Here is a 544763-nt window from a genome sequence, read left to right as displayed (position 1 = left end):
AGTTTTTTGTTTAATATTGAATCCTGATATCATGGATGTTTTTGTCAGAATTGTATTGTTGATAACACCTTTAATTTTCTGGGCAGCAAGGAAGATTAACTTGAATTAATTGAAAGAGTTATTTATAAGCTTCCAAATGAATGTCTGTGCCAAAACTTAATAGGGTATAGCTAATTGATTTTATTTCATGTGCTTGTATCCCTGCAGTTTACAGGATTAGTGTTCCTTGCCATCTACAGGGCATTATCTTTATCTCCCTGCCACTTCTGAAGCAGTGCATTATCCTCTGCTCCTTGGGCAACTGCTGAGCTTGTTCAGCTCTGCCAGGCCACGTCACCCTGCTGGAGGCACCTCTTGTTCAACTTCCCTGGGCTGTCAGATACCACTATCTTTTTAAAAGATCATTATCTCAAAAGTGCTTTCATCTGCCTCAAAGCATAACTTAAACTCAGTCTCTGATAAGAAACTTAATGATCCATCTGTGGCTTGGGGAGCTGAGAAGCAGGAAGCGTGATCGATACCAGCGTGGGTTTAGACATGAAACAAAGTTGAGGTTTTCTGTAGTACAAAGGACAGTTCCACAAATGACTGAGATGACAAATGATGACCTCTGAGATGGGGAAGCTCAAAAGGTGGTAAATGCTTCCCTTTCAGAAAGAAATCTGAACAATCTGATATCTGGCATGTCCTGAGCACTAGTGTCTCTGTATCCAGAGGTAAGGGAAAAATTGTGCAGGGAGGAATCCCTACCAGGCCTGCTCTGGTGACACTCACTTAAGTGAGAATGTGAAGTTCACTTTAAATCCATGTTGCAATTTTAGTGTTCCTGTACCAGCTTAAAAAAGGAGTTTAAAGGAAGTGAAAAGACAAAGTAGTGCAATGTGCAAGTGACTATAAAATCTGACATTCATAGTGAGTCTACAGAAAAAGAAGCTACTGTGGTGGTAGTTACTGTCTGCTTCTTTCTGCTTCACATCAAGTCAAACAAGAGATCAGATCCTCCAGCTCTGTGTTTGTGACAATGATGAATTACCTAGAGAAGACATCAGCATTAAAGCCCAATTGTTTGCATAAACCTTGTACAACTCTGGGGGTTTTCACTGATGAGTGCTTGTGCAGGAGCTGGAAAGCTTTGAGACATGGTGAGTCTCCCTTTCTGTGAAAGTGGCATGCTCAAGGTCAGTCTGTTTTTGGTTTCAGGTGCTCTTGCCTCAGCAAGAAAGCAACCAGCTGTGGCAATGGCTTTGTGAAATGCTGCATGCCAGTAAAGGCTGCTTCCCATCGTGTTTTGACACTAGTCTTAAACCCTCCAAGGTATTTTTAAAGAAAATAGAACTGAATTAGGGGTTTGCTTCAGATTACACAATATGGTGGTTGTTACCACATGCAGGAGAACCAGCAGGGTATTTACTCGCTCCTCCCGAAGGCTGCGGTCCCCTGCCTCGTGCACTGCGTGGTACCACGCTGGACACCCATGAGCTGCTGCTCTTCAGTTGCACAAGTCTCACAGGTGAGAGGTTAACCCTACATGTCAATGGGATCTCCTGAGAAAGTCTCCATTTCACATTCTAGTTGTATGTCATTTACTGGAAATTCTTGGTTTTCAGTACTATCCCCATCGTTTGCAGCTGAAATTCTCCTTGTTATGAGAGCTTGTTTTTCAAACAGGCTTCTTCTTCCTCTTATTCCTGTATCAAAGTTGATTATCTTGCAGTAGTTCATAACTGCGTTTCCTTCTGGTTTGAACTGTCATCTGACAGGCATCACAAGTATTTCCATCTCTTCCTTTTTAGGAGCATCATTTCTTTGGGAAAGAAATGCTGAGGAAATATTTCTAATTATTTTATCTTCTTAATAGGAAACTGCTGGCCAAAACTCTTACAGTTTTGCTTTTGAAAATCTGTCAGCTTTACTGTGTGGTTTGTTGACTGAGCGAGCTCCTGTGTTACTCTGCTCAAGATCACTGATCTTACTCTTGTAGTGGTGGCAGAAACTGGAAAAGTGTTTTTGGTAGCTGAAACCTTCCCCATTAATGTGCACGAGGGGTTTTTGTTTGCTTGGCAGTGCACTCCATTTCATGGAAAGAAGAGGCATTTTCCATCATGAGGCAGTATTATGGTTGGGTGTAATCAAATATTTGAGGGGATGAATCACTGACTCTTGGGCTGCACATTGCAGAGAAATTATCCCAGTGCCACTTGGAGCCAACTCCTCCACTGGTGTGCTTGGTCGGATGATCCGGAGGGGGATCTCTGGGGCAGGCTGAGCACCTGCACTGCCAGGCAGGTGCAAATCACTCTCACAGCCTCCCTTCCAATGGATGATGATTTTGTCTTTCCCACTTGGCCTTCCAGCCAGGAAGGTTGGTCAGCCTGTGGAGCTCGTGACTCCTTTGTGCATCCGTGCATGTGCTTGAGCCTGCCAGGAGAGCAGCTGCTTTCTGCGGTGGGGATGGTCCCAGTGGCCAGGGCAGGTGTGTGGGGGCACAGGAGGCTGCAGCTGATGGCTGCTTTTCTCCCATGCATCTGATCTGAGGGCTTTGTTGAAGGCAAGACGTGCTGGGGCGCAGCCGATGAGTGAGTGTCCCACAGGGCCTCTCTGGTGTACAGTAGGTGTTGGGCATTGGCATTTTGTGCTGTTTGGTGAGAGCTGGAGTACCAGCTACTTCTTATGGAATAAAAACTTGTATTTTTATTAGTTTGCTTTGCACTTCAGAACCTTCCTGCATTCGTGCTCTATCCAGACAAGCTGGTTTGTGAGCAGATCTGTAGCAATCTCTCCTACCTTGTGTTCCTAATTATTTTCCTTTCAGTTTGTTTGAGGCTTGACAATGAGTTCCTTGTATGTGACGGTGAGCAAGAGCCAAGTGAATGCTGTCAAACCCAGCTCTTTACTAAATAAGGGGAGTTTATCCTGTCATCTCTTCCTGTTATCTAATCAGCTTTTATAGTGTACTTTTATTTTCTGCTGTGTCTACTTGAGGAGGATCTGGAGCAGATATTGTTTCTCTTCTTCCTTCTGTAGGGAGTAACTTCGAGGTGAGGAGTTGGTCACTGCTCTGCACTTGGTGCTGTGTAATCTGGAATACCAAGGCTGTAAAAATAGGCTGGGTTTTCTGTCTCTGTGTCTAGTCCTAAAGCTTTTAGATAATAAACTGGGTTTTGAAGCCTTAAGAGAATTCCCCCTGTAAAGGCTGGATATAGCTGAAAATAACAGCACAGCTTGATGTCATGGCAGGTGTAGGGAGGAGGTGGGATATGTCTACCTTAGATGCAGTTTCCAAGTGAATTCTCTTTTTTTTTTTTTTCCATCTCTCCTCAGGGACTCCTCAGCACAGTTCCTAGGAGTGAAAGCAGAGTCAGTAATGACTCAGTGCCCACCATAAAGGCTTACACAGCACTGCCTTTTCCAGATAAGACTTTGTGCCCTGGAGGAGAACAACTCACTTCTGCTCACTTTGTGAGCTCCCCCAGCCATTCCTGAACCAAGCAGACTTACAGGTGAGTTGATCATAATTACTTGTTTTTAATCACACTTTAGGTTGTCAGCCAGAAAAACTTAGTCTTCAGTAATCAGCTTTAATCTTGACATATGTCTGGTTTTGTTTCTTTAGGTTCTTACTCATTGTTAATCTCTAAAATACAGCTTTTCCATTCTTGTTTTGATGACAAGATAGAGTCACTGTGTTAACATTTCTGTAAGTTACAGAACAACTTTATTCAGATTCTAAATCTGTAACGGTTTTACATTTTAGTGTTATCTTGCTAAAAAGCCCTTAAATGACCCAGATTCATAAATGCATACGTATTCCCTAGAAAGACATGATTTGCATTTAAAATCAAGAAAGTAATTTTAACCAGTTGTGAATTCAGACAATTCTATTTGAGGTCTTTGCAATCTGCACTGGCACCTCTCATCTGCTTGTGACTTGCTGTCTGCGAAGGTGCCAGCAGTGTTGGCTCAGCTGGAAGGACTCTGAGCCTGATGGCCAAACTGCTTAAGGCAAAAAGCAAGCATCATGTGATGCTGAAACCCTTTCAATGATCTGTGGTTTAGGAATTTCTTGACCAAGAAGTCAAGATCTTGTATTTTTTTCCTATTAATATCCCTTGAGGAATTGATGTTTTTTTCTTAGTTAACCTCCAGTTAATTTCTTAATACTGAGTATTTCACTGTGCTAAAAGATGATGTACTTCACACAACAGAAGAGCCTGTGAGCTTGGTGGCAGTGCTTTTCCAGTGACAGCTGACATCCCAAGACTTGCTTATATGACCAGTGTCTGGCTTCCTGACTGTTGTGATCTTGTCCCAAAGGGCAGCCAGCAATTGCAGAGTTGCCAGGTGGCTCTGATGGTGGGGGCCTTCCATATTTAAAAGGTGTCAGCTCTCTTTGACTTTCTTTTGAATTTAGGGTGCTACATGTCTGCTGTTAATGAGATTATTTAATAATTGAAGAATAGTAATAACCTATTACATAATATTCACCATAACTTCTAGTTTAAATGTTAAACTTGATTCTTGAAAGGATAAAAATTACTCACTTATTCTGACATGCCTGAAGTGTGTAAGTAGTGAAATTGTATCTTTTGTAGGGTTTTATATTACCTGAGACTTTAACTAATGTTCTATAGAAATATGTCCTATGGCTTGAAACATAACTTGTTATGAGATGGGGCTTTGAATCCTTTTTCTCTTGCATTTTCAAGTTAATAATTGGGAGAGACTGCCCCGTGGTCTCAGTTGCTACTGGGCCTGTATGTGATCCTAATCATTTGAATGACGAACAGAAGAATGATTGAATTAGTCTTTGTTCCCAAAAATGGAAGATTGGTTTGACACTAGATCCAAACAGGCACACAACACCCATTTCAAAATCCCAGTTAGATTTGTAAGGCATTAAAATGGTGTCTATAATTCCTATTTAATTCAGTGTTGGTGCTTCTTTGGGTGAGAATGCAGGAGATGTAGGCATGCTCCAAAAATGCGTATTTATGCAGAAATGGGCCAAATGGTTCTCTGTTAAATCTATTGTTTGTTGACATAAACCATAACTGTAAGATTAGTTCTTTACAATTTTATCTATTTTATGGTTTGGAAATGTTCCTGATGTGAAATGAGGACCTTAAGTGTACAGCCTTTATTGAGGTGGCATAAGCCATATGTCTCTTTAAAGGGTAAATGAAACTGGTTTGTTGATACTTAGTATTTAAAGGGTAGCATGTGGGACATTCACAGGCAAACTTGTTCCAAAAACCATGAAGGAGCTGGGAGGTAATAGGTAGTGTAGAAAGGAATGGTGTGTGGGTGAGAGCTCCTTACCAAGGGAACTTCCTCGTCCTCCTCTTCCTTCCTTTCCCTTTCTCCACAATAGACTTCAGGTAAAGCCTTGTGTTTCTTAGCTGCTTTATCCACCAAAACTGGTGGTGTTTACTAAAATAGGAGTTCTTCTGCTGTTTTCCAGCAATAGTAAGACTGACTCTTGTTCTGTGTTTGCTTTTTCAGACCTCTTCTGGATGACCAATGTGTGTTTTAAATGATTCTGTCAGTGACTAAGTCTCCAACTTCCCACTCATTCCAGCTGGTAGCAGCGTTTAAGATGCAAAAAGATCACAATCCAGGATCACACAAACATTTCTCTTAAAACTTCCTAGATGATTGTAGTTGCTTTGGTTGTGTTCTATGCTAGCAGAAGCCTTTTCCAAGGTCTGCTGTTGACTCTAGAGCACCACATTCCCCATTTCCTGGGAGCCTTGGGGTCTGGCAGCATGGGAAACTCCTGCGTTTGTCGCGACGACAGCGGGGCCGAGGACAACGGGAACTCTCAGGGCCGGCAAACGGAGAACAGCAGGACACACATCCCCGAAGCAAGAAGCCACCCAAGGGACCCTGTCCGTCCACCCAGGAGGGGTCGAGGGCCTCATGAACCAAGGAGGAAAAAACAGAATGTGGATGGGCTGGTGCTTGACACACTGGCTGTAATTCGGACGTTGGTAGATAAGTAAGTACCTCCTCAAGGAATAATTCAACATGAATGAAAATGTTCTTGTCTTCTCTCAAACTGTGGCTCCAGCCTCTCACCGATCTACACCTGACCCTCCCTGAAGCAGCTGCGTGTTTCCATCTGGAGGCTTAGGAGAGGAGCACCTTTCCTAGGTAATAGAAGTAGCTCCTGAGTGCCCAGGTACAGACTCTTCCAGGAGCTGAGGAGCTTTCTCACAGTTCCTGTATGGGCCTACACCCATGTGGGATGAGGAGTGTGCTCAGGATTTCTTACCTGGCACAGATACACAGTTTAGGAAGCAATAAATGCTGCAGAGGCTGGGAACTTCTGTCCTAAAAATTGGTTGTTGTGCAGTTTTCTGTTTGCAGGCTGGATTTTACTTCTTTGGAAATGGTGAAGCAAAATAGGGAGCTTTGATTGTTGTTAGCCTGGATAAACAGACTGAGGTTTTCTTTCCAGTTGTAAGTCTGACTACTTTTTAAAGATCACATGTTGTGAGTGCCCAGCTCCCAATCCCAGTATTGCATTCCTGGCATGCTCAAAGCATCCATTAAGGGCGTGGGGGATATTTATGGGCTCATCCATTTTTTTGGTATTTTTTTTGGTTTTGTGTTGCTTTCTGCAAAGCTTTAAAAGGACCTTAAAAATGATGGGTTAAGTTAGCTCAACACCTTTTGGCTTAGGTGCAGGCTAGGAATTGGAAGGACTAGAACTGAAGGAAAAACACTCTTCCACCCTGACAGCTGGGGTTTGAGTTTAAGGTGATGAGGCTCAGAATCTTCTTGATTCATATACCTGCATCAAGTCTGGAATGTGCCTGCAGAGAAGGAGTTTGCCTTCCTGCTGTCAAAGGCTTTAAGTGAAAATATCAGGACTGATGTTTTTCATGAACATTTAAGTCTAAGGTATGTGTTCGGTTGATTTTTTAACAGGTTTTATTTTGTGCTCTGTCTTCAAATCATGGCAAATGTTTTTTAAAGTCTCTGCCCAGTCTCACATGCCCTTTCCCTCAAGTTCAGCTCCTTAAGCTGTTTCACAACACTTCTGTGCACAGTTGATCCTGTTCCTGTGGGTCTTGCAAGCAGTTTTGTAATCTTGTAAGCACTTTCCTATGCTACTGGGAGACAATAAGCATGGTTATTTCACTGCCCATGGAGTCCTGTTGCTGATGAATTCCTGAAGCTACTGTATTTTTATGGGGGCTTTTATACAGACTACAGTAAAATGCACTGTGATGTATTCATTCCTTGTGATAAGAAATAATAGTTGCTTTCCCTGTTTACTATTTGTTTTTTCTTTGGGTTCATTTTTTTTTCTTGTTTTTGGTTTTATCAAGTCTCAAAGTTCTGACCTAAAACATACCTGACAACTGATTTTTTTTTCTCTCCTATCTAGAGATAGTTGCTTCCTAGAAATTTAATTAAATAAACTCAGAAGGTTAAGTTCTATATTTTGAGGCTTCTATGAAGAGCTGCCTTGCAAATTAGGAAATCACCAGAATGGCTGTTTTGTTTCAAAATGAGGAAGGTGTGTCCTGGAGGGGATGTTGGAAATTAAGTGGTTGAAATGGCAAATCAGTGGGGACAGGATTGTCCTGTGCTCAGTGCCAATACTGTGAAAACCTGGTACTCGTGACAAAATCAGAAATCTTGCAGATAAAAATGTCATCCCTTTTTATCATAGCCTTTACTTGTACTTATGGTTGGGATTTTTGTTGAGGTTTTTTTTCTACTTTCTTTGAATCCTTCTATCCTTTCTCCTGATGTAATTCTGGCTGCAAAACTGAACTTCTTTTCCTTCTGGGCAGATTACTTTCTAGAAGAAAGGTGAAGATGCCTCAAGTTAAAAAACAATCCAACTATTTGTTTCAAATGTTGTGGCAATATAAAAATGCATTAAACTCGACTTTAGCATTTTCTTGTGGAAATATTTAAGAATGTGCTCACCTTTTTGTAAGAAAGAAAGACATGTATTTATGACATATATATTTGATCAATGCTGAGATTTTTCTCTTCTTTATGATTAATCTCTCAAACTAGGCAGTTTATTATCTCCATAAGTAATGTCGGTTGAAATTTTCTAAAATTCTTCTGTATTTCACATTTCCAATTTCTTTTCAGAGCTGTGTGATAGAGTGTGAGCTTGGAGCATAAAGTCTAAGCCTGGGGTTAGTTTGCAGTGCCTAAGGAGCACTGAATATAAAGTATTTTAGGACATGCTGCTGGATAAGCTTTTTCTGGACCTAGAGGTGCTAACTGAACAGGACTTTGGGGTCTTGCTTTAGATACTTTCACTGGCAGTACCTGCTCAGGTACACAGATGTGTCCATAGCTTTGTGTCTTTACTCCAGCAAACTGCACTGAGGACCTGATCTATTGAACTTCTTGCAGTTTTCATGTTGGAAAATGGCTTGGATTAAATATTTGCTGTTAAACTCCTTAACTGTTTCTTTTAACAACTCTTGTTGAAGACTGTGATGCTGTTAGATGGCTTCCCATTCAGGTTTTGTGGTTTTTAAATATTTATATATTTATCAGAGAATTTCTGAGAAAAAAATCCTGTTGAAGCAATGCTCCTTGTGCACTGCTCTGGGTTCAGTCTGTGACCCCTGACATGCAGTGCCTTATGTACTACAAGGAGCCTGCTAATGAGCAGCACCAAATCTAGGCATTGTGTTCAGCTTTTAGACATGCAGATGTGGATCACAGTTGCACTTGTCAGCTGTTGCAGACATGCAGATGTTGATGTTGAGCCAGAGAGGCTCAAATCCCATCTGTGTTTGAGATCTGAAAACGACATTAGCAATCTGCAGCCTGTGTAACTTCCTTCTGTGAAATGGTTACTGGATTTGTTTTCTGTCTGTGGATAATCATTTTATTCAGTCTATTACATTGATGGTTGTGCATAAATTTTGACCTGTGTGATATCTCTTTCAGTGACCAGGAGCCTCCTTATTCAATGATCACGTTGCATGAAATGGCAGAAACAGGTATCAAGGCATTGTGTTGGGCATTTCATTTGTGACTCACAAGCAAAAGAAACAAAACAAACCCCAAACCCCACTTTCCTTTGCAAAGAAAAATACACCTCAGCCAGGTGTGTTGGGATGTGGTGTAGCTCTGGTGATGTGGAAACCAGAACAAAGTTCTGCCCTTCAGAGCTTCTCTGAGCTCATGCATTGGGCTGAGATTTTTTGAATTCAGTTAAACTTCCCACGTGAGATCTCCAGAAGCAGCCAATGGATGGCCACAAAGACACTGCAGTGGCATTAAAGCCTAAGCCAGAGTGGCTGTTTGCAGCTGAGCAGGAACAGCCCATACCTGTCCACAGACGTGGGCCAAGCCTGTGTCCTCTGGTGTCAGCACATGGCATGTTCTTTTGGTTTGGGTCTTGCTGACCTTCAACCTCTGCTTTACTCTCTATTTGTCCCAACCTTGTCCCTAAGTGCTCCTGCAGGAACAAGCAAGGGCTGTTTCATCTTGTTACAGTAGGAGAAATCCTCCCAGCTTAAGGTTTCTACAAAACTTCTGGTTTAGTTGAATTTTTACCTCTCTACTTAGTGGTGTTGATAGTGGTCTTAGGAAATCTTTCTTTATTAAAATAATCAATCTGGTTAGATATTACAGCAATTCAATAAAATGCTTTTCAGGGGAATGTGCTAACATAACTCGACCCCCAATGTATTACTGCTGTGTTGCTGTAGGGAACACGGCTTCTACCACCTCACTCACCTGTATACAGATACAGACTGTCTCTATTTTCACTTCTAAGGGAGCTATTTTCTTGTAAATTCAAATCTGTTTACTTTATCAGTAGTTTAACATCTTCTTAGTGGATGTTTGCTTACAAGTAAAAGCCCTTGTCTACTCATTCAACAGTGAGAGCTGCTCCTTAGGAAAACAAACATGCTTTAGACCAGCCGGCATGGGAAAAACCCACTGAGTTTCTCTGAACCTTGTGTTATTTCAGGGAACTCAGGAAGAGGGATCTGATTCTGGTTAAAAGAAATTATTTCCTCAGTGTCGTTGTGTATGTAGCATTTACCACTTAAGAGCTGACATTGGACGCTGAGCTCTGAGTATCACACTGGAGCAAAGTACTTGTCTGTACCACCATGAGTATTCCTTCCTAATAGTAGTAGGGACTAAAGGATGTTCTGGCCTGGGCAAGACTCTTCTCCAAACCATACAGGTGTTCACTATTACCCAAGCTGCTGTAAACTTTTTCTTTTTTTGAATTTAAACTTCTAAACTACTACAAACTAAGACAGCGGTGTAAAAAGCAAACTGTTTTTCCTGATGTCTCTAAGTTCACTGGGTAATTTTGAGGATTTTCCAGTTTACATTTAGGGGTGTACTTTGAACATTTCTGAATTGCACTGTAAATTCTGAGTGTGACTTCTGTTTTGTGGTTGACAGATGAAGGCTGGTTGGAAGTTGTTCAGTCTTTAATTAGAGTTATTCCATTAGAAGATCCCCTGGGACCAGCTGTGATAACGCTACTACTTGATGAATGTCCTCTGCCAACAAAAGTGAGTCGAAAGCAGATGCATTTATCTGTGAATGTCAGTTGCTTGTGGTTGCCACACCCTAATCTCTTTGAGTGCCTTTCACCGGTGATGCAAGACTGATAGTGGTTCAGAAAATGGGTGTAACATTCAACTTCAAGTAATTTGGGGTGACTTGGTGTTTAAATGCTAATTAATGCTAGGAGTATTCCCAAGAAAAGATAAATGTGATCCATGGGGAAGGAGCAAGAGACCCTTGGGTTTTGGCTGCTTTTCTTGCCGCTCTCTTCTGCCGTGCAGCACTTACGCTGTGCAGGGAAGGTGTGCAGGTGCTGCAGAAGCTGCCCAAGTTCTGCCCTTTTGTTCTCTCATTTGCAAAGCTGCACTTTTACAAGTCATTTTTGAATTTGTTCCTGCGCTGCACGTAAGGAATGCAATGAAAATGGGTGTGTTAAGCTAAATAAATGACATTTTAAAACTATGAAATACCTATCTATGGTTTTGGCAAATGGGAATACTTTTGTTTTACTGGCCACTAATCTGGTTTTGGGTGGAAAGATGACCTGAGGTGTTCATGCTATGTTGGTGCAGGTGTGTAACTGAAAGCCTCAGGTGCTTAAAGATGCTAAACATAATGTTTGTACAAAGAACTTGTCTGTCTTCAAATGCTTGTCATTATCTCATTTCTTCAGAAACCGATGATCACATCACTGCTGCTTTCATTTCTCAAGCTCCTGATGCTGCCAATTTTAGTCTTCCATTGGTGTTGTTAGGGATATGAAGAGCTGGTTGCATCAGTGGCTGGAGAATTGGTCAAGCTCTTAAACTACCTGAAGTGGGTTTATTTCCTCTCAGCTATTGATTAAAGTTATCTGAGACTTTTAAACAAGAGAAATGTATTATGACTGTCACAGAGACTGCTGGGTTATTTTGAAAACAAAACTATGACTAGAAACTTTGTCTGCTTTAAAAAAGAAATCAGGAAATGAAGACCACTGTGAATGCACCATAGGGAGAGTGATTTTGGATTTTTTGTTTGGCTCTACAATGTCCTCAGCAATCAAATGATTTGTTTTTCAAAAGCCATATGACTTTCATATGGGCACTGTTAAGGAATTTGCTATAAAATAGTTGACCTTATCAAGACAAGGAATGAGGTGCTTGTTTTTCTGGGGGGCACAGTGGTTTTTCCTATGTAGCTTCTTTACAGCACAAGGAGCTGCAGCTGTGGGGTCTGCTGGCCACATGCAGCCTCGTAAGCTGTAAGCTGCTGTTCATTTTCTTCTATACAGGATAAGTTTTAAGTTTTTAAGTCGCTGCCTCACTTCCATGACAGCTGGAGAACAGCAGTATGCTGTATTTTATTTTCTGGTTTTACAGGCTATAAAGTCCATAAAGTTAAAAGGGCAGTGCAGTAAACTGTTTATTCTATAAAGTCTTTATTTAACTCAAAATACTTGATCTTTCTGACAGTTCTAATAATGGCTAAAAGCAGTATCAGTATGTCAAGAGTCTAATTTTAGTGAGTCCTTTCCATCCAAAGTCTGTTGCTCAGTCATTCTTTCTTCTTTCTCTGTTCTTTCCACTTAGCTCAGTCCTGTTCATCAGTTCTGTTTTTGTGGCTTTCCTTTTAAGAACATAACTACTTTTCAGTGTGATCTCTGTACAGACCTCAGACTCTAGCACAGTCAACTGATTTGAGTGTGGCTCAGAACACAGTTCAAAAAAACACATCTATTCAACTTGAGCAGTGCTCATTTTTCCTCCAAATGGCTGCTGATGACTTCAATATGAGGAGTTCTTCTATTTTAATTAGATCCTTGCCTGAGATTATGCAGTTTCAATCTGAATCAGCTGAAACTTTCATGAAGTCTGGAAAGTTGAGGAGGATTTGGAACTTTTCAGGGTGGGGTTCTCCCTTTGGGATGACTTGTTCTGGTCCTAGATTAACCCCTAACTACCCTGCAAATGCAGAGAATTCTCTAGACCTATCTGAAATTTTATTCATACCACACTGCCTGAACAAAGCAGGTCAAAGCATGGCATTTTAGCTTTATTACCCTCCTTGGTTACTTCCTAAATTTGTGTGACTACAGAAAACCATTTAGGTTCTCAAGAATACAGTTTGACATCCTGTAAAGCTGACAACATCCTAAATTTATGATGGGAATGTGGGCTTTTTGGGGAAGGGGCTTGTCTCTTTAGTCCTGAATTCTAAAATCTGAAACAGTCCTTTTCTTTTGGAAAAGGTGTGAGTTTTAGGACACTGGAAATAGATCAGATGGCAGTGGTGCCATGTCTGCTAATTGGTTCCTGTTGCCATGGGGAGCTCACTTAAAAGTGTCCTGAGCTGTTGATCACAATAACTAATAATCTGGTGGTAATTTTGAAGTTACAACTCTTGGGTCTGTTGAACTTTTCTTCTCATCTGTCCTTCATTATCTTATCTTAGAAGATAACCACCCCGTGCTGTCTGTAATCTGATGCTCACTTCAGTAATGTGTAAAAACAATCTGTTTTTACCATACTGAATTAGGGGAAAGCTGTATCTGTCAGTAATGCTGAAGAGATTTCTGATTTTTCCTTTGCAGGACGCACTACAGAAGTTAACTGAAATATTAAACTTAAGTGGAGCTGCTGCTTGCCAGGACGCTTGTCACCCTGCCAAGCACCGGAACACGACTGCAGTGCTCGGCTGCTTGGCAGAGAAATTAGCAGGTAAAGCCCTGGGCTTCTCCTCACAGCTGACACTTGGCTCTCTGCAGCACCTTCTGCTTTGCCACCCACCTTGCACACCAGGTCAGAGGTGTTTGCTTAGAGCTGAATCATGTCCTGCATCACAGGGGTACCAGGTGTGACAGAATCTGGTTGGTTCAAGTGTCAGAATGAGCCATTCACAAATCCTTCTGATGTGTGGTTAGTGATTGGGGATCACTGTTTGTTATATTGCCTTAGCACTGGTGATCAATCTCTTCTGCAGACCCAGTCTGGCTGGGAATTACTGAGGACACATTCTCTAGAGTGTAGGCAGGAATATCAAGTTAGTGGTCTTGGAGGCTGTATAGAAATAAAAAATAAATATGCTTTTTCCAGTAGACATGTCTTATTCTATTGTAGATAGCTGAAAAGATTCTCTTCTGTGTTGCTTAAAAGAAAATTGATGAGATTCTATTTTAAAGTGACTTCATATAGAATTTTTATTCTGTGTTATTCCTACCTACTGCACAGTTGGAAACTGATGATTGTTTCCTTCCTGCTGGTGATCTCTTTTGTGTCTAGTTTTTTTTACTCCTTTTCTGAAAGTGGACAGGAAATAGAGGAAAAAAGTGATTGGTGTCACCTAATGGTTATTAAAACCCAATTACTGTATTTCTGTGGGAAAGAAAAAAACAAGTAAAGAACAAGGTTTGGAAGTGTTTTTGTACTGTAATACTTCTACTGTATTATACTAAGTCAAAATGAGATACTGTATCTACTTCTGTCTTAGTGGACACAGATCTCATTGTGTCAGCTCAGGCAACAAATTTGTTAATGAAGTGTTGGAACCCACTGCAAGTTCTTAAGAGCTTGTAGATGCCAGAGTTTGATTCCCTCATGTCTCTCTCTTGATTAAGTGGACACTATTTCAGGGCTTGTCCATTTTAAATTGGCTGCTTGCTCTGGTGATGCAAGATGTATAATTAACTATCAAGTTGGTCATATCAGGTGCTCAGTTTTGCTTATTTTGGGCTACTGATAGATGGAGCTGGTCTTTACACATTTACTCTGGAAGTAAAGGAGAGACGGCATTTTCATGCTCTTTACTTTTGAAAAAAGACTGAGTGGAGGCTGCTGGAGTCTTACTGCAAAATCTCTGGCTGGAACTCTGTACCCACGTAGAGCAGTGAACTGAACATGACTGTAATGTGCCAGTAACTGTGTAATTATTAAATGTGCACCAAGTGTTTTACTGGAAACAATGATAATTGTTTTATATTATAGTTTTGCTTTGCTGTGAAGTTGTTTGGTGTTCTTTAATTTGTTACCTTGTGTTTAAAAGATCTGTGGTGATGGGTATGTGGTACTTCCCATGGAGGGATTTAATTCCTGATGTTCTTACAGGTCCTGCGAGCATAGGCTTGCTCAGCCCAGGCATATTGGAATATTTACTTCACAGCTTGGTAAGTGTCTTTGATATTTTTGTATGTATCCATACATAGCAATTATAATGCAATATTATTATTATTATTATTATTATTATTATTATTATTATTAGTGAAAAGTTGAAGTCATGTCTGCTAAATATTGGCAGTGTATGTTACAAAAAGCTGAAATTCCAGAGCCTGTGGGATCTCCATCCTTGGAGGTAATGAGAAGTCAATGGAACAAGGCTCTGGGTAGCCTGATCTCTCTGGGTCTATCTCCACAGGAGGGTGGAATACAGGAATTTTGGAGGCTCCTTTGAACCTAAAATCCTCTGTGACAGACATACATCTCTTCTTGTCTGTCTGTACTGGATATTTATTAATTAACTTTTTCTTACTGCCCATGTTTAGAACTTCCAGTCCCACCCGACAGTGATGCTTTTTGCACTAATAGCACTGGAGAAGTTTGCACAAACAAGTGAGTATTGGCCTGGAACTGCTCTTAACACCATGGCTTCTGCTGCATTATTGTCACTTGCTGTGCCTGATCACTTGTGAGCATGACAGTCTGCATTGCTATTTATTGCTGTAGTGACATCCTCCTACCCCTCAAAACCCCTGAGATATTTGCTGAAACTTATTCTCCCTGTTAGAAATTGCTGTAGAAGGATTTGTGACAGGGGGCCTTTGTCACTGACATAAATCTGTATTAGACTGGACAACAATTGGACAACAACTGGACAACAGTTAGCATTGGGAGCTTGTAGGCAGGAAGAAATACTTTTTGCTTTAATGACACCCTCACCCACAAACCCTTAAGAGATTTGCTGAAACTGGCCTTCTCATCTTAGAAATTACTACATAATGACTTATGACATGAGACCTTTGTTACTTGAAAAGAAATCAATCAGTATTGGGGAAATGGAGAACAGCTGTGATAAGTCTCTTGATGATGCAGCTCAATGCTGAGAAGTGGTAAATCTGAATGAAGATAATTCCACATCTGCCTGGGAAAACAATTTCATGCTTGTAATATTGAGGTTTAGATGTGTGTGAAGAGTTCTACTGCATTTGTAGGATGTTATTATTTTTAACTTATCCCTAGCTGATAGCAATTGCTCTTTTTCCTCTTAAATTGCAGGTGAAAATAAAATGACAGTTTCTGAATCGTGCATTAGTGACCAACTGATCCTGCTGGAGAAATGGACAGATAACCCAGACTACTTAAAACGCCAGGTTGGATTCTGTGCCCAGTGGAGTTTAGACAATCTGTGTAGGTATAACAAAGGAATGGATTAATTGAATAGTAATCACTCCTCCCAAGAGATGGAGGACTCCTTTGTGTTCATTTTTTATGAGCACTTAGTGTACCTGGCTGCATTTGTAATATCTCCTTGAAAAAGAAAACAAAACCAAAAAAACCACACCAACAAATATATCCAGTGTAATGGTATGGAAAGAAAATTTTGGCAGGGAAAATGTTTTTAAAAGGAAGTGGTTTGTACTCTGCAAGTTGGACCTGCAATGAAAATTCTTCTTTGCACCAATTTCCTGTAACCCACACTTCAGCCAGTTTGCTGAGTGGCTCAACAGTGCAGTTCTGTCTCTGTGGAGCATCTGGGTTGCTGACATGCCCCGGTGATGGCTACATCTGGGGTCACTCTACACTGGCAAAGTGGCACAAAGAATTACTGAAGACTTTTTAAATTAAATATACTGTTTGATTTTTGTGATCAGAAGTAAAAAGTGTTTGGCAAAGCACTTTTTGTTCTAGGTTGATCTTTTGGATTACTAAAAAGTACTGAATTTGCTTGGTTAGTTGTGATTTCAAGGGTGCAGAAACTCTAATGACCTTGTATTTTCTAATGCCTTTTAGATAAATTCGGGTAAAAGAGGTCTCTTGGGCTTTAGGAGCTCTAGTCAGCTTATGGAAAGACAGTGTCAGCTGTGTTTAGTAAATGTCTGTGTAAGTGTTGTAGTGAGTTTGAGCTATGTGAAGGGTCCTCAGATAAGATCTTTCACTTGTAAATTAACATGTATGTGTCAACAATTTGACACCTGGCAAGAGAAATGCTTCTGGTCCTTCCATGTAGAAAGGGCAAGCAGGGAGAGAGAGCGAGCTGCTTTGGCTCAGCTCAAATCCATCACCTAAAGATGAGATGGTAGAAACCTTTAAATCCTTGTTTCCCCCTTCTTTCTATTCCCAAATCTGTTTCCACTGTAATGAATCAGAAAAACTCTCCCCACTGAATATATAAATACAATGGTAAATCCTGAACCAGTGGCACCTTGGTGTGAACTTGGATGCCTTCCATTTGCCTGTGGGTTTCCTGCAGGCACTAATTAGATTGTGGGAGCTCTAGTCAGAGGCACAGGTCATGCTTTCATGTTTGGAGGGTATTTAACACACACACACTCTATTGAAAGCTGTTTTCATGCAGGCAAAATCTCAATGTTTCATTCAGTTATGCCAAAAACTACCTGGATCCTAGAGAGATTATCATTGCATGAAATGTTTAAAATCAAGTTTTGCAGCAGCAGTAACTAACACTGGTTGGGATTTTTTTTTTTTTCAGTTTTAAAAGAAGGCAGGCAGTTTACATATGAGAAGGTTGACTTGACCAACATTAGGGCTATGCTGAACAGCAATGATGTCAGTGAATACCTGAAGATCTCACCACATGGATTAGAGGTAGGAAATTGTTTCATGTATTCAACCTGAAAAAGAAGCTGAAGAAAAATGCAGGTTTTGCTTTGCACTTGCTCCTGTGATTTTGTAGAATGAATCCATGTTGTCTGCCAGATTTGTACAGAAAACTTGCTTTGTCATCAAAGGGTTGTAGCATGACTACGCTGATCTCAGTTGTAGAAATGTTCACACTAAAGTAATTCCTGTGCCCCAAAACTTCAGGGAAGTGAGAAGGATTCTTAAGAGTCAGATGGCTTTTCACTTACTTTGTGAGCAGTTTTAATCAAAACATCATTCTGTTGTTTGCCCTGTCTCATCTTGAAAAGCTCACAGCAGTCAGACTTTTGTCTCAGCCACGTGGATTTTTTTCCTTCCTCTGTAACTCCTTTTAAAAACTTGTTTAAGTACTTAAAGATGAATTTTCATGAATTAACATTGAAGGCCTCCTTGTCCTTCCTACCAGGAATCAGTTAATAACCAACAATTTAGGTTTTGCTGTCTTGGTTGTCTTAGTCTTTAAATTTTTATGTTGTTTCTGTCAACTGTCTACTTTTCTCCTTTTTTTTTTTTTTTTTTTTTGCCTGTGGCTTAACCACTGAACAATTTTCAGTCTTGCCTACTCACTAGTTTGTGTGACAACTACTGCTATAAAGAGAGGTCGTTTTGTCTGAAATGCCTCTGAAATTATGTTGGTATATTCTTATACTCAAGCAACTTGATCCAGGGCAGGAAGGTGTTTGTTTGAGTGGTGACTTTTGGGGACGCTGGGTTTCTGTTTGGTTTTGGTAGGCACGATGTGATGCCTCGTCCTTCGAAAGCGTAAGGTGCACGTTCTGTGTCGACTCTGGAGTCTGGTACTATGAAGTTACAGTCATTACTTCAGGAGTGATGCAGATAGGATGGGCAACCAAAGACAGCAAATTTCTCAACCATGTGAGTACCTGTAATATCACTGAGCTGGTGATTTTAACATCAGTATTTTCCTTCTTACAGCATCTGTGAAAATAGCTCTGGTTATTCTGTGGTCATAACTGAGCACTTGCTTGTTTCCTTCAATTTTTCTGTGTTCATGAAGAGCTCGTTTTGCTGAATTTGGTGGTACAGGAGAAGTCAGTTATTGCTACAGGCTGACACTGTTCACCTAAGTCACACAGAGCTGCGGCAGTGACGGCCTGTTATCTGCTGGCTGTTGTCTGGAAGCTATAGGGAACTTATTTCTTATTTCTTGTAGCATAATCTCTTGGAAGTTCTTTGGACAACAGTAGTTACTCTCTGTTTTTGGAAGCAAATAATAAGTCACCAGGAACAGCAGTTTCTCATGCACTGTCCTTTACAGAGATTATCAGGCAGCCATTTCATCATCCTCTTTAACACATTTTCCTATTAAATCTACTTTCACAAGGGAAATAACTCAAATTCACTCTGGGATAAGATGGTATCATTTGACTTGCTGGTAGCAGCAATAAGGGACAGTTTTGGAATGCAAAAGCTTCTTTTTAATTAAAAAAAAGATTAAACCCTCTACCTTCTTGCCTTTTCCTGAGAGTACAGAACAAGTCTGCTGTCTTATTTTATAGCTTCCTTTACTGTCCTTCTCATCCAGATAATTTTGTACCTTATTCTTAGTTCTAAGTATTCTTCTTCCTACTATTTACTTGTAAGATTATGTACTTGCTAGCATTAAAGCAAAATGTGCCACATGCACATGAAGTCCAAACATAGTCAATCATCATGGAGATGTCACTGGGCCTTCTTTCTTGTTAAATCTTCCTGGTAACTCTGCATGGCTGTTAGAAACTTTGTATGCTTTTTATGCTATGGTATAACTTGTTTCAGTATTTCCATAATAAGAAAGAGTAATGATTACTACCCAAAAAAGTTTTCTACCTCAGCTTAGAGTTAATTTTCCACGTTATCAGCCTTCCAAATGACCATTAAAGTTTATTGAAGTGCAAGCTAGAATTTTAGGACAAAAGGTATGTCAGGCCTAGCCTAGTGCTGAGAATGGAAACAGTGCTGGGGTTCCAAGTTGACACTCCTACTGGCTAAGCTTGAGTGAGAAATTCACCTGTAGCCCTTCTTTTCTGTTGTAATTGTGTGGCTTTCTGTTCCTACTTGGAATTTATTTTAGGAGCAGAATTATATATTTAATGTAGAGATAAGCAGTTAAAACTGCTCATTTCTGATTATTATAGAAAGTCATTCTACAGCTGAGTCAAATGCAGAAGCTAATATGAAGATAGGCCAAATGCATATATGTGAGTAAATATTGATTGTGGGGGTATGAGATAAATACATTAAGGAGATTAAACAAACACCAGTGGCAGGAAACCCAGTGGGAATGCAAGAGTAGCTTCTGTCACCATTTAACTTGGGTATTCCTGTGAGTTCAGAGGTCTTGCTCCATTTCTTTTAATTATTCATGGAAATAGCATTGTCTTCTGCTGATGTATGACATGCACATATCTCTGTGTCACATCTAAAGCCCAGTGTCACATTTTTAGCATGGAATTGAAGTGTCATTTAAGTAAAAAAAAATATATAAACCATATACAAAACCATAAACCACCAACCGAACAAAAATATGCTGACCTGTGCTGAGCACAGTCCTTGCAGACACTGACAGTAACAGAAACTGTTGGAAATAAAAGACCATGTGTCTGCCATTAGACTGCTAAGAGGCTTAAAAGATTTTTCCCCCCACTTACTGTTAAGGAGCTTGGTGTATGTGCATTTTCCTGTGTGTCCTGTACAAGGTATGAAAATAGGAGATGTCACATCTCTGAGTAGGGTGATTTTTCTGTTGCTGCAGCTGTTTTGCTGGTGGCCAAATGCTGCTAAGTTCTTCAGGTGTGTGCCTGAGACACAATGATATTATCCTCTGGGTATGTCACAAACACAGGCCTCAGAAGCCATATGCTCTTTATTTACAGCATCTGTAACAAAAAGACTAGTCCTAAATATGACATTAAACACCCATTAGCAGGGCTTAGCTTTAATGTGGGATATGGGAGGCTTGTGTAATCAGATGCTGTCTGGTATTTGCACTCTAGACAAGCCATGCTGAGCACGAGGAAGTTGCTTACCTTCCATAATGCTTTTGGGTTTCATGGTTGGGCTCTGCTACGTGACAGATTTTTCTCCCACTCTGAAACCCTTTAGTTCTGTGTTTGCCTTGGACCTTAGGACTATCACTTGGTAATGTTTTCACAATTTGAGGGAGGCTGGCAGTGAAAGGGACACAATATGCAACAAATTAGGTGAAGGGGCTGTGTGTGTGTTCCCTTTGTGTACTGTGGGTTCTGGTGGCACATGGATATCTTGTGAGGAGGGCAATACAAGCTTGGTACTGGGGCTTCAAGATAAGAGAGTGATTGTTACTCTATGGTGACTTTTAAAGATGCAAAAATTTAACCTGTTTGGGTACTAGCCTTCTGATATTTAAATACTTTAACGGACGGGAGTGATTTGAGGTCACAGAGAATGGAAAGCACTTTGGAAACAATATCCCCTTCTCCCTTCCTCCTCACCCCAACAAATTCCCTTTTGATGTGAAAATGAAATTAAAACTAGTTTGAAAAAATGGTTACCATCATAGGGGAGAGAGAAAGAAACCCTTCCTGCTCCTGGAAGAGTGGTTTAGTCCCAGTTCTTCAGTTCTTTTTTCTGCCAAGGTTGGGATTAAACGCACAAGACAGTATTTCTTGTTTGGACTCAGATGTTCATTAGTTCTTATCTATGTTACAGTCTCAGACATGAGTTCTACAGCATTTCACTTACAAACTACAAAATGGAGCCCTGTCTCTTTCCCTACAAGGCCTTTTAAGGATGAACTGTCTAATTCAGAAATTACACCTAAATTATTTTTACTTTTAACCCAATAACTAACCACCTGTGCCCCACAATTACTTTTTCATCTAATTACACAACACCACCCAAACCCATGAAGAAAGACTAGCCTCCACCCTAATATATTACTATATTTTAAAACCTTAAACTCCAAGTTTTCCACCATGGGATGTTACACACTTCTATTCAAACTCCACACCCACAATCCCAGTTCTGTCATTCAACTTTGAAAGCCTTCTCCATGGCCTCAAGTCAAATGCACTGTTCTCTTGGGGGTCAGCTCCTGTCAGCACAGAAAGTCCAAAATTCTCTGTTTCCAGGGTTCCAACAGTTTAGGTGAATGAAAACAGGCTTTAGCCCCTGAGTGTGAGGAGTGGCTGCAGGCTGAAATGCTCTGCTCTCTCTCTGAAGGAAGGTTACGGCATCGGGGACGATGAATACTCCTGCGCGTACGATGGCTGCCGGCAGCTGATCTGGTATAACGCCAGAAGTAAACCACATTCCCACCCCTGCTGGAAAGAAGGTATTCAGTCTGTCTTCTGCTCTTCATCCTAGCTGGATTTCTGCACAGGATTTTTTCCCCTTGCAGGTGTCTGTTCATAGGTGCGAACAAAGCAGTTGCTGCCTAATTCTGATGATCATACAGATTTAATAATTACTGTGTCTTTAAGAGTGATTTAAATGAGCGCAGTGGGCACTACAGTCTTGTTCCCCAGTCTGTGTAAAGAGACTCTTGTTGAGTAAACACTTTGTTTTCAAACGCAGAGTGAAAACCACAGCACCAGTTAACACTGGACGCTTAATCATGACACTTTTTTCCACTTGTTTGTAGTCATACACAACAGGGTTGACATCTTCCTTTCTGGGTTAAAAGAGTTGTTTTAGAGAAGGGGAAAAAACCTTGATCTCTGAATTAGACTTTTTTTTTTTTTCTTTTTTAAGGAGGAGTTGCACTGTCTTGCTTACTTTAAATTCTTGGATAACTACTTGGACAGCAAAGTTCTGTTCTTGATCTCAGCTTTGAAATCTTGGTAGGATTCTGTGCATGCCATGCTTGTGTGAACTGTGCCGCCTTCTCTTCTATTAAAATTTTCCCCCAAGGATGGCTAAATTAAAACACCTCTTAAAAATAAATAGCACAAGCATATTGGAAATTTCTTCTCAGAACACCCACTTGCTAAAGTCTATTTTCAACAGGTGTAAAATAGCCAAGGAGTGACAGAGTGCAGCTTTCTTCTGGCTTTGGCAAATACTCTGCAATACTTCAACTATGTAGTATTAATGCTCTGGCAGACTAAAATACTTAATTTTTTACTATTTTCTCCTGGGTTTTTTTTTGTTTTGGTTTGGGTTGGTTCTGTTTTTTAGTTACTGTCTGTATCAATGTTTCTTCTTTTGTGCTTTTGCAAACAGTTCTTTTAAGTAAGACAACTCACAGTGACATATGTGATACTTGAAACAATAACTGTTTCAGCTGTTGACATTTAACAGAAATTAAATCTTTAAATGATTTTTGTTTTGCATGTAAGGAGACACAATAGGATTTCTACTAGACTTGCAAGAAAAGCAAATGATCTTCTATTTAAATGGAAACCAGCTTCCAGCTGAGAAGCAAGTATTCTCATCTGCTGTGTAAGTATCTGCTCATTTAGAAGGACGTGACCTCTGTAGATAATTGAGTTAATTATATTAAGAGCTTTCAATTTGAAATGTAAATTCATGTTTACTTACCTGAAGCCATCCTTAAGCAAGTTTCCCTGTTGAAAGTTGTGTAGAGATCAGTAAGAGGGATATAATTTTACAGGTGGATTTCAGGGTCCAAAATAAATGCTGTGGACTTTCCAAAGGTATGTTCAGCTCAGTGGTTTATACTGTCAAATTAGCATAGCATTAAAATAGAATGAGGCTGCAGCAGAGATGAACAATTTTCTGGTGCCTGAGGAACTTATCTTCTGAAAAGTAAAGCCTATCTTGTAAATGTTGGAGAGGGCTTGTTAACTGACTGCCACTCACTGGGGCCAGCTCCTGGAGCAGCACACTGAATATTCATCAGAGGATGTCTCTTGGTAGCATTGCAGGCAGGTGTTTGGCTTACTTTGCCAACTGTTGTTAAAATTAACACGTGGTGAACTCCTCTCTCACAGGGAAGTTCAGCCTTTTACTTCAGAAAATATAAGCTGGTGTAATACTTGAGAAAGCAGCTTCCTATGCAGCTTAATTAAACATTACAGTACTTTGTCAGTTATTCCTACCAGGCTAATAACTTCATCCATGTTTTCTCCTCAGAATAAAGTTCAAGATGCAGGCAAAGAGTAGTTCAGTTTAAAGAGTTGCTGAGTATCTTCTTTATTCAGCTTTTAGTGCTCTGTTCTTTGAGTATGGAATTGACAAACTTGAGTACTTGTTAGAACTCGGGGTATTACTGAGCTTTTGCCTTTCCAGTAAACTTGAGAGGTGATAGTTGTGATTTTTAAGTGTGACTAATCCTAGTTGTACAGTAGGCAGCCTTTATTGGCTGACTCACTAAGAAATTCAGATAAATCCCAATTCTAACTTCAGGAGTTGAGAACTAAACAAGGTAAGTATGTGCAGCTGCAGCTTGATGCTGTCCCAGTTAGCTGCAAAACACTGGTATTAAACTTGTCTGTGTCTCAGGGTATATTTTCAAATGGTAATAGTAACATGTCTGAAAGCTCTACTATTATTTAAGTCATTCTAAAATGTCATGTTGCAGATCAGGGTTTTTTGCTGCAGCAAGTTTCATGTCCTATCAACAATGTGAGTTCAACTTTGGGGCAAAACCCTTCAAGTACCCACCACCAATGAAGTTTAGTACCTTCAATGATCATGCCTTTCTGACAGCAGAAGAGAAAATCATTTTGCCCAGGTAATCCTCTTACCTTGTGTGTTTGCATGCAGAGAAATAAAATGTTTCATGTCTGAGTTTGCCTTGTACTCAGCAAAATTAATTTTTTATGGGGTCAAACTTCCATAGGTTCCTCTTCTAAAAGGATGGGACAATAGGCTCCAGTGCAACTTCATCAGTAGGGCAGCAGATAGTAACCAAAATCCATTCAATTAAAATATATTTTGTAATATTAAGCTAATTAAAATGAACTAGTACCACACAGTAAGCTGTTTTAGTGGAAGTACCCTCTGTCATCTAAGGATGATTAAGTTGATTGAGGAGGTATAGTGTTAATTAAAAAAAGATGTCCTATTTAAAATGGACCTAATTTGTGGTGTTGGCAGCATGGAGGTGCTGAATGATTGTAAGTCTTGAAATTGTCCTTTTCTGATCCTGATGAAAATTTCCCCATTTTTGAATGATAGCACTGACAAAGGTTATTCAAATTTAGAAGTGTTTTCCCACCTAAATATAATTTAACCCAGATAGAAACAGGTCTAGATACATTCTTATTTAGCTTTTACCAAACTTCTGACAGGAATAAAAACTAATAGCTCATCTGAATCAAGTTATTAGTAATAAAATAATTTACTGGAACATAAGCAGTAACACTGTACAGTGTAATCTATGTGGTGTACCCTGGGTATCAGACTGAAACAATCTTAAATTGCAACTAATTAAGTGGGGTAAGGTTGTTGAAGGGGGTACCCCTGGCTGTAACAAAATTCAGAGACTGGTTTTGAATTATCTAGCTTTGATCAAGTGTATTTGAGGTACTTAAGTATCTTAGTTTAAAAAGAAAAGAAAAAAAAACCCCATACTTCTGGGTTTGAGTCACACATTTGCAAAGTTTGAGGCTTGGAATATTGTATTTATGCAGAGAAAATCAAATGCAACTTGCAAAATCATGTTGTGCTTGCCTATAGCCAGAGTAAATTATTTCTGCTTGTGACTGCTTTCAGTGATAGTCTGATGTAGTCTTTAAGATGATCTGTTAGGTACAAATTTGTGTTCTTCTGTCTTGGTAGTGTCCCACACTGAATGAGAGGTTTGTAGTTTCTGGCTGATGCTCAGATGGGATTGATGTTGTTCTGGCACTGTTCTTGCAATGTTCAGGCAATAGCTGTGAGAGCTGTTACATGATTGTGCCAAAAGATGAGAGACAAACTGGGGGAAACTGGTTTCCTGTTGATGCCTGACTGGTGAAACTTGGCCTCCTGTGTTACAGACTCTTCATTATGCAATAGCACTGAAAGGCTCCATTCAAGGTTGGACACTGTTGTTCCTTGTGTAAACAAAGATCATCCCTGCCCTACAGCCTGAACTGCTTGGAAATGATAAGCCAATTCTAAATTAAAAGATAGCTTTGATCATCTTAAAAGTGATAGGAGATAATTAGGGTCCGCTCATACAGGCCTTTGCCTTATCCATCACAGGATTTAACATAATTCAGCACTGCTCTGAATGAGTTTTAGTGCATCTGGTGGTGGGCCAAGACACATCACCCTGCCATTGAATAGTTGTGATGGGTGCTGTGTGTGTGTTCCAGGTGGGAAATGTCTTGTTTCATCAGATGAGGGATTTTTACCTATTTTCTCTCCCTTGTGGCTGTTGCCATACTAAGAAATTGATTTACAGTTTTTATTCTTTTAAACTGTGGTAGAGCGTTATAGGGTTTCTGTATGTTGTAGATACATGGGTTTGTGAGGTTTATTTGTTTGGGGTTTTTTCTTAACTGCTGAAAGCAGCCAGGTACAAAAGAATTTCTGAAAGTGTTCAGCTGTGGGAACTAGGAGAATTGTTACTTAATCCCCTCTTTGTCCCTTTGACAGACCAGAATAGGGAATCAGCTTGTTTTGCAGGTCTCTGGGTGTGTTAAGCCTTTTTGTGTGGGCAATTGTGATTAATGTTTATCAGCAGTGTGATGCAGCACTGCTACGAGTGTTATGTTGGCCTTGATGCAATTCTCAGAATAGTTTTGAATCTATTGCTTGGAGTCAAATTAATGTTTGAGGGGGTCTGTCTCTCTCTCCCTTCAGACACAGGCGCCTGGCTTTGCTGAAGCAAGTGAGTATCAGAGAGAACTGCTGCACACTTTGCTGTGATGAGGTAGCAGACACAGAACTCAGGCCGTGTGGGCACAGGTAAAACCTTAAAAAATACCAAGTCCAAAGAAATAGGAAAATGTGTGTCTGATGCTCAGCTTAGATGAGGCCATATGCAGTCCCTGCTCATCTTGGTTGACTCCCCAGGATAAAGGAAATAACTTTCTTTCCTTTTAAGGATGTGATGTGTAGATGTTAAATACAGTATTCCCACTATTCTACTCATCCTAGACCTGAGCAGATTGAGCCCCCAATTGTGTGTGTGTTTGGGGATGTACAAGGCTACATCTGTGTGCTGCCCTGGGCTACTGATTCTTATTTCCCTGATGTCAAAGGCTTTACTGATTAGTACTTGATACTCGTGCTATGAAATCCAGATCATGTGAGGAGAGCAATTAATACTCCTTAAATGTTCAACAAATGGATCGTCTCAAGTCACAAATTCCTCTAAAAGCTAAAAATGAGACAGCAGTATGAGTTACACCATAATAGCACTTTCCTGCCTTTAAGCAGCCTACTAAGAAATGAATCCAGTTAAGTCCAATTCCTTAGAGTTTTAGAGCACTCAGGGAAGGAGTCTTGCCACGTGTCTAGATGCTGGAAAGTTAAAGAGAGATGTGCCTGGTGTGTGCCAGCAAGAAGTGGAGAAGTTGCTGCAGGGCACTGGGGCTGCTCTCCAGACCAGAGTGAGTGCAAGGATTAAGGAGCACAGGGAAGTGGGATCCTGAGCAGCTGCAGGTCTGGGAGATGCTGAGCAGCAGGAGCTCCTCTCAAAGCCTGTAAATGGATCCACAACACCTGACTTGCAATGCCTAATCTTCACACTGAGGGACGTGACTGTGCCTCTGGCAGGCTGACTAAACTGCTTAGTGCTTGTGTTGTTTTGTTGTTGTTGATTAGTTTTTCATACTGTAAAAGCAGGCTTTAACTGGTTTTTCTTCTCCTTCAGTGACCTGTGCATGGAGTGTGCCTTGCAATTGGAGACCTGCCCTTTGTGTCGACAGGAAATACAAACCCGAGTCAGACAGATCTCTCACATTTCATGACACGCGTGGAGAAATACCACAGACTTGTTTTTAAAGAACTCCAACCAATACTGAAAGGGGAAAGCATCTCTAACCAATCTTTATGCACATAGAACCATAGCCACGGCCAGATTTCATGCTAACCTGTAATCTGTTTATCTTAAAACCGAAATCTTTAATAAGCTCTTCCCAGCTGCCAGCAATGGGAGCTGGTTTCAGCAGTCAGGAGCTATGGCTATGGGTTCCTCTGAGCAAGAGCAGAGGGAGTTGTCTCTCCTTCCCCTTTTCCTTCTCGCCTGTCGCAAGTGCTGAAAAAATTTGCACTGGAAGTACACATACAATGCATTCTAGAAAAGAGGAGAAAATAAGTATTTCCTAAAACAGGGCCGTGCTGTCTTGTGCTTGAAAGTCTCTATTTTTGGCAGAAGTCAGTACTAAAAAGAGAATGCCAATGTTTTCCTGTTTAATGTAGCCTCCTGCTGGTCAGAGACTCTGTATTTTCCGATATTAAACTGCTCAAAGACTGAATCTGTACACAGACTGATTTGAAAAGACAGTGTGGAGACTGTAGAGAAACTCACAGGTTTTAATAACTTGGTGATTCCAAAGAATGTTCTGATTTGTTTTTAAATGTTAAAAGATCAGTGGTATTTTCAAGTACATAATGTTTCTGATACTTTTAACTTCGGTACCCACATTTTTTTGTGAGGTTATAATTTTCAGGAGGTATTCTTAACTAATTATAATGCTGGACTGGAATTAATTTGATATTCTGGGTATTTTTTAAGGTATCATTGAACATCTTTTTTAATCAGTGTTGTTTTTGAAAGTTAGCTCAATTTTTCCAAAGTGAATATATCTTAAAATATTAGAGGAGCGTTCTGGACCCATTTATTTAAAACAAGGTTATTTGGATAGCAATTTCAGTCTTATTCTTAACTCCTTAAAAATGCACCTTGCTTGCCACTTGTCAGTCCTGCTCTGAGCAGGTTTGGGGCCACACTTTCTATTTTTGGTAGGGATCATACAGTGGGAATCTCTGCTCCACTTTAAATACACATTTGTGATGTTTGTATGTTAAGGATGCACTTCAGTAGGCAGCTCTTGACTTCTACTAGGTTTCTACAAGGAATCAGGGTTCACAGCTGGTGTCAGTGAAGTAGCACAAAAATAGGTGGGGTTCTGCTTATTTTGCACCAACTGAGGATATGACTCGGTCTCTTCCAAGTCTTGCACCGGTTGATTTTTTTAAAAAATATCTGTCTGTATAGTAGAACTTTACCAATTCACACACAACTTACACCAAAACCATCCCACTTCTTGGCAGTGATTCAGCAGCAGAGGCTGTTGTAGTGAATTCTCATGGTGTGATGTAGCTTATTTTTAAAATCATTTATTATCTTCATTGTACTACAAGTACTAACAAAGCAGAGCTGAGGCTGCTTCTTCCTGCTGAGCACTCTGGCTTCCTACAGACCTCAGCAGGAGCTGAGAGCTCTGCACACAGCTCCCAGAACCCAGCTCTCTAGCATCTCCTTTCGCCTTCTGCCTTTGCTAACTCAAGGGTGCTGAACTTCATCCAGAGATGTGTGAATTAGGAAAGTTCTGTCCATAATTTTCACGTTGACTTTTGTCCAAATGTAGACTGAATCCAGCAGCAGAGTGCTGTTTAGTGTTTTTGCTAAAATGTGGATTCACTTCCACCTTGGATGCTTGGTCTGATTTAAGTCAGACTGGCAAATCTGTGCCACAGGGATCTCATTTCCTTGCTGACTGTACTTTACAATGTTTTGCTGTATCCATGTTTTCAGTCAGGGCTGAGTCCCTTCCAGCTCTGTGTTCAGTGAGCAAACGTGAGTGCCATCACTGCCACAAGGGTGTTAAAAATTCAGAGTCGCTTGAAATGAAGTTCTAGGCTCTTCCAAATGCAATGATGTGTTTTTATCCCTAAGGTACCAAGTTACAAATCATACTTTAGGGAAGAGGTGGGACAGAACCATTTTGAACTCTGCCTTAATAGAGTCTAGTAATTTCAGGGCTTTGGTTTCCCTGGCCAAGATAACTGAGGTAAAATTTTCAGAAGTGCCTAGGACTCCTAATTCGTATCAACTGCTGTATGAGATTAAGGTCTTCAGGCCCAAGTCCACAATGGCTTGTAGGCATCTGCTGTCCCCTTGGAATGCAGGTGACCTCAGAGCCTTGCTGCCTTTGTGGACATGGGGCCAAGTGCCCGTGTTCTTTATGGAAAAGATGTGAATGCTTTGGAAAATTTTGCCCCAGACCGTCTTCCATGCAGCTGGTGCTGGGCACAGGAAGCCAGCGGTGGCGGAGGAGGGAGCTGCGTTGTAGAGAACTGTCCTGTTCATTTCACGAAGGGAAAGACTGTACACTTGGAGCGGCTTTCTGCCGCCATCCACGCCGGGGGCGTTTCTGTCAAGCTGGACACTCCAGGACCAGAGCGGTGTCACCTCGCTCCCTGCACGCCCACGGCTTTGGGGACAGGGACGGGAGGTCCCCTCTCAGGGGGAAATGAGTTGTAGCAAAGTTGTCCATTCAACAATAAAAACATCCTGAAGGCTGTTTGTTGTTCTTAAATTCATTTTCGGCTGAGATGGAGGTGCGTGTTTGCGCTCGGGTGGGACAGTCGTGCCGGGGGGCCCAGGTCGCTGGGCTGCAGCAGCTGCGGGCTGTCCCCAGCCCTCGGAGCTCCGCTCCCTGACGGGAAGCCCGCTCTGCCACTGCCATGAACAGGCCCGTGCTGCTGTCTCCCGTCTGCCTCAGAGCGGACCCGGCCCGCGCGGGCCGCGCTCCCAACCCGCCATGGCGCTCTGATTGGGCGGCCGGGCCGGGGGCGGGCCCAGCGGGCCGGAGCCGCCCTGTGATTGGCTGCGGGCGGGGCGGAAGAGCGCGTTCCCCAGGAGACGGCCCGAGGGGAGGGGGCTGCGCGCGGCCTGAGGGCGGTGGGTGCGGGCCGCGGGGCCGCGGCCCGGGAGCGGCGGGTGGCACTGCCGGGCGGCACTGCCGGGCGCTTTGTGCGGACAGGGAGGGTGATGGCCCGCTCCCCTGGGTCCCTTCGAGGAGCGGGAGGGAGTGAGGTGGGCTGGGTGCCTGGGAGGAACAGGGCTGGAGGGCTTTGTGTCCCCCCCTTGCCGGGATCGAGGATGGGGAGGCGAGGGACGCGCTCAGCTCCTGCCGTGCTCGCGGGGATGCCCCGGGACTGCTCCGAGGGCCGGCGGTGGGTGATGCCCAGCGGGCGCGGGGAGTTCCCATCGCCAGCGGCCCCGGCACGCCGTGTGCCCTGTGCCCGGGGTGCCGTGTGCCCTGTCCCCGGCACGCCGTGTGCCCTGTGCCCGGGGTGCCCTGTGCCCTGTCCCCGGGGTGCCGTGTGCCCTGTCCCCGGGGTGCCCTGTCCCCGGCACGCCGTGTGCCCTGTCCCCGGGGTGCCGTGTTCCCTGTGCCCGGGGTGCCCTGTCCCCGGGGTGCCGTGTTCCCTGTGCCCGGGGTGCCCTGTCCCCGGGGTGCCGTGTTCCCTGTGCCCGGGGTGCCCTGTCCCCGGCATGCCGTGTGCCCTGTCCCCGGGGTGTTGTGTGCCCTGTCCCCGGGGAGCCCTGTGCCCTGTCTCCGGGGTGCCGTGTGCCCTGTCCCCGGCACGCCGTGTGCCCTGTGCCCGGGGTGTTGTGTGCCATGTCCCCAGCATGCTGTGTGCCCTATTCCTGGGATGCCGTGTGCCCTATGCCCGTGGTGCCATGTGCCCATGCTGTATACCCTGTCCCCGGGGAGCCCTGTGCCCTGTCCCCAGGGTGCCATGTGCCCTGTCCCCAGCATGCTGTGTGCCCTGTCTCCGGGGTGCCCTGTGCCCTGTCCCCAGGGTGCCATGTGCCCTGTCCCTGGGGAGCCCTGTGCCCTGTCCCTGGCACCCACTCACAGCCACGGGCCGAGTGTCCAGCTGGGACACAGCCCCTGGGATCGCTGTCCAAATCTGGCCTGCCAGCCTGGTCTGGGACACAGTGGAGCAGGGTGGCACCTCTGTCCTACCTGGCTTTATTTCTATAATGGTCAGTCACAGATGTTTCAGGAGAAAAGATGTAGAGGTGACCCAAAACCCCTTTATAGGAACTGATTGCATTTTGAGCCTGTTCCCTGAATGGGCAGAGAAAGTTTCTAGATTATTTGGGTTATTACAGAAAAGCAGTAGTAGTCATTTTGGAAGAACATGATGTTGGAATTCCTGTGTTTAAGAATTAAAAATTTATTTCCTGGTTTGCTCTTCGGGAAATGTATGGCAGTTTAGCAACTGAATTTTTATTTACACTAAGTCATGTTATTCCTTAGCACTTTGGTCAAAGAGAAGAAATAACCACTAACAGCTGAAACATACAGATTGTGTCTTCCACTCTGGCTAGGCAGGAGCAATGGAGACTTCTGATGGAGAAAGTTTGGGTGTAGCCACGTGAGTATGCTGCATTCTCATGTGTCAGATTTCAATAAGCTAATTGCTAATTAAGATATCTTGATAGGCATATGATTACACAAATGAATTTATACCACACTGTTTAGCAGATTCTGCCTCTTAGGAGAGCAGAGGTGCAGAATGCAAAGCTGCAAAGACATCCTGTGGATTATTTCCTGTGTCTGAACAAGTTGCACAATAATAGATCCAGACTCCTCATGCTGGCACCAAAGATTTCTTCCCTGGATTAATTCAGATCCATAATGGTGTTTAATATTTGCTCATGATAGAATAATTTTAGGAAATTATCCCATTTTTTGGATCATATTAGGATGTTTCTTGCATAAGAAAAATATATAAGTTTCTTCACTTATGGGTTAGGTTTGGTTAGGGTTAGGTTTTAAGGTTTACTTTTGTATACACTCAGTTTAAGTTGTTCCACAAGACCAAATATTTAAAAATATTCTCTAGAGTGTCTACACTTCTCTGATCACCATGTGCAGGAAAGAGAAGGGAAATTGGTAGCAGCTGGGATTTGTGGGGTGGAAAAGGCTTAATTTGCTGTTCTAATTACACTCTTTACATTATTTTGCACCAGAACTAGAATTACCTTGACAGTAATGCCAGTCAAATAACAATTATTTTTTCTTGCAATTAGGCACCTTACTGGGAGGAAATAGAGTAGAGGCCTGATGAGAATCTCCATGGAGCAGTCTTCTCATCAGTGCCATGGATTGTTTTGTAGGTTGAACCTAGGAAGTTCTTCAGTTATCTTGTAATTACTGGGTTTATTTGTACTTAGGCTTTTGTTAACACTTTTTAATTTTAACTTTAATTTCTGCTCTGGTCAATATATATATATATATATATATTCCTTTGCTTTCAGCTCCACCACTTCTGATGAGTTTGATGCAGTTGTTGGCTATCTGGAGGATATCATAATGGGTAAGGTCTGCAAGTAGGTACAGACAACAACAGGGCTGCTGAACATGTTGCCAGCTGCTCTTCTGTTAATTAGCCAACATACAGAGCCCCTCCCTGCTTCATGGTGGCTTTCCTTCCTTTCCCACCTGGTAGTGTAGTAAAAATATACATAACATCCTTCTGTGTGCATGTGACTCTTGAAAATTATTCTCTGCATCACTGCAGAACATTGTTTCACAGACAAACAGTAAAGATGCTTGTACATCTCACAGAGAAATCAAAGCTTTCTGGGATTTTTATGGAAGACACTGTGAGAGGCAGCTTTCCCTTCCCCAGCTCTGCCCAAACTTCTCCTGACACTTCTGTCAAGATGTGCTTAGAAGCTGCCATGGTTTGTCTGGGCAGTTTTTTGCAGTGCCCAGCTGCTGCTGCTGCAGGGAACCTTTTGCACTCGGAGGTAACGTGCCTGAGCTGCAGGCTGAGAGTTGGTTCTGTTCCAGCACTGAAAGCTGCAAGAATGGGGAGCCTTGTTTCTTTCTATCCAGCCCTAAAGCACAGAGATGCTCATAGAATCACAGAATGGTTTGGGTTGGAAGGGGCCTTAAAGATCACTCAACCCCCTGCCATGGGCAGGGACACCTTCCACTAGAGCAGGCTGCTCACAGTCCCACCCAGCCTGGCCACCTGGCAGTAAAAGGTGCTCAGTTCTCAGGGATGTGGTTTAACTGAGCAGTCAGTGTGTGCAGGGAAGCTTTTTACAAGGTGCCAAGGCAGAATTCATGCTGATCAGCCCTCAGCTGCTTTATAGGAGCGGCACATCATTTCTTTGGTCACATCCTTCCCAGAGAGATGTAGATTCTGGAGCCTCAGTTGCCTGGTGATGCAGTTGAATCTGAAGGAATGCTAGCTAAATTAATTTAGAATGTGTCAGAGTTTGGAAGGCTGTGACTGGTGTCCTTTACCAGTGTTCATAAGTAATCTTTTTATTGATACCTGTTTTGTGGAAAAACAGGTATAAATAAATGGTAACCTACCATGTTTATTTTTACTCTTCTTTTCTTCCACAACTGGAAAAAAAATTCTTTGGCAATTGAAAATTTAATTTGGGAATTTCACTAATATTTTAAAATTCAAAGAAAAAAACTTAGAGTTCTTGTAGGGAAGAGGTATTCACTTAATAAAAAATACAGATGTTTTGTTGACTTTAAAGCCAGAGCAAAAAGAGGTTGAGAATAAATACGTATTAATAAATGTAGAGCAGGAGGAGTGTTTTGGTAATATTTTACCATCAGCCTCTGTCCTCTCACAGCTGGGTCAGAAGTGCTGGTTTGGCAGCAGCTGTGGTGCTGATGTGATGAACTCTGCACGTGTGCAGGGCTCTGTGGTTGCAGCAGGGAAGCAGAGGACCAGTGAATGTGGGGTTTGTGTTACAGAAAGAATGACTGAACTCCTAACTCTGTGCTGCATTTCTGTTATGGCCCAGATGATGATTTCCAGTTAATACAGAGGAATTTTTTGGAGAAGCACTACCAGGAGTTTGATGACTCAGAAGAAAACAAGCTCATCTATACGGACATTTTTAATGAATATGTAAGATACCTTTTCCTATTTTTCTTTTTTTTTTTTTTTTCAATATAGCTCTCCCTTTATAAAATACTGGGCTTACATGGAGCAGATCCCAACATGTTCCTGTCTCCTTCAGAAGCACAGCCATGTACTGTGAGCAAGAAAAGTTTTTTTCTGAAGCTTTAGGTTCCTTTCTCATTGTTTCACACAAGATTTTCTAGAGATATTTTGGAAGTTGTGTAGCTCCCTTGAATAGAAATTTAGCCAATTGCTGTAGTAAATAATGTGTTTAGCATGTGTGCAAAGTTTTGTCTTCTCCAGTTGTATTATTTCTTATACTGGATAATTCAATCACATTCTTCATGCAAAGCATAATCAAGAAACTAGACCAGTCTACTATTCAGTACCATTAAATGAGTTGGAAAAATATTTGTTTCTTGATACAAATAGTCAGTGTTTGTTCTCCCCAAGATCCCCAGCAAAAAAATGTGCAGCTCTGTGCCTCAGGGCTGGTGTGAGAACAGAAGCAGCAACGCCCAGGGAGGATCATGCAGAGTGTCAGGAAGGTGTCAGTGTAAGGATGCTGTTTGAAATCTGCTTCTGAAATCTGTTGTGATCTTACTGGGGTGGTTTGTCTGGGTTTTTTTCAGATCTCTTTAGTAGAGAAATACATTGAAGAGAAGCTGCTTGATCGGATTCGTGGGTTTGATATGGTTGCTTTCACAGTGTCATTGCAGTAAGTCTCTGCTTTGCTTTTGGTTGAGGAGTGGTTTATGTGCCTCTAAGTTCTTTTTATCTAGAGTAAAGCTTAGGTTTTTGGCTGTTCTCCTTTAGATAATGGTTCCACTTTAACTTAAAATACAAGTGTTCATGCTGACCACTTTCCATGCTTTCAGCATGTCCTACTGCTCTAAATTCCTGAATTGTCCTGCTGAAATATATTGGGTTTGAAGGGGTAGGAAGAGAAATCAGAATGAGAGCACTGGAGGATTTTTGTATTTCTTGTCACTTTGAAGCCAGACCCTTAAAAGGTTGTGTCTTATCTCAGGCACCTCAGTAGCCTGGTGGTGTTTCAGTCATGTGGTTGAATTCCTATATTGCAGTTTTCATATGGAGCATCCAGAGAAGAGTTTGTTTTGTGTTCAGCTTTTGTATTGAGTCATTTTAGCTAAACCAGCTTCCTGAAGGGCTTGTTTTTGAAAGATCACTGGTTTTCCCCTTGAATAAGAAAATCAAGTGTAATTGGGAACTGAGTATCCTAAAACATTTTAATCTGGTTAATTTTTAATGTTTCTTAAATAAACAGCTCAGGTTTGCAAGGACTGATATGATACTCATAGGTCTTGGATTTAGATAAATGTAATAATGTAGTTGGATTGGAAATACTGCATAGTAATATTTGGCTGTAGTTTTGCTATATGATAACCTGCAACAACATTCTTGTTTAAATACCGATATCATTCTACTTGTCCTTTTTGACCTTGTACCATTTTAAAAATAACAAATTTTTCTCACACAATTTTCTCATTCCCCAACTTCTTTTTCTCTGTAGACAGCGCAAAGATGAAATGCCAGGTGATATATTTGATCTGCTTCTCACATTTACAGACTTTCTGGCTTTCAAAGAAATGTTCTTGGAATACAGAGCTGTGAGTATATCACCTTGTTTATTTTCATTGGCACAGTAGCTGTTGATTTTTTGTAGCTCCACCTGAGAGTACCAAAGGAAAAGTTACTACAGTAGGTTACAGTATTTAATCAAAGGCTGTAACAGAGTGAAAAGAAAAATTATTTCACTGAGTGGCTTTTTAAACTCAAACTGCACATTTAATGATTTCTAGAAAACATTAATAAAGCGGGCATGTGGAGCAGCTCTTCCTGCTTTTGTGAACTTCCTGCATTTGTGAATGTTGTTTTCCAAATGACAGAAGGGAACACTTTTTCACAAGTCTCTGAGCTTGTGGAGTCTCCATCCTTGGAGATATTCTAAAGTTGTCTGGACACAGTCCTGAGTGACTGTGCTTGAGCATGGGGTTTGGCCCAGATGACCTCCAGAGATCCCTTTCCACCTTGGCCATTCTGACTCTATAGTATCTTCTTTTATTTTTTTATTCCTAGCCTATCAAAAATTCGCTTTTTTAGCTTCTTTCGTTTGTTTTCTCCTCCTCTCTGTGCCAGCTGGAGAAATAAACAAAAGTGCTAAGATTTTTGGATGAGGTTTTTCCTAGCAAAATAAAAATCAGTGTCGGTGTTTCCTAGCAAAATAAAGATCAGTGCTGCCCGGTGTCAGTCCAGTCCTGTTTGACAAGGAGCAAAAGAGTCACAGTTGTGGTTATGCCTCTGCCTCTTCCCCATCCCTGTTAATTTTGTGGAAATGGGGCCAGGCTGAAGAGAAAGAGTCAGTCTGTCTATCAGCATCAGGAGGAGTTTCAGGTGGGATTTGCAGACTGAGGTCTCTGAGAGGCAAACGACAGGAGCCAGATTTCATTAGATCCCTGAGCCACCAGCACTGCATTCCCAACCAGGGCTGAGCAAGGCTCTGTTCTGACATGGGCAGACCTGGCAGGGTGACAGCCCCCTTGGCCCAGGGATTCCTGCACAATCTTCTTGGGTTCACAAGAAGAATTCAATCACAGATGCTCAAGTAACATGTAATTTTATATTGGTTTGATGCAGCAGAAAATGTATTGCCTATTTCATTTTTTGGAATGCTTATTCCAAACCATCCTGGAGTCACAGATTTCTTTTTTTCCCCATGTTTCTAGGAAAAAGAAGGTCGAAGTCTGGATTTAAGCGGTGCGTTAGTGGTGACTTCATTAAACCATTAAACAAGTCGTTCTGAAGGGAGTTCTGTTGTATTTTAAGCAAGGTCTATTCAAATTTCAGAGGTGAAAGGCAGCGATTCCCAAGAGACGGCTGGGGCAGAGGGGCCAGGATTCAGCTCAACGCTGCCATGAGGGAGGTGGGTGCTCCGTGGGGCAGGGCCAGGACTCTGGGTCCCTCTCCAGGGCCTGAAATCAAAGCTTTCTGAAATTTTTATACCTTTTTACTAATGGTTGGAAGAGACTGTGAGGGACAGTCTTCCTTTCCTGAGCTCTACCCAAACTCCTCCTGACATGTCTGCCAGGATCTTCTTAGAATCTGCCATGGTTTGTCTGGATGGTTTTCTGCAGTGGCCAGCTGCTGCTGCTGCTGCTGCTGCTGCAGGGAGCCTTTTGCACTCTGATGTAACGTGCCTGAGCTGCAGTTTGAGCTCCTTGTTCTTAGTCCTGTCTCTGCTGAACACAGAGAACAGTTTATTCCTTCTGTTCCTGCAGCACCATTGCTTAACTGGAAATCATCCAGTTCCAACCCCCCTTCCACTAGAGCAGGTTGTTCACAATCCCACCCAGCCTGGCCACCTGGCAGTAAAAGGTGCTCAGTTCTCAGGGATGTGGTTTAACTGAGCAGTCAGTGTGTGCAGGGAAGCTTTTTACAAGGTGCCAAGGCAGAATTCATGCTGATCAGCCCTCAGCTGCTTTATAGGAGCGGCACATCATTTCTTTGGTCACATCCTTCCCAGAGAGATGTAGATTCTGGAGCCTCAGTTGCCTGGTGATGCAGTTGAATCTGGAGAAATGCTAACTAAATTAATTTGGAACATTTCAGAATTTGGAAGGCTGAGACCTGTGTCCTTTATCAGTGTTTGTAAGTAAATTTTCTGTCTAGATTTTGAAATTCAATAGTGATGTCCCATGTTCATTTTTATTAATTTTATGGTTTTTGTTCTCTTACTGTTCCTGTTTTATATACACATATGTCTGTATATTCATAACTGTGAAAATTTTACCCTTGATTTACTCACTGACAGCCAAATAAAGGCAGATCTGTCATGGGCCAATGCCACGTGTCCAGTTCCTTTTCAGTTCTCACCTTCCATCAATGCAGTTCCATTTCTTGATCCTGCCTCTGCAGACAACCTGGTAAAACTTTTCCCATGCAGGGCATGCAGTAAGATTTGCACTGTAGCTCACCATGCACCAGCTTTTGAACTCACTGAATCTACTTATACTACCTTCTACAAGGAGGGTGTGAAAGGAAAAACTGCTCTGCCTGGCTGGGCTTCACTTCTTGTTCTGACAAACACCCAGAAGGTGGATTTGTGGTCTGCAGCACAGGAGAGCAATGTGGGTCTTCCCTCTCCTCAGGCACTGATCCTGCCTGTGTTCCCAGAGCTTTTGCAGACTTGCTTGTAATTTCTGAAAATGACCTGCAGCTAATGGGCAAAATTGACTTGCTGGTTAATTAAGTGAATTCAGGAGTGTGTGGTGCTGAGCCAGGAAGAGGGAGTGATCAAAGCCTTGGCACCTCGTTTGTGTTCTTGTGGTCTTGGCTGCACACTCTGAGCGTGTGTGTGCATAAAGCAATGAGAGGTGAACCCTGTGGACTTGTTCCTTCCATAGCCCACGTGGAGTGGGAAGGAACAGCCACCTCTGCAGTGACATCTCTGCTGTCCCTGCTGTGCTGCCTTCTCACAAGTTAAGTTTTCTTGTGACAGATTCCAGTGCTGGATTTAGGAATGTTTTTATTTAAAGCATAAAATTTATATTCAAATTGTTAGAAATCAATACAAGAACAGTTATGACTGCTTCCCTTGCTTCACTTCTCATCTTCCAGCTCTGCCACTGTTTCTGCACCCCGTTAATTGCATTACTTACACTGTAGCTGTGAATGAGCAGAGAGGGGAGCCTGCGCTTGGGTTAGTCAGTTTTAGTACTGGACTGTGCCAAACTGGCTGAGCCCCTCAGTGGAGCTGCTCTGGTGAGGATCTAGATAAGCCCCGGGGATGAGCAGGAGCTGCAGCCCCAGCGAGTCCGTGTCCCCCGTGGCGATGCCTGTGGGGTCGTGCTGTGGGCACGTCAGCTGGAAGCATCATCAGGAACCACAGGGCAGCGTCCAGGTGACCCAGGGCTGACCACTGCTGCCAGCACAGGCTGGTCCCAGAACGAGCCCTGGTGGCACACGAGGCTCCAAGCCGCCAAGCCTGGCACAAGCTGGTGCAGGGTGGCCCGTGGCCGGGCTTTGCTGTCCACTCCTTACGCGTGGTCGGCCACTTGGCTGGTGGCCGCGTTGCTGCCGAGCCCTTTCCAGGCGCGGAAGCTGAAGAAGGTGCTCACCCCGTAGGTGATCATCGTGACGCAGGCGAAGAACTGGAAGAGGAGCACATCCCACGTGTGACCAGGGTGGCCGCCCCAGCCCCCCGGCTCTCCCCTGCCCGCCAGTACTCACGGAGGCAGCGGCTCTGCGGTTGTAGTCCCACTGCCGCCAGGACGTCGGCTGCACGGCGGCCGCGCACGTCACGAAGGCGGTGAGGTACAGCACGGTGGCCACAGCGTTGTAGATCATCAGCTGGGGAAAAAAAGAGGAGCTCGTGAGGTCTGGGCTCAGGCTCCTGCATGCTGGGGCGAGGCAGGAGCAAAAGGCTCACGTTCACATTCCTCCCCGTTCCCCAGGAGAACACATTAAATGCTCCCCAGGTTGTGCTGGGAGGTTTTTGGATGACACCACAACTGCAGCAGTTGGTGGCTGTAACTTTCTGGATTGACACAGGATTTTTCTGGTTTGAGCATTTTCTAAGCAATTCAAGGGCAGAATGAAACGTCACTGTGCAGAGTGCAGGGGACTTGGTTCCATCAGCCCAGAAGAGATTGAAGCCTTGCCAGACTGTCTTTCCAAGATGTTTCCCTCTTGGGATCCCCCTCACTCCCTCTCAGCTACGCACCACGAGGGACCAGGGGATCATGTAGAACTTCTGATGAAGTTGCAGGAGGTAAGTCACGAAGAAAAGAAGTGTTAGTATCCAGAAGAAGAGGGACACAAACATCACCCAGCCATATGCCGCGTGGAGGTGGTACGTTGTGGCAGCGATGAGAGACCACACCAGCAAACCGAGCACCTGTGGGGCGAAATGGGAAACCTGTTCAGGGGCTGGATCCTGCAGGAGGAGCACAGAGCATCGCCCACAAGCCCAGGCACTGCAGCACCAACAGCAGTTGGGTTCCCCTCACTCCAGGAAAGCAGCGGCACACTCGGCGGGAGAAGGGCTCCTTGGAAAGCCGCTGTGCCCTCTGTAAGCCCGCACCGCCTATTGTCATGGAGGAAACACAACAGCCTTTGTCCTGCCCGCGTCCAACGCCCTGGTTGGTGCTCGGCTGCCCCGACAAAGCCTCCTTGTCTGTCACATCCATTTCTAACACTCGTGATCACAAAATATGTGCTGGGGATGGGGAGAGACATGCAGAGGGGGCTCCTGCAGGAGTGGGAGGTGGCACGCGTGAGCTGCCCCGCTCTGGCTGCTGCCGAGGGAAAGCAGGAGCCTGTTCAACAGCCTGGCCTGAGCAAGGGGCTGCCGAGGTGGGACCAGCTGCAGAGTTGAAAGGTCTTGGCTTCTGGTCTTGTTTCCATCTCTCTTTCCTGGCGCTCCTACAAGGCACCCCCAGCAGCATCCTGCCCAGCCCCTTCCCTGAGCGTTTTTCTCTATGTCACCAGCAGCTCAGCCATGCCCAGGGGCTGGAATCCGGAGCCAGGTCTGTGCCAGCTGTTTCACAATGGCTGCTCAGGGCACATCCCACAACGCTGCCCCGAGGAGAGGGGACGAGTGCACAGGCTCCCACGCGGCGGGGCAGCACCGTGGGCAGGTCACAAGTGGCCCGGTACGCAGCTGAACACCCACCCCCGTGCATTCGTGTGGCACCGCGGTCCCGGGGAGAGCACCAGCGGGAGATTATTGCGGTTGCCTCCGATGCTGAAGCAATGGGCAGTGATGCTGCTGCTCGATTCTACGGCGCAAGGACCCTTGGGCTCCTCTGAGAGCAGCCGCCAAAGGCTGGAAGAACAACCTGGAGAGCTGAGAGTGTTCCAGGGAGCGTGGGAGCCTCACGAGCAGCCCCAGCACAACTCCCCTGGAGTCACTGGGCTTCACACACCCCCCGGCCCGCGCATCAGCCCGTGCCTGGCACTGGGGACCACTGAGCGGAGTTACAACCGGCAAGGGGTGTGAGGACAAGAATCCGACTTGTCCTCTGGCTTTACAGAGGGAAGGAGGAGGGAGGAGGCTGCACTGTCTTAGGGTTGGGGATTACCTAGGGTTAGACAGCGGAGATGGGGTCGGAGCGGCAGCCAAAGAGAGCCCGGGCTGTTTCCAGCTGAAGAAAAGCACCCAAGTGGGTGATGCCCTCCCCCCTCCGCCGCGCCCCCTGCCCGGTACTCACGGCCTGGACGCCCATCAGCCCCCCGAGCGGCGAGAGCAAGAAGGAGCCGTCCAGGGCCGGGGGGGAGCCCGGGGAGGCGCTCCGGGCTCGCGCGGCGCCGGGCAGCCCCGCCATGCCGCGCACCGGCCCCGGGACGGCCCCGGCACGGCCCCTCCGCGGGCGGGGCGCGGGTGGCTCCGGGGCGGCCGGGCTGAGCCCCGAGGCTGCCCCCGCCCCGCCGCCCCCGGGCATGCGGCGGAGCCTCCGCCCGGCGCTGCGCTCCCGGTGTGTCGCCGTGTCCCCGTACAGCGGTACCGCCGTGACAGCCCCCGCTCACCGTGTCCTGGCGATGCTCTGCCTGCAGCAGTCCGGGTCACCCGGGCCTTCTGTACAGCCGCGTCCTGCTCGGTGCTCGCCGGGCACATTTGGTGGCCTCCGGCGCATCGTAGTGCCTGATGTTGCTCCCTCTGCGGGGGCCGGGCGACACGCGTCTGCTTGTTAAATCCTGGAATAATTTGGGTTGGAAGTGATCTTAAGGCACCTCGTTCCAACCTCCTGCCATGCCGGGACACATTCCACTAGACCAGGTTGCTCCAAGCCCTTGGACTTGCACCAACCTGGCTTTGAACACTTCCAGGGACGGGGCAGCCGCAGCTTCTCTGGGCAATCTGCGTAGTGCCTCATCACCCTCCACTTCGGGAGATTTCTGTCAGCCCCTATCTCGGGCTGGTCCGGGTCGCTCTGGGTGGCAGCAGGACCCTCTGGGCTATCAGCCACATTCCCAGTTGGGTGTCATGTGCCCAGCGCGCCCCCGGTCCCATCACGCAGGTCGTTGGCGCAGGCCGTGGCTCGGGGCTGGGCCCGGCGCTGTCCCCGGTTGTTCCGGCGCTGTCCCCGGTTGTTCCGGCGCTGTTCCCGGTTGTCCCGGCGGTGACCGGACACAGCAGCTGGGCTGGGAGCGGGGATGGGAGGCGGCGGCACGGAACGAGCTTGCGGCAGGTCAGGATGGCCGAGCGGTCTAAGGCGCTGCGTTCAGGTCGCAGTCTCCCCTGGAGGCGTGGGTTCGAATCCCACTTCTGACAGCTACTTTTGCCCCGCCCGGCGGCCAGCGCTTTTAGCTGGGGAAGGGGGGCAGGAGCGCGAGTGAAAAAACAAACCCGGCCCACGGCGCGCGTGCCGCAAAAACGTACGACTTGTCAGAAGTGGGATTCGAACCCACGCCTCCAGGGGAGACTGCGACCTGAACGCAGCGCCTTAGACCGCTCGGCCATCCTGACACCGCTGGGCGGCACTCCCGGCCCGTGCTACACTTGAGGGCGTTGTGCAAGCGTTCCGTGAGTGCCGCCGCCCCCGCGCTGACTCCTCCCGGCGGAGCTTCTTCCAAAGCCCGACCACCCTCTGCGAGAAGAACCTTCTCCTAACATCCAGCCTAAACCTCCCCTGGCGCAGCTTCAGCCGTCCCCGCAGGTTCTGTCACTGGTCACAGACAGCAGCGATCAGCGTTGCCCCTTCCCTGCCGCTCCGGAGGAAGCTGCAGCCCACAATGAGCTCTGCCTCAGTATCCTCTTTTCCAGGCTGAACAAGCCACTCCTCACATGGCTTCTCCTCTAGACCCTTCACCATCCTCACGGCCTCCTTTGGATGCTCTGTTACATCCTTAGATACTTCTTGTACTGCGGTGCCCAAATCTGCTCCCAGAACTCCAGGTGAGGCTGCACCACACAGAGCGGAGTGGGACCATCACCTCTCCATCCTGCAACTGCATTTAACATTCCCAGTTCATCCCAAACTGGGAATGTTAGGCACAGCTGAAATTTTTTCCTGCATACATTTGCTTGAGACTAATAGCTCTAAACCAATCTGAAACCAGGAGCTTTGGCAAGTGGAACTACACGTTCTAAGAGTACATGTAAGATCTTTCCTACACTAGGCTGGTTCGTGAGAGGCCATGCCTTCTCCTTCTCCACCAGGCATTAGACAGGAGAGTCATGCTGGGGGAAGCCCTGGGGGAAGCGTGGTTCCCTGCTCAGATCCCTCCTGGTTCCACAGAGAGCGCCCTGTGACTGATGGCTCATCCAAATGGCTCCAATCTCTGCGCAGGCAGGTGTGTGGTACGCTGAACTGACCTCAGACTCCTCCTCCTCACCCTACCTGAATGTAAAGACAGTCCTGCTGTTCCAGCTGTGGAGCTCACAACGAATAAAAAAATGTTACAAGACAAAGCTACAGCCACAACCTTTCAGAAATAGATATATAAACCACAAGGAGACAGGAAACGTAAGAAAACAAAATATACTTTATTAAAATTAAGCATGTTAGCACCTCAGTGTAACCTGGAGAAGTCAAACAGTCCAGCAGGTAACCAGTCCAGCGAGGCCAAATGGCTGAACATCCTGAAGTGCATCCCAATGGTAGAAAAAGTACCATGACTGTCAGGACATGCACGTTCTGAACAAGCTCAGATGCACAACCAGCCTCGTTTGCAAGGAGGGATGTTGTGCTGCCTGCTGTCTTGATGGGAGCATCTAGAGCTGCTGGACCAATCACATATGTTAGATCCTATGGTGGAGCAGGTGTCTGCTTGTCCTATAAAAGAAACCAAAACCAAACCCAAAACAACAAGCCAAACCGACCAAACGAAAAGATTGCCGCTAACTCGACTCGCAGAAAAATCAGTACGGCACAGAGCTGGAGAGCTACATATCAGATTGGAGAATAAATTAAACTGAAGTAACAGCGAGGACTCAGTACATGGATAGACATGTAGCATCCTTACAGATGACCATCCAACTTGGCACACACATTAATAAAAAAATGACCCATGCATCATATAGCAGGCTGTGACAACCTGGAGCTGAACTGGCTTCAGGATTTACAGAGAAACCTCCGGCTACAAAACCCCACGGTGCCCTTTTGTTCGGTTGTATACAGTGTTGAAGCTGATGGTTGTAAAGCTACATTAGCCAGTGTTACAAAGATTACATAATTTCAAACTAAAGATACTTTTTACATTTAGAAAATACCTCTATAAAATTTAGTAGAAGTGACATCCCAATCTACTGAGCACAATGCACTCCGGTTCCAGAAGGATCTCACCGAGCCAGGGAGCACTCGGGAATTCTCCCCTCGAAGGTGAATATGGGCACAGTGGTGAAGTGCCTTTCGTTCTCAACATCCATCGTCATTGCCCATTGCCACAGGGCGGTGCTGGGGCACCAGACACTCCCCTTCTCCTCCTCCTCCGAACTGCTGAGGGATCTGTTCTACCAGCCAGGCTGGAAGAGCACAACCAAGCCAAACCCGTGGCTTGGCTACCTTCACTCCACCCTCTCTCTAGCCAATGCTGATTTGGCTTCCTGTTGCAGAAAGTGAAGGGACTGATGCTGGCTAGAAACAGAAACTACACAACCATTCCACATAGATTTGTTACAATACTCTTAAATCTTGGTTTAGAACACACAAGCAGGTTTTAGTATGGTCTTGCCTAATGTACAGATTATTAGTCATGCCAACTAGTTTAGGATTAGACAGGAAAGGTTTGCAACCACTGCAAGTAAAGTCACTTCTGTTTCATCCTGGTTCTCAGAACGAAAGCCAAGGATTAAAATTCCAATGTGTTACAAAGCCTCCATTTCATTAGAGGGAGTCTTAAGCCAATGAGATAAACTACAGCTGTTAAGTGCCACCGTGTTCTTTGTACCAGACTGTAATCCTTACTGGTGTCAAGAGCATGGAGACATCTGTAACCAATACACACACGCTGCAGAGAAAGCAGAAACTACACGGTACAAGAACACTCTTTAATCTGGGGGTTCTGTCACGCTAGGAACAACAGTCTTTTATGGCATCAGTAATTTACTGAAGAAACACATCACCCTGAGAGGGTTTCTAAAGCTTTCCTCCGCTGAGCGAGGCTGAACGCGACATCACCGACCGTCCTGCGATGGGTACAGTGCCCACGGCAGTCGGACACGCCTTCTCCAGGGTAGTGTTGCTGTTACCTCACTTGACACAGAGCGAGTTTATTTGCTGAAAACTGATACCCTACGTCCACTTAGTGACGACTCGGGTCCCATCCGCGCTACGAGCAGCGCGTTCTGACACTGCACACAGCGGGTTTGATGGGCCCGGTGTGAGGTGACACCGGAGATAACGTCGGGGCGACAACGTGGCTGGGCACCGAGCTGATCCAGTCCGGGCAGGGGAATCCAGCGGCGAGGCCTTGCCCGGCTGGGGGCAGCTGTGGCGTGGGCTGAGCCGGGCACGGAGGGGCCGCGGTCCATCCCATCTCTGCTCTGCCCGGCACCGCACCGAGGGCGGCGGAGGCTCCGGGATGGAGAGCCCCGCGCCGGGCCGGGCGCCGGCAGCCCTCAGAGGCCATGGCGCTTGCGGGTGCCGGCGCTGGCGGCGTGGAGCAGCCGGTCCTTCTCGCGGATCTCCTCGCGGAGCTGGGCCTCGGCCAGGCGCAGGCGACGAATGTTGCCCTTCATCTCCTTCATCTTCACCTCCAGCAGCGCGATGATGTCGCGCTGCTCGTTCAGCTTCCTCAGCAGCTCCTCCGACGTGGTGCCCGACGACAGCGAGTACGAGTGATCGGGGGGGCCGCCCTCCACCGGGCTCTCCTCCCCCGCCGCCGCCGCCGCCGCCGCCGGTACCGGCACCGGCAGCCGCACGGGGCTGGGCCCGATGGTGGCGGCGGCCCCGAGCTCCACCTGCACCGTCAGGTCGATGGGCTTCACGTCCTCGGCCGCGCCCCCTGCAGGGGCCTCGGCGGCGGCCGCGGGGCCCTGCGGGGCAGCGGCGGCGGCGGCGGCGGCGGGGCGGGGGCGCCGGGCCCGCTGAGCCTTGCGCTCGTTGACGCCGCGCAGCGGGAAGATGGTGGGGACCCGCACCAGGTAGGACTTGCGGCCGCCCTGGAAGTGCTCGCTGCAGACGCGGTGGCCCGTGGTGGGCTGGAAGGTGCTGAAGCAGCCGCTGACGCCCGCCCGGGAGACGTTCTTGAGCCAGAGGCGCCGCAGCTCCTCGTCCTTGGGGAAGGTGTAGAAGTGCAGCGCCTTGTCGCGGTGCGAGTTGTTGTAGCAGCCCGGTACGCAGCAGGTGAAGCCCGGCATGGCCTCGCGGGGCGGGGGGACACCCGCGGCGAGCGGGGCGAGCGGCCCCGCCGAACTACAGCTCCCACAAGGCCCGCGCGGCCTCTCGCCACCGCCGCCGCCGCCGCCCCGGAACTACGCGGACCACAATGCACCGCGGCGCCGGCGGAACTACCCGCCCCACACTGCGCCGCGGCCCCTCCCGGCGCGCGCGCACGTCTCGCGAGAGGCGGCGGGACGCGGGAGGCGTGCGGCCGTTACCGGCCCCGCCATGGCCGACGGGCGGCCCCGGGCCAGGCTCGGCCTCAGGCGCAGCGGCCGCCACAACGCGCGGGCGGCGGCCCAGGTGCCCCCAGGGATCCGGAGGGGCGGGCGGGAGGGGAGGAAGAAGAGAAAGAAGGGAGGAAGGAAGAGTCGCTGTTGGGATCGACCATCCCGTGGCGCCCGCCCGGTCGCTCTCGGTTTGAGGCAGCAGCGCGGCCCCTGAAGCAGGAGCGGAGGCCGCTCCCTCAGCCTTGTTCGCCTTTAACCGTGGAAAATGGGCCGAAACTCCTGACTTTGGCGCTGCCCAGTGGCGCGCAGCTCGGCGGGTTTAGGCCCTGAGGCCGCTCGGGATCTCGCCCACAGGAGGGTTTCGTGCTGGAGCCCGCCTGGCCTGGAGCATACCCCGGGCTGAATTGTATCCCGTCCACACGGGGAGAGCCACCGCTGTCAAAAAGCTAACACGCGCAGTTTCTCTTCGGAATTGGGAAAAAGTTTCTTGCTTGCTTAGCTTGTTATTAGAACATGGGTGATGGATGCTTTTGTTGTTGGGGTCTTTAATAATGAAAATGCTAGCTTTAATTGCTTGTCTCTTGATTTCTCTCTAGACTGGATTGAGTGTAGAAAACAGGAGTAAATCTGTCAGAAGCACCGTGGCAAAGCAGACACTGGCAGTGTTCCCTGACCTCAGAAATGGCACACCACGGCTTATGCTCAAGAGAGTCATGCAGAACCGTAAGTGTCTTTTTTTCAGGAGAATTAAGAACAGAAAGACAATGTTTTTGTAGAGTTGAGAAAGCAGGGGGTGTTCCTTGGTAGCCCATTATCCTTTCCCTGTTACACAAAACAGAAATCAGATTGTTGTATGACTGATTGATGTGACAGAGGAGTCACTGCAGGACACCTGAATGCAGGATACAGCTGGCTGAGAGACCAGGCCTTGCACTGGTGACATCAGAGCTTTGAAGAGCCTCTTCAAAACCCCCTTCTTCTGCTCTTCTTATCCTGGTGCTGCATTTGGCTGTAGGATCAGGTGTGAGTTATTATTCTGCTGCAGTGCAGGGAACCCCTGTGCTGCCAGCTTTGTCACTGCCAGCCTTCCCAGGAGCACAACCCAGTTTTCACTAGGTCTTTATTTTAATCTACTAGTAAATGTTATTAAAGCCTATAGTGTAGATGTGACACCCTGCTGCATTTCCAGTTGAGGAAAGGAAATGTTCTGGTTTGTTGGCAGAACCCCAGGTTTCACCGCTGGCACCTCAGATATCTGACCATGAAGACACACAAGAAGCTCATTCAGAAGTCCCATCTAAGAGGGTTTCCAGCATGTAAGTAGTGGGTTTTTATAATTTATACCTTTACTACTCTGCCAGGTAGAGCTGCAGTTTCTCTGGTGGGACTGGGGAGCAGGACTTCTCTACTTGTGTTTCAGTGATCAGAATTGTATCTTGTCAGGTGGGATTATCAGAGATGCCTCTCCAGCTTGGTTTGTTTTGGTAGGGGGGAATTGCAGCTGCCAGATGTTGCTCCTGAGGACACGTCTATCACTGTGTTCCACATGAAAAAGAAGAGAAGAAAACTCAGCATTTCTGAATTTGAGAGAGCAGCAGAGAGACGACTTCTCCAGTACCAAGGTAAGGCTGCAGTCAAGAATTACCTTGCTCAGTGCTGCATTTGCTGTCAGCAGGTTCTCACCTGCTCAGCTCAGTTGTCAGGAGCTGCCCACTTGGGCAGTTGTAGGTTTGGAATCCAGACTGCAATATCTCATGCAAAGGGGATGATGGAGAAAGTGAAAGCCCCCATCCTATCAAATTTAAAATAAACCTTTTTAAGCCAAGTTCTGGGCTCTGCCACGACTATGAATAATTTCTTGGCTACTGTCACTTTTGCAACTTGGTGCTTTTTGAGTTTTGAAGTGTCTCCAGAGGAAGTAATCCCTGTCTTCTTCTCAGTTCTAGAAACTTTAAAATACAAGCAGCTGCATACTTTCCATTGCAATTATATAAAATAATGGTAAAGTTCTTTGTGAGCAGAACAGGTTTGAGTTCCAGTTTCATCAAGAGTCTGTGGAATAGTTACCTGTGTTTCTAAAACTGCAGGTGTGTTTGGGTTGGGTTGCTGAAGGGTGGTTGTGACCAAGACCTAACATCTTGTCATCGATGTGGTAAAATTAAAATTATTAAATGTGAAGGTATATACCATGTCAAATGTTCATTGAAATAAATGAAATATCTTTCTTAACCTTTCAGAAATTGCTTATTAGATTTCTAATATGCAATTCTGAATTGTAGACAATAAATACTAAAGTGACCCCGTTATCTAATTCTGTTTGCACCAAAGTATGATGTTTGAGGATTGTAGCATGGCTGGCTCTGAAAAGAGGAAGATCCACTGGGATGTTCCTGTAGCCTGTTGTGTAAAGGGTAATTTCTCAACTAATGTGCCATCACCTTTTTCTAGCTCAATCAACGTTGGACAGCACAATTATGACTCGGTGAGTTTAACCTAAAATAACTTCTTCTTAACTTCTGTCTGTCCTGGGTATGATCACATCTGAAGGGGTGAAGAACAGTGCAGATGCCTGGGTTCTTTTCAAGACCTGTGTTAGTATTAGCAGTAACACAGACATCTGCCCCTCTGCTGATGGAATTTCAAGGTGTTGCACCACACACCTTTTGATTTTCAGAAATTGTGGCTCTGCACTGTATGCCTGGGTAGGTCTAGCTTGTATTGCTACTATTGCTCCTCTTTTTACTTGCTTGGATCGTTCCATTTTCCTTTTGCTGTCATGGTTCCAGCAGTAAATCAGTACACAATATACCTTAGAATATTATCCCTGCCTGTTCATAGTTTTATCACATCAATTGCATCTGTGCAATTGTATTTTCTGGACTTTAAAAGCTTTTTAGTGAGTCAAAGAACTTGCTTCCTGGTCTTGCCCCTGTACTTTGCAAATGACCCTGGCCAAAATCAGCGCATTACTTCACCTTTCTCACTGCAGCCCTTGCCTGGGGTGCCACACAAGATGCTTTTTGGGGCTGGCTTTTGTACTTCTGTCTTTGAACCTCTGAAGCCCCTTTTTAATTGGGTTGCCTGGAGAGAGGGACAGGAGGTCATTGAGCATTGTCAATCTTGAGGGTGCAGAACACCTGCAGTGAGAAACATCTTTTCCTATGCTTTAGGTGTTGCTATCAGCTTTCATCTTAGTCACAGTGTGTTGGTATCTGTACTTTGCTGAGAGTATGGATAGTAAGTAGATTCTTAAATTTAGGAAGTCCTCCTACTACCCCATTGTCACCTAGGGTATATCGTTACTCTGAAACATTTTTCCCTTTTTATTTTTTGTTATTTTAAGATTTTTAAAATTCCCGACCCTTTGGTCAGCTGTAGTGTTGCAGTGTCTCAGGGAGGCTTTAAAACAGTCTGCTTCCTGATCTCTGTGATACATATCCTGATGTTGGGTGATAGTATGAAAATAAACAATTAATTTAAAGACTGACATATAATCTTCAAGGGTCTTTTGGGGAAATTTCTCCTAGTTCTGCAAAATGTGTCGCTATTAGTGCCATCATGTCTGTATTCTGAAGGTGAAAGTGGAGTGTGTGATTTTGACAATTTTCCCCCTCCTTTTACAGATCCCTTCATATGTCTGTGGGCTCCTTGCTGGCCCCAGACAGCGTAGAAAAGAGGGGCTTGCTCCGCAGGCCCAAAACCCGCAAGGCTGTTGACATGGAAGAGTTTGAAGGCAGAGTGGAACAGAACATGCTGAAGAGCAAAGGTTTCTTTAGTGGTGTTATTTCTCTTTTGGGAGGCAGGGGCTTTTAGAAGCATTTACTGAAGCATGGTCTGTATTTTAGAATTTAAAATTTACTAACACATTCACAGAAATAGAGTGGGGTTTGGGAGGCAAGATTAGAATGAGGTTCTGCCTCAGCAGTTCCTTTGATTCTGTGCACTTTGCCTGGTTTGGTCATTTAAAGCACAGGAATTGTTTGGGATCATCTTCATCTGTGGGTACTGAGGTCTCTGTTGTTTGGTAGGGAGAGTTGTGGGCACAGAAGTGAGGTCATACTGTGTCAATGTTTGATCTGTTGAGAAGGAGTAAAATTTGGTTGAATGACTTAAATAATGAATTACACAAGTCCTGGTAGTATAGTATGTCCCTATGACCTTGAACAGTTTTTCACACAAAATTTGTGTTAAAACTTTCTCAGCAGGACAGAACGATCTTGTGGACTCACAGTCTGCATCTGGGATTCGAACAAGCATCCTGACAAGTGATGCAGAAATGATGATGAATAGCACAGAGCTCTTTATTCAGCCCCAGCTGGATGAAAAGAGCCAAAGTAAATTGTCTGCTCTTGAACCCCATCTGTCAGATTCAAAAACTTCAGCACAGAGGAGCCTGATTTCTGATGCAGATCAAGAAGAAGCAAGGCTGAAGGGCCTGGTATCCAGTGTGAGCAAAAACCAGGGAAGGACCCAAAGATACTCCAAGAGCTCAAGCCTTGATGATGAGCATGTTGACAGAATGACTCGTGTATCTCCAGAAACCCCTGCAGAACAAGGGGAAGAAAAGCAGTCTCATTCCCAGCAGAGTAACCCAATGGCACAGATTTATTTTACTGAAGAGGTGGTTTGCTGTAAGTGCTGTGGGTTAAGGCTTAGCAGGTGTTGTCTGAACTCACAGAGTGGTTGAGGTAGAAAGGAACCTCAAGGTTCTTTTCTCCAACCCCTCTGCTCTGGCAGGGCTGCAAGGAGCAGGTTGCCCAGGACCCTGTCTAAATGGCTCTTGTGTCTGCAAGGGTAATGGCTGCAAACTGTCTTCCTTATGTTTGGATGGAGCCTCCCATGTTCCAGTCTGTCCCAGTTGCCTTTTTTCTTGGCACTGGGCATCACTGGAAAGAGTCTGGCTCTGTCTGCCTTACACCCTACATTCAGACACTTGTATATATTGGTAAGATCTGCCCTAAGCCTTCTCTAGGCTGAACAGTCCAGCTCTCTCAGCCTTTCCTTCTAGGAGAGATGCTTCAGTCCCTTAACTTCTCTGGTGGGCCTTTGTTGGACTCTGCGCTGTGTCCATCTCTCCTTGGTACTGGGACCCCAGAAGCGGGCACTCTAAATTGCTCACAAAAAATAAGGAGATAATATGTAGGACATGTAGACAGACTTGGAAGGAATCTCTGGAAGTTTCTAGTCCGTACCCTCACTGTGGTATGGTCACTTATTTGTCACAGCCAACCTCTCCATTGACTCCAGGGCCTTAAAAATCTTTGGACAGAGGCAGTTGCCTCCCTGCTCCCTCTGTACCAGTGCTTTGCAATTCCTATTGCTTGTCAGTTTTTCCCTGGTACCTCTCCTTGGCATTCATTTCCCTGGCCTTGTGCTGGTTGTGTAAATGGGAGCACATCTTCCTCATACTGTTTGGACCAGGCAAAAGTTGTTTTGAAAGGACAAGGGAAGGAATCAACAGAAAAAGTTAGTTGCTCAGAGCAGCTCCAATAGCAGGCATTTTTAGGACAAAGGGATAGATAATGCAGAGCGTGGAGGATGTGGAATAGGGGACTGGATCCAATGAGGGGAGTGAGCAGATCTTTAAGATGCTGGACTTAATAAGGCATTAATGTCAGAAGTTAATGGTGACATAGTTCTGCTCTACCACAGGAGGCTGCTGGTGGTGTTGCTCCCCAGTGTCAAGTGAAAAACAGTTGCAAAGATTTTTCCAACTGGTTCCTAAGATTTGACGCCAACTCCCTAAACTGCTTGAAGTGCACACAAGTGTTTCTTCTGTGTCTTTTTCTCCCTCCTTGGTTTTTTTATTTACTAGGAAAGCTGCCAGGAGAAACATTAATGATCTGTTTTAGCTGTTTATAGATGGAGCTCCCTTCTGCCCTCCAAAAGTTCAAGTACAAATTTGGGATCCCCAGTCACTCTAAATGTTTCCAGGATGTCTTTGAAACAAGTTGTGTCTTGTATAATTGAAGACCTAGACATAAGTGATACAGAAGAAGAGGTGTTTAATAGAGTGAATGGAGTGGAACAGGAAAAGATTTTCCAAGAGGGTAAGAAGTACTTTGATTGTAGAAAGGGAATGGAGTATAATCTGATTTAAACAGAGTTTTTCAGGTGACTTGTAAAATAAGACTTAACTTTACTCAGAGTAAAATCAGACTTAATTGTACAGTAGATGCTGGAAATAATTTAATTCAAGACATACTAGAAATACTTGGACATTTCCAGACAAGCTCTCTGAAAGTGGGCTGTGACTGGAAGTGGAATAAAGGTTCATATGTTTTGGCAGATCTGTACTACTGCTCAGCTTCCCGTAGGAAAGATGAAGAGCTCTCATCTGGCTAATCTAAGCTAGTTAATATTTCACTTCACTTTAGGCCCTGTGTTGATGTAGGCAGCCCAATATTCTGGTTAGTGAAATTGATACAACTGATTTTTGCACTAACTTTGGCCAGATTTCCTTGTGCCCTTCACTTGGGCTTGGGGGTCCCAAGGCCTTGCCACATTTGTACTTTTCAGTGTGAAAACTCCCAGTTGGTGGAGAGGATGGTAAAAGTGCAGTTTGACAGCTTTTGGTTCTGGACTCGGCCAAGATCTCCAAACCCTTCAGCAAGTAACAGCATTGTCATGTGTGTCATGATGTCAGAGTGCCCAATTTTCACAAAGTAATTACCTGTGTGGGTTTCTGCTTAACTGAGCTACATAGTAACAGATATGTGGACTATATATGTAGTATAAAGGAAAAAGGAATACTTAAGTAGTCAATAGCTCAAGTTTTTAAACACAAGTAAGTCACATGTCTTTATATTTCTCATCCTGCATGTCAGAGGCTTGTCCTGGATGGTTAAAACCACTCTAGGCACTCTTCTCTCTACAATGGAATATATCTCTTACAAAACTGTTTATTCAGAAAAATGGAAGAAATTGGGAGTAGAATCTGAGCACAAACTCCCAGTATTGTTAGATTTAAAGGGAAATAAATTGGTCTTTTACACAATCACCAAAACACCAAAATTGAAAATGGCCATAGAGATGGGAGATCTGGAGGAGCTCTGCTTACTGTAAGTAAAATTCCTTCATTGGGATCTGATGGGCCCCTAATTAGGTGGCTGTGGAGCAAACACAGAAAAGTTGGGCATTTCTCAGCTGTGAAGGGAACTGCATCTGCTTTTCTCATTTACAGCTTATGGCTGAATTTATTTATCAGAAATAAATTCCAGTGGGGGTTGACCTGTATGCTGGTGGTTGGTTGGGGTTTTTTTGTAGGTAAGATGTATGATAGAATTTCTTATTTTAGCTGCAGAACATGGTGCAAGTGCTGGATATTCTGAAGATTTGGAAAAGAAACTGGCTGAAAAAGGAGAATTGCAGATAACTGCAGCACGGGACAGCAGAGGTGAAACAGAAATGGCTCCTTCAGCAGGAGAGGAACTGGAAGAAGGCAGCATTGGAGCCCACGGGTCTCCCAGAGCTGGTGAGGACACCTCTGATGCTGGCAGCTCTCTGTCGTGCCAGAGTGCTCTCATGCTGCATGACTGGCATCAGTGCTGAGAGAAACAGTTAACTTCCTTTGTTTTCTGGAATCTGGGCTAATTACTGGGCAAATATCAAACTGATTTTGTCATTTTAAGCTGGAAGACTGCATTTTATTTAAAGGGAAACCAAAATTTGGTTTGGTTGGCAGTAGTGTTTAGAAGTGTATAGTTACAGCAGGTATCTTCGATTAAAATTTATTAGTGGAAGTTCCAGAATCAGGCAAAGATATTTGTTTCACTGCTTTATTTTTCCTGTTTTGGAAATCTAGAACATGAGATTACCAGAGGCATTGGAGCTGAAAGTCTGGCCAGGCACTCACATGCCTTTTCCTCATTGAATAAACCTGAGATGACTCCATTAAATGAATCTGAGGAACAAGGAGATGAGCTACAGGACCAGGCTCTGATGCTAAATATGGATAGTTCAGATAGTTCAGATGCTGAGGATGAAGTTGAACACCTTGCAAGTCAAGGTAAGGAAGCTGCTCAGCATTTCTGTTAACATTGTTTTCTTTCTTGCTCTCACTTGTTAAGAAGTGAAGTTCAAGAGTGAAGTTAAAGACAATGCAGATTAGACTTGGAGGAAACCATGGGTTCATAGCAGAGAACAGGTGAGATGCTGATAACAGGAGCCTTGCCTGGAGGGAGTTACGAAAATCTGCAAACAGAGAGAAGTTTATAGTCTGGCCCTTGTAATGTGACTCTGTAGCTCAGCTTGTCCCTTTGTTCAGGAGAATTTGCCAGTGTCTTAGCAAGATGACAGAGGTAGCTTCTAGACTTTGAAGTTCTCTCTGGTTTAAAAGGCTGCAGCTTTGTGGCAACCTAAATTAACCCAGCTGTCAGCCACTGCAGCCTGGTTCTGAGTGTGTGTCTCTGCAGCCTGGCCGGCCAGCTGGGCCAGCACATGGGCCCAAGGGAAGCCACCAGCCTGTGTGGCAGGAGCTGTGGGGGGGTGGTACTGCAGCAGCCAGCAGCTGTGCTGGCTCAGGGTGCTGTGGGGCACAGCCAGAGCACAGGCAGTGTGACCAGGGCCAGGCAGTGGGGAGCTGGCTGGGTTTCTGTCTGCTGTGGCAGCACTGCCTGCTCCAGGAGTTCTGGAAAGACTTCAGTTCCTCCAGTACTTTTTTCCCAGAGGTTTCCATGAAGACTCCTGCGTTTGTCCGTGCTCCAGCCCACAACCTCCTGCTGTCAACACCACATGTTGCAGAACCTGCTGCTCCCAGGTAAGCATAAGCCATGTCCAGCAGTGGCCTGGCAGAGGTGGGGCTGGGGGCAGAGCAGAGCCTGGCTCTGCCAGCTGCTCTGGCAGCTGCCACAGGGAGTGAGCAGTGCTGAAGTCTTTGAGTGAATGTCAGTGCTCTTCCAGGGCAGGTCTGGTGCCTTAAAGCTTTCCAATGAACGTTCTTGTAATATTTTCTGTGCTAAGGCCAAAACTTTTCCTAGGAGTTTTTCAGTTGGTAAGACCACTCTGGAGCCACAGACTCCAGTAAGGGATGCAGAGGCCCTTGCAGAAGAGGGCGAATTACAGATGGCAAGACACTGATCACATGGAATGGCATAGTTGTATTGACTGCAGAAGCCTAAAGCTGTGTGCAGTTGTCATGTGCTGACTGAAATGAAGCTCTCTTAGAGGTAGAAAGTGAACCTGTCCTCTGCATTACTCCAAATTAGTTAACCCTCTTGACTAGAAATTTGGCTTCATCAGAACCACTAGCAGTGGGTCCTAGGGAACAGGAGGAATTTTCTAGCCCATGACTTTAGAGCTTTGTCTATTAAAGCAATAAACAAGAAGACAAAATTCTTTTGCCCACATATGGGTAGACTGGAGAGAGTCAAGTGATCCACACACCCTCTCTGGGTTTTTGCATGTGTTAGCCTGAGGTTGTAGTTTTTTTCTGTTGTTTTCCAATTATGTTCTGAATGAATCCATGGGGTTCACTTAACTCTTCCATATTACAATTTTTCCTATTTTAGAATGGAAGACAATTGTAATTTCCTTTAGGACTTACAGTCTTGTTTAATGGGGGGTGGGAAACCCTACAACCCACAAAAAAAACCCCATTGAAGTTCTTAATAGTGTAGAAGGATTCCCTGCAGAGCAGCCTCCCCTGTCCACAGATGCAGAGGTGACCTGTGGTGCCTCAAACTTTGTGCACTGCTTTAAAGGGAATAGTGCAGGGATGCAGTGGAAACTGCAGTCATGTATTGGAGAGAGCTCCAGTTTGCTGACAGTGTGTTACATGAGCACTCTGGAATCAAGGAAACTTGAGCCTGGATTGCTTCTCTCAAGGCCATCATGCCACATTAACTGTTTGCAAACTGCCCTGTGTGGGCACGAGAGTTTTGAAGAATTGGGAGGGAGAAAGAAGGAAGAGCTCAAGGTAGTTCTTATCCCTTCCAGTTCAGCTTAGGGTTTCTCCAAACTCTGCCTGGTGTTCTCTGCCTCTCCCTTGTTCATTCAATGTGTGAATTTTCAGTTTTCCTCAAAGGTCTCCCATGAAGCTGTTGCAGCCTAAGACGGTTCCAAAGAAATTGAGAGCATCCCCGAAGAAACCACGGGAACCTCAAATGCCAAGGAGTTTGATAAAGGAGATATTCAGACATTTTGCTAAAATGCCAGTAGCCAGAGATGCATTCCAAATTGTTGAAAAATGGTATGTAGCAACAAACTGCTCTTTCCATTATTTTTACTGTTGAGGTTTTTTTTCTTTCTTTTCTTCCCTGAAGTAATAAGCCTGTTGGGAGTGCTGCTGACAAGCTGACAGCCCTCTCTCTTCAGCTGGAAAGAGTTTTGAGAGGCCTGATAAAAGTGGGCAGAAATGTGCCAAGTGCTGTGTCTTGCCGTGTGTGTATCTGATCAGTGCTGCCTTTCAGGAGCATCTGGGTTTTGTCCCCACAAATTGTAGCAGTCAGAGTCTTGTCTTTATCAATTTCCATGAGCAGGATGGCTCTGGACAACAGTCATTGTGCTGGGCACAGTGAGGTTGTGCAGCGTTCCATTGGAATCCAGGTTTCTCAGCTTTTTGAATCCTTAGACCTTGTTACCTTCATGAGTAAAATTTTTTATTGTTTGAAGACCGTCACTGCAGCAGCCAATATCCGACCCTCAGTGCTGATTTCTCTGTCACTGGTGTCAAGCCCTGTTCCTGCATGCGTGGGAAGTTTGGGAAAGGTTCTGGTTGTGCAGCTGTTTCACAGCTGTCTTGGCAGTGAAGTTCCAGGGAGCCTGGGCTGAGAAGCCAAGCTTTGTTCATGGGCTGGAGAGCTTCTTCTCCCCCAGCTTTCCCTGGCAGGCTAGTGCAGCAAGCACAATGAGCAGCTCTAGTGCAGCTTGCCCTGCAGAAGGGGGTGAGTAGCTGGTGTTCACACACGCCACAGTCTGGTTTGATTTCCCCCTCAGCTCTGAGAGATACTTCAAGCAGCTGAGCAATGATCTGGAAGCTTACACCCATCATGCAGGGAGGAAGACAGTGGAGGCAGCTGACCTGGAAGTCCTCATGAGAAGGTAATGGAAGGGTTGTTACTAATCTGCAGTAGTGTTTGGTGATGTTTGGTAGCCCAGTAACACCTGGTTGTTGCCAGAATGTGCACCAGCAGTGTTTGTGTAGTAAGTGTGGGATCTGGGATTTACTCTGTGTGAGACCACTTCTGTCCCAGGAGGCATCCCTGGACTTGGGTTGCACCAGTTGGTGATGGTGGAAGGGCAAGAGGAAGTAGTGAAGGGTTGTGAGTGCAAGGAGTCATCTGAGGAACCAAGAGGAGAGGAATTTGTGTAAGGGTGAAGCAGTAATGTCTGGGGAATGTGTAGAAGAAGTAGAGAAATGCTAAGAGGGAGGCTCGCCTGCACTGTTTGCATCCTTGAGTGAGCTCTTTGCTAAAATCATCTAAAACTGACATTGTGAGCATTTTCACATGTCCTGATCTCTGTTTTGGTGACTTGCTCTTCCAAACAAAATCCACTCTTCCTGCTGCTGCACAAGCTGATACTTGTGATCCAAACTGACGGTTCCTCTCGAGAGCAGGAGAAAGCACCCCCAGCCCAGGAGGACAGGGCTGGCCTCTCCTAACAGTGACATTCCTGGACAGCAGCCTGGAAGAAGTGTTCTCAGAGCTGCCTCACTGGTGTTCTGTCCTCTGGGCGTTCACAGCTGCCCTGTCTCCTGCCTGGATTTACTTTGTTCTGTGACCAAAACACAAGGGATTTATTCTTGGCTTAGAAGCCCTCTGTGAGGGCTGAAGCAACCCACCACTTTTCATTTGAAGTCATTACTCTGGGTGGTTGTTCTTAACCTCCACTGGAAGAGTTTTAAATGTGATTTAAAGTCACCTGGGGGATAGTACAGGGCACAGCTGATGACACTGGCTTTGCATGGGCCTCTGTAGGTGAGGAACAATCAGGAATTGTTGCTGGCTCATGCATAAGAACAGCATCTCTGTTCCTTCCACACGGGAAGTGTGAATAAACGTTGCACTTTATTTCTTTCTGCAAAACTGGAAGATGCTGATTTTTTCAGACCAGTCAGCTAAATGGTGTACAGGAAAACTCCATGGCCTACACAGTTGGCAAATGCCAACCACCTCTGAGTTGTGACTGGAAAAAAATCTGGGTACTGAGCTATTTCCTTCTGTCACATCATTCTGTGCACGTCTTCAAAGGGTAGAATTTATCCCATGGTAGGTGGATTGTGAATTTAAAAAGCAATGAGCCTCTACATTGGTCCTGATCAATATAGATGAAAATCCCCATGGTAAACAGTGGGAAGCTCTGTGGGAAGCTGCTCTGCAGGAGCCCTCTGGGTCTGTCTGCTCTGCTGTGTGGGTAATCCTGGCATTGCACCATGCACAGGAGCTGAGAAGCTGCCTGCAAACACGAGTCTGGAGCTGTTTGTCACAAGCAGTCAGAGCATTTCAGCTCTTAAATGCAAAAACATCACTGCAAGAAAACTTTGATACTGAGTGGAACCACACTTCACTAACAACTCTTGTTTCTTCCCTGCTCTCTCTCTGGCCAAAGGCAAGGGCTGGTGACAGACAAGATGCCGCTGAACGTGCTGATAGAGCGTTTCTTCCCTCTGGAGTACCGGAAGCTCCTCATTCCAGTTGCAATGAGTGGAAATAAAGTGATCCCCTGCAAGTGAAGGTGCAGGGCTGGCCCCTGTGGGTGGGACGGTGGCCTGCTCCCAGGGGCTGGCTGTGGCTTGTTCCATGTCACTGCTCCAGGTGATGCTTTTCCACGCGTAACCAGTGAGGCAGCCCCTGCTGGATGTTCTCCTGAGTGGAGGCAGGTTGTGCTGTGGCCACCACACCACCCTGCTGGGTCTCAGCAGCCTTTGTTACAAGCAATTTGACTATCCATATTTATATATGTTACCTCTGAATAGTTGTACAGCTCTGATAAATAAAATGTTACGTGTATTTTTTGTGATGCTGGTGAGCTGAGAGGGTCCTGCATTGTGGTGTCCACATTGTTCCTAGCAGGCATTTGGCTGTGTGGGTGCTCCTCATGCCAGCCATGGTGCCCCCTTGTTTTCCACTGGTGTTCCTGTACAGCATGGAGGAGCTGGTCCATGCTGTGCTCCTCACACAGGGAAACAAAGCAAAACTTTTGTATGTGGTTGTACTGCTTCCAGGGAGCCTAAACCACACTAGGAATGAGATCTGACACAACAAAGGGTGCCAAGGAGTGTGACTTTGTAGAATAGTTCAGAAGCTGGGAAAGAATAATGCCTGTGACATGTGCCAGTTTCAGAGGGATGGAGATGGATTTTGGACTTTCTCTTCAGTGTCCTTCTGGGCAGTCAGTGTGACACGAGTTGTCTCTCCCCGTCTGAGGCTGTCCTAAGTCCTGCTGCAGGTATGGCTCCTCCCCTCTGGGTTATGCTGTGTGTGCAGCAGAGCTTCCTCAAACTACAGCCAAATGGCACAGTCCACAGGGACTGCTGGAAATCCAACCTGCCTCCTGGCAGCAGGAACTGGAAGTTAAAGAGACTGAACAACACTAAAAGACACAATGGCCAGTACAGTTAAAATCTCTTCAGCAGGCAGTGCCAATCCAAATGACAGGCATTTTTCAAGGATATTTTTCAAAACATAATTCCATTAATATAACAAAGAGCATTTTTTGCTGATACAGTGTGGCTGAAGCGTTGGAAGGAAAAGGCTCCTTTGAGAAGCTCTGCTGGGAGCAGCGTCTGCATGTCCTGCCTGCATGGGACTGGATTCCCTTCTCCAGCCTGTGTCAGAGTTCCCTTTCTTCTCACCAGAAGGTGCGGTTTCCCGAGGGGAGGGATGGAAGGAGACAGTGCTTTGCACCTGCTGCCTGTCACTGTTGGGCTGACACTGGGTTTGGGTGTTCCGTGGGAATTCTTCAGCTCACTGGGGCCTTTTCCTTAGGCTGGGTGTATTCCGAACAGCTGGTACGTGTTTGGCAGTCTGGAGTCTCAGAGGCTGTAACTTTTTGCATCAAACTGGCTTGTACGGATATCTACATATCTATAACTATAGATGTAATCGAAATATGTAACTATATAAATATTCTCTCAAGGAAGGGAAGATCATTCTGTCAAGAGCACCTTGTCTCAGACCTGGAGCTTCAGTTCAGGTCAAGAGAATGCAGCTCTCGCCTTAAGCAGGTCTCCAGTTGCTCCGACAGTCATGGCTTTGGAATGATGACGAGGGCCTGTTTATTGCTATGGAGACGTGGAAAAAGAATGGAAACATGGAATTATGTGTGTCATACACAGGAGAATGAACTCATTCTAGAAGTCTGCTCAAGGACCTTGTTTTTCTTCCTGCTGGCCGTGGCTTCAGAGCAGTAGTTCAGTTTTTGTAGCGTACTCTCAGGGCATAATTGCATTTTTAAAAAAACGGCATTCGCACATGCAAAGACTGTGGCCGTTCGGAGCAGCCGAGCGGCAGAGGCTCCGGGGTGTCGCTGGCGCGTGCCCGGCGGGCCCGCAGCCGCCGCTGTCCCCGCGCGGGGCGCTGCCCGCTCCCGCCGTGGCGCGCGCTCCGTTTACCCGTCACCACGGCAACGGCCACGCCCGCAGGGCCCCCTCGCGCGCCGCCATAGCTGCCCACGCAGCGCCTGACGCGCGGGCGCCGCGCGGCGGCCGAAACCGGCCCGTGAGCGGAGGCGGCCGGCGGGCGGCTGCGAGCGCTGGGCGGCCCTTGGGCTCCGAGCTGCCGCGGAGCACGCTGGGAATGGGAGTTTCGCAGCCTACGGCACGGAAGGGAGCAGAGCGGAACGGGGACACGGTTCCCAGCGTGCAGCGCGCCAAGGGGGGGGACGGGGCTTTGCGTGCTCCGCCTCTCGGGAGTTGTAGTCTCGGCGGGAGACGGGGACGGGCGGGCGGGAGTGACGAGGACTGCGCTTCCCGTCGGGCGGCGCGGCCCCATTGTGGGCACGCTCGCAGCCCATTGGCTGCCGGCCGCGGCCGGGCCTCGCTCCCCGCCCGCTGACACAAAGCGGGTCCAAGATGGCGGAGGCGGGCGCGGGGAGCCCGCACGGCGGGGACGCGGCGCCGCCGGGGCCGCCCGAGGAGCAGGAGCTGAGCCGGCGCCTCCGCCGCCTCTACCCCGCCGTCAACCAGGACGAGACGCCACTGCCGCGCTCCTGGAGCCCCAAGGACAAGTACAACTACATCGGCCTCTCGCAAGGCAACCTGCGCGTCCACTACAAAGGTGCCGGGCTGGGGCGGCGGCGCCGGGTTCGGCCCGGGCCCGGAGCGGGACGGCCCCGGCGCGGCCCTCGGCCCGGCCGCTCCGCGGGGCCCGCCGGGCGCGGGCCGAGCCGGCAGCGGGTCCGGGGGCCCCGGGGCAGGGGCGCCGCGAGCAGAGCGGGGACGGGCGGCGCCGAGCTCCGGGCGCCTGCTTGGCCCGGGGCTCGGGCCGGGCTGCCTGGGCTCGGGAGCGGAGGCGCTGGGGAGCAGCCGGCTCTCCCCGGTGGAGCGTGTGGCCTTATATAACGCTGTGCTGTGTCGCTCGCCCGGGCCCGGTGCAGGCAGACCGTCTGTTTACTCTGTCATCCTGCTTAAAACCCAGCCGAGGGCTCGGATGGCCCCGACCCGCTGCCTAACCGGGGCTTTGGCTCCTCGGGTTTACACCAAAGAGCTGCTCGCAGACTTGCAGCGCGATGTTTTCCTTGCTCGCTGTTGGAGCTGTTCTCCCTACCCACCCAGAGGAGAAGTGATTATTCCTTTTCCTGCCTGGCTAGTAAACACTGATGTCATTCCCTTCTTGTGTAATCATTTTTGTCTTCTGTCTGTGTCCACTGGTCTTCACATTATGTCTGTGGGGAGGGGAGAGGTGGTACTGAGAGTCTTTCTCGGAAACTTCATAGTGAAAACAAAGGGAAAGCTGAAGCGCTTGTGCTGTAGGAATTGTTATTGGTGGCAGTGCAGAGTTGTGTATGCTGGTTCTCTGGAAAGTGTGCTTCCAATGGCTGGCTCCGAGTAGAAACAGATCCTTGCTGGCTTTGGTCACTGAGGTTTTAGATCAGGATATGTGAGAGGCCAGATCCCCTCAGTACTTACATTTCTGTTCTTTCTTAGGTCACGGTAAAAATCACAAAGATGCTGCCTCGGTCAGGGCCACTCACCCCATCCCAGCAGCCTGTGGCATTTATTACTTTGAAGTGAAGATCGTCAGTAAAGGTAGAGATGGGTAAGTGCCTCGTTGCAGCTCAGTGCCTGGGGATGTGTGTCTGGCAGCTCTGCTGGACTCTGGCCTCCTTTCCGGAAGGGTTCGAGGTCCCGTGGCTGCTGGGTGCAGCAGGCAGGCACAGCATGGGCAGGTTTTGTCCTCCTGGTGAATGGATGGAAATGAGGTGGAATGCCCTGGAAGCAGAGGCACTGGCACAGCTCTGTCCTGAGCTCTTGGAGATGGGCACTTGTAAAAAATTCAGTAAACTGGGGGTCTCTGGTGCAATATGAATTAAAATAGGTTTTCTTCTTGCTGGCAAGGTCTGGTCACTCTGATTTCTGGAATTGTGATGCCTCAGAAATGAAGTGAAGCAGAAGGGAGGAGCCTTGAGCTTAATTTTGGACTGCTGCAGTGGTGTTGATGTGGTGCAGAGTACTGGAGCACTGGGGAAGGCAGTAAAGGGGCATTTCTAACAAGGTCTGGAGTTCTCTTGTTAACGTGGGTTTAAGTTTTTCTCATTATGAAGGTGTCAGTCTGCTCTGTGTGGATGGCCCTGGCATTGTTTATTGTTAAAGGATGAATATGGCAGGAATATTATCTGGAAAGCAAAGCCACACAGGAGGAGGGATTGGGTGTAATTAGTCAATCCAGTCCTTCAAGAGTGACATTTGAACTCTGACCAGTTTAAGGGCTGTGGGGAAGGCAGCTGATGTTCCTACTAAAAACCTAATGAAAGTGACAACTTGTTACAGTTGAGGTTTTTTGCGGTCATTGTTGAAGTGAGAAGTGGCCTACTTGTAAAGGGACTTGGAAGGATCTTGGTTTGTGCTGCATTTAGGCCCTTGATAATTACTGGGTTATCTGCAAAGGTGGATGTTGGGCTGAATTCCTTACAAATGCAGGGGAAAGACCATCCTTATTCCTTCATTTCACTGACCTGGCTATTAACTGCTTTGTCTGTTTTGAAACACTGCCCTTGATTAGTTTATGTAACTGCTAAAACTGAAATAATTTGCAGTGAGCTTCAAGACAATTTTCCAAAGAAATCACATTACAAAAGGTCACTGAACAGCACTTAATCTCTACTGCAGTCTAGATCAGTCTTAAAGGGAGATAATGGAATTTTCTGCTTGTCTCCCAAGATCAGAGTTTTCTGTATTAGTGATTTGTTGTTTTTGTTGTATTCTGTAATTACAGCGACTTTCCAGGAATAATTAATTCCAAAGAGACAGAACCATGTGTGTTAACAAGCTGAACAGGAGCTGCTGATAGCTCTGATCTGAGGTCGGGCAGTGGCTTCGAGAGCCTCTCTGATGTCCCAGCCATTCCTGTGCCTTGTTTTTCTTCTGCTGGTGGAGACAGATCCAGCTTTTATCTCGCACAGGGTGGTGCTGGGGATTTGTGGTTGTGAATTTCCATTGCAGCTGCTGCCTGGCTGTCACTTGAGAAGGTGTTTCTGTGTACCTCACCTTTAATAGTTTGAATTGTTCCTGCTGGAGGCTCAGTGTGTTGTACTAGTGAACTGTGGCAGAGATCTCTTCTGGAGAGGCTCCCCAGTGTTGACTCCATCATGGTGACTTCAGTTCAAAGGACTGAAGGTGCAGACATCTAAAGAAGGGATGGAGGGAATGAAGTTCTCAAGCAGTGTCATGGCAAAGCCTGTCCCTGGGAACAGCACTTTAGCAAGGGGAGAGGAAGAGGAAGGAATCCTTCTGAGCTCATTTTCAGAATGGCCATTTCAGCCTCTGCCCTAGAGCTGGTTATGTGACTCCTGTATGAGGTAGTGAGGTAAGCATGTGAAGTTACTCCCTGCATATCTCTTTCTGGAGTTTGTGATGGCATTTCACATTTAGGTTTGAAATGTGAGTGATTTGGTTTCGAAACAAGACTTACTCCAGAAAGGCTTTGGTGAAGTGGATTTCAGGAAGTGTTGAGGAGTCTGATTTTGCTCAAAGCTGTTGTCTTTCTGTGCTCAGCATTGTTAGTTTAGGGCACTGAACTCTGGTTAGATACTGACACTTGCTAATAAACAACAGAAACTAAGGTTTCAGATAAGAAATGGGATAGAAGCTCCCAGTGGCTCTTCATGGAGAAGGAAGAATCACAAAGCTCACACGATGCCTTTTTGCAGCCTGCCAAGGGATGTTGCCTGTGTGTGACATGCTCTGAAAAGAGGCTTCTAGAATTGGCATTAGGCAGTGCCATTTTGGATTGGTGATGTCACTGTGGGAGAGAAACCTGAGCTGTGGAGATGACTCAGGTGTCAGGACCACCTTTTTAACTTCTCCCCTGTTTTTCATTGGGCTGAGGGGGTTTAAAATCAGTATGCTCTGGTTCTCTCCTGTTTTCTCCCACCACATCATATCCTAGCAGTCAAAACACACATCCTTGCCTCCCCCTGTTTTCCAGGCTGACAACTCCTGTGCTCACCTCAGAGCCAGCAGAGGGGAAGAGGGAGGGAGGGACTGCAGCAGCACTGACAAAGGTTGCTTTGCCCTGCCACAGCTGATAGAAAAACTTCCTCTTTTGCACTGCTTTGTCTTCCCTGTGCCTTAATGCACCTGCCCCAGAAAGGTGCTTTTGTTAAAGAAGCAAACAAAATTATTTATGAAAACTCTGCCTTTGCCATCATTGGACTTCTCTGCCTCAGCATTGGTAAAATCATTTAGTGGTGGATATTTCAAAGCAAGTACAGCATCCAGAAAGTCCATTTGGTGTATGTAAGAAACTTTTAAGACTGATCAAGTTTTCTTTGCTTTGGATTTTCCACTGCTCATGAGATAAAACCACAGACCTTTGAGAAGGAAAAGTGTGATTCAAACTTACTTTTAGTTGAATGGTAGCTATTTTTTATTCTGGTGGATTTAATCTTAATTGATAAGAGGTCATGTTCATTTACTGGGTTTGTTTTTTCTGCAGTTTTGTTTTTTGTTTTTTGTTTTTTTTTCTGGAAGAGGGGAGGGTACCAGGATACCATAGAAAAATTGTCTTGACAAGGTTTCTAGGTAACATGGAACAAATCAGATCTGTCAGTCTGTTGATCTGTTGCTACTTCTTGAGGGGGGAGATCGTTCTTATCCTTGGAGAGCACAGGAGAACTTAGTTTGCACTCTTTAGTCCCAGCCCTCCTGTCACCTCCTTGTCTGTGCTGAGCACACAGGGAGTGGTTCCACAGCCCTTTGGGATGATACATGTCAGGGCTGTGGGATTCTGCCCTTGCATTTGCTGTATATTTCTACCCCTTCCCTCCTGCAGACACACTGCTACCCTGTCCTGTGGTGAGCTGGTTCAGGGAGGTAACTAGGGGAAAGCTGGCCAGAAAATAATGGATGATGATTTCATCTATTGACGTCACTGTCAGAAATTACTCCTTTTTTTTTTCTTTCTTTAAATTGAGGTCTACTTTTCAGGGTTCCCTTTATTAATTGAAGGTGATTCAATAAAGTGATGGCCTGAGCTGGCAGACAAAAGGGTAGGATTGCAGCAACCCTCAGTTCCCTTCAAAGTGTTGTTGAACTCTTCTGTTTTAAGACTTGCTGGTAGTTAATTCCTGAGCCATTGTGTGCCTGTCTCCTGAGTGTTGTCAACTGGAACAAAAGGACAAGAGGCAGTGGGTCACAAGTTGTGGCAAGGGAAATGCCAGCTGGACATACGAAAGAATTTTCCTTTGTGAAGATGGCTGTGCACCCGAACAGGATGCCTGGAGAGGCACTGGCATCTCCCTCATCAGATTTGCCTGGGGGAGCCCTCAGTCTGCTGACTGACAGAAGTTTCAGAGTTACTTATGCTTTGGGCAGAAGGATGAAAAAAGAATGTCCCAAGGTCCCTTCTTGTCCAAACCTCTCCGTGAATCTGTGCATGGCTTGCTTCCAGCATTCCTCAGATGAGCAGATTGGCAGAAATGCCTGTGACTCCTCTGTTCCTGAGCTGCCACAAATAACTCAGGCTTTTATCCTGGTGCTGTTTGCAACAGTTCAACCTTAGCAGTATTTGAAGCCCTGAACTCTTGTCCTCACTCCCTCCAATACGTGGTTCTGTTTGGTGGTGATTTGTCAGCACATCTCACAGCCTCTGTTTCCCCACTCCGTGATCTCTGCTTGGTAAACAGGAACAGGGAGAGACTCATCAGGGTAGGGCAGCCAACCCACAACTTAGAGGTTGTTGTGACTCAGAAGGACAAGTCATCCTTGTCCTCTTTATGCTGGGGCAATGTGAGCTGTCTGTGGGTGACAGTGTGTGTTCCTGACCACCAGTTTGGTTTCTTGACTGGTTTTACCTCCCCCAGCCACGTGCTGGGTTGTGATGGAGTGTGACTGGGGAGGACATTCCAGAGGCCAACCCTGATGATGCATGGCTTCTAAATTCTGGCAGAAGTCACCTGTCCTGCTACCTCCTCTCCGTTTCTGAGCTGCTCCTGGAACAGCAGCTTGTGGATTGCCTTTGCTGTCTATTCTAGGAATGGTTTGGTCTTGGACAGCTGCTTACTCATGGGTACTTTGGTGTGCTGGCATCCTGACCTCTCTGGTGGGGTCAGAGCTACTGCCTGCCCATAGTGACTCTGTGCAAACACAGCAAGTGTGCTCTGTGGGCAGAGGAGGTGCCAGGGCAGCCCAGTGGTTTCATGAGGACTTTGAGCCATCCCAGGAAGCATCTCAGTATGGCTTTTCTTTGTGCCATGATGTGTTTTGTGTGCCAGCATTAGTGACTGTGTCATGAGCTGGATTGTGCTCACAGTCTTTTTGCTGGATCAGTACTTGAAACAGTGAGTTTTGCATTAGGTGGAGACCCAGAAAGTCAGGAGAGGGAAGCTGGAAAGATATAAGCCACAGGAAATGCTGGTAGCCTTCTTCCAGCACCATTCCACTGTTGCTTTGAGCTGTGCAGCCCGTTGTCCAGAGATGTTGCTCAGCACTAGCTTAGGTTGAGGACAGTTTTCTGGGAGAGGGAGAAAGGAGTTCTTTGAGGAGAGTGGCTGAAGAGCTAATCAGCTTAGTCCATACCATAGTTTATTTTAAATATTTCTTTAGCTTTCATACACAAGTGCACCATAAGCCAGACTTAAAAATAGCTTAGTTTCTCTCTGTCTGAAAAAGAAAAATAAAGGTCAGATGTGTTGGTTGGTTGCAGTCTGTACATTAGTAACAAATCATCTGCCCCTTTTCCTTGCTTATGTTTCTCCTTGCCAACTTTCCATTTCTCCTCAGCATATGGTGAGTGTGATAGCTCTGTGAAAAGCCTTTTGCTCGTGTTCTCTAATGGCTTCCAGATGCTGACAGAGGCCTGTCCATGGAGAGCTCTGACAGCATTGGCTGCTTATGCTCAGACACCTTGGAGTGCCTGTCTGGATGTGGCTGTAGGGAAGGGTAAGGGATATTCTATAGGAACTGAGGATTTCTTGTGTGAGCCCTGATTTGTTACTGGTAAGCCTGTAAATAATTGATTTCCTCCCTCCTTTTTATTTTTTTTCCATCCTGGTTTCCAAGAATCCAAAACCAGCATAGAGAGGGGGTTGTTCTGATTGCAGGTAGGTCTGCTTGTTTGAATTTATGCTGTTCTGCAGACACTCACTTCAATAACCCGACACATAAATAAAGCCCCCAGGTAGATTCCATAAACAGTTCCTGCCTTGTTCCCATTTGCAGATTGCCCAAGCAAGTCCTCCTTGCTCAGCCACCAGCTGTGCCTTGGTGCTTTTAGGTGTAGAGACTCATTTTCTGCAGAGGTTTTGTGTCAATTGATGACACCTCATACAAGTTGTTATTTCTTTGTCATTGTTCTGCTACACTCTTCTGAAAGGGAGTAATATTGAGGGCAGCTTTTCAGTGTAAAGGAGTCATGAAGTTGGAATATCTCACTTGCAGTTGATAGCTTTTATTATTCCTTTCTTTTTTTATCAATGAAGTGGAAATTTAAACCGAGTGTTTTATAGCAGTATCATGGGCCATCCATTGTAATAGTTGAGTAACAATTTGTCATTAAAATTATTTGTGAAATAAGGCAATGAAATGGAAGCAGTGATGGTGATATATGACTTTTCCACTTGTGATGTGTGGATTGAGGTATGTCTGAGATCTGAGATTTCCTAGATTTCAGACTGTGATAATTATTTTTGTTGTTGTTGGGTTTTTTTGTTCAGCTTCTTATAACATTTTGCACAGTAAAGAAGAAAAATTTTGAGAAGAGGTTATTTTTGTTTGGTTAATTTTTGTCCTCTCTCCCTCTGCTATTTTTGAGTATCCGTTACAGAAAAGGTAAGAATGTGACAAAAGCAAATTCAACATCTTCAGAATAGATGTCAAACATTACTATACTCAGTTCTTCAGAATATGTTTGCAGTTAAATCACAGAATAATGGGAACTAATTATTTACATATTCTAAGCTTGCAGATCTAAGGAATTCTCTTTGTAAGCTGGATAACTTTTATGTAGGAAAACCTTTTTCTTTCACTTGAGGAGCCTTGGAATGCTGAACCGCTGAAGAATTTATCATCCAGTGTGAAGCTTTGACTGTCTTTCTTCAGCTCTCCACTGAAGCTGAATTGTGTTAGTTGTGGTATATCGACTCTGTGGCCAGATTCATTTTTTATACCGCTTTTCTAGCAATGGGATTTACACTGTACCTGTGATATAAGACTGGATCTCTTTTTCCACACTACAATCTGCCTGCTTGTTAACAAGTTCTTTTACTGATGCCCTGGTCCACATGAAGCCTTTGTCCCTTGTTGTGGAGATGTCAGTGTGTAAGGATCTGTGAGTTCAGTGTGTGGTGCTTTCCCAGTGCTTGCCCCAGCTCTGACTCTCTGCTGCTGTTTAAAGAGAAAGTGTTCTTATTTCACCAGAACATCTCTTAAAACTTCAGGTGTTACTTTTTCTCTGAGATGTTTTCCACATAATTAACCCCCCCTCCAGGTCTTATGTAAATATTGCAGCTACTTCCTTCTGTAATTTCATTAATTATTATTAGGAGGAAAGAAATCCTCCTTTCATAGGAATTGTTACCATCCAAGCCTAAAGCAGAGGAAATTAGCCTATAAGGATGTGAGAATACCCCCTAAGAGGCAGCTAGCTGCTGGTAGAATATTTTCTTCTGATTTGGGTATTGCATTTATATTGTTCCTCCTGTTTTTCAGAGGAAAAACAGGGGCTCAGAGCGCTGCATTTTTAATCTGGCTGTTATGATGGACTGAAATGCAAGATTAGTCACCAGAATGAAAGTCTTTTAATGACTTGCCCTGTTTTGGATGCCTTTCTGTTAGACATTGTGGTAATTCTTAGCATTGTTTTTTACTGTTTTCTAGCCTTTGTTCATGGCAGCAAAAATGTTTGGTTACTTAGACTGGCAGTCAAATAATCTTAAGTCCTTTCAGTCATGGAAACCTGTTCAACTTCCCTAATATATTTTCAGTGACTGTGAGCAGTGCATTTGGAAGTGAGGTTTGTTAATCAGCAGGACAACCTGAACAAAAATCCTACTTATTCAGCTGTGTGTAACCAGAATAGATAATCAGAGAATGAGTATCAGTAATGCTTTGTGCTGTTCCCAGACTTCAGGCACCATTTGCCACTGAGATGGTTTGTGTGTGAACTTTGTTGGATATCAGCTGACTTGCAGAAGGAGTCAGCTGCCAAGACTGAAAAAAAAAAAAAAATTGTTGGGACACCTTTGCCTCAGCTACATTTGTATTTGACCACAGGGTTTGTGTTCTGTTGTATTTGGTGATGCTTGGGGTAGCAAATGGAGAAACTGGTTATTTTTGACAGATTTTAATGGTTATTTTACCCTGCTGGTGCTTATATTGTGCCTTTTCTTTCTTAAATGGTGCTCAGATCAAGTCTTTGTCTCTGTATTTTCCATCTTTCAGTGTTCCTTCCAACATTGTTAATCTACATCATCAGTCTTCCTTTCCTGAAGGTAGCAGAGACAAGGGAGTTTGGCCCTTCTTACAGCTGGCAGATACCAGTTGAACGTGATCCTAAAATTAGAAGGGAGCTGGGAATATGATACCTTGGTCTGTCAAAAATAGCTTTTCATTCTTCCTCTGTCATTTTATCACTAATTACTCATAACCACCCTGAGAAGATGTGTTATGTTACCAGATTGCTGCCTCTCAGTTTTGTCCTGCTCACTCACCTTCCCTTCTATGGTCTTCAGCTTTTAAGGATTCTCTGCCTTTCTAAGGGCTGATCTACAATGGACTCCTCCTTGCCTCAGGATACTTGTAGTTGTTTTTAATGAACTCTTAAAAATTTTATTTTCTTCCCTTTATCCCCTTCTTTTCAGCCTTGCATAATTTGTCTTTACTGACCTCTTCTTGGGGAATTGGGATTCTTCCTGGAGCCCATCAGTGCTGTTTCTGAAGCACCATCACAGAACAGCACAATATGCACAAATAAAACCAGAACCACTTCCACTCTAGAGATTATATTCCATTGTGATGTAATTTCAAAATATTTGTTGTTAGACTGAGGAATTGGAGACTTTTGGAATCCAGTATTTTTCATGCCATAGGTAATTTTTCTGAACAGATGTACCTTGGTTTTTCACTGCCTTAAAACAATGTTCCCCTTCCCCCACCACATCTGCCACAATGTGGTTTCAAGTGGTGAGTTGATAAGGGTTATCATTTCTAACCACTCTTTAAACCTGGCATGAAGCCAGGACCCACCTCAGACAAGAATGATAGTTCAGAGCTTTGCAATAAGAGACTGTGAAAGTCTCTGAAATGCCACCAGTGGGGTGTATTATTCACCTCTAACTCGATCATTTAGTTTGCTTATTTTAGATTTAACTGTGCGTGTTGAAAGCGTGGGGTGCACGATAGCTGGGAGGACAGGATTCCTACCACATAGGTGTGGTTCTTAGAAAAATCTGCAGGATACAGGAAGCCTTTGAGTCACAAACCTGTGGAAGAGTGGGACATCCCTTGTTTAACTCATGGCTAAGCAGGATTGCTTGGCTTTGGCTGAGCCACGTAATAAAATGCCAATCCCAGGAATTTCTACCCAGTGTTGTGTTAGTGTTGGTTCACTACTGAGCAGGGAATGACTGCTTTACTGCAAGTCATGGCCTTCAAAACAAAGTATTCAACCTCTCTGGTCCTAACTCTTTCATGTTTGGACCTTGGTGCCTGTTGGCATCCCTGGCAGTCTTGTTCCAGCCTCCTGTACTGTGCCAGGGTGGGACTGGCTCAGGAAAGAAGAGTTCTGGGCTGGTGGCTGTTACCCAGCCAATGCTAAACCAATGATTTTTTTTTCCTTTTGTTTCCCCAGCTTTCAGATGGGTTGAATTTTGTCTGCTATCTGGGTGAACCTCACAGCCACTTGTAACAAGAGTGGCCGGGATTGTTTCACCATCCTGACTTGGTACCTTTCAACAGGTTAAACAATGAATACAGGGGAAACCTGTATTTATTGTTTATTATTTATACTGTCTTTCTTCTCCTGGCAGAGCCTTAATAAATCTGCCTTGCTAATTGTCAGCTAGAGATGAGTACTCAGTCCAAGTTCACTGGAGAAAGTCTTGCAGCTTTTTAAGGAAAGAAATACCTCCTTTTGTTTAAAGTACACTGCTTGTCCAGTGAGGACCATGGGCTAATTGCTTTTTCCCTCCTTCTGCCCTGCCTTTATTTTGCACACAGCAGTGCTTCCCAAGTGCTGGGTGCTTTCCATGGAGATGGTCTTTGCTCCTGGGATTCCTGAATGTAGTACAGGTCTGCATGAGTTCTGTTGCTGTGTTCTCCTCTTGTACTCAATGAGTTCTTCAGTCTTGCACTAGAAAAGCCGAATAGATGCAAATTCTGGAATTTCAGCTTTAGCCACTTGCTGTCAAAGGACAGGTCTGTTCTGAAGGTTTTCTGCTGGGTTCACAAGGATTTTTGTGGGTTTGCTCATACAAAGTAGCTTTAGAGTACACAAAAAACTTTTCTTACATTGACTTTTTGGCAGGTGCTCTGAGTATCATGTTTGTTCTGGAGAAACATCTTTTGACTCAAAGAATTGCTTCTCATATGGGTGGATTCCCCTTCTGGGACAAACTAAACACAGCTATCAGTGTCTCCCCTACTTCTGTGACTCTGTAATGCTTAGAGCAGCCTCATTAAGAGATCTCTTTGTTTCATTTTAGGTCAGTCAGATGTTGTCACTCCTGTGAAATAACTTTTCTCATTGTTTTTCAGATGATTTCTCCCCAGTGACAATATGTAATTCTTCCTGACTGAGACACTGCATTTGAGATCTTTTATCTCTTTAAGAGTTAAATTTTAATTCGGAAGTGCAGTCATCATTTTGGTTTTCCATATATTTTCCAAGGGAAAGTCCTCTATTGACAAAAACCAAATTACATATATTTTTAAAATATACAGATTTAAAATGTGGCTTTGAAAACATCTGCACTGCAGAGTCCACCACCCAAGTTGTCTTAGGAGCCAGAAGTGAATGCTGTTGTGTTTGGATGTCACTGTGCTGGAGCAGCTACATGTTGGTGTTCACTGCTGAAGTACTTGGGAGTTGGGAAGGGACCCAAAAAGCTTTGTGTCTTTGAGCTTAATCTTAGCACAGTCATAGTGCTGTAAGATCTAGAGGAAAAAATCCTGGGAATACTGCTGGTTATGTGTGGAGCCAGCATCTTTTGCCATGAGAGCTTTTCACCAAGGTCCTTCTTCTGCTGCGGCCGAGGAGTGGATAAAACAGAGCTGATGTTGTGGCTGGTGGTGAGTGTGGCTGATTCAGTCACATTTTCTAAAGCAACCAGTGCTGGGCAGGGCTGAGGTGGAGTAGGAGTCTGGAAAAATTTGGTGCTATGGTAACTGCCAAGGTTGCTGGTGAGTGGAAACAAGACTGTTCTGACTGAATCACCAGCATGTGTCTGGTTTATTTTTGCCAGTCTGCTCTATTTGGAATTGGTTACTGATACAGCATTTTTGAAGCTTCAGATTAGGTGTGGGGGACAGGTCCAAGTCTTCAGTGTTCACTGCTGAGAAGATGGTTTTAGGAGTTCACTTTTGCTTAGCTTTGCAGCTTACCTATGATGGATAATGGATATAAATGTATTATTGCCCCCAGATTTTTGACACTGGGTGCTGACATTCCTGTGCATCCTTTTTTTTTTTTCCTTTTGTTTTTTTTGTTTAAGGGGCTCTTTGGCTCTCTCAAAAAGGAGCTCCAGTTAAGGGATACCCCACAGGGAGTCTGCCCACATCATTTGGGTCTGAAACCAGGGGTGATAACACGCAGTCCATAGAGATTTATGTTGAATGATATTGAGTATAATAATTGATTTATTATTTTAACAAAAAGGGGCAGTGGTTTGCTCTTGATGATGCCCACAAATACTGTTTAACTAGTATTGCATTTGTTGCATACACAAAACTGATTTGGAACATTTGGATTCGAGGAAGTGAGAAGTTCTGCATCAAGAAGTTCAGAAAGCATCTGATGCTTTAGCGGGTGGTGGAGTTGAAGATTTAAATTTTTTTTCCTCCCAGTTTTCAAGAGAATAGAGTGATTTTTTTTTTTTCCACTGAGGATTTATTGATCTTAAAGCTCATTTCATCCATTACTTCTGGTATATAAATTGATTGTAGATGGGAAAAGCAAAGTAGCACTTTCTAAAACAAAACCCAGCAGTCAAGTCTGTGACAGTTTGAAGTTCTGGATATAAGCCGTGGAGTTGAAACTCAGCATGGTGAGGGAGTCTGTTTTTATTTTAGGTTTTCTGCAAATCCTGTCTACAGCTCTACAGCCATTATGGTCTTATTTTTAAAGTTTGTCTTGAGCTTTAAATGGGAGCAGAAGTTGAAGAGCAAAAAACTGTGAACCAGGAAGATTTGTGGTCATGTTCCTTTTTTTTTTTAGCAACATATTTCCATGATGTTGTCTATCTAGATTAAAGTGTAATCTTAAATTTAGAATTTGTGGAGTTGTAGTGCTTGCTTTTTATAAAAATACAAGCTTCCAGTCTCAATTTAAAGCCATGTTGTCTGAAAATGGAAAGATATTGTATAAGCTTTGTCTTTGGTTATGTGCCTCAGATTTGCTGCTGTACACAAAAGAGGGGGGATGAACCTGCATAGAAAATAATGAAGTTAAGCAGGATAAGCTGAAGTGGGTGATGACCTAGTTTATCTGAGTTTGACAATTAGGTTATTTCCTCTAATTTCCAATGTCTCCCTTGGTGTTGCCACCCTTATGGTGCAGAGACCCAGCAAGGGATGGGGACAAAGGGCACCCATGGAAGTGCTGCAGCTGGGATTGCGGTGAAGCTGTGCCAAGGCTGTGTGCAGAGGTGTCCTCACTGTTCAGTTCTAGGGCTCTTCATGTCAGCAGCAGCAGATGTAGAGGCAGAGGAGCAGACAAGCACCCTCAGGCAATAAGGAGGGATGGAGTTGGCCCCTGGCCCTGTGCCAGCAGAGCTGTGCTGTGTGATACTGAAAGGAAGGAATCTGACACCACCACATGAAAAAGTGGCCACAGTTCTGCAGTGCTTTACCTTCAGCTGAGCCAAATAGATCAGGACATTAGAAACATTCCCTATGCCGAGAGGCACGTCCCGTTCTTTGAGCACAGTTTGTCACCGCCAACAAGTTCAGGAGGTGTGGAGCTTGGTGATGGGACCTGATGAAGTTGGTGGGGATGGTTCTGCCAGAGAAGCAGAATGGTCTTTGCGAAGTGTTTCAGACCTGCCAGTGTCAGGATGAGCTCTCTGGTGTTACTGCTTCAGGCTTAGATGGTGCTTTGACAGTGAGTTGAAGCAATTGGGTACTTTGAATCACAGCTCCCCTCAGGCTTGACCACTTGCCAGAGGTGGCACTGAGGTTGTCACTGCTCTCAGAGAGCTGAGTGCAGTTGTAGCTGTGGACTGGGATCCTGACTGCTTGCACACATAGTTGGAAATCTACACATGGCAAAACCCACCATGTAGTAAGGAAATCTCTATAGCAGCAGAAGACTCCAGACTCAGTAGAAATACAGAAATTGAATAAGAACTCTCTTATCTGCCAGTGCACTAAGAAGGTGGCAAGGAAGAACTGGAGTAGGCCCTGCAGATAAAGGAGAAAGTCTTCCATATTGTGCCTGGAAGGCTGTAAAAATAACCCCAGATTCAGTTTATTACAGATGCATGTATGTCAGATGACACTGTGAGGCTGAATTTTTAGATGCCATAAATGCCTGCTGTGGAGAGGCTCTTGTGAGTCAGGGAGCTCATGAGGTTGTAACTTCTGACTCGTGCTCTGAGCAGTGCAGAAAATGTTTACAGCAAAGGTGTGTTTAGAAGTTGCAGCGCTGACCATAATCACTCATCTTTGGTATCCTTTGAGAAGTGCTATGAAAGGCCCCCAGACCCTGCCACGTTAGTATTCATCCAAAAGCCTCACCACCCAACAACAAAAAAAAGCTAGAAAACAGCTTTCAAATTAAATTAAATTTAAGCTTTTAAATTAAAGAAGCTTGTTTAAGAATAGCTAATAAAATCAGAAGGGTGAATACTTTGAGATGGTACAGAGACTCTTTAAGAAGACAAACTTTATACAAAGAATAGCCTCTGATCTGCCACTTAGAGTGCAGGGTCAAGCTGTGTCCCACTTCCATGGAAAAGTGAGTTCAGTTCTCATCTGCAGTCAAAACACAAATGGAATAATAGAGATCAGGAGGGGGAGGAATAGAAACCAAAACAGAGAACATTGTTATGCTGTTATCTGCAGTAATCACCTTGGGTTTGTGTTGTGTGATGCTGGTGGCTCTGGTTATTCCCTGCTTCTCAAAGAAGTTACAGAACTGGAAGTGTAGCAGGAGCACTGAGGTAGGGATGAGCTTCCATGAGAACAGCTGAGCAGACTCTGATTAACCAGCCTTGAGACGAGACCGTTGGGGAGGGGGGTGTGAATCAGGACTTCAGAATCCTTGAGAAAGTTGTCAGGGAAAATGCTTTTCCTCTCTCTTCCATTTTAAAAAATGCAAGTATGAATAAAAAATAGGTTGGGCAGGAATTGAATGGGGGAGCTGTAGCACGTTGCCTTTTCAAAGAGCTTACAAAGGTTCAGAAAGTGAGATTGTGTAAAATAAATGCTGAACAATGAAAGAGTGTTCTTGGAAAGTACAACTGTGTGCTCTGTCCTCTGCATCCACTGTCAGCTATTTTTGGAGACAGCACATCAGGCTAGACAGACATCTGTCCTCATATACTGTATCTGCACTTAGGTGTTTTTTACTGACTTGTTAATCACCTATATAAATAGTTTTTTCTGATATATGAGTAAAAATACCTCACAAATACCAAATTGGGAATTAAATTGCTGGTTGTTGTCCAGTCCTTTTCCTACCAATTAAGAGCTAAAGAGTAGCTGTACATTGGAAAGCTGTCAGTTACAAAAGGAGACTGATGTTTTATCTTGGATTCAATAAAAGACATGAGTAATGGAAAAGCTTTAGTAATTTTGTCATTCTTAAGTAATTTGTATGTGGATTTGGTTTATTTTAGTGCTGTATTTCTGCTGCAGGGAATCTTGTGCTGTGACCATTCTTTTGCTTTACTGATATTTTGTTTGGTTTTTTTGAAGGTACATGGGAATAGGACTTTCTGCTCAAGGAGTCAACATGAACAGGCTTCCTGGTAAGTCACTGTTAAGGTTTGTTTTGACTTCCCATCTGTGTCAAATGTTCATTTGAAATAAAGATTTTTCTTTATATATATGTATTAGTGAATGTGTGTTTCTATTAATAAAATTGCATTACTATAATTGTCTTATATCTGGAAGCTTCAACCTATTTTTGAGTGTTATCTTAAATTGAGTTACTGGTGTTGTCAATGCAGCCATGTTGATTTTAGTAGATAATAGAAATTAAAACTAAACTAATAGGTAATGGGTAAGATGATGAGCTTTCAGACAAGCAAACTCTTCTTTGTGTCTGAAAAGTAAGTAGGAAAATAATTTTGCATTTAATCTGTATACTCCACTTGATAAATTTACATGAAAGAATCTGAAAATGACAGGATAATTGGCCTGTTGTATTGTCTCTATTCTTTCCTTCTTCCCACTGAAAGACTACAAAAATGTGATAGAGTGGTATTTCCAGTTAATATTGTTGCTTCTTCTGTTTGAAATATGTGTTTTTAGGTTTGCTGCTAAGTTGGTCGAGTGGCTTCTTTTTAGAAATAAATAATTGGTAATCCTTCTTTGACAATATCCAATTTATTGAGTAAAATAATAATTTCTAGATATATATTGCTGTAGTGACTTCTATGCCAGAAAATCTTTCAACTGGGCTTGAAATTGGAAGTTTGTATTTGATAGAAAGTAAATGTTCTTCAGATGACAAAATGAATGGCAGCTGGTCGGTGTGGGGGCATTCTTGGCCTTGGGTGTTACTTCTGGTGAAGTTTTAAAGATGAAATCTTCTGGTGAAGTTTTAAAGATGAAATCTGTGCTCCGCCCTTATGGATCTTGGTATCTGGAAAGGAGAATGTTTTGTGAATGTCCTAACAAAAGAAAGATCTGTCTTGGGGAGCATGGTTTGAGTGACACCTGTGCTTCAAAGAATTTGCATCTTCAGTCTATATTTGTTAGTAATTGTGATACAACTGTGCCAGTCAGTCCTACTCTCTCTGCACTTTCCATCCCCTCAGTCCTGATCCAAGTGGGTTGTGTGCCATGTACAAGGCAAAGCAGGAATCTAGTTCCATCATCTCCTTCCGGGGTTGAAGTACTTGGAAAAGGGGTTGTTTGGCTATTAATGGAGCCTGTTCTGTCCAGGAATGGCTCTATGGCATGTGTGGTGGAAAGATGGGGGGAATGTCTTGTAGCTTGGCCTTGCAGGTGCTTGGTTGAATTATGCTTTATTTAGGATTCCCCTGGGGTTATAGCTCAGGTACATCCCGGGTTCAGTGCTAACCTGAGATGGTGTGTACCGAATGTCTCAGGTGTGCTGTCCTGAAATTGAACAGCCAGTGCAATGTCTTCTTTTTTTTTTCTTTTTTTTCCCCCTTTGGTGACTGAAATTTACCCAAACCACTTCTGATAAATGGCTTTAAAGCCCAGGAGATGCATGGGCAGCATTTGTGGCCAGTTTGAGTCAAAGTGCCTGTGTACCATTTGTCATTTCTAGAGTGCATGTGACAAACATGGAATTCTTTTCTCTCAGTGAAATAAAGCATAAAGTGAACTTGAGACTTGAGATTGTACAGTTCATTGCTAAATAAGCACTAATTTGATCCTATGAACCTGTTGTTTGTTTGATCACATGCAGATTATGCTGCCAAGAGTCATTCTGTGGTCATAGTTAGGTCGCTCTCCCATCATCTGTGTAAGATTAACTGCATGGCTCTGTATTACAGCTCAATAATTATCTTCCTGGCTTTTGGAGAATGAGTGTGATTTTTTAAATTTTTTTTAGTATATTGTTCAAGTGACCAAAGTGAAAAACATTTCCAGGCTTAACTGTTATCAGGTCCTTCACAGCACAGAGTAAGTGAGAGCTCACAAGGAAGTGACAGACTTTGGAGTCTTGACTTGGCTTCATGTCAAAGTGTAATTTTAACTTTTTGTGACCTGAAACCCTGCCAGGTTTGTCTCCTTAGACCCTTTCTAAGTCACTTCTGCTTTAACAGATCGATTTTCACTCAGTGTGCTGCCAGGGAAGTGTGTAACTGCTACAAGTGGTGCTTGGGAGCCCAGAGCCTGGTACGGGAGCTAAAGTCGGTCCCTTTCTTGGGGATCCTTGGTGGCACCCTGGGAGTCCTAATTCAAAGAACAGTCTTGCTGCTGGTTTCTGTCTCAAACTCCTTTTCCCTCCACAAGCACAAACACTTTGGCCATATCCAGTTCCAAGTCAGGGCATTTGTGCTTTATTGCCAAATTTATTTTGGCTTAAACCCAGCTGGGTGCTAGTGGGGGTAGTGCTGAGCTTTCTCTGAAGGTTACAAGTGTGATTGGAGCCACATGAACTGAGTTCCCTTAAATACCCCTGTCTGCATTGAGAATAGAGATTGCTTTTAATTGGAGAGTTCCCTGTCCATGTTTTCCTCAGGGTTTCTTTGTGCTCTGCTTTGAAATTCAGTCAGCATGTCTGGAATAATTGTGGGATTATTATTAACTACCAACTTTTGTGACCCTGACATACCTTGATTTTTAAATTTTTTAAAAGATATTTAGAACATTTACTAATACGCATTCTGCTTTAAACCAGTGACTTTTAGTGAAATGTCTGCTCACTTCTTTCCCCACATTCAGTTTTTTTTCACGTGTGCTCAGCATTTTGGTATTTGAGGATGAAATTACATGTTGCAGCTAAACTGATCTAACTCCATGTCATCAAAGGAGAGAAACCTGACCCTTCCCTCCTCCCCACCCCATCTGCACAGCCACTCTTCTTCCCTGGTGCAAGCCTTTGGCTCTGGCAGTTGTCACCTTGGCCAGGCCAGCTTCCAGGCCAGGCTGGAACCTGCCTGCCTCTGCTGTGTTGGGGTAGTGGTGGGCTGGTTCCTTCAGCACTCATGGAGCAATGCTCTTACTTGTGCATCCTGCATGTAACAGATCAGCATCCTTTTTTATTTTATTATTATTATTTAGGCCTCAGTCCAGTAAGTTTTCCTAAGCCCTGCTGAAAAGGTGGTTTGCTACAGGTTTCACCAAACCTTCATAAAATTAGATGATGATAAGTGTCCTGTACTTAATATGGATGAGATTCACACTTGCATGTGATGTTCTGCATTAGTTCAAGTCTTCATACTGTTGAGAAATAACATTTGTTTGAGCTCTTTGAGGGTAACCCAGCAGGAACATAGAGCCCGGCAGAGAGGGAAGGGGGGATTAATCCCTAAAGTAGCAGCAAATTCTTAATTCAGCCTAAAATGTTGTGAAACCACACCCTTAGGCATACCCAGCTTAAGTTTCTTAAACAGCATAGATAGGAGCTGACCAGTCACTTTTAGAGACTTTAAACACCCTCTGGTTAATAAATGACCTACCCTGCTATGCAGCATTGTACACGCTGAAGGGAGTGCCAGCTTTCTCTCACCATTCTTTGGTTTTCAGAAACGTTGGTAATTTTTTCAGCTTGCTTTTTAAACAAAAAGATACTGCTTGGCTTATTCACTGTCTGCCTGCTCCAAATTCTCTGTTAAAAGAACAAGGTTTCAAACTCAAGAATGCTTTATAGACTTGAATTAGTGTGCAGCCAGATAAATCAGGAGAATTTGGTGTACAGAAACCTGCTCCTTATAGGGATTTGGCTTCTGGGTCTGTAGTGCTGTGAGCCAGGTCAGCCAAACCAGAAACATATTGTCCAGGTGTTCTGAGTCTTTTGTTCAGCAAAAGGTCCTTGTGAGTGACCCATTTATCTAGACATAAAGATAAAATAGAAATGAGCCCTGGGAATTAAGAATTCCCCCTGCTCTCCTCCTCTGTGAAAGCCATCCTTCATCCTCTGTAGACCAGCGTGTGGATTGGGCTTTCCATTTTAGCTGTGTTTGGAGGTCCTTTCCTTTGAATTTTCTTGCTGATAGGTTTCTGTTGACATTTGTGGGTAGGACTTTATTTCTTCTCAGCTTCTCTTACATGCAGTCAGAGGAGATGCAAGCAGGGGGAGCGAGACTGTTGAGGACTCTGTCCTCCCGTTCCTTTCTTTGAGAGGAAGAAGTTGCTTGTTTCTTTCTTATGGATGTTCCCAAGGGTTTTTCATGCTGGTGTGCTCCTCTCTGGGAGCAACCAGAGAATGGAGGCTGGGTAGGTGTTTTATCATAAAATCATAGAATGTCCCACGTTGGAAGGAATTCACAAAGATCATTGAGTCCAACTCTTGGTCCTGCACAAGTAAAATTCTCTTGGAAAGATATTATTCCTCATCAGAGTTGGGGATGGGTTTCTGCAGAGATTCTGTATTTTGATTTTCAAACCTCAATTCCACAAGGATCTGGCCGCCTCATGTAACTCTCAAGTTAATCTGCTACAAGTGGAAGTTCTGCTAAAGTCTTCCAGATTTTCCTTCTAGCCAGGTTTGGTTTGGGGTTTTTTTGTTGTTGGTTTTTTGTTTGTTGGTTTGATTTTTTTGTTTGAGTTTTGTTTGTTTGTTTTTTGTTTTGTTTTCTTTTGTTTTCTGTGAATGCTATGGAATCTTTCTACTTCAAATATGTTTAAGGAAGTTTTCAGTTAATGCTTTGGCTTGTCACTTTCTTTGACTCCACTGACAACCAAAGGACCTGTGCTAAAGGACTCAGTCCCAGTGCTAAATGTAGTAATTATAGAAGCTGAGACCTCACCAAATCATCTGATCTGAAGCGAATTCAATTATGCATTAGTCCTGCCTGACAGGTGTGTGTCTAAACCAGTCTATCATTATTTTTCTGGCAACTTCTTCCAACCCTGTCCTTGTGTTGGAAACTTTTCCTGATGACAAAGCTGAATAGCCCATGTAGTTTGAGTCTGGTTTTGGATCACGTGGAGGTGGGAAATAATTAATTTCTTTCCTCTTCATAGCTGTATACATGAAAACCTCTATCACTGCTTTGTGGTCTTCTCTCCAAATCATACACCCCTGGCTCTTGACCCTCCCCTCTTTGTCAGATTTTCTTGATTTATGACAATTTTTGTAGACGTTTTCTGAACGTTTAATCACTGCATGTATCACAAGCACCAGTATCTTACTTTTTATAGTAAAAGAAAACATTAAAATTCAGAGCAAGTTCAGGAAGTGGCTCTTAATCCCGTCTTGCAGACAAGGGCAAAGGAAAATCCCTGCCAAGCTTTCACAATTCTTATAGCTTCAGCAGAAATGGGAGGGGTAGAAGCTCCATGGCTACCTGGGGAAAGAAGGCTTTTGTCTTCTAGAGCAATCAGCAAAAGCCCTGAAGTATGGGGTTAAATACATAAACAGTATGTGGCAAACAAACAGTGAATCAGTCTGCTTTCAGAGCCTCTTGGCTCCATCAGCAGCTTGGACACACTGCTTGATTTTCTGTCTTTAGAAGTCATTTCTATTAAGTTTATTTATTTATGCAGCGGGTGAAGCTCTGGCTTGTAGTACCTTATGGTGTTTGTCCTGCTGCAGAGCTCTTTCAGAACTGTCCTTAAAAACAGTTGTCCAACAAGGCATGTGGGATTTCCACATGGTGTCATGGCAAAGCCTTGGACAGGTGTTGGTTACACATGCAGTGAGTCCTTCAGCTGGCTGTGCCAGTTCCTGTCCACAGAATTGCTTATGCCTCTGGTACCCTCTAATTTAGCCTATCAAACCAGTTTGTGGGGCTGCATGTGAAATGGGTCACGTAATTGGGTTAATAATAATGGGTGGGGGGCACTGCTTGATTCTGGGGCTGTTATTAACTTGGATCTGTCCACTTGCCTGGTTCATCACACAGGTAATGCAGGTTGAAACAGCTCCTTTAGGAAACTTTATTCTCCTGAATCATGTGGTTAACAGTGGTCAGAGGTTGTTTTTGATAGAAGAAGATAGGTGTTGAAAACCTCAGTTAAATTTCCCCGCAATTCACAGCTATCCTGATCATGGAGACATTTTTACAAAGGGGCATCTTTCCAGGCGTAGTGGGCTGAAGCTAACTTGACTGGCTTGTCTCCCTGAATTTTTATTTAGGCTGAGAACTTCTCCTGAAACTTCACTTGGGTAGCCTTTGTGCTGACTTAACTATGTTTTTACCTGAAAGCATAATTTGTACCTCGTAAGAGGTCATCAGTATGTTTAGAAATGGCAGGTTTTAGCACTGCACAGTGGAAGAAAAGACAACAGAGTGGGTCGGTGTGATGGGTCATCTCTGTAATTATTGAATCCATTTGTGCAGAATGGATTTTTAGAAAAATTCCTCAGCACACAAGAGCTTGCAGGGGTGGGTGAAGATGATTGTAGTACATAGAGCAGTGGTGGATAAAAAACATACACTGCCAAGAAAAGATACACGTTGCAGCAGATTCAAGATTTCTGGCCTTTGTAAGTCAGAGCCTTTTGGATTTGCCTACATGAGTCTCTCATTTTTGGAGCAGGGGTTTATTTATGTAGGTGAATCTCCTGGTTGTCACCACTGCCTGTACTTTTATTTACATCTTTGGTTGTGCTACCTCTGTTTCTTCTAAACTAAACTGCAAGATGCACTCGAGAATCACAGTCAGTGCACTCCAAACACTAATAAGAGTTCAGTCCGAAACACAAGGCTAAGCAATAAAGCCTGCCCAGCCCTATTTGAAAAAAAAAAAAAAAAAATTAAAAATCTCATATGGGAGGAAGTGTCCTGAGACTGGTTTAAGCTGGTTGTTTCTTTCTTGAATCTGCTCTTACTGTACTGCACCATCTGCTGTTTTCAAAATAGCTTTTATTTTTTTTTAATTCAAGTCAAAATTAAGGCCATGCTAAAGAAATTAATAAGAAATTTGGGCTTCTCATAATAAAACAAAAGGATTTCCTTTGAGCTTAAGCTTTCACATATTTTTAGTGTTAAGATTTTTTTTTTCCCCCCCATATGGAATCAATCTTGTGTTCAGTGTATGTAAAATGCCATCATAGGAAAGTAATCTGAGGAGCACTTAATTTTTGTTTATCCAGGGTATACACAACTTATTATATTGTTTCATTTTTCATCTTTACTCTAAATTCTGTATGTACATGTATTCTATGTATATTTTAATGACTGCTCTGCTGCATCATATGTTGAAGAATTGAGTTCTGGGATTGCTTAACTCTCATTTTTTTCTCTTTCTTCTTCTACTCTCTGCAGATCACCTGAACACCTTTTAAAATTAAAATTTAAAACCACATCATTTTTAAAATTTGAAATTTTAGAATTCTCAAAAGTATATTATCTTTATTTTTGAAAATTAATTATTTGTGTCTTTGGGAATCTTTGTCATTTGTGGTTGACTTGTCCACTGCCCATCAGCTTCAGCTCAGTTCCCCTGAACTGCTCAGTTGTCTTCTCATCCCGTGTCAGCTTTCTTTTTTTTAATCAGTTTTTCAGTTTGTATGCCGAGCTCACCTGAACTTGTATGAAAATTCCAGCCTGAATATTGGAACAGATTTGTTGCGTGTGCTGTGCATCCATTCACGTCCCATCTTCGTCCCTTAGAAGAACTGGAAGTTCTTTCTTTGCCATTCTTCGCTTTTTCAGGAATCATTCATGGGGCTTTCTGACCAAAGCTCCCTCCTCATGCGCTGCCGTGCTCTGCACGTTTGGGCTGTTGCCCCTGCAGAGCTTATCATGGCCGGAGCTGAGCACAGCTTGGTTGGGTGGATGTGTTTTGGAACATGAGCCTTGTGCCCAGGGCTGATAGTGGCTGGGCTGGTGTGGCACGGGGGGGTTGGACAGATGTGTTATTTCCTTCGTGGTACGTGCTGAGGAGAGACACCAGAGCGATCAGGGCCCCAGATGAGGTCAGACCTGATGCTGTCAGGTGTGTTCAGAGTTGGAGAGTAATAAAACCAGCTCCTGAACCACAGAATTGGGATGAATTACCTTCTGAATTAAGGTTAAGTTTAATATCATCTTTTATTTAAGGCTATGTATATGAAAACTAGGACTGTATAAAGTAAAAGTTCCTGCATTTTTCCCTTTCTGACTGACTTCAAGGTCACATGTTTGCTCATATTGATTGTAATGATTGTCCTGCCTGCAGCCAGAAAAGCTATTGCCCATTTGGTTGGGTTTTTAGGGAAGTGTTGGGTTTCTTTCTTTCTTTCTTTTTTGTTTTTGTTTTTGGTCTGTTCAGTTAGACTGGCTTTGGGCACCCAGACTTCAGGTTTGACTGGAGAAGCAGACTGAGGCTCCAGCTGAGCCCTCAGAGCTGTGCCTCACCCAGAAGTATTTGGGAGAGTGTTTTGCCATTAAAGTTGAACAAAACCATCAATCAGTATTTCAAGACAGTAATCCTGGCCTTGGAGAATAACCAAAGAAAGTGTTTCCACTGGCCATTAAGTGCTCAGGCATCAGTGTGGGTAAGTGATTCTTTGTCCATGCCCTGATTTCTGTGCTGTATCTCTTTCAGAGCTGGGCTGGCCTCTTTAGAGATTCTGTGCTCTGTCCTCATGCAACATGTTCCCAGAGATGTGTGATATGGGAATGCTGAAGCTCCTGCCTTTGCATGGTTCTCTGTGTCATCCAGCAGGTTGTGTTGGCTGTGTGCCATGTGAAAGCAGAGCTTCCAAAGCACAGCAGAGATGGCATTGCCCAGTGGGGTTTGGGGTTTGGCCTTCACCAGTGCCACAGGTTGCATCTCCAGCTGTAGCACAGATTATGGGAAATCCTGGTATCTTAGTGACAGCTAAGAGTTGACTGGCACTTTAGAGACAGCAGTTTAGCTGTCAACACAAGTTGTAATCACAGAACTGCTTGTTTTTCAGATTAAAACAAATTCTTTAATGTGGCTGTACCTATTATCAGAGCCTTTTGGATAAAAGGTAGCATCAACACAAAGATCAATTTCACTACAACTCAAACTGCTGGGTGCCAGCTGTTTCCACTGATGGATAAATATGATCCCCTTCAGAAAACCCTGTTGCTTCACCTTGATTAATATGGAAAGTATTTAAGAAACCTCAGTTTAGAATCTAGAAGTCCTTGTTGCAACCTCTTAACATCATGAGGTGTGCTTCTTCTGGAAGGCTTCTCTGTCCATAAGGTCCTTGTGTTTAGATAAGTGGGTTTTTGTTTGTAATTTTCTTAGCTAATTAAATACCATTTTAGGGATTGTTTTTAATAGTGACTGGACATGAACCCCCTGCATTCTGCAGTGATCTCTAACATTTCTTTTGGCTGAGTCACTAAACTGTCCTGCCTTGATGTCTCTGTAAAATGACCCTTGCCCATTACCTTGCAAGACTTTGCTGGAAGTGTCTTAATATTTTACAAAGGTGTTCTTGCCCATCAGCTGAAGGTTGAAAAGTTGGCCCATAAATGAACATGTGAATTATTTAGTATGATGAGATTTGAAGCCTGTGTATGTGATAAACTTTTGATTGTTGTTCCTTACCCCTTCCACTAAATAGATAAATGGAAATGCTTCTCATCTGAGTCTTTTTCCCCATCCCTGTCCTGCATTATTGTGTACACCTGTCCTGCCCCCTCCACTGTGGGAATACAGTGGATGTAATAGTGCAGTGGTGACCTGATCATGCTGGAGAGCTTATCCTTTGTATACAGAAACAGCCTGTTCTGTGGCTCTGGTCTTCACAGGGCTGTAAATGGCTTGCAGTACATCGTGACCTCTCTGGTGTAGGGAAACCCAGATCATGTTCTGACTCTGGCAGAAGATGGAACCATCAAGCTCGTAAGTTAAGAGGACTTGCCATCTTTATCCATTCAAGGAAGTATGATTTTTATCTTGATTACTGTGTTCTGTGGTGAGGTGCATGCTAAGTAATAGTTAAATGGACTCCTTACAAATTTCTGGGGCTGGTGGAACAGACCTTTCCTGCTGAAAAGGTATTGCCTGTGTTGCAGCTGTACAGAGCCTTCTGGTTTTGTTTTTTTCTTTATGAGTCAGTGGGTAGTGCCACTTTATATAATGGTGTAGACTGTGGTTTGATGGTTTTTAAAGGCTAGTTAACATGCAGTGGTTTTTAATGGTAGGACTTGCTGATCTGGTCTAAAAATCACTGTGCCAGATCAATATTGTGAAAAATTGAATTGTACAGTGCTGGTCTGCTTGTTGTCTCCGTGGTGGATCAGGCAATGCTTCTTAGCACCCACATTCTGCTCAATCTCCCAGACTCTTGAGTCATACTGATTTTTGGGTCACTGTGTCCTTTTCCTCCTGCTCTCTGTTAATATGAGAGAGATATTGGGATTCCTTTTTTTCTTTTTTTCCTCTCCTTTGGATTCTTGCCACACATAAGTCTTGCTGTGAGGATTTGGACTGAGTTTTGTCTCTTTTGCAGTTGCAAGTACTTTATTAAAAAACACAGACTAGCTTCTGAGCAAAAGCTGCAGCCAGGCCTGCCAAGAGTCCTGTACTCTCTGATTAGCATCATCTGCTGTGTCTGCAGGGGCCAAACTGACCCTGCTTCATCTGCTGGGACCTGGGGTGAGGGGGAGGCTGTGAGCAGCACTGCCTTGCTGGGGGGTGTGTGGTGCTGTGCTGCACTGCTCCATGGCCTTGTGCAGGATCCAGTGGGATACTGCAAAGGTTATGGACCTGAACCCATCCAGCCCCTACTTAGGGAAGTTTAAGCTCCGTGGGGTAAAGTGGTTTTATTCTCTGTGCAAGCGTTTGGTCCTGTAGTGCAAGGTTTGGCCTTCTACTGCATTCAGTCATTTTACCACCTTGTAGAAGAAATAGAAGCTGTTGCAAACAAGAAAAGTTGGGGATGATTCTAGCTAGGGCTTCTTCATATCCCTGGGTAAGTGGGTTTTAGGTTTTTTGTTGTTTTTTTTTTTTTACCCTTGACATGTTCTGGGCAGATGTCCAGCCCTTGAAGTTCTGCCAGGGAGATGCTGTAATGTGTTGAGCACGCTGTTCCCTGGTCCTATTCCTGTCCTGCAGTTGGTGTTGTGACTGTACCTAGACAGTTGTTCCATGCCAGGGCTGTGCCTCCCCTATGCCCACATCCCCAGTTCTGTTACAGAGATTGCTGTGGTCACTGAGCAGCTGGTTTTGTAGGCTCATTATGGAAACAGAAATATGTGTGGCAGCACTAATAGTTGATTTGATTCTAAAGCGTGATTGAATAAAGGAAAGCAAAGCAACCACCCTGCTCTCACCAAAACATGTGATGTGTATGCAGCTTCATAGGGCTTGGCATAAATGCCATAAAACTGAGTGTCAGCTGAGATGCTCCAGCATCTCAGATGCTTCTTGGGGCAGCAGATTTCTCATGGCCAGGTATTTACAGACTTCTCATGACAAGGCATTTGGTTTCTGAGGCTGTTGGAGCACCAGAGTTTGCTGAGCCTTCCCTTTGCTGGGGGTAAAGGCCTGCATTCACTGTTCTGGACTGTTGTACACCAGAGGCACATCCACTTGCAGAGCAAATCCACTGGAAGATGGAGTCATCCACAGAGAGTGTTTCTGCTTCTCCTGTGGTACTGGCTCCTGTCCCATGTTCATGGTTGTCCTGGGACTGCTCAGCCCAGGACGGTGTAGAAGCAACATCCAACTTCTCTGTGCACCAGATTCCATCTGTTCAGCCTCTATTGAATATACCTTCCCCTCCCCTGACCTCATGCTCTACTGCTGCCAAAGACCCATAGCTGGCTGAGCAATAGCAGCCTGCTCAGCACAATGCATGGAGAAGGCCCTGCCTCCAACTGGAACGTGGTCCAGCAGCAGCTCTGGGCTCTGCTGCTGCCTCCACCCTCCACATCCCATTCCCCAAGCACTGTACAAGCAAAGTTTGTACATCTGTTTCTGCTGGACTTTGGATTCAATAAATCTTATAAAATATCTTTTGTTTTTTTTTTTTTTTCACTGTGTTGACACAAGTTCTTGTCCCTTTGCAGCTAGTGTTTGCACACCACTTGCCCTGGCATGGGTAGCTATGGGAAGCTAGGATTGCTGGCCAGAGGAGTGGGAAGAGGAATGCCACAGGCAAAATACTGGCCAAGAATAGAGAGGGGAGAAAAATTAAAAGTGTTCCAAAATAGGAAAGAGAGAAAGCAGATAGAGAGAAACTTTGGAAAGACTGTAGAGTGGTCACTGGGGTCTGTCCTGAAGAATAAGTCTCAAACTCTCCCATTATTCATGATAGAACAGTCACAAACCCTATTTAGAAATCTTCAGATTGTTTCTGAGGAACTTCCATCTGCCCTTCATATGCCCAAACATACGTCACCATTCCTTACAGCTTCAGATGCCCCAGGTATCCCTGACTGCAGGGAGGTTACCACTGAATGTGTGGTCAGCAAGGCCCTGCCCTTTGTAGCAGCTTCTGCACCCGTTACATTGAAAGCTCGTGCTGAGTTGCAGTAGAATGTGTTTCTCCTTTGGAATGTTCATGGGCAGGGAATGGTCCATGTGTCAGTGACCAAGTTCATCTGTCTGTCTTTAGCCCAGCAAGTGCAGAGCAGGAAGAGTCTGACATGTCTGGCTGTAACTCACTGGAAAAGTATATTTTCCATGATCACTGGGCCTTGCATGTCAGTCCTTTGGCATGTCATCAGAGGGGATCTGAGTACAGATCCTGTGTTGGCTTCCCTGTTCCTTGTGCTCAAAGTTTGACATGTTTGAACCTTGATGGGGGATGTCATCACTTGGCTTTCTCCTCCACCCTGAGTGAGCAAAGCATCAGGCCAGAAAAGGTGTAGTGAAATATTGCCCTTGGTAACTTGCATCAGGGCATCCTGCCAGCCCATCCATCTATCCATCCATCCATCCTGATGCTCCACACTTTCAAGGTTGAGCAGCTTATCCAGGTCCTGGTTTACCTAGGTGTGTGATGTAGCCATGATGCCAGTTTTGTCCAGAGCCTACCAGAAGTTCTGTGTTCATTGCTGGGGCTCTTGAAGCAGAGAGCTAAGTCACCATGTTCTTTCTGTGGTGCTGAGATATAAATGGTCACCCAGCTCAACAGGGCCACTTCCCATTTGCTGCCTTCTGAGACAGAGTCTGATCTCAGGTACAGAAGTCAGGATCTGACCAAAGAGTCAAGAGTAAAGCAAGGCTGACATTGAGTGGGAAAGTTGGGATTGAGCAGGGACAGATGCAGGACTGTCAGGGATAGTAGTAGCACGCAGCATCCAACTCTAGTGCTTGCTTAAGAGTGAGTGTTTATCAGTTTATCCTGTAACTGTGTCCTGAAGTAACTCAAGTCCTTTCTGCCACGTGTCTGGCATTGCATAATTCTGACCTGTTTTTCAAGCAGCAGCCATGGAACTCGCTGTTCATTTTTTTCCCCTATGCATTGGGATCAAGGTAGTCTGCCAAGAAGGTCAGCATATCAACTTTTTCTTGTTAGCAGGCCAAACAGAGCTTCAGTTTGGTCCTGAACATACAAAAATGTCCTCCCAAGCTCTACTCGTGGTTTTTGGTTTTCTTTCTTCCCGTTCTTTGATTGCACAATCTGAGCTATTCTGCATCTTGTTAGTAAATATATAGGTATATTTTGGGTTTGGGTGTTGAAGGGTTCAATTCAAAGGGATGTAAATTTACCCTCTTTTTGCTCATTAGGTGCTGAATTCCTACCTGTAGTGGTTGTGATTCTCTATTTGCATGTTCAAAGTGCTATCTTCAAAATAAGCTGTAGTGAGAACAGTGATAGTCAGGATGTTGAGGTTCTGCTTTGACCACTGCCATGGGCTAGGTGGCTAAATCCTTTCTGTTCTCTGCCTGTTTCCCCTACTTAAAATGATTTTGTGCTTTTGAAGAGAGGATGGGGAAGGGACAGGAAAGAAGGAAAGAACTGTAAACTGGACCCTGCAGCCACTCTAAGCTCACTCGATTTCACTCTATATAGTCCATCAGGAGTCCATGACCTGTGTTTTGTAAGAAAAAGCACATTTTCCACTTTCGTCCAGATTTCTGAAATTTTGAGCGGAATCTGCACTTGCACTTAAGAATTTTTAGACTTGGCCACAACTACACGTAGGTGCTGAGTGTCCATTGCTCGACTTAGCTATTGCCAAGGGACCAAAATGGGATGTTCTTTAAACAGCCTTGTTGGAATGAGCAACCAGTCACAAACTGTCAGTGCGTGGGTTCTCCAGGATTTTCTTAGGAGCAGCTGCCTGCACCTCTCTGTCCTGGGATGGGCTGCTGGAGCTGCTGGGGATTGTGAGATTGAGGGTGGTGAGAGGTGCTGGGGGAGCTGTGGGAGTGAGCTGAGGCAACGTGCCCCGACAGGGAGATTCACATGAGAATCTCTGCAAAGGGAGCATTGTCACAAGGGCAGTGATGCATTTTGGAGTGATGACAATGATTTCATGGAAACATCAGGTCAGTGGTAGAAAGGACAATAAAGGGAAAATGCTAGGATTAACATGTAGAGGGCTTGGGAGCAGTGCAGAGAACAATTGCAGCCTGCTCCCCTTCTCCATAGGGCATCTTCATCTCCATTCTCACAAGCAACTCTAAATCCAGAGAAGGTTCAGATGATGATGGTCAGAGAAGCAGGAAATAGCTAAATAAGTTAGGAGGCATCAGCCTGGAAAAGGGATAATTATGGGGGGTTTTGCAGAGGTCTGCATGTTCTGGAGACAACAAATCAATGGTTTGTCATCCTCTCCTGTGCAAGAACTACAGGATATATCCAAGTAGTAGGAGGCACGTTTTCATTGCTTACAGTTACGCTGTCAGACTCCTTCTTGCAGGACACAGTGAATGATATGAGTGTTTATATGTTCTTCACAGAGGATTGAACAATTTAATGGAAACAAAATCATTTCAGGAGTACTGAGTGAGCAGAATCTCCATCTGGCTCAGTCTGTCTGTGCCTACAGGTGGTTGGAGAGTGGTAATACTGTTCAGTCAGGGTGTGATACATGCACATCCTGTACTTCTGCTCTCTCACTTCTTGAAGAGTGTCCTTGTCCAGGCTGATCCCCTATCCCACAGGGACAGCCATTTTAAGAGCATGTGGGTATCACCTCATCTCTGCCTTCCAGGTCACAACAGTGACTTCTGCAGTACTTGAGTGCAAGAGGCACAGAGGTTAAACTGTCCAGAGAATTTGCAGCTGCGGGGAGGGATTTCAGGAAATTCTGATTCAGTCCTTATTAAAGCACTGCTGGATTTTGTAGAGGAAGAAGCTGTTAAGTCAGTGGAGGCTCAAAGGGTGTCGTGGGAGTCACAGAAGAGGTTGTAATATGCTGGACCCATTCCTAGGTGGCGACAGCAAATTGTTAATGATGCAGGAAAGCCCAAGATTTCAGGAAGTGTTTTGAGAAAAGTTGGAGTCTGTGTTTTCAAAATACATGGGATGAGTTACTCCCCACTCTGCTGGTAATCCAGGATAATGCCAAATGCTTTCAACAGGGATATGCTATTTAAATCAACAGGCCCTGAAAACTTTGACCTAGAAGTGCTGATTGTTGGTTTTAATTCAGATTATTAGGAAATTTCAGAAGGCTGGCTGAAACCGGCCAGTGCTGGAATTACCCATATGCCATTGCCCTCATGTTTATTTTGGGCAGAATTTTAGGAATGGGAACCTGGTTTTTATTAATAAATAACTTAAGGTTAGGCATATGATAAATGCCACTCAGTTTATGTTTACAGTGAGTACAGTAAGTTCACTCAAACAACTCTGGCTTGTTGTTTAAAATGACCATGGTGATGTGATAAGGTGTCAGTCTAGATTTAAAGCCCCTAGTGTGGTGCCAGGTCCAGGTTCAGCACTACACAACATTTGAGTTGAAGAAGTAAACTCCACATAAAATCAGCAAAGTGCTGGGTGAGCGAATTAGTTTCCTTAAGTGGTTATGTTAGTGGTTTTCTGTGGAGAATAAGATTCAAAACAAGCTTTTTCCAGGCATTGTTGCTGTATGTACCACATTTGTCATTGTCTTCAAGATCTTTATTCAGTCACTTTTCACTGGAGTTCCCCACCACTGTTGGTGCCACAGCAAGAACTGACACTGTGAAGCTCAAGTCATAAAGGAACAGGAGGAGGGGTTTTTCAGTAGGATCAGCTGTGATCTGTAGGCAATGAAATCTTTGTTTCTTACATTGCAGAACCAGTAATGTCTGCATTGGCCCAAGCATTTAGTGAGCTCATCCTCATGGTTGGACACGCTGTTGTATTTTTTACTGGGAGCCTTACCCGGTACATGATGTATAAGCACTTCACTGCTCAGATGCAACTGATGACAAGTTCTTGATAAGATGCTTTGTAATGCCAGGAATGTTTTGTATTCAGAAGATCTAGAAGTTTGTATTTGGATTGTATTATTAGTACATTGAGAGATAAATTGATTTAAGTTATCATCTGAATTTTAACTTCCCAACAGCTCCATTAGAAAAGTTCTGAACTGACACTCATGTAACAGGTCTGGTTTTGGGGAGACTAAAATAATAGATCAGTGATGGCAACAGAGCAAATAAAAGGGAGAGTGAGAAGGAGCCAGAGTTTTAAAAATTCAAAAATATTTCAATGATATTTTTACTGGATGGAGTCTTAGCAGTAGACGTTTGACAACAGACTCTAGAGCCCCTATCGCTTCCTCCTTTGTTTTGGCAAGTTGATTTGGCATCGTTTTTGTGCTTGCTGAGGGTGCTGCCTGTGCCGTTGTCCCTGTCTTTCATGAAGATTTGAAGCAGGACTGGTGCTACTGTCAGCAGCTTGTTTGGAGCTGATCCGAGGGAAGACGGAGCTGACTCTTGGGACATCTCTGTCTATTCCTGTTGGATGTGTGAGACTAAATAGAGGAAATTACCATTTCTAGACTAGAATTTGCTGGGAGTCCTTCATGCCTTTCACTCCCAAAGTTTGCTCTGAGGTCCAGAATCTTGGACTGTGGCATGTTTCAATCTTGCTTTATTCCCTGACTTTCCCACTGGCATTCATTTGGTGTGGTACAATAAGCAGGGCCTTAGACATGCACTGACTTTTGTGCTTTTCTGAGAAACCCTGAGCATGTGAGTGCTGATGCTTGAGTGTTGTAGCACTCTTTTACAAGATTAAATTTCTAGTGCCCTCATGTTGTTGTTGGTTTTGGAGGAAAATCCTGGCTCACAGAAGTGCTCCAGCCCACCTTCACAGGGCTCTTTCTGCTCTGTAGTTCTCAGTGTGCTCAGTCTTTTTGTGCCTCATTGCAGGATGTGCATTTCCTGCACAGTCTCTGTGTTTCTTACATATTCCCTTTGCTCCACGTTTAACAGAGTCTGCACTGCCCTTGGGTCTATAAGGTCAGAAGATGCCAAAGCACCTTCTTTTGCTTCCCTAAGCATCCAGCCATATCTATTTAAACCACAGGTGTCTGTTTTTAATGTTGTATCACTTTCTGGTAGAACTTTGTCTCTCTATGAGATGTGGCTTTGATTGTGCCATTCAGAGGAACACTCCAAATAAAATTACTGGGATATATAGAAAAGAACAAGTGGGCAGGGTACAGCTGTAACACTTAGCAGAATGTTGCTGGCAGAAGAAATAAAAGATATTAATATTAGAACTGACCACTTTGCACTGAACTCCCCTTTGACATTTGAAGGTTGTGTTTTAAGCTGTCTGCAGAACGGGAAATATTATATCCCACTGGAAACATAGAAATCCTTATCAACTCTTGGAAGGGAAATACAGGTTTGAGGATGCAAAAATTGCCTCTCTCCATTTGGTACACCTGTGACAGCGCTCACAGACAAAGCTGCAGCTGAGAATTATTTTGTTAAATGCATTCGTGGGAAGATTTTGGTTTTGGGAAGCACAAGGGTTTTACAAAAGGAGTTTGTTTCACCTCAGGCAAGATAAAAGAGAAATGGGTTGAAATGCACATGATGTGTTCGGATTAAAGACCATTAATTTCTTTTCAGTTACTGGTATGTGAAAATTAATATTGGGATGAATCAGAAGTGAGAATAAAATTTTAAAACTCCCACAGAGAACGGTGTCCTGAGAGTTGTAGTAGTTCCATGTGGTTCTGCTGAACTGGATTCACTGCTGTCCTGTTCTTTTGCCTTGTCTTTTGCAGGATGGGATAAACATTCTTATGGGTACCATGGTGATGATGGGCACTCCTTCTGTTCCTCGGGGACAGGGCAGCCCTATGGCCCCACGTTCACCACTGGAGATGTGATTGGCTGCTGTGTCAACCTCATCAACAATACCTGCTTCTACACAAAAAATGGCCACAGTTTAGGTAAGTGAAGGAAGGTGCTCTCAGGAGACAGATGCTCCAGCCCTGCTCTTGCTGCTCTTTAATACTTTGCTGTATTGTAACTCTTGTCCCACACCTGTGAGTAAGGTTTAAATGGCAGAGGAAAAGAGCACTGAGGGCTGTCAGCAGTTGTAAATTGGCTCCAAGACAGAAATGCTTCCAGCAGGTAAAATGGTTTCCATGCTCCTCAGTTTGTTTAGATACGTTAGGATTTCATCCACAGCTTTTTCTGCTTTCCTCTGCTAGTGCACAGTAGGTGGGAGGTTGGATAAGATATCTAATGGCTGGACAAGAGGGAAAGAAAGAAAGAAATGGGAGGTTTAATTAGTGTGCTGTTCAACTACCTACAAAGCCACGGTACTGGTGTCTTCATCTTTGAAGGGACTTGTCCATCTGAAAGCTTCAACACATTGGTCTGAGCATTACCAAAGCCAGACATTAATTCAGCACAAGAGTGGTCTGACTTAAGCATTGAGCTGCAATTTGGTTCATTTCACACTTGTTTCAGTAACCGTCTTAAAGTTAAGGGCTAAAAAATTTTGCCCAAATTAATACCTCAGATGTTTTCCAGGTATCTGTCATACCTTATTTGTCTAAAATAAACATTTTTGGCCATTTTCCCCTAAAATACCGTTTCCTTGGATGACATGTTCTCCACCCCAGATAAATTCTTGTCTTTTTTTTTTTTTTTTAAACACATAAGATGTGCAGTAAGTTTTTGTAGGTTCATCTCACTTTTTGTACTGGGATTAATTTGATTTGGCAGGGAGGGATGAGCACTCCTTTCCTTTGCTTCTCCTTGCTGTGTCAATTCTACTTCGTTGAATTCAAGATTAAATTGGTAGAAAAATACCAAAAATACCCTGCTCAAAACACTTACCAGAACAAAGATGTTTTGAGTTACTGGCTGGGCTGAAGGAAGGAGTGGGATAGGAGTGCAGTGTGTGCCTGGAGAGCACAGAATTTCTGGTGAGCTCTTGGGAGGAATACTGGGCTCCCCAATATTAGAGAGAGATGGACTTACTGGAGAGAGTCCAGCAAAGGGCTGCCAAGGTGATGAAGGGTTTGGAGCATCTGTCCTAGGAGAAGAGGCTGGGAGAGCTGGGGTTGTTCAGGCTGCCCATGTCAGTCCAGTACTGGTAAGACAAGTAAAGACAAGAAGGTAACAGCTGATGGGATAGAGCAGGAGCTTTTGCTTAGGAGTGATACAAGATAAAACAAGAGCAACTGAGGTAATGAAATAGTTAAAAAGATCTCACAGAATGTCTCCTTTTAGTTGCTGTCCTTGCTTTTTAGCATGTGTTTCCCTGTAGTGGTTTGTGCTGTGCTCCTCTGGATGTTTTCTGTTGTTTAAGTGGGGGGTTTTCCACCTTCACTGTTTTTCACCCTGATGGTGCTGTTACTTTTCATCATAACAAAAGTGTGAGAGTCAGGAGGAGGCCAGATCTTTTATTTAATGAATAGAAGTTTGTTTATTTGATATTTAATTTCTTTCTAATGACCAGAATCTCCACACTATAAGCTGTATGAGTTGAAAAGTTGCTGCTTACTCCTTCTCTGTTTTGTACCCAGGACTGTGTTGTGCCTGGGTGTCTGGGCAGATGAAACCAAATAAAGAGCCCAGTTCAGTAACTTCTGTGTTACCTTTTGTCATTACCACCCTCTGATTCTTTGCCTCATGTCCTTGCTCAGAGATTTGTTTAGTTTGGGACATTCAGAGGTCTTTCAGAGAAGTTATCTATCTTCCTTTCTTAAATTGAAGTGTTCCTTTTTCTTCAAAGATGGGGCTTTTTTGGATGGAAAGCTTGTGTTTTTCTAATCTGACATTGAATGACCCCTTGAAGAACAGCCTACCCCAGTGGTGAACAATGCCAGTGGGAAGAAACAGGAAAGGGAACAAGAAAGTTACCATGCCTAGAGAGCAGCACTGGGGATAAGCACTGCTGTCCCCTGGGTGTCCTCTTGAGCTCTTCAGATGTACAGTACAAGACATGAGCTAAGAGGACAGGGAGAAGCCTCTCCTTAGCATTCACAGCTGGCTTCTGTGTGTAGCAGCTTTTCTTTGAGCTGTAGTGGCATAATAGAGATAGAGAGAGGAGACATGGTGTGGTTAAAGGAGACAGGGATGGAAGTGCAGAAGGGAGCAGCAGACCTCAGGCCTTGCTGGGTGACCCCACAAAAGCTGCAGGAACATTTTACTGCCTTTTCGCAAATGCAGAATGAAAACCTCATCTGAGGAGGCTGTTGGTAAGGGCCAGCAGAGTCTGTTTGTGTCACTGATAAAGAAACAGTGTCCAGGAGAAGTGCTCAGTGCAGTGCTGAGGCGAGAAGCCCCTTGGCCAGGGGTTGCACAGCTCCTCGTGGGCACAGAGCAGAGATGTGAGGAGGGGGTGACACAGGTGTCAGCAGAGGAGCCAAGGCCAAATGGAGGCAGGAGCAATGATTTGTTTGGAAGTCAGAATGCTTTCTTCCCTGAAAGAAGCAACTCCTTGAAGGTCTTGAACTAATGATATTTAGTGCTAACTTGAGAATCTCATTTTTGTGTTGTGTAAACCCAAGGTTTACCAGGAAAGGGATGAATGTGTGTTTTTCTAGGTGTTCCCTGACATGAAGCTGTGGAAGCCATGTGTGTCTCCTCCTAGGAGATGAGGTAATTGTGTAATCCTACTGCAGATGCCAAGAATATTCATGAGGCTAATCAGCCCCTTTGTGAGGCCAGTTAGTTTGAGAGTGGGATTTCAGAGTTTGATTTTGTCTTTCTTTTGATGGAATTACTGTAGCTTTGTCTTTCTAATTCACTCTTCACCATTTAAGTCCTCTCCTTTTCATCTATTAATTAGACGCCCCCCTTTTGTTTTCCTTGCAATTTCTTGTGTTGCTTAACTATTATCTTCCATTGTCTCCATACTTTTTCATTTAATCAGATCCATCAGGAGCACTGTATAAGAACTGTTTTCTTGGCCATCACAAATTCTGGATGTTCTGGTTGGAGCTAAGTCTTGAACTTTATTTGGAGACGTCACATGAAAACTGTTTGACATCGTATGTAGTCTTAATTCTCTGTTCTGGAAAATGTCTTGAATGTCTTCTGGCTGCTGATGAAACACTTTTGACAAGTTCTGAGCAGAGTCCTGGCAGTAAAAAACATAGTGAGATGTGGCTAGAAGTGTGATGAGAGTGAATTTGGAGAGAAAGAGGGAGAAATGTTGGGGCACCAGCCATTAAGCAGAAAGTCTTGGACTAGGACATGAGGAGGAAATGTGACTGCTGCAGGTCTCTGGGTTTAAGTGGATAAGTTTGCTCAGGGACTAATGTAGGAGTGTCTCAGATCTCAGACTTTGACAGCAGACCAAGGTAAATGGAGCAGCAGGGCTATAAAAAGAGCATGCAGCCCTCTGAAGTCTTGGCATAGAAAACGTCCCGTAGTTTGAGTTCTAGTGCAGGCTCTTGGAAAGACCAAGTTAACCTAAAAAGTAAAATATCCATTCTGCAGCCAGTTTAGAGACTAGGAGGAACATTAGGAGTAATGCAGAGACCTATTGTGAGAGACATGCAGGTGTCAGTCCCAGATTTAATAGGTTTGACCCCAAAGCTTCAAATGAAGTTTGCAGACAGGAAGAGCATTGGGATGGTCAGAATAGGACTTCAGATTAATCAGATTTAAAACCATGGAATCCTGGAGTGGTTTGGGTTGGAAGGGATCTTTAAGATCATGTCGTTCCAACCCCTATGCTGTGGGCAGAGACACCTTCCACGAGACCAGGTGGCACAGGGCCCCATCCACCTTGGCCTTGAACACTTCCAGGAATGGGACAGCCACAGCTTCTCTGGACCCCCTGTGCCAGGGCCTCACCACCCTCATTCACTACCAAAATGAACAGAAAATACCAGACTTGGCTACAGCCTTGTTCTCTGTATGAGCAGTTTTACCCAGGTGGTCTGATTGGAGGATATCTGTTTCCAAGGGCATGCAGAGGTGTGTGGGTTTGACAGTGCTTCTTCTCAGCAGCACGTTGGAGAAGTATTCAAGTATTTTCCTGGGCTGCCATTTCCTGGTCTGCTCCTCAGGATGCCCATACTGCTGAATATGTTATGTTTATTGCAATCCACCAGCAGTGCTTAAGGATTCCCTGGATCATAGTGACCTAAACAGATGCTGAAGGAGTACCTTGCTGTGCAGGCACTGGAGTGCTGTGGCTGATTACCCAATGTATGTTGTCTTGTGCAAATTGAATTCTGTAAATGGCCAGTTGTGAGGCAGAAAGGGTGATTGGTGCTGGGTGGAGAGCAGAGATGGGCTGGAAGGTCCACAGACACATTCTGTGCATGGGGTCATGTGTAAGTGCAGTCATGGAAAATGGAAGTCCTTTGTTTGGTTGGCAGGTGAAAATGTCAATCACACTGTGCCCTAGCACTGAACCTTCATTTAATGTCTTTATGTCACTGCCTTGATGATCACATTAACTTCATGGACTTAGAGGGGAGGCCCTTCCCACACTTGCACTTGCTTCCTGACCTCTTGATTCATCCAGTCCTTACGTGTTTAAGAAGGTTGTGGTTTTAAACTGGATCCAGGCTTTGGAGGGAATGCAGAGAAAGAAAACAGCTTCACATTCAAGCTGTGATTATTTCACTTTCTTCTGTTGGCTTTCCTGGATGCAGGTGTGTAGCAGTGCAGGTACAGAAACTCCAAGCAGACATGTCTGTGCAACAGACCAAGTGCTGTCAGCATAAAGCATTTTATTAGTCTGAGTTACATAACAGAATGTGGAAAACATACATTTGCCTCATGGTAAAGGCAAGGTAATAAGTTTATTTATAGAATCATAGAATTGTTTTCTCTGGGAGGGATCTCTGGAGGTCAAGCATCCAACACCCTGCTGAAAGCAGGCCCAAACTAGATCGTGTTACTCAGAAACTCATTAAGTTTTTACTGTCTTCAAGAATGGAGATCACCTGGGAACTTTTCTGGTCCTGATTCAGTGTTTGACCAAAAATTCATACTGAATTTTTCTCATTAGAATTTCCCATGTTGCAGCTTGTCTGTGTTGCTTCCTGTCTCCTGCCACCATGCATCTCTGAGAAAAGCCTTTTTTGTCCCCTCCTATATGACAGCTGTAGGCAGCAATAGGTGTCTGCCCTAATGTTTTTGAGACTGAACAGAGACTTTTCCCTTAGCCTGTCTTTGTCTTGCTGGCCTCTGCTGGACTCACTCCAGTCTCACTGTGTCCTGTGTTGGGGAGCCCTAAAGTGGAAATCATAACTCAAGTGTAGACTAACCAGTGTTGGAAAAGAAGGGAGAAATCCCATCCTTTAACCTACACTGTCACTAATGCAACTCAGGATGTGGTTGATGTCCTTCGCTGCAAGGACCCACTGCTGGCTCCTGCTCTACTTGTTGCCCAGCAGGTCCCTGAATCTTTTCTGCAGATCTGCTTTCTCTCCAGTCAGCCTCATCCTGTTCTGTTTTCTGGGAGTGTCACAGCCTGGTGGCAGGGCTCTTAGGTTGCTTTTGTTGAGCTTTGGGAGGCTTGTGCTGGATCATTTCTCCAGCTATAGCACTGTGCCCTCCAGCCTATTGTCCACTCTCCTGTTTGGTGACACCTGAGCACACTTTGTCCCATTGTCCAGGTCATTAGTGAAGACATGGAACTGTGTTGGCCCTGCCATTGATCCCTGAGGGACAACTCTTGGACTTTGAGCTGCTGATCACAACTCTTCCATCCTGACAGTTCAGCCAATTTTCCACCCACCTTGTAATCCATTCAAAAACCATGTGCTTGTCCAGGTGCTGGAAGCAGCTTCCAGCCACACAGCTACACAAGCCTGGCCACCTTTGGCTCTGAGAGCTGCTAGGGGCAGAGGAAGACTCCAGTGGACAACAGGCTCAGGGAGATTGGCCTTATTCTGGCATAAGGGTAGGAAAACAAGCTTTCATCCACCTCTTTTCATTGCAAAATGAAAAAAAGGTTTGAGTGAGGAACAATATCTGGGCAAAGTGACAAGGTGAGAGAAATGTTTTCCTCAGCCACGTATTCAACATCACCTGTGTGCACAGTCTTTGGTTGGGTTGTAGAGAGGGTGCTCAACAGACAAGGTCCAAACTGCCAGGATGTTCATTAAACCATATTGACTATCTGCCATGATGGTAATTTAACTTTATTGGCTGTTTATTTAGTGAAATATTCAGGATTTCTGTTTGAGCATTTGATTTAGATCTGTGCTGTTTTGAATAGAAATTACTTATTTCCTATCTTGACTCCTAAAACTTCTTTAAATTACCATTTCAGACTGATCTGGTAACGTTACATTGCAGCTCTGGGTTAAAATAGTCCTAAAATTAAAAACAGAGGGTGGTGTTCTCCTGCTTCTGCAGTGCCTTCCAGTGCCAGGCAGAAGGGAAGGAGGAGAGGTGGGACGTGTGTGAGAACTGGGTGTACTGGTGTGGGTACCAGCCTCCCTCTGGCTGGGGACACGAAAGCATTCTTGAGAGCACACATGGGGAAAGACTGCAGCTTCCAGACTGACTCGTGGTACGTTAGCTGGAAGTCTGGATTTAGCTGAGCCTGATGAGGTGATGGCAGCAGTGTCCCCTGTGCTGTTGGTCAGGGTGACCCAGAGCCTGGGGGATAGAGATGCTGGCTCTGGCTGATCATCTCCCTGTGCTGCTGGATCCCAGCCGTGGCAGGAGAGGCACCATCCTTTGGAGCAGTAACTGCACCTAGAGCAGATGCAGAGCTGTGCCTGGGGTATCTGGCTGTGGTGAGTGTTGTCTCTAGCCAAAACTCTGTTAGCCATCCCAGGCAATGGCTGCCTCAGCTTGAATACCTCTTTTCTGATGTGCCAGATGTAAATATAAAGGGAAACCATAGCACTTTTTTTCCATCATTTCTGTTTGGAGCTGTACCAGCTGAGTTGAGGATGAGGCTGTTCTTTGCACAGTGTTTCTCAGGTGCTCCTGGCTGCAGCTTGGTCCTGTTGCAGGGCTGTTCCCCAGCTGTAATACCAAGTGCTGAGTATTCATTCCTCTTTCTCTGGCTGATAAGAAGAATCAGTTACAGCCTAAACCAAAACAATTTTATACTAAAACTCTGTTTCTAACACCACAGTGAGTCTTGAAAAATAACTCCTTCCTAGTAACAGAGGGAGAAGCAAAGGAAAGAGGAGCTGCTTTTAGAAAATCACTTTTTTGGCAGAGATGTTGAAAACATTTAGGCTTTTTCCTGAACCTTTCTCCAGATGCAAAACTTTGCAGAGGAGGGAATTGGGGAGGGAAGTTACTTCTAAATACATGAGGTAGTGAAATGCAGGGTCACAGCTGGGATTTGAAATGCAGTAATGTTTTATAGCATGTTAAGGATATAGGCAAGCAGGGAAAAAAATCCTTTGTCTTTTTAATTCTAATATTTTTCCCCCTACAGGTATAGCCTTTACAGACCTCCCAGTAAGTACACCTATTTTCAGTATTTTAATTAAGGATGCAAACAGAAGGGAGGGGGAAGAGTGTGGGGGTGTGATTTTTTTTTTCCTGTTTGACGCCCTGTTGAAAAAAAAACATGATAACACACATTACTGAATGATGTGGATGCTCCTTTTTCTGAAACTTCATAATCCTGTGACTGTGTTTGTGGGCTACTCACATGCCTCCTCTCATCCCTCACCACCTCTAAGAATATGTTGCTCCTTCTCCTGGAACTAAGTCAAGGATGCAAACTTCATTACAGGTCATTGTCTTCCAAATGCAGCTTTGACTCTGAGGAGGAGTACATGTACATAGTTACACTGGTGTCTAGTCAGGTCTCACAAAAACACAAGAAAATGTTCCCTCTTTTCTAGACCCAAGTGTTCCTGGACAAGGAGGATGTGTTCAGTGCAAAAAGGTAAACCCAGGTCAGGCATACACCAACACATCCACTGCATCCCTCTCATACACAGGACTTCTTGTCCCTAAGGTTGCACTCCTGTCTTTGTACTTAATAACCACTAATTAATTTACTGTGACAAATTTCTTAGTTTTGATAACTTTTTTAGGCCTACAAAGTAATCCATTTTCTTGGCTGACTTCCGTGTTGTGTGGAAGAAAGGTTGCTTTGCTTTGTTCTGTACTTCCTGTCAAAAAATTTATCTTCCTCTAATTTTTGTATTGTGAGAAATAATGGCTAGCACTCCCTGTTGACCTTCCCAATGGGATTTAGGGCTTTACAAATTTCTCCCATATCCCAACTACAGGCTGCACTTAAATTGCAGTTATTTGATTGGCCTTTTCACATCAGCTGTTAATACAGGGTGTTTTGGTTTGTTTTTTTTTTTTTTTTGTCCTAGGGTCTTTGAACTTGGTAACATTGCAGTGTGTTCTAAACCAGAAACTCTTTCTGTGGGTTGTTCCACAGCAGTTCATTCACTTGGTCCAAGTACAATTTATTAAAGTACAAGAATAGTTTGCCTTTCCATGAAGATTAACCTTTGGAGTGAGGTATTGTGATAACCTTGCATCCACAGCAAGAAGATGCTTCTCTGATGTACCCTTAGTTTTTGCTGCTGTTTGTTTTCCCTCTGGATACAGATTGCATTAGTAGTCACAGATTTACCATATTCCTTCTAATTTTTTCACCACTTTGTCTTCTCATTTGGCTAGACTGCTTCTCCTTCTGCAACAGGAGCAGTGTCCATGTTGAGATAGACAATGGCTATTTAGGCTCCTGTCAGTCAAAAATGGCTGTCCAGCACATGTACCACTGCTTTGTCATTTACTGCTCAAGTGTTGCTCTGGAGCTTCACAGCACTAATTTGGCAGGTTGAAATTCCCTGTCCTGCTTAGCTTAACTTGCATCCTGTTGATCCTGGAGTGCACAGTGAGCTGACACAGACATTTAATGTTCGTGTGTAAGCTGTTCACCTCTGTGCTGAGTCTCTGCTAGCACAGGGGATGAGCAGCTGGGGAGGCAAAGCAGACAGAAGGGTGTTTGCTGCACTGAGGTCTTGCAGTGCCAGTGAGATTGTACTCAAAACTCTCCTGAGCCCCTGGCATCTCCCTGTCCTGCTGTTTCTTGATCTGGTCAGATCGTCCTCACAGGATCTCAGGCTTGTTTCTCTGTGTGTCTTGTGCAGAGGTGATGTTTTTGTGTAGAACTGGGAGAAGATCTGGCCAGGGTAGATTTTGGCAGATGCCTCCTGGTGGGATCTCCAGTGGTTAAATGGTGTGTAAATGATCTCTGTACCTTTACCAGCCACGTTACTGAGCTGTTTTCTGGTGAAATCCCCTTCTGGCTTTTACAGCAGCAGCTAATCTATAACACTCTTTTTTCTGGGCCAGGAAGGAGAACAGCTGATGCCCTGTAGGCCTCCTGCTATTGAGAATTATCCTTCATGAGATAATTCCTCTTCAAAAAGAGGAGGAAAGAAGCTTGATGGGGTCTTTTTACCCCTTAACTGTGGATGTGAGCAAGGATGGGAGATTTCTGCCTCCATGTGGATTTAGGACATCCCTCTGCATATGCTAAATCACTCTGCTGCTCTGCTGGCAGCTTCCTAAGGGTGCCTACACCTGACTTCAGCATTTTCTTTTCCTATATCCTTCCTTTGGATTACTGCCTTCTTCCTTCACCCTTGCAGAGACCAATGTATTCACGTGTTCTTTTTGCTCCCTTAGCCCATGGATTATTGGTTGTTCAAACAGTTCAGGTTACTGCCTTTCCTAAAGAAGGACATGCCAAACCCAAGACAGACTTTGGTTTGAAGTCTATCAGATTGTAGAATTCTTGAGGCAGTAGAGAATATGAAGTTGATCACTTGCAGGTTTCATTTTTTATAGTTCTCTGTTCCAGGCTCAAACACAATATCCAGTGATTATAAGGTAAAGAAAAGAAAGTATCCATTATAGAGTCTGTGTACTTCACCTGCTAAAGCTGCAGTTCTGAAAATTTAACTGCGAACAGGAGTGGGAACAGCAAACTTACCTGAGTGACCCTTGAAATGCTCTGATTTGAGCAGCTCCACATGGAATTTTTGGCTCTGGTCCATTCCTCATTACTCACCCCTCCAGGAGGACTTTAAGGGAGAGCTTTTCCTTGTGTTACAGCCTAAGGGATGTTGAAGCTGACTGGTAACACACATCAGTAAATTAATTCTGCAATTTTTAAGCTTAAATTTTAGGGTTGGAATATCAGTAAGATTAGACAAGGAATTAAATTGACCCTTCAAAACATAGCCAGATTAGAAATAATTTCCTTGAAATGCTTGTTTCAGAGGCAAATGGTGAAGGCAATATTTTGCAGAATTCACAATATTAGGAAGTTGAAATGGACACTTTAATTTGAAAACCAGAGCCACAGATGTTGAAATATTCTTGCTTTGGCTTGTTTCAGTTTCCTCTAAAGGGTGTTTTCATTTGTACAAAAATACAGTGATAGGAAAAAACACATTTTGGCTTAGTACAGGCTGAAGTTAAAACCAAAAGAACTGTTTGAAATTGGAGTGAATTCCCACAGAGGAAAAGAGGGAGGGGTTTTTTTTGTTGTTTGTTTATTTGTTTGTATGTTTGTTTTTTGCCAATTTAAGTCAGTGCTCAGGTCCAACTCTTATTTACACAAGCCTGGATCAGGTCTATCCTGCCTGGAGTTTGAAGGAATAATGGGAGATAAAAAAAAACCAGAAGAGCCTGGGGTGGGACTGTAGGAGTGCAGAGGGACAAGTGGGTTAAAAACCAGGTCAGGATGAACAATGGGGGTTGTGAGTAACTGGTGGCCAACATCAGGGCAAGAGGTGGGCCAGATGTCATGGAGAAGGTGTTCCTGAAAAACTTGGCAGGAAAAGCATCTCCTGGGTCAGTGGGCTCTGGGATAGTGTCTGCCTGCATCTGGCAGGGTGCTGGAGATACGTGAACTTCCCAACAGCTGCTAAGCAGAGAGAACACTTCCCACATGTAAAAATAGAATTTTACCTTAGAGATGATTTGAGAGATGTAGAGGGTAGGCAGCTTCTGCTCAAAGATGAGCATAGCCAAAACTGGAGGGGGTGGGATTTGCTTCCAACTTCCAAGTATTTTGGGTGTCTGATTCCTGGCTTTGGAAGCCCTTGGGTTTAAGATACTGAGAAGATAATAAGAAGTCTGAAGAATGGACTATGGAAAATATCGGATCCCTCATTAGGGATATTTCTATGTCAGCCAATTTTGAAAGAATGGAGGGACTAAATGTAATTACAGCATTTTCCTCTGGTAGCTCTTCCTTTGTCATGCTGTATTTACTTTGCACATCTCTGACCTAAAGACTTCCTTGGTGTGGGAACAGGAAAGGAGGTGTAGTGAATCACCAGTAATGCAGTCATCCAGATGTCTGTTTTCAATTTCCAGCCTGTATTTATAGATTCATTTCTTTCCTTTGTTTTTTGAGGTTTGATAATTTCAAAGGTAGAGGAGGTTGGTTAGATTCTTAACCAGTTCAGTTTTGAAAATTAGAACAGAGATGCTGCAGTCCTCTTGGAACCTGTCCCAGGTCTAAATCATCCTCATCTCTGCAACAGGGAAGAATAGGTTGAAGAAATTCTCCAGATAATTGTAGGAATGCCCATGTCTCTTGCTACAGAGGAGGAGAGGGTCATCCTAGATTTCTGATTGGACTTAAGGAGGGAGGTCTGCTCCTCTACTGTTCTAATATCTGATATGGGTTCAGCCCTGAGCAAGGCACTGCAGCCAGGCACCTTCCAGACTTCAATTCCATACAAGTGTCCCTGTGCCTTGCCCAGTGTCCAGTTTCTGGCTCCATTGTTTTAGAGCAAAGTGGAAAAACCCCAACACTAAACAGTTCCTGAGTGGCACAAGAGAGATTTCTTCCCCCACACTGCAGACTCTCAGCACATGCTGTGAAGCAGAGAATTAGTGAAGTTTGTGCCTGTTTTGCAAACAGAAAAGTAATTTGTGCTGCACGGAAGTAATTTGAGAGTGAATGGAGCATGCTTTTGAAAAATGTGATCAATGATGAGAACCAGGCATCCCTGTACCTTTTCTGATGCTGTTTCTCTTTTCCCAGCATTTAAGTGGGCTCAGGGATTCCATTTGTATCCATAAGCTTATTCTTTATATAGCATGAATTCAGAGAACTTCTGATACACTTTGAACACCTGTTTTCAATTAAATCATCCTTAGAAGCTGAATTATTGGCTGAATTTTAGAGGCACTTTCATGGTGGTAACGTTTTTATTTTCCTCATGTTCTAATGATGGGTCAAAACTTCCACTTGGATCTGTAGACTTATTCTTAAAATGAAATTAATCTATCAGTAGTGTAATTTCGTTTCTGGATGTCTTGGGACCTTGGGATCATCAAAGACCTAACCTCAGAGCTCCACCATTGTCTGTTCCCTTTTCATCAGAGATGTACAATACTGAGATAACAATTTCCAAGGAATAAAAGAGTTGAGTTGAAACAGGAGGGAATACACAGATCCATTAATTGAGATGATGCACCTCTCATTTATTATTATTATTATTGTTATTGTTGTTGTTGTTGTTGTTGTTAATTTCCACTATTATTTCTGTTGTTGTTATATTATCTGCTGGCTCTTGAAGCTTGGTAGAAATTGTAGAAAACTAAGTCAGAAGTGCCATCTACAGACAGCAGTCATGGCCTTGATCCCAGGCTGCTGGGAGATTGAGCCCATTGTTCTGGTGTGACGCAATAACTTTTCATAAATGCACAATAAGTCACAGGATTCCTTGATAAGTACCCAAAGGGCTGTTGCCTCTTCCAGTTCCATTATCTTTATTTCAGTTTAAAGAGCAGCTCTTTGGTTTTACCAAACCACATAACTGGAACCAGAAGGAGAAAGCTGTGTTTAATACAGGTTTGTTTTTCTCCCTTTCCAGTCAAACCTCTACCCTACAGTGGGTCTCCAGACTCCAGGAGAGATCGTGGATGCCAACTTTGGGCAGCAGCCCTTTGTGTTTGACATCGAGGACTACATGAGGGAGTGGAGGGCGAAGATCCAGAGCACCATTAAGCGGTTTCCCATAGGAGACAGGCTGGGAGAGTGGCAAGCCATGCTGCAGAAGTAAGCCACTGCCTTGCTGTTCAGCTTCTTCCCTCTTCTTAGGCTTTAAATACTTCTTAAGTGCTAATTTGCGCTCTCTTACGGCAAAATTTGCCACTCTGTGCATTTTGCTCAGATTGTTTTACCCTCTGTTCTCTTGTTTAAGTCTTGCCTGTGTAGATTGCTGCTGTTTCGAATGTAAAAGATATGGGAGAAGTTTTCAGCCAAAGATTGCATGGAAGCTTGTAGCAATGGAAGAACATACATTTTGGGGTGATGCACGGCAGGAGGGGGAAGACACCATAAAAACTCCTAATACAGGAGAAAAGCCAGTGTGTAAGTCAGCTGAATTCAGAAATGAAAGAGCAAGAAATAGCATAAACCAAAGGCTTCCAAACCTAACTGAAAGCACAATTATGGCATTTTATAAATTTATGAATATTGAAAGCACTTCTCATTGCAAAAAGGATTGAGTGGAACTTGATGAGAACAGTTGGCAGGAGTTGTCAGAGCTCAGGAGTGTTATTGATGCTGTTATTTGCCTTCCAAAATGGGACCAAACTAGAGAGCCAGGACTGCCCTTATCAAGAACTGTTGATTCTGCTGCAGTGAGACCAATTTATCCCTGTATTTGTTCCTTGTGTTCTCCAGAATTTTTTCTTCTGATGTGCACTGTGGGGTTGTCAGGGTCACCACTCTGGAGCTCCTCCTATAGAGCTCTTGGGCAGAAGCACTTGTATTTAAAACGACTTCCAAAAATACACGCCTGTATACAATGTCATCCCTAAGAATGATTGCTGACTCATAAAATACTCTTTCTTGTACTGAAAGTAGCCAAGTTTAGTGTGTGCTTTGAGCAGTGACTTGATCAGATCACTGCCAGCTTCATCATGAGAAGCCTGTTTTGAGATTCATCGTGAGTAGCTTTGAAAACCTGATGCTGGCTTTTTAGATTTTGTTAAAATCCAATGAACATTAATATTGAGTCACTGTGTCCTAGGAAGGCACAAGTGCATTAGAAATGATCTGTTCAGGAAGATGGTTTTGTTGTGTTTGTTTTCTGACAGTGATAGTCCTCCCTCCCCAAAGATTTTTGAAAAATACAGATTTGAAGAGTGTTAATGTTTTTAAAATCAATGCTGACACCAGATTAAAGTATCTGTGAATATGCAGAATTCATAAGGAGATGGAACTACTAAAGATATAATTGCTGGCAAATCACTGATGGAAGAAATTAAAGACCAGAATATTTTCTTCTTTTTTAGATCTACTTGAAAGCCATGAACCTCTCTGAGGTTCAGATTTATGTCTGTAAAGGATGTCACTGGCAGTAACACAGTATTGAGCCCTTACAAGTGACCCTTGGACAGCAGTCATACATAAATACTGTATATGCTTTGAGATTCCTAATACCTTATTTTTTCCACTCTGTAAAGTGAATTTAGAGCTTCCCTCCTGTTTGCAGAGGACCAGGTGCCTGTCTTATAAATGCACACAGTTTAGACCCAGAAGTAGAACCTTGGTTATGTCCTAAGCAAGCTGAGTTTCTCAGTGAAATTGCAACTTCTGTTGTGTTGGTTTCTTTTAGCTCCAGCGTGATGGCTGTGTTTCACTGGTACCTCATCATCTCTTTGTATTTTCTTTTTTTCTAGTATGGTTTCGTCATATTTGGTTCATCATGGGTACTGTTCAACAGCAACTGCCTTTGCCAGAGTCACAGACACCACAATCCAGGAAGAACAGACCTCAATAAAGAATAGACAAAGTAAGTCTCTTGGGTGTCACTCCTCAAGTGTGTTCCCTTTGGGACTCTGTGGAGGAGTGGAAGTTACTCCATGAGAGCACAGAGCTGTGCACAGCATGCTGCTTGCTATGGAGTAGAGTTTGGGAATCTCTGCTGGGAGCTCTTTTCACATCATCACTGTGTGCTCTCCACCCTCTGCCATCTTTGCCTGGAGAACTGCCCTGTTCCTTCCTGTCCCTGTCTGATCTGCTTGGCCTTTACCTGGGCCGAGATCATTGTGCACCAGAGATCCCTTTGGATTTGAGCTCTTCACTGCAGGCTGTTACAGCAGGGGCAGTTCCATTAGCCTGGGCACAGGGACTCAGACACATCCATTAGTTTCATTGGAGCTCCAAGTTAAGTGCAGTCCCTCTGCACATTGTGATTTCAGGTAACTTTTACATGCTGAGGGGTTTTCAGATTCACAGCCAGTGTGTTAAGCTCACACTGGGTGAAGAATTTGTGTTCTTTGTTTGTTTTGGTTGCTGCTGGTTGCTCCCAAGTGGCTCATCTCTCAGCTGGTGAGGCTGTCAGCGCTTTTGGTCCTGCAGAATAAGGCTTGCAGCTTTCTCCTGCTGTACCTTTTTTTTTTAACTTTTCTATTCACAGGCTCAGCCTGCAGAGTGGCAGAACATTGGTGTGTTTTCTGCATTCTCCTGGCTGCTGAATACAGGCCACATGCCTGTACATTTCCCTTCCCTTTGTGAACTGTTTCTCGTGTGACCGTTACGTATCAGAGCATTGTGCCCCTTTGTGGCTTGCTCTCCATACATTGCATGTGCTTAGCCAGCATTCAGGTTCATTTGGGGACTCTGCTTTTAAATAACTTGCAGTTGCTGCCTGTTAGTGCTGATGGGCTTTGTGCTTTCCAGGTCATGCATTATGCAACCCTGACCCCAGCCAGTGCTCCCAGTGGTGTGGGTTTAAGTGGCAGAGCCTGACGGGAGGCACGCGAGATGCTGCGGGCTCATTTGTCTGAGGACAGGTGACAAGGCAGATGGAGGGAAGGAATACAGAGCCCTGAAGTTGGGGCCTGAATAAAAGGTGTGAGAAAAACACAGATGGGGAAACAAAAAGAGGGGGAAACATAAAAGGGAATGACATCTGTGAGAGTTGCCAAACAAGGCAAAGCAGAGCTGTCAGAAGCAGTGAGATGAGAAAATGGACGTGCAAGAGAGTGAAATGAGAGCTCTTGTGTTGGTGTGAGAGCCATGGTTTTGGTTCCAGACTTCAACTATAATAACAACCAGATAGACACTGAGAAGTGGGAGACAAAACAAGTCATTGCAGTTTGTTACTGGGATTGTTAATGAAGATTTACCAGACTGGGCTTCCAACTGCTCCAACACTTTGCGAAAGCCACAGCCTGTTGTTATCAGAGGCCCTGCTTGCAAAGCACCTCATGGGCCATTCCAAACCTTCCCTCTGCTGTTTATAAGGAGTGCTGGAAAAACAATGCAGTTTTAGTTTTAAGTACATTTAATTTTTATCTCTAAGTACGCTTAGAAAAAAGAAACGTGAGTCGCTGTAGATCAGCAGCTTCTCTGAGCTTTCAGGAATCTCGAGTTGAGTCTTGCACTTGTGTCTTCTGTCCTGCTGAAGGAACATACATGGGACATGAACTCCCAGCATGATAAGTGTCTTCTGCCTTGTGTCTTTGCACCTCCTAGAAGTGTACAAGTCACTGAGCTGTTTCTAGTGTAGTCAATAGCTTGTACTTCTCTGGGAATACATTGAGGTGGACTTACAGGAACATAGTTTTGTTGATATAATTACTTCTGCTTAGAGGTAGGAATATTGTGGAAGCAGTACTGTGCTATGGTTTAAGACCACAGATCCTTTAAGAGTACTCCATTTTTCTCATACTGAGCCATATGTTTGCTTCCAAGCTTGAACCAGACAGAGAAAGTAATATGAGGGTGACCTAGGAACTTGGCCTCTGAAATTGTCACTTCCCCAGCAACCTCCTTGTTTCCATCCAGTTGGCATGTCCTGCTTTTATTTCCATTGCTGCAGAGCTCTGTGACTAAAGGACTAAAGTCTCAGAGCACCCCATCCTACCTACTTCATCCTTCAGATCCTTCTGCTCTTGATGGTTTTTTGCTACTAAAAGATCCTTTCACATTTTCACAGGGTTTTCCTCCCCCTAATCCATAACAAACCAAATATGGTCTCCAGTTCTCCCAAGCCCTTGTGCAAGGTGGTCGTGGGGACCTGGATGGAGTGGATGAGACAGCTCTTTTGGCTGTTCCTGTGTGCTGGTCCTGTGTGTCACTAGGTGTCCTTTTGCTTTCAGGAATACAGAAGCTAGTATTAGCAGGCAGAGTGGGAGAGGCTATAGAAGCCACCCAGCAGCTCTATCCTGGCCTCCTAGAACATAACCCCAACCTGCTCTTCATGTTAAAGTAAGTATGAAAAGCTTTATGCTCCCTAATGCTGAAATGTGTAAATGAAGGAGGGAAGGTGAACCTGTCCAAACATCCAGTCCGGCTGCACACCTTGCTCTGAATTCAAACTGTTTGAGCTCCCTTTGGGAGTTCTTTGCACAGGGCTTGTAGCACCATAGATGTAGCCCTTTTGTTGCTGCTTAGACCCAATGGAGCTTTGCCTCATGAGGTCAGGCATAGGTGAGTGAATTTTAGTTCTGCTGACTGCCAGAAATTCCTTCAGAGGAGTTTCTTTACTGGTCTTGTGGAGATCTTGCAGTGCTGGAGCAGTGTCAGTCACTGTGAAGGTTCCTAGAAAGGCAGATGTATGGAAAAGGCTGTCTGGGGTAAAGATTAAAGGAAGAAGTGTCCCAGTTCTCCCAGCTGTACAGAGTAGTTCTCCCCAGACTTCTGAGACATGAAGACAATTCCCAGTAAAGCTAAATGAGGAGCTGTCCTCACTGTCACTGTGGATATTGCATTTTTTATTCTTCCTTTCTATTTTCCTCTGGCCACCAGTATTTTTAGGTTGGTGGAGTTATGTTATTTGACAGATTTAATACCTTCTCTCTGAAAAAAACCCTCCACGACTGAATTTTGGAGTACCTGCAGAAGAGCTGGAGGTGAAAGCTGCAAAGAAACAGTTTTTTCTTAGCATGGTGGAATTAAACATGCTTTTTTGGGAATATCCCGACATCCATTAGCATCAAAAATGAACTTTCCAAACTCCTTCTGTGGCAGCAGCTCTCTGGCCACAGAGAGCAGGCACAGACTTTCCCAGGCATTTTCCCAGGGAAGGCTGTGAGAAGATCAGAGAAAAGAATGAGAAACAATTCTTATCTCCACTTGTTGCACCTGCTGTTGTGCACATGTGGAATGTGTGATTTGTTTACCAAAGGGTGATTTCTTAATTAGACACCGGATGGTGTTTGGATGGATCGACCAATTTGGTCTAAGCTATATCAGACTGGCTGTAAGGGTTACTGAGTTTCTTAAATAAGTACAGTATAATATAGTATAAGATGATATAATAAAGCAGTTGATCAGCCTTCTGCAATCATGGAGTCAATGCTAATTATTACCCAGCTGGGGGCCTGCGGTGACACCTTCCTCTGTAGCATCAGGGCACTCACAATACAAAGGCACCAGGAGCCTGAAATGTATTTTTGGAGGTTTCTAGGAGTTGCCCAGTCAGGCCCTGAGGCAGGCTGAGTGCAGAGCATCCCGGCTGTCACGCAGCCTTTTGTCCCTCTTGCCTCCCATGAACCCAGGTGCCGGCAGTTTGTGGAGATGGTGAATGGCACCGACAGTGAAGTGCGGTGTTTCAGCGCCCGCAGCCCCCGCTCCCAGGACAGCTACCCCGGCTCCCCCAGCTTAAGTCCTAGACATGGATCAAGCAACTCACACGTTCACAGTACTGGTAAGTGTGTGCTGTGTCTCCAGATGAGGAGAGCAGATGTCAAAGGTGGATGTGGTGGTGTCTAACATTACCTGTTGTTGCCATGTGTTATTCTCTGAAACGTTCCTTTCCTTCCCAGCTGAGGGGATGTTCTTTTACCATGGGTGTCTCTCCACTGTCACAGAATTGATTTTGCATTAGTTATTTTCCACAATTGCCTGCAGAGCAGGTTTATTTCAGAATAAAGAAGTTTTGAAGGCAGTCTTCTACTGCAGCCACCTGTGACTCAGTGTTTCACTGATGGAATGCTGAGAGGAAGTCTGGAAAGCAAAGCCTGTTTTCTGTACTTTGGGGTCTGCAAAATAATTGCTTTCCAGAAAGAACTGAGCAGAAGCTGCTTTGCCAATGAAGCAAAAGGTCAGGGGGATGCACTGCACAAAAGCTTCTTCCTACCTCATGGACTTCACCTTGCAAGCTCTAAACATGTGAGAAGGGAACAGTTCTGTTCCAGTAAAACCCAGCTCTGGAGCATCAACTCTTTGGAGTTTGGGAAATTAAAATTTAGGTTTTGAAGTGGCAAGAACAAGATAAATGAGGGCACCTGAGATATCTTCCCTAGGTAATTACTGGCTGTAGCTTTGGAGATGGAGTGAGCCAGGAGAAATGACCTGCAGAGCCCTTGGAAACAGGCTGAGCTGCTTCACTGAGCTGTGAGCTGCTCACAGCCATCTGAGTGTATTTCGGGTTGGTATTCCCACTGCTGCATGTGACAAACTGTGGACAGGCAAATATTTAAGGAAAAAGTAGACAATTACTTGAATAGTTCCAAGCTGTCACTTACCTTTCCAAGCCAATATCTTTGTTTTCCTCTGCTGTGTTGTGAGAAGCCCTGGGTGTGTTTCTTTGACTAGATAGTCAGAATGATCCCATCAGTCCGTAAAAGCTCCTGGTAATACCCATGTCTACACCTGCAACTGCAGTGCAAGGCAGCATTTATATATATATTTGTTTCTACACATGGACATCACCTTCCACAGTTCTCTGTCAGACCTTGTTCTTTCAAAAGAGTGGTAATTTCATCAGAGCACATTTCAGAGATGAAGCAGAACTGTTGTCAACAGGCTACTCTGTCTTTGTCTTAAAAACACACAAAACAGCCCATTTGAATCTTTATGTTGGCTGTGATAGAAAAAAAGAAATACATTCCCTGCTATAACATAATTGTGGGATCAGCTGATCAATTTGGATATATCACCATCACTTCTGGAGAACAGCCACGCCAGGTCACATCATTTAGCCAAGGTCCTGTGATCAATACTGGTTGCCTGGGGAAGAATATATGAAGAAGACAAGCCCATAGTGAGGTTTTTCTAAAATATTTTAGCCCCTGTCATTTCTGAATCCATATAAAACTTGTGATAATGAATTTGTGTCTTGTGTCAGTGTGTTCTGCAGCTTGATAAGCACCTTTTGTGGAGGAGCAGGTGAAATAGCAAGCCTGACTCTCAGTGGTTTCTGTTCTCCTGAACAAGAAAGGTTAGCTTGTGCTCTTTAAGAGGGTTGCTGTTACTTACTGAGTGTTGTGTGAATCACATACATCCCTAACTTCAGATAGGTTATGGAAAGCCTGGGCAGTTCTGCTTTCAACAATAATTTCTGTACTTTCTGTAAACTGTTTCTGCCAATCTCTAATTTACAGCCCATTTTTAGAACTTCATGAAGCTCAGATGTTGCTGGTGAGCAGTGGGGTTCCTTTCATATTCATTTGTGTCTTCTCTAAACCCCATTGAATCTAAGAATGATAAACCATAATTTAAGATCTGCAGTCTTATTTTGCTTTCTTCCTTTGGGGCCTGCTGTCCTGCTAAACTGTTGGCTTCACAACAGAGTGACATTGTCAGTCTGGTCTCATTTTTCTTTCTTCTTGGCTTTCAGGAGCAGATAGTCCAACCTGTAGCAATGGAGTCATGTCCACAAAAAGCAAACAGAGTCACAGTAAATACCCAGCACTGAGTTCATCATCTTCATCTTCCTCCTCCTCTTCCCCTTCATCTGTGAACTACTCTGAGTCCAATTCTACAGATTCTACCAAATCTCAGCAGCACAGTAGTACGAGTAATCAAGAAACCAGGTATTGTTTTTCCCTCTGGAGACACCTGAGAGGGGGTGGGATGGTGAGAAAAGTCTGTCTGCTTTCTAAGAAGTCAGAAGGGCATTTGTCCTGCCCTTTTGAACAATATCTACGAGGTCACTGCAGACACAAACCTGTTCTGCCCAGCAGACACAAACCAAACCTGTTCTGGCTCCCCTGCTGTGGCTCACGTTTGGAGGTTCATCTCATAAGGAATATTATGATGCTCTTGTTTCAGGCACCAAGCTGTCCCATTGCACTGATACCTTTGGATCCCAGTGTGATAGTTTGCCCAGAAGCTTTCCAGTCAGCCTGGTGTTGTTTCTGCTGCCTCAGCCAGGCACTTGTTCCTGCTGAGCAGCTTTCCTGCCCTGTGCTGTGTGAGGCAGCAGCTCAGGCCACAATGGTTTGGTGCATTGCCCTCTTGTGTAATTTCCTTGGGCTGCCTGTGGCTCTGTTCCTTCCAGGGGAGCCTCTAAACCAGGAGTAATTTGTTTCATGCTGTGACAGCAGGTCAGCCTGAGCCTCCCTTCTCCAAGAAGCCGTGGGTGATGCAGCAGTTCAGTGCAGCCACTGCTGCCTTTCTGGAGTGTGGATCAGAGTGAGCTGTGCTGAAAACTGAGCTTCCTTTGGGCTCACTCTCCACACTGCTATTGCAGGGCTCTCTGAGGCCTCAGTGGAGCAGAGGGTGTCATTGTGATTAAAATAATCTCTTGCTAATTGCAGCTGGCACTCATTCTTCAAGTGCTGTGCTGAGCACAGCTTGCAGGGCAGTTTGTAGGCTCAGTTATGACCTCTGGAGAGCCACCTAGCATGTAACTGAGTGAAAAACACTTGTTCAGACTCAATTTACCAGAATCATTTAATGATGCTAGATTTGTCATTCTTTTTTTTTTTTAATGTAGAGGGCATGTTCCAGTAAGATGTTCTCGTAATTTCAGTTAATCAGTTGTTAATCAGCAATCTCAGTCAGCCTGCTGTCTTGAGCATTTAAGTGTTCAGTGGTGCACTGTTTGCAAGGACTGGGGATGTATCATAGCCAAAATTTCCCTCCTGTGCAGTGTCTGAGTGTGTTATCTGTTACCTGGCTGCTGTTTCCTATCCCAAGGATCACCAATGCAGAATGTTCTGCACCTGGAATTATGACAGGCACTTAGGGAGCAGAAACCTCTTTCATAAATTGTCTTCAGGAGCCTGCAACAATTTTTGCTGCACTGACTTGGACCCTCTGGCTCCCTGTAGTCCAGCTGGCACCTTTTCTGGTGTGCTGGCCATAGCTGGGCACTGTTTGGCACATAAGCTCTTCATTTCTTCCCTTTTCCATTTAGACATCTGACCTTTCTTCCCCCCTTTCACCTCAGTGACAGCGAGATGGAAATGGAGGCTGAGCATTACCCCAACGGAGTCCTGGAGAATTCATCCACCAGGATAATGAATGGCACCTACAAACATGAGGAGATCCTGCAGACAGATGAGTCCAGCATGGGTAGGTCCTCAGAGGCAGGAGGGGTAAAGGGAAATAGGAGCAGGTGTCAAAGCTGTGATTGGGTTGTGGGGAAAAGGCATGTACTTTAGGCTGCTTTCCCCACTCAGTGAATGAAGTGCCTGCTTCATGGGGAAAACGAATCTGTCTTGGAGTTAAAACTAGGTTTGGCTTTTCATAGACTCACAGCAGTGCTGGTGATACTTTGGAGCAGGGAAAGCAATAGGACTCAAAGGTTTGTTCTGTGCTGGTCATGAAATTGAGCTCAGAGCAGTCTTGGCAGAAGTGCCAGCTGGGGAGCTGAGCTGGGCTGTGCCAGGCTGGTGATGTCCAGCTGCAGAGTGGCCTCAGCACAGCTGTCAGCCATGACTGTCTTGTTTGTGGGTGCTTTAGCCAGGAGGGAGCAGATGAATCAGCTACACTGCCTCTGAAACTGATTCATCCAGTTATAATGGCTCTTGTGGCCACTAATACTGGGAGCTGGTGGTGTTGGCCTCTCTGACTGAAAGTTTTCTGAGTCCAGGATTTGTTAGACCAGGGGTTTCTGGCTTAGATACCCTGTGTTACACGCATGAAAGGATAACAGATTGGAGTTGCAAGCTCCCAGGATTTTATCAGGAGACTTGATTTCTAGGTAGTTCTCAGGCATTAAACAGAGCTCAAATCTTCCCTGTATCTACCAGGCACTATGACAAACCCACTGCTGGCTGTTGTAGGGCAGGGATCACAGAAAGCTTCCACTGGAATAAACTTAGGCAGAAAGCAGCTACCTGCTCCAGAAGGGAGTTTGTGGGTATCCTGACACACAGTGGGCATTGGTGGGGAATGCAAGATGATTGTTCCTTCTCCTCTGCTTCTCCTTAGAAGACAGCTGCCCCCAGAGGCAGCTCTGTGGAGGGAACCACGCTGCCACAGAGAGAATGATCCAGTTTGGACGGGAGCTGCAGATCCTGAGCGAGCAGCTTTGCAGAGAGTATGGGAAGAACACCATGCACAAAAAGATGCTTCAGGTAAGCCTGGACCTTGTGCTGCATTGCAGCAGTTCTCTGGGCCAGCTCAGGGGTCATGGGTTCCCTTGCAGACACCTGAGTAGCCCCCACTTCTGCACCTGCTGAGCAAGAAGGGACCTACGTGGGGATCAGAGATCAAAACATGGATGTAGAGCATCTACACCCATTCTCAGCACAGGAGAGAAGAAATACAGCTCCTGCCTGGCTTCCTGGAGCAACCGCATGCTCTTCTCTCCAGGAGACACTCCACCTGCCTTCCCATGCTGGCTCCCCTGCCAGGTGGAGGGGGCACCCTCTTTAACCTCTTGTCTTGATGGCCCACTGTGGTCCCTTGCTGCCAAGAAGGAAAAGGCCATTTCTTTTCAGGAGGTAGGCACCTGTCACTGTGGTGATGGCAGGAGGCGCCCCAGCTGGTCTTGGTGGTTTCCTGTGTGTTTGCAGCCCTGCCTGATCTCACTGTGCCTTTCTGTTCCCTCACAGGATGCCTTTAGCTTGTTAGCTTACTCAGACCCTTGGAACTGCCCTGTCGGCCAACAGCTGGACCCGATCCAGAGGGAACCTGTGTGTGCTGCTCTCAATAGTGCTATTTTGGGTAAGATCTGGTTCCTGTGGGAGTGTTTCCCCAGACATATCTGCTCTCAAGGGCTGTCCTGTGGCAGGCAAGCCTGTCAGAAATACTTGTGTTTAGCTTTGGCCTTTCTTTCTGTTGCTGGGGACTGTCAGGGCAGAAATGCAGGAAGGGGAGTAGGAGGGAAGCCTGCAGAGAACAGATCCCCGATGCACTCCCTTCCTTGCATATTCCTCAGAATTTACCTCCCTTGCTTTCTGAAGAAACTGAGATCTCTTCGATGCATTTCCTGCCCCTCTCCCTTCATGCTCTGAACCCACCTGACCCATTTTGTGGACTTTACCACTTTACCAGGGCTCTTTTCCAGCTGTCTGGATTAGCAGAGTTCAGCCCTGGTATCATCCTCTTTTCCAGGAGGGAATGCAGTTGTATCCTCTGCACAGTCTGGCTCCCTGTGCCCAGGCAGATTTCCTATGGGGTCTGTGCCTCTCACACTGAGTGTTCCAGAAGAGATTTAGAGATTATCTTCTAGGGAAAGGAACAACTTGATGGACATGCCCATGAGGGCTCATGTTGTGACTGAGCAGAGGAATAGAAATTGCATGTTTTGGGAAGGAGAGTCCCTTCCCCTGACAGTCAGCAGGGGACAATGTTTGTCCATTGCTTGAGGAGCATGGACAAGTTGCTGAGGGCTGTCACCAGGGAGAAGTGGTGTGTGGACATGCTTCATCACACAGGTTACCAGACACCTTGTCTAGCTCAGCTGAGGGTTCCCTCAGAAAACATGCCACTGTAAAGGCATGGTGATGAGGGGGTGAGTTCATCCAGGGCCTGGGCTGCTGTGCAGCCTTGCACAAGTGGGAGAAATGGAGAGGTTGCCTCCCAGCTGGGACCAGATTCTCCTGCCTTTCCTTATTCCTCCATGCTTTGATATCTCATGTTTTAAGGGTTTTCTTGCAAACAGCATCAGCATTAGCTTCGTTGCCTTTTTGTTGCTCTGGCCACCACAGCAGCACTCTCTCAAAGGCCCTGCTGAGCTGTGGGATGTGTCATGGGTGGTGGGGTGTGCGGAGCAGCAGCAGCAGCACAGAGCTGGCAGTATTTAGGAGCAGCTTCCTTCCAGAGCCAGCACCTTCTGCCAGGGATCTGGGCTTGGTGCCCAGCTGGGACAGAGAGAGAGGCCTGAGTGCAGGTGAGCCAGCAGCAGCCAAACACCTCTTCTGAGCAGCTCTCTTTCTTTGCCCCCACAGAATCTCAGAACCTGCCAAAGCAGCCCCCGCTGATGCTCGCCCTGGGCCAGGCCTCGGAGTGTTTGCGGCTCATGGCTCGCGTGGGCCTGGGCTCCTGCTCCTTTGCCAGAGTAGACGATTATTTGCACTGACACCCGAGCGGGACGGAGCTGCCGTCGTGGAGTGCTGCCCTTCACCCTCTGCTGCTGCCACTCTGCACCACCACCTCGTTCGATAGCCTGACCTCCCTGCCACCAACACCCCTGTAGCACACACACACTGCCTGTGCAAGGATTGAGTGAGTCCCTCACTGCGTGGCTGTTCCTGACCCCGGGAAGTCTGGCAGATCTGACCCATCTCCCTGCCATTGCTGCGGCTCCAGCGGCACTCAGTATTTCGCTGGTTATTCTAATGTAGCACCTTCTGATGTAGGGATTTTTCTCTTTTGTTTTGATTTGAGTTGTTTCTCATGGTTCCACCAATATTTTATCTGGAGAGTTTTGCTGAGCTGGTTTATGCTGATTTACTGAGGAAGCTCATCAAGTTGGTGACAGCTTGTTCTTTTCTTCCCTTCTCCCTCCATCATGCACATACAGCATCATCCGTGGTAGTAATCCGAACTTGTCTCACAGTGGCAGTTCAGAGGGATTTTTTTTTATTTTATTTGAATCATGTTTATTAAAAAGGTCTCTTCACCTCCACAAAGTCATTGATGTATTTATTGCCCACAGACTTGGTCCCAGCCACACACACACCATACAGCCCCTCTGGAGGCCGGGTGAGGTAGGTCCTGTCACACACTAATGATGGAAACTGGAGGAGCCTGGTCCTTCATGGTGCCTCTCTTTGGAGCCCAAGGCTCTCAGTCTTGGCTTTGTGAGTGGGAAGAGTAGAAGATTGATATTGTCTGCATTGGTGATTGTGCTGTAGAAGCATCTCACAGCCTGAGAAAGAGCTAAACCAGCTCTCTGAACAGCTGGAGGGGCAGGACTGATGAATATGAAGTCATCTGCCACTGTATGGTAGAACCAGGTCCTGTGAGTTGACCAGAAATATCCATGAGCCCTGGTGGGCTGACAATTTTTAATTAAATAACAAATCCCCCATTTTTCTCCATGGAGGAGGGCTCTGCCACTAACTCAGTAATAACAGTATTTCCTGCCCTCTCTCATCCCTGTAAAACTGATCTAAATGAGTACTTCTAAATTTTGGAAGTGTCTGGAGAAACCTGGGCTGAGCTGTTCTTGTCCTTGCAGGTGGGACAAGCTGAGGTCAGGTTGCAGGTTGGGGTCAGTACCAGCTCTGTGGGGCCTGAGCCATTCAGAAAGGAGCAGCAGTGTCTCTTTAGGGATTATTAAGATAATTATCAAAGTTCCAGTCCCAAAAGAGACCAGCGAGGATCTGTGGGTGAGTAACCTCTGAGTAAAATGGACTAATGTGTCCATGCTGTGTGCCAGGCCCTGGCACTTGAGTGCTGCTAAGCATTCAGCCCACCTGTGAGTGTTTCTGAGCATGTTCTGTTAGCTGGCCAGGCTGCCTGGCAGCACTGGGTGCTTTGCATCCTCTGCTGTACCATTAGGAGATGGCAGGTTCAGCCTGGCATGCTGCACCAAATTAATTTTAGGTCAGTAGCTCTGGGGAGGACCCAAGGGAGCTCAAACCAAACATGAATTTTACTGCTGTTCACGATTTTTTTTTTTTGGAAGGTCAATGAAAGATGAACAGGTTTTGTTGAGGTTTGTCCTTAAAATGGAGGTTAGCCTGTGCCAGTGCTTCAAGCATCAAGAGAGTTTGTGTGCAACTGAGAGGAAAAGTAGCAAAAAGCCCAAAGCTTTAAGGATTTTCTGGATTTGCAGCTGGCACATCCAGGTCTGGATGTCTGGAGGTCTGAAATAAAGGCAGAGCAGGGAGGCAGGTGCCAGGGCAGGCTGTGGTATTGAATGTGCAGATGGTGTTGGAGGTGGTTGGGAACATGATCGCTGCCTTTTGGTGAAGGTGTGCAGTGTGTAGTGGCAGTGGTCTAAGAAAACAGGAGGTTTAGAGCTGCAGGAGATACTTTCATCAGATCACTGGTACAGCTGCAAAAAGCAGAGGGAGCTCTACCACAGCCTTTCTACCAGGGAGACCGAGGCAGAGAGCTGCACCAAGCAGAATTCAACTTGCCAGTCTGGGGCTTCTCTTCCAGCTCTGGGAAACAGCTCATGTGCCTGAAATCTCATCTGCTGATTGCCAACTCTGCTGATGGATCTTAGCCCAGCCTGCTGTCCTTGCCTTGCTGCAAGTGCAGAGATAACTCAGTGGAAAGGTTTCCTTCCCAAAGCCTCGGGTCCCAGACGTGCCAAGGCAGCATGTGAGCTGCCTGGTGAGATTCTCCTGCAGGCTTTCCATTCCTTAGACTCAGGCTGACAGCACACTGCTGGGCTGAATCTGGGTACTGAGGCTGAAGTACTCCGGGACCTTGCTTTGCCTTCCCTGTTTGGCAGCTTCCTCTGCTGTTTTCACCACTTGCAGCAGTCTGGCTGCAGTCAGACTTCTCTCTCATCTTCATAGCAACACCATCTTTATCTTTCTGAGGTTTTTTTGGTTCCTTCTCTTTGTGGTTTCTTTAAGCCAAGTCTCTTCATCATGTGTCATGTTAATGTCCCATTTGGTCTCAGCAAAGCTTTGCTGACTGTCCTAGAGCGCCTTTTTTTATTTTGGTTTCGCTACCACAAAAAAAACCAACCAAGAGATGATCCTAGATATCTGGTTATTTTGATGCCAAGAAATATGTGATGGATTTTATTTGGGTTTTTAAAATTTACTTCAAGTGTTCTGGTGGTTTCACCAGTGGTTTCTGCTTCTTGTACTCAGGTTCTGACTAATGTGGCTGTGACTCAGTATGGGAAAGATAAGCGTGTTTGTGGTGGGATGTAGGTCCCAACCTACCCCTGATTCCTAGATTGAATTTCTGATGTGGTTTTCTCAGGTTGTATTCCAAAGCCTCTTGCCTTTGAATCTCCCTGGCTGCTCTTTCATGGTTCATGTTAGCTGAAACTTGGATTATTGCAGTAGTTTTTAGAAACAGAGCTAAAGTGAAATGGGGTCTGTAACACTGAATGTGGCTGTACACCTAACCAGAGGCTACATGGCAATTCAAACGTTACTTTTATAAAAATTATTTGGGTTTTTTTTTCTTCCAAGTGCCTCAAACAACCTGGTCACTGCTCCCAAGAGTCCTTCAGTACAGTCATGTTTTACTGTGGAGCCTGTAGGAGAAACTGCTGGTTTCCCATTTCTGGTGAGGGGACAAGGACTCGGCTACAGCCCTGTGTTGTGCTGATGGCACTGATACGGGACTCCACAGGTTGCTCTCTGCTGGGCTGGCTTTAGATGCTGGGAAGTTTTCCAGAGCTCAGCTGGACCCTGCACAAGCAGCCTTCCTCTGCCCCAGGAGAGGCTCTCCAGCTGCTTGTCCTTCCCAGGACCTGGGAAATGCCACTGCTTGGACAACTGAACTTTTTCCAGCTCTGCTGTGGCTGCACACTCAGTCAGCTGTCCCTGATCAGTCCAAAGGCACCATCAAAGAGCTGTGATCTAGAGAACAGCAAACACACTCCAGCTCTGTGCTCTGGACACCCCACCCACCTTCCTGGCACTTGGCACTGCAGAAAAAGCCTTGCAGAAGGAAAACATTTCACAGACCTGGTGGAACCTGATTGCTGCACATCCTGGGCTTTGGGTTTGAGTCCAGTGCCCTGCCTGTTAAGTGTCCTTTTGAGAGGAGCATTTTGGGAACTCCAGACCTGGAGCCTTGGCTAAAGTGTCCTTCAGGGGTTCTGTGGAGAGAGCTTCACGGAGCTGAATTACATCACCAGGCTTCTCTCCCCATGGACAAGGGTTCTTGCTGCCCCCACAAGCTGAGAGTGAGAGCATCAAGAATACATTGGGAGAACTTTGGAGTGAGATGCACTGGAGTAGCTGGGATAAGTGTTTCTTGGAGGAGTACCCACCTCATACACTGCTACTCCAGCCTGTGACCATCTTAGTGGCTCTGCTGGGTGCATTCCAGTTTGTGGATATCTTTCCTGTACCAGGGGAGCCAAATCTTTTTCCTCTTGTTCCTCCTGTTCTTCTTGGAACCATCTTGTTCCAAATTATTCCTCTTGCTACTCTATGAGCCTACCCTAGCAAGAATTTTACCAAAGCTATTTCAAGACTTAGAGGGTTGAGAGAGTTCTCAGTCAAGCTCTGCTGTGAGCAAGGAGGGCAGCAGTCTATTTCCTGTGCACCCTGCAGTGTGCTCCCAGAGCCAGCTGGTTTTGGGAAAACTTCTTTCTGCTACCAGCAATCCTTTCTTGATTCTCTGCCTCCCACAATCCCAGTATTCCCCCAACTGCATGACCACAGTGGTATCTGCAGTGCTGGGTGCTGTGGGAGTTGCTCCAACACCAGGGCCAGCTCTGTGGCTCATGTCTGTGCCAAGCATAGATGTGACAACTGCAACTGCCCTTCCTGGCTTGTCCTTCCCTGCTGGCCTAAAGGACTTCCACATGTGACAGTCCCTTTTTGCCACCTATCAGCCTGCAGCTGGGCTGGCTGCAGCACTTCTGCCATTCTTCTGGAGTCTGTTAGGAGCTGGGCCCTCGTGTGTGGCCTGCAGAAGAGAGAGGCACTCCCAGTGAAGCACTGGACAATGCACAGCATCCAGCCCTTTAGGGGAGGTTGTCCAGTGGATGCTCTCCCTCAGCCCCATGTGAACCAAAGCTGGAGCTTGTTGCCTTGGGATGTGTGAAAGGTGTGTGGTGAAAGATGGGTAGAGCCTGTTTCTATTTCCAGCATCCTGGTGGTCCTCGCTGTGCTGCTGCCCGCTGGATTTGGACACCAGGAGATGCAGCTGTGGCTGCCATGGAGAATGGGCCCCTCTGGGAGTCTCATTCCTCATGGTTAACTACACCTAGGATCTTCCCATATCCTTCCTTCTCTTTTTTGACAGTGACATCTCAGTCTGTCCTCAAGCTATGTTCTTGTTTTTCAAGTTTTATTAAGACATCTTTACCATTCTTTAAATACCTTTGTTCTTGGGGCTACCTTGAAAAACTGGAGTAACCAGAGCTGCTGGAGCTAGTTCTAGGGATTGAATGTGTCATTTTCCATCTTGGGTATTGGGGATGATGAACCATCTCCTCCTGCAGCAAAGCAAGCCAGGCTGGATTGCAGCTGTGCTTTGGTACCTGTTTGTGTTAACACGTAGCACGTGTTGCTTAGACACACTTCGGAGTTCTGCTGTCCTGGGGTTGATGGAGAAGGTGACCTGTGGCAGCCAGGCTGTAGAGCAGTGTGTAAGTGCCACGAAGCTGTGTGGTGCACCACATGGGATCAGATAGTTCTCCCCTTAAGAGGCAGTGCAGACTTGGACTGTCCTGTGGCAGCAGGTGGAGAGAGAGGTCCCTCACGCTCCAGTCCTGGGTGCAGTGAGGCTCCATGGAGCTGGTCACAGCCTGGGAGAAGGAAACAAGGGGTCCTGGTCCACCCAGGAATCCTCTTTGCAGAAGGAGCATCTTCCTTCCAGCCCTGCCAGTGGGAGGGCAGCCTCAGTGTTGGGGCAGGCAGAGAGCAAGTGTTGGGTCTCCAGCTGTACCAAGGTGTTTCTGCAGAAGGACTTGCCAGGGGACAGTTGTTTCTGCGTGGGGACGTGCCAGGGGACATGCTGGGTGTTGCTGGGACCCTTCTGCCCCAGAGGGATGAGTGATTGAGGGAACTGCAATCCAGAAGTTCTTGGTCAGATCCAGAGCTGGCTGTGAGCCTTGTCCATCTGCTTTGTAGGGGCAGAGAGCTGGAGGGGAGTGTTGCTGGGGCTGTGTGAGGGGAGCTACAGCAGATTTGGGAGGAAAAGGGAGGAGCTGAGAGCCTGGAGGCCTCTTCTAAAGGCAGCATGAGCTGCTCTCCACCACCCTTCCCTCCAACAAGAGGTGGCAGGTGATGGATGAGTGAATCTGGCATGTCTGTCCCTCTCCCCACGTCCCAAACCAGAGCTCAGAGCTTGCAGCTTGAGCTGGAGCAGTGCCCAGCAAGCCAGGGCATCATCCAGGCTTGAGGAGCACACACACATCCTGCCAGCTCTTTTATTTCCAGGAGGGAAGCTTAACTCTCTCCTGCTCGCAGGAAACCCACATGTCCTGTGTGACCTTACACTCACATCATGACAGAAACATTCCTGGAGGCCATGCAAACCTCTGCTCCTTGCTGAAAGTCCCATGGCCAGGCAGACACCTTTTCTCTGGTCATTCCACTTGGGTCCGGGCATGTGCTTGGATGTTTTTGCTCGGGAGGACTTTAGCCACATCCTTCCTCCAGAAGGAAGCGCAGAAGGATTTTTGTATGCTGGGCTTCTCACAGGCTTAGACTTGGAGAAAGGAGAAGCAGCAGCAGCTCTGGGGATAATCCAGATTTTAAAGAAAATTTGAAAACCACAAGTATGGTGACTTCCAAACCAAGGACTGCACCGGCATTGGATTGGGATCGTGTCTTGGTCCTGCCTGTGCAGCAGGAGGAGGCTGCAGCCCCTGAAGCTCTCACACACAGCAGTGCAAGCCCAGGACCTGCCCAGCACGCAGTGAACTCTCCTCTCCTGCTGGTTGCTCAAAACTCAGGTATGAAATGCTCAGCTGGAGCATGGGGTGTGAGGTCTCCGCAGGTTTCCCGGCAGCCCTGGAGGAGCAGCTGCCATTGGGCACAGCTCCCTGTGCCACTCCAGGCTTCTCCTGGCCTTTGGAAGGGAGTTTCACCTCTTTGGTACAACATTGGCTACGTGGACATTACACAAACTGTGCACATTGGTTCAGTCTACGCTTAGTATTTGTGAATTAAGTTATCTGATGCTTCGCATGAAAACTTAAAAAAAAGGGGCTGGGGGGTGGATTTTAACTGAGAAAAAGCCTATGAAAATATACTGGAAATATGGTAAAGAAATCGACATTCTGCTGTATATTGACAGAATTATTTTTATTAAAATACACATCCATGTGCAAGAGCCAGTGTGGAGCTGTGTGCTTTGTCAGTCTGCTCAACAGGGAAGGCTGTGTCCCCTCTGACAGGGGATGCACAGTCCTCGAGGTGTTTGTCCCCCAGTATCTGATTCTGTTTCAGCTTCCCTTTCCACCATTGCTTCCTCCCATGTGCTTACAGTTCATGGGCAAAAATGTCATTAGGGATGTTTTTCCTGTGCCATTCAGTATCCTAGGAAATACAGCCCTGAAGTGTTTTCTAGCCATGAGCATAAAGCACTGATGAAGCTTTAGGCTGAGGATCATTTGCCCCATTCCTTGCTTTTGCCTTTCTGAGGTTTTCTCTTGTATGTTTGCACCTCTGCCATGAGAAGATGGGCCAGCAGCCTGGTTTTAGTATCTGGGATCCCACGCTGCTCCCACCCTTCCCTGGCCCTGCAGAGGGACAGGCAGCCAGGACACCTCTGTCCAGCTGAAGGGGTTGTGTCCTCACCCTCCTGGCACTGTGGACATTGTTCTTTATCTCCCTCAGACACTCTGCCGTGACCACCAGCACATTTGGAAGCTGTCAGGGTATTAAGGGTTTGGTAGACCAGTATCTTTTCCCAGAACCCTCCCCTTAATTCTGGAGCACCTGCAAAGCCCATGGGGCTGCAAGCATGCCCTGAGGATGTACAGCTTTGCTGGGGTGAGGGTAACCTCACCTATGGGTCCTGGACCCGTGGGTCAAGGCCTGGCTCCACTGTCACATTCCCAGTGAAGCACACTGTGACCAGGCACAGTTTGCTCCTGGAGAAATACGAGCTTGTGGCAGAGGCTTTTTTTGCTTGCAGCAAGCCCTGGGTTTGTTAGGATCTGCTGCTTGGTCTGGAGAATCAGGAGAAGTTCAAACAGCAACTTGTGGCAATGAGTCTTTAATATAAATATTTGTTCCACAGGCACATCTTGGCAGGGCAGTGACAGCAGGAGCAGCTCGGGAGGTGGCAGGTCCATGGCACTGTGACACCTGATCCTGCCGGGGTTCAGGATGGCTCCTCCTGCAGTGACGGTGCCCGTGGCCACAGCACCCGCTGGAGAAGAGCTGCCAGCACTGCTGGCTCCCTCGAGAGACAGGAAGACTGGATGGGCAAGTCAGATGGTGGGTGGGTTTAATTTTTGCTTTTGAAGCCGTTTTATGGTTTTATTCACCCAGTCCTTCTCGGGGTCAGCACAGATCTGATCACCATTGGCAGCCACAATCCTGCAGTGAGGAAGTGAGGAAAAAGAGTGAAAACAGGAACCATGAGCCATTCCCTTCCTGGGCACTATTTCTCCCCTCCCTTTTTGCAGCCCCATTCATGATCGAGGCTTGGAGCCATCTCCAGCAGCCTGTGCCCTCCTTGGGCTGATGGCGAGTGTCTGAGTCTTCCCAGACCACTAGCATTAGCACAAAGCACTAAAACCCATTTCTTCCCCTCTTTGCCCAGAGCTGCTCCCCCCTGGCTGGGACTGAGCTGTCTGTGGGGCAGGATGGGATGGGATGGGGGAGCAAAAGATCTGGGATCCCAGATCTGGGAAGGGAAGCAAACCCTGGGATACTCACACAACTGCAGGATTGGGGCAGTCTTTGGATGTCTCGTAGAAGCTTCGAGGGTGCCGGATGCGTTTCTGTGCATACTTAAAGCAGCATTCCACGGGTGCAAAGTGGGCTGTGGAGGGAAGGGGGGATGTTGTGAATTGCATCACCAGACAATGGCACCACCAGGTCTGGGACACAGCACAGAGGCTGTGGAGCATCTCAGCAGCTCCCATAGCATCCTATGACAGGGGTTTGTCACCTTTGACACAGCAAGCCCAGGACTGGGATGTGGACAGAGGTGGGGCAGGGGACAGCCTGGGACCTGGCCCCTCACAGCCTGAATTGCTGCAGCCCCCAGAGCACATGGTAAGGATGGGGTGCTCAGTCTGGGGATGAGGTTTTGGGGCTGTCCAAGGCAGGAGCACAACTTGCAGGGTGTTTTGGAAGGCTCCAAACAGCTGCATGTTCTCCCTCCATCCAACCCCTTGCTCATCCAGCTGAGACCTGGGGAACAACTGCCAGAGCCTCCTCCAAGCTCCTGCAGCCTCTCCCCAGGTCTGGCTTTGCTGAGACCACCCAGCACCTTCTCCATCCATCCCTACATCCCGGGATGTGCCGCCCTGCCCTGACCAGGGGGTTGCTACTCCTGTCAGCAGCACCATTCCCCTCCCCGCTGGCGTTTCCCGCCTCACCTCCCCAGTGGGATGTCCCCCGTGGGGGCTCAGAGCCCTCGCCTGCAGCAGCGGCCGGCCCCTGAGGTTCCTTACCTGTGGTGTGGTGCAGGGAGAAGGTGAGGAGCAGGGTGAGCAGCAGGACAGTCCTAGCAGGGAGCATGGTGGCTGTGTGGTGGCTCTTCCTCGTGCCCTGTGCCGCCCTGCCTGCTGGCTGTGGCTGTGGCTCTCTCCACGCTGTCTTTTATCCTCTGCCTGCCGCCCACTCAGGCTGCATTTCCAAAAATTCAGATGTGTACTAAGAAGGTCAAGGGACTTTCTCTCGTTTATTTTTGGGACACATCCACGTCTGGGGAGCAGTTCTGCATTCTATGGAAGTGCCGTGACGTGGCAAGGGAGCTTCTAGGAACTGAAAGCAGATTAAAGCCATCTTCCCATGCAGTCAGGACATCAAGTCCAGTGCTCGTCTGTTTGTTTCTAACAGGAGAGACAAGCCACAGTCCCTGAGCAGGGACACATCTCAAGGGGTTTAGTTGGCTTGCCCAGTGTCAAAGGCCAGTGATGGAGTTCCATCCAAACCATCCAAACCGACCTCCCCAGCTTTGGCCACACACACAGCACTGGGTTAGGCAGGAAAGCACGATGGGATGGGATGGGATGGGATGGGATGGGATGGGATGGGATGGGATGGGATGGGATGGGATGGGATGGGATGGGATGGGATGGGATGGGATGGGATGGGATGGGATGGGATGGGATGGGATGGGATGTCAGGCAGAAGAAGACACACTGGACCGATCCAGAAGGGATTCCAGAGCAGGAGGTGTCAGAGGTGCTTTTGGTGGGTTCAGCAGACTTCACAGAAGGGGAAGAAATGGGCAGGGGCAGTGGGGTGTGTGAGGAGAGTCTGGGTCTGAACACAAGTCTGAGCCCCTGTGTTGCCTCTGTCTCCCACACCAGCACTGGGATTGAAATGAGAGTTGGGGGGTGGAGGCTTGTGGCCATCAGTGCACAGACATCTCCTGCAGGGAGATGGGACAGATCCTAGCACAGCCCCAGGAGAGTCAGGGAGGAAGCCAGGGAGGAGGGGCAGGTGGCACAGATCCCAGTGGCAGCACCACGGGGCACTGCTGGACATCAGCCTAGCTTCCATGCAGGGATCTGCTCCCTGGGAAGGCAGATGCAGCTGTTTGTGAAGAAGAGGTGAGGTCCTGGTGGGAGCCAACATAGGATGATGCTGAGTGGGAGCACAGGAGGGGATCTGGTTGTGGCTTGGGGGATGAGGCAATCCAGGGCTTCTCAGAGGGGAAGAAAGGTGGAAATGGGTTTCTTTGAAGATTATCTCATGTCGGCACAACTTCTCTGAAAGGAGAAAGGAGAAGGAAACAGATCTAATGTGCTGAAAATGCTGGATTAGAAGAAATGGTCTGCAGGACATGGGGTCTGCTGGCCTTGCATAGGGCAGGGTGGCCACACAGAGAGCTGGGCACAGCCCCACTGGGTTCTACTGCCACTGTCCCCAGGCAGGGCTCTGCAGGGAGAAAATGCCTGACACACAGCAGCCAGAGTCCTCTTCTGTGGGCTTTGCATCACCCCCAGGTTCTCCTGCCCTCCCTGTCCATGTCCCCAGGGCACAGACCCTTGGGGTCAGCAGCCACCAGGCTCACACCAGCTCCTAGGCACTGGTTAAAAGCACTCGACTGTAATTAAGGGAGAACTGAGCTAATGGCTTTTTCCAACCATCATCCCCTGGTGCAGAAAACCCTATGTGCCAACCTGAGCTCCCTTTTCAGGCTTGTCTGAGGCACACAGTTGCTCCTCCTTTCCCTTAGCTATTTATGCCTCTCTCCAGAAGCATTAGTAGATGCCTCTACTATCTGTTCTTCATAGACCTTATGAGTGCATGTTAGGAGTTTGAAGGCCTGGAAAGGTCCCACAAGGCTCTGGAGGACTGGGCTTCCCTCCCTGCCTCAGCAGTGGACCTTTGAGTTTGGCTTTAGTCTTCTCCAACCTCCTCTGCAGCTCCTGGGGCATTCCCAGCACCCTCCTGAGCCATGCCCAGCAGTGGCACAGCCTCTGCCCCAGGTGTGGAGCTCCTGTTTAGGCAAATGCAAAGGCAAGTGGAGAGAAGAGGGGGTAACAATTCTGCAGAGGATTTTATGGGTGTCTAAACCACCTGCAACCTCACTATAATTAATAATTAAATACAAATTTTCTAACTGAGGAAAACCCCTGCTTTAGAAATTAAAATGGATAGGCATGGACCAAAAAAAAAAAAAAAAAAGCAGCACCATAGAGGTGGGAAATATTCTCTGACTCATAAAATGCTCTGGGTTTTGAGTGGATAATCACAGAAGCTAATACTTTAACAGAGAACACGAACTGTTTGTCTGTGATAAATGCCAGTGTCCAGCTGCACCCACCCAGAGCCCCGAGGTCTGTGCTGCATCCCAGCCACCGCTGTCAGGAGAGGGGCACCAAGTCCAAGCAGTGACTCCATGGCCTCAGGACTCCTGAAGTGGAAAGGCAGCAGTTTACGAGGCTTCTGCAGAGTTCTCCCCCTTCTTGGTACCTGTGACACCTCAGGTTCCAGACCTGCAGCGTGTCAGCATTACCCCTCAGCTCTGGATGGGTTTTGCCTCTGCTGTGAAACATCCCTGGAGCTGCTGCTGCCAAAATCCCCTTCCCCAGGAGCATCATCTGGGCTAGTGGCAAGTGATGGTTTCTTTATCACTTGGTGGGTTTTTTTGGGTAGGTTTCTTTTTTTTTTTTTTTGTTGGTTCTCCTTTCTTTTCCCCCTTATTGGGCTGTCACAGGGAAAGGAGGAGGAAGTAGGGGGACATTCAGAGTTGCAGCATTTGTCTTCTCAGGTCACTGTTACATGTGAGGGAGCCCTGCTCTGCTCCCCATGGCTGAACACCTGCCCACCCATGGGAAGGAGAGAATTTATCCCATTAATCCCTTGTTTTGCTTTGCTTGTGTGCCAGTTTTGCTTTATTTATTAAACTCTCTTTAACTCATGATTTTCCTCACTCTTGCCCTTCCAGTTGTGCTCCCACCCCCAAAGCCCTGGCAGGGATCACTGCTGAGCTCTCCATGGCCCCCGGCAGGGGCAAAATTTCCAGGGCTGTATGTGCAGGAATCCCTTGTCTGATTCAGCCTCTCCTGTCTGTCCTTCCTGCCCGGGGAGCTCTGCAAAGAAACCCTTCCTCTGCAGCCCAGCTGAGACACCACAGGCCTGGGCACACATGGTGGACAGGCTGTGCTCCTTCACGGGACAACAAATGGGACAGGCTGAAACCTCTAAGCCTGAAACTGATGGCAGTTTTGCATCTAAAAACCCTCAGAGGAGTCTCCAGCCCCTTTAGAGTCCCCTTGAAGTCCCATCCATCCCCTCCCTTCCTGCCCTGAGACCCAGTGGGAAGAGCCACCATCCCAGCCCCAGCTGCTGGCAGCAGCACAATTGTGGGGCTGGGAGAAGAAAGGACACCACTCTCCAATATCACATGAAGTAAACTTTATTTTGTGGCTGTGATCAGCAGGCAGGTGCAGGCAGGGCCAGCAGCACTCCAGGAGCTGGTGCCCTGCTGTGGATGCAGCTCAGGGCTCTGGGCAGTCAGTGTCCTCTCCCAGGAGCTGAACATCCTTAACTCCTTCTGAGATGGCGACTGCAAACCTTCCTTCCCACTGGGATGTTGGGTAGCCTGAAGCAGGGCACCCACTCTACATCACGGGGCATGGAGTCCTTTCTTTTTTAGAAGCAGTCTAACTGCTCTTTTCACCCAATTCTCCTCTGGGTTTGCACAGACCTTGGCTTCCTTCTTGGTGTCAAACCTGTCAAGGTTAAAGGTGAAGCTTGGTGAGGAATGACAGCTGTGATTCCACTTATGCCCACACCATCCTCCCTCCCCTGCACCCTTTCTCCTTTCCCTTTGTCCCTGTGCCTGCCCCTGGGTTCTTGGTGTCCTACAAGCAGCTCATCCTGCAGCCCAGCACCCCTAGAGCCTGTGCAGAGCCTTCAGGAGCTGCAATGGCCTTGTAGAAGTCACGTCCTCCCCTCTTCGTGCTGGAAGATCATGGAGGTGACACAGACCTGTCCCTGTCCTGTCCCCAGATGGAACAGATGAACTGAACCCGTGGCAGCCCAGGAGACAGCACAGCAGTAGGGAAGCTGCCAGGACTTACACAATTGCTGGGAAAAAACATTCCTTGGAAGTTGAGTAGAAACCCACGAGGTTGTCCAGACGGAGAACACCCTTTACATAGTCGAAGCAGCACTCGGCTGGAGAGTAAGGGGCTGCAGGAAACAAAGAGGCACGGTGAGGCTGGCTCTGGAGACAGCCTGTCTTCAGGACCTTCCCCCAGGACAGGGCTGATGAACACAACATCCCCCAAGCTGTGCAAATGCTGCCATGAGGAGCCCCAGGTGCCCTCCTCCTTCCTTCCCGGGGCAGGAGGATGCTCCAGGTTATCACTCAGCCCTGCAGCAGCTCTGCCAAAGCCACCCAGCCCCAGGAGCAGTCTCCAGCCTTCCCTGCAGCCCAGGATGTGCTGCTCTGCCCTGGCCAGGGGTTGCTCCTCCTGCCAGCAGCACCATCCCTGCTCCACACGGGGGTTTCCTTCCTTACCCCCCCGGTGGGACAGCCCCGAATCCCAGCCAGCAGCAGTGGCCCACGAGGTGCTTTACCTGCATTGCAGCATGGCGAGAGGGTGAGGAGCCCAACGAGCAGCAGGGCTGTCCTTGCAGTGAGCATGGTGGCTCTGGGAGGGCTCTTCCTTGCAGGATGCTGCTCTGCCTCTTTGGGAGAGCTCGACTCTGTGCTCAGGCAAGGAGCTGCTGCAATTTATCCTCTCTACTCCTCCCCAATTCCCCCTTTTCCAAAGAATTTGAACCTAATTCAAAGAAAAGCTACTGCTTCATTGCCCGTGGGGAGTTCCATGTCACATGGGATCATTAGGATTACAGACAGGCAATACCTGGAAAGACTAAATAAATTGTGTCAGCTTCTGTGCTCACCCACACTGGGAAAGTCATGAAGGAAGTGAAATCCTCCTCTCTGCAGATGCAAACTCAAGAGCTCCTGAGCCTTCAGAGAGGGGATTCATAGCCATAGGAAAGGCAAAGCTTGGTGTTCCATGCAAGGTCACTCAGCCCAGAGCCAATACAAATGTGCTGGAGATGCCTGGATGGTTTGTGAATCCTGGAAAGAATTAAACAGAAGCACAGTGATTGCTGCTGCCACCAGCCCTCTGTGGCTTGAAAGTGGCAAGTTGGCAAATACTGGCAGAAATTGTATCACATTCCATGTTGGTACTATGGAGAGGAACCCAAGTTTTCCACCAAAAATCCCTGTTTATAACTGGGCAGTGAGGTGGGCTGTAGTTGAGCCTTTCCTTGTGGACAGGGCTGGCTTAACCTCAGCTTCAGGACAGGGCAGGAGTCAGCATCAGGCTGAGGAGAATGGATGGAAAACTTACTGTTCAAAGTTTTTGGGTGTCCTTCCATCTTCCTCCCTCCACAGCCTTGAGGCATCCCAGACCCTGCAGGGACCTGCTGAAAGGGGTCAGCCCCTCTGTGTTAACCTGGGGGACAGTTCTCCCCCCTTGTGCTGGGCTCCCCTTTCTTCAGACCTTCTGAAGGTCTAAGGAGCTCCTGTGTAGGTCCTTGCTCAGCTCAGACACTTTTTTCACCTTTCCCTCTTTTTAACCAGACTCTAAGTTGATGCATGGAGCAGTGGGGTCCCACGCAGATCCCCTGGCACCACAGTCCTCCCTCACTCCCTGTGAACTACCCAAGGGGCCACCTCAAGCCCTTCTTCACACTGGCACCCTCAGCCACTCTCTGGAGCAGGATATTGTGCCTGGGACTGTCATCTCTGGATGCCTTCTAAAATATTTGGGAGAAAAATCACCCAATGCTGAGAACTGCTCTGGTCCTGCTCAGTTCTCCCCAAGCCCAGCTTTGTCAGACACATTTCCTGCCGACGGAGGCTCAAGATCCACTGCTCTGGATGGACCTTAAGAAGCTCCTGCAAATCTGTTTCTTTTTCTGGCCAAAGATCTGGCCTAGGATGCTCTGCTTCCCTTTTCTCAGGATTTGAAGCCATGTCTGTGGAAGCCAGATGATTCACAGCTCCCTGGAGAACTTTTGATATTTCTTCTTTTACACTTTGGAAAGGGAAAGGCTGATGTGCAGGCATGAATTGTTAAGTGCTGGAAAGCCCCTCTGCCAGCCCAAGTTTCTCTTTCATTTGAATGGACTCTGGAGAATGTGCTATTTTACATTAAAAATTAACAGAATCTTGTTATTCTGCCGGAGAAGGAGAAGGGAGGCTGGGGGAACACATCAGATGCAGCCTTTGCCAGCAATGGTGCCAGTGAGGGGACAAAGGAGTGGGGCAGAACAGCCCTGAGCTGGGTTTGGGTCTCAGTAGGTGACTGAGCACTCCCAGCTGTGCTGGAAAACAACCACAGGCGTCCTGCACGTGGGAAGGCATGGCAAGAGCAGCTGGGCTGCAAGGCAGGAGAAAGGGGCATCACTCAGTGCCTGAAACTTGTCCTCAAGCAGGTGGCGGGAGGGTTTGGAATAAGCTTCCCCTGCTTTCTTCTGTTCTACTCAGTCACTTTGAATCTTCTCCATTTACAAGATGAGACATCCTTGTTTGGCTTCTTTAAACCCCCTTTACCCTTTCTGCCTGTAAAGCTCCTTCACATTTTTTTGGGTCCCTCCAGGGTCTCCACAGCTCCATGGTGAAGCCCTGATTGACTCAGGACACAATCACAAACCAAAGGAGATTTCTTCTTCCTTCCCAAAATCCCTGTGATTCCAGGAACAGCCCTGGCATGCCCTACAGCCTGGAAAGACACTCTAAAATTAGAAAAATGAGAATCCCTTCCAAAGTCTGCTTCCTACAGACGGACACGGGGGACCACCAGGTGCTGTAAGTTGGTGATCCGAGATGCATCCTGTGCAGGAAGCTCTGCCCAGAGTCAGGAGACACAGAGGCTGCAGGAAGGCTGTGGCCAGGAGCCCTACCCCAAGGTTCTGTCTGCACTAACTCACTGAGCAAGCTCGTCCACATGTGGGATTCACACATCCTCTGAACAGAGAGAGACTTAGCTCTCCCAGGATCCTGAGAGAGAAGCAGAGAAAAGAATGATCAAAACAATTCTTATCTCACTTGCTGCTGCTCGTTGTCGTGCAGGTGTGGAATGTGTTACAGAGATTGTTTACCCAAGGTAATTACTCGATTAGATTCTAGCGGTGGTGTTTTAAATTGATTGACCAATTAAGACACAGCTGTGTCAGGACTCTCAGCAGAGAGTCACAAGTTTTTGTCAGTAATTATATAGTTCTTATTGGTGCAATTTAGTTATAGTATAATATAGTTTAATAAAGTAATTCATTAACCTTCTGATATCATGGAGTTCTGCTCATCATCGTCATTCTCCCCGCCGGTCGAGCATCACAACACCAATAGTCCACAGGGACAGGGACAGAGCAGGAACTCACTGTGGGCATGCAGGAAACCCTCACAAATACAGCCAAGAAGGGGCACGGGTCAGTGCACCTGCCCCAGCAACTGGAAGTGGCCTTATCTTGCTAAGGAAGATGAAATAATAGACCTGATGTCAGCTTCCTCAAACACACTAAATATGAAACATTTTTCCATTTTTATCCAATGAGGTCAATCAGCTACCTCAGGGTGAAGTGAAGGAGGGACCTGGGCTGTGAGGGAGACTCTGCACTCGAGAGGCTTCTGTGTGGAGTAGCAGTCAGGGGAAATGATGCTTAATGAGGACTTCAGGCTCCTTTTTTCAACCTTAAGCCTTTTAGAGCTCCTCGAGTTTAAGCAAGCAGCAGACAGATGCTTCAGCTTAGCTTTTAAAGCAAAGATGAGATAACAAAAAAAAAATAGGACATGGAAGCAATTCCAGTCTAATTTTTAGTGATTTAATTCTGAACAGAGTTAGTCCTGATAATTTCAAGATGGCACTAGAACAAATTATGAATGTATCTGGTCCTTAGTGTTTGATTAGAATAAAACCCCAGCAATTAGAAAAATAAATGCAGTTAATGAATGTGATGAGCAAGACATGTTAAAGTACCTAGATGTTGTAATGAAAATGTGTTTATGATGGGGTTATGGTCAGAGCCAGCAAGCTGACATCACATCCCTCCTTGGAGGGTGACTCTCACTTATATCTGTCTTCTTCTTTATTAAATTATTTGGTTTGTGGCAGAATTCCAGGGTGAATTCTGAAGGCTCAAGAAATGAGCCTTCCTCCATCACCCGTGACAGTCACCAAAGAGGTCCCAACAACCTCTGTGTTACCCAGGGGGACTTCAGCAACGAGAGCAGCCCCTGCAGTGACATCAACAGGGACACAATTCTCATAAAAGGGGAGATCCAGCAAACACAAAGCCCAGCAGAACCACAGCCATGCAGCAGAACTGAGGCTGTTTACCCTGTTTCTCCTGCCTTTTGCTGAGCCAGCAGTGTGAAAGTGCATCAGCTCCACCAGAGGCTGCCCCAAGCACGAGAGCTCTTGTGCAACATTTCACAGGAAAGCAACCCTGCTGAGGCCTGTCATAAAGCACAGCCCAAAGCAGAGAGGATGGAGGTGGCATCTTCTCTTCTTCACCTCATACACCACCCTGGGGAAAAGTCAGAGCTTGCAGGAGGTAATGGCAGAGGTCTCTCCCTGCCAGGTCCGGACTGCAGGGAGCAGTGGGGAGGGACAAGCCAGGAGCCAAGGGTGGCCCCAGCACAGGCAGGGTCCCCACCAGCGAGGTGACAGCCCCCAGGGTCAGAGCCTCCAGCAGCAGCCCCAGACACACCAAGGTAAGGGACCAAACCCAGAATCCATTTGGGAAGGCTGGGGGAATCTCCTCAGCAGTACCAGGAGATGGGGACAGGACAGGGCTCCAGCCAGCCAGGAGACAAGGTACCTGCAGCAGAGACCCAAGGTCTGTCCAAGAGACTGGATCTGGGCCAGGACATCAGAGCAGCACTCACAACACAGCAGGGACCAGAGACTCAAACCTGAGCTTAGATGGGGCTCCTGAGGCTTGGGCAGAGGACTGGGAGGTGTTGTGGGGGTGAGTCCACCCACGGATGAGGCTGGTCAGGATGATTATGGCCAATTAGTGCCCTCAAGGCCTGACATTTGATGGATCCTGTGGGGACATAAAGGGATGAAGGTGCAGCTGTGAGGAGCCCCAGGGCCTTCTCCTTCTCACAAGGTCAATCAAAGCAGCTGCTAATGACATGGTGGAGATGTTGTGGAGCTGGAAATGAAAGATGTGGGCTAGTAAGGGCTGAGAGAGCCCTTCATGACCATGGATCCCCCATCTGCTGTGGGGAAGCATCAAGGCAGGACATGCACCTTTCACACCAGGTGCAGATTGCAACGCATCCCCCTGAGCAGAACAGACGTGGCATTTGTTATCCCCTGGACCAAATTCTGCCCCGAGGCAGCCCATGAAGCTCCAGGGGAAGGTGTGTGGAGGGACACCCTTGGCACAAGGTCCTTCCCTGCACGGCCAGACACCAACACCAGCAAAGCCAGGGAGCGTGTGCCACCCACAGCCCAGGGGCACCCAAAAACTCCAGAGGAGCAGCGCCCAGACAGCCCTGCTGGAGCCAGTTCTGCCTGAAAGCTCCCTGGTGGGAAATGATCGGAAATGATTCATCCTGTCAGGCCTGGCTGGTTTGCACCACCCCCTCCTTCCTCGCCTGCCTCTCCACAACAGAGAGGAGAAATGAAATTTACAAAATAAAAAGTGCTTTCGTTTCCTTAGAGTTACATTATCCCCCAAATGACCTTTCTGGCCTGGTGACTCAGCTGCAGGAAATTTTCATTGACTTCTGCACCTACCTAGAATGGCACGTGGCTGAGAGATGGTTGGGATGAGAGCTCCTGAAATGTAGGGAACACGCTCATCCCTCTTGCTCCTGCCAGCTCCCCACTCCAGGCAAACCCCTGAGGACTGACTCTTTCGTTGAGTTGCTCTTCCCACCTCTCCAGCACCAGAGTAGCACACAAGGGCAGCCCAAGCCCTGGCTGGGGTGGGAGAGGTCCCATCTCAGCTCTTGCCCCCTTACAGAACAGACTTGGAGCCTTTGCTGTCTCTGAGCTGCTGTTTGACCTCAGCTTTGCTTAAACAATGCAAAAGTCCAGTTTTCTCTATTGCCTTAGTAAGATGGAAGACACAAATCCCTGTGAGGAATTTCCTGCAAACATCTGCAAGATCAAAACCCTTAAAGGAGATGGAGCAATAGCCTGACCACATCCAGCTGTTCCAGCTGTTCCAGCTTTGCCATCTCTTGGGGAGGCTTTCCACAGTGCTCAATCATAGGGGTTCATCTCTGCAGGGACCAGGCTTGGTAACCCAGCTCAAGGCTCAATCCCCTGAGTTTTTAACATAAGGACTTGAAAGTCGAAAGTTTTTGACATGAAAGTTTTTAACATAAGGACTTTATTACTTTTAGTTCTATAAAAATGTACAGCTCATATCTCATGCACACACTCAATATTACAAATGAACTGGAGCTTGTAACAGTCACTGTGTTCTACAGCAAGTGGTGTTTTAACCCCCAGAAATGGGTGACACCCACGGGCTCCATCCTCCCTCCCAGACTGCCCATTGCAGAAGGAACAGCAGTGTCCCCCTGTCCTGGGTTTCACCTGTCCCCTGTGAGGGTGCCAGCACCCTGCCTGCAAACAGCCAAGGGACAGGAGAGGGTAGCAGGGAAAGCACAAGGACAGGGCCAGCCTGGAGAAGAAGCTGCCCCTGATGAGTTCCAGTGGGATCACAGCAGCTAGGAGATGGTGGGAGCTGGTGCTGCAGCTGGAAGCAGTGTCCTTCCAAAGACTGGTGGGACTCCAACTGATGTGGCTGGTGCACATCCATCTTCCTAGCACTGCTCCAAGACAAGCACTTCACCTGCAGCAGACAAGTGTCCACTCCGTGTGCTGAAGGGCCTGGGCAGTGATCCAGCTCCCATGGACATGCACAAGCCATCTGAGACCAGCAACAAAACAGACAAGGCACAGTGTTTTCCAGTGCTGCCAAAAAGGTCTCGACTCCAAGCAGCTCAGACAGGACATTACATACATTCAAAAAGCTATAAAACCTTTTTACAAAAATAACATTTCTAGTGTTTCATATAAAAATAATGCCGCAGTACATCAGCTCACGAGTTCCAGCTGTGCACAAGTGGGGTGCATGGGGAGGTGGCACTGGCAGAGCCAGATTTACCCTCTAGGAAAATCAACCCCAGACAGAGTTCCACAGCTGAGTGCTGCACAAGGAAGGATCTCACTCCACATTAATCATTGACATGAATCTGATTGCATCCCGTACTTGCAAAGGCCGAGAGGAATCCCTCAAGTCAACAAAATGCAGAAGGGATGTGTGATGCCAGAAAGCAAGCACAGTTGTAGTCTGTCCTCTCCCCCTGCAGGGCTGGATGGATGTCCTGAAGGTGCAATCTGACAGGTCTAACACGCCACATTCCTTGAACTCTGCTTTACAGCTGGCCCATCATTTTTTATGATCTTGTTTATTATTTTCTTGCTTTTTTCTTGCTGATCTTGCTTTTATTTTCTGCATGCATATTTGTACTTAGGGATCTGATCCACTGAGGTTGGTTAGGATCTGACCCTTGATGTGTATCTACTTACAAAGCATCGTATCATGAGGACCTTTGCACGCTCCAGCAGAATTCATCCTGGAGACAAAGTTTAATAAGGGCTTTCAAGACTTGACCACAGATAAAACACAACACTTATGTACAGCAATGTCAGGATGTATAAAAATCAAAATCAATTTGGGGTTTAAAAAAAGCCTGGTTCTGTTACAGTGCTTCCATAGCCTGGTGATCAGTGCTATGCAAAATGGAAAAACTAAATGTGGAAGTATAGGACCATGAACAGGCATTTTGTGCTTTTTTTTTTTGTGGATCAGCAAATGTGCTTATTTCTAGAGAGAAAATGAGATCAAAAGGATGTTATGTCTGCTGCAGTAGAGTAATTCCTTCATGCCTACATCCAGGATTGCATTTAGCTCCACATTTCCTGGGTTTTGTGCTTGCAGAGAACAGCAAAAATGTTCCAATGATAACACAGGAATAGCAAAATTATTGGGTGACTTCTTGATTTCTCCCATTTGTGAAGATTCATCAGCATTATCCTGCCCTAGTGATGGATGCAGCTGGACACAAGGTGCATCAGCTGGCAGAAGGGATTTATTGCATTGATTTACCAAGAACCAGCTCTCAGAATTCATCTGCAAGAAGAAATACCCATAGCTGCTAAAAGGAAGGGCCTGATTTCAAGGAGGAGATAGACTGGATTGCCAGCTTCTCTGAATAGAAGATCTGTAGCACTGACCTTCAGTCCCCTGATCAGATGCAGTGTTGGTCAACTATTTCTGAAAAGCTGGGCTATCCCTCGTGTCTCCAGCAAGAGAAAATTATGAGAGTAAATTCCATCAGCCCAAGGAGAGCCAGCACCCAGCTGGCCACCAGCTTCAGTCTTGGTCTGACAGAGCAGAGACCTGAAGTGCAAAGAAAGAAGCAGCAGAGTTTAAGTGCAAATTGTGTGGGTTTGGTGTTAAGAATTCTCAAGGTGGCTGAGCCCAAGTCCAGCAGTGTGGGTGGGTGAGTGGCCTCTTGCCTAGGCCATGATGAACCAGAAAAATTCCCAACAGAGACTTGGAAAACAGGGAAATCACATCACCTGGCAAAGAGCCACCAACAGCAATAGAACAACCACAGCCTCTGTACAGAACAGTGCCGGTAGAAAAGAAGTGTCTCCCTTATTTCCAAAACACTGCGATTGGTCAATGATGAAGTAGATATATTATTGGGCATTCTGCTCTACCAAAAAATCAGTTTTCTCTGTGATTTTTATTCCCAGGCTTGCTTCCTACTGGTCACCAGTTCAGAATGAACAGCTTTCCTGGAGCAACACACATACAGTTGAGGCCAGAAATGTCCATGCCATGAAGCATTCATATTACTTCCATTGGATAGACATTGTCTTGATGTCCTGCCTGCTGGTAGAGCAAGCCCTGCACCATTTCTCTTGACGTTTCTTCTGGTTTGACTCCAAATTTCAGATACACCCACACAAGAGCAACACTGCCAACCATCAGTCCACATACCACAGAAACTGGGATGACAAAGTGCATTTGAGATTTTGACAAGAAGCTGGGCAGAGGCAGATTGTTTGGCCTGACTGTGATCATCTGCACTCTGGCTTGGCCTGACAATGCCTGGTGAGTAAAAACTACTGTGTCTGAAGGCTCCTGCTTCCCTACAGGCAATGAATGAGCAAATGTTGTAGTGCCAAACACATCTGCAGAGGGACCCACAACCCTGCTGGTATGGACAGAAGCAGCTTTGTCCATGGCAGTGGTGGAGCTCAGAGTAGAAACTGAAGTAGTCTGTGGTGCTGTCTCTGTAACTGTTGTGGTCTTCATACTGTCCCAGATGAAGGGGAGACTTGATCTAGAACTGCTGGAACCAGTGTCTGGTGTGCTGGCTCTGGCTCTCGTAGGGTCCAGGGATCCACTGGTAGAAAGTACAGGTTGGTTTGATCTTCTAGCAGCAGCCATCAGGTCTGAATTTGAGTTAGGAGAAGCTGTATCTTGAGCAGTGGGGCGTGGGGTGGGCTGGCTGGAGCCCACGCCTGCTGCAACAGTTGCTGAAGACGCAGGAGATTTTAAGGACTCTCCCTTTGCTTCTGGAGTGACCTCAGAGCACGCAGCCTCTTCCTGTATCATGGGGGTGGATCCTGCAGGGAGCTGGGTGGGGTCCTGCCTGCCCAGTGGGGGCTTGCTGGACACCTCTGTCGTGGCAGCAGGAGCATGTATTCTCTCCCTAACTGTTGTTCCAGTCCCTTGGAAGAAACTAGTTGGAGCAATGGCTTGAGATGGAGCCAATTCTGGAAGACCAACATGTCTCTCAATGCTACCAGGCTCTTCTGCTGAGGTGACACCATGGGGTGGTACCACTGTGGCCTTTTTCCTGTCCAGTTTGTCTTTGATCTTCTTCACCCAGTCTTCCGTTGAATTTGCACAAATCTCCTTGAACTTCAGAGTAATAAATCTGAAAATAAAAAGGCATCACCCACTGAATAAAGAAAACGCTGGTTCAGGTGATCAGACCTATGGGGAAGGTGTGTAGATAGCAAACTCCAAGTATTGTCTGGGTGATTCATTTCAGGAAGGGCAGGCAGGTGCCTCTGGTATCTGACTGAATGAGCAGCAGCCGAACATGACTCACGGGTGAAGGGTTTTCCCCTGAGAAGTTTTTCACTTTCAAAAGCATTGTCCTGCTTGGACACAGAAAGCTCCACAAGCACCAGCTGCCCCGGGACACACATACGTGGAAGGCAAAACCCTCTGATTTACTGGGTGATGTGAGACTTTACAAGGTCAACCCAGCAGCTTCACTTTGGAGCCACCCCCCGGGCTGCAATAAAATGGTGTCAATGGTGCATGAACTTCAGCATAAGCACAAAACAACAATTATCCCCAAGAAAAGAAATTGAGCTTTTCTCACGTCCAGACAAGCTCACAAGTCTGGATCTGTCTTCAGACAAAATATCTGCTTCCAGAGGAACACGTGAGCTCTCTCCCCATGTCGTTCCTCTGCCCTGTCCTGCCAAGTAAATCCCTCAGTCCCTTTGCCCATCCATTTAACCCTGATCCCACTTGGAAGTGGGGCAGCACTTACATGGTGGCCTTTCGTCTGCAGCCGGGTTCGGTCTCACGGTAGCTCCTGATCAGCTTCTCTGGTAACTTCCTTGTAAAATTTCCGCACTCTATTGAACACTTCACAGGCGCTTTGGGTTGCCCTGAAATAAAAAATTCACCTCATTAAGTGTTGGTTTTTTATCAGGGCCTCTCAAAACCAGCACTGTTTCATTTCTCCCTTCTCCAGGGAAGAGTCCAAAGCTTGCCACAAAAGTTTCCAATCCCTGCTGAACTGAGATGAAGACAGATCCTGATGAAGACAATAGCACCCACACATGTAACAAGATACCCAGAAAACTGAGGGGGAAAAAAATGCACTATGAACACTGTGGGCTTTTAGGACAGTGTTTCAGCTTGTCCTGTAGGATGTGCAAGTCCCTGGACCTGCAGGTCCTTTCCCCTTTGGCTGCCAGGAGGACTGGTCTCAGCACAATGCCCAGAAAATACATCCCTCAAAGACCTGCTGCAACCCTCACCAGTGGGCAGGGTGCTCTGCTCTCTCATCAGTCTTATCTCTTCCTCCTGTGGGACTTCCCCTCCAGGTGAGCATCCTGCCTCTCTGCTCGCTGGTGCATGGTCTCTGAATGCCACCTGGGCTCAGAGAAAGGGTGCAGAGCAAGAACCTTTTGGTCAATGATGCTTCACTCCCACAGGTATCTCAGCAGCCCAGCTTCCCAAACACATCTTTCCAACCTCCACCAGAAAATACGGTTTTCAGTTTGCAAAGTGTAAAAATACAACCCCTCTTGACCCCTTCAAGGGGCAAGGCCAGTCATACCACTGGGGACCATTCATGCCTGCATCTACCTCCAGCCTTCCACAACAGGCACTTGCACAACACATCCTGCCAGCTTGTTCCTGACATCCCTAGGGACACGATTTACAAAAATAAGCCCTGATTTATCTGGGGCCTCTGTGAAGAAAGGAATTGGAATCTGGTTTCAATCAGTCTGTCTCTTACAAAATGTTGCCTCTGATTCCCAAGTGAATGTGGTGAATTTTATGCAGTTCAGTTAGGAATGATCCAGGTACCAGGTAAAAGAATGAGCATCAATGCAAGAGCACTCTGAATAATTTGAATAATTTACTGGGGAAAACTCTGGCTGCAAAGAAATCCCAAGCAAACACTCCTGTGGCCCCTCTACAGAAGCCCATTTCCAATTCTCGGTCAAGTCAAGTTAAAGCAAAACTCTTTTTACACACAATAATGTATTCTGTGGCATTTTAGGATCAAGAATTCCCTGCTGGGAATTCAGGGCAGCTGATTTGCCAATCAACTCTCATTAGCCAGAGGATATTCTGCTGGTGCCCTCCACTTTCAAGAGCACAGTTCAACAAAACAGGCACAGTGACAAGAGGGCCACACCGTCCCTGTGGGTAGGCAGGGACGTGCACGGTGGGGAGCAGTCCCTGACTGCTCCCAAAGGCCATGTTCCTTGGAGAACCAAATCTGTTCCTTTGAGAACCCTGAACTGATTTTACAATTATTGGCACCCAGTGCAAATGGTTTCCATTTGGCTGAACTCCTGGTAGGTTTCTCCCAGAGTGGAGGAGCTTGGAAAGCACCTTCCAAGGACAGAGGGATGCCACAGGGAGCATGGAGTCCTCCTCCTGGGGCACACAGCCCCACTTCTCTGAGCTGCATCCGAGTCTTTGCCAAAGGGATCTGGGAGTTTCTCCGCCTGCTCTTAGGAGCCATTGGCACCTGCTTTTCAGCACAGTTCCTCAAAAGACCCAAGGAGGCCACCAGGCCTTTAGCAGAGGCAGCCCTGTTTCCTCATTGTGGAGGAAGTGGATGCTTGGCCATGGGTGAGCAGAGTCAGGCAGTGCCAAGCAGGCAGCGGCTTCCCAGGGCAGGGTAAGCTGCCTGGTGTCCCTGCTGTCCACTTTCCTCGGGGCAGCCCTGGAGAGCTCCATCCCCACCTGCCCCTGCTGTCCTCAGTGCTCCGGTCTGGCGGCAGCAGGACACAGATCTCAGGGGCTCTTTGCATGGTGGGAATAGATCCCCCCTTGGTTCTGGGCAAAGTCCAGCCTTGCCTGCGGTGCTGAGAGCCTGCGCGACAGCCCAGCACCACCACCCTGCTGAAGGGCTGCCCTGGGCAGTGGCCACTGTGCCACGGGCCACTGACAGCCGGCCCAGCCCCGGCAGAGCGAGCCCAGCACGGCCCGCAGCTCGCAGAGATCTTTCTCCGGAGAACAGGTCTTTATCCAGGAGAGCGGCTCCCCCTTGTACACACGCACACACACACTGCAGTGACAAAGCCCCTGCCTCACAGGCATGGCAGCGCCGGCACCTTCAGGACAGGGTGTAGGCTCCTCAGACTTGGCCGGGCTGCAGTCTTCCTGCCACGTCCCCAGGGAGGTGAAAAAAGGGGGACAAGAAGTACATGGTGTTTTTTTTCCTAATACAGGCTATCGGGAAGTGTCTCCGACACTCTCCCCAGCTGCCCTCAGGCGTGACAGAAGCCATCACGGGGCTGCTCGGGTGTCCCTGCTGCCACGATTGCGGCCATTTACTGGCTTCCCCCCCCCACCGCTTCCCAAACCCAGCCTGATCCTGCTCTGAGATCTCCTGCATCCCGCAGAGGTCCCTGCAGCCTGATGCAGTGCCACCGTCCCCCTTCCCCGGCCCATCACCATCCCCTCCCGAACCTGGCGGTTCCCCGGGAGGGTGGGGACAAGCGCAGCTGTGGCTCACCTCCGGCCAGGGTCACCAGGCACAGGGCCCGCAGCAGCAGCATCTGGAGACAGGCAGCCTTCATGTTCCCGTGGTCGGCAGAAGGAAAGGCAGGCAGGGAGGGATTACCGGCAGTATTCCCCACTCCCGGCTGCTTATTGCATCCTCCGGAGCAACGCAGATGCTGCCGCTCATTCCAGGGTGATGAAGCGCCGAGACAGAGCTTTAGTTATTATTCAGATGCCTCACACGTGCCCAGGGTGACGACAGGAGGCGGGGGGAAGAGAGGGAGAGGGCAGGGAATACGACTGCTTTGGCGCGGGATGGTTCCTGGAATTCCCCAGATGTACTTACCGCTTTTCCCAACGCACGCAGAGCAGCCCAGATTACGTGGCAAATTATTCAGGCAGGGACTTTCGGCGGTCAGCTGCTCCCTCCTCCTCTCCCACCAATGTGGCTCTTGCCAAGGCATCCCTGTCCTTAGGCTTGTAAAGCTCTCCCACCTCCAACTACAGCTCTCCGCTGCTCAATAAGCTCATTAATTACCCAAAATGCCAAAGCAGTTATTCCTTTCCTTTTTGGCAGCCATCTTACAACAGCAGTCATCAGGCCAAAAGAGACTAATTTGCTAATCGGGGTTATGAGTTCATCGGCTACACTCTGATCCCAGGCCAGGCTGCCTCTAAGGAGCATCACCAAAGAGAGGGATGAGCAGGGAGCCAGTGGCTCTGCAGGCAGCTCCAGTGCCCTGGCCGTGCTGTCTGCAGGGTGTGCTCGCTAGGACAGCCTGATTTTCCATGAACACAGGGGCTCGGACACCGGGGTCTTGCTGATGCTGGGAGCAGGAGAGGAGACCCCAGCTCTGCAAGAGCCAGGCTGTCTCAGGGCTTTCCGGTGCCAGCCCCGGGCAGGGCAGAAGCGACATAACAACACTGCAGGCACATCCTGCACCTTTACTTTCTCTTTCATCTCCGGTCCCAGGAGACAGAACAATTTTCCCCTGACAACTCCCTCAGCTGAAAGATGAAGATAAGCTCAAGAATGAGTCTGTGACTGCCTCAGAAATCTTTTTGGCTGAAGTTTTCTTAGGGCTAGAGGAAATCTGGCATCTCTGTGCTGCGGGAAATTCCAACAGTTCCAGTTGGGATTTTAGTTTTCAAAAGAGAAAAACCCCAGGTTTCCGTATAATGCATTTGGTGAAAATCCCAGCCTGCAACTTCAGTTTTTGCTTATACTGTATTAGAAGAAAAAGCCCATTTCAAGGAAATGAAATAATAATTAAGGCTTGAAATAGTCTATTTGATCTAGCAAGAACAGAACATGCTGAGTTGGGATGTTTTCTGGCCCTTGTCCACATGGTGTTTTCTCAAGGTCCACAGGAAACTTTTGTCCCAGGAAATGGCATTGCCTGAAGCCATTGGGCACCTTGGCTGCGGGAAGTGATGGCACAGCCTACATATTCTCACATCTCCCCTGAAGAAACAGGTTCTGCCTTTTCTGCAAAGGGTTTGCTGCCAGAGATAGGTAAAACTGAGGAAGGGCTCTGACATTCAGCTGAGTGGGAGTGCTTTGTTTGCCAAAGGCATGACTTTCCATAGGCATTGTTGTTTTAAGGCGCAAACTGCTCTCTGGCAGATAATGCAGCTGCTGTTCCTCTGCAGGTTGGGCTGGAGGTGTTTTACCTGGCAGAGGACTCCTCTAGGTCACTTTTGGACATCTCCCTTTGCTCTCTGTGATCTTAACTGGATTTGGAGGTACATCTGCACAAGGAAATTCCGCAGCAGGAGTGTGGAGGGCAGCTACAGCCACAGCGTGGCTTTGTGGGACACCACAAGCCATCAAGTGCTGGCAGCAGTGAGGGTCTAAACCACCATCAAGCCCTGTATTTCCCACCAAAAGCAGGACACAGAGGCACAGCAACTGCTTCCAATGGGAGCAGGCAACTCCAATGAGTAGAGCCAAACCCGGGCTGCAGCTGGCAGAAAACCGGCACCATCACTGCCAACCCACTTCCTGTACCACCCTCCCATCCCATCCCATCCCATCCCATCCCATCCCATCCCATCCCATCCCATCCCATCCCATCCCATCCCGCTCCTCCACACCAGACCCTTACTGCACTTCTTTGAGGTCTTGCAGCATTGAAGAACCTAAAGTCAGAGGATCTGATGTATTCCAGGAGATATTCCTGATGTAACTCATGGTAAACCACATGCATTGTGTCAGTCTGGCATGTGGGAATCCTTAAAATCAGAGGGTTTTGGGAAAGCTGCAAAAGGCAGGCTGCTTAGCTCTAATCACAGTTCTGCTGTCTCTGAGGCCTGCCTTCTACAGCTTTCCCAAAACCTTCTCATTTTAAGGATTCCCACATGACAATGAAGGATCTCAGGACTTCTCTTGCCTTCAAGAGATTTTAGCTTCTTTAGTTACAGTAGGAATTGTCTGGGCACTTGTTTTCTCAATTTGATTTAGTTTAACTGTATTTTCCAGGAATAGCAGGTTGGTTTTCAGTGTAGATCTGCACCTGTAGATGAAATTGTGATATGGATGAGTGCAAGCAGGCAGGTCACCTCCTACACAAGCAATCCCAGAATCACAGCATCCAAGTGATGGAGTGTGCAGCCCTGCGAGCCAGGGACATCCAAGCCTTCAGAGAAACAAACAGCAGGAAAACTGAGTAACTGGGAACCAGGGCCAGCTTATCCCAGCCTGTTCCCATTCCTCCTTGGGAGATTTCTTGAGGTAACCCTTTGCACCCAAAGGCTCTCTGGAGGGTGTTACAGCACAAAGAAAAGCAGTAGCTAACAGGAAAAGGGTTGTTTTCCCCCACTGTATGTAACTACAGTGTGGCTGAGGAAGGCTTGGAAACATGGACTAGGGAAAAAAACATCCACAAATATTCACCTGTGCTCCTGCCATGGAGTGTGGGCAGAGGGATCACACACTGGATACTGGGCACCAACAGGGGATCCTACAAGCTCTGGGCTTTCCAGCACTGCCCCAGGTGTGACCCTCAGCACCCACAAAAGGATGTCACACCAGACAGTTCAGTGTCCATGCTGTAGTCTGGGCTCTCTGCCTCCAGCTCCTCCTCTGCTCTAAAGACATTTTTGTAGCAGGACAGATGTTCTGCTACCTAAACACCAGTTTTGATGCACACGAAAGGAGAACAAGGTCTGCTGGGGACATTGGTGACAGGCACCAGGCACGCTCAGAAGCCTGATATGATGCCATCCCCTCACCTTTGATTGCTGCAACCCTTAGCCAGGAATTCGGTTTATTGCTCCAAACCACACATACCCCAGGTCAAAGTGCCAGATCCCATCTTACCCAGGTGAGACATGAAAGCAGCTCCAGCATTTCCCACCCACCACAGCTTTGCCAGGGTGTTCACAACCAGCTTGAGCTGTGCACAGGGTCAAGGTCCTCATGGTGGAGGGAATATATGATTAATGCCTGAGGAATTGCTCGTGAAGGTAAAAAAAACCTTGAACCTGCAAAGCTTTATTGCAAAACAACATATAAAAAGAATGTGGGATGTGTCCTAAACAAACAGGAAACGGCCTCAGAACACCTCCCGTCTCCTTCAGGGAGTTTCCGGGATGGAAATCTTTGCTCATTGGTTCTTTGTGAAAGAATTGTTTGTTACAGTAGATTTGTATTCCTTGAAATAAGGTCAAGACTGAGAATTAAAAGGGAAAGTAAGAGCTAGCAGCCTGTATCTGACCTGAAAGAAAGATGCCAGAGGGGATCAGAGAACAGGTACTGACTCCATCCTCGTCTGCCCGCAGTATTGTCCTCCATCCCAGAGGCTTGCTGGAAAGAGGCACCGGGAACATTTAGTTTTTGGGACGGCCCAGCCAGGGTTGGTGCTGCAAGGGAGACACACTGATACACGACTCCAGCTCTGGACATAGGCTGGGATTCTCCTTCCCCTGACAAAGCTCCCAGCTGCCTCGTGGCAGCTCATCCTCACACTAACCCACCCCTCCTCAGTGGTGTTGACAGCTCAGATGCTGCTCTGACACAAACCAACCCACTAACCCCCTCTCTACTGGCCAAGGACACCCTTGCCAATCTAAGGAGAAGGTTCCTTAGAGCCAAATATGGCCTCTTACTTTGGAGATACCCTTTGGAGAAGCCCCTGTGCTTCATGTAGAGCTCTTGAGCCATTACTGTAGTAAGGGAGAGAATTAAATTGCAGGGGATCAAGAAAGGCACCACATGATTTTGTATTTTCTCACATTTAAGAATAAAGCAGGAAATGAAAAGCAGATGTCTGGACCTGTCTGCAGCCAGTGTCTCCACAGGGGATGGAAAACTCCAATTTTGGAAGTACTCACCACTCTGGGGTTTGTGTTTTAAGGGAACTGCTTTACGTAGAAAATGTTTTCAAAAGTAGTAGAGAACATCACACTGGCTTTCACTTCTCTGAACACAATGGCTTCCTCCTTCTCTGTAAATGAGAACCAAAGTCCAGCACACAGTGCAAAGTGTATTTTCCACAGCTGCCAGTCAGCATCCCAGGGCAGCCAGGCTATGGAATGCAGCTCTTCCCCTGGCAGCATCACACCTGAGCTGCAAACTGTTGGCTGATCCCAGTGGGACATTGCAGGGAAAGGTGCATGCCTGCAGTGGGAATTGGTGCCTCTCCTTGGCAGCTGGAGCAGCCTGGACTGAGGAAAACTCATCCTGTGCCTGTCCCATGGAGGCTGCCAAGGGCTGCACTATCTGCTGCAACAAACAATGTTCAAGTTGTTTGAAAATACTGTGTCTAAATAAACAAACACGGAGCTCTTCAGTGCTCACCGTGGTTATGCTCTTTCTAAACAGGGAAGTCACTTGCCTCCCACAGAGCAAGGCAGCCATGGGAGCAAGCTCTTTCCTAAGAAAGGGGATGGGGAATTCTTGGGAAAGGTGTCTGCATGGCAGAGGTGAAACCTGGGCAGCTTTTCAGCTGAGGAGAAGAAGCATGAAGGGACTGTGCCAGAGCAGGCTTCCCTGAGCACATCAAGTCCTTGGCTCCTGCCTAAGTCCCTGCAGAGCTGGGGAGACATCCTGATGTCCCAGTCCTTCTGTGTAGCTGCAGGCCCTGAAGGGAACAGTTCCACAAAGCTGGCATGACGGAGGAGAGACAGAGGATCTGTCCCCCCAGCTCTGGGGCCCCAGGAGGAATGTGGAGCTGCTGGAGCATGTCCAGGCACCACCAAGATGATCTGAGGGCTGGAGCACCTCTGCTGAGGAGACAGGCTGAGAGAGCTGGGGTTGTTCAACCTGGAGAAGAGAAGGTTCCAGGGGGACTTTAGAGCCTTTCCAGTACTAACAGGACTACAAGAGACTTGGAGAGGGACTTTGGACAAGGGCATGGAGTGACAGGACAAGGCAAGATGGCTTCAAACTGACAGAAAGCAGGGTTAGATTAGATATCTGGAATAAATTCTTCCCTAGAAGAGGGAGGTGAGGCCCTGACACAGATTATCCAGAGAAGCTGTGGCTGGCCCAGCCCTGGAATTGTTCAAGGCCAGGTTGGATGGGGCTTTGAGCAACCTGGGACAGTGAAAGGTATCCCTGCCCATGGCAGGGAGTGTTGGACTAGATGGCATTTAAAGATCCCTTCCAACCCAAACTGTTCTGTGATTCCATGATTCATGGAAGGGCAGTCTCTTGCCACTGCCCTGCAGGGAGGAGAGGTGAAAGTGGCAGCAACAGTGGTCAGGAGGTCAGAAATCTCCATGTGCCACAGGAGACCACGGCTGCCGTTGGAGCTGCTGCCAGGCTTTCCCTTGGCACAGGGGTGGCTGTGCTCTGCTTTGTCCCAGGGTGATAAAAGGGGCTCTCCCCTCCTTTGCTTCCTGGAAAAGGATTCTTCTGGAGCCCCTGTGGATTGGACAGAAGATGGGGAGCAGCAAAGTGCAGCAAAGTGGGCTCTGCTATTTCACCTCTGCCAGAGCCTGAGGCCAGGCCAGTGCCTGCTGCCTTGGCTGAGGGAGAGGATGAGGCATGTGCCTGTTTGCAGCAGCCCTGCTTACTCCTCCTATTCCTCCCTCCCATGTCAGCAGGAGCAGCCAGTGCCTGTGCAAGGCATCCTCGTGTCCTGGAAAGGGTGTTCCTGGCAGGAACAGCCAGGTCCTGGCCCCAGCCCTTTGCCTGAGGTGCTGTGAGTCCCCATCCTGGCCACAGAGCCAGCCCCTGGGTCCCATGCCACAGCATGCACGCATGCAGCACAATCAGCACCTCCACATCCCCTCTTCCCACTTCTCCATCCAGCATGTCTGCACATGCTGGCAGTCTCCAAGAAAGGAGCTTACCAGAAGCAGCTCTGTTCTCAGAAAGGCTCACCTCTTCCCACATCCTCTGGGCAGGAGATGTCTGAGAGCATTCCAAAAAGGGCTGTGGGAACTGTTAGACGTGAGGTTATTATTAAGCTGTGATGGAGGGAGAAGGGGAGATCCCCAAACCTCTCTCCAGTGGAGCCATGGGGCTGATCCCCAGCAGTGTCTCCATGGGGGCTGGTGGCACCTGTGGGCCAGCCCCAGAAACAAGGGAGGCTGCCACGGGCAGTGCTATGACCTGACAGATGTGACTGTGCTGGGGCACTGGCAGCCCCCGGGCTGAGCTGAGCCCTTCCATCCCAGCACGTTTCCTACAGAATGGGAAATCACAGCCTTCCAGACTGGAGCAGTCACCCCTCTCGTTCCCGTGGCTCTGTCAGCCACAGGCATGCGCCGGTGCCCGGGGTTACACACAGGCAGCGGCCAACAGCCCCCGGAGCCTGCACGGCTCCCGGCAGCCAGGAAGCCTTTCCACGGCCCAGCACAATAAACGGACACAAGGGCTGGGCAGAAAAACAAGCCCAGGCAAGCTTTTCCCTGCCCAGGTTCTTAACCCTTTTCAAGCCTTGCTGGCTCCACTGAGAGACCAAGGAGGCACTGGACCCCTTCCCCCTCCCACCCCGGCTTTTCTGCACCCCACGTTGTAAGAACCGGGTGTATCTTCCCCCTCTGCCTCTGCCCAGAGGCTCCACACTCCCGTGGGGTTCCGCTGTAGCCCCGCTGGGGAGCTGCTCCCTCAGCAGTGCACGTAGATGAACAGAGCCAGCCTGTTTCCAGGGCAGCATGCTTTTGCTTTAGCCAAGCTTTCTTTCTGGAACCATGACAGCGTCATGCCTGCCTCATTGCCTGATGCATGAGATTCTCGGGCTCCTGACCTGCTGTCGTGACTGTGGGTGTGTTTTTAGGGTCAATGCAGCTGTACTGTCACCTAAAGGAGTGACAGGTGCCAGACATTAGCATTTTGGTGTTGGCTGGGGATAGTTACAAAAGAGGGTGATGTGGATAAGGGTAAAAGAGATTCCTGCCCCAGGCTACGATTCCTCATATCAACCCAAGGAGGCAGCAGGGAAGAACTGAAGAAAGCAGAGATGAGGTATGTCTGAGATTCAAAGTGTTAATTGGGGAACAATTTCCCTCCCTAGGACAGCGCTGATGTCAAACCAGGGCTATGAGCAAAAGCAGTCCTGTTCATAACTGTGTGCCCAAACAAAATGAACTGTCTGCACAAAGAGCAGACGTGTCCGTGTCCCTTCTCACTGACCTGGAGCCCAGAGTCCTCCCTCCGTCCGGGCATCCTCCCAGTCCAACCCCAGCCCATGACTCCCGAGAACTGCAGGCTCACCCACTCCAGGCCAGTGGGGTGAAATTCAGGGACCAAGCCAACTGCAAGGAGCAGGACCTCCTGAGGGCTCCTCCGAGCTGGGACAGAAGCAAAGGCTCTCCCTGGGAGAGGTGCAAGGTAGTGCTGCAGCCGCCCCGTGAGCCCCGGCCACCGCTGGCCGCCCTCCGCCGGGAGGGAAAACCATCAGCACGGGATGCTTCCCCTGGGCACTCACCGGATGGCTGACAAGGAACAAACCCACCCATGCCTGGCCCTCGGTCAGGGTCCTGCACTGCCCCCCAGCCCTAATGTGACAGGCTCTGAGGAAGGGGGACACGTCCTTTGTCCTTTTCTGCTCTCGAAAGGGTCCCGCGGGCCCCAAGGAGCTCACAGCACGCTCTGTCCCCGGGGAAGGCTCCTGCGGAGTTTCCCGAGCTGGAAGAGCCCCTCTTGCAGCAGACAATGCCATCGTGCGGCAGGTCCTGCTTCCTCGGCTGACGCATCCTGACCAGCAGCCGAGTGACATTCACTTTCCTTCTGTTCCCACCAAGAAAACTTGTAAAGCGTGATAAAGGACAGTTTGGATATTAACAGAGATTTGGTTAATAATTTCAGAAAATGGGGTTACAAATGTAATGGAAAAGGTGGGAGATGATAAGTGCCACCAGGCTCTGACAAGTCTTTTGGCTTGTGGGACTGCACCCACAGCAAAAGGCTGTTTTGTTTCAGGGTCTGTTTGTTCTGGGGGTTTACTTCTATGAATCTTAACTCAGCCACTAAAATAGGGTCTGCTGATGAATCAGGGTGGGATGGCCTCATGTTCTTCACTTCTGAAGGATGCCACAGACTGGAGACACCAGTGTATCCTTTAGGTCTGCATGAATAGGATTCTGGATTTTCAGAGTTCCATTGTTGCTCCTTCCAGGTGAGCCAAGACATGGCCAGTGGCACAAATTATTCAGGCCAGACATTCTCTACAACTGGCTTCTGGATCCCAGGGCAGAGTGGTGGAACATCGTAATCGAAAGTTTGTCAGAGAGGCAGAGAAACCTCTAACTGTGAGTACCCACTGTGACTGGGCCTGAGCTGTGTTAAGGCTGGAAACTCCCCTCATGTCCCTCTCCCTGCCCCACCTCTTGTCCAGCAGCGCTCTGAAGCTGCAGACCCCCTCTCCACCTCTTTGTGCCCCGAGCCTGTTGGTGGGGGCTGTGCTGGTGCAATAGGGAACACTGTGTGATGTTTCAGGGACAGTGCAGTGTCTTGCCTGGCTGTGCCACCAGAGCCAAGTTAAACCAATGTGCAGCTGAAGCCATGTGTGTGCTGCTTTCCATCCCCTTTGTGTGGCAGTAATTCCTTCTGTCAGGTTGGACACTCACCTGTGCTGCTCTCACCAACCTGCCCTTGGGCACCTGGCATGTGGAGGGCAGCTCAGGCTCTGCCTGGAGCTTCGAGAGACACGGCTGGTCCCAGCTAGAGCAGGTTCCAAACCAGCTGTTCTGTCTCATCTCCTGTGTGGAGCTCAGATCCAGCCCAGCAGTGGAGTCAGGGCAATTCCTCCTCCCCAGCCACAAACGTCCCTTTGCTGACTGGAGCTCCTTTGACTGGAGATGTTCTGGTGCTGGAACTCTGTCAAGGAGATCTCTGTGTTCTTCTGGGGAGGGGTCTGTGAGGCCAGACAGAGGAAACAAGTGCTAATTAAAAAGAGAGCACTGAAGCTTGGAGCCATTCCTGGGCACGTCAGTCTTGGCACAGCACTGCTTTCTTGCCTCCCTCGGACTCACCCAGCAGTGACATCTCCACATGGTGGGTTGTGAGTGATGTGCAAGGATGGAGTTAGGGGAGTTCTGAAAACTCCTCCCCACTCTCTGCAAAGGTCACCAGCTCAATTCAGTGAAACTAAAGAGGAAACAAATGCCCAAAGAGCAGAAATCCCCATACATGTCACATCAAATCACAGCGAAGCTAATGGGACAGAGCCACGTGGCTACAGCATGTGCATTCTGCTCTATATCATTAATTTACTGATGTTAAATATTTCAGCAGGTAACTTCCAGGGCTTCCAGAACTGTCCTAGTGGCTGTGATCACAAATTATTCATCAGTAGCAAGTGAACAAGAAAAGCCTCTATGAACAAGTGCATTTCTGAGGCTCTTGGTGTTTTTTTACCTTACAGCTGACTCCCTCTGACTTCCAGAAGATGTCTCTCACCATCAAGCAGAGGCTGGCCAGCACTAAGAAGCCAAATCTGTCCCAGATTGTCCAGCCTCAATACAAGCATGGACATCCCATCACAAGGTAGCCTTTCCCTGCCCTTTTCCTTGCTGTTTGATGTGATATTTGAGGAGGGTGCCAAAAGAGCTGCTTGGCTTGGCTTGGCTTGCTCAGTGTGGTCCAGCAGCTTTTGATCAGCCCCGGGCAGAGGTGGAAGAGCCACTGTTTCTCCGGTGTGGGCTGGGCAGATGTACTCACCCAGAGTCTGTACTTCCCTGGGGATCAGTGCAGAATCTTCCTCCCAGCACCTGAACCTCGCCCTGCTCTCTCTTGTCTCTCCAGTTCTGGCAGTGGCCTGGATCACAGCTCACCTCAGCCTTGCCCACCAGAGATGATGTTTCACAGCTGCACCCCTGGTGAGGTCTGTGAAGTGCCACTGGCTCTGAGGAACAGGGACAAGGTAAGTGCTGGGATGTGGAGGTTTAACTCTGTGCTGGAAGAGGAGAGCAGAGAAGGGTGGTTAAGGGTGGCACCAGGGCATGTCCACCTGTTTCTGCAAGTGGCAAAACCATCATTCCATGTCTTTCCCACAGGTTCCTCTGCAGGTGAAGGTCACCTTAGAGAGCTCACCTTATTTCCAGCTGGTGGGCCCCAGTGATGTGTGCTGCAAGGTGCCACCAGGCCCCTCTATGACCTTTCGTGTCCTCTTCACCCCCAGGCAGAACAAGGTGAGTCTGGAGGTCCCAAGAGATTGGTGTCTTCAGTGGAAAGTGAACCTGCAAGGCTGGATTCAGGGCATCTGGCCTGGATTTTGAGGACCTGTACTGGTTTCAGTGGAGTTGCACAGGATCTAGAACTGGGAGATACTCTTTGCCCATGCTGAAGATGGGGATAAATGTCTTGTGCTGAGACAGTTTCTTTTCCTGCAGGATTATTTCCACCATCTCCTCTGCACCACTGAAAGGGAAGAGTTCATTGTGCCATTTCGGGCCATTGGTGCCCGAGCCATTCCGGACTTCCCTGGCCTGCTGGACTTCTCAGTCTGTCGGGTCAAGTGCAGCACCCAGAAGACTTTGCTGGTTGGAAACCAGGGCAGCTCTTACCAGCTGAGCACCCAGAGGTGAGGCAGCTCAGCTTTTGTTGTGCAAAACACCTTTGGGTGATAACAGGGCTGGGAAAGAGCAACAGAAGGAACCAGAATATTGCAGCTGCTGCCCTGCAGCCCTGGCTGGAAATGGGCAGGACGTGTGGGGGTTGCTTCTCATGTTTTGAGCAGGATGCAGCCTTTGAGCTTTGTCTGTCCCAGATCTCCTGGAGGGTGCTGGAACATGTTCGTAGCTGGCTTGCACCCTCCTGAGCACAAGCACCTTCTGAAATGGTTACCACGGTCAGCCAAAGAGACCTGTTCTCTGGGACGCCACAGGCACGTGGCTTTCCATGGTCCTCTCATGAGATGCCCCATGTGAGCTGTGCTGTGGACAGCCTGTGCTGTTCCTGTCAGTCTCAGGAGACAATCAGTGTTTCTTCTGGCTGAACTGGAGAGGGTAATGCATTTTTGACACAGTATCTGCAAGGAAACAAGTTCAGTTGGCTGGTGGTGAGTTGAGGGTTATGTGATCCCAGAGGTCTTGGTGTAGGAGCTGAAGTCAGGAATGCAGCACAGACCTGCTGCCTAACCTGGGGCAGCTGAATGGCTTTGAATTTTTCCCTGGGAAAACAGAGGTCAAAAGGCAAATTGACTTTTCTGCTGTGAAACATGAAGGTCTGTGAGGAGCTTCCACCAAAGCCTGCCAAAGCTATTTAAGCAGGCTCCTCGGATGCTGTTCAAACATGCAAATATGACTGTGCAAATATGTAGGCAGGAGCTTGTAAATCCCTGCATAGTTTTTCTCTGGGGTTTCCAGATCTTGTTTTGTCACTGCCAAAATAAATACCCAATAAATTCGGGCGTCTTTTTACAATGTACTTGCAAGCTGTTCTATGGAGGGCTACAGAGCATGTTGGATCCTGCTTGATAGGGGCTTAAAGAGTTTCTGAACTTCAGGAATTAAATATTGAAATAGATGAAATAGAGCCTGGGTGCAGTGACAGGGGGAAGGATGGAGCTTGTGAGCTGCTGATTCTTTACAGGATTTTTCAGCATAGAGATGGACTAATGGCTGCTTTATCTAACAGACTGGGTTTACTGGAATAGTTAATGCTGTTTGACGTCAGTTATTACACCACCACTAAAAAGTAATATATATTAAGATGAAATTATATTTGGGTTTCTTAGGCTTTAACTGACTGATGAGGCAATTCGATTAGCAATATCTTTTCTGTCTTCCTTGGGGTGAGAGGTAGCTTATAATGAGATCAATTTTCCCAAAATCTAAGGATTTAACAATGGCAGTTCAGGCACCAGGGGACAAAAGAAAATTTGGCTGTAGAAGATAATGATACCACGGGACTTGAAGTCGATTGCAGCATTCTTGCACGTGGAATTTACCAAAAGTGCAGGTGCATGGTACTTTGAGAGCCTTGGTCACAGAATTGCCAGCTTTGCTCATTTGTCAGCTCTGTTTCTAAATTATGCCAGGAGTACTTAGTCCTCGGTATCCTGCCCACCTCAGTCCCAGACTCTCTCCCCTTCTCAACTCCTTTGTTGGCTCTGGGGCTTAGAATAAAACTTTGAGGGATATGTCCAGCATCCAGGCTGGTTTTTAATGGCCATCTCCACCCCTCCCCTCCCTCCCAGCCAAGGGACCTAACACCCTCCTCTTCAAGGGACCTAACACTGCCTCTGGGGAAGACAAGGGTCCCAGTGACGATGTCCAGATGTCTTCCCTGAGGCATCCCTCCACTGATCTGCTCCTAGAGCTTGAGCTCCAAGGAGATGCTCTTGTCTAATGCTCTTGTTCAATCCACAAAATAATCCAGGGAGGAAGTTGTGCTTTCAGTCACTGTAGCTGAAGAGAACGTCCCAGAATAATCCCCATTTTACTTCTTTTCAGTTAAAAGCCCAGAGATATTTCCAGCTGCTGGCCCTGTCTGTGTTGCCCCGTGTGTCTCTCTTGTTCCTGTACGTTTCTTGCCAATATTTGCATGCAGGTGCCTTTTCTTCTGGAATGGTTCAGTCCCACCTCCTTTGTTTCTCCCAGCTGTTGGTGACCCCTCAGAGTGCACAGGACCTCTGTCCCCTGGTTCATTTATTACTGGCCCTAACATGGTTTTACCACCCCTCTGTAGTTGTGTGGTTGCACTGGGGCTGAAACTGGTAAGCTCTTTAGAAGTTTTCTTATGCTAAGCCAGTGAATGCTTCTACATGTGATCACATGGAATTTCACTTACTCTGAAGGCCTCAATGAAAGAAGAACCAACTGAGTGATAAGAACCTGGAGGACTGGCATCAGCACACCTCATTTACCAATAAAGAGAAAATAATGTTGCATGCAAAGAAATCTGTGAATGCTGAGCTCTGTACCCAGGCATGGTGCAAATTTCATGAGATCCTGTGCAGTTTTCTTCTTCTCCCAGAAGAAGCCCTTCAAGATGGAGAACTGAATTCTGTCCACCTCTGTGAAGCACCTGGAGCTTTTATAGCCAGCCTTAACCACTTCTTGAAGTCCCACCATGTCCCTTGCCACTGGAATTGGGTGGCTAATACTCTAAACCCTTATCATGAAGCCAATGACATCTTTATGATGCCTTGCCACTGGAATTGGGTGGCTAATACTCTAAACCCTTATCATGAAGCCAATGACATCCTTATGATGATCATGGATGACCGTCTGATAGCAAACACATTACCTTGGTGGTACTTTGGCCCAGATAACACTGGGGATTGTGGCAAGACTCATAAAGAGAAGACTCTTGGTCAGGTGTGAAATGTAAGACACTGATTATATGGAGCATTATGACTAAACTTACTGCTGATACAGTATCTAAATATTGTCAATGCAGTATAAAATATAAGAAGGTCTAAAGAGCTATAATATTAGCAAGTTTAGCTAGAAACCTACAGGTTTACAGTCTTTGGCACTGCAGAACTCACAGGGACAAAACCACAAAGCACCTATGGAGCTACTCCAGGATTTTACCTCCAGACATGACTGGGTCTGATTTGGATCTGCACTCAGAGGCACCAGGAAGCTGCTGGGGCATGCAAGGAGCTCAAGTGACACAGGGGGAGGGTGGCACGAGCCTTTCAGCACTTGCTGCTTGCCAGGTGCAAGGGAACCCTGCAGGGCATGGGAGAAGAGGGAGAAAATGCATCAAAGAAGGTTTGATGGGGATGGCTCAGGGGACAGACAGGCTGAGAAGACAGGTTCTCATCTGGAAGAAAACATCAGACCACATCACCTCCTAACCTCCTTGTGCCCAAAAGCTCGAGCCTCCAACCCTGGGGTGCAGTGTGTCCTCCCGAGGACTCGTCAGGCAGCCCCAGCACAGCCTGATGTGAGCACAGCTCTGCTGCTAACAGGACTGGCCCTCTGCCAGCAAGAGCCACACTGAGCAAATAAAAGCTCTTTTGCCAGCTGCTTTGTAAATAAATTTCATTTGAATATATTACTTGCCTTGCTTTTATAAGACTAGACAACATTTTACTTGGCATAGTCAGCAGGATGTCAATAGAGAGGTTTCTGGGGAGTCAGGGCTGTGCCCCTTCTCCTTTAGGGATGGAATGGGTGGAGGAGGAGGAGTTGGACCTGGAGGAGGTGGTAGAGACACCACAGGGCCGCCGCGGCAGAAGAGGACGTGGTAAAGAGCGTGTGTGCCACCTTGGGAGCGTGCCTGGTACAGCACAGGCACCTTGTGGTTATTCCAGAAGACTGGAAGTAGTGAAACAGCCAGAGACAGATGTCTTAAAAGAGCTAACCGGGAAGGAGAGCAAATATGTTTATTGGAACAAAGGATTGAAATTAGGCTGTCAAAACAACAACAACAAAACAACAACAAAAACAAAACAACAACAACAAAACCCCCAAACAATAGGATTATCCACTTCTGGATGATGATAGCAGATGTGGATCCAGGGGACTGGTATGGGCATATTTGGGGAGATTCTGATGAACACATTTCTGAAGGATTAGGGGAGTTAGAGGAAAGAATCGTGTGGCCCTTTATTTTACAAAGGTCTCTAGGTCCACGTGGCCGATGTTCCCTCTACGTCTGTATGCCCAACCCCATGATGAGGCTGGAAATCGGTGCACTACAACCTAAACTTTCGTGCAGCCCAGCGGAAACAGAAACAGAGTGTTTGTGGAGAGTGTCTGTGATTGGGATCGTGGGAAGTGACGAAGAATCGAGTGGGTTTGGGCCTCCCGGAATGGTTTTGGGCGATGGCCCAGCAGATGTGCTACCACTGAGTGGTTTAGGTCAGTTAAAGAACCAGCAAAGGTACCAGGGCAGTGGTCACAGAGCTGAGCTCAGAAGTGTTTGGACAGTGCTCTCAGGCACACGGTGTGATTGTTGGGGCTGTCCTGTGCAGGGCCAGGAGCTGCACTCAGTGATCCTTGTGGGTCCCTTCCAGTGCAGGATAAACTCTGATAAAGGCAGACACTTTTCCTCGTGCACATTTTCTCTCATTTCCTGCTAAATTAAGGGAGTGAGCAACCATACCTCAGGGAATTAAGAGGTTAATTCTGTAGGAAGGCACCTTACTATGCTAGCAAATAAACCTTTGCTGCTGCTCAATGCAAACGATTTTCCTTCTCTTTCAACCCCTCACCTTTCTCTATTCTAATCTAGCCTGTACCCTTGCAATATTTTTCTTCTACCAGTTCTGACTATTTCTGGTTGTCACATTTCTGTGTATTATGAAATGTCAGCCCTAGAAGGGGACTTGAAGATTGTTTATTCTAAATGGCTTTTATGATTCTAAGGGAAAACCTTAAGTTCATAACAATTCCTCTAAAGAATAATAGTGACTCCCTTTTTGGGTTCTGTACCTACTTTGAGCTCCTTTTTCTGAAAGTTTTTATGTACTAATATGATATATTTTGGCCCAGAGGGTTAATCATTTTATTTAAGATGATGTATTTTTGCCCAGCATCCCCAAGCTGCAGAGCTCAAGCACTAAACAAATCGTGTCTTCCCTAAGCAGCTCATATACACCACTGCACTACAGGACCACCTAGCAGTTCAGCTTTCCAGTTACACGAGAAATCTAGGAATGTAACTCTGTCCACGGCCCCTTCTGGTATGTAATCCTAAATCCTGACTACTCCTGTACCCTTAGGAGTCCTCTCTGCTGCTGCTGCTTCAGGGAGTATGGGAGGGCTCCAGTGGGACCCAAACCATGCTTTTTACACCACTTACATGTTCACAAGTATTTATTTGAAGCCGTTTACCTACCCCCCCACACCTTCTTTGCTAACTTCACTGCAACCAAGTCGAGCATTTTTTTTTTTAAATGTCACTGTATAGTTCTTAAGGGGGGAACTAAAATTAACTTCAGGACCGGCAGTGCTGTGGCTGGGACTACCCACGTTCCCACTCAGGGCCACGGGTCCTGCTCTTCCCCAGAGGGTACAGCCCTGTCCCAGAGGGGGATAATCCTGTCCCAGAGGGGAATAACCCTGTCCTAGAGGGGGTAACCCTGTCCCAGAGGGGTGAACCTGTCCCAAAGGGGGATAACCTCGTCTCTCAGGGGGACAACCCTGTCCCAAAGGGGGATAACCCTCTCCCAGAGGGGATAACCCTGTCCCAGAGGGGGATAACCCTGTTCCAGAGGGGGATAACCCTGTCCCAAAGGGGGATAACCCTGTCCCAAAGGGGGATAACCCTCTCCCAAAGGGGGATAACCCTCTCCCAGAGGGGATAACCCTGTCCCAGAGGGGGATAACCCTGTCCCAGAGGGGATAACCCTGTCCCAAAGGGGGATAACCCTGTCCCAGAGGAGATAACCCTGTCCCAGAGGGGGGTAACCCTGTCCCAGAGGGGGATAACCCTCTCCCAAAGGGGGATAACCCTCTCCCAGAGGGGATAACCCTGTCCCAGAGGGGGATAACCCTGTCCCAGAGGGGGGTAACCCTGTTCCAGAGGGGATAACCCTATCCCAGAGGGGGATAACCCTGTCCCAGAGGGGGATAACCCTGTCCCAGAGGGGGGTAACCCTGTCCCAGAGGGGGATAACCCCGTCTCTCAGGGGGATAACCCTGTCCCAGAGGGGGATAACCCTGTCCCAGAGGGGGGTAACCCTGTGTCCCAAAGGGGGGTAACCCTGTTCCAGAGGGGGATAACCCTGTCCCAGAGGGGGGTAACCCTGTCCCAGAGGGGGATAACCCCGTCTCTCAGGGGGATAACCCTGTCCCAGAGGGGGACAACCCTGTCCCAGAGGGGCTCACCCCCGTCCCTCATGGGGACAACCCCGTCCCCGTTACTCCGCAGGCGCCCCGCCCCTCCCCGCTCCGCTCCCCCACGATCCCACAATGCTCCGGGGCGCCGCCGCGGGGCCAGCGGCGCGCGGGCCCCTTCCCTCATTCAAATGAGCCACCGCGGGGTGCGGCGCGGGACTTGTCGGGAGTTGTAGTTCCACTCGTCCTTGCCAATACGGGTCCGGCGGCCGGTGCGACTCGCTGTCCCGGCATGCCGCGGGGCCGGGCGGAGTGGGGCGGGGCGGGAGCGCGGGCGAGGGAGGCTGAGGGGGCTCGCGCCGCGCACGGGGCCGCTGCCGCCGCCATAGTGGGAGCCGCGGGTGAGTGCGGGGGGCGCGACCGGGAGCGGCAGCGGGACTGGGACCGGCACCGCCCGCGGGCCGGCACACGGCACCCCCACACCCCCGCGCTCGCCCCCCGCGGCCCCGTGGCCCAGCCCCATCCCCGCCGCGGGGCGCTGCCGCCTGCCGCGGGCCGGGCTGGGCGGGAGCCGCCGACCAGAGCCGCCCTGACCTTCCCCGTCTTTGAGGCGCCGGCAGCGCGGTCCCGGAGGGGCGGTGGCCGCGGGAGCCGAGCCATCGCCGGCTGTGCCCGGGACTGGCGGGCCCCGCGTGTGGGTGGGCTGAGGGGGGTGGGCCGCCCCGACCCAGCTCCCCCGGGGGGAGCGAGGGGCCTCGGCAGGGGCGAGCTCGGCCCGCAGGCTCGGGGGCCGATCGCTCCGGCGGGCCGGGGGATAACGGGGAGGTGCGGGCTGTGCCTCGCCTCGCCTCGCCCGGCCGGCAGCCCCCGGCACTCCCCGGGCGTGCTGTCCCCGGCGGGCCCCGGCGCTGCCCTCAGAGGCACCGAGGCTTCTCGGCCTGGTGCCCGTCGGTGCTTCTGTCTTGCTTTGCCACGGCTCGGTATCGCGGGGAGGAGAGTTAAAGGGGGCGAACCGGGAGCTGCGAGGAGATGGTTTATGCAGGGCAGAAGGTTTACTCGGTTTTAATGTTCTTGCTATTTTCTGCCTTACCAGAAGGTTGTGAGAGGACTGAAGTTACCTGACGTGGTTGAATCATTTTGTCACATTGAACTTGCAAGGTTCATGCTTCCTTGGAGTGAAACTAGCAAAGTGCATGTGCTCAGTGATCTGCTGCAACCATGTAGTTTTTACATTGAGTTGCCATTTTCAAGTATGATATGCAAGAGAGGATTTTTTTTTTGCCTTCTCTGGCTGTTATCACTTTTCAGCTTTGAGAACAATCAAAACCTGCAAAGGAGTGTATGTTACATTCAGTTAATGTGAGATAGCTTTCTGAAGATATTTAAATCCCTGAAAGTCTGTTCTTGGAAGTCAAATTGAACTTCCTGTCTGAGGCAGGCTGAAATAATAATTCAGCTCATTTGAAGTCCATAATTTCCAGTGTAAATATATCTTGGAGCTGGACATACTGTATTGAACTGAGAAAAAAAAGCCCAGGTAAATGCTTGAGTAGGAATTGGTTGCAGAAATGTTGTTTGAAAGTGAATTCTGATTCCTTAATCAGCTGCCGTCTCAAGTTAATACTCTTTTCCCTTCTTGAAAAGTTTTCTGTATTTGTGTGCAGTGACTTTACATTTTCTTTTAGCAGCAACAAAACAAGGCATTTCACAGACCTTCACCTAGAAGCAGCAAAATTACTGTATGTAGTGAAATGCCTGATCTCATTTAAAGTAAGGTGATATTTTGGCTCACTTTTGGACTATTTAACTATTTTCCTGCTGGGTCCCTAATTATTTTTTGTCCAAAAGGTTGCAAGTTACTTGTTAGATGATTTGAAATATATTTGCTTAGCATCTGTGTTTGTTCAGGTCTTTAGAAAAACGCAAACGGTAACAACTTTCTGCAGTAACAATCTCTGCTGGGATTTCTTTTGTCCCTGTTAATAAGGAGATCATTTATTTAGTGAACGTGTAGAGTATGGTAGGTTTAGGATTTGCAATATATACTGATGGCTGGTAACATTGCAAGTATAAATCTTTTAGGTTGTTTTGAAATTTATAGATATGGTGGCAAGTTTGGCCATTCAGTGTTGCTGTGTCTATAAGGTAAAGAAAAACAGGGTGTAGCAGTTCTCCCTTCCAGGTCCCCAGTGCCTCCCGTTTGTTTTTTTTTTATCTGAACAGTCCTGTATTCATTTTGGGGAAAGGAAATTTGGCTTCAGCCTTGCAAACTTGAATTCAGTTTTTGGCTTGCATGAAGAATATTCTGCAAAAAAAGGTAGTTGTTTAGCATTGTGGCTTTTGCTTAACAACAAAACATTATGTCCTCTGCAGTTACGTGTAATATATGTCTGTATATTTGAAAATCATCCTGACTGACTCTGTGTGGCTCTCTTGGGTTCTCAGGTTGCAGTTGGGATGAGCATCGAGCTGCAGGCACAGTGAAAGCTTTCTCAGAGTCTTCCTCAGGTGCTTTGTGTACTAGTGGCCTTACACTTACTGACATTTCTAACAAAAAAAATGTATTTCAGGTTGGCATAATTCCCTCATTAATTTGTTTTAACAAAGTTGGAGTAGAGGAATAAAAAGACTAAGAAGGGGAAAGTAAATGTATTTCCCAAAAGGAAATAGTCTGGACCTTGTCATCTTCCCCATTCTATTCTCCCTTTCCATCCTCTCACTGTTCACATATCTAGTCTTAATTATTTTTAGCTCTAAAAGCATATTTAGGATAATGTAATTTCTTGCACAGAACAGTCCATGGCAATTACTTGGTGGAGGTCTCTGAAGTCAATGGTTTCTGATTGGCCTTGAGCTGTAGTTCACAAAGGGTTCTCCTCTGTGGATCAGTCAACTGCTGTGGACATAATTGTGAAATACGTCAGAGAAACACTTCTTTCCTTCAGTCTCTGAATGTATGAATTTGTTCCTCAACTGGAAATTGTGTAGGTTTTCAAATGAGAAAGGTTGGCCGCAGAATTGGCATTTACCACACAGAGATGCAGTGTGTTAAAGATAAATGGCTGATGAGGCATGATGCCCCTCAGTAAGTTCCAGTATTTCTGCATCCCTGTGTTACTGGGCATTCTGCCTGGCCCTGGGCTTGTTTAGTCTAGGAAAGACTTGAGCAGGGCTTAATCACAGCCTCCAGTCTCTATCAGGCCATTATGAGGAGAATGGAGGCAGGCTTTTCTCAGGGTACCTCATGGCAGGAACACAAGGGGCATGACTGGAACAGATGGGATTTGGGTAGGACACGGGACAGCTGCCCTCTGGATGAGAGCAGTCAGGCCGTGGAACAGGTTTGTCCTCCTGCTCTGAGCTGGAGGAGGTCCCTTGCAATCCTGCATTATTCTGGGATAATTTGCATAGTTTCTCTGTTGGGAGTGTATCCAAGGAGGATGATCTGTTATCAAGTGGTTGTTGGTGGAGTTGAAGAGAAGGAGGATTAACTGGTCCTGTGATACTGGTTGCATTGTGTTCCTAGAAGGTGCACACTGGAGACACTCCTGTCTTTGCAAGCTTTAGTGGCAAAAGAAAAGCAATTGAAAGAAAAAGAGCCTCAAACTGTTGGCTGCTTTGCTTTACTTACCAATCTAAAGACTGCTGACTCTCTAATCTAAGTCATCTAAAATACCTGTGTGGTAGAAATTGCAAGAGTATCAGGAACTGAAAAAGCTGAGAGCGCTTTCATTGTCCTTATTTGCTCCTGTTAATCAGTAGTGAAGGGTGCAGCAACTGATGGTCAGAACCATGTTTGCTGTGGATTCACATGTGTCACTGGTCCAGCAGCACAGATTTAAGGGTGGTGTTGGTGCTAATTTGTTGCACTGATTCTCAAATTTTCCAGAAAACAAGCTTGAATTCAATCTTAAGAGAGTTTAACTTTGGTGATGTTGGGCTGGCTTTACTATCCTGGGAGCTTGGTTTATTTATGCTGAGATTACTTGTGAATAAATATAGTCATAACTGGATAATAGAAGGCAATTTTCTCCACTAGCATTAGAATGTATTGGTTTGAGGTTTTTTCTCTTTAAATTCAGTGGGTTTTTTCTTAGTGTTTTGCAGACCAGAAAGACTTTACAGACCTTCTTTGCCTGTGGTGGTTGTTAATTGATTTTTTGAATACAGCTCACTTTTTAAACGTGGCAATCCCTGGCAGACCACCTCTGTTTTTCTTTAGCAACTTATATTTCACTATTGCTCATGCTAGTTTTTGTTGACATTTTTTAGAAAATGTTGTATTCTTTTAGAATCACAGGCCTACCTTGCTCTAATTCAGAATGACTGATTTTTTATAATTGATAGCAGCAAGCTGACATGTGTACAGGTTGGATAATGTGGTAAAGCATAACTGCTGGCTGGAGCAACTTTTTCTTCTGTCTTCATACAGTAGCTCACCTGCTCCAAATGTCATTGGCACTTAGGTGTTTCAGAGAAGGCAATCTCTTTACTAGTCTTGTTTTTCCAAGTAAAAAAGTGACTTTTCCTCAAGCTACCCCTCTGAGTAGCTCTGGTGGTACTGCATGAGCAGAAAGATGGACTTTGTGCTGCAGCAAACTGACAGAATCGTGTTTTGTAGCTTGTGAAGGAAGCAGTAGGAGGAGGTTTCATTGAGACAGGTGGCAGAAAATGAGTCTCTTAAGGACCGAGCTCCCCTTAGGAATTATGGGCAGTGTTGGTCTGCTCATGCTAATCTCACACCCAGAGCTAAGGAAGGAGGGATGGAAGATGGGTGAGTGTAGACAGAGACACCAAAGCTGGGACAAGCAATGGAAAAGATTCTGTATTTTTGGATTTTGTGGATAAATAAGTCTGCCTGAGGCTGTGTAACCCTAGTTTTCCTCAAGGTCCCTCAGGGCCCATGTGGAGGCTCTGCTCTCTTCTAGGTGTTCTCTTTCACCTAGGGTGAAAGGGTGCAGCTTTGTCTTCAGTGCTGCTGCTTGCTGGGTCCTGCAGCTTGTCCTGTTCTTGGTGCAGTCTGCCACGTGCCAAAGCAGATGGATGCAAAGCAATCACCAGGGATGCCCTGGTACCTTGTAGGATGAGATGTATAGGGATTGTGGTGAGAGATTTGTAGAGGGATGGGATTTACTCTTGACATGTCAGTGTGCAGCCTGGCAAAGGTGTTGGAGAATTTTATTTTGATGTCACTGCAAAAGGTCCCTACAGAGAAGCACTTCAGTTCAGCAGTGTCACCTGTTGAAGACAGAGTTGCTGGGAGCTGCAGCTTTTGTGCCCTGTATTGGGTTTCTGCTTCAGCACTGACTGCTGGGTGGTATTTGGAGTGGGGATAAATTCTCTAGTACGAGCAGAGTCCAAAAAAATAGAGTGAATAATGTGAATGAAGTATTACACTATGTGCTGGTAACTCAGCTTTACAGCTGTGCCTTGTGAAGAAGCTGTTAATCAAATGGACCATGATGTTCTTAAGTGGATGTGAGGAGGTAGGCTTGGTTTGCAGTGACAAAGGCAGGAAATTAATTAGCTTAAGGAAATTATCTCCTTTTCCATGGGGAATTAATGTGGAATATCCAGTAATGCACTTACACAATGGTAACTTTCAGCAGGTGCCTTTAAAAGGGCATGTGTCCTTTTTAAGTAACATTAGGAGCTTTCTAGTTTATTGAAACTTCTTTTATCTGGTGTTATATTAAGTGGACATTGTTGTTTCTGTAACCATGGACAGATTTGAGTGAACCACAGGTGGATTTGACTGGATGGCTCTGAAGCACTCCTGTGTTGCCCTAGTGTTTGACAACATCAGAAACCCTGCTTTGCTCATAGGTTTGCAATAGATCCTAAAGCCTTTCATATTATATTTATCTCATTAAAATACTATACTGCTAAGTATGTCAATACAGTCTTACATGGGTTGTGTCTCACTGAAAGGGACTGGGCTTGATGACACAGATCATTCCCATCTTGTTCTTTCTTTAGGTACCTCTCTAAGCTTCTTACATCTGTAATGGCAGGCAGAAAACACAAGACAGCATGGAGGAAAAGGTGACAAATCAGAAAAGGAAAATTAACCTTTCCAGGAAGAATAAGTGTTCAGCAAAACCATATATGAATGGCACAGGAAAGAGAATAAGGTTGTAGCAAACAAAAAAAATTAGTCAAGGATCATTAATTTCAACAACATTTTTTTAGCTTGTTCTTATTTCTGAGAAAATCAACATTATAATTAGTCAAATTTATTCTATTATTTATTTTATTTATTTAATAATATTTTACTGTTCAAAATACAAACACTTTTTTTAGGAGGAGATAACAAGCTAACATACTAATTTTTAGATTGAGAAACCGTAATTCTACTTTCCGTATTTAAAACAAGAATTCCTTCATTCCTTGCGGTCTCTAAGGCTTTCTCACAGTTTCAGGATTGAACAGAAGGCATCTGGTGCTTGAGTGAGGCTGTTGTGCCTTGAGGGACTAAATGAGGTGCAGTGCTGGCGTACAGCTTGATCTTGGGTTTGTATGATGGTACAGGGAGCTGTTAAGGGTGAATGCACATCTTGTGTGTGGGGAAGTTTAATATGGCAATAGCTCCCTTGCTTTAGCTTCAGAAGAATAAGCTGGTGGTTATTTTTTGTGCTCGGCTTCAGTTCAGTGTTAGATGTTTGACTGCTGAGCATCAATACTGTCAATTAGATTTGCCCTTAAATGTTTAGGAATATCTGGCAGCGATGTAACTTTGTGTGTTAGAATTGAAGCTTGATCCAAACAAAGTGAATCAATATGATTTTCACCTGTGCTGATTATTGGCTCCATCAGGTCTGGAATGGCAACTGCAGGCATCAAACGTAAGTCTACTACTTCTGGTTTCCAAATATGACATGAGTCCTACCTCTCAGCAGGTTGGACATCACCAACTTCCAGGGAGTTGGTGCCATGGTTTTAGAGTGTTTTTTCTTCAACATAAATTCCCCTAATACAGGCTGAAGTTATTTGATTTCTGGATCAACTCTGGGTTAGGCTGGTATGCAGCAATTATGGATGTGCCATCAATAAAACCTTTTCACATGTAAAGAGCTAGATTTAAGTTATTTGGGAGGTGAGTGTGGGGTTGGTTTTGTTTTTGGGTTTTTGGTTTTTTTTTTTAATCTATTGTACTTGGGTGATTTTTTAATTTGTGATGTGTTTTCCTAGAGGAGTGGCCACACTGGGTAAACTCCTCCAGACTGAGGTATGTACTGCAAGTATCAGTGGAGCACTCATGATGGTGACTAACACCAGATTGTAGATCTCTTTGGAGCAGTTGAAACAATAGTGGTGTGGCAACAAGACTGAATTTTTATGTTAGTGTTCAGGCTTGGTGACTTTGCTGTTGACTGTACTGCCTAGGTGTCTGGTTGTGAAATAAGGATGTTTAAAGCTGTGAGAGCAGTTGTTCTTGGTAGTTGAATTTACCACCCTGGAAACACAGATGCTACCTGCTGTTAGGCCATTGATCTGACAAAAGAGATTTGCTCTTCTGTAAATCTGGCCAAATCTGCATGACCTTAATACTTCTAACCTAGAGTCTGAACCCATTTCAGCTCCCATTTGTGTGAGTAAAGCTCAGATAGCCAAAGGCCTAAAATATGAAAAGAGTTTTTTGTCCAAAAACCTGGGCCTGGTAGTACCCTCTGTGGAGATCTTGGGAATGTGTGTTTTGCTTCTCTTAGGAATTTGTTAAATCTTATATAGGTGTGTGGGTAATTAAAAGCTAAAGGAAGCCAAAATAACTATTATGTCCTAAAACAGAATTTCTTGGCCTGCAGTGCAGTTTAAACCTGTAACTCCCAAGGTTCCTGGGCAGGAATTGAGAAGAGGGACTAGTGGCTGACAGGTCTAGATGTTAAGCAAGTATAATTTGCTTGAAGTGAACTCAGGTCTTAAAATATAATGTAGTGGGGTTTGAATGAAGCATTTTTGTGTTATGATTTTTAGCACAATTCTTCAGACTTTCAGAGACAAATCAGGATAAATAAAAATGAATTTGCTTCCTTGAAAAATGTAATGTTGTGATAAAGCCATCAGCTTGGGCCTGTCTAGACTGCTGTATATGCTCTATGTTTAATCCATCTGGAATAGAGGGACTTGTGTTCAGAAGTGTGGGATGCCTTCAGCACCTTCGCTAGGAACTGCAGATTCTCACCACTATGAGAAATCATGGTTTGTATCTTGAAGTTATCACAGGTTCAAAGATAAACATTGAGTCTACTTCAGCCTCATTGACAGAAGAGGATAGGCAGAAAGCTTGTGTTGATCAATGAGCTAGTGAATTGATTCTTGATAAGTGCCATTGACAGGACACTCTTAGAATGGCCTATGGATGGTGAAATACCTGAGGAGCTAAATACACAAATCAGTTGGTGTAAGCCACTTGCAGACAATCCATGTTAGCAGGTCAGTTGTTTACAGTAAATGAGATCAAGTTGAAACAGTGAGCACTTGCCAGCTTGTTCAGATGGTGTAACTTCTGAAATATGTGAAGACAAGGTGGTAACACTTGATTTTGTTCTTGTTCTCTGCTTTTATACATGAGATGTGACCTCACACTGAAATAGCACTACAAACCAAATCTATAATTAGAAATTAAACCATTCAGTATCCAATACTTTTATTTACAAGTCTAGGATACAGAGGTGAGTTTGTCCTACTTATCCCAAAGAAAAATTCAGGCCAGTTGATAGGATCTGTGTTTCTTGATGCTAATGCTCAAGCCAAGTGTTACACTTACTCCTGTGGTCTTTCTGATGATTTTGTTTACTTGTTTTATAGTCACTGGCTCTGGTTGAGGATTCAGAATGGGAGACAAGCCTATCTGGGAGCAGATTGGATCCAGCTTTGTACAACATTACTACCAGCTTTTTGATGCAGACAGGACTCAGTTAGGAGCAATATATGTAAGTATCCACAGGAAGGAAGCTGGGATTCTGTCCCATTATCTGTCTGGGATCCCTTGTTTTGATGTGTGAGAATACACAGGGTGGGATAGTGGGCTTTATCCTGACTCCAGAATATGCCAGTCAGTGCAATCACACTCACTTTTATTTATTGCTTTTCTTTTATGTCTCACTGATGGTTTGAGCTTTGTTTGCCTTATAGGCAGTCAGACTCACAAAAGCCCGGTTTAGCTGTAGGCAGTGATTTGTTTTGGAGGTGTTTTATGATAATCCTGTGATGAAGTGCTCTGTAAAAGCAAACATTCTAGTCTTAGTTTGCCATTAATTTACAAGCATGGATTTGCTTGGATCCCTCTTGAAGTGGGATGTAATTTAAGTCCTACCCTGTGTTTAGCAGTTCTTGCAGGTGTTTCTTGGACCTCATGCTATATCAATGCTCTGAACATTAAAATAGATTTACAGTTTTAAATCCAGTTTAAACATGTAGAATAACATGTTAAATGAATGTAAATTTAGTTTAAATTTCCTCAAACATTAGGTTTTTATTTTTGCTTCTTATTTGGGGTGAAGTAGACTTGCATACCAGAATTAAAAATTGTAACTAACAAACCCAAGAACATCAGCTTTTAGTTTTGGGGGAAGATTCCTCCAGAGGATGCAAAGTTCTCTATATGTGGAGTTGATTGCTGATGGTGAGGAATGCTGCTGGCTGGCTGAGGAGTTGCAGCAAGACATTCAAGGCTGACAAGTCTTCTAGCAGCATATCCTGTTTTTCTGGCTGGTTTTTCATCTGCTGGATGATCTGTGTGAAGTTTCAACAAGCTCTTGAGGATTGAAATGGTTCAACACCTTCTGACACCCCTCCTTATACCTCAGCAATATCCAGCAGCACTGATACCATTTGCTCTTGGGATTGTTGTGTATTTGCTACATACCAGACTGTAGGTTTACTTTGCCCAAGAAGCTGTGTACAGAGCCTGAAGAGAAAGAAAACCAAGCAGTTTGTGTTCCAACCACAGCTCTAAATGTGGAGGCTCTTAGTAGTTTGTATTTTATTACCAAAATACATTCAGTCCTCAAAATGGTGGTAAGTACAAACTAATTTACATTCCTGGCAATAGGGCTTTCCACACAGTGGACTCCTGGCTTTTTTTCACCCTTAGGGTCTTTCTGCCTTCCATCATTCAATGAAGAGTCCTGTGCACGTGTAACTGGGAGAACTATTATGCAGGTCACTGATGTGTGCTGTTTTGTGGAGCTCCTGAACTGTGGAGAAAACACACCCTGTTTTGTGTGGCTGAAATGCACCAAGGTCACAATTTGTATAAATTTGTGGGGATTCTGCAGAAATGGGCTTTTAATGATGAGCTTTTTCCCTTCAGATACCCTGGGAGACCAAACAAATATTTTGGCATGCAGAAATGCAGCAGGGAGCTCTTAGATTTGGTTTCTATTCCTGTATCACTACTTCCACCACAAGATTTGGTTTATCTTTAGTGGTGCAATCCAAGTCAGTTAAGACTTCTGTCACCTATTCCAGGTAGGGATCTGGCCAGTCACTTTTGAATTACTTGAGTTAGGTGAGTTGAAGCACTACCCTGGTGGTGTAACCCATGTTGTCAGTTTTCTTCATATATTTTTCTCTTTCCACATGCTTGACTTTGTGTCCATATTTTTTTTTTTAATTCCTTAGATTTCCTTCTGAAAGCTGATTTTTATCCAAAGGCAGGAATTCTTTTTGCTGGTACACTTATGATAATGAAATGTAGTGTTTTTTTTAGTTGATTGTTCCAAACTTCTTCAATTGATTTTGCTGGTTTCTATGTCCCTTTGAGGTAGTTTTCAAATAGCTGGATTCTGAGGATTTCTGCTAAATACATAAAGTCTCTAATCTACCTAAGTTGATGTCATTTTTCTTTTTCCACCAGATTGATGCATCATGCCTTACGTGGGAAGGACAGCAGTTCCAGGGCAAAGCAGCCATTGTTGAAAAACTCACTGTAAGTCTGTAATCCTTACTGAATGTTTTGGGAAGCAGTTAGGAAGACTACAAGATAATTACTTCTGAAAATTTGAGTTAGACTTAAGCAGTTCAGAAATCTTGGAACTTGTGCTTCCAGCTTAGGTCTTCAAGAAATGTTATGAATTACTGCTGTATAGTGGGTTATTCCACTAATGATTCTAATGGTGGAATGTTAATTGACTCCATAGTTTGCAAGGTTACTTTGTGACTGCAACTGTATTTGACATTATTGATTTATTTTTTTAAAAGGTCTAATGCATAAGCTGCCTCTGATCTAGAGGAGTGAAAGGTGCCTTTGCTCTTTTAAGGCATGCCAAAGAAGAAGCAATAGCAAACCTGTTACTTGGATCTGTCTGTGATAAAGGCTAGACACATTACAGCAAGGAACAACTTGTTTTCTGATACGTAAACTGCAAATAAGTTCTATAGAGGAGAAGCTGACTTATCCTCAATGCAGATTTGTCAGCAGTTCAGATATGAGCAGGTATGGTTCAGGACTTTGAAACGTGTTTCCTCTTCAGCAAGTGAGAGGACACTGGAATTCTTTGTTTGTTTAGTTCAACTAAAAGAATTTTTATCTTCTAGAGTAAATCCATGCTTCTGTTATAAAACTGGGGGTACTTGCAAACTGTCATGAGACTAGAAAGTTTGTTTCTCTTGTGAGATATGCAGAGAACATGCTTTGTAGGTCACCAGACAGTTTGCCCTGAGTATGGTATTTCAGACATTTTTATTACACATTGAGAAGAAAAATAATTGTAACTTGACACTTGGCTTATTGCACAGCTACTGCTCCCGTGTTTTCACATTGCTTCTTTTGCCTAAGGCATCTTTAACTGTAAAGGCTGGGATTTGCCCTCAGGTCTGTGCTTTAGATACCTTTGAGAAGGCTGCTCATCTCAGAAACAGCAGCAATTGCTTGCTTGTAGGTGAGGAGCTACCCAAGCTTCAGGGTTGCTTGTTTGTGTACTCAGTGTTCTTTAGACTTTTGGGCTTGCAGCCACTTAGATACCCAACCAGCCAAGCATTTGCTTGGCCACAGTGTCTGATTGCTGCCTTGGATTCAACCCAGTGTAGATCCAGCCCCTTTCCCACTGTGACACAGCTCATCTTTACCTTCCCTGTTGCTGGTGCAAGGTGGACTTTTTGGATTTATGTGCCTGCTGCAGTTGTAATTGGTGAGTGAAGACATGCTACTCTGTTTTAGGGAATTTTTTTCTGGCTTGTATCCATCTGCTTAAAGTAAGGAGGAAAAGCACTGGAGTTACTCTGTGCCCTTCCACCGCCGTGGCTCGTTATGGGCTGTATCAGCTTACGGTGACTCTAATGTTGTTCAGCATTCCTCTGTCAGCACTGAGCTGCCTGGGCTCCTGTTGCTGTGTCAGCTTTATGTGCTCACCTACTCTGCTTCTGGAGCTGCTTAGTCAGTTCAGCACAGCCCTGAAAGTTTGACACTGAAATTCTTGCGCACTTCTGTGGTCTTGTGTCCTTCAGTGCCTGGCTGGTGAACTGATGTAAGCACAAAGAGGTGGCATTTTCTTTTAGATCGAGTTCTTTGCTGTGTGACAGCAATGGTATGGCACCTTTTCAATCTGCTAATATAGTAGGGCAAGGTTGTATAGGCATTGCTCTGCACGACTGGCACATCTGTACCTTGTTACAGCATGGGAGTTGACTTGTTCCTTCCGTCCTAATTGGTGCTGGACTTGGTTAACATAGAATGCCTGTGCTAATTAGGGGCAGCCTGATTTACATTGAGCATTTGAGATAATTATGTAGTTCTATGAACATACTGGACCAAGGAGGAAGCTGAGACGGGTATTCTTGCTGCCAGCAGTGAATTTATGCTACTCAACTTTATTCTTGCCTAATTTCTCTTACCTGACTTCAATGAGATTCCATAGTTTTCAGAGTGAAAGACCAATTAATTTCTAATATCAGAGGATGGTAAAAACCTTGCTTGTTGTGTGGCTCCATGCTTTTTAGATCCTTTTATGATACTTTTCATACCACAAAATCCTTTGCTCTGGTACAGATGCATGTCTATAAGTAGCTATCCTTTTGAGGTAGCCTCTGCCTATCCTAAAAATCAGTGATCTTTTCTGTCACATACACTCCTACTTTTCCCAGTGGGATTTCTCCCAGTGCATCACATGAGTAGCTCACTAGGCTGGCCAGCTATTTGGGGTCCTTTCCTCTGAAGAGAACAATCATAGAATCTTTAAGGTTGGAAAAGATGTCCAAGCTTTGACTGAACACCACCTTGTTAACTAAACCATAGCACTAAGTGCCATGTCCAGTTCTTCCTTGAAAACTTCCAGGGATGCTGACTCCACCAGTTCCCTGGGCAGCCCATTACAATGCTTAACCTTTTCAGTCAAGAAATTCTTCCTGATGTCCAACCTGAACCTCCTCTGATGCAGCTTGAGGCCATTTCTTCTTGTCCTGTGGAATCAGGTGCATGAAACAGCCGCTGTCTTACCCAGCCTTGTCTTTGGTTCCTTGTCACCGTTTTGCAGAGCTCTTGATTCCAAAGCCTTTCCTTCCTCCCTAGAATGAATTGCATTCATTCCCCTTCATCCCTCTGCCTTTTCAAGAGGATCTTTTTGCAGGGCTTGTTCAACAAGAACTTCTTATGCTGAGGTGTGACTAGGCTTTGGAGTACCCTTTTGTCAAAGAAACTTCCCAGCCTATGCTTGTGCAGGCTGTGTGGGCATTTTGCACATTCAGGTTCAGGATGGCGACCCTGGAAAACAGTCTGCTGGTCATTCAGAAAAGAAGGCTCTGGATTTGTATTGTTACAAAATGTCTATTCCATACTACAAAGCAGGCAGTTCGCTCTGCACTTTCCCCAGCCAAGAGGAAACACCGCAGGCTTTATTAAAGGGTATTCTTGAATAGTGTCCCCCTGATTAGAGGGCTGCTCCCTACACTTCATTTGCTTCCTCAGGTCCTGATCCTTCCACAGTTTCTGTGTTCTCTGTTATCAATGGATTTAGCTTCCTGGAATTCTTCCTAGAGCCTTAGGCTTGTAGAGCCAAGACTGTACTTCATATCCGCTACAGCAGGACTTGTGTCTCTGCCTAGGCCTTCTAGGAAGTCTTTGAGGCTCCTTCCGCTAGAGGGAAGTGCAGAACTTGTTGAAGTATGCATTTGGATCTGTTTCAGCCTGTTTCCAAACGCAGCAAAGGCATCCAAGTGCCACCTGAGGTTTGAATGGCCATGTGCTGCCATCCTGTGCAGTTCCTGGACTTGGGTATCTGCCATATGGTCACCCAGAGCTCCACCCATGCTGAACTACTACTGAAGCACCCAGCAATGATGCAGCTTTTGGGAGAACAGTCCCAAAATGGCATTGTGTGACAGGACTCTAGATCTCCCAGGTGTTTCATGTTCACTGCTTGGAAATGTCCATGTTGGAATGTGAATGTGGTCTAAGTTGAAAGACAGGAATTACTCTCCAATGCCAAGTGTTTCTCAAGGTGTCTTCCTTGCACACATACCTCCAGACATAGTGACCTCGGCTACCTGAGTGTCAAGGGAATTAAAAAGGGCAAGAGTGGATATGTGGATTTCAAGTCTTTAAGATTTCATTCACTTTTCCTTTCCATTCATAGCCACTTTAACAAAGAAGCAAATTCAGAGTTGTCTGGTAAATGTCAAGTATTAGATGATAAAATCTTTTAACACAGTTCAGCGCAGAGGTTTGTTCCTTCATCATAAGAACTTCGAGCTTACAGATGATCTGAAGCCCTTCAGGCCATGCAGTTAGAGTAGGAAAATGTACCGTTTACTGTGTATGGTGACATTATTTTCTCTTTTGGTGCTTGAAAAACACAACTGTTTAAATTTACCCCACATGAGTAGTGCACTCATTTATAACAGTTCTCTGTGCAGTACTGCCACTATAGTCTAACACTTCATAATGTTGGATTTGCTCAGTCTTTGTTTTGTAAGTTAAATAATTCCATTACTGTACATTTCCTTATTTTGATTTTTTTCATTGCAGAGCCTCCCTTTCCAAAAAATACAGCACAGCATCACAGCACAAGACCACCAACCTACACCTGATAGCTGTATACTCAGTATGGTAGTGGGACAGCTTAAGGTAAACTCTTTCCATTACAGGTTAATGAGTGCTTATGTCTTAGATCTTTGCAGGATTCTAAATCATCTGATTTCTGAATACATTTAAATACTTTAATGGGTGGGGTAGGAACAGGGATAAGCTTGCATTGGGATATTGCTCCTCTGCTATTCAAGACTGTCAAGAAATGCTCCTTCCTTCAGATACCTAGTTCTAGTTAAACCACCTGTAATTTGACAGTCATGTTCTGCCAAGCAAAATGTTGTGGATTTTACTGTGCAGGCAAATACCATGTGGGTTCTAGAGGCATCAGTATTTCCCTTACCCTGATGCAGTAAGGTTTTGGTGTCCTCTGTTGCATTTAAAAGCATAGTCACAGTGTTCTTGGACAATTTAAGCACATCTTGTTTAACATCCTCCTTGATGTAAAGTTTGCATTGAGCTCTGATTTAGAAGACTTCATTTTGTTAACTGACCACCCTTCAGTGAGTTCATACTTTTTCTTTACTGTCACAGGATACAAGAATACAGTCCTGGTATTAGTACAGTCCTGTACCTCTGTAATCAAAACTGATTCAGCAATGGGAATGTTGCCTCTGAGATCAAACACTTATTGTTGAAACAGCTGCTTCTTGTGAAGAATCAGATTATTTTTCAGGCTTAGTATGACCATATTGCTGTGTGAGTGATACTACTGAATTGTGTGAACTGACCCAGTCTGCCAATATACCAGGACTACATACTTGTAAATTAATGAAGCTGCTTATGAATGAAAGACATTGTCCTGGAATTTGCAAAAAATACTCTGTACATAAAATCAGCTGCAGGCAGAACTTGCTCACAGTGGGTAGTGTTAGTTTAAAAAAGGTGAAATTACACAGCAGTAGTTAAAATTATCAGAGTTTGTTTGGTCCAGCCATGCTGTGAAGTCAGGCCTCTAATGCCATCCAGTCTTTAAAGTTACCTGCACCCAGTTTGTTTTAAAATAGCTGTTTAGATTTCCTTTTCCTGCTAACTTAATGGCACTTGTAGTATCAAAGCATTCAAACTTCCACTGACACTGTACTGTTTACTAAGCAGACATAAGACTGAATGTTTGAATCTGCTTGCTAAGCTGTTCTCTTTGTTTTGGGCTGGGCAGCTGAGAAGAGCAGGGCTCAGTGTAATGCATCCACTGCTAAACCTAACATCGGCAGCTTTGGCTCTCATTAAAGTTGCTCCTGCTTCCTAGCTGCAAGTTGGATTCCAGCTTTTTTGTTGCTCAGTCCTACCTGCACACACTCCGTGGAAAAGCAGCCACACGTGACCATGGAAAGCACTGAATTCCAGGACAGACGTGCTGATCTCCTCAGCCTTGCTCTTGGGTGTGCACAAAATTCTGTGATGTGACCAAGACCTTTTGACTCAGTGTCTTGGGCTGGTCACATCTGCACCTAGTTTTGCACAGTCATGTTTTAAGGTTATTGCATAATTATCAAGCAGATCACAGCTTGCAACAGTGATTGTGTGTTGGATCCTATGGCAAGATACCAAGTTCTAAAAAATTCTGTAAAGTTACTCGGTTTTCTCAAACCATAATCCATTAATATGGAGAGACTGTAAATGCAGTCTGGGAGCTTTCCATAATTACCATGACTTGGAGTAGTATTTTTTGATGTATTTTTTTAACCTCTGAGTAATTTCAGATTGCTGAAATTACTCAGTATAATTTGGGGATCATGTGTTAAGGCATCCAGGTGTTAGGAGAAAACATACTGGGTTAAAGTATGCCTACTGTCATGATCAAATCCAGCTTGCTTGTGAATTTTTAGTAGGTGAGGAAATGTTTTTCCATTCTTCACATTTACGTGTCTCAAACCTTAGCTTTAAAAATCACATTTTAATCTCAGGATTGCTGCTTCTCATAGAACAAGTGTCCAGAAAGTCAAAGTCAACTTAAAACCTTACCTTCATGCTTCTGCCCTGTGTGATATTTACAGAGGTGGACAAATTAAATATCAGGAACAGTCTGTGGCATGAATGAGCCTGGCTGTCATCTGTAGTGAATGCTTTTCTCTTGTGCCAATTCACACATGTTGACAGCCATTTTACTGCATCTCAGTGCTGCTCTGTGTACAGTGCAGTAACTGAGAACAACTGGGTGCAGGTGGTGCATTTTAACAAGCGGCTTGCATGGAGCTCCAGTTGAGCAGGGAGCACTGTAACAGGCAAACGTGGAGCTGCATACTCAGTGTTATTTAAAGCTGCCTTCTTAGTGATGTGGCTGCTCAGCCTGCATATATTGCTTTCAAGGAGAACTGTAAGAGAATTTTGCACAAGGAAGGGCACTTCCAAGACCACCAGTAGCATGCTAATATACCAGTATGACCTGTAAATAAAATTTAAAAAAACAATCTTTTGCAGCAAGCAGAATAATCGCCTGCACTGAGAGGCTGGGGCACAGCAGCTTCTTTGAGAAGATGCTGCAGAGTAACAGAGCATCTAAGTAGGTGACTGCACTAGCAGGGATCTAACTGGCTGGCTAAAGCAGTGCAGTAATTGCTTTCCAAGATCCTCTTTAATGGATGCTGATAGGTATTAATGTTTGGGTGGGGTTATCCTTTTGTAGAGGTATAATAAATATACATCCACTTATTCTAATGATATTGGTTTTTATTGCTGTTCATTGTCCGAGTGCTGCTTGCTTGCTTCAACTAGGAAGAGTAAGCATCAGTTTAAGCCTTTAGGAGTGAATTCCTTTTGGTGTGACCCTGCTTTGCCACCGTTCATCCAGAATGTCACCCAGTATCTTCAGTGTGCTTCACCTAGTAATGTATTTCTCCTGTCATGCTCAGGCAGATGATGACCAAGTTCTAGGCTTCCACCAAACCTTTTTGTTGAAAAATTTTCAAGGTGCCTGGGTGTGCACCAATGAAGTCTTCAGGCTAGCCCTCCACAACGTTTAACCCTCTGCCTTCCGTGTCTTCCAGTCCTCGCTGTCCTGGTTGAGTAAGGAGTGCTCTCTTCTCGCCCTTCTGTCCCTTGAGCTCGCTGAGAAGCATGGCTGTGGCTTGTGTGCTCTCAGAGCCTTGTGGCAGATTTGTGGCTCTCCCCAGAGTGTGATTTTTGAAGTGATCGATGCAGAATTAATTGTGAATAACTAATTGTTATGCAGTGTTTCCTAGTCTTAAAAGGAAAAGGAAATTTGCAATTAAAATTACTGGGTATTTTTGTAATGCATGCTGAACACTTAAAGCATTGCTTAAAGCCTGATAAATAAGGCTTAACATCTAAAAGAACCTACAGTCTCAAGTAATTAGCCTTTTCTGTTGAGGTAAGGGTTGTTGCAACCCTGCAGTCCAATCAATAATTGCTGGGGGTACTGGTGAAGAAATAAAACTCTCTCTGACCAGGCAAGAGGAGGGAAGTTGTGTAGCTAAACCTGAAATGCAAAGCAGTGTTGCATCTCAAACTCTGACATGACTCACTGCTCTGTGAGCTGAGGACTTCCTTTTGAGCCTTCAGGTCAGAAAAGATGTAGAAAAACTGAAAGGTCAAAAAGCTGACAAGATTGTGGGCGATGAAGAGCTTGTGGAACTAGGAGAGGAGGTGGCTAAGGGCAATCTGCTTGAAATATCAGTGAAAAGTAATTGAGTACTTCCAATAACCTGAAAGCAAACTCTTCTCAGTGGAGCCAGACAGTGTAACAAGAGACAGTGGCTAGAAACCATAACTTGGAAGGTACTGATGGGACACAAGGGAAGATTTTCATGAGAAGACTGAAACCCTGGGAAGTGGTGCCTGGACACCTTGTGAAACATCTGTTCTGTGAGAATTTGAAGACTCTGCTAGACAAGGCTGTGGCTGATGCAGTGAAAGATGTCCCTGCCCAGGACAGGAGGATTGGATTAGATGATCTCTAAAGGTCCCTTCTGTGGACCTGTACCATCTCTGGACCAACCCAGCCTGTTCTGTGGTTCTGTGATGCAGAGCTGCTGTAGTCTGTGCTCATGCTGAGCAAAAGGCTGGCCTGGAAAAGAGAGGTTTCTTTCAATCTGATTCTGGGACTTGTTTAATTTTTCTTTTAGTTCAGTGATGTCATGGAAGAACTTGAACTGCACAAAGGAAAGTTTTATAGGAAGACTAAAGCCCCTTGTGTTTTGAGCCTGGGCTCACAGGGCTGGAATGCAAATCCTGAGTTGGACATGCCTGAATTTGGAGTGAAAAGTAAGGACAGAGAGTTTCATCTGAGCTGTGATGAAAATCAAAAATAAAATGGAATAGGATTAGTCTGTGTTCTCTGTGGCATCTTGAGTCACTAAACTGTGAGCCTTTGCTATGTGCTAGTATTACATAGTCAAAATTGGGGAATGGACTATAAAGTATATACTTCACCTTGAATACAGTCTAGGATTTTCCTTGTTTTTAAAGTATACTGCTCCTTTATGCTATGAAGGGATAACATGAAAGGAATAAAAAAAACAATAATGTGTGACTTCATTGTGGGAATTTGCTGTCTATACCACACCAAATGTTTTGGGGAGAATTCCCTTTTAGTCTTTCTTCATGTGTCTAGCCCTGAATTTCTAAGAAAGGAGGAAATTCTCCTTAAGCCAAAGCATCAAGAGCTGCAGTGCTCTTATCAGAGCCTACCTAGGCTTATCAGAAATCAAGGAGACCTACACTAAAGCTTGTCTGGCCATGGTATTTTTTTTTCCTAGAGGTATATTTTAAAGCATACTCATGTCAGTAATGACAAGCTCAAATTTGGTGTGAAAAGTACTTATGCAACTTGTAATAGATGCCTCAATGATCTGCAGCAAGGAGGGCAACTGGGCATTGAGAACCTGCCAGCTCCCAAGCCGTGGTGAGGCTCTACTGGCATGGGTTACATTGGATACCTGGGAGAAGCTGGAAAAGGCACAAACCCATGGGCTCCAGTGCACAGGCCATCTCTACAGCTCAGATATGTGAGCCTCTGTTCTGGGCACATGCAGTAGGGATAATACTTCCTCTGAAATAATTGCCATGTCTGCTGTCGTATGTGCTGATGCGCGCGATGGACGGCTGGTCTAGCCCAGCAGAATTGCTGGTGCTCACTGGGCTCGTTCCTAGGGAGCCTCTGCCCCACACAAAGCAGGTGTGCAATGAGGGACAAGCTGCCCTGTTTGTCTGCTGGACACTGACTGCTGGCACTTGTCTTGCTTTGAGGATTTTTCTCTCATTCTCAGTCATGTATTGAACAGTGACTTGCTCATATTCCTGGCCTTACTTGTTGCCTTCCTAATTTCTGTCTGTAGTAGTTTCCTCATTCACTTTCTTCTTCATGGTTTTGTAGTAATTTATCTTGCCTGTTCTCCCCATTCTCATTATGTTTTTGCAAGCTGAAAAGTTGTACTCAATTTACTTTCTTCAGTAGGAAACCATCCTGTAGCTGGATCGTTTTTCATGTCCTTTTATGACTTTACTGTAGCATTTTATTATTTTAACTTACAAGAAATGCATGCAGGATTTGATATGTGGGTGCTCTTTGCGTGTTTATGTATTTGCTAACTTCTGGGATTTGGTTCTTTGTTCTTCCCTAACAACTGCTAACCTTGTGCTTGCCTTGATAGCTTTAGAGCTCTCAGGTAGTTTAATAAATAAATATCTGTTATTATTTCAGTATCACTTTCATGAGGGGCCAGTCTAGGGCCCACTTTGGTTTACTCTGTGAATTAACGCACACTTACTGAAAGTGCACTTCATGTACACCACTTAACTTCCCAGGTGGCTGTCACTGTGAAATCCTTGCAGTGGTTATGGATCTGAATGCTTCCTTTCCATGCACCTGGTGCCACCAGTGTTCTGGCACACTTGCTGTTCCGTGGTGTAACTGATGTCCTTTGCAAGTTGGTCCTCAAAGCTGACTTGTCTCACAGTCCATGAATACTTTTTTAAAGTAAAGTTTCTTTTTTGTTCATTTTGTAGTCTGCTTTGCTCTTCAGACTTGTTCTCAGTGAACAGAGCATTGCCAATGAACATTCAGTGCTTTGACAGCCTCTTTCTGCTCTGGCTGCTGCTTTTCACACCTTTTTAAAAATAAATTTCCTCCATTTTCTGAAGCTGAATAGTCATGTGTTGAAAAAATAAAGCTTAAAATCCTGCAAAAATGCTGAATTGAACTCACTGCAGCCACCATCAGAAGATTGTTTTGTAGTTGGTCCTGTGTGCTGTTCAGATGAAATCCTGTTGTGTGATTTCCAGCTGATTGATTTGGGAATCATTTATATTATTTTGAGGATTTAATTCCTGCACAATGTCTCTGAGAAGATGGGTAAATAAAATTAGGTGGGAGTACTAGTCTCCCTCTAATACTACTTTCTGCTTTTGTAGTAATGTAAGTAGCCAGGCATATTGTCAGGCAGGAGTGGAGGCACTGCTGCAGCCATTCCCTGTGCTTAGAACACATTGTCACAGCTGTGGTGAATGCTCTGCTCCCTTCCAGCTGTGGCTGGACACTGGAAGTGGGAAGTACTGTGTTTCTGGCCAGCTGCACCTGCCCTGGCAAGGCTTTCAAAGCCCAGATCACCTGGATCATCCAGGCAATGTGTTGATACCAACCTCTACAGAAACTCCCTTCTGCCCTCAACCCAAAGTTCAGCAGTTAAAAATCGAACCACTTTCTTTTAAGCTTAATTCCTGGGCAAGGGATTTGTGATTCAACACTGAGGCAGGCATGTTGCATCAGTGTGGTGAGTGACATGTCAGCAGGTCTTCCACAAAACCCCAAATTCAGATGCCACTGCAGGATTTCCATGTGTCTTGGCTCTGAGTGTTTGCAAAGCCCCTCAGAACAGATCCTCTGGTGGTATTGGTGTCTCCTGGAGTACTGCACCTCTTACAGCATGTAATGTCACTGTTAATGTTAGCTTGAGGTTGTCTCATCGTGAGATTTGGAATAAGCTTCTCAAAAAAATGAGTGTTTTGAACCTTTTTCCCCCCTCTCTTTCTACAGGCTGATGAAGATCCTATCATGGGATTCCACCAGATATTTCTATTAAAGAACATCAACGATGCCTGGGTTTGCACCAATGACATGTTCAGGCTAGCACTGCACAACTTCGGCTGAGCAGCCCATCCCGAGGCACCCGGGCTTTTTTTTTTTTCTTTTTTTTCTTTTATTTTTCTTTTTTTCTTTTATTTTTTTCCCATTTTCCTCCTCTCCTCTTAACTGGTATTATTCACACTCACGGAACATTCCAAATATCATACACAAACCTGCAGCACTGCAGAGCGTGAGCAAGCAAGACTTGTGACCTGCCCTTCTGCTGAGTTTACATTGTCACTAGATGAGTTTCTTGTGCATGATGTTTGGAAGTTAGACTTAGCTGCATTTGATAAGAGAAATTTGTGTTGTACCAGCATGCCTCGGAAAGAATTTATAATGCAAAAGGTTGTTGTTTATGTACTGACAAGATGCTCTATAACCCAAAGAAATGAAAGAACAGCAGCCTGTACAGCCCAGTTATTGATTTGTTCAGATGTTTCAATGCTACATTACACAATAAAACAGAGATTTTCTTAAAAGTTTATTTTTATGAGTTAGCTGTGGAGTGTGTGTGATAGTGCTTGCTGGGGGTGGACTGTGTCTGTCTGGTGGGGGAATGCTTGCAGAGCTGGAGCCCGAGCTGAACAATTCCTGACACGTTCAGCAGTGAGTGCAGGGCAGGTCTGCCCTCCTCCATACACCTTCTCCTTCTCAGCAGCTTTTGTAACAGAGCCTTCTGGCTCAGTGTTTAACACTGACGGCTTCGTTCTCACCTGCTGTGTTTTACCGAAGCAAATTCCCCACGTAGTACAGGAGGATGACAGCAGTGGTGGTAGCCTGCAGTCGGTCTCCGTGCCCTCTCAAAGCCAGCAGGCCACCTGTGTTTCCTTCACGGGCGAACGCAGAGGGTGGCTGCCGTGCCGCCCTCCCGGAGTTTGTGCCCGAAGCTCTGCTCAGGTTCCGCGCTGTGCTGTGCGTGCAGCCTCCTCTCGTTCGGCGGGAGCCGCTGTGTGCAGGGCTGCGCCCAGGGCGGCTGTCCCCAGCCCGGCGGCGGATGGAGGGATGAGGGGCGGCGGGGGGGCCCCGGGCTGCGCGGCCCGGCCCGGCCCGGCCCGGCCCGGCCCCGCCCGGCCCCGCCGCTCCCGGCCCGGCCCGGCCCCGCCGCTCCCGGCCCCGCCCGGCCCCGCCGCTCCCGGCCCCGCCGCTCCCGGCCCCGCCCGGCCCCGCCCCCGCCGCGCCGGGAACGCTCCGTTCGGGCGGCGGTTTCCGCCCGGCGCTCGCAGGGCCGGGCCGGAGGCGGAAGCGCGGGCGGCGGGGCCGGGCCGGGCAGCGCGGTGGCGGCGGCGCGGGCGGGCGGCGCGCCGGGCCCCATGGCCTCCTGCTCCAGCATCGACATCGAGGACGCCACCCAGCACCTGCGGGACATCCTCAAGCTGGACCGGCCGGGAGGTGAGGAGCGGGGACCGGCGGGGCGCGAGAGGCCGCCGGGCCAGGCCGGGCGGGGCCTTGTCTCGGGCCGGGCCGCGGGAGCCCCTCGGCCTTTGCGCCGCCGCCCCGCCGGTTGTCAGCGGTCGCGCTCGGGGCCCGGCCGGGACCGCTTCGCCTCGGGGCGCCTGGCAGCGCCCTCCGACCCGCCCAGGGCCGGGGGTCCCGCTCGGCACTGCCTCGCTGCCCGCAGAGCCCGCAGCCGGCGGCGCGGTGCGGACCGGCGGGTGAGGAGAGGAGAGGAGCGGAGCCCCCGGCCTGGGGACCCTCGCTTGAGGGAGGGGGTTGTTGGCGCTGGGCAGAGCGAGAGCAGGCCGGCCCCAGAGCTCGCTGCTGCGGCGGTCTCGGCGCTCCATTCAGCTGAGAGGTGTTGCTGCTGGGAGCTGAACCGCACCGACCTCCGTGACACGAGTGTCCCCCCTTCCCGGGAGTACTTGCAGTGGTACCCAGGCGTCTCTCTGGGCTGAGTGGAAGGGGCTGGTAGGCTGCTCTGAGATCAGCGCCAGCTTCCTCCTTTACACGAACTTTTCGCTCTCCTTATTTGTACGTGAAATGGGATCACGGATGTCTCTTCTGAAGTGCTTGTGAGTCTTCTCCCTGTGCTCGGAACTATTATGCTTCTCTGCTCAGAGTTCAGCGGGATCCCTTCTGCCTGTAAGAGTATCAGCAGCAGGCTCAGGAGTCAGCTGGATAGTGTTCCCACTCTCCTGGAGCTTCGGCTCTCTCATCTCCCTTGTGGAACCTGCCTTGATGTTTCAGTCAAATGTGGTGAGGTAACACTCTGAAGGAGACTGAGACATGAATGCTTTGCAAAAATATCTTAGCCTCTGGGTAGAGGACAGAATTATGCCCCTTTTGTGCTGCTTTCAAGGGAAAGGCACAGGACAGGAATAATGTAACTTCAAAATGTCCTGAGACTCAGCAAGAATGTGCTACCTCCAAAGCATCTGCCATGTGTGCTGCCTTTTGCTTGGCCAAAAGGAAGAGAGGGTGGGTGTGAGATTGTTGTGGAGGGCTGTAGAGGCCCATGAGGTGATGGGCTAAACCTACAGGCAGGCAGCTTCATTAGCTCTACTACCCTTAGAGAAACTTCTCATTAATTGGAATAGTTTCCGTGGTTTCTGGACTGCTAGCACGTTCCTGAATTCTAATTCTTCAAAGGAAAATACATTTTTTATTTGTAGTGCAGCACTGTACTTGGAAGACTGAAAGGAGAACTCAGTGCAGGGATGGGGAACACTCATTTCACAAGCAGTTTCCGAACTGAAAGGATATGTTGTGGTTGAGAAATGGTTGGAGCTGTTGCTCAAGATGACTTGACTTTCTCCTGAAGCAGCTTCTCCTGCTGGTTGAAGTCAAGGAGTTATTGACAGAGTATGGCTTCTTTCATTCTTCTTTCCTGTTCAATCTCTTTTTGCCTTCTCTGTCAACTCCAGTGCACAAGAAGGCATTTGGGAGCAGAAGAAGCAAGTGGGCAGGAAGTTCACAGAAGGAACCTGGGGTGGTTCTCAGCAGAAATCACTGCCTGGGTAACAGCAAATAAACTTGAAAAGTCTGACATAATAAGGGGAAGAAGAAGAGTGCACATGTTAGCTGAAAGTCTCTGAAACTCCTGTTAGGATGCCAGGGGAGAGGAATAGGGGAGCCTTCAAGTTTTGCAGTACCAGGTGCAGGTAGCTGTGAGCAGTGTTGTGTTCCTCTAGATCCTATCCAGGCAGGTGACAAGAAACACTCCCTGCTCTAAAGAGTTTACAACTGTCACAGTCCTTTTTTAATTCTGCTGGGCTTGGTGAAAATGTAATCCCCTACCCGGTCTGTCTCTCTTGACACAGTTTCTCCCAGTTTTGGCAGACTTCATCCAATGCTTCAGTAGCTGTTGCCAAAGCATGGACCTGCCTGCTGGGATGTGGGGACAGGCTGTCAGTGCCACTGTGCTGAGGAGGAGCATCCCTGCTGGTGGTGGGCAGGATCCTTCAATCCATGCAGAGATCTCTGCTGATAACCAGGTGTTACGTGGGCTCACCCAGCTCGTGGTGTATCAGGGCAGTGTTCTGTTCAGTACAGGCTGGCATCTCCTGCTGTAGCTGATGGTGGGAGCAGGAAGAGTTCAGTGTCTCAGCTCTGACTGCTCCTGCTCTTTGAAAAGGTAATGAATACAAACACCCTTCTTTCCCTTTGAGACCTTGATCTACCAGTCTGGCTTAACCTTTTGGTTTAGTTCATGTTCTTACTAAATGGAGCCTCTTCCCTTCTTTTATGCCTCCAGGATTGTGCACAGGCAGCACCTGTGCTTGTCTGGCTTCCACTAACACAGACTGAGCTATGCCCATTCCTGAACTTGGGTGTGCTGTCGTTGGGCCCATCAGCCTCTGGGGAGTGTTTCCTCCTTCCTTTTTCCCATGGAGCAAACATCACTATCCTGCTGTCTGTAAAAGAGCAGCAGTACTTACATGAGACTTTGCTGTGGCTGCAAAAGGGCAAAGCACGTATCATCTTTCTCTGGGAGACTGGATGCTTTTTCTGTAGGGAATATTTCCCTGCCTTTGGTCACAAAGGATCAAGTGCTGTCAGTGGAAGTAGCTGCAGCTGGACAAGCACCCACCTTATGCTCTAGGAATAAGGGGCACATCTTAATGCTGACAGCAAGCACAGCACCAGTGTGAGGTGCTGGATCACATTCCCTTGCCTGAATTTCCATGTACTGTGTGAGTGCTGCTGCTTTTTCTTTGTGCAGTGCAGGTACACTGAGGTGAGTTCCCAAATTGTCCCTGCATCAGGGGTACCATGTCAGTGCACATTTCTGTGTCCATAATGACTCTCTTAAAATACCCTTCTGGCAAATGAATAACTGTAGCTGTGTTTTAGGCAGCAGCACTCACCCTGGTCTGTTGAAGCCTATTCAGTAGCAGAAAGGTTGTCTTACTTTGGAAGGATCTGCCTCTTGCCCACGGTTATGTTTAGGTTTGTTACATGTGCCAGTGATGGGGAGCTTCTGGTCCTGGGAGCAGCCATTTTGCAAGAGCTCAGCAGCAGTTGTTACCTGGCAACAGTATACGAAATTTTGGGTTTCAAAACCAGTGAAAATTTCCAGCGTGGATTCGCTGAGACAGGCAGCTTTTCCTTGGTGTGCTGATGTGGGGGTGCAGATGGGGGGGGCTTGCTCTCCGTGGAGGTTTTCAAATATTTGCCTTGCTAGGGAAGAAGAAGAGTCTCCTTCACCCCCCGTTACATCTGTCCCCTCCTAAAGCCTTCAGAAGGCATGGAAGCCACCAAGCAGCTTGTGCTAGGCCAGATGTGCAAAGTCAGGGCATGCACACTCTTCAAAGCACAGCTGGGGCTCTGAACAAATGGCTGCTTTACACAAAATTTGAGTGCTATAAACTTCTCTGTGCTTGTTCAAGCAAGGGAAAAATATGGGAATCCCAAAGGCACAGCTGCAGAATTTCCTAGGAAAATTACTTAAACACCTGGACTTCGAGGTCTCGCAGTCAGAAGCCGGTTTTGGAAAGTAACAAATGTATTGTTTCCAGCCAGCCCCAAATGTTGCAGCTGATCCCTGCATTGCTGGACTTCAGAGGTCTCTCTGCCGGCCTGAGGGTTAGAAGTGACTTGTCAGGAACCTTTTGGTCTGGCATTTGATTCAGTAAACCTGAATTACCAGCTTAGTCTTTCTGATCTAAGGCTGTTTGCTCCTTGAGCCAGGTTAAGTTCCTTGAAACATATTCTTTGGAGTTTCTCTGATTTGCTTGTGAAGGAAAAAGAACTATTTCACCCAGATGTGTGGAGGTGAGTTTGTCATCATATGGCAGTTCTCTTACACATCCTTTTTGTAGAACACTTCTCCCAACCAGTTCAGCATATTCTACCTGACAGACCAATAGAGGCTGACAAAAAAGCACCTGGAGGTGGTGTATTTCACATAGTGCTATTTCTTTTAAATGCATGTTGGGCACAGCTGGTCGTGCTTTTCCTCAGGTTCGGTGAATGAGAACCAGAGACCGTCAAATTCGTATAACGGGGACCTGAATGGGCTGCTGGTGCCTGATCCCCTTGGGAGCGGAGATGGACCTGCTTTGGCCAAGCCAGTGCATCGCAGCATCTCTCTAGGAGCCCTGCAGGAGAAACAAGTCATGTAAGTTTTGTCAAAGAAATGCTGAGAGTGAACAGAAAACAGCTCCAGTTCGGTTCTCTTGAGTGTGGACATGCATGGTGGGAGTCTGACAAATGGTTAAAGAAATGCTGAGAGTGAACAGAAAACAGCTCCAATCGGTTCTCTTGAGCATGGACATGCATGGTGGGAGTCTGACAATGGGTTTTATGTTCAGTTCAGGTGGCAGTTGTGAGCCAGTGCTCTTGGTTAGAGCTTTTGTAGCTTTCGTGAGGCTGATGCATGGAGTCTGCCATCCTTGCATCTCAGGAACTGAAGAATATCTGCAGAGTTGTTCAGAGAAGGGAAACAGGACTGTATATGGTGAAAATTGCAGGTCAGAGTGAATGTAAATCATGAGGGCTCTGGTTGAAACTTGTGGTTCCCCTGTAGATGTCCAGCAGGACTCCTTCAGGGACCCAAGTCACCTGAAGTGTTGCACAGCTCATGGAAGTAGCTTCTGCTTGGTCATGGTTTTGAAAGAGGATGCCATGAGAACCACAAGCAGTGTGCACTGTTTTGTTTATGACATTCAGCTGGTTGGTTTTGATTTCTTTGCACCTTCCAGTGCTGGGGACTTGAATCAAATGTAGGTCTGTGCTCAAGTGAAATGAAGTGAAGGTTTTTAGGCTGAACAAAGCAGGTGTTTGACTCTCTCAAACTCATGACACATGGAGAAGGGAGACTCAGCTGAGAGGAGTTTCTGTCTTCACTTGTTCATCTCAAGCTCTTAGATGCACAAATGCTGCTATGTTGCTATTGAAATTATGAATTTAACATAAAGTGTTGAATATTCTGTTGTTGTGAGTCCTGTCTGAATTTTCCCCCTTTTTTTTAAAGCTGCCTTTCTGGTGATGACAGCTCCACATGCTTAGTGATATCAGCAAAAGACGTGGAGGTAGTGGCCAGCAGTGATTCCAGCATCACCAGTAAGGCCAGAGGGAGTAACAAGGTAAGGAGCAAGAGCAAGCATGGTCTGTCTCCTTTTTAGTCACATCAGCTCGTGCTTGAATATTTTTAAACAGAAATAAATATCTTCTTTCTTGTGTTATAGGAGTTTGTAATGAGGAAGAAGTTTGTCAAAGACTTTAACATGGAGAAAAAAGTTGGAGCAGTATCTTGTAACTGATTGTTTCTGTTATTCCAGAACCTGGCTGAGTTATCGTCTCATTTTCAGAAGTTCATTATCTAAGCTGTAGGTTCCTGGGAAAGCGGCCTTTCTCCACAAACATGGTTTTTCTGCTGGTTGTTTCCTCCCTGGACCCTGAAGGGAGGGTTTCCCTGGCTGTTTTGCTGGCGTCAATCCTGCTGAGAGCTCTGGCCAGCTGGTCAGAGCTGCAAGAACCAATATGCTGAAATTAGAGCTGGTGCTGAGCAGAGAACTAAGCCATGCTCAGAACAAGTGCTGATGATTAGGAGAGAGACGTCTGGTCTTGATCCACTCAGCCCTTTTCCACTTTGTTCCTTAATTTTCCATTTTGTGTTTTTCCATTTTCTATTCCAGTTTGTTCCTTAGTATGCAGTGAACTAAGGGACCACAAAGATGGAAAGGATAATTCCAGACATTTCTCATGTTTTGTTTTCTTTCTCCTGAACAGGTGAAAATACAGCCTGTTGCTAGATATGACTGGGAGCAGAAATACTATTATGGCAATCTGATAGCTGTTTCAAACTCTTACCTGGCTTATGCCATTAGAGGTGAGTTACCTTCTTGTCTTGGATGTGATTTGTATTCTTTTGCTCTGTGTATCATTAAGAAAGGCAGAGTTTACATCAGAACAACATAACTGGCACTAATTGAAACATACCTTGCAATACTCAGATCAGAGTGCTGTTGTAGAGGGTGTATAAACAGCAGTGGAGAGAAGAGTTTGTTATATGGAAGAGTTAGAAACAAAAGAGAAGGACTCAGTGAGGATGTAGGAAAAGTTGAAGGACTACACTGATTTTACTGGAGAGCTGGTATTCAGATTCCTCCTCTAATTAAATATTTCTGCAGCAAACAAGCTGCTCTGTAGCTAAGTACAGAAACAGCCCCATTGTAATTTGAGCAGATAAGTGTTTGTGATGGATTTGCTTGCATAAATTTGGACTTGAGTTTAAGGCTAAATTTTGAGGATCCAAAGAGCAACGCAGATGCAGTGACTTTTGCAATAGAGAGTGGAAAGCAGAACAACACAGGGAAAGATTGTTTCACAGCATATGGGAAAGAAAGTGGCAGGGTGAGAGGAAACAGTCTCAAGTTGTGCCAGGGAAGGTTTAAATTAGATATTAGGAAAATTTTTTTTCATTGAATGGATTTTAAAACATTGGAACTGCCCTGCCCAGGGAAGTGGTGAAGTCACCGTTCCTGGAAGTGTTCAAAAAACATGTAGATATGGCACTTGAGGACATGGTTTAGTGTGAACATGAGGGTTGTGCTGGTTGGACCTGATGATCTTAAAGGTGTTTTCCAACCTTAAGAGTTCTATGAAATGAACACTTGGTTATCTACAGTGTCTCTTTCTGCTCTCATAGAAACAGAGTGTCTGTGTCTCTTTGTTCTTAGTTCTCACACCAGTTTATCTGGTCTTTTATGAAACCTGCTACTCTGCTCTTGTGTGTTTTCCTAGCTGAGGTTATTTTAGAGTAGCTTAAGAATGTCTCACTCTTTAAAAAATATTTTTAAAGCTTGGGTATAGTAACACTGGGAAGCTGAGTGGTTTGCTAGGGCTGGCATGGGCATCAGAAAGTGCAAGCACCATGATCTCTGTAAGACTGCCTGCTTTGTAGTGATTGGTGTCTGTCTGAAAAGGGGAAGCTGGAAACTTTGCTCAGTGTGCACATGTCCTGAAGCATCTTCTTTTCAGTCATGCAAGCCAAAAAGCAGTGCTTTTTGCAGGGTGAATGTTCATGCCTTTTGCTTTCCCTTACGGAAGGTATATCCGAGCTATCTGCCTCTCAGTGACTCCTTTTCTCCAGTAACTGAAAATTAAATTGCTAATAAAATTAATTCACTGTCACTGGAGGTCAGCCATGGAAGTGTGGCAAGCTCAGGATGAAGGTTTAGACCTGTCATTTAATTGCAGCATTTAATGAGGATAATCCTGGGAATTATGAGAAGTTTATGAGAGTTATGGGAAGTTTATGAGAATTATGCAGAGAAGTCACAGGCATAAATGGTGACTTCTCCCTCTGTCTGTCTCACAGCTGCCAGCAATGGCTCCGCTATGGTGCGGGTGTTGAGCGTCAGCACTGCTGAGCGGACCTTGCTGAAGGGATTCACAGGAGGCGTGGCAGACCTGGCCTTTGCTCACCTCAACTCCAACCAGCTGGCCTGCCTGGACGAGGCTGGCAACCTTTTTGTCTGGCGCCTGGCCATGGATAAAGAAAAAATCCAGTATCTTGTCCAAATACACCTCCTATCAGTCTCTGTGTGATGATTAGGTGTAAATGCAACCCCATTGCCCTTTAATTTTGTAACCTTTGCAGAATAGCAGCTTGCAGGGGGAAGATCGATAGTTATGCCCCTTCCAGAGTATCAAATCTGTCAACTTTTACCTGCATTCAGCACCATTATTACTTGATACTGCATTGCTTGAAATTCTAGGAGCACCTCAGTGCTCCTGGTCCAGGTAAAGTAGACAGAAGTGTCAGTCTGCACCAGCTGGCCTTGGGCATGGACAGTGTCACCTCAACTGTGTGATAGAGGTTTGTCTTGTCTGGTTCTACCTCTTTTCCTCAGTTACTTCTCTGGGGAAGAGGATGTAATATGTCTCATCCACTCACTATCTTCCTTCCAAACTTGTCATCCTTTTAGTGGCCCTGAAATTTATTTTCAGTGTTCATTACCCTAAATATTTTCCTTTTAATTGCTAGGAGTGATTGCTCAGTGCTTCTGGGAAACGTGTGTATTATGTCACCTCGGAGTGTAGCTTTTTAATTTTAATTGTGCACCATCATTTCAAAAGCAACTGGATCAAAGGCAGTGGTAGTTCTTGAAGCCCTGATTTGTAGTGGTGCACTCGAGCACTCAGATGGGGGCAGTGTGGTAGCTCGTCTGTCTTTCTCTGGTAGTGTTGCAGTGCTAAGAAATCATCTAATCATTAGCTGTCTGATGGATTGCACATTCAGACGTGGTTGTGTGCCCCTGTTGTGCTTATCCTGTCACTGCAGCCTGCAAGAGAAAATTGTGAGAACCTTTAAGCTTCTGTAAGCTGAAGCTCTTCTGTCAGTGATGAAACTCTAGCTTGGCTGCCTTCTCAGCAGAATCCCTTTACGTGCTTTCTTTTTGAATCAATGGCCCAAAACCCCTTGAGATTTAACAGTATTAAAACAGCAGACCAAGCCTGAACAGGTTATTACTGGGCATTAGTAGCAGAGCCAGAATGTTACATTTCTTAACCCTGGTGATCAGAGAGGAGATCTTGGTTAACATCAAGCGACCTGACAATACCCCACTGAACACCTTCCGGAGAATCATCTGGTGCCCCTTCATCCCCGACGATAACGAGGAGAGCGGGGAGGAGGGAAGTCAGACCTTGGCGTTGTTGCATGAGGACAGGGTAAGGAAACTCTGCTTTGGAAATGTTAAGCTGAATTTATCATTAGATGGAGAGAATTTAATGGAGGAAAGAGCTGAGTTTGCAAAGAAGTTGTAAAGGCTCCTGTCTAGTCCATGTTGGGGATCCTCCTGTAAGATGTTGGATTCCTCTCTTCCCAGGAGAGATCATTCTCTGGGCCTTAGGAGGATGGAAAGGGAACTTCTGCTCACTGTCAAATACCAAGGACCACTTGAAACAGAGACATCACTTGTCTCTTCAGGCTGAGCCAGTACCCAAGGGTGGGGCTTGGTGGGCAGCAGCTACGAATGCCAAGAGCAATTCCCTCTGTTATGTACAGTGCCAGGAAAGCATTGAATGGCCAAATTGTGTGGAAATGGGAAGGTGTATGTCACGCACTTGCCATTGGGCTGGTGTGTCAGGCCATAACATGAGGATCTAGGAAGTTCTGTGGATCAAACCAGTGGTTATAAAAATAAACCTGTGTGCCTACATGTTTGTTTTCCAGGCAGAGGTGTGGGATTTGGACATCATCCGAACCAACAACAGCTCCTGGCCGGTGGAAGTGCCTGATATCAAAGAAGGTTTCATTGTGGTGAAAGGCCACAGCACGGTACAAACCTGGGTTCTTTGGGTTTCTTTGGGTTATAGTGTCTCAGGAGCTGCAGTTCTTAGAACAGCTGGCTGTAAAAAAACCAGTTGTGAGGCAATTATGAGTGTGAAAATCCAGAAGAGCCCAAACCAAAATGAGTTCTATTCATAACATGAATAACAATAAGAGCAGTGACAACAGAATCCATTGTACTCGAATTTGCTGTCTGGAAAAGTGGTGGTTTATTATTACCAAGAAAGAGGGTATCTGTCAATTGTTCTGTGAAGGGTTAAAAGGCTAAATGTTAGAAGCTACCAGTTTCTGTTAGAAATCACTCTGGCCTTCTCTGCTATCAGATTGTTAGTCAAATTCTTGCTTGAAGATAGAGCTTTTTCTTCTTGTAAAGTACAAAAAGCTATAAAATTATTTTTTTGTGTCTCTTTTCCTCCCTCTGTTTAGTGCCTGAGTGAGGGAGCACTTTCTCCAGATGGAACTGTGTTGGCCACAGCAAGCCATGATGGTTTTGTAAAATTCTGGCAGATCTATATTGAGGGACAGGATGAGCCAAGGTAACTGGAGAATTGGAAAATGAAGAATCTTGGAACAAAGAGCAGCATTTTCTCTGGGAGAATTTCCTTGATACAGAATTATCTGTGATGGTCATTCTCAGGACATTATAAACATACAGCATAAGTGTTTGTAATTTGTTGCTGAAAAATTGCACCACTGAATATCATAGGCTTATGGAAAAAGCTGAGAGTTGTGTATGGAGTTCTGTGCTTTGCACAAGCTGTAGTCAAAGTCTTTTGCACTGTCATGTAAATGCAGGAAGCTGCTGTGAGCTGTTCTTCTCAATGTTGACTTCTTTTTGCATTGTATTTTTGTTAAGACAGCTGACCAAATGGCAACTTGGGATTTTTAAAATTTTTTTATTGGTTACAATATTTGCCTGTGTGATCTCCTTATTTTATATAAGGAGAGCTACAAGTCAGTAATGCTTTGTGGCTTCTGGACAAGGAGTTGTGTATTCAGTGTCAGCATCCTCCTCATTTACCACTCCCTTTACGCTTGGATGTTTTCTCTGATTTATTCCTAGGTGTCTTCATGAGTGGAAACCCCATGATGGTAGACCTCTTTCCTGCCTGCTCTTTTGTGACAACCACAAAAAACAAGACCCAGAGTAAGTCCCAAATCCTTTCCTTGAAGTATTAGAGTTCAGCATTGTTTTCTAGCTCTGCCTTGCCTTGAAAGTTCCTTGTAACTGAATAATACTTTAAAATTTCAGCTTTGTAGCAGGAACAAGTCCTTAGTCAGTTTTCTAATGATGGAGAAATAAATAAGACTCTGAAGCACAACCTAAAGTGACCTTAATCATAGTGCCAATTCCATGAAGGTAATAAGAATTCTAAATTGAGGAGTTGTCTCAGCTGTGGGGTATGGTCAGTCTTAAATGGCCTGTTAATCCTCCAAATTTCAACTTTCCTTTGATGAAAATATAGCTTTTATTGTTACTGTTTCTCCAGTTGTGGCCTTAAGGTTTCTGGGAGGTGTAGTGGTTTCTAGTCTGCCTCAGAGCAGAAATTTTCTGGGAACTTTAAGCCACGGTTGGGCAAAATCAGCCGTGGGCAGCTTGTGAGGAGCTTTTCTGGGAAGGACCGATCTTCTTTAAGAGAATTTGGATCTGTTGTGCCTACAGAGTTCCCTTCTGGAGGTTCCTCATCACGGGAGCCGATCAGAACAGAGAGCTGAAGATGTGGTGCACGGTGTCTTGGACCTGTTTGCAGACTGTTCGGTACGTGTTGGTGGATGCCCCTGAAGGGTGGGATTTTTAGGTACTGAATTTGCAAAGGTGATCCCTGATGTCCAATGGATTCTGCTCCTTTGCCATTCTGACCTGTCTTTGGAAGCTCTCATCTGTGGCAGACTGTCAGGTCAAGCTTAGGCAAGGACAGGGAAGTTTATACTTTTATTATTTGTGTTACCAAGATCTGTTCTCTTTGCCTTGTTCTGAAAAGCATAGACATAGCTGTAACATGATGGGAGATTGCACAACAAAACTGCACACCTTGAGCGTTTTCTTCTCTAGAAATTTTAGATATTCAATAACCAATCTAGGATCTTTTCCTATTAGTGCTTTTTCTGTTTAAATTATGAGTGGTTGCTGTTTTGATAGAGCTTAAGAAATTATCCAAGGTTTAAATGTTCAGCCGTCCAGGTCCAGAAATTGAAATTGTGCTTTCCATCCCTTGACTCAGCTTAGGTTCCCTAATTTTATGTTTCTGATGGTGGATCATGGCCTCTCTCACCACAAATATGCTTAAGGCCACTTTGGATTTCCCCTCTTTAAATGAGGAGAAATTACATAGAGCCGAGTGCTGCTTTTTCCACCTCACAACACAGAAGGTCCAAAACCTGTGGAAGGGTTATTCTGATTTGGTGAATTTTTGGTTTTAAATCTGTAGCATTGACTCTTGTACTCATGAATGTGGAACATGTTGAGTAATGACTAAGTGTCACCTTCCATTTCAGTGTTCAGAATCCATAACTTGATCCTATTGTGACATCTCCCAGCTGCTTTCTTAGCTGATGTCAGCAGTGATTTCAGCAAAGGAGTTTTTGTTGTAGTGGGTGGTTGCACTGTAATAGGGCTGTAAACTCCTTAAGGTTCTGTGGGAGTTTTGGTAATTAGTGCAGTTTCATAGCAATCATGCTGGTTGGGCTAATCTACCTTTCTGTCTGCACCCTCTCCCTCTTATTTGTATGTGTAGCTTTTCTCCTGACATCTTCAGCTCCATGAGTATTCTTCCCAGCCTGAAAGTCTGCCTGGACCTCTCCGCTGAATATCTGATACTGAGTGATGTGCAGAGAAAAGTAAGTAGTTCATTTTGTTGCTGCCTGTGGGAAATGGTGACTAAAGCAAAATTGGCCTTGTGTGTAACTGGTTCTGCTGCCTAGATCTGGGATTTGCATGTTAGCAGATAAAAATGCAGAATTTGACTCAGCAGTTTCACTGTTCAATGAAAAAGGGTAGCAGTTCAGCTGAGTAATCCTGAGGGGCCTTAAGGATTATTTCTCACCCTTTGTAAAACTCTCATTTGGAGATACTTGTGTCTGGCATGGTAGGATTTAGTTCTTGATCAGCATTGACTCACTTAAGAGTGTGATGCTTGTGGTTCCCTTGAATGTTCCATGTCAAATTTCAAGATCCAGGTTTTATTCCTCACCTTGTTTCCGTTGTTCCAAATCTGGTTTGGATGCTCAGCTCTGTAGTCCCCACGCCATGTGCATGGTCTGCTCTGAAAGCTCTGATTTACCATTTCCAGGTCTTGTATGTGATGGAGTTGATGCAGAACCAAGAAGAGGGCAAGGCTTACTTCAGCTCCATCTCAGAGTTCCTCCTTACCCACCCAGTGCTGAGCTTTGGCATCCAGGCCGTGAGCCGCTGCCGGCTAAGGCACACCGAGGTGCTCCCGGCAGAAGAGGAAAATGACAGCTTGAGTGTAGGTAGGTGACAAAATTTGGCTGCTGTGTGATCAGGATTTCTTTCCTGGCTGGTTCTGATTTTCTTGTGAAAGGCTGGTCACTTCTCCCAAATAACAAGACAAGAGGAAACGGCCTCAGGTTGTGCCCAACGAGGTTTAGATTGTGTGATGGGAAAAATTTCTTCACCAGGCTTAAGCTGGGTTGTCAAGCATTGGAATACAGCATTCAAGGTGTGGCCTGGTCACTGCCCTGGTCCTGCTGGTCACACTGTTGCTGAAACAGGCCAGGATGCCAATGGCCTTCTTGGCCACCTTGGCACACACTGGCTCGTTTTAAGCTGCTCTCAACCAGCACCCACAGGCCCTTTCCCACTGGGCAGCTTGGCAGCAACTCTGCTCAGCCCATGGTGCTGCAGGGGCTTGTTGTGGCCCAAACACAAGACCTGGCACTTGGCCTTGTTGAACTTCACACAAGTGGCCTCAGCCCATCAATCCAGCCTATCCAGACCCCTCTGCAGGCCCTTCTTCCTTTCCAGCCCATCAACACTCCTGCCTAACAGGGTGCACAGCATCCTCAGCCAGTCAGGGGAGGGGATTGTCTTGCTCTGCTCTGCAGTGGTGCAGCCTTGAGTCCCATGTGCAGTTTTGGGCACCACAATATAAAAAAGACACTAAGCTGTTAGAGAGTGTCCAAAAGAGGGCCATGAGGATGGTGAAGGGGAAGCCGTATGGAGAGTGGCTGAGGTCACTCGGTCTGTTTAGCCTGGAGGAGACTGGGGGAAGACCTCATTGCAGTCTTCCAGCATCCTCACGAGGGGCAGGCACTGATCTTTTCAATCTCATGACCAGTGACAGGACTCAAAGAAATGGCATGAAGCTGAGTCAGTGGAGGTTTTTGTTGTATATCAGGAAAAAGTTTTTCATCCAGAGGGTGGTTGGGCACAGGAACAGGTGCCCTGGGGCAGTGGTTGTAGCACTGAGCCTGTCTGAGTTCAAGAAGCATTTTGACAATTCTTCCAGGCACATGCAGTGATTCTTGGGGTGTTCTGTGCAGGGCCAGGGGTTGGACTCGATCCTCATGGGTCCTGTCCAGCTTAGGATATTCTGTGATTCTGTGGAGTCGTCTGCAAACTTCCTGAGAGTGCTCTTAATCCCCTCATCTAGATCATTGATAAAGAGAATCCATATCGTGCTCGTTCTTTGCTGTCAGTTCATCCTGCTGTGATGCTTTTGTAGTACTTTGTGTGTAGCTTCCATGCAACTTCATATTTTATCTTTGTCTACTTCCAGAAGGTGCTCAGGGCTCTGGGGCTGTTGAATCAGCAGCAGGTGTGCTGATAAAACTCTTCTGTGTTCACACCAAGTGAGTATGTGTGTGCAGCTTTCTGTGTTTGTCCTAACCCTGCACTGACCTGTGGAAATTTAAGTTAAATTCTTTTGCTCATAGCAAAAGCTACTTGGCCCCATAGAAATTTCTGGCTGTGATGCGTATGGCCTTACCAGGAGGTAGCCCTGAATGGTGTGACAAGCTCGTATTTCCATGGTCATGAGTGACTTAAGAGTTGTGCTCACACACAAGTGCTGGGAAACACCTCGAATACCCTGGGTGGCAGAACTGGGTGACATGGCTGACTGAGGATCAGCTTCTGTTGCTTCTGTGACAGGTAGAAAACACTGAAGCATTTTCCAAGGGAATTAGTTCAGTGAAGAGAAATCTTCTGAGCCTTAATGATGCCTTAAGTCCTCTCTTGGTGGTTCTTAAGCTGATCAGAGATGCTCGTTTCTTTCTAGGGCCCTACAGGATGTGCAGATCAGGTTCCAGCCTCTTCATAGCCCTGACACAAGTGCTTCCATGCCTACCCATGGCTCTCATGAAGAATTTGGTGAGCATGTGTGTTAAATTGGTCTTCAGTGTTGCTGAGCCTTTAAAAGTTATTGGTGGGGAGGGCAGGAGGGTTTTGGGTATCTCTTTGTACTGCAGTGGTGTCATTGCATAAAGGGTTCTGAATATGGAGTAGCAGTGAAGCAGGAAGCTGGTTAGACCCTGGTTGTGAGTGTGGAGTTTGGGATGTGTTAGACCAGGAGTGCTAATGCTTTGTGCATGCTTGAGTTCACCTTCCTGGGTGATTTGGCACTTGTGAAAGAAACTTGAAATTTGTCTCTTGTCAGGTGGAAGAGATCAGAGTGACAGCAGAGCTGTGGGAGTAGAGGGGGCTGGGCTGTCTGTGATGAGCTCTTTCAGCTCATTCACCATTCTGGGATGTGGCAGTTCAACTGGCCTTGCTTTTAGGGAAGAAAAGAAGCTTGGACATTTTATTATCAAAGCTTGATAAAATCCAGTCTGGCATACAAAGAGAAAGCATAACACAGGATTTGCTTTGCTCTAAGCTTTGACTGGGATGTTGCAGGGTTTTTGCTTGTTCTTTTTGTAATCAAGCATGGCATGCAATGGCATAAGTTTATACTTTGTGGAATTAGAGGTATAGATTTGGAGGGAAGCTCCAAACTGATTTGTACCTCTCCCTTGAAGCCTTTCCAGACCACATGGCTGATCTGAGCACAGAAGGGCTGGGATCTGAAAAGGAGTCTGTGCACGGCTCCCAGCCAGACCTGCGGCGTATCGCTGACCTGCCTGTGCCAGCAGACTTCCTTTCTCTCTCCAGTGATGCCAAACCCAAGCTGATGACTCCAGATGCATTCATGACACCAAGTACTTCTCTTCAACAGGTAATCAGAGATCAGCACTGTAAGGTGATGCAAGGGATGGGGGTGGATTTTGGTATTTTTGGACACGCTTTCCAGCTGTAATGACTGTGATAAACTCTGCTAACTGAATGCAGAGCACACAGGAAACTCTGCATGTAACCAGACTGAGCAGAGACCTGTTGGCACATCTAAAATGCTAAACTGGCCTAAGCTTGTGTTGTAAGTGCTGTGTTTAACTGCCAAACCACTGATGTAGGTGTGCTTTGTAGAAATATGGGTTTGCTAAATAACTGTATCTGAGCTGGGAGACTGCTTTTAGTGGTTTACATGTGTTGTTTGAGGATATGATCTAACTGTAATGGAAGAAAATATGCCACCTTTGCACATCCTGTCTGGTGGGGTCCTGTGGGAATGCAGATCTGAAATGATCAGGTAGGTAGATGGGACTGTTCAGACTTGTGAGACCTCAGTGGAGTACCCCACTCTCTGCCATAAGCCCTCTGCCTCTGCACTGGTGAGGTCACTCTGGGGCCTCAGCAGTTCCCCAATAAAAGCAGCCATATGATGAGGATGTTTTGGGACTTGCCTTTGACCAGCACCTGAGCACCTTAGCAGAACAACCCAATCTATGGGAGTGTTTTATATTCCCTCTTCACCAAAGACTCTCTAGGAGTCTTTCTTCCTGAGGTTGAGTTGTGTTGTTGCCCTCTGTGCCATCCTGACTGCTGTGTGTTTCCTTCCAGATCGCTGTCTCTCCAGGCAGCAGTGTCAGTTCCCTGACTGCAGTCACAGCCATGAGCAGCACTTCTGTCACAGATGCCTCTCTGCCCAGGTAAATAGCACATGAGTTAAATAATGCATCTGCAGCTGAGCTGGCACAGGCCTTTGGGACAGCACAGAGCTGTAGTGTGTCTCGCAGGAGAGGAGATTGTAATCTGAGTTAGAAAGTGGCCTGAGTCCCAACATCCCTGTATAGGCAGCTGTTTGCATCCCTATTGCAGCTTGGAACATGTCTGTTGTCATCTAGGGGCCAACAAGAGTGTTTTATGTGTGCCTCATAGGGATTCTGTTATTGCAGCTCAGTTTTGTTGCTCTCCATGCTTTTCCCAAAAGGCGCTTGTTTACAGGTAAGAGAACTCTGCAGCCACCAAGGACAGGGAGAGAATTAGGACTGGTAGGAAAATCTTACAGTGTGACAGTGGGTTTGGCTGCATAACAGGAGAGAACTTCACTTCTGGGGGTTGGGAAAAGGAGGGAGACTTATCTCATCGTGTCTTGTTTCTCCATGTACTCTGTACAGTGTCCACTGGAGGTACAATTGGTCCCTTCTCTCACTGGCCCCTCGAATTCTAAAAGATTGCAATGCCCTTTTTTTTTGTTGTTGTTTCCACCTGTTATCTCTCTGGGCTGTATGGGGACTAGGACATGCAGGTGCTCATTGACAGGGAGTAGTTAGCGTGGTGGAAAGAGCAAGGGCTCCTCCACTGACATTTGTACCCCATCTCTTCACCTTGAGTGTTTGATGCAGCTCAATCATTTCTTTGGGCTGCTTGATTTGCTGGTGTCTGTTTCTGCAGAGCTTCAGAAGACTTGACTGTGAGCCCCAAGATGCAGCTGGACACCAGCCTCACGCTCAGCAGCAGCAGCAGCAGTCTCCAGACCAGTCCTAGGAGTCACTCTGTTCTTATCCCAGGCCTCCCTGACAAGCTAACACCAAAGGCACCTGTTCCAGTAAGGCTCCAAATGCTTCTCCCTTCCTTTTCATGAGCCAAGGAACCTCTCTATGGGCCTCTAGAAGCTGAAATTGTTCAGCCTTGAGAACAAAAGGCTCTGAGGAGCAGAGTGGCCTTTTAGTGCTTTAAAGAGTGACTTTTTACATGAGGAGACAGGGATAGGGCATGGGAGAGTGATTTTAAACTAGAAGAGGGAAGGTTTAGGTTAGATGTTAGGAGGAAATTCTTTTTTCACGGGGTGGTAACGCACTGGCATAGACATCCCAGGTAAGTTATGGATGCCCCATCCCTGGAAGTGTTCAAGGCCAGATTGGATGGGGTTTTGAGCAACCTGGTCTAGTGGAAGGTGTCCCTGCCCATGGCAGTGGGGTTGGAACAAGATGAGCTTTGTCTTTTCCAACCCAAACCTTTCTAGGATTCTATGAAATTACGCCTATTTGGATGTTAACAGGGACAGTGCGCGCCCTTTGGAAAACACAGCTGCTGGCACGGATGTGCAGTCCAGTTTACTCAGCCACGTTGATGGAATTTGTCCATATGTAGAACAGTGTGTCTCTGAAAGAGAGATACAGCTATAGATACAGCAATAGAGAGACAGCTGTAGCTTGTGCTGTCACTGTCCCAGTGGCTGGATGTGGTCAGCCTTTGTGTTAAGAGACTGCTACCTGGAAGGGCTTATTCCTGCTTGTTGGTCTGATGAGTCTGAAATAATGATTTCCTATCCCTAAATTGTAATTTCCAGGTGTTGTAAAACAGATCATGACAAAGCTTGAAACTGAAACAAGTTTCCAGTCCAGGAGATGTTCAATGTTAAAGCTAATGTTCTTCAAAGAGGAGGGAGTCTGGAGCAGAGCAGGGAGGTAGAATTAGTGTTACATTTTCTTTTGAAAGGGAGTTCAAACTAGCATTGGCTTAAGAGTGTTGCTAGCCCAACTGAGAGTCCACTGCAAGTGTTGGGACTGTTTTCTGTCTGATGGAGTGGGAGCCAGGGAATCACATGAGGAAAGGATACAGCAGGCTGTTTCCAGAGGCAGTTAGTGTAAGGCACCAGGGGTTCTTGGAGTGTCTCCACATTTTCCTAAAGGTTCTTGTTTGATTTTTGTTTTTAGGTCGCACCAGGAAACTCCTCTCTAGCACTGGAACTGCAGGAAGTGGAGCCCTTGGTGGTGCCCCAGGCTTCTCCCACCCGTGAGCGCTCTCCAGATGTCATTTCCTCTGCTTCCACAGCCATGTCCCAGGATATCCCAGAGATTGCTTCCGAGACCCTGCAGCGCAGCTTTGCGGCAGCTCCGGCCGGGCTCCCTGGGGAGGTGCTGGAGCCCGGGCACCACGCAGACAGTATGGCCTCAGCTGCCTCTGCCTTGCACTTGCTGTCTCCCAGGAACCGCCACAACTCCGAGCACAGCCACCACTCTTTGGACATGCCTCCAGTGGAGGTGGACAGACTGAACGCTCCATCGTTACTGGAGACTGCTTTAACTCAGGAAAATGCATCTTCTGACAGTGTTGTGAGTCAGCCATGGCCAGCAGCTCCTGACATAACCCGGGAAACCAGGAACAGCATGGCAGACAGGTAATCCCTTGGCTTTGTCTGGCACGGGGCAATTTGTTAGCACTTGCCAAATTGGCAGCTTGGTGAAAAGCTCTTATGTTGTGATTAATCCAGAGCAGTTCTCCGTCCCTCTTTCCCTTGAAGGATCTGATGAGTCAGCCTTCCTGTGTGCTGTGTCCCGAACTTCCTAGGCCACATCTAACCATTTTTGCTCTTTGATACCCTTTGCAGCATAAATGATCTCTGTCAAGAAGGTGAAAAGTCTACTTTGTTGGCCTTCATGTTCACATGGAGACTTGAGGTTTCTTTTTGTGTGTTCTGGAAATCAAACCAGTACAAGCTATGTTCTGTTAGGTGATGCAGGTTTTATTGAATCAACTGACAAAATAACAGGTTTGCTTGTATGGCTCTCTTCTAGGACTGGCTCTATGCAGCTAGTGTTATAGATACATAAAGTACTGTAGCAGTGAGAAAATAAGTGGCAGTGAAGGAGGAATGAAGGATGGTGCAGCATCACTTAGGCTGCTTAGAAGGAGCAATCTGTTACGCTGGAGCAGTGCTGGGTTTCATCACAGAATTAGTGTCCCTGTCCTGTAGTAGGATGAGAACAGTGAGATGCATCTGGCATATCCAGAGGCCACTTAGGCTGGGGCTACATGCACTGTGTGAACCTGCAAACACCTTCCTTTTCAGCAGGACTAGAAGGCTGAGAAGTTCAGTGTTGTCCCTCAGGTAATCCTGGACTATTCACTCATCAGAATTGCAAAGAAAGGCCTCACCTTGTGCCTCCACAGCTGAGGATGTTTCAGGAATCAATCCCATCTGATGGCTGTGGGAGGGCATTAAGACTGTGTTTCTGTACAATATTTTTTCTTTTACTCATAATATGAACTTGAGAAATTACTTTTGTAGGAGTTTGCAACTCCCCTCAATCCCACTCTGTCTTTGAATCCTTCTGGATGTCCTACATCACAATACCAGATCAACTATCTCTGACTGTGAGAGATTTCACAAGTGCTCACTTCTGTGTAAAGTCCTTCCTGCAAGCTGCATTCAGGCACACCTAATTGACAGCCTAGAAACACGTGCAGTTTGCTCTCAAAATCATTGTGATATTCAGACTGGATCCACTGTTACAATTCTGTCTGTTAGAGCTGACCCATCAAATTCACACTCTTCCTCAGACACTTTCAGGAACTAAGAAGCACTGATGATTTTTGCTTCAGTGATCAGTATTAAATGAGGGAAAAAAAACCCAAGATGATGCTATTCATGGAAGTATGGTGTGCTGCCAGGTTTGAGTAGTGGCTTACCTCTCTTGTATGAGTGTCTGTTGGGACATAGCTCTTGGTTAATACTTCAAGGACAGCTGAGCTGCTTCTCCCCTTTAGAGGCCCCAGAAAAGCACATGGACAAGTTCAAGTGCTTAGTGCCTCTACACAACACCTGCCTCTTCCTGCATCTGTGGGATCAATGTGGGGTTGATTTTTATTACAGACTTTCTATCAGGATCTCTCATGAGACATGGAGATAGTGAATATCCAAACTGAAAGAAACTTTTGTGATGGTATTTTCTTTTTTCCCCTCTCTAGCCCAAGGGATGATGTTGAAGAAAAGCACAAGAGCTCTTCCTACCATCGACACAGCTACCACCTTCTGCAGCATGACAGCCAGGATGCCAGTGCAGAACAAAGGTACCAGAGTGCTCAGCCCCCTCTCTCACCCTGCATGGACTCAGCTCAGGCTGCATTTGTGCCTCTGTCCCCAGCCAGCCTTCACATGTGGGGTGAATGTCTCTGCTTTGTCTTCTGGCTTAATATGGGTTTGCAGCCCAGCTTCCCTCATGTTCTGGTGACTTCAGCTCATCTCAAGACTGGCCTCTGAGCCCTCTCCAGTTTATTCTCTGTAGGGAAAGATTTGATTATGCTGCCTCTAAAAGCATGGACCAAGCTTGGTTTAATTACCAGTAAAAACCTTTTAAGGGATCAGTTTCCAAATATTGTGACTTACATAAGGTAGCAAGGGTACCTCATAAGTAAGTTTCTTGCTTCTGACATCATTCCTCCCTTATAAGTGCCCCTGAAGTTCTGTGGGCACATTCTGTGTGCCTGACAAGCTCAGCCCTGTTTGACAGCTGAGGGTTGTCCACAATCCACACGTAAATTCAGACTGAAAGGTGCAGCCTGTTTTGGAGGCTGGCCAGCAGGGGAAGGTCTCCAAGGTACTGAGGATCACAGATGTCTTAGGCTCACCTGATCCTCCTCTGTTCTTGCAATGTGTTCTGTGTCCATGCTTGCTGTCTGTAAAGCTGGAGGGATGTGCTGTGCTTGGGTTCCCTGCTAGGCCGTGCTGGGGCTCCTGTGCCAGTATTTGCAGCTAAACAGGCATTGTTCAGCCACACTGCCTGGGCCCTGCTGTCCCTAATGCAGGGACCCTCCAAGCCTTGCTGCACAGCACTCAGGCTCAGCCTCTGCAGACCTGGATCAAAGCAGAGCAGCGTGTTGTGAGCTCTGTAGAGGTGGCTGTGAAAGGTTAAGTGGGGGTGTCTGTAGCTGACTCTGGCCATGTGTGGATGAAGAGCTGTGTGAATCCATCCCCGCAGTGAAGGCTAACACAGCCAGTGTTGTGAGTGATGTCCTCTCCCCTGCTGTTCCTTCGCAGTGACCATGATGATGAAGTTGCAAGCTTGGCTTCTACGTCAGGTGGATTTGGTGCCAAAGCATCTGCGCAGAGGCTGCCTGTGAAGGACTGGAAAGTCAAGGCGTCCCCCCGGGCTTCCCCAAAGCTAAAGCGGAAGGGCAAGAAGGATGACGGGTACGCTGGGCTTGCCAGGGCACCGAGGCTGCAGGACCAGCTGGCCAGGGCCACAGCCTCTTGCAGCCATTGGGGTCTGAGGCAGCAGCCAAGGGCTCCCAGCCCTCGCTGCAAAGGGCAGGAGCCCCACAGAAGGCATTGCTGGTTACTCAGATACTGACTGGCACTCGGGCGTGGGAATAGTTCTGCACTATCTCCAGCTGGGACTCAAAATCCAAAATACAACCTGAGCTTGAGAAGAATGTATGGGAGGTGAATTATGTGTTGTGAGGGGACACTGAGCCCTTTCACTGGTTTCAGAGAATGCTTCATTGGAACTGTGAGTGTCACAATGGCCTCCATTTTTAATTGGCTTCTGAACAGCGGCGCAGTATCCTTGTTCAGCAATATCTGTCATTTGTTACCTGCTTGCTGCTTCTGTAAACATGCCTGTATCAATATCCTGTAAGTGAAAATTGGTGACTGGTAAGGTCTGCTCATGGCACGTTAGACCAATCTGTCTGCATCAGTGTGAGGAGAGCAGCAGAGCTTCGACACGGGGCTCCCTCTTCTTCTTGTGTTTCCATAGCTCTGTGATTTGGATCTCTGGCTGTGCAGATCACAACAAAGATGGGCTGTGGCATTTAATTCTGGCTGTGGTCCTGCACAGTGACACCCATGAGCCCTTGGCCTCTGAAATGACTTTCACTTTTTCTGTCTCAGTCCTTTTGAAGTTGCTGAGTGGATTATGTCTGGGAACTAAAAGTGTTTACTTTTCTTCACTGATCTGTGACTTTGATGGACATGCAATATTAGTGGATCAGTTCAGGGTTTTTCTTTATTCTGCTGTATGAGCTGGAGTGCATCACTAGTTTCTTCACCTTGAGAGCTGGAATCACACTAGATGATTTGTGCTCATTCATTCTAAATTTTAGAAAATGAATACTTGTTTTTTGTTTGGGTCTTCCCTGGCTTCGAATTTGGACAAAACTGAAAAACCAGTGTGGAGTGCACTTTGTAATATTCCTCATTAACACTTGGTTCATGTCTCTTGCCTGCAAAGGGACCAGTCTATAAGGAATTTCAGGGTCTGTGAACAGTGCAAATGATAGTGTAATAGTGCTGTAAGGACTGGGATTTCACCACCTTCCCATCATTCTCCATGTTACACAAGGCAAGCTGGAGTTATGAGCTGGAGTGTAAAATCTAAAGCAACCATAAAACGTGTGATCTGTTTTGGCAGAAGACTTGGATAATAAGAGGAGTTAAATGACATAACTGGGTTACTACTCCTCTCTGTTTATTTCCAGGGATATGAACCAGTCACCAAGATCATCTAACAACCAGGTGAGTCAGAGCTGCTCTTCATGATGTTTCGTATCTTACTAGGGAAGACCTAAGAGAAAGTTCATCCCAGTTCCTTGAAGTAGCATGGGTCATGCCCTAGCGGGTTGAGATGGGGCTGCACTTGGGCTTGGAATTGCTCAGTGCTGACATGCAGCAGAGAAGGAGCTCTTGTGCTCTCCACACTGATGATTTCTTTCTCATATTTGCCTCTGCCTGCAGCAAGTTAAGCTGTTCCTGTCAAAGAAAGGGTCACAGGGGGATTGGCCTTGATGTGTGTGTCTTCTTGTTCCTTCCCCTTTTGGGTGGGTCCTCACACTCCTTGAACTCTTTTGAGCAGATGAAGAGACAACATATATAAATTTATACTTGTCCAGTTGTTTGGTGTTCTCAAATAAATGAAAGATCTGAAAAAGTGCTCTAAAGAAGCCTCCTTACTGTACTGATTGCACAGCTCTTTTGTGAGTGTTTGAGGTCGTTGTTTACATTTGTAGGCACCAACACTCTCAGTACCTGGCCAAAAGTGAATAAAATCTGTTTTGAAGGGCGTGTTGTATCTAAACAGTTGATATTCTAAGCAACCATTTATTAATTCCATGCAGGAACCTTGTTTTATCAGTTTATTCCTTGGCACAGCAGTTCTTGGGAGCAGGCATTAAACTGGTCCTGTTTGCTGCGTTGTGTGTTACACTTCACTTCCAGGCACAGGGTTTGGCTCAACACTGAACAGAAACTCAGCTGACCTCCAGTCCTGTTAGAATTGAATGCTTGTCCTGTCCACATGTAGGTGACACCGGAGTTCCAGGATGAGGTGATGTGCATCCTGAGGGGCCAACAGCGGGAACTCTCGGAGCTGCGGCAGAACCAGATGGAGCTGCTGCAGAGACTCACGGATCACCTCGATGCCATCCAGAGCTCCCTCATGGGCCACATGGAGAGGGTGATCGACTCCCAGCAGGAACAGGAGCGTATCCTTGTTTGCAAGTGTTGAGTGGAAGGCTGCGAGGCAGACTAGAGGCGTGAGGAAGGCTCAGAAAGGTGAAGGATCTTGGGAACATGGGTCTGTAGGTGCAGTACAATTGCCTGGCTGCAGTATAACTGTTTCAGTTCCTCTCAGGCCCTTTCTCAGGGCAAGAAACTCAGAAATAGAACAGAGAAAAAGTGACACTTTCTCTGTGCCACTGAATCTTAGTTACCCATTAAGCCATAAGTGCTGCAGTGCTGCTGTAGACCAGAGGTGCACTTGGTACATTATCCTACTTCAGGCAGTGGCCAGTTGCACAAAGAGTAATTCTGGGCTGATCCTTCCCATCCTTTCCTCCTCAAGGCAAGTCAGTACTTACACCAGAAACAGCATCTGGCTGCCATACTGCATAGCTGGATATAAAATTATCTTTTTTGTCCACATTCATTCATATGGTGGTCTACAGGTCCCTTATGTGTTGTCTGAGAAATATTTTCTTTTGCTGCTTTCAAACCTGGTATCCAATTATTTGTATTGTATTACGAGTCATTGGTTCCTGTGTACATTTGCTGCACTGAATTTGGTTATGTTCCCCAAACGGAGCAGCTCCAGCCTATCTCATGTGTGAAACCACTCTTAACTTCTATGACAATGGCTTTCTCTATTAATTAGTCTCAGATTTTCCTTTTTTGACCATCAGTCTGATATTCACAGATAATTTAGATACTTATCTACTGAATTTCAGTGTCTAGAGCTATATTGTAATACTAGAATAATTTTTCCTTTCTCCACAACTTTATGCATGGATTGAATTTTGTCAGCAGAGGAATTGTCATTTCATTGTTTGTTTTGTCGGAGTTTGAGGTGTTAGTTTGTTTAAGATGTGTTTATGTGTTCACTCCTTCAGAGAGGTTGCTTACTTCATGAGGTATGAGTAGCCTGAAGCCTGGGATTGCTCCCATCATTATATCACTTACGTCCACTAATTCCATCCTATAGGAACATTTTTACCAACTTGCTGTTTATGGATATTGGACTTGATGGTTTCTGGTGTCCTCGTTTTGGCTCAGATGGAGTTAATTTTCTTCACAGCAGCTCGTGTGTGTTAGGTTTTGGATTTGTGACCAAAACAATGCTGATAACACACTGATGTTTTTGCTGGTTTTGCTTTTTCTAAGCCCTGTCAAGGCCCTCTCTGTTTCTCACACTGCTCCACCAGGCAAAAGCTGGGGGTGGTCAAAAGCTGGGAGGAGACAGAGCCAAGACAGCTGACCCCCAGTGACCAAAGGGGTGCCCCACAATGTGTGATGCTGTGCTCAGCAGTGAAGACTGGGGGAAAGAAGGAGGAAGAGGGGACACTTGGATTGATGGTGTTTGTCCTCTCCAGCCACCGTTGGGCATGAGGGAGCCCTGCTTTCCTGGGAGTGGCTGAACACCTGCTCGCTGATGGGAAGCAGTAAATGAATTCCTTATTTTGTTTGGTTGGCATGTGCAGCGTTTGCTTTACCTCTTAAACTGTCTTTACCTCAACCTATGAGCTTGCTCACTTTTACCTTGCCAGTTCTCTCCCCCATCCTGCTGCAGAGGAGTGAGTGAGTGGCTGGGGCTGAGCTGCTAATGGGGCAGCCAAGTTAACCACAGTATGTAGGAAACAGTGCTGTCCAACTTACTTTAGCTGTTTGACTTTCCTATCTTGCATTCCAAAGCTCTTTTCTCACCCTGATCAAGGGTTCCTGCTGTTTCAGGAACACAGCAGTAATCTTATGAGACCACTCTTTCACCAGAGCTGCACATTTGCTCTCACTGAGCCTCTGGAGGTGAGGCTACTGTCCATCTCTGTGGACAGGAGTGTTGTGGTAGACAGGAAATCTGTTGTTGTGCTCCTTAACCCAAATTCTCATTAGAGAGAAGACTGGACCGGGTGCTGATGGAAGGGCAGCAGCGCAATGGGCAGCTCCAGGAGCACCTGTCCCAGCAGCTCTCCCAGTCCCTGTCCACAGCTGTGTGTAACCGTCTGGAGAGGACCATTCGGGAGGAGATGAAGAAGACAGTGCCCCAGTGTGAGTGTGGCTGCCTGAGGCTGGGAGGTGGATCCCTACTGGTAGCTCCATTGGGATCAAAAGCACACTGGGAAAGGGCTGGCACTGTAGGAAGCAGGAGTTAGGTTGTGTGAACACCAGTCTGTCTGCATAACAGGCTGCTGTGGGCCCCACTGTAATCTGAGAAGAGGGGCTGTGGTTTAGAAGCAGTATGAGGCTCCCAGAGGGAATGCCTTTCCAGAGAGTGTGGTCTGACCTTCCATAAAGCCTTTGGAGTCTATTCAGTGGAGGAAGGTGAAAGAGGCTGATGAATTTGGAAATGCTGAGACTTGGCTGGAGCAAGCTTGAAGTTGTCTTTGCCCTTTCTCGATGCACTGGCACCATACATGTAAGGAAATGTTCCAAAAACTGCTGGTGGGAAAGTCTGCAGCCAGTAGCTGCCTGAGGCAGGGCTACCTTCTATTCTGGATCAGGTCAGCTGTGACTTTGTCACACCAACTCTTAAAAACCTTCAATGCAGGAGGTTCCACAACTTCTGGTGACTTCTAGAGCTGTACCACCTTCCTAGCAAAAACTTTCTTCAAATGTCCAACCTTAGTTCCCCAAGCACAGTTTGTGATCATTGTCCCTTGCTGTGTCATATCCAAGAACCATTTGATTTCATTTTCTTTTCTGAGCTTTGAAGTGTGACTTCAGGTTTAAAGCTGCAATTTTGTCCTGTTTTTGTTATGCCTAGGCATTTCCAAGAGCATGGACCCTACCGTCAGCCAGCTCAGTAATACTATTGCTACCAAGCTCACTGCTGTTGAGGGGACATTGAAAGAGAATATTACCAAGCTAGTGAAATCAAAGGTAAGGAGTACCAGAGTAGCTTTTCCAGGGCACACTGAGTTGTCACCTGCCTGGGTAGCAACTTCTTATGCCTTTTCCCCTCACCTCTGTCTCTAGGTAATGCCAGTTTAGCTGCCAGTAGTCAAAAGCTTTTTCATGGTCTCATTAGGAGGACAAGCTCTTTGTATGCTCCCCTGCCACTTTGCCTCATTAACATTTTTTTCATTTACCAAGTTGTTCATTTTCTACTAGAGTAGAAATTCTCACCACAGCAGTGACTTTTAGGGCCAGCTCAGTCAAGTGGCAGATGTTTGACTGGCTGCATTCTGTTCTCCATATATTTACATTATTTAGGGGGCACAAGCTGCTTACTTACCTTGGCAGGGAATTATGTTTTTTTTTGGGAAGGAAGGAGGAGAAGGGGAAAGAAGGTGTGCCTGACTGTGCCATCTTCCCTTGCTCTATAGCAGAAGCACAGAGAAGTGGTGCTGGTTTTGGGCAGCCCCTGAGCAAGCAGAGGTTCTGCCTGCTGGCAGCCTGGCCAGTGGGAAGAGCCAAGGGAACACCCTTGGACGCTGGGCTGTCCTTACCTGGCATGGGTGTGATGTAGGGACCTGGTGTTTGCTCACACCCTTAGTCCTGGAACAGACTGTAGTTAATTTTCTGAAATCTTCTCTGTGTGCTTGTAAGAACCTTACAGACAGTGTTGTGAGGGCCACAGCTGACACTCTGCAGGGACCCATCCAGTCAGCCTACAGAGAGGCCTTCCAGAGCGTCGTGCTGCCAGCCTTTGAGAAGAGCTGCCAGTCCATGTTCCAGCAAATCAATGACACCTTCAAGCAGGGCACACAGGAATGTGAGTAGATTTTCTCCTTCAAGTCTTCTCTGCACTATTTGCATTAGTGGTTGGCAACACGTTGGCCTTATGTTTTTGCCTTTCAGAGTTTCACTGGTGAGTGTTTAACCTCTTAGCCCATCCATGTGTTCTATTTCATACTTGGGAAGCAGAAGTGGGGATGTTTTTGTGGGTGGTGCTATGAGAGTATGGATTCACTTCTGGTCTTTGTAGCCCACATAGCAAAACACTCAGCTGTGTTCTGGGAATCTGTGATTTCATCTATTGAGTAGGAAAAGCCCAGCTGCAGGATTGTCCCATCCTGGTGTCAGGAACATAATGAATGGAGAGGGCAGCAGTCCTGCAACTAGGCCCTCCTCTCAGAGGGGTAATGGATTGGAGAAGGTTTACAGAAGGGTACTGGGATGACCAGAGGTTAAATAGTGGCTGAACAGTGTTGGACATAAGCTGAAATAGAGCATACCCTTAAGTAAGGACAACTGTACACTGATGCACTGCGGAAGATCATTCCTCTTCTCAGGCTTGGGATGCAGATCCTTGGCCTTTGGGGAGTCTGGACAGGTATTACTCTGCAAAACTGGTTTCTGAGGGGGCCTGAATGTGGCCAGTGCTAGCACAGTGACTTCTCTTGGCCACAGATCTGCAGGGTGTCTCCAGCTGCTGTTAATTTTGCACCCTTCCTCTTCCGCACGAGTCTCCCACAAATACGAGAGCTTACATTCTTCTCCCTTTTGATCAGGCCAGTTCCTAAGATATTTTAAAATACAGGTTTTAAATCTTTGGAGACATGATTTCTTTCTTGTCAGAAAAATTTCTCCTGTTTCTTCATGAGCATTGAACTAATGCAGATCACAATTCACACAACGTATGAAATAAAACACCCTCACTCCTGCCTTTATGTCCCCTGAACAAGGAAGTGCCTGTAGAAGTCTGTTGTAGAACTGATGGGTTTGTTGCTGTGTCCTGTGATCCTGTGTGATGGGGAGGCTGGAAGATGGGTTTCTAGTGTAATATAATACAGCCCAAAGCAAGGCTTGTGCTTCTCCTCTGTCCTGTGCTCATACACAGGCTCAGCAATCCCTTCTGCTGGAGAACATGTAGAGCCTGGCAGCTGGATTTCTGCCCTGATCATCTCCACAGGTGCAGATGGCACAAACATCTCCCTCTCTGCTTGTTGCAGATATCCAGCAGCTGGAGGCTCACTTGAAGAACAAGAAGGTACGAGAGCAGGAGGTGCGGGACCCGCTGCTGAACCAGCTGCGGCAGCTCATCAGCACCTTCCAGAGCACCACGGAGCAGCTGGCGTCCACCATCGCGGCCAGTGTCCATGCTGAGGTGCAGCACCAGCTGCACGTCATCGTGGGCAAGTAAGTCTGCCGTTTCGGTCCGTGTCTCACAAACGGGACGGGACCCTGGCTGGTTGCAGGCTTAGGATTTATTATCTGTCTGTATCCTACAAGCAAAAAGCAAGAGACACAGAGAAACCACAACATCCATGCAAACACAGATCAGAGACAAGATGGCAGCCCATGCAAAGCCTTCTTCTACATATTCTTTGAATTAATAGCATAAAAGGTGTAAAGTCATTATACTCTAACCAATAAGAAAAGGACCCACGTGGGTTTAACATTAACAAAAGGACTTCTATGAACCTCAAACAATACACAATAATTCATTATTTAAGATGGAAACTTTTTCTATCTTTGCAAAGCATATATCTAGGACTTTTCACATCTTGAACTATCAATAAGTTCTTGTTCTTTCTTCTTCCTTATGATAAATATAAATGTATTCACTTGGTTCTTAACTTCCTAGCTTTCTCATGAGAAGGTTTTGAAATTTCTCAGCCTTTCTTAGCTTTATGTCTACTTTCTGGGGCCTTTCTGCACTTTGTAAAGTCTTTTACCTGTTTATATTCCTACAATAAGTTGGCAGCTGGGCTTGTGGAAGGAGATGTCCCTGAGATGTACATGCATGTATCACAAGCACCTCTCCCTGCTTAGTAGGGAGTGCTGTAGGGCTGCTTGTTGGCCCTGCACTATGGCAAAGCAAGTGGGCTGGTGTCTGTTGCCCACAGGTTTCCCAGCTGTGTTGGGAAGCTCAGAGCCTGCTTTTCTCCAGGTCCTATGTGCACAATGGAGAACAGAAGGATCTAAGGCACCACTAAGCAGACTCAAATCTGAGGACTTCCTGCAGATCATTTCAGAGGAGTCTTTTCTTTACTCAGTGTCCTCAGGCATACAGTTTCTACAGGCTACTCTCTCTCCCCACAACTGCTCTGCGGCAGTTTGTGCTGTGCCCTCCTGGTTTCAGGATGGGATCCCAGCAGTGCCTCCAGCACATTCACACCATGGGGCAGTGGCAGATTGCCAGGCATTGGGAGTGGCTGGGGGGAAGAACAACCCTGTCTATTTTAAGCCACTAGAACATATGTCAGATCATGCTGGGGTCTTCAGTGCAGGCCAAAGTTGCCAGGAAGGACACCAGACTAAATCCTGGTCTTGTTGCATGGGCTGTGCTTGTTTCCAAGGAAGCCCTGCTTTTCTACCTGTGGCAGAGGAGATTTGATGCTTTGTACCCTTTGTGAGAGGGGAGAATCCAGCCCTTGAGGGAAAAGGTGTCACACAGAGCAGCAGAGTCTGCACTGTGAAATTCTCTTCTGTGGAGAAGTCACAGGCACAGTGCGTGTTCTCATTCTAAAGGTGTCATCTGCACACGAGGAGCTGCATCTGACAGATCTCCTGTAGGAAGCTGGCCCATTTGGGGATAACCCCACAGCTTAGTCGCCTTGCTCGTAAGCCAGAGACATTGAAGATTTAAAACACTGTTTGATGAGAAACTTAGTTCCCTGAAATGTCACTTTCCTGCACAGAATCCTAGCATCTTCCAAGTGCACCCTGGGATGTTGTGGTGTTGGCCACAGAGTTGCCTGTGCCTCAGATCTGTTTGTATGAACCCTTAGGGAGCCGCACTACAAAAAGCAAACCAGCCTGTTTTCTCACTGGTATAGGCTTTGTGCAGTGTTATCCCTGGGCTCTTCACAGAGGTGCCCATGGGTTCTGTTTTGTTTTTTTCAGCATGCAGGAGTCTATTTTGGCCCAGGTGCAGAGAGTCATTAAAGGAGAAGTGAGCCTGGCTATGAAGGAGCAGCAGGCAGCTGTCACCTCGAGCATCGTCCAGGCAATGCGCTCGGCCGCCGGGACACCCATCCCCTCTACTCACATGGATTTCCAGTCCCAGCAGACTCACATCCTTCAGCTGCTCCAGCAGGGACACCTCAACCAAGCTTTCCAGCAGGTACCTAGTTTTCCTGGTAGTCATCCACTGCTTGTTGGGGATTGAGAAGGAATAAAGGGCTCCTTGGGGTGGGCACATAATCTCACAACAGCTTACACAGGAGTTGACTGAAAAGACCTGTGGCAGTGGAGTGTTTGAGGGGTGCAGTTGCTCTCATGCAAGTGGAGCCAGAGCCATGCAGGTTCTGTGATTTGGTAGCAGTTAAGTTCCTTCATCCCTGCCCATGTCCTGTCAGGACAGTGTCAGTGCTCCAGTAAACCAGCGTGTTCTGCCATTGGTGCTGACACGTGGCACACCTCTGAAGAGCAGCAGCTTCATAAGCCTCTCCAGGCAGATCTACCAGCTGGGGCCTGACCTTGCCTTTGACTGTGAACATGCAGGCAGATCCCTTTGAGCTGCTGCAGGCAAACTCTTCTGGGAATGATAGCACTGCTGGCCCTGCTCCATGCTGCTGACAGTAACCTGCTCCCCTCTGTCTGTTTGTGCTCTGTTCAGCTTTGAACAGACACAGGTGTCCTCAGAGCATAGAGCAAGAGCCTAAAGATGGCCCTGCTGGCCTGTACAGCAGAGGTGCAGAGATTTTTGCTCCCAGAGGAGGCTGTTGAGCCACTGAGCGTCCCGGAGCTGTCACTCTGTCCTGTGTCCCTCACCTGCCTGTTGGTTCCTGTGCATTTCTAGCTGTGTCTTCCTTGCAGGCTCTAACAGCAGCTGATCTCAACCTGGTTCTATATGTCTGTGAGACTGTGGATACTCAGCAAGTATTTGGACAGCATCCATGCCCGCTGTCCCAGCCTGTGCTGCTCTCCCTCATTCAGCAGCTCTCCTCAGATCTGGGCACTCGTACAGAACTGAAGTTGAAGTGAGTATGACCAGAGAACTGGGTCCTGTTCTTAGCCCTGGCTTTAAATTCAGTGCCTACAAGTGGAAGGTAGAACTTTGACAAAAGCTGGAGTTTCTGTAGCCTGTTACTGGCATGTTTAAAGCCAGAAAAATATGTCAGCATTGCCACAGAAAGCTTTGCTGCCCTGAGGTAGTAGTGGAAGGAGTACCCAGCAGTAGGTGCTGGTACCTCTGGAATTGTAGCCTGTAAATATTTGCAGCCTGTGCAGCAATCCCCATTCCCCAAGGAACAATTTCGTTGTGGAAGCAAAAGAAGGGATAATGCCATGTTCCCTGGATAATACAATATCCAGGGCAAGTTAGCTCTTTCCTCAACTCTTAACCCATCACTGGACTTTGTGTCAGCAGTTTCTTGTCGTGACTGTCAGAAAGGCTCAGTGGGAGGCTGCAGCAGGAGCTACTGGTATAATTTCTGGTAGATGTTCCAAGCAAAGCTTGTGTGACAGAATAGTGACTGTACTGATACTTGCCATGAACATTTTTAGTGTCTGAGTCAAAACCCTGCTATCTGTCCTTAAAAGCTAAATTGTTAAGGTACCTACAGGTTTTGACTATGGCTTGTATGGAAAAATTACTTAAATTGATTTTTTAACTCAATAAGGATAAGCAAGCTAGAAAAACTGAAAAGAGCTTCAAGTTACAGGCTGGTAATTGGGGTTAAAGCTGCTGCTGTAAAGTTTAAACTGGATTGTTTTTGAAAACCTGCAGTGACCACATTGCCTTACTCAGACTGTGATGTAAAAGTTGATGGCTCATCTGAACTTCAGAGTGTCTTGTTGGTAAAAGTCTTGATCTTATCCCACCCTTTCCTGGATGGGTTTTATTGTAACCCTACACAAACTGAGCCTCACTGCTGAGGGGTTTTACTGTCTAATGAGTGACTAATTCTATTTAAAGGTATTTAAGAAAATATCTACTGAGAGTCACCTCCAGCCCTGTGGGGAGTTCTTACTGGCTGTTGCCTCTGCCTTGGTTCCAGCAGCCAGGTTGTGGGGCAGGTGGGCAGGCTGGGAGCTTTAGGCTGACCTCACATGTTTAGGAAAGGATAGGTGGACTGTGCTGCGAGTCAGGAACATTTATTTTGTGACAAGTGAACATACTGCAGAGTTTGGGTGGAGTGTGGAACAAAACCGCATCTCCAGCGCTAGCATGAACTGAATCGGATTGGGATCATATTCTGGGTTTGGTCCTAACCTTGCTCTCTCTCCTTCAGCTACTTGGAGGATGCAGTGATGCACCTTGACCAAAGCGACCCCATCACCCGAGACCACATGGGGTCAGTCATGAACCAGGTGCGGCAAAAGCTCTTCCAGTTCCTCCAGGTGGAACCCCACAACCCTCTGAGCAAGCCTGCACGTCGCCTCATGATCATGCTCCAGGGCCTGGTCACCCCTGGCATGACCTAGGAGGACCTGGCTGCCTGGTGGGCTGCTCCACCGAAGCCCACCCAGCAGATCTGTAGTTACTAACGGCGCCTGGCTGGTGTTACGAGCTCTTGCCAGAAAATCTATCAACGCGTGTGTGATGTCTCTAAGGCGAACACCATCTGTGTATAGTTCCAAATAGTCACTGAACATTCACTTGGCTTATTTTTCCTGAATAGCCTCTTTTTTGAGAGTTAAATCTCTTCTTCACCTGCCCATCCGTCCCCAAGGCTGGCTGGCAGTCCATGTCTCATGCAGCAGAAGCCGATGGATTCCTTACCCCTGTAAAAGTTGGGATCTGCTGCCGTCAGCGAGGGAGCAGCGAGGTGTGCGCTGAGCCCGAGCACAGGGGCTGCCGGTGCTCCTCGCTGACCACACACCTGGACCCACACCTTAGTGAAGGGCTCAAACTCCTCCTCCCTGGCAGGCTGTAGGCACAGGGAGGAGGTCAGCCGAGCGAGAGGGGCTCGATAGAATTCATTAATTAGTTAGTTACTCTGAGGTTCGTTAATTCCAGATCCCCAGTGGAGTGCCCGGCCCACCTGGCCAGTGAGTCAGGTTTGGGCAGGGGGTGATACCTCTACAGTGCCCCGGGGAGGGGCTCTGGGTCAGGGTGCTGAGGCAGCAGCAAACTGCAAGAGCCCTGGGGGGCCACCGGTTCTGTTGTGCATTGGAGCATGTCCATGTTTCAGACATTAGTTTTGACTTTACACCAAGGTTTTTCTTTTTATCTAAATTTTGAAGTTTTGGGAGATTTTGTTGTTCTTTTTTTGGGGGGTTTTTTTTTGGAAATAACATTAAGAACAATTCAATAAAAAACTTTTTGAGAAAAAAAAAATGTGGAGACCTTCTTCTGTTGTGTGATGGAGGGAAGACTGAGGTGTCTTTTAGGATATCAAACTATCTCCAGGCTGGAGAACCTAAAAATCTCTTCCCAGATTTTTTCCTGAGTCTCTGCTCAAGCTTTCCTGTGTGAGTCCAGCAGGGCATAGGGGTCTCTGCTTCCTGGGAGAGGCAGGAGGTAATGGTGTGCTGCTGGCTATGGGAAGGGGACATTAATTCCCCTTTTCACAGCAAAAATGTCTCTGCTCTTCCTTCCTGGAGAAGAAAAGGTTCTAGGAAGACCTTACAGCACCTTCCCAATACATAAAGGAGCTCCAATAGAACTGGAGAAGGGCTTTGGACAAGGGTATAGAGTGACAGGGCAAGGATGAATGGCTTCCCACTGACAGAGGGCAGGATTAGATTGGATATTAGGAAAAATTTATTCCCTGTGAGGACAGTGGGTGGCAGGTTGCCCCGAGAAGCTGTGGATGCCCCAGCCCTGGAAGTGTTCACAAGACCAGGTTGCTCAGGGCTGGAAGGTGTCCCTGCCGGGTTGCAACGAGATGGTTTTTACGGTCCCGTCCAACCCAAAGCATTCTGTGATTCCGTGAACTGCAAGGGCCGGGGAGCAGCCCCGGGGGCTCCTCCGCCCCTCGGCGGGGCGGGCAGGGCGTGCCGGGGGCTGGGCCGGGGCGGTGCCGGGCGGGCCGGGGGCGGGCGGCGGGGCCGGGGCTGCCGGCGGCGGCGGGCGCGGAGCACACGGCGGCGGCGGCGCGGGGTCCGCACCATGGGCGGCGGCTGCTGGCGGCTGCTGGGCGTCGTGTGCCCGCTGCTCCTGCACCTCGGTGAGTGCCGCGGGACTCCGGGCCGGGCTGCGGGGCCGACACCCCGGGCTCTCCCCGCCGGGGCTGGGGGGCTGGCGGGTGGGAGCGGGACCCCCGCCCGCGTCCCGCACCCTCTGTGGCTTTGGGGAGCGGGGTGCCCGGTTGCCCCTCGGCTCAGCGATCCATCCACTCTTGTCCCGTGTCCTGAGACCCGGGCAAGGAGGAACGCGGCTTCACGGCGCTGTCCGGGATGTCTCTGCTCAGGCGGGGACAGTTCCCGAGCTCTGGCTCTCCAGCCCTGTGTGCCCACCCCACGCACCCGCTGGTTTTCCCTGCTGCCCTCGTTCACCGGGGCCGGAGGGCATCCTGATCGCTGGGGGACTGTTATCCGGCAGGTCCTGCGCCTCACTGGCACCAGCGTGTTCCCTCCACACTCCCGCTCCTCCCAGAGCCGAGGGAGGATGCGGAGCGCAGTGGTACCCAGTGACAAATCTGCTCTGAAGAGAGATGGGGAGCCTGGGATTAACCTGGTCCGGCTGCACGGACGATGCAGGACAGGGACCTCCAAACCCCTGGTGGATTTTAGGCTCCGAGGGTGGGTGACTCCGACCCTTCCCCAGGAGCAGGATGGCTGCACTCGCTGGGGAGCTCGGGATGCGCTGCAGCGCCCTGGGAAACTTCCTCCGTGCTTTTCCCTTGGCCTTTCTCCCTGACGGAGCCGGGAGCAGGTTTTTCCCCATGGTTTTGCAGCGGAGCAGCAGAGATGATTTGCTCTCCTGCTTTCTCCTTCTTTGCTCGCCCGCCCAGCCTCGTGCCGAGGGAGCTGGGCGGAGGGGAGGGCTTGTGCCGGACCTTAGAGGAGCCCAGCGGGTGAAACCTCAGCCTGCAGCAGGGACCAGCCGGCTGAAGGGAGGCATCATCTGCCCAAGCTGCTGGGTCCTTGGGCTGGTGGGAGGCAGGCTTGTTGCCTGGCTGGGTGAAAAGAGGAGCAATGGATTCCACTTCCTCTATTGATACCTGAGATGTTTGTGACCCACGTGTCTGGCATCAGTCCGAGACTTTCCTCGGTGCTGTGCTCAGGGGGTTCTCATTGCAAACTCCCGAAGTGCCCTGTGATCGTGTCAGCCTCGTCCTGGTGTTAGTCTCGACCACAGCCACTTTTCTCAGGACCCTGTTCCAGGGGTGCAGGCATGGGATGCCAGCAGCAAGGCACACGGCTTCCTGGAGACATCCTGGCTGCCTCAGCAGTCACCAGGAAACTTTCAGCTGTTTCTGGGGTCACCTTTCCAAGGGCTCTCCACATGGCTCTCCTCAATTAGAAACCTCCCTGGTGCACACCCATGTCACTTCCAAAACTCTTGTAAGTCCTGTGAATTGGCAAACGGACCCCACATCTTCTGGCTTGCAGGACCTCTGGGGCAGAGCTGAGGACCATGCAGGTTTCCTCTGTGACCCAGTCACACACCAGCTCCTTTTGAGCTTCTCACTGGTCATGGATGCACTGGTAGTCCTCATGAACACACCCTGTCACCCATTGTCCCGTGTCCAGCACCAGGGTTTGGCCAGTGCCAGGGGTGAATCGTTTCTGGAGCAGAGCAGGGAATCGGGGCTTCTCAGAATGAAGCAGCCAGACTTGCACTTGTGCCTTTTCCTTTTGTACTTTTTCTTCCTCTTTCCCTCCCCCGCTTCCCCTTCCTGTTTTCCCTTTCCCTTTTCTCTTTATCCTTTCCCCTTTCCTGTTCACCTTTCCCCTTCCATCTTTCTCTTCCCCCTTCCCCTTCCCGCCTTTCCTCTTCCCCTCCTTTTCCACTTTCATTTTTCCTTTCCCCTTCTCCTTCCTCCTTCCCCTTTCTCTTTCCCACTTTCCCCTTCTCTATCCCCCTTCCCCTTTGCTGTCCCCTTTCCCCCTCTTTCCCACTGCAGTCAGAGCAGGGACTCCAGCTTTCTGAGCCTTTGCTTTGTTTTTTTTTTTTTCTGTTGTAGTCACAAATTAATCTTTGCTGTCAGGGGATAAAGGCCGGGACAGATGGCTCTGGGGAGAGCCGGGGAGGCCCGAGGTGACGCGGCCGGCAGGAGCCCTGCGGCGAATGGCAGCATCGCTGCGGGGTCGTCACACCGCGTCGGGCTCCGGGGCCAGGAGCGAAGGGTCACTACGAGTGCCCAGGGAGGGGATGCCGGCGGTCCGGGGGGATGTGGAAGCCTCTCGCCACATTTCAGAGCCCAGTGTCACCCCCAGCCGGTGACACCGTCACGCCACGCTGCCCCGAGCCGGGCAGGCGGGGCTGGCGGCGCTCGGCGGGGGCTCAGCTCGGTCTCTCCTCTCTGTGCCCCGCAGCCGCGAGCCAGGAGCCCGTCAGCATGGCGGGACAGTGCGACACCATCTACAAGGGCTTCGCCGAGTGCCTCCTCAGCCTGGGGGAGAGCATGGCCCGGAGCGTCCGGCAGCAGCAGCAGGAGGAGGGCGGCGACGAGGCGCAGGAGCTGGACGCCATCTGCAAGTGAGTGTCCCTGTGGGAGCCGCTGGGACGGTGGGGACACCTGCCACCAGCATCGCCCCCGACTCCCGCCCTCCTCCCCAGGTCCTGGGATGACTTCCATTCCTGCGCCAGCGAGGCGCTGTCGCGATGCCCCGTGGAAGCGGCCACCGTCTGGGAGTCGCTGCGCCAGGAGTCCCGCAAGATCCAGTTCCAGGGGAACCTGCAGGAGCTGTGCAGCGCCCGGGGCCGCCTGGCCAGCGCCCAGAGCTCGCCGGCCTCCGAGACCAACCAGGCCACGCTGCGGGGCTCGGCCACCGCCCTGCACCCCCGTCTGCTGGCCCTGCTGGCCCTGCCGCTGCTGCTGCCCCGGCTCTAGCCCTGCTCGCCCACGGGGTGCCCAGGTGATGCCGGGTCGGTTCCCCCGGCTGCTGGCCGGTCCCTGCCACGCCCACCTCCCTCCCGGGCATCCCTCGCGGGGCACGGTCCTCTCCTGCAGCACTTCAGATGGATTTATATTTATATTAAAAGACACTTTTACATTTCTCCTGTCTCTCTGCCATGGGATGCCCCTTGAGCCTCTCCCGAGCCCCGTGTTTGCTCTGGGGACTGGAGAGGAGATGCTCCCTGCACCAGTCCCCAAGAAGGGTCAGCGGGAGGGTCTGTGACTCCATTCCTCCAGTGTATTGCCCATGGCCATGTCAGGTAGTCCATGGGACCGTGGACAGCCCCGGAGGGGTGATTCCCACTGTCCTGGTGCTCCCTGACTGCTGCTTTTCAGGGCTGGGCATAGCAGATATTCCCTTTAGAGGTGGGTCAAATGTTTTATTCATTTTAAAGGGCACCTTAGGAAAACACAGGGTGCAGATTTCTTTGTCTTTTTGGCAGCCAGTAACTTGTCCTCTGAAGGGCAACTCCAGTGACATTTTCTGTTTTCCACCCCTTTTATTTTGGTCTTGCTGTATTCATGGTCATGAAAAAAGTATGGTTTGCAGGGAAGAGAGGTTTTTTTTTGTATTTTTTTAACCAAGATGATGGAGGTTAAAAAGCTAGGGAACTGGAAATCTCATCCAGGTTCACAGGGAACTTGTTGAAGTTAAACCAAGATGATTTGTGGGTGTTTAACTTAGCTAAACTTGTATCTATCAGTGGAAGATGCTCTGTCACTGTTATGCTGAAAAGTTAGGATATTTTTCCCAGCTACTAAAGCCTAGAGTGCAAACCAGCTCCCCTAGGCCTGGGCTGGCCAGGCGTCCTCCCCACTCTCCCAGGCACAGCCTTCACTCCCCAGCCATCACCTAAAGGGCCACTGGAATTGCAAATGGGCCACCCCAGCTGTGGCACAGATCACGGGCTCCTTGCTGGTGTGGCCCCCAGGCCCCAGCAGCAATGGTGGGTAAATCTGGCTGGCATGTGGGAAACCATCCCACTTGGGAAAGGCAACAAAATCCTCTGGCCAACAGCTCAAGTGCCACCTCTCTGAGGATTGCTCCAAGCTCAGTGGAGAGCAGGAGCCACGAGCTCCTATGTGCCGTGGGTAGTGAGCTGCTGCTGTTTCTGTGATTTCCGTGACTTCAAGGCTGTCCCAAAAACATTCCAGCAGCTGGGCACGTGGTTTTGGCCTGGGGAAGCTTTTGCCACGCTGTCCTGCAGCTGAAATGCCAAAGCGGCTGAAAGCCTTCGGCAGGTGAGCAAGGAGCTCATTAATCACTGTCCTCATTGAGCCAGGGAAAAATACTGCTTGTTTCATCATAAAACCTCTTCCTGCGAGGTCTGGTAACTTAAACATGTGATTGGTCACCTCTGGGATGTCACCCTGGCTGTCCCAGCCCTCTGCCAGGCTCTGGGTCTGGGAAACACTAACAGGATTGCTGGTTCATCCCATGGGGCTGAGTGGTTCATGCCTATCCCTCAGCTCTGTGGGGGGCTGTGTGTTTTTTTCCCGTTATTTATCTCACTAACCAGCCTGGAGCTGGCTGGGGGGGACACAAAACATCTGGGCTCCCAGCAGCCCTTGCTGGGGGAAGAGGCTGATCCCGGGGCCGGTGCCCCATGGGACACGGGGCAAGACACCACCCCAGCTCTTCTCCTGCGGCAGCTGCCGCTCCCCGTGTTTAACGCCAGCGCCGGGGGGATAATCCGCCGATTCTTTCCTTCCCAGTTCCTGACAATCCTGTGTTTAAGGGTGAATTAGTGCCGGATCCCGGCAGGGTGGCTAAGAGGATAAACGCCAGCCGGGCGCCGGCCGCGCAGCGCCCGCCGCACCTCCGTGGGGGTGGGAGCGGTGGGATCGCAGCCGGGCAGTGGGAGGTGGCCGGGAGCGTCACCAGCGTGGTGCTGTGACAGGCTGCCACCACAATGGTGACACTTGCAGACGACAGACTGTGCTGCTTCAATCCAGCCGGAATCAAAGCCTGGGAAGAGCCACGCACACCCACCAAACACTCCGGGTGTTTCACCCTGTGTGCAGAAAGACACACCACAGAAGGTCCCATGTCCTGGAAAATGTCACCGTACATGTCACAGACCCTTGGCTGTGTCACCACGTGTCCTGAGCACCACCACTTGTCACCACACATGGCTCACACCTTTGGCTGTGCTACCACGTGTGTTTTGCAGCTGAAAGGCGTCACCGTGCCACCACGCAGCCCGCAGGCACGGATGGCTCTGGGAAGCCAGGGCTGGGATTTGGGCGTGCTGGAAAAGGGTGGACCTGTGGGTCACCACTGCTTGGTGACACCGCACGTGCAGGAGTCCACAGCAAAGGACTGCCCAAACCCCAGTGCCACCTGTCACCCCAATCCTCCTTCAGGGAGGTTCCTGCAGGCCCAAGGGCAGCAGTGTGACAGCCAGGGTGGGCATGCTGACCCCAGGAAAGCTCCCTGGTGCTCCAAAACTGGGACACTGAGCCAGTGTCTGTCTTTCCATTGCGTCTAAGGGTTTGGGACAGTCCTGCAGCCGTGTCCTGCTGTGGGAAGGGACAACATCCACGTTCCTGTCCCCAGAACAAACAGCTGGCTCCCTGCATGCTGACAGCATCGTAAAGCAACTGTCCAGGCTGAAAGGAGCGGATGGTGGGGAATGGGACTGGTGGATCCCGGCAGCGGGAACCTTTGGAGCACCCGGCGTGCTGTGAAAACCCCTCATTCTGGTTACGAAACTCCGGTGACCTACTTTACACTCCCTGCTTTTGTTCTTAATTCCCAGATATGGCCGCTCTCCAGATTTTGCCCATCAAGGCAAATTAATTGGAGTAGATCCTAATTTGCTCTCTGCTATTCTTTGGGCAGAAGATTAAATGCTCTGCAGACATTATCTCCCTCTCTCTTCTCTAAGAGACAAACCTGAATTAATAAAAAAAGAAAAAAAAAAAGGATAAAGGCCAGCTGAGTCCAGCTGAGTTGGTGTTTGAATTCACTTTTTGTAATCGCAGAAGGAGCCAGGGAGGCCCTTGTGTCCCCGGGCAGCTGGAACCAGATGGTGACACTATTCTAGGTGGCTGTGTGAGTGAGACAGCACACGTGGCACAGTGACATGAGGGCCGACCTCCCACCATGCCACCCAATGCCTCTGCCACACGATGGCTGAACCCTCCATTCCTTCACCCAGGGAAATTCCTCCTGATGAAGGTGCCAGCTGGGGAACTACTCCTCATCTGTGGGGATGCACTTGGGTTTCTCTAACTGGATAGACTGGTGTGGAGGCCACCAGCAGAGGGGGGATGGCTCCTTGCCCTTCCATGGCCCCGGTGCCACTGTCCCAGTCTGGCATCCCCAACGAGGCACCAGTTTCACCACCTCCAGCTTTGCTGGCACCCCAGGGGGAGCAGGAGCATTGCAAAACAAGCACAGCCTGGAGGACACTATGTCACAGGGCTGGCCAGTGTCCGAGTTTGCGTGGGGATTTCTGCTGAGCCAAATGTCCAAGTTTCCATGAGGAAACACCAAAAGACAACCTCAATCCCCGTGGATCGGAGGCAGTGGGAACAGCTGAGCTGGAGTCACCTCTGCTGTGGGGGCTGTGTTCAGCCCCCCGCCTGCCACCCCATCTGCGCTCTGCTTTGGGGCTGTTTTATTCTCCACAGAGGCATATGGAAAGTTGGATTTCTTTTTTAAGCAGCTTTAATTGAACATCCTCCCATTACGACCTCTGCTCAGCCTTGCTGGGACAACCTTGACCTCTGGCCGGGCATGGACACTGAAGCTTGGGTTCGCTGCCACACAGGGCAGGGATGCAGCTCGGAGGAAATCCAGGTTTCCCGCTTCACCCCATCCATTTGGTGGCAGATGAGGGGCCCCAGTCTCCTGGCTTCCTAGGGCCTGGCACAGCAGGAAGCCTCGGGATCCCCAATTTGCCCCATGCTCAGGATGTGCAGCAATGTCCTAGGCATCTTTGTGGTGCTGGGGAAGGGGAATGCTGGAGGTGTTTCCAGCCATTCCCACCACTCCACAGGGAATTACAGCTTGTTGCACCCCAGTGAGACTCTGGAGTCAGCTGGCAGCACCACAGGCAGGTGTGGGATACAAAGGGATCTCTGAAGTTCCTGCTCCAAGCAGGGTTAATGCTGGTGCGGGTGCCAGCTCTGGAGCATCTCTGCACCTCCAGGGAGAGAGCTTGGGTACCTGTGGGTACCCAGCATCGCCCCGCTGGTCCCAGCATGCCTTTAGCAGCTTCCGAAGGAGAAGCCCTGAAGAAGCCACTAACAGGAGATACAAAACTCTAAGGGAACCCATCCTTGCAGAGGGGTGAGGGCTCTCAGGAGGAAGCAGCCATGCTGCAGGACCAGGGGAGCAGTGGGCTAGGGTTCCACTCCCTGGAAGTGTTCAACCATAGAGCTCTGAGCAACCTGGTCTGGTGGAAGCTGTCCCTGCCCGCGGTAGGGAGTTTGGAGCTGGATAACCTTTAAAGGTCCCTTCCAACACAAACCATCCCAGGATTCTGTGACTCTTCACAGACATTCCTGCCTCAAGGGCTGAATCCTTCCCATGGGGCTGGAGGCAGGCTGCAGGTCTTGGGCATCAGAGCTGGCAGGAGATTCCTGAAGGGGTCAGCATGGAAGAGCAGGGGGAGGCTCCTCTCCGGAGAGCAGCACCTTGGAAGGGAAAAATCAAAAAAAAAAATAAAAAGACAAGGAGACAACAGCCCATTTGGCCGGAAATCCCACTGTTAGACCCTGCCCAAGCACAGCACCGCTTTGTGAGTGTGTCAGAAATCTGTTACCAGTCCCCTCTTGGAGGAGGGAGAAAAAAACCCAATGGCTTTTGGCTGGAGCAGTGCTGGTGGGAGCCCAGGCACCCAGAGCCTGGCAGGATGAGCGGCTGAGGAGCCTCTCAGTGCTCAGAGCTTCACAGCTGGTGGCCCCAGCAGCAAGGTGCTTATCCCAGTCAGAAATCTTCCTGCTGTAGCTGCAGAAAAGGCTCTTGATGGAATGACAGGCATCAGGAATCAACAGGCAATGATCCCAAAGTCAAACCGGGTGCCTGACCTGGCAGGCAGTGGATCGCAAGGATGAGCAGACAGTTCCCTGCCTCATCCCTGGGTGTTTTGCCAGGAGGATGTTGGCTTTGTGCAGATGTCTGGTGTGAAGCTCTCTTGGCTCCAGTGGGTCTCAGAACACCACCACAGCATAAATAATACAAGAGCTGCGGTGACTGAGGTTCTCAGAAGTCCGTGGTTCTGGCCCAAGGGTTCGATGCCTGTTGGCTCTTTGATATTTTTCAGCGGTGATAGACCCGGAACAGCCTCATGCAGTGTTCCCATGAGGCTGGTCAGGAAACAAAGCTGTGAGGAAGTGACTAATGGAAGATGCATCCCCTGAGGGAAACACATCCTTGCTGAGCATTTATCCCTGTGTGAGCATCCCGGGCCGGGGTGAGGCAGCCCACTGCTCTACACCCACCAGCCGGGATGACAGAGAGAAACACGATGGTGGAACCAAGCTGGGATGACCTTGAGAAACAGCCTAAAGTAACAGGATCAACTTAAACAGGGACACGTGCAAGGTTTCACATGTCAGACACAGGTTACGCCACCTCTCAGGGACAGTGCAGGGGATGAGTGGCTGAGGAAACATCTCCATACAGAAAGTGACGGGATTAGAGGGCTGAAAACCTACCAGCAGCACCATTACTGTGTGGGACAACAAGAACTGGGGAGTTTCCCTTGCAGAGAACTGCACAACTCACCAGATCTGTCAATTCCAGCCCAGGCAGCCCCCTCTCAACCCTCACACAGTCCCACGCCTTGTTGGGAATTACACCGAGAAGCAGCTGATGACAATAACGTGCATCAGCAGGTACAACTTTTACTACATTATGACTTACTAATCATTTTAAAACAGCTGAAGATCCCAGGAGCATTAAAATAAACCCGGCTATTTTTAAAAGCATGGTAGGAGTGTGAAAATAGCCCCGCTCCACCTGAACCGCCTCGGGAATGACGTGACAGCCAGGCTGGAAAACAAGCCCGACAGCATTGCGTTTGTATGTCCCCAGGGGAAAGGAGTGCCGTCAGCACCCCTGCAAGGTGTCATCCCTCCTCTCCCTGCTTTCAGGTCATCCAGGGCCGGGACGTGGAGTGTTTTGCTGGAGGATGAGGAAAGGATATGAGGAAGAAAGTCCACGGGCAGTTACCAAGCAAACTTTGCGGGTTTTGTGGCACTTAGCTGGGGCAAAGAAAGGAGAAAGGAATGTGCCTCGTTATTCTGCTGTGCACAAGAGCTGTCCTACAGGGCCCGGGTTTTCCCTGCCAAGGAGAAGGACCAATGCTTCCGGGCAATTCTCTTGCAAAGGGAATGTTTTTCCAGAGTCCCGCAGCCCAGCGGGGAGCCCTCGGAGCTGCTCCATGGGCTGCGGGCTCCAAGGCGCTGCTGGGGAGCTGTCAGAGCTGGATTTGGCTCCAAACAGGAGGCACTGTGGCCGCTCTTCCGAGGCAGGAGCATGGGGAGCGGGAACATCGCCCCTGCCAGGGGCCACCGGCTGAACCCACGGGGCTCAAGAGGGTCACAGTGCTGCAAAATGTGGATTATGTCAATATTACCTTAAGGCAGGATGTTCTTTGATGTTAGACTTTTGTACACTTTCAAACCTAATCAGCAAAAAAGGAGAGCTAATCAGTGGAACAGGCAGCAGCCAATACCTCTCACTCAAGAACGTTCTGGAACTAACAAGATTTAGCGATGTAATAAACTAAGATGTTGATGTTAACCTGTGTTTACCAATGTTTTACCTAAACATTGCCAACTTGGCAAAATACTCCACGTCCCTAGAGCTGAGCTATCTTCATGGTAACACTAAAATTCATGCTATGGGTCAAAAAGACCCTGCCCAGGTGAAGGTCCTTCCCCTGAGCATGAGTGGAAGTTACCTGGAGTTATGTGATTTCTATGGAAATTACTAACCAATCTTAATAGAGGGGCTGTCCTTGGGGAGTTACTAACCCTGCGCTTCTCTGTGTAAATAATGGCACAGAAAGTCTGGCGTGGTGTGCTGGATTTGTGGAATAGCACCGAGCACCCAGGCTGGGGCAGCTCTGAAACAAACAATCGATGTCTGTCTGGAGTGTGTCATTATCGGCTCGGTGCACGCCAGGGAACAAACCCGATTTTGTGGGTAACAGCAGGGCCAGAGCAGTGAGGGCCTGGGGTCCATGGGGGTGAGGAGTTCCAGGGCCCTGTGAGGCTGAGGGGTCCCAGCGCCCTGAGGGGTCCCAGCGCCCTGAGGGGTCCCAGAGCCCTGAGGGGTCCCAGCGCCCTGAGGGGTGCCAGGCGGGGCTCAGGGGCCCCAGGGGCTGCTGTGACGCCGGAGCCCCTGACGCCCCGGAACCCCTTCAGGGCCCTGGAGCCCCTAACGGCCCCGGAGCCCCTAACGGCCCCGGAGCCCCTGACGCCCCGGAGCCCCTTCAGGGCCCTGGAGCCCCTAACGGCCCCGGAGCCCCTGACACCCCGGAACCCCTTCAGGGCCCTGGAGCCCCTAACGGCCCCGGAGCCCCTAACGGCCCCGGAACCCCTTCACGCCCCGGAACCCCTTCACGCCCCCGGAGCCCCTAACGGCCCTGGAGCCCCTGACGCCCCGGAGCCGCGGGCGGGCGCTGCCGGCGGCCCCGGCAGGGGGCGGTAAAGCGCCCCCGCCCTCCCCGCGCCTCGGCCCCGCCCCCCGCCCCCTCCGCCAATCGCCGCGCGCGGTGTCCCCGCCCCTCGGGCGGCCCCGGCGCGCGGTGATGACGTCGGGGGGCGGTGCCGCGCCGCGGCCGGAGTGGGCCGAGGTGAGTCCGGGATCGGCGCCCCCGGGACCGCCCGGCACCGGCTCCGGTTCCCCTCCCTTTCCCTCCCACCCTCACCCCGGGGCCGGTGGTGGTGCGGCCCGGGAAGCGCGGGCGCGGCGGGCCCCGGCGCCTCAGCCCTGCCGCTGCCCGGGGCGCTGGGCCGCGGGGACGGGCGGGCCGGGGAGGAACCCCTGCCCGCTCCCGGAGTGTCCCCTCAGCGGGACGGGCCCGGTGCTTCCCAGGCCTGGAGCCGAACCTGCTGCGGGACGAGCTCCCGGCACCGGCCCGGCCTGGGTCCCCTTTCCAGTGTAGCGACAAACGGCCTGGGTTGGGATGAGTTCTGAAAACAAACGGGTTTGGGAATCCCGCTTGGTTTGGCTGATTCTGGCCAGCCCATGGCTCCGGCACAGTTGCCCCAGCCCCGGGTTTCCCCTCCGAAATGCACCAGAAGCTCGCAGTGGGCATGCCAGGTTATGCCAGGTTTGTGCCAGGCAGTAGAGGCGCGTCGGAGACGCGTTAGAGACAGCAGGCGAGGAGCCCAGTGTGCAGGGGGAGAAGCACAAATCCCGTGTTCCTTCCCAGCACTTCCAGCTGTGGCTCAGGTGGTTTGCCGCGTGCCGAGTATGTGATTTCCCACTCGGAGAGCTGGTAATTTATCTTAGTTCCTTTCCCCACGTTCTTGCTGATTACTGCACAGGAGCGTGTCCTGCACTGATCTGGAGTTAAGCATTTGGTTGCTGACTCTGGCTCAGTAGCCTTCACTGGAACACTTCAGTATACAAAGAGGAGCCACTGACATGCTGGAGTTGCTGCCAGATCTCAGTTAATGTCATTAGTGGATTTATAGATGGAATTTTCAAGTGTTTAATTCTTCTGTTTGGTTTTATTTATGGGTGGGATGGTTTACACCAGTCCTTCTCTACATGTTGAATTACTCTGTAATAATCTCGTTTATGGATGCTCTCATTCCATTTCTTTGTTAACTTAAAGTGCTTTAAGGTTCAATAATGCTGGGAAAAGTGCCCATGGGAGGCATTGTTCAGGACTGGCCGGAGCTCTTAATTTTTTATCATGCTGTTTTAATCTGAATGAAGCCCCATGTCCAGGGCAGTGCTTGGTGAAAGTCAGCTAGGCTTTCTGTGAAGTTGTTTTTTATTTCTGCTGCCTGCACCCTACTACAGGCATGTCTGTGCGTGGCTGGCTTGTTTGACTTCAGGGTGCTGCCAGGAGGGAACTTCTCCCTTGAGAAGTTACTTTGATGATGTTTGATTATAAAACTGAATCTTAACTAAAGCCTGGTTTTCTTTCCAGGTTGGGTGAAGAGTCTGAACTTCTTCCAGCTGTCCCTTTAAAACATTTCTTATTTCTCCACTTGCTTCTCCTGATGGAAAACCAACTGGGTTTCCTTTTCTGCTGTTCATGCTGAGCAGTTGCTTGGAGAGGTGGTGCATGAGTGGAGATACTCCTGGTGATGGTAAGACCTAAAATGACATTTTCAAAGCTAATAGCTTTCTGTAGCCTCCTGTGAAGGCTCAGGCACATGTTGGTGGGCTCTGAGTCAAAAAGGGCAAATGTGGAACTGCCCAGTGACTGCCAGAGCCACAGGTGGCTTCCCCATCTCCTGACCAGTCATATTGTTTTAATCAGCACATAAAGACTTGCCCAAGTGCAGCTGGTTTGGTTCTATTGGAATACAGTGTGAGGGACAAGAGCTCCTAGTCTGGAACAGCTGGTAGGAATTCTACTTCTTACAGGCAGCTTCGTGTGGAAAGCCAGAAGTGCCACTTGGTGCCTAAAGATGTAAAATAAAGCAAAATTGAGATTGTCGAAAGATGTGAAAGCCCACCTTGATTTCTCAGGGTTTGGAGGACGAGGGACTTGCTGACTAAAAGCTGCTCTGGGCAAGTGAACATCTCCCTTTTAGCAGGACCTTAAAACCAGTGTGCCTCTGTCTCCATAGTCCCTGCCTCTTCTGCTGTTCCATTGATCCCCAGCAGCAAAGTAGCGAGAGGTTTAAGACAGTGTACAAATTCAATATAAAGAAAATCTTGGGAAGATGGGTTCAGTGTACAAGTTGCTGAGGTGCTCTCTGGACCTTCTGGTGAGCAAATTCAGAACTAAAGGGTTTGGATTGGCTGCTGACTGAGAAAGTTGAGCAGATCTAACAAAACTTAAGAAAATGCTTGACTTTTTCCTTTATTTGATTTTTATTAAGCAATTGTGTCTGGACAAAAAGACCTCCAGAAGTCTTGTGCAGCCTCAGCTGTTCTGTGACTGATTCAGGGCTCAGCAGGGAGCAGAAAACAAATGATCCCTCATAAAGAGAGATACTGTGTGATTTCCATGGACACATCTGTTCTGACCAGGATTGAATGTTTGTAGGCACTGCCTTCACTCACTTGTGATGAAAGCAGCAGAGCACCGTGCGTGTTCTGTAGTCGAGAGAAGTGAAAATCCCATATTCTCAGTTTGTGATAGCATGGTCCTATTGTTTTGATTTTTCCATTTGAATCTTTACTACCTTGATTCCTCTTTACTTGTTTCTTCTCATTCTTTTTCTAAGATTCGGATGTGGGAATCGCCCCGGATGCGGTTGCTGCTGATGCTGCCCTGGGAACATGCCTTGATAGGGAATTAACACCAGTCCGTGATGGGCTGTGGGACAAGCAAAGTGCTTCCCGAGCCTCCCAAAGATGTGCAGCTAGACCTGGTTAAAAAAGTCGAACCTTACACCGGCCACAGTGACATATACAAGCATTTCATCAAAGATGACTGCGGGGCTGTCATCAAAGCTGGCTCTCCCTCCCCTCCGCATCACACCAACCCCTATCCCGGGAACCCCCTGCCCGCCCACCAGCCCGAGCCCCGCAAGAACAAAGTGGCCAAATACCGCGCCAAGTTCGACCCCCGAGTGACGGCCAAGTACGACATCAAAGCGCTGATCGGGAGGGGCAGCTTCAGCCGCGTGGTGCGGGTGGAGCACAAGGCCACCAAGCAGCCCTACGCCATCAAGATGATCGAGACCAAGTACCGGGAGGGCCGGGAGGTGTGCGAGTCGGAGCTGAGCGTGCTGCGGCGCGTCCGCCACACCAACATCATCCAGCTCATCGAGGTGTTCGAGACCCAGGACCGCGTGTACATGGTCATGGAGCTGGCCACCGGCGGGGAGCTCTTCGACCGCATCATCGCCAAGGGCTCCTTCACCGAGAGGGACGCCACGCGGGTGCTGCAGATGGTGCTGGATGGGGTGAGGTACCTGCACACGCTGGGCATCACCCACCGGGACTTGAAGCCAGAGAACCTGCTGTACTATCACCCGGGAACGGATTCCAAGATCATGATCACGGACTTCGGGCTGGCGAGCGCGCGGAAGAAGGGGGATGACTGCTTGATGAAAACCACGTGTGGGACCCCGGAGTACATCGCTCCCGAGATCCTGGTCAGGAAGCCCTACACGAACTCCGTGGACATGTGGGCGCTGGGGGTGATCTCGTACATTCTCCTCAGCGGCACGATGCCCTTTGAGGACGACAACCGCACCCGCCTGTACCGGCAGATCCTGAAGGGAAAGTACAGTTACTCAGGCGAGGTGAGTGTGGTGAGGGGCAGTCAAGCAAGAAGCTCTCCCTAGGTGTGTCTCTGTGATGACCAAAAGCTGCTTGTCTTGTGGTTGGTAACATTACCAGGGGTAAAAAAAATCTGTGATTCTGGCTTTTAAAATCCTTTCCCATTTTCTGTCTGCTCCCAGTGCAGCATAGCGAGCTCTTTTAAAAAAATGTGTGCACAGAAGGAGGACACTTGCTGTAGAACAGAACTGGGATGCTTGTGGCCTTCTAGCTGGGGGGACCTTGGCTGTGGTAAGCTGCTGTTAGAGGCTTTGCAATTGAAACTTGCGCCAGGGTGTTTGAAATGTGGCACGTGTATCATTAGTCTGATTTCTGACACAAGCCCAAGTGTAGTATGAAAAATAGCTTTGCTGAAAGACAAGGTTATGGCAGGCAAGGGGCATGCACTTCTTCCATCTGGAGATGGGATTATTTCAGAAATTTGTCTGCATTGCTTCCTGAACTTGGTATGTGAGAAAATGGAGGAGTGAAGGATAGTTTTCATAGGTAAATATGGAGAGAAGAGTCTTGGGGGATAATTTTTAGGCATTCTGTAAATGAGAGTGGGGCCTGAAGGTGCTTCTTGCTCTTCAGAAGGAACAATTTGAAGTTAAGCACTTGTAAATAACATCTTCACACTTCTGATCAAAACCCTGTTGATATTAGCAATGAGTGTTGCTCTTGTCATGTTCTTCCTTGCCATGCCCTTGACTATTGAGTGCAGGTCTGTGTTCTCTGGGTAAAGATACAGAGCTGAAAAGCATTTGTAGAAAGGCAGTGTGAATAACCAAAGGCATGGCCTGGCTTCTGTTTGAAGAATGAGTGAACAGACTAGGGCTTTTCTACAAAAAAATTAACATTTGAAGGGGGTCTGATCAAGCTCAGTGCAGCCATAGGCAATCTGGAGAGAGTGAATTGAGTGTTTTGAAGGTTCCCTGGGGTAATTTACTTTGATGTCCACTGGTCCTTGTACCAGAACAGACTGGTTTTGAGAAACAATCGGAATTGCAACCAGGCCACTGGAGACTTGTTGGTTGTACATGCAGAGGTAGCACATGTGCCACAGAGACAGCATTAAACTCTCTGTTTTGAAAGTATCGCTGCACAAGCCTGAGGCATGTTACTTGTTATGCCACCACAAATTACACACTTTAGGAGGCTGTTATGGATACTGTGTGTGACATGAGTGGTTATTTTGGAAAGCTGTCGATACTTTACTGCTTGGAAAGCAAATATGTGTCAGCCAGCAGCCTGTATCTGTTGCCTGGATGCTTTCTGTTCCTCTAGAGCTGGGGAAAATGGATGCTTTAATTTACCAGTGTAATTAAGCCTATGCCCCTAAATTGCAGGGTGCTTGACTGTAGGCAGGTATTGGCAGGAGATGCAGCAAAGAGGCCGGTCATTTTGTGAATAATTTCTAGGAGAAGACAAAGTGAGCCGGAGGTTTAAAGGTGTCTGCTGTGTTTCCCACAATCTTGCCAGCACTCTTAAAGGCATCTTTGGGGTTTTTAAATGCTTCCAGGTTTTTGGTGTTCACGGACAATGGCTCTTCTCTCTTTGTGTTACACTGGAGGAAGTGGGAAGATGTCAGAAATGAGGCTATTGATAAGTTTGTCAGACTAATGGGAATGGCAGGAGCCAAGTTCTGGTTTCTTTGGAGTAGGAGTGGGCAGAATACTCGAGTGCATTGCCGACAGCATCTGTCTTGGATGGATGCAGGAGCAGAGGTTTCATGGGAGCAACTGCTTTTCTTCTCTGTAATCTGAAAGCTGAGGATCTGAAACAGAAGAGGAAATGTTGAAAGAAGCCTGTGAACTACAGAGCTGACAGGTTGAGCTGTGTGGCTCAGACAAGTTCCAGTGGGGAAGGAGGGAGCTGTCTTCAAGCTGTACCATGGCAGGCAGCAGCAGTGCCCTGAGTCTCGGTGCAGAGTCCTGCTTTTTGAAAAGTCTGACCCCAAAACCTGGTCACAGAGGACAAAGCTGTATTGAAAGAGGAACAAAAGCCAAGATGCATGCTGACCTGAGAAGCAGCTCCATTTTCTTGGAAAAACAAGTGATCTCTAGTCCAGCTAATGTAATTGGTTTCTGACTGGGACCCTGTTACCCCCGCTCCTGTTCCTGGAGTGTGAGGTCTGTTTGAAGAGGCCATTAGCAGATCAATAGGAGAGGTCTCCCACAATAGGTTATTCAGGTACTGCTGACATCACTGCTCTGATTATCTCTTGTATCTCCTTCTCTACTTTTTGAACTGCTTCGGGTAATAGCTAGGATGAGGAAGGAAGGACAGCTGGCTTTGTAACTGGTATGCTTTTTTTTCCTGAGCATCCTGAGTAAGGGTTAGGTCAGCTATTGACACTGCTTTGAACGTAGCCTGCTGCAAAATTATTCTTTTACACTTGTTTTGTTAGAACTTACTAAAAAGAATGTTTGGACGTAATTATTTAATTTTTAATTGAAATCTTGAAGTTAAAACTGATTTTTGGGAGCTCTTTGTAGCTTGAAAAGTTGAGGAATAAAGCTGGAATTCCATTCTTAGTTTCCTTTGAATTTGCAAGTACAGAATTGAAGATTGGACCATCATTATCCTGCTAGGACAGGCTTGCTCTGATTATTTTTCAAAGCTTCTCCTTCTGTTGAATACCAGTACTTTTATGTTGCTTTACACACCTGGGAAAATCGGTGGAATAAGTGAAAGATAATGTATGCTATGGTTAAATTGGGAAACTTAGCTAAGGTGTATGAATTGTTCTGATTTTGATATCTGATCTGGACATATCATTGCTCTCAGGGGCTGTTCTCCTATTCATGGAACAGAATCAGCTTTTTGAGGTATGCTCACAGTGGGTGAGGTTGGTGTGTGCTGCTGTGAGAACATGTCTTAATCAAATAACCAAAAAATCTTATTCTAAGTAATAAGGCTAGTGTATGCATTGATAGGAGAGACATGCTTGATATATGAAGGAAGTTCCTTGGTATATCAAGGAAGCTTGATATATGAAGGTCAGGGCACTGCAAGTCTGAAGGAGCTCTGCAAGAGATTTAGCAGCCTCTGGAGAGATGAACTGGTTTTGTGTGACTTAGATTTTCCAATGGTTTTTGATAAAAATCCTCACCAAAATCTCTTGAAGGAACTTTGCAGCTGTATTGTGACAGCGGCCTTCACATGGATCAGGAGTTTGCTGATAAGCACAGATGTGAAATACGTGGCCAGTTGTATAGGGAAGGACAAAACCAGTCAAGGTTGAAGGGTCTGTTGCCTTCTGCCTAAAAGCCAGCAGGAGAAAGTTCCCTAACAAACCTGCACAGTCTCTGAGGCTATTCAGAGGGTGAAAACGAGGGCTGTGGACCTTGGAAGTTTGCCTGAGTTTGAAGAGTGACTGGACAAATTCATAGAAGACACATTGATGGAGAGAATGACCAAAGGTCAGAGGAGAAGCCTGACTTGCAAACTGTGTGTGCATTGCATTTCTACTTTTCTCTCCTTGAACATTCAGAATTTAGTGATCTTCTGCCCTAACTTGGAGTTTAAAGCACCAAGTTAAATGCAGGTGTTGAGTAAACTCTGCAGATCCTGTATGGGTAGATTCATGCTGGAAGAATGCCCTTAGTTACAGGAAAACCAAGTTACTCTGGATGAGTAGCATGAATGGTGTTCCCATAACAACTAATTCAGTCTGTGTGAGTAAAAAGATAAACCACATTCTCCCCAGGCAGTTTTTCCTGCCCGCAGCAGCACGAAGCACAGAGAGTGCAGGCAGTGCATTAGCAAACAAACTACCTGTGCTACCTGGCAGAAAACAAGATAAAAATAAAGCCATTCCAAGGCAGCTGATGGGTACTTACAGGATGAGTCCTTTCCCAAGCACTTCTGCAGAGCATTTCCAAAGTATCCTTATAATTGTCCTCATTGTGGGGGCTGCTTAAAAGACTGTGGAGGACTTGTAATCCCTCAAATCCCTTGTGACAGATAGTGGAGGAGACAGGTGACAGGCTTGTCAAATTTTAGTATTAATTTCCTGCATTTATTCAATGTTTTGAGAGAGAATGTGGTAGAGCTTGAGCCCAGACTACTTCTGACTCAGCTGGGAGCTGGTTGCTGAATCGCCCATCCCGCCCCAGAGGGACTGATCAGTCATTGTATTATGAATTATGATGACTGTGGTTGGATTTCCTATCAAATGACAAACTTAATATAAAAAAGGCACAAGCAACAAAAAGAAACTGTAATTATTCTTGGTAACCTCCTTTCCCTAAAAGTTGCAGATGGAAATGTAGAGTGGCAACTCAACTTCTTATTCTGCATATTTGTATTTTACTGTAGAAACTGGTCTCCTATAAGGGAAAAAAAATTATACTTGCATATTAGAGAAAATCTCTCCATAATCCTTATGTCTTTCAGGAGAATTCAGTCAGTGTAGGACAAACATTCTGAAACTTTGGATGAGGTTTTGTACATAAGTTTTGCACTGATGCTGTGGCAGGTCAGCCACTGGCTGGCTGCCAGTCCTGCATGTTTGTACTTTTGGTCACTTAAAATGAATTACATATGCCTATGAAATTAAAAAAAAAAAATCAGTCTTTTGTTGTTTTGATGATAAAAGTACAACCACTTTATCAAAATATACCAATTTAGATAACAAATCAATGATTTCATACTGATTTAGCTTTATTTTCTATTTGATACTTAGTTTGCCCCAGAAATCTATCCAGGTTTTTTCCTGCAGTTCATATTTTTAATATTTTGTTTCATTAAGTTTTGTATAAAATGTTATGTGCTAATTAAATTGGTTAAAGGGTAGCAACTGCCCTGAAAGAGGGAAAACTGTGGTGATCTTCTTGTAGTACATCTCCTGTCTAAGATGAGCAGTAAGGGCAGACTGGCTTCCCTGAATTTGGCCTGAAGTATGTCTTTGGGAAAACATTCAAAGCTAGTTTAAAATATAGCCAGGAACAGAGAAGCACCACTGCCCTCTAATCCTCCCTTGTTCCTATATATTTTTTTAATACAGGAGATAAAGTCCTGTAAGTACAAGGGGCCAGAAAAGCTGGTAGGTGCCCCCCTTTATTGAAGATTTACCTTTGCAGAGTGTAGTGCTGTTGTTTGCTCTAAGAGGAGCTCAGTGCAAAGCCACCTGATTCTTCTGGAAGTTCCCTTGGCTCAGTGCCTGGGAGGGTCTGGGTGCAGCAGGACTCCTCCCTTGTGGGGTCCCCAGAAGGCCACACTGACGGGTGGTGTTGCCCTCCACTGCTGTGCCAAGATGGTCTTTAGACCCATTAGATGCTTTTGCAGGGCAGTCATCACCTTGGCCTCTGATGTCTGTGCCAGAAGAGAGGAGAGATTTCAAAGCAGCAGGGTGGCCAATTTTCCATTCTTTTCCCTGGAGTTTGAGTGGCCCAGGCTGTTGAATATAGTGCAACAAAGAAAACAAGGATGGGGCAGCTGAAGGCAAGATTTTAAAACACGTTTGCAGTACTTACTGGCGTGAACATACAAGTCTCTGCAACCACGTTTTAGCCTTCTTGGGGGAAGAAGGAGCTTTTTACTTAGAGCAGCTGCTGTTTTTTCCTGTGAGCCACATTAGATGATAGAAGTGTGTTACAATAGTCCTGTTCTTAGAGTAATGCAGGCTTTTTTTTTTTTTTCCCCTAAAATCTAGAGCTGGCTTTTTTTCCCATGTAGGGAAGAATTATTTTTTATATAAATTGTTGAGCCCTTTGCCTGTAAGAAGTAAAACCCCATCAATTTACAGAGGAATGTGCTTTTGCATTTCACATGGCTGTGTGAAAGCGGTGATTTTGAAGTAGAACAACAAGAGTGTTGGCGAGCTGCAGTCGCAGGGCTCTGCTGAAAAGGGCACTCTGCTCTCCTTTGAAGAGCTGGAGCACTTGAACAGGATGAAAGCTCCTCTCCAAGCCAAGCACAGAACACTGAGGCCAGCCCAATACATGGACTTCTCTTGGTTTCTGCTCCTTCTTTGCTTTTAATGCACCAGCTCAGTGGCTGTGAGGATAGGTGTGTTTGTGTCACTCCATCTCCAAGAGCTGAAGTGTTTGTCCAGATCTCTCCCTCTGCAGGAAGGGACATCTTTGGAAATGTGATAACCTCAATTAAAACCTGGGAAATCCTGCCTCCTCTTGCATGTATCAGTGACCATGCTCCTGCAAAAACTCAGCATGCTGCATTGGTAAGCACTTTACTTAGAGGTAATGAAACACCTTTTCCAGTGAAAGGGCTTTGAAACCAATGCATGCATTTGAAAAACAAGTCCCCCTTGCTCTGGCTGCATCTTAAGATTCTTTTTGAAGGTTGTTTCCACCAACAGAATTGGTGTCACAAGGACCTTTTTCAAAATCACTCCTTTTGCCTCTTTACTATGTACTTCAGCTTATGTTGCAACACAACAGTGGAGAGAAGCCCCAGTGCTAGGGCAGGGTCAGCAGGGAGAGGGGTCGTCTTTCTCTGCCTACATCTGCCATTTCCATACTGCTGCAGTCTGCAACACTCAGTGTTAACAGATTATATTTCACAGAATTGTGCATGTCATCAGGACAGGGTGGAAACTCTGTCTAAGCCTCAAAGCCTCTAGAAACGAAGAAAGCAGGGAAGGAATCTCCATGGGGAAGAGGAATGTGGGTTTTTTCCCAATGATTTAATTCACAGCCCTTTTTCCTTAGGACTGCTGTCTACACCAGTAGTACCTGCAGGTTCAAGGCAGAGTAAGGACAGCAGCTGAGCATTTTGGGGTGAAAGACTGAGTTTGGGGAAGTGATGCACAATGTATGGCACGTAATATAAGGATGGAGGAAGGCAGGAGCCACATCTGGGGGGAAAGGGATTTACAGTAGTGCTGTGGTTTGATATTTATTTTCATTCCTTCATCTGGAGGCCCTATAAAATCCTGTTAATGGTGGAATAGTATTTCTGCAGAATTAGGGATAAAGGGACATTGGTAGGGTAGAAAAATAATATTAAGCTGCCTCTGTACAGAATACACATTATTAACAGGAGGGATTTGAACTACCAGCTACCACTGGTGTCTTTGACTCCTTTACATTTGCCTAAGAATAGCCTAGGCCGTTTCCTCTTTTACCTTTGGCTGACTGAGTCCTTGGTTTTCCAGCTGTGGCTCAGATGTGTTGTTTTTTCTAAGTGTATTTTGAGGCAAGACATGCTATTGCATGCTCATTGACTTAGAACCAAGGTTCAGAGAGTGAGAATATGTGTTAATTCTACAGTGGGAAGAGCTGTGACCTGCAGGAAACCTGTCCCTAAATACAGCAGCTGTCCCCTCCTCCCCTCCCTTGGAAATGGTTACCCAGAGGTTGGAGTCTGTGTTGGAAGTCCAGATGGTCATGGGCTTGAGCCAGGTGCAGCCCTTGAGCAGGGTGTGAGGACTCATCTGGTTCTCTCCTTGCTGTGGCACACATGGGAGTTTATCACAGCTTGTGGGGTGAGTGGATTGGGGTAACATCTTGCACTGCTTCAGCTGGATTTCCTGGACCTGCTCTGCTGAGGACCTGAGGGCCCAGATGATTGTATGGAAGTACAATACCAGGACAGCATCTAGAGGCACAGGGAGGTCTGGCTGACACCTAGAAAACATTTTTAAAGTGAGCTTTCAGGGTGCAGCTGTAAAAGTGTGGCACTCTGGAGAAAATGACAGCATCTTCCTAACTGTTCTGAGCCCCAGGCTGAGGCTTTGAGGTTTTGCAGAGCTGGCACCTGGCTGAAGTTCCAGCTGCTGCCCCTGCTGCAGATTAAAAGCCACTTTTGATTAATCAAAACTGAGCTCTGTGGGGAAGGGCTGTGAACATGTATCTTGCTGCAAATCACTTTGTGGCCTGTAATTGACCTTGCCTTGCAGATAGGCAATTGAACCTGATACATTTGGAATAATCTGGCATTGAAAGGTGTTTCAGATTTCCTCTGACCCGAATTTGGGACTTTCCTAGCATTTGCAGTGTGCTCCTGCCCTGGGATGTGATGAAGGAGGAGTTAAGCAGCATGCTTGGCATAGATAGGAAGTCAAGGTTTTAATATCACATAGTTGAAGTCTCTTTTCAACTGCAGAAACTGTTCTGGGGAAATTCTGTTCATGTTGAGCTGGGGGGCTGAAAAGGTGCTTCCTAAGCCCAGAGGTTTTCTTGGCAGTCTCTTTACCTAATCCTTGAAATCCCTAAATCTGACAAGATTGCAATTGCAGAGTTGAGGCTGTAGACAGAGGGAACTGGATTAGCTGTTTGGAGCTGGAAGGGGTGGGTCAAACTGCCAGTGGTGCATCTGAGTTCCCTGTTTGGGGCATGAGCTGCTCCTCCTCTCTCCAGTCTCACCCACACCCCTGCTTTGCCCCCCTGCTGCCCCAGGTGAGTGATGAGGTGGAAAAACCAGGCATGTTTTCCAATACCTTTGTTACTTCAAATGGATGTTTCTATAGATTTTCCTGAAAACTGAGCTTTTACTAATGCACCAGATTAGTGTTGATTGGTGACATGAGAGCCGTTCACACAAGTCAAGGAGAGGCAGAATGTTTTGAGGGGGCTGTTAAGAGATGCCTGCTGTTCCTGCAGGGTTCCCCAAAGTGCTGGTGTGGACCTGTGCCTGGCTGTGTGTCTACAGCTCATGAACTTCCATAATCATGGTACTCCCTACACATCCAGTGCACCAGTACTTCAGGCACTTCAAGTGATTAACCAAGGAGTCTGGTTTTATGTCTCACAAAAAGTAGAACTGTGCTTTCTGATAAAACTATTTGTGTGTGTCTGAAGAGTAATTTCTAAGATGCTTTTTAATAATCTGATAATTTTGAAAATGGTTATGTGGCTCACATGTGAGAAAGGTTTCTCATTACAGCTGAGCTGACTCAGAAGACTTTATATACTATTTTATCAGTGCTGATAGGAGTGCCTGGGTTACAGTTTCTTACCTCTCTAAACTTAGTCCTTCATATTTTTTTATTTGCTTTTAGCTTTAGTCCAGCTTCAGGAATTCTTGGTGGCATTCTTCAGCTGCTGTTTTGCTTGAGAGGCTGACATTGCAGAACTAAGGAAAACTTGACACTTGGCTGAAAATGTAAAATAATTTCCTGGCAAAGTCCTCTTCCAAAGCTATAGGAGTTCCCATACCTCCAGTGCTTGGCACTGGAGTTTGGCAAGGATGGATCTGACATGGAAGAGATCTTCAGCTATTTCATGAAAGTGTTCCATGGCGTCTGAAAAATTCCCTTTTGGAAATGAACTGTTGAAGAAGGGAGAACCTGGGGACCAAATCTTGTATTTCCCCAAACCTGTCTGGGGGCCAAATCTTGTATTTCCCCAAACATGTTAAAAGTGACATTTACTTAATGGTGGCTCATCAGCACAGTGGAACATGGTAGTGATGGTCGTTCTCTAGAAGTGGCTGAAGGTCCAGAGGTATTTGGGGGTTAATGACCAACCCAGGTGCAGGAAATGCAGGTATGTTCATTCATTGTATTTGTAGATGACATTGAATTGGAAGGGCTGCAAAGGGCATTGAGTTCCAGATAGCCCTATCAAATTTAAGCAATTCAGTAGCAGGTGTTGTTTGGGTTTTTTTTGGTTTTTTTTTCAAAGTAAGAGTAAGTGCACAAAAATAGTTGAGGAACAGAAAATTAAGAGGTGTTGGCTTCTCAGAAAAGGTTGTGTCTATGAATCACAAACTCTTGTGTGAGAGCAGTATCATACTTGTGGGAAAAGGTGAATGTGCTGAGGTGTATGAACAGAAAGGCAGCGTGTGCGGTGATCCTGCTGTGTTTAGTGGCTGCTGCAGATGCCAAGCTGAAGCTCTGACACTTCTGGGCAACAGACTTCAAAAACACCACGGGCCAAGCAGAGAGACTTGACAGAAGATCAACAAAAACAATTGTGAGTCAAAAAACCACAGTCTCCGGAAGATTAAAACATTTTTGGCTGTTTGGCCTAGGGAACATGTTGTCATAGCAGTTTGCAAGTATGTAAAAGGCTGCTTCAAAGAGGAAGAGGAATAATCTCTTTTCCAGATTATGTCAAACAAGAGTCTTAAATGGCACTTAGAAAAACTCACACTGAACTTTTTACAAAACTGGTGTATCCCACTGCAAAAAGTGTTTACCCAGAGGATTTCTGGAGCTGTCTTGCGGAACAAGTGAGGCAGTCATCTGTCAGGAGTGATGCATCTGTGCTGGATCCTTGGGGGACTATGGGATGGATTGGATGATCCTTGGGTGTCTGTTGCAGCCCTGCCTTCGCCCTGATTTCCCAAAGAAGCAAAGTTTCTGGAACTGTGCTGTCTGTCTTTCAGTCTTCCAGAATTAACTATTTAAATTCCAAGGTCAGTGTCAACTCAGTTTGAGCAATGTGAAGAATTCAAAGTTGCTGTGAATTTTATAAAGTCAGTGGCTCGGTAGGAGAGAAAACTAAAAGCACATCCTTCCTGCAGGAAAGGTAATTGAATATCAGTCCAAACTGACCTGAAGCTGATCAGCACATGTTTATTTCTGAAGCATTCAAGGCACACTTGACCCTGTTAAGCATGTGGGATGGAGCCTGGGCAAGGATATGTGTTGGAAGGAGGAATGTACTGCTGCTCTGGAGGGGATATGACAGTGCTGGCTAGGGGCAGGGAGGGGAAAAGCACTTGAGTAATAGAAACCTTGGTTACAAGAGACCTTTGGAGAGCTCTAATCCCATTCAGCTTGAGACAGGAGTGTAGCCAGCACTAGGTCATGCTGGCTGTGATTTTGTCGTCTTGAGTCTTGAAGGGCTTCAGGGATGAAGATCCTCCACCTCCCTGATGACCTTTTCCAGGTCTGCACTGCCCTTCCCCTGATATTTCCTGACATAGACCTTCCAAGGCACAGCTTCTCCCTGTTGCCCTGTCTTTGGACCTGTTGTTGGCTCTGTAATCATTGTAACTACTTTAAAATAAATGTAGTATGCTATTAGATTGCACTTAGACTTCTCTTTGCCAGACTGAACAAGTCCAGCTCCTTTCACCCCTTCTTGAAGGCCATGTGTCAAGGACCCCTGGCTATCTTGGAAGCTCTTACCTGGATCTTCTCCACAGTCTTTTTGACCCTGGGGATGGCCAGGCTCAACAGTAGGTAGTATGATTCCACATAGAAAACTTAAATGTTTTAATCTTCTTTTGGGAAGAGAAATACCCCAGCAATGTAGGTAAGAACAGGGTAAGGATTTTAACAGGGAAAAAAGATCACGTTGGTATAAGATTATGGCTGCAGAATTAGGAATGTGTTATATTAGGGATTTTTGGTTTGTCCTTTTTCCTTGTTGTGTATGTGCAGTTTGGTGCAGTGTCAATGACATACTTTGTTTTTCAGCAGGATCTCTGTCTCCATCACTGAATAGCTGGGATGCTGAAAGAAATTTGAGAAGAAAATACAGATAAATGTGTTGGAATGGGATCTAGAACAGTTATCCTGCTCTGAATTCTAACTAAAATGTCTCAAATTGTGCCAGGAAAGGCAATTATAAACCAGTGACCCAGGACTGAATTGTGGAAAACCTAGCAAGCCTACTTAGAGTGTCTCCTGATGTTTTGTTTACTTTAAAATGGGTTACATCCACCTTGCCTACCCAAAACAGTGCTTTCTGAGAGAAAACCAGGAATGGCATTGGGAACTTGGGAAGCACTAAACCTTGGCTTTCAGGAAATGCTCAGATGAAAAAGGCATCATTTCACCTCCTCTGAAACTGTGACAGGGTTGGACTCTTGTTAAAACTGAAAGAGTGATTATAAGGAAGGAAGGAGAGTCCAGCCAGGCAGTGGGGCAGCTGAGGCTTGCACATGGCTGGTGTTTGCAGCACAGCTCCTCATCTTGATCCTTGTGGGTCCCTTCCAGTTCGGGATATTTTATGATTCTGTGACACATCTGTGTGCTGTAGGAGGTTAAAGGAGCTGTCCAGAGCAGCAGAGGAGAGCTAGTGCCAGCTGGGGAGCAGGGCAGGGTTGGAGTGGCAGCTAAGACTGTCTTAGGATTTACTCCCCCTTGTTCATTCCCTTGTAAGCGCCCAGGGCTCGTGCACCGACAGCTTGGAGCTTGCAGAAGGGGGTTGTGTGTACGTGGGAGGTTATAAGCTTATCTGTTCATCCCCCCACCACTGCTCTAATCAGCATGATGAAAGATATTCTTCCTCCCTGGGGAAGATCTTTCCTCCCTGTCAGGAACTACCATTTCTTAATTAAACTCTTACTCTGAATTTGTACGTAGAAACACGTACTGACTTTGGCTCCAGTTCACAGCCAATACTCTCTTAAGGTAATAGTTCAGAGTGGGAGAACATCATTCAGCTCAAATTTGAGTTTTTTGAGAATAAAAGCGCTGAAGATGTCAGGATACCCAGATGTTAGGAACAGTCTCGGGAAGGTATTTTCCAGTTTAGTTATGGCAAATACTGCTGTGAGCTGGTGCTATAGTAATACCTTTGGAAATTTTTTACTTACTCAGTTTTCATGGCAATCTCCAGCTTTGTATACTTGGTGATCTCATCTTTTCACCTGCATCCTTCCAAGTCCAGATATCTTAACCCTGAACTTCCTTAATAGACAATTTTTCAGTCAAGGTAGTGGTTAAACTCCCCTGTGTGCAGCTGTAACTTGCTGACACATTTTTAAGAGACGTAAAGCGATCCAAGCTGAAATGTGGTATTACCCCATTTTAACAGCTATTCCCTAAGCATTGCACTTAGAAGAGCTGCCCCTGGCTGGAGAGAAAAGCTTTGTGTTTATTGTTTTTATAGCTGCTGTAATTTTAGTGCACGATTCCAGCTGAATACTCAGTGCCTGTCCAGGGAAAATGGGCTGGCTATTTCCATTCGAAAAGCTGGGTTATAGAAGTTCACCGCACCAGATGGCTGCGCATACTTATAATGCTCTGGATTATTAAAGGGCTGTTGTATTTTCCTCTTTCATCCTTCCTCTATTCCTCCTCCCCACATCAACAAATTAATGCTGAATGCTTGGGAATCTGCCCTACGCAGACTTTAGCACATTTCATCTTTTCACTGGAAACTTTTTGTTCCAGCTCTTTGGAACCAGTTTGCGAATACCACATCAGTTGGCTTTGATCACCTTGTTGCAATTATTTGGGGGCTGAATGGTGCCTGGGACAGTGCAAACCTGGTGTTACTGGAGCCCCAGCACAGCCCTAGGCTGGTTTGCCATGACATGTGTCACAGTTGCAGTCCCCAACCTGCTCCTTTGGAGTTGACACTTCTTGCTTTCTGATGTCATGTGGGAATCTCCTAAATGAGACAAAACTGCTGCATCATGTTTAAATAGGTAATGTAATGAGAGTTTTTGGGGATGTTCTTAGAATCATTAAGGTTGGAAAAGACCTCTTAGAGCATCAAGTCCACTTAATTTCCTTCTCAAAACTAATAGCATGTCACTTGTCTGCCACCAGAAATGTCAGACTTTTAAGGTGCAGCTATTCTGAAAAATGACAGAAGCTGAAGAGATGTGCCTTGCCTTAAGCACCACACATATGTTGGCTTGACTTATTTTTGTGAAAAGAAAATAAATTTAAGTCATTAACTTGTTTGCAGTGCTGGCTTTGGTGACCACTTTACAGCAGCTCCCATTGCAGGCAGGATAAAATTCAGGGACTTGGTTCTGGTATCCAAAATCTGCTCATTTTGATCAGCAGATCTAAAGAAAGCTGCTCTGCCTCTGGAGTGTTGGCTCCCACCCCTGCCTGGGTCCATCCAGTTGGTTGAGGAGATGCACAGTGGTGACACAGGTCAGGGTTTGTTTCCAGCACATGTTGGGAGCTCTCTGCGGCGCTCGCCAGGTCCGTGCTCACATCAGCTGCAGGGGAGAGAGGTGGGTTGGTTGTTCAAAGCAGAGAACAGCACGTTGTTTGTTCCACACACGCCGGCGTGGCCGGTGCCTCAATAGATTTTATGCTGATGTGAATAACAAGCAGGGGTGGTGAAGGGATTCAGTGACACAGAGCGGAGCGCTGCACGCAATCGCCCAGCCTAAGTGACACTCAGAGGAGATCTCTTTCTTCTCCTCCTCCTCCAGCCTCGGAGCCTTAGTCTGAATAAAACATAGCACACTCGAGAGCTCTTTAAGGCATTGTAAAGGAGGCTGCTTTCCCCTGAGTTTGTCATCTAGCAGGGCTGGAGTTGCAGATGGATGAAGTGCCCTGTGTTTTATGCAGCTTAGAAGTCTAGGAGATGCTTTTGTAGGGAATGCTAGTGCACCCTTAGAAGCAGCAGCTGGCATTCCTGAGGGACCAGGGCAAAATGTCTCCACCATAGGAGTCTCTCCCATTGTCATTGAGGCTGTAAGACAGGCTGTGGGATGGGTTTCATACTTGGTTGAAGTGCTGCTAATTCTGGACTCTGTTCCAGCCGCTCTCTTGGGTTGATGTAGCTCCTTCTGCAGCCATCTGGTGACTCATGCCAAGGAATGGCTGGGCTGAAAACCCCAGCTGAAAAATTTACAGAAACTCCCCGATTTGGCTTACTTTGTTTGCCCAAACCAAACCATGTGTGCTGGCACGATGGGGAGTGCAGCATCAAGTGGGAATGACAGCATAAATGTGTTCATCTCCTGTGATGTGGAGCGTTGCTGCTAGTGGTAATAAGGGTACCATGTGAAGGCAGTTCCCTCTGACCAAGTGGATGCATTAAACCCAGTCTATTTGTTGGGGCAGGATTATTCCCAATAAATATATTTTATCTTGTGAAACTTCAAAGTAGATATCTGAAGGTTTTCTGTAGGAGAACTTTGCAGGAACCTGTGTGCTGCTGCAGGGCTCCTCAGTCTCTGTGGTGTTTTGAGGCTTCTGCAGCACTCAGACTCATCCTAGGAATCACTGGGCCTGGGATTTTTGGCCTAAGAGCAATCTTTTGCAGCTGTGATAACATGCTTTGTGCTTCATGTTTTTGTAAAGACTGACTGGCAGGGGAGATCCAGGCCTTTCCCTCACCTTCCTCATAAACATTGTCTTTCTTCTCCAGAAAACAACATGTGACTTAGGTAGGAATCAGGAAATTAGAATGTATCCTTCCTTCAGTGGGTACTGTTGAGACAGATGATTGTTCCTTCTTTTATTTGCACACAACTAACCAGAAGATCCCTCTGCAGCTTTGTGCAGCTCTTCTCCCCCCACTTTTTTTTTTCCCCTTTTAAATTGTGCTGCATCATGTTTTTAGTCACTGTGATAAATTCTGGAGTTACAGACATTACTTTCCAGAGGATGTTTAGTCCTCCCTCCAGCATGAGGCCAATAGTCTCCAGTGTTAAATGAGTCTGTATCCAGGGACTGTCTCATGAGAAACCAGGTTTTTGAAGCAGGCACTGCACAAGGTATCCCAGACAGAGGACATAATTGCTGTTGTTAGAAAAACTGGTCACATGTAGGAGGTCTCTGTTGTCATTCAGGTGGTACTGCTGAGCTTCAGCTGAAAATATGGCTATTCCACCTTTTTTTAAGGTGTGTAAGGGTGCTGAGGCCTTGGCACAGGTTGCCCAGAGAAGCTGTGGCTGCCTCATCTCTGGAAGTGTTCAGGCCAGGTTGGATGGGGCTCGCAGCAGCCTGGGCTAGTGGAAGGTGTCCCTGTCCGTGGCAGGGAATTTGGACTAGATGAACTTTAAGAGGTCCCTGTCAACCCAAACCATTCTCTGCTTCTCTGCAGAAAGACACCAGAACTTTGTCTTTCTGAAGCTACACAGTCTAACAGAGGGAGCAGAAGTTGTATTCAAACTGCATCACATTTGAAATTGCTTTCTAGAGAAAGAAAAATGCAAGTGTTGGTGACTTCTCTTCATTCTTGTGGCATTGTCGTGCCACAAAAAAAAGCAGGATTTGTCATTGCAGCACTGAGATTTAAAGGCAAGGCTATCTGATGGAGTTTAGCTGATCCAACATTTCATGGCCACTGGATGGGAACATTTTCTTTCCAAGCCATTCTCTGTCTCTCCTCAGGCAAGCAGATGGGCAGCATCTCCTCTGGATTGCTTCAGTCCTGTTATGTGAGCAAACTTCATGTCCTGCACTCGTGTCCTTCTTAAACACACCAGTGTCAACCTTCCTCAGCTCCTACACAACCCTCTGCTGTGGCCTTGCAGTATTAATTTGGAGGGTTAATGGGATTTTGCTAAGTTAAAACTGCTGTTTTGCCGACTGATGCAAGTCTTCAAGAGAGTGGATGCATTTATCCAGGGACATTTCTCCTTTGGAAATTGCATGGGTAGAATGTAGCCCTACGTATTACTAAAGAAAAAGCTTCAGTGAAATAGGAAAGATGCGTGTGGTGCAGCAAATCAAACCTTCAGCTGTGTAAACAGATCAATAAACTGATTTGTGTTTGCTGACCAGAAGAAAAATCTAGTTGCAGGTACTCCATATTCACCATTTGTGGTAAAACTAGAGTAATTGGAATAATGAGAAATCCAATGTGCTTCTGTTTGGAGTTTATTCTTCTTTAGGATTCATTAAACTGGACGGGCCTCTCAAGGTTTAGGCTGGTTATGTATCACAGTTCCTAGGCTCTCAGATTTCACAGATTTCTTCAAATTCCAAATAATCACATTTGCCATCTTTTAATAAGACTTGAAAAGATTGAAGTAATATTACTCCTGGTGTTTAGAGGCTCATTTCACTCACCAGAATCTCATTTGACTGAAGTTTGAATGCATTTGGACAGCAAAACAGCTCCTGGGTTGCATCAAATTCCAGGTTTCTGCAATTACTTACACCTGGAAAAGAAAATAATGCTCTCCTGCATGTCCTGAAGATTTATTTCCAAGTACTGTTGTGCGAGTTCTCCAGTACTTTTCATTTGAGCATCTCTTGCATTTCTTTGGACTTAGGTAAAAAAAGGAGAGGATGGAGGTGCTGGCATGATTGTATTTCTGTGAGGGACCATATTCAGAAAGGTAAAAGGTTTTAGGGGAAGAGGGGAAGAAATACCCAGGAAAAAAACGTGAAATTGGAGTTGTGTGGATGTGTTTTCTCTGTCTGATGGGAACAAAAGCTCTTGCAGGGTGGATATCTTAAGTCATTTCAATTGTCAGAAATGAAGATGGTAGTGAAGAGCTCTTAAAAAGTTACTGCACAGAGAGCAAATTGTCACTTGCATTTACCTTCACTTTGAGGTAAAGTTGGTAAATTTAATAGATGTATCATTAGCTTGGATGTCCCATTAGGATTGTTTGGAAGTGGAGAATGAGTCCTCTGTGAAGGAAACAGAATGGGGTGAGCTCCTAGAAGGAGAAGGAAAGAAGGAATTGAAGGTTTATAGAGCGTAGCCAGGTAATGATGAGTTTGTGATTTTAGCTGAATGAATAGCTGAAAGGGAGTCATAAAAAAACCTACAGAAAATGGGTCTTTAAAAGCTTTTCAAGGCAAGCTTGGAAGAGTGGAGGCAAAACCTCTTGTTGCCTGGGCTCCATTTGGATCTGTCCATCAGTGGAAGAGAGAGCCGAGAGGTCTGCAGCTGGAGAGTGTGAAGGGAAGGTGATGTGCTGCCAGCTGACATATGGTACCACCTGGGATTAGCTGAGATTATGCCAGTGAAGATTAAGTCCTGCAAGTTGATTCCCCTTGCTGTTATTTAACAAATGAAGTACCTTATCCAAAGTCTGTTGGGAACCTATAGGCTTGCAATGTGATTTATATTCCCCCATGGTAGGGCAGATTCAGCTTTTTGGTTCTGTTGTTGTGAATACCATGAAGGCTGAGCTCCTCAACGGTCCATCATTCTGCAAAACAGACCAGTGTGTCCAGCTAAAATTGAGCCTTTATTGTGGTTTGCCTGATTAATTTGAAAAGGATTTTTGCTATTTTATTTACCTTCTTTATAAACACTTTCATGAGTCTGTGATCAGAATTTGTCCCTGTTCTGTTCTGATAAGCACCTGTTTTTTCTTACCATAAATTGCCCAGGTCCATTTCATCAGCTAAGAAAAAGTCATTTAAGGCAGATTGTGACAAACTAATTTTACGTATATATTATAATTATATTCTTTATAAGGCAGTAGACGGGGGAAGAGGAGATGGCATCAAGTTGTGCCAGGGGAGGTTTAGATGGGGTATTAGGAAGTTCTTCACTGGAGGCATGGTCAGGCACTGGAACAGGCTGTCCAGGGCAGTGGTGGAATAACCATCCCTAGAGGGGTTCAAAAGGTGGATGTGATACTTGGGGACATGGTTTAGTGGTGAACACAGCAGAGCTGGGTTAATGTTGGACTTGATCACCTTCAAGGTGTTTTCCAACCTTAATGATTCCATGACACAAAAGCTTGAATGTTTAGAATTTTTTTTTTTTTTTGTTAATGGATTTAATTCTTGAAATGTAGAGTGGAGTGGAGTTTGACTTTGTTTCAAGCACTCAGGTAGTATCTGATCTGCAGGAGAAGGCTCTGCTTCCTCCCCGAGTATTTCCATTTCTATTCTGAATATGTTCAGGAACATTTATAGGTTTTTATTCATGTAGCAGTATTTTCTTTATATCAGGTAGTTAATATCATTTTCAGTCTCTTCTCTTGCATGGTTACTAGCAGTGACCATGTATCCTATTTCAGCTGAGTAAGCCAGACTGTTTTAGTCCTTGTAAAATAAGACTGTGCTACCCTGATTCCCTTCACAGCCAGTTCCTCAGCTAAAGCTCAAGTTCATCTTTCCTGGCCATGCACTGACAGGCCGTGGGCTGGGAGCAGTGCTGTAACTCTTACACCATCCTCCTTTTCATTAAAAAATCCTCCCAGGGATCTGTTCTCTTGCTGGTGCCTTGAGTCTTTTGAAAGGAAAATTTCTGTAGCAATGAATTACAAACCTCCAAAAAATCAGGACATACCTTTTTTAGACCTTCTGTGCAAGAAAAGGACATTATTTCTGGCTGTACAGTCAGTGAACCCTGAATTTCAAAATAGTTGGGTGCTTTTCTTCCTCACCCAATGAAGAGAAGAATGAGAGACACAGAATAGCAGAGTTTTGCTTTTTTAACTAGACAGGGGTGGGTCCACTGAGTTACATGTATGTCACTATTATTGTATGGAAATCTTCATTGCAGAAATCTGCTCAGGATTTTTCTTAATGCAGCTTGGGATGTGATCTCCACAGACTTGAAAAATTCAGTATTGGTGGTTTCAGGACAGGTGAGACCCCCAAAATACCCAGTGATTGCAGAAACCTGCTCTTGCTGGCTCCATTCACCACCTGGGGTTTTCTGCTGGCCATGCTGCCTCCTCCTCCTCTCTATCCTTACAGTGGGTTTTGTCACATTTTTCTTCCCAGCTTTGTCCACATTCACAGCCCAGTCTTCACCTCATGCTGAAGGAAGTGTTCTCACTTCCCACCTTAGTGCAAATACAGTATTTTGTCAGAAAGGAAACAATTCAGCATTTGTGGCTGTAGGTGTTTGACTCATAAGTTGTTGTGGCCATTCTTGGGTGTGCTGGGAGGATATTTATTATAGGACTAATAAATTATTTTGGGCTTATTTCTTTAAAACTAGCATATTGTAAAACAAATTCCTTCCTCTTTCTGCTGTAAACATTATTGAAAATTTCATATATCTAACATTTCTATATATTTGGAACATTTTTGGGGTTGTTTCCAGCTGGGCTGAGCTGCTGTACCAGGGTTAACCAGTAACAACATCTAAATTTCCTTATGGGAGTGAGACCAAGTTCCACAGCAGAAAATTCTGCCTAGTTTTGGTTCCAGGATCAGTGCAGAGGTCAGTGCTTCCTCCCTAGATGTGTGCCTTAAGATGAAGAGTCAGAGGAGCCCTGAGGGCCTGGTGTCAGAATCCATGCTCTGTGAGCTCCTGTTCCTGCAGTAATGGCTTTGTGGGATAGAAAGCACTTGGACAGGGGAGGGTCACTAATTCATTGAGATACAGTTACTGTGCTTCTGGTTATAGTTGTAGGATTTTGGAAGGTGATGTGAGGTGAGGTAGGTAGGACCAGCATCCGGAGCAGGACATAGCTCTGGGAGCCTGTGTGTGTCATGGTGCAACTGGAGCAAGCACAGGCGTGTGGGGGTGTGTGACTGTGTGACTGCTGGTGAACATGGAGCTGGACATGGGGAAAGGGCCTGGAAGCTGGGGGTGTCCGGGTGTGTGTCTCTAAGAACAAGGACAAAACTCCAGGAAGATCTGGGGACCAGATGGACCAGGGAAGTCCCAGCCACCGCTGAAGAGATGGTTGGGTCTGGGGGTTGACTGAGACCCAGTCAGGTGTCAGTGATGTGCAGGTTGGAGGGTCAGCTACTGAGTGCCTGAGCCCAGCTGCTGGAGGGATCTACTCTGCACCTGTGTACCTGCAGATATTTTCCACTAATTCAGCCTCTTCCCCTGAGGTGGAGTAGTTGTGTCTCATTCTCCTTGGGCAGATTCTGCCAGTGACCGCTTGGAAGATTTGAGGATAAAAGAGAGAGGGGAAGCAGCAGAATGCCCCAAAGCACCTTGCAGACGTGGTTGGAATTAATTAATCAGCAAAGCTGTGCCGGGATGTTTCATTCCAACCACCTCTTTTGTGTTTCAGCCCTGGCCCAGCGTGTCCAACCTGGCCAAGGATTTCATCGACCGCCTGCTCACGGTGGACCCCAGCGACAGGATGACGGCCCTTCAGGCCCTGAAGCACCCGTGGGTGGTCAGCATGGCAGCCTCCTCCTCCATGAAGAACCTGCACCGTTCCATCTCGCAAAACCTTCTCAAGAGGGCGTCCTCCCGCTGCCAGAGCACCAAGTCAGCGCAGTCCACCCGCTCCAGCCGCTCCACCAAATCCAACAAGTCGCGGCGCGTGCGGGAGCGGGAGCTGCGCGAGCTCAACCTGCGCTACCAGCAGCAGTACACGGGCTGAGCGCCCGCCGGGCGCCCGCCACAGGGCCACAGGTCTCCTCTGCGCTGCAGGTGTGCACACACTCAGTGGGGAACAGCCACGTTCCTCCCGCCCTCCCTCCAGGCGTTCCCCCCTCCCATGAGGAGGTGTCCCCCTCACTCACCCCGTGCGGTGGAAAGGGAACCTTGTGGTGGCCGTCCCAGCCTGCCAGCTGTGCCGCGGGGTCTCGCGCCAGAAACGGGGGAGCCCTCGTGGGCTCGGAGCACGGCTCGGAGCCTCAAGGAATTAAGGAGCCACGTGGGGAGAAGAGCTCTTTCTGTAGCCCAGGAGCTTGGTTGTTCATAGTTATTTATTAATTCCAGAGCGTTTAGTTTCTCTCACTTGTGTATGGAAAAAAAGAAGAAATCACTTGGTGTGTCTGTGCATGCACGTCCATGCGCGCACATACACCTGTGGGGGTGTATATGTATTTAAAAATTACGTATCCACAGATTTTGAGCTGGTTTAGTCAGACTCCGTGGTGTCTTTGCAGCCAAGCTGGAATGAGTCATGTGCAGTTAGAAGTGGGATAGCTCTGACTCACTGGTGTGCTGCCCACCAGCTCCTTGCCAAAGAGATGCCAGACAGCAGTTTTCCACGAGGGCTGGGAAGCTGCGAGGTTTCCCCCAAGGGCTGCCATCCTCCTGATGACATCAAGGGCTCACTTGCCTGATGACATCAAGGGTTTACCCCTGGAATTGTCCTTTCCCTGTTTGCAGCAAGACCAGTGCCTGTCATGCAGGGTTTGTTGTTCTTGTGGCTCTGTGGTGTCTCTGACGTGTTACACGCCTTGCACCCTTCAGAAGAAGATTGAGAAGGTTGAGGTTCTTTTGTGCTAAGGGGAAAAAAGAGGGGGGAAGTTTTAGGGATGGGCTATAACCACTGGAAGCACAATGTTACGGACCATGTCACCACACCAGAACTTTGGTGGTTCCAGGCTGCTCCCTGCCTGCAGATTTGACAGGGCTCCCCTGCTTTGTGTGCCTGTACTGCCTCAGCACTGCCATCCCTGCTTTGGGACAGTGGTGGTGGGAGCTGTTAGGGTGGCCACAAATGGTTCCATAGCATCAGGGACTTGAGTAGTGGAAGCCCAGTCTGGGAGTGTCAGCAGTGACAAAACTCTGGAGACATTGTACAAATGCCCTAGAGCTGTGAGGGGTGACTTAAGTTCACCAGGAGAAAGCTGCCTTTGAGGAGTCCTTGTGCTCTGTAGGTGGTGAGGTGGTCTCTTACAAAAGACTCTCAGGGGAGGTGGGGGCTGCAGAGCTGAGCTTTCTGCAAGATTTTCTTCCCAACTGGTTACAGCAGCAAAGTGGGGCTGATGGCACAGGCACAGGATGGATTTGGCTTCTCATGGTAGCAGAGACAAGATCAGCAGTGAAGGAAAATGCTGGGGTTTGAAACGTTTCTTACGAAGCCACATGATTTGCTTTGTGCTGTGCACTTGGGAAGGGCTTGCTTGGCTCTGGGCTGGAGGTGGAGGCAGTCCAAGCCCAAGAGTCTGGTGAGCTTGGCCTTTTACTAGGATTGATGCCTGTGCCACTATGTTTCAGGATCAGCAGGGCTGAAGTGGTCAGTCACATCTCCAGGGAGCACTCACAGTCACTCCTAGTCAGCAAACACCAAAGCAGCTTTAGTGGGAGAAGATTTGAGTTTTCTGTGCTAAGGCAAAAAAAAAAAAAAAAAAGAGGGATTTCTGGGGATGATTTTCTGGGGGAATTCTGGCTTCCCACCCCAAAGGTGGGATGGGCTGTAAATATGTGTAACCAAGCATGTGGTGGGGCATACAGCAGAAACTTGAGGACAGCCACTGTGTGTAGCAGGAGTGAATTCAAAATCCTTTGTGTGGTTTTGCGTGCTATTTTGAAAACCTCACATCCTTTGCAGGCTGCCCTTGCTCTGAGCAACCCGCCCTCCCATGTCACATGCAGTCTTTCTTCCATCAGCATTAACACGTACTGTAGAATTCCCCAAATTTGAGGGTTTTTTTCAACTCTATGGACTGCAAACAAAAATGTTTTCAGCATCTTTTACACCTCCTCACATTGTTTTTCCCTAGTTTGTTGCCATGAACTATAAACTAGATGTGATTTCTGACAAAGCAGGCAGCTTGCCACATTTTGCTTCATAAACCGTTCAGTGTCCCTCATGGTACTGCAAACAGCTCTGCAAAAGCAGGAGCCCCTCTTTGGCCAGTATCAGCTGGACCGTGGGGGCCCTGCAGGTCAGGTGGTGGCAGCAGGCTCCCTCGGAGCTCTTCTGCTTCTGAGCCATTACTTGAAGAGGCTTTGGTGTGTTTGGAGCATCACTCCAAGCACTGTGATTGCTTTTACCTCCTGGCTGCTCCCATGGCCCTCCCCAGATTATCCTGCATTTTTATCCATAAAACAGGGACTTTGCCTGTCTGAGGGGGTCAAACTAATGAACTGAGCCAAGACCTCTAGAACTGAGACCTTCCCCTTAACCACTAGACCGTCAATAGGCACAGGCATCGTGCAGGTATCTGCCCCTGCTGTTCCTTTATCCTTCTCTTATGGGATGAGGAATACATAAAGCTCTGGGCTAACCAGGCTTGTTTCTCCACCTTCACAAAGCAGAACAAGAATCTTCTCATCTGTGACAATTTTTGCTTCATTGATCTTTTCCGTAACTGTTTTTCCACCAGGGAAAGTTCGGACTGAGCTTTTGTGGTTATTTTGGGCTGGAATATGTTTTGGGAAGCAGGAGGTTGCTGTGCAGGTTCCTGGTCAGGTTTTGGTGGTGATGCTCTGTGACTAGGAGTGAATTGGCAGAAGGGAGGATCCATCACATACATGGGAATACTGGATAGCTGCAACTGCCTCTCCGTGGTATCGAGGTGTGTGCAGTCCTCGGGCACTCCACTGCTTGGGAACTGTGGGAAGAGGACCAAGGCCATCCCATAAAAAGCTTTGGCTTTTCTAAAAAAAATAATTCTAATTCTTTTCACAAATGCAATGTTTTCTTGTTAGCATGGAAAAATCAGTGTAAACTTGGGAAAATCTTTACAGGCTTTCCTTCCATCATTCAGTTTTAACACTCTTGGCTCACTCCCTCTTTTTTTTCTAAACCCAGTATTCATAGGAACTTTGCAGCCAGACAGTAATGTGTGGCCAGAGGGGAGATGAGCAGAACTCTGTCCAAGTGACCCTGGAGTCCTCAGTGATCTTTCACTCAGTCTGGAAAACTGTGAATGATCCAAATCCCACGTTGGAAGGTCTGGCTTAAGAACAATTCCTCAGGTGCTTTTATTCTTGCACGTGGGACATGTTTTCAGTTGGGTCTGGTGTGGAGGGGGACAGGCAAAGTGCTGTAATTCTGAGCCATAGTCCAGGTGCCTTCAATCTGTCCTCTAAGAAGCTCTTCACTGTGAATTACCTTGATCATCTGTCTTCATTCCACAGGAGCAGCTCAGTGCTCAGTTGGTCTTAAGTCTCAGGAGTTTACACTTTTCAGGAGTGCCTTTTTTGGGGATTTTAGAAACTAAAATCTCTCTCAAATGTTTTTTTTTTTTCTACTCTTAATGGTGGTTCTTAATTTGGCTTGCAGGATGTTTATGGGAAACCTCCCTCCTGGATGTGCAGGGAGGACAGAAGTAACACCTGCCTGTTCCAGGCCACCACAAATCTGAGTGCTTGTTTTGGCTGCTCTGGCTCACGCAGGGGAAGTGGAGTTGGAATGACACCTAGTGGCAAACTCTGGTGTGTCCTTGTCCAAGCACAGCCCTCTCCTCGCTGAGTCCCCTCTGTTTCTGGGTGAGATGCTCTTTGAGGAGTAAAGAGAATTAGGGTGGTTTGTCTTTTGGAACTTAGCAGTACTGTGTAAAACAATCCCATCCTTTTGTCCTGGGAGTTTGGCTGCTCTCTCAGGGGAGAGAATTACAGCTTCAAAGAATGTGGCCTGTTGGTTCCTTGATTTTTATTATTTTTGTTGAGGGTTATTGGAAAAGAATGTGGAAGAATCTTCCAGAAATTGCGTTGGGGGGGTCTAAAGATCCGCATCCAGGTTTTTGAGTGCGTAGTGTATTTTCCTAAACAGCAGTTACCAGCCCATGGTTGATTTACTTCTCACTCAGGCTTCTGGAAATCCTAACACATCAACCCAGTGGGGGTAGAAACCACCCTTCCTTCAATGCTGATGAAGTTTGTGCTATTTAACCCTGCAGTGGTGATAGCATCCAGATGCTCCTGCTCTGTGTTGTTCTTGGAAGCACACAGCTGTGCATGGAAGAAAGCTTGAGAGCCTTGTGAGGAGCTTAAGCCCAGACAAGAGGGCTCAGCCTTGCTGGCTTTGGTGGTGATGTGGAAACAGCTGCAGTGTAGGGCCAGCTTCACGTGTTTGTTCTGGATGCGATAAACCCTCACGCTCTTCTTGGGAATCTGGGTATTTTCCTTTTTAGGTGAGATATTTTCTGTTCTGGTAATTTTCACTATTTCTGGGGCCATGCTCCATTTCTCAGTCCTGTTTTCTACCCGGGTGTTTGGCTGCAGTACTAAGAGAGTCAACTTTTATCTGATGCACAAACTGGAATAGGAATGATGGTTCACTTGGCTGCTGGGCAGCAGCTCTGGGTTTGGCTCTGCAGGAGCTGTGGCAAGTCCAGGGGCAAGGTAAAAGCTTCCATACGGTGCCTTGAGGACCTGCAGTGCAGGCTCAGCTCAGTCTTGTACCACATAGGGCGACTACTGTGTGGCTGTTACAGGCTTCTAATTAGGCTGTGTGGGACCATATTGTTTTGAGTAATGATACTGAAGATTTGGGGGGTTTGAGGTGGGATAAATTAAAATCTCAATTGTTTGACTTAATTTTGTTTTCTAAATGATGCAAAGCGACACAGACATTGGCTTCTTTGGCGCCAGTGTGAGCCCTAGAATTTGCAGGGAAGGTGGTTGTGTCCAGGTCTCTCACCCACTCAGCTTTCCCATGGAAAGTGTCACAAAGTGCCTGTACCACTCAGTGCATGTAACCAGTCCCAAGTTGTCTTCACTACTCTTGGGAGGGTTTTGGTGCTTTTTTTGACCACTCAGTCTCCTCTTTCACCCTGGATTAAGAGTGCAGCACTCCAAGGCAGGTGCCTGCATGTCAGCTGTGCCTTACTGTGCAGGAAACTTCCCAAAGAAATAAATGTGAACTCCAGGGCTGTGTGGTGGCAAGCAGCATCACGGAGCTCAGTGCCTTCCACCCTCAGTGTGCCAAGGGCAGCGGGTGCTCTGCCTGGTGACAATTGTCCCTCTCCCACTGTCCCCCCCTGCCTGGTGATACCGCAGATCCCTCGTGTGCGACGGGCGAGCTCTGGCTGCTGCTGCAGAGGCCGTTGTGCTGTTTGCCGATGTGGAATCGATGGTGGAGCAGATCCGCAGCCCGCGAGGTGTGTTACAAACCAGCAGCTCCTGCGCGGACGCCCAGATGCCGTGAGCTTTCCTGTTGCCTTTCACTACGGAAAGACACCTCCCGGGAAGCCCTTGGGATCGGAGATCTTCCGGCACTTGATGTTATTTTTGGTCCAGTTTCCGGTGCTGGGTTGGAACGGTTTGGAAGCGACTCCGGTCTCATCCAGTCGGTCTGTGTCACATCCAGTGTCCCATTCTGTGCCTTGCCTTTCGAGTCCTGGCTTTACTCTAAGGACCGTCCTGTCAGATGAGCTGGGACCCATTGTAATTAGTCTGTAATGTTCAAGTTAGAGTGTACAGAATTATTTATTTGTTGTACTCGTCCTGCTAAAACATGTCCATGTATTCTGTGTACCCCATGGCTCTGCTGTCATTACTTCTGCCTGGTGGATCACCCGTGGGCTGGCTGCTGGAAGGCAATGATTTCCAGGCTGGGAATGATGGTCAGTGAGTACACGGAGAGCCAGGAGGTGCTCACCCTTCTGTTACATTCATAGATCACAGCAAGAGGTACCAAAGTGCCCATCAAAGGCTTTGCTGGTTTCTCTAATGCAGCTACCAGACCAGGAGCTGCCCAAGGGAGACCTTGTGCAGGGCTGGGATGTCTGTGGGATGCCCTGGATGTGGCAGGCACTCAGCCTGTTGCTGGAAGGTGCGGCTGGGAGGCTGAACAGGCACTTTGGAACATTCTGTTTATTTTTCATTGGCTGCAAGGTGGCAGGTGAGCCAGAGGAATGCTCTGGTTTGTCCAAAGCCACTCATCACCTCTCCAGTTTTACTCTGAGCAGCATTTATGGACCAACAGGAAAACTTGTAATATCAAGTGAACAATGCACTCCCCTCTTGAGACACCTCCTCTCCAGGATTTTCTGGGGGCAAGGGACCCCATCCCAGTGGTGGCAGAGCTGACCGAGAGCTCAGCACACAGACCAGATGACCCATAGTGCTGCAGTTGGTCATTCCTGTTGGAAGTTCCCTATAACCACCAGTTCTCTCTGCCTGCGTGGTCCATCCCCACACCTCGTTCACTTGCCTTTAAGATCAGTTAGATGTTCCCTGCAGAGCAGACCACCAAAGAAAACTAACTCTTACTGACCACTAAAATTAGTTAGCCCTAGGCTTTCCTTGAGCAGATTTGTATTTGTTTTAACTCAATCATATGGGCCAGACTGTTAGTGTTTGCCCTCCACTGATGTTCCATACCCATTCCCATCAGTGTGTCCCTGTGTAGTGTCACACTCTGCTTAATAGAGTGATTACATTTTGGGGGCTGTGATTCACACAGCAAAGGTGTTGTATCACCTTCACATCACTGGTAAGGAAAACTAAACCCCACACCTCATGTTGGGACAGTCTGATCCTGCTTCTCTCCACGGTGCCTTATCACCAGCTCTGTTTGGAGCTGCTGGGAACTGGATTGTAGTTCATTGAGCATGTGTCTTGCTACTCCCATGTCACACAAGACTTCTTTTTTTTATCCACCAGCCATTGTCTCAAGAACCCATTTGAGTGAAAGCCTGTCACCTTGGCCTTGAAATTGGTTTTCAGCTTCAAATTTTCCTTTGCAATGGCCTTCAGTTTCCTGCTGTTACCTGGCAGATCTGCAGGGGTGAAGCAGCGTGCTCTTCTCCAGCTGTCCCCTTCCTCAGGAGCTGGAGCTGCCTGTGGCATTTCTCCCTTTCAGCTGTGTTCTCAGCTGCTCCACATCATGGCTTTAGACTGCAGGCAGGGATCCTTTAGGATCCTGTGCACCCCCCAACACCCACTTTCCACTGCAAGCTGGGCAGTCCTTTCTGGTGCTGAGCTGCGGCTCCTCATTCCCTTCCCTGGTGGCACCTCGCACCTGGGTCAGTGGGAGGACCATTCTCCCAACCTTCAGCACTGCCTGGGTTGGTGCCAGGCTTGAAGATCCCCTGAGCAGCCCTTGAGCCACAGCCAGCTCTGCTCCCCCTTTTCCTGAGCATCCTGTCCTCGTTTGGCAGTTCCCCCTGGATCCCAGCTGGGCATCAAGCTCCAGCTCTGGGAAGGAGAGAAGCATGGGGTGCCCCAGGCTCCTCCATGTATTTTCCACCCCACTCTGCATCATGAGAAGAAAGGAGCCAGAGATGGTGCTTGGCACAAGAAAAGCAGATACTTTATTAATCCCAGTGCAGGGATCACACTGGCAGCAGCTTTACCCCTGAGCAACGACGGCGTCGATCCAGTTACGGAACTGGCTGACACGGGTGTACATGGCCGGCGTGTTGATGTTGCAGTTGGAGGTTCCCCAGGAGACAATGCCAATCAAGGTCCACCCATTCCCAGTCTGGTACACCAGAGGTCCACCAGAGTCACCCTGTGCAGAAGATTCCTGTTGAGTGCTCCTGGCACATGCTCCAGACTGGTCCCTGCCACCCCAGCCACCTGAACCCCTCCGCACAGCCAGGTGTTGTAGCTTAAATATCTGGCTCCATAAGTGCAAGAGCCCATGTACCCTGCTCCTCCACCATGCCTGTGGTGCAATGGGAGCTCAGCAGGACCCCGCATATCATCCTCCTCCTCCTCCTCCACCCACGCTGTGCAGCAGGAGCTTGGCTCCTTACCTGGCAGGAGGTGGCACCAGCCCCACCGGCACAGATCATGGCACTGGTGATGCGATTGCCCCAGTACTGCATGCACTGGTTCTGGGGGATCAGGGGCACGGTCACCTGCTGCAGGACTGTTGCCAAGGCTTGGGCTAGGGGAAAGAAGCACCATTAGATCACCTCAGTGTCTGTGGGTCTCCTGGAGTGCACAAAGGTGCCCTGGGCAAGCTTCCACTGGTGCATGGGTGCTACCATACAAAGTGCCTTCCTCCTCCATGCCAACAAATCCCTTCTTCCCCAGGATCACCTCTTGCAGGCAGCCCTGAGCAAGGGCAGGCTTGTGCCTGTGCACAGCCATCCCTGGGTTACACACACCCCCAACCCCTGAGCACACACCTACACCTATGTGCACACCGGTACACGCTCAGACGGGGTTACTCCACTGCCCAGCTCCCCCCTTCCCACATGTACAGGAGATGTCACCCCCACAAGCACCCCTGGACCCTCAGAACCCCGAGGAAGAGCAGCAGCTATACACAGCCTTCCCTGAAGCTGCAGCTTACGTACAGTTGGGGTTGGTGCGTCCCCAGCCAGTGGTGACAGCCCAGGCGTTGGAGGGCAGGACCAGGTTGGCAGGGGGCAGGCAGATGGTGGACACACGGGATCCCAGCTGGGCGGGCGTGGACAGCCTCAGCAGGGTGATGTCATTGTTCATGGTGTTGGGGTTCCAGCCGGGGTTGGTGATGGCCTGCACAGAGAGAAACACCACAGCCCTTCATGCCTGCCCTGTGGGAGCAGCGGCAGCGCGGAGCTGCAGCCCCGTGCCAGGACCGCGTCCCCTGGCTCACCCTGGACACGGTCTTCACTTGAACGGCCTCGGCACTGGAAGCAAGGCTGTATTCCCCGAGGACGACAACGTGGCTGCGCGGGCTGCGAGAGGTAAGAGGGAGTCAGGGCCACGTGTCCAGCCAGCACCCCGGTGGGAGCAGCACTGGGGCAGCCACGGGCATGAGGAACCCAAGGGAAGCCACCATGGGGACCGCTGGGGAGGAAGCCCTGGGCTGCTCAGGCCTTTGGGGCTGACCCGAGTGCCACTCAGAGATGCCCCCACACCAGCAGCACTGGCGTGGGCTGGCCAGACATCGCTCCTTACTTGAAGTTGCAGTGGGCAGCTGTGACGACCCAGTACTCGTTGATCAAGGAGCCGCCGCAGAAGTGGGATCCTGTGGTGCTCTGGGGAGGGAAGAGGGAACAGGGGCTGGGGGGACTGAATACTCCCTAACTGGGGACAGGCAGAGGTCCCCTTGGTGCCCAACCGTGGCAGCCGGCTGGCCATGCCAGTGCTTAGGGCAGTGCCCAGGGAGCGGGACGGAGCTGTACCTGCAGGGACACCTGCCAGGGCCATGAGCCAGGCACAGCGTTCTGCCCATTGATAATCCTCTCGCTGTAGGCCATCGAGGGACTGATGGCGGGCACCCCGCAGCCTGCAGGAGAGGCACAGGGGACAAAGGTGACCCCCTTGCTCAGGACTCATATCTGGGGGCTGCCTGTGCTGGTGTGGGTGGCTGTGTGTCATCCTCCCTGGCATCCTGCTGCACCCCGAGGACCCTCCCACACCCATGGGCAGCACTTACCTGAGACGGCGCTGGCAAGGGCCAGGCAGGCAACTACCCACAGGAATGCCATCCTGAAAGGAGATAAGCTGAACCCCTGGGGACCACGAGCTTTATAGCAGCTAGGGAGCCACGTGGCTCATAGCTGGCCAGGTTAAGGTCCCCCTGTGGCCTTGTGACAGATGTGTGGGCAGCAGTGACGGGCCAAGCCTGGCACACACACAAACAGGGACGTGGGAAGGTACTGTCAAAAGACACCTGGGGGGGCTTGGGCTTTTGCTGTCATGGGTTGTGTGAGTTCTGGCTGCAGCCTGTGGAGCTGGAGCGGGACAGCACCACAGGGCTGTGATGGAGGGCACAAGAGGCTGGTTGTGGGCACACAGCTGGAGTAGCAGTGGGGCTGGACATTCTGGGATGGGCACCAGTGCTGGGGTGGGAGATCATCCCATGCTCAGACTTCTTTGAGACCTATTGGGACTAGAGCTGTTTTTCCACATAGCCATAAAGTCCTGACCTGGGCCCACCTGGATGTTCCCAGGGCTCAGGGTTGAACCCCCTTTGAACCATGTCCATTGTGCAGGTGAGCAAGTCCCGTAGCCAGCTGGGGCAGGTGGGGAGAGCAGATACCTTCCCAGGCAGCTGGGAGCTGTGGCCAGCTGTGCAAGCACACCCTGAGCCCCAGGGAGGACAGTGTGCACCTCCCCAGACTGAGGTTGAGCCCTTTACTGAGCATCCCCCTAGCACTGCAGCCGCCTGACCCAGGGCAGGGGAGCACTTGGCCCTCTCTGTCCTGGACAACAGGGTATGTAGTGTCTGCATCATCCCCTGTGTCCTGGGTGATCTCCTGGGCTGGCACAGGGTGCAGGGAGCCAGGTCTGGGGTGATGCTGAACATGGGGATGGATCCCTCCCTCTCTGTGCCACCCACGTACCCTGATCCCTGCCCCAACCCTCCAGGGAGCAGAGCCTGGACACTGGAGAACGAGTTCAGAGCTTAGGCCTTTATTTCCAGCAGTGGTACCATGCAAGGACAGTGGGATGTGGCCCATCCCAGGGTGGGAAGCATGGCAGGTCTCCCAGGGTGCTGCAGGGGCTAGGCACAAGGCTGTAGGCAGAGACACAGATTGCTCCTGATCTTCATATGGCACCTGGGAGGAGATGCCAAGGCCTGGGCAGCAGCAGAGGATGGAGGGAGAGCCAGTGCTCAGGGTGGTGCTGCCCATCATGGAGGAACCTTGGAGCAGGACAACACACCAGGCACAACCGTGCTCTCCATGCAGCTTGAGAGCCTCCAACTCCAGTCTTCCTCCTGGCAAATGAGCCAGAGCCAGGAGTCTGGCAGGTCAGCAGGAACTCAGAGCTGTCCCTTTGTGCCATCAGCAGGGATAGGGCTGATGGCACTGTCCAGGCTGAGGAGACCACCTTGTGTTCTTCTCAGCATCTGTGAGCCATGATGAGCTGGCTCAGCTGCTCCCCACCAGCCATGCAGGGCCCAGCCTGGTGGAGCAGCAGCACCCAACCCCAGGGCTGAGCCCAGAGGACCTCCCATGGCTGAAACCCTCCTGCCAGCCTGGTCCCAGCAAGGCTCCAGTCCGCCTCAGAGTTGGAATGGTAACAGCCTCCATGGCTGGGACACACTGGCTCAGGGGGCTGTCTGGAGACTTGGGGAAACTCAAACGTCTCTGCAGCCCCATGGAGATGTGAATTTGTCCCAGCTGCAGATTCCTGTCCATTCTGCAAGTCTTCTTTCTCCTGCAGGCAATGGGCCTGAGCTTGAGCAGCCCTCAGCCACTGTCCCAGCAGGCCACCAAAATAGCTACAGGCTGGATTTCCCCCAGTCCAGGTATCCCAGGACTGGTGCTTGCAGGGGACAGTCTTCTCATGGGGCAAGACCAGAGGAGAATGGCCTTTATCCAGACCGTCCCCAACACAGGACAAGGTGCTGTGTGTAGGGGATGCCACATGTCACCTCCATTCTCACCACGCACAGCCACAGAGCTGCCCTGCATGGCCCCTGCCTGGGACCAGCGGGGCACCAGTGCCAGGCAGGGTCAGGCACACTTGCCCTTGCGAAGGCAGAAGGGCAGCTCCTGCACAGGGACCAGGATGGTGCTGAAGATGGGCCGGTAGCCCTCGGGCAGAACCTGGGGGTGCTGAGCCATCATTTCCAGCACCACGTGCCGCACTTCCTTGGAGACGTCCCCACGGATATCCAGCAAGGTGGAGATGTGCTCATCGCTGGGGAGAGAGTCAGGGGTGAGCCCGAGCACTGCTCGTGTCCTGCAAACCTCCCCCATCCAGAGAAGCCAAGCCAGGGCCAGGGGAAAACTGGTACTTTGCACCAGGCCAAGCAGCATTTTCTTGAAAACAGTCCCCCCAAACCTTCTGAATTTGGTTTTGACATTTCCAATTTGGTGTTTTGTTACTTTTCACAGTTTGTTTGGCCACCAAATACAGATGTGCAAAGGCCACACCAGAACTGCTGTTTTCTGTACACCATTGCCCTTGGGACTTTTCAAGAACCCCTCAAATCTGGAGCATGGGAAAAGGAAAGCTCAGGGAGAAGGGGGTAAAGGCTCAGGTTTCTGCCTGCTCTTCTCTGTCACCTCAGAGGGTGCAGCCCATAACTGGCTCTCCTGGGCAGGCTCACACCTATCCCCTCCTGCAGGGAGTACCTTACCTGACATCGGGGTACTTGGTGATGAAGCCCAGCACCTCCAGGCTGAGTAGTGCTGGGTCTTTGAGGTAGATCAGCTCCCTCAGGGCAAAAACAGCCTCCAGGCTCTGCTGGCCCTGGCCCAGGCCCTGGGAGGGAAAGCAGCCAGGTGTGAGACCGAGAGGATGTCACTGCAGTGGCTGGGGAGACAGCTGCATCCTCAGTGCCCACGTGGGCACCTGAGCCCCTGCAGCTGGTGTCTTCCCACTCAGCATGTCCCACCCATCAGGGGCTGCTGGGCAGGGTGATGGTCCCCAGAGTCCTTAATCCAGCCAGTTCCTCCCATATTGGCCTCACAACCACCCAAGTGTAACAGCCCCATTTGCTCATGGGCTGTGGGCTGGAGGGGGCAGGAGGGTGAGGCAATGCTCCCTTTCCGTGGCACAGCCCTGGCTCCCCACCGCATCCAGGCTCCTCTCACCAGGCCACAGAAGAGCTCCCGGAGCTGCGTGGCGTCCTGCAGCAGGCGGTGGCACAGCTGGCCCCGCTCCTCCCGGCTCTTGCACACCATCTTCCTCTGCAGGAGTGCCCGCAGGTACTGGTTCGCCACCAGGAGCTCGCTCTCCGCCAGCAGGAGCTGGGCAGGGGACAGCTGTTAGCGCTGGCATTGCCTGGGTGTCCAGGCAGCTCCCCAAGGAAAGGCAGAGGCAAAAAGGGCTGATACAACACCAAGCTATGGGAACAATCTCCTGGGAAGCCCCCTGACCGAAGGGACAGAGAAAACAGCTGGATTTGGGGGAAGCCCTGAACATCTCCGTGTGGCGGTGCTCTCAGAGGACACAGACTCTCCAGCATTCCCAGCATCCTGCACCCCAGCACGGCGCCCGCTGCCCAGCCGCCCTGTCCCGCCAGCAGCCGCTCGAAGGAGGTACCGTGAACACGGGTTTCCTGACGCGGGAGAAGTCCTTTGCATATTTGTCAATCACTTCACACATGCTGCCGACGAGCTGGGACCCGGAGAGCCACTTGCGGGAAGGCAGCTGCAGATAGAGGGGCTGAAGGGAGCAGAAGAGCAGTGTCTGTGCCCTGCATCATTGCAGAGCTGCCAGCTCAGGGCAGCACAACACCCACAGCTGCTGCCTGGCACCACGGCCACTTTGCCTTGCAAAGCCCCCGAGCCCCTGCTGCCAGCCAAAACTCAATGTAAAATCAGCAGAGTGGTTCAGGTTAGGAAATTATGGAATCGCTGGGGCTGTCCCTCCCTGACACCCCGAGAGCCTCATTTTGGGGCTTTATCTGGGTCATGATGTGCACCTGAGGTGTGGGCAGCGAGCTGCTCCTCACACACCTGCTTTTGGCCTGTCCTACCTATTTTTAATTTCCCCTCCTCCCCACTTCCCTTGTGTAGACATAATGTGTTTTTTTGATTTCCTACTCCCGTCCTGCTGTCCTTGCCTGTCTTCCTGCTTGCAGGCACACACTCCTTCTGTCTCTGCTAGGGCCACTGCTGCCTGCAAGCTCTTCACCTTTTGGCTCTTCCTTTGTTTTCATGGCATTCAAGCCCTAAATAGTAATGTCGTTAATTATTCCAGGTTTTTGGTCCAGACTCCAGGAAAGCTAAATTTGACTACACTAGCAGGAAACTACTCGGGCAGTTGCACATGGATTTGTATCCTCCACACAGACTTTGCTGCTTTCCAGCTGGTTTTCTGCCATGGAAGAGCCAGAAGGAGCGTGAGGCAGCTGGTGGGGGGGAGGCTAAGGCTTCTGGTCTCTGTCCGTTAGTGATTTGGGGGTCAGGAGCCATCTGCCCCAGCGATACGGGGTGGTGCTCTTGGCGACAGACATCGGGTGGTTTATCAAGGTCTGGGGGACGGGCTGGCAGAGATGTCTGCAGGGCGATAGCAGGGTACAGAGTACATAGCAGGGACCCTGGGCAGGAATAAACTCGAGTTGCAGAAGGGCTGTTATTGCTGGGTTCAGCTTTGTTGCAGCCCTGTCGGCCTCAGGTGCTGGACCAACATACCTGCAGGTCCAGGAGCAGTTCCTCCAGCAGCAGCTGGGTGGCTTTCTTCTGCATCCTGTCTAGAGCAGCCTGCAGGGATCCAGGGACTTCTCTGCAGGCAGTGTCAGGGTGCAGGGAGGAAACAGAATTGCTAGGAGAGATAAGAGAGGGTACAGGTAGCCTGGGAAGCATAGTGGGAACACTGGCCCCAGGGAGGATGGGGGTGGGTGTTGATACAGGAGCTACCAGGTGCTGGTGCAGGTTACCTGAGAGCCAGGTTGTTGTTGAGCACGGCCAGCAGGTGGGAGATGTAGTACTTGGGAACGGCCCGGTCCTGCTGGTGCTCCTTCCCACACTGCGCCAGGGCTTCCCGCAGGCTGCAACACAGCGAGGCAGCCGTGACGGGCAGGCAGAGCCCCGGGCGTCCCACCACGGGGACCTGGCCCTAGGATGCTCTTGGGGACACATGGACCTCCCACAACCCTCCCAGATCACTTGGCTCCTTTCAGATCCTGCCACCAGGTTGGAGAGTGACAGGTCGTTGGGCAGGGTGGGACAGTGGGACCCATTCTGGATCCCCTGACAAGCATTTGGGGCAGCAGGCCCTGAGAGCTGATGCCCCCAAAGGCTGAGACAGCAGCCCCATGGGCAGACAGGCTGCTGAGCCTTCTGTGACCTGGATGAGCACTGGGTGCCCCACAGCGGATCTCCACCACCAGCCTGTGATGCTCAGCCATGGCCCCAGGGTCTGTGAGGGTGGAGAGGGGTGCGAGTGGCTCCACTGACCGGCCCAGGAATGCCTCAAGTTCCTCCAAGGCCATGTTGTAGATCTTCTGCTGCAGAGAGCTGGTGATCAAGGAAGCCACCTGGATGTTCTCATTCAGCATCTGCAGCGGAAGAGGAAAGTGGAGGTGATTCAGGGAGAGCCTGCAGGCCATGGACTCCTTTCTGGGAGGTCTCAGCATGGCCAAGTCCCATCTGTACCCATGTTCTTGGGGTCTCACCTGCATGACAATGGCAGGCAAGGCTGACTGGAAGAGGCCCTGATGGTCTGTCTCAGGTTCCTCTTCCCTGAACCATTCCTTGAACTCCACCTCCAGGGTCCTCTGCATCCACTCGAACACACTAGCCTGCAGGATGGACACCCACCATAGGCAGCCCAAGAAGCCACGTCCAGACTCCCTTGAGACCCAACATAGCACAGCAAGTCCTGGGCCTCATCCCAGGCTCATGGTCTGCAGCTGCTGTCAGTGCAGATCCTGGGCTCAGTGGGAGTCACTGGGTCTCTGTCCCGTTCACTCACCTTGACTTTCATCACATATCTCCTCTCTGTCTGATCCACAAGCTCAGAGGACATCAAGGGATCCAGAGCAGAGACATCCACTTCTGGGAGGAGGTCAGGGTGACCCATCATCTCTGGGCTGAAGGGCAGAGGTGGGGCAGGGCTGGGAAGGCCTGTTTTCCAGGAGTTCCCACCTGTCCCTCTGCCCTCCTGGTCATCATCCCATGGCAGCTAGAGACACTCTCCACCACTCATCCATGAGCTGGTGAACAACCCAGCTCTCCACAACATCCCCCGCTTGGTTGGTGCCAGGGTTGGTGCTGACCTGTGGTACACATGAAGCGCCCACTCAAGGAGAAGGAAGAGTCCCTGTTTGTCCAGGTCCTCCCGCAGGATCTCCTGGAGGTGGCTGGTGAGGGCCTGGTGGTAGGTGGCAGTGCAGATGCTGAGGATGTTGTAGTGAGCTGGGACACACTGGACCATCAGGTCCTTCACCACACGCAGCTCAGACACGATGTCCTTCTGCAGCGCTGCCAGGTGCTTGGCCAGCCCTGGCCCCTCAGCATCCATGCGGGGAGCATGGAAACGGGCTCCTGTGATGGTGTCCTGGAGGACCTGGTAGAACTTCTGCCTCCAGCCCTTTGGGCGGCCAGGGGGCAGGAAGGTGGCCTCCAAGAGCAGAGTATCATCTATTTTCTCCTCCCGCTCGATGATCCTCACAGCAGTGACAAAGAGAACGGGGTCCTCGCGCACCAGCCGCAGGCTGCTACCCACAATGTCCCACAGCTGCTTGGCCAGGCTCTCGTTGAGGTCCTGCAGGCCACTGAAGTAGGACAGCACAGTTGCCTGGGCACTGGAGAGCCCGCGGAGGTGCAGCTGGGAGAGGATGTCATCCCGGAGTTGCTCCACCATCATAAGCTCCACATGGGCCTCCAAGAGATGCTGCCCATGAAGCAGCTGCAGGATATGGGAAAAAACCTCGTGGACTGTGGGAGAGGGAGGAGAGATACCAGCACTGAGTGTGGAGATGAAGGTTTGCACCAGGGACATAGATGCAGGTTATCAAGGAGATGGTGAGGGGAAAGATCTGGGGCTCTGGGAACACCATTGGGTCAGGCCCTGGGGAAGCAGGGATATCTCCATTCACCCAGCTGGCAAAGCCTGAGTGACTTGCTCAGGCTTTACCACCAGCCCTGCAGAGAGCCTGTGGTTGGACTGAGGTTTCCCCCAGTGCTTTTCAGCCCAAATTGACCAGGATTGGGCCAGTGCCTTACCCGAGAAGATCTGGGGCAGCACCTGGACCACTGAGGCCAGCTGTACATGCTCCTCCATCAGCTTCCTCATCTGCTGGAGGCCCTGGAAGTGGTCTGCGCTGTCGAGCAGGGCCCACCGTGCAGCCCCCAGGTCCTGGCACACGCCCTGCACCTCCTGGGCCGCCGACCGCAGCTGCTCCAGCCCTGCACTTACCCCCTCCAGGTAGGACTGGACAGTTGACTGGGGAGCAGAAAAGGATGGAGGGCAGTGGAGCAGCTCCAGAAAGCATGAGGACTCCACACCATTTGCCCCAACCCTGCATGATCTGTGTTGCAGGCACTCTCCCAGCCCCACAAGGCCCAGGGTAAACAGTAATCAGATGTCTCTTTCAGTTTTAAAATATTACTTTTTTTCTGCAAAAGAGCAGTGGGTCACAGGGGCCCCTATGTGCCTCCAAGGCATGAAGGACCTCAGTGGCCATATAAACCCTCCTCCCAAATGGAATGCCATCGTTTCCAGCCCTGCAGTGGCACTGGCACATCTCTGTGCCCTGTCTGCTCATTTAACTCCCTGCTCCTGATGCCAAGAATCACCAGAAGCAAGTTGCTTTCACTGAGGCCTCCTAGACAATTCATCCAGAGTCAGGATAGGAGAAACAATCTCTAAAATTTTCAGGAGAAAGTTGTGGTGCTCAGACTGATTCAGTCCTGAGGGTATTAATTCCTTGGGTCATGCAAAAGGGGATGTGGGTGAGGAGGCAGGTGTGCAGGGGGATTGGGACAGCCCTTAAAAATGTGGAGAGATGGAGTTTTCCCTGTGGAGACCCACAGGCAGGGACAGGTTGGAGCTCTGTGCCTCCTCCCAGCTGTGGGGCAGGGCAGCCTTTGGGGCTGGGATGGGGCAGTGATGGGGTGCGCCGAGTCCTGCACATGGAATGTGCTGAGCCCCCTTGATGTTTTATTTTGAAGGATTGTCAGAGACACAGAGGACTCCTTTTAACACTTCAGACACTGCCTGGGGGTAAGGCAGAGGGTGCAGGGGGTCTTCTTCTTCTCCCCCCAGCAATTACACTTCACCCACCAAACGCCAACCAAAGGAGAAGATTTTGTCAAAGAGGACATACAGAGGATTCGTGGCAGAGGGGACCCTGGCTGGGATCGCTGCCTGAGGAGGGGGTGTGGCTGCAAGCGTCCATGGGATGGGCAAACACACACCTTCAGCCGGGACTGGATGGAGTTGTTCCTCTGCGTCTCTCGTCTCCGGTAATGCCCGAGCCCCTCCAGTTTCTCGGGGCGGTAAAACACCCCTGAAGCCCATTTCAGAGCAGCTCCTCTCGCCAGCTTCTCAGCCTTCTCCGCTTCCGGCCACTCCTCGTCTGGGGATGAAGCCAGGGGTCAGTGAGCACAACCGAGTGGGGCAGGAAGGGCCCCTGAGGCCAGAGGCAGGAAGCTCGCCGCCAGTGGACTTCCAAGCACACACGGACGTGGGAAGCTGGGCGGTGTGGCACCAAGAGGGTCCTTCCACAAGGGCCCCCCAAGATGCCACCACCACGGCCCGGGGTTGTCATAGTGGCTGTGGCAGCAAGAAGCAAAGCTGTCCTGGGGTGCTGTGACTCAGCCTGCCAGCTCAGATTGTCCCCAGGCCCAGTGCACACCCCGGCTGCTCCCCCAGACACAATGCAGAGTTGTCTGAGGGGGTCTGATGCCACTTGGGAAGCTGTCAGCAGGGTTGAGACTTCAGCAGTGAGTCAGCAGGAGGAATGGGGATACAGCAGCTCTCGCAGGAAGGAGAGCCAAGCTAAGGTGAGGATTGGAGACTCCTGGTCTCCCCAAAGCACCCACGCAGCTGTGTCCCCCTTGACACAGGGTCTGAAGCCATGCCAAAGAGCTCCGGGCCACAGTGGAGGACTGAGAACCAGCACAGTTATCACACACCATTCCCAGTCCCCAGTGCCTGGTTTCATCATTCCCCCACCCCATCCCATCCCCAGCCACTCCCTGCAGCCCCGCGGGGCTGTCACCCAGCGCCAAGCCAGGCTCCTGCTCTGCTGAGAGCCGCTGGCAGCCTTGGGATCAGGGGACTGGGAGGAGGACAGCAGCTCTGAGGATAAGATGAGCGCTGAGCAGTACTGCCCCGGCGCAGGTAACACCATCAGGAAGCACAGCCAGGCTGCCACCCCGCAAGGACACAAGGCACCAGCCCCGACACAGGGAAAAGGTCCAGGAGGGTGGAGGGGGTGGTGAGGCAAAGGGCAGGGGAATCCCCAAAATGTGCTGCAAGCAGCAGCATCCCTTCCCTGCCCAGCTCGCCGGCTCCCCGGAGAGCATCATCCCCGTTACCTCTGGGGCTGGCGGCGCGCTCGTCCTCCGCAGACATGCCCATGGTGTCCAGGCTGTGCGGAGCTGCGGGGCCAGGGCAGGGCTGCGGAGGAAGCCGGCTGCCGTTTCCTCAGCCGGAGCAGCCGCGCTCCTCAGGGCCTCATTGTGTTCCCGCAGCCGCGCTCAGGACGTCAGGAACGGGGGGCGGAGGGGAGGGGGGACACGGGAAGGCACCGCGACAGCCGGAGGTCTGGGGAATAGAAGTCACGGAATCAAAGGATCATTTAGGTCGGAAAAGCCCTCTAAAATCATCGAGTACCAACCATTAACTGCCAAGCCCACCACTAAGCCATGTTCCTAAGTGATACATCAACACGCCTTTTTAACATGTCCAGGGATGGTGACTTCACCACTGCCCCAGGCAACATTTTCCAATGCCTGACCATCCTCTTAATGAAGAAAATTCCCCTAATATCCAATCTAACCCTCTCCTGACTCAACTTGAGGCCATTTCCTCTTGTCCTGGAGATCACACCCTGTCTACCGTCACCGGCAACCCTTTTCTCCGGACACTCAGCCCTGTCCGTGCCCGCAGCGCTTCCCGCTCGCACCCACCCTGGCTCGGGGAGGACAGCGGGGTGTCAGACCCCAGCCCATCCACAGTGCGAGTTCACTCGAGGGTGGGTCCACCATGAAGGGGTGTGCTGTGCCAGCCTGACCCGGAGGCGAGAACGTGGGGATGCGCCCTCCACGGCTGCAGATGGACCTGGAGATGTGTCCCTGCCACAAGCTGCCTTCCCCGGGCACAGGCTGGAGGATTCTCCCGGCACTGGGTGTGCTGGAGCAGCAAACCGCCCCTGTCACCCGGGCGGTGAGAGCTGGGTACATGGCTGAGGTTTGGCTTCGGCACCACAGGGCGGGAGTTTGACTTTGGCACCGCAGAACGGCGAGGGGATGGACGCACCCCTGGCTTTAGCCGGGGGACCCCAAACCGACGGGGCTGACGGAACACCGGGAGCACAGCGGAACAGCTCCGGACCCCCGGGAGGCGGTGGGGGGGAGTCCCCCGTCCCCGCCCCGTCGCCGTCCCCGCCCCGGAGGTTCCCGGGGAGCCCCGCGGCCCGGAAGCGGATGCGCGGCCCCGGAGCCGGCGGCGGGCAGATGGCGGAGTGCGGGGCGCAGCCCCCCGGGGGTGGCAGCGGGGCTGCGGGCGCGCCCAGCCGGCACGAGAAGAGCCTGGGGCTGCTGACCACCAAGTTCGTGTCGCTGCTGCAGGAGGCCAAGGACGGCGTGCTCGACCTCAAGCTGGTGCGGGGGCAGCCGGCGGGGGGCGAGGGCTCCGCCGCCCCGGGGGTGGGCTCGGAGGGAGCGGCCGCCGGGAGAGCGGGGCTCCGGCGGGACCGGTCCTCCGGCGGCTGGAGCAGGTTTGGAGGGGGAGAACGGGGACATGGCAGCGCCCGGTGCAGCAGGTGGTTTAGATTGGATTCCAGGAAAAATTTCTTCACGGCAAGAGTGCTGAGGCACTGGTGGAATGGGCTGCTCAGGGCAGCGGTGGAGTCACTGTCCCTGCTCAAAAGGTTTGTGGATTTGGTGCTTAGGAACATGGTTCAGTGGTGGGGTCTAGGGGCTGGGATCGATGATCATGGAGGGCTTTTCCAGCCGTACTGATCCTCTGTTTCTAGGTGCTCGGAAAGCGGGGTTCTTGGGGGTGCGGCAGAGCTGCCGGCCGTACACTGAGGGCTCTGCACTGGCCGGTCTCACACCCTCACCTGCTCCTCCTTCCCAGCCCTTCTCCCCACGCCATCGGGTTGTCCCGGGCACTCTTCTTTCGCCAGGACTTTGCCATACGTTGCAGGTGTTTGTGTGCTTCAGTTGCAGATCCGTTTGACCACCTTGTTCTGTTCTGTGTTCTTACCCTGTACTTGATCACTGTCACCAAAGCCTCAGACATCTACAGAAACACATGCCTATAGAAACTGTCCGTACAGCACTTAACCCTCCTGGCACGCACCAGGATGGGGAGTGTGGTCAGAGTCACCTGCCAGAGGTTGTTCCCCATGCCTTTAGGCAGTGGAGAAGTGCTGTGTGAAATCATGTTGCTTCTGCATTTTAAGATCTTCACCTAGAGGAAGTAACACTGTCAATGTATAGTACTTAATCTCTGGCCTTTCCTGTAGGGGAAGTTCCTTTGCTGTGGTTTATATAAGCATCTCTTATGTGGGCATGTGTGTGAGACAGACGAGTGCCAGAAAGCCCTAGTAATGCAGGGCTGAAGGAGTTTCCTGGCTCCATGCCTGGGCCAAATTGTTTTCTCATTGGATTTGACAATATTTTTCTTCTTCAAATGTCCATTAAGGGAGTTGGTGTTAGTCAGTGTGATTTATGTAGTTGTGTGGTGTAGGATCTCCGAAGTCCTGGCCTGTCACTGGTAGGTGACAGAGACATGGTTCCTGTGCTGCCCTGCTGTGTCTACACTGCCACTGACATTGTTGGTCCTGGCTGTGCACACATTAACTCTTGCTGGTGCCAGGTTGCCGTGTGGTAGTGGAGACAGTGCCATTCCTCAAATCCTGAAACCGGAGGGGAAGAGGGTTATGTGAGCAAGGCAGGGAAGCCCCAGGCGTGCTCATGGTTACTCTCCACTTGGAGTCATGTCATTCAAACAGAGGACTCTCTTGAAAAGATATTGATTCTTTGTCAAGTGGCATCAGATCAGCTTTAGAAAAGACCTTGTGAATGTTGATTTCACTGAAGTATTGCACAGACAGCTCTCAGCATTCCCCTTCCCATCTCCATCTCTACCCTGAGGGAGCACTAAATTTTTAGGCTGCTGAACTACTATGTTCTAGCACCGCTTTTCTACTGGAGAATGGTGATTTTTGGATCCACTGCGAGCAGGAGTGCTGGAATTTGGTTTGTTTTTAATGGGGAGGCTGTGGGGTAAGAAAAAAAGAAGAATGAGTGACTTCTTCTCATGGTCATATGAGATCAAGAACACGGCTGTGTAACTTGAAACACTGGAACAGGAGAGGTATGAAATGGGGAGCGAAGTACTTGGCCAGGAGTTAATCTTCTAGGCAGGAAGGAGCTAAACATGACTGAGAGTTTGGAATTAAGTGTCTTAACCTTTTTCAGGCTGCAGATACCTTGGCTGTGCGACAGAAGCGACGGATCTACGATATCACGAATGTCCTGGAAGGCATCGGGTTGATTGAGAAGAAGTCCAAGAACAGTATCCAGTGGAAGTGAGTGGTAGAGATGGTCTAAATCGTTCACAGGTCCCTCCTAGTGCAGGTTTAAGTGACAGTGGGATTAAAATGCTGTGTGCAGAGGGAGGTTCCTCAGTGGTCCTCTTGCCTCCCCCAGCTGGGCTGTGCTGATGGCACAGTGAGGAAAGCTGAAGTACGTATGGTGTCTCTCTTACAGCAAAGGTGTTATTTTGGTGCAAACTAAGTATTTGCACTGTCTTGGTCTAGAAAAGATACCTGTCATGGCACTGGAGGTGGGGAGGAGTCCTGCTAGACTGTCAGAAGTAGAAAAGTGTACCAAACATTGCTATGGTGGGAAGTGGGGATCTAGAGTGGGTACAGACACAGCTTCCCAGGCAATCTGACATTGATGTTTGACACAGGTGGGAATAAGAGGCTGGCAGAGAGGTTGGGGTTGGTCTGGGTGCCTCCAGAGGCTAATACATCTCACCCATTTTTGCTTTACCCAGGGGGGTGGGTCCTGGCTGCAACACACGTGAAATAGCTCACAAACTGATTGAGCTGAAGGCAGACATTGAGGACTTGGAGCAGCGGGAACAGGAGCTGGAGCAGCAGAAGATGTGGGTTCAGCAGAGCATCAAAAATGTTACAGAAGACATGCAGAACAGTCGATATCCTTTGTGTGAACTGGTGGCTCTGTCTCCATGTTCACTAGCTGGGCTGGGAAGCAGAGACCTGAGGGCTTGGTGGGTGCTGACCTGTTGCTGCTGGAGAACCTGCACTGAAAGGGTCAAAAGGCAGCACCTTGGTTTGAAATTAGGGTAATTGTCCAGCCTGGAGACCTGCTTTTCTCTGCATCCAGCTTCTCCTCTGGCTTTTGGAAGTAAAAAACATAGTAATGTTTACCACAGTGAGAAAAGTGCTTCTTTCTGAGTCACAGGTGCCACTTTCCAGAGTGCAGAGCAGCTCTTGTGGCTTAACTATCTCAGGATGTCAGCTCTGATGGGCATGGAGCTTGCAGACCTCACCTGCAGACCACTTCAGAGTGTGGCATGGAGAGCCTTCTGGGAATGATGTTCCTTGTGCTCAGGAAGGAAACACCAGGTGCCCCTTGAGCTCTCTGTCTGTGCAGGAAGCTGCAGCTTTTCTCCTTAACCTTGGGAACATTAGCATATGTGACACATGAAGATATCTGCAAGTGCTTCACAGGTGAGGAAGTGCTCATTTTCAATGAGGTGCTCCATTGTAAAGATGTGAGGCTGCAGGCCTGTCAGTCTGTCCCAGCTGCTCTCCTTTCTCCAACAGCATCAAGCGAAATGTAATGTCAGCTCTGATGCTGTCCTGGGTTTGTGCACCACTGAGTTGTAGCTTTCTCGTCTCCATTAGAGGGGACAGGCCATATCTTTTACTTGTGCTTAAAGGAATAGAGAGGTGCTGCTCCTAAGGAAGTCTTCTTGCTGGTTTTCACTGTGTGGGGGTATGTGTGTTATGTTAGAAGCCCTTAATTTTAAGGCTTGGGTGGACAATGTTCTAATGACAGGAAGCAAATTTTATTTCACAGTAGAAACCATGGTGTAAGCAGGGAAATAGTATTAAAGGTGGTCCATCAGCTACATCATTTCCCCTGCCAACAAGTATGCAGGAAGGGGACAGTAGAGGACAGAAGGGAATGCACCACTTGCTCTGCCCTCACTCCATTCCTAAAGTTGGGGGGGCCTGTATCAAAAGTCCTGTGTTCTGCCTCTGGGCAAAAGTGAAGAAAACCCACAGGAGTCTTTGTTTCTTCTGCTGCCAGTTCTGATGACAGATGTAAGACCAGATTAATGCCTGGTGGCCAGCAGGCAGTGAGGCAGCCTCAGTACACAAACTGCTCTTCCCAGCTGTAGTGGAGTCACAGTTCCTTTCTGCTTCAGTGGGTGCCTGACCTCTCCTGACATGGCAACCTTCTTCTGCTTGGTTGCTGCAGAGATTGAAGCTGTTTATCCTGGCTGCCTCCAGCCATGCATAATCTCACCTGTGTCTGGCTCTCCTCATCTCCTCCAAGCACTTCTCTCACCCTGCACTTCATCAGCTCCAATGTTTGCTGTCGCTGCCTTTGTGCTTTCCTTGTTCACCAAGTTCCTGCTGGTGTAACGGCTGCATCACCACCCCCTTGGCTTTACTGTTTCTTCTGGTTGAAGCTGCACTTTTGGGGGCAGGGATTGTGTTTTCAGTTTGACAGTGCTGGGGGCCAGATCACTCGTAACAGTCTGGAAGAGTTTACTGGAGACCAGCAGACAGCTCATTGCTTGGCTGGTTGAGTGTTTTGCATTTCATTGCACCTGGTTTTTGTAAACCACTTTGTGTTTGAGGTCAGACCTCACCAAAACATGCAGAGATTAGATCTTACTGAGGGTAGGTGTCAATTCCCTCTAGAATGGAGGCTTTCATCCATGGTTTTCCATTGCCTGTCCAGTTTTCCTGTATGAATGTGCCTTATATGGGTCTTTTTCCTCTCCTGAACACCCGAGTCTTACAGAGGTTCTTTGGTGGACCTCTTGTGTTCTCAAACTCTGGTGCAGGCTGATTTTCAGCTGTTGGTTTTTCTAACTGACTGCTATTGAACTTGCTTGCTCCAAGATTTCCACTCTTGGACTCTTGTCAAATAGAGATCAATTTAAAAAAGAAAGAAGTAAGTATATGTCAGTTTTTAGTGACTGGGAAACCTAATTTCTGCATCTGTTGCTGTGATGCATTTTGCACTTGCAGATTCAAAAAGGAAGTGGAAACTTACTGGGTGCTGTTTTGTACAAGTATTTGGGACATATTTATCAAAGGAGATACAAACCTAGCACCTGTCTTTGAAACTAACAGGTCTTACAGCTTGAGATAGTGTCTTTGAGCTTTATAATGCATTTAAAATGTTTTTCACATTTTTCTTAAGTGTAGGTTTGTTAAACAAGTCCCATCCAATTGACAAATCCCATGTTGTTTTTAATCCCTTTACCTTTTGCTGATCTGACTTTTGATTGCCAGCCTGAAGTTAAGGGATGTGCTTTTCTGCTGTCCACTCTCATCACTCTGGGGATCTTCTGTGTTAATTACCACGTGAAGCTTAATCAGAATACTGGGGAATTGTGAATATTAACCACACTAAAGCTTAAACATTCAAAGTGAAAGCTGCAAGCTGCTTGATCTAAATATGTCAGATATTCACAGCTCTGGTATTTCTCTGTTCATGTTTCTCTAAACCCAGATTTGGGCTGGGAGCTGCTTGCCTGTGACTGTTGCGTTATTAGGGTGCAGGTCTTAAGGAGCTGCAGAACTTGGAAAGGAAGGATGCTGTCAGCCTGGCTTCCAGCCCCACATGAGCTGGGCTCTGTGGAGGATCCAGTCCAACTAAGACAGCTCTGGCCAGTAGAGACTGGGGAGTGTTGTTTCGGGTGTTGGGACACCAGCCTGAGGTTGGCAGCCTGGCTCTGAGCCTGGTTCAACCCAATCTCTCTGCTGGCAGTGCAGCTCTTTTGTTTCTAATTCATATCTAAAAGCTTGTGACAGCAGAATGAAGGATACTTCCCTTAGGATTCAGGTGTTCTTAAGAATTAATTTAAGCCAGTTCTTGCGAGGACAAGAGAAATTAATCTTGATAAGGACACTGCTAAAAAACTTCAGGATTGCATTGGGAGAAGCTTTGCAGGTTCTTTGTGCCCTGGGCCGTTGGCACATTAGGAACTGTATGATGTGCTTGGGGTGTAGATGTCTTCCTTCCATGGAGGATTGCCAGGAGAGGGGGGGGGCGTTGAGGAGGGGCTCTTCATCAGTGCTTAATTAACATCACAACAGCTTGTGCCCAGGAGTCCTGACTGCTTCTGTTTTCACAGGAGACACCCTCCTCGTGATCCGAGCCCCATCTGGCACACGTCTGGAGGTTCCTGTCCCTGAGGTGAGTGAGAAATTAATGGGCAGAGTGCAGGGGCTCTGTGTGTGTTCGTGTACATGTATGTTTTGCCTGTGGAAAATTGATATGCTATTTGAAAATGGTTTTTAATGTAAGTTTGTGTTTTGCTTTTGATTTTTTTCAGGGCTTAAATGGGCAGAAGAAATACCAGATCCACCTGAAGAGCACAAGTGGTCCTATTGATGTTCTCCTAGTAAACAAAGATACTTGGAGCTCTCCTCCTGTTGTACTCCCTGTCCCTCCCCCTGAAGACCTCATTCAGTGCCAGGCAGCTGCACCCTCGAAACTGCAAATCCCACCACTTGCCCACTTCCAGGAGGCCTCCGTTCCCAGCAGCACCCAGCCCTCCACACCAACACCCACCAGCACTCAGGACCATGGGCCTCCCACACAGAAAAACACAGGCACAGGTGAGAGGCAGCTACAGGAGGCAGAAACGGGCTGGTGGCTGGTAGAGCAGGGTACATTCCTGGGCCCTGGATGTGCAGTGTTGAGAGCTCCTGGCAAAGGGGCATCGCTGCCTTTGCTGCTGCCCTTCCTTTGGCTGTGGTTAGTGGGACTGGCCACTCAGGGAGATCAGGCGCTTGGCTTCAGCGGGTAGTGCCAACTTGTAGGAGCACCTGTAGGGGAGAAGCTGGTCATGCAGGTTCATTGATCAGCAGGAAATATGTCCAAATATGGACCTGGAGAAAAGCAGGAAAGCTTCTCCCTGCCTGGCAAGCACTGCCAGCAAGGGCTGAGTGTGCTGCAGCTGCCTTTGGGCTGGTGGGAGATGACATTCCTGGGTGTGTCTGTGGCTGTTCCCAGAGTGCGATGTCCCGGCAGCAGAGTCCAAGGGCAGTGGTGACTTTGAAGGCCAGCCAGCAGCGTTGGACACGCAGCTGCTGCAGTCCTCAGCCTCGCTGGACAGCAGCTCTGTCCTGCCCAGCACCTCTACCTCCTTTGAGCCCATCAAGCCCGACCCCACAGGAGGTGAGTATGCTGCTTGTTTCACGTGTTAGTCCAAAATCCTGCTGCTGGGAGTGAGGGAAAGGCTGCTGGGCCTGGAGGAAGGAGCTGAACTCCATTCTGCCTTTGCTGTCAGCCAGAGCCTGTGAAGGATGAGTAGGCATTGCCCTGTGAGGCCGCCAGGAAACATGGTGACAAGGTGACTGTGTCTTGTCTAGTGTCCTGCTGCTGTGACATCAGTACTAGAAAATCTGCAAGGGACATCCTCATGACACACGTCTCTGCTGTTGCATGTAGGATTATTCCCTTTCAACCCTTTTTGTAGAGTAAGGTCCTGTTTTTGAGACTGCATGAAGCTACAGAATTTTCAGCCACCACTGAGAGCACCTTTGTAACTTGGGGAGTTTTCTATGTTAGGAGAGCTCTTGTCTCCCTTTTCCTCCTTTGCTCAGGAATACTTCATCTGTCTTTAGTGATCTTGTGTTCTTAGTGACCCTGCAGTATATATTTGGGGAGCTCCTTGATGTGCTTTAAAAAAGGAACCCTGGAGCTTTATGCCAGGAAATGGCAGGCTGGCCCAAGGAGCGAAAAGCATCCTCTAGGTAAGCCACACCACACTCCTGGAATGGTTTGAAGCCCAACTTCCCTGCAGAAGCACTCGAGGTTGGGTTATGGTTAGAAGAAGAAATCTTATTCAAATGCAGCTCACTCAGTGCTTTTTTTCACCCCTGCTGCTGGCATGTCTCAGAGAAGCATGAGCTGTGGAGTCATCTCGGTTGTGGCATTAGGCCTTGGATGTGCATATATCTTATCACTGTGCCTCTCCAAAGGCATGTCCTCATCCTACACAAGGTAATCAAGGCAGTGTACTGGGTGAGGTTTACAGACACAGCTGCTGACTGTGATAACATGTTCATGTCCCAGGGCTCCTACAACTTTATTTTAAAGTAGTGGTGCTCAAGTGTTTTGTTACTTGTCATTGCAGCAGAAATATCTGACACGGAGTGTGGGAACAGAATTTCTGGATTATTTGGGTGTGTAAGGAGCACAGTAGGTTTGTGGGTGATTCTGCTGTAAAGCGTTTCAGACTCTACATGTAATGATCCAAAGCATCTGGTTTGTTGTATTTGCAGTACTGGAACTTCCCAAAGAGCTGTCAGAGATGTTTGATCCAATGAGAGGTACGTTCATTCCCTGACCACAGGTTTTTTTTTCTGTGCCCATCTATCCACAGAAAAGGGACAATTTGTTTGATTTGCTCCCTTTTGGATTATTTTGTGGATGTGGTTTTGTAAGGTGCTTGTGGTCATTGGTGGCTGCTGGCCCTCTACTAAAGACTAGTTAGACATTCTGAAAATTCCTGGTTTCTGTATGACTTTTTCTGTCTCCGTGTTTCCAGCAACCTCTGTTAGATTTTGCCTGCAGCGCAGCAGCAAGGGCTTTCCTGTCCCCATGCCGACGCTAATCCATGCTCAGCATTTCCATGCTCCTCCTTCAGCTTGTCAGCAGTATGGAAAAGAAAAATCCCTGCTAAGTTTTGTTTCAGCTTTAGCTGCCTAAGGCTAATCCAAGCAAATAATCTGAGGAGATAGTGTTCTCTCTTCAAAATACTTCTCAGTGGTGGTGGTGGAGGAGCTGGTAATTTTGGAGCAGAAGGGGAGGGAGATGCTGTTACTTGTGTTTGGAATTCTGACTCTGCCCAAGGAATATTTGTGGGTTGTTGCCTAATGGTGAGACAGACTCTGGGTTAAAAGCAGAAAAGGTGAAGGAATTTGGTCTGACATAAACCTAAACTGGGAAACTTTATCAGTACATTTATTTCTCTTCACTGCCGGCCAAATACTTTGTAGCTCCACAGCCAGGAAGGGCCAAGTACACCCAAGCACTTCAGTGGTGGTCACAAGAGATGTACAACAGCTGTCCCTAGTTCCATGCTCTAGCAGATGCTTTGTGAAGGTGCTGCCTTTGGATAAAAATCCCCACAGACCCAAACACAGACACATGTGAGTCTCCAATCTGTGTGCTCTTAGCCCTGGGCTCCACAGTCAGCCTGGAGAACATCCTTCCTCCTTGCCCAGCACCTCTGCTGCAGATAGTGGATGAAGTCTTGATGATGTCTAAGTACATCTGAAGAGTAAGTTTGAGTTCACAATGTGAGATATAAACTGCTGCAAAGCGCCAGCCATGTAGGAGATGTAACTTACCCAAAGTAACTCTACTGTGTCACTATGTGGATTGTAAAGGAGATGTTTACTGTCTACAGTAAAGTATTTGGTTTTAAGGAGTATTCTTCCCAGTTTGGAGGGGGAATATAAAAAATCCAGGAGCAAAGGACAAAAGAGTCAACAGCTACAGAGGCAACACTCAGGACTGGAAGAGAGCAGCACTGCAGAGCTCAGAGGAACGGTCCTTGCAGCACACTCCATGCAGCCTCTCATCCTCTGTGTGATCCCAGTAATGTTGCCCTGGCACGGGCAGCTGCTTTAAGGCTGTGCAATCTAAGCCACAGAAGCTGGAGTTCTGTCATAGTGTTTTGTGCTGGAATTACTTTTACTACATGGTTTTATCTCTTTTAAGCACAAGCTTCCTTTCACTGCCTGCTGCACATGCTGTGCCTTAGCCAGAGAAGGGATAACAAGGGTGGGGAAAGTGGGGAACTACTCAGGAGCAGACCAGGAGAGCGGAGTGTTTTGCTACCATGCTTGTCTCTTCCCCAGAATGTGTGAACTCTGAGCTGCTGGAAGAGCTGATGTCATCTGAAGGTGAGTCTCAGAGTCTTCTGTTCATGGTGTGGCCTTCCCAGGAGGAAGACTATGCTGTGTGACTTTACCCAGCTGGCAGCCTTGTGACTGCAGACTCGCCCTCATCTTTTCTGGGCTCTGGACACAGACTCAGTTCTTGCTGTCCTGCCAGTTCCTGAGAGAGGTGTGAGAGCCAAGAGTCTCCTCAGTTCTGTGAGGCTGACTGAAGCAACCTCAAAGACTGTTCCTGTGAGGTGGCTGCGCTGCTCAGTGCTATTGGCAGCTCACAGCTGGGGTGGGAGTGCTGAGCTTTGTAACCAACCCTGGGCTTCTCTTTCCCCAGTGTTTGCTCCCTTGCTCCGCCTTTCCCCTCCACCTGGCGATCACGACTACATCTATAACCTGGATGAGAGTGAAGGTGTTTGTGACCTCTTTGATGTGCCTGTCCTCAACCTCTGACTTCTCAGTGCGGCTGTGAGCCCTGCAAACAAGGACTGTTTTGTAACTCTTTGGAAAGTGTCTGTTTTTGGATTCCTTTTGTGCTAGAGCTCGATGGCCGAGTAATGCAGAGATGCTCTCAAATGGACTCAGAACCAAGAGATGTGGACTTGCAGGCTGGGAGCCTCCCCGTAGTTTGCTTCTTCCTCTGGTGCACGTGCAAGACGCACGTGCAGCTTTCCCCCCGCATCTCTCCACTGGATCCTGGGCCTCACTTCAAAGGGTCTGTGTTTTGAGTGTTCCCAGTTCACCTGCAGAATTTGCCCACGTGCCTCTCTGAGCTTCCTCCAGTCTGCATGCCTTGGTTTTTCCTGCACTCCCAGAGGCACTTTGCACCTCCTAAGTACCAGCTGCTACAAGGAGCTCCAATACCATGGTCAGTTCACAAGCCCGGAGGTTGTTTGTTAGATTTCTTTGTGTTAGTGCTTCAGATTGGGGTAGTTTTATTTCTGAAAGGCATCAAGAGGAAAAAAAAAAAAGGCACCAAAGTGTCTATTTCTTTCAGTGACTTCAGACCAAGCTAGTATGTTTTACAAAAAGCACTTTTTTTAGCCAGCTGTGCCTCCTAGTGGGATTCAGGAGCTGAGTGCTCCTTGTAGGACCCAGGAGCACCGAGCCTTTCCCTGTTGGTGCATCAGCAGGAATGTTGGGTCTGCTTTCACCAGCCTTCTGATGTACAACCCCAGGGGCTCCAGCTCCTTGTCCAGCAGCTGTGCTGTTTCTACAGGGCTAAAGCAGAGGTGCCAGTATGGTTTTATTTTTAATTTTTGGTTTTGCCTGACTGAAGAGATGTTTCAAAGGATAAGACTGCTTCAGCTGGTGCCTGTAAGGTACTCCAGGGACATCAGAGCCTGCTCATATTTGCAAATAGCTGGGTTTTTCCAGTCATTGCACTTGAACTTGCAACTGTCTGAAAGGTGACCAAGCAGTTACAATTCAGTAGTATTTTGCTGTGACAGGTTATGTAGGTGTTGTCAAAATAGTGAGCTTTTTTTACCCCTTTTTCTCTCAGGATCAGGTTTTCTGTATATTTGAATTTGCTCCCTTAGTGCCCATACCCACACTCCCAATTCCTGATCCTGTGGCAGGTCTTCACCTACTGCGATGTTTTCTCTGCATTATTTTTCCGCAAGATTTTCTTCATTGTTTTGTAATGAAAGGTCTGCTGTTGGCTTATTTAGGATCATCAGCTGGTACCAGGCTGGGACCTTGTGCAGTTTATTTGGAGTAAAAATGTCCTGATGGAATTTGTATTGTATTTTGCAAGCCCCAACTTTGGGTTTTGGTCAGATCCTGTGAGTGTCTTTAGTTTTGCACATCTTCCTGCCACCACAGTGGAAGCAGCTGTCCTGCCTTTCCTGCTCTGCAAACTGCTGAACAGAGAGCCAGGCCGGGCCAGGCCATGGCTGACTACTGCAGACAGGGAGCTTCCAGCCATCCACTTAAACACCTGATGTTTAATTTCTCTGCGTAGCTGCTCACTGCCTGTGACCCACACAACCAGCTACAGCACCAGTACTAAGGGATGTAAAGTATGAAGAGCCTGCAGAGGTGAGAAGAGCATGTGCTTGGGACCTGTGTCCCTGGAGCGGCTCCTCAGGCCCTCTCATCCTGCGTGGGACTCCTCCACAAGGACTGTTCATTTCTGCAGTAACAAAGCACTGGCAGCCTCTTTGGGGAAAGCATGAAGAACTCGGGAGGAGCAATGGGACACTAGTTTGGCAGCAGGCAGCTGCTGCTGGCAAGACAGCTGAGGTGTGAGACCTCTCTGAGGGGTGAACTTCCAGCCTGTGTGCTGCCAGTCCCTGAGCCTTGCCCCCTCCACATGGGAGCTGACCGGAATCCCTTGGTCCTGCCTGTTAACAAGGCTCCGTGGCTTTGGTGCAGCTCGAGCTCTTCATGTACTGCCTGGCTCTTGCCCTCCTTCCCAGTGTTCATGTCCACCACCAGTTAGACCTCTCGAAAAGGATACCTAGAGAAAAATTTACAGTTGCAAATGAACTTTTGATTCATATATAAAGATTATTTTTATACTTTTTTTTTTTTTTTTTTGCAAGGAAAGAAAATTGCCTGTCATATTTGTACAGAGTGTTCTCTGACGTGAATAAACAAAAACTTTCCAGAGTTTCTCACCTTTGCCGCAGCCTGTGCCTCCTCTCTGCCCTAGCCCGGGGGATGGGGTTCCTTTCCCAGCAGGAGGCCCTGTCCTGCTGCCGGAGGTGGGTCCTGCCACACCCGCGTCAGCTCAGGTGAGGGGGCCGGGCCTGCCCGCGGCTGGGGTGGTGGCACAAGGCCTCGGTGCGGCGGCCGGGCCCTTCGTGAGGGGAGGCGGCGGCAGCAACCCGGAACTGCCGGCGGTGCGGAGCCGCCGCGGGAGCCATGCCGCCGCCCAAGGACGTGGTGAAGATCGCCATCCAGATGGTGGGAGCCATCCCGCAACTCATCGAGCTGCAGCAGGTACTGCCCGGCACCCCCGCACCCCTCCCCGCGCCCCCCACCCCGGCTCACGGCCGGCCTCCCTCTCGCAGACCAAGCCGCTCGCCTCAGTGCTCAAGGACGTCTGTGATGCGTGAGTACCGCACTCGCCGCCTGCGAGTCGGGACAGCCCATGACCGGGCTGCGGTGACCCGGTGGCTGCCGGCACCAGCCGAATGGGGCTGTGACCGGCCGCCCGTGGCCGCAGGTGGAGCCTGCCCAACGCCGAGCGCTACGCCCTGCAGTACGCGGACGGGCGGCAGACCTACATCACCGAGTCGGTGAGACACCCCCCAGCCCCCGGCCCCGCCGCTGCGGCGCCCACCGGCTCACCGGCTCCTTTTCTCCTTACAGAACCGCAGGGACATTAAGAACGGGAGCATTTTACGGCTGACCACCTCCCCGGTACATCCCTCTGCCCCCCAGTCTCCTCCGCTGCGTGCTCTGGTGCTCTGTGCCCCTGCAGTGGGGTGCTCCGAGCCCTCTGCCTCTGACTGCCTCTGTGACTTGAGCTCATGGTGGCCCTTCTCTGTGCCTCAGACCCAGCAGAAATAACACAGGCAGGAGACATGTCTCAGCCTTCATTTTCCCTCGGCAGAGCTTGGGGGAGTTTGAAGAGAAATTAAATCATCTTGAAATGCTTTGGACGTGGAGGCCAACTCATCAAGTGTTCTTGGTGGCATGCCGGTTTGACCTCCATCCTCAGCTCCACCTGGTCTCTGCTCTGGTGGCTTTGTTTCTTGGTCCAGCTCCTTAGTGGGGCTCCTCTAGCCTGAGGCTCCTTCCAAAACTTGCACTTCAGCTCTTACAGCCACCTTTAAGCTTCTCGCTGTCTTTTGATGAGCCCCTTTCGGTTGATTCTTTCCTTCCTGGTAGGACCAAGAAGCAGAGCAGTTGTATATCGGGATCCAGAGCAAGAATGTGGATGTGAAGACTGACTCACTAAAGAAGCTTGCAAGCCTCTCCCAGGATGTTACCTTTGCTCAAGAGTTCATCAGCAGGAATGGCTTGAAGCAAATCTACTCTATTGTGGAAGAAGGGAACGAGTTAGTATCAGTTCAGGACTTTCCTTGCAGTCCTTGGCTTTTCTTCTCCCTTGCTAATGCTGCATGAGCTCCAAGCTGGGCGTTGGAGTGGACTCTGACTTGTTGATGCCTGTACTGTGGCTGTGTCCCTGCATGCTGGCAGCCAGGGGAAGGTCCCCACAGATATGCAGTCCTGACTCCTTGTGAATGTGCCCAGACTTGAACCTTCCATCCCTTCTCTGGCTGAGTTATCTGTAGCCTCATGGGGTTTGCTACCAGGAAACCTACTGTGATCATCTTGGCCTCCAGAGCTGCTCCTCATTCCTGCCACACTGAATGATCCCTCTGTCCTGAGGTTTTAGCTTGAAGAGTTTTGCAGGGAGCTTGAGAAAACCCTGGTTGCCAAATACCACTGCCTGTATGACTCTTTTCAGGATGTGATGGTGCAGCTCCTCTGAGCTCCTGTCACACAGAGAATGTGGTACCAGGCAATACAGCACATGTTTCTTGGAAGTAGAGGGAGGGATATGGTGTGGTTCAGCTTTCCCGAGGGCTTGTCTGCAGTGATCTTTGTACCATGGTGATGCAGCTTTCCAACTACTGAACTTCCCCTGCCTTGACTTCCTGGGCAATTTGACTTCCTGGGATGACTAAAAGTGAGAGTCTGTTTTCTTACCCAACAGTTTCTTTCCTTTCTCCTGCTCACTGCTGTCTTCTCTAGCTGTTTCTAACATGCCCACCAATATTCAACTGCAGATGGGATCTGGAGCCATCCTCACTGTATTTGTTCATCTATCCTTCCAGTACAGGGGAGATGTTGGCTCATACCCTCAAAGCCTTCACAGAGCTGATGGAGCATGATTTTGTTTCCTGGGAAAATCTTAGTACAGTCTTCATCAAAAAGGTAAGAGTTTTCTACAATGTCCACAGTTTGTGCCTATGGGATCCTTTGATATCCTTGTGCTCCAGGCTCAGCCTACCACTTACAGATGGTTTTGTGTCTCTTAGATAGTGAGTTATGTCAACATGAATGCAGTGGATGCATCTATCCAGCAGCTCTCCTTGTCTATCTTGGAGAATATGGTACCTACCAGTCGCCTCCTCTTTGAGGTGGTCAAAAAAGAAGTGACGTTGGACCGCCTTCTCACCCACCTGCAGGCGTAAGTGGAGAGGCCAGAGCACCATTCACCCCCATCCTCCGAGCTGGTGATGCTCACATCCTCCTGCTCTTCCTCCCGCAGGACAAATGCCCAGCTGCAGCTGAAGGCGATGGCTCTGCTCATTGCGCTGCTGCTGAGCACGACCGACGCTGAGCGGCGGGTGAGGGGCACCATGGCAGGGTGGTGGCATTGCAGAGTCAGGCACCACAGTGCCTCTGTCAGCGGGGTGGTCTGCTGAGAGCCCTCAGTTGTCAGGACTTTTTGTCTCAAATGACAGAAGTATCACAGTTGCTGGTGGCACAGTGATTGTGATGACCCAGTCCCTGGCACATCTGAGCTCTCAGGGTGCGCCCCACCCCCCCATGATGGGACCTTGGGCAGCTGGCTCCTCTGCTGTGGGGTTTGTGCTCTTTGGGATGGCAGGGCTGCAAGAAGTACCCAGAGATGGGCTGCAAGAAGTGCCCAGAGATGGTTAAAATCTATGTCCTCATTCTGCCTCCTTTTTTGGGGGGAAATTGTGGTGTGCTGAGCTGGGGAATATCTCACAGCCTATTTTTTTTCCTAGGACATGATGGACTACCTGAGGAAGAAGAACATCAGGCAGTTTATCCACAAGGTGAGGAGCTGGGGTTGTGCAAGGGTCTGCTCTGTGCTTCATTCTCTGTCCTTTCTCCCCAGGCCCTGTCCCCTGAGCTCCAACCTTTGGTGACCATTCTTGGCTGGGTTGCTTGTGTGCCTCATACCCCTTCCTTGAGAATGCCTATGGGTGCTGCTCTGCTGGCACCCACGTACCAGGGTTGCACCCCGATCTGCCTGCAGTTCAGTACACACAGATCTTGCCCAACCCCAAGGGGAGTTTCCCACTTCCCAACACCCCTTTGAGCAGCAGCACCTGCTGGGATTTGGCTGTTGGGTCCTGTGCTTGGACTGGAAGCAGCAGCATGGGGGAACCTTCTGTCTCATGATCTCCTGTAGAACATTATCCACAGCTCCGAGCCACTGGGGGATGAGATGGCCCATTATCTTTATGTGCTGCAGTCTGTCAGCCTCAACTTGTGCGAGCATCGCATGAAAATGTCCATGGATCCCTACTCACAGGTCTGGGAGTACTCTCCTTGCAAGTCTGGACTTGGTCTCTTCCACCTGCGGAAGTAGCTCACATTTCGGTGAACCCAACACATTTGGGTTTGCCCTGGGAGAACCTGCTTCTGTGGGGCTCACTGGCGTTCCATCCTCTCTGCTGTCCCTCCAGGAACAGCGGGATCTCCTCCAGTACCTGCGCCAAACTGCTTTTGAGTCGGAGAGCGAGGTGCCTGCTGGCACCTTCAGCACCGAGCGCCGGCGATCCCTTTGTGCCAAGGAATTCCGCAAGCTGGGCTTCATGGTGCGTTCCCCCTGCCTCCCGTCCTGAGCCCCGCTCTGGCTCCACCACATGGCCTTGGTGGCACCTTCTGATGGCTCCCTTAAGCCAGGCGTCCCTGTTGATGCTGAGGGACCACCATGCAGACCTCCCTTCTGCTCCCTCAGCACTCCTGAACAGCAAGTGCTCTGGAGCTGCTGGGACTCAAAGGCAAACCCCATGGCTGTGTTGGGAAGACACTGGTGCTTGAAGAACAAAGCAGCAGCTGCTAAATTGCATCCTTTGTGTCCTCCTAGAACAACAGCAACCCAGCAGAGGATCTCCGCCGTGCCCCACCAGGACTCCTTGCCCTGGACAACATGGTGTATTTCTCTAGGAGCACCCCTAATGCCTACAGCAGGGTAGGTGCTGTGCTCTCCCGGGGAACTCCCTGGTAGAGAAGTGCTGGTGGATCTCCACCTTCTTTTCCTTCCCTTGTGGTCTGTCCTTGGCCACACCCAGGCAAGTGTTGCTCTGTTTCAGATGGAGATGAGTCCTTCCTGTGGGTAGGAGAAGCCATTTGAGGCCAGTGCCTCTGAAGGGTCCCCATAATTTTTAAGGGTTTGCTCACAGCTTGGTATCCAGGCCTTGAGCAAACTGGGGCAGATTGGGCAAAACCAGCAGGGCATGAGCTATGCTCCAACCTGCAGTGCCTGTGACCAGCTCCCACACTGCCACAAGGGAAGGAGGAGGCTGGGGATGGATTTTGGGAAGAGTGGGTCACTTGTGTTAGAGATGGCTTCACCTGTTGGGGCGACAGCTTGACTAGGAATGAAGGAGGAGCATGGCATATCTGACACCCACTGTTGGGGCAGCCCTCCAAGTCCATGTAATATGAGGTCATGGCCCTCTTTTCCAGTTTATCCTCGAGAACAGCAGCCGGGAAGACAGACACGAATGTCCCTTTGCTCGAAGCAGCATCCAGCTCACCCTGATCCTCTGCGAGATCCTGCACATTGGAGAGCCGTGTACGTGTGCCCAAGCTTGTCCTTCTCCCTGCCCTGCTGCTTGGGGAACAAGCTGCCAGGGCAAGGGACTGCATCCATGTGGCCACCAGGCTCTGGCATGGCTGACAGCATGGGAAGGGGATGTAGGGCTGGGAGATACCCAGGTTTCCGTGGACACTGAAATCCCCTGGAAAAATAGGGAGTCTGGCTTCATCTTTCCTTCTCACCACAGGCTCGGAGACGGCTCAGGCCTTTTACCCTATGTTCTTCGGGCAGGATCATTTCTTTGAAGAGCTATTCTGCATCTGCATCCAGCTGGTGAACAAGACCTGGAAGGAGATGAGAGCAACCCAGGAGGACTTTGACAAGGTGAGGGGGGATGCTTCTTCCCTGGATGGGAGTACAAATTCATGGATTTTGGGAGTGTCGCCAAACTGGAGTTGATGTCCTGGCCCTGGCAGGTGATGCAGGTGGTGCGGGAGCAGATCACCAGGACCTTGTCCCTCAAGCCCACGTCCCTGGAGCTATTCAAGACCAGAGTGAACGCACTGAACTACAGTGAGATCTTGAAGCTGCGGCAGACAGAGCGGCTGCACCAGGAGGAGACGCTGGCTGTGCCTGTGCTGTGAGTGGGCTGTGGGCAGGGAGTGGGGCGGTGATGGGGTCTGAGGCAGGGACAATGCTATCGGGTCAGCGAGTGCCTGTTGAAATGGCCGTGCTCCTCTTCTGCTGGCTCTCATCCCAGGGAGCTGCGGGAGAAGCTGAAGCCAGAGCTCCTGGAGCTGATCCGACAGCAGCGCCTGCTGCACCTCTGCGAGGGAACCCTCTTCCGCAAGATCAGCAGCCGCCGCAGGCAGGGTGGGTGCCAGAACCCTGCTCCAGGGTGGGGGGCCTGGCAGGGGGACAGGGGCTTATTCCCATGTCCCCTGCCACTGGGGAAGTCCCAATTAGAGTGGGAGTAGAATGCCCAACTCCCTGGACAGCTAGTATGGGCTAAGCCCATGGGCTGGGAGAAATGAGGAGTGCTGATAAGGGGGCACCTCCATGCCCCTTGGGAGAGGCTGAGAATTTCTCATGGCTCTTCTGCTGCAGACAAGCTGTGGTACTGCCGGCTGTCCCCCAACCACAAAGTGCTGCACTATGGCGATGTGGAGGAGGGGGTGCAGTCTCCCCCCATCGAGAGCCTGACAGAGAAAAGTAGGTGATGGAGAGAAAGAGAGGGTGGGAAGGAGGGAGGGGAGCCCTCTGATATAACCTCCAGGTTAAGACTGCCTTAAGGTGGGAATTGCCCCTCTGCTTGGCTGCTGCATGGCTGTCCCAGTGTCTGCTGGTATTGTGGGACTGGGAGCTGTGGGAGTTCAGGCTGAGGCAGACTGGCTTCCCAAAGGGTGCTGCAGAGTGGCTTGAACCCCCCACCCCAAGCTGTGGATGGCTGTGAGTCCCCACATTTGGGTTGTACTGGGCTCTGCGCGTGGGGGACCTGAAGGAGGGGGAGAGGGATGGGAAGAGGGAGAAGGAATTCATAGCTCCTTCACTTGCCGCAGTTCCTGTGGCAGACATGAAGATGCTGCTGGTGGGGAAGGAGTGTCCACACACAAAGGAGAAGAGCTCTGGGAAGCAGAACAAGGTCAGCACCTCACACCCTATCCTGTCCAGCTGGGGATGGGGTTTAGGAGTGGGTGGATGGTGGCAGGTTGTGTGGTTTCATGGACAGAGACCTCTTGGATCTCCTGGAGTGCAGAGGAGGCTGGGTGCAGCTCCTCTGAACCCCACCAGGGCTGGGAGGAGTCCAGCTGAGAAGCCAGCTAGCCCCTGTGCTGTCCCTGCAGGATGTCCTGGAGCTGGCCTTCTCTATTGTGCATGATGTGGAGGAATACTGCCTCAACTTCATTGCCCCCACCCGGTATGAGGTGAGCTCCAGGGGCCTGCTGGGGTGGCACACAGTGCCCAAGATGTCTCTGCCAGGGCACAGCAGTCAGGGGAGTGAGCTGTGTGTGTCCCTGGGGGATGGAAGCCACAGCAGGGGAGAGATGGGATCTCCATCTGCCCAGGGCTGGTGCAAGAGATGCCCATGCTCTGCTTCCCCAGTTCTGCCTCTGGACGGATGGGCTGAATGTGCTTCTGGGCAAGGAGATGACAAGTGAGCGAACACAGACAGACCTCGATGTCCTGCTGTCCATGGAGCTCAAGCTGCGGCTCCTGGACCTGGAGAACATCAGCATTCCCGACGACCCCCCTCCCATCCCAAAGCCTCCTAGCAACTTAAACTTCTGCTATGACTTTAGCCATGCAGAGCAGTGAGTTCCTCCCTGTGCTCTGTCCCCACTCTCTATGCCCCTCAAAATCAAGCCACTCCCTCCAGGCTCTGTCTCTCATCTCTGGCCCAAAGGGACAGGCCAGGTGCTGGCTGGGGGCTAGGGTGTCCTACCCTTCCCTGCCTGTGTCCTGCCTCCTGCAAGAGCATGGGAACGAGCCACCAAGCATTAGCCTCCTGTTCAAGGTGGGTGACCTGGCACTGATTCCCTCACACTGCAGCCAGGCTTTGGGCAGAGAGGACAAGGATGTGGACTGGAATAAAGGTACAGGCAGCCCTGGGATAGCTGAAGGGGGAGTAACGCTACAAAGGTACGAATCTGCACTGCCTCACTTTCGCCATCAATGTAGGGGGTCCTTTCTGGACAACAAAGGGGTTAAGAAAAGGATGGAACACACCTTTCCATTAAGTTTGTCAAGCAGAAGGCATCTCCAGGGCATGATGTGCCTGCCCTGTCAGGTCCCTCCTGCACTGAAAGGTGTTTTTGCTGAGCCCTCTGCACTGTCCTGGAATGGGGGCGATTAGGGTACAAGCCTCTTTTTCCCAGCACCGTTCAGCTGGCTTTGGTGTGAGGAGGAGACCCTGGTGTGTCCATCGTGCCAATTCCAGTGCCTTCCCCACCTGGGGCAGATACTTGCACACTTCAGCCATGCTGCTGCACTACTGCACCACGACAAGCTACCTCCTCCCCGGCCCCACAGCCCCCACCCCAGTGCCCTGCACCTCCTCGTGCCTGCAGCTTCTCCCAGGGGTGTTGTACTAACAGCCACAGGTCGGTAGGGATCCAGCCGTGCCTCTGTCTCCTGTGTATTGGCACAATAAACACTTGTGGAGAACTCAGACACGTGTCCTTTCCAAAGGTTTGGAGAAAGGCTCAGACTGACTGAGGGTCTAAAGGGGCCAGAGTGGGTAAGGCTGGGATGGCAGCACTGTGGGAGCTCTGCATGAAGGAGCTGGGAGGATGGCTGGCAAGATCTTGTTCCTGGTGTTGAGGAGCAGGCTCAGAGTCCAGCTCCCTACAGTTAAGACTACAGCTAAAGCCATTTTCAGCCCAGGATGGCTGGGAGCACTGTGGATGGTCTCAGTCCCATGCTGGGCAATCTTTCTGCTCCTTGGCACTATTACTCGCACAGTGAAGTTCTTCCCAGTTCGCTTGTCCAGAAAGGGTGTGGAGTCTCCCTCACTGGAGATATTCAAAAAACACTTCTGGAAATACCTTATTTGAGCAGGGAGGTTGGACCAACTGACCCTTTCCAGCCTCGCTATTCTGCGATTTCGTGGGAGGACCCCGGGGCAGGGCCTTCCCCTCCAGCCCCGGGCTCTGTCCCGCCCATCCCGGGCTCTGTCCCGCCCATCCCGGGCCCTGTCCCGCCCATCCCGGGCTCTGTCCCGCCCATCTCGGGCTCTGTCCCGCCCATCCCGGGCCCTGTCCCGCCCATCCCGGGCTCTGTCCCGCCCATCCCGGGCTCTGTCCCGCCCGCCCCGGGCTCTGTCCCGCCCATCCCGGGCTCTGTCCCGCCCGCCCCGGGCTCTGTCCCGCCCATCCCGGGCTCTGTCCCGCCCATCCCGGGCTCTGTCCCGCCCGCCCCGGGCCCTGTCCCGCCCATCCCGGGCTCTGTCCCGCTCCGCCCCGGGCTCTGTCCCGCCCATCCCGGGCCCTGTCCCGCTCCGCCCCGGGCCCTTTCCCGCCCGCCCCGGGCTCTGTCCCGCCCGCCCCGGGCTCTGTCCCGCCCATCCCGGGCTCTGTCCCGCCCATCCCGGGCCCTGTCCCGCCCATCCCGGGCTCTGTCCCGCCCATCCCGGGCCCTGTCCCGCTCCGCCCCGGAGTCTGTCCCGCCCGCCCCGGGCTCTGTCCCGCCCATCCCGGAGTCTGTCCCGCCCATCCCGGGCTCTGTCCCGCCCGCCCCGGGCTCTGTCCCGCCGCTTCCGTCGCGTCACGTCCGCGGGAAGCGAAGCGCGGAGCCGGCGCGGCCATGGCGGTGAGTGCGGGGCCGGGGTTGCGGGGCCCGGGACTCCGGGGAGACGCTGACCGCCTCTCTTGGCTCCGCAGCCCAAGGGGAAGGCGGGCACCAAGGGCAAGAAGCAGATCTTCGAGGAGAACCGGGAGACGCTGCGCTTCTACCTCCGCATCATCCTGGGAGCCTCCGTGAGTGCGGCCGGGAGGGCCCGGCGGGGCGCGGGCCGGGGCGGGAGCGGGCAGACAAGGAAAGCTGTGCCGTGCTCTCTCCGCAGGCCGTGTACGCCGTGGTGAACCTGGTCATCTTCTACTCCGCCGCCTCCGCCTGGACGTGGGTAAGCGCCAGGCACTGTCTTCTGCCCCGGCGGGGGCACCTGGGCTGGGCTGCGTTTGTAGCCCCCGGCCCCGGGGTCGTGGCCATCGCAGCTGACAGCGGCTTCCCTGTTGCAGGTCGCGTTCATCTTCAGCTTGGTGGTGTACGGCACGAGCTACCGGTCCATGAACTCCATGGCAAAGCCGTCTTTCACAGACGATGGCAGCCTTGCCGACGGGGGAATTGACCTGAATATGGAGCAGGGGATGGCAGAGTGAGTGTCCACACCCGCACGAGTCCAGGTGAGCAGGACCTGCTGCCTGAGCGTGCACACAGAGCCAGGAGAGGCTCCCGAGGAGAAGGCTGGGCCTCAGCTCCCTCCTCAGCTTGCCCACTGGCATGGGCATGAGGGGGAGCTGGGAGTTTGGAGCCATTTTTTCTCAGAGTGTACCTTAACTGTCCTTATTACCTGAACACTTGGCGTCGTGTGCCCCAGTCAGGAGCCACAACATGGGTGTGTCAGCCTGGCACGGTCACTGTCTATAGGGCTGAGCTGTAGAGGTAAGAGATCACAAAGAGTTCAGCAGGAGTAGTTCACAATCATCTTTCAGTTAACAAACACTGCTAGGTATTTTCCTTTTAAACCAGCACTGCAGGTAACGCTTGACAGAGGCCACATGCTGCCAGTTACGCCTTCCTGGCTGCAAACTGGCCATGTCTTGAAATCCTCCGCACACTAAAAATCCCTGCCTCTGTCTCAGCCAGTTCCTGTCACCTCCTCAGCCATTTCTGTCCCCCGTACTTGTGCATTCTTCATGTCCCTCTGAAGACAGCACTGAGTCTCTGCCTGTCCAGTGTTCATGGCACTGCTGTAACTCTCTTTTCCTTGGTGGAGGAATGCCACAGTATTACAAGAAACACAGCAGTAATTCCTGCAAAGTGCTGCTAAATAAAATAAGGAGGCAGCAGTGCTGGTACAGCAGAAATACCTTCTAGATTTACATGTTTTCCAACAGTGAGCTTCAAACTAGTTTCAGAAAATGGCCAAGTAGTTGTGGACACATCAGGCTTTGCTCTTTGTCTTCCCTGCCCTCAGCCTCTGCCTGTTGGTCCAGCCTCTGCTGGGGATCTTCAGTGTGTGCTCAGTGAGGTGCTGGGTTCCTTGGCTCCTTCCTCCCATGTCTTTGGGCTACAGTTCCATGTTTAACTCTGTCCTTCCCTTGCTGCCAGGCTTTTGAAGAAGCACAGTGGGTCCTTGTTTCCAGCACAGCCCTCTGTGTTGCATCAGGTGTTCTCAGGCTGTCAGGGTCATATATTGATGTATGTAGTTTTATTAACGTGAGTTTTGATTTTTGCCTGGGGATGTTACCAGCAGGCAATGGGGAAGAGAGCCTGCTGTCTCTGCACAGGATGAGCTCTCATCTTGTGTTTGGGTTGGTGGAATGGTACCTTTTCTGCCTGCAGCAGGAGTGACTCAGATATCTGGCATAAGAGACTCAGACAAGGTGGCCAGGAGGAGAGGGGGTGTGACCTATGAGCTGGGTGCTTTACTCCCTCTTCATCCATCATTTCCCTGCTGGTCAGCCAAGTGTTTTGCTCCCATTTTACACTGATTTGGCTCTCTAGAGTGGAATTGCAAAATATTTTGAATACCTTTTTAGTGAAACAGTGTGGGATAGTCAAAGAGGGAAAATACAAAACTTTGATGTGTGGGGTGTCCTGATTGTGAGAGGTGCCTCTTGGAGTTGTGCAAGGCACTGAGGCAGAGTGCCTGATAACTGCCCTCTGTGTGTGTGATGGTGCTGTCAGGGGAAATGACTGACAGGAGGTAGCACAGGGATCCCAGCACCTGCTGTGAAAAGGGGACAGGCACAGCCATAGCACTGCTGTAGTCCTGGATGCAGATGTGCTTCCCTTGCTACTGAGGCACAGAGGTTTTTCTGCCTGAGCATTTGGGGTGGGGTTTATCACACATTAAAATGAATTGATGCTTATCTGAGTCATGGGCTCTGCAAAACACAGGGGAGGCAGAGCTCTAAAAACAAAACCTTCAGAACTGAAGTTCCCATCCTTACCCTGTAACTCTAAATTACCTCTCTGGGGATCAGGGAACCACCCTAGGCTAGCAGGTATTTCAGAAAGCAGTGGATATTTCCAGCCCCTTAGCTAAGTGTGCTGCAGCTGATTAATGCTGTTCCTTTGGAGCTGCTTCTGGAACACTGTGGATTTCATGGCATTTCTCTCGTGCTGTCTGTCACTGAAATGGATGCTTTGTGTTGCTCTGGGACTGGGGAAGGCCCATCTTCGTGGTCTGGAGAGTTGGGTTTGGTGGGAACTCTGCTTTCAACCCCTCTGTGGCCTCTGGTAATGTCAGAGGTCAGTGAACCCTTACTGTCTTGTGCTAGAGCTGTTGATGGTGGATTCTGCATTATCTTGAGTCGATATTGTTTATGCCATAGCCTTTGTTTTCTTGTCTCCATTCTTGGATGTGACTCAAGGGTTTTTTACTCCAGCAGATGATGATTTAACCAGAATGAGAGTTGGCCTCTTTTCTAAACCTTCATGGCACTCCCCGAGGCTTGTGTTGAAAAACAAATACCTGTTTACCTCTCCTGGGTGTCAGATCCCCCAGGGTGGTGGTTGATGTGTGGGCAGCTTCTTCCTCTCCTTTAGCTGCTCTCAGCTCTGCCTCACTGGCATGGAAGAGCTGGAGTCAGATAAGCAGGAGGGGAGGAGGAGCTGTCTGTTGCTGTAGCTCAGCTTGTGGTGTGCTTGTCCTTTAGTGACCCCAAGTGTCTGTCAGCCTGTGAAATGGCATGGGGAAGATTCATGGCTCCTTCCAGCACAGCCAGTCGTGAGGAGTTACACTTTATGTCATAGAGGTGTCAAATCAGCAGCTGCTGCTTCAGCTGTGGGGGTGGGGGGTGGATTTGTTGCTGATTTCCAACCCCCAGCAATTCCTCAGCTTTCTCAATGTTGTTTTTTCAGAGGGAGATCATCTCTTTAATCCATCAGAGTGTTTTGCTGTTGTTGTTTGTTTACTGCTTTGATTCTTCTCGATAACTGTGTGTGGCAAAGCAGGGCTGCAGGGACGGTCCCTGGGTTGGGCAGGGTCGCTCCCCTGAGGCACAGCACACTGTGCTGGCAGAGGAGCTGCCGCGTTTGGCAGGGGTTGGAATGAAAGCTTAATGCTTTGCTTTTGTTCCCTCAGGCACCTCAAGGATGTGATCCTGCTGACAGCTATAGTCCAAGTGCTGAGCTGCTTCTCGCTCTACATCTGGTACTTCTGGCTCTTGGTAAGCCCCAGCCCCTGCTGTTTTCCATCTTGCTCTGCACTGTTGCTTTCTTTCCCTGTCTTCAGGATGCAGGACATTATTTATCCATCTCATTTCAGTGTCATGTTTCAGGCCCGAACTATTTCCTGATATGTTTTTTAATCTCCTTGTCACATCTTATTTAAAATTCAGGCTGCACAAGGCAAAGAAGTCCTGATCCCTCTGGGTCAACCACACAAAAACTAGGCTGGCCTTTGTCTTTCCCTCTGGTCCCATGAATGGGCAACAAGCAACATGAGGCAGATCAAAGCTGTCTTGGTGCACAGAGTCTTTCTGTATCTGTAACAAATGGTGTTTCATCATGTTTGGCTTTTTGAGCCATTCAGCATGGATCAAGGCTGGGATCTGCTGGACACTGTGCTTTTGGGTAGATAACATGCTGCAGGCTTTCATTCCCCTTAACACACCAAACTCTTTCTGCTCGTGAAATGTTTGTCATGTGTCTCCAGCTAAAACTGCTTGTGCAGAAGGAGAAAAAAAAATCTCCATTTAGTTTAAAAATCCCACATTTGCTTTGAGGATATCCCACAAAGCTACAGAAGGCAATTGTGGGAGCATGGAAAGTTATCCCAGTTCAGTCCTCACCCACAAATTCCTCTCTAGGTGGCCTGGCAGAGGGCAGCCTAGACTTGGCTGTCCCCTGGAGACCATCTGGATTGCTTTTTTCATAAATTCAAAGAAATGTGGGTGTGTTTTCCAAAGGAGGGAGAGGTGGAATGTCTGGACAGTTGCATCCCTCTGGGTAATTCAGACCTGATGCTGGGATTTCCGTGCATGAGGTCTGATCGCTGTATACGTTCCTCAACCACGGAATGAAATCAGGCCATTTATTTTGGGCGCCTGCCACTGCCTTTGATTTCCGTGCACCCTGAAATGCCTCTGATCCAGCTGCTTTGTCTCCCTCAGAAGGACCAGCCCTCCTGCCCGTAGCACCCCCGTGCCAGCACTGTCCCAGAATGACTGAGTTTGTGCCACGTGTGTTTTGCAGGCTCCGGGGCGCGCTCTCTACCTCTTGTGGGTGAACATCCTGGGGCCCTGGTTTACAGCCGAGTCCTCGCCCGCTGCTCAGGAGCCGAACGAGAAGAAGCAGCGGCGGCAGGAACGCCGACAGATGAAGCGCTTCTAGCCCTGGCTGGGGATAGATCAACACCCTCTTCCATCTCCATGCTGTTATTTCATCAGGGATGCGACCAAAACCAATCCAAAACCACCGCAGTAGCTCTGTTGCCCTTTGTCACTGCTGCCATTCTGACAGAAAGGCTGCAAGAGACTTCCCCTGGTTGGGTCTTAGCATGGGCTGAGGCCTTGCTCCTTGGGCTGACAAGGGGGTGATGCTGGGATGTGTGTAAATATCTTTTTAAAGCAGCGCTGTATCGCATTCAGCGTTGGGGAGTGCAATGTTGGAGGAAATAGTACATTAAAGAGCAGAGTCTTAATTGACCATGCTGCCAGTGGGTTTGTGCAGGGGAGCTGTGAAAAGTGCCAGCATGTCCTTGGAGAGCTGGACTAGAAGGGAGCAGAATCCCCAGAGATAAGTGCTTCCTTTCCCAAGCTTGGTTTGTACTGCCCTGCTTGCTACAGCCTCTACACCCTGTGAAGAAATTGCAGCTGCCCTGCAGGATCAGGAGTGAGGGGCAGCTGGGGATGCTGAGAACAGGGCTTGCAGCCAAACTTGGAGCTTTTGGGATTGAGCCTGAGCTCTCTGGAGCCACAGATTGGCCTGGGCTACCTTTGCTGGAGCTCAGTGGGATTTAAGACAAGAAGCTGTGGGGTTTGTTTGGTTTGGGTTTTGTTTTGTTTTCTCTTTAGAAGGTATTCCCAGGGCTGCCATGGTTGCTCCAGAGCTCATGTGTTAGAGGCCAGGCACAGGGCAGTTTTTACTTTTGCCTGCTTTGATTTACCGATGTCCCTGTCCAGTATGTTGTATGTCACAGTCCATGACCCCTTCCAGCCGCTGACGCACCAGCTCAGACCATGCAGCTTTGCCTGTGCCAGCAAGGGGCACGGTGGGTGTTCACAGTGGTGCCAGCCTGGGTTTTGATGCTATCCACAACCTTTTGCCCACACGTCTTTTCAATTACATCACCTTTATTACACGCTTTTTTCTTAACATCAAGCCCAGTCCCCACCCTGAGTCCTCAAAGCCAGGCAGGGTGACTGTAGTTGGGGTGCAGAGCTGGGCAGAGATTGAAAATGGGGGATTGAAGTCCTTCCTGCTGCTGGTGGGGGACATGAGGGAAGGGGTAGGGAGTGTTAAAGGCATCCATGGGGTGATCTGTGGGTGCAGTCCAGCCCTTATTCCCTGCCAGGCACAGCCCAGAGCCAGCAGCCCTGTCTCTGGCCCCAAGTAGGTGCCCCCACAGTGCTGGGAGCACTCCTGGTACCCTACAGCAATCCCCCCATTGCAACTCCCCCAGCACAGCCTTCTGCACTCGGGGACCAGCACATTGCCCCAACTCTGCCCTCTCTCTCCCTGAACCCTCTTCTCTGGCTCCCCAAAGCCACGTGGAGCAGCACAGGCATCCCCAAAATACACAGGGATGATGTAGGGGACACATCAACACAACCACACGGGCCCTTGGCCGCGCTACCCTACACAGCGCTACATGCACAGCGCCCGCCTCGGGCTCTGCCCTCTGCTCCGGCCCCAATAAATACCCAATAAACAGCACCAGTTACACCCTTGGGGTGCTGGTTCAGGGGCTGCCCCTCAGTCAGGCAGCAGCTGCTCCAGCTCTTCCTCGTTCAGGCCATTGGTGGTGACAATGTGATCCAGCTGCTTCATGTACCGCTCCAGATCCTGCATGAAATGGGGGATGCGGGCCTTATCCAGCACCCCAAATTTCTTCAGCCGATTCACATCTTCATAGGACACCTGGCAGGAAGCACGGAGATGGGGGTCAGTCCCCTCCATCCCAAACCTTGGCAGGTGCCATGGGGGGCTTCTGGTGCCCTTGCAGCCCCCTTGGATCAGTCAAAACATCCCTGCTGCTCATGGGGAGGCAGTAGGAGAGCTGCTGGGGGTGTGGGATTTGCAAGGATTTGTGGGTTTGGTAATTTTCGGTCACTGCAAGGACAGGTGACAGCAGGACTGTTGTGGCCAAGGGCCAGAAAGGCTTAACCTGCTGGGTTAAGCCTCTTCCCAAAGCTCTCCCACAGAGGATTATGGATTGTCCTGTCCTTCCTTGCATCCTACCCAGCACAGCCTTTCCCTGGTACACAGAGATCCAGGAGTGCAGGGAAAGACAAAGAGCTGAAGGGCTGCCAGGCAAGGGCTGTTTTTTGGGAAGCCATAAGATTGAGGGAGCCTGTGTGAGCTTTGGGATGGGATGGGATTGTGGGATCAGCCACTCCCTGCCCCACCCTCACCCTGGCTATTACCTTCCCAAGCGCAGCCAGCAGTGGGAAGTCGATGGTCTGCCGATGGCGCAGGATGCGGAGAATCCCGTCCAGGTACACCTGGTCCTTACTGAAACAGCCTGGAACAGCAGAAAAGGCTTGAGAGAGGGTTCCTGGCTTCCCACCACCCTCCACTTGCCTGAACCACAATAACCAGAATGAGGGCACTGCCCACAAGGGTGCCAGGGCTCAGGACTGCTGACTCCCAAGGAGTGAGCACTGGGGAGGCAGCCGGGTGCAGCCAGAGCCACAACCCCACTGGGATACTTCCCTTCCCAGTAATCTCCAAGTAATTTTTTTAAAGGGTAAACCACTGCAAGCATCCAAATGTATCCAAATGTTTCCTCTCCTTTGCCTGCTGCTTCCCCAAGAGTTTGTGCAAGTCACTCCCATGGGACAGGGAGAGTGGTGCTCGGGATGGGGAGGGATGCAGCGACTGGGTGCTGTGGCTATATTGGGAGGAAAGGGTTAAAAGCAAAACACTGTTCGGGAGGATTGTAAATTGCTCAAGTGACCTTGCACCTGGGTGTAACTCTTGATAAGCTTGTGAACAGCAGGCTGGTGACCCTCTGATCTTGTGTTCTGCCCAGGTGTTGGGCGCTGCTCTGGGGATCCCCCGGTTAGTGAGGTAATGCAAATAAATTTACTTTTTGTGTTCTAGCCATAAGTTTGTGCCTGTTCTGGCTGCCTATGCCAACTCACACTCTACAGGACTGGTGATACTCAACCTACACAGCAGCAGAACACACCACACTGTTTTTTTTCTTAAAAAAAAACCCAAAAAAGGAATATATAAAATAAGTAAATAAAATTCTTCCCAAAACTCAGTTGACACCCCCCAAGTGGTACCTGGCTGTGAGGTGTCTGTCTGGCCCCGCTTTGCCCGCACACAGTACTCCCACCGGACACCAGCATCCTGGACATACTGCTCCAGGTCCTGGAAGAGGGCAGAGAAGGAGAGGCGGCTGGCCCGCTCGATGGTGTAGTAGAGCAGGGCTGCCCGCCACAGGAAGGGCTGCTTGCGGAACAGGACGCTGTGCAGGCTGGCCAAGCCTTCCTCCGTGGGGTTGGCGGGCTTCAGGCTGTACTGCTTGCGGCCCTCGGAGCTGTGCCAGGGCTGGCGGGTGTTGTTGACCCCCCGGATGTAGTGGGTGCCTGGGGAGAGGGGACAGGAGTGAATGCTCAGAGCATCCCCCAGCTCTGCCCCCACCCACAGCCCCCCAGCTGACCTATCTCGTGGCGCAGCATCCCCTCCAGCCAGTGCTGCCGGGCTCCAGCCAGGTTGATGGCCAGCGTGGGCCGGCTGTCCTCCACCATCATCACTGCCTGGGACAGGAGGTCATCGGTGAGCTGCACCACCACCTGCAGAAGAAGGAGGAGGCAATGGCCATGAGCAGGGGGCTTGGCTCTCAGAAGAGGCTGAGATGGTGGCAGATGGTCAGAAAAATCCACTGACACCACGGTGGCACCGTTTGGCACTGCTGCACCATCTCTGGGTTGTGCTGCAGCTCCCCAAAAGAACAACAGACAGCAAGAGCCACTGGGGGTGGGGGAATAATAAGAGGAGAGATGATCTCATGCAGGGATGAAGTAGCACCTTTAATCTCTTTACAGCCAACAAAGCTGAGCAGGCAGTGTGGGGGAGCAGGCCGCTCCTGGGCAGCCTCCTGCAGCACCCCTCTGTCTCCAGCATCTCTTCCCCGGCTTGCTCCCGTGCACTTCCCACGCTTTTGTGGCCACAGAGGATGGACATCCTCTGGAGACCTGCCTGGTTCCCCTTCTGCATCCCCACGGGCAATGGGATAGGGCAGCAACTTTGGCCATCAAAACAACCCCACTCTGAACACCCAACAGCACCAGCTTAGTAATGGCTCTGCACCCCCACAAGAAACATCTCCTGAGGGATCCAAGGCTCTGGTTCCATTTTCATGGACCCCTCCATGGATTCTCCCATTTGAGGCTTCAAGACATGAGCAGTGAGGACGGCTCCATGCCAGTCCACCCTCACAGGAGGAACTGTGTGTGTTGGCCACAATTCACAGCAGGGATGGGCATTGCATGTGTAGGACTATTCAGTATCTTTATACAGAAAAAATGGTATTTTGAGAAACCTGGCTATCACAGGTGCTGGAGCCAAGGGAGCTGCTCACCAGAAGTTAACTTGCCAGCCAGCAGCATTTTCTGACCACCTGACTTTAGATCTACAGCAACTCAAAGCTGCAGCACCACCAGAGGAGGATGGTCCCTGGGAGCTCTTGCATCCAAGGTTTGACAGTGGCAAACTTCAGGATAGCAATCAAAATCCCCTACATACCTATTAACTCTATAAACCCCCTGTTATTTCCTAAATGACACTTTTCAGGATGAAAACGTGCCTGTTTTACTACATGACAATTCTTCTCATATTAAAAAAAAAAGAGAGGAGACTGAATTGGTTTGCTTTAAGTCAGATTTATTATTATTATGAAAGCCAAAACTGCAGCCTAACAGAGTCCACCACTGGGCAAACAAACAGCAAAAAATACTTACAGTGCAACTGCTTACCTGGATTAAAATATACCAGTGTGAAAAGGAATCCCTCCATGCTGAGCCTTGTCAGTTCACCTCTGACTCCTCGTGCAGAACCAGGCATCCAGGAGCAATGGAAAGGAACTCTGGGCAGTGCCAGAGACTACAGCTTCTTATGCTGCCCACTGCAGCTCTTCTCCTGCTACAAAACCTCAAGCTGCTGAGCAGCACCACTTGCCTTGTTTTGGGACCCTCCAGCTTGGCAGATACACCCAGGGCTGCAACTCCAGACAAAGAGCAGCAGGACCAGCTCTCCAGGTCTGTGACCTCTCTCATTCTGAGCAGCATCCCCAGTGCGTCCTTGTGGTCCATGGTTTTACTCAGCTTTTGTGAATGCACTGATGGAGAAAGAGCTCATCTCAAGGAATCAAGGGAAGGCTTCTGGCGGTCCCCATGGCACCGGGGTATGGGTTCCTGTCTCTCCCCAGCAACCTGGCACTGCTCAGGACCTCCAACACTGAGCAAGCAGCTCAGAGGTAGAGGGAGGCCATTGATGGGATCCCAAGAGACACCAGCCAGCACTGTTTAGGCTGACAACACTCCACAACCCCAAGGATTGCCATGAAGCACTTACCAGTGGGGCCAGGTGTTTCTCTGCTGCAAGCTGTGAGCCCACTGAAATCCATATGGAAGCCTCTGGCAGCATCATCTCTGTCCTAAGTCAGAAGAAAAGCAGAAGAGCTTCAGGATCTACAGCTTGGACCCCAACAAAGCAGCTTTTGAGGGCACAAATTTAATTACAGCATGAACACTTACCCAGGAGCACGCTGCCTGCGGTGCTGGAAAGCGGGATCCTGCCTTTGCCGATCAGTGCTGGGGACAAAGGGCAGCTGCAGAGGCTGCCACCAGCCTGGCCACGCTGCCTGCCAGGACTGCCCGTGGGCAGGGACACACCAGCTGCTCGTGCTCTGGGCCAATGCTACCCCCACACGAGTTTCTTCTCTTTCAAGCAAGCCATCACAATTAGTACGTATCAGGGAAGCAAAGGGCACGGCAGAACAGACAGGGCACAGATGGTGAAAGTCAGGAATCAGAGACAGAGGTGCAGGGAGGGAGACACGTGCCTGAAACTGCCCAGTTCCCCGACAGGGTGTGAGATTATCAATGATGCAGAAGTTTCAACAAGTTTTGGTCTTGTACAGAGAGCAAGTTCTGCCAACATTGCTGCATCGAGAGCAGATGAAACCCTTTCCTCTTCCCTACCCCAGACACACCCAGCAAAATTTCCACTGGATGGAGAGGAACAAACCAATGCTTTCATTGTTTCCAAAGCACTTATCAAAAGCCCCAGATAAAACAGCCACACCGATGTGCAAACAGTGACTGAACTCTGTGTTGCCTTGAATCACAGAATGTCCTGAGCTGGAAGGGACCCACAGGGTTCATTGAGTCCAACACCTAATAGCTCTGAGCACAGGGACAATTACACAGGGTTGGAAGGAAGCCAGTTGTACACCAATACGTAAGAAAATCCATGGCTTTCTGCCCAGCCAGGGCTCAATTAATGGAGAAGAGAGTAGCTGAATTTAATAAATTAATAAACCTGAGAGATAGAGCTCAACTAGCAAGTTGTAAGTGCAGGTCTGTAAGACTGGCAGCTGCTTGGCTGAATATTGGGACTGGCTCTGGGCACTCAAAGGTAGATGAATTGTAGGGAAACATCTGCAGCAGTCTGTTCTGTTCCAAGCAAAGGCCTAGGAGGACCAAGGTGCCAAATCCACATCCCAGGAACACCCTCAGGAAGCATCAGGGCAAACCAAGGGTGTTTGAGGAGGAAATGAAATGTCCTTGGGCAGGAGGGACCTCAGGGGACCACTCATTCATGCTCTGCCTGCATGGAATGCACTGGGTACCACTGGGCGAGGTGATACTTTAGAGAAATGCTCACCAATAATCCTCTTTGGAGACAGAAGTGAAAAATCAGAGGTTGGAAATAGAGTCTGGCCAAGAAGCATGGTGAGGAAGCCCCCACACCAGCCAGCACTGCACAGTCCCTGCCCTGCAGCCAACAGCCCCAGGGAGCCCTGCAAGCCAACCCATGCAAAGCCAGGTCCAGAAATCCTTTTCAGACCTTGAACCCAGGATGGTGGAAGTGTTTTGCCCACACCTTGTTGGCAGAAGGGATTAAAAAAGCTCCTTAATGGCAGCTGTGGGATGCTCCGTGCTGGATGCTGCAGGGAGTGCAGGGAAACCAGGTTAGGAGATGCTGAACTTCTCCCCATGCTCTATCCCATGTGGCTACTGTTGTATCTTAACCACGTATTTCCCAGCCTTAAAACCCAAGCCTGGGGTTTCAAAGCACCATAACCTGCATGTCCTGCAGGACAGCAGGAAATCTCTTTCCCTGGCTTTGCTTTTGGACATGTGGGTTTAAGGCAGCTGTCGGAGAAGTCTGCCCTCCCACTGCCAACAGCAAGAGACAGCTTCCCAACAGTAATTGATGCCTCATGCACGCAGCAAATGGCTCCTGGCATGGCCATGCAGACAAGCAGCAGCTGCTCCCTCTCCCTCAAGCACAGAAGGGAGATACACATGGAAATCATCCCAGGAAGTTTGTGGGGAACCAGCACCCAAGTCCTAAAGCCGGGGTATTGTGAAGCTGGAGGTGAAAGGACACCACTGCTCAGAGCAGAAAAGTTTCCTCTTTGTAACCAAAACATTTCTTAATCAGAGTCCTTTTTATCAGAAAATAAGTATTTTGCTGTGTTTTACAAACGATAAAGCAGGGACACAGATTACCTCTCCCACACAGCCTTCCTTCTGCATGTACTTTCGGATCACGGACCAGATCTGGCACTTGCTCAGCAGCCTCCCACCCGTGGCCACCTCGAAGCTCTCGTAGGTGCCGTACTTCTCCAGGACAGTACGAATGATCCTGATGGCCTGTGGCACACAGAAAGCACAAACATAAGCACAAACACCTCCCCGCTTACAAATACAGCCTAAAATCCCACATGCAACAAACCCAGTGAAGGTAACCCCCGATTAATGCCGATAAAATATGATGTGGTTTTGCATGATCTAAAAAACCAAGGAGACTGAGCTGGCTGGAGGTGGCCACCAGGACAGACAGACACTTCACGCAATCAGCATGACCCACAGCATATTCTTTCTGCTTTTTGCCACCCTTGCAGGCATCTCTTGCAGAAATGGGGCAAAGCAGAAGTGAAACTGCATCGTCGCAGCATGGTTAAATCCACGATTATTTACAATCTTTTCAGCTTTCAGTTCTCCTTGCAAACTCTGGTGCTTGCACAAAGATCTCCAGCTTCTGAGCTTGCTTTTTACTCCCAGAGTTTCTTACAACAGGGCTGAATTCCAAGCTCAGCAGTGAGACTGTGCATCACCCTCTGCAGTGATGCTGCTTCAAACAGTGTCTCAGCACCACCAGCCTGCTGTACACCCAGCAGCCTTCTAATAGAAGCATCACATGCTCCATTATTCACATTAACATTTATGGAGCATCTATAAAATATGAACATTTATTAGCACATTTCCTCCCCAAAAAGTGTGCTTCCATTGCAGACATTTTTAAGCAATTATTTTCTCCAGTCATTGGAAAGTATATTAATATATTAATATTGTATTAGTACATATTCCAAAGCAGATGACTTTCAACAGTTCTGGAGTTTTTCCAGCAGTTTTATTGCATCTGCAAACCTGGCTGGGCTGCTGTCAAGCTTCCCAGCCCCAGACCACTTGCTGTCCCTCCCTAGTCCCTATGGTTACCCAGGATCAGGAGATGGGTGCTCACCACCAGTACTGGTGCTCAAATCATCCAACACCCCATAAGACAAGAGGAAATGGCTCAAGTTGTGCCAGGGGAGGTTTAGGTCAGATAGCAGAAAAAATTTCATCATGGAAAGGGTTGTCAAGCATTGAAACAGGCTGCCCAGGGCAGAGGTGGAGTCACCATCCATGCAAGTATTTAAAAGATGTCGATGTGGCACTTGGGGACGTGGTTTAGTGGTGGGATTGACAGTGCTTAAGTAACAGCTGGACTTGATCTTAAGGGTCTTATCCCATCTAAACAATTCTAAGTTCCTAAGAGGGGCTTTAGGTCTGCATCTGGTGAGAAACCTGCTCTATCCCTACAGAAGGTCCTGATTTTCCTTCCCTGGGCAGTTTTCCCAGCTGGTTTTTATTCTCAAGTCACTTACTGTGTCTTTCCAGGAGAAGCTGCTGTCAGTTTTGTTTTCTGGGGTGTTGGAGTGGAGGTATTTGGGTTTTTTGCTTTGTTTGCTGAACAGTCAGACTACTTTTTACAGCACTGCAAGGTACCTTCAGCTGACCACTGCAGAAAAACAACCTTTCATCCTCCCACCTCTGTTCAGGCACTTGCTCTTTCTCCTCCCAGGGGACCCAAATCACTGAGCCAAGAGAAACCCAGCACAGCTGGTTCCCAGGAGTAAGACAACCAGAGAGCTCTTTCCCAACCTTCAGAGCACATCCTGGTGAGCAAAATTCCTGAGATTCCAATGTTCTGAGCATCCCCAGATCATACACCCAACATATGCAGTGGGACAACAAATCCTCCAGCTCTGTGCTGGTTTGCCACTCAAATTCACGTGGCAAACCAGGGATGTGATCTCCAGGGTGATGAGCCTCCATAGGGCTGGAAGAATCCTCTTGTCTTATTTAAGTTTTCTATTAAGAAAATAAACTAACTCCCCAAGCACATGCAGAGCAGCTGGAAGCAGGGAGCTGGTGTTGGTTTGTCTGCTCATGTCCAAGGATCCTGACTTAGCAAAATGTCTTATTTATTTAATCTCCAGGATTAATGAAAGTCTTTGAAAATAAAAGCAGTTTATAGCTAAGAGTTAGCTGCCAATTAAAAATGCTTCTCAAAATAAAAGAGACTGGAAGGAGGTTACTGCAGGGTAAGAGCAGAGGAACAGTGCCATGAATGCTGTCCCATCCCAGCGGCACCAGAAAACCTGGAGAAACATTGGCAGAAACACTCAATGCTTAGTATCTCTTGCAAAAGCTTCCAGGATCCACAGTGGTTACAAACCTTAATTCCATTCGTTCAAAGCACTGCCTGGAGAAAAATAATCTCAATTATTCATCTTTTACTCTGCTGCAAGCCAACTGCAACAAAGGAAAAAGCACGGGGTGAAAGAGCTCTGAGCAATTCATTTTACGGCACGACTCAGGGAATAAAATACAGGAGGGAAATGCCAAAAGCCGCTGAGGTCCTTGCAGGCATCGGTGTCTCCCCTGCAAGAGCCTCGCTGGCACCAGTTTATCTGGGGCAGAGGTATGGCACACACTGGGAATGACAAACTGCTTAGAAAGCTGTTTACAGAAAGGGCCTGAATCATCTGGACAATAATCCAGGCAGAGACACGGGCAGGGATGCGGGAAAAGGTAAACATTCCAAAGCCAATAAATAAATCAGTGAAGATGTTGTTATTTGAATAAGTAACTCCTGACAGAGAGGTGCAAAGAAACACCTCTGGTGTGCCAGCCTGAATGTGGGATAAGAGGGAGTTTTTATCTGCTCACTTGTTCATGTGGCAGAAAGGATGCTCTTCCTAGAGGCAGGATGCTCACTCCCAGGTGCAAACTGCTTTTGGGACACAGCCAGGCTCTCAGCTCCAAGCACAGGGTGAAGGGACAGAGCAGCTCTACTCCTGCATCCACAAAAGGCACAGCACCCTGGAAGCACACTCCTGCCTCTTCTCACCTGTTGAATGACCAGCAGCTGTTTTCTCAGTGCCATCCCCATGGCAGAGAGTAACTCAGAAATGTTTTAGTAGTGTATAAGCCATGGAAACCGTTAAGCAAAATAATACAGACTCCTTAAGTGGAGTCTTCACCAATTAATATCATTACTGACCATATTTGCTGGTGCCTTAAGGATGCTGCTGCACTGGACAACCTTTAGGCCTTCCAGAAAACAAGCCAGACTTAACCACCAGATAATTCAGGCTAAGGACCATTTCCCATGCTGTCACCCATGTGTTCCAGCTCCTCTGCTGTTAGTTCTACAGCAACAAGTGCAAAAGCATACCAGCAAGGTGTCCCTGATAAAGCACAGCTCCCAGCATAAGCAGGAGCCAGTTTGATCGTAGAAAGACAGACTGGTTTGGGTGGAAAGGGACATTTAAGATCATTTAGTTCTGATCCTCTCTTCCACTAGACCAGGCTGCTCAAAGCCCCATCCAACCTGGCATCACCGAGCCATGTCACCATGGAGCACGTACCATTCCTGCAGTAGGGGAAGTTACTAAAACCTGAGGTTTAAGAAATCACAGGGCAAGAGTAATGAAGGCAGAACACAAGAGGTGCTAAGGGGAGAGCGATCAGGCACCAGCTGTGAAGGAAAGACAGCAAGGTTTCACATGGACCAGGGAGAACGGCATTAAGTTGACTGAGGGTGGTTTTAAGCTGGAAATTAGGAATAAATTCTTCCCTGTGAAAGTGATGAGGCACTGGAACATGTTGCCCAGAGAAGCTGTGGCTGCCCCATGCCTGGAAATGTTCAAGGCCAGGTTGGATGGGACTTGGAGCTGGTGGAAGATGACACTGTCCATGGCAGGGTGTGTGGGCTAATCAGACGGTCTTTGAAACCCCTTCTAACCCAAACCACTCCAGAATTCTATGACCATGGACCATCTCCTGGCCAGCCCCCCCACGGAGCAGTCCCACCAGGATACATCCCCCACCCTCGCACCGGCCCACGGGCGAGCCGGGTCCCTCCTTTCTCCTCCTCCTCCTTCCAGACCCGAGCATCCTTCCCCGGCCCCGCCTCACCTGAGCCACGAAGCGGTCGGAGGCGGCCCCGTACTTGTCCAGGACGGCGGCGGGCACCGGCTCCGCGTACTCGAACTGCGGGTCGTAGGCGAAGCTGGCGCGGAAGAACCGCTCCCGCTCCGCCTCCACGTTCCGCGGCCGCAGCGCCACGAGCAGGCAGGGGCTGCGCCGCCCGCCGCCCTCCTCCCCGCGGCCCCGCGCGATGTGCGGCAGCGAGGCGGCGGCCCGCAGCCCCCCGCGCCCCGCCGCGCCCTCGCTCCGCCGCGGCCCGGCCCCGGTTTCGGAGAGGCGGCGGGTTCCCCGCGGGCAGCGCGGCGCGGGGGGGGGCGGCGGCGGCGGGGACGGGCAGGGGCAGAGCGGCGCGCCATGGCCCGGCCCGCCGGCCGTCCCCGAGCCCATGGCCCCCGAGCCCGCGGCCTCCAGCGCGGCGGCACCGGGCCGGCACCGGGGCTGCGCCGGCACCGGGGCTGCGCCGGCTCCGCGCCCCGCCCCGCCCCGAGCACGCGCCGCCGCCCGCCAATCGGCGCCGCGCCCGGCGCGCCGCAGCCAATGGGAGAGGAGCGCAGAGGGAGAGCCCCGCCCCGCCCCGCGGCGGCGGAGCCGGGCCCGGCACCGAGCGCTGCGCTCCGCCAGCCCCGGGAGCGGCCCCAGCCCCGGGAGCAGCACCGGGAGCGGCCCCAGCCCCGGGAGCAGCACCGCCAGCCCCGGCCCCAGCCCCGGGAGCGGCCCCAGCCCCGGGAGCAGCACCGCCAGCCCCGGGAGCAGCCCCGGGAGCGGCCCCAGCCCCGGGAGCAGCACCGCCAGCCCCGGGAGCAGCCCCGGGAGCACCGCCAGCCCCGGGAGCACCGCCAGCCCCGGGAGCGGCCCCAGCCCCGGGAGCAGCACCGCCAGCCCCGGGAGCTGCCCCGGGAGCAGCCCCAGCACCACCAGCCCCGGGAGCAGCACCGGGAGCAGCCCCGGGAGCTGCCCCGGGAGTACCGCCCCAGCACCACCAGCCCCGGGAGCACCGCCAGCCCCGGGAGCAGCCCCGGGAGCGGCCCCAGCCCCGGGAGCACCGCCAGGCCCGAGGCACAGCCGGTCCCGGTTGCACTGCTTGTCCCGGCTGCATTGCTGCCTCGGGTGCATGGCCAACCCCAGCTGTGTCACCACATTTGTATTGCCACCCCTGGCTGCATCGCCAGTCTCGAGCTGCATCTCCAGCCTTGGCTGCATCACCACCCCTAGTTGTGTCACCTACCCCTGCTGCATTTCCAAGGCCAGTTATATTTCCATCCCAGTTGCTCTGGCAGCACCAGTTGCATCATGCTCCAGTAGCACCACCAACCCTGGTTATGTCACCAACCCCAACCACATTGTCACGTGCATCATGTTGCCAGTCCTGGTCGCATCACCAACCCCAGCTGCCTTGTGGTTTTTCCCAAAGCCCTGTCTCCTGGAGTGCCAGCAGGCAGCAAGCACCTCACTTTCTGGTTATGGCTGGCTTCACCATCCGGCTCTGAAGGACAAGGCAGGCTCAGCATATGGAAGCAAAATGTGTTTATTATTTTGTATCTGCTGATTTTGAGTTGGTCTTGCCCAAGGAGCCTAGCTCGCTGCTCTGTAAGCCATACCTACTGTGCTACCCCCATGCTACCTCTGTGACCACCTGGTAAGTCAGAGCCTGCTCTTCTTATGTGAGTTGCTCTGTCCCAAGTGAGCAGAAGCTACAGCACCACAGGTCCACAGCCTCTGAAGTGCCTAAAAATGGCTTGCTAGCGACAAGGGCTTGTGCGTACACTGGAATTCACAAGTGTGATGTTAATGAGCTGGCAGCACGGTTAATTATCCACCCGCTGGTGGGAAGTGACAAGCCTCTGAAGTAAAATTAATCACCATTCCCAGAAGAACCAATCAGTGTGGAAGTGGGTGCCAGCCCATCCACCCGACCTGTTGGTCTTGCTCACTTTCCTTCCAAACTCAGCTCCAAGTCCTTTGCTCCCCTGCACAGCACTTTGTGGTGCCTACCATCATGGAGGGAAGCTGGCCCTCCTTCCTTTCAGTTCTTTTTAGGCTCCTTATGGACCTTGTGTTCACGTAGGATCTTCCCCAGCTTCCCAGCCTCTAGGCTGGATCTTGCCTGCCCTGGCTCCCCCTGCTCCTCTTTGCTCCCCAGCAGGATTTCGTTGATATAACTGAGTGTCAGGTTGCTGAAGACCATGTTGAAGTGGTGGGCACCTCGCAGCTCCTGGACGTACACCTTCTGCTTTTGCTGGTCACGCCATCGCTTGCACAGCTCCAAGCTGCGTGTGTTGACACTGTCGTCCCCGTCGCCATAAATTATGTTCACAGGGTCCTCATAAGGGAAACGCTCATCATAAATGTAAGTCTCTGCGGTGGGGAAGCCTGTGCCATAGAGGCAATACGTGTCCACCCCAGGAGGGGGCAAATCCTTCAACAAGTCCTTCATGTCCTCCCACATGTACCAGCCATCCTCCAGGTTGACATCGGTGAAGAAGCGCTGGTAGTCGCGGTAGGTGTAGTTGTAGGAGGGTGTGGAGATGAAAACGTGGCTCTCGGGCCAGGCCAGGGTCGTGGGGAACATCCAGGGGCTGGTGGTGGTCATGCGCTGCTCTTCACGGAGCTTGATGTTGGACATGAGTGGGATGCCCTGCTCGTCACCTGCGGGACACGCAAGGGCTCATCACAAATGGCACCACAATGTCCCCACACAGACGGAGCCTTTGGGCAGCTGGGCTGGGATCAGTGCTCCCCACAGTGACTCACCACTGTCCCCTGGTCTTCTCCAGCTCAGCTCTTCCCCTGCCCATAACCTTACGTCCTCTCCTTACCCCGCTGTCTGCAGATATCAAGAACAACCTTCCAAACACCTCTCTCCACATCTCTAGCTGCTCAAAGGGCCTGAGTGGAGACAAACCTGGATGTGTGATGGCACAGACCAACCCAGCCCTGAACATTCCCTGCAACCCTGGCACTGCCACACTTGACTGCAGGGACAGGAGTAAGCAGTAAAAAGTGACCAACTTGCATGTTTCCTTCAAGCCTTGATAGTTTTTGGTATGTCTGGAGTCCTAAGACCATGGAATGACCGCAGATGACCTTAAAAATATCTCTGGCTCTTGTGGCAGCAGAGAAAAATATTAGCAGGTGACTTAAGGGTGATGCAAGGGGCCAGATGTTAAAACCTTCAAGCACATGATTTTTAATCTCATGCATTTTTGGACTTGTGACTTGTAGATATTCTGGCCTGTCAGCATTAGGCAAGTGATTGTGACTTTCTGGGCTGCAAAGAGGCTAAACAGGAAGTGGGTCCCCCACCTCTTTCACCACTGTGCCCTTTCCCTGCCCGCCACCACCCTTCCATTTCTACAGGAGGGAAAGAAAACAAAGAGGTGGCTGCACACGAGGAGTCACCCACCGGATGCCAGGATACGCAGGGGCTTGACAGAGCCTCCCCAGGGGGCACCAAGGGAAATGAACCCCCCAATGTACTGATCTTTCCAGGCTTGTGTCTGCTGCAGCAGGAAGTAGAGGACGTGCAGGTTGCCCATGCTGTGTGCAATGAGGAAGACAGGTCTCTGGTACTCATCGTGCATCTCCTCGATCAGCGCCTTCAGGTTCTGGAAGTATTCGGGCTGCTCCTCTGTGGACAAGAGGGGAGCATGATGGCATGAGGGTCATCCTACTTCCCTCTGTGCATGGGGGGCCTGGCCACAACCCCCAGACTTACGGGGTCCAACCCTCCAGTCATAGGGGGCTGCCCGAACCGTCTGGTCCCTCACGTAGCCGTTGTTCACCAGGTTCTGCACCATGGTGTGCAGGTAGCCTGTGGGCAGAGGGAACAAGTGGGAATTAGGTCTGTGGTCTTCTCTTGTCAAGCTTTTTCCATTCTGGTCCTGGTCATGGTCAAAACATTCCCTGGCAAGCCCTGTAGCTCAGTGGCTCCAGCCAGACGTAGTGACTCTGTGCAACCCACTGAGTCCTGGGGTCAAGGATGGGGTGCTCCCTGCCAGCACTCAACTGGAGTGTTTCCCCCAGGCTAATGTCCCTCAGTCCCAGTGCCCTGGGCTCTCTACAGAACCGGTCCCTGCTGGAGACATGGGGACACCTCCCCATTTGCAGGGAGTACGTGGGATCCCCAGACACCCTGGCCTCTCCTCCTCTCACCTGCCAGCTTGCTCTTATCCAGGTATTCCACAGAATAGGTCTTGCCAAAGCCAGGAACACGGATGTGCACCCCTGGGGCATTGGACATTTTCCGAGAGGTTCGGTTGTACACCACCCTGTGGGGAGAGGACAGGAAGTGGCAGAAGAGCCATGTCCCCATGGAGAACACAGGGCTGGGATGGAGATCACTGGGTAGCAGCTTGGACCTTGCTGTTTCCAAGCCTTGTGTGGATGTGAGGTGCACTGGAGCCCAGCTGGAGTCCCACTATGCTCTCCTGGCATCCTGGGACAGGAGGCTCTGATGGAACCAGCTGCCACAGCCCCCTCACCCTACAGCCCCAGGCAGGGTGGCAGCATCTCCAGTGGGTGCTCAGGGTGGTCTGGCTGGGCTTGAGCACATGGCAAGGATTTGGGAAAGGGACAGACACTCAGAGCAGTAGCCAGTCACTTGTGTTCCCAAACAATCCCATGGTCCTCCCATTTTTTTCCCTGTGTGCTAGATAATAGCCAAGGGGAGGAGAGGGGAGGGAGATCCTTGGTAGGTCATTTCCCCAGGGAGCTCCCAGGGTAGAGTTGGATGGTACCTGGTGTTATCGATCCAGCAGTCAACTCCCACTGGCAGGAAGGTGTTGAGGTTGAGCCAGATGGTGAAATAATCCTCTGTTTTGCGGTAGCACATCCAGTTCACCACATCTGGCTTGTCCAGCTTTGCTTCCAGCTGGTTCCCAAGACACCCGGGCACTGGAGGCACCACAGAGGGAGAGCAGAGCCAGTTACAAACTCTATCCCACTGACCCTGTGGGGCTGCCCCACCTGGTGCTTACCCCACCTCCCAGGCAGTGCTCCCCTGGGGTTGCCTGGGGATGGCACCTGTTGGAGCAGCATCCTTGAAGAACAACCTGCTCCACACAGGAGAGAGGGTGCTTGGAGCTGAGATGCTAGGTGAGCATGAAAACAGTGCTAAAATGCATCCTTGGGAACCCCTAGTGATGCATTTCCACGGGATGACCCCCACAGCTGTCACTCTTGGCTCAAACATGCAAGTCCCCAGCAGCACAAAGTATCTCAGATTGTTCCCCCTCCCTGGATGGGTTCTCACCTTCCTCTCCTTGCTGCAGCCTGGGGGAAGAAATTGGTGCTGCTTGGGGCTGCCCTTTCCTAATGCAGTCCTGACAGCTTGCCGGGGGTAGTGGTCAGTTCAGGGATGCAGAGCTCCCAGGGAGTTTCCTGAACTTTGAACCCTCCATACAGGCTGAACAAGGTCTCTGAAGTGGTTCAGTGCTGAGTGGAACTGAACTCTGTGGAAATGCAGTGGGAATGGTGTGTGCAGGAAACACAGCATAGCTTTAAGCAAGTTCCTTTTTGTGCCCTGGCTAGCCTCAATGGAAGGTGACAGTCACCAGGGTGTTTGGTCTGCCTGTGGGAGCATCAGTGTGGTCCCAGCAGGGATGGGACACCCGTCCTGCTGCTGCCCTGAGAGATGTGCCTGTGCTGGGATCAGACACCATGGAGAGCTTTCCCAGCCGTGTGCAGGAGCCAAGAGCCAGCTCCTGGTGCCAGTACTGACTGTGACGGTGAGGACAAGAGGTGAATGACTGCAGGGGACAGTGAACCTGGTGGAATGGGAGCACCAGGTGACAAATCCCAAGGCCCCAGCAGGTCCAAGGACTTGCCTGCAATACATGGCCGGGGCTGGTGTGGACCTTCAATGCCCTGTGCCATGCAAGAGGGGAAGATGTAGCAGTTACCTTCCTCAACCTGCCTCACAGCTCCTTCATGCCTGTGGCACATCCCTAGGGGTGCAGGGAGGGTCTAAGCCTGTCTTCAAAGCACCTGGGTGGGGATCAGACAGGTGTAGGGGAGCCCTGGTAGGGAGTGGGTCGAAGGGATAGTCAGCAAGAGGAACAGGATCATGAGCTGCTCTGACGGCTCCTGAAGGTGCACAGCCAGCACCCCCCTGCCCCTGGCACACAGCTCTGAGCTCTGCCTCCCCTCCCAGAGGACATTAGGTAATTATTAAGGGAGTTCTCTGAGGGCAGAGGGGTTATCAGTGGTCCCAAGGGCACTGGGGGTTTCCGGGACGCCCAGCCCAGGGGGATGGGTTGATTGTAGATGCCGAGCGGAATGAGGGGTAGCCAAGTGGCACAAGGGGCATCAGGGTCTGGCTGGGCATGGGACACGGCCTGAGGCTGGTACCAGGGACAAAAGGAGATGCTCCTACTGTCACAGGTAATCCTGAAAAGAGGCACGTGGTGACAGCGAGCCGGGTCTTCTGACCACCCCAGGACATGGCGGCCTGCGCCCCCTGATGCCTCTGGGAAGGGAGTTTACAGGGTCAGCCCTTGGGATTGCAGCGGGGAGGGATCTTCTGCTTTTTCTCTTCTCTTTTTTTAAGGGGAAACTCATCATGATTCAAGAAAAGGGAGGAGAACCCCAACTCTGCTCAGCAGAGTTTTCTTGGCAAAACCTGAGCTCAAGTGCCTGGTGATGGCACAGGGGCAAAGGAAGGCAGAACCATGCAGCACAGAGGCACCTGCTGGTGGTGGCTGCTTCCACCTTTTCGAGATGATGTCCCCTCTCCTGCTGGCTTGCCCCCAGTCAGAGTTGGCATTGGATGGGATGTGAGATGGCTCCTCTTTTGCAGCAGCAGAGGATGACTTAGCCATCTCCCGGGAGTGGGAGAAGACACAGGATGGGGTGGGCTTCAGGAAAGTGAGAGGTGGTGGATCTACCCCCGGCACCAATGGCAGCTTGTTTGGGAAGTGGCAGAAGAGGTTGTGCTGCAGCTCCTGTCCCTCTGCCCACAGAGTTCCGGAGACACAAACAAGCCCTAAAATACTCCATGGGCCAGGTGTGAGATATCAGAGACCCATTTGCTTTCTGGGATGCCCAGTCTATCCCCGCAGCTCCAAAAATGTCTACCTGGGCATGGCCAGCCCCAGGTCCCTATCCCGGTGAATGGGAGGGGACTGAGGAGCTGTGTGACACCCTCACTTGGTGGCTCCAATCCAGCCAGCCGAGACCCATCGCAGCCAGAACCCACTGAGCCACCAGCGGCGCAGGACCCCAGCCTCACTGTCTGCTTTGGGGGCTGCGAGCCAGCCACAGCTCCCACCCACAGCCCGCACGGTGCCCGCGCTGGCGCGACCTTACCGAGTACCACGGGCGGCGTGCTGTTCGTCGGGGGAGCTTCTGGGGTGGTGGTGGGTGGGAAGAGGACGTTGAAGAGCCAGAACTGGGACGTGGGCTGCAGGAGCAGCGACAACGTCAGCAACGCAGCCCCGGCGCCGCTGCTCCCCATGGCAGGCTCGGCCGGGATCCTCTGCACGGCTCCAAGCCAAACAGCCTTTTATAATTTTTACGCAGGTCCAGCCAAGAGGCACCCGGGCTGCAGGGGAGGGGAGAGCTGCAAGGGGCTGGCCATGAGGAGGAGGAGGGACGGGGAGGGACGAAGGACTGGCCTTATGGACAAGCCATGGACTGTCAAAACCAGTCCAGCAGTGCCAGGGGGTTCTTAGGGCCCTGAGAGCCCTGCTCAGGGGTGCTGCACGTTGAGCAGCTTCCCGGTGCCTCAGTGTCCCTTTGCCATGTTCTTGGGAGGTGGCTGCCACGTTCTTGCCCCTCTGTGGTTCTCTAGGGGTAATGCCCCAGGGCTGCTCACTCTCTGCCTCAGTGAACACAGCCCCTCTCCACTCCTCCTGCCCCTGGCAGAGGATGCTGGTGCTGCCAGCGTGGCCAGGTGGCCCCAGGTATCTGGGAGAAGATGGAGGGGTTGGGATAGGAAAAGAACACATCTGGGCAGCTCCTTGAGCCACATAGCAGTGCCACATTCCCCAGTGCCATCCTGGGCACTGCCTCTGCCCCATGCAGCATCCTCCCAGTATCCACTGGAAGGCTCCCTCTGTGACAATCCCAGCTGGGGGAAGCCCCTGCAGCTTCAGCCTGCACTGGGTACATGCTCTGGCTGGAAGGGACCTTAAAGATCATCTAATTTCAAACCCCTGCCATGGGATTTGAATACCTCCCACTAGACCAGGATGCTCCAAGCCCTATCCATCGTGGCCTTGAACACTTCAAGGGATGGGGCAAAATCATATTCTCCTGCTGAAGGGACGATGTCTTCTTCCTCCCAAGAAGTGTGAAGTGGGACAGGGATGCTGTAGGGCACTGGTAGGTGGGCTGGCTGACAGGGTGGGCTCCCCGTGGGGCAGAGGGGCCCCTTCCTGAAGAATGGGGAGGAAGGGCAATAGAATATGTGGGGTGGCACCTGTAGGTGCCCGCCCCGGGCTCTGTCTCGGTAACCCAACTCCCGCAGCCGCCTCCCTCGCTCCTGCTTTGGCGCGGCTCCTGCAAAAGCGCCGCTGGGACCCGCATTCGAGCCGAGGCTGCTGCGGCCCCAGAGCAGAGCTCGGACCCCTGATGGGCCACAGCCAGCGCTGCTGCTCCTGTCCCCGGCGGGGCCCTCCTGCCTCCCTCTGGGAGCGGCGGAGGTTTCACAGCCGCTCCCGCAGCCTCCTGCTCCTGTCCCTGCCTGCGCATCCTGCGGCAGCGGCATCTTCCCAGGGCGCACCCCTGTGCCTGATCAGTGCCCAGGGAGATTCCCAGGACCCGGGTTCAGTCTGGCCTGCGCTGGCAGCCTCGTTGGGGTGGCGTGGGAGTGGGAAATACCAAAGTGGGTCCCCACACTGTCCCTGCAATGCTGAGGAGAGCGGGGTTCCCCTCACCTGTGACAGACCTGCACCCCTGCCCCAAATGTGAGCCTGGATAGCTCAGTTGGGAGAGCATCAGACTTTTAATCTGAGGGTCCAGGGTTCAAGCCCCTGTTCAGGCGGTGGCTTTATCCTTTAGGAGCCCCCATGGGCAGGAGCGGCATCTCCTCCTGCCAGGACGGTCCCGCCCGGGGCTACTGATGCAGGGAATAAGAAGGGGATTGTGGTTTCCACTGCTCCCCTCCCTCAGCGAAGAGTTCCCCAAGTGACTTTAGTTCTTAAAGTTAGGATGCCTGCCGGCAACTGTTTTTTTTCTGCGCGACAACCTCCATGAAGATACTGAAGGGACTGGAGCATCTCTCCTGGGAGGGAAGCCAGGCTCTGTTCAGTGGTGCTCAGTGCCACAGGCCATGGGCACACACTGGAACACAGGAGGATCCAGCTGAACATCAGGAGACCCTTTTTTCACTGGGAGGATGATGAGTGGAAGTTTCCCAGCAGAGCCCTGCATCGCTTTAAGGAATACAGTTCATGTGAGAGCAGAGGATGAAGTGACCTGTGGGGCCACCACACTGCCTCAGTCAAACCCTGGACTGCACTGTAGGTGCATAGACACTGCAGGATATTTTTGCAAAATAGAAACTCTTTTAACAGAAAATCAAGCAATTTTGGATGAAAAATACCCCCTGTCCTATGTAAAAAAAAAAAAATGTTTTTCAACTTGAACATACATCAGTTGTTCAAGCACAGTAAATTATTTTTCAGGTAAGTTTAGTGGCCTTACACATCACACTGACTTTCTGTGGAAAAAAAAAAAGAGGAATGAGAAGTTATGTATTTCCTTGGGTTTCTACTGCTCAGCTGGGTAAAAGTGGGGCAGGCACTGCTGCTGCTAACAGGCAACTTCTCCATATGTTTGCCTTCTCTTCCTCCTATTTTATCTTTAGAAGGGAAAAATGCTTTTTGAGCTTTCCCTAAGTAAAGAGATGTGTGTTTTCAGTAAATGAACGTTGGAGGAGTGTAAAGTCATGCAAGTAAGTGCCCTATAAACTGCAAATCCTAAGAGTAAATGTGCAATGATATTTTTGTTTCCTTCATTTCTTGCTCTGGATAAAATACAAAAGAAAATAAATCTATTTTGTGCTAGAAAAAAAAATCTACCCTACCTTTTTCCCAAGCAGCAGCGCTGCAGACACCTGAACCCATCTGCCTGAGTGCTGCAGCCTCCTGCTGCTTTCAGATGCCCCCTCAGCGGTGGGCTGGGACCCGCTGCTTGGGTGGTGCCTTCTCCACCACCAGCTTGTGCCACGCCTCATGCAACTTCTCCTTTGAAAGCTGCCGACCAGAGTGAGCTCTGCGCGGCTGTCAGGAGAGGGCACCAAGTCCAAGCAAACAGGGTGACTCTATTAAGGCTCCAGAAGGTTAAAGGCAGCAGTTTAAGAGGCTTCCCCAGGCTGAAGCATCTCCTGGTGCACCCAGAGATCTCCATCTGCTTCTTGGTGCCCATGAGACCTCGAGTTCCCAGACCTACACCTCTGGGTGGGTTTTGCTTCTGCTGTGAAAGCATCCCTGGAGGTCCTGCAACCAAAATCCTGCTCCCCTGGAGCAGGGAGTGCCAGCAGCAGGACTTTCATCTGGTTATCTTCCTCCTTCTTCTGCTGTGGTAGTTCCTTCATGCCCTGGGGGCCAGGAGCTGAGCAAGCTGCTGCCTCCCACCTCCCACAGCATCTTCTGGTCCACTTTCTGCAAAACTGTGAGGAAGTGAAATGTGGAAGGCTGGGCACATTCCTCTAAATTCTTAAGTTTGCCTGGAAAATGGAGAGGCTGGAGTGCTTTCCCAGCAGTGTCACTGCAGCCTCGCTGGAAAGACCCTGCACAGTGACTACAGGTCAGGAAATCATTGTCAATCATTGTCGGTATGAGTCTGGTCACTCTCAGACCCCCAGGCTTGTGGCCCCCTCCCAGGGCATGGCAGCTTTTCAAACCCCTCACAGCTGCCTCCCTCCCTCTTGGCTCTGGACAAAAGTTGCTGTGACTCGGATTCGAACCGAGGTTGCTGCGGCCACAACGCAGAGTACTGACCACTATACGATCACAGCAGCTGGGTCCTGCCACCTGCCGGGACCATGGCGAGCAAAGTCCCTGCACTGTCCCCTCCCCTGGCATGGGCACCCAGCACAGCCTGGCCAACAATCCTGTTTAATTAAGGAGGTTACAGATGGACTCGGATGCTGTTGCTCAGAGCCTTGGCAATCTGGAATGGGGCCCTACATTGTGCAAGTCACTGGCAGTGCTGGGATGGCACCCAGGAAATGAGACTGCTGCAAAGGACAGCGCTGTTGAGGGGCCTCGTGCAGTGGGGCCATCATCCTACAATAGAGCAAAGTCAGGGTTATAATAATTTCAGCTAAATCTAAGTGATACAAGAGGTGAGGAATTAATTAATTAATTTTAGCATCCTGTGCAATACAACAAATTTGAGGGAATTCAGTTAAAAATGCAACAAATGGCACAATGATCTCCATGGGGAGCTGAGTGGTGCTGTGGGAAGGATATGGTCAGGGAGGTCTGGGTAATCCAGAATGTCCCTGGCCTCTGTTATCCACCATCCCCGGGGTCCCACTGACACTTTCCTTCCTGACAATGATCCTTCTCCGTGTTTGCTCCACAGTTTCATGCCTTCAGAATTGTACTTTGGTGACTCCAGAGCTGCATTTGCTGTTCCTGGCCCTGGTGCAGGTTGGGTTTACTGAAGAAAGGACCCAGTGGGGGTGAGAGCTCCCTGCTCCACATCCGAGGCAGCCCAGAGCCCCCGGGGGACCATCCCACTGCTGCCTCCTCCCCACCCCTCCATGCACCACAGGACATACAGTGGGGGATCCCTGGAGTCCCCTTGGACCCCAAGGCCCCATGTGCCCATTTGGTCCCACACCCACTCCATCAACCCCATGGTGAATCCCAGAGGACCTGTGGGCATCTCTGCTCATCACGGAGCCTCCAGTGCCACGTGTGCCCCATGGAAATGTACACAACACCAGGAGCCTATCCTGCCTCCACACACCAGCTCGGAACAGGGAGCAGAGCTGCCAAGAAGAGAGGTGCAGACAGGATTTAACAGGAACACAGAATAGGTTCCCATCCCTGAGAGGGCTCAAGACTGCACTTACAGATTTCCCATTTGAGGCCCTTGTCTTCATGGGTGTTTTTGACTACCTCGGCTGGAGGATGTGTGCTTTGAGGATTTCTGCTGGAGGAACACAGCAGGGCATTAGCAAGCCAGGAAGATCACGTCAGGTTTTGTCTTCCTGACCTATGTGGTAGAGGAGCTAACGATGAGCAGTGCTCTGCTTGGACTTTGAACTGACAAACAAGAAAGGACTCACTGGGAGGAGTGCCTGAGTCATTGTAGGGTGGTGCTGCCATTCTGAGGGAAACCTCTGGGATGAGCCCAGGGTCAAATTCCTATCAGGATGGTGTCCAGGTCCCCAGTTAGACAAGAACAAATGTTCAGATCAACCTAGCTCAATGATATGCAGAAATAACTGAGAAGAACTCTCAAAGCACCAGTGAGGACTCTCTCAGTGACAGTTAATAGAAGATCAAGGGAAGGAGGCTCACACAGTGCTACTTATTGCTTGTGGACAGTCATTTACTAAGGGACAGGTACAACATGGTGCAGCAGCAAAGGTCCTCACAGTCAGAATCCTGAATCAGCATCTCACCAGGGCACGACCTTCCCTTCCCAGTCCAGAAAGGCCCCAGTCTCTTTCTCAGAGATGGAGGACAGCACCTTCAGCATCCCTTGCACACTGTCATCCACTGTCAGGGGAGGCTGTGGGGCAGAGAGAGAAACAATTCTGTGCTCAGGGGTCTGCCCTGAAACACATCATTGCTCTGGGCAAGAAGCATTCCCAGTCAGCCATCTCCCTCCCTCCTGTGCCTCCAGGATATCTGCCCAGGAGCTCTCACACAGCCCAGCATGAGACCCCAGCAAATTCTGCATTCCTAAATGATGAGGTTCTCCCAGACCATGGACAGGAGATCTCGTACCTTATATGATCCTCCACCCCCCATGTCAGTTTGCACCCAGCCGGGGTGGAGAGCGACGCAGAGGATGCCGTGCTCCTTGTACGCCAGGGACTGGCACCTACTCAGCATGTTCAGGGCAGCCTGTGGGGAGACAGGGAGGACACAGCAGTGGAAGGGGAAAGGGGCTGCCAGGGGACATGTGCAAACCCCACAGCTGGGGGGATTGGGCAGAGGGGGCCACTTCCTGGGGTACATGATGCTCCCTCACCATCCCTGTGCGGATGCCCAGCCTAGATGAAGTCCCATCGTATCCTGTCCCTCTGAGGTAGGACCCAGGGCCAGGCACATAACTGAACTGTGATGGGCACTCAGGGACTGACAGGAGAACAGTCACAGCATAGAGAGGGGCACAGACTGAGGGGGAGGCTGGAAGGCAGTGTGATTATTCGGAGGGGAAAATTTCTGGGCTCACCCCCAGCAAAATCTGGCAGTACCTTGCTGCAACGGTAGGAGACAACTTGTCCAAAATCCCACACATACATATCCTCAATGGAGCCTGCATAGCTGGACATGTTGACGATGGCAGCCTTGCTGCAGCTCAGCCCTGAGCCTGGGCTCCCCTGGGCAGCCCTCTTCAGCAAGGGCAGAAATGCCTGCGAGGAGACAGAGGGGACAGGAGCACACATGGACATGGCACAGGGCAGGCGGGAAGCTCCTTCCACAGTGGGCAACACTGACACCAGCACTGAGGCATCCTCCCTCCTCTTTCCCAGTGCCCCAGCCTGGCTGGCTCCAGTTCCTGAGCTCCAGCCCATGGCTCCCTGAGCTTCTCATCAACTGAGAGCACATCAGGGGTACCAGATCATTGACAGGAGCCCCTCCCACTGGTCCTTCCCTCCCTCTGTAATGTCCAGTTTGAGGACATGGGAAGGGATTCTTCTGGAGGGAGCTGTACTGTAGTGCTGGGGACTCACCTGGCCCATCAGCAGGGGTCCAACCGTGTTGGTGGTGTAAACCTGGATCATATTCTCCAGTGTCTCATTATCAAGGGAGCTTGGATTTGCAATTCCAGCATTGTTGATGAGGAGGTTCAGCCCAGAGCCCCCCAGGTGCTCCCCAACCTTGGCTGCAGCTGCCTTGATGCTGGTGGGGTCGGCGACTTCTGCAGGGCCGACACAGGGGAGGTCAGAGCCTGCATCCCCATGGTGGAGTCCCCTCTGTTCCCCCCGAGGTGGCAGTGCCTGATGGCCCCGCAGGCACCAGCCCGTTGGCACAGCTCCCTCCCAGCACGGGGCTCCCGGGGTGTACCCAGCCTGGGCACTTGCCAGAGGAACTGGGGCAAAGGATCCGCACCTCGGGGGAACCTACCGAGCGGGATGATGATGATGTTGGGGTGCTTGGAGGCCAAATTCTGTAACTCCTGAAAGAGAGGGCACTGTGTAGGCATGGAGAGGCTGGAAGGGCTGTCAGAGGCTCAGCCTTTCCCAGGCAAAGCCTGCATTGTTCTGGCTCCATCCCTGCACTACCGTGAACCCCATGCTTTGCTCCAGCTGCCCTGAACCCAATGGATTCATGGGAGGACTCCATGACCAAGTACCACTGTTCCCCCCACACATCCCATGCACAGCTGCTCCCACATTGTTTCAGCCCAGCTGCCCTGTGCCCCAGGTGCCTGACTGAAGCTCCAGACACTTGCAAGCACCATCCCTTTTCCAATCTCCCCCTGACACCAAGTGTTCCCATCCCCCAGCACAGCCATTGCCTCTCAGCCTGGCCTCACCTGTGCTCGCTGTCCCTTGGCGTCCCGACAGCCTGCAAAGATCCACTGTGGTGGGTTTGGCATCCTCAGGAAATGCTGGACGAGCCCCAGGCCGAGGCCCCGGTTGGCCCCAGTCACCAGAACGGAGCAGATGTGGAGCCCTGCCATGCTGCTTGTCCTCCTCTGCTCCAGCTCTCAGTGTTTGCTCTGCTCCCTAATATTTCCTTTTGGCATTTTCCACAGGCACCCCACCCACTCAGGGTTTACACCAACCCTTGGATCCAGGAGGAGCAACTGTGCCTGCCTTTCAAACTCCAGGACATTGATCCCAGCTGGGAGGCAGTCCTTATTTCCAAAGGGCAAAAACCCTAGGTGGTTTCAGATAAATTCTACTGTCCTTGGGAAACCTAATGCCATAAGCCAGGATAGGATGTTGTGGGTGAGGAGGGAAGGAGCAGCATGTGGAAGGGATGTGGGAAGCTCCAGAGCTCACTTGGGCTTGACACCTTCACAAGGACTTTCTGCATCAGACCCACACAAGACTGGGAACAGGCTGATCTCATCCCCCTGCCCTGGTCCCCTGGGCCAGGACATTCCTCACATGGCCACAACCAGACACTCTCTGGCTTGATCTGGCCTCCTCCAAGCCAATGCCCATTCCCTGATTGTCAAGTGAAACAAGGCTCCCATGGAGGGAAGCAAACCCAGAGGATTCAGTCTCCTGGCAGAAGGATGGGCACCTGCATGGCCAGCATATCACCAGCTGCTAGCCTTGCACTCCAGCAAGAAACAAACTGCAGGCTTGGCACATCTTCATGCAGCATCTGTATCCTTGCAGCAGGAATTTCTATCACTCATGGAGCAGGCAGCCAAGGCAAGGAGGGTCTGAGCTGCAGCAGGGCCGCTGTCATCAACATCTCCTCCAAACTGGGCTCCATCGGGCTGTGCCTCCGCATCCCAGAGGCCCCCATGTACCCGTACCGGGCCAGCAAGGTGAGGTGCCAGGGGAGGAGCTGGAGATGCTGTCCCAGGCACGGTGCCCATGGAGGGGAGGGAGCCCATGGTTCACCCCCTGCCCCAGCCACCCACCTCCTGCCTGGTTCTCCCAGGCAGAAGCACAAAGACTGGGACAGCAGCAGCCAGGACTGAGCCTTCCAGGAGGGTCATTCAGGTGCTTTGTTCCATGACCGAGTCCCATTTCTCATCTCCACAGCCATTTAATGCCTAGGAAATGTCTCCTCTTTTGCCCACCCACTCCCTGAGTTGTGCTGGCAGGGCTGTGCCTCTTCCAGGCTGCCCAGAACATGGGGATGAGGTGCTTGGCTGTACAGCTTCAAGAAGAGAAGGGCTTGGGAAGCATCTTCTCTCTCCTTCCCCTACCCTCCTGTGGTCCTCCTGTACCCCTCACCTCTGTAAACTCTGGCAGCTGATGCCTCTCTGCTCTGTCTCCACACCCAGTCTCAAACCCCCTGTCCGAGCCCGAGGCAGGATCCCTGTGCTCTGCCCGAGCTCTGTGTGTCCCTCTGTCCCACCTGTGACCAGGCATCCCCCAGCTGAGGGGAGAGGGCAGCTGGTCCCTGTGACCCCCAGCCCCTCAGGCAGCTCAGCCTGGGCAGGAGAAAGCCAGTCCTGCAGGGGCTCAGAAGATCTCTCTCCTCTCAGGAGAGGGGCCCTGCTGCAGCTTCTCCAGTGCCTCCTGGAGGGGAGGTCTCCAGAGGGCAGTCACAGTGCCATGGGACCTGCTGGCTGTAACTCATGGGGATGCCAGCGACAGCCATGGGCTGGGAGCAGCTGTGGGCACCACCAATCTCCAGTGGAAGAGTGGGATATCTGGAAAGGGCCACCCCATGAGCTGGCACTGCACAACAGAGCTGGGGGTCTCAGCAGGAGTTTATTGAGGGTGTGGGGGAGGTGGGAGCAGTGCCAAAGGTAGCTCTTGGCTGCCAGGATCCTGAAGTGGTGTCTCACCAGGGTATGACATTCCCTTCCCAGTCCAGGAAGGCACCGGTGTCCTTCTCAGAGAGGGAGGAGAGGACCTTAAGCATCCCTTGCACGCTGTCATCCACTGTCACAGGGGGCTGTGGGGCAGAGGAGGAGATGCAGCTCATGCCCAAGGCCTGGCTGAGGGCCCTGGAGCAGCTGGAGCCAGGGGAAAGAGCTGCTCCAGGGCAAAGAGAAAGCTGACAACCCCAGGGTGAGGGACTGAGACGAGAACTGAGGGGATGGGGACACCCAGCACCCAGGACCAGGACAGGGGGAGATGCCCCAGCAGGGATTGGGCAGGCAGGGAAGTCATGGGCAGGGGCTCAGGACAGCAACTCCCACCCATGTAAAGTCAGCACAGGAGCTCTGATGGACCCGCCCCGGTGGAATTCCTACCGCGTGCCCGGCAGAGCTGCCCATGTCAGTTTGCACCCAGCCGGGGTGGAGAGCGACGCAGAGGATGCCGTGCTCCTTGTACGCCAGGGACTGGCACCTGCTCAGCATGTTCAGAGCAGCCTGTGGGGGGACAGTGCAGGGACGGTGGTGGGAGGGGAAGGGGGGCTGCAAGAGGACCTGCAGCTGGGCAGGGCAGGGGAAGCAAAGGCGTGACAGTACCTTGCTGCAGCGGTACGAGGTGATTTGAATCAACTCCCAACCAAAGGAAGAAGCGATGGAGCCACCAATGCTGGACATGTTGACGATGGCAGCCTTGCTGCAGCTCAGCCCTGAGCCTGGGCTCCCCTGGGCAGCCCTCTTCAGCAAGGGCAGAAATGCCTGCGAGGAGACAGAGGGGACAGGAGCACACATGGACATGGCACAGGGCAGGCGGGAAGCTCCTTCCACAGTGGGCAACACTGACACCAGCACTGAGGCATCCTCCCTCCTCTTTCCCAGTGCCCCAGCCTGGCTGACTCCACTTCCTGAGCTCCAGCCCATGGCTCCCTGAGCTTCTCATCAACTGAGAGCACATCAGGGGATCAGGGGCACCAGATCATTGACAGGAGCCCCTCCCACTGGTCCTTCCCTCCCTCTGTAATGTCCAGTTTGAGGACATGGGAAGGGATCCTTCTGGAGGGAGCTGTACTGTAGTGCTGGGAGCTCACCTGGCCCATCAGCAGGGGTCCAACCGTGTTGGTGGTGTCTCGGTCATGTCCTCCAATGTTTCAGCCTCAAGCATCTTAGGCTTGACCATTCCAGCATTGTTGATGAGGAGGTTCAGCCCAGAGCCCCCCAGGTGCTCCCCAACCTTGGCTGCAGCTGCCTTGATGCTGGCAGGATTGGCAACTTCTGCAGGGCCATCACAATGGAGCTCAGTGACCCTGTGGTGGTTTGGAGTCCCCTGTGTCCCCCAGAGGAGGTGGCCCCCCAAGGCTGCCTCCTGTGTGGACCTCCCAGGGCTGTGATGAGTGCCCAGGCATTCACCAGAGGAACTGGGGCAAGAGGGAACCTACCAAGAGCGATGATAACCAGGTTGGGGTGTTTGGAGGCCAAATTCTGTAGCTCCTGCAAGAGGGGTCCCGACATTGGTACCAACAGGCTGGAACAGCAAAGCCAGCAAAGCCAGCCAAAGCCCATGTCCCTGCAGCTCCATCCCTGCACCACCAAGTACCCAGCACCCTGCTCCAGCTGCGCTGATCCTGATACAGGGGGAACATTCCACAGCTCCTGCACTCACCAGGTATCCCTGTCCCCTCCACACATCCCACGCACAAACTGCTTACACAGCTGTACCAGCCCTGCTGCCCTGGGCCACAGGTGCTCAGCTGAAGCTCCAGACACTTGCAAACACCATTCCTGTTCCAATCTACCCCTGACACCGAGTGCTCCCATTCCCCAGCACAGCCACTGTCTTCCAGCCTGCCCTGACCTGTGCTTGCTGTCCCTTGGGGTCCCGACAGGTCGCAAAGATCCACTGTGGTGGGTTTGGCATCCTCAGGAAATGCTGGACAAATCCCAGGCCGAGTTCCCGGTTGGCCCCAGTCACCAGAACAGAGCAGACACAAAACTCTGCCATGCTGCTTGTCTCTTCACTCCAGCTTGCACTGTTTACCCAGCTCTCTAATATTTCCTTATTGCATGTCCCACCCCACTCACTCACAGCTTGCACTAATGCTGGCTTCTCTCTGGGAGAGGCAACTGCTCTAGCTCTTTGAGCTCCAGGACATATGTCCTGTCTGGGGACCAATCCTAGTTACCTAACACCAAAAATCACTTGGCTTTTCCAGGCAAATTATGCATTCCTTGGGTAACGTGATGCCATAAGCCAGATGGGGCTGTTGTGGGTGAAGAGGGAGGGAGTAGTATGTGGGTTGATGTGGGAAGCTCCACGGCTCAGGTGGGTTTGACACGTTCACGAGCATCCTGTGGGCTTGATGGTCTTTGCTCATTGTACCAGGCTGTGCCTCAGGTGGCCCTGAGCAAACGTTCTCTGCCTTGTTCCTGCCTCTCCCAAGACAATAACCTCTCCCTCATTGTGGAGCAAAAGACCTGTGGAGTGGGAGAGCAAACCCAGCGTGGTCTCCTGGCAGAAGGGTGGGGAACCCGCATGGCTGGCACAGCACCATGCTGCATCCCTTGGGATGCAGTCCTAAGTTGAGCTGTCCCTTTGTTCAGAGCCACAGAGGACTCAGGCACCTGGGACATGTACCTGCAAAGGGAATGCTCAAAGCCTATTCTCCACCTCACCTGTTGCCATGAGGCACTGACTGTTCTGTGCTACTGCCAGTGGAGCCCAGTGCTGTTCGGTACCTCAAGTGATGCACCTCATCCTGCCTTGTGTACATCGTGTGTTCCTGCCCCACTGTAAGTGAAGACCCACCCCCAGAAACCTCTTGCTAACCCCTTGTCCTCCTACATTGAGTCCCACAGCCATTGCACAGGCTGCTGGGCAGCAATGGAGACAACACAGCACACATGTCACCTTCTGCCCCAGGATATCTTGGCAGCAACATTAACCAGAACAGCTTCCTCCCAGTGGCAATGCCAAGTGTGTCTCCATACTCTGGCAGCAGCTGATTTCCTCCTGCCCACTCCAGCCTGTTTTCTGGGGCTCAGCTGGCAGACACTGTGAGATAAGTAGGTCCTTTCCTGCTCTGACCTGGGGCCACCTGCACGTGGAGGTGCAGGTGCAAACTCATGAGCGCGCAAACTCATTTGGGAAGGTGCACACTGGCAGCTTCTATGCTGAGCCGATCCCGTATCTTCTCTCTGCCAAGTCTGAGCATCTCCTTAAGTTCCATGCAATTAATTTTTTCCCCACTTTTTTTCCGTAGTTAATTGGATCTCTGTCTACTTTTTGAATTTTCCATATTGGGTTGAGACACTTCTTTTCCCTTGTGAATTCCTACCACTTACCAGCAGTACAAAGCTTTGGGCCTTTCAGCTTCTGTCTCAGACTGATCTCTCACCAAGGATCTCCCACATGGCTGGACTGGCATTCAGGCTCCATAGATAATTTCAGTATTTCCTTTTCAATGACCACAGATCTCAATTATACTTGCCAACAGACACACCAGAGCTCAAATCCTCCAAATAGACTTCCATAGTCTTCTTCCTCTAGGTGGACAATGAGGCCATCACCCACAGCCTGTTTGAAACCTCCACAGTAACTTAGAAGCAGATAGCATCAGAAAACAATAATTAACATTTTAAGTCTCCTATTTTTGCTGTGTCACCTTATTCGTGTAGCCTTCCACTATTTTGGGGCTGTAACTTTATCATGTTTGCTCTGAGGCACGCACTGCATTATTGATTATTAAACAAGCATTGCTTCACCAGGAGTCTAAGTCCAGCCTGGCACGAAGAGGCAGAGGGGAAAGAAACCAGTCTCACTGCCTTGCAGCCCAGTCTCATCACAAGGGCTGCTGCTGTCCCCAAGCCTCTGGAAAGGATCTTGGTCCAGCTCCTAAGAGGGGATTCAGATGCTTCCTTTGCTCTGAAATGTACTTGCATGGTCTAAATCTTAAGCTGAGCATTAAAGTCCTCAGAATTATGGAATCATTTAGGTAGGAAAAGGCCTCTAAGATCATTGATTTCAACAATTAGATTAACAATGCCAATTCCACCACTAAATCACATCCCCAAGTACTACAACCATGCATTTTTTAAACACTTCTGGGATGGTGACACCACCACTTTCCTGGGCAGCCTGTGTACCAGTGCTTGAAAATCCTTTCTGTGAAGAAATTTTTCCTAATATCCAATTGAAACCTCCCTTGACACAACCTGAGGCTGTTTCCTCTCATCCTGTAACTTATTACTTGGGAGCAGAGCCCGACCTCACCTGGCTCCACCCTCATTGTCAAGGAGTTGTAGAGAGTGATAATGGTCCCGAATCTCCTTTTCTCCAGGCTGAGCCCTCCCAGCTCCCCATCAGCTCCTCATCAAACTTGTGCTTCAGACCTTCCCCAGCACCGTTGCTCTTCCCTGGACGGACACACTCCAGCACCTCAATGTCTTCCTTGCTGTGAGTGGCCCAAAATTGAACACAGGATTCAAGGTGCAGCCTCACAAACACCAAGCTCAGGGGCACTGTAGCTCTTCTCCCACGACCCCGCAGGCCGCTGCATTTACCCATGGATTGTTTTCACATCACCACACTGGGAAGACTCGCAGACAGTTTTCCAAGATGCAGTCACACCTTTTTCACCCTCACTTGCTGGAGGCTCAAACGTGCTCTCAGTCACCGAGATGATTGCATAATGACAGTGCTGCTGACAAAAACATGGAGGAACATGCTTTTCACTGCCTGCCAGGGGAACAGGGGTGTGGCACAACTAGTTTTAGCACATTTAATCTACTATAAATAAGAAATAAACTCGCTGCTATTTATCAGGCTGATTTTGTCAATTTTTATTTGTCCATTGCTCCACAATGCATTCAGGTCTGTCATCACCTATTAGCCAGTTGCTAAAGAATCAATAGATAGTGGTAAGTGAGCCACCCACGGAGAGGTGGGGTGGGTGAGACCAACCCAGCACTGTAACTGAAGCTGGGCAGTACCCACCCTTCCTGATTAATTTTCATTTTGTCTGATCTGGTGGGGGTTGGAAACCCATGGCAGGACCATTGGAACTATGTAAGGTGTAAGGTCTCTTCCAACAGAAACCACTCTGTGATTCTATGAGTAGTGACAGCCCATTGTGAAAGGATGCACAGACTGGGGGCGAGAGCCTGAGCTGACCTGCCGCTCCCAAGTGAAGTTCCCATGGCACCTTTGTCATAGCTTTGCTGTTTTCCAAGCAGACTCATCCAGGTGACACCTGCATTGTATCAGAGCTGTAGAGGGATTTTGGACAAGGGCATAGAGTGACAGAACAAGGGGAATGGCTTCACACTGACAAGAGGGCAGGGTTAGATTGGGTATTCTAGATTGGGAAGAAATTCTTCCCTGTGAGGGTAGGAAGGCCCTGGCAGAGATTACACAGAGAAACTGTGGCTGCCCCATCCCTGGAAATGTTCAAGGCCGGGTTGGGGGGGGGCTCTGAACAACCTTGTCTAGTAGAAGGGATTGGAACAAGATGAGCTTTAAGGTTCCATGCAACCCAAACCATTCTGTGATTCTATGACTGAAGATTTAAAATGCTCACACTGTCCATGCAACCTCCCTTGGGCCACCGTGTTTTGACCTTGTGCCAGCCTGGGGCCTCACATCAGGTTCAGAAACTTTCTGGGGATATTCCCCTTGTGATAGCAGCCAAGATGCCTCAGCTACCTGAGTGCAGCAGGGCTGGCAGCACAGGGACAGAACTGCTTTGCCAGGACCCATGGGGACAGCACAGATCCTCACTGACCTTCTTTTCTCCAATCCTCAAAGGGTAGGTGGCTGGGTTATCCTTCATGCTTCAGCATAGTGCCATGAAGAGGGACCTCAGGACCACCAAGCAAGACAAAATTTCTTTCCCACTATTAGATTTGCTGACAGGAATGGCTGAGAATGGGCTGTCACACATGGCAAATATGCTCCTTCTCAGGAACACTGAGGCGCAGGCTAAATGATCAGCTTTTGACATCCAAGTATTGAAGTGAGAAAAGGAGGCACATTAAAGTTTAGGAATAGATAACAATAATGTAGATGTTAATTTAGGAATCCAGTTGAAAAGAATCATTGTCTTATTAAGGAAAGACATTTAAGCAGGAAAGAGTGAGTATAATCTTTAAATTAAAAAGTGTTTAAAGGACTATAGAAATTTTACTCCTTGTAAAGAAGTTAAAAACTGAGCACCATGCTACTCCAAAAAGGCCATGCCAGCCTAAATGATGTGACCCATCGCCCACACAGTTGAGTAGAAAAAATACAGTCTGTGAACAGCAAAAACTCATATTGTTCTGTAAGAAGCTGTGGATACTGTTAGAGTAAAATGGGCTGCATTGGTATTTTATCAGTAGAAATTAAAACTTATCATAGTTGTTCATTCTGGTTTCAAACCATATTTGTAAAAAGGAAGGGGAAAAACAACCCACTTACATTATTTCTTTAGTTGTTTCCTCCTCTTCCTCTAGCTGCATTTTTAAAAATTCAGTAACTTAAAGCAGCACTTATGATGAATCCATCAGCTCAGTGCAAAGGACATGTGCCCACATGCATTTTGTTCTTTACAGGGCAGAAACTTCAACCACATTACAGCATCAATGAGCTGATAACAGGAATTACTAGTTTTGATTTTTAGCTAAGTGAACTCAAATACTTCTTTGTAGTCTTAGGGAGGTCTAGTGGAAAATGTCCCTGTCCATGGCAGAGGGGATGGAACTAGGTGATCTTTAAGGTTCCATTCAACCCAAAACATTCTAAGATTCTATGATTTATACCCTCAAACACTCCAAAATTCACCAATATTAGACTCGTGCTTTACCAAGCAGCACGAGTTTCCCAATGCCTGTTGTAGTGAAATTAGAGCACTTGGATAAGCCTTGGGGCTTTTTAGTTTTATTACTATTTGTGGGTGTTCTTTTTGGTTGTATTTCCAATTATTACCTGCTGGAAGCCTCCCAACACTTGACTAACAAGGTTTTTAAAGAATGGATAATCCTCTATTTCATTCGTGGGGAACAGAGGCAAAAGAGCGAGTCAAGCAATGCCCACACCCGCCCGTTAAGTACTCAGTTACTGAAACTTGGAGCTGCCTTTCTTTCACAGTTCACATTCCCATTCAGAACAGGCTCCTCCTGCCCTCAGCTGTGGCTGCACTTTAACTGTTTCTGCACAGGAGATCCCCAGGGATCCCTGAATCCAAGGCTTTTTCTAACAAGCACATTTCAGGAAGAGCTCATCAATGTAATTTGCCTGCAGCATGCAGGATCTGCGTGGAACAGGTGGCCAAACCCTGGCTGTGGTTCACCCTGAGTGTTGGTACCCCTCAGTCATTATTTGCTAAACTTTGCCATAGAGCAGCATTTCTGCTGAGAAGTTACTGAATTAACGGCCTGAGCACAGAAAGAGGCAGGAAAAGGAGAAGGGGACCTTTAATCCAAATATCTGCTACAAGGAAGGAGCTTTTTTCCTTAGTATTTAGTAGTATAATCAAGCATTTATTTTTATTAAATTCCAACTTCTGTAAAAGAAAAGTCTAAAAGCATTTTAATATCTTGAAGTAAACTGGGGAGCAGAGGCTCCCATGTACGTGAACCACCATGGAGCAGGATAGAGTTAGCTCAAATCACCTGATGCTATCACCGGACTGATATAAATATTTAGTTTCTGATGTATTTATCAGTATCAGAGCTGTTTTGTGTGGTGTTTGTCAAACAAGGATGAAAATAAACAACATAAATAACAACCCTTCTATACATCAGAGTTGCTCAGTCATTACTTCACTGTTGAGATCCCAGTTGTGTGCTCACAGTAATGGGATTTTAATGGGTATATGGCTGTCCATATAACATCCACCTCCAGGCTGGCAGCAGGGCTGGTAAATGCAGACCCCCTCCAGACACTGTCCTCCAGCTGATGCTGATTATCTCTTTTCTGTTCTCCCTTTTCACTCCAGCCCTGTTTTCCCATCCCTAGATGCCAGCAAACCTTTTCCTTGCTTTACTCTATACTACCCCTTTGGTGCAGCTGTTTCACCAGGTACCTGATACTCAGCAACAAAAATAAGGAGAAAACATCCCTCAGAACACCTGCAAGCCCAAACTGCCTAAATCACAGGATCATTTGGGTTGTAAGGAACCACAAAGACCATCTCATTCAACCCCTCTGTTATGAGCAGGGACACCTTCAGGTGGCTCCAAGCCCTGTCCAACCTGGCCTTGAACACTTCCAGGGATGGGGCAGCCACAGCTTCTCTGGGCAACCTATGGAAGGGCCTCACCACTCTCCCAGGGAAGAATTTCTTCCAAATACCTAATCTAAGCCTGCCCTCTGTGAGTTCGAAGCCGTTTCCCCTTGTCCTGTCACTGCAGGCCCGTGTCCAAAGTCCCTCCAGCTCTCTTTGAGTCCCCTGAGGCGCTGGAAGGGGCTCTAAAGGCTCCGTGGAACCTTCTCATCTCCAGGCTGAGCAACTACAACTCCCTCAGCCCATCTCTCCAGGAGGGGTGCTACCGGCTCAGAGTGTCCTCGTGGATCTTTTTGTTTACCAATTTATTGCATCTGTTGGTCAGGGAAAGAGGCAAATCGTCTGCATTTCTGGGAAGGAAACAAAAACAGCTTGTAAAAGGGCTGGTACTTTCTCACGCTAAATGGGTTTAGTTTGGGTTGGGTTTTTTGCTTTTTTATTTCTTTTTTACTCTTATCTATGGTGAAGATTAGCGTGCTAAAGGTGCTGCAGACACCACCCCAGACCTGCTGCAAGCTTTCTCCCTCACCCACCACCCTTGGCAAGAGTCCCCCCAGCACCCCCGGTTCGCTCCGAGACCCCTCGATCCCCTGTCGGGGGCGCCAGGGCTGGGACGCAGTTGTTGTGTTTGCACTGAACATTAGGTGGGCAGGCAAACAGACACACAGACACACCGAGACACACAGACACGATCCCGCCCCGCAGGCATTCCCCGCGGGCTCAGGGCAGCCCGGTGCGGCCCGCGGGGTCGGGGGGCGGCGCCACACGGGCCGGGCCGCGGGCGGCGATGGCGGCGGCGCGCACGGTGCTGCTGACCGGCTCCAACCGCGGCATCGGCCTGGAGCTGGTGAAGCAGCTGCTGGGCTCGCCGCGACCCCCCGCCTGGATCTTCGCCACCTGCCGGGACCCCGAGGGGCCGCGGGCACAGGTCAGTGCGGGCCGGGGGGGCGGCGGTCTCCCGCCCGGCCCCTGTCACGGGCCTGAACAGCTCGCTGCTGGCGCGGGGCTCTGGTGTCCGCAGCGTGCCCTGCCCCGGGTGAAAGTCACCTCAAGTGCAGCCGGCGAAGAATGGGCCGTGTCACCCTTGAGGCCACGCCGCTGGGCAGTTGTGGGCCGTGCTGGATGTGCCCGAGCCCGCTCTCTCGTGCCAAGGCTTCGCCCTTGCGCTGCGGGCACGGGCCGAGCTGGGCTGGCCTCAGGGCCTGAGGCGGTGCGAGCGGCAGCGATGCTGCTCTGGCTGGCTCTGCTGTGTCACTCCGCTCTCTGCAAAATCTGGAGGTTCAGAACATGGGGTTTCCAAAAGTGATGGCCAGTGGAGCTGTGGGATCCCCCTGTCCCTGCTTTCCACTTTGCTAAAATGGGAGAGACACACATATTGCTTGTGCAGGGAATCACAAAGTGTCCCTGTTCGTTCAGCTCTCTTTACATCCAGCTTGTCTTCCTCTGCTTGCTGTGTCCAGTGAAATACTAATAGGGAGAAACTTGCTCTCTGATAGATCCTGTCTCCAGCTGATTTGTTTGTTGCATCTTCTTGCAAGTGTGTATTATTCCATGTCAGGAGTAGTCCTGGTGCAGTGAGAACACACCCTGCTGCCAACCCGGGGGTGCCCAGCTCCTGCTGTGGCTGGTGCCCAAGCTGTCTGGGTCAAAGATAGGCCAGGTCTTTTATTTTTGCCCCATTCTTCCTCCCCACAACTTGCCGGGCTCTTGCAGGGCAGCGATGAGATCAGGGACTTTTTTCAGGGCAGGACTGGAGCCAGTGTTCCTACAAGGAACATGTTCATGTTCCTTGTTCATACATACAAGTTCATGCAACTCTCCTAGCCAGGGGGTACTTCCCTTAGCCTTGTCCAGCTGTGGTAGGGTGAGGGTGCTGCTGAAGTCCGTGACCACAGGACATAGAGAGCAGAGGCCACATCACTTCTCCTGCCCTTTTGTGCCTGGACCAGGTGTTGGGGTGAGGAAAGCTCCTGCTGGGATGGTATGAGGCTGTTGAGGCAGGCAGTTGGGAAAAACAGGAGAGGAGAAATATCTGTTGGCCACTACAAACAAATTAATGGGTTTTACATGATTTCCTGTGCCCAGGGCTGATGTGGGAAGATGGGGTCTGGTGAGGGAGCCCAGAGATAACTGACAGTGAACCACGGCCAGTGCCAGCAGATCTCCTGCTCCGTGTTCTTCTCAAAAGAAACCACCAATTTGTATTTCTCCTGTGGGCATGTTTGGAAGAGGTTTTTAGTTCTAAAAGCAGTCCTTTTGGGCACATTAAACAAGGTGGTTCAGTTTCTGGTGTCTGAAACATGCCATAGTTTCAGACACAGAGCACTCAGAGCACAGAGGTGCTAGGAACTGTGAAGTAGGAGGTTTCCTTGCTGAAAAGAGCTTCTGAATCCTCTACTGTGTGAGTTGGCTTAGGCAGGAAGGGCAATCGATGGCTAAAACAAAAAGAGTAAATTTATTTCTGTTATCTTGATAACCAGGGGATCCCTGAAGCAATACCAGACAAAGGTGCAGGGAGGTACAGAGATACAGGAGACACAGATACTGTTAAGATCCATGCTAGTGGATCACTGGCTGCTGTTTACATTGTTTATCAAGTGTTATTCCCAGCTGTAAGGTCACTTGAATAATTTACAGTCCTCCTCCTGGGACTTCAGCTTTTAACCCACTCCACCCAATATCCACACGAGGTGAAAACAACCAATAAAAATGTGCAAAGTGGTTAAATTCACTAATCACTAATAAAGCCCAGAGCGAGTGGATCTGGGACTGGCCTATCCAGATGTGATTTCCTCATAGGTCAAATCTGATATTGGCACTCACAGGTGTTCCTCGTCCACCTCATTTCCGGCAGCCTCTGGGAGACACTTCTGGCTGTATCCCCAGCCAGTTCACATAATTGCCCTGGTAAACTGGTCCTTCACAGTTTGCTCCCATCATTTGCTGGGGCTCTGGCTGGGCTGTGGATGACCCTTTGGGAAAGTGGCCGCAGCATCTTGCAGTCATGGCCACGTCATGCCCTGAGCATGTGCATGTTGCCTTGTGGAGCCTGGGAGAAGCCTGAGAGCCAAAGCCGGTCCCCGGCCCAGCTGTTCACAAGCACTGAGTAACACCTGGAAGATGTTTCCCTCAGGGTAGGCCATTGCTGGCACCCCAGCATGATGCTTGGCATCGCTTTTGCCTCGTGCTGATTTCCGTGTCTCTTTTTGTAGGAGCTGAGAGATCTGGCATCCAAACACCCAAACCTGGTTCTTGTAAAGCTGGGTACGTGTGCTCTGCCTCTGAGCTGGTAAATTTGTGACTGCCAGCCATGCGTGTCCCATTTCTCCTTTCCTCCCTCCCTCCCTCCCTTCAGGCTATACATGGGGATCCACTTCTTCAGAGCTTCTTCAAGTCCTTCTGCCAAAACCCCAGCTTATCCAGACCTCAAGTGGCCCATTCCTTGGAACCTCCTTGCTCCATGGCCACAGGACCAGAATGTTCTTGAGACCCATCCTGGGCACGCCCCTGGCTCCCCCAGCTGAGTGACCACATCCTTGCTCTGCCTTGATCCCAAGTCCTAGGCAAGACCAGGAGGGCCCTGGGAGGAAGGCAGCTCCAGTGGAAATGCTGTAAGATTAGCTCAGAGCTTGAGCAGGAGCAGAAAGATCTTGCAGAGCCATCCCACAGCAGGTCCCACCACATTTCCCCTGGGGCCTTGTCCCCACGGAGGTTGCCCTGTGTTCTCCAGAAATTGCTCAGATGTAGACTTTGGAGGCGGTGGCTGCTGAGAACTGACGCAGCATGGGAGTCACAGCAGCGGTTTGCCCCCACGGTGGGCTTTTCCTGGAGGGAGCCTTCAGGTGCCGGCGGAGGAGGTGGCGTTGGGATGATAGGGATGGGTTGGAGCTGGTTTCACAGCACCATCTGGTGCCCATGGATGGAAGGGCCGCGCGGGTCAGAATGCACAGATTTCCTCGGCCTCCTCCCCTCCCTCTTCTCCCCAGCACCCCCGTGGCTCTCAGGCTGTTCTCTCCCACTGCAGATGTGGAAAACCCCTCGGCTATCACCGATGCGGCGAAGGTGGTGGAAGGGAAGCTGAACGGAATGGGGCTGAACCTGCTGATAAACAACGCCGGCATCTACACCCCCACGGCCTCGCTGGAGACGGTTGACGCTGAGGACATGGTCAGGACGTACAAGACCAATGCAGTGGGGCCAATGCTGATGGCCCAGGTACGGGTGAAGCTCTGGGGATGAAATTTGGCTCAATTTGAGGGTGTCCCAGTCTGTCCGTGGTCATGATGGAAATCTTGGAGGGCTTTGCCAAATTTCTTGGGGCTGTGCAAGGAAGTGCTAGGACTGCTCTTCAAGCCTAAGCCTTCTGAAGCCTCTCTGAATTGTGCAAGTCTAATTGGGAGTGGGCAGGGCTACTGCTGCAACACCTGGGCTCTCCTGACATCCTGCTGTTCTTCCTCATCCTCCCTGTGTTGCAGTTGCCATAAGTGGGACTGGCTTGAGGCATAGGTGTCTAACTAGGTTGTTTATCCTCAGGCTTTCCTGCCTCTGCTGAAGAAGGCTGCACAGGACAGCAAAGAAAAGGGCTTGAGTTGCAGCAAGGCAGCCATCATCAACATCTCCACCATCTTAGGGTCCATCAAGAAAACGGCTGATTCCTTCTTCCACCCTGTCATCTCCTACCGCTGCAGCAAGGTATGGAGAGTCATGACCTGCCCCAGCTCCTGAGCTCCGTGGGGTCAGAGCTGCCCTTGCCATGCTGGGTCTCAGGGAAACACCTGGGATCAAGAGATGGAGGGACTTCCCAAGCTCCCAGGGCATCTCCATGCCCACCCAGGGGAAACACACACTGTCTCTTGAAGACCTGGCATTGCTTTTTCTCCCTCATCAAGAGGCAGCAATGGGTCGGGAACCTGGTTCATGGAGCTTTTTGCTGCCCATGGATGATGCTTCCTTCCTCATCCAGGCTGCCCTCAACATGCTGACCATGTGCCAGGCTCTGACCTACAAGGAAGCTGGGATCCTGTGCGTGGCACTGCACCCTGGCTGGGTGAAAACAGACATGGGCAGCCAGGAGGTGAGTTCTGGCCAAGCAGGTCAACAGGGAACCCATGGGTGGCACCCAAGGCTACAAACCTGCACAGGAGGTGGCCCAGGTGGCCAAGATGGCTCTCACGAGGGAGGATCCACGTGAAAATGAGCTGCCTCTTGGGCTTCAAGTTGCCTATGTCTGTGTTGGGCCCCTGCAGAACATGTGGATACTGGGATGTCTGGGAAATAGCATCAGCACATATCAGGCTGCTTGTTCAGGGGGAAAAAGGGGGCTTTGGGCAGCCTGAAAGATATGCAGACAACCTGAATCCAACAGAACAGGAAGAAGAGGAGCAAAACCATTCCATCCTGTGCTCCATTCCTTGAAGAACTGCAGGTCCATGAGGTCTCCACTCATCCTGTAGGATCCATGTTTTGCAGTGGGGGTGGTCCCTGCATCACTGGAGTTTTGAGAAGGCTGCACAAAGCATCTCATTTGCAGCAGGGATCTCTTCCTGTTTGGTTAAACCTGTGGCTCGCTTCCCAGCCCAAGCCACCTCCATCCAAGCCAGCATCCAAACCCAACCATACTCCCACATACTGGATTTATCCCAGCTCCCATGGCTCTCTGCTCACTTTGGGTGGAAGGAGCCTTGCTATCACTGCACACAAGCCAAGTGGGTGCTGCTGGATGGCCTGGAATGATGGTGGTGTCTCATTTTTCCCTTTGCAGGCTGACCTGACAGTGGACACAAGTGTGCGGGGGTTGTTGTCCGTGCTGCCAATCCTTTCTGAGAAACACAGTGGGACTCTGCTCAACTGGGAAGGGAAAGCTATCCCCTGGTGACTGCTCTCTGTCCCTCCCTCCCTGTAGGGACTCCACGGTGCCACGGGACATCCTGGTTGCACAGCTCCACCAGGGTGCTCAGCCCTCTGTGGTCTGCAAGGGACGTACTTGGGATTCCAGTGGGTGGGCAGGATGTGATCCCTGCCTTCACCTTGCTAATAAATAAAGTCAATTAGTACCTGTGCCTTCTCCCAGCTGCAGAGTCTCCACTCAGACTGTCTTGCCCCTGCAAAAAATAGCCCAGCATTAATGGCTGAACTTGATGATCTTGGAGATGTTTTTTGAACCTAAATGATCCTGTGATCCGAGCAGTCTGCCTGCCTTGTCTTCAGCTGCTCTGAGCTGCAGGGGACATGTAGCTCACCCAGAGCTCCTGCTGTCCTGCCTGGCTGCAGGGTGTGCCCAGGTCTGCCTGGTCTCTGCCATGCTTCCACCAAAGCATGGTGTATTTGCCATAGATTTCTTGGGACGACTTTGTGTTGACATGGTGTCTTTGGGAGCAGCCTCATGGTTGGAATGGGAAGACTGGGCACTACAGTCCAGTTCTGCAATCCTAGGCAGACAGCTCTTGCCACAGTGGTGCCCCAGCTGGGCATGGTACCCCTGGGTGGGGGAAATCTGGTCCCATGGGGGATCACAACATGGGAACGGCACTTAAGTGGTAACAGCCCCAAAGAAATTGAGTGGTACTTTGGGGTGGTATTGGGGTTTCTCAGAAGGGTTTTGCCCCTTCTGGAAAGAGCTTCTCTTAAAGCAACATGGCCAAAGGGAGCCAGGACGCCTGCAAAACCAAGCCTGGTCTCTGGTGGGCAGAGCAACCTGGCCTGCAGGACAGGCAACCCCCTGCTCCTTCCCTCAGAGGCCACCACCTTTTCTTTCTCATGTGGAGGACCAGCTGAAGCATCCGGGTCCCTCTGGGTCTGAGCTTTGCTGAGGTTGTACCTCTTTCTGGAGTGGGAGCTTGCCTGCCACCAAGAGCTTTCCTGGGAGTCTTGAGGCCATGGTTGTGCCAGAGGAGCTGTGTTCCCCATGCCCAGGCTGACATGCTTTTTTCCAAGTCTGTGCTGTGCTTTCCAAGGCCCTCAGGAACCAGCACTGCCAGCAGAGCACCCACATGAGGCACCCAGTGCTGCACGGGTGTACCCTGCCAGGGAGACACTGACCTCAGCCTCAGCGTCATCCTCAGGGGAGCTCTGAACCATCTGAGCTCTTCCACATGATCCAGCCACCTGATTTCCCATGTAAATGCTTGCTCTTTTCTTTCCCAGCTCATATCTGGTCAGAGTGGTCAGTGCCCACTTGGGCTACTCCCGATCAGCACTGCAATGGCAGCAGGAGGAGAGGAATCCCTGGTAAGGAATGGCTGAGGGACGGGAGTGTGGGTGAGGGGCCTGACCCTGCCAGTGCATTGCTGTGCTCAGCCCAGTGCTGGCTCAGCGACACGGCCAAGCCTCGCCCAAGTGCCCTCCTTGCCCCTTGGCAGAGGTTCTCCTGCCCCAGTTACTCCACACAAGCCAGCTGGAGCCCAGCCAGTCACCACAGGCTGGCTCCATGCCCATCTCTCTCCATGTTTCTTCCTTCTGTCCCATGCCACATGCTGGATCCTGGGAGATGAGCAATGCCAGGGATCCCACCATGGATTGCTGACAGTTTACAGTCATCGTCCCCCTTGTGGTCATTGCCAACCCCATGAGAGGTGTGTCACTGCTCCTTAGGGAACACAGTAGGAGACAGCTGGGACAAGCTCCGTCAGCCTGGGGCATCACCTGGGATGTGGTCAGGTCACCCGGGGCATGGGCAACCCTGTGTTCTGAAGGTGGTAGGAGGACAAGTGGGAAGCTCTGCAGGTGGAGTCCAGTCTGGCAGTGCTGGACACAGCTCCTGGGGAGAAGAACTAACCTCAGGGCACTGCTGGTCATTGAAGCACCTGCACCATCAGCCTGTAGGAATCCCAGTGCAGTGGTCTTCCCTTTGGGTGCTGGGAGAGCAGACCAATTGCTGTGCAGAGCCAAGTGGAAACAGGTCAGCTGATTCCATTTTTCAAGCCAACACAAGTCTAAGGCAGGATGACCCAGCTTGGACCTCTCTGCAACTGGGATTCACCTCTGGTGAGTGCTTTGTCTTTACAAGTGCAGCCAGGTGCTCTCCAGGAGCCCATCCTTCCGCCCTCTGAGACAAGGCTCATCCCAGGGAGCATATGCTGGAGCTAAACCACCAGGGACTGTGCCATCCATAGTAACTTGGAGGCCAGGCACCCCGAGAACCTTAAGGTGCTGCAGGGCACGTGTTCTTCAGGAAGCCTCAGTAAAAGGCCAGATGGGCAGGTCTCCCTGCTCAAATGCTTGCCAAGTGGTGTCGGCTTTTCCTTTGCACAAGTTCCGGGTGTTTGTGCTCATGGAGCTGATTATCTCCCTGTTTCCTCTCCTGCCTGATGTTTCCTGCCTCCCTCCCTCCCTTTTGCTGGTTTTGCCCTTTGTGTCAGGCTTATTTCCTGGCTCTGGGAAGTGTCAGACCTCAGTGTCCCCCCTGCCCACTGGGATGGGAGCACATAGCCCTGTGTCCTTTCACTGGGTGCACTACAGTGCCCCAGGAGACAGTTGAAATCCCAGCTCCCTCTGACCAGCGAGCTGCTCCCTGGGAGCACAGGCAGGTTTGGACAGAATAAGTGCGATTTAGGATCCATCTGCTTTTACCAGCTAATCCATCTCTGTTCTGAAGCTGGGGCACAGGTGCCAGCATTGGTTCCAGCACTGGGGAAAGCTGGACAACTCCTTGAGGACTCTACTCATCCTGAGGCTGCACAGGGTCATAGAAACGTGTCTGGGGACTTCCAGAGACCATGGGTGGGGACGCTGTCACCCAGAGCAGCTCAGACAGCCTTCCCCAGCCTCTCCAGAGCCACAGTAACATCTGGGGGCAAACATCTCTCTGCTCCAGGGAGCCCAGCAGCTCTCCAGGCTCCAGGGATTGACCTCAGTGGTGGGAAAGGCCCACATTTCCCAGGGTCTTCCAGCAGCTGCCTTATTCCAGACCAATAGCCACTGGCAAAGACTTGTTGCACCAGGAGCTGGAGTCAGGCAGGTCTGTGGGTTGGGGTAGGAGCAGTGAGGACATTGGGAGTCCTGACCTGACTTGCCAGGATCAGGGCAAGACCCATTTTGAGAGACACCCTCCCAGACCCGAGTGGGGCAAATGGCAGCAGGCAGAGCCTCCGTGAAAGGCAAAGGCTGCTACAGGAGGAGAGGGTCAAAAACCGGAAACGAAACGGAAAAGGGCTGCTCCTGTGACAGCCATGCAGCTGCGGAGGTGGAGCAGCGGGCAGGTCACAATCAGCCGCGCACGAGGAAGTGCTGGGACACCAGCCAGCCTGGCCAGGCTGCAGCAGCTCCAGGTGCAGCAGATCTTTGTTGAGAAGGACCAGGAGCAGAAGCAACCAGAACTGCAGGGACCTCAGCCAGGACCTGGAGATCCCCTTTTCAAGAGTCGTCTTCCAGCCAAAACTTTCTTCTGCCAAGGTGTGGGCACTGTCTGGGATGGGGAGGGTGGGGCATCAGGATGGTCGCTGTGGGGACCATGTGCTGGGTGGCACCGCGATCCTGGGGCTCTGAGGCTTGGGTGACCATTCCCAGAGCCCCCAGCAGTGGGAAACACTGATGCTGGGAAGGCTGGACTGCCTGGCAGTTTGGGGTTTGGGGGGTGCTGGGGTCCAGGGCTGCCGTCATAGCACAAGGACCCAACTTGTGTCCATGAGAAATGAGGCTCTGGAGGAGGAATGGCCTGGTCCCAGCAGCACCAGGGCTGCTGAGGAAGCCGAGTGGGACCAGCAGATAATGTGCTGAGGCTTCCTCCTGCACAGCTGCAGCTGCAGGGCTGGGGTTGCTCCATCGCTATCAGCCCCTGCAGAGCCCGTGCATCCCTTCTCCCCCCCTTATTATTGTTTGCCGGGAGGAAGCAGCTCACCCAAGTCCCACCTCTAGCTTTTAACCCACTGATGCCTGCCCTGATACTCTCCACTCCCATCAGCCAGAGCCGGGTAGGCTCCACATCTGCCCTGGGAACATGGTTTGGTACTGGGAGCTTGCTCCAGGCTTTACCTCCCTGGCAACCAGAAGCACCCCTTGACTCATATCCCCCAAGCCACGTTGTCTCCCACAGGTCTCTCACAACCTCTTTTGCAGAGGGCAGACACTGGCACTGCCACCTCTAAGGCCCTGAAAGCTTTAGATGCCTATGATTCCCTCCTTCCTCTCTCTTCCCCTTTTTAGCTGGTTGGATCCTGTCTTGTGCTTCCTCTGGAAGCCCCCTGGTCTGCTGGGGGGCACCATGGAGACAGCAGCTTTACCAGCTTCACACAGACTTAACCCAAATCCCTAATAAGGGGTTTGGAGGAAATCCATCTTGGGGAAGAAAACTGCAGCATTTCACCAGCTTCGTTTGACAGGCTGGGATTTAATCAAACCCTGGGATGTCCAGAAGTGCTCCCTGGGGAAGTGGAAATCAGACAGGACATCTCAGCAGCCTTCTCCAGATTGCCATCTTCTCGCACAACTGAGCTCTGCCAAATTGTCCCCACTTCTCAACTGGCGAGGGGACATCAGTGTCCCATCAGCGCAGGCTGGGCTGTGCCCTCCCTGGTGAGGACCACCGAGGGACATCTTTCCTGAGCATCTGTGTCCCTGCAGGAGCAGAGGTAGGTCAGCCACTGCTGAGCCTGATGGGGTGAGCAGAGATGCTCCCTGTCCCCTGTGAATACACCACAGATGTTGATGAGCCCATCACATGCCCTGGTTCCCCCTGTGCACCTCAATAATAAACCAGAGGTCTGCCTGCTCTGTGCCCCGGGGCCCTGACATTGCCACACCCATGGATCTTAAAAAAAACAAAAACAAAAACAAAAACGTTTGGGAGCACAGGAGGGTGCACCCATGGGTCACAGAGAGGTGCTCACCCTTCCTCCCACAGCTGGGCTCTGCCCATGCCTTTGCCCCCAGGGATGCCCACAAAAGGGATGATCCCTTGGCCACAGCACCCAGTCCTGCTCTGCAGGGTCCTGCCAGGGGTTTGGAGCAGGTCAGCTTCTCCCTGCCCATCCCATGGCACCAGCTGGGCCTGAATTTCCAGCTTTTGCAGAACAAGTTCCCGGGTGGCTGCACTTGGAGCTGGCACTGAGCTGAGATGCCAGTGTGCCTGTCCATTGCTGTGAGCATGCAGGTGGGCTGTGGGAATGGTGATGGGGTCCAATTGGGCATGCCATTGCCTGGGACAGGCTTCCTGCTGCTGTTTGCAGGACAGGAGTTGCTAGAGGGGTCATCTCCTCAGGCCCCAGAATGTCAGCACATAAATGTATCTGTTCCAGCTCTCGACCCAGAACTGCTGCCCTGGAGCATCTTCCCCCGCTTGCTGTCTCAAGGGAGTGGAGTTATAACCCTGTGATAACAAGGACAAGGATCCAAGCTCATTCTAATGAGTTCTCTCCCCCATGTCCCTCTCCTTGGAGCCAGGGAAGTGACGCTGGGGAGGAACTTGGCTCCTCTTGTTTGTTATTACAGGATAAAATTACCCTTTAAAGCAGAGCCAGTGCTGTCAGGGCTGCATACCATCCGGGAACATCGCTCCATCCAGCGGCTCCACACACTTCTGGTTATTGTGCTTGCATACAGCCAGCCCAGCCCTGGTCACAGCAAGGGGGATGCAGGTGGGGGGATCCAAAAAGGAGCTTCCAGGCTGTTTTCCCACCCTGGGATGTTTGGGAGCATAGGGAAAAGGCCTCTATCTGGAGAGGAGAGCTTTTCTGACTCTGGGATGTGTGGAAAAGATGAGCAGAAAGCAAGGGCTGGGAGCAGTGAAAGGGAAGGGGGAGCTGGATGTTGTTGGGCTGTTTTGGGGTTTCTCTTATCTCCTGGGATGCTCACTCTGGCTCAGCTGGGGATCCTCTGGATAGGGCAGCCTGCTGGTTGCCACTGTGTGCCGGCTGGGCAGTGGCGTGCAGCTGGCACCCATCTCAGCACCCCACAAGTCCAGTGGCAGCTTGGCATCTCCAGGCAATGTGCAGATGGGAAGAGGGCTGGCTTCTCCTTTGAGCTTCAGACTCTGTCCCTGGGGGTCCCAAATCCAGGGGACTCCTCTCTTCTGTGAGCTGAATCCCCAGGAGACACCCCAGCACCCCAAGGCTTTGCAAGACATGGGGTTTTCTTAGCAGCAGCCTGGCTATCCCACCCGCACCTCTGGAGGTGTCTGGGGGCTTGCTCAGGGTTTGAATGCCCCATGCTGAGCCATGACGTGCCTGTGGGGTGGAGGGGAAGGAAGCTGAGCCAGGGAGAGCTTCCTGGCAGGGAGCTGTAGCCTCCAGTGCCTTCCGTGCTGCCTCAGATGGCTCCGAGTGGGATGGAGAGCAGGCAGAGGGCTGCGCGAGCCCTTTCCAGCCTTTCCCAGCCTGGCATCCACCAGCTCTGAGCCGTTCAGAGGCAAACGCCAGCTGGGGCCCTGACACTGCCACCTCAGCGGGGTGTCAAGGGAAGCCTGACTCATCCCCAGTAGGAGAATCTGAGACTTGCACATGTAAACAGAGCTGGCCCTTGCATGCCAGGACATGTGACACATACAGGAGAGACCTGCTGGAGCCACAGCCTGGGGCTGGTGGCATTCACACATGTGCTAGAGGCATGAACAAGAGCTGGAATGGGCCCTGCTCAGGAGCATCACTTGGGTGGGGAGGATGTGGCAGGATCCCTGCTATCAGCATGTCCCCCCTCTGCTACCCCATCCCCACTGGCAGCTTTTAGCAGCTGGTTTTAGTCGTGGTCTTTCTGTTTGACTGCCACTGCTTTCCTCCAGGGACACCCTTCCTGGCACAAGTCCATTTGGGCCAACAGCTCAGGAGAGGTAGAATAGCTGCAGGATGACCGGGGCAATGGTGGCCTCACCACCTCTGGAAGTATTAAAAAAAACATATGGATGGGATATCTGGGGGATGTGGTTTAATAGTGGGCTTGACAGTGCAGGGTTAATGGACTTGGTGATATTAAAGGTTTTTTCCAACCTTAATTATTCTATGAGAGCAAAACTCCTGAGATGCCACCCCCACAGTACCAGCTTCAGAAGCAGAGTGCAGCTTGTGGTGTCAGGAGGTCTCCCTGCATGTTGTGCTGGGATGGAGAGAGCATGGAAATGCCAGTCTGGGAGTACAGAGGCTCTCCAAGTGCCTGTTCCATCTCAGGAGCAGGCACCACTCAGAAACCTCCCAGTTATTCAATGCACTCTCCAGCACGTGATTTCCCTTGGGTTTAGATGTGCCATGCTGTGGGCTCCAGGCTGGGAGAGCTGTAGGCCAGTGGGGAGAGGAGATATCACAGCCACTTCCTATCCTTGCTTACCCTGCACAGCCGGTTTCATTTCCTTAGTCCCCATCCCAGCATTTTCTTTGTTGTTTTCTTTGGAGGGGAGGGAGCTTTGCTGGAGGCTGGTGCTCACTGCAGTGAAGGAAGCACTTTCACACTCTGGGAGACCAGCGTGGACTGGTCTGTTCCCAGGTGGACTCACTCTGCTCTTGGGTGTAGCAGGCGCTGCTCACAGGGGGACAGGGATCCCACCTCAGCAGTGGAACAGATCAGGGTGTGTGTGAGATCACCTGCCCTGCTTGGGAGGACTATATTTACATGCATTTGCATACAGCTCTGCCAGATTTGCAGACTCAGCCCTGCCAAATCACCTCGTGCTCTGAATGGCCTTTTGCTCTCACATCATTACAGCACCAGCTTTGGGGCAATGTATTCCTACCTCAGCCAACTTGATTGGCCAAGCTTTGCTTCACCTGGTGCGATGTTGAATCCTCAAGGCTGCTGACACCTCAGCTGTGGTCCAGCTGTGCCACTGTCCAGCTGTGCCAGTTGCCCTGCCACTGGCTACGTCTGCTGGGCTGGGTTGGGCTGGTTTCTGGGCTTGCCCACAACCTCAGCCTTCCTGCTCAGTGTTGGACAACAGCAAGGGACTGTAGGAATATTGTGAATCATGGATACTTTTGGAGTGATCCTGTGGGTGTGTGCGTGAGCTGGTTCCTGCTGTGCTGAAGTAGGCATGGCTGCCTTCTTGCAGGAGGTGGAGTGGTCCCAGGGGATGTTCAGCATCCCGGGCTGAGCTGGGATAGCAGTTGGAGATGCTGCCAGCAGCTTTCCCGAGATGGAGAAGGGAGTCAGGAGTGGGGGACAGCTGGCTGGTAGCCAGAGGGTCTGGACCAGTGCTGTTCTGCATCTCCTTACCCTCCTCGCCTGTGCTGAAGCCGGACCTGATAAAGTCACAGTCTGGTGTCCTGCCTCTGCTGCAAAGCCCTGACCCGCATTCCAGATTTCTGGCCAGAACCTGAGAGAGCTGACCAGCACCCAGTGCTGGCCAACACCAAGTAGGTTTGTGGCCACTCCGGGGATATCCTATCTTCCCTTTTCCTGGCCCCGTGGGCAGGCAAAGTCCTGGGACGTGCAATTCTGCCCCATGGAAAAGGACAGGCTGGGTCAGGGCTGTGCCCCAGCCTGCTGCCGCTGTGAGTTGGCCCCGAGTGTGTTGGGGAAGGTTTTCCAGCAGAGCTCAGAGGACCTGCTGGCACAGCCTTTCTGTGCTGCTGGCCAGTTCCCGAGCATGGCCAGGGCTCCAGTGAGTCAGCTGGAGCAGCAGCTCGCATTGCTCATGCTGCATCAGCGCCGCCCTGACTCCCTTAGCTTTTTACCAGGGTGTGTTTTCCGAAAATGCGCAGCTGGAGGGATGCGGAGCTCAGTGCTGGGATGCTGGATGCTCATCTCCAAGGGATGGTGGCAGGGATGGTGGCAGGCTCTGTGGAGGTACCTCAGCTGCTCACAGGGGTGATGGCTGGGCTCTGAGTGTGCTGTGGCTGTCCCGGTGCAAGGCTTGGAGCCCCGGCCTGTGTGTGCCTTGCTCCAGCGCTGAGCAGGAATGCTGAGCACGCAGCAGCTCCAGCCTGGAGCCAAGGGCTGGCCTCCAGCCCTCGGGAGAGAGGGGAGAGGAAGACATGGCTCCAGGCCCAGCCTGCACTGAGAAGAGCAATTTGGGCAGAGACCCGCGGTGCGGGGCTCTGCCGACGGCTCAGACCTTTCTCTGCACCGCGGCAGGCGGCTGCAGGCAGCTGGCACGGCTGTTGCTGAAGCTGCCAGGAGGAAGGGAATGTGCTTGGAGTGGTCTCGGGTCACCAAGCTCTGGAAAGGTTTGATCCTGTGCTGGGAGGAGTTCATTAATGCCAGCATGTTCTCAGACAAAGTGCCCTTGGGCTCAGGGACTCTTTCCTGCACCAATGCCCAGCTTCCCAACCAGACTGCTGGGAAGGCTCCTTCAGTGACAGGAGTCCAGGAGTATCCATATCCATGCTGGGAGGGTTAGCCCAGGAGTATCTGTATCCATTATGAAAGGATTAAACCAGGAGTACCCATCCATATCCATGCTGGCAAGCTTAGCCCAGGGGTATCCATATCCATAAAGAAAGGGTTAAACCAAGATTATCTGCATCCATGCTGGGAAGGTTAACCCAGGACTATCCAAATCCATGCTGGGAGGTTTAACTCCTTCCTGCCAGCAGGCACCATACTTCCAAAAATCCAGGAGGAAGTTTTGGAGGGCAGGCAGGCCAAGGGTGCTGTCAGAACTCGGGCAGGAGCATGTCCTTGTTTTTGTTTGCCAAGCTGGTCTGTGCTGAGCAAGCTCCCAGAGCAGCCAGTGCGGTGTGCCAGCCCCGGCCTTGGCACAGGAGTGCTTGGCTCCACAACCCAGCCTGGCAGGGCAGGCAGGCGTGTGGCTGAGGGGAGGGTGCAGTCCCCTCTCCTGCTGTCTGCAGGGATACAGCTGCTCCCCAGCAGCAACCAGGAATAGGGCTTTAGCTCAGGATGGTGGTGCATAGGTAAGTGGAATGTGGTGGTGTGGGTCAGTCTACCTCCAGGCACCCCAAGTTTTTACTGAAAAGGTGGTCAAACCCTGGAACAGACTTCCTGGACAGGTGGTCGATGTCCCAAGCATGTCAGTGCTTAAGAGGCATTTGAACAGTGCCCCTAACAACATGCTTAAACTTTGTGTCAGACCTAAAGTGCTCAGGCAGTTGGCCCCAATAATCCTTGGATGTCACTTTCAACTGAAATTTTCGGTGGTGGCACCATGTACAGGTTGTGGGTGGGATCCAGCCCCCAACTTGATCCAGGTGGGATGCTGGATCAAGTGATGACAGAGTGGCACAGTGGTGCTGATCACACCAAGCACAAAGTGGGTCACCCTGGTGGTACAGGGACAGTGTGGCACTGGGACCTAGATTCAGAATGGATTGAGAGCAGCCCTGAGGAGAAGGGCTTGGGGGTGTTGGTTGTGCAAGAAGATCAACATGACCTGGCCATGTGCGCTGGCAGCCCAGAAAGCCAAACGTACTCTGGGGTCCATCCTCAGCAGAGTGGGCAACTGCCTGAGAGAGGAGATTCTGCCCCTCTGCTCTGCTCTGCTCTGCTCTGCTCTGGTGAGATTCTATCTGCAGCATTGCATCCAATCTGGGGCCCCAAAATAAGAAGGATGTGGACCTATTTGAGCAAGTCCAGAGGAGGCCACAAAGATGCTCAGAGGTCTGGAGCATCTCTGCTGTAGAGACAGGCTCAGGGAGTAGGGGCTGTTCAGCCTGGAGATGAGAAGGCTACAGGGAGACCTTGGAGTCCCTTCCAGTACCTAAAAGGGCTCCAAAAGACTTGAAGAGGGCCTTTAGACAAGAGCACAGAGTGCTAGGCCAAGGGAGGATGGCTTCCAAGTAAAAGAGGGTAGGATTAGACTGGATATTAGGAAGAAATTCTTGCCTGTGAGAGTGGGGAGGCCCTGGCACAGGTTGTACAGAGAAACTGTGGCTGCCCTGTTCCTGGAAGTGTTCAAGGCCAGGTTGGATGAGGTTTGGAGTAACCTGGTCTAGTGAAAGGAGTTCTTGCTCATGGCAGGGGGCTGGAACCAGGTGGTCTTTAAGGTCCCTCCCAACCCAAACCATTCTGGGATTCATCAACCACATGGCTTGGTGGATCCACCCTGGCAGCCTCTCCCTGCTGACCTTTGGGCTTGGCTTTTCCTTGGTGGCCTCAGGACCTCCTTTCCCCTCTCCCATCTTTGCATCATTTCTTCCGTGTAACCAGGCCAGCCTGGAGAACTGGGTTGGGAGCTGGGACACCCTGGTTCTCACCGAGCAACCTCGGCAGCAAATGCTTTGCTCCTTGGTGTGGCCCCAGGAGAGTGAGAGTGGTGCAATGATTTCCTTGTCACTGATATTGCCCTGCTCCACTGGGCTCCAAGACTTGATGATGGTCTAATTAGTGTTTCTGCCTCACAGGGCTGGCGGAAGCACTGCGCAGCCTTGTCCTTGCATGGAGGATGTCTCACCAGGGCTGCAAAAGGCTTCAGTTCCACTTAAAACTGGGTCGACTCGGTAGGATCTAGGGCAGGTAGGAGATGTGGCTTCCTCACCCCTCCACCTTCAGGGATGCTCAGAGGTGTCAGGGTTTAGAAAGTGGACCGGCAGTTGTGGAAGCAGCACCGTGTGACTGTGGCATCCCTCGGGTGACAGCCTGCATTTACACTGCGGCTGCCTGTGCCTCACTTGGGGAAGCTGGGAGTGCTCTTCTGCTGCTTCCCTAGGATGCTGGAAGCTGGTGGGATGGGGAATGTGGATCAGTGCCAATGCTCTGCTTCCCCAGAGTGCACTTTTTGATTGGCAGAGGTCCGAGCATGGGTCAGTTGGATGCAGGAGCTGGTGGGTGAAGGCAGGGTGGGGTGCTGGGTGTCACAGAGCTGGGAGCAAGGATGTTTGGGTGTTCCCTCTGCCACCGACTGACTGACTGCACAGCCTTGGTCATGTCACTTCACTGCTGGAATGTGAAACATGCCGGGGTCTGTCAGAGAGCACTGAAGCCTGGGAGGCTGTGGTGGCCCTTGTGGGGGGAGACGGGGGTGGTGAGGGAGGATGGCTCCAGCCATTGCTTCCCTGGCAAGAGGAGGCTGTGGGTGCTGTGTGCGGCAGGAAGGCCAACAGCCTGGGGCCGAGCAAGCTGGGCTGCCCCCACTCCCCTCGCCTCGGGGGAGGTGGGTTCCTGCTCCGGCTCATGGTGGGGCTCGTGGACCCTCGGGGAATGTTGATGGGCCAGCGGGTCTGGAACTCCCGCAGGGCCGTGGTGGCGGTGGCGGTGTTGGTGGTGGCGGTGCTGGCGATGGCGGTGTCGGCAGCGGTGTCGGTCGCCTCGGGGAGGGAGGTGCTCCCGTCCATGCAGCTGCCATTGGCGCTGGCTGGGCCGTGGTTTCCTGCCGAAATCACATGGCTCCCGCGTTTCCATGGAGAGAGCCGGGGTGGGCGCTGCCAAGAGCCTGCACGAACTCCCCGCTTGCTCCCGTCCATGGGAGTGGAACAAAGGGGATGCACCGAGCCAGGCCCGCTTTCGCCCCGCGCCTCGTCCCCCGCCTCTCCTGGGACATGTGAGTGCCACCCGCACCTCCGCACCCCGCGGTCACGGGAGGGTCGGGGGGAGCGGGGTTGGTGGCCTTAGCAGGGCTACACCCTTGGGGGGGCCACGTCGCCGCAAGCCACCGCCCGCCCGCGTCCCCTCTGCCGCCACCCGCGGTGGCGCCTCACGCCGCGCTGGGGTGTCCGGGCACGGCGGGAGGGTGGGGACGGGGACACGGACACGGGGCTCCGCTCCTCCGCCCCGCTGCGGTTCGGAGGGATCCTCCGCACTCCGGCCGGGACCGCGGCCGGAGACGCCCGGAGAAGGAGCCGCCTGACAGTGGGATATCAGGGCGAGCACCCCCAATGTCACGCCGTGCCCCCAGACCCTGTCTGGGATATATCAGCTTCTCCGGCCACTCTTTCGCTCCGGGGTTTGGAATGACGCTGGTGGCATGAACCGTGCCCTGCCCCGAATCCCTTGGGACTCCAGGCAGGGGTACGGGCAGGGGTACGGCGGGCGAAGGAGAAGCTGCCCGTGCCCATATAGGGCCGTGCCCGAGCGCCTGCGGGACGCCAGAGCCCTGGATCCCGCGGGAGAGGCTGCAGCCATCTCCCCCCATGCCAGCCCTGCGCCGGGCGGGAGCCGGTGGGCTCCCGAGGGACCTGGGCGCACCATGTCAGCTGGGTGCTGCCTCCTCCTCCCCTCCAGGGTGACGGGGGGGAGGAATGCTCGCAGGAATTAATGAGACAGATCTCGCTTTGTTGCTGGCCCGATCCTCCTGTCTCCCAGCCCTTCCCAGCCTGCCAAGAAGTGCTCGGGAAGGCCTCGCACCATTAACCCTTCCCCTGCCGCACCTCTGACCATCCCAGGGCATGCAAACAGCCTCAGTGGGTTTTACCCTTGCCACATTCCCAGAGGAGACTCCCGAGGCCACTGGGAAGTCCTGGGCATCCTATAAACCCCATGTCTCCCGTCTCTTGGCTGGTGGCCTCACTGCGTCCCCCGGGCAGGGCTGGGACGTGAGCCGCGCAAATGCAGGGCTTGTCACCAGCTTGTCATCAGTGGCGTTTCCTCCTCTCGGCTCGTGGGGGTCCCCAGTCCCTTGCCACAGTCCCCTGGGTCGAGAGGAGCTGTGGTGGCGTGGTGGTATCCCTGGCATGGTGGTGGCTGAGTCCCCATGTCATGATGGGGTTGAGCATGGAAATGGGGGCAGCAATGAACAGGCAGGGATGGGGGATATTGAGGGGAGCAGCTGAGAGGTGTTGGGGTGCAACCAGGGGATAAGTGATGATCTGCAGTGAGGACAGTGGTGAGGACAGGGATATCTCTTCCCAAGCCTTGCTGAGGCTCCTGGTCAGAGCTGCTGCTTTGCCCAGGAATCTGCTGGCTGAGTTGCAGCAGGGTTACCTGCGATGGGCATTGTCCAGTGTTGGCTGGACGGGAGGAGCTGGATGGGCATAGGGTGTCCCCCAGGAATGCCATCAGGCTGGGATCCAGAGAATGCCCGTGGCTGAGGCTCAGCGGATGCATTGGAGCTCCTGCCATGACACTGACCTAAAGGACAGGACCCTGGGAAACCCATGGCAGGCAGGGAGCAGCTGGCATTTGAGATCCCCAGGGCACAGTGAAGGCAGCCCAAGCCCTGGCTTTGCGTGGGCTGAGGCCAGTGCTGGGCTGGGACGAGCTCCCCGCCGCGTGCTTTGGGGTTATTTATAGGGCTGCCATTTATATCGCTTCTATTTCTGCTGCCGTGTGGGGACTCTGCGAGCAAGCGAGGGGGGAGTGCTCGAGTCTGCCACCGCCCCATGCCCAGCCCCTCCAGGAAGGGATGCTGCGACAGCATTAGGGCCAGCCTGGCTGGGGGTAGAGCCTGGCTTGGCACAAGGGCTGGTCCTTCTCCAGCCCTCAGGGCATCCACTTCTGGAAAAAAACTCTGCGTTGGGCTCCCAGGATTTTTTGGAGTTGGCTTTGCCAGTTTTAGCAGAAAGTAAAGTCAGAGAAGTCAGCTGTAGCACTGTGGTGGGGGTGACCACCTGCAGCTCTAGGACCAGCTGTCCCAGCCCAGGACAGGTCACTTGGTCACTTACTGTGCTTCTCCTTCAAGCCATGTGAAGACTGTCTGTCTTTGACAAAATTGTCATCTCCTGCCTTCTCCCAGGACTCCCCCATGGCCAAGAGCTTTATGGCCCCTCACCAGGCTGATTCCATCTCCACAAACCATTTTGGGCAGCCATGACTTTTGACACTGACTGAAGCTGGCCTATGCCCTTTCCTGTGAGGTTTCCAGCTGTGGTGACATTCCCAGCCACTCAAGGATGTCTGTGGCTGGGGACTACTTGTCCAAAACAGCCTGAAATAGCTTCATCACCTTGGCCTTTAGTGCTGGTGCCACCAAGGCAGCATCAGGTTGGGGCTGGTGGCTTCTCCAGGGGCTGGGTGGGCTCAGATTCAGTGCTGGTGGTCCCTGGGCCAGCAGGGAGAAGCTGGAGAATTTCCCTAGGACTCTGCTGGCAGGATGTGGGATCTATGGGAAGCTGGTCTTCTAGCCCATGCAGGGCAGGGAAGTGGGAATAACCTGCTGGATTTTTCTGCCTGTGCACAGACTGGCTGTGGCTGTATGTGTTGTCCAAGCATGGCTGCCCAGGGAGTGTTTGCATGTTCAGCTGTTGTGGTTGGGGTGGGGATGCCTGGGGCGGCTCCCCAGGCCTGGTACAAGGAAGGCATAAAGGGACACTGCCAAAAAGGGAGCACCTGGGGCATTACACCCACATCCCTGATGCAGAGGAGGGATTGAGGCAGCCACCCTGGCAGGTTGAGCTGAGCCAGAGTGGTGAATATGCAGGGAAACCTCCTGAGTTGAAGAGTCACATGGAGATGTCCCCTTTCTTGCACCCACTCCCTATTCCCAGCCAAGCCAGGAAGAGGGACTCATTTAACTCAATTACCACCCTGGCGCTGCTGGCGTGGCTTGTGCCCTTCCTCTGCCCTCCCTTGGCAAGGTGTCCTGAGCTGTCAAGCTGTGCCAAGTGCCATGCAGGGTGCTGTGAGGTGCTCAGAGGGCATGGCTGATGGGATGTGTCCTTCTCCGGTACTCTCTGCCACTTTTGGAATGCCAGATCCTGTCTCCTGCTTGCTCCTGGTGGTCTCCCTGGGGGTGATGCCCAGGATGGTGCCATGCCAGACACCTCACCCACGTATCAGCTGCCACACAGATCCCCTTGGGACTGCAGGCTACGGAGAGGCAGAGTCCCCACAAACAGCACAGCCTGGCTGTCACCCCTCTACGAGGGAAGCCTGGAAGTCCCTCACTCTGTGTGACACCGGGGAAAGCCCCTCCCGCAGCTGGGGCAGCTTTAGCGTGGCTTTCTCATTAACCTTTAATGAGAACAAACAAGCTGGCATGGCCAGCACTGCGGGCACGCTGCCTGGCCGTGTGCCGGGCACTGGCTCCGCACGGCTGCCAGCGCCGCGCAGGCTTTGCACAAGGATGGTCAGAGCCGGGGCGGTGCCGGCAGTGATGCCATTCCCTGGGGAGAAGCAGCACGGGGTGAAAAGCCGGGTGGTGGCCACTGCCCACAGCAGCCGCCAGGATGGGACTCTGCCTGTCGGTGGGGAGAGCCGGGGGGATGCGTCTTGTCCAGGCGAGGTAGGAGACATGATCTTCGTGCAGGTTCTGGAAGGCTGGGGTGGAGATGGGCTTTGCAGCGTGCCGGGTTGCTGGCTCCCCACGGCCCATGGCACTGGCATGGAGGCTGGTGGACACCTGGGATGGTTTTTCACTGGATGTTTCTCAGAGCCAGCCCAGCCTCACCAGCTCCAGCTGCTCTCCCAATGTGGCTGATGCTGTGCACACACCTGGGCACCCACCTGGGCACTGGGACCTAAGGGTGCCCTGGGTCACAGCACTCTCTGGTGACACTGCTGCAACCTCAGCTCTGCTGGCCTGACTGCGGCTGGCTCCAGAGCCGCATGTGGGTGCCCACAGTGGGGCAGCCATGCCACCATATGTGGGAGCCCCTGATGCTTGTCTTCTACAGGACCTCCAGGAAGGGGACCTGCTCTGGGCTGGGGAAGCAATCCCACAACAGGCTCACTATCTGGGGGTGGGGTTAACTTTATGGGAGGACCTCATATCTGCAAGGACCCCCAAGACTCTGTCCCAGTGTTTTTCCTCCTGAACCTGTCCTGACCTTGCTCTAAAATCAGCAGCAAACAGGAAAGGAGCCTGGGAGGGAGGTGTTTCTTCCTGCTCCACTGACGTGGTGAAAGGCAGCTGATCCCAGCCTGGACAGAGCTGGCTGCTCCAGCCTTTGTCTGACTTGGAGAGGGGTGCCAGTCTTGAGTATTCCCAGGACCAACACTGAAGCATGGTGGCATCTGTGCCACACAGTCTCCTGGTTGTTTAGGGCACCAAACGGGAGCTGTGGGCCTGAGAGGTGCTGCTGGCTGCTGGGATTGGCAAGGAGGGCAGGTGGGTCTGCCACACTGCACTGTGGGAGCTGGACCCCCATGGAAAGCAGGACAGACATTCCCACATGGGAATTGCACCCCAGCATCTTTGGAGAGCCCTGTGAGGAAGCCTGGGCTGAAGCGAGCATCCTCCAAGGCTTTGGATACTCAAGATACAAAGTAGGATCTTTTGAGCAAGGAAACCCTCTTCCCAGTGGCTCCTGGGTCTTGGAGGATGCCCACAGGCATGCCACGGGATTGCGTGCTGTGGGAAGCCTACAGCAAAGCCACGGTGGTTTTATATATACATAAATATAACTATATATATTTATTATATTTGTATATACTTATATTTAAACCCAAGCAATGCAGGAGCAAGCGGCAGTGGTGTGAGCATCAGCTGCCCACGGCTTTGTGCCTGCCCGCAGTGGAGCCGGCAGGGATGGGGGCGAGGGGCTGTGCATCCCCCGCCCAGCCTCGGGCGCAGCTCAGGGCCAGCGGTGCTGGTTCGGCAGGGCCGTGTGTGCTCCCTGCCGTGTGCTCGGCCCTGGGTGCCGGCGGGAGCGGGGGTCTCCAAGGGAAGCGATCAGAGAGGTGCTGGAGGGGGGTTTTGCAGTGTGTTCCCCTCCCTTCCACCCGTGCCTCAGTTTCCCTAGGGGGGCGATGGGGAGGGAAGGATAAGGACCGAAGTGTGCTGTGCTCCGGGTGTAGCCGGTGCTGGTGGGGCCCCTTTCCTCCAGGGGGGTCAGGCATCGTCCCGTGTCCTCCCATCCTCCGTCCCCTTGAGTCACGGCGGGGCTGCGGCGCTGGGCAGTGATGTCAGCCCGCGGGCAGGGGAAGCGGGGGAGGAGACTGCTGCCCGGGGGGGGCCTCCGGCCACGGCCCCCGCACTCGGGCGGACGGACGGCATGAGAGAGCAACAACCACCCGGGACGCTGAGCCCAGCCCGAGGGGGATGTGCTGCCGCAGCACGCCATGAATGGCAAACCGACAGGTACTGAGCACCGGCAGCACCAGGGCTCCCCAGCGAACGGCGATAATTTGGGGACTCCCAGCTGTTTGAGGCTCCCGGGGTGACGTGGATGGGCTCAGGCGGGGTTTTTGGGGTGAGGAGTTTTCTTGAGGGGAAAGCTCTCCCTGACAGGGACACCAAGGACATAGGCACTCGCCACCTGCAAGGGACGCAGTTGTCACCGCGGGTTGCGGTGACAGGGTGTCAGGACAGGGTGTCCGTGCAGGATAGGACCCCCTGGCTGCCTGATCTTGCTGTTGCCTACACTGAGATCCGCTGTGTCTCAAGGCAGGAGAGGGGCCACAGATGCCAGCTGCTCCGGGGTGATGGACCCCTGATGCCAGGGCAGCACAGTTTCCCTCGGCAAACCGTTTTTTCCCAGCTCATGCCCCCATGTCTGAGGAGGACAAACAGAGCGCACGTCCATGTCAAGCATCCCCCCAGGGGACCTGGGCAGAACAGAGGGCCTTGGGGTTGCTTTTGTGCACTTAGACCAAGTTGTCTGGGCAGGATTTGTGGGGGCAGCTACTGGTACCCAGCACATCACTCTGGAGATGAGGATGTCAGGGAGAAGGTGGCATGTGGGACTTCCACAAGGTTATGCCAGTCCCAGGAGGATCCTTCCAGAGGTTCCCAGCGCTTCTGAGAGGGATCACAGCCCACTCAGGAGCAGAGTCTGGTGCCCATGGCCAGGATGCAGCCCCGTCTCACAGGGTGCAGAGATAAGCAGCGTCCGTGGGGATCCTAACTGGGTGGGTGATCGGTGGTGGGGGACTCACGTCACCAGTGAAGTAGTCCTGGGCTGATTCCCAGGAGCCATCCTAGAAAACACACTGGGCTTGAGCTTTGCCAGCCCCTGGGAAACCCCCTGCCCCAGTGGTGGCCGCTTCCCTGCATTACGGTTTGGGTTTGCATCTCCTGGCTGGAGACAGGGAGCCCACGGGATGAGTGGCAGGGTCGAGGGCTGTGAGCCCCCCCGAGGAACTGGCTGTGAGTGTCCGCCTGTGCCGTGCCCTGCCCTTCCGCAGGGATACTCCGCGGGGTAAATAAGCACTTCCTCCAATTCTTCCCATTCGCAGCTCCTTCCCTTTCCTGTCGCCCTCCCATTTGGCCCAAGGAGCCAGCAGCCTCCCCTGGCTGCAGGGGCGGATATCAGCGCCATATCCCTACTGCCATGGGGCTGAGAGCACCCAGCACCTATCCAACCCAAACTGCCGAGAGCAGCCAGCACCCAAACAACCAAATCACCATTCCCTCTTCTGGTGGGGGCTGTGGGGCTGTGACTTTATGGCTGAGACTTTCTCTCCGGGTGAGTCACGGGAGCCGGGATGCCATTCACTGACTCATCTGACTCCCAAAAGCCCCCAATCCCTCTCCTTGCCCAGCACGAGGAGGAGCCGGGGGTGTCCTGCCTTCCTGGAGGAGAGGCAGAGCGTGGAGAGGTCAGGGAAGAGGCGGCTCTCAGGCTCCTTGTGAGCAAGGCGGCATGGCTTCGGTCCCCGGATGCTCCCATCCTCTGTGCTGAGGGGGAAGAGGAGTGATGGGAGGGAAGAACTGCTTCAGCCCACGCTGGGAGCCGGCCAAGGGCCGTCCCGGGGCCGGAAGGGGCCGGAAGGGGCCGGCGGGGGCCGGGTACGTGCCTGGGTTGGGGCAGCGGGGCCACAGCTGTGCAAACACGGATGCAGCGGCTGCTCCCGGGGGAGCCGAGGCAGCGGGCTGAGTTCACAGGCTCCCGAGGTCATCCCCGCCGTGCGCCCAAGTTTCACCCAGAGGTGCTGGGCTGGGGCATGGCAGGACCCCCCACTTGTCCCAGACACCACGGGCAGGATGGATGGTCCTGGGGCCATCGTGGCCTCCCCCACTGAGGGACACTGTGCCCTGCTGTGCCCCGGGGATCGCCGCAGTGCCATCAGTGCAGGGACCACAGCCCACCCCCCTTGGGTGCCCTAGGTGCTGCTCCCTGGTCCTGGGTGCCTTCCCCGAGGTGAGGGGTGCTGGAGTCTGCTAGGTTGGCCGCCCTGGGCATTGGTGGCCTTCAGTGAGTGACATCCCTGGAAGTGCTGGTCAGAGCACCCCCAATTCCCAGGGCTGCAGGGCTGGGGACTCAGGGGGAGCCAGTTTGGGGCGTCTCCGACCCGGGCAGTGTTGATAAACCCGCCGGAGCGACCTGAGGCTGGTGTCTGAGTGTCGGAAACAGAAACCAGCTGGGACCAACCCAGCCGGTCGGACTGCCCCCTCCGCTGCTCAGACCAGCATTCTTGGGATCCCAATCATCTCCAGAGCACCGGGCGTCGAGAGAGGAGCCGGCAGCCGGGCTGGAGAGCCCCGGGGTGGGCTCCAGCACCCCGTGCTGTGCTGCCTGTTCAGCTGCTCGCTGCCCTTTTGGCCGCTGCCCGCGGGCAGTGCTGGCCAAGGACGGACAGAGGGACACACTCCCAGGATTGCATTTCCTGCGCTGGGAGATCTGGAGGCAGTTTGTGGCACGCAAAAGGTGAAAAGCTTGGTCGGGAGGCAGGTTTGTTAGCACTGAGTTCTAACTAAGGGCAGGGGGCGGTGGGGCTTGCTTGGGGCTGAACCTTTGGGGCAGGACCTTTTCTGCTCAGGAGAGAGAAAGAATGTGCTTGGGGCTTTAGCCCATGGCAGGGACATGAGTGTGCTGGTGCTCTGCTGGTGCCAGCCTCATGGTAAGCCTGGCACGGGGCTCACCAGCCTGGGTGAGATATGGTGTTCAGTGGTCACTTCCAAGCATGGCCCAGGCTCTGCTCCCTGCGGGGGCTGGCTGTGCTGCTGGTACCAGGTACCTCTTATCTCGGTAATGTCAGGAATGCACTATGCTGGGGATTTTTCCTCCTCTGTGAGCCAAGCCCAAGAGTGCCAGGAACAGAGACCCCACATCCTGCTCATGCAGGCAGTGCTGCCCTTCAGCACTCGGCTGGCTGCTGGTGCTGGGCTGGAGCATCTTTGGGGCTCCTGGAGCATCACTCCTGCAGAGAAGGGGTATAGTGTCCCCCTCCTCCAAGGGGGCTTGGGGTCCTGGCACAGGATCTTGGTTGCAGGGTGCCAGGTCTGAGGATGCAGGGTGCCATGGTGCATCGTGGTGGATGTTTGGGGGAGAGCCACGTCCAGGGCTGGAGCGCAGGGATGTGGTCCTGTCAGCAGGACAGGCTCCCTGTGCCAGTGAGGGAGCCTCCAGTGCTTTGGAGCAGGACCCAGCATGGCATGTGTCTGCTGGGGCCTCTGAGGTGTCTGGGCAGGTGGCTGCAGATTGTTCTGACTGCTGGGAAGTTGTGCTGGGGCATCAGTCCCCTCCAGCACACCCAGCATCCTTCTCCCCCTCCAACATCCTCCTCCCCTTGATGCTCTCAGCATCTTTCTCACCTCTGACAGCCTCAGCATCCTTCCCCAGTGTGGGCTTCTGCCTGGGAAACCCTCCTTAGAAGTCCCTCTATGCTCCAAAATGGCAACTGGAGAAGGATGGGTTGGCAGGACCGTCCTCACCCTGAACTGTGACCTGCCCCACACGAGAGCCTTGTCCTGTGGGTGGTGGGTGCTCTCCCTGTGGCTGAGCCACTGTAGCACGGGTGCCACAGGCCCTTCTCGCTCAGTGGGGAGCAGATTAAAGAGCCCTGCAGAGGGTAATCTGCCCAGGCCTGCAGGTCAGCCGGGCTGCCAGGGATTACAGCTCTTCGTAATGAGCTTAATTGGGACAGTGTTGTCCTGGAAAATGGAGGGACTGGCAGCCAGATAACGCTGTGTCCGTGGGACCCGCCGAGTGGCTCTGTGGTGTGGGCTGGGACACGAGTCCCAAGGGGGAACCAGATGGACCTGCTGCCTCCTGGCTCCACTGGGATAGAGGTGAGTGGTGGTGGTGGTTAGCTTTGACTGCAAATGGCTCTGGCACATCCTGGGTGCTGCAAATCCCTGGCCCCAGCCTGGCGTGTGGGGTGCTGAGGGGCACAGTGCCAGGGGGATGCCCACCAGTGGCTGAGTGGGTGTGACACATGTGGGACCAGGCTGAGCTGGCATCCTAGGCGTGGGGAAGGAGAGGGGATGGCGGCAGAAGGCCCAGCAGTGCCCGTGTCCCTGTGCTGTTCACTGTCGGCCATGCTGGAGACAGGAGGAAAGGCAAAGTGAACTCCTTAGGATGGAGGGAGGTGGTCTGGCTCAGTCTGTCAGCCAGGGAAGCTGTGCATCCCTAGGGTCCTGCCTGGCTGTCCCTGGTGGGGTGTGTGACTGCTGGGCACCATGTGGGCAGATCCCCAGCAGCTGCCACAGCTCTGCTCGGGGCTGGCTGGGACAGAGGGATTGACCTGCAATCAGTGGTGGCCAGAATGAAGTGGAGCATCCTGCATCCTGCTCCTCCGTGGCTGCCCTCTGGGCTGGGCTCCTTCGTGTGCACAGCTGGCACTGCTAGGGGTGGCAGGGCCAGGAACCCTGTTCTCCCCTGCTCTTGCCTTGTCCTTTGGGCTGCCCTCCCCAGGCCCCGGCCCTGGCCAGGGCTACAGGGATGGTTCCTGTGATGCAGAGTGGCAGCCAAGTGCAGGCCCTGAGACTCAGAAAACTGCTCTATCCCTGGCTGGCATCAACTGCACCAGCTGTGGTGGGGACAGGCAGCTTATGGCAGTGGTTTCGAGGTTCCTGACACTGTCACTGTCAGGAGCAGAGGACAGGGTGCAGCAGCCATGGGGCTGGACACGTGTGGCTTGCACGGACTTTCCAGGGTCTGGCAGGGAATAGCTTGGCCTTTTCTTCCCCCACGCAGAGCTCCTGGCAAAGCTGGGAACTTTCCAAAGTACTTTGTTGTCCTTGGGTTTCCCTCCTGGTTGCTGGAGTGAGCGGAAGCAAGTGAGGAGACAGCAGAGGGCTGGACAGCCAGGTCCAGCCCTGTGCCTTTCCTGCCCCTGCAGCAGGGTGGCACGGGTGACAACGGACATAGGAGAAGGTGGGGTTCAGGAGGAGGTGTCTGGGCTTGGGCACCATGTAGAGTTTGCTGTGGATGTATCTGGGAAAGGCCATGGTAGGCACCGGGCATCAGCCCCTTTCTGTAACTCCCATAGGGCCAACCTGGGACATGTGTGTCTGGGTGTGCCCACTGAGAGCCCACAGTGTCCAGAGCCCCACTTCACCAAGGGCAGTATCTCTGGGGGCAGCATGGGATCTGTGTCCCGGTGCCACCAGGAGTGTTCTTGGACCGAGAGAGTGGGAAGCCTCCCAACCCATGGTCCGTGGGTGCTATTCTCAGTCCTGGTGGCAGTCCTGCCTGCATGTGTGTCCTCAACCCTGCTGCTGGTGACCCTGATGTGTCACTGTCCCCAGGGCGGCCCTCCAGGTCACACTCAACGATGTCACTGTCTGTGCGCCCGCAGCGCCGAGTCCTCGTCACCAAGATCAATAGGAGCCAGTCCTTCGCCGGAGTGAACTCATCGGCCGACCGGCCCTTCAGGTAGGAGATGGCTTCTCATGCTGCCTGCCACAGGGAATGGGGACAGGCTTGGGCTTTGTGGTGGGACCTGCTGTGCATCCTGAGGCTCTTTTCCATCCAGCTGTCCCAGCATCTCCCTCAGGGATCTTTTTGGTAGCCAGGGGCTGTTGCACAGGGGGCTGCAAGGAACACTGAGGCCATGTAGGAGACAGAGCCCATCATCCCAACCTTCTGCCATGCCGTGCCCCACGTGGGGTGAGGACCCTGCAGCCCTTTGGCTGCTGCCACAAGAGCACGAGAGAGGGGGCAGGTATAGTTTGCCTCATTTTTCAACCAGCTCTTAAGACCTTCCCTGTGACCATCTCATAATGTTTAATGGGTTTAAAGAGCTGGGGTGGCTTTGAAGTGTCTTGATGGCCTTGACATCCCGTGGCAGCCAGTTTGGGGGTTGAGTGCTGGTGTGAATCAGGGTTTCCTCAGGGTCACCTCAAACCTATCATTTGAAAGGTTTTACCGGCTGCCCACCAGTTGCAGTGTGAGGAGCAGCTGTTCCCTGCTCCATCCTCTCCATCCACTGGTGATGTTATGGTCCCTTCATACCTTTCCTCCTCCTCTCTGCTGAGCATCCCCACATGCTGCACTTCCCCACCAAACCTCTCTGCACCAGCCCTAGCTTCTGGCTACTGTCTTGCAGGTAGTTCTTGGGTAGCAGGCAGAGCCTCCCTGTGCTCTTACCTCCCACCCTGCTCAGCTCTGTCCCCAAGTCCTGTCCAGCCTCTGGGCCAAGTGACACTTTCCAGGTCACCAGCACACCTCTGGTGATTTATGGGTACCAGAGGGGGCCCCTTAGAGACAAAGAGGGAGGACTTTTAGATGCCTGCAACCAAGTGGTTGCCGGGGAGATGCTTGTGGGAGATGCCTCCAGGGACCTTGGAGGATGGGAAGGAGAAGGAATGGTGGAAATTAGGTGCTTACCCATCTCTTGGGAGGAGGCCAAGACATTCATTTCCCCACCAATGATTCGGGGAAGTCTTTTGGTCACTTCTGTGAAGAGCAGCACAGGATGGGAGGTACAGCCTGAGGCTGGGAAATGAGGAGCCCATGGTGTCTCCTGGGCACTGGTGGCGCGACGATGCTTTGGAAGGAGGAAGGGAAGAGCCGGTCTGAGCGAGGCGTTGCTGGGCTGGGGAGTGACTGCATTGCACAAGGCAGGAAGGGTGGTGTTCAGGTCCCAGGGCTGGCTCGGCATCCCGCGGGTCGTCTGGGGGAGGCAGCTCCATCCAGCAGGTTTGGTGACACCTGGAGAGGCACAGCATCAGTGAGCATGTCCCTGCCCCATGTTGCTGTGCTGGGTGATGAGGTGACAGGGCTGCTGGTCCCCAGGATGCTCCCGTGCTGGATTGGGATCCTTGCCTGGAAGCACAGGGTGGCATATTTCACCCTCCCAGAGGGAACACCTCTATGCCCCTGGCAACCTGGGTGCTGGGATGGAGCTGAGCATGCCTCCTTTAGAGGGCAACCTCCAGGGCTGGAGATGTCCCCATGGACCCTCCAGGAATTCAGTTTGACTCCAACTGGTGCCATCTTCTTTTGCCTTGTCTCCCCCTCAGCTGGCACAGGGACCTGGTGGACCTGGCCCAGTGGACCTGGCCTCCATTGCAGAGATCGCCCTTTTCTAGAGAGGGGTGCCTGGCTGGCTGGGGCACCCAGAAGGACCCTGGTGCTGTGTGCTGATCCCAGACTCTCTCCCCAGGAATCTCTCACCTTTCACCCCTACTGTCTCCCGCAAGACTGGCTCCAGGGTCAGTAGGATGTTCTCAATGTCCCACAAGTCCCCACCACCCAAGGTGCCTCAGCCCAACCGCCTGGACGAAGTGTACGAAGCTCTCAAGAAGGGCCTGACGTAAGTGCTGGGTGGGTGGAGGCAGAGAGCTCCTGAGGGGCATAGGGACAGCTTGTGACATGGCTTGGGATTGGCAGCTCTCTGCTCCCAGCAGGCAGGGACATGCCAGGTCTCTTGGGCATGTTGCCTTGATGTCCCAGATTGTGTGGGGTCCCACATCCCACCATATCCCCCCATATCCCATGTAGAGGCATGTATGGGTTCCCACACCTGCGTGTTGGAACAGGGAGTGGGGATGTGTTGCCACGTGTGCTGGGTTGGTGTGGGCTGTGGGGAGAAGGAGCCCTGGACACAGCATCCCAACCTGACACCATGGTGTGGTTGCCCCCAGAGCCTACCTGGAGGTGCACCAGCTGGAACTGGAGAAGCTCAGCACACAGATCCGTGAGTCCAAGAGGAATTCACGCCTGGTGAGTGCCGCTTGGGAAGAGCCTTATGGAGAGTGGTGCTTTGGGTAAACAGCTGGGGTTGTGGGCATAGCTGGGACAACCTGTGGTCCATCTATGCCTGGGGCAGAGCCTGTTTCTGTGGGGTTGTAGGGGCCAGCCCAGGCTCTGGTCTTGGGGCTCCCATCCCATCCTCTGTCACGCATTCTCCAGCCCTGGCTGGGAGTTGTCCCACTGCTGTGCTGTGGGTGGTGGGTGCCATATGCTGGGTCTTCTTTGGGTGGGCAGAGCTGGCTTTGTGCTACGTTTTATCCCTCTCATCTTTCCTCCAGGGCTTTCTCTACGATCTGGATAAGGTAAGCAGGATCAGTGTCTCATCCCCCTTGTATTCCCCTTCCCTGTGCCGTGCTACTGCCAGCCCCTCTCCGCTAGCACTGCCCTGCTGCCTTGTCCCCTGGGAAGGAGAGGGTCTGAGGCTCCATAGGCGGGATAGCCCAGGTGGGCAAGGGATGAAGCAGAGATGATCTTGTAACCCCTTTCAGGCAAACAGAAGCTGTTGTTAGTGAACGCAGGGCATGGGTTAGCTCACAGGCTGGGATAAAAAGCACCCTGGAGCCTAGCTTGGCTCCTGGAGGACCTTCTGGCACACAGGAGTCTGGAGGAGGCTGCAGCACGTGGGTGCTTCCCACTGGCTGCCAGCCCGCAGCTCCCAGGCAGGACCTGCCCCAGCCTCAGCGCAGAGGACACAGAGGCCACGTCCTGACCTGTGGCTCCTCCACGGAGGGGCTGCGCTGCCACTCACACCATCTCCTCTGCTTTTCCAGCAAGTGAAGTCAATCGAGCGCTTCCTGCGTCGCCTGGAGTTTCATGCCAGCAAGGTGAGAGTTGGGGCAGTGCTGGGGTGGCCGTGCTGTCCCCAGCCCTGAACCTCACCGCAGCTTGGGCCTGTCCTTGCAGATAGATGAGCTGTATGAGGCTTACTGCATCCAGCGACGGCTCCGTGATGGAGCCCACAACATGGTCAAGGCTTACAGCACAGGCTCGCCAGGCAGCCGGGAGGCACGCGAGAGCCAGGCTGAGGCCAGCAAGGGCTACAAGGAGTACACAGAGGTGAGGCAGCTGGCTGGCTGGGCTGGCAGGGTGCTGACTCCATGGGTGGCTGTTCATGGGTCCTGTCCATCCATCTGTCTGTTCCCAGAACATGTGTCTGTTGGAGAATGAGCTGGAGAGCCAGCTGGGCGAGTTCCACATCCGGATGAAAGGTACCATGTCCTGCTCCACCCCTGTCCAGCTGCCTGCCTGCCTGCCTGCTGCCTGCTGACGCCCCTCTGCCTTCTCTTGCAGGATTGGCAGGCTTTGCCCGGCTTTGTGCTGGTGACCAGTATGAGGTTGGTGGGACCATATGGGTTGGGTTCTGCTCTTCCTCTGCCCTGTTGTCCTTGGGGTGTCTGAGGGCTGTAGGTGGGTGCTGGCGTGGAGGGCATGTTGCAGGGTGGTGGTGGGTGGCATGAGTCCATGGCCATGCCTAGGGACATACAGAGAGCACCCATCACCTTTGGGGTGGTGTCTCTCCCACACCCATACCTCTGCATCCCCAGATCTTCATGAAGTATGGACGGCAGCGGTGGAAGCTGCGAGGGCGCATCGAGGTGAACAGCAAGCAGGTGTGGGACAGCGAGGAAATGGTTTTCTTGCCCCTCGTCACTGAGTTCCTCTCCATCAAGGTATAGTGTATAAAAAGGACAGGGATGGGGTGGACTAGCTATCTCCCTGCATCATAGAGTCATTTAGGTCAGAAAAGACCTCTGTGATCATCAAGTCTAACTGTTAACCCAGAACTGCCAATCCCACCATTAAACTGTGTCCCCAGGTACCACATCCACAGGTTTTTTGAACATTTTCAGGAATGGTGATTCCACCACTTCCCAGGGCTTTCTTCCAGCACCTCACCTAAACATCACCCTCACTGGCCCATGGTTTCATTTTCTCCTCTCCTTCCTCTCCTCCTTCTCCAGGTGACGGAGCTAAAGAGCCTGGCCAACCACGTTGTGGTGGGCAATGTGTCCTGTGAGACCAAGGACCTCTTTGCAGCTCTGCCCCAGGTAGTGGCTGTGGATATCAACGACCTGGGCACCCTCAAACTCAGCCTGGAGGTGACCTGGAAGTGAGTACCTCAGCAGGCACTGCTGGTGGCAGATGACAGTGCAGGGGATGCCCAGCAAGAGATGATCCACCCCAGGCTGTCTCCCATAAAAACCGAGCTGTAATTATAGAAAACCAGAACTGGTCTGGAGGGGGTCCTGGTGTCTTGAGACCTCCCTCACCTCCCTGCTGTCCTCCCCAGCCCCTTCGACAAGGACGACCAGCCCTCGGCAGCCAGCACTGTCAACAAGGCTTCCACGGTGAACAAGAGGTTCTCCACCTACAACCAGAGTCCACCTGACACGCCGTCCCTGAGGGAGCAGGCATTCTATGTAAGTGTGCACCAGGCAGGGCTGCTCAGGAGACATGGTCAGTGGAGGGGTCTACACAGGGATGTGCCTAGGCAACGTCTGAGAGGGTGGCACAGCTCAGGGATGGGTAGTCAGCTCCTTCCTCTACAGCCATCCCACCAGGACTCCCCAGTACCGGCACCTGCTCCTCCCTCCCACGTTCACAGCTCCTCTTCTCTCTGCCCAAGAGCCCGGAGCGGGCGGCTGACAAGCGTGGTTGGTCCTTGCTGGACATCTTTCGGGAGACGCTCTTCGAGAAGCTGTCTCAGAGCTGCTCCTGCGGCGATGTCTCCTCGGCCGAGCTCGGGAGATGGCCGCAGCAGGGCCGCGTAAGTGCGGGGCTGGAGCAGGCCAGTAGCTTAGCCCAGCGCTGTGGCCATCCCACTGTAGCTGTAGCTGGTCCTTGTTTCCTACTCACCATCCCTTGCTGATACCCAAAGGTCTGATTCTGCCAGGCTGGGTCTGGCTGGTCCTGCAGAGCTAGTCCCCAAGCTAGATGAGCCTGGGTTCACCCCTGTGCAAGAGCTGGGCACTAGTGAGTAGACAGCTTCTCTGTGTCCCCATGCTGGTGGCATTGGTGTGGTACTGGTGATGGTGCTGGTGAAATGGTGCTGGTGTGGCACTGGTGTGATGCTGTCATGGTGCTGGTGTAACTAACGTGGAATTGGTGTGGCATCGGTTCAGTGATGGTGAACCACAAAATTGGTGTGGTGGCCAGTGCTGTCCCCACCAGCTGGTGCTGGAGCTGTTGCTGTCCTTGCAGCCATGGTGGTTGGTGTCCTTGGCTCCATGTGTTGCATCCCACTGTGCTGAGGGACTGCTGGCACCCCAAGGCTCCAGGACATGTGGGGCTGTTCATGGGGAGCTGGATTGCCTGCTGGCATTGGGTGGGATCCAGAGCTGGAGCCTGCCAGGTGTTTGCTTGCCATCCTGCTGTGTCAGCAGAGCCATGGCAGCCTCAGTGCCCTCCAGCTCAGATCGATCCTGCCCCTGCTTGACACACAGACAGCTGGAGGAGATGGGGGCAGCTGGGGAGATGGGGGCAGCAGGAGCAGGGTCTCAGCTGACACCATTCTCCCCCTCTCCAGAACATGCTGCGGCGCCAAGAGGAGCTGGAGAATGGCACAGCCTGGTCCATCTCCTCTGAGTCCTCGGACGACTCCTCCAGCCCCCAGCTGTCCAGCAGTGCCCGCCATGCCACACACAAGCCCATCGTGCAGCCTGAGGTGCAGGCCTCTGCCCCTGCCATCGAGATCTCCTTCTCCCAGCAACCAGAGGAGGCTGACGCCATGCTTGGGGCCAGTGGCAGCAGTGTCCCCTCTGCTGAGGGCCAGCCAGAGGAGCCAAGCAGCCATAAGAAGGAGACAGTGGCCAATGGACATGTGCCCTACTCCCGGACTCTGAGCCACATCAGCGAGGCCAGTGTGGATGCCACGATGGAGGTCAAGACTGTGGAGAGCTCTTGGGAACCTGCACCCAGCATGGAGGACTCAGGGATGGGCAAGCAAGATGCACACCCTCTGCCTGGTGCTGCAGTGGCAGCTGCTGTGGCAGGGCAGGACAGGGCCACTGAGGCCAAGCCTCGCGCCTCCGTGGCATGGGCCACCTCCTGCGAGGAGGAGGCTGGCAGTGCAGAGCCAGTGCAGAGCCAGGCGTCAGCACAGAGTGACTATGGCACTGGGATCCCCACAGCACTGGCACAAGCCTCTGCAGAAGAGAGGCCCATCCCAACCCCATCACTGCCCACCAGCATCCCTGAGGTGCCACGGGGGAAGATGGTGGATTCAGGTCTGGAGGAGGCAATTGGCCTCCTGGGCTCAGCTCTGGATGACTATCGGGGACAGTTCCCAGAGCTGCAGCCCCTTGAACGGGAGCTCAAACGTCTGGAGGAGATGCTGCTGGTGAGGGACTCCCAGGGGTGTCATGGGGTGAGAGTAACAGGGTCGTCCTGGCTGGCAGTGCCTGGGGATGATGGGGACAGGGCCAGCCATGGTGGCAGTGCTCAGAGGCAATGGAGACAATACCATCCCTGCTGGCAGTGCCCAGGGGTGATGGGGATGGGGCCAACCCTGCTGGCACTGCCCATGGTGATGGGGATGGGGCCATCCATGATGGCATAGCCTGGTAGTGCGGGTGGCAGGGCTGTCTTGGCTGGTGAGCCAGGATCCAACTCCACCATGCCTTCCTCCACAGCAGAAGCAAGGCGTCTTCCTCAGCCGGGCCTCCAGCATCAGCCTGACAGTGGAGCACGCGCTGGAGAGCTTCAGCTTCCTCAACACCTCCGACATGGAGGACTCAGAGGGCTCTGAGGAGGAGCCTCTCCAAGATGAGAGGTGCACAGTGTGGGTCACGGCATGGGGCACTGGGCAGGAGATGGCTTTGGGGCAGTTGAAATGGGGGATGTTCAAGGGTGCCCAAGCATATTTAGACCTGTTCATCACAGCTTAGGGAAGGTCTAGGACAAGAACCAGCAGTATCTGGTCCTTCTGGTGGCATAAGGTCACCCTATAGCTCTCCATGAGGGGTGGGCTGGAGGCAGTCCTTGTGCCTCTGCCCTGTGGGTGGGGAAGGGCCAGATCCAGGTGTCCTGTGCTGATCCACTGCCTTGATCTCTCCCTGGCTTGCAGGAGGGCTGGCAGAGCCCTGCGCAGCACCAGAGCCCCCAGCGCTGGCGAGATGGGGGCTGATGACACCGGAACGTGCAGTGGTTCTGAGGCCAGCACTGACCCCATGAGCACCGGCAATGAGTTCCTGGATAAGGCTCTGGTGCTTCACCTCAACAACTGCAACCGGCTGCTGCTGGTGAGGACCAGGGTGGGATATGGCAGCAGGGGACACCCTGGGGTGGGCTGTATGTAGCCCTTTGAAGGGGGCCTTGCTGCAGCCTGGAGGCTGTGATGTGGGCAGTGAGCTCTGTCCCTGAAGTCCCTGGTTTGGCTGTGCCTTGCAGAAGCTGGGCACCTTCGGTCCCCTGCGGTGCCAGGAGATGTATGCCCTGGACAGGCTGCTGCGGGAGTCCCAGGTGCTGGAGATCGTGTGCCAGCTGACGGAGGAGCGCGCAGGAGCAGCCAGCTCGGCCGCTGATGGTAAAGAAACACAGCTAAGGGGACCCTCTGTGCCATCCTGGAGGCTGTGTGAAGCCTGTGTCCCCTCGTGGGCATGGCTTGGCAGTGATGGACCATGCCAGACAGAGGGCAGGAGTCACCTGCCTGCTGCCATGGCCTCAGGGAGGTCTGACAGTGCCTGTCCCCACAGTGGTGCAGTTCTCGACACGGAAGGAGGGCGTGCTGCCCCTTTGGGATCTCTGTGTGGAAGTGCCCAACGTCTACACCTGCCCCGTGGAGCGGTTCCTGCAGGTGCTCAGTGCCCAGTATGCAGCTCCCATCAGCGAGCAGCACTCTGGTTTGGCTGATACTGGTGAGTGGGTGCCCAGGGGTGTTTAGGGAGTTGCCAGCCTCACTCAAGTGACCATGAGTGGGAGGATATGCGTGCCAGGAGCTCTACAGAGGGGTGACCATGGCTGCTGCACACTGTGATCCTGATTCTTTCCCACAGTGTGTGTGAAACTGGTGGAGGAGGTGCTGAATCGGCGGCTGCCCCGGCGGCCCGGCAGCGCCCAGAGCGAGCAGGTCACCATCTTCCAGTACTGGAGCCACTTTGAGTCGCTTGGTGCCCTGGTGCTTGACACCTACATGATGGAGCTGGCAGAGGAAGGTGGGTGTCCTCCCACCCTCCTTAAGTCCTGGGATGGGGTGCCAGAGTATCACCATAGTGATTGATCACCCTGCAGCAGTGCCATGACCACTCTGGGGCATCACCATGAGGCTCAGCCATCCTTGGGTTGGGCAAGTCAGTCTGATCCAGAGTGCAGCCCAGGCCCATGCTGCCTTTCCATATCCTTGCTGTAGGTCCCCAAGTGTCTTGGGCAGCAATTCCATGCATTGGCACCTTGTGTGGGGCCCACTCTGCCCAGCATGGATCCAAGGTGCCCAGGAAGGGGTGGCAGGGGTGTGGGGGCAGTGCTGTGCGACTCCCCACACCTTGGATGGCTTCCCGCAGCACTGCTGGCACAGAACCTCAACTCGGACGACCAGGACGTGGTGCTGCGTGCCCTGAAGCGCATGCCCGAGGGCCGCCTGAAGAAGGAGGGACTGAAGGCACTGAGCCTGCTCCTTGTGGAGGGCAACAGCAAGGTGGTGAGCGCCGTGTCAGCCCAGCTCCGCAGCCTGGCAGAAAACCCCCGCTTCCGCCAACGGGTACGTGCTGGGCAAGCCAGGGATGACGTGGGCTGGTGCCACAGCCCCGGGGTGCTGCCCCTGCTCTGCTACAGATGGTGGCACTGATTCCCCCATCTCCCCCAGGCCCTCGTGTGTTTCCTGGAGCAGCTGGAGGATGAGGAGGTGCAGACACGTGTGGCAGGGTGTGCGGCACTGGGCTGCTTGAAGGTGAGGGATGTGGGGAGGAGTCGGCGGGGCTGCATGTTCCAGGGGAAGAGGAAACACAATGAGGAGGAAAAAAAAGAGGATGAGGGGCTTTTCTGCACCATGGGGCTGCAGCACCCTGTGCTACCTTCCCCATGTGGCTGTGTTCCTGCTCCAACCCTGACAGCCAAAACTCATTTCCTTGTTCTTTCTCCTGCAGGCCAAGGAGAGCATCGAGCAGCTGGTTTACCTGTGCCAAACCGACAAAGAGCCTGTGCGGGAGGCAGCCAAGCAGAGCCTGATGCTGTGCGGTGAGTGTCTGGCTGCTTCTCTGCTTGCTCCCCACCGACAGCATCCCAAGTGGCATCTCCTGGTGCCAGCAGTGCCCACGGGAGATGGGGCTCCATGGTTAGCCCACGCACTCTGGTTCATCCCGCCCTGAGCTCTGCCAGGCAAGAGCAAGCTGGCAGCGAGGGCCAGGCATCCTGTAGCCACAGCACTAAGCTTGGTTGTTATTTATTATTTGCTAGATGGCCCTGAGAGAACCATCTGAGTGTGTTTCTAGGCCTCCAGATCGTGGCAGCTGCTGCACAGGTTGGGACACGTGAGCTGTCCTCGTACCCCTTGTCCCTGCTCCGGCTGCTTTGCTCACGAATGTCTCTGTCTTAGAGCCTGTCAGCTGTGTCACGTTTTGGAGTCTGTGTGTTTTGGTTGTTGATAGTGCACATCCCACTGGCACCCTGACACATGTAGATGCCTTTTGTCCTATGTCCCAGCAGATTGTCCATGTCACCATCTCTTGCTGGGGATGGCCGCTGCAGGCAGATTCACAGGCAGAGCTCCGAGTGAGCCTGTAGCATGGATGTGTGCATCTCTGTGTGTGCCTGGGGGTTCTGGGGGAGCCCTTGCAACCCCCATGCCACTGCATGCAGATGTGCACAGCTGTTGTAGCCACCGGAGCTGGCACAGCCCTGAGCACTGGTACCTTGGCCCCAAGTGAGGCTCTCCACAAGCCAACACTCCTGCAGCTTGCAGAAACATGGGTTAACCCTGTCCCGCATGAGCAGCTGAGAATGGGATTTGCAACCTCTGAATCAGGAGCTCTGGGGACTTTTTGATCCAGAACCCAGCTGGGACCTGCCCAGGGGTGTGCTGTAGAGAACAAGAGAGGTTTCCATGCTGTGGCCATAGCACGCAGGCTCAGCTCTACCAGGTATTAGGCATGTTTCCCTGGAAAGGCCAGGGTAGGTGGCCAGGATTGGCAGGGGACAGAACTTCTGCAGTTTGTATCACTGACCGTGGCATGTACTTGCAGGGGAAGACGGTAAATCAGCTCACCGGCGACTGGAGGAGACCCTGGATAGCCTCCCGCGGATCTTTGCACCAGCCAGCATGGCCAGTACAGCTTTCTGAGACCCACGCACACCCACCTGCCATCCCTGAGGGCAAAGGCACTGCTGGGCCACCCGGGCTTGCACGGACTGGGGACCCGGCAGCTCCGCTCCCGGCAGCACACCACAGTATTACCCCGCCTGCCGGCAGCTCGCCACGGCCGCACACTGCCTTACGGAGCACCGCTTCCCTGTCCCCGGCCACCGGCCCCACGGGTGCCACCTCCACACCACTGGGCAGGGGGCTCGCTGCACATCCCACCCTCTGATCGCTATTTAAAGTACCCAGGGAGTCCACCCTTCCTGCCCCCCTCGTCCGCTACAGCTGCCAGGACTGGGGTGGTGGGGAGAGGTACAGGATTTCTCTGCCTCCTCTTGCCTTCCTCTTGCTCGAGGGCATGCACCCTGTCCCAGAAGGACCTGCACTTTGGAAACCTCGCCGTTTCTTTCCAGGAGCTGTCAGGGCCGTGGGGACTGCTGCCCTCTGCCACCTGGAGTCCCCAGGACTTAAATAAAATGAAATATAAGATATTAATATATTCTGCTGGCGTTTCTTCTTTCCAGCTCCACGTGCTCCTGTCCCTCCCTGGCTTGTGGCTTTAGGGAGCGTAGTGAGATGTGGCCTCAGCCCAGAGCCTTTCCTGGCCTGTTGGAAAGTGCTGTGGAGGGCAGGGGCAGGGATAGAGGGATGGACAGACGGATGGACAGAAGCTGCCACCTTTTTTGTTTGTTCGTTTTGTTTTATTTTATTTTTTATTTACAGATTTTTGCAGAAAAACAAAAGCAAAAAATTCTTTTCTATATTGTCTCTATAAATCTATATATAATGTAATTACAGAGAATGACTAATTTTGATTTTAAAGCAGAAATAAAAACCTTTAAAGAGCATTGGTGTCACTGTAAGGGTGTTTCTTTGGCCCCAGTGCCCTGGGGCAGGGCAAGTTGGGTGTCAGCATAATTGCCTGGAGGGCAACAGGGGATGTCATGGGAAATAATTGTGATTTCTGGCCCTGCAACTCAGCCAAATGTTGCCAAAATTTGGCTGCTGGGCATGGGATGCATCACCCAAGGTAGTAGGAGGTGGCCACACATGATGGGGGCCACTGAAATCAGGGCTGCCCTGGGAATGAAAACAGCCCTCTATGTGTGTGTGTGTGTGTAAATCCACACGTTCCTCATCTCCAGCTGCTGTTCGTTATCTAGGCCCTGACTTCCAGTTTGGACCAGTAAGGACCCATGTCCAGCACTGGAAGCAGATTGCAGCAGCTGTGGTGGCCAGGCCATGTTCCCAAATGTTCCCACACCGGATGGGTGTGACAGGGAATGCTAAAGCACCCTATGAGCTGCTCTGCCTAACTGGCTGTGCCTTGTCCCAGGATATCCGCTGTCCCCACCTCACTGTGTGAGGGACACACCACTGGGCTGGGAGGGAGGCTGCCCTCTGCGTCCCCTCTTGCTGCTCCTCGTCCCTCACCACATTCCCTGAGGCTGGAGGTTTTTTGGAGGTTTTTGTGCCCCTCCTGTGCAGCTCCTCAGCACCCACAAGCTGCTGGATTTTTGGAAGCTTGCTGGGAAGGAAGCACTGTTTCCTCTGGTTCTCCCAGAACATTGCCCTCTTGGTGGCTGTGACAACATGGTGCAGCAGCATGGTGGGGGCCACCTCCTTGACACTCACGATTGGTTCTCACTGCTTTTATTAAATTTCCCGAGTTCAGTGGCCTTGGCAGCATGTGGCTGGTGACACAGAACCTTTTGCCCCACCAAGGAGGAGGTGGCATCAGGCTACAAAGTGCATGGCAGAGCATTGGGTCTTGTGCCACCTCCTGACTGGGCTGAGCAGAACGGGGGGATCCTGGATATTTCTGCCTGCAGCATGAAGTAGGGCTGCTGGGGCATTTGCTCCTATACCCTGCATGGTGTCATTGTGGGGCTGGGGGCCTCCAGAACTGCTCCCCCTCTCTCTGTGATGTGTCTCTGCGGTTTCACTGGTGATTTTTTTAAACTTGTATTGTTTGCCCTTCTCTTCTCAAACCCTGCCCATCACCTTCTGGTGGTTTAAATCCCTGAACATCCACCCTGACGGTTCACCTGGGGAAGAATAATTCCATGCACCAGTACCTGATGGGGGTCAACCTGCTGGGAAGCAGCTGTGCAGAGGACCAGGGAGTCTCGGTGGACAAGAAGCTGTCCCTTAGCTTGCAGTGTGCCCTGGGAACCAAGAAGGTCACTGGTATCCTGTGATGCATTAGGAAGATCATTGGCAGCAGGGCAAGATCCTGCCCCTCCACCCCTAGTGAGGCCATATCTGGAATTCTGTGTCCAGTTCTGGGCTCCTCAGTACAAGAGAAACATGGAATTCTTGGAGCAGATCCAACAGAGGGATACAAAGATGATAAAGGAATTGGAACATCTCTCTTACAAGGGAAGACTGAGGGAGCTGGAGCTGTTCAGCCTTGAGAAGTTATGACTGAGAGGGGAGCCCAGCAACAGGACAAGCGGCAATGGGCAGAAACTAATGCACAGGAAGTTCCACATAAAAATGAGGAAGAACAACTTCACTGTGTGGGTGACTACACAAAGGAACAGGTTGCCCAGAGAGGGTGTGGAGTCCCCCTCACTGGTATTAAAATACCATCTGGACACAATCCTGTCCAATGCCCTCTAGGATGACCCTACTTGAGCAGAGAGATTGGATCAGACGAGCTATGGTGGTTCCTTCCAACCTTACTATTCCGTGATTCTTTACCCCCTGCCAGGCATGGACGAGAACCCCCCTCCCAAGCCTTCATTTTTCCAGCTCTCATGGCAGCTGCTCCAATCCCTTAATCATCTTAGTGGCCCGTATGGTCCTGGGAGGGGAGTAGTTCAGAGCAGCAAAGATGCCCCTAAAGGCAGCAGAGGCAGGGACATCCCCCCAGTCCTGCCAGCCACCTGTGCCAGAGCACAGGCACTGTCATCACCAGCAGAACTGGGGATTTATAGTCCCCAGGCCAAGCAAGGCCCATCCATCAGGGCTTTCCAGGGTTTCTAAGTACATCCCAAGAGGTTACAGCCTTCACTTCATTCTTCCTCACTGTAGCAGAGCTTTTTGGGGCTGGCTCAGGTAGAATGTAGCATGTTGTGGTGCATGTGGTCCCATCTGGGACACCCCCTCAGCATGACCACTTCTGGATGCAGTTTTATCTGCAGATGGGATTGCAGGGAGGGCTAACCAGGGGACACTGCTGCATCACTCATCCCTTAGCCTTCTTCCACCTGCTTTGGGGGGTGGATGAGCTCCAGAAGGGAAGCACAGTGCTTTTCCCAGAGCACTGCATCACACTGTCAGCTTGAGCAGCAAGAGATGAGGGATGTAGGTCCCAGCTGGCACATGCAACTGCAGACAAGAGCACCTGAGAGGTGAAAAGTGGCCCAGCCTTCTCAAACGTTTGGTTTAGTTTCTTTTCCCTTTTCAATAACTGCTGAAGAAAAACCAGCCCAGTGCCCCAGTGGCCAAAGCCATTAATTTAATTCACTCACCTACCTGGGTGTTCTCCTTGCCCTGCCAAAACCTTCCCTGCAGCACAATTCCACTTTCCAAGATAAGCTACACCTTGACTGTAGAGATCAGAGCAGGAAAGCAGACTTCTGTCGGGGTAGGCAGGGAGCCGCAGGACAGGACAAAATTACTCTGCTCCTGGAATTGCAAGGAATAATCCCATTATTTATGTGGCTGTAAGAATATGAGGGGAAAAAAACCTCAAACAGATTAATTTAAGAATCTGTTGCCCAGCCCCTTACTGTTAATGGGTCTGTGCTGGCATTGCCAAAGACCTCTGCCCTATGGACACCACCAGGTCACCTGGAACGGCAGGACTGCCATTTCCACAGGACCAAACTTCAAACAAAAGGTCTTGATTTTCAGACCTCTCAGCTTCATGGGTGAACTCCCTGGGAGCCACTTTCACAGCGCACAGGGACAGACACAGCAGTGCAGAACACGTTTTGCGGCAGCATTTGTTATTTCAAAGGAGACAGTGTGCCAGCACCGCGTTTGTCAGCCAAATCTGTGTCAGCACTTAAAACATCCCCCTCCTGTACGGACGTGCTTGTGCTCAGCAGCTACTTGCTTTTCTTGTAGGAGCTGCAGCCCGTGGGAGGGTGTCTGTGTCACAGCTACATTATCCATGTGCTCTGGTTTGGGGAAGATGTTCCTTTTCCTCCCTTGCTGCTGGTTTTGCTTTTTTTTTTTCCTTTTAATTGGAAGGGTGCATACGGATTCTGGAGCACTCTATGGTATTGCTTTTTACCTGCCAGTCTTGGGAAAGTGTCCTGAGGAGCCCCTGAAGATCATTAGCACAATGTTCCCTCCTCTTGCACAGCATCCGGGCTGGTGCAGCTGCCTGGGTTTCACACCAAGAGCAGCCACCAGCCAGAATGACCCCAAGGAGACACTGCCACTTTGAGGCACCCCAAGCTCCTATCAGCCCTTGTGTTAGAAATCACTTAAATCTTGATGCAAAGTCATTTTTGGAGGTTGCAGTTTATGACTCTCCAGCCTGAGCAATTTATTTGGACCTCCCACCTTTTCCCAGGCTTGTGGGAAATCGTGTTTCCAAGGCACTCACCGGGGCACTTAGAGATGATTGGAACAGCTAAGCAGCCTGAGCTGAACCACGGTAAAGAAACAGCCTCCTCCTGAGCACTGATGTGTGCTCCTTGCAGGGCTGTCGGGCACATCTGTATGGGCTTGTTCTCCAAGGACCACTCCTGGGGCAACAGCTGGGGCCTTGTTTCACAGAGAGACCAAATGGTGCTCTACACAGCCTTCAAAATTTAATTTAATGCTCTCAAGCTCGACTACTGCCTTCCTTAGAGCTGACTTAGAGCAGTGACTCCTGAGGGATTGTGAAGGTGATGGAAGCGCAGAGCTGGAATGAGGAGGGTGAGCCCACTCAGGGCCTCAGCAAGGTCCCCAGGAGCTCCTTGGCTTCAGTTCTTTCCAGTCTGCTCATGGGCAAGGCGTCTCTGGGAAAAGTCTCAGGCAACTTTTCTAGAAGGACCATCTGCCTCTGGGTGTCTAATTTGGACAGGCTCAGAGACTGATGCTCAGGAGCAGTCACAGCTAGGACTGAAGCTGGGGATTTGAATTCCTTGCAAATCAGCTCAAAAGCGCCTCCAAGTGAGGAAACCCGGGATCAGTAGGGCAGACCCCCAGCAGTCGCTGGTGGATGGCCCGGGACGCTCCTGGCAGGAGATGTCCACGAATAGGTGCTTGCCAGGAAAAAAAACTTCTGCTTCCTAAGCAGCGACATTCCTACTAGAAAGATGCCACCGTTTGCCATGGAATGGCTCAAACAAAAGGCAGAGGGATCATTAGCAACCATTTACACCCTGCCCTGGGTGAGTATTTGAAGCAGAGTAAGAGACTATTACACACAGCCACTGCTCCTCTCCATTTTGATTCGTGCCTGATCTAAACTTTGAGCTTAAAGCAGGATTCATGGCTACAGACGAAAGATATGCCATTCTCCCAAAATTGCAGCGTGAGAATTGATGGCTTGACAGCTTAGAATGTATGTGATTTTTTTAAAAACTCACACTACAGAAATGTTCTGAGCAGATTCTTCGTGCTGTGCTAACTTAATTTCCTTCTACACCAACTCATCCAGTGGCTAAACAGAAGGGCATGGATGTGGGGATTTTTTTTTTTATTTTAGCAAAGCTTTTGATTGTCCAACATTGGACTCAAAGATTCTTGTGAGGTTCCTTCAAATCCAGGATATTGTTTTGATGATTCAAATTTCTCATGCAATCAAGACCCAGGAGCTCATGGTTGTGGGCTACACCATCACCTCTCATAATTAATGGCCAATTTTTACCATCGCTTTGTAGATAATTTATTTCTCCTTCAGCCAAGGCCGCACCCACACAGCTCATCCCCTCTGGCCCCTCGGTGAGCTGCCAATGCCCCACTGAAAGAGGCTAATGGACTTATCTTGCTGTCATCATCCTGAGAAGGAAACTTGTTCTAGGTTGTCAACAACCCCCAGAGGAGTACTGGTACTCAGAACACAGCCCACGGTGCTCTGCTGCTTTGCAAGGACTTGAGAGAGCTTAGGCTTAGGCAGGAGAAACCCGTAAAGCCGGGTCAGGGCCTGATCTCACTCTCAGCCCAACTCCCCTGGCAGAGGGACCCTTCTCTCCACAGCTCAGCAAGTCATCACCATTATTCATACCAGGATTTAAGGGCACAGTTTACACATGCTAATGTATGCTAATGTTTTTTGGATGGGTTTGTCACTTGTTAAGCAGGTTGTGGTAAAGCCTGGGCTGTTGAACAGCTTTCACCACAACCTGCAGTGATATCTCAAGAGGCACAAATTGGAGGAAAGGTTTTTTTACACGGATTTCAACTCTAACAGCCTTAAACTCCCACCACAGGTTTGTGTTGGGGTTTCTTTACATTTAGAATTCTCTCTGATTTCCTGGCCTTATTGTCCTCCAGTGACTGATGGAGTAAGAGGAACAAAAAAATGCAGCTTCCTTCCAATGCGTCTGATTTTTGAACTATTAATATTTTAACCCATTACTCTTGCTCCATTTCACATGGATTTATGGTAAGAAAATACCAAGAGGATGCAGCATGAGCTCATAGAATTCTCCTCTCCTCAGCTTGCCTGTCAATCAGCTCTGGGGCTGCTACAACACTGCTGGAGATGAGAAAATATGTTAAACCCAGAAGATTTAGCAACTCAGGGAACTGCAGAAAATGAAAGACAGGCAAGCCCCTGTGTATTCTCACATAAATTCATGCATCTCACCAAGGGTGCTGTCGCTCTTTTCACCTTTTGGGGATAAGTTGTGGACAGAAAACACCATGGTGTCTAACTTCTAATGGAAATCAACCTTGCTGACTTTCCCAGAAGCTCCCTACTAAGCACCTGGCAGCACATCTCCCATTCCTGCTGTGCTGAAGCTGACTGGAGATGGTTTGTCCTACTTAATTGTGGGCTTGGCAAGCCCAAGGTCCTTAAAAACACCAGGCAAACACCATCTTAAATCACAGAATTGTGGAATCCTAGGATCTCCTGAGCTGGAAGGGATCCACAAGGACCATCAAGTCCAAATCTTGGTCCTGCACAGGACATCCCCAAGAATCACACTACATGCCTGATGTTGTCCAAATACTTCTTGAACTCTGTCAGGCCTGGCGCAGTGACCACATCCCTGGGGAGCCTGTTCCAGTACCCGGCCACCCTCTGGGTGAAGAACCTCTTCCTAATACCCAGCCTCACTCCCCCGGCACCGTTCCATGCAGTTCCCTCGGGTTCTGTCCCTGGTCACAGGGAGCAGCCACTGGTGCGGCCCCTCCTGAGGAAGCTGCAGCCCACAGTGAGCTCTGCCCTCAGTATCCGCTTTTCCAGGCTCAACAAGCCAAGTGCCCTCAGCGACTCCTCGCATGGTTTCCCTTCTAGACCCTAATTCCAAACAATTGTTGGTATTTACAAAGCTGTCCTGTGACCTTCCTGCTGATTAATTCATGATTGTACTGACTCCTCTTCCAGCTTAGAGGAAGTCTGTTGTCTTTCAACCAGGCCAAATCCCTCCTCAGCACAAAGGATGGACTTTCTCTGTGGCTTTATTCTCCTGAGAAGCTCCTTCCCACGGAGCTGAGGCACAGCCCCCTGCTTTGGAAGTTTTGCAGAGGTGAAGGGGTCAGTTTTTGACAAGGCACAGGGAGCAGTTTTGGATGAGGTGAAGCGGGCAGTTTTGGCTGAGATGAAGGGGGAAGTCCCAGCTGAGCAGCGGTGTGCAGAGCTGGGACTGCCCGCCGATGTCGGGATCCCGGGGCAGCACGAACAGAGGGGCGTCCCAGCGCTGCCCTCACGCCGCCCTGAGGGGAGGGAGGGGCGCTGCCTGCGGCCCCCCCCAGCACCCGCCCCTCGGCGGCACGTGACGCGCTGACGCACGCACGCACGCACAGGCGCGCGCCGGGTGACGCCGCGGGCCCCGCGCGTTTGAAGTTGGCGCGCGACCCGCGCCCTCGCTCCCCCCGCCCCGCTCTCGCCCCGCCCCGCCCCGCCCGCCGCTCCCAGCCTGCCCCGCGCGGCCGCTTCCCCGCGCGCGCCGGCCCCCCCCGCCTCCCCTTCCCCCCCGCTCGGGCCGGCGGCCGCGGCAGAGCCGCGCTGGGTGGCGCGTGCGCACTGTGCCCCGCCCGCCGCCATTTTGTGTCCGAAAGCGACTGTGGAGCGATTAAACCGCGGGGCTGGTGCCGGGGCGCTTAAAGCGGCGGCGGCCGCGGCGGGGCGTGCGGGGCGCGGCGGCTCCTCCGCGGGGCCCGCGGGCGGCGCGGGGCGGCGGCGGGGCCCGGCGGCCGGAGGGAGCTCGGCGGGGCGCGGGGCGCAGGTAAGCGGCGGCGGCGGGGGGTTTGCAGTCGCGTTCTCCGGCCTCTAGGTGTCACGATGGGGCTCCGGCGCGGCTGGGGCCCCGCAGCGGCCGCCGCCGGGGCAGCAAGGGGGGCTTTGTCTCCCTCTACCGTCCCCGCGCCGCCGCCGCCGCCGCCACCGCCGCCATTCCCCACAGCGCGGCGCTGGGCTGCGGCACCGCCCGGGCCGCCCGCCCTCCTTCCCTCCCCGGCCGCCGCCACCCGCCGGCCCCGACTCCATTTTCTTTCCTTTGTCTCCTCCACCGCGCCACCGGCGCTGATTAACCGCCCCATTACCGCCCCCTCCCTTCCCTTCCCGTCCCGCACGTCCCTTCCTTCCCCCCCCCCTCCCCCGCCCCGCCGGGCCCGCTCCCCTCCCGCCCCGCCACCGCTCCCCCTCCTTTCTCGCACCTCCGCGGGGCTCGCCCGGCGCCCTCCGCCCGCCGCCCGTGTTCTGCCGCGGTGTCCGGCCGGGCGCTGCCCGCGGGGACGGCTGCGTGTCCCGCTCCCGCCGGCCGCCGCCTCGCTGCGCTGGCGTGTGCGGCGGAGTGAGAGGCGCTGCGAGGCGCAGAGCGGGACTCGAGCTCCCTCTGCAAGGCAGGCTGAGCAGCGCCATGCAGCAGCACCGGGGCGGGCACGGCTGGGGGGCGCCCGCTCTCGCCGCGGTGACCGGCCGGCAGCCCCCCCGCACCCCCCGCGCCGCTCCCGGAGAGCGGCGGCCCCGCCGTTTTCTGTGTCCGCCCTTCCCCCCCTCCCCCCCCGTCCCGTCCCCGCCACCCCACTTCGGGCCCGGGGTCCCCACGGGGCTTCGGGCTCCGATCGGGAGCACCTGGGCTGCCACCGAGCCGCCGACCAGCTGTGTCACTTGCTGGGACTTGGCCTGGCTGCCCGACTCGCGGGGCACCTCCCCGGGAACCTCCCGGGCCTCCGCAACCGGGCGCTCGCTCAGGGATGGAGCCCGAAATCTCATGGCAAAGGACGGTGTTATTCCCTCCCTTCCATGGGTCTGTGCTGCTTGTGGGGGGAAGCACAAAACCCAATTCTTCTTGTGATGCAGAGGGGGAAACTGCACATGCTCTGTGTCCAAACGCTTTGCTGTTTATTCTTTATATCAGCTTTAGATTTCTTTAGAATAGATGTGTATATGGTATCGGGTTTGGCCTTGTGTTAACCTTGTGAAATGACTTCGATAGAAGGCTTTTGTCGTTTTGTATGGTTCCTTCTCCGTTCAGTGTAACCCTTAGGACTTGCCTGTTGGTGAGAATGAGCTCGCTTTCCTGTTTGTGACTTCCTATTTTTTTGCTGAACATTTCTCCCCTTAAATACATGCATGGCTGTTCCTCATCTCTGGCCAGTTACTGAATTCTAGTAATAAACTCCAGAGGTGTCGTTAAAACACTCTTTACCACTTCCAGTGTACGCGTTTTTGTTTCAGGAAGTGTGTAAATATCGTTTCAAATTCTCCAGTTTATTCATCTTCTGCAGAGCCTGTTGAATTTGTAGGAGCCCGTTGAGTATTGGAAATAATTCTGTGCTGTATTCAAGCTGTTCTTAAACGATCTCTGTAACACTTTCCTTCAGTGTAGAAGACGTCAGCAGAACTGAAAAAAGGTGTCATTTTAGTATAAGGGCAAAGCAATGATTGCTGCCTTTTTTTTTCTAGGTTGGTGGATTTTTACTTCCATTTTGTTTTTCTTCTGGATGTGTAGGGCTAGCTCAGTTTTAATATCATCCGCTGTGCATGAATGGTTATTAGGATGCACAGGAAGGCTCAGAAAACTTGTGGGGTATTTTTGAGAAGTAATATCTAAGAGCAAAAGGTGCAAAACTCGAGTTTCTCTAGTCTCCAGTGGCCCTGCAACTGAAATAATACAGCAAGGCTCGTCCATTTCAGACAGAGCTTGGAGAACTGTCACTACAGCGTTAAGTTTGCCGGTGGTTCGTGCCTGCAGAGTTTCTGGGGGAAGGAGCTATTTCAAGAGCTGTTTTCGTGTGAGCAGGCTGGATCTTGACTATGATCCGTAGCTAATTTGTGTGCATCCGCACCAGCTCTTGGGGCTGCAGGTTGATACCCGCCTGCTGTGCTCCCAGGGCTGTGTCTTGAAATGCCAGAAGCTGACCCATGTTATTCTTGACTTTATTCAGCATTTACCTGAAAAATCTAATTATATGGGATTACTAACTCGTTAAGGAATTTCTGTGCACAGCCTAGTCCAGAATTTAATTTATTCTCCTCCCCTTAGGACTTCATGTCCAAGAACTCCTGCTTTTCTAGATTTTTGGAAGTTGGATGTTGAGTATTATTAGGCCTGTCTCTTCTTGGAGCAAAGCCAGCCTATTCCTTGCACTTATGCCTCATACATAAACAGGTTCCAGTGACCTCTGGATAGCTCTCCCTGCTCTGTCCGAGCAGTTTTTTGTACATGAGCTCTTTCAGCTATATTATTGATTATATTTGCATAAAAATCCCTAATTCCCCATCCTGGCAACTTAAGCTTCTCTTACCTCTTTACCAGAGAGGGAATGCTTGAGGGAGTAATAAGCGTTAGGATCCCAAATGTGCTTGTACGTGCTCTAGAAATACGTGTAATAAGGAGCAGCCACTGCTTTACCTGAACACGAGGACACACACTGGCAAGAGCTGAAAGAAACCAAAGCCTTGACTGCTTCTTTTGTGTGTGATAACTTACTGAACTGTACTGATTTATTTGCATAACTGTAAACCCCTGTTCATCCATTTGGCTTTAGTTCAGATGCCCAGTTCAATCTTTGTTGTACTAAACCTTGAAATGTCCATACAGTATCAAGCTCTGCTACTCTGTAACCTACATGGTCTTAGAAACACACACAGACCCAGGAAATTCCCTTTTATTGGTTATATTTAGTGTTGGTAACCATGGTTCAGATCCTAAGTGGCCCTTGTTCTTTCAGGTTTTTTACTGAAACTTAGAAATAATCTGTCCTGACTGTAGCCGAAAATACTGCTTTTTATTGTGCTGAAGGATATTTGAATTTCATTTACAACACCCTGTTCTGCTGCTTCTCCAGTAATACATCAGTCTTTAGGAATTGAGGTATGCTTATCCCAGACATATTTAATATGAAAACTAAAGAGTTGCTGCTCAGCTGAGTGATCTGTTTTTCTCTGATTAACAAAAATAACCTCAAAAAGAAGAGCAGAATAAACAGAAGGTGAGTAGGGAGTTTTATGTTTCAGATCATGTTAACATTCAAATAACTGTACACAGAACAACTCGGTTTGGGTATCTAATATAAATTAAAGCTAAATTGAAGTTTTCCTCAGTATTATAAAAACTTGGAAGCTATAAAATGTTAATTTCCTTCCAATGTGGTTCTTAACAGGTGAAAAGAGAAGTAGTGCAGAGACAGCTCTCAAGAATGGCGCAGTTAACGTGCATTGACTTAGGGGACATCTCTGATAGAATGGACTCCAGAAGCATTATTCTCTAACTAGCCCTACAGGTGAAGTTTTGAGTCATAGATATAATTGCATTTCTTCTGTAAAGATTTGTTTTTAGAGACCACCTCCCTTCAGTTCAAGCCCTCCCACAGGTTACTCTCAGCTGCCTGAGGATTTCAGTGTGCTGTGTGGGGCTCATACTAAGAACTGAGGCCAGGAAAGTTTGAAAGTATTTAAAAGCACAAGGGATCATTTAGGATATTCTGATCAGTGACACCAGCAAGAGCTTGTGTAATGGTAGCAGTGCAGCAAGCTGAGCTACAGGTTATTTTTTTTTTCTCCCTGTAGTTCAAGTAGTCTGTCCAGATACGTATTGTTGTATCAGTCAGTTAGCAGCAGCATCTTCTTTTTCTGCTATAGCTGCAAACTCATGAAATTTGTAAAGCTTCATGGGTTTCACTGGAAAGCTTTGCTCAAATGTAAAGACAGGGTTAAGTAAGTTCATCTTATACTCAAAATCTTGTTTTGCATATTCTTTTTCCCATAATGTAAAAAAATTCTGTTCACATCATTGAATTTATCAAATTCTGGCAAAACAGAAGGCAAGTCCCAGATTGTTCTACATGTGAATTGCACCCTTGTCTGTATTAATAATGCATTATCATTAGAAGCCTGTATTAGAAGCCTCAAACTTCCACAGGTAAAGTATATTAAAAAAAAACAAACACAAGCCAAAACTTAACACAAAAACTATTTGAAACGGCCCCCCCACCAGAGTACATTGGGAGCTGAGAGAGACCTTTACCTTGGCATATTGGTATATTTTTCACCACTGGAATACTTTTAACTGCAGTATTGGAAGGGATATTTTATAGTCAATGCACTTTGGAGCAGTAGTGAAATTCCAGGAGGTCAGAGAAGTGCTGATGTGTCAATTCTAAAAGGAGGTGGAGTGGATGAACATGGCTGTGCAGGGAGGGTGGCAGGTGCCTAAAACACCTTGGGTGTTTGACTAGCTCTACATGGTGTTAACACACATGTAGTTCACCAGCTCTCCCATTTATTCTTAGTACAGAATTTAGTTCAAGCAGAGAAAAGTGTTAATCCCAGTAACAAAGGCTTTAAGAAAACAAGAGCTTGTTAAAATTATTTCTTGACTTTTTTTAAAGGACTTGATCTTGACAACCTTACTGTATATTAATATTAGTACTGAGTATCAGTAAATGCCATTTAGTTAAGGATTAATCTGGAGGTGTACAAGAGTGAATAGTTTCCATGGATATTCAGCAAAAACGAGTAATTCCTTGTCACAATTTGTTTTCAATAATGATTTTGTTGGTGAAAAAGGTATTTAAAAACTTGTTAATGATAAACTTCTGGATCATGGAAAATCACTGGGCACTAAGACAGCCATTGTGATTGTCAGGTGGAGTAAATCCAGTCCAGTGTATGTGCTAAGGCTGCTGCATGTAAAGCTGTGCACCTGGGAACTGGGTATTCCAGCTGAATTTAAATCAAGGCACATGGTATCCTAGAAAGCCGTGATTGAAGTGTGTTTTGGAGTCATAGTGAATAAACAGCATAAACACGAGTTTCCAAGGTGATGCTGTGACAAAGAACCTCATGTGGTTCTTAAATGCATTAGTGGAATAAGCATGGGTATGCTCTTGCCCATCTTGTGGGATGGGATGAAGTAATTTCCAAAATCCTACATATGGTTTTGGCCTCAGCACTCAAAACCCTCCAAAAAATAACTGTGTGAAAAGGGATTCATCTCCAATTTGATGGAAAACTAAGCTCTGTTGCCATACAGTAAAATGTTAAACATGTGCTGTGCAACTTGTCATTAAAACTGAGATGAGTTGATGAGAGTCCTCAGATATGTCCCTTACAAAATAATACTGGATATTAATGATCTTGTTCTAATCTTGTTGATAAACACAATATGAATTTGTAGCCCAATAAGTTCAAATTAAAAGGTTTAAGTTTTTCACAGGGAAGGTGATTAACTAATGGATTGATACCAAGAGCAGTCATATATTTCTTAATTTCTTAACATCTTTGAATCAAGATTGTGGGGAAAAAAAAATGGAAAATTCCTTCAGCCAGCTGCAAGGTGCTGACCTTTTCTTGTTTCATGTATATTTAGAGAACTGTCATTCATAAGAGGTCAGGCTCGGTGATAAACCAGGGGTGCTGAAGAAAAAGGATGGATAGCACCTCCTCTTCTCTTGAACCACCTTCCCTCTTCTTGAAAGAGAGAGGTTTAGGACTTTTCCTTTTCAATCAAGAATATGATCAAACCAGTGAAATCTTCTGAATGGCAGAGAATAAGCAGATGTTGATATATATCGGAGATGTGTCAAATAGTGTCCTCTATACTTGGTCCAGACTTGTGACTAATGCATCCTGAGCTGAGGCTGTGGCACTGGGGAGCTGTTGGAAAGATAAATTTTACTTCTCTGCTGCCAGGACAAGCTGCTGGCTCGTGTCCAGCTCGCTGCCTACCAAGCAGCCCAAGGACCTTGGCACGAGCACTGCTGCCCAGACAGTCTTTGTATCAGCAAAGGAGTTCTTCCCTCCTGGTTCGGAGCTTGGAAATGCTTCACAGGGGGTGAAGCAAGGTGATTTTTATTGAATCCACTAATAGGTCCATTAAATTTTGTGTTACATAAAATTATTTATTGACTTATTTATATATTGCATTTGTGTTTGTTGTGTGGAATTATGTTATCTGCAGTGATCCTAGTTTTAAACTGGGTGATGAGTAAAATACTGACTTAATCAGGAATTAAACTATGAAGCATAAAGCTGTGGAAGAAGGAGTAAACAATCCAATTTTAAGCTATGTTAATGCCTTGTGTGGAGACTTGACACAAGTGTTTGACATTTTCTGAGCTCTCAGGGATGTTACAGTAGATAGCTTGCTGGTGGCCTAAGCATCTCCATGTGGAGATTGCTGGAAGCTAAATGTTTTTTTCACATCTTACATTAAAAAAGTGGAAAGGGGATATGTAATCTTGAGAACTCAAAGCTACAGAGCAAACTTGCACATAATCCATGTGCTTCCCTGCATGGTAATTTCAACAGAAGCACATGATGCTTGAGTTTGGCAATTCTGGTTTCTCCTGGCTGTTCATAAGAAGGTGAATGTTGTCACTCTGCTGCTGCCCCCACCTTGAGTTCTTCACAGAACTCAGTCTGTGCCCAGTCTGGCTGCTGTGCTTCCCTGTGCTCACACAAGGCCAACTTCTTGGGTAAATGCAGGGAGTTTTGTGGTGAGCCTATGGCTTGTAGGAGTGAAAAATGAGGTAAATACACCACAATTGATGGGAAACCTGTTTTGGTAAGAGGCTGTAGAGATGTTGTAGGTTTAGAAGGGGATCTGCAAGTCCAGAGGCAACGATCCCTAATCCCTTGACTGGATGTTGGGATAAGGGTGGTAAACCACAGACATGACTGATTGCTCTCCCTACACAGTGTTTCCTGCTAGAGACAGACTGCTGCACTAAATGGACAGTGATCTGTCCTTGTAGGGCTTTTTTTTTTTAATGCTCATCTTGGATAAAGGAAACTTTTTCTTTTTTTTCCAAACTGTTGATAAAAGCTATACAAGGAAATTTACAATTACTGCTATTTTGGGAATAAACACAAAGCATTTAGGGAGGTGAAAGTCAAGGATTCCCTGGAAAATCAGGTTGGCTTGCCATCAGGATTGTTGTGACCCTATCTCCTTCCACGTGTGTGCTGGCAGTTGCATCCCCAGGTGATGAACTGGTCAGCAGAATTTGCTTCATGGGGGCAATAGCATGTAAGTGGATGTGGAAAAAATGCTGCCTCAAGTTTGATTTGAACCTTCATGGAACCATGCCCCAAAATATTTTGGGGTAAGTAGAGGCTTTCTGCAAAGGAAGCCAAGAGCACAAATAGTAATAGCAGCATTTGGCTATTTGTAAACATTTTTTACTCTTTTGAAATTGAGCTGTAAACTTCCCTGTATATTTAAAATTGTTGTCCAGGCAATTGAATTCTCCCATTGTTTAATGTTGAAAGAGACATGGTTTCTCTGGACTGGCTCCTAGAAGAGCCTTTCACTGCGGTAGAACCAGTAGTGATTTTTGGCCAATTACTTCAGCTTCTTGTATAGTTTTTCTGTCTTCTTGTGTTTGAGTTGCAAGCTCTTCCCTTGAAACTGCTTCTAACATCCAGAGATTTAAAATGAAAGCAGGAAATGCTACTGAATTAAAAATACACCCTAGTTTTGATTGTATAAGTCTATGACATAACTTAACAGTATTACATTTTAACCAGTAGCTTTTTCTTGTGTGCTAAACTGTTTGCAATGGAAGTGCAATCTAAACTTCAGTTTGCTTTCTCAGTATGTACTGCAAGAAAACCCCTTAAAGGCATTCCAGGAGTTTCCAGATTACAGATTGGAAAAAAATGGCATTTTTGAAGGCTAGTAGTTTCAGTCAAAGCTTATCAGATTATTAAAACCTTTCTTCTTTTCTTTTCTTTTTGGAGGATGGAAGAAGTTAGTGTTACCCAGCATTCCTGCTGAGTATATAACTTACTGCCACTTCTGATCTTTGAAGAGAGATTTATCGCTTCCTGTGGCAATACTGAATACTCAAAAGGTACTCATTGATTACTTGATCCTTGCCTACCTTCCATATTTATTAATATTCTTCTCTCCTTCCTGCCAAAGAGTGACTGCTGTTGACTCCTGCTTGCTCTGAGCTACCTGGAGCATTACATGATCCCAGACAACTTTATGCTTTGCTCCTATAGTGTGTGTCCTGTAAAAGCAGCTGCATCTTCTCCTTGTCCCACCAACATTTTGACCTACATGAAGAGGAATTTGTGAGCTTCCATGACAGTATGATGGAGCCAACTAGGAAATACTTAGATGTCTCTCTTGCCTGACATGACATCTGTAATTTTTGTGGAGACTTCTGCTTTGAGTGGCTTGTGCAGATGAATCCTTAGGGATGATTTCTCCATCTCCTCCAGACTCAAAGGAGAGAGATAGCACTGAATATTTGTCCTGCTGTGTTACCGATCTGGCTCTTCCTGAAGTGCTTGATCCAGTGCAGTTGTTGGTCAGTATGATGTGCTGCCTCTTGAAACAGGCTGTCCACTGCTGGCAGCCAAGGGAGAGTTTTCATCTGCCTTTTAGCACCTTTCCTGTTGCCTATTGGATGAGGTACAATTTCTTGTTAACATCTTGGAGGAAAGAGGATTACAGTAGCCCTTAGTACTTCAGAGACAGATTTTTTTTTTCCTTTTATTAGTTTAGATTTACTCACTGTGGACCTGGGTTTTCTCCTGCAAATTATAAAAAAAGTAATGAGGTCTCTTGTCAGTACTGCTTCCTCCTTTTCTTACTGAAGTCCCTATCGGAGTCTTGTCTGATGTGGATCTTTGTACTTCATAGCACTTGTGATTCTCTGTCTCCTAAACAATAAAGCACAATATTTGTGCTTTTCTAATGCTGTTCTCTTCAATACCAGGTGGATTTGGATATCCACCATTCTGAAAGTGCTGGTCCCCAGTAGACTGCCAGGAATTACAGTACCTCTGTTCATTTGCTGAAGAACTGAGCAGTATTATGAGAGCTTGCAGGAGTGTTCTACATCTTGTGTGGAAGTGAGTGCTGAGACCAATAAATCTCAGTCCTAGGAGCATCATAGTTATAACTGCATAGCTGCAAAAAAGTCTCAAAGTTTTATGTTTGAAGTTTAAGTATATCCTTCATTTTATGTGGTGCCAGAGAATGGTAAAATAATTTTAGCTGGAAGGGACTTCTTGTGGTACCTTGGTCCAACCCCTGATTCAGTGCAGGGCCAGCATTTGATGGTAGATGAGGTCAATTAGGGTTGTCTTTAGGAAATATTTTTATTTCCACAGCATCTCTGAGCAACCTACTCCAATGTTTGACCACTCATTGTTGCAGCTAGTCTGTTGCACTTGTGCTTTGACTCTCTGCTTCCAAGAGTATGGCCCCATCTTCCCTTTGCTGCCTTTGAAGGTAGCAGTAGGATCTCCCCATGGCCTTTTCACAGCTAACGCTATCATTCTGCTGTGTAGGTCTTGTATATCCAGCCACCTCATTGTTCTGGCAGCCTTCTGGTGTGTTTTTCCCCATGTGTTCTAGGCTCAACAGTGGACATGTGAAGCACTTTAAATTTTCAGTTTACGCCTGTTTTCCTTCAAGCTTATCAAACATTGCCCATATGTCAAAGATCTGATAGAATGTAAATACATGCAAGGTATTTTATGCCAGAAAATACACCAGGTATTTAACAGAAGTTCAGTATCATCTCTGCAGTAAAGGAGAGTAGAAGTGACTTACTCTCCCTTTGGGACTTTCCCTTGGAGGGGATCAGAACAAGAACGCCTTGCATTTTTGGAGCTCCCTGGATTGTACATTAGTAGGTTGATACTTCTTGAGTGGTGTCCAAGCAGCTTCAAAACATCTCTTAAAAAACTCCAGTAACTTAGTTCCTTAATCAGAATCAATACCTTGTAAACAGAGAGGGGCAAGGGCTGTGCCTTGCATTAAGTCACCACCAGTGCTAATCTGCAGAGATCCCTGGGAAATGTTCTCTATTTGTGTTGTCTTCAGTGTAGGAAAAGAGTTGCAGTTAGTGGTTTGTTTTCTCTTTCCCCTCATAAGAGTTTGGATACAATCTTTATTTAAAACAGCTTTCTTTACTGTTAAATCATTTGGCAAGCAGAAAATTAGATTTGAAAAATGGAATAAACCTATTTCTTGATTCAAAATTTCAGGAAACTCAAAGTGGATAAACAGATGTTTCCATTCAGTTCAGTGTGTTCTGTTGTCCTCTTGCATGTGTGACAAAACTTCTAAGGTGATAATATTGCATGTGGAAGGTGTTAATTTTGTATCAAATGTCTTCTGAAGGGAGAAGTCCTTCTCTCTTCAGTCTTTTCTGCATTAATTGAAAATTTTGTAAAGTTCAGGAAATCTTTTCCAGTGTTGCACAGCACAGAACCTGGCAAGGATGCAGCTTGCATCAGCAGTCTTAATATGGCCTTACCAGTGGAGCACACCCCATGTATCCTCTGAGCATCCTCTTTCCTGGTCAGGGCCTGTATGTAGCATTTGTAATTTTTGCAGAGTGAGTGTTAAATAAAAAGAGATAATTTCCAATTTTTTTTAAAAGCTCACTATCACTGATCATCCACAGCTCCAATAAACCTCTTATCAGTAATGCTCTTTGAAGCTGGTAAACAATTAAAAATAGACTTGCCAAGTAATAAATGCAGCCAGGACCCAGACTTGAGTGCCTTGTACTAAATAAATGGCAGAAGAACCTGGAGGGGAAGCACTTAAATTCAAAGGGTGTGAAATCCAACACTGCTTGGCCCTCATTACTGAGTGCAGCAAGAATACGTGCCTCTCTTGAGGATTACTCGTCTGAACTTCCTTACCATTCCCAGGGTTTTCGGCATGTATGCACGCTGCAGACTGACAAGGATTACAGAAAGAAATAAGGTGCTGTCTTGTAAATATTGTATTTCTGTAAATGTGAATATTTTAAGTCCTTAATTGATAAGGGTAATGAAGCTTGTTTCAGTGAGCAGAGAGCCTTGTTGTCCTCAGGGTGGCAAGGTTAGAACCGTGTTAGAGCTGATTTTGTTATTTGATATAAGCAGTATATCCACTGCTGCATTGATAGTAAGGAGTGATATTTGCTCTCATTTACACCCCTTCAGCAATAAAAACTCCTCCAGTGTGTGATGTGCTATTCCACAGCACAGGACAAAGAGGCCATCTGAAGTAGGCAGAGCTGGCTCTAAAATGTCATATTGCACTTGTAATCGGACATGAGGCATCCAGAGCTTTGTCAGAACCCTAAATGCTAAAGAGTTTGAGAACAGGTAGGTAGAGAAACTTGTAAAAGGAGATCAGTCGTCCTAGTGAAAGTATTAAAGCTGATTAAAATACTCCTTTGGTTTTGCTTATGGCTCTTTTGGTAAGTGAAGGGGTCCTCAAGCAATTATCAGTGCTGCTCTCCTAGGGGTGTGGGACTACACCTTTGTTAAACAAACATTAAATATTGACCACTGCTTTTATTTCCCCCCTCCCTCTCTCCCCCAACCCCCCTTACCTTTCTCTTTTATGTAGTTTCACTAGTTCATCTGTTCTGTTCCAGAGTGAGTTCTGACCTCAGGAGCTGCATGAAGAATAGCCAGCATGAAGAGAACAAATCAGTCCAGGCAGAAGTGCAGAAGCGCCAAGAACATAAATGTAAATTGAGGGGGTTTGAAGTGTGGTATGTGTTCCATGCTGAGGCAGTAGTTTCCTGAACATAAAGCTTAACATTGTGCTAGTAGAAACCTTTTTGCCCTGCTTCTCTTTTGGCTGCCCTTAGTGTTGGGGCACACCAGGGACCTAGTCTGGATTGAAATAAGTATCCTTGGCTGGGTGAGTTGTGGCCTGGATTGGTTTCCTGACCAGTAGCTGCAGTCTTGAGAGTGCTTGTGCTAACATGAGGAATAGTTGGGCTGATGAAGGGAGTGAGTGGGCAGTTTAAAGGCAGGGATGGTTTCTTTGCAGAATGGGTATGTTTGGAAATGAGACTTTACTGCTTCCTGGGAGAAAGGGTTTTATTTCCTACAAGGTTGATTGCCTTGTGTGATTTTGGGTTTTTTTTTTTTTTTGCTTCTTCTGCTTTGAAGGTTGATTGTAGCACTTTTAGGGCTTGGTGTATGAGAATATTTGGAATACAAGTCCAAATGAATTAGGGGTGTTTGTAAAACAATGAAGCTGCTTAAAATTTCAGCATGCGAGTCACTTTAAAGGAGTCACTTGGGTTTGATTCTGTTTATGTCTGCTTCAACACTTACTAATTCAGACTAACTTTTCTGTGGTTCAAAAGCAAGGATGTCTTAATTTAGGCTCTGGGAGTTTGTCTTGTCCACCACCCTTCTGCCTTAGGTGCTTTCAAAACTCTCCTGGAATTTCCTGTTCCTTCTGCAACTGCAGTAAACTGCACCTCTGTGTTTGACAGCCTGACATTAGGTTAACTAGCACTCACTTTAGTTTTCCTTATGTGCATCAGGGTGTGATTTGTGAGGTGACTAATAGTGCATGGGCAGCTATTGTTCATGGGGTAGGACCCAAGTTACCATCCCAGGGATAAGCACTTCCTGCTCCTCCAATTTGAAGCCTGAATTCCCTTGTCCTGGTATAGCATCACTACTTAGTGATTAGTACATGTTCAAAGATAAAAGAAATAGCTGTTCCCCAAAAGTTTATTCTTGGATACCTGTTCATCTAAGTGAAGCCTTAGAGGAAAACAAAATCCAGATACTTATTATGAAGTCTCTAGAATGCCATGAAACTTGTTACACAGGTCTTTTTTCAGGTGTAGGAGTGGCTGGTGTTGCCATTTTGGTATCATGCAACACTACATCAGATGGCTAAAGAATCCTGTTCTGCTCAGACTTATTTTGAAGAAATACCTTCTTCTGCTGTTAGCAGTTTGCCAGTAAATTAAATGAAAGCCTAAATTAATGTGTGATAGGAGAAATGACCACAAATACTTGTTGATAAAACTAAGAATCTTTTCCAGTATCCACCTACAGTATAAGGCTTCACTTTCTGTGGCAATGGATTTTACAGGCTGTTAAATGTGCAATCATTTTTGATTTTCAATTTAATACCTTCAGATATTCTGGTGGTCTTGCATGAGCTTCATGAGCGTCATCACTTTTACGTTATAAAGACCTGTAAAAGGGGGGGACTGATTAGTTTTATGATCCAACATCAGCTAAAAAGAAATTCCTTTGTGATTGCTTCTTTTAAAGTGTAAGTCTTCCTATATTCTACACCTGATTAGATTGTGTGTTTGTCCTTCTGAAATTGACTGTCAGGTTAGCAAAACATGATGACTTCCTTACTAAATTAAAAAGGGAAACTTTAAAAAAATATTGATAAGAGTATATTTCACTTGCATTTCCCAGCTTTCAGTAGAGAATTCTCTGAATGAATGAAGACCTAGTGTCATGTAGTGAGATGCACTAGCAGTTATTGAAAGAAATAGTGAAAAAATAAACCTGAGATTTGGAAGAATGGTGGATAGGAACTAAAGGAGAAATTAAGGAAGAATGGAACAAATGTTAAGAACATTAACTAATTTTGTCCCTATTACCTTCTCATTAGACCTTTAATTCTCGAAATCTAAAATAAAAGCAAGGAAAAAAACTATTCCAGAAATAAAGCTGGAATGCTTTCATCAATCTGCTTTCTTCGTCGAGGCTTTCCTTGTCAGGTTACTGGATATCCCAAGTGACTTGAATATGTGTGGGATTTGTTGTCAGTAACTGCAATGATGTTTTATCTTTTGTTCCACAATGCGAGTTTCAAGCAGTTGACATTATTGTATCTGCTTTTCTCTCCATTGTAGGCTGCAGCTTATTACAGCAGAATTAACAGCATTAGTTCTGGAAGAGCCATGATCTGGGGCTTTCTGCCACTGTCAGGTGCAAGGATTAAGAGGGAGCTTGTTCAGCAAACAGCTGAGGAAAGATGTGGAATTGAGTTTCCTTCTGCCTGGCTGGGGGCCCTGGGTATATACTCTGTTTCCATGTCTTGCATGAACTCCCTGAGTTTCTGATCCAAAGTAAAAGGTCAGCTTTTTTTCTGAGTAATTGCAGGAGATCACAGGTGTGTGCTGCTTGCTGACTGAAAAATAGGGGTCAGTGCTGAATGAAGCTTCTCATTTGCTTTGCATCATTTCATGAGACACGATGAAATTGGGAAGATCTCAGCTGGGATCCCTGGGCAGGAGTAACAGCCAGGAAGATTTCTTCTGTAGGTTACAGGAGGAGCAGGGAAAAAAGAAAAGGGGGGAAGTAGAGAAATGGCACAAGATGCATTTTGATTCTAATACCGTACCAAGCTAGCTATAGGTGAGGAATGTCCAGTAACCAGGGACAGGCTTGGCTGTGCCCTTGGGAATTTGTAGGGGTCGAAGGTAAAGATCACCTTTGATAACATCTGGGCCAATTAGTTCTCGATCAAGTTCATTATGGTGAATTATTCTGTCAGTGTGAGGGAAGAAGCTGAGAGCAGCTCTTTGGACAGTGAGTGCTGTGTTTAGCTGTATTACAGGGACCATGAAATTATTACACAGGTTTAAAATCTAGTCTTGTTAGTAAGGAAAAAGTGGATTCCTCTAGATGTCAATTTAATGTAGGGATCCACTTAAAAGCTTTGAATCACTCCCTAGAACAATGTGCTCTTCTTGCCCTATTTAGACCAACCTCCCAGCACAGACACCTTGGTTAGGTAATCTCCACCAACACTGACTGTCTTCTCTGATCCCCTCACAGGGTCAGCACTCAAGGAAACCATCCTTCTACAAATCTGCATTTTCCAGTTGCAGCTCTCATTCCCATTAGTTGGTTTATGTATTTCTTGGGGCATAATCTTGATAGGCCCCTTTTCATGCAGAGGAAAAGCAAAAACATTTATTAACCTGTGGTGAAGTTCGCTTCTTTACTTCTAGGTTTCTTGCTTTTCCTTATGCCCTCCAAGATGCTGAAATATTTCTCAGAATAATTGCTTAATAGTGGGTTAATGAGACTACCTTTTTGTTTTCATTTAAAGCTGCAGTAAATGTTTGTCCTTTTTACTCTTCTTGTTTGCTTTCAGTACCAGTGTTGTAAGTGGCAAGGAGGAAATGAGAAAACAGCTGGAGATGGGTGTAGCAGTCATAACCAGTGAATATGGAAATTATTGCAATAGCCAAATGAAAGCCTTAAGCTTTTACTGTGAGAAAATTACTTAGTAAAAGAAATTTGCCCAATGTTTTAGTTTCTCCTGTTGGTAGTAACTCTTTGGTGTTTTGCATGTGAAGGGCACAGCTGGCCTGTTTGGATGTATGTCTGTCTGCTTTAGAGTAAGTTACGCTCATGCCATGTTCATCTCTTATCAGGGTAGCTCTGCTGGAGGAAATGGAAAGGCTGCCTACCTGTTAAACTGCCTTATCTTTGGCTGTGCTTAGCTGGGAGACTTTTCAGGGAAAAGATACAGCTGTTTCATGGTGGGAAGGAGAATGGCCAAGCACTCCTGCAGTTAATCTGCATCTGCTCATGCCCTAAAATACTTACACAGACATGTGTGGACTGCAAGCAGGGGAGAAAAAAGTCTGTTGTCTATAAACCCTGTTGGATGTGTTTGGGTTTTTTCCAATCTTTCTCTTGCTTTAAGTGGCATATACAGTGCATAACTGTGGATTCTTAGTTGAAGTTTTTGTTTATTCCTCTATTCAGCTTTCAAAGATTCTCATGGAATGCAGGAGAAACATAAGTCTCCCATGTTTTAACATTAGGCTTTATTTCCACTCCCATGTAATTTTTAATAAGTTGATAATCTACAAGTCATGTAGAGAAAGAACTGACAAAGCCATGTCAGTTTTTGAGTGGGATCTGTATGTAGATTGACTTGAATTCAAGGCCTGAATATGATGCCAGGTGATAGGGTTGTTTGCACTAATGTAGCTGCTGATACTTTTCATTTTATGAATGTCAAAAATTTACTGACAGCATTTGGCTTCATTGTGTCCATTTGAGTTCTAATTTTTTTCTCAAGTTAAGTGCATATTACAGCATTAAATATACTTTTCAATTGCATTAGTGTCCCAGCAGTTTTTATTGAGACTGTGCGTTGTTTGGCAAAGGTAAATATTTTTGTATAATTTGGTACATGAACCTTGATGCAGTTCAAGGTTCCTTAATTTTAATGTGGCTGAGAGGCAGACAAATGCTTCTTTGATAGTAGCTTTATTATCAATAACACCACTAAAAAAATAGGCAATGGCACTAACCATCCCTGTCACTGGGTTTGTACTTTCTGCATTGACAACGACAGCAAATTGTTTTTAATGCTTCTACAATTCCCTTCAAGTACCTAAAGCAGCTTCAAGAGAGCTGGAGAGGGACTTAGGACAAGGGCATGGAGTGACAGGGCAAGGGGGAATGGCTTCCCACTGACACAGGGCATGGTTGGATTGGATATTGGGAAGAAAGTGAGTGTATCTGGGCTGAGACTTTCCTGTGCTCTAGTCAGCAGGACAGCTGGCACTAAATTGCTTTCTCTCAAGCAACCTTTTGGTTCCTTTCGTTAGAATGACGTGTCAGTTGTATGAAACACACAGCACTTTGTATTTCTGCTTGTTCCAGCTTTTTAGATGGGCTGGCCATGAGCTGTCTGAGCAAGCTTAGGTCTGTGGTTTGGATGTCACAGCTCCTTACCTGGCTAATTGGATTGTGACAGTGCACTGAGCTGTTCGGTGTCACGGTGTCTCTCGGTAGATCCTGCTGAGTGAGCCTGTGTGTAAGGGCTGCCTTGAGCTATTAGTGGGAATTGTGTTTCAGACCTTCTTAGATCTTTTTTGGTCATTCTCCTTATTGTGGAATATTTTCTCTTTTGCTTTTTTTTCCAGTCTTGATTTACTGCATCTTTTAACCTGCTGCTTTGTTTTCCTTTTTAGATTCAGTCATTGTGGAACCGAGCTGTTGGTGTAAGGTAGCAGTAACTGGTAGGAGGAGAGCTGGAGACAAAAGCCAGAGATAAAAAGTTGAGAGAAACTCTGCAGGTTTTATTCCAGAAGTAGCAAATTGTTCAAGACAGAGTGATTTAAAAGTGGCATGGACAGCCAGTGTAAAGCTTGCTGCAGCAAAGATGGAGTCTTTACAGAGAGCTTATTTAATAGGAAAGCAGCATACATTTTCCTCTCAAGTTTAGGGTACGTCCTGTCTCCCCACCCCCCATTTGAAGAATTTTGAAATTTGTAAATCCACACTTCTTCAGAGGAAATCTCATCAGTTTACTGAGATTTTTGAGCTGTCCAAAGCATCAAGTGAGACGGCTCCTATATATTTCTGTAATTTGATATGTTGTTATTGTGACATTTCCCCTGTGAAAAGAGTTTGGTTTAAAACCAGACATTTTCAGATGCACTAACTTTGAGGGAAAGGAACGAACTATAGTGGATACTTTGGAATAGGCAGGAGTAAATGCTGATCCATGTGCTGAGTGTTGGAGACCAGGGAATCTGGGTCAGGACGCAGCAGCAGGCAGGGAGAGTGGAAGTGGCAGTGTCAGGATGCAGCATGTACTGGGACAGTGGAAAGGGCAGGCACAGATAGAGAGGTGACATTGAGATGGCAGGGTCAGGATGAACTGGTGGGCAGGGGACAGTGGAAGTGGTGGGCAGGGATGGAGGTGGCAGTGTCGGGGTGCAGTGGCAGGCGGGGATGGAGGTGACACAGGTGGCAGTGGCAGGCGGGGATGGAGGTGACACAGGTGGCAGTGTTGGGGTGCGGTGGCAGGTGGGGATGGAGGTGACACAGGTGGCAGTGTCGGGGTGCAGTGGCAGGCGGGGATGGAGGTGACACAGGGTGCAGTGGCAGGCGGGGATGGAGGTGACACAGGTGGCAGTGGCAGGCGGGGATGGAGGTGACACAGGTGGCGGTGTTGGGGTGCAGTGGCAGGCGGGGATGGAGGTGGCGGTGTCGCGGTGCGGTGGCAGGCGGGGATGGAGGTGACACAGGTGGCGGTGTCGGGGTGCAGTGGCAGGCGGGGATGGAGGTGGCAGTGTCGGGGTGCAGTGGCAGGCGGGGATGGAGGTGACACAGGTGGCGGTGTCGGGGTGCGGTGGCAGGCGGGGATGGAGGTGACACAGGTGGCGGTGTTGGGGTGCAGTGGCAGGCGGGGATGGAGGTGACACAGGGTGCAGTGGCAGGCGGGGATGGAGGTGACACAGGTGGCGGTGTCGCGGTGCGGTGGCAGGCGGGGATGGAGGTGACAGTGTCGGGGTGCAGTGGCAGGCAGGGATGGAGGTGACACAGGTGGCGGTGTCGCGGTGCGGTGGCAGGCGGGGATGGAGGTGACACAGGTGGCAGTGGCAGGCGGGGATGGAGGTGACACAGGTGGCGGTGTCGCGGTGCGGTGGCAGGCGGGGATGGAGGTGACACAGGTGGCGGTGTCGGGGTGCAGTGGCAGGCAGGGATGGAGGTGACACAGGTGGCGGTGTCGCGGTGCGGTGGCAGGCGGGGATGGCGGTGACACAGGTGGCGGTGTCGCGGTGCGGTGGCAGGCGGGGATGGAGGTGACACAGGTGGCAGTGGCAGGCGGGGATGGAGGTGACACAGGTGGCGGTGTCGCGGTGCGGTGGCAGGCGGGGATGCAGGTGACACAGGTGGCGGTGTCGCGGTGCGGTGGCAGGCGGGGATGGAGGTGACACAGGTGGCAGTGGCAGGCGGGGATGTAGGTGACACAGGTGGCGGTGTCGCGGTGCGGTGGCAGGCGGGGATGCAGGCGGCCCCAGCCCCGGTGCAGTGCCGCGTCTCGCCGCTCGGGGGCAGCCGTGCCCCGCCGTGTAACCGCTGACAGCCCGCGGCAGGAAACGGGGTGAGAGGTGACAGAGGGACAGGGAGCAGTAGCGGGGGCTGAGAGTCTTTACCGGACGGCTGTAAGAATCCATCCATTCCTTTCACGCAGGTACACCCCTCACTGTGAGTGTCTTTAACCTGAGTCTTGCTGCAGGCATTTCCTTGGTCTCCCTGTATACCTGCATTCCTAGGCTGGCAAAGGTCCTGACAATGTGAGCCGCATGCCAGAGTCTTCATGTATGCCAGTGTCCTGTTCCTTGGCAGACACAGGATTTTCTGCTGTACAGGTCAGAAGTGGTGTCTTCCTACTACTCCACTATAGAATCATAGAGGACACTGGCACATTTTGGCCTGTTGGCTTGCTTTCCGGTGACTTAGTGGCGTTGTTACCAACTGATATTGACAGTGGATGTGAAGGTCCTTGCGAGGGCCCCACCTCTGCTCAGAGCTGCCTGTGCTTGTATCAAGGTTGCAAACCTCTGCTCAGCATCAAAGTTGCATTAGCTTTGCAGATGGACTTTTGCCATTTTTTCCCTCCATCTTACATATTTTATTGTTACCTCCTTGCCCATTCACCACGTTTTTATATGTTGTTTAGCTATGTCCTTCCTTCTTTTGTTCAGACACTTTTGGCCACCTGGAAAGTCTTCTCTCTGCAAATACTTAAGATAATTGTAAGACACTTCTGCAGTTGCTGTAGGCCAACGACCTGCTCTGTTCTGATTGCCTGCTGTCTGGTGTTAAGTGCTTGCATCATCTCATGTATTTCAGCTGTTTGTCCATATGGATTTGCTCCGACTTGAAAAGCTGACGGGTGGTACAGGAAAGGAGAGGCGGGATCCCTGCAGGGAGTGCGCATGAAGCCATATGTTGGCATTCCTGGGTATCTGGTGCCCTCTGGAGACTGTGGCTGCCCACGACATCACAAGTGTCAAGACACCATGCTAATTTATGTCCCTAGTCTGAGCAAGCTGAAGAACAAGATGAGCTGAATTGTTTTTACAGCAGGAGTGGAGGATACTAGAAAAGACAGTAGAGTAAAAGCAAGAACTCCCTAAAAATAATAGCAATTACATGTCTTATAATTTTTAAAGCTGCTGGAGACTTGATAGCTGTGCTTCATGTTTATGTCTTGTGTAAAATCAAAATTGAGTACACAAGGATTAAGCGTGGATATTTGAAAATAGTATGGGGATTTTAAAGTGTTGCGTTAGCAAGGGAGATTAAATATTTATATTAATTCACTTAGCTGGTCTGAGAGGCCAGTCAGTCTAATGGGAAAATACAGAAGTCTCGTAGCAAATCTGGAACTGGATTGAAGAATTTTTCACAGGCTTTTAGTAAGGAAGCTGGGTTTTTTGTCACTTTCTTCTTACCCAAAATTGACCTAGGTGCCTTATTAATGCTTAATGAGGGGTATAAGAAATGGTATCCTGATGAAGGAAAAGTGTTTGGTGTGGTTAGGGACCTCCTTTTATTTTTACGAAGTAAACCACTTGGAACAGAGATAGACTTACAAAATGCTCCTTACTATAATCTTATTCATTTAATTAGGGAAAAAGACAGTTGCAAAATTACAATTTCTTTTAGTTCTTACTACTCTTGAAGCAACCTTCCTGCATAATGACAATACAGGAGTTTAATATTTTTCCCCAACTGCAGTGAAGAACACTGGGTGATCAAAAGTCTCAGTATTATGTTTGCATGCAGCTACTGTCAGAGTTACAGTTAAGGCTCACCAAAACGTTGAACTTCTGTGTTGTTTGTGATTGTATGGATGGATTTAACACAGGTGTCATGAGATCCTTAGAGTCCAACCAGCTCAGTCCACATCATTTACACTGAATTAAGATTTTACCTGAGGTGTCTCTTGCTATGGCTCATTCAGCCAAGGAGGGAGTGCACAGTGCATCTTTAGATCCACTCGGGGCCCAGCAGTGCCGGAGGCGGGAGCAGGAACTGAACTCCAGGCTGGTGACAAGAGACATATTTACCCAACTCCTTTATGTCCTTATGTTGTTCAGAGGAGTTCAGACTTGAAGTAATAGTAGTTTGATATTAAATGAGTGCAACTTATGTTCTTGTGCTTAATTCTTAGTGCCTTTTCTTCCTGGAAAAGTTCTACAGTTCTCAAATATAATACTTTCTTTAAAGTTGGCTTTTTGATTTTAACAGTGCGGTAATTTTGTACCTTTAAAATTCATAGCCAGAGACTGCCTCTGGTACTGCTAAGCTATGTGAAATGATTAAACAAGTTCAGTAAAGAATAATATTGCTGTGCATCTTACTGGTGGGATTTGTGGTCTTTGAGAAACGGGAACATGTGTATCACTTAATCTCTCTTCCTTGCTTTCCTTCCTTTCCAAGAAGCTGATACAGTTGTCTCACTGCAGGCAGTGTTCTGTGATTGTCTTGGTTTGCAGTGATGATGGGCTTGTGGAGAACTACAGCTCTCAGCTCCTGTTTTCTGAATATGATTGGGATGAGTTGGGTGTTTCCAGCTGGGCAACTTGTCCTTCTGTGGGGTTTGTGCAGTTGTTAAATACATTGGATGGTGTGCAGCATTCATTTTCTTGTTTTTACAGCAGGAAGGTGAAATGGAAGGTGAGGCAGTCGACGCTATTGTGGAGGAATCAGAAACTTTCATTAAGGGAAAAGAGAGGAAAACCTATCAAAGACGCCGTGAAGGTGGGCAAGAGGATGATGCTTGTCATATACCACCAAACCAAGCAGATGGAAGTGAAGTGGTGCAGGATGTCAGCAGTGGGGTGCAGATGGTGATGATGGATCAGCTGGATCCAACTCTTCTTCAAATGAAGACCGAAGTAATGGAAGGTGCAGTGCCTCCAGAAACTGAGGCTACTGTGGATGACACACAGATCATAACACTTCAGGTTGTTAATATGGAAGAGCAGCCTATAAACCTTGGTGAGCTTCAGCTGGTCCAAGTACCTGTGCCAGTGACTGTACCTGTTGCCACCACGTCTGTGGAAGAACTGCAGGGAGCTTATGAAAATGAGGTTTCCAAAGGAGGCCTGCAGGAAGGGGAGCCCATGATCTGTCACACCCTCCCTTTACCAGAAGGCTTCCAAGTTGTGAAAGTGGGTGCTAATGGTGAGGTGGAGACACTGGAACAAGGTGAACTTCAGCCACAGGAAGATCCCAATTGGCAAAAAGATCCAGACTATCAGCCACCAGCCAAAAAAACAAAGAAAAACAAAAAGAGTAAGCTTCGCTACACTGAGGAAGGCAAAGATGTGGATGTCTCTGTATATGACTTTGAAGAGGAGCAGCAGGAGGGTTTGTTGTCCGAGGTTAATGCAGAAAAGGTGGTGGGCAATATGAAGCCACCAAAACCAACAAAAATTAAAAAGAAAGGTAAGTTCCCCATCTGCAGATGGATTTTGAAAGTCCTTTTGTTGTGGTGATTGCAGTGTGACTGAGGCGAATGAGCAGACATGCCCAATGCTGCTTGCTCACAATGTAATAGGGCTTGACTGCAGTGTTTCTTGAACACACCTCCCTTCTCCTCTCTATGGGCTGATGGGGACACAATTTTCCACAAGTATGATACTGTGGCATTAATATTCTCATACAACTATGACTGAAAGGATTGTTCTCTTTGCTGTACTACACATGTAACAGTTTGTGTGCATGTTTTACATCAGGAGCCAATGGTGTAATTAATTCCGTGGGCTTTTTCATAACTAATTGCCGGATAAGGTAGATGGTGCAAAATACAGTAATAGATATGTTTGATTTTTGTTAAAGCTGTAAGTTAAGGAACCCTTTTTAGAGTGCAGAAGGAACATTAAGTGCTGGCATGCCAGTGAAAATTGAGTCCAAACCAGCCACAGGCAATGCAGTTGGATTTAGTGGTACACGGTGGTTCCTTGCAGTAGTTACACCCCCAAGAATCTTTTCTCTTATGTTATTCAGTAGACCACAGTACTGTCAAAGACTAAAAATTATTTCCTTCATGACCAGGTGTAAAGAAGACATTCCAGTGCGAGCTGTGCAGTTACACTTGTCCGCGTCGTTCCAACTTGGACCGCCACATGAAAAGCCACACCGATGAAAGACCACACAAGTGCCATCTCTGTGGCAGGGCTTTCCGGACCGTCACATTGCTGAGGAACCACCTCAACACTCACACAGGTACTCTTGGTTTTGCATGCATTGTGTTTATAGGGTCTGCTCTGCCATCAGCATAAATAGATTGAAGGTAGACCTTTCTTGTTCTCCTGCTTTCTCATATGGAACAAGCTAAAAAAGAGGAAATGGCATAGTTGTTTTCTGCCTGGCCAGGTCGGGTGCAGAGCTTCACAGGTACAAAATTGATCCTGGGCTTGATCTCAAGTTACCTGAAGTTACAGAAATGTTTTCTGTGCCTTGGGCATTAGCACTCGTGTTTTCCGCTTGTGCCTTACTGCCAAAAAAAAGAGTGTAATTCATAATCCCTCATTTTCTCTGCTTACTGAAGTTACGTCTAAATAGCTGGTTTCTAATGTGTGAACAACCAAGTGGTACAAAAATAAAGTCTGTTTCTTCACTGAAAGGATATTAATTCTCTAAGATCTTAAATCTATTAGTTATTGATACAAAACCTCTGACTTTTGTGCATTCTGTTGCTCTAATTTGATCTTTCAGAACATGAAAGTAATGTTGCTAATTCACTTTAAAAACAGCAAAAAAAATCCACAACCAGCACTGTCCCGTATTTTCTTTTGTCACTAAATCTCTGTGTCACCGTCTTCTGTCTTGCTGCACACCGTTAGGTACTCGCCCTCACAAGTGCCCAGACTGCGACATGGCCTTTGTGACCAGTGGAGAGTTGGTTCGGCATCGCCGCTACAAACACACCCACGAGAAACCATTCAAATGTTCCATGTGTGACTATGCCAGTGTGGAGGTATGGGACTTGTTACAGTGCTGACTGCTTCCTTGTGCACTTCAAAGCTTGTTCACCATCTGTTACAAACTCTGTTCTTAGGCATTTCCTATTTGGCCATTTGGTTGAAAGGCTCTGGGCAAAAGAAATTATAAATCAGGGCTGCTCTTGGAAGCAAATGGTGGAGTTTCCTCAGTGAATCAGAAAGCAGTTTGAGATCACTTACAGAAATTCTAGGTGATACCCGTTTCCTCTTCGGAGACAATAGTTGTCACAGTTTCTTAAATGATTTGTCCTTTAAGCTGATTGCAGGAATTGTAGTGTGCTTAGTGTTGAAGGAGACAGACATTTCCTGCTGCAGTGGGATATCCTTTCAGTCCACAGTGCTCTCCCATTTTAGAAACATGCATTCTGACATCATCTGTTTATGCCATGAAGGTGTCTGTAGCTAAAACTAATGAGCCTTTGTCTCAGTATTGGTGAAAAGCAGCTTTGCTAATGTTAGATGATAGCTTAATTTGCCTGAGCAGATTAGACATTCTTGAATGCCTTCCCTCCATGCAATATTGTTAGATATTTTATAGGACAGCTTTTATACTGTGAAAGGACATTTGAGCCAGATGATGAGCTACATAATTTTAAAAAAATGGGATGTCTGCAGTGGAAGAAGGCTACAGTGGGAGAGCTTGTGTAGGGGCTTCAGGGTTTTTTTTTCCCTACCCACGCTATGCCTGCAGTGCTGTCACTTCAGGTCCTGTGGTTTGAGTGCTGAATAAGTTATGTTGCAGAGGTTTTCATAGTATAAATTAGGAAAGAATACCCAAGTTGGTCCTTATGAGGTCATGCTGCTTTTTGTAGGCATAAGTTGATGATTAAGCAGTGTGATCAGGCTGGAGTAGAAAATGCCATACTGTTGGTGTTCTTGCTTTGAGCTGGTTTTGTACCTTCTAGATGAAAGCAGGAGGAGAAAAGAATTAAGCTTCCCCACACCACCAGGAGAGGCACCCTGTGTCTCTCCAGGATATTTTAAAATTTTTCTTCAGATGTTGAGGTGGTCAATAACGGTAAGGTGAGCACAGAGTCTAAAGGCCTCATTGAGTGTGGGAACAAGCATCAGGCAAGGCAGGGAGCTGAGGTAGAGTGGGCAGGAGCGAGTGGCTGTGTGCAATGGGAAAACGGCACTGAAATGTGCTTGTTTGGTTTTTGTGCCTAAGTAAATAATAAACTGCCTTAAACTCTTGACTGGTTTCTTGTGGTTTTGGCAATCTGGCCTGCTCATCTGTGCTAACTCCAGCCTTGCCCTTGGCTTCTAGGTTAGCAAATTGAAACGCCACATCCGTTCGCACACCGGGGAGCGCCCGTTCCAGTGCAGCCTGTGCAGCTATGCCAGCAGAGACACCTACAAACTGAAGAGGCACATGAGGACCCACTCCGGTACTGATGCCCTGTTCTCTTAGTGTCAGAGTGCTGAGGCTGCAGTGTCTGCTGACACACAGCAGACAAATACTATTGTGTAGTTTATTATAAAACCTTTATAAAGTGTGTAGCTGAAGAGAATGCACCACGTTTTGTAAGCACTTGTAAATTTAAAACCGGGTTAAATTACTGCACTGAGAAATGAGCTTGGCAGATTCTGATTTCTAGTTTGACTGTGAGGTGATAAAATGCAGGCACCTGTAGTATGAACAGAAGAAACTTCTGTTTGCAGTGTTCTAGCTGAAGAGTAGAGCCATTTGCAGTTTCATGCCTCAGTGCATTTTTAAAAGCATCTCATGCATGTTAGTTCAGAAAGATGCTAATTTTTTCCTCAATATAAATAGGGATGATTTTAGCACAGAATGTTACTGCAGTGCCAAATTAATCATATTGCTAAAATTGAAGGGGAGAAATATGCCCTTTTATGTATACATGAACATTCAGAACCTCCACCCCAAAAAATCTGATGTCACTTGCTCTCTTCTGGCAGCATGTAGGTCTTGCCTGTATTTCTCAGAGTAAGAATAATTTAACTTTCTTAAGGATTGAACTTTAGTTTCTTTGTAGAAAGACACTTACTGTACTTATAACTTGCAGAGAAATATGTTATTGAGCGCTTTGTAGAATTACAATTTCTGTTGTCTAGCTGTGTGTTGCAAGTTTCTGGGAGTTGTTTGGGGCTTCTTGGTGAGACTTCTTTGTAATAAAAGTACTTGTTCTATTTTTTCCTTTTGCTCCTGAAGGAGAGAAGCCATATGAATGTTACATCTGCCATGCTCGCTTCACTCAGAGCGGTACCATGAAGATGCACATTTTGCAGAAGCACACAGAGAATGTGGCCAAATTCCACTGTCCTCACTGTGATACTGTTATAGCGAGAAAGAGTGACCTGGGTATGTGTCTCCCAAACGTGGCCATTTGCTGAAGATGGTACAAAACTTCCCAGAATTAGAGTTCACATAACCCAACTGCTGTCTCCTAACCCAAAACCCAGCGTCGTAACTGCACAACGTGAAGCACAACTTCACATATGGGGCTGGTAAAACACACCTTTAGTTTACCATAGCTCCTGCAAGTTAGAACAATTTTCAGTTTCCTCTCATTATTTGAATCTTTTTTTCCAAACATGCAAGGTAAGTTACTGTTTGCCCATAGATGCGAGGCATGTATTGAACTTGGACTGAGATTTCAACAGCATAAGGATTGGGATCTGAAAAGCAAGAAGATCACTTGGCTTAACCTCCTACACATTGGAGGCCATTAGTTTTCATGCAGAGATATTTTCATCAAGTCAAAAGATTTTAATTAGAGCAAGTATTTAACTTTCCAGGATTTGGAGCTGTGTGCTCAAAAAAGCCCCGAGTCCTTGCAGTAGGACATTCCTGATCTAGTGAGCAGTGCCCAGTGTGATTCCAGCAGGCAAGCTCTTATGTTTCTAGAAGGTGACAAACAGTATTGTGCCCAGAGCAGCTGAGGGAAAGGAAGGAGCCACGATTTGGCAGAACTTTCTGTCTTTAAACAGAATATCACCCAAGTAATGGGAAGGCAGGCTCCCTTCCAGTAAAGACAAGTGCTACAGTGAGAAGCAGTTTGAGAGGAAGGCAGTCAGTTGATGTCAGGAGCAAACAAGCTGATTTACAACAGAGGAAAACTGATGTTCACTGTGAAGAATGTTTTCTAATAATGCTTTAATCTACCCTAAGCTACCTCGTGCAGCTGTGGTGTGCTCTTAGTTGGAGGATTTTAAAGAAGTGACTAAAACCTTCTGGGGATTATCTGCTGGTATCCCTGTTGCCTTCTAGTCCTGTCACTCTGATTTCTAATCCTGCAGAAAATCCTGTTTCCCCCCACTGAATTGCCTGGCTTCTGACTGTATCCAGGCAATTCAAGTTAGTCTTCAACATAGCAGTCCACAAGACACTTTAGTTGACAATAATGTGTCATCAAATTAAGTATCCTGAATCAGCACAGATTGCAACTAATAACCAAATCTGGAATCCTGTAGAAAATCATAATGGAGTTTTTCTGGGAGCTCTTTCTGTCTAGAAATTATTCTAGTTGGTTTTACTTGCGCATCCTTCAGGTTTTTAGTTGAATCGTAAATTAACTATTCCACTGTTTGGGCTGAGCTCGAGAGGGAGGATCACTGAAGAACTGTGGGCTCATCTTTCATGCTTGGAAAGCCATGGTGGTGAAAGCTTTTGGTTCTTTTTCCTGTAGGTGTCCACTTGCGGAAGCAGCATTCCTACATTGAGCAGGGCAAGAAGTGTCGCTACTGTGATGCTGTGTTCCATGAGAGGTATGCCCTCATCCAGCATCAAAAGTCCCACAAGAATGAGAAGCGCTTCAAGTGTGACCAGTGTGATTATGCTTGCAGACAGGTAAGCTGGGGGCACTGGCACCCTTTAAGAGTGTTAGGACAGGAGCTGAAAGTACAGGATGGAAATCTTAGCTTTTAGGTTTGACCAACTGTCAAGATCAAATTAGCAGTCTAAATTTTTTAAGGGTGTAAAGGAGAGTACAAGTGGCCTTTTCTTGGTGTGGTTCTGTCCTGTAGAGAAGAACCTTCTAATTCATAACCTTGATGTACCCCTTGACTAAGGAATAAGAGTCCATATAGGATGGGAATAGCTAGGACTGAATATGCCATCAATCAAGATGTTCTTGCATTGCTGTGGAATCATTCTTTCCCTGATATTAACCATAAAATTTTGGCCTCGTTTTAGCTGAAAATTCACTTTTCTGTATCCATTTACACAAGTTTCCATTTTTTCCGTCCGTGCCAGGAGCGGCACATGGTCATGCACAAACGGACCCATACTGGAGAAAAGCCTTATGCCTGTAGCCATTGTGATAAAACCTTCCGCCAGAAGCAGCTCCTCGACATGCACTTCAAGAGATACCACGATCCCAACTTTGTCCCTGCTGCCTTTGTCTGCTCCAAGTGTGGCAAAACATTCACTCGCAGGGTAAGGGAATATGCTGTGAATTGGGGAGGGTTGGGATGGAATGAGGTGCTTTTAGCCACAGGGAGGGAAATGTTTGCCCAAAAGGAAAGATGGGTGTGAGGTACAGGGTAAAATATGAATCTTTTAATAGAGCCCTTCTCCTTGAGAAGGAAGGAGAGGAGAGAGAATTGAGAATTGGTACCAACGAACATTAGCATTCACATCATGAGCCATGTGGAAATGCAACTTCATTCATAAAGTTATTGAATGTACCCATTTCCCCTAAAGAATCTCTCTTTAAATAGCAAAGACAGAGTTACCAGAAATGTGTTTGAAAATACAGAGCCAGAATGTCTGATCTTGAATTCGGTGCATGTTTTAACCTTTCTTGTGTTTTTGATCTTCCACTGAATAGAACACAATGGCCAGACATGCTGATAACTGCTCTGGCCTAGATGGTGGGGAAGGAGAGAATGGAGGAGAGACAAAGAAAGGGAAACGTGGCCGAAAGAGAAAGATGCGTTCTAAGAAAGAAGATTCTTCTGATAGTGGTAAGAACAGCTCAGTACCTTCTGAGAGTTACAGGTCTGTGATTCACTGTGTGTGTTAGCTGCTGGTTTGCCAGTTCTGCAGGTTTCTTCTGGCACTTGAAAGAGTCTTGTCTGGTTGGCAAACACAGAATATGATGATACATGGCCAAGTACAGAGGGATGTACTGCCTGTGAGGGATAATATAGATCCTGGTGTCTCAGGCCTGTTCCAAGACAGTAGTTTAAAAAACACTTTCTGACAAGCCCTTATGTCAGCTGTGCCGTTCCTGCCCTGCCTGTGTGGGAAACTCTCTGGTAATTTTGTTGAGTCCCAGAGGAGGCTGCGTGGTTCTGCGGTGCATTGCTATGAAATGTTACTTGATCATTCTTCACCATTACTGGGTGGCATGTCCGTACAACTCCACCACTGAATAGTTTGGCTACTTCTGTGGAGAGAGGCAGGCAACATCCAAGGGAGTGGTGCAGATTAATACTGTAAATGAAGGAAAAACTCAGTCCTACTCCTGTCTCCTCGTAGAGGAAAAACTTCATCATGTCTTCAACAGGAAGAGCCAAGTAGAGTCTCAAGACCAACCAGTTCAAAGATGATTTTGCAAAAGGAGTGTTGGTGATTAGTCTTTTATCTGGAGTGCTTTATGTAATTAATCAAGGGGTGTAGGTTGGGAGAGCAGGGGTATTTCTGGCTAGACAACGCATATCTGAAAATCTCACATGGCAAGCAAGTTTTAGGTTGAGTATGATCAAATGATTTGCAAACCTTGATTCAAAAACTATAGAAATCGATGCTTAAACTCATGTTTGTATAGATTTTTGGGAAAACTTATTAGGTGAATGAAGCACGTGTAACTAATTACGCATTTAAAACATGAAAAGGTAATGGAGGCAGGGTAAAATAACTGATGGAAGGTAATTCAAAATGTGGCATTCTAGAGTATTGCATTCTTAGTACCTGATTTGAAATCTTCCTGGGAGTTCAGCCTGTTCTGAAAACTCACATTTTATTTAGTTGGTTTGGTCTGAGTTTAAAATAGTTTTATTGTGGGGGAAGCTCATCAAAAGTCAGGTTTTTTAATGAGATGATGATATGCAGTGAATGATGCCCAGGCTCTGTGCTGAAGGAATCCCTTCAGCCTCAGTGGAAGTGGCAAATGTGGGATGACCTCAGAAGTCATTTGATGGGTATGAAGAACGGACCAGTGAGAGCTGAGTAGCTGTAAGAAAAATGTGCTGATCACCTGCTTGAGGAATTGCATTATTCACTGTTGTGTTTATTTGGAGATCTGCAGTTTCATGAGGTTTGGCATCTACTAAATACCTAAAAAATTATGAGTGAAGCTGGGATGAAATAGACCTATTTGTGTTAATTGGGGTGGGGTGGGGGAAGACCAAATAGTGAATGATAGTTTTGTCTCCTGGCTGCCCAACATCAGACAGAATGTTAATTGATGGACATTGAGTTGAGGGAGAATGTCAAGAACCTCTAAAAAGGTGGGACCTGAGGAATCCAGTAAATAAATTCCTCATGAGGGGTATCCCTTGAGTGACTGTAAAATCATGCAGCATGTGCATGCCCCAGGGTGGGTTGGGGTTTTTCCCTTTAGTCAGATAAAAGGAAGTGTCCCTGTGGCTCATGTATTCTTGAGTGAAGCTACTCCCATAGTGAACAGCCTTACAAATTTAAGGGCAATCATTTTGCTGTCCAAGCGGTATTATCCTCTTTGACATCTCTCACTGCTTTTTGTCTGCTCTGGGTTTGCCCAGAGCATTCAGAATGTGTCAGTGGTCCTCACCTATTAGGTTTAAGGAGTGTCGTGAAGAATAAAGTGTCGAGCTTGAGGGTAGGAGATGCCTCTTGGATGCCTGTTGGGGTTCTCCTGTTTCACAGAGATCTTGGAATGGCTGCTACAGCAATTTACATGGGATCTACCTCTTTTATCCTCTTTCCCCTCTATTTTCACCCCACTTCTTCTTGAAATCACCTCATCCCCTCCCCTAAACATCCTGCAAATAGTCCTGTATGATCAAAAATGGCCTTCCTCTTGCATCCCATTGTGTCCCAGCCAGGAATTCCCCAACACCCCATAGTACCAAAGGTGATCTCAAGAGCTGCTTCCCATGACTCATTGGGATGGGTTTCATACCCGGTAGCTTTCCTAGGAGTGTCCTGGACAAGAAGTTTGTTCCTCAGAAGCTGTGAATTTGGGCTCCCACCTTCCATTGTGCTATGCTGTGCTCCTCTGTGTTGTGCAGGTGGGACTTGGATGGGCAGGTGGGACTCTGATGGGTTTGGGAGTAGCTCAGCCATGTGTTACTTGGTCTCCCTTGTGCTGTTGTTTCTGAGCTCCTTTGTGCATGTGCAGAGTAGCTTTTACCACATAATCTAACATAATTAAATTACCTTTTGCTTTCTGAAGGACAGCTTGTTCCCTCTGAAGATAACAGATTAACAGTCTTTGGCAACAGCTTCTGAACAAAGGCCTTACTTGCCTTCTTTCTCAGCAGAGTTGACTCCTTCAAATCCATCCCTTTTGGATGGGATTTGATGGTGCTTCTCTGTAGATGGATGTGTTTTATTCTTGTTTAAACTGAAGATTTATCTGACATCCTTTCTTACAGAGGAAAATGCTGAACCAGATTTGGATGATAATGAAGATGAGGAGGAGACAGCAGTAGAAATTGAGGCTGAACCAGAAGTTGAGCAAGAGGCTCCTGCACCACCTCCCAGTAAGAAAAGAAGAGGAAGACCACCAGGCAAAGCTGCTGCGCAACCAAAACAATCCCAGCGTAAGTGACGAATTGAAACCTACCTTACCCTGCTTGCTTGAGCAACTTTTTCCTTGGATTTGGCTGTTCTTGTAGATGTGATCCCTGCAAATGAGATTATTTTAAAAGTAGGTAACTGTACTTGTCTCTACATTGCTAAGAACTCACCTTGAAATTTATTGCAAGGGTTTCCTGGTCACGAGGGAACGTGGCCACTTCAGGCCATGCTAAAAAAGAAAGGCCATTATTTTTTGTTTAGTATTGTTTCATTTCATAGTTGTGCAAACTGCTCATTTCTTTTTGTACCAGTTATGGTGTCTCTGCCAACATAACAGTCCTTGCGAAAACAGCTGTCAGTAAAAACATCATGATGTTCTTACCTGGCTAGCTTTTGCAGGTATTGCCACAAATTAACTTGTTTCAGGCCGTTAGTTCTCAGCAAGGACCAGTGCAGGTGTTGTTTCAACTCCACAGGGATGTGGTTAAGAATAGACATTGTAACTGTGCAAAGTCGCAGTAAATAAATTTTAGGTTCAGAGTAAGATGGCAAATTAGTTCCTTTAAGGAGGTGTGGTGGCTTCCTCAGCGGCTTGGCTGTCTGCTCAGTGATACAAAGTGTGGCCTGTTTTCTCTGTGGGGTTATTCTTTGGAAACATTTAATGCTGAATTTGTCGTCACTAAATTCCCTGAAGTTTTAAGTTTTGCCTTAGGCCCATATATTGATGTGGGGTTTGGTTTCGTTCATTATTCTGCGACATCCATTGTTTGAAAAACGTTTTAATATGAAAATGCACATTGGAACTGTTGTACTGGGGGCCCGTCTTCATAGAGGGGCAAGAAAATAGATGCTTGGTGAATGATGTGGGTTGAATTGCTCCCCACTGATGTGGCAGTGCTTGCTGTGGGCCTCACCTTCCCTTGCCATGGAATAGTCTTACCAAAGACCTGCTTGAGGCATGCAGGCTGGCTGGGGAAACAGTAAAATAATCTGTTTCTCCCCCCCTCCTCCTTTGTTTTTGCCCTTCCAGCTGCAGCAATCATTCAGGTTGAAGACCAGAACACTGGTGAAATTGAAAACATTATAGTTGAAGTGAAGAAAGAACCTGATGCAGAAACAGCAGAGGAAGAGGAGGAAGCTCAGCCTGCTGTAGTGGAAGCTCCCAATGGAGACCTCACCCCTGAGATGATTCTCAGCATGATGGACCGGTGATGGAGGAAGACCACGTTGGCTGACTGAACTGGCCTGGGCTGTGTTTAAGCGGCTCAAATCTATTTTTTCCCTTTAATCTTTTTTCTTGGCTTTGGGAAGTGCATCATTTTAGACCATTTTACCAAACATACTGGGAAATAAAACGATGTTAGAATGTGATTTAACTAGAACTTGCTGTTTTATGTTAGCATTACAGGATCATGGAACATTAGGAAATATTTTTGAGTCCTTGAGGGTTTCCTCTGAGATGCTTGATTTAGTTTTGCTCTGAACTGCATTGTAAAGGTAGTCCAAGGGCCGTGTTTACATGCACCAAGTTTTAATATACAAAAGTGGAAGCCTTGACTAGAGTTTGTGGAAAACCACTCCGGACTTGCCCTTCCAGTTCCCAGAGTCCTTGAGCCTCTTCTCTCAGTAGTGTTTTTAACTGTAAATGCAGACTTGGGAGGGTTCTAGACTTTTAAAATGTTTTTTGGTTGGTTTTTTTTTTTTTTGTTTTTTGTTTTTTTTTGTTTACTGTTTTTTCTTTCTCCCACTGAGTAGCTTCGGTTCTCCAAGTCGGCTGCACATGGTAGTTTTGGCATGCTCCAACTGGTTTCTGTCCTTAATATGCTTTGCTTTCTGCAAAGCATTTCTGTAATGGTCAAGCTTGTAAATAACTTTTTTTTTTTTTACATTTTAATCTTTTTCCATTAATTAAGAGGTATGCAAAAATGCAGTTTAAAGAAACCCCAGTATTCTAATTCTTTTCAAACCAAGTGACAAGAGAATTGATAGAGTGTAAATGTTGGAAAAGCTGTTGATAAGGTAGAGAAAATATGTACCCAGACTATTGCTTGCAGAACAAGAGAAACCCACATGTGAAATCTGGTTTTGAAGCACAAAAATATTGTATTTTATAGAATTTCAGACTGGCTTGGGTTAGAAGGCACTTTTACAGACCATCTAGTTCTGCCCTCCTGCCACAGGCAGGGACACCTTTCACTAGACCAGCTTCCTCTGAGCTTTGTCCAACCTGGCCTTGAACACTTCCAGTGATGAGGCAGCAATTTTCTCTGGACAACCTGTTCCAGGGCCTCACCACCCTCACAGGGAGGAATTTCTTCCTAATAGCCCATCTAACCCTGCCCTCTGTCAGTTTAAAGCCATTCCCTGTTGTCCTGTCTCTCCATTCCCCTGCCAAAAGTCCCTCTCCAGCACTCTTGTAGGATCCCTGCAAGGTTCTGTAAGGCCACAATTAGGTCATCCCAAAACCTTCTCTTCTCCAGGCTGAATAACTCCAGCTCTCTCAGTCTTTCCTCATAGGAATGGTGCTCCATCCCTCAGATCGTGTTTGTGGCCTCCTCTGGACTCGCTCCGACAGTTCCATGTCCTTGTCCCAGGGATCCCAGAGCTGGATGCAGCGCTGCAGGTGGGGTCTCACCTGAGTGGGGCAGAGGGGCAGAATTCCCCACTTCCTGCTGCCCACCAGGCTCTGTATGCAGCACACGTGGCTGGGCCATGTCCAGTCTCTCCCACCAGCTCCCCCAAGTCCTTTTCCCCAGGGCTGCTCTGGATCTGCTCATTCCCAACCTGGATTGATCCCAAGGGTTGCCCCAACCCAGGTGCACCACCTTGCGCTGGGTCTTGTTTAGCCTCATGAGATTCCCAAGGGCCACTTCTTGAGCTTGTCCAGGTCCCTCTGGATGGCTCTGTCCTTCAGGTGTGTCACTGCACCCTAAGCTTGGTGTTACCAAACCTGCTGAGGGTGTACTCGATCCCTTCATGTATGCCATTAACGGTGGTACTAAATAACACTGGTCCCAGTATGGACCCCTGAGGGGCACCAGGCACTGCTGTCCATCCAGAGTCTGAGCCGCTGACCACTGCCCTCTGGATGTGACCATCCAATCAATTTGAAACATATAATTAACCTTTTTGAGTTATAATTTCACAAATACATTTTCTTTGCTCTATCTTGTAGTTGTATTTTGTGTTTATGAATCCTATGTTAAGACAAAAGTGGTGATTTATGAGTGGGTCACTGCAGCCCTCAACCTGGGCCAGGAAATTTTATTAATAGGTCAGTAATTCTACAATTTTTGAATCTCTGATAAAGACAAAAAAAGGAATAATGTGAAATACAAATGATGCCTGTATATGAAAATGTCACATGTTAAAATATGTAAGCTTTTTATAGAGCCTCAGTCTTGCTGATTTCAAACAAATTTTTCTTCTATGTATCGCTTTTAAGAGAGCTATCAGTTTAGCTATCAGACTCTAGGTTGATGCATTTTTGTACTTAGCTGTACTGTGTGATATTTTTCATTATTTTAGGAAGCCAACATGGGAAAAAAATACTGTTATAAAATATGTAATGGGGTTTGAAAGCTGGGAAGGAGAATATACTGCTGTACAGCTAATAAATAATAACGGATTAACACGTGTGCTCACTGGCTGCTTTCTTTGTGTACATCAACGGTGCGACCTGGCAGCCATCTCCAGATGGAAAAACTGCTCTTCCCAGAAGGATGCTGTCAACAGGGACTGGCTCCTTTCTCGCTGCACGTGTTCCCTCTGCCCCATGCCAAATGCAAGGTACTTGTCCATGACCTTAAATCAGGGTGTGCTGCTCTGTGTGCAGAGGAAAAGGATGTAAAATGCAAATGTTGGTGTTGACAGCTTGACCTTGGAGTAACATGGGAGTAGTTGTTACTTCTGTTTGTTTTGACTGTGGTTTTAAATGGTTATAGCTGATGGTTTAGTTAACAGGAATATTGTTTCCATTTCATTCTGAAAAATGGTACTTAGGTGGAGTTTCTGTGGTGTGTTTTCTTAGTTACCTATGACAGCAACATAGGGTGCCAGCTGTGGGCAGTCACTGCAGGTTCAGGATAGAACCTCCTACTGCTGGTACAGGAGTCACTGCAAATGGCACTACTTAGGAGACTGTAACCAAGCACAAGAGCTGCTAGTTCTGGCTTTCACTAGGTGTTTGGTGACTTGTTACCCCTGCTCTTGAGAGATGGTCCTTCTATGACTTGCCAAGGAAAGCCTGTCTGGAGGTGGAAGCTTGGAGTCCTGAGCAGGCTGGAGGCTTGTTGCAGCAGGTGGGAGAGGTTGTGTAAGGGCTGCTTTGGTGAGAAGTCAGGTCTGGCTGAGAAATGGGTAAATCCTCAAGTGCTTTCCCAGCTAGGCAAGGAGCTCGTGTACTCAGAAGCCAAAGATGTTTTAGTCTGAGGCAGTGCTGAGGTGGTTTTGCATAAGCCTGAAGCTAGGGAGGCTTTGTGGTGAGTGGGAAAACCAAAGGTGTCCTTGGGATCTGTAAGAAGAAACACCCTCATTTCTTAAACCCTGTGGCTCAACCCGGTGCTGACAAGTGGGGTGTGAAGGATGGTGCAGTGGCTTTGTTTTAGGTGGTGGCCCAAGGAGGTGCCACACATGCTCCAGCAGAGACCTCCCGTGGTCTGTGTGAGTGTTCCATGTGCAGCAGCTCGTGCTGTTGTACGCAGAGCTGCGTGACACCAAACCAGGTGCTGCAGCTCTGGAATTCGGAAGAGCTGGGGGAGGTGGCTGTGTGTGAACAGCTTAATGGGAGACTGAAAGGAAGAAAGCCTGAGGTGTATTTGTCCAAAGACCACAGGCGTGGTTGGTAGTGAGTGGCCTCTGTAGTGTTCATCTGAGGAAATGTCACTCCATGATGGCTGTGACCATGTGCTGACCTCATACTCCATTCCTTATGCCCTTCATGTGCCCACCCCTGAGGTGGCATTGCCAGTGGCTTGGCCAGTCAGGGCCCAGGAAAGCACCACCATGCCAGGAGTCCATGGCTGACAGCTCAGCCAGGGTATGGGTGGTCTGGGGATGGAGCAGGCTGTGGCCTCACCTTTAGCCAAGCCCAGCCGGCCCCTCCCACCAGACACAGGCACTGGCAAGACAAGAGGTTTCGAGATGTGCAGCATCCAGTCTCTGGCAGGTACCCGCCACAGATTCCATCACCCTGCCGTGATGCCCTTGCAATTGCCTCTTCCAGTGCAGTGTCCCTGGAGCTGTAGGCTGAACAGCATTCTGAAGCCTTAGCCTAAGGCACAGGGCAGCTTGTCGCTGGGGCCGAGGCGTCCATTCCTATGGGGGGGTCCAGATCAGAAAGGTGTAGGAGCAGCAATGTTGGGGCCTTGCCATGGTCGCCTTGGCAGGCCTTTTCTAGCACCAGTGTTCCTGGAGCTCTAGGCTCTTTGGCTCTCTTACCCCTAACCCTAAGTGTAACCCTAGCCCTTAACCCAGATCTGAGGAGCAATTACTGAGCAACCTTTTTATTGTGATTCTAGAACTTTCTTCACAGTCCCCAGTAGAGGTTTAGTGAGGATGGAAGCTGTCACCCTCTGGCCATCCTCCTTTTTTCCCCAGCCTGGTGTGTTACCTTGCGATCTGCTCAGTTGACCTGGTTTCTCTGTGCTTGTTCAGTCAATGGTCCTGCTATGCAGACTGCATTTTATTTGATTTGAGCTGAGGCTCCTGCCTTGGGCAGGGATCTCTACTTGTGCCTCTTGCAGGCTTCTGGTTTGCCCTCGGAGGAGCTGTTCTGGAGAGATGCAGATCAATATCCCAGCCTGCTGCCAGGGACACACATCCAGGGCAGCATCCAAAGCCTGAATATGGACAGAACAATTCTGCTCAACCCAAGAGCTGTTATCAGTGCTGGAAAAGCTGGGCCTTGGGCTCTGAGTGGAAAGCCAGAGCTGGGATGGATCCAAGGAGCATTGCTGCCTCTGCCAGTGGCTTGGCCTGGCTGCCATCCCTTGTGCTTTGGCTGCTGTTCTCTGCTGGACACAGAGGAGGTGTGTTGTTCTGGACATCCTCATGTGCCTGGGCTTGCACAGAGGCAGGGAACACCTGTGCATATGGATGTCTGCCCCACTCCTGGAGTACATGGCCTGCTGCGCTGCTGCTCAGAATGTTCCAGCATGTGGTAACCAGTCTTTTGGGGGATGAGCTTTGGATGCAGCTTGACTGGAGCTCCTCTGTGCTTCTAGTCTTCCATAGAAGCCATTCTGATGTGTGAAAGGGGACAGCTGCTCCCTCTGTGTCCTGAGATCCTTGCATGACAAAGCTGGGAGATGGTGCCCTTTTGAGAACTTCAGATACCAATAGCCTGGCCTTCTCTCATCCTGGGAAAAGCATGGATCCAGCCAGGACTTCTGCTGGTGGCTGCTGACTCCACTGGGTGGTGAACACCCTGTGCCCTTCATCCTCCTGGTACTCATCCATCCACTGGTGTAGCTCAGGAGGCTTGAGGAGATGCCTCAGCAGAGAATGGTCCTTTCCCTGAGCCATGTTCTCCCCAGTCACCTCCTTGAAAAGAGCTTGTGCTGTGGTTGGGCTCTGTGAAGATGCCATCCCCGCAGGGAGATACTTCCTGCCTTCACCCTCACACAGAAGGTGGTTTCAGAAGCACTGTGGCCCCAAATGCATGTAGGCAGGAGGGCAAAGTCACCCATCCCTTCCAGGGACTACCTTCTCCCAAGTCATTCGACCTCTGGGAAAGCTTGGTGAGCTCCTGGTTGGCAGATTTCAGCCTAGAGCTTGGAAGTTTGTCAGAAAGGGGCAATTTAGGGGAAGAAGGCAGCTGTCACCGTCCATCCCGGTGCGTGCTGGTCACAGGGACCCAGGCTGCTGGCTGAGAGCAGCTCTGCCTCTCTCTCAGCACCTTTCCTGAGACTCTAATGGGGCCAAGTTGAGCCAACAGTGGGAAATCCCGAGTCCAGGGAAGCTCTGCAGCATGTCACGGGATGTAAGAGTGCTTCCTGGTCCAAAACCTTCCTGGATGAGTGGAGTGCTTGATGTGCTCAGTCCTGTTGCTCCAAGGAGGTCACCTGGCCCTTGCCTTGGGACAGCAGTTTTGACACTTCTACAGAAGGCCTGGGGCATTTCTGTTCTGGAAGAGCCCTTCCTTCAGTATCCTGCCATGGGCACCAGCATCCATCCTCCAGGTAGCAGCCTGCATTGGGCACTAGCACCCACCTCCATCAGCTCCCTTTGCAGATTCCCGGTGCAAGGTGATGGAGCTGGGCTGGCTGCCCAGTGCTGGGAATGGTAGAACTTGCCCTTACCCCACACACCGGCCATCTTCAGGCAGAAATATGTCCCCATGAAGCACCTCAGGAGATAGGGAGAGGTCGTGGATCCTCAACCCTGGAAGGCTGGAGCTATGGGGAGATGCTACTGCTTCGTGCTGGGAGGGATGTCCTGCTCACCCAGGGGAAGCCACACGGAAGAAGGGTGCTGGGTAGTGACGCCCTCTCCTCCCGGCGGGGCCGGTGGGCCGTGGGCACCGTCGCTTTCATTTCGCTTCTCTTGCTCAGGCGGTAAATCTCGCCTGACGGGGCAGGAAGAGGCACCGGGAGGGGGAGGAGGCACCGAGGCGGCGGCGCTGCCGGTTGGTAACCTCAGCGCTTCCTCCCGGCAGGGTGCCTTTCCCGCGGCGCCCGAGGATGCTGCCGTGACACCCGCATCCCTGGGCAGGTGACCCCGTGGTCCCAACCATGGCTGTGTCCTCCGGAGGGATCCCCACCGAGCTGCAAGGTAAGCATCGCCCGTGCCGCGCTGCCAGGGCATCGCTGCCACATGTTAGCCGCCCGCACGGGGCCTGCTTGGCCCCGGTTTGCCTCGCTGGGGGTGGCAGAGTCACCTTTGGGTCCCTCAGTGGCAACAGCTGAGGTTCAGGGGGGCCCATGCAGTGTTTGGGGGTTCCTTTTGCCTGCAAAACTCATTTGCCTGAGGATGGACCCTGGGCCAAGAGCATCCCCAGATAACCTGGCTCCTCAAGGATGGGAATCTGCACAACTCAAGCTGCCAGATTTGTGGGTGCAGCTTGGTGCTGCTCAGTCCCATGGGCTTGGGCTCCTCTGGCCAGCTGGGGGTCCCCAGAAGCTCCCCAGGAAGGCACAGCCTGCAGCTCAGCATGGGAGGGTGTGAAATACCACTGCTCACAGCCTTCCCTTGGCTGATTGAAAAAGCAAAAGGCCACAGAGGTCTCGGGGTCCTTCAGCCTCATCAGCCCCACCGAGGCTTGCAGTGAGGTGGGAAGGAGCTGGGTCACTGTGTCCCCACAGCCTCAGGTCCCGGCTCTACCAGGGTGGGTCCCTGGGGATGTGTGGCTCAAACCACGGACCCGTGGGGCTTGATGTCATTGAGAAAGCCTGGTTTGCTCTGCACAGTGATGGACAGCCGTGGTTTTGGTCCTGTTTCTCCCACGAGAGGCATGAATCAGGAAGGCGCGGAGGTGGTGCTCAGGGCAGGAGCAGTGGTCACACTGGCCCAGTGACAATGGGAGCGACCAGTCTGTGACCTTGGGGTGGCTGGCACATGTGACCACGCTGGCTGCTCTGTGGAGAGGAAGGACTTGGGTGACCAGCTGCTCCCTGGTGGTAAATTTGGAAAGGAAGGAAGAGAAACTAGGACCCTCTTATCGCTCAGTGCCAGCTCCCAGTGGGTGAGGCAGCACAGGCAGTGTGAACCAGCAAAGCCCTGTGCTTGGATGAGGCTGCAGCAGAAGATGGGGAGGTGGGTGCATCACCCAAGCAGCAGAGGAGACCCACAGGTGGTGAAGTGTGAGGCTTGTCTGAGAGCAACCAGGGTCTGACTGTCAGGTGTGGAGGGACAGGAGATGATTCAGATGGGGACAGTATCCTCAAGAGCAACAGGTCACATGGAAGAGGACGAAGGTGACTTCAGCCACGTAATTTCATGTGGACATTGGTCTTTTCAGAGGGCATCACCGCCTTCCTGGGGACAAAGAAGGTGCTCCTGGTGCTGAGCATCCAGCTGCAGGTGAAATCCAAGTATGACGACTTTATCTTGGTATGTGCAGAGTCTGGCCTGGTTCCTGCTTTCCTGGTTTCCCCAGGAAGGTGTTTTCTGGTTGCAGTGAGGGACAGGGGTGGCTCCCATGTCACCATGGTCCCATGTCACACCTTGCCTAGGTCCTGACACCTTGGAGAGCCTACGTGCTGCCTGTGATGCTGCCAGTGAGGGTAAGTGTGGGGCCCCTGGTACAGCCCTGGGGTTCCTGGGGGGGCTTGGGGCCCTGGAGGGAGTGACCCATGAGCCACCTGGGCTACTGGGTCTGGGAAGCCCTCAAGAGCAGGATGAGGAGAGAGATGGTGGGAAGGAGAGGGGGGGCTTGTTTGGGGGCTGGTGAAGGGTGGGGCCAAGGCCAAGCACTACTTGAAGCATGGGAAAGTGTGGGAGTTGGGGGGGAACCCTTGGGTTTCCTTTCTCCATCAGCACTGGGGTTGGTCCTGCTTCTCTCACCTACAGGTTCACAGCAGCTTCAGCTTCCTGGAGGTGAGGGAGATGACGGTCCAAGAGCCCAGTGTGGTGAGTGGAACAAACTGGGACAAACCCAACCTGAACATTACCCCCCTTTCTGCCCACTCCCCCATTGCAAACTCTGGTCCAGAGCCCACCACAGGATCTGGGGGTGTCCTGGTCCCCTACTGTACACTGAGGGTCACCAGTGTTGATCTCATCAGGGAATTGCCCTGGAGCCGGAGGTGCAGGAGGCACCCAGGGGTGCTGGGTGGGTGCCTGCTCTTCTTCCCCTCTGGCATCCACGGACAGCGCCTGGCCATGGCACCTCCTGCTCAGCAGGGACAAGGTGACAAACGGCTGCAGGCTTACCAAGGTGAAGACAAAATTAGCAGGAGGGTGTTTTAAACCCCGTTAATCCTCTTAGAGAGGGGCGGGCACATTGGGCAGATGTGGCAGTGGAAACCATGGAAGAGAGGAATTGGATATCAAGGCATGGATGTATTGGCCAAAATAGGGCTGTGGTCGTGGTTAACCTCCTGTCTGGTCCTTTCTAACATCCTGTCTGGCTTTTTCTTGGTAAAACATCATCAGCAACCATGGCCTCAGCCTCCACACGGGGTTTATGCTGCTCAGCAGGCTGCATGGCTGAGCTCCGGGAGAGAACTGAAGGAGCTGGGCACAGACAAAGGGGTGCAGGGAGTTGATACCTCAGGGTGGAGGGGGGCGAGACATCTGACTGGGACATGGAAAGCCCAGGGATTGTTAAAGGGCAGGCAGTCCCACGCCCTCCTGCCTCCACAGCCCCGGGCACTGGCGGAAGCGGCCGTCCTTGCATGATGCCAGCAGATAATTGTCATCCTGCTCCCACGCCTCAATCAGCGTGTAATTAAATCAGGGAGCATGTTGCCATGGGATTTTTTTTTTTTTTCTGGTAGGAACCATAAGCTAAAAAAGCCCTAAACCTCAATTAAATAAATTCAGGGAGGAAACCTCCATGCTCCAGCTGTGGCTGCTGCAGGCAGAGACAAGGCTGTTCTCACCTCACTGCATTGGGCTGCCTCTGCATCAGCTTAAGCTGAATTTTCAGAAGGTTTATGCCTTATTCTGGCACACTAATGCATTTTATCCTAAATTCCTGGGGCTCACAGCATTCTCTGTGCTTATGGCTGGGTTGGCAGTGAGGAGCTGATGGCTGTCACCGTTGTGTCTGGGGGCTTGGGGACGCTGTGTGCTGCCAGCTCGCTCAGGAATCTCTTGTCCTTTGGACCCTGCAGGTTGTCATAGAAACAGATGCAGCGTCTTATGCCTTCCGGTTCATGTCCTTGGATGATCTGGAGCAAGTTGTTATCCATGTCACCATGTCACTTAAGAAGGTCTTTCCAGACTCATCCCTTGGGTAAGGGTCTTCTGCTCCTGAGGAGTGGTTGTGTAGGTATCAGAGCAACCCCTTTGCCCAGAAAAGCCCCAGATTGTAGAATCCTGGAATGGTTTGGGTTGGAAGGAATCTTAAAGATCATCTAGTTTCAACCCACCTGCCATGAACTGGGACACCTGCAGCTAGAAAATCCCAAATATAGGATGGGTCTACAACATGCTTTTAGCAGGAGAAAACACATGGATGGAGGCAAGACCCTGTTCCCTGACTGAATATTTCTAGCCACCCTACACACAAGGGTTGTAGCTAAGCATAGAGTGGGGGGATGCTCTTCTCCTGGCCCACCCTGACACACCCCTCTGCTCCCTCCCCAGGACACTGCTCAAGAACTCCCCCCCCTGCCTGTATGAGAGGATCCAGCAGATCACAAACTCACTGGAGGAAATGCTGCAGAGCAACCCTGGGCCTTGTGGTAAGTCCTGCCATAACCTCCCTCAGGCAGGACCAGGAGGGTTGGAGCATTCCAGCCCTGCACCCATCAAGAGCCGCTCTGCTGACAGCCCTCACCTCTGCTGGCAGGGCACCTGTGATGGCTGTGGTCAGATGGAGCCCTGCTACTGGGGTCTGCTGTCCACCAGCCCACCCCATCCCATTGGGCAGGAGCAGGTTTGAGGGGATGTAGATCCCCAGGAAGAAGCAGGAGAACAGGCAATATTGCTCAGAATCTACCTGCAAGGACCTGTAGCTATGCATGCTTCTACCCACCTCATATGGCACCACTGCAGAGCCAGGAGTTTTTCCTGTAGCCTGGTCTGGAGTAGGACCCCTCCATTATCCCCACAGCAATGTGCCTTGCTTGATATCCACATGGAGCAAGCAAAGGAAGCCACAGCCCCCACTTGGGGGCTGACAGTAGATCTCTCTCCCCTTTGGGAAGGGAAGGGGGAGCCCTCAGCATCACTTCTGAGTCCCTGTCATCCCTCTCCTGTTTTCCACTCTCCCCAAAGGTCTCCTCCATGTTCCTTTGGGAAGGTCTGCCCCCAAAACTGCCTTCTCCTTGCAGGGGGGTTTTCGGAGACCTACGCTGCTCTGTGTGATTACAACGGCTTTGCCTTTCGTGAGGAGATCCAGTGGGTAAGCTGGTCCATCCCATGGATGCAGCGGTGGCAGTGTGTCACTGGCTGACAGGATGCCTGTGGGTGCCTCATGGAGCTGCTGGGGCTGGGACAGCCCAGATCTGGGAGCTGCAGCTTTGCCTGGCTTGAGTGCCCCCTGCTCCTTGGTGGGCTGGAATCAAAGTGCAGGTGGGAGCGGCGTGCCTTGGACCAGGCTGTTTCCCAGACTGTGACCTAAGAGGAGGCCCTGGAAATGTGGGACCTTGCTGGGTGTCAAAGGAGAGGAGAATCCTGCTGGGACCCAGCCATAGCAGGACTCACTGTCCCCCCTTCCTCTGGACACTGATCCCAGCTCACCTGTCCCCACACCCTCACTCCCACCAGCCTGGGGCGTGTTGCCTTCTGACCATTACCTGTAGAAGTTGTCCAAGACTCACCAAGCTGGGACACATCCCCTGCCAGCCAGAGCATTAGGGAAGGTTTTAGGCTTTGGGTTTAGGCAAGGGACTCCCCAGAATAGGCTTCCCAAGGGCTCAGCTCCCTCCAGCAGCACCAGGGACCTGAGCCCTCCCCAGGACCCAGTGCTGAGCCTGATCCATGTGTGCATCCTTCTGGGAAGGACGTGGACAACATTTACCACAGCCAGGACTGCCGGGAATTCAACCTGCTGGACTTCAGCCACCTGGAGAGCCGGTGAGTTGCCCAGCCATGCTGCCTGCAGTGTCCCAGCACTCATCTTCATTCTCCCTGTCCCTGTTGGGGGACCCAGCACGCTCTTCTGCCCATGTTAGAAGCTTTTAGAGGTTACACGCTCCAGGGATGCCACATCTGCAGCCTGACACTCCCCCTCACCAAACACTCTGAACCCCGTCCCATGGGGCAGCAGCTGAGAGTCCAGGCAGCCTCTCTGTTCATTTTTAACTCTTAGATCAGCCTGGGAGCTGTTTATAGGGCTGAAAACCCAATGTCACGGTGGCTTCTTGCAGCTCGTGGCTGTCAGGTGTTTCCCTATGCAAAGCAGCTGGTGCAGCTTGCCACCCTGAAACTTGCACTGCTCCCTACCAGCCCCCCCCAGACATCTGTTATAACCTTGTTATCACCTGGTTATAACCTGATAGTGGGGCTGTGACTCCAGCTGTGCCTGGAGTTCTCCCTGTGGGGCTCAGCCATGTCTCCATCCCAAGAAAGACAGAACAAGGGCTCAGCTCTTAGGGGAGGGAGCTGCCAAGGTGGGACGCAGCAAGTCAAAGTTCTGGGTTGAGCGTTTTGGGGAACAGAGGATCTGTATTTAGCTGGTGAAAAAGGAGACGTTTTTAGAGATTTCTTTGGATGAGGAAGTAAAAAAGAAACTTTTTTTCCACTCAACCAAATCCTGTGGTGTTGCTCACATGAAAGCTCAGAGTTAAAAAGAATTTAAAACCCTGAGGTTTAGATAGAAGCATGCAAATATTTTGATTAATTTTATTTTCCCCAAGGGAATAATCTGAGGAAGATGATCTGTACCTGTGGGTTGCTTTAAACCCACAATCTCCAGTCCTGTTCTGTTGAACATTGTGTTGGAGCACATTGAGGTTGGGTGTCTTGCAGCATCCCAGGGTTGGGTCAGTTGGAGCACCTTGGGTTTGGATGTGTTGGGGCACCATAGGATGGGTGTGTTCTGGCATCCTGGGTGTCTTGGGACACTCCAGCTATCTTGGGGCACCTTAGGGCTGGATGTCTTGGCACACGCCCCAGTTGGGTGTTTTGGGTCACCCATTTGGGATTAGCCTTGGCTCATCCTGGCCCTTGACTCCCTCATCCCTGTCACCCTGCAGGGATGTGGCGCTGAGTGTTGCTGCCTTGTCCTTCAACCTGTGGTTCACCAAGCTCTCCTGCAAGGATTTCAGGCTGGTGAGTGCTGGTGCTGTGGCTCTGGGTGCACTGGAGGTGGCCAGGTTCCCAGAAAGGCTTTCTTCTTCCCTGCCAGAATCAGGAGATTTCAGAGCAGCTGCTCTACATGCTCAGCAAATCAGTGACACTGGAGGAGCTGGTGCTGGAGAACTGTGGGTTGAAAGTGTAAGTGAAGGTGTTGCAAGGCAATGATGAGCAGGATCTTGGCAGCCCGGTGGTTCTTCCCTCAGTACACGGAGCAGGGAGGTCCATGCATGGACCCTTGTGCCAGGGGTTGGTGGCTCCATCCCCTCCACTCTGGGAAGCTCACTGGGAGCAGAGACTCCCATAGCCTGGAAGTGAATACCACCCACCCCTGGAGATGCTCTGCTTCCTTCCGGCTGCTCACATGAGCCAGGTCTGCCACACAGGCAGGAGCTGGTGGCATGTCCCTGTAAGGCTACAGGGCTGGTGGCTGTCTTTCCTGGAGGTGTCTAAGCATTGCTTAGGTGGGTGACCCTTCTCCCCACAGTGACTTTGTGCAGAGGATGGCCCAGGCGCTCAGCAGCCATCCCAACTCCGTCCTGCACACCATCAACCTCTCTGGCAACCAGCTGGAAGATAGAGGTACTCAAATTCTGGGCTGGATGAGTTTACACTCACAAAAACTGATGTTCAACTCCAGATCCCACCAGCAGCCGCCTCCTGTCCTGGAGGCTGCAGCTCAGGGTGGGATGGACACCCAGCTGTGCTGGCACAGCCATTCAGAGTTCTCTGCTCTCATCAGGGGTCACTGCCTTCAGCCGGCACATGGAGAAGAGTTCCAAGGGTCTGCAGAGCCTCAGCTTGGCCAGGACAATGCTCACAGCCAAAGGTAGAGCCCGGATGCCCTTGCCTCACTCCACAAAAGGAGTGATGGAGGGGCTGCAGGGACACCCTGGAAAGGGCACTTTCATGGATGCAATGTCTGCTGTCCCAGCTGGAGGGAAGCTCCCTGGCTCTGCTCCATGGCTGTCCCCAGTGCAGGGAGCCTATAGCCATGCATCTCTCTTGCTCTCTCCGAGCAGGGATGAGCACGTTATGCAAGGCCCTCACAGATAACAAAGCCATTGGATTCTCCCTCCGGCACCTGGACCTCTCTGGAAACCCTGGCAGCCTGGCTGGGGATGACATCAGTGTGAGTACGCATGCTGTGCCGGGGTGGGGTGACATCACTCAGACTCTGTCCCCAGTGTGGTTTGGATGGCTTTGGTCTCCTCTGGTCTGTGTCTTGCCCTGCAACACCCCAGGGATGGGGAAGTCATGGCTGCAACACCCCGTGCCTGCCTGGGAGCAGCTGGGGACACCCTGGGGACATCCCCCTGCATCTCCTTGTGGGAGTGTGGTAGATGCCATCTGGAGCAGGGATGTATCCCATAAGAGAGTGGGTTGCTGTGTGCAGGATTCACCCCTGTGCTCAGCAGGAGGGAGGAGTCAGGCTGGAACTGGGATTCCAGGGCTATAGGGTGCTGGGTGAGGGGTGGGACTCAGGGGCAAAGCTGCTAAGCCCCCTCTGCTCACAGAACCTGCAGAGCCTCCTCCAGCACTGCCACTCACTCTCCCACCTTAGCCTGGCTGGCACAGACTGTCCTTTGGATGCTGTGAGTACCACGTGGGGATCCTGGCAGTGAGCCCTGCCCTCAGTCCCCCTCCATCCCTGGGCTGTGTGAGGGGCTGCAGTGCCCCTGGGTCCTCCTCCACATGGCTCACATCCCCACCCTGGCAGCTCTTTGAAGCCCTGGTCCATGGATCCCACACCAGCCTCATCCACCTGGATCTCTCCAAAAACGTGTTCTCCCACAAGTAAGCCCGGGGATGGTGTGAGGGGGTGGGGTACCCGGGGGGGGTGGGGTACCCAGGGGGGTGGCCGGTGCTGGGCTGCAGTTGTTGTCATGTTGTGCCCATCCTTTTCAGGAGGGTGAAAACCATCTCCCCTGACATCAAGGAGTTTTTCAGCCAGGCCTGCTGCCTCAGACATGTCTCCCTGGCAGGTACCAAGCTGCCAGCCGATGTCGTAAGGTGCGATTGGGCTGCGGGAACGGATTTGGTTGGGGTGAGCATAGCCTGGGAGACCTTGGTCAGGGCTGGTGGGGAGGATGGAGGGAAGGGGCTGTGAGAGGCAGAGCTCTGGGAAGGATGCCTTCTCCAGCATCCCACTCCCACTGCCTGGACCGTTGGGGGTGCCCCATGGCAGGTGCTGGTGCCCCCATTTCTTGCACTGATGGGGAATTTGGTGACTTTTCCAGGGCATTGCTGCAAGGGCTGGCAGACAACAGTCACATCAGTGACCTGCGCCTGGATCTTAGCAGCTGTGAGGTGAGGGCCCAGCTCTCATGGGCACCACCCCTCTGGCCAGGGGGTCCCACTGTGGCAGTGTGGGAAGGTCCATGCCCTGTCTGAGCTCCCCGACAGAAGGATCTCGTTTGCAGGGCTCGCTGCCTCCCCTTTACTGATGTCTTGCTGTTTCTTCCAAGCTGAGATCAGCGGGGGCCCAAGTCATCCAGGATCTCATCCCCGATGCCAGCTCCATCAGTCACCTGGACCTGTCTGACAATGGTAGGTTGCTTTTTCCCAGCCTGGGAAAAGATCTCTGACATCTCCAGGACTTTCATGTCCAGTCACCCAGCACAGGGATTGAGGTGATTTCTTTATGCCCTCCTACCTCAAGACCAGCCAAAATTTATCATTTTGCATCTTTCTTGATACAGTCCTCTTCAGTTCACTGAATCTGAGGTGGTCTCATGTTGCTGGTTCAGGGTTTGAAGCACTGAAAGGGTTTCCCTGGGCAGAAACTCTTCCCACCTCTCTGCAGGTGTTTGTAGCCCCTGCTGCCAGCCTTGTCCTGCTGTGGCCTCCAAAGCCATGGGCGAGTGATGCTAATCATCACAAACATCACCTCTGCCCGTTGCTAATTTCACCTAGCAGGCCCTAAACTTTCAAACAGCCTTGCTAAGATCTCACAGCAGACCATGCAGCTCCTCAGTAGCCAAATGGCTCTGGGAAAGCTGATGTGGTTTAGAGTCCTTCAGGACACCAATGTTCCGGAAGCTCATGCTCTCACCCAAAATCTTTGGTCAACCTTTGCCAAAATATCCTTCTATTTTTGGCTTTCCCAGTAGGCAGGAGGGACAGTCTATAGGTGGGTGTTGGTGTCCTGTGCCCTTGGCTAGTTGAGCTGCTGAGTGAGCAGATCCCTGCCCTTCTCTCTGCTGGATTTCCCTGGGGATGGTGCAGCCAGGAGGATGGGAGTGCAGGCAGCTGCCTGAAAGCTGAACTCCCCCCATGCTGTCCAGGGTTGTGGGTGGGTGATTGGGGGCACGTCCCTGAGGGATGGCAGAGAAAGCAAGTGCCATCTCCAGCTCCCTCAGTGTCCCCGTGGCTCAGCACAGCCTTGGCACCCCAATATCAGGAGTGCCCACAGTGGCTGCTCCTTCCCAGAGGTCATTTCCCAGGGACCCCAGCTCTGCAAAGGTTTTCAGGCTCCTTGGGGAAGCCAGGAAGGGAGTAAGATGCCCAGGAACCTCCCTGGCCATCTCCAGCAACCCACCGTGGCAGCTTGGTGGCTCTGCAGGTCTCCTGTGAGGGATCACCTTGGTGCCACCTCCATGGATTTGTTGGAGTATCTTGGTGTCTCCATCTCCTGCAGGCTTTGACCCTGACATGGTGACATTGGTGCTCTCCATTGGCAGAAGCAAATCCATTAGGCACGTCTCCCTGGGGAAAAACTTCAGCATCAAGTCCAAGTGAGTGCAAAGCAGCAGCACCCAGGCTTGGAGCCATCCTGGAATGGTGCACCTTCCTTGACTCTTTCTCCCCATCAAAATCCCATGGGCTGGTAGGAACTGCCTGCCCATCCAGGGAGGGTCACCATTGCCAGCAGCTGGTGCAGTGTCACAGATGGGTCATAGCCCAGGCAAGAGTGGGAGGGAAGACAGAGCTCTGTCAGCTGCCTCTGTGGCCCCAGGGCATGCACAAGTAACCCCCTCACACACACCACCTCTCCTGCAGGGAAGGTCTGTTGGATGTCCTGCACCGCATTGTCCAGCTCACCCAGGAGGAGGATTGTGTAAGTCCAGCTTGCCCTCAGCCACCAGAACCATCCCATCCATGCTCCTGGTCACCCTCAGCCACCACTGTGCAGTCTCCATGCACGGTGCCATCCAGATCCCTCCTGCAGAATCCTCCCTTGCTCCCACTGCCATTCAAGTCCTTCTGGTTTTATTTTTCCTCAGTCTGAAGCAGAAGCTCAGACAGAGAAGTGGGAAATCTGGGAAAATGGAAGCCTGTACCTGGCTGAAGTAATGGAAGAGACACTTGTTGTAACCTGCATTCAGCACAGCTTTCCCAAAGAACCTCTCTTTTTCTCCTCACTGCCTGCTAGGCATCTGAGCTAAATCCAGCCTGTCTAAGCAGTCATTGCCCTTCTGTTTCTCAGGGTTCAGAATCACTTGTTCTCTCCAAAACCAGCACCAGCCCAGAGGCTGTTGGACAGGGGTGGAGGCTGTGTCTGGAGGGTGACATGCACCTTGTCATGTCCTGGCCACCTGTCTCCCTCCTTGTCCCTTTTCCAGCCTCTCCAGTCACTGTCTGTGGCTGAATCGCGCCTCAAACTGGGAACCAACGTCCTGCTGAGTGCCCTGGGCAGTAACACCAGCCTCGTGTCCCTGGACATCAGTGGCAACGCCATGGGGGACACGGGGGCCAAGATGCTCGCCAAGGCCCTGCAGATCAACACCAAGCTCAGGTAGCAGCAGCTCTATAACACCCCGTGGGTGGCCCTGTGCTGGGTGGCCCTGATGTGATGGTTGTGATGCTGATGCCATCAGAGGAGGCTTGTCACAGCTCCTGGTGGCCATGGATGTGGTCCTGGACCACTCCTGGTACAAGGTCGGATGCTATGACTGCGTTTTTCACCCATGGCAGTCATCTGGCAGTGCTGGCAGGGGACATGTGAAGGACAAGAGCAGCTCCATCCATGCCCTGATGATTGCCACCTCTTTTCCAGGCTCCCGCACAGCCCAGCATGCTGCAGACAGACCTTTGGGGTCACTGCCCTCGCCTCATGCTCTGCCATCAGTTCCTAAAACACCATTTTTGACCACACTGTGTACACAAAGCCAAAGCAGGGCTGTCTGCAGAGGACAGGGAATGGTGTTCATCCAGGGCAGTTCCTCTGGGACACGTCTGTCCCTGCCTGCAGGATGGTGCCTGAATGTGTCCTCCCAGCCCTTCACTCCCTCCAGGCACCCACCTAATTTATGGCTCCTTGCAAAGTCCAAGTTTAGGTTTTGGGTACTGAAAATTGTCATTTTAACCCCACTTTTAGGCTTTCTGATGCCTGGGGTCAGCCTTGGGCTGACTCTTGCTAGCACCCACCTCAGGGCAGTGTGGGCGTGGGCAGGGCTCACCCAGGTCCTTCTTTTTGCAGGACTGTGGTTTGGGACAGGAACAACACAACTGCCCATGGGCTCCTAGAGGTGGCTCAAGCTTTGGAGAGGTAAGGAAGGAACCTCTTGGTCCTCCTGGCTTGCTACCACCATGCAAAAGAGCCTCTGTCACCAGCATGTCACTGTCCCCAGGGCCTTTTTTCCCTGGCCATCACACAGTTTCATACATATCCCAAGGGAGTTGGTCCACAGCTCTGGCCTTGCAGCCAGAAAAGCAACCTGACACCCGTTTGGTGATGACACCCCCATTACCAACCTCAGGGACTCCCCTGGGCTCTGCATCCCAACCAGCACAGCCTCATGTCACCCAGGGAGCCCCCAGTGAGCACAGGGCGATCTGCTGCTGGTGGTGATGTGATGCTCCTCTCCTCCCCGCCCATGACAGATGGGAAGAGTTTGTTCACCTGCTGAGCACACCCACCACCCTGTCTGGTGTTTGGCTGTGCAGATCTCCAGAGATCTGAAGAAAGAGGGGTGCATGGAGAGCCTGGGCAGGTGGTCACTGCCACCCCATCAGGGTCTGCTGAGAGCCAGAGTTTGGCCATCCCTATCTCCAGGGCTGGACTTCAGGCCAACATCCAGCCTGCTGTTGGGTGGACTCTGAGCCTGTGTCATGTCTATGGGGATGTGAGGAAGGGGGATGAGCCCTGGGTGCAGCAGCACCTGCTCAGCCCCCTCTGCCTCACAGGAATTACACGCTCAAGTCGATGCCGCTGCCGATGAGCGACGTGGCGCAGGCCTACCGCAGCAACCCCGAGAGGACGGAGGAGGCCGTGCACAAGGTGGGGGCATGTGGGCTGTGGAACGCAGGGCCAGGTGCCACCATCACTGCTCATGGCCTCTTGCCTTTGCAGCTCCAGTCCTGCCTGACGAGAAACCAGCTGCGGCAAACGCTGCCGGCACAGACCTTCCGGCTGCAGCAGGGCATCCTCACCACCTCTTCTGAACAGGTTTGATGGACAAATTACTGCATGGGGCTGCTCCTCCCCTGCCCCAAACGACCCCAGCTTGCTCATGTGAGCTCTTGCAAGCAGAAAAACATGCTTTTAACCTTTCCTGAGTGGAAGGCAGAGAAGATTGGAGAGATGGAACAGGTTGCTCAGAGAAATTGTGGATGCCGGATCTCTGCAACTGTTCAAGCCCAGGTTGGGCTTAGAGCAACCTGGTCTAGTGGAAGGTGTCCCTGACCATGGCAGGGAGGTTGGAGTAGGAGGACCTTTAAGATCTCTTCCAACCCAAACCATTTCATGGTTCCATGGTGAGGGTGGGGGTGGATGGAAAGCAAATCTCCTGGAATCCTGCTGGTTGCATCCATGCATTTCATGCATATGCACTGCTGAGATAACTTGCTGCTACGCTAACCTATACAGTGTGTTCCTGCCCCCGTGTACTCTTGCAAATCCCTGCCGTGTGGCATCCCTGGTTATTAGGCAGGGATGCTCTTGGAGGCTGTAACCTGCCTGTGCCCCCTCCAAGCACACTCTTCTCTGGGAAAGTCACAGCAAGGAGGGGAACTGGCAGTGCTGCTCCAGCGCTGGCACATGACACAGCCTCTCTGTGCTCCAGATGGTGAATGAGATCTGCCTGAGTGTGCAGAAGCATGTTGACATCCTGAGCACCTGCACGGGCAGGGAGGTGGAGACAGACGTCCTCTGTGCCGAGGAGGCCATCAGGAATGCCAACCTGTCCGTCAGTGTGAGTCCACAGTGTGGGAAACCCCTGCAGCTCGTTCGGGATCGAAGGAGGGCATTGATTAGTTAATGACATCATTAACCAGCAGTCAGGGAATTCCAGAATGTCGATGCAACATTCGCACACCACCGAGCACTTACAAATATTAAAGAACAGCTGAGAATTTCTAAATTCCCTTCTAGAACAAAGATCAAAATGCTCTTAGTCCCCTTGCCCCAGAGACACACAGCTGTGTGCACACCCCCCACAGGGTTACAACCCCTCTTCCTCTGGCATCCCAAGCCCACATGTCCCTCCTTGGGAGAGATGGGTGCTCCAGCTTTGAGAACACCCTGCAACCCACAGATGCCCACACTGGTGAGAAACCTCCCTGAATCCATGAGGGACCCCTCCCTGGGGCACCTTCATCCCACCCCAGCAGTGAGAATGCTCCATCAGCCCATGACAAAGTTCATCATGTTGGCTTGGCAGCTCCTGGCTCTGTCAGACCTGGTTTGATCCTCCTGGTCTTGGTTCTCTCTCTCCATTGCACCTTTTCCTCCTCCTCTTCTGCTTCTCTTCAAACCACCTCTCCTTTCCCCTTTTCCCCACCTCTCTGGCATCCCCCTGGTTACTTAATCTGGCAGAGATTTAAGAAGACAGTACTGACATTGGAAAGGTGGTGAAAGGGTTGGTTAGGCAGTGTAGCGGGGTGCAGGAGAGGAAGGAGAGTCAGTGGGTGGCAGGAAGAAATTGAGGGGACTCAGGGAGTGTGATGCACGAGGATGCCCAAACCTGGCCCAGCAAAGCCAAAAGATCACTGGGTCTCCCCAGCTGATGCAGGTGATGCTCTTCCATGGGAGAGCCATGGGTGCAGGCTGTGCATGGAAATAGGGGGAGAGAAGATGAGGTGACATGAGATGATCCACACCATCTCTCTTCCCTTGTCAGATCCTGCCCCTCTTGTATGAGGCGGGAAACACCCCCTACCAGAATGGCAAGCTGCAGCACAAGCTGGAGTGTCTCACAGAGGAAGCATCACAGACCTGCAGCCGGGAAATCCAGGTGAGCACCCATGGGCAGCACGGGGTATCCATCAGCCTTGGCCCAAGGATAAGGGGGTTGGTGTCTACTGAAAGCCATGTGGATCCTGATAGAAAAGAAACAGAAACCTTCCTTTCCTCCCCAAACTTCAGGCAATCATGCAGGCGGTGCTGGACACGGCACACGGCCTGTGCCCAGCTGTGGTGCAGAAGAGCGGGGTCAGGGATCAGCTGGTGAATGCCATGTCGGAGCAGATCTGCCTCCAGGACCACCTCAGCCTCAGCGCCGTCCTGGACCAGATGGTCACCGATGTCTTCAGCAAGCTGAAGTGGGTGATGTGCTGTTCTTCCTTCTCGCTCAGTCACTGGCACTGACCCATGGGGCCAGAGGAGCATTCTGGGGGCTCTCTAGCATCTTCTCCTCTCCCCACATTGTGGTAGGGGTGTGCTGCGTCCTGCTGCTGTGTTTTTCCAGCTGTAGCTTTGCTTCCTGCTTGGATCCTCTTTGGATGAGTCCCTAGGGTGCTGGGGAAACCCGTGGGGTGATGATGTTCCTGCAGACACATCCCCTTGGCTGGCCGTGACCATCAACAATGGGATGCATTTGGCATTGTCCATCCCAGCCAGTGCCTATTCCCATTCTTGCTCTGGCAGCACAGACCCAGCAAGCCGCAGCACATGGGCATGTCCTGGGAGCCCCTGTGTGCCACAGCCAAGCATCCATCTCCTCAGCAAAGCCCTCCCTGTGGAGATGGCCCCATGGCTTGCAGGGTTGGTGGGTGCTGGCCCTGAGACCCCTCTTTCTGCTCCCAGTGAAATCAAGCTGTCCGTCACAGCCGCTGTAGCTGACTGCATCGTGGATGCCGTGCTGGGAGACCTGACCATCGCCCAGTGCAAACTGGTGAGTGCTGGGGGCTGCCAGCACCTGGGGATGTGGATGTGGGGCTGGGATGCAGGATGGGGGTCTGCCAGCATTGTCCAGGTACCTGGACACCAATGCTGTGACCATGGATTTTCAGTCTGGGAAGCAGGACAATTCCCACCCAGGCTGGTTTTCCTCCCAGGTAATCCTCTCCCGGTGTGGTCACAGCAATAATTAACACCCTGTGCAAAGTCCCAGCGCTGCTGCCGTGTGGTGGGGGGTGCTGGGGTGACGCCAGGCACCAGCCACTCCTGCAGCAGGGCGGCTGCGCTGGGCTGGACACCGGCTAATCAGGCCTAAATCCGCTCACAAATCCCAGCCGTGGGTAGGGAGCAGAGCAGCGCAGAGCACACAGGGCAGCCGAGCACTCTTCAGCCCCTGGGATAATTTAAGCGCTTCCTAATGGTTTTAGGCAGAGAGCCTCTCCAAGCAGGGGCTCGACCTCCTGGTGCTGCCGCCGGAGTCGGCTGAGGACGATGCCACCGTGCTGGCGAGGGGCAGGAATCCTCTGGACCTCGCCGCAGAGGAGGTAGGGTCGGGACCCACTGCCGCCGCGTGATGCCTGCGGTATAACCGCCCTTTATCCGCCTTACCGGATGATGCCGGGCTTAACACCACAGCCTCTCCGCGAGCACGCAGCCCCCGGCACCCCCCAGGGTAGTGCTAAGGCAATTTGTGCTGGGAAATGGGACCATCAGCCTGCCAGGCCATGCTGCTGGCACCGGAACGTGTCCTTGTGGCGGCCTGGCTGCTTGAACCTTGTACTGCTGTTGCTGCCTTGGGACCTGGGATCCAGTATAGTGCATGGTTCTGGATGGGGAAGTATCCAATCCAGCATCATGGGGGGTTTTGGAGCTGGGACAAGATGAAGGGGTGCAGCCCTGGGAGCCTCGGGGTGATGGAGGGATTACACCCATCACTGGGTGAAGCCTGGCTGGCTCTGGCTGCCATGGGATGTCTTGACACAGCCAGCCTGTCCACGCAGGAGCTGCCACCATCCCTCTCTCCCTGCAGTACAAGATGGCCCTGCGGAGGAGAAACAAGCACTTCAGGAGCATTCGGCCCACACCAACTGTGAGAAGTAAGGTCACTGTGGAACTGTCCCTCTGCTGCGGCTCAGTGGGTGCCACGCTGCCTCCACAGGGCACAGCAGGGGCGGGGGGCTCGCAGCAGCAACGGGGTAGCCTCATGGTCCAAGCCCCCTATGGTCATGGGCTGAGGGCAGCAAGGTCTGGACCCTTCAGAGAGCCTCTCCCAGCACTCTGGTGGGGGTCTGTGGGGGAAGCTCACCTTGACCTTGCTCTTGTGCTGGTTTTGGGCCTCAGCTAGTTCAGTGCCCTTGGGCAGTGGAGTAAATGTCCTGAACTCCCTCCCCACAGAGCCAGCTAGGGATAGGAGGTTTGTCTGTGATTGCAGGTGCCATGGTATCTCCCACGGCCACCCTGGACATAGACATCACTCACTCAACCAACTCACCTGGGGAGAAGACATTGCCCATGGGTTTCCCTTGCTGCTGGTGTTGTCCCCACCAGCCTGGGAGGGGAGCAATTCTCAGGGGGGCACAGACAAGGAGCAGCTGATGGGCCACTCTGCTTTGGCTGAAGCAGAGCCCATGCAGACTCCAGCACTCAGTGCCCCTGTGTCCCCAGGGGATCCCTGAGCCCCGCAGCACCCTGCTGCCCACCCAGAGGGTACATGGGGGAGTAAGAAGCTGCCTGCAGAGCAAAGCGGGTGTTTGTGAGCGCTGCTCGCTGGGACAGCGCTGGCAGAGTTCGTGCCGTTCCACTGCTGCCTGCTGCAGGTCTCAGGGCTGGCTGCGGGGCTCGGCTCGGCCCCTGCCTGAGCATCCCCCCACAATCCCCCCGCAGCATCATCCCCTGCACGCAAGTCTCCAGCGGCGGTGGCAGGATCCATCCCAGGCTGCGCCGCAAAGCCGCCACGCACGCTCCGGGCGGGCACGGCCGCGCTCCCTCCCCGCGGCGGAGCCGGTGCCCCGCTCGCTGGCCCTCCACGCGTGGGCGAAGGTGACGGCGTCGGTGATGATGATGATGATGGGGAGGCCTGGCGAGGGCGGGTGTCAACAGGGACCCTCTCGCCTCTCGTAGGTGTCTCGGAGCTGGAGCCGGCAGCGGGTCGAGACGCCAGCGGGCTCCGAGCTCACCGGGCGCCGCCGTCACTCAGCCCCGCCGCGCCGCCGGCACGCCCTGCCTCCACAAAGGATGCTGAGCCTGCGAGCGGCTCGCTCCCCGCCACGCAGCCTGCCACCGCCACTGGATTCCTTATGGACCTGCCGACCGCCGGCGAGAAGCTGGAGCATTGCACCAAAGCCAGGCCCCGGCCCAACCGCCGGCACAAGCAGCCGCCCAGCAAGCCGAATGTAAGAGTGAGGGCACGGCTGGCAAGGGAGGTGGGGTGTATTCGGTGTGGTTTTCCCATTTTTTTTTCCGCTTGGGTGAATTATTGCGGTCAGTATTTGTTGCAAGGCAGGAAAATAAGATGCGCAAAGACGCGGTGGGTTTATTATTCTGCATTTCAGCTGCTGCCGGAGCCTCCTCCTCCTCGGGGGGCAGCCTGAAAGGATGGGCAAGGGGGCTGGGGGGGGCGAGGGGAATCATCCATCCTCTTTCCTGCTCCCCACTGGGAGATGCTGAGCTGTGGGAGCCAGGAGGGGAATGAAAAACCCTGCAGAGTTTGGGTGCAGAGGGCCAGCGATGTGTTCGGCAATGGCTCCAGCTGCCTCCCTCCTGAGCTCCATTTGCTCCCCCTTATCCAAAATCCATCATCCCTGAAGCACTGGTGGCCACCACGGCTCCCTGTGATGCTGGTGGGGCTCTTCCAGCCGTGATGAGGTGGGCTGTGCTCCCCCCATCCAAAAGGCAACTGAATGGGGGATCCTGCCTTTGCACCCCCCTTCCCAAAGGAAAAGTAACTTTTGGGTGCAGTCAGTGGCGAGTCCAGCTCTGTCACTGTCCCTGGGGCTGGATCCTACTGGCATCACCTCATCCCCATGCCACCGTGATGCAGCTGGATCATTTCACTTGCTGGAAAGCCCTGGCTTGCACGGCTGTGGTGATGCTTGCCCTTGGATCATGGTGGGATCAGGGCTGGCACGGGGCCGGAGGGGAGGCAGGAGCTGTGTCCCACAGACAGGGTGGGTTCTGGAGGTTGGCAGGGCCAAGGTGCCATCACCGTGCAGTGGGACAGGCATGCCTGGCAGCCAGGGTGGGCCAAGGCTTGAGCAAGTACAGGCTTTGATGGATGTGATATGACAGGGAGAGCAGATCTCAGATGGCTGGAACGGCTCCTGAGCGGCATCAATCCAGCCGTAATGAAAAGTCATTATGGATTGAAATGCCACCGATGGGGAAGTGCCTCCCTCTCATCGATAGGATGCCACTGATGCAGTGGCACATGCCAGGGAGAGGAAGGTGCCATGGAGGAAGGCTTGGCCATGGCGTGGACCACTTTGTTATGGGGATGGAGCAGGTGGCTCTCATGCAGACTGTGGTGGCAGTCCAAGGTTGGACTTACATCTGAAGGATGCAGATGTGGGTCCTTGCAGGTCACCTGCTCCCTTACCTGCCAGCAGCAGAGAGGTCCCTTTCTTGGAGCTCAGACGGAGGGAGCATCCCTGCCAAAGGCTTCTCCCACAGTATGAGTGCCATACCTCAGCCACTGTGCTGGGCAAGGGGTTGCAAGGAGCCTGGGGCTGCCTGGAGCTCCCAGTGCTCAAGGGAGGGAGCAGGATTAGAGCTCGGGTGCAGCTGATAACGTCGTGGTTTGGCTTTAATGCTGGGTACAAGATGGAACGTGCCAGCACCCATCCTGCAGGGGCACCCACTTGTTCATGCCCAGGGGTGGGGGACACACCTTCATGCCCGGGGGCACCATTTCCCTGTGCTGGGCTGACAGCAGCTGTCCCTCACAGGTGCAGCCTGTGGCCTGTGAGAACAGCGAGGACAGGAGCATTACCCGTGTGGACGAGGGGCTGGAGGACTTCTTTGCCAAGAGGCTCATCACAGAAACACTGCCGTAAGCCCGGGGGCTGCTCAGGGCCCCTCACATGCCCAGCACACAGCCATCCCCAGGTTTCAGCAGCCTCCCTGCAAACGCTGCTGGTCCCAGTGCAAAAGGGATGCTGGGGAAAGCAGCACACCCGGGGATATTGCCAAGGGCAAGGCTGGGGGAAGAGGAATGGGATGGCAGCAATGGTGTGCCAGATGTGGCCATAGAGTCTGTTCCACAGTGGGGAGGCAATGAGGCAGCACCCATAGGAACTATGCTGGAATAGACACTGCCATCTCAGGTGGAGTGTCCAGGGTCTGGATCCATCCCTTTTGGGTGGGCAGGGTGAAAAAACTGATCCCTTACCTCTTGGCAGCCTGGAGCTCACCTTTTCCTATGCTTCATCTCTCCCCAGCCCCACGACTCCGGAGACCTGCCCGGGTTCAGCCCCTCTGGCTCCCTCTGGTTCCCGCACCCTCAAGAAGAAAATTGGGAATTTTTTTGCCTTCAAGAAACCCAAATCCAGCCGGGGCTCGAGGTGTGAGAAGGAGCCCGAGGGTGGTCCCACTGCCCCTAGGAGCAGGCGCTCGATGCTCAGTGACATTTTACGAGCCCCCAGCAAGGCAGGCGAGTCAGGGAAGCCCCTGAGTAAATCGGAGGAGGGGGGTCTCTCTGCCGAGCCCCACACAGAGCCTGAGCACTGCCAGACCCCTGACTCTGCCCGGAGGATCAGGCCCAAGTACTCTCGAGAGGGCAAATCCCAGTCACTCATCTTGCTGTCCGGGGAGGACGAGGATGCAATGGGGGTCAGGCATGACAAGGTAAGCACTGTCACAATCACCAAGCCACCACCACTGTTCAGCTCACCTGGTGGGTGCTGCTCCCATCCACGGACGCCGGTGGGGTTACCAGGGAATGCGAGGACACTGGAGTGATGGCTGGGGATATCCCCCTGGGTCGTGCCCATGTCACCATCTCCTGGCAGCATGCCTGGGGTTGGGAATGTGGGTGCCCTGCAGGCAGGAGTGTGGGTGCCATAGGTGCTGTGGTGGGTCCATGTTCCTGGCAGAGTTGTGTCTCTCCTGCAGAAGAGGCAGCTGGAGAAGAGCGAGGGGGAGTTGTCCAGTTCTTTCGAGCAGCGCGTGCAGGTCATGCTCCATCGCATCGGCGTCACCAAGGGCCCGGCTGCTGAGAGCAAGAAGCAGCAGGTGGGAACTGGTTCCATTTTTGGGATGAACCCTGCCCCTCCAGGGTGGTAGGAGATGGTGGTCCTTAGAGTGGGGACATCTCCCCACTGGGAATGGCAACACCCAGCTCTGTGCTGCCACTGCCCATAGCCTCTGCCCTGTCACCTAACCCTCTGCAAGGGGTGAATTCCTATACACTGCATGGTGTTTGTCAGTCTGTCCCTCCTTTCCTGGCATGCACCCATCCCCTGCAGCCACATCAGAGCCTGGCAGCAGCACTCTGCTCTCTGCACCCATTGTCTCTGTGTGCACTGCCTCCCTGATACCCCCTCTTACCAGTTTTTTCCCCCTTGCAGAGCAAAGACAGCGAGATCAAGAAAGCCGGCTCAGATGGTGAGGGGCTGCTCCCTCCCTGCCCTGACCCCCAACCCAGCTGGGCACCCATGGGTGGCCATGGGCAGGCCCCCTTGGACTCCTAGCTGTGGGTCCTACATCTTTTCCTTGGTGGCACTGGGCAGACCCCAGCTCAGTGATGCTGGCCGGTGGCTTGTGCTTGCAGGGGACATCGTAGACAGCTCTGCAGACTCGCCCCCATCCCTGAAGGCCCGCACACACTCTGTGTCCACAGGTGGGTCAGCAGTGCGTGCTGGGAGGGTCACACCAGGCCCTGGGGCAGAGGGCTTTATCCCCCTGCCTAACACCAAGCATGGGGACTGGAGCCAACAGGGACCGGTGGGCACAGGCACGTGGGCAGAATTTCACCTTCGGGAGGGTGCCTTACTCCCATGGGTGCCCATCCCTGGTGTTGCCAGATGGACACCAGCCCATTGCCCAGTCCCTGGGCTGACTACAGGCTGGTTCCCAGCACCAAGAACCATCCCTGGGGCTGTCACTTCTGGAGGCCCACAGCTCCATCCTGCCTGCCCCACAGACACACCCTTCCGCAGCCCAGCCGCCAGGACGGAGCCCGGCGCCGAGCCCAGGCCAACCTGGAAAGCCCTGGGAAGGCAGCTGCCTGCTGAGCCACCGGCCACCAGCTCCGACCAGCCCCGGCGCTCCTTCACCCTAGCAGAGCCCAGCGGGCTGCTGGAGTCCGGAGGCCGGGAGGGCTGGAGCAGCAGCCTGCCACGGCTGGGCAGGAATGTGCCGGTGGCATTGCCACGGAGGGTCAGCCATGGTGGGGAGGTGGGTGCTGGCACCCTGCCCACCCTGCCCACACCACCCAGTACTGAAGGTAGGGATGCACGAGGTGCCCATGGTTGCCTCATTCCGCTGCTGGCCTGTTCTTGGAGCCCTTGGGATGGAGGGCAGCAGGGAGCCAAGCACACGGTGGGTGCTGGGTGCTGATGGGGCCTGCCAAGTGAGGTGGTGTGGGCCATCTTCCAATAACACCTCCCCATTGCTTACACAGACAACCGGCTGATGGCACGGCTGGCAGCGCCACGGGGGACCAGCCGCCGAGCATTGTCCGTCCACGAGGAGCAGCTCAGGGAGCCAGAGTGCCCGGCGGAACTGGGAAGTAAGTTGGGTGTGAAGTGGGACCCCAAGCCCTTCTTGCACCTACCTGCCAACAGAGGTGGGTGGTGGTGTTCCACATGTGTGCTGTTGCTGCCTCTCCCAGCTGGTGGGTGATAGACAATGGCACTGCCACACTGGGAAGTTCCCGAGGGGAATGCAGCATTGGGCTCAGTTCCAGCAGGAGCCAGGCCACTGTGCCCCGCCCTAACATGGGGCTGGGTTGTGTTTCCCCCAGTGGGCGCCGTTCCCCTGCGCCTGCGGCGTTCGCCTGTGCTCAGGCACAGGACCAAGCACGAATCCCTCTCAGAGATGGAGGGTGAGCCTGGACCAACCTCGGATGCTGAAGGTGAGATGTTTCCCTCCCTGCTAAAGCAGGTGTTGGGGTACCAAGGGTCCCCCCATGCTTATACCAGCACCTGTGACCTCTGTAGGTGCCACGCTGCAGGACTGGCCCCGTGCCGGGCTGGAGGAGCCGCAGGCTGGCACAGGCACTGAGGGTGAGCAGCCGCAAGCCCTGGCACAAACTGTTGGGAATGCACAAGACTCAGCTGCCGTAGACCAAAGACGCCCAGTGCCGGGCCAGGAGGGGCCGGCCCTGGGACAGTGAAGCCCCTGCATGTCACCACGCTGTTCCCTATAAAACCCTGCAAGCAAGTGCGCCATGCCGGGGTGCTTGGCAGCTGGGGTGCAGAGAGGATAGATGGGGCACCAGGCTGGCGTGGATGTACCAATGATGGCATCGCCCAATTTTCGCCATGGGGACAGCCGGGCCACCAGCATTGCCCAGGATGCCCAGGGACTGTCAGAGCCTGCAGGACGCATCCAGTGGTGTCGCAGTTCCCCATGCCCTCTGTCGCTGTGGGCTGCAGCGGGGGAGACGGTGATTTTAGGCAGCCAGCTATTTTTAGGTAGCGTTCCCAAGGCACTTCCACCACTCCAGCTCCTGACCCCATGGGGTACTGCTCTCTCCAGCCCCCGCCAGACACAGGCTTCCATCAGCGGGACCACGACCCACCGCCTTTCAGCACGCAGCTCCATCCCCGCAGCTCCCTGACGGCACCAGCGTGATCCTGACACCCCAGTGGCTTTCTCCTGTGTTGCCCTCTGCTCCGGACCAAACGCATTCCTTACACGGATGTTTACGACAAAGCAAGATGCTTGTTCTGGTTTTTTTTCTTTTTCTTTTTTTTTTTTTAATACAAGAGCTGTGTATTTAAAAAATATACAATTTTTAATTTCTACAGCATAACCCTGCAGGATATTTTTTGTAATAAACAGTGCAGGACCCTACCTAAACTCATTCAATAAACCATCCAAGCTCCTGGGGTACCTTCGGAGCAGGATCAGCTTGTGGGGCCTCTGCCGTTGCTGCTATGGTGACACTGGGTCACCTCTTGTTGCCACTTGCTGGGACAAGGCATTTGAAAAGGATGAAGAGGTGGGAGGGGGATGCTGGCTCACATGAAGGCATGCCTGAATGAATGCTTTTCTCCCCTCTTGGCACTGAGGGTATCGGCTTTCAACAGGTCATATGCCAACACCCCTGGAACCAGGGTCTCTGCAGCCAGGCCAGCCCACTCAGCAGTCCCCTGGGGCACAGAGCTTCTAGTATCCCCACATCCCTCCCCCAGCCACTTTCCCAGTGTTCTGACAGACCCATTGAAGAAACAAAGTAATGAAAGATGGGCTGGGCTCAGGAGTCCTCCTCCTCAGTCAGTATCCAGCATGCCCACTTCAGCATTGCCTTTGAGATCCTGAGAAACCAGACAGGAGGAGCAAGGGTGAGAAGAAACCCAGGTGTGGACATACCACTGGGGTAGCTGGTGACAAGGGGTAGGGCAGAGGCTGGGGACTCACTATAGGTATGTGAGTCCCACTGCAGGAACAAGGGACAGCCACGAGTCCATGGCTGATATGGCACTGACCTGATAGATTGTACCTGCTGGCAGAGCTCAGGACTCGGTGCCTCGTACTGGTACTGGGGTGGTCTCTCCACGAACTACAAAAGCAAAGGGGAGGGTGGGATGGGTCTGCTCCAGCCACAGCACCCTTTTGATCTTCTTTTACCCAGATAGCTCAGAAGATGCTCCAGCAATTGTTTGTTCCTACCCAATTGTTTAGCTCAGGCTAAACCACATCTTCACCATCCCTGGAGGGATTTAAAGGCCTGTGGATATGACAGCTAGGACTATGGCTCAGTGGTGGGCTTGGCAGTGCTGGGGAATGGTTAGACTTCCATCTCAGGAGCTCTTTTCCAGCCTAAGTGATTACATGATTCCCTCGTGATTCCCTCAGGGTTCCCATATCCTCCATCATCTACACTGACACCTACATTCAACTTCCCATCTCCACTAGCCTGCTGAGGAAAGATCCTGGGGATGGACACCAGTGGTGTGGGCACAGAGAACCTCCCCAGGCACCCCCAGCCCTCAGGGGACCTCACCAGCTGCTTCATATTTACCAGCTCTGGAGCTGTGCACTGCTCTGGCCTGGAGGTGGGCCCAGCTCTTGCGGGGGATGCTTGCTCTTCCTCCTCCTCCTTCTCCATTTCCTCCTCCTCCTCTTCCTCCTCAAGCTCCTTTCTACGCCGCAGCCTTGTCTCCTTTCTGCTCTTCTTTGCACCACACGAGCTCTTGCCTCTGCCCTTCCCCCTGCCCTTCGAAGTGCCTGGGAGGTGCTGCTGCCCACTGGGGGCCTGCTCATCTTCCTCCACCAGCTTCCTCTTGGCACCCACAGTCTCTCCTCCCTTTGTCCTGGCGTGAGCCAGTCCAGGCTTCAACGCATCTGCAGAGGAAGCTGAGCCACTGGAGCAGGCCTGCTCCCTGTGAGGAATCCTGCCAGGTGGCAATTGCAAGCTGCTGCTGGGAAAGACTGGAAAAACTGGAGAAAGAGTGGGCAGGGTGGCCTGAGAGCCCCTGGATGCCTGCTGGCCTTGATCAGCACACAGGGCACCCCAGGCTGCCTCCGCAGCTGATGCCGCCTCACTGGTGCTGATCTCCGCTGGACTGGGATTGCTGAAGCGGTGCAGCAGGGACGGAGAGGAGGTCTGTGCTGGCCCTCCCCGGGGCGAGCCCTCGGGAGAGCTCTGGCTACACACTTCCAACAGGTCGGTGGTGTTGCTGTCAGCAGCCACATCTTTCTGGGTCTTCAGGGGAGGCTCAGGTTGAAAGGTCTTCTCTAGTAAGAGGAAGAGCATCATCAATGTGAGCAGGGCCCTGGCACACAGGGAGAGTGTCAGGGCTGGAATGATGCAGGTCCAGGGCTATGGGAACACCACAGCACTGCTTTATGGCCAGGGGAAATCACGCCAGCATCCAGGGTGAGCTACACCCATTGAGAAGAGAGGAGCTGTCTCCTGCCAGGAAGGCAGGCCAGATGCCCTGGGACATGGGGACTCACCATCTGAAGAGCTTGGGGTCAAAGACAATGAGGGCATCCTGTTCCAGGGGTTGTCCATGGATCCCTCCAGGCTGTCTGACAAGGTCGGTGATGCGGCACCTGCAGTGAAGAAGCCAGAGGGTTGATTTTGGCAAAGAAAGCAGCTGCCCATTCCCTGTGTCCCCTGTGCACAAGGTCTCAGAGACAGCTCTTGAGAGGAGCTCTGCAGCCCTTTCCAGCCCAAAAGGTGGCATATTCCAGTAAGACCCTTTCCAAGATCTCATAGGGCAGGCAGTGGAGAGGCAGACACTGCCCAGAGAGCAGGCAGGTATGAAGAAGGCCTTCTCCTACACCCTGCACTGTCCAGGACAGGTCTTCCCTTCAGCTCCTCCTCTACAGAGAGCTTCCACAGGTAATTCTGCAGAGCTTGGTGACACCAAGCCAAGTAAGGTGACACAAAACCATCGTGGTGCTGAGCCAGAGCCAGTGAGGAGCCCACATCAGGGCAGGAGACTCATGCTCAGTGAGGGCATCAAAATGACTTCTTGTGCTCCCACAATACACCAAAGCTGCAGCTTCAAGAAGCTTGAGGACTGGGACCATCCCTTGCCTGCTCGAGGTCTCCCAAAGACCTGGCCACACCAGTACCTCCTCCACTCAATCCAAGGAGATGGGCTGAGCCAACTGTAGAGGAAACTAAAGGCTGGATGGGATCTGGAGCGTTCCTAGGAGGCCATGAGGATGATCCAAGGGCTGGAGCACCTCTGCTATGGAGACAGACTGAGAGAGTTGGGGTTATTCAGCTTGGAGAATTGAAAGCTCCAGGGAGACCTTCAAGAACCTTCCAGTATCTAAAGAGGCTCCAAGAGGGCTGGAGAAGGATTTTAGACAAGGCCATGGAGTGCCAGGACAAAGGGGAATGGCTTCACATTGACACAGGGCAGGGTTAGATTAGATATTTTTAAGAAATTCTTCGCTGTGATGGCGAGGAGGCCCTGGCACAGGTTGCCCAGTGAAGTTGTGGCTGCCCCAGCCCTGGAAGGTGTTCAAGGCTAAGTTGGACAGGGCTTAGAGCAACCTGGTCTAGTGGAATGTGTCCCTCCTCATGGCAGGGACTGGGTCTAGATATTCTTTAAGGTCCCTTCCAACACAAATCATTCCAGGATCTGGAGATTCTGCTACTCACAGCTGATTTGAGATACGGCACTCAGGTCTCCTGGCACTGTCCTGTCATCACTACTCTTTCCAGGAGCTGCTTGGCTTGTATCTGCAATGAAAGGGGCACTGCTGGTCATATCCCCAGCATGAAGCACACCCAGAGCAAGGGGACTCTTCTCCCCACCCTAGGGAGCCCCTGATTTCACATGCCTGGGTGCTGCACTGCCTACCTGTGTACCCTGCAGACGCTGCCTCAGAAGAATCACAAACAACTGCCTCCTCCTCCTCAGGAGGGATCACCAGGGCACTGACTGGAACTGTGAAAACGTCCTCACCCTGCTGAAATGAGACATGTGACAAGGTTTTTGCTGGGCAGTCCCTCTCCAGATGCAGGAGTCCACCTGTACCTGCCAACCCAACACCATCTCCCTCCCCAGCAAACCTCCAGCTCTGCCCACTGTCCTTTCCCTTCCTTCTCCCACCCACCAGAGCACCCCAAGCTGTCCCAGCCCTGTCTCAGCTGGTCCCAGCAGACAGACTGACCTCCTTCTTGCGCTCTGCCTCCCACTGGGTGATGGGAACTTCGTCCTCCACTGTCACTGGCTTCTCCTTTGATTTCCATAAATCCAAGCATTCCTCAGCATTTTCCTTCAAAATCTCCAGCTGGTTCTGTCCTATGGCATCAATCAGCTGAGAGACAGAGGGCTCTAGAGCAAGAACACAGACATCAGTGGAGGAGACAGCTGAACTCAGGCAAGCCTCACTTGCAAACACTTTTACTCTGCTGCATGACTTGGCGACTGTCATGACACTGAAACCTGTGGGAACACCCACAATTCTGCATTTCCTTTGCTTCTAGAAACTATGTCTCCTTTCTTCACACATCCTGGACCAGAAGCATGAGCACAGGCATTTAATGTCCCACTCTGCTTTAGCTGTCAGCATTATCTCTTCCTGCTTTGGGCTTAGCAATGTACACTTGTGAGATCTCACCAGTTTTCTGCTACCTCTGCCTAACATGGACCAAGCTGAGGAAACCCAAGGGCTCCCCCAGGCAGTCAGAGCATTGCATGCCCCCCACAACCCTTTACCTGAGCTGGGAGCATTCCTCACAGCAAGATTCCTCCTGTAATGACCAAGGAGAAGACAAAGCCAGGTTAGGGCTGGGACATACACAGTTCTTGGTCACAGATCAAGCACCCTGGCTTGGAAGAAGCAGCTTGTGAAAGTAGTGGATCCACCACTGGGTGCTAATCTGGCCACTGGCCACATGCTCAGTATGCCAGGAATAGCCATCAGGAAGCCTCACCCCTGGAGATGGACTGATTGAAGGCCCTGAGGATCTCCAGTATTGGATCTCCATGAAGAATGAGCTGTGCAGGGCTCACCCACGCAGCTGTGCTGCCCACCACTGGTAGGAACAAGCTCCCCACAGGTGTTTCCTCCTAGCTCAGAGGAAAAGGTCGGCAATGTGCCACCACAATTTCATTTTTCACAGCCTATTCAACACTGTCACATTCCAGGGCAAGGAGTCACACAGGTTAACCAGGAGCTGCCATAACCTGTGCCAGCCCTTGCCAGCCTGCTCTAACCCCAGTCTGAGGCTGCACACTTCAGGGTACCTGGATACATCCCTCAGCCCCATACTCACAGCCAGAGCTCCTTTATCTTCTTCACCACTGAGGGGTCCTGGTTCCTGCAGCAAGAGAGAAGCCAGTTTACTGATTCCCTCCAAACCCCCATCTCCCTTCTCCCTTGCCTTGGAGACAATCCCACCTTCAAAAGGGATTGCCACAGGCAGGTCACATCAGGACTCCCAGGGTCAGTGCTGCTGTGGGGAAGATGATGAAGGCCCCCTGAACACAGCCCCCACCCACCCATCCCATGGGCCATACCCGTCGGATGATTCCATCCTCTGCCTCTGCATGGGCAGCACGATGAACTGCTGGGCCGTGAGGTAAAACTCGCAGTCCTCCTGTGGGGAGACAGAGCCTCTAAGGCACCTCTGAGTCCCACCACTGCCCCTGCCTTCCCTGGGGCCAGCCAGCACTCCCACACCCATACCAGCTCTGCCACCAACCCTTCAGTCTAAGAGAAGGTCCCCTCAATAAGGACAGCCCCCCTTCAAAGGGGAGTTTGTATCCTCCTGTGTCAGCTGATGGCTCTGCAAGAGCCACACGCCAGGGTGGGCCAGCCCAGGGGAGTCTGTGGGGACACCTCTGAACCACTGCAAGGGGACAGTGGGCTGCTCTGCCACCAGCCCACGCAGGCCTTCTGCAGCTGCCCAACAGGCAGAGGTGACAGCCAGGTGACCCTGGGAAAGATGTACCCCATCCCCAGCAAGGGCTCATCCCTGCCCAGGTCACCTTCTGCACAGGAGCTGCAGATGAAAATGAAAGGCCACCCATCACCTGCCTTCAGCTCCTGGGAGCAGCTGGAAGCAGGCAAGAGTGCAGGAAGCACAGCAAGGTAAAGGAACAGGTTGCTTCCACTCCTCAGAGCACTCACCAGTCTGGCCTCGTCCTGAAAACACACCGTGTACTTCTGCAGGACGATAATTCTGCAATTAAGGCTGGACAGCCTGAGCTGCAGGTGGGCGCTGAAAAGGAGCAGAGCAGGAGTGCCTTGAAGAACAGAGCTGGACCCCCCCTGACACACAGTGGGGCTCCCACAAGAGCTCTGCCAACCACACCGGGCCATTCTGGCTCATGTCTCAGCATGAGCAGCAGGCACCAAGGGCTCCTTATTCCTTAGCAATTCATGCCCAAGAGCAGCTTCTTCCTGCTGCTCATCCTTGGCTCTCTGCTACCAGCACCCCAATAGCTTAAGAGTGCCCAAATGGGGACATGGAGGAAAGCACTGAGGAGCAGCCCAGGCTACCATGGTTAATGATCTGGCTCCATCCACAAAACCCAAGGGCTCTACAGTCCTTTCTAATGGCATCACAGCTTCTGCCATGGATCCCTGCCCATCCCAACCAGCAGACACTGGAGCAAGGGCTTTCCAGTTTTCTTCTCTTAGCAGCTTTTCCACACCAAATTCCCACCCTGAGGTTGCTTTAGCTTAACACAACCTGAAACAAGGCCAGGCAGGAGCCCCAGCTCCTCACAGCAGCTGTGGAGAACTGCTGTCCCAGCCACGCCAAGTCACGGTGGAACGCACTTTTCCTCTGCCTGCAGAGCTTCGGCTGTAATGACCACACGGATGAAGCAGGATCCGTCAGAGACCTGCACCACAGCGTCCTGGAGGACCCCAGGCTGGTCAGCAGCAGTTGAGTCACTCAAGACCTGCCAAGAGATTGGAGAAGGGGGAAAAAAAAAGAACTCTTATTTGTAGACCTGGAACAAGTTCCGCAGGAAGGCGGTACGACACCAAGCTCTTCCTCCTCAAAAAAAAATTTAAAATCAGAGACATTGAGACATTGAGGGGGAAGAGTTGCACATCCACAGCCACCGAAGTGGGAAGCACTGCACACTTCCCAGATTTCAGATTTCAAAGGCTGTTGGAGCACTTTGGGACAGTCCCTCTGGGTACCTACCCGCACCACCTGCCCAGCCAGGAAATTCTCACGCTCATCCAGTTGTTCGTAATTCACCAAGAGGTCAGCAATCCATGGCTCCAGGACGTAGAGTTTGGGAGAAGCCACATTCTTGTCCGCACACACAAGACTACAAGAGAAGAGACAAGACACCAAGCCATAAGCAGTGCTCCATCCTGCTGGGAAGAGTTCTGCACCCCAAGCACAGCCACAAACCCAGGAGATTGCTCAAATCCACCCAAGTGCATCCACTTCTCTGGGTGCAAGGGCCCATCCTAAGGGCTTTGTGTTGAGGAAGCCACGCTGCTGGGGGCACACAGCTCCTGCTGCATCCTGCCTGGACAGTGGAGGGGGACACTCATAGCTCTGGAGTGTGCCTGGCCTTCTGCAAGTCTCCCACACAGGAGAGAACACTTATTTCTACCTCTTTCCATATTGTTTATTATCACCCAGTAACTAATTTCCTGGGACCAATCTTAACTATAACTGTCAGAACTGTGAAAGGGAAAAGAACTGGGGACAGGCAGGGACTGGCGGACAGGCAGGGGCTGGGACAGATAAGGGTTGGGGAGAGGTACGGGATGAGAGCAGGCAGGGGATGAGAGCAGGCAGGGGTTCAGGGCAGGCAGGGGATGAGGGCAGGCAGGGGCTCAGGGCAGGCAGGGGATGAGGGCAGGCAGGGGTTCAGGGCAGGCAGGGGATGAGAGCAGGCAGGGGATGAGGGCAGGCAGGGGATGAGAGCAGGCAGGGGATGAGAGCAGGCAGGGGATGAGAGCAGGCAGGGGATGAGGGCAGGCAGGGGTTCAGGGCAGGCAGGGGATCAGAGCAGGCAGGGGCTCAGGGCAGGCAGGGGCTCAGGGCAGGCAGGGGCTCAGGGCAGGCAAGGGAACAGGGCAGGCAGGGCTGGCCCCCCTCACCGCTCCCCCGCCGCCAGCCCCGGGCTCGCCCCGCCCGGCGGAGCGGCCGCCGCCGCCATGGCCGCGCGGCCCGGAACAGGAAGCGGCGCGGGCAGCGCCACTTCCGGGGCGGGGCGGGGCGGGGCGGGGCGGGCGGAGGGGCCCGGCCGGGCCCGGTACCGCCGGCGAGGGGGTCGGGCCCAGCTCCCGACCCTCCCCGGCCCCTCCCCGGCCCCTCATCGCACCCCAATCCTCGTCCTTACGCTCCGCACTATCCCTGTGCCCCACCCCGGCGCTTTTCCTGGGTGTACGCGTCCCCTTGTAGAAGAGAAGGGTCTGGGGAGATGTTGGAGCCATTTCCAGTACGTAGAGAGGTTACAGCAGAGCTGGAGAGGAACTTTGGACGTCGCCCTGGAGGGATAGCATAAGAGGGGATGGCTTCAACTGAAAAAAAAGAGGGAGGTTGAGATTAGATATGAGGAGGAAATTGTTCCCTGCTAGTGGGGTGAGGCACTGGCACAAGTTGCCCAGAGAAGCTGAGGCTGCCCCATCCCTGGAAATGTTCAAGGCCAGGTTGGATGGGGCTCTGAGCCTAAGGGAAGGTGACCCTGCCCATGGCGGGGTGTTGGAACAGCAGGTCCCTTCCAGGATTCCCCATGTTTTGCCAGCTCTGTAGTACAGTTTCCCATTAAGTGGTTCACACATTATGCCAAACCATCCCTGGAACTCTACCTTGTTTTTATGTTCTTTCCTTCAGTTTTGGCTCCAGCTCCAGGTAATCCCAGGGGTTCCCCAGATGGTTGCCTGTGGGAAGAAGCATCCTGCCACAACAGCCTTGCCCATCCTTTATCTCATCTTAAGGTATTAAAGCCACTAGGTCAAATCTGTCAAGCAACCTAGGAAATGTTCTGGCCGAAGGGATGGCAAATTCCTCCCCTCACCCAGTTCAGTTGTCACCTGGGGCAGTCAGTGCCGTTTGAAATGAACAGGGCTTGTGCCTTTATTAATGTTCAGCTCTTTTATTACAAACATCAGCTGGGCAGGGGTCCCGAGCGGAGCTCGCCCCCGTTGTTGTAGCTCTGCCGGGTGGCCACAAAGAAGGAGGCGTGCAGCGTCTGTCACTGAGATCCAGAGCAGCAGCTGTCCCTTCTTCTACCCTGTGGCCAAAGGGCGAGGAGTACAGAGTCTGATACTGAAATCCAGACCTGCAGCTGACCCCGCTCTTTCCCTGGTGGCAGCCCCACAGCTCTCTATATCTACTGTGTCCACTTGCCCCACCCCACCCCAATCTAGTCACTTTAGGTTCTGGTGACAGACAAAAGTTGATCACTGGTTGTGTTTCCCTCTTCCTCGGCTAGGGCATTTGTCTATCCCCTCTACTGTCTTTAGTTCTTTATTTAGGGGTGTCTTTAGCTCAAAAAATACTCCCATGATCCCGGGGGTTTTCTTATTTGCATGTTAGTCGCAGAATGTCAGTGTGGTGGGGGGGAAGGCAGGTTACCTTTGGGTAGTTTAGAGAAAACAAGCAGAGCAATTAACTAATTAACATTGCAATATCGGTAGCCAGCAGTCATTCCAGTGTTGCCATGGGAACTAGGAAGGCCCTGCCGGCCTCTCTGGGGAACACCTGGAAACTTTGTTCATAACACCGTTCATCGCTGTGCCAGAGGCTCTGGTTCCATCAGTGGGCTGACACGGAGGGCAGTGAAATGGCATGACAAGGTGGATGTAATTGTCACCCTGTGTTTGGTTTGCATGGCCAGGTTTTGGTCGGGGGGAGGCCTTCTGGGGTAGCGTCTGTGGGAAGATGCCAGGAGGCTCCTCCATGTCCAGCAGAGCCAGTGGCAGACAGCTCCAGGACAGACGAGTTGCTGGCCAAGGCCGAACCCTTCAGCCACAGTGGTAACGCTTCTGTGATAACGTGTTTAAGAAGAAAACAAAAAAGTTACTGTGCAGATGTAATTGCAGCCAGAGAAGAGTTGAGTGAGAATACATGAGGGGAATAGCTCGGCAGACACCAAGGTCAGTGCAGAAGGAGGGGGAGGCGGTGCCCCAGGCACTGGAGCTGAGATTCTCCTGCAGCCCATGGTGAGCCAGCTGTGCCCTCGGAGCCCATGGAGAGCATGGGAATGCAGAGATCCACCTGCAGTCCCAGGAGGAGACCATGCTGGAGCAGGTAGATACCTGAGAAGAGGCTGTGAACCCATGGGATGTCTGTGCTGGAGCAGGGTCCTGGCAGGAGCCTGCAGACCCATGGAGAGAAGAGCTCATGCTGAAGCAGTTTTCCCAGCAGGACTTGTGACCCTGTGGAGGGCCCAAGCTGGGGCAAGCTGTGCCTGAAGGACTGTACCCCATGGAAGAGTGATCCATGTTGCAGCAGTTAGTGGAGAACTGTTGCCCAGGAGATGGACTCACGTTGGAGAAGTTCATGGAGAACTGTCTCCCGTGGGAGGGACCCCAGGCTGGGGCAGGGGAAAGACTCCAACTCTTCTCCCTGAGTCACAGCAGGGAAACATGTGATGAACTGACCATTACCCCTATTCCCTGCCTCCCTGCACTGCCGAGCAGGAGGAGGTAGAGCTGGGAAGAAGGGAGTGGTGGAGGGAAGGTATTTTTAAGATTTATCTTACTTCTCATTATCCTGCTCTGATTTTGTTAGCTACAAATTCAGTTAATATCGCCAGTCTGAGTCTGTTTTGCCTGTGATGGTATTTGGTGAGTGATTTCTCCTGGACCTTATCTCAACTCATGAACCTTTGTTCCTTTTTTTCTCTCCCCTGTCCAGTTGCAGAGGGAAGTGATAGAGTGACTTTGGTGGATGTGAGGCATCCAGCCAGGGTCAACTCACCACACACACAGAAGAGCAGGCAGCAGGGTTTGCTCTTACTGACAAAAGCTGATTTATTTGGATGAAGGATCAGATCTCCTGAACATGACAGCTCATCATTGTCCAGTTGCAAAGGACCTTGGAGCAGCATCTCCAGCTGGAGCAGGAGAGATTCCACAAGCTTATGCCCCCTAGTCCTGCCCAATCACATCCCATATAAGTGGTTATTAATTACTTTAAACTACCTACACAACATCTCTGAACTACTTTAAATGTGTATATTCCACTGTTGCAAATGGTCTGTGCAGTTTGACTGATGCTGCAGCAGGAACCAGCTGGGGAGGCTATGGGATCATAGAGTCAGAGAATCATTTAGACAGGAAAAGACCCCTAAGACCACCAAGTACAATCCATCTATCATCCATCAGATGCCCAGACCCTCCCTGCAGGGGTGGACACATGGAAACATGCAGGTCATGGTTCTCCATTGGTTTTAGGTGCAATAGGAGCTCCTGGGAAATGGTTCTATGATTCAGTGATCCTCAGGCCTGTCCCAAAGCTCCTGAATCCAGCAGTCAGAGGCTTCCCTGGGAGTTCAGTCCATCAGTTGGGTCAGTCTCTACTGCAGGAAAGAGCTGGGGAGTACCTGGACCACCCTGGAGCTGGATGTTCACCTTCAGTGCGTGTTCCTGGGCACAGCCCTGGCTCCCAGCCACACCAAAGTCACACCCAGGGGCAAAACTGAATTTTATCATAGGATCACAGAGCCATAGTTTGGGCTGGAAAGGATGTTAAAGACCGTATAGTTCCAACCCCCCTGAACAAGTAGGGATGCCTTACACTAGACCAGGTTGCTCAGAAGCCCATGCAGCCTGTCCAGGGATGGGGCAGGGATTATCCTTCTATCACACTGAAATATTATAGGTGCTGTTAGAGCAGACTCTGAGCAGACTCTGGTCAGCCCTGGAGGGTTTTTCCCAGTGATCCTGGGGGGTTTCTAGGTTTCTCAGCCTGTTCTTGTGGCCAAGGAACACTTGTCTGTCCTGGCTGCTCCATCCTCAAGTCCTCAAGGGACATTCACCTGTCCTGACTGCTCCATCCCCAACCCTGGCTTTGGCATTGCAGGAACTAAGGCCAATAAACTGCACTGTGCAGAGTCAGCGAGTCCAGCCTCGCCTGTCTGACCTTGGGCAAGGGGAGGGACAGGCCTGGGATCCCAAGAGGGAGGGAGGTGGTGGGAGAGAGTGTCGCACTGCAAGGACAGGGATAGTGCTGGCCCTGAAAACCAAAAGGCTCGGGTTTGGTAGAGCGGGGAAGGTACATAAAGCAGCACTCTAGACATCTAGCCCAGGGCATTCCCTGCCTGGGCAGGACACTTGGCTCCCTTTGCATCATTCCACAGCCAGCAGGAAAAGTGGATCATGGGTATGGACCAGAGCCAAGAGATTGAGGTGCAGGCAGAGAATTTCTGAGAGCCACGAGCTGATGCAAGTCCTCATGGGAACATGTGAGATAACCAAGTTGCAAAAGGCACTGGCAGAGTCCAGGCAAGAGCAGTGCAGCCACAGCCAGGGCAGCATGGCAGGGCTCCATGTCCGCTCCCTTCTGGTGACTGGAGCCAATCGAGGCATCGGCCTGGGGCTCGTCCAGCATTTCCTGAGGATGCCAAACCCACCACAGTGGATCTTTGCAGGCTGTCGGGACCCCAAGGGACAGCGAGCGCAGGTGAGACTGGGCAGAGGGAGACTGGATCAGGAATGGTGTTTGCAAGGGCTGGAGCTGCAGTCGGGCACCCGCAGCACAGGTCAGCTGGCTTGGGACACCATAGGACCACTTGTGCATGGGATATGTGGAGGGGAAAATGGCACAAGGGATGTATAGAAGGCACAGAGCCCCATTGATGTGGCGGCTGGAGAAGGTGTTGGACACAAATTGATGCAGGGACAGAGATGGAGTGGCATGGGCTTTGCCTGGGAAAGGCTGAGCCTCTGACAGCCCTTCCAGCCTCTCCATGCCTACACAGTGCCCTCTCTTTCAGGAGTTACAGAATTTGGCCTCCAAGCACCCCAACATCATCATCATCCCGCTCGGTAGGTGCCCCGAGGTGCGGATCCTTTGCCCCAGTTCCTCTGGCAAGTGCCCAGGCTGGGCACACCCCGGAAGCCCCGTGCTGGGAGGGAGCTGTGCCAACGGGCTGGTGCCTGCGGGGCCATCGGGCACTGCCACCTCGGGGGGAACAGAGGGGACTCCACCATGGGGATGCAGGCTCTGACCTCCCCTGTGTCGGCCCTGCAGAAGTCGCCGACCCCACCAGCATCAAGGCAGCTGCAGCCAAGGTTGGGGAGCACCTGGGGGGCTCTGGGCTGAACCTCCTCATCAACAATGCTGGAATTGTGAAGCTGAACACACTTGATACTGAGACACTGGAGGACATGAGGGAGATTTACACCACCAACACAGTTGGACCCCTGCTGATGGGCCAGGTGAGACCCTCACCCAAGTTGAGCTGTCCTGGGGGAGTATGAAGAAGGGCTGGTGGGAGGGGATCCTGCCTCCACTCTGGTTACCAATGGGCTCTCAGTTAATGAGAAGCTCAGGGAATCATGGGCTGGAGCTCAGGAAGTGGAGACTGGCGGGGAAGAGGAGGGAGGATGCCTCAGTGCTGGTGTCAGTGTTGCCCACTGTGGAAGGAGCTTCCCGCCTGCCCTGTGCCATGTCCATGTGTGCTCCTGTCCCCTCTGTCTCCTCGCAGGCATTTCTGCCCTTGCTGAAGAGGGCTGCCCAGGGGAGCCCAGGCTCAGGGCTGAGCTGCAGCAAGGCTGCCATCGTCAACATGTCCAGCATTGGTGGCTCCATCGCTTCTTCCTTTGGTTGGGAGTTGATTCAAATCACCTCGTACCGCTGCAGCAAGGTACTGTCACGCCTTTGCTTCCCCTGCCCTGCCCAGCTGCAGGTCCCCTTGCAGCCCCCCTTCCCCTCCCACCACCGTCCCTGCACTGTCCCCCCACAGGCTGCTCTGAACATGCTGAGCAGGTGCCAGTCCCTGGCGTACAAGGAGCACGGCATCCTCTGCGTCGCTCTCCACCCCGGCTGGGTGCAAACTGACATGGGCAGCTCTGCCGGGCACGCGGTAGGAATTCCACCGGGGCGGGTCCATCAGAGCTCCTGTGCTGACTTTACATGGGTGGGAGTTGCTGTCCTGAGCCCCTGCCCATGACTTCCCTGCCTGCCCAATCCCTGCTGGGGCATCTCCCCCTGTCCTGGTCCTGGGTGCTGGGTGTCCCCATCCCCTCAGTTCTCGTCTCAGTCCCTCACCCTGGGGTTGTCAGCTTTCTCTTTGCCCTGGAGCAGCTCTTTCCCCTGGCTCCAGCTGCTCCAGGGCCCTCAGCCAGGCCTTGGGCATGAGCTGCATCTCCTCCTCTGCCCCACAGCCCCCTGTGACAGTGGATGACAGCGTGCAAGGGATGCTTAAGGTCCTCTCCTCCCTCTCTGAGAAGGACACCGGTGCCTTCCTGGACTGGGAAGGGAATGTCATACCCTGGTGAGACAGCACTTCAGGATCCTGGCAGCCAAGAGCTACCTTTGGCACTGCTCCCACCTCCCCCACACCCTCAATAAACTCCTGCTGAGATCCCCAGCTCTGTTGTGCAGTGCCAGCTCATGGGGTGGCCCTTTCCAGATATCCCACTCTTCCACTGGGGATTGGTGGTGCCCACAGCTGCTCCCAGCCCATGGCTGTCGCTGGCATCCCCATGAGTTACAGCCAGCAGGTCCCATGGCACTGTGACTGCCCTCTGGAGACCTCCCCTCCAGGAGACACTGGAGAAGCTGCAGCAGGGCCCCTCTCCTGAGAGGAGAGAGATCTTCTGAGCCCCTGCAGGACTGGCTTTCTCCTGCCCAGGCTGATCTGCCTGAGGGGCTGGGGGTCACAGGGACCAGCTGCCCTCTCCCCTCAGCTGGGGGATGCCTGGTCACAGGTGGGACAGAGGGACACACAGAGCTCGGGCAGAGCACAGGGATCCTGCCTCGGGCTCGGACAGGGGGTTTGAGACTGGGTGTGGAGACAGAGCAAAGAGGCATCAGCTGCCAGAGTTTACAGAGGTGAGGGGTACATGGGGACCACAGGGAACACATGGTGTGGGAAAAGAGAGAGAGGCTGTTTCCCAAGCCGATTCCCTCTCCCTGGCAATGTGGGGAGGGCTGAGGGTGAGCAGGGGTGACTATGCAGAGCGGTGAGCCGGTGAGCAGAGGCTGCAGCATGGGCAAGAGGCGCTGTCCATTTGTCCGTCACCAGGGCAGGCTGTTCCCTTCCCAGTCGAGGAAGGCTCCAGAGGTGTCCTGGGAGAGGCTGGCCAGCACAGTCAGGATGCCCCTCACGCTTTGCTCCACTGTCAGCGGTGCCTGCAGAAAAGGACAATGAGCTGTAACAGAGAGCAGCTCCTGTGGAGGGTGTTTGCCTGGGAGCAGCATCCATGGTGCTCATGGGGATATTTTTCCTTACTGCCACACCTCTCCAGGCTGGCTTGCGGAGACAGGGCTGGCTATCCCATGTACTCAGTATGTTGCAGCTTGCTGCCTGCTCCCTGCCTGCTCTGCTCCAGAAGATGGTCCTGGCAGCCCACAGCATCACACAAGATCCCCCAAGTGCCCCTGCCCTCCCCAAGACATGGGGATTCAGTGCGGATCCTGCTGACCCTCCCCTGCACAGCCCAGTACCTCCTCTGTGCCCATGTCAGTCTTCACCCAGCCAGGATGGATGGCCACGCACAAGATCCCCTTGTCCTGGAGTTCCGCAGCCAAGCACCTCGTCACCATGTTCTGGGCAGCCTGGAAGAGGCACAGCCCTGCCAGCACAACTCAGGGAGTGGGTAGACAGGAGAGGAGACATTTCATAGCCACAAAATGTCTGTGGAGGTGGGAAATGGGACTTGGTCCTGCGACAAAGCATCAGCATGACCTGCTGGGAAGGCTCAGTCCTGGCTGCTGCTGTCCCAGTCTTTGTGCTTCTGCCTGGGAGAACCAGGCAGGAGGTGGGTGGCTGGGGCAGGGGGTGAACCAGGGACTCCCTCCCCTCCATGGGCACCGTGCCTGGGACAGCATCTCCAGCTCCTCCCCTGGCACCTCACCTTGCTGGCCCGGTACGGGTACATGGGGGCCTCTGGGACGCGGAGGCACAGCCCGATGGAGCCCAGTTTGGAGGAGATGTTGATGACAGCAGCCTTGCTGCAGCTCAGACCCTCCTTTCCTGCGGTCTTCACTCCCTGCTCCAGGAGTGGCAGAAATTCCTGATGCAAAGACACCAACGCTTCATTTGCATGCAACAGAACCCCAATTTGAGGACCATCCTTGGAGGGCTCTGTCACAGACTGTAGACAAGCAGCTGGACAGACACTCCTGGCAGAAGTGCAGGGGATGGGGAAGATGCCCCAAGGAGGGGCCAGGCTCCAGCCTTTCCTGTCCCCAGGAAAGGAGCGAGCCAGCACAGTGAGCCTGGTGCAGGCAGGCGCTCCACAGGCGGAAAAAATAAGCACGGGTGATGCTGGACTTGGCTAAGCTGCTGAGCTCCTCTGGGTAGGCAGGGGAGATCCATGGAGGTGTCCTTTTTCCCATCAGGGAAGATCTTCCCAAGCAGGAGAAACATGAAAGATCCAGACATACCTTGACAACCTGGAGTGGCCCAACCACATTGGTGGCAAACACGTCGAGCATCTCCTGCAAGTCCAGGGAGCACAGTGTGGCATGGGAGCTGATGCCTGCGTTGTTGATGAGCAGGTTCAAGCCCTGGTCCTTCAGATGATACCCCACAGCCCGCATGGCCCTTCGGATGCTGGGCAAATTCACTGTGTCTGCCAGGGAAAAAGCAAAGTGAAGAATAGCTCTGATGGGTCTCACAGCACCCACTGGAAATTGTGCTGTGGCTGGAACCAGCACTTCTTATCCAGAAAGGATGCACCAGGTTTAGCAGATTAAGCACATTGGAATGACCACCAGTTTGTCCTCATCTCTTGGTTTTGCAGCCTCAGCTGAATTAAACCTTAATTGAACTAATTTTGGGTCATGTGGGGGCTACTGGTAGGAAAAACTTGTCTGTATTTGCTTTCTGTATTCAAGGAATTTATGATTGTGCAAGGGATGCTTGGTCCTTGCACACTGAGACTCCCAAGTTTATTTCCACAGGGAGCTATTTTTTTCTTCATGCTGTTACCCACAAGGTTTTGGAGCTGCCAGATGAGCTGAGGTAGGTAGAAGTAATGAAAGATTTGGGATGTAACCTGCAGTATTTGGTTGCAGGCTCCGAATCTGAACTTCCCTATCCCTACTGACCAAGTTGTGGAGACAACCCCTGTCAAGCAACAAGCATAACTGAAACTGGGCTAACAGGGATAAGCATCCCCAGTGCCTTCCTCTTTACTTAAGTATTGGTATAGCTTTTGAAATTCTGCCATGCTTCAATTGCAGGATTTTTCTGACTTAGGCAATAAAAGTGGTGGATTTTAAGTTTGTGTCCAGCTGTCAGGGTTGCTTGTTAGGATTTACATCCTGTCCTGGATACTCACCAACTGAAGTGTACATTGTTTGTTTAAAAAGGTCATCTAAATACCTTCAGAATGTGAAACGGGCTGATTAAACCAACATTAAACTTTATATATGGCCTTTTAATACCTCAGGTATACCACAGAGCTCTTAAAACCATGAATATTCACGTGTATGGGCAGGTTGGAGTGTGCCCTTGTTCCCATGCACATTTCTGTGCCTGTTTTTCACAGATGCCAATGTGATGAGCCTGCTGGGAGTGGGGGACTGCAACTTCCTTATTTTTTTTGCAAGACTTTGGCCCCTGAGCTGAATTTCTGTTCTCATGCTTAGAAAATAGTGACTTAGCAAAGGTTTCCAAGGCTAAAGATTTCTTTCTTGGAATATTTATACACTGTTGGGCAGTAAAAAGATCCTTTTTCCTGGCATTTTTAACTAGCCTGATGTCTTTATGGTAGTAAGCAAGTATGTGAGTGGCATGGAAGTTGTCGCTGCCCTGTGTTGTGCAGCGCAGACCTTTGTAGAGGTGTCCTGAAACATTTGAGGGGAATACCATGGGATAATCTGCTGTGAGGCTGCTGGGAGGGGAAGGGGCCTTGGGATTCCAGACGATATTGCAGGTCCAGTTGCAGGACAAATCACAAAGGAGTGTTTTGGAGTTACTTCCTTGGATAACAATGGGATGAAGTTCAAGGTTCCGTCACTCCATCACATGTGAGGGATCTTTTGGTCACCTGGTGAATGATTAACTGCTCTATTTGGATTAGCTGAGTCATTGCTCCAAGGCATGTGGGACCAACACATTTTTAGTCCTTAAACCCCAAATTTGCTGAAATCACAAACTCTTGTCTCCCTGGAAGAAATAGGGGTGGGAAAGAAAGAAAGAGAATGAAGTGACAGATCTTACACATTTTTGGGTTTTTTTAACTTTTCTTTCTGAGAAGTCCATGCCTGTTACTGGTTTGAAGACAACCCTTCCTTATTATGGAGCAAGAGAGCTGGAAGCAACTTCTCTTTTTAAAAAATATCTTGTTGCTGTTGATATTTAAGCGCATTTAAGCTTATTTTGGGACTTTACTGACAGTCTGGGGCTTGGTCTGTATGTTTTTAGTAAAAATTGTTCATGTAGTGGCCAGTCCCTTTTATGTTGGCCATGCTCTTCCCATCAGGTACTGCCAGTTGGGGCTCACAGCTCATTTATTTTTTGTTACAGAGAAGGTGTTTTACTTCAATAATCTACTTAATAGCAAAAGAGAGATTTGCTGCCTCTTTGTAGTAAAGCCTGAATTCAACAATGTCTTATTTTCTAAGAAATATTAAAAAAACCCCTGAACTTGAACTGAAGTTACTTGAACTTTTCAGGTGCTTTTAAACAAATAAACAGGTAGGTAGGTAGGTACTGATACTGAATAGCCTTGATTCAGTTTTCTTATTATTGGCTCCAATGAAACACAAATATTTAGAAGTTATGGGTGCTTCCCACCTCACTTATTACAGCAACGGCAATCCTAGTGCAGGCACTTTGCTAAAACATTTCTTTTGGATTTAGATGTTCTTTTAATTCTTCATTAATAAAAGCAGCCCCCACTCTCTCAGACACAGGGGAACACAGGAAATCTCTGCTCTTCGAGATATATCCTCAGCCTGGTGCTCCTTATCTCCCAAACTCTTCACCCAAACACTGTCCCCCCACAGCGAGACCCTGTCCCTGTCCAGCACCCTGGAAGCTTCTTTCCTGTGAATACCCCAACTTTGCCAACTCCAAATGCCGGTCTAGCCCTTCTTCTTATGCTGTCTAGGTGTATTTGCTGCCTTGTGCCTTTCCCAAATGCTGCTGAAAAAGGTAATTGAGTTTGGCCTACATCCACAGAAGGAGGGAATGGCCAAGAGGACACCTCCCCAGTCCAGGCTGTGAACATCCCATGCCTCTGGGTCAGAGCATCAGCCTGGGATACCAGGCTGGGCAGATTTCCCATGTGTCATTTTTAGCTATTTTTTTTTCTCCCTTTTCTACCTGAAAGAAATGCCAACCATGGCCACATCCAAGGAGATCCCAAACCAACCCTCCTACTTAGGAACCATCCAGGCAGTTACTGTGCCCAGCCTTGCTTCACTTTGTGAACCCATGTGTCCCAGCCCAAAACCTGGGCACTGTATTTAGCATCTTTGGGAAGAGACATCATGCCTTTCCCATGAAACTTGCTCAGCTGAGATGTCTGGACCCACCTCTGCCTCCTCTGAAGCCAGTTTGACTGCTCCAGCCAGGGCACAGCTTAATTTGCAGGGAGAAGCTTGCCCAGGTGTGCATGGATCCCTCCCCATAGATCCCTCCCCACCTGGCAGGGCTAGAACTTCCTGCAAAAGTTACCCCTGGTCCCACCTCCAAAGTCACCAGAGAGCTGGAAGCAATGTTGGGTGCAAAAAGAAAGGTTGCTTCATACCTAGCTGGACCAGTTTGATGCTGGAGTGCTGGGCAGCTAATTCTTGCAGGGCCTGGAAATAAAGTCATGGGGCAAGGGAGGAGGTTAGAAGCCACCAGCTGCATTGTCAGGTGTACCACCCCTGTTCCCAGGTCACTGAGCCAGGGTGGCTTTGCTTTCTCTGGGGAAAGAGCACAGGGCCATTCCCAGTGGATGGGGTAGAGCAGCAACCCCACAGCCAGCAGGAGAATGGTGCTGCTGGGCTTAGGAACTGCCCTCCATCCTGAGCGATCCCAGCACAGAAAAGGGGTTGGCTGGCCACTGGCACAGCCAGGAGCCACTGCTGAAGACATGTCTGCCTCTCCTGCCTCATCCCACCCGACCACACTGGGCACTGCCTTATCCAGGGAGCTGCAGGGGTTATGAGACCCCCAGAGCACTCCTGGGCTACCCAGCTAGGGCAGCAAGCCAACAGGGCTGCGGGGACTGCGGATCCCCTCTGCCCACCTGGCTCAGCACCATCCCATTCCCCGTGCCCACACTGACCTTCCCTCTTGGACCCTTGGGGTCGCGGCAGGTGGCAAAGATGTGCTGGGGGGGCCAGGGGCTGGCGGCGAGCTGCCGCACGAGCTCCAGTCCGATGCCCCGGTTGGACCCTGTCACCAGGACGCTCCGAGCCAGCGCAGCCATGTCCCCAGCCTCTGCGCCGGGCGGTGACACATGGCAGGGTTGCCGCCTGCTTGGCGTGAAGAGGAGCCCGGCACAGCCCAGGGTGTGGCTCTGGGCACCCATGGGGACTGGGACAGTGCCAGCACCTGGCCCCTCACCTGCCCCAAATGGAGCCAGAGTCCCAAGAGGACCAAGGGCTCCCTGACATTTGGCACATGGGGCTGCATGTCACCTGCATTGTTACTATGCTTCTCTAAAGCCCCAGCTCCCAGAATCTCTGTAACAGCAGAATGATCCACCTCTTCACAGGCTTGGAAGAGCACTATGAGGAAAAGGAGAACAGGTTCAAATCTGGCTGTGGCCAGCAATCTCCTAGTTTGGGGGGTAAGTTTGAGATGGTTGAATTCTGAGACACTAATCCATAGCCCAGCCTGGGAAGCACAGGGAGCGCAGTTTGTTACTGCAAGTTCCACTCCTGCCAGCACTTCCCCCAGAGTATCCAGGAGCCAGCAGAGAAGGACCCCCCATTCCCTGCAGCCTCGACCACTGACTGCTGGAGCTTCAAGCTCACATCCCTCACCTTCCTCCTTGCTGGAGGACAGTGCTGGATTCTTATCAGCCGAATAAATGGCTGTAAAAGCAATGCTGCTGCAACCTAGGCCAGCTTGGGCACACAGATTTTTAGGATGCAGAAGTATTAAAAGAAGCAAAGAGCTGCCATGTAAAAAGCCCCAGCTAAAACAAAAGAATTTGGGTAACATGAATATGAGGTGGGGGAGGAAAAAAGAAGAGGAAAGTAGTGGGAGTGGGTCCATCCCATCTGGATGTGCCTCATGGCACATGGCTATTGCTCAGTGTGGCGGGGGGGGGCAGAAATCTCTATCCCCCAAGTAGCTGAGTGGTTCCACGTGTGACAATCACCAAAGAAACACTCGGGAGATGGTGAAGGGCCCCCACGTTTGGAAGATGATCTTTCAGGTGACACAGATCATGAAGGGGAAGAAGCAGTGATGTTTCCTTCCATGGTGGTGGACAGACCACGGTCCCCATGAGAGGTAAGCATGCTGGGTGTGGATTTGGATGGTGTTGGAGTTGGACCTGCTGTAGCAGAAGTTCTTGCAGGTGTAATCACCTGCACAAACAATTGCACTGCACAGACTTGCCTTGTCTGCCAGCTGCATCCAGAGGAGAGCTCCCATTAGGAACAAATTAGACTGGAGTTTCCTCTTTTCCTTCCAGGCTCCTCGGGAAGGAAACAACAGAAACAAGCAAAGAGGGCTGCACCACCAGGAAGGGCTACGGGCCAGTGCCAAGCAGGGGAGTGACCTTTGGAAAGGGCTGACCGATGGCAGCCAAGGACAGCAGCAAGGGCACACTCATGGCTCCAGAATCACAGCCCAGGGCCAGAAAGTATGCACCAGGGAAGAGATGAGACCAGCTTACAATGCCATAGGGGCACCTGGGAACCATCCAGGTTAGAGAGGAACTAAGAGGACTCCACTCTAAGGCCCATCAGGAGGAGCAGGAGCAGGAGATGAGACCAGCTTACAATGCTATAGGGACACCTGGGAACCATCCAGGTTAGAGAGGAACTGAGAGGACTCCACCCTAAGGCCCATCAGGAGGAGCAGGATCAGCAGTGACTTCAGAGTGGGTTGCCCAGGGCTTGAACCTGACCTCAAAACCCTCCAGGGACCCCGCAGATTTCCCAAACCCCCTTTCAATGCTTGATTGTTCTCAGAGTGATTTTTTTTTTTGTCAGCGTGGCACCTCCCCTGCATACATGCTGTGCCCCTTGGCCTGGGTCCACAAGGCCCTTCCCATGAGCTGCATGACCAGAGCCATGCGGCGACCTCTCCTGCATCTCACAGCCTTGACCTTGACCCCGCAGACCCCTGCAAAGACCCTGTGGCCATTACATCCCCCAGCAGGGCTTTGTTCACCCCTCCAGCACCCCGGCTCAGCACGCCGCAGCCAGCTCCTGCTCTGCCACAGCCCCTTCCCGGCTGAGCCCCACAGCTCCCTGCTCCCTCCACGGGAGCAGGCAGCATCATTATTGCAAAATGTGGAATGTGTCAGTCGGTATTATCTTAACTCAGGCTGTTCTTTGATGTAAGACCTTTGTGCGTTTTCAAGCCTAATCAGCAGGAAAGGAGACCTAATCGCTGGAAGAGGCAGCAGCCAGCATCCCTCACTCAAGGACGTTCCGGAACTAACAAGATTTAGGGATTGCTAACTTGGCAAAATACTCCAGGTCTGTGTATCTTAGAGCTAAACTATCTTCATTGTAACGCTAAAAACCACACCTCCAGATCAAAAAGACCCTCCGCACGTGAAGACCCTTGCCCTGAGCATGAGTGGAAGTTAGCTGGGGTTACATGATTTGTATGGAAGGTACTGGTCAATCCTAACAGAAGGGCTGTGCTTGAAAAGTTACTAACCCTGAATTTCTGTGTATAAATAACAGCATGGAAAGTCCGGGGGGGTGTGCGGGATTTGTGGAATACCACCGAGCAGCCAGGCTGGGGGAGCTCTGAAACAAACCGCGTCTCACTCGGGTTTCTGGGGCAGCGTCCCTGCGCGCGCAGCGCCGGCACCCCTAAAATGGCGGCGCCCACTGCGGCTTCAGCCCGCCGCGTCACGTGGCCGCCGTGTCCCGCCATTGCATCAGCCGGGGGCGGGGCGCCGCGCGGACGGGTGGGGCTGGGAGAAGATTGACAGCCCCCGCAACCAATGGGAGGTGGCGTCCGGCAGAGGGGCGGGGCGGAGCGGGCGCTGCGGCGCGGCCCGGAGCGGCGGAGCGAGGGGCGGCGGTGGTCGCGCAGGTACGGCCCCGGGGGCCTGGGGAGCTCCGGCTGCTGGGTTTGGCTTCCATGGCCCGCCGGGCCCCGCGGGCACAGGGGAGCGGGGCACGGAGAAGCCAGGGCGGGAGGGTGGCTGTGCGCTGGTCGCGCCCCATGCGGGCACGCGGGGGGACGCCGGGCGGCCGGCGGCGCTGCCGGACGCCGCTGTGCCCTCACCCCTCCTCGGGCACCGGAGAGCGGCTGTGTCTGGGCAGAGGCCGTGCTAGGTCCTGGGGCCGCTGCTATGCTTGCTTCTCCCCACCGCGGGTCCTTCCCTCCTGCAGCATCGAGGTTGGACTCGATGACCTCAGAGGACTCCTCCAACCTAATTGATTCTGTGCTGTGAATACTCCCAGGCCTTGCTCCTATGGGGAATTCCCGTCTCTCCTTGCCGCAGCAGGCTGCTGCGATCTCGCCGCCCTCCCTGGATCCGCATTGCGCTGAGCTGTCAGGGACAGCCCTGTGTAGGACACCGGCGGTGCTGCCCTCCAGGCTGTCACTTGCCTCCGGTGTGCGTGTGGGGATGTGGGTCCCTTCAAGGAAGGCTTCCGGGCATCCCTGCAGCTGGCTCCGCTTTCAGCAGAGAGGGTGGACAGGTTATATTCAGGGGTCATTTTCAAACAGAAAGGTTTGAAGGATTGGAAGGTACCTTAAAGCCCACCTGATTCTAACACCCCTGCCATAGGCAGGGACACCTTCCACTACACAATGCTGCTCCAAGCCCCATCCAACCTGGCCCTGAACACTTCCAAGGATGGGGAAGCCACATCTCTTGGCAACCTGTGCCAGGTCTTCACCACCCACACAGGGAATAATTTCTTCCTGATATCTAATCTAAATCTCTCCTTTTCTGGTTTAAATCTGTTCCCCCTTGTCATATCATTATCTGCCCATGTAAAAAGTTGTTGTCCATCATTTTTATAAGCCCCTTGAAATAGTGGAAGGCTGCAATGATGTCTCCTCACTCTGCATTTAATCACCTTGAATGCTTTGGTGACTTGGCAGTCCCTCTGTCCCCAGTAAGGCAAACACAACCTACTAAGTTTAGTATCCATGAGAATTTGATATTTTATAACTATGTGTTTTCAAAGAACAGGTAACTTGAGGTAGAGCCCCAGAAATTAGGGAGTTTGGTGGAGAGGAAATTTCAGTTTGGGCCACCACAATGTGGGGCAGGTTGATGGTTGAACAGAAGTGTCAGTGAGTACTTAACAATGTGGGCAGACCCTTTCAGGAGTTGGAGACAATGATCTGATGTTCACCTTGAGCTGACAGCACATCAGAGTGTTGTTTGTTTTCATTTGTTCAGACTGCATCAAGGTTTTGCCACTTTCTTGCCACTTGCTTTGGAGAGTGGCAACTTCCAGCTTCCAGATGGAGACCCCGCTCACTGCCAGCCAGATCCGGCAACGGTTCATTGACTTCTTCAGGGAAAACAAGCACACCTATGTGCACTCATCTTCCACAATCCCCCTGGATGACCCCACATTGCTTTTTGCCAATGCTGGTATGAATCAGGTAGGATTCCCATCCTGGCACTGCAATCCTACAAACATATCATGTTGGAACCTGTGAATCTGTTTGCAGAGCTGTTGGTAAAATTATTGCTTACTCCACCTTCCTTCTGGTCACAGAGGGATGGGTGGTGTGTCCTCTGGAATCCTCTGTGCTCTCACAAAATTGGCAAGAGCACTGGAACAGGTTCCTATGGTGAGAGCTCTGCCAGTCTCGTTTCCTTGAGCCTTGGTACCACACCAGTCCTGGCACAAATGACTAATGGTGTCTTTGAAGAATGGTTGAGACTGGGGTGCTGCAAGGGCTCTGCTGCAGATCAGCACCCAGTTTTTTCTTTTTTGGCAGCTGGGAATTTGGCAACTTTCAGTCCCTTTGGAAGGCCTGGGGTTTGGTGGGCTCTAGGAACAGCTGTGTGTGTGTGCGAGTGCTGAGTTCTAGGCAGCCTTCTCATGGGCAGGAGCAGCAGGTTTGTTTCTGAAAGGTGCTTTGAGTATGTTCAGACTAGTGATATCATGACACTTACTGCCTCGCTGTTGCTTGCAACATTTGAAAACAGGTTCTGATTGCTTTTCCCAGTTTCTCAGCTTTTCTAGCAGTTCACTTGTCCTTTTTCTTTCCTCACAGTTCAAACCCATCTTCCTCAATACCATCGACCCCTCACACCCGCTCGCTAAACTGAGCAGAGCCACCAATACTCAGAAGTGCATCCGAGCAGGGGGCAAGCACAACGACCTGGATGACGTGGGCAAAGATGTGTACCACCACACCTTCTTTGAGATGTTGGGGTCCTGGTCCTTTGGGGATTATTTCAAGGTAAAACAATCTGGGTGCAGCTCCAAATCTCTTGCGCAGATTTATCTGTCTCTGTAAGCTCAGCAGAGCAGTTGCCAAGAGGAAGGAGAATATGTTGGCACAGAGGTGCATGTGGCTCCTTTGGAATAAATGAGCTTGGAAGCTGCCCCAACCCTGCAGAATGATTTGAGATTAATTACTTTAGGTTTACAAAACTGATTAAATAAACTCTGCTAGTTTGGAGTCTTCAGGTGGAGATTTTAGTGGCTGTCCTGGAGATGTGGGGACTACCATGTGCTATGCAGCTGTGACTGACCTTCAAACAGGAGTGATCATACAATAATGACTTCCTTTCTCAAGCTTCTTGCTAGTGTAGTATTCAAAGTCGGAATTAAAACGATTTTTGGAGGCAGTGAACATGCTAGGCGTTAACTTGGCTGCACCAAGACAGTCATGTGAGATGTTTCTTGTGCCCTCTTCACTGCACGTATTAATTTTTCTCTTTCTTATGTCAAAAGTCAGAAAGTTTTCAGCTGCTCATACCTACAGTAGCCAGTACTTCAGATGTTGAAGAGAAGTTGTCTTTGCATTCACTTGCTGACCTCATGTTTCCTTCTGCAGGAACTTGCTTGTAAACTGGCACTGGAACTTCTCACCAAGGAGTTTGGCATCCCTGCTGAAAGACTCTATGTCACTTACTTTGGTGGAAATGAGGCTGCAGGACTGCAACCAGACCTGGAGTGCAAGCAGATCTGGTTGGATTTGGGGTAAGGCCTTTCACTGAGAGGTGCATGTTTTGATGAGCAATAGTAATTTATTTGGCTTGGATATTAGAAAAAAAATATTTACAGAAGCAGAAGAGAACAGGCTGCTCAGAGCAATGGTGGAGTCAACGTTTCTGAAGGGATTTTAAAGCTGTGTAGCTGTGGGACTTTGGGGCATGGTTTAGTGGTGAGTTTGGCAGTATTGGAGTAACAGTTGGACTTGATGATATGAAAGGTCTTTTCCAACCTAAATGTTTCTATGACTCAATGATGGCCTGTGTTATGTGGCAGGACACATATAAAAGGAGACTTCAACAAAATTGAAGTGTCACAAATAACTTTTGCAGAGTGGTGGAGCTTCCAAACCAAAGGGAAGTATTCATATTAGATAGAAGATACTGAGAGCCCTGGTTTCAAAATCTCTCGTGTCAGCTTAAGAGTCCTTCTTGGTGAGATGGAATGTCCTGCCCAGTGCACTGCCACTGACAGCATTTGAGAAGATCATGGAATCATAGAACTGTAGAATGGTTTGGGTTGGAAGGGACCTTACAGCTCATCTTGTTCCAAGCCCTGTCCAACTTGGCCTTGAATACTTCCTGGGATGGGGCAGACACAGCTTCTCTGGGCAGCCTGTTCCACTGCCTCACTATGCTTACAGGGGAAAATTTATTCATAATATATAGTGTGCATCTGCCCTCTTTAGTTTAAAGCCCTTTTCCTATCACTCCATGCCCTTCTAAACAGTTCCTCTCCAGATTTCTTGTAGTCCTCTTTGGGTACTGAAAGGCCACAACAAGGTAATTCCAGAGCCTTCTCTTCTCCATACTGAACAATCCACATTCTCCCAGCCTTTTCTCATAGGAGAGGTTCTTCATCCCATCAGTGTCTTCTTGCTGATGACTTTACTGAGGTGTTGTGTAAATCTCTGTCTCCACCTGGAATGACTGCCAGGTGTCAGTGTTCACTTGATCCCCTCAGCAGGGGGCTCTGAACAATCCCCTGAACATTAGGCTCTTGTATTGACCTGTCTCAGGACACTAAGAATTCATCAGCACATCTAGGGAACTAGTGAGCTGTGGTTTCTCTGGCACACCCTTTAGTTTGGGGAATTCTTTTTAGTTAGTCTCTGTTGTTCAATAAATTTCCTCTTACAGGCTGGCTGAGGGCAGGATTCTGCCGGGCAATATGAAGGACAATTTCTGGGAAATGGGAGACACTGGCCCCTGTGGCCCTTGCAGCGAGATCCACTATGACCGGATCGGGGACAGAGATGCTTCACACTTGGTCAATCAAGATGACCCCAACGTCCTGGAGATCTGGAACCTGGTGTTCATACAGTTCAATAGGTGAGCCAGACCTGCTTCCAGGTGAGCCAGGTTGCTCCAGCTCAGTTTGGGAGGCTGCTTGGGCTGTGTTTTCTTTCAAGTGCCCATGGCATACTCTCCATTCCCAGTTATCCAGCAGCTGAACACTTTGTCATGCTCTGTCCCCTTGTCCACTGGTGCAGAACAGGTTGGTCACACTGCTTTTGGGACAAACTGAGAATATTTTCTCTGTTTATGTGCCAGGTGTTCAGTAGGGAATAAGTTGTTGTCTGCTTTGGGTCTAAGTTATTGTTGAGGGTCTTGTTAACTGTATTTTATCAAAGTTGTCCTTTGTGTGAGCTTGTGTATGGGCCTGTGTCACAAATCTGATGGAACTAAATCTTACGGAGATGGAGAGAAATGGGGTTCCCCCTGCAGAGCCTCCATCCATAACATTGCACCTTTCTTTGGCAGGGAAGCTGATGGGACACTGAAACCCCTTCCTAAGAAAAGTATTGATACTGGGATGGGCCTGGAGAGGCTGGTTTCTGTGCTGCAGAACAAGATGTCCAACTATGACACTGACCTTTTCCTTCCTTACTTTGAAGCCATCCAAAAGGTATGAACTGAAGCCTGACCGAGCTGCATCCATTCCCTGAATTCTTGGGGAGATGTATAGGACTGGTTGGACAGGGTGGTCCCTGCTTTCCCAGCTGCTGTGAGCCCCACACATTTGCACTTTGCTGAGGGTAGGAACCCAGGCTGGCACAGTAATTGCTGCCCTGGGACATGTTTCCAGGGGAAAACAGGACAGTGAGTGGTGCAGCTTTCCCAATTTCTGTGAACTGTCCTGATGGACACTCCTTGGTCCTCTACCAGTGGGAGATACTTTGCAGTCCAACATGGCCAAGTGCCATCTTTTTGCCACATGCTAGAGAGCATGTGGTACTGCTAACCCAGAATGTAGAAAATTCCCTTAGCCAGGAGTGCTTTGCCATAAACCACAACAGTCACTGGCAGAACCCGTGTGCTGTTGCTGCATTGTCCTGGGTGGGGACCATGTTACCCATGCTGGGAGCTCTGTGTGCAGGTCCAAGCCTTTTGTTTCCTCCGTGGAGGAGGCAGACCTTCCTGACTGTAGATCATGCTGGATAAAATGCAGAGAGACAAGTCCAAGCTCCTGCTACCTCTAAGGAGTGAGGTAATTGGAGAGCTAACTCTAAGGAGTTAGAATTGGAGAGCTGCCTGTTTTCAGTGTTAAGTCCACTGGCTAGACACAGCCCCTGTGTCCTTGTCTGCCTTCCTTCTGTATTCTTGGAGCCTGGCTGGAGGGACTGTGCCCATGGCAGGAGGTTAGCACTGTGTGCAGGCAGTGCATGGTTACAGCAGTATCTTTCCCTAGGGTATGGATAAAAACATCCTAAAAGAGGAAAGCTGGGACCATCTCCTGTGTGACAGAAATTGAAAGGTTTCTTGGCTGGGCAGGTTATGCCAGGTTGGAGTCCTTGAGCCAATGTGCAAAACAAATGATTTCCCTGTACTCTCCCTCTTCCTCTCTCTTGGGCTCTTAATGATGGAATAAATTGGATTTTCTTCCCTCTGGTTTGGAGAGCTTTTGGCCATTGATATGTGGGCCATGTCGCCATGCAGAGCCCTCAGCTCTGTGCCTCTCTAGGTTCACTGCATCACCTCTTTCCAAGAGGAATATTCTCCTCTGTGGCTGTGGGTGGTGGGGTTGGCTTGGCTTTTGAGGCCCTTCCCTGTAATTCTGGCATGGTGCCACTGCCAGTAGCTGTACCCTCTGCCCACTGCCTTCTCCTCTGCAAAGGGCACAGGTGCCAGGCCGTACCTGGGGCAGGTCGGGGCCGAGGATGCTGATGGAATAGACATGGCCTACCGTGTGCTGGCTGACCATGCACGGACCATCACCCTGGCCCTCTCGGACGGGGGCAGGCCTGACAACACTGGCAGAGGGTAAGAAGGAGCTGCTGCATTGTCGCCACTCCCATTCTGTTCTGCATGGTTTCCCTCAAGGCTCTGGGATCTCTTTAGATTCATCATTAAAGCAGTGGGTAGCAGAGTGTTTGCTCAGGATATTTGATGCTTGAGTCGCTGTAGTAAGGGTCACCCAGAAGACCATGATGCACGAGTATGAACGTTCTTGTGAGCACCGTTGCTGCTGTGCCAGCCCTCAGATGAGATGACTGTGGGCAGCAAGGCACAAAGCCCAGCTTGGTGCAGTGTTCCTGTTGAAAAAGCAAGGAATTTTGGGCTGTGGGGGCTGTGCTACAGGTGCCAGTGAACTCCCTAAGCACACAGTGAATGTGGGTCATGGAGCTGGGGCCTAGCACCTCACCTGTGCCTTGCTGCTGCCATGAGGGAAAACGAGAGGAGAAAACCCTGTGCTCTTGGTCCTGGGAGGGGAGTGCTGGTAGGTGGATGCTGGTGGAGCCCCTGAGAACAACTGAGGGGTGTAACATTTGCATGGGGGGCTCTGCTATTCCCTAGGTATGTGCTGAGGCGGATTCTCCGACGGGCTGTGCGCTACTCCCATGAGAAGCTCAATGCCCCCAAGGGTTTCTTTGCTACTCTGGTTGATGTGGTGGTGCAGTCACTGGTAAGTTCTCCTATTCCACTGTGTCTGCTTAAGTCTTCCTCTGCTGAGGTGTAGATCTCCATGTTGAAGGGCTCCTCCTCCTGGGTCTGCAGGGAGATGCCTTTCCTGAGCTGAAGAAGGACCCAGATATGGTAAAGGACATTATCAATGAAGAAGAGGATCAGTTCCTGAAAACACTGACCAGAGGCCGTCGCATCCTGGACAGGAAGATCCAGAGCCTTGGGGACAGTAAAGTCATTCCTGGTAAGGCTGTGACTTCTGTCTAGATGCAGCAAAACTCATTTGTTATATGGGATTATGTAAGGGCTTAGGGAAGATGGGGGAAGGGAAAGGGTGGGAAAATTAGAGGTGGTGGAAGGTGGTAGGAAGACAAAGTTGGAGTCAGAAAACATCTCTTAGAGCTGAACCACCCATCTCTCCTCTGGCCTGTGCTCACTTGCTGAGGGGTCTAAGCTGCCCAGACACACATCTCTGTGCTGTCAGGGAGGAGCCTTTTGGATGTTCACGTTCTCCAGACCTGTTCATTGTCCTGCCATAGCTCAGAGCCAGTGGGGAAGCAGGGAAGGGAGCAGTGTCTCATGGAACATGAGAGGTGACTGCTTTGCCCTTACTCTGCAGGTGACACTGCCTGGCTGCTGTATGACACCTATGGTTTCCCTGCGGATCTCACTGGGCTGATTGCAGAGGAGAAGGGCCTTGTTGTAGACATGGAGGGTTTTGAAGAAGAGCGGAAAAATGCTCAGGTGGGTAACAGCTCCAGGGGAAGCTAGTTTATGAGTGGGCAGGAAGAATTCCCTTCCTTGCAGTTTGCAGTCATGAGTTGCTCCTTTCTCACTGAGTCTGCTCACATCCCATATGCCCCTTGGTTTGCCCCTTGGGAAAAGCCAGGACAACTGCAGTTGCTGTGGGACATGTCTTTTCTGTACAGCTGGAGCTGGTTCTGCTCACTAGCAAAGCCTAGAACCTTGAGCTCAGCCTTCAGACAGAGATAGCAGAGTGCTGGGAGCACTTCTGCTGTCCTGTTCTGGTTAGGGAAGTTATTCCCTGTCCAAGGCTCAGTATCCAGGCAGGCCTGCACCTTAGGTGCATTTCCCATTATGTTTGCTGCAGCAGCAAGGAGTGGCATTGACTAGCTGGGTACTTGCCTGGTCCTTACTGGGCTCAGGCCCACTTGGTCTGCATGCTGGAACTGGGTGCTCTGAAGCCAGAAAAATTGGCACACTCCAGGTGCTGGCACACAGCTTCCCAGGGCAGAGCTCTAAATCGGGGAGTGCTGAGGGATGTGAGTGAGATATGCAACTAGGCTGGCATGCATTGGTGTTCCTTAAACCTTGGTATTTGGCAGGTCATTTCTCAAACCTTGTTCATTGGCAGCTCAAATCCCAGGGTAAGGGTGCTGGAGGGGAAGATCTCCTCATGCTGGATATCTATGCCATTGAAGAGCTGAGAGCCCAAGGGCTGGAGGTGACAGATGACTCACCAAAATACAACTATGCTTCAGATCTGAGCGGTACCTATGGTATGAAAAAACCTTCTCACAGTCGTGTTCTGCTACTAAACCTTCCCTGCATGTACCTCTGGGCTCCCCTTTCCTGGGACATGGAGTTGGAAGTGGGAGGTTGTGCAGGTGAATAGTCTGCTTGATACTAATTGAGCAGAGAAAGGGGACAGACTGTTCAGGGGCTACTGTACTGCTGTTGCCAAATTAAGGGAATTCCTTTTCCTTCAGCTTTATGTCTCCACACTCCTATGTTGGTGTTCTTCAGCTGCTCCTTTGCCGCTGCTGCAGGAGACTGCAGTTTCTGCTTGGCCTGTTGGAGGGTCCTTGGCTTGCTTGCTCTGGCTCTCCTGCTAGTTTTTTGATTTGATGGAGATTCAGGAGGCTGCAGGCTCATAGCCATGTGTGCTGCTGACTTTTGCTGCATAGGTGTGGAAGGCAGTGACAGTCCCTGCCTTGGAGGGCAGTAAATTAAATTTCCAACTGACTGTTGCTTTACTTCTCTCTCCTTATCCCCTGAAAATGTGTTAGCTGCCATAAGCTCCTGCAATAACTGGGAGATGTTGCTATAACGTTCTGCTCCCATGTGGTGTCTACAAGGTTTTCCTGTTTTACTGACACTGCCTGTCATCCTGGTGGCAGATTTTGGGAGCCTCGTGGCCACAGTGAAAGCCATCCGCAGAGAGAAGAAGTTTGTGGAGGAGGTGTCCACTGGCCAGGAATGTGGCATAGTGCTGGACCGGACCTGCTTCTACGCCGAGCAGGGTGGGCAGATCTATGACCAGGGCTACATGGTCAAGGATGACGACAGCAGGGAGGATGTGAGTGGGCCTGGGAGCCTTTTGCTAGACTCAGTCTGACTCGGGGCCTGGGCAGAGGGGAGAAGGGGCCAAGCAAGCTCCAGCAATTTCCCATTCATCTCAGATGTCACGCATTGCACAGGGTTCCTTTCTGGGGGTGCACAATGGCGTGGATGTGCTGGAGTTTTGTTCCCCTTGCTCCTTGACCTCAGTTCTGTGCTGCTATCACCAGAATGTGGGTGCCTCTGGTGGTGGTGCTGGGATTGCCAAGCCCAAGGACAGTGCTCTCAAGCCAAGATGGGGAGCTGAGGTGGGGAGCTCTTTCTGTGCCCCATAACTGTGCCCTACCTTCATTCACTTCTCTGCTTTGTGCCTGGGGACACTCAGCTTTCTCCAGCACACACACTACTCTGGCTCTCAGCTGGGACCTTTCCAGTTGCAGGTCAGACCTCTGGCTGGATGTCTCCCCTTGGCCTCTCACCCTGCTCACATGGGGCATTTCCCTCTTTGTACAGAAAACAGAATTCACTGTGAAGAACGTTCAGGTCCGGGGAGGCTACGTGCTCCATATAGGAACTCTGTATGGGAGCTTGAAAGTAGGAGATCAGGTCCACCTGACTATTGATGAGGTGAGTTAAAACATGGTGTAACAAGGGCTTGTCTCTTTTCTCTGGATTTTGTTTCTGGATTTTTTCTTGTTTCTTTTCATTGGTGCCACTCTGGGGGCCTGATGTTTGGGTCCTGCTCTCCCTGCATCACATGATCAAGCAGTGTCTGGCTGACTCCAAGTCTTTCCTGCTTCACACCTGGCTTTCTCCTACCACGAGACAGATAATGCCCACCTAGCTCAGAGCCACTCTTGCTGGGTTTGCTGGTCACAGGCAGGAACACATTTTGGGTCATGACTTACAGGGAGAACATGTGTGGTGCTCCACTGTGTGGGGATAACAGCAGAGAGCCTGGGCTGTCTGCCCCACTCCAAACATTGCTCCTGTGGGCTCAGCTTGCTGCGTGAGTGCTGGGTTGAGCACAGTCAGCCTGATGCATTTCCCTTCCCTATAGAGGCAGCACCTTTAGAGGAAGAGGGAAGGCTTCCATCTTGAAGTGCTTTTCTATGCTGAGGAACAGAGATTAGTTATCTGTTCCTGATCTGTCCTTGGCCTCTTTCCACACAGGCCAAACAAGGGAACTGCCAGGAAAAAAAGGCATGCACAGATTTGGTGGGTAACACCTATTCCTGTAGCTGAAGCTCCAAGGCAGCAAATGTGATCAGTTGTTTCTGGTGTCCTGAGCTAGCTGAGGATTCTTTTGGAGCAGGGCATTAACCTCCCCTTCAGCTGCTGGAGGTGGTTGTGGCTCTGGGGTGTGGGACCCCATCTAACAGTGGCTTCCTCCCTCAGGCCAGGCGGAGGCCGGTCATGAGCAACCACACGGCCACCCACATCCTCAACTTCGCCCTGCGCTCCGTGCTGGGGGAGGCTGACCAGAGGGGGTCCCTGGTGGCACCGGACCGGCTGCGCTTCGACTTCACGGCCAAGGGAGCCCTGTCCACCCAGGAAATCAAGAAAGTTGAAGGGATTGCCAACCAGATGATCGAGGAGTCAAAGGTGGGTACGGGTGACACATTGTATACCTTGAGTCCCTGTTTTGGATGACCTGGGATGCTGGGAGTTTGGCATGCACAGGAGGATTCTGAGCTGCTGGTGCAGTACTGTGCACACATTGCCATCACTTTAGAGGGTTTTGAGTGGGAAAACCCCATATGGATTGTTCGGTTCATTGGTTTCAAGCTCTCTGTAGGGTTAAAGTGTTCCCATGCCTGCAGTAGTGTCACATCAGCTGCAAGAGCCAGGAAGTTTGGCAGAGTAGTTTTGCAGGCCTGGCTGGGTTTACAGACAACCCAGTGATGTGTTCCCAATGGCAGGGGAGTTGCTCTGTCTGGTGCCAAGTGTCAGAGCTGACCCTGAAGGATCCTGGAATCTGTGCTCAGAACCATTTGCATGTGCAGTAACACACAGGGAGTCTGAGCAGGTGGTATTGGGAGTTTTGAAGATGAGATTTTAATAACTTTGTGATTATTGTAGCTCAAAAAACCCCAGCTCAGGTAAGGCACAAGACCTCACTTCTAGGATCTTTCAGAGGAAGAAATTTCCTGGGAATGTGGGCCCTCAGTCACAGCTGACAGGACTGGCTCCTACCTGCATCCCTTTGCTGTCCTCTGCAGACTGTGTATGCCAAGGACTGCCCTCTCGCAGAAGCCAAAGCTATCCAAGGACTTCGGGCAGTTTTTGACGAGACCTACCCTGATCCTGTCCGTGTGGTTTCCATTGGCATCCCTGTGGAGGAGCTGCTGGCTGACCCCTCTGGCCCTGGGGGCTCCATCACCTCTATTGAGTTCTGCGGAGGGACGTGAGTACCTGGAGAGGCCAGGGAAGGTGGCAGGGTGGCTGAAAGGAGTTCCTGTGGAGCTTGAGCTCCTGGGAGTGTCATGAGCATTCGCTGGGCAGAGCCAGGGCAGAGATGGAGGTGGTGGTGGTGATGTGCCTTTGCATTCCCAGTCCTGAGTCAATCAGTCTTTAAGGTTACCTTTGCAGGCAGGAAACTGCCTGTATTACCCCTGCCCTCTTGCAGGGTCTCTGGCAGTGCTGGGAACACAGGTCTTACCACCCTTTCCTCACTCATTTGCTTTCAGCTTTTTTCTGTGTGTCCCCACACTGCTGCATATCCCTGGCAGGATGGTTGTCTTTTTTCTTTGTTGATTCTTGCTGGGTTGAGAAGTGGACTTCTAACTCTTTCTTGTGGGTCTGTCTGGGTTCTTTCCAAAGGCACTTGCAGAACTCCAGCCATGCTGGCTCCTTTGTGATTGTTTCAGAAGAAGCAATTGCTAAAGGCATTCGGAGGATAGTTGCAGTCACCGGGGCTGAAGCTCGGAAGGTAAGGGTGGGCAGGAGAGGTCCTCTGTGAAATTCCACCTATTAACCCTGTGACAAAGTTCATTTTGTTCAAATTTGCACAATATCCTCTGAGGGACTCGTGGAAAAGGGTGCTGCTGTTGCCAAAAACTGTTCTGGAGACCCTGGCTGTACTACAGTCAGAGCAGGGAAGAGAGAGGGAAGTCTCAGCTGTAGGTGTTGTGGCAGAAAAACCTGTGTGGGTGTGTGGGATGGCTCCAGGGTTAGCTCAGGTTGCTTTTCAGAGTGGCTGCTGATATAGAGCTCTCAGCAGCTGGCAGGGCCAGCAGGAGAGTGGTGAAGTCTGAGAATCCAGTCCTCTGCTGCAGGAGGCAATGACTTTGGATGTGGGCTGGTGCTCTCTAAAGTAGGAGAAAGGGGTTTCATGGGGGAGAGGATTTCTCTTTTGGGGGGATCTTGGCAGTCCTGGCAAAGAGACCTGAGGCCCATGTGGCAGCATCACACCCTGGTTCTGGTCAGGGGCTGCCTGCTTTGGCCCTGTGGCTTTCCAAGAGTTACTAAGCTCCATCCTGGGGCATTCCAGCATTCCTCACCTCTTCATACTCTGGGGTGACCAAAAGCCCAGCCTGCTCAGTCTTCCAGCTTGATTTAACTCAGACTGTATCCTCCTAGGCCCTCAGGAAAGTCGACAGCCTCAGGAAACTGCTGTCAGCCCTGGAGGCCAAGGTGAAGGTCCAGACAGCTCCCAACAAAGACGTGCAGAAGGAGATCACAGATCTCGGTGAGGTGAGGATGGTAGCAGTACTCTGCCTCCCCAGAGTGAAAGGGACCTTGATTGCCTGAACTGGGTATTAATGAGGCCTGAGTTCACCTTCCTGTTCCTGTCCAGCAGCCCTGTGTCCCATGGGTGCTGCAGCCAGCACCTGTTTCCTCAGGTCACTGGCACTGGGAGAGGAGTGGAGCTTACTGGGCTCTGCCAGCTGAGGCAGAGTTAATGAGGTGCTTCATTTCCTGCCATGATTGCTGGCACCTTTAACCTTCTCTACCTGCTCCTGTTTTGCAGACTCTGGCCACTGCTATTATCCCACAGTGGCAGAAAGATGAACTGAGAGAGGCTGTTAAAGCACTGAAGAAGGTCATGGATGACCTGGACCGAGCAAGCAAAGCCGACATCCAGAAAAGAGTGAGCTGTGGGCTGGAATAAAGGACAGAGTGGGAGGCCTGTGGGGGGCTCCTTTGGGAGCTCTGTTAGTGTCCAGGATGGAAGAGAATTGATGTGTGGGAGTGCCCCTCAAACTGTTCAGCCTTCCAACTTATCCTGCTGCCTCCTGAAGCAGAATTACCTCTGTGCCTGTCCCCTGGGTTGAAGCATGGCAGCCTGTTCCTGCTCTAACAGTGCCCCTGGGTGCAGGCTTCCTCCTGGATCCCACTGGAGTTTTCTGGAGGAGGAATCATGCACGACATGCTGTCTTGCAGGCCACATACCTGCCTGTCAGAGTACATTCATCCTGGCTTCATAGTGTGAGGCTGCTCCAGGCTGGGCTTTTGGGTGTGTTTGGGCAGCTTGGGGACCTCTGTCCCTGCTCTTCCCACGTGGTTCTTGTGTCCATACACAGTGTGGATGGTTTAGTGGCTGACCACTGTTGTCCTCAGGTACTGGAGAAGACCAAGCAAGTTATTGAGAGTCACCCTAACCAGCCATGGGTCATCATGGAAATGGAAAATGGAGCCTCAGCAAAGGTATGGGAAAGTCTGATCTGTCCTCAACAAGCTTCCTTTTGCCAGAGGAGCAGCTGAGTGGTCTGTCGTCACTTGAGGACATGGTTCAGTGCTACAGAGCTGTCCCTCTTGCCACCTGCCATCCCTGAGAAGGGGGAAGGACCACTGGGATATTCTCTTGTGTCCCACCTCCTGGACTGGCACATGGGCTTGCTGGGGTGGTGGGGTTTTGACCACTTGCTGAGTTTCCAGACATGGTGGTAGGTAGGGAGCCCAGCAGAAATCCTATTGTGTCCCAGGTAAGACTCATCCTGCAGCAGTCATGACACTGAAATACACTTAAGGGACTGAGAGCAGCAGCTCTGCTGAGCCATGGAAGTTGTGATGCTTGTGGCCCCTGCAGATCAGCTCCAGGAGTGGTGTCCAGGGCTGAGTGTGGACACGGCCAGGCAGAGAGCTGCCCCCAGCACTGTCTGCTCAGCTGGGTTAAAGTTCTTCCCTGGCCAGGGCTGAATCTGCTCCTTCCCTTCCACACACAAGTTTTTGGTTTTTTTAAAGTGATTTCTGTTGGAATGAATGCTCTGTTGTGTGTGTTGTGTCACAGTGCTGAGCCCAGTAAGTGCCAGGCAGTGGGAGTTGGTTGTGCTGGGGCTTAGACCACTCTGGGCTTAAAGCCCTGTTAAAATTTCCTCTCTGAGAGTCTTGGAGCTGATCCTGCTCACTCTCTGTGGCCACCAGCATCACCATGATACCTATGCTTCTGCTCCCAGTGGGTGCTGTTGCAGCCTTTTCCCTGGCAGAAGGGTGCATCCCATGGGATGGCAGTGCTGGCAGCCTGGGGAGCTGCATGTTCCCAATCCACCCAGAGCAGCCCTGCTTTGCTCATCAGAGGACCCACTCCTGGGGCTCTGTGCTGCATCGTGCTGTCTGTGTGAGTGAGGGATGATGGTCTCCTTGAGAATAATAGAATGTGTGGCAGTCTCCCTGGTTCTTCCCTGCCCTGCTGTGTCTGATAACCCTTGCAGGCTCTTCATGCTGTGTTTGAGTATTCTTGACTCCCTTTGGAACAGCTGTTCGCTTCTGCTGGGAAGAGCTTTTTCCCCTCCAGCCAGTACACTCAGGCAAAGGTTAATTCTGGGGCTGATTTTGCCAATTGCTGTATGCCTCAAGTTGAGGAAATAAAAGCATTTTCTCCTTCCTGCCTTGGGATACACAGGCAGGGTTTATGTCCCCTGCCAAGGCTTTGATGCTGCCAGGAATGTGAAAATGGCTGATGTTTGGGAGGACGAGCATTACAGAGTGCTGCTGGCTGATTTAATGCAATTCCTGATCCCTGAGGTCTCTGTGGGTGCTGTTGAGGCTGGAGCTGGGCTGGAGCTGGGCTGGGTGCAAGCACAGGGAGGCAGTCATATAATGATTTTGTTCTCTTCCAGGCCCTGAATGAATCTCTGAAGCTCTTCAAGACTAATTCCCCCCAGACTGCTGCTATGCTCTTTGCTGTGGATAATGAAGCTGGCAGGATCACCTGCCTGTGTCAAGTACCCCAGGTAATGCCAAGACTCCCTGAGCCTCCGTGGAGGAGCTGCAGCCTCCAGGCAGGAACTATCTAATGTTACACAGCCAGAACTGATTGGGGTTTGGCAGGAGCCACAGCCTTTGTGCTTGGGCTTATTATCAGGCTGCTGAAGTGAGGGAAGAGGGGTTATGCTCTGCAAACAGGGAAGGGGAAGAGTCAGGACTTCATGGGGTGGTAGGCATGGGGCAGGGCGATTGCTGTTCAGTGCTGACTGCTGGGTTTCTTTTCCTGCCCAGGAGACTGCAAATAAGGGCCTGAAGGCCAGCCAGTGGGTGCAGGAAGTGTCTGGCTTGATGGACGGTAAAGGCGGTGGAAAGGACATCTCTGCACAGGCAACAGGCAAGAATGTGGGCTGCCTGCAGGAAGCCCTGAAACTGGCCACGGACTTTGCCAGGCTCCGCCTGGGGGAGCTGAAGAACTGACTGAGGGGAGAACCCCGGTCCCTTTGTGTCCCTCTCTGTCCCCTGCGCAGCTTTCCTGTAATAAAGGCTCCCTGCCCCGCGCTCTGCTCCCCGGCTCTGCAGGCGGGAGGGGTGGGGTGGGATCCCGCCGCCAGTCACAGCTTGTGCCCGCCTCCTGCTCGGGCCCGCCCCGTCGCCGCCCTCTCACGGCGTCCCGCCGAACATGCCGCTGGATCACCGCCGCCTGCGCGGCCCGGAGGAGTCGCAGCCGCCGGCGCTGTGGGCAGCGACCGCGGCCGAGGATGAGGAGGGCGCGGGGGCGGCGCCGCGGGACCCCTGTGCCCTACGGCCGCTGTTCGCGCGGGCCGGGCTGCTGAGCCAGGCGCAGGGCTCGGCCTACGTGGAGCTGGGTAGCGGCACCAAGGTGCTCTGCGCCGCCTGGGGCCCGCGGGAGGCGGCCGAGCCCGGCCCGGGCCGGCTGCTCTGCGAGTTCCGCCGGGCGCCGTTCGCGGGGCGTGGGGCGCGGGGCCGGCCGGGCGCGGCGGCGGAGCGGGAGGCGGAGCGGGAGGCGGCGGCGGCGCTGCGGGAGGCGCTGGAGCCGGCGGTGCGGCTGGGCCGCTACCCGCGGGCCCGCCTGGCCGTCAGCGCGCTGCTGCTGCAGGACGGCGGCTCGGCGCTGGCCGCCGCCGTCAGCGCCGCCGCCCTGGCGCTGGCGGACGCGGGCGTGGAGATGTACGACCTGGCCGTGGGCTGCGCGCTGTGCCGGCCGCCCGCGCCCGCCGCCTCGTGGATGCTGCAGCCCGCCGAGCCCGAGGAGCGCCGCGCCGCCGCCCGCCTCACGCTGGCCCTGCTGCCCGCCCTCAACCAGGTGTCGGCCGTGCTGGGCGGCGGCCGGGGCGGCCCGCCCGAGGACTGGGCGCAGGCTCTGCGGCTCGGCCTCGATGGCTGCCACCGGCAGTACCCGGTGCTGCGGCAGAGCCTGCTGCGGGCCGCCCAGCGCCGCGATGCCGCCGCCGCCGCCACCGCCGCTGCCGCCGCCGCCACCAGTGCCTGAGTGCCCGTGAGACCTGCGTCCCCCAGTCTGGGGATGGAGCATCTCCCAGAGCCCGCCCAAGCTGCTTTCAATGCTGCCGGAGACCCCTGGAGCCTGCCTGATCTACACGCCACTGTTGGGGATTAAAATAAGTTTACTTTTAGAATCTTAAAAGTTTATTAAGTTTAACTGTAACTGCTGGTGAACCCCCAGACCCAGCCTGATCCGTGCCTCGTGCTGCTGGAGACTGGATGAGCCAACCTTTGCGCTGCTGGAGACCCCTCGTGTTGCCCACACAGCTGGAGGCCCAAGAACTGCCCAAGGACACGAGAATCTGCACCCCCCACACACTGCCTGAGCACCCCAGAGTGCACCCGAGAAGCCCTTGTGTTGCAGGAGACCATTCTCAACTGGCACCACAGGACCCAAACAGCCTTGCATGCTGCTGAATCTCCCCAAGAACAACCTCCATGCTGCCTCAGCAGCCAGGGCCTGTCCAAGACCACCCTCCAAGCACTTGCTGGCACTCTAGACCCTGCATCTCCACCCGGGCTGGTCACATCACCAGGCTGAAACCCTCATGCCAAGCTCCCCACCATAACCGTCTGTGCAGGCAGCACTCAGGCAGCACCAGGCAGGAACCACATCATGGCATGGACTGCACATCCCTTGGACTTCTTGCCCAGGCAGTGCTTCAGGGTGGCAGAGTTGTGTTTTGTTAGTTTTTTCATAATAATAAATTGTATTTTTTCTGGTGAGTCTTCTGCCTGCATGGCCCTCCTGGGGCCTCTGCCAGCCATGGGCAGAGATAGAAAGATGCACTTCTACAATCGGGGTCACCCTCTCTACTTCCACTGTCCTTGAGGAGTTCAGTGGGAGCTGGGTGCTTCCTTGGAATCTGATTATTCCTGGGGATGGAGTGGAGCAGGTGGTCTTGTCTGCCAAGCTGCACCATGGTGGGCTGGTAGGGAATATTCTGGGTATTTTCCATTGGGATATGGGGCAGAGCTGCACTCGTACCTCTGGCTGGAGCTGAAGGAAAGGCAGCATCCAAGAAAGCCCTCAGAACTGGGGGCTGTGTCTGGCAGCACATAAAATGGGGTACAAAACTGTGCACTTCAGATGCTAAAAACTGCATTGGAGTCGAATAACCAGAGAAAAGAAATACAAATTATTTTTCTTTCCAATACAATGCACTCTTTTACCAGAGCAAATTAGAAATACAGAACAAGATCCTTCCAGTGAGAGAAGGACAACTGAGAAATGAGGGACATGGAACAGGACTCTTTGGGTGCAGGCCAGGGGCCCTCATAAAGCTCTTACTAGAGTCCTGCTGGCTGCAGATGCAATGCCTGCCTGAGAACAGCCTGTGGAAAACCAGTAAGGAAAACACATTGGGCAGCTGGGGCAAATGGGAGTGATTGGGTTGGCCATCACCACCCCTGTGTGCCTCTGCAGAGCTGTCTGTCCTTGAGGGACAGCATTTAAAGGCCACAATTGCAACTGACATTGACATACAATCATAGATCTCCCAGGATGGGATATCCACAGCTTCTCTGGGCAACCTGTGCCAGAGCCTCACCACCCTCATAGGAAAGAATTTATTCCTGATGTCCATCCTAAACTTGGCCTCTGACAGTGTGAAGCCATTACTGGGGGGCAACATCTGTTGCAGGTGTGGAAATCACAGGGCTCTGTTTGCTCTCCCATGCCTTCAGATGGGGAAGGGGAATCCCCACACCCCATTAATGACACACACCAGGACAAGCATGGTGAGGACGCCAAATGGCACCTGTGCCCTTTGGCACCAGGTGATGCTCCAAGAGCCCTGTTGGGCTGAGGCAGGGATGTCCCTACCTATGCCTCCCAGCTGGAGTAGCCAGAGGTGAGAGTGACAGAGAGCAGGGGAGGAAGGGGAGGCAGGTGTGGGACAGTCCCCAGCCCCCAGTGCAGCCCCCACCCCACATACAGGCACTCACTGGTACAGGCTGCTGCTGTGCGTCCCGCGCCCCGCACGCCGCGTCCCGCACTCCGCACCCCGCGTCCCGCACCCCGCGTCCCGCGCCCCGCACGCCGCGTCCCGCACCCCGCACCCCGCGTCCCGCACCCCGCGTCCCGCACTCCGCACCCCGCGTCCCGCACCCCGCGTCCCGCACCCGACCGAGCGCGCCGCCACCGGGCGCTACCACCGCCGGGCGGGAGGGTCGCGGGCCGCACCACCGAGGCGCGACAGGGGACACCACGCCCCGCACGGGGTCTGTGGCAGCCCCGCTGTCTGTCCCTGCCCGCACCACTGCCGGCACCGCGGGGACCGGGCTCATCGTCCTCCGGGGATCGCAAGCCTCAGCCTCATCTTCCCTGGGCTCCTTCCAGCTCCATCCTCCTGCCTCACTTGCTGGATTCTGCCCTCGGGATCTCCAGCCTCATTCTCATCCTCCCTGGGCTCCTTTCCACCTCCATCCTCCCCCACCCCCGACCTGCTGGGCCCTGCCCTCCTGGCTGCCGCTTGGTTTCACCCAGGGTTTGCCCAGTTTGCCTGGGGCCCCAAGCCCAGCCCAGCGATGTGAATGGTGCCTTCTCTCGGCTGAGACCATGCACAACCAACAGCTCATGAAACACCCTGGATGAAGATATTTTCATTCCCACCCCAGCCCAGCACTGGATGAGGCTGTTATGACAGGAGGGGGGTGGTGGCATGTTGCCTCCAAAAGCACCCACTGACACCCACCAGTGCTGGGGGCACGGGCTTGCACCCAGCACATGGGGTGCTGTGACCTGGGGCCATCCTGGGCTGGAAGAAGCAGCTCTTGGCTAACACCATCTCTCCAAGGCAACCCCACATGCTGAAGACAAGCTCAGCCAAGGCTGGCCTTGGATCCAGCAACCCCAGAACCCACTCCAGAGATGAAACTGGAGGTTCCATCCAGTGCAGGCAGGATGTGGAGTGTGGCTAAGGAGAGTCTGGCTGTCTTAGAGGAGGAAAAAGAGACAAATTGCTCTTCCCAAAGGAAAGAAGGTCTTTATTAATGACCAGGCAGATGATGAAGGACCAGATGATGGTGAGAAACCCACCAGGATAGGGTGTTCTCACCCAGGTCAGGAAAATGGCTCAGAGCTCAGCCCAGGCCTTCCTGAGCTATGCCAAGGTCTGCACCCCCAAAGAGCCCCCTTGGCCCCTCGTAACACTGAGCTCACAGTCCAGACACAGCCCAGCTGCCAGTTGTGGAGAAGGACGCTTTTCTACCTGGCTGTTGCAAGGGACATCTGCCCAGGGTGTTGCAGAGTGACCGTGACAGAGGAGGGTGAGGGGCAGAAGAAGATGCTGTGTCAGGGATGCTAACGTACAGCACACCCCTTCTTGCCAGGTCCCAGTGCCATGGGCCCCCTCAGCCCCTCATTCCCTGCACAAGTGAGCTGTGCAGAGATCCTCCTGAGCCATGGTCCGGGCTTTGCACAGCACCAGGGTCCTCCTGAGCCCCAGGTTCAGCACAGCAGCCAGCGCTGGCCGGTTCCCAGGGCTGCCAGCTCAGAGATCCCGCTGCCACAGGGCAATGTGTTCCTGGGCTGCAATGGCGTGTATAGAGTCAGTGCCTCCCCCCCCAGGAGAGACACAGAGGTCTGGGCAGGGCTGGCAACAAGGGACAGACACAGCAGAGCAGGGGATTGGCACCTCCAGGGCCCAGCACGCCCAGGAAGGCACAGGAGGGCTCCCAGGCGCTCACTCACCGAACTGGCAGATGTAACGGTTTCGGGTCTTGCAGCGCTGGTCGTTCCAGTTGAAGGCAGCTGATGCTTGCATCTCCACACAGTTCCCAAACCTGTGTCCCACCAGGATGGTGGTGAAGCCAGTCAGCAGTGACACCATACAGAGTTTGGTGTCCTCTAGATCCACTTACCCCTGGTTGTCCGGCTGCCCAAAAGCAAAGCTGGTGAAGGAAGATGGCTCACCCACATCCCAGCGGAAGGAAGCCTTGGATGTTTTGTAGGTGAGACCTGGGGGACCAGGACTTGGGTTGGCATGTCTGCCAGCATCCCAGGCACTCTGCACTCTGCCTACTGCTGTCTCTCACCGATCCAGAAGTTTCCAGTCTCAAAATCGGTGTCTGTCACCGTGTTACCCATCTCCAAGCGGCTGAGGTAGAAAGCCAGGATGTCCTGAACCTTCTGATTTCTTATCTGGGCCAGCATTGCTCCTTTCTCCTGTGGGGAAGGGAGTGAGTCTGCCCCACCTGCGTGGCCCACACTGCTCCAAGCAGAGGAGAGATGCCGAGAGGCACTGCAAGCATGGGTAGCACTTTTCAGCTGCCCAGAGATGCTTGGAGCACCCCAGGAGTTCACCTGGCATTTAATTTTGGCTCCATAGTAGGTGTCGGCTTCAGGGGACACCATGAAGCAGTCGCTGTCAATCCGCACGTCACAGGCATGGAAGGGGAAATGGATCTTTGCTGGGGACACAGGCAGGAGCAGGTGGGTCCTTGTGCCAGCAGAGATGGGCCCACAGAGGATCCTTTGTCCCACTTTGGGGTCCCCTGCCTGTGGATCACAGCAGTGCAGGGGGTGCAGACTCACTGCCACACTCAGCTCCTCCGTAGCCCGCGTCGCAGAGGCAGGAGCACTCCTCCTTCCTGAACCTTCCGTGGAGGCACTGCCCGCTGCACCTCACTGTGGGCACAGCACTGCATTAGCTGCCAGGGAGCTCGGCAGCTCCTACCTCCTGTGCTGCCCACAGCGGCTGTGCCCATGCATGCCCTGCGCCCGCATACCATGCAGCAGCCACGCACAAGCCTCTGAAGGCTGCACGGTGCCCTCTCACCTTGGCAGTACCTGCCCGTGTAGCCGGGGGGACAGGTGCACTGGCAGCTGCTCATGTCGAGGCGCCCACTATTCCTGCAGCTCATGCGACAGGGGTTCCTAGGCACCTCTGGAAACACCAGACAGCGGGGCATCAGGGGTGGAGGCAGCACCACCAGGGTCATGCAGAGGCCATGGTGACAGGGAGGACTCACCGCAGAGCCCGCCGCTGTGGTCCCAGGACTTGAAGCAGCCAGAGAGGCCAGCGGTGCAGAGGGAGCACCAGGGTCCCTGCTTGTAGGGCAGGATGGGCGTCCCGGCCACCTCCCAGTTGCCCCTGGCCACACAGGCAGCTGGAGGAAGATGCCCCACCCACCCGGGCAAGCCACACCTCTTTCTGGGGCAATCCCACACCCAATTGCAAAGCCATAGCCATTTCTAAATCACCGCCCTGCCTTAGTTCCCCAGCCCCACCCACTTCCAGCGCTCGGTCCCGTCCCCACAGCACTCAGCCCCGCCCACTACAACACACAGCCCCGCCCAGAACATCCAAAGCCTCCCTCTTCTGAAACACGGCCCTATTTGCATTTCCGAGCCCCACCCACATCACCCAGCTCCACCCACTTCACTGCGCAGTCCCAACCACCACCGGGACAAGCTCTCCCTTCCCGTGCCGCACATCCCATAGGTCAGCCCGTGCCCCTACCTAGTTGAGACCCCACCCCCACAGCCAAACCCCGCCCCCTCAGCCCCACCCACCACGCCCCGGCCCCACCCCGCAGCCCCTTACCCCGGCGAGTAGGCGCACGCGAAGGCCTCGCTGGGGCCGTGGGGGCCGGGGCAGCGGTGCCGGCCGCAGCCCAGCTGCCCCGCTGTGGCCCACACCAGCTGTGGGAGAGCGTTTGTCACTGGGGTCCCGGTCCCCAGCAGCCCCCCCCCGTGCCCCTCCATGCCCACCTGGGTGTAGTGGCGGCAGGTGGCATTGCCGGCGCAGCGCCCCGTCCTGTAGTCATAGCGCTGTCCCTCAGCAAACCAGAGCTCCAGCACGGCCCCGAAGCCTCCCGCGCCCGCCGGCAGCAGGACCTCGCTCCAGCCCAGCTGCGGGGCTGGCGGTGGAGCGGGGCCCTCCAGGCAGCTGGCTACCCGTGCCCCTGCCTGCCGCCCCAGCTCCTCGCTCCACTCCTGCGGGGATGAGCATGAGCCACCCGGGGAACAGCCCCAGGGGGTGCAGGGACCACCAAGATGATCAGTCCGGGAGGTGACTGGGGGACTTCAGAGGCTCGACAATGGGTGATGCTGCAAGGGACCCCTAGGGACCCTTCGTGCCCCTGGTGTGGGCAGCTGGGGGTGATGGAAGGACATTGAGGGCCACCACAGGATATGGGAGACACCCCTAGGGACCAGCCCTGCCTTTGGTGTGTTCAGGTGTGAGGTGGTTGGGGAATATCAAGGGCCATAACGGGGAATGGAGGACCCACAAAGGACTCGAAAGAACAAGCCCTGCTGTGTCCTTGCGTGATTAAGAGGCATCAGAGGGACACGGGGGACACCAAAAGGCACCTCAAGGGATCAGCCCTGTTTTTGGTGTGCCCTGGATGTGGCAGTGACATGCTCTTCCCCAGGGGCCCCACACCAGCCAGCCAGCTCTTCTGCTTCGTTAGAGTGTAAGCAAACTACTGTGTATCACCCATGGGCTGTCCCCCTCCCCGGGCATGGGGTGGAAGGTGGATGTGACATCGAAGGTGGGGGACACGGGACCTGCAAGGGGGCTCACCAGCTTCTGCATGTTGGCAGCAGGGGGCTGCACTTTGCTCCTCAACTTGTTGTGCAAAGAGAGCACCAGGAAGGTTTCCTTCGTGCTGAGAGCTGGGGGGACAGCAGGGGATAGGGAAGGGGCCAAGGGGGCTGAGAGGTACAGGTGCCCTCCCCATATCCCTGGCTGTGGCCAGACCCTTCAGGGGCCGTGGGAATTCCCCCTGAAGGGTCCGACCGCAGCCGGGGATACCAGGAAGGCACCCGGGTCTCCATGGAGACTTGAGGAGAGAGAAGAAAGAGCTTTTGGGCTGGGAGCACAAAAGGGGCAAGGGGCCGAGGGTGGAGGGGGGGCAGCCCGCTGGGCCCCTGTCTCACACGGGTGGGCTGAGGCTGCCAGGAATGTACCCCCTCTGTCCCCCTGCCTCTGTCCTGCCAGGATTCAGACCCCACTGGCCATCACTAGCCCCCATCACCAGCTGCAGGACCCCCAGCCCCATTCCATAACTAGCTCCATCCCATTCCCAGCCCCTGAGCCCCCTGGTTCCATTGCAACAGCAGCCCCAGAGCCCCCCAACTCCATCCCATCACCAAGTCCATGCCCCTTCTCCCAGCCCCATTCTGTCCTCAGCCCCTATCACCCACCAAGCCCCCCATTGCCATCCCTGAGTGCCCATCACCCACCCAGTCCCCCACACATCTGGTCTGGCCCAAGGGGACGGTGCTCAGAGTGCACTCATCCCCCAAACCAGCTGCCTCCCAGCCCTGCTGCCAGAGAGGCAGCCCCTCCACCGGTTACCTCCCGGAGCCAGCGGGGACAACTTTTCTGGAGCATCCGACCTCGTCTCACCCACCCTCCACACCAGGAGGCTGCAAACCAGCAGGACCAAGAGCTTCATGTAGGTGCTGGGATGGGGGGAGCAGACCCCCAAGCTCCGGAGGGAGGACTGGGGAGAGCCGAGCCGCCCCGCAGCAGCCCTGGCTTTGGGGCGAGCTCGGCCGTGCGCTCCTGCGTGCCTGCGTGTGTCTGGTTGCAGGATTTGATCCTATTCAGGACTCCAGACAGGCACCGCTGGGCAGCGGGAACAAAAGCTTGACGGGTGAGTAATGGCTCTGTCAAAACAGTTGCTCGCTGGAGCGAATGTGGCAGACAACTCCCGGGGCCCCGGGCTGCAGCCCCGCCGGGATGTCCCGCAGCGGGGTCAGCCCTCCGTGCTCTGCCCCAGCCCCGTGCCCAGCCGGGGTCGGGGTGTGAAGGCAGCAGGAGCAGGGGTCGCAACCGGCACCCACTTTGGGACGCTGGGAGACTGGAAGCCAAGGGGCTGGGGCAGCCAGGGGGCCCCTGCTGCCAGCCTTCCTCCTGCCCCATGAATTAAACATGCCGGGGAGGTAACACACACCGCTGCAGGCATGAAGCCAAATACCCGCTCCGGAGAGCTGGGCAGCGTGGTTACAGGGTGGGAGGATGTGAGAGCCGGGGGGCCGGCGGCGGGAGAGATGCTGGGCCTAAGGGGACCAGGTCTCGGTGGGCACCTGGAGTCAAGCAGGGGTCCCACAGCCCAGGCTGCTCAGGAGGCTCAACAGCACCACAAGAGCTCTGCCCCAGCACAGGACGTGCAGAACCCATGGCAGGTGCTCCCCTGGCACAGGGCAGAGGTGAGGGCTTCAGACATCCCTGCTCAGGATTCTGAAATGCCACAGGCAGGAGGGACTGGGAGCATCCTACGCACCAGCTGTCAGGGCTGAGCTGTGTGTCAGCATAAACCCAGCTGTAAATGCTTCAGTTCCCTCAGCCTGAGTCTAAACCTGACCCTGGCCTGAACCCTGGCACTAATGCTAATGCCAACCCCAACTCTCATACACACCCTCCTGCTAATAAGGATCGGAACCCTTGGCACTGATCCTAACACTAACATTAACCCTAACAAAAAAACTAACTTTAGCTGTAACAATTGCTTTAATGCTAATCAAAACATTAAACTTAATGCTAACTCCAAACGGAATACTAATGCTAACCCCAACCCTAACCCAAACTCTAATTCTAACCCTAATCCTAACCTCATCCCTAGCCCTAATGGTGACTCAAATATTAACCCTGACCCTTATGTTAATGTGGACCATAACACCAACTGCACCCCAGCTCCAGGCTGCAGCAGCACCCTGGGGTTCCCCTCTGAACTCCAGCCAGGGCTGAGCTCACCCCAGCAAAGCTGTGCTGAGTCCAGTGAGTCCGCAGCATTCCTGGGCTACTCTTCCCAGTAGTCCCAGCCCCACCGGTGAGCAGAACCCCCACACAGACCCCAAAGTCATCTTTTCTCCCAGGAGACTTTCCCAGGCTTAGCTAGTGCACGGGATTAGCCTCATCCTGCATCTCTGCGTGCCGGAGAGCCCCAGAGCCAGGACTGGCCGTGTGGTGAGCCCAGCACCACCAGTACCACCGTAAGTGCCGTGACAGCCACTGCCTGGCCCCGATATCTGCTGGCCCTGGGACATGAAAGGCCCCAAAGCCTCTGATGTGCAGAGAGGGAAAGGAACGGAAGGGAAGGGAGAGGCTAGAGCCAGTGCCAAGGGGAAACTTTCCTACAGCTCGGCCTCAGGCAGGGGAAAAACCAACAAACACATGGGCACAGGCTGCGGATAAATCCCTGCGAGTGCAGGAACGCGGCTGTGAGCAGAAACGGACCGTCAGCGTCTTGCCCCTGTAGTCAGCCCCGGCGTGATGCTCCTCATCCCACTGCCAGCCTGGCTGGCTCTGGGCATCCTGCAGCTGCCCCTTGGCAGCTCCCAGGTAAGGACCCACATTCCCTCCCCTCCAGCCCCCCAGCACACCTCCCTTTCTGGGCTGCTCAGCACCTACCTCTCACACCCCAGCACCCCGACACCAGCCCGGAGTGGGGGGTACGGCACAGCCACAGCACCTGTGGAGCTGCCAGGGCCAGGGGGATGGTCATGGGGCTTTTCTCCTGCAGCAGTGAGATGATACATGCACTCAGGGCATGCAGCTGCTCCACAGCATCCACGTACCAGAGCAGGATCGGGAGGTGGGGGCTGAGGCTGGAGCAGACACGGAGCCAGGGTCAGACCCTAACCAGGATGGGAAGGGGCTCTGTCCAGGGCAGGACATCCAAACCAACCCTAAAGATGCTGGCTGCTTGGAAGGGTCCTCCCAGGCTGTGGCAGAATGGCAGGGGAACCCAGTGGATGATGGAGGTGTCTCCATGATCCCCCAGGAATGCCTGAACCGGCAGCAGGCGCTCAGCGTGGTGCAGCAGATGCAGAAGCTGCTGGTGGCACAGGAGGCCGCCCACCTGCAGGGCACCCGTGGGCTCCGGCATCAGCTTTCCATCCTCCAAAGCCACCTCCAGAGACCAGCCACCAAACACAACGGTAATCCTGGCTGGTCACCACCATGGGTGACATCCCATGGGGCCAGCTCTGATCCCTGGCTCCACACAAACAGCCTGCGCAAGGGACCCCCAGCTCCCTGTCAGGCTGGGGTTGGCTCCAGGCTGGCAGTGCCCATCCCCACCCATGTCTGTCTGTCCACAGAGATGTGTCCGCAGCTGGCAGTGCCCCTGAATGGACGGATGCTGGGCCGGAGCCTGCGGGTGGGCCACGAGGTTCACTTCATCTGCGACGCCGGCTTCCGGCTGGTGGGCTCGGAGACACGCGCCTGCCGGCACAACCGCACCTGGAGCGGCACCCAACCCTTCTGCAGAAGTGAAGTGCAACAGGGTTGGGGTGCCATGAGCTCCACCCTCCCCACGGGCCCCTCTGTCACCCTGAGCTGTGGGGTTCCATTGCTCTGCCCAGAGGCTGCAGCAATGAGCACCAGGGTTGGACACGGATGCACTTCTCCAGCTGATGCTCACAAGCTCCTTCTCCCTAGGTATTGATGACTGCTCCAGCAACCCGTGTGCCAACAGCGGGACCTGCGTGGATGGCAACCAGAGCTACACGTGCCTCTGCCCCCCAGGCTGGTCAGGCCCCAGCTGCCAGAGCCCCATCTACTCCTGTAGGTGCCTGGGTTTGGGCTGCGGAGGATGGGGATTCTCATGGGGACAGTACCTGGCCATGCTGTGCCTGTCTCCCCCTTCCCTGGCATCCTCTGGTATCTTGGCCCCCACCATCTCCCTATGCCCCAGCATGTGACACCTGCTGTCCCCTGCAGACTGGGTGACACTGAGCAACACCTCCTTCAGCCGCCAGCCCCGCTGTGCCGAGGGCCGCTCGGGCTCCCGGCGCTGCAGCTGTGACACCGGCTTCCAGCTGCAACCTGGTGGTGTGTGCCAAGGTAAAAGGGGGGGTGAAGAGGGTGAGATGATGGAGGGTGGGGAACCAAGGCTTGGTGGCAATGGGACCTCTGGCCATTCCTCACTTTGTCCACCCTAGATGTGGATGAATGCCAGCTCTACCAGTCCAGCCCCCAGACACAGATTTGCCTCCATGACTGCCTCAACCTCCCTGGCTCCTACCGCTGCCTCTGCCCCCCTGGGTACCTGCTCCACGCTGACCGCAATGCCTGTGAGGGTAAGAACCCAGGGTGCAGGGCAGGGAGCCTCCCACGGGAAGAGGGGTGCAGTGGGGACAGCCCCGCTCACCCAGTGTCACCACCACAGACGTGAATGAGTGTGCTGGGAAGCAGCACAACTGCAGCCAGGGTGACCTCTGCATCAACACCTTCGGGGGCCACCGCTGCGTGCGCCCCAAGTGCCCCCCACCGCGCCACAACACCAGCTATGTCAAGACCTCTGCCTTGTAAGTACCCTACTGTGCGTGGCTCGGGCCGTGTCGTGCCCTGTCCCAGGGTCGTGCTGTGGGCTGGAGGCTGTATTGTGTCACCCAGGGGCAGCAGGGAGAGTACCAGCCAGCACTGGTAGCAAATTGCCACATGGGTGCTCAGGTGTGCTTGGCATGCTCCCTGATGGTCTTGGGATGCTGGGGGTGCAGGTGGGAGCACCCCAATACGTGGTGGCTTTATCCAGGATCCTGGCCCCTCTCAGAGACCCAGCCTGAGGGGAATGATGCTGATTTTCCTCTGCAGCACATCCATGTGGTGCCCTCAGCTGCCTTTCAGCAGTCCCAGCCATCCCACTCTTGAGATTAAACTGCTTTGTGCTACCCAAATAGAGGAGCATCCCTGATCCTGACAGATTCCTCTTCAGGAGCCATATCTGGCCCCATCCCTGACCTTCAGCGCTGGGACTGTGGCACCCACCCAGTCCCAGCCTCAGAGCTGTGTCCCTGCAAGCCATGGCATTTTCCTGGCAGAAACAGGGATGACGAAGAGATACGATGATGGGCACACTTGGATGTGGCACAGGACCAACAGCAGGGCTGGAAATGCTGCCTGTGGCACAGGCTGGGCTTGTGTGCAAGGATGAGGGCAGCTCCCTGAGAGCCAAACCACGGCACTGAGCGGTGACACCCTTCTCTCCTGGCAGCCAGTGCGAGAGGAACCCCTGCCCCATGGACAGCCGAGCCTGCCACCTGGCTGCCAGCTCCATCTCCTTCCACTACCTGCCACTCCAGGCCAACCGCACTGTGCCCCGAGTCCTCTTCAAGATGTCCACCACCCGCTTCGTGGGGGACAGCCTGCGCTTCGCCATCACGGGTGGACGGGGCCAGGGCGTCTTCGCTGTGCGGCGCTCAGACCGGCAGACGGGAGAGCTGCTGCTCACCAGCCCCGTGGCGGGGCCAGCCACGCTGGAGGTGGAGCTGGAGATGAGCGAGTTCTCCCACAAAGTCCTCCTGGGCAAGCACATCTTCAAAGTCACAGCCTTTGTGTCCCCATATGTGTTTTAATTCCTTTTGGAGGCAGGTGTGGGGCCATGGCAGGGCCTCTCCTAGGGGGAATGGAGCAGGTTCAGCTCAGTGGTCCCACTTTTTGTCCCACTGGAGATATCCCTCTGCCATAATGCTTTCTCATAGCCATCACAGCAAAACTGTGTCCCTATAGTAAAAAACCCGTGGCCAATGGAAGGACCAGCCTGGGGGTGCCTGCCTCTGCCAGGCCCCTTCCTCTCTGCCCACATGACACACAGAGTGGAAAGACAGAGTGAGCCAACAGCACTTGGCACACAGATTCAGCTTCTTGTATCTTGTAATATCTAATAAAAGAAAAGTGGCTGTAGGAAGGGTGTCCTCCTTGCTCTATGTTTTGTCCTTCTGGGGCAAGGCTCCTGGGGACTGTTGGTGGCTGTGCTAATGGCAGGGTCACCTCGCAGGGCTTGGGGTGAGCTACCAATAGAGCTACCAAGCCCATCCAGGGTCCTGCAGTGTCCATGCCCCTCCCAGCACTGCTGTTCCTGGGGCCACACTGAAGAGTCCCCCAGCATAAAAATGGGAGATGGGCTGAACAGAGAATCACAGAATGCTTTGGGTTGGAAGGGATCATCTTGTGCCAACTGCACTGCCATGGGCAGGCACAACTTCCAACACGCTGCCCTGAACATCCTGCACAGCCAAGACTGTCCTCAGCTGCCTTGGCAGTGCCTGGAAAGCACAGCAGGGCTCCCTGGCACTGGTGAGCAGGGGATAGTGACAGGGCCTGCCCATCCTTGTGTGCAGGAGGCCTCCCTCTGCAGCAGCTCTGACACGAGCTGGTCAAAACTGCAGCTCCCCAGCTGGCCAAGCACTCGAGCTGTCCCCCTGCACCCATCTGGAGGAGGGTGGGCTGTGAGAACAAGTGGGGTGCAGCACCGCACACCCCTGGGACACCTCCTGTCACCGCCAGCACGGCCAGACCCCTGCGCAGGGAGAGCAGCTGGGGGTTGAAAAGGTGACGAGGGCCTTTGGGGACAGCGAGAGAAGGACACGCCACCCCCGGGCCGCCCTTCGCTCCGCACACAGAACCCTTCTCAGCGAGTGTCCGGCCAGAGCCCCTCGCACAAAGCAGCCGCTGTGCGCACACCCATAAAGAGCTCCTTGTGCCCGCCGCCGGCACGGCCACCGGCTTCCGCCGCGCTCCGCTCGGCCGCTCCGCTGGAGCCGGCGGAAAAGCCTCCCCAGGGCCAGCAGAGGTGCGGGCCGGGCCGGGCCGGGCCGGGCTGGGGGGGCCGCCACGGCTGTGTCACCAAAACCCGCAGCTGGCCCGTGCCCACTGCGGCGGCGGGCTGGGATGAAAAGTCGGGAATTACGGAGTAAATATTTATCCCTGCACATGAGGCGTCCCAGCCAAAACGGACACCACAAACGGCGGTTTGCGCAGGTTTTCTTCTAGCCTTGAAACCTTCGGGTACAACTGGACTAGTCACTGACACCCACGTCACTAATGACAACAAATTTTGCGAAGGTCACTACAAGAAGGACGTGGAGGTGTTGTAGCGAGCCCAGAGAAGGGCAATGGAGCTGGGGAAGCTGAAGCACAAGTCTGGTGAGGAGCTAATGAGGGAGCTGGGAGAGCTCAGCCTGGAGAACGGGAGTCTCAAGGGGGACCTTATCACTCAACAAGTCCCTCACAGCAGGGTGAGCCAGGGGGGATCGGGTTCTTCTCCCAGGTAACAAATGATAGGACAAGAGGAAATGGCCTCAAGCTGTGTCAGTAGAGGTTTAGTTAGAGGTTTAGTTGGATATTAGCTCAAATGTCTTCATGGAAAAAGTGGCCAGGCGCTGAGACAGGCTCAGGAAGTGGTGAAATCATCATCCCTGGAAGTGCTCATAAGGTGTGGGGATGTGGTAGCTGGGGACAAGGCCGTGTGGTGAACACAGCAGTGCTGGGTTAGTGGTTGGACTGGATCTTTAGAGAGCTTTTCCAACCTCACTGCTTCTATGATTCTGTTTTCCCAGTGTTCTTGCTGCTTGCCTGGGGGTGCACTGAAATGAAATGTTTGCAGCACCAAACCTGCCAGACTTCAGGAAGTATTTGGACAATGCTCTCAGACACATGGTGTGATTTTTGGGGTAGTCCTGGGCAGGGTAAGGAGTTGGACTTGATGTTCCTTGTGAATCCCTTCCAACTCAGGATAATCCATGATTCCATGATCCAAACATCCCCAGAATCCATCTTGCTGGAATTGCTGATGACAGACAGTGCTAGGAGGGTTTCAAATCCATCAAATGCTATGTTATCCTGGTTGCCATGGGGTATCCTTAATCCTTCACCGATAAAGCAATCCTTAGTTCCGTGTCCTTTACTTTGTTTTACTTAAGCACAAACCACTGCAAAGCCTCCAGTAAAATTCCAAACTCCCCAGTAAAATTCTGCAACCTCATTATGTCACGGTGTAAATCTGAATGTATATACAATAACAAAAATACTACATTTTCATGCCATAAAGACTGGTCAATATAATAGGGAATGGAATTTTCCAGGAGTGGAATGGCTTTAGCTCACAACCAGCCTCCACCGCTGGCTCACTGGGCATCTCCAGCCCCATCTACATGGAATGTCACGCCTTGGAAGGCCGGGGAGTGTCGTGGGCAGGGTTTCCCCGGGTGTGAGAGGACCCCACCCCGGGGCTTATGTAGGACGCGCCTTCCTCCCGTGTCCCCGCGGAACGATCGCGCCCGGCGCGTTTTGCCCCCTGCGCGCCGCCGTAGCCGTTGCCATGGCGACGGGCCCAGCGGCCCGAGGCCCGCGGAGGCGCCGGGAGCTGCCGTGGAGGCCTCAGCCGGGGGCCCCGCGCCCTGCCTGGGCATGAGGCGGGGCCGGGGCCGCTGTCTACCGCTTCTGCGGGAAGAAGGTGAGGGGTGGGAGGTGGTGGAGTGCGGGAGGGGTCTACGCAGCTCGCACCAGAGTGGCTGCCCGGGAAGCCGCTGACCCGGCCCTGCTCCTGGTGCTTGCCCTTGCGTCCCGGTGCGTCTCTCTGTGTCTACCCTGAAAGTCACTTCATGCTGCTTTTTATATTCAGTGTTTTCTGGAGCTGGATGTAAAGGGATGCCGGGCATACCCACTGTGGGTTTTGTAACAGGTAGCTCAAAGTGATGCACAAGCAAGTTTGCAACAGCCTAATGAGGAAAGGATGACATGATTGGTAAAGATTTCTCATCAGTGATGAGCCAGTTGCCATGTAGCAGCTTAAATGGTGAAGGCAGGCAGATACTGCTGATTACTTCAAAGGATGAAGTTAGGAATTTTTTATTCCAGCCTACATGTTGATAAAACCATGCTGATGAACATAACTTATATTCTCTGCTATTCTTACCCACTCCTCTACCAGCTGACCGAAAAAGACATTTCCAGCACTTCAACAGGGACTGAAGGGCTCTTGGCATGTCAAGGTTGGAATTGTCCTGCTCACTCTTTCAGCAGTTTCCATGCTTGCTCTCTTCCAGCCCTGTGGAATTGTTGTGGCACTGGAACCATTATCAAAAATACCACAAGTGAGCCAGAGACCTCCTGCTTTTCTTTCATTACTCTCCTGTGCATGTTAATCAGACTAACTGAAGTAGTTTGTCATGTTAGATGTTAATTTCACATCCTCTTTAGTTACTAAAAGGGTGAGAGTGGTGCAGAGGTACCTTGAGTCAGCTCAGGTCCAGCAGAGCTCCTTTGTGCTGGTTTTGTGATGCTGCCCCTGATCTACTGCCTGGTTTGCTCTCCCTGCTATCTCAGGTTTTCTGTGAAGCAGAGGAGCCCAGCTGTCTGTTGTTAGAAACTCTCCTGGCCCTGTGGCAAGTGAAAAGCAGCATCTAATAATCCCCCACAAACTGAAAAAAGGAGAAATTGCTTCTGAGCTCAGAGCTGTTTCTCTTCACATGTGTCATCATTTTAGTCTCTAGCTTTGTCTGTCTTGGAGCATCTCTCCAGCACCAGGGCTCAGTCACAGTACTTTTGTTTCACATCTTATCCTTGTCCATTTTTGATTTCTGTAGATGAATATCTGCAATAAACCCCATAATAAGATAGCTCCAGAGGATCTGGGCGAAGCTGTCCCTGAGGTGAAGGTCCAACGCGCTCGAAGAAATGGCTGGAGCTGGCCCCTGCACCTGTTCCAGGTCATTGCCTGGCTGCTGTTCCTGTTCTTTGCTCTGGTTGGCTTTGGAATCCTGGTTCCTCTGCTGCCCCGCCACTGGCTGCCCGCTGGTTACATCGTATCCTTGGATGGAGAGGGGAACAGGGGCTGGTACAAACTATCCCTGGGGTTTAACAGCACTTGTTAGGCAGCTCAGAAAGCGTGGGAGAAAAGCCCCTGAGCCAGAATGTTTCTCTGAACTGTAACCATCATCTTGATAATCTCCTGGCTATAAAAACCAGTTGCTTTGAGATCCTCACTTTAGGTCACTGATGTTCTGCTGGTCTCCTTCATCACTCTCCATTAAGGTTACTACTTTTGCCTCCAGTGCTCTTCTGCTGCCTGCTTCTGCCTATGTGTCTCCTTTGCTTTATATTTTTTTTCTACAAGTGTGCTGCAGGGTTTGAGTGAAGTCATACAGAAAAGCCCCTCCTGAAACATCCTTGTTGTGAAGGCAGCCCCACCTCTCTGTGCTGACTGGGTGAGTCATGAAAGGCAGCTTGGCATGCTCGTGGCTCTATGGTGGGCTGCTTGTGATGGCTCACAGTGAGTGTCCTCCCTGGGCACTCTCCTGTGTTCAGTAGGAAATCTGGGAGTGACACACAAGGTGGTGTGGTGTGAACCTCACAGGAGAGGTCTCTTATGGGACAGCCTGGAGCAGCAGTTTAGGACACATCTAATGAACACCCTGAAGGGTCTAGAGGAGAAGCAGCTGAGGAGACTTGGCTTGTCCAGCCTGGAGCAGCTGGGGAGTGATCCCAGTGCTCCCAGTGCCACCTGTACTATCACCTGTGCTCAGGGAAGGAACTTCCTCAAGACCAGACCTTGCTCTGAAGAGATGGGGTGTGCACTTATATCATTTATACACCTGACACAGATGCCTCTAAGTATTTGATATGTTTGGGATGATTTTGTTTATTATTGTTATAGTTTTTACACCTGCATGATTTAGACATTAATATAATTAGCTCAGTGGTCTTATATCTACTTAGCTTGCTCAAATCCTTGATATTATCACAGTTCAAACTTTGTGAATTTGTCTACCAAATATCTTAATAATGCAATCTAAAGTTACTCTTAATTCAACAGATTAATATTTCCTCAAGTTTTACTTCCAATTAATAAAGCACTAATGTCTCTTTTGTGTCAAAGCCAAATCCCTTCCCAATCTGCTTCACCAGCCATCAGAGCTTCAGTAAACTGGACCTCTCAGAGGCCTCCTTTTTTAACTTATTACACTAATCTATTTTCTGTAGGTCTTAGTATGATCAATGATGTGTACATCTGGGTGTATAGAAACAACGCAAATCCTGGATCCTTTGTAGAAGCCTGCTTTAAAGGCGTGCTCCTCTTCCTTGGGATTCTAAGGAAAAGGAAAGCAAGATAATCAGTACTACTTCCTTGATGTGACCTTTTTTTCTTGAAAGTCTGGTCCAGTGAAAGGGCATGTGCACTGCCTTTCCAAGGAGTCTTTGTGGACTAAGAAACTTGGACCTATGTCAGCAGGCTGTACTTGGGGTCAGATTCTGGTAAGTACAGGTAACTTTTGAACACATTCTCTGCTAGGAAGGGCACTTCTGCAAGGCAAAGTAGTACATAATGAAGAGGGATATTCCTGTAGATTTAGTTATGTTTTTCCAGGGATATTTATTACAAGGGAAATGTCTCTATCAATAAAGCTCAGATTAACGTGCTGCAAACAGTTATGTAGCAATTTCTAATTCTATGCCATAAATTTCTCATCTGTGGGGGATTTGTCTATTAAGGATTAAAAGACATGTTAAATCCTTAACTGTGTACTTCAGTGTCCAGGAGTGTGTTTTATCTACCATTTAGTTGTTCATCTTACTGCAGTTTCCATTGATCCTGCGGATGCAAACGTGCGAGAAAAAAACTATCTGGGGCCTCTGGCCACCTTCAACCGTAACCAACATGCACATGTCATTGAGAACCATCACTGCCATGTCTGTGATGTAGATGTGTAAGTATCTCTTCTTTCTACTGCTCTGACTTCTTCACCATTGCATTTCAACATTAGTCCTTAATGTCAGACTGTAAGATTTGAAATTGAGCCCTGGAACTGCTACAGTGCAAGTTAAGCTTCATCCTGTGGCAGGGTTCAGGTAGTTGGGTAGGGGTCTTCTGTCAAATGTGCACAGGGTTCTGTGTTTTATTTCATTGCTCACGTTGTGTGGAGAAGGCTGTAGTGTGCCATGTTCCCTGGGTGTTGGTGTTTTACCTATCAGTGTGTAAGTATTGTGTGTGGGTGTGCTTGTCTCTGGCTGGATGCTGGCCAGCTGCAGGAAATGCTTGGAGGGCAGGCATTGAGATCAAGCTCTGTAGTATTGCTGAAGGGATTCAAATAAGAATTCAGCAATCTCCAAATTAAAAATCATGCAGTGCATTGAAAGGTGAATTTTGTAGTGTGTGCTGGGTTGTGGTCCAGCAGTGGCAGATGAGTTTGGGAGATGAAGTACTCCTGATGCAGAAGGTTTACTCACTGTTACGAGGATCTCTGCTGCTGTATCCCCCTGTGTTTGAGTCACTGAAAAGTCATAGTAATGAGCTGGTGCTGCCATGCTAATGCCACCCTTTCTTTGGCAGGAGTTCCAAGTCAAAGCACTGTGGAACTTGCAACAAGTGTGTGTGTGGCTTTGATCATCACTGCAAATGGCTCAACAACTGTGTGGGAGAGAGAAACTACTGGTAAGAGCTTGACATTGTGGCAGAAGCACAACACTGCATCAATAATGTGGCTTCTTCTCTTTCCAGGGATCTCCTGTATCTCACTCCAGTCTGTACTTAGCCATGCAGAACCACTTTTCTTTTATCCCCTGGCTGAATAAAATCAGTCATGAGAAAACTAGATGGAAAATACAAGCATAATAATGACATTAAAATAACCAGGGATAAAATTTCTAAACTTAGAATGTTGTAGCTGAACATCTGTAAGTAAAACCAGAAAACATATAGTTATTATTTGGTATTGGGAAAAGCTTACAGGATGTTAATTGAGTGTCCTTAGTGCTTCTGAAAGCTGGATTAGGAATGGAACCATGATGGTGCTGTTCCAATTTGAAACAACCTGTATCCAAATCATGTGTTTTCCCTACAAGACTTGCCAGTTGGCAGGAGTCACAGCAGCATATAGGGACCTCTAATCCATGCCAGGTTTAAGATAAGAATAAGGAGACTGTCACTGATGCTTCTCAATTTACTTTCCTGCACTTAAAGTCTGTGGAAAGCAAAGTGGTGTTGTTGCTGGGTGCCGTGTTACACTGATGGCTGGTGAAGCAGATCGGGAATGGATTTCCTTGGACACACACTACACTTCAGATTTTGTGCAGGGAGCTCTTTGTCTGTCCTAGATATACTCGACTGTTTTGTAACCATGGTTGCACTAAAGGGTCTCAGTTTAGTCCCTCAGAGTAACAAATAATAAGTAAAGCTGTTCACCAGTATCGTACGTGTAAGAAAGTGTGACAGTAATTTGAGATAGCTGTCTCTATCTTTATTAGAGGCTGGGATATTGATTTGTGTGTGTGTTATGTTATTGAAGCCACTGAGAGCTCTCCCTTTCCTGGCAGGGTCTTTTTGAATAGTGTGCTGTCTGCCATTCTGGGCCTGGGGCTTCTGCTGCTCGTCGCTTTCTACGTCTTTGTGGAGTTCTTCGTCGACCCTGCGGTGCTTCGCTCTGACCAGCACTTCGATGGTACAGCAGTGCTTCACATGAGCATCCTGGGAATCAGCCAGCATATCTTGATGAGGGTTTGGATTCTGTGAGCTCTTCCACTGAGGAGGAACTCCATTCCTTACTGCTTCCATTTTATATTTCTGTTAGAGTATCTCTCTGCTCAGCTGGATGGAATGTCTTTCCTTACAGAGCTAATTGCTCTTCCTCAAAGCCCTGCAGGTACCGGATTTCTTAGGCCTCCAGTGCACAATGGGTCTGCAGCTACTTTTGAGTTAACAGGATTTCCAGCTGTAAAGTTTATTTAGAGATAATTCATACCTGGACAATCTACTTACCTCAACTCTGTTTTACAGCTTTGAGGAACCACATGGACCGCTGGTTTGTGTTTCTTCCTGCATCTCCTGTTGAGACCCGGGCACCTGCCATTTTGGTGACAGCTGGGATTTTTATTCTTCTGAGCCTAGTGACCATGATCCTGCTGGGCCACCTCTTGACATTTCACATTTATCTCTGTAGGTGTTTTGTTCCTGTCATCTATACCAACATTTAATTTTTGCTTATCTTCTACTCATCCTGCATTCACTTTTGTCACTAATATACATACACCTATTGTGCAAAATTGGGATTTAACATTATATTTCTGGGTTCCCCCTGTAGCAGGAAGGCTTATGAGTGCTTGTGTAATGTGGGGCTTGTGTTGGGCCTCTGCAGCCATGTTTAAGCTAGGTTATCCTGAAACTGAAAGCGCATTGGAGGGTATTGGAGAGGCCAAGTGGGATGAACTGGTCAATCCAGCTTGGTGCCAGCGATGGCAGATTCAGATTTACTCCATATATGGCCTTTGTGAGTCTCCTCACTGTGCTCCCCAGTGCTTCTGTTGTGTGAAAGAGCCTGGTTTTTTCCCTTATCCCAGAGAAATGTGCATGTATGGAGCTAAATTTCTGATTGGAGCACTGCCATCCAGGTTAAGGTCTCTTTATGGAAATTGTACCATATTGATACAAGAGGATTTGTGGAATTCAGAGGAAGAGGCTTTCAGAAAGGCTTCTCTTTAGATCTACTGCTTGTTGCTCTGTCAAGAAAGGATATTTATGTTTGTTTATGTAGAGATGGGCATCAAAAACTTTTTTCAGCCATCGTCTAAAATTAAGCCAATGCTTTTTGGCTGCTGATGAAAGTCACGATAGGGAGAGATCTTACATTTACAGTAGTTGGTGGTGCCAGAAGTAGGGAAGAAGGGATGTGGTGGAAGAGAAGTGAGGACGGTGGTTACAGAGGATCCTTGGATGGATTTTCAGGTTCTCACTTAACAGACCTGCAGATGCCAACACAAACTAGGTCAGCACAAACCAGCACGGCTCCAGAAGCAAAATAGTTGCACTGCTGAAGTGTAGTGTTCGATAGGTGAGTGTTCCCCAGCTGGCAAGGGCAGTGCGCTCAGCGAGGACACTGACCATCATTTTCTTCTACAGCCTCTTTGAGCTTGACTGAAATTTGGGCACGCTGCAATTTTATGTCCCTGGCAGAATTGACAGTTGGCTTTTCTGGGTTAATGGCACTGCCTGGAGATTTGAAAGGTTGATCTAGCACTTTTTAAAGGCAAAAAGCATAAGAAAGCTCCAGGAAGGTTTCTCCTGAGTGAAAAGGGATTATTCTGTTTAGTCCCGAGTGGCATTTATCCTGTCCTTGTGTGCAGCTTCCACAAGAGGGTGCTCCCTGCCTGAGATAATGACCTGCTTTATCTGTCAGACAGAAACCTCAGTGTGTGCCACTAGTTGTGCTCTGGGCTTGGGGAGATTTTGCTGCTCTTGTCTTGGGGTGATTCTTTTTCCTCTTTCAGAATAAATTTCGAGCCAAATTAACTTCTACTTTTGGCCCAATTTTAAATCTTTATCTTCCATCTTACATGGAAACAGAATTATTGCTACATTTTATTACATTATAATCTGCTTCCCTAATGAAACTGTTCCCAGCTGTGCAGAATGTAATGTGTAAGACCTTGCTTTAAAGGAGGGGTGTCACCACACTGAAGCCTTTATTGTGTGCTGCATATGAGTATGCATTGCACTTACCACTGCATTTACACTTACTACTGGCTTTCAGGGAGACAAGGTATGTCTGAACTTAAACTCCTCTTATTTTATACCTGTAATTGTCAATAGTCTCCTCTGAATACTTTAAGGTAGACAGTGTTGTAATGAACTGTCTTCCCTCTTTTGAGACTAGAAATAGACTTTACCAATTCCAGTGTAATTATTGTTGGTCAGTATTTCTTCATATACCTTTTTGGTTTTCAATAATTAAGTTACAGAAATTAAGCAGCACCCATGCGAGTGGTACAGCACTTAGGCTTCCTGTTAAAAAATGGCTTAAGTCAGGTATGAATATTAAAATTTAATGTCTAGTTTTGTTACAAGCACAGTGAAAATTTCAGAGTTGCTCTCCAGATTTTAATTACTTAGCATGATCACTCAGAGAAATCGGGTTATTCTCAAAATATTAGGTCCATGTATTCAAAATTACTAGTCTTGATTCAGACTCAGTTCTGGAGGCATTTGGTGAAGCAGGGCACTTCAGAAGCTTGGAGGGAGAATATTTTTTATTCTTCAATACCAAGAGGCTGATAGCAGAATAAAAAGAACAAAGTAGTAGGGAATATAGGAAAGCATATAGGGTTTGCACATTAAGTGTCAATCACTACAGGACACACTAACCTGCTCAGTTTCTTCTCTCCATTTAGCACTACGTATCTTCTGATTCCTTACTGAGCTGTTTGTACAGTGCAGATCTTAAACCTCTTCAATAAGAATAATGGATTTGCCCTGAGATGAACTGAAAAAATTACCACAGTACCATCCTAGGACACTTTAGAATAGCAGGACTATAAGAAAGCATTGTGATGCTGACAATAAAGGATATAGTAGGATGTACAGTGCACAGCTACTTTTGGCTTAGATTATCAGTTTCTTCATGTTTATAGTTACTATTTGATTGTATAGTTATCCAGCCTGTTTGTATAAGTGCAGTCAGGGAGGGGCCTTTCTTGTGCTGACAGGTCTCTTTCTTCCCTTTCAGTGTGGCACAAGCTGACTACGTATGAGTACATCCTGCAGCAGCGTCCCCAGCAGCAGCCAGACAAAGTAGACAAGAAACAGGAGTCTTGTTCCTCCCAAGTGAGACCCAGTCAGGTACTCATCCTACTTTCAGTCCATTGCCCAAAACCAGCCTTGTTTGTTTGCTGTGTAAACTTTGCTTCACTTTCTCGTGCTCCGTATTTTAAAGGTACTTGCTAGAGATAAGACTTGATACTTTGATGGAGTTGATTAGGATGTGAAAGAGTGCAAGGCCTGTAATTCCATGAACACTTTAGGTATAAGCAAGCACTGCTTTCAAAGGAATCAATCCCACTCACTCTCTTCTTCCACCACTTGTTTTGGGACCTGCATTATCTCGTCTCTTCTGCCAGCACAGCTGTTCATTAGGACAGGGTGGGGCAACTCAATAAACTAAGTAACAATAAACTTCATTAAAAAAACAGTTGAGCTGGCCCAGCTCCCTCCCATTTGGTTCACCAAGCAGTCACATAAATGCCTGGCTCAGCACGAAGGAGGGTGATTGAAGAGTGGGAAGAATCCTTTCCCTGAATAGGACAGGACCATCTGTTTGGGTGGCACTGCACATCTTGGGGGCTTGTGTCATGACTTCAAATGAGACAGGCTCTAGGGCTGGAGAAACTGGGGCTAATCACTGAGCAGCTAATAATACCAGTAATTTAACCATCTTAAAAGTGTAAAGGACCCCAGTTTTTCAGAAAAGAACCAGATATCTGCTTTTCTTTGAAATGAATCTGCATAATTATAAGGGTCCTTGTTATTACCATGATGTTGATCTGTATCTCTGTAAAAAGAGTTCTATAAGCTCCTAAATGCTGCTAGACTCTGCAAAGGCAGATATATCAGGCTCTGAATTGAGAGTTCAGTGTAATTTATTTTGCTACAAGGCAAAATTAATTCTTGGATTAACTCAAATTTTGACTGGACACATTCTATACTGATTTCAGCAGGTGCTTGAACTAGAAATTTCCATAAATTCTTCCTAGTCTAAATTATTCTGTGATTCTCAGTCATGTGTCACTTTTCATTTTATGCGAGTTAGTTATCTGCTATACAAACAGTTTTGTATTTCATAAGAAATTAATTAAATATATGCTTCATCCAAGTATTCTCTGTAGAGATACTGGGATGTCTCTGGATTAATCCATAGTTTTTCCCTATCAAAGCAAAGGAGAAAGTAAGCTCATTCAGTTTTCTATAATATGAAGTCCCTAGCTTTTCATATATATTTTCTACTGTTTTGGAAAAGTTGAACTTTCAGTTTAAACAGAGGTTTCCATAACAACAAAAATATTTGGCACTTTGTTTCACAGAGCTTTGCATACTATGAAAATTAAAACAATAATAAAGCATTAGCTCTAGTCAACTTGTTATTGAATTTTAATTGATACTGAAAAGGTATTTGAACAGGGCTGGACTTCATGTGTGTGTGCACTTTTGGGATGTTGGCATTCTCCTGTCCTGTGATGTTCTCCTGTCTGCACTGGTTCTTATCTAGATATGTGTGAATATGGTTAATTTGAAGCAGCAAACCTGGAAGGAGCAGGGTGAAAAGGAGTTTGGTGTTTCAGGACTGCAGTTAGGACCTTGGGGAACAAGAAAGACTGGATGATGCCCAGTAACATTGTTAAGAAAAATGTTAACCCACTAGATTTTCCTTGTTTCTTACATAGCAACCAGAGATAAACACAAACAAATAGATTGGAGTAGGAGGACACCAAGTGACTTGCCTTTTGTAAGCTGTGTTGAATACAGCCTTCTTTAGCTTGAACACTGCAACCCTTTGTAATTGATCCAACATGTTGTAAGCATAAAATGGAAATTATCCTCTTCCCACTTTTGTCTGAACTGTTCATTCATTTTAGGGATTAAGAAGAAACATGCATTTCCCCTTTAATGCTTGTTTTTGAGCCTTATTCAAGCTTGGGTGTTGGTTTTGGCTTCAGTTTTCCATGTTGGTCTGTGGTTAAGTCTTCAGCTATGTTCCGGTTAAAGGATTCTTGTTCAGGATAAAGGTTTCTTATGTACTTGTAGGATCCTCAAAGTGAGAGCCCTAATTTTGCACATTTAAGTGGTTCAGATGTCACAAAAAATGCAGAACAGTTGGGCACATTGAGCCTTTGCTTCTATTACCATACCTAAAGCAGGATGTGCAAGTAACCATTTTTTCTGTAGTCATTTGCAGTCCAAAGAAATATAAACTAAACCAAACCCTATGCTTTAATGCATAATTGCATTCATGCCAGGGAGCTGGCTTTCATATGAGGCCAGCTGGGATGGGATTCTTCTCACATTCCTAAAGTTTTGAACTTGCTTTGGAAACTGATTCAGGTTGGTGGGGTTTGATTTTAAATACTAAACACAGATTTTACTCAGCTTCCCTTACACTTTCAGAATTGTTTCTTTCTTCCAATGTTGATGTAAGAAAAACTTAGTCTTCACTCTCTGCCTCAACGCTTGCAACAGATTCACCTTCCCTGGTACAAGAACTCTTTGTTCCTGTTCAATTCTGCTTCCCCTCCAGCAGACAGCACTTCAGGGCACTTCCTGACACTGAAGTGGGCAAGGGAGCTGAATCCATCCTGGGCTTGTAAACCTTGGACCTTGGGGTGGTCACAGCTGGCAGCTGGTGAGCCTGGCCAGGATTTGCACAGGGGCAGAACTTGGGCAGAGTGTCAGTCCAGCGGTCTGCTTTCAGCAGGAGCAGCAGCTGAATCCTGACAACCCAGCTGCAAAGGGTGGCTTGTCTTGATGCTGCAGTGGAAGGATTCTGACTCTCCTGCTAAATGTCTGGGAGCAGAGGAAGGCTTGAACTCTGTGCTGTGCCTGTAGCTTGTGTCACACTCTAAGAGAACATTGTATTTTCTACTGATTGAGTCTCATTTATTTTCATAGGCAGCTCTAATGCTTTACTTTCATTTATGTTGCTGGTTTGGGTCTACATTATTTATAGAAGGCTGAAATGTACAAAATGGATTTTAAAAAGTTCTTTCATTCCCTGCTTGGAAAGAAATTGTCCATGTTATTATCAAAATGAATCACTTATTAAGCTCCCTTGAAATGCCAGTCCTGCAGTCCTGTTGATGTGCTGTGGACATTGCGTCCTGATTGTTTTCAGTTATTCTGTGCAGTGGGATGCCTCCTGCTGCAGCTCATTTCAGCCATGATCTGCTTCCCTCTGAAAAGACCTGCACCTCCTGCCTGTACACTCACAGTGACATGAGTCTGTGTCTGGTCTCCTTCCCTTGTGACTCAGGTGCATGAGGCTTGAATGTAAATCTTGATTGTAAATGTCCCAAGGAGCATTGAGGAGACATTTGTGCATACTTAGTGTTCAGTTGGTGATGAGTGATGATGTGACTTGAGTTACAAGTTCCAATTGAAATACATGTAGTAAATTTCTGCAGGTTATTAATCTTGCACTTTGATATCAAATTTTTAAATCAGAAAGACATGGTTTTGATTTCTAAACCAATTCCCTTCAGTTGTTATGTTACCACCTATAAAACAGCTGAAATTGTTTTTTTTTTTTCTTTTTTATTTGCCTTTCCTTTTTATTCCTAACGTCTGAACTGATTTCTTGGCTGTCACTGAATGTGCAGCTCCATGGATTCTTTTCTAGTTCAGAGGCTGTTGCTTTGTATATGATGTTTAAACTGCTTTTCCCACATGCTTCACTTTCCACCTTCACCTCTAGCAATATAGATTTTTTGTGCCATTTTAGCACCCTGTAATTCAATATTGTAAAGATCTTCCACAGCTCTTTGCGGCTGGCTTTCATTTTTAATGCCATACATCAGGGAGTGTCATCACCAGGCTTCTCACTGCTCTGCTCTTTTGTTGATTGTTTATGAATTCATTCAAGTGCAGAGGCCCTGGATCTCTCAGGAACTCATTTGTGGCGTGTCCAACTTTGACTTCATTTTCTCAAATTTGCTGATGAGGCTCTTCAGGAAAATAGGTCTTCATGGGCTTGTTTTAGCTATTTTTGAAGCTAATGTCTATCACATTTTAAATCCTTCCATCTTAATCTAAAAGTTACTTTAAAATATCTTTATAGTCACTGCACAGTGGAACACTTATGAAGAAGTTCTCGTGATAATTATTCAAGTTTAAAAGCAGCTGATAAGTGGTGTCCAGGATCTTCTAAGCATGGCTTATCCTTTTTATTTTTTGATAACAGGACTGCATACTCTTCACCCCTTGGTACTCTGACCACCCTAACTGGGTGCTTTTGAGGGAGAACTGGGGTCCTTTCCTGTAATGCAGCATTTGGATTTAGGAAATTATTTTTATAATGTTTCTGAAAATATGCCGTTTTCAAGTTCAGCTGTCATTACTCTGAGCTCATCCATACCTGAGGCAAATTAACAATATATCACACTAATTTTTAAAAATCAGCAGGTCTTAGCCAAACAGGGTGACACAAGAAATAGAAAACACTTTGTTTTTCCTGTATATTTCATGCTTCCATTCTCTTCACCTCCATTTTACATTTAAAAGACATTTTTTGCATTCACTGTGGAGCTCCTCAGATTGGACTGTGTAACTAATGGAAGCTTTAAGTGGTATTTTGAATGTGCTCCCAAGAAATGACTAAGCTGATCTCTGTGTGATTTGGTTTTGAGTCACATGAAATACTGGCTGGACTAAACAAATTAATCAAGGACTTCTAATTGTGCCAATCTTAGGTTTTCCATCTTCTTAAGCAGCAGTTTTCTGCTGTGCTACCAATAAGGACAAAAGATGTCTGGCATAAAGAGAAAGAGTACATCTGTAATGGAAATCCCTCTTCTCCCCTCTGTGTTCTTATTAGTCTGAAAATGTTGTTTATTTTGTTTTTCCAGGAAGCTGACCTATTGTCAGGTAATCCTGGCTATACAGACCCTGGAATTCAAGTAGAGGAATTCTCAACAGTAACTTCAGGAAAAAGGTGAGAAAGGTCAAGGATAACATTCTCCCAGCAGCTTGTGTGGTGAATGGGAAATTGCTATCAAGGTCACTAATGGGCCCTAAGACAAAAGTTCCTAGAAGGATAGGGAGCACCAGTGTTTTGAGCAAGGCATGTTGAAATCTTTGAGTTTCAGAAGGGTAGATACCTGCAGGAATACTTGCCTTCCTTCTCCTGGGAAAATATCATTCCTAGAATACTCTCTTTAAGCTGCTTTATATTAAATATTTTTTATGAAACTGATTTCTATTAATTGTTTTATATTAAAATTACTTTGAGGCTGGCTGATTTGTCCTGTAACTCCTCTATTGAGCTCATTAGAGTTGCATGATTTCAGGTTGTGGAGAAATGTATCACAACAGTTACAAGTTTATAACACAGGCAAGCACTCATGAGAAGACAGGATCCTTGTCTCTTAATTAGTCCTTTCCTGTTAACTTGTGTCCCTGGGGATTTCCTTCTTATTTGTGCACCATTGTGCAGGAAAAGTTCCCGTGCAGTTTTGCTGGGAATGCTGTGTAAGGCAGGGGAGGCTGTGATCAGCCTGATCTGTACGTGCAAGCAAAGAGGTTATCAGACTTAAGTCCTGCCTTTAGGGAATCACCTTGTGTGTCTGCTGTGTTTTTAGCTTTCCAAAGCTCTATGTCCATAACCAAGAAGGTGGTCCCAAGCAGAGCTCATCCCCTGAGTCCCCATCTCTTCTCTCTGTGGCCCCTTGTCAGGTAAGGAGGATTTGCCACACACCCAACCTGCTGCTGACAACCCACCCAGCTGCTCGGGCATGCTCACTCTAGAGCAGGCTGTGCTTACCCCTGCTCACACAGGCTCTGCCTCCCCTCCCTGTGTGTCTGCAGGTGTGGCTGTGCCCTGCAGTCACCAAATCCAGGTGATGTTCTCCTGTCTCCCCTCACAGGCATGATCAGAGCTATCCTACAGTCCCCTCATAAGCTCACAGCTGTAACACAGCTGTAATCCAGTGCCTTCCTGCCCCAGTGCAGCTTGGCGACTCTGACTGTACTTACATCTTTGTTGATGTAAGAAGCTCTGCATGTTTCTGTACAGCAAAATCCAACAGTTTCAATGTCCAAATAAGGCACCTGCCCAGAGAAAGATGGTGTGTGTGATTATGGAGCTTGAATGTATGGAACAGCTCTCCAAAGTCTTGGACCGTGCTCCTGATATTCATGTATCTGCATCCAGATTCTCTCTCCTCTTGCTCAGATGGCAGGAGGTGGTGCTTTTCCTCTTTCCTCCAAGCTTATTAATCAGTTTTGCCATCTAGATGGTAAGAAAAATTCGTTTTCATCTACACTGGATTTGGGACAAGGACTGCTCCTTTCTTGGGACATCCTGTGCTGTGTGAGTTTTGGTTCCCTCTTCTAGTTTGGCTTTACAAATGCAAGTGACCAGTGTCTCGTACAATCCCCAGCTCTATGAGACAACAGCTTAAAGGTACCTACACAGAGAGAGTCCCTGTATGCAGATAATGTGGGTGTGTGTTCATTAAATGCCTGTTCTCTATTACTTCGTAGTATCTCAGTCTTAAATGGTAAAATATTCTTGGACTTTGGTTATACCTAGTGCTTGTTATTCAAAGTAGGAAGAATTAAAAAGAGGTAACAAGTAAAAAATTTGTCTCCTTACTTTGGGCTGGTGAAGTGACTTCCCTTCTCTTGGGCCACTTGCTTTCACAGCAGCAGAAGAAAAGAAGAAAGAAAATGCAGAAAGCTTCTTCCTCAGCAATGGACAGTGGATCTAAAGCACATGGTACACCACAGCCTTTGTTACCAGATCCCCCATTAGGTGAGAGTGCACCAGTCAGCTTCTCTGCTGAATCTTGCATAAATATATGTATGCTTTAACACTAGTACATCAACCATAGCAGAGTTCCTGAGCTTGTTGATGTCTTTGTGGGGCTGGGAGATCTCTCTTTCCTTAAGGTTTCTTCTGCCTTTATTTCCATCTGCAGAGTTCCCAGCCACGGCTGCTGCCTCACCTTCCCACAGGCTTCACCTCTTAGCACCAGCTTTTCCTCTGAGAGCTGCTGCGTCCCCCGGCAGCATGGGCCTCATCCAGGCAGCAGGACCCCCAGCTGACTGTCACTCAGAGTCTGCTGAGTCCATGGATGAGATTCCTGTGGCTCAGACTCGCCTTGGGAGCCCAGTCCTTCAAGGGCCTCCTAAGAATAACTCAGGCAACTCTCAACATTATCCCTTGTCCACAGACAATCCCAGAGGAGTCAGGAAGAAGAATCTGTATTCTGAGCACAAGGTCAAAAGGAGAAGCTGCCAGCTGGATAGACGCATGGAACGAGACCTGGAACTTTGTTCTAAGGTTCCTGCTGTGTTTGTAAGTAAGAGCAGTGGAGAACCTCTTGTCCTTCAGCCTCAGCCCAGTGAGAGCACATCAGAGCCTGACCACAGAAAATGCACCAGCAAGCAGCATGTGGGCACACATGATCCATGCTCAAAGGACGTAAGGACAAGAACCACAGTGGCCTAGGGATCATCCTTCCAAAGCTATGGCCTTTGGGAACAGCGTTAGTGCTGTGTAGAGGCCTACAGGACTCGCCCCTCACTGTGCACGTGCTGTCAGACTGCAGTGGGACATTTCTCATCCTCAGCCAAAGGCAAGAGGCAGCAGTGGCAAACCTGAGGTAGACTTGTTGCTCACAAGAGCTCAAGTGCTTTCCCTGGGGAAGGGCCAGCCTCTCTTGGCCCTCTGCACGCTGGTACTGCAGTAAGTTCCCAGCAGAGTTTATGGGGAAGAACAAGGCTGCACCTCTGCCATCCCCTGCGCCCTGAAAGCTGTGTTTCCATCTGCCTACACCCTGTCATTGGATCACGCTCAGGGGCTTCAGCAGGTGGTCAGGGAGTAAACTCAGGATTGCCCCATCCCTACACCGCTTTCCACTGTGCACCCTCAAGCCAAGTCCACCACCAGCATCTTCTCTGTAAGGCAGGATAGTTTGATCTGCTCCCCATTCCCAGCAGTCTGGGGTGCTCCATGCTGCAGCATTCTCATCAGAAGTTTTGGGATACAGCAGGCCCTGGAACCTTTCCAATTCCTGGGCTGCCAGATCTGTATTAGTCCACGGCCAAGCCTGGGGTGTGTGTAGTGCAGAAAGATCCCACAGCACACACTGGGGCACATGACCAGTGCCTTGAGCCACAGCACCCTGTGCTGGGGGTGAGCTGCAGAGAGCTGTCTGGGCTGCCATCCTACAGCACCTGTGCTCTCTCTGCCCTGGTGGCTTCCCTAGGCAGCATGCCCCATTCCAGAATCCTGGCTGAGTGCTGAGGCTGGGCCTTCTGCAAACCCAGATCTGCCTAGCAGCCAGCTAATCTCAGAGCCCAGACAGCAGCTACACACACATCTCCATGAGCTTTGCCACCAGCATGGCCATGTCTGACAGGATTTGGCACAGCCCTGAGCAGCAGCACTGGCATGGCTGGATGCACATTTCCAGGCACATCCACAGCACAGCACACTGCTGGTGCTGTGAACAAAGCAGTGCACCAGCAAAGAGAAGGAAACCAGGGGAGTCTTCATCACCCTTCCAAATGTTTTGATGCATGGAAGGCACAACTGACTTTTCTCCAGCCTTCCTCTACCCAGGTGGGTGTAGGTTAGGGAAGGACAAGACAAAGCACGGTGCTGTGAGAGTCAAGCTAAGCTGTTCTCCCTTTGTCTAGCTCAGTCTGCAAGCATTCCTTGGAACTGGGTCAGAGCAGGACAGGGGATCTGGGGTCAAAGGCTCTTTGGGCACAGTCAACACGGGACAGACAGGCTGAACTCAGCCTTCATGGGAGAGACCAGCCTGAGAGAAAGGCCTGGAAGTGTTTTAAAGGGCTGCCTTACAACTCTTCTCTTGTGTGATTTTTGTCTCCTGAAAGAACTGGGATGAGGAGCTTTGACTCTTCATCAAATTACACAATCTGTTGAGCAGAAAAAGTGAAGTCTCATGTAGCTGTTGAAGTAATTTTGTCTCAGTTTGCAGGAAGGGCTGGCCTGTGGTCACACTCCTTGCAGCTTCCCTGCCTGCTGTGGCCAGTGATGCCCGCTGGCAATCTGACCCTTTGGAAAAGCAGGTGAGTGTGGACCAGCAGACATGGCACTGGGTGTCTACAGAGACCAGGGCATTGCTCACCTATGGGTCCCAGTTAGACAAAGTCTTTCCTTGTTTCTCCTCATGTCTGCTGTCATCCAAGGAAACTGTGTCCTGCAGCAATGCTGGGCTCATGGTTTTCCAAGGTCAGATGTCCCTCCACCAGAAAGCATTAGTAATTCCTTTTCAGCAGGTGTCCCTGAGCAGACCTTGTGTGTTTTCTTAAAGTGTCCGTGCAGAATCAGTTCCAAAATCATGTATGGAGCTCTTCAATAGCTCTGGCCACATTAAAATTTTCTATATTCTTTGCTAAATAGTTTCCTCCATTCTTTTGCAGCAGTTTCTGGCTCTGCCCCATTGATGATCCCCAGGCTGTTTGGTTCACTTCTCCCTGAGCTTCTGGGGTCCCAGAAGGGCTCAGCACTGTAACTGATGTGGGGGTGGCAGCAGTCCCTTCTCCACAGGGCCTTTTGGGTGTTAGATGGGAGTGTCTTCCCTGAGGGGTAGGGATCAGACCATCTTCTCCCTGAGCTGTGTACCCCAGCCTGGTTTTTATGCTGGAGCAGGATGAGTACCAGAGGAAGGAGGCCCAGCCAGCTCTGCATTATGCTGAAGAAAGGCTGCTGTGCTCTTTGGGCTGAGGGGAACTGGGTTTCCTGGGGTGTCAGATGTGCAGGCACATCCTTCTGCTGTCTTCAGCTGGAACATTTGCTCCACTCTGCTGAATAACTCAAGACTGCCAGACATGCAAGGCCGTGTCCATGCATTGGAGCAGCTGGGTGCTGAGCCAAGAGTCAGGCTCCAGCAGGATGGGCTCCCAGCACTGCCAGTGTTGGATTCTGATCTCCTAAACCTCAAGGGCAGCAGGAGGACTGTGTGTGCCACATGGTGATTGAAATTGGCTGGGGTTTATGTTTTTGCCACAACCACATCCAAAGAGCACTGTTGAAGATACACAGTGAACACCCAAGAGTGAAAATGGTGAGGCTGAGATGGTTTTAGCTCCTGGACTCTCCTTCCCAACCTTGCTTTTGTCCTCTTGGGCCTTTAATGTTGATACCCTGCAAGTTCAAGTGCCAATGGCATTTCTTCTGCTCTGCATGAGGAATGTCCTTAGCAGACCTGTGGCAGTAAGCAAAAAGAACATTGCTGTGCTGCTGCAGAGTCCAGCGTGTGGGCAGAGCAGTCCTGGGCTCAGCACCAGAGGGTTGCAATGACCACAAGCTGCAGCCCAAGGCCATGAGAAAGCTGGGTTAAGATCCTGACAGCAGACGACCCGATGCTTCAGCTCCCCATCACTGCAGACACATTGAGGTGTGACATCCTCAAGCACTTTCTCCAGCACTAAATAAAAGGTTTTTGCCAGGGTGTGAACTCTCCTATCAGCTGGACCAGCTGTTTCCACCACAAGACACTGTGGCTTTCTCTTAGGAAGAAGCAATGATTTGCAGGATGACAGCTTTCCACAATCCTCTGAAATCATGTCATGGTCCCTGGCCACTGTCTGGCAGCTGTGCCAGGCCCTGCAGTGCCTGCTCCAAGCCTCCACCTTGGCATGGGATGCACGTCGTGCTTACTTTCATCTTTGAGCCTGGCTCGAGTTTCTTTGTTTTGTCTTTGAAGTCAAGGGGACCTTCCTTTGGGAAATGATTTTGTAGGAGTCTGTTCCTGCACTGCTTTTGACACGTCCTGAGAGCATCTCAATGAGCTGCCTTGAGTTGCAGGGTGGGCAAAAGGAAGTTCCTGCCGGAGGATGGAGCTTTCCCCCCGCTCCCATGCCCGGTGCCGTGCATGGCACGACCGCAGCTCGTGCTCGGTGGCACACCCGGCACGGACACGGCAGGGCCCGGTCCCCGATCGCGCTGCTCAGCAGCCGCAGCTAAGCCCCGCTAAAGCCTTGTGGACATGCTGTTGCTGGGGTGACCGTGTACATATTGCACAACCTCCGAAACACTTCCCTCTGTTTTGTAGCAACTCGCGCTAGAGAAGCGGCGTTCCCGCATAACCTCATCCCACCCCAGGCACGGCCGAGCCAGAGACTCATTCCTGACACGGGATGAGTCCCGGGAGGCTGCGGTGCCCAGCCTCGGGGGAAGCGAGGGGCAAAGAGGATGGGAGTGATCACAGAGGGTGCTCAGAGGTTGTGCTTGGGCCCTCGTGCAAGCTCTGAGCTGCGCCCGGAGCAGTCACAGCACTCCGAACTCTGCGTGAGGGTGGGGAGAGGGACACAGTCTCAGCAGGAAGCAGCCCAGCAGCCGAAGCTGCACCTCGGGGATGCAGCTGTGTGTGAACCTCGGTGTGTCTGGGGTAAGCGCTGGAGTACTCGGCTCATTATGTCCCTGGGGCAGGAGACAGCCTGGGAACATCCTGACCTTGATTAGAAGGGCCCCGGCGAGCTGAGCACTGAGCCGTGTGCATGCTCCTCCATCACATCACAGGACCTGTGCACCCTCCCTCTCAATTCCTGCGCGTCCCGTGGGCTGCGGACCAAGTCACAGCCTCCTCCGGGCTTCCTTTTCCGGGCTGCATGAGGAACAGCGGGAGCCGGCCAAGGACCACGCTCCATCCCAACAGGGCTGTCATAGTGACAACAAACGCACAACAAACCCCAGCCCTTAGGAACTGAAATCTGACCTGCTCAACCCGACCCCGTGGGCAACTCACCAGCTGTGGCTCAGCGCCCCCCTTACCCCCTCTCCCCGTGTGCCATTGCTTGGCTCCTTGGGCTCTGCAGCCCCAGGACCAGCTGAAGCTCCTACAGAAGAGCTGCCCACATGTCCAAGTCCTCCTCCACCTGCTGCTGGCTCGGAGGATCCAGGCTCCCACACTGCCCACAGCGGCCAAATCCTGCTGGATACTCCAGCTGATATTACCTGGCTCCTGTCTCGAGCTGTCAGCTGGAAGCAGAGCCAGACACGTGCTTTAGTGAGGAGCTGCAGGCTGCAGCTAAGGATAAGGCTGTACCTTCATCAAGACTTAACCACCCTCCTCTGTGTGGCAGTAGTTATTCCCGTGCCCTTAAAACAGAGAGTTTACAGTTCCTCCCCACCTTCTGCAGGTGGCAGAAGTTATTCCCGTGCCCTTAAAACAGAGAGTTTACAGTTCCTCCCCACCTTCTGCAGGTGGGATGACACCCCTGGGTCCTTGCTGGCCTGCAGAGAGGCTGGTTGAAATTCCCACTTCACAGCCAGGCACTGTCAGCTCTGACCCTTTGCACTTTGGAACCTGCTCTCATATTGTATGAGGAGCAGGAAGAATGTGTGATCAGGAGAGTCCTCCTGGTGCCACCTCCTCCATGTAGCTCCCAGGTTCTCTGGCCATGTCTGAACTCTGGCAGGACAAACCAGAGAGAGGAAAAACACTTGGAGAGATCTGCCTGAACTCTGGCATCAGGTGAGCCTCCATACTTGCCCTTCTCACTCTGGACTGTCCCCTCCAGGATGTCCTTACCACCCTGCCTCTGTCTGGGCTGTGAAAGGGCAGCTCCTGCAGAGCCCCTGATGGAGGAACCACAGGGTTGGCTGGGGGGCATAATAAAAGGGGGTCCTTCATGTGTCTGACCAGCTGGGCCCACCCAAAGTGGCCAGGGGCTGTGACACACCTGGGGCCTCTGCCACCAGCCCTGGCACTCACCTCTGAAGTGAGAGGTAAAGTTAGTGATCCCAAACTCCCAGAGCTGGCTGGTGGTTACTTCTGGAGGCCTCCAGACCCTAATCCAAGAGAGAATCAGTGTGAGTGGGTTGCTCATGGCTTTGTCCAGTCAAGAACTGTCAACAGTGTCCTAGGAGAGAACAGGTACCCCTCAGCCAAGTGGAGGAGGTTGTCACTGGGGCTGTGCCCCACAGCAAGATGCTCTGGGTGCACAAGCAGAACTAATGCTCTGGGACAGCTCAGCCATGGGGACACCTGTGTTTGTCCTTAACCTGTGGCTTCTCTGCACAGGGACCAGGGCAGACAGACCACAGGGTGCCAAAGACTGATGTTTGAGCCACTTCCTGGTTCCCAAAGCTGCTGATTTGTCTGCAGGACCCCCAAGGCAGCAGCAGCAAATCACACACTGTGTGTCCTGGCTGTGCGCAGCTCCTGCTGGTGCTGCAGCTGATCACCCACGATGGCCTGCGGCCCCCGAGCCATGCCAGCAGGGCGCTGGGATCAAAGCGGGCTGTGGGCAAACAGCTGAGGTGAGGCAGCGAGTAAGAGATGTGGGTTGTGTTGGGGCTCCATGACAACCACAATATTTGGGTACTGCCTCTGCTTGCAGCACCCACTGGGAGCCCTGCGTGTGGTCATGCTCCGCGCTGCCAGGGTGGGCAGTGCTGGCATGTGGCTGCTCCAAGGGTGTCTCACTGGGCCACAGGTGCTCACCACAGTCCCTGACACACCAGAGGGGTTGGCATTGCCTCCTCAGCCTGGGCAGAGGCCTTGGTCCATGGCGTCACCCCCAAGTTCCTCTATGGGGGGCATGGTGGCTGTGTGGGGCAGGGGGAAGGGCTGTAGGGTAAAGCACAAGAGGGGTGCCAGAGGGAGCCTGTGCTGAGGGGGTGGTGGAGAGACCTCGTGGGTTTATGGTGAGGCCTCGGGGGGTGCTAAACGGACCTTGTGGGACAGCTCTGGGGCTTTGCAGGGTGATGGAGAGACTTTGTGGGGTGTAGGAAAGACCGGTCAGGTGCTGGTAAGGTCTCGTGAGGAAGCAGAGAGGCTTCATGGGGTGGTGGAGAGTCCCAGAGGTGGCCCGTGTCCGCTGCCCGGGCTCCGTCTCCCCGCCCCGAGGGCGCTCCCGCCGTGCCGCGGCCCGGGGGAGGCGGGCGGGGGCGGCCCGGCCCCTCCCGTCGCCATGGCGGCGCCTTAAACAGGCGGCGGCGGCCGCCCCCGCCCGCCTCAGAGCGCGGCGCCGGGAGGTGAGCGAGTGACCGGGAGGTGACTGAGTGGCCTGGAGGTGAGCGACCGAGCGACCGGGACTCCCCGCACCCGCGGCCCCTCCGCTGCCCGTCCCGGGCCACTGCACGGGGAGGGAGGAAAGCCGGGGGGAGGCTGGGCGGGGGTCGTCGCTGCCCCGGCATCCCGCAGCCGCCGGCGGTGACCTCCCAGCCGGGCGGGGAGAGCCCGGGCTGGCGCTGCGGAGCCGTGCGGACCCGGGGCGGCGGGAGGACGAGGCCGGGAGGCGACCGGCGGCATCCCCGCCCCGCCGCGCCTCCTTAGCGACGGTCGCCAGGCAACGCCCATCCTCCCTAGCGACGGTCTTAGGGACCACTCCCCGGCCCTCGCCGAGGCTCCGGGGCCCCATCCCAGCCTCTCTTGCCCCGGCACTCATCGGGTGAGATACCCGCTCTGTACCTCGGGGTGCCGGAGAACCCCCTGTGTACTGGAGCTCCCCGGACTATGGCCATGCCCAGTCCTGGCTGAGATGCTGTGGGTGCTCGGCGCGCGGTGAGGGATGCTGAGCCTCCAGGGCGAGGCTGGCGAGGCGATGGCAAGCGGGGATGGCGCAGCAGCAGCAGTGCCGCCACGAGCTACAGAGACTTGTTGGCTACTTTTCACCCTGCAGGGCATCACGCTTGGCCCGGCCCTGGGGGCAGGTCACAGAGCTGGGGTGCTGCCAGCTCCGCACAGGGGGATGGAGGCAGGGGAGAGGTGGGGCTGAAAGCAGGCGGCGGTGCCGGTTCTCGTGTTGTGCGAGCGGGAGGAAGGCGGACGCATTGCGTCATTCCCGGAGAGCACTCCCGAGGGGACAGGCTGATGCACTCACTCCCTGCCAGCCCCGGAGCCGACAGCCTCACTGCTGACAGCTCTCGACTAGGAGCCTCCATTCCCCAAGACACGTTCTTGGCTTTCGGCCTCGGGACTCATCCGAGCCTGCTGTCAGCCCTCACCCCACGCCCGCAGGTGCTGCCAACACCCCGATCCTGCTGCAGAGCCTCCACCCTCGCCAGCCTTCCTCCTGCTCCTCCTCCTGCTGCCCTCGAGGGCCTTCGAGCAGCCAGCTGAGCCCTGCTGTGCAGCTAGCAGGAGCCTGGGTGGTGCTGGGCCCATCTGCCCCCTGTCCTGCAGCCCCATGGCCGGGAATGCTGAGATGGCATCCCTGGAAGAGAGCTTCCGCAAATTCGCCATCTACGGCGACACCAAGGCGACGGGGCAGGAGATGAACGGGAAGAACTGGGCTAAGCTGTGCAAAGACTGCAAAGTCACCGACGGCAAAAGCGTCACCAGCACCGACGTGGACATTGTCTTCTCCAAGGTGAAGTAAGTGACTTGGATGCCTTTGCAGCATGGGCAGGGTGTCGGTGTCGGGGTGTGGGGGTCCCCACAGAGCTGTGCTACCCCTGCTGTGTGCTCAGGCTGTCCATCCCGCTTGTCACAGAGCTACAGGTGCTGTCCTGCAGTGTCCCACCTTCAGGTGGGACATGTGGCTGCTTCTGCAAGACCTAATAATAAATCAACCCAAATTTGGGGGTGGGAAGCTCAGATTTGGTGGAGAGATTGTGCCCCTGCTCCAAGTCCAAGAATTGGGGTGGGTCTGGTTGGCTCTGCCAGGTTCCCATATCTCAAGAAGTGCCACAGGGAGCAGAGGAAGGAGCTCAGGGTTGTCCCATATGATGTGGCCCTTCCCTGGGCCTGGCCAGCCAATGCCCAAGCTTGGGGAGGACCCTGGTCCACGGCGGTCACAAGGGCAGCTTGAAGGGACCTGGAACTGCTTTTAGGGTCCCTGAGGATGCTTCATGCTCCACACCAGGGTGTGGGAACAAGGACGGGTGGAGAACCTGCTTCCTCCTTGTGCTCTGTCCAGGAATTCCCATGTTCCTGGGTTGGGTCAGGTGGAGCTGAGCACTGGGAGGGTTTTGGGGTGCAGGAGAGCAGGTTGCTGTGCTGGCCCAGAGATGAGGACCAGGAGCTCAGGGGAGAGATGCTCTGTGCATATCCTTCCAAATTTGACTGGAGGATTGATGCCTGCCAGGGGAGAGAGTATGGTGGGCAACCCAGGCAGGCTGGGAGCAGTGGATGGATGCACTCCTCTCCTGACACCAGCACCAAGTCCTAGAGCACTTCCATGCATCCTGGTATCAGGGACTTCAACAGCATGTGGCTGAAAAGCTCCTGGAGCTCAGCACCAGCTGTGCCCAGCCCAGCCCATTCAGCTGTAGCTGAATTTCAGGAGTGGGTGAGGGACCCGAGGGCAGTGTAGGACAAAGTCAGGGTGTCTCTGATGCACCTCATCCCATTTGGAGGCATAATCCAAAGACGTGCTGGTGGCAGCCTGAGTTTTGTTCTTGCAGAGGGAAGACAGCTCGTGTCATCAACTACGAGGAGTTCAAGAAAGCGCTGGAGGAGCTGGCCCCCAAGAGGTTTAAGGACAAGAGCAAAGAGGAGGCGTACGAAGCCATCTGCCAGCTGGTGGCAGGGAAGGAGCCCATTAACGTGGGTGTCACGGTGAGTGAGGAGCCCCTCGGCTGTGGGAACAGGAGTGATCATCACGAGGGGAGGATGGAGCTCTGTCCACTGTGCAGATGCTTTCTAGGAGACCCCATGGCGCTGGGTGAGGGGGGGACCTGAGGGTTTCATAGGGCACAGGAGGCACAGCAGGGTCTTTGTGGGTGTCAGGAGCAAGGGATGGAACTTGTGTGGGAAGGGGATGGAGCATCTTCTTGTCTCCCATGTCCCATCTCCCCACTGCAGAAAGCCAAGACAGTCGGAGCCGTGGAGAGGCTGACGGACACCTCCAAGTACACGGGCTCCCACAAGGAGCGCTTTGACGAGAGCGGCAAGGGCAAGGGCAAGAGTGGGCGGGAGAACATCGTGGACACCAGCGGCTACGTCAGTGCCTACAAGAACGCGGGCACCTACGACGCCAAAGTCAAAAAGTAGGGACGGTGCCCGTGGTGCCACCGCCCCGGTCTCTGCGCGCCGGCCGTGGGGTCGGTGCACAGCCCTGGGACGTGCCCGTGAGGTGGGGTCCGGGAGGCTGCGCTGGGGCCGGCCCCAGGCTGGCGGGATGTCGGCTGCCCAGCGCTGGGGGGACTGGGGAGGTCACCGGGCCGCGAGCTCTGCCCCAGCGCTGCGTCCGTCCCACCCTGTGCTGGGATCCCCCGCCCCTCCCGTGTCCCCCGTGCTGTCACCCCAGCCCCACACCGTACTAACAGCACTGCTCCTCAGGGCTCCTCTGCCCCGCCGGCACCCAGACCTTCCCTACCTCAGCCCCGGCTTTCGGGGCAGCCTCCCTTGTCCCACCGGGGACCGCCGCCTGTCCTCCCCTCCCGGGGACCTGCCTTAACCCCGCACCAGTTACACCACAGCCGCCTCTTTCCTTCCCCTGCCGGTGCCCTCACCTCGAAGCTGCCTGACTTTGCCGCTTGCCCAGCACCGCGGAAGGCTCAGACCCTGCGGTGCCGTTCGTGCCGGAGCCGCCGGGATGCTCCTGGCCCAGCCCCAGGATGCACCCCGGGAGAGTTTGGTGTCGCCTGGCCGTCGGCAAAGGTCTCCGACCTGAACCCCCGTGGCCTCCCGCTCCCTTCGTGAAGCCCAAACCAAAGGATGCTGCAGGCCCACGCTGTAACCCGGCTCTGCAATAAACCCCGTCCGCACTGACGCTCCGCTCTGGTTGTGTTCATGCCCCGAGCAGCCGGAGCCCCTCTGGCCGCTCGCCCGGCCGGACAGAGGGGACTCGGGCGGCCGCGCCGCCCCAGGGCAGCTGTGCCGGGGGCTTGGCCCCGGCCACCGAGGATTTTGGCAGCTTCTGGCTGGCCCCGAGTTGCCTGAGCAACCGCAGGCACACAAACACGAGCGCCTGGCTCCCACTCCTGCTCTGTTTGCAACCAAACACACGAGCTCCTGGTAACCATCCCTGGGAACAGGCTGAGCTCCAGGGTGGGACGGTCACTACGGCGAGTGCACGAAACCGGGGGTAGGTGCTGTGACCCCGGTCCCAGGCACGGGCTGAGCCTGCTGCAGTGCTGCTGGGGTGGCAGTGCCAGGATCTGCTGCTGCATATCCACCTCCAGGGTCATCCACTCAGAGCCAGGCTCCCTAAATAACCCACAGGGGTTATTTCCAGGTGCCTCAGCTGTGGCACTGGCACTGCTTAGGGCGTGAGGGATGTGTCAGGGGCACACATGAGGCTGGGACAGGCTCGCTCACTGCCAAGGCACAGCACTGCACCTCTGCATCCCAGACACCTGCTTTGGGAAACACAGGAGATGGAAGAGGTTGTCTTCCAGGCTGGATTCAGCCCCATTCTCAGAGAGGTTGTACCAGTGGTCGGCTGGAGTGAGGGCTGAGGAATGTTAACTCTCCTTTCACCTCTGAGCGGGTTGGAGGGGGTTTGTGGCTGTCTATCCCTAAAGGCTCTTTCTGAGCATCCAAAGTTTCTCGAAAAATTGTTGCTTATGAAAGGAGAGGCCGGGGGACTTTAACCCTTTGCTGACTCCATTGCCCAGCTGCACAAATGAGCTGCAGAATTCCCAGGGCCAGGCTGCCCTGCATGCTTTGAGGTCTGTGGAGGTGACTCAGCCCTGTCCTTGGGGGCTTGGCAAAGGAAGATTATTTTGGGAAGAGGTGAGCAGGTCAGGCCCCACAGGACTCATCCCCTGCCTGTGTGCGGCCCTGGTCAGGACCTGGTTGTGGAGCACAGGAGCTCCCATGTGGGGACAGCTCTGCAGTGGAGTTGCAGGTGTTGGTGTGTTTCTGATACAGGGAAATCAAGACAGGGAATCACAGAATCCTGGAATTATTTGGGGTGGAAGGTACCTTAAAGACCATCTTGCTCCAACCCTCGCACCATGAGCAGGGATACCATGTTGTTCCAAGCCCTGTCCAACCTGGCTGTGAATGCTTCCACGGAATGTGGCACCCACACTTCTCTGGCCAGCCTGTGCCAGGGCCTCCCCACCCTGCTGCTGAGGTGATGCCAGTGTTCTCAGGTGATGGCTCATGCAAGGCAGGACTGAGGGATCTCCCAGGACAGCCAGTTCCATCAGCCAGCCTCTCCATCAGCCAGCCTCCCCATGCTCTGAATCCTGAACAGAAGCAGCTTCTTCTCAGCCTGTGGAGCCACTGCAGAGTGCAGGTAACAGCTCACAGCTCTCACAGCTCCCACGTGCTGCCACCTCTGCAGAAAGATGCTCCTCCTCACCCACTCCAGCACCTCTTCAAGTCCTTCACTGCTTTCTCCACAGTTTACACAGAATTTCTCCCCTCCAGCCTTCTTGGTTCTCAGGCTCCAGTGCACCCTGTTCCCAGCATGGAAAAGGCATCTCAGTTGTGCCAAAGCACCCCCAAGAGAATTTGTGCCAGTAAAGACTGGCTGGATCTGTTGGCTGCAAAGTGCCCCAGATCAGCCTGAAAAAAATGTCCTCTGAGGTGATGGGAACAGCTTTCTGGGAAGAGTAAGATATTGATCTGGATCTTCACCAAAAAGGGGAATCCTACTAAACACCAGTGTAATGATCTCCTGAGAGTTGCTGGCTCTGTGGGTGCATGTCCAAGGCTCCCCCGTTCATCCTTGCAGGAGGAATGCCTGAATGCCCTTTAGAAACAGCACCTGCAGTACTGTGGCTGTGACCTGCATTACAGTCACATCCCACAGCTCCTCAAAGTGGTCGAATCCAGGTGGAGACCCAGGTAAGTGCAGGGAATAAACACCAGTTTTCCTGAGCAGTGTAGGCAGGAAAGCAGAGGTTCCTGGAGTGGCTGCCAGTGGAGCACAGGACTGACAAGGAGAGGCCGAGCCGGATTGCTCAGCACCTGAGAAGACCAAAACCTGAAGAAATGTCCACAGGACCAGCAGGTCCAGCTCTTTCCCCAGTGAAGCTCGAAGTGGTGCCACAGGCTGCTGAGACCTTGAGGCATTAGTTGCAGATCTACTCTATGTGATGAAAAGTGACACTGCCCAAACCAAAGGGCCTGCAGCCATTTCCTCATGCTAACGACCTTCCTCTGGCCACGCATCTGCTCTGAGCTTGGCTCCACACCAGCCCAAGACAGACACTTTGCAGCCAGCCTGTAATTCCCTGGCAGCAGAGGAGCCAGCAGGAGGAAGGTGTCTCAGCCAGCGTTTGTGTTGTGTGCATTGCTCCAAGCTCCAGACATGAAGATATTTTCTCCTCCTCACTCGTCTCTTCCCCTTGGTCACTCTCTGGCCACGCTCCCACAGTGGAGAGACATGCCAGATCTTGTCCCCTGTGGTGCCCTGCCACCAGAAACTGCCACCTCCTCTGGGTTTTAGACAAACCTAGACTCTCTTACAAGGTGATGTCCCACCTTGCCACTGAGACGTGCATCCCAGAAGGATCAGCTGGGTGGTTGTAATTAATTTAGCTGTAAAATGTGTTTTCTGCCCCAAGGTCCCTTCCCTAGAGAGCGTCTAAAATCATCTGGGGTCATGGCTAATGTGCTTCATGCTTTGACAGCAAGTCGTGTGCTGGGGATGAGGGAACTGGCTCCTCTGAGAGGTCATTATTCTCTAGGATGAGCAATTTGACCAGAAATACTGATGAGGATGGATCACTCTGGTCCTCAAGGATATAGATTTGTTCCAAGAAGCGGGAGATAGTGGATACCAAAATGCCCAGGGAGGTTTTACCCTTTCTGTCCCTGTGCAGCATCACCAAGAGAGCTCATATGTTGTCCAGGCATCTGCTCCCCAGGGAACATCCCTCCTTGGAGGGCACTGTGCTGCTGCAGAGCAGGTCCTTGGTCTCAGGCCAGGCAAAACACCCTCCCTGTGGAGCTGTACCTGCCCTGCTTCCTCAGTACTTTTCCATTTCACTGCTAGCCTGATGGACAATGTTTTCCAAAATACACGGACAAGGCTGTAAATCGTGTTCAGACAAGATTGAGTGCAGCTTCTGTCACCTAAACCCAACACTTAAATTCAAGCTCCTCCTGTCAGTGCCCTGAGATTGGTTTGACCACGTGTGTTCCAGGCAATGCTTCAGTGCCAGCCACGAGCTCCAGCACTGTGCTTGGAATATTGATTCAGTACCCTTTTAGATGGAATTCGATTAACTAAATTACCATCTTCCCAGCACGGCGTGGTTCCAGAAAAAAATGTTATTATCCAGGACTCATCCCTTCATTTTGTTAATGCAATAACTGCAGCAGAGTTGTGAGAACACAGGGGGAAATGGAAGCAGGAAGATGAAGAGAAAGAAAACAAAAGGCAAGGATTGGATTCACCAGATTTAAATACAACAAGAGATACCATGCAAGCTAAAACAAAACATGGTCCATATTTAATGTCTGTTTTGTTCCCTGTACAGAGCACAATTGTATAATTGCTCTGAACTCCAGAACTACCCAGAGCTGTGTGCACAGCTTCACAGGCGTGTGTTGCACATCTTCCTAGTGGGGATGATGGTGCATTTCCCATGACTGGTGCATTTCTCAGCTGGAAGAGATGTTTTGGGAACAGTGTGGCTGCTCTCTTTAGTCAGCTGCTGCAGCAGGATGGTTTGTGGATAGTAAAGACCCAGGCAAGATTGTTGCAGAAAAAAGATGAAATGATAAGCAGGCATTTGGGAGAGGGCACGTGCTGCAAGGATATTTTTCCAAAACTGATACACTGGTTTCCTCATGGAGCTATAGAATGTTTGGGACTAGAAGGAATCTCAAAGATCCTTTAATTCCAAGACACCTTTCACTGTCCCAGGTTGCTCCAAGCCCTGTCCAACCTTGCCTTGACCACTTCCAGGGATCCAGAGGCAGCCACAGCTTCTCTGGGCACCGACTGCCAGGCCTGCCTACCCCCACAGGGAATAATTTCTTCCCAATATCCAATCTAACCCTGTTCTCTGTCAGTGTGAAGCCATTCCTTCTTGTCCTGTCACTCCATGCCTTTGTCTAAAGTCTCCCTCCAGCTCTTTTGGAGCCCCTTTAGGGACTAGAAGGTGCTCTAAGGTCTCCTCCTCTCTTCTCCAGGCTGATTTCCATTTATTCAAAATCACGTTTTAAAACATTTGTACTTGGAGCTCTAAGCTTGTAGCCCAGAGCTCTGTGTTTGAAGATCTGCAGCTACAGCCAAGATTCAGTTTAAGATGCCGTGCCGAGATTGCTGGCAGTCGTTAATAACTGATAGAAGCTGTTCCAAGAGATCAACAGTGTGTGCTAAGACAGCTGGAAGCACATCAGTGGAGCTCTGTGATTGCAAAGGGCAATCGGGTCTCCTCTCTCTCCTTTTCACCTAAGATATTTTTCTAAAAAAAAAAGGCTTCATCAGACACAGAATATTCCTGATGTGCTGCTCAGTGAATTGGCATTTTCATGACTTGGCTTAGAAGTCTGTGACCAGTTCCAGCCTCATTGAGGGTCTAATGTGTGTTAATGGTCCCCAAAATAGCTCCCTGTTGTTGTTAATGGTCCCCAAAATAGCTCCCTGTTGTGACCAAATCCATGCATTTGCCAGCAGTGGGGGGCATCACAAGAAGCAGACACGAGGAGGAATTCTGCTGGGACACAGGTACCACGTCCTGCCGGGACAGGGCAGCTGTCCCCTGCTGTGACCAGCCCACACCTCTGCCTGTCCTGCAGAGCAGCCCTGGGCTCCTGTACTTCAGCCAATTGTTTCACTTCCAGCCTTGGAAATAACACCTGGCAGCTCTGAGAAGGGTGGGAGAGCTTACAGGTGCTGCTTTCTGAGCATTTTCTATCAGGCTGGGCTGTTCTGAGGGACAAAGGGGACTGTGGGATCCAGCAGCTGGAGGTTGCACACGGCAGAAAATCTCCAGAGCTGCCTGTGAGAGGCTGCACATTCTGTTTGCAAAAAAGCTTGTTTGGTCCTTCAGCAGCCCAGGTATCCACCCTATGATGCTCTGGCTTCCTTAGAGTAACTCCATTCCTGCTGTACCACGACTCCAAGCTCCTGGAAGATGCCAATAGGGCACATCTGGCTCTGGCACCACATGTGTGGTTGCTCTGTATCAGTTCTCATGAGCTTTATAAATCACATCAGCCCCCATTTTCTGGATGCCCAGGAGGCTCTGAAGGATCCTTCCATTTTTCTTTACTCTGTGGGTGTTTGATTCCTGGAGATGCAGTGGCTGGAAGCAGCAGCCTGATCCATCTCTGGTAGGGTGGAAGCTGCTACATGTTCCCCCAAAGCCTTTTATCCAGCTACTGAATCAGATAATCCCTTTGGGATGAGACAAGACATAAGAACACAAACCCCAAATCCCCAGAATCACAAAGGGTCATAAATGTTACAAGAAATGAATCACTTCTGTACAGTTTTCCCCATGTCTGGTAAGTCCCTGGGAGCCTTTCCACTGGTGCTGCTGAGCCCTCGGAAGCGATGAATGTCCATGAATGTAACGTGGTGTGAGTTTAAGCGAAACCTTATGTCACTGCTTTGAAGTATTTGTCTCAAACACACTTCTAAAGAAAAAAAAAAAACTTTTTCCAAGCATTCCTGCATAGGTGTACAAAAAATAACTTAAACAAGCAGTAAAATCTGAAACACACAAAGATAATGTGGAGTTTTGGCAGGAAGCTCAGGTGATGTCAGGAAACAATTCTAAACAGAAAAGTTTCTATGGATTTTTTTTTTTTAAGACCTAATTGGAAACAGATTTTTGCTTTGGGTTTAAACACTTCCCTGCAGCATCTGCAGTGTTGCCCCTGCCTTATGCATGTCAGGAGCGGGAGGGTATGGAGCAGAGGAGGGAAAAGCTCAGCATCCTCCTGTGCATGTTATTGCTAGAGGTTTAGCCTGTCTTTGGACAGTCATGCAACATCATTTTCTTGGGATTATTACCCAGTAGATTTTAAGGTAAATTACAAAAGGCAGCGAGGCTCCTGTCCATTGAGGTCCATCCCTCCGCCCTCATAAATCCAGCAAGGATTTCTTGCTCCACTAGGATGGAGCTTTGAGAAGAACAAGGAGCCGGGGGCAGGCTGCGATGTTCTCCCGGGAATCGGAGCTCCTCTGTGCGGCTGGGCCACAGCGGGGTCAGACACGGAGCTGAAACACAGCCACAGGCACAAAACTCCAGGAAAGCCCCAGGAAACACAAAACTCCACAGGCACGGCCTGAACACGGGATCTGTCCCATCCCAAAGCACGGAGTGCCAGTGGGCTCACCCTGCCCAGGCTGGAGACAGCAGCAGCGACCAGCCCTTTGTTCACGCGGTGCTTATTTATCAATGGGATAATTAAAATATCCTTATTTTAGGTTTTAATTTTTTTCTGAAAACATTTCCCCCTTATCCTGAAACACCATCTGGCTGCCCTTCTTCCATCATCCCTATCAGATCTGCCATCTAAAAGCATCCAACAGCTCCTCTATATTAATGTTTTTTGCAGTCAGGTCGACCAGCAGAGGATGTCAGAGACACATGCGACTCCAAAACCAAAAACCTGACACAAAAGCCAGCCTGCAAACCACTGTCTGGAAAGCTTATTAATAAAAAAATCAAATTAGTTATCTTTATGTCAGCTGAGACTTCCAGTAGTAAACACACAGAGATAATAATGGTAAACCTAAGAGAACATTCAAGACATGTACACCCATCCCTGAGGTGTGGCACTGCCCCAGAATTGCAGTTGTTATTGTACAGATTTATTCAGATATTAATACTTAATGTATAAATTATTAACAAATATAAAATATAGATATAAAGAGATGGGTTAGCCTGTATTCATACCAGTGCTCTTTTTTTAATGCTGACCTTATCTCCAGAGAAAGTTTAAAAATATTATTCTGAAAAATAGTTTAAATATTTAAACAATAAAATATTAATGTATATTAATAAAATGTTAATAAAGTATTGATGAGCACTCCTATATATTTGTTCTAAAGCCTTCTTTAGTTTTTTTTAACTAAAAATCCCACATGATCAAATTGATTAGTTAATTTATTAGCTGCCATATTCCAGGTTTTCTTGGGTTTCTTTATTCTTTGGGTCTTGGTTCTCACCTGTTCCCTGTTCTAAGAGAAATTACACAAACAGCATCTAATTAAAGACATCTGTCACATTAGCAGTGTGTTAATTGGTTTTTAAATAAATTGCAGCCCTGCTCCTTCCTCCAGGCCAGATGGCATGGCATGGCATGGCATGGCACGGCACGGCACGGCACGGCACGGCACGGCACGGCACGGCACAGCATGGCACATAATGGCACGGCACGGCACAGCATGGCACGGCACTGCACGGCATGGACGGCACAGCATGGCACATAACGGCACTGCATGGCACTGCACGGCATGGCATGGCACGGCATGGCACAGCATGGCATGGCATGGCACAGCATGGCAAGGCACTGCACGGCATGGACGGCACAGCATGGCACATAACGGCACTGCATGGCACTGCACGGCATGGCACAGCATGGCACTGCACGGCATGGCACAGCATGGCACTGCACGGCATGGCATGGCACAGCATGGCAAGGCACCGCATGGCACATAACGGCACGGCATGGCACGGCACGGCATGGCACAGCATGGCACGGCACTGCACGGCACGGCACAGCATGGCATGGACGGCACAGCATGGCACAGCACTGCACAGCACTGCACCGCATGGCACAGCATGGCACGGCACGGCATGGCACAGCATGGCATGGACGGCACAGCATGGCATGGACGGCACAGCATGGCACGGCATGGCATGGCACAGCATGGCATGGCACGGCATGGCACGGCACTGCACGGCACAGCACGGCATGGCACGGCACAAGCCATGGCTGGGAGCAGGGCTGAGACCCCTTTGTGCAGGGGGAGCTGCTGCCTGGGCACTGCTGCCCATCAAACAGGGCCTGAGCTGCCCGAATTCCCTCAGGAATGTCTGGAATTACTTTCCTTGGAGCAATGGTGCCATGAGGGTGTTTTGGTGGTGCTGCCTTTCTTCTACTGTCCCCTAAAATTGGATGGAGCCTCAGAAATACCAAGATTTTACTATCCAGTTGTTTTTCTTAAAATTTTTCATCTTTCTTGCTTGAACAGTATCAGCAATAAGAAGTTGATGTGATTATCTGTATAAAGTCTTGTTCCCCGCATCAGCTTGGAATATCAGTGCAGTCTGGAGCTACAAGCTGTCTCTGGAAGCCACTGATGCATCCATTTAATTCTTGCATCCATTTACAGAGGGTTTCCCTCCCCTCCCCACCCCATCCTTTTCCAGACATGCTTTTGACTCCCTTTTTTGAGGCCATTTGTAATGGCCACACAAAATATAGCCACTTAGAAATAGCCTAAAACCATTCCAGACATCAGGCTGTTCTGGAATTTACAGGTTTGTTCTTTCCCCTCAGTGTTTTCTGTGTGGATGAACCAGAGGGCATTGTGGGATCTGCAGAAGAAGAGTTAATTAATTTTAATGTCGGTGAATGGTATTTCTCAATTCCCAAAAGTCACTCTGTCTCCTGAATCTCTGATGTGGAAAGCAGCTCCTGCACAGGGTAAGTCTAATAACCATAAATCATTCATTGACCAACACAGTTTTGTGTTTGGGCACCTTCATTTTTACACACAGACCTCAAAGTTACCTTTTCTCAGCTCTGTTGAATTTATCCTATGAGCATTAATTTTGCAGCTGAAGCCTTTCTTGCAGGCAAAGTGGGATTTTCTATGTTGTTTTTCCATTCTTTTTTCATTCTTAGATAATACTGTTTGCAGAAGGACATCACAGAGTTTGTGTGAAGTTTTATCATTGCTCCTGATAGGTATCCAAATAAAAGTCACATTCAACTCCTCTGCTCTGGTTAGTGAGCACAGAAACTGTTCCAGATTTCATGCTTGACCTTTCCATAAGAGCTCTTCTATGGTTTAATTTTTAATTAACTACAGTTAAAGAAAGCAGCTGCTGTGTTTGAGGACAATTTTATACGGCCCCATCTTATTGAATACAAATGTTTTAATCTGGAAAAGGTGGTATTGCCCTTTCTACTGCTCTGTGAGGAGGTTCAGTGGGCCTGGAAATAAATTCATTCTAATGGGACACCAGTGAATTTACTGTCATGTGCAACAGGGAAGTGACAGCTCTTCCTCTTCCCCTACACTCTGTATCTGCATAAATGAAAATACTAAATGGGTATCTCTCACAAAGATTTAATTTGCTGTACAGCTACAAGTATTTTTTATTTTCATTCAAGTGTAATTTTGTCTTGTGCCAGTGAAGGGTGAGTCTGTACATCCTGTCTGGATGAAAAGTCTATTTTCAAACATTAGTATCTGTATGTCCTCCGTTTTATCTGAACTCTGAGTTTCTTCTGATTTCCAATTTCCCTTTTTTAAAATGGAATTGTCTCAAAAATGTTATGTTGCTTGATATTTCTAACATCAAACATTAACATTTTGCATTTAACATCAACCTTTTTTAATTTTTTTTTCTTTTTAGGCAGTGTTTAAAGATGTTCCCTCTCCAAAGGCTGGGAGAGGAAGAGCAGCAAACTCAGTAGTGTGTTACTGCATTAACAAACTGTGCACCGTGACATTTACCATGGCCCTGCTGAGCTACGGCCAGGAACACATCCCACTGAACTAGAATCCCTGCATTCCCCATCCCTGGAAGTGTTCAAGGCCAGGCTGGACTGGGCTTGGAGCACCTCATCTATTCTAAGGTGTCCCTGTCCATGACAGGGGGTTGGAACAAGGTGATTTTAAAAGCCTTTTCCAACCCAAACCAGTCTGTGATCACAGATTTGTGCAACATCTGCACATCTTCAGACTTTTGTGAATTTTAAGGGCAGGATCAGCAAAGTGGGATTAGTCCAGCTGAAAACCACTCCATCTGCCCCCTCTGCTGGTGTCCCTGCTCTAAGGCTGAAAAGTGCTTTCCAAAACTGCAGTGATCAGAACTCAGGGAGCTTACAGGAGAGGGCACCCTCCTTTCACAGGCACAGCAATCTACTAGGTCTATAAAATTCATCAATCACCAGAAATTGAGATGGCTTTTAACACCAGTATCCTGTGAATATCCCACATTCCACCAAACTAGAATTCTTGCATTCCCCATTCCTGCGAGTGTCCAAGGCCAGGCCAAGGATGCTCCAGGGCTTGGAGCGACCTGGTCTAGTGGAAGGTGTCACTGCCCATGGCAGAGGGGCTGAATGAGATGGTCTTTAGGGTTTCTTCCAACCCATTCCAGGATTTTATAGTTCTAACACCTGCATGGCCAAGCTGTGACAGGGAATTGTTGGGAGTACAAAGTGAGGGCCAAGCACCATGGCCATTACTAGCAGAGATAATGGTGCCCCTGGGAAGGGTGGATTTCCAAACAGCCCACTGGACCCATCTACCCTCTTTAGGGGATTCACTGTGGAAAATGCCACGATGAATTTTCCATGTGAGGTGTGTCATGAGTGTCACAGAGCAGAGTGGGAGTCCTGCTTTTCAGTATCAGACTTTATCTATCCCTGGTTAAAGGGGGAGAAAAAGAAGAAAGAAGGGACAGAGAATGTCACTTATCTTGTAGAAAGGCTGGAAAAAGTATTGAAAATTCCAATTCTGACAAAGATTTCAGGGAAACACCTCTGGTTTAGGAGCTCATTTATTTTGGTTGCACCCTCTCAAAAATGCATCATCTAATCTGTGATTTCTGACATGCAGCACACTCTGTGGAAGTCAAGGTTGGCAATGGAAACATTTCTACTTATGCCAATAAAACCAAATATATTTTTTCTCATAGTTTGGGTGGCAGATATGCAATAGGGAGAAAAATTGTTTGTGCACTTTTCAGTGTTTAAAATGACAGGCACCATCAGCCTCACCCCAAAAACCTTCTGGGTTAGGTTTGGTCAGAGAAATGTTACTTCAACCTGTCCCCAGTACTCTGAGGGGGTATTTAGACACCCCAGGGACAACTGCTCCTCTCAGTGCTCCCTGTCTCCTTCTGTAGCCCACATTCCCATGCTGAAATCATGTCACAATGCAAGTAAGATTCATATAAAGAAAATAACCTTTATTAGACAAATCAATCAAACCCTGAAAAAAGAGTGTCAGGTAAACAATACTAAAGGTTTTTCCAGCAATTTAGAAACCTTTGAAACTGAGAAATTCCAGACGTTTCATGTTCCTCTTGTTGCATTAGTAACTTCTCTCCCTCTTGTGACACGAGCTACTGCTGTCTTGACAGCCCAGAAACCTTGCAATAACCCAGCAATTATCTCAAAATAGTAACTTGTAAAATATTCCCTGTATAATTGTTTCCCACGCAATTTTGTACAAAGGTGTCAAATGTATTTTCTTTGCTGTCTGAAAAAAAGAACAAGGTTTAAGAACATCCAGCTTATTAAAAATAAACAAGTGTTTTACATACAGTACAGGAATTTCCAAACTTGAAGGAACACTGTCTCCAGGGCGGCTGTGGGGTGTAACACCCCAGTCTGCCAAGGGGAGAGAACTGCAGTTAAATAAATTACTACTCCATCTTCTTCCTCAGGCCAAATGTAGCACTTCTCTCACACCTGCAGGAGCTTGATTTACAGCCCTGCATAAACCAGGAGTAAACAGGAGCTTGGCAGCCAAGTAACCACTGTTTCCAGAAATGCTAATTTTCATTTTGTCCAAGAACAGAGGGAGGGTGTCACAGCCACACAGTGACCTTGGATGTTACTCATGAAAAGCCACCTTAGAACACAGGGCTCGTTTGTCCTCCAGTTATGCTGTGCTACTTCAAACAATGTGCACTTAAGGTTCAGCATTATAATCAACCCATTACACTCAAAACCTGTTGGTCTCAAATGCCAGCACCATCCAAAGCTCCTCAAACAAGCCACGACAGTGGGACTGAAGTATC

General features: G+C 50.2%; 34 protein-coding genes, 3 long non-coding RNA genes and 4 other non-coding genes across 87 annotated transcripts in view; 25 read left to right on the top strand and 16 right to left on the bottom strand.

Moving 5' to 3' along the window:
• RSPRY1 (ring finger and SPRY domain containing 1) overlaps window positions 1–28079 on the top strand; it is a 30365-nt gene extending 2286 nt beyond the window's left edge. The window contains exons 1-14 of one of the 2 annotated variants that reach the window (XM_068202993.1): window positions 5503–5998; window positions 8938–8990; window positions 10420–10532; window positions 13100–13226; window positions 14610–14668; window positions 15044–15110; window positions 15774–15905; window positions 17209–17324; window positions 18111–18254; window positions 21582–21693; window positions 22700–22802; window positions 23905–24057; window positions 26118–26222; window positions 27133–28079. In XM_068202993.1, coding sequence (XP_068059094.1) covers window positions 5652–5998; window positions 8938–8990; window positions 10420–10532; window positions 13100–13226; window positions 14610–14668; window positions 15044–15110; window positions 15774–15905; window positions 17209–17324; window positions 18111–18254; window positions 21582–21693; window positions 22700–22802; window positions 23905–24057; window positions 26118–26222; window positions 27133–27229 — 1728 coding nt within the window. In that variant the 5' untranslated portion in view covers window positions 5503–5651 and the 3' untranslated portion in view covers window positions 27230–28079. Of the gene's footprint in view, window positions 1–3321; window positions 3501–5502; window positions 6003–8937; window positions 8991–10419; window positions 10533–13099; window positions 13227–14609; window positions 14669–15043; window positions 15111–15773; window positions 15906–17208; window positions 17325–18110; window positions 18255–21581; window positions 21694–22699; window positions 22803–23904; window positions 24058–26117; window positions 26223–27132 lie in introns of those variants that run through there. The other variant, XM_068202994.1, reaches the window with a different exon arrangement.
• ARL2BP (ADP ribosylation factor like GTPase 2 binding protein) overlaps window positions 1–36983 on the top strand; it is a 43851-nt gene extending 6868 nt beyond the window's left edge. Inside the window, exons 1-7 of one of the 2 annotated variants that reach the window (XM_068202996.1) lie at window positions 30108–30168; window positions 31541–31658; window positions 32545–32603; window positions 34066–34172; window positions 34799–34884; window positions 35701–35797; window positions 36914–36983. In XM_068202996.1, coding sequence (XP_068059097.1) covers window positions 31621–31658; window positions 32545–32603; window positions 34066–34172; window positions 34799–34884; window positions 35701–35797; window positions 36914–36976 — 450 coding nt within the window. In that variant the 5' untranslated portion in view covers window positions 30108–30168; window positions 31541–31620 and the 3' untranslated portion in view covers window positions 36977–36983. Of the gene's footprint in view, window positions 1–30107; window positions 30169–31524; window positions 31659–32544; window positions 32604–34065; window positions 34173–34798; window positions 34885–35700; window positions 35798–36913 lie in introns of those variants that run through there. The other variant, XM_068202998.1, reaches the window with a different exon arrangement.
• Window positions 36984–38695: 1712 nt separating this feature from the next.
• PLLP (plasmolipin) lies at window positions 38696–41556 on the bottom strand. The gene is made up of 4 exons (XM_068202995.1): window positions 41399–41556; window positions 39910–40083; window positions 39417–39536; window positions 38696–39337 (listed from the first exon to the last, which is right to left on the bottom strand). Exons 1-4 carry the CDS (start codon window positions 41510–41512, stop codon window positions 39224–39226), a joined length of 522 nt encoding a protein of 173 aa, XP_068059096.1. The 5' UTR covers window positions 41513–41556; the 3' UTR covers window positions 38696–39223.
• An 820-nt stretch (window positions 41557–42376) lies between these two features.
• On the top strand, window positions 42377–42459 carry TRNAL-CAG (transfer RNA leucine (anticodon CAG)). Its single transcript has one exon. It is a non-coding gene; the product is annotated as a tRNA-Leu (tRNA).
• A 112-nt stretch (window positions 42460–42571) lies between these two features.
• Window positions 42572–42654, bottom strand: TRNAL-CAG (transfer RNA leucine (anticodon CAG)). Its single transcript has one exon. It is a non-coding gene; the product is annotated as a tRNA-Leu (tRNA).
• Window positions 42655–43656: 1002 nt separating this feature from the next.
• Window positions 43657–116466, top strand: CENPT (centromere protein T). Of its 2 annotated transcripts, XM_068203023.1 has the most exons (14): window positions 43657–46272; window positions 47337–47463; window positions 47963–48056; window positions 48229–48362; window positions 49189–49222; window positions 50364–50506; window positions 50946–51371; window positions 54038–54214; window positions 54545–54748; window positions 55408–55498; window positions 56765–56929; window positions 57676–57780; window positions 59290–59432; window positions 116452–116466. In XM_068203023.1, the coding sequence occupies exons 1-13, from the start codon at window positions 45757–45759 to the stop codon at window positions 59411–59413; spliced, it is 2340 nt and encodes a 779-aa protein (XP_068059124.1). In that variant the 5' UTR covers window positions 43657–45756; the 3' UTR covers window positions 59414–59432; window positions 116452–116466. The 2 variants fall into 2 exon arrangements, with proteins under 2 accessions (XP_068059124.1, XP_068059123.1); XM_068203022.1 differs by lacking the exon at window positions 116452–116466 and having other exon boundaries at window positions 56753–56929; window positions 59290–59892.
• Window positions 61546–127721, top strand: RANBP10 (RAN binding protein 10). 7 transcript variants are annotated; one of them, XM_068203025.1, is made up of 16 exons: window positions 61555–61958; window positions 62828–62939; window positions 77474–77526; window positions 95470–95637; window positions 103077–103099; window positions 108517–108701; window positions 110333–110445; window positions 112760–112868; window positions 114161–114309; window positions 116224–116419; window positions 117781–117905; window positions 118767–118912; window positions 119393–119504; window positions 120731–122148; window positions 122199–126333; window positions 126366–127721. In XM_068203025.1, exons 1-14 carry the CDS (start codon window positions 61754–61756, stop codon window positions 120859–120861), a joined length of 1827 nt encoding a protein of 608 aa, XP_068059126.1. In that variant the 5' UTR covers window positions 61555–61753; the 3' UTR covers window positions 120862–122148; window positions 122199–126333; window positions 126366–127721. The 7 variants fall into 7 exon arrangements, with proteins under 7 accessions (XP_068059127.1, XP_068059128.1, XP_068059126.1 ...); XM_068203026.1 differs by having other exon boundaries at window positions 61546–61958; window positions 118770–118912; window positions 122199–127721; XM_068203024.1 differs by having other exon boundaries at window positions 122199–127721.
• Window positions 127722–128593: 872 nt separating this feature from the next.
• On the bottom strand, window positions 128594–130166 carry LOC137481339 (C-C motif chemokine 3-like). Its single transcript, XM_068203044.1, has 3 exons — window positions 130021–130166; window positions 129278–129383; window positions 128594–128935 (listed from the first exon to the last, which is right to left on the bottom strand). The coding sequence occupies exons 1-3, from the start codon at window positions 130085–130087 to the stop codon at window positions 128827–128829; spliced, it is 282 nt and encodes a 93-aa protein (XP_068059145.1). The 5' UTR covers window positions 130088–130166; the 3' UTR covers window positions 128594–128826.
• Window positions 130167–130684: 518 nt separating this feature from the next.
• LOC137481317 (C-C motif chemokine 5-like) lies at window positions 130685–134956 on the bottom strand. Its single transcript, XM_068202992.1, has 3 exons — window positions 134612–134956; window positions 134110–134221; window positions 130685–133758 (listed from the first exon to the last, which is right to left on the bottom strand). Exons 1-3 carry the CDS (start codon window positions 134676–134678, stop codon window positions 133653–133655), a joined length of 285 nt encoding a protein of 94 aa, XP_068059093.1. The 5' UTR covers window positions 134679–134956; the 3' UTR covers window positions 130685–133652.
• A 5419-nt stretch (window positions 134957–140375) lies between these two features.
• Window positions 140376–147631, bottom strand: LOC137481316 (fractalkine-like). Its single transcript, XM_068202991.1, has 3 exons — window positions 147393–147631; window positions 144675–144795; window positions 140376–144044 (listed from the first exon to the last, which is right to left on the bottom strand). Exons 1-3 carry the CDS (start codon window positions 147454–147456, stop codon window positions 142946–142948), a joined length of 1284 nt encoding a protein of 427 aa, XP_068059092.1. The 5' UTR covers window positions 147457–147631; the 3' UTR covers window positions 140376–142945.
• A 9590-nt stretch (window positions 147632–157221) lies between these two features.
• LOC137481196 (hydrocephalus-inducing protein homolog) lies at window positions 157222–158359 on the top strand. The gene is made up of 4 exons (XM_068202735.1): window positions 157222–157319; window positions 157578–157695; window positions 157829–157963; window positions 158165–158359. The coding sequence occupies exons 1-4, from the start codon at window positions 157222–157224 to the stop codon at window positions 158357–158359; spliced, it is 546 nt and encodes a 181-aa protein (XP_068058836.1).
• A 6421-nt stretch (window positions 158360–164780) lies between these two features.
• On the top strand, window positions 164781–187108 carry NUTF2 (nuclear transport factor 2). 2 transcript variants are annotated; one of them, XM_068203042.1, is made up of 5 exons: window positions 164781–164913; window positions 173321–173445; window positions 175374–175445; window positions 179478–179576; window positions 186532–187108. In XM_068203042.1, the coding sequence occupies exons 2-5, from the start codon at window positions 173347–173349 to the stop codon at window positions 186643–186645; spliced, it is 384 nt and encodes a 127-aa protein (XP_068059143.1). In that variant the 5' UTR covers window positions 164781–164913; window positions 173321–173346; the 3' UTR covers window positions 186646–187108. The 2 variants fall into 2 exon arrangements, with proteins under 2 accessions (XP_068059143.1, XP_068059144.1); XM_068203043.1 differs by lacking the exon at window positions 164781–164913 and adding an exon at window positions 172660–172945.
• A 747-nt stretch (window positions 187109–187855) lies between these two features.
• On the top strand, window positions 187856–221420 carry EDC4 (enhancer of mRNA decapping 4). The gene is made up of 29 exons (XM_068202990.1): window positions 187856–188013; window positions 192025–192181; window positions 193037–193148; window positions 193795–193894; window positions 195386–195575; window positions 196593–196740; window positions 197246–197350; window positions 197789–197898; window positions 198426–198509; window positions 199026–199121; window positions 200098–200200; window positions 200653–200833; window positions 202102–202174; window positions 202603–202694; window positions 203342–203538; window positions 204261–204349; window positions 205095–205248; window positions 206360–206823; window positions 208395–208496; window positions 209464–209616; window positions 210906–210942; window positions 211727–211907; window positions 213808–213963; window positions 214679–214794; window positions 215464–215629; window positions 216810–216996; window positions 218707–218926; window positions 219622–219785; window positions 221040–221420. Exons 1-29 carry the CDS (start codon window positions 187935–187937, stop codon window positions 221230–221232), a joined length of 4209 nt encoding a protein of 1402 aa, XP_068059091.1. The 5' UTR covers window positions 187856–187934; the 3' UTR covers window positions 221233–221420.
• Window positions 221421–222772: 1352 nt separating this feature from the next.
• On the top strand, window positions 222773–225918 carry NRN1L (neuritin 1 like). 2 transcript variants are annotated; one of them, XM_068202988.1, is made up of 3 exons: window positions 222773–222920; window positions 225235–225397; window positions 225479–225918. In XM_068202988.1, the coding sequence occupies exons 1-3, from the start codon at window positions 222863–222865 to the stop codon at window positions 225750–225752; spliced, it is 495 nt and encodes a 164-aa protein (XP_068059089.1). In that variant the 5' UTR covers window positions 222773–222862; the 3' UTR covers window positions 225753–225918. The 2 variants fall into 2 exon arrangements, with proteins under 2 accessions (XP_068059089.1, XP_068059088.1); XM_068202987.1 differs by lacking the exon at window positions 222773–222920 and adding an exon at window positions 223311–223494.
• Window positions 225919–234581: 8663 nt separating this feature from the next.
• On the top strand, window positions 234582–263861 carry PSKH1 (protein serine kinase H1). Its single transcript, XM_068202976.1, has 3 exons — window positions 234582–235109; window positions 236199–237224; window positions 257764–263861. Exons 2-3 carry the CDS (start codon window positions 236286–236288, stop codon window positions 258079–258081), a joined length of 1257 nt encoding a protein of 418 aa, XP_068059077.1. The 5' UTR covers window positions 234582–235109; window positions 236199–236285; the 3' UTR covers window positions 258082–263861.
• A 1774-nt stretch (window positions 263862–265635) lies between these two features.
• CTRL (chymotrypsin like) lies at window positions 265636–267774 on the bottom strand. Its single transcript, XM_068202983.1, has 7 exons — window positions 267706–267774; window positions 267452–267555; window positions 267225–267304; window positions 266920–267001; window positions 266639–266819; window positions 266090–266223; window positions 265636–265842 (listed from the first exon to the last, which is right to left on the bottom strand). The coding sequence occupies exons 1-7, from the start codon at window positions 267755–267757 to the stop codon at window positions 265681–265683; spliced, it is 795 nt and encodes a 264-aa protein (XP_068059084.1). The 5' UTR covers window positions 267758–267774; the 3' UTR covers window positions 265636–265680.
• LOC137481313 (uncharacterized) lies at window positions 266868–268045 on the top strand. The gene is made up of 2 exons (XR_011003429.1): window positions 266868–267010; window positions 267522–268045. It is a non-coding gene; the product is annotated as an uncharacterized lncRNA (long non-coding RNA).
• A 620-nt stretch (window positions 268046–268665) lies between these two features.
• EXOC3L1 (exocyst complex component 3 like 1) lies at window positions 268666–277825 on the bottom strand. Its single transcript, XM_068202955.1, has 13 exons — window positions 277220–277825; window positions 276095–276255; window positions 274901–275120; window positions 273952–274612; window positions 273648–273765; window positions 273349–273474; window positions 273131–273231; window positions 272611–272721; window positions 272366–272495; window positions 271272–271394; window positions 270821–270976; window positions 270364–270488; window positions 268666–269921 (listed from the first exon to the last, which is right to left on the bottom strand). Exons 1-13 carry the CDS (start codon window positions 277260–277262, stop codon window positions 269735–269737), a joined length of 2262 nt encoding a protein of 753 aa, XP_068059056.1. The 5' UTR covers window positions 277263–277825; the 3' UTR covers window positions 268666–269734.
• Window positions 277826–278000: 175 nt separating this feature from the next.
• E2F4 (E2F transcription factor 4) lies at window positions 278001–290667 on the top strand. Of its 2 annotated transcripts, XM_068202973.1 has the most exons (10): window positions 278001–278506; window positions 280334–280443; window positions 280917–281080; window positions 281575–281616; window positions 284268–284329; window positions 284469–284754; window positions 285152–285316; window positions 286426–286473; window positions 288010–288054; window positions 288377–290667. In XM_068202973.1, the coding sequence occupies exons 1-10, from the start codon at window positions 278153–278155 to the stop codon at window positions 288490–288492; spliced, it is 1392 nt and encodes a 463-aa protein (XP_068059074.1). In that variant the 5' UTR covers window positions 278001–278152; the 3' UTR covers window positions 288493–290667. The 2 variants fall into 2 exon arrangements, with proteins under 2 accessions (XP_068059074.1, XP_068059075.1); XM_068202974.1 differs by lacking the exon at window positions 286426–286473.
• Window positions 289921–347168, top strand: LOC137481309 (C-signal-like). The gene is made up of 7 exons (XM_068202985.1): window positions 289921–289933; window positions 341872–342027; window positions 344312–344363; window positions 345124–345314; window positions 345633–345791; window positions 346063–346173; window positions 346861–347168. The coding sequence occupies exons 2-7, from the start codon at window positions 341887–341889 to the stop codon at window positions 346972–346974; spliced, it is 768 nt and encodes a 255-aa protein (XP_068059086.1). The 5' UTR covers window positions 289921–289933; window positions 341872–341886; the 3' UTR covers window positions 346975–347168.
• ELMO3 (engulfment and cell motility 3) lies at window positions 290766–304892 on the top strand. Of its 4 annotated transcripts, none has more exons than XM_068202951.1 (25): window positions 290766–290988; window positions 291060–291100; window positions 291215–291287; window positions 291361–291411; window positions 291883–292052; window positions 292836–292935; window positions 293040–293191; window positions 293273–293351; window positions 293757–293807; window positions 294167–294289; window positions 294444–294575; window positions 294848–294952; window positions 295450–295558; window positions 295770–295906; window positions 295999–296162; window positions 296283–296395; window positions 296630–296734; window positions 297082–297164; window positions 297367–297447; window positions 297626–297834; window positions 299902–299997; window positions 300084–300143; window positions 300259–300395; window positions 303333–303417; window positions 304445–304892. In XM_068202951.1, the coding sequence occupies exons 1-22, from the start codon at window positions 290911–290913 to the stop codon at window positions 300100–300102; spliced, it is 2271 nt and encodes a 756-aa protein (XP_068059052.1). In that variant the 5' UTR covers window positions 290766–290910; the 3' UTR covers window positions 300103–300143; window positions 300259–300395; window positions 303333–303417; window positions 304445–304892. The 4 variants fall into 4 exon arrangements, with proteins under 4 accessions (XP_068059052.1, XP_068059053.1, XP_068059054.1 ...); XM_068202952.1 differs by having other exon boundaries at window positions 300259–300423; XM_068202953.1 differs by lacking the exons at window positions 290766–290988; window positions 291060–291100; window positions 291883–292052.
• MATCAP1 (microtubule associated tyrosine carboxypeptidase 1) lies at window positions 305527–316650 on the bottom strand. Its single transcript, XM_068202977.1, has 6 exons — window positions 316183–316650; window positions 312163–312306; window positions 308085–308217; window positions 307705–308010; window positions 306838–306935; window positions 305527–306331 (listed from the first exon to the last, which is right to left on the bottom strand). The coding sequence occupies exons 1-6, from the start codon at window positions 316579–316581 to the stop codon at window positions 306167–306169; spliced, it is 1245 nt and encodes a 414-aa protein (XP_068059078.1). The 5' UTR covers window positions 316582–316650; the 3' UTR covers window positions 305527–306166.
• Window positions 317706–323696, bottom strand: LCAT (lecithin-cholesterol acyltransferase). The gene is made up of 6 exons (XM_068202943.1): window positions 323500–323696; window positions 320931–321087; window positions 320347–320462; window positions 319910–320005; window positions 319598–319822; window positions 317706–318840 (listed from the first exon to the last, which is right to left on the bottom strand). Exons 1-6 carry the CDS (start codon window positions 323645–323647, stop codon window positions 318218–318220), a joined length of 1365 nt encoding a protein of 454 aa, XP_068059044.1. The 5' UTR covers window positions 323648–323696; the 3' UTR covers window positions 317706–318217.
• TRNAK-UUU (transfer RNA lysine (anticodon UUU)) lies at window positions 325105–325177 on the top strand. Its single transcript has one exon. It is a non-coding gene; the product is annotated as a tRNA-Lys (tRNA).
• TRNAH-GUG (transfer RNA histidin (anticodon GUG)) lies at window positions 327083–327154 on the bottom strand. The gene has a single exon. It is a non-coding gene; the product is annotated as a tRNA-His (tRNA).
• On the bottom strand, window positions 328686–331428 carry LOC137481310 (C-signal-like). Its single transcript, XM_068202986.1, has 6 exons — window positions 330865–331428; window positions 330453–330504; window positions 330059–330246; window positions 329579–329737; window positions 329106–329225; window positions 328686–328887 (listed from the first exon to the last, which is right to left on the bottom strand). Exons 1-6 carry the CDS (start codon window positions 331009–331011, stop codon window positions 328774–328776), a joined length of 780 nt encoding a protein of 259 aa, XP_068059087.1. The 5' UTR covers window positions 331012–331428; the 3' UTR covers window positions 328686–328773.
• Window positions 332716–335273, bottom strand: LOC137481308 (C-signal-like). Its single transcript, XM_068202984.1, is given in 7 exon segments — window positions 332716–332921; window positions 333223–333342; window positions 333442–333600; window positions 333930–333967; window positions 333970–334113; window positions 334278–334329; window positions 334694–335273. Coding segments are annotated over 7 exon segments (774 nt in total). The 5' UTR covers window positions 334841–335273; the 3' UTR covers window positions 332716–332807.
• A 3136-nt stretch (window positions 347169–350304) lies between the features above and the next one.
• On the top strand, window positions 350305–381787 carry RIPOR1 (RHO family interacting cell polarization regulator 1). 5 transcript variants are annotated; one of them, XM_068202947.1, is made up of 23 exons: window positions 350305–350489; window positions 351240–351664; window positions 370201–370327; window positions 372060–372209; window positions 372541–372619; window positions 372928–372951; window positions 373420–373473; window positions 373553–373705; window positions 373794–373857; window positions 373940–373983; window positions 374194–374319; window positions 374611–374759; window positions 374940–375069; window positions 376176–376988; window positions 377281–377420; window positions 377715–377889; window positions 378038–378173; window positions 378343–378504; window positions 378643–378801; window positions 379147–379343; window positions 379449–379532; window positions 379729–379819; window positions 380824–381787. In XM_068202947.1, exons 3-23 carry the CDS (start codon window positions 370227–370229, stop codon window positions 380919–380921), a joined length of 3129 nt encoding a protein of 1042 aa, XP_068059048.1. In that variant the 5' UTR covers window positions 350305–350489; window positions 351240–351664; window positions 370201–370226; the 3' UTR covers window positions 380922–381787. The 5 variants fall into 5 exon arrangements, with proteins under 5 accessions (XP_068059048.1, XP_068059046.1, XP_068059045.1 ...); XM_068202945.1 differs by lacking the exons at window positions 350305–350489; window positions 351240–351664 and adding exons at window positions 359070–359451; window positions 380039–380102; XM_068202944.1 differs by lacking the exons at window positions 350305–350489; window positions 351240–351664 and adding an exon at window positions 359070–359451.
• Window positions 381634–389005, bottom strand: LOC137481312 (uncharacterized). The gene is made up of 2 exons (XR_011003428.1): window positions 384419–389005; window positions 381634–384275 (listed from the first exon to the last, which is right to left on the bottom strand). It is a non-coding gene; the product is annotated as an uncharacterized lncRNA (long non-coding RNA).
• A 136-nt stretch (window positions 389006–389141) lies between these two features.
• Window positions 389142–424418, top strand: CTCF (CCCTC-binding factor). 13 transcript variants are annotated; one of them, XM_068202962.1, is made up of 14 exons: window positions 389142–389287; window positions 392670–392789; window positions 397252–397364; window positions 400911–401005; window positions 410748–411537; window positions 412147–412317; window positions 412938–413071; window positions 414364–414484; window positions 415270–415419; window positions 416747–416907; window positions 417313–417495; window positions 417890–418025; window positions 420642–420809; window positions 421817–424418. In XM_068202962.1, the coding sequence occupies exons 4-14, from the start codon at window positions 400952–400954 to the stop codon at window positions 421996–421998; spliced, it is 2250 nt and encodes a 749-aa protein (XP_068059063.1). In that variant the 5' UTR covers window positions 389142–389287; window positions 392670–392789; window positions 397252–397364; window positions 400911–400951; the 3' UTR covers window positions 421999–424418. The 13 variants fall into 13 exon arrangements, with proteins under 13 accessions (XP_068059063.1, XP_068059058.1, XP_068059062.1 ...); XM_068202957.1 differs by having other exon boundaries at window positions 410745–411537; XM_068202961.1 differs by lacking the exon at window positions 397252–397364.
• Window positions 424419–428438: 4020 nt separating this feature from the next.
• Window positions 428439–451805, top strand: CARMIL2 (capping protein regulator and myosin 1 linker 2). Of its 3 annotated transcripts, none has more exons than XM_068202933.1 (40): window positions 428440–428559; window positions 429746–429837; window positions 429960–430010; window positions 430297–430356; window positions 431565–431686; window positions 432040–432137; window positions 432729–432799; window positions 433400–433473; window positions 434595–434670; window positions 434747–434835; window positions 435182–435276; window positions 435437–435523; window positions 435717–435826; window positions 436212–436289; window positions 436415–436491; window positions 436603–436707; window positions 436935–437004; window positions 437163–437244; window positions 438335–438431; window positions 438697–438754; window positions 439260–439432; window positions 440117–440185; window positions 440824–440917; window positions 440990–441085; window positions 441702–441830; window positions 442758–442871; window positions 443003–443178; window positions 443663–443750; window positions 444184–444300; window positions 444786–444852; window positions 445877–446148; window positions 447700–447803; window positions 448192–448597; window positions 448865–448984; window positions 449320–449356; window positions 449523–449591; window positions 449895–450197; window positions 450375–450482; window positions 450717–450827; window positions 450913–451805. In XM_068202933.1, the coding sequence occupies exons 1-40, from the start codon at window positions 428520–428522 to the stop codon at window positions 451086–451088; spliced, it is 4461 nt and encodes a 1486-aa protein (XP_068059034.1). In that variant the 5' UTR covers window positions 428440–428519; the 3' UTR covers window positions 451089–451805. The 3 variants fall into 3 exon arrangements, with proteins under 3 accessions (XP_068059035.1, XP_068059034.1, XP_068059033.1); XM_068202932.1 differs by having other exon boundaries at window positions 449829–450197; XM_068202934.1 differs by lacking the exon at window positions 449895–450197 and having other exon boundaries at window positions 428439–428559.
• ACD (ACD shelterin complex subunit and telomerase recruitment factor) lies at window positions 451640–459558 on the bottom strand. 7 transcript variants are annotated; one of them, XM_068202935.1, is made up of 15 exons: window positions 459473–459558; window positions 458556–458685; window positions 458180–458304; window positions 457526–457616; window positions 456913–456992; window positions 456669–456713; window positions 456109–456143; window positions 455561–455724; window positions 455248–455356; window positions 455046–455126; window positions 454508–454639; window positions 453881–453979; window positions 452943–453658; window positions 452407–452480; window positions 451640–452235 (listed from the first exon to the last, which is right to left on the bottom strand). In XM_068202935.1, exons 1-15 carry the CDS (start codon window positions 459529–459531, stop codon window positions 452175–452177), a joined length of 2001 nt encoding a protein of 666 aa, XP_068059036.1. In that variant the 5' UTR covers window positions 459532–459558; the 3' UTR covers window positions 451640–452174. The 7 variants fall into 7 exon arrangements, with proteins under 7 accessions (XP_068059036.1, XP_068059037.1, XP_068059040.1 ...); XM_068202936.1 differs by having other exon boundaries at window positions 455248–455353; XM_068202939.1 differs by lacking the exon at window positions 454508–454639.
• A 3996-nt stretch (window positions 459559–463554) lies between these two features.
• On the top strand, window positions 463555–469940 carry LOC137481304 (C-signal-like). Its single transcript, XM_068202979.1, has 6 exons — window positions 463555–464003; window positions 464317–464368; window positions 464574–464761; window positions 465031–465189; window positions 465289–465408; window positions 465710–469940. Exons 1-6 carry the CDS (start codon window positions 463764–463766, stop codon window positions 465821–465823), a joined length of 873 nt encoding a protein of 290 aa, XP_068059080.1. The 5' UTR covers window positions 463555–463763; the 3' UTR covers window positions 465824–469940.
• On the bottom strand, window positions 466356–472032 carry LOC137481305 (C-signal-like). 2 transcript variants are annotated; one of them, XM_068202981.1, is made up of 6 exons: window positions 471779–471997; window positions 471254–471305; window positions 467937–468124; window positions 467405–467563; window positions 466995–467105; window positions 466356–466679 (listed from the first exon to the last, which is right to left on the bottom strand). In XM_068202981.1, the coding sequence occupies exons 1-6, from the start codon at window positions 471920–471922 to the stop codon at window positions 466566–466568; spliced, it is 768 nt and encodes a 255-aa protein (XP_068059082.1). In that variant the 5' UTR covers window positions 471923–471997; the 3' UTR covers window positions 466356–466565. The 2 variants fall into 2 exon arrangements, with proteins under 2 accessions (XP_068059082.1, XP_068059081.1); XM_068202980.1 differs by lacking the exons at window positions 466356–466679; window positions 466995–467105; window positions 467405–467563 and having other exon boundaries at window positions 467586–468124; window positions 471779–472032.
• A 2643-nt stretch (window positions 472033–474675) lies between these two features.
• AARS1 (alanyl-tRNA synthetase 1) lies at window positions 474676–490743 on the top strand. Its single transcript, XM_068202949.1, has 21 exons — window positions 474676–474726; window positions 476054–476262; window positions 476884–477072; window positions 477673–477818; window positions 478970–479161; window positions 479594–479738; window positions 480948–481093; window positions 481628–481736; window positions 481829–481979; window positions 482355–482479; window positions 483111–483255; window positions 483877–484055; window positions 484550–484663; window positions 485435–485641; window positions 486259–486443; window positions 486860–486968; window positions 487619–487732; window positions 488010–488129; window positions 488600–488686; window positions 490099–490212; window positions 490478–490743. The coding sequence occupies exons 2-21, from the start codon at window positions 476119–476121 to the stop codon at window positions 490661–490663; spliced, it is 2907 nt and encodes a 968-aa protein (XP_068059050.1). The 5' UTR covers window positions 474676–474726; window positions 476054–476118; the 3' UTR covers window positions 490664–490743.
• A 63-nt stretch (window positions 490744–490806) lies between these two features.
• On the top strand, window positions 490807–492433 carry EXOSC6 (exosome component 6). The gene has a single exon (XM_068202982.1). The coding sequence runs from the start codon at window positions 490866–490868 to the stop codon at window positions 491694–491696; it is 831 nt and encodes a 276-aa protein (XP_068059083.1). The 5' UTR covers window positions 490807–490865; the 3' UTR covers window positions 491697–492433.
• A 2239-nt stretch (window positions 492434–494672) lies between these two features.
• LOC137481301 (C-type lectin domain family 18 member A-like) lies at window positions 494673–500166 on the bottom strand. Its single transcript, XM_068202975.1, is given in 11 exon segments — window positions 494673–495239; window positions 495402–495668; window positions 495746–495875; window positions 496014–496120; window positions 496245–496337; window positions 496489–496596; window positions 496682–496803; window positions 497257–497354; window positions 497424–497648; window positions 498241–498332; window positions 499018–500166. Coding segments are annotated over 11 exon segments (1380 nt in total). The 5' UTR covers window positions 499118–500166; the 3' UTR covers window positions 494673–495201.
• LOC137481299 (fibulin-7-like) lies at window positions 499200–504355 on the top strand. 2 transcript variants are annotated; one of them, XM_068202972.1, is made up of 9 exons: window positions 499200–499318; window positions 500805–501006; window positions 501449–501605; window positions 501768–501938; window positions 502108–502233; window positions 502390–502512; window positions 502611–502748; window positions 502838–502976; window positions 503663–504355. In XM_068202972.1, the coding sequence occupies exons 2-9, from the start codon at window positions 500938–500940 to the stop codon at window positions 504021–504023; spliced, it is 1284 nt and encodes a 427-aa protein (XP_068059073.1). In that variant the 5' UTR covers window positions 499200–499318; window positions 500805–500937; the 3' UTR covers window positions 504024–504355. The 2 variants fall into 2 exon arrangements, with proteins under 2 accessions (XP_068059073.1, XP_068059072.1); XM_068202971.1 differs by having other exon boundaries at window positions 501449–501938.
• Window positions 504356–506752: 2397 nt separating this feature from the next.
• ZDHHC1 (zinc finger DHHC-type containing 1) lies at window positions 506753–524354 on the top strand. Of its 5 annotated transcripts, none has more exons than XM_068202929.1 (11): window positions 506753–506902; window positions 508035–508253; window positions 509980–510155; window positions 510779–510880; window positions 511762–511886; window positions 512222–512380; window positions 514944–515056; window positions 519829–519914; window positions 520561–520654; window positions 521630–521735; window positions 522157–524354. In XM_068202929.1, exons 2-11 carry the CDS (start codon window positions 508035–508037, stop codon window positions 522432–522434), a joined length of 1458 nt encoding a protein of 485 aa, XP_068059030.1. In that variant the 5' UTR covers window positions 506753–506902; the 3' UTR covers window positions 522435–524354. The 5 variants fall into 5 exon arrangements, with proteins under 5 accessions (XP_068059030.1, XP_068059027.1, XP_068059029.1 ...); XM_068202926.1 differs by having other exon boundaries at window positions 521630–521741; window positions 521902–524354; XM_068202928.1 differs by having other exon boundaries at window positions 521627–521735.
• A 5701-nt stretch (window positions 524355–530055) lies between these two features.
• TPPP3 (tubulin polymerization promoting protein family member 3) lies at window positions 530056–531965 on the top strand. Its single transcript, XM_068202931.1, has 3 exons — window positions 530056–530280; window positions 531312–531465; window positions 531712–531965. Exons 1-3 carry the CDS (start codon window positions 530093–530095, stop codon window positions 531898–531900), a joined length of 531 nt encoding a protein of 176 aa, XP_068059032.1. The 5' UTR covers window positions 530056–530092; the 3' UTR covers window positions 531901–531965.
• A 2050-nt stretch (window positions 531966–534015) lies between these two features.
• On the top strand, window positions 534016–542972 carry LOC137480980 (uncharacterized). Of its 2 annotated transcripts, none has more exons than XR_011003228.1 (4): window positions 534016–534097; window positions 541279–541425; window positions 542368–542619; window positions 542711–542972. It is a non-coding gene; the product is annotated as an uncharacterized lncRNA (long non-coding RNA). The 2 variants fall into 2 exon arrangements; XR_011003227.1 differs by lacking the exon at window positions 534016–534097 and adding an exon at window positions 540699–540838.
• The last annotated feature ends 1791 nt before the right edge of the window (window positions 542973–544763 follow it).

This window comes from Anomalospiza imberbis, chromosome 12 (genome assembly GCF_031753505.1).
Source record: "Anomalospiza imberbis isolate Cuckoo-Finch-1a 21T00152 chromosome 12, ASM3175350v1, whole genome shotgun sequence".
Taxonomy (NCBI): Eukaryota; Metazoa; Chordata; class Aves; order Passeriformes; family Viduidae; genus Anomalospiza; species Anomalospiza imberbis.
Note: the sequence above shows the minus strand (reverse complement) of the source record. Positions and strands in the feature narration are given on the sequence as shown.

Excerpts from the sequence above, each read along its gene's own strand:
- PLLP (XM_068202995.1), bottom strand. The coding sequence starts at position 41,512 with ATGGCGGGGCTGCCCGGCGCCGCGCGAGCCCGGAGCGCCTCCCCGGGC. Across the intron at positions 40,084-41,398 it reads GGCTGATGGGCGTCCAGGCC|GTGCTCGGTTTGCTGGTGTG; the intron begins GTGAGTACCGGG and ends TTCGCCCCACAG. Across the intron at positions 39,338-39,416 it reads ACCGCAGAGCCGCTGCCTCC|TTCTTCGCCTGCGTCACGAT; the intron begins GTGAGTACTGGC and ends CTCCTCTTCCAG.
- CENPT (XM_068203022.1), top strand. The coding sequence starts at position 45,757 with ATGGCGCTTGCGGGTGCCGGCGCTGGCGGCGTGGAGCAGCCGGTCCTT. Across the intron at positions 49,223-50,363 it reads GACAGCACAATTATGACTCG|ATCCCTTCATATGTCTGTGG; the intron begins GTGAGTTTAACC and ends CTCCTTTTACAG. Across the intron at positions 57,781-59,289 it reads CTGGAAGTCCTCATGAGAAG|GCAAGGGCTGGTGACAGACA; the intron begins GTAATGGAAGGG and ends CTCTGGCCAAAG.
- RANBP10 (XM_068203025.1), top strand. The coding sequence starts at position 61,754 with ATGGCGGAGGCGGGCGCGGGGAGCCCGCACGGCGGGGACGCGGCGCCG. Across the intron at positions 112,869-114,160 it reads AACCTGCTCTTCATGTTAAA|GTGCCGGCAGTTTGTGGAGA; the intron begins GTAAGTATGAAA and ends CCATGAACCCAG. Across the intron at positions 118,913-119,392 it reads TGCACAAAAAGATGCTTCAG|GATGCCTTTAGCTTGTTAGC; the intron begins GTAAGCCTGGAC and ends GTTCCCTCACAG.
- LOC137481339 (XM_068203044.1), bottom strand. The coding sequence starts at position 130,087 with ATGCTCCCTGCTAGGACTGTCCTGCTGCTCACCCTGCTCCTCACCTTC. Across the intron at positions 129,384-130,020 it reads CTCCCTGCACCACACCACAG|CCCACTTTGCACCCGTGGAA; the intron begins GTAAGGAACCTC and ends TTCCCTCCACAG. Across the intron at positions 128,936-129,277 it reads TGCCCCAATCCTGCAGTTGT|GATTGTGGCTGCCAATGGTG; the intron begins GTGAGTATCCCA and ends TCCTCACTGCAG.
- LOC137481317 (XM_068202992.1), bottom strand. The coding sequence starts at position 134,678 with ATGCTCACTGCAAGGACAGCCCTGCTGCTCGTTGGGCTCCTCACCCTC. Across the intron at positions 134,222-134,611 it reads CTCGCCATGCTGCAATGCAG|CCCCTTACTCTCCAGCCGAG; the intron begins GTAAAGCACCTC and ends TGTTTCCTGCAG. Across the intron at positions 133,759-134,109 it reads TGTTTTTTCCCAGCAATTGT|GTTTGACACCAAGAAGGAAG; the intron begins GTAAGTCCTGGC and ends TAACCTTGACAG.
- LOC137481316 (XM_068202991.1), bottom strand. The coding sequence starts at position 147,456 with ATGAAGGCTGCCTGTCTCCAGATGCTGCTGCTGCGGGCCCTGTGCCTG. Across the intron at positions 144,796-147,392 it reads CCTGGTGACCCTGGCCGGAG|GGCAACCCAAAGCGCCTGTG; the intron begins GTGAGCCACAGC and ends TTTTTATTTCAG. Across the intron at positions 144,045-144,674 it reads TGCAGACGAAAGGCCACCAT|ATTTATTACTCTGAAGTTCA; the intron begins GTAAGTGCTGCC and ends TTTTATTTTCAG.
- LOC137481196 (XM_068202735.1), top strand. The coding sequence starts at position 157,222 with ATGTCTCTCACCATCAAGCAGAGGCTGGCCAGCACTAAGAAGCCAAAT. Across the intron at positions 157,320-157,577 it reads CATGGACATCCCATCACAAG|TTCTGGCAGTGGCCTGGATC; the intron begins GTAGCCTTTCCC and ends TTGTCTCTCCAG. Across the intron at positions 157,696-157,828 it reads CTCTGAGGAACAGGGACAAG|GTTCCTCTGCAGGTGAAGGT; the intron begins GTAAGTGCTGGG and ends TCTTTCCCACAG.
- NUTF2 (XM_068203042.1), top strand. The coding sequence starts at position 173,347 with ATGGGAGACAAGCCTATCTGGGAGCAGATTGGATCCAGCTTTGTACAA. Across the intron at positions 173,446-175,373 it reads CTCAGTTAGGAGCAATATAT|ATTGATGCATCATGCCTTAC; the intron begins GTAAGTATCCAC and ends TTTTTCCACCAG. Across the intron at positions 179,577-186,531 it reads TGGTAGTGGGACAGCTTAAG|GCTGATGAAGATCCTATCAT; the intron begins GTAAACTCTTTC and ends CTCTTTCTACAG.
- EDC4 (XM_068202990.1), top strand. The coding sequence starts at position 187,935 with ATGGCCTCCTGCTCCAGCATCGACATCGAGGACGCCACCCAGCACCTG. Across the intron at positions 215,630-216,809 it reads CAAGCAGGGCACACAGGAAT|ATATCCAGCAGCTGGAGGCT; the intron begins GTGAGTAGATTT and ends TGCTTGTTGCAG. Across the intron at positions 216,997-218,706 it reads CTGCACGTCATCGTGGGCAA|CATGCAGGAGTCTATTTTGG; the intron begins GTAAGTCTGCCG and ends TGTTTTTTTCAG.
- NRN1L (XM_068202987.1), top strand. The coding sequence starts at position 223,407 with ATGGGGAGCCTGGGATTAACCTGGTCCGGCTGCACGGACGATGCAGGA. Across the intron at positions 223,495-225,234 it reads GTGGATTTTAGGCTCCGAGG|CCGCGAGCCAGGAGCCCGTC; the intron begins GTGGGTGACTCC and ends TGTGCCCCGCAG. Across the intron at positions 225,398-225,478 it reads GAGCTGGACGCCATCTGCAA|GTCCTGGGATGACTTCCATT; the intron begins GTGAGTGTCCCT and ends CCTCCTCCCCAG.
- PSKH1 (XM_068202976.1), top strand. The coding sequence starts at position 236,286 with ATGGGCTGTGGGACAAGCAAAGTGCTTCCCGAGCCTCCCAAAGATGTG. Across the intron at positions 237,225-257,763 it reads AGTACAGTTACTCAGGCGAG|CCCTGGCCCAGCGTGTCCAA; the intron begins GTGAGTGTGGTG and ends TTTGTGTTTCAG.
- CTRL (XM_068202983.1), bottom strand. The coding sequence starts at position 267,757 with ATGGCATTCCTGTGGGTAGTTGCCTGCCTGGCCCTTGCCAGCGCCGTC. Across the intron at positions 267,556-267,705 it reads CCTTGCCAGCGCCGTCTCAG|GCTGCGGGGTGCCCGCCATC; the intron begins GTAAGTGCTGCC and ends CCTCTCCTGCAG. Across the intron at positions 267,305-267,451 it reads CCTGGCAGGTGTCCCTGCAG|AGCACCACAGGATCCCACTT; the intron begins GTACAGCTCCGT and ends TTCCCTCCCCAG.
- EXOC3L1 (XM_068202955.1), bottom strand. The coding sequence starts at position 277,262 with ATGGGCATGTCTGCGGAGGACGAGCGCGCCGCCAGCCCCAGAG. Across the intron at positions 273,766-273,951 it reads GCGCTTCATGTGTACCACAG|CCCAGAGATGATGGGTCACC; the intron begins GTCAGCACCAAC and ends TCTGCCCTTCAG. Across the intron at positions 271,395-272,365 it reads AACTGCTCCTGGACCTGCAG|CCCCTCTATCTGCAGCTGCC; the intron begins GTATGTTGGTCC and ends TGCTCCCTTCAG.
- E2F4 (XM_068202973.1), top strand. The coding sequence starts at position 278,153 with ATGGACGCACCCCTGGCTTTAGCCGGGGGACCCCAAACCGACGGGGCT. Across the intron at positions 281,081-281,574 it reads AGACATGCAGAACAGTCGAT|TAGCATATGTGACACATGAA; the intron begins ATCCTTTGTGTG and ends CCTTGGGAACAT. Across the intron at positions 288,055-288,376 it reads AGAGCTGATGTCATCTGAAG|TGTTTGCTCCCTTGCTCCGC; the intron begins GTGAGTCTCAGA and ends CTCTTTCCCCAG.
- ELMO3 (XM_068202951.1), top strand. The coding sequence starts at position 290,911 with ATGCCGCCGCCCAAGGACGTGGTGAAGATCGCCATCCAGATGGTGGGA. Across the intron at positions 295,907-295,998 it reads CCCAGGAGGACTTTGACAAG|GTGATGCAGGTGGTGCGGGA; the intron begins GTGAGGGGGGAT and ends TGGCCCTGGCAG. Across the intron at positions 296,163-296,282 it reads ACGCTGGCTGTGCCTGTGCT|GGAGCTGCGGGAGAAGCTGA; the intron begins GTGAGTGGGCTG and ends CTCTCATCCCAG.
- MATCAP1 (XM_068202977.1), bottom strand. The coding sequence starts at position 316,581 with ATGGGCTCGGGGACGGCCGGCGGGCCGGGCCATGGCGCGCCGCTCTGC. Across the intron at positions 312,307-316,182 it reads CCGACCGCTTCGTGGCTCAG|GCCATCAGGATCATTCGTAC; the intron begins GTGAGGCGGGGC and ends TGTGTGCCACAG. Across the intron at positions 308,011-308,084 it reads GATGCTGCGCCACGAGATAG|GCACCCACTACATCCGGGGG; the intron begins GTCAGCTGGGGG and ends CCCTCTCCCCAG.
- LCAT (XM_068202943.1), bottom strand. The coding sequence starts at position 323,647 with ATGGGGAGCAGCGGCGCCGGGGCTGCGTTGCTGACGTTGTCGCTGCTC. Across the intron at positions 321,088-323,499 it reads CACGCCGCCCGTGGTACTCG|TGCCCGGGTGTCTTGGGAAC; the intron begins GTAAGGTCGCGC and ends TGGTGCCTCCAG. Across the intron at positions 320,006-320,346 it reads GGATAAGAGCAAGCTGGCAG|GCTACCTGCACACCATGGTG; the intron begins GTGAGAGGAGGA and ends CTCTGCCCACAG.
- LOC137481310 (XM_068202986.1), bottom strand. The coding sequence starts at position 331,011 with ATGGCAGGGCTCCACATCTGCTCCGTTCTGGTGACTGGGGCCAACCGG. Across the intron at positions 330,247-330,452 it reads CATCATCATCATCCCGCTCG|AAGTCGCCGACCCCACCAGC; the intron begins GTAGGTTCCCCC and ends TCGGCCCTGCAG. Across the intron at positions 329,738-330,058 it reads GACCCCTGCTGATGGGCCAG|GCATTTCTGCCCTTGCTGAA; the intron begins GTGAGTCCCCAG and ends GTCTCCTCGCAG.
- LOC137481309 (XM_068202985.1), top strand. The coding sequence starts at position 341,887 with ATGGCGGCGGCGCGCACGGTGCTGCTGACCGGCTCCAACCGCGGCATC. Across the intron at positions 345,315-345,632 it reads GGCCAATGCTGATGGCCCAG|GCTTTCCTGCCTCTGCTGAA; the intron begins GTACGGGTGAAG and ends GTTTATCCTCAG. Across the intron at positions 345,792-346,062 it reads TCTCCTACCGCTGCAGCAAG|GCTGCCCTCAACATGCTGAC; the intron begins GTATGGAGAGTC and ends TTCCTCATCCAG.
- RIPOR1 (XM_068202944.1), top strand. The coding sequence starts at position 359,085 with ATGGTGGGGCTCGTGGACCCTCGGGGAATGTTGATGGGCCAGCGGGTC. Across the intron at positions 359,452-370,200 it reads CCCCGCCTCTCCTGGGACAT|GGCGGCCCTCCAGGTCACAC; the intron begins GTGAGTGCCACC and ends CACTGTCCCCAG. Across the intron at positions 378,802-379,146 it reads GATGGAGCTGGCAGAGGAAG|CACTGCTGGCACAGAACCTC; the intron begins GTGGGTGTCCTC and ends GGCTTCCCGCAG.
- CTCF (XM_068202956.1), top strand. The coding sequence starts at position 400,952 with ATGAAGAGAACAAATCAGTCCAGGCAGAAGTGCAGAAGCGCCAAGAAC. Across the intron at positions 417,496-417,889 it reads GCAAAACATTCACTCGCAGG|AACACAATGGCCAGACATGC; the intron begins GTAAGGGAATAT and ends TCCACTGAATAG. Across the intron at positions 418,026-420,641 it reads AGAAGATTCTTCTGATAGTG|AGGAAAATGCTGAACCAGAT; the intron begins GTAAGAACAGCT and ends CCTTTCTTACAG.
- CARMIL2 (XM_068202932.1), top strand. The coding sequence starts at position 428,520 with ATGGCTGTGTCCTCCGGAGGGATCCCCACCGAGCTGCAAG. Across the intron at positions 441,086-441,701 it reads TCACCACCTCTTCTGAACAG|ATGGTGAATGAGATCTGCCT; the intron begins GTTTGATGGACA and ends TCTGTGCTCCAG. Across the intron at positions 444,853-445,876 it reads GCCCACACCAACTGTGAGAA|GTGTCTCGGAGCTGGAGCCG; the intron begins GTAAGGTCACTG and ends CGCCTCTCGTAG.
- ACD (XM_068202935.1), bottom strand. The coding sequence starts at position 459,531 with ATGGCGGCGGCGGCCGCTCCGCCGGGCGGGGCGAGCCCGGGGCTGGCG. Across the intron at positions 456,714-456,912 it reads AGGATGGAATCATCCGACGG|GAACCAGGACCCCTCAGTGG; the intron begins GTATGGCCCATG and ends CTCTTGCTGCAG. Across the intron at positions 455,725-456,108 it reads GAGGAATGCTCCCAGCTCAG|AGCCCTCTGTCTCTCAGCTG; the intron begins GTAAAGGGTTGT and ends TTCTTGCTCTAG.
- LOC137481304 (XM_068202979.1), top strand. The coding sequence starts at position 463,764 with ATGCAAGTCCTCATGGGAACATGTGAGATAACCAAGTTGCAAAAGGCA. Across the intron at positions 464,369-464,573 it reads CATCATCATCATCCCGCTCG|AAGTCGCCGACCCCACCAGC; the intron begins GTAGGTGCCCCG and ends TCGGCCCTGCAG. Across the intron at positions 464,762-465,030 it reads GACCCCTGCTGATGGGCCAG|GCATTTCTGCCCTTGCTGAA; the intron begins GTGAGACCCTCA and ends GTCTCCTCGCAG.
- LOC137481305 (XM_068202980.1), bottom strand. The coding sequence starts at position 472,024 with ATGGGTGCCCAGAGCCACACCCTGGGCTGTGCCGGGCTCCTCTTCACG. Across the intron at positions 471,306-471,778 it reads CCAAGGGTCCAAGAGGGAAG|GCCCTGCAAGAATTAGCTGC; the intron begins GTCAGTGTGGGC and ends CTTTATTTCCAG. Across the intron at positions 468,125-471,253 it reads CATCAAACTGGTCCAGCTAG|ACACAGTGAATTTGCCCAGC; the intron begins GTATGAAGCAAC and ends TTTCCCTGGCAG.
- AARS1 (XM_068202949.1), top strand. The coding sequence starts at position 476,119 with ATGGAGACCCCGCTCACTGCCAGCCAGATCCGGCAACGGTTCATTGAC. Across the intron at positions 484,056-484,549 it reads ATGACGACAGCAGGGAGGAT|AAAACAGAATTCACTGTGAA; the intron begins GTGAGTGGGCCT and ends CTCTTTGTACAG. Across the intron at positions 484,664-485,434 it reads TCCACCTGACTATTGATGAG|GCCAGGCGGAGGCCGGTCAT; the intron begins GTGAGTTAAAAC and ends TTCCTCCCTCAG.
- EXOSC6 (XM_068202982.1), top strand. The coding sequence starts at position 490,866 with ATGCCGCTGGATCACCGCCGCCTGCGCGGCCCGGAGGAGTCGCAGCCG.
- LOC137481299 (XM_068202971.1), top strand. The coding sequence starts at position 500,938 with ATGCTCCTCATCCCACTGCCAGCCTGGCTGGCTCTGGGCATCCTGCAG. Across the intron at positions 501,939-502,107 it reads CACCCAACCCTTCTGCAGAA|GTATTGATGACTGCTCCAGC; the intron begins GTGAAGTGCAAC and ends CCTTCTCCCTAG. Across the intron at positions 502,977-503,662 it reads TATGTCAAGACCTCTGCCTT|CCAGTGCGAGAGGAACCCCT; the intron begins GTAAGTACCCTA and ends CTCTCCTGGCAG.
- ZDHHC1 (XM_068202925.1), top strand. The coding sequence starts at position 508,035 with ATGAATATCTGCAATAAACCCCATAATAAGATAGCTCCAGAGGATCTG. Across the intron at positions 510,881-511,761 it reads GTGGGAGAGAGAAACTACTG|GGTCTTTTTGAATAGTGTGC; the intron begins GTAAGAGCTTGA and ends CTTTCCTGGCAG. Across the intron at positions 519,915-520,560 it reads ACAGTAACTTCAGGAAAAAG|CTTTCCAAAGCTCTATGTCC; the intron begins GTGAGAAAGGTC and ends CTGTGTTTTTAG.
- TPPP3 (XM_068202931.1), top strand. The coding sequence starts at position 530,093 with ATGGCCGGGAATGCTGAGATGGCATCCCTGGAAGAGAGCTTCCGCAAA. Across the intron at positions 530,281-531,311 it reads ATTGTCTTCTCCAAGGTGAA|AGGGAAGACAGCTCGTGTCA; the intron begins GTAAGTGACTTG and ends TTGTTCTTGCAG. Across the intron at positions 531,466-531,711 it reads CCATTAACGTGGGTGTCACG|AAAGCCAAGACAGTCGGAGC; the intron begins GTGAGTGAGGAG and ends TCCCCACTGCAG.